This window comes from Parasteatoda tepidariorum, chromosome 10 (assembly GCF_043381705.1).
Source record: "Parasteatoda tepidariorum isolate YZ-2023 chromosome 10, CAS_Ptep_4.0, whole genome shotgun sequence".
Classification (NCBI taxonomy): Eukaryota; Metazoa; Arthropoda; class Arachnida; order Araneae; family Theridiidae; genus Parasteatoda; species Parasteatoda tepidariorum.
Window position 1 is genome coordinate 32,250,138 of NC_092213.1, and position 520,450 is coordinate 32,770,587.

A 520,450-nucleotide genomic window follows, 5' to 3' on the forward strand; every position below is an offset into this window, starting at 1 on the left:
TTTTGGATTTTTTTATTTTAGGGCATTTTTGAGATTTTTGGTGATTTTTTGTGTTTTCACAAAATAGAAGTTTTGAAGTATATTTCCGTAGATGCATCAATGTAAATGTATCGAAACAGTTTTCCTATCTTCTTCAGCCTTTTTTTCTGAATTTAGCATTAATTGCAAACTTAATTGAAAATTAAATTTCAATTTCTCTTAATTTACATTTTTATGCCATACGATACTTTACTAAAGAAATCTTTAAATTTAATACGGGATTATTTAAATGAATTTTTTGCACTAGATTGCGCAAGGAAGTAATTTTGACTGCTTTTTAATTTCAATAAGAAAAACAATGATGTATATAATTACACAATTTCTTAGAATTTTGTGATTTTTATAATTATTTTTATTGTTGGTATTTACTAGTAACTTGTTACGTAACTGAAAATGATATCAAAAATATTAAAAATTAATTTTAAGCAAATTTATTTATACATTAGTTTTTCTTTCTTAATGCAGTCATTTTGACTGCTTTTGGGCAATATAGGTATTTCAGTCTTTCTAGTGTTAATGCCCTTTATTTTACTATTTTTTAAGGACATATTTCTAGATTTTTTAAATCGTCAAAACCCAGGATCTGATATAATTATACTGCTATAATAAAGTGTCAGTTATTTGTAACCTTAATAAAATGTTATATTTGACAATATATTAGTTCAAGTTATTAATTAGTTAAGTTATTTATTTGTGTTAATCAAGATTGTGGAATTAAAAATAAGAAATATTATCTTGAGTTTGGTATTTATTTTTTTACAAATTGTAAATTAAAATTTCTGAATGTTTATGAAGATATGTCGTAACTACCCAACTTTCTTGATAATTGGAAATTGCAAAGGTTTGCTTTTTACAATAGGTATTTTGACAATAGACAAGCATATTTCATTATCATGGGTATATTTCATTTAAGTTTTCAAGTGTTTTCATCTTTCTCTTATTCTCCCACTTTTAAATTAATATTATCATTTCTAAATTATCATTTCATTATCATCTCTAAATTATCATTCTAAATTATCATTTCTAAAATAGTATTTCTAAAATATCAAAGAATTCTGATTTTTTAAAATTTTTCAAACAATTAATTTTTATTATTCTTTCTTTTTTGCCACACTTTTTCAAAGGTTTTTTTAAATATTTTTTTTGTTAGAAACTGGAGTTGGATACCAGTTTGAATTGATTACAAGTCGTAATAATGCAATATTGTAGTTTACATTTTACATTTGAAACCATGATTGCAAGCAATCATAAATTATGATTATAATTGCACACTGTAAAAAATTCCGTATCAAATTACGGTAAAAAGTACCGGCACTCTTGGGACATGTAACGGAACAAAAAAATCTGATATACCATAGTTTTTACGATAATATAATTTCCGTAAAATCATTAAATCACTCTAATTAAATAAATATTGCTGTAAAAATTACGGTATAATATTGTACAGTAAAAAGGGATTTTGCTGTAAAATGGATTTTACGGATTATGCATCCAAAATGCTGATACTATATATCGGAGATCAGGAATTGTTACAGTGTAGTTCCGGTTATAAGTTGTGATAATTACTATCTTAATGTACTATTACGAATTGTCATGATCTCCATTTATGAGTATACATGATTGTAACTAATAGAAATTATATGTGTTTGACATATATACAATTACAAAGGATTATGATCACTTGATTTGAAATAATCTGTTTAATCCACCAATCAAAAGTTAGGATGACAATATAATTGAATACCTGTTATTGCGATGTTTAAGTTGATTTATTGTTATAGTTATCTTTCCATTTTTTTCTTTATACTTCAGATTATAACATAAATACATTTTTAAGCAATAAAGTAGAATTATAACATAAATGTAGCTTTATATTAAAATAATTGTTTCTAAATAGGGCATTTTTCAAACCGTGGAAACAAAACTTAAAAGCTCAGGCAACAGTTAAGTTATTTAATTCACAGTTTGTGACAGTTGGTCAAAATTTTTGAGTAAATTTTGTAATTCTGTTTATTGTCATAAATTAGTTTAAATTGTTGTAAAAGTTTTCTACCATAAAAAATATTTTTTTTCTATTCAAAAGGCTGAATTTTGGACATCGAGTCAATGTAGCACCAAGATAATTTCATTAAATGTGTCTAGTTATTTACAAATAAAAATAAGTGTATAAAGTTTAAATAAGAAGGTTACTTGATAATATCCTTAACAAATTATAATAATCTTTAAGTTATATTACTGTGAGAACATAAATTAAAGCAATTATTTAGCGTTTTGACATATTTATGAAAAAATTATTTTCGAAAACACACTATTATTTTACAGAAAATAAATTAAATACTTTAAAATAATTTATCCATCATCAAAGTAATTTTTCAAATATTTATGTTTTTATGAAGAAATTCTGCAACGAGCTGCAATTTTTATACACGTAAAAAAACAGAATGAAAAGAATTCTGACAAAATTACCATTATCTATGGTAATGACATTTCTGGTAAAAAAACATAATTAAGGTATTGAAAAGCAAAATACATGATATTTAAACCATTATTTTGGTAATTTTTCCACTCATATGATAACAGTTTTTTTATTGTCAATATTGTCACACATTTAGTAAAAAGTACAAAACTGAAAACAAAGTTAAGCCGAATAAATGGTTTTCTATGCCATCCTCTAAGGTATCATGATAAAATTACCAACCTTTACCACATTTACCAAATTTTATCACGCATTATTGAACTATATTTTATTGCTTATTTCTCCAAAATCATATACCAAGTGCTTCAGTAAAAATTATCGAACTTTTTGGGGTTCCCATAGAGCCAGAAATACAATAAATTTTACCATATTCTGGTAGTTTTTACCATACGTTATTCCCTTTGAGAAGTGCTTATTTATAATTAAGTTCCCAAAAATTATATAAACAGTGGAATGTCTCACGCAGTGTAAAAATCAAATCATTGACTGAATAATAAAATATATGAGAAGTAATTTTATTCGTTGAAAAATTTATTATTATAATAGTTCAAATAAAAAAAACTGTTAAGATTTTTATATTTTTAAAATTCTAAACATAAATTAATTAAATTTTTTACCTGGGAGCGTCTTATCTTTCTCTCTCTCTTTTCTTACTTTCAATATCAATTCATGTGTGAGTTTTTAAAATAAAGATATCGAAATAAATAAATAAAATTTTCTTCTTCCATGGATAAATAATTGTTATTTAAAGAAATCACTAAATTTGCGAAATTGGAATAAAATTTGAAGAAAAAAATGGAATTTTGGAAAAAAGGAATTAAAAACTTATGGTAAGTTCATAAATAAAATTGGTCTTTTGAGCATACATCAATATTGGTTTAATCTTTTTTTATTACAAGTTTAACGTATAATAATTCTCGGATTGATTATCAAATGTCATTTTTTTTAATTTTCTCAGTTTTTCATATTTTTTTCGTTTTCTCAGTGTACGTATACACTATCGTAATAAAAAAAAAAATGGAATTTCGGTAAAAAGGAATTAAAACGTTGTGGTAAGTTCATAAATAAAATTGGTCTTTTGAGCATATCAAATTGATTTATTGATATATCAATATTGATTTAAATTTTTTTATTACAAGTTTAACATATAATAATTCTCGAATTGATCATCAAACGTCAATTTTTTTTATTTTCTCAGTTTTTCATATCTTTTTTGTTTTCTCAGTTAACTTATCAATACACTGTCGTAATTTCTAGCTTCCAAGTTCTATAGCTTTTTGCTTAGAAAGAAACATAACTTAAAGTTGAATCCCCACGGTTCTCATTATATTTAACACAGAAAGGCAATATCCCTGATAGTTGTTTTTTCATAAAACTGACGTATTTTGCCAGAATCGCAGTACCATTTACAAAGACCAAGTGCCTTTTTTAAAAAAAAGAGTCAGTGCTTTTAGTTATCAAGAGCTTTCAGCTATGCTACTCCTACTTAATAATGTCAATAGTGACAAAGTACAAGATAAAATCTAAGTAAATTTGTTAATATAATGTTAAGCATATTGATGGAAAATTGAATTTCAATCACAGTCTTGTGAAACGTAATGTACCATGCTAACATATCACGAAGCAGCCGTTGATAAAATAGAACTGTTTACTTTGTACTCAAGTTTCTTTCAAAGCTAAACCAGGTGTTATTTTATAGAGTTATTTTAAAGTACCTATAGTTAAATGAACTTTGTAAAACCAGCTGTTCAGCTCTTTTTATACCAATAACATTATAACATAACAACATTTAGTTTATAAAATTAAAAGTTTATAATGTTTTAAGCTTTTAAAGGTATTCTAACTTGCAGAGTTAGGCAAAAATGTCAAATGATCAAATTTTTGCTTAAATTGTAGTCGTGATTAAAACTAAAATTTTAGTTACGATTACAGGCAATCATATGATTATATGCAATATTGATTGCAAGAAATCGTGATGATACGCGATATTGATTACAAGTAATCATGGCGACAATTAATAGTGATTATTAAGTTGGCATACAACTTTTAAATGCTAATTTCGCATAGTTAAGGAAAAATGTCAAGTAATAGACGTTTGTTTACAATCTTAGTCATGATTCGAGCGAATTATATTTGTTATTAGAATTTTAGACCCGAATACAAGTATCATATTATTTTCGGCAATAATAATTGCTAGTAATAATATGATTGCATGCAATATTGATAAGTTGTGTGATTATATGTAATATTGATTTCAAATCATATGATTATATGTTATATTGATTTCAAGTTATCAAATGATTATATGCAATATTAGTTACGAATAATCATGGCTGTAATTTACCGTGATTACAAGTAATTACGCAATTATTAGTCACGATTGTAATTTTCTAATTGATTTTATTACGATGTTTAAATTAAATATTAAATAAAAACTTATTTGCGTTTCTTTTAATATTACATAAAATATATTTTTAAGTCTTAATAAAATTTACTATACTAAAGAATAAGTATTTTAAATCTCAATTAGTAATGACTGCTACTATAATAGACTTGTGAGTTGTGATTACATGTCTTGTTTTAAATTACGGTTACTTCGAATTAAAATAGTGTTCTTAAATTGCAACTATCATTTGCAATCAGTATTACAGTTAAATGGTAATTACGTACCACTATCGGTAAGTTCAGTCTAATCAAGTTCAGTCATAAGTGCACTTGAATAAAGTTCTGTCGCTTTGTAATTGTAGTTTTACAATCAACCTCCATTCCTGATAGAGGGCTATACGATCTGAATCAGTCCAAACTTAATCATAATACTACAAATTATTGCTCATAAAAATGTTCTTCAAAATGTTTTATGGTAGTTGTCAAAATATTATCTATGAATATTCAATCCTAATTTCTAGGTTCTTCAATTCTAAATTTTCAATTCTACACACATCAATTCTATTTTCAATCAAGTCTTATATGCAGGGTGTTCTTTTATACCCATCCGTAGCATAATATTTGTAGAATCCTTGGGAAAAATGAAATACAAAAAATATGCACATTTGGAGTTGTAAATTAATATTGCAGCCAGGACAAAAATAATACCATCGAAATTTGTCGAAATATAAGTGAGGAAATTGGAACTGAAAGTATCAAAATCTATTTGATTGCTAAATAAATTAGACAGGAATTGAGAATCGATTGCTAGAAATACTTCATGTTTCATCTAGCAATCAAACTGGTTTTACCGTTTTTGTTATGTCTTCCTTACTAATGAATTCGAGTTATTCCGCAGAATTTTAGTTTCCTCTTTACTTAAATATTAACTTGCCATTCCCTAAGCATACTTTTTTATTTTAATTTTGACACCTATGTATTTGATAACTTTTTAATTTTTTTTCTTCGAATTATGTATTCCAAAGACAGTTATTACAGTATACCCTGTATAGAATAATGTCCAGCTTCCACCTAAAATAGTTGAAAATTTAGTTTATTATGGTTCGCATAAGCTAAAATTCAAACAAGGAGTTTAACTAGCAAACATATTTGTTAATGGAATGATGGAATTTTATACTTGCACTTCATAAAGAAGACCTCCTACACTCACACATGTGACCTATGATGTCAGCACCAGCTAATCTTTATCAGCAAAATAGTGCATTAAAGTTGAACTCAGTTTTCTACATAAGTTAAAATGTTAATTAACGATAAGTTAATTATATATCGTACATTGAATTAGTTGAAATGTAATTCTTTCTCGTTTACTTTTTTTTACTTAACTTAGATTTATTATTTGTTTATATATTTTATTGTAACTATGATATAATTTTGTTTTGTGTCCTGGCAACTTCGATGAATAATTAGTTTATGTTCCACATGGCTTCGTGCCTGTCTTGTCTCAGTGTAAATATATAGTGAAAGAATTGAAATCTTTGAGAAAGAATTTTTGTGAAAATATTTAGAATGTGCCATTTAAAAGAATTAATACTCGACTGGAGAGGCTTACTCGGAATAGAATGGAAAGAACAGTTGCTAACGTAAACAAATGCCGCGTTTCCACAACCAATCAGGATCGAGACACCCACACTACGTCACTTGCAGGTATCCCCTTGTCAAGACATTGATTTTCAACAGCTGGAAATCTTTAAATGGTTTTTGAATGTCGTTTAAGCTATTATTATTCGATTTCGAAGTTTTCTATTCCTAAAGTTTGATAATAAAAAGAAATATTATTCTTTTTCTTTTTTATTTATAAAGTTTATTTGAATGGTACTTTTCGGTTAGCTGTCTGAAAGTGAAAAGTAGCCAAAAATATGGACCTACGCTAAATTTGTTCCTTACTATCTAAATTTTTTAATGTATGTTTTTGACACACTGAAGAAAATGAACGTTCGCAAAAAACTAAACAAGGCTCTAGTGTAGAATTGGGGGCTCCTTAGTTTTTCGATAATTTTTGTTCAGCTTTCACTGACGTCACATAAAGCCTCGGATACTAAGCCAAAGTAGCGGCATGCCGCCATCTTGGTGATTGCAACTTTCTTGTGACCACAACTTTCAATGTAAAAATACTGAGTTTCTATTCTTCTGTCTCTTCTTAAACGTGACTTTTTATTGATTAATATTTTCCCACCCTTAAAGATAACTAAAATATTAATTATTTTTTTTAAATAATTTTTTTTTCTTTCTAAAATCATACAATTTGTTTTTATTTCATTCAGAAAAAAAAATACCTTATCTATAAGTTAAAACTTTCTCATTTCGTATTTCATAATATGCTGTAACTTTTTTTTAAACCTTTTTGAATTTTTTTGCTGTCGGTTTTTATAAAGTTCAAAGGATTAAATATAGTTGGATATAATAAGAATAATATAAATTTTTATTATACCAATTTTTTTATTACATCAGTTTTTACTTTAAAATTAAGGTATGTGATAAAACAGAAAATAATTAGTAAATGGGAGCTTCGTCACATTTCATAACAAAATAGATGAGCTCTGATTTGTTCTAATTTATTTTGATTGGTTCAAATTTATTTTCAAATTTGGCGAAAGAGGCTGACGAAATAGAGCATAATAGTCAAAGGAAAAAAAAGTTAAATTTCCTTGCACCCAGCTGACTAAAAAGTACCATTTGAATTATATTGACTATAATGTTGAGATCCATTGGCAAACGAGCGAAGCGAATGAGTTTAACCCTTTTCTCATAAATTTAGCAAATTCAGCAGTTTTTCCGTCATTTAAACTTTTTTTAATTAGAAAAATAATAGCTCAAAAATTATATGAAACTCACTAGCCCAAACATTCATAACTCAAAAGTTATTCTATGAAAGAAAATAAGTTTTTTTTAAAAACTTTTAAAGAATAATGTTTCAAATCATTCCGATGTCAGAATTATGTTGATGCGATTATTAGTTTTTGAGTAATTTTATATCCAAAGTCGAAGAATTTGTTTTCTGTAGCGAATAATACAGTGCAGCAAAAACTATTAACAAGGGAATTATGATTTTTTGACAGTCACGTATTCATATGTTAGAAATAATTAAATAGTTTACATCTGATTTTTTAATATAAAGGAAATCTTATCGCTTATCGCTGCAAGCTTGTAACTGTTTGTATATATGTTTGTATAATGTTTAAATTAAATATTTAANTATATATATATATATATATATATATATATATATATATGTATATATATATATATATATATATATATATATATATATATATATATATACACTGAGTGGCCAAATTAATATGACCACCTCTCAAATATTAATTCATTAATTAAATTTTATTCATTAATTTTAGTTTTAAAGGTGAGAAAAAATTGTAATTATTTAATAAAAAGTAACTAAAATAAAATTTTTCTTTGTTAACCTTAGTAGGAATTGATTTAAATTTTTTTTATACTATTTGCTTTTAAAAATCATTTTGAAGCTTCACATTGACCATTGACTAGATTGAACTTTGATATTTGCTTTTTTATTTGCGAACAATGAGGAAATATATTATTTACAACTATCTTTTGTGAAAAGATCTTTATGATGTCAATAGTAATGTAAAACAATTTCACGCCGTAGAGACGAGTAAAATGTTTGGGTTATGCTCGCCCGACAAATTCTCTTGTTACTAGGAATTCTAAAATTTTTACAAATTGACTTTTGAAATATTTCATTGTGCTGTTAGATGTATTGGCTGTTTGAAATACGTATTAGATAATCAAGACTCTTTTTAGAAGTCAGAATTAAAATTATCCGCTTGTTTAAATAAATAAAATCATTGAATGTGTAATTTTCATTTATCTATTTTATATTTTGTAAAATTAATTTTTTTTTCAAAGTTTAGTTTTGTTATGTTAAAATGAAACAATATTTTTATTAAGTTTATGATTAAATTTTATATAAAGTTTTTAGTTCTTTTGCTTTAATTTTTATATACTAGTAATTTGCCACAAGTTATGTGTAATAATTTTAGGAAGTTAGAACTAGACTTTTATTTAAATACCATAAAAATATGTTCAATAATAATCGTTGACTGTAGTTGCTTAAATTATTTAATGTAATAAAAATTTATATACATCTAGGTGTTTGTGCCCAGGTAGGGTGCATATTATAGTTGTCCATATTGCTATTACATTGAATGCAATAGTAATAAGACTTCTCAAATGTAAACCTTTTATATAGAATGTGAGACCTCTTAAAAGAAAACTGAGATTTTGTTAAAAACTGAGATTTTGTCCAAAAAAAATCGATATTCTATTTAAGAAATAATTTAGAATTCATTTAGTTCTTTTTTTGGAGAATGAATGAATATGTAATTTCATTGTATCATTTGTTTTATAATTCATAAAATTGCATTTCGTGATTTTACAAACATAGAATAAAATCGTAACTTCCAATGTGATTTAAATTTTAGCGTTTTTGAATTTAATAACAAAAATTGTTTACACATGTGAGTCGTTTTAACTGTAATTAAAATTCATATCATAAACTCAAGATAGAAAATTTAGATTTTGTTTCAGAAATTATCAATACATTAATTAATTAGTGCATTTGTTTTGATAAATATAATGATCATAGAACTTCTTTATAAATTTTTTATTTATTTATCGTTGAATTCAATTATGTTAATAATTTAAAATTTAATGATTTGCATTGATTGTTGTTGTTGTTTGTAGTTATTCATATTAGAAATTTATTTTTATTTTTAAATGCAATAAATAATTGTGATAAAAAATTCTCAAATAAATAATAATAATGTATTATTTTAATAATTTAGAAAAATGCAGTTATGTCGTAATCAAATTCTAGTTTTTTTTATGTATTTTGTGAAATAAATTATTGTATCTAAATTTCATGTCAGAAAAAGGCATATTTTTTAATTTAAAACAGTCTCAGTTTTGCTTAAAAAGGATTAAATAGTTTTAGGCATTTGAAAAAGGTTCAGGATGTTTTTTTTTTTAAAAAAAATAATAATATTGATAGTTTTCAATATAGAATACGTATTATTTTTTTGCAACCAACTAAGTTTTATTTATTTGTAGTGTAAGATAGTTTACGCTTCAATCTTTCCTTTTGTAAATAATTTTCTTTTTAAATTTCCCTTTTAATCTCTTTATGGGATATTTAATCCTCTTATAAGTAAGAAAATAATCCACACTGAAAAAAGAAAGTATGGTCAAAACAACCATCGGGCACTATTTGAACAACAAAAAGAACGGTATTTTTTACCGGAGTGTTTTGGTAAAAATTTTTGGTAAAATTAACAATAAGATATGGTTTTATAACCGTGGAGTTTAGTTGTAAATTTGGTAAAATTTGAAAAGTTATTCATGATATCTTAGAGCAGTGATTCTCAACCTTTTTTTTGCTGCTGCACACTTTTAACGATTTCGAAATTTGATGGCACAATGAAAAAAATTAGATTAAAAGTTGTTTAATTACCTATTTTACACTGTGTTAAATAGTTTGTGATAATAATTTTGAATGTGAAATAAAATAATATGTACTACAAAAGCACATTTATTAAGGGATTAATTATTTCTTTCGACCAATTTTTTATTAGTTAGTAACAGCTATTTATTTTTTTGCTAGTTATTAATTGTTAGCTTGTTTTCTATAGTTATTAGCTGTTATTTTTTTGTGATTTCTTGTTAACTAGCTTTTTTGCTAATTATTAATTGTTAGCTTAATTTTTGTTAATTATCCTTTGTTAATTTGTTTTTAATATTTTTGTTTTTTTAGTTATCTTTTGTTAATTAATTGCATAGCTTACTTTAATGATTAGCTTTTACAAAATTTTTTAAAATTGTGTGTCATGTACAATTTAAAAACTTTTATCTTATTTTAAGATTGTCAGAGACTATACAATCACCGACAAAAATGTTCACGCGGTTAAAGCATGGAAAAGTTATAAAAAGTATATATATAATATTACATACATATAATATTATATATATATAATATTATATATTTGCACTTTTCTTTAATTTAAACTTTACTCGTAATAAAAAAAAAGCATTATAATTTTTATTGTACCATTTCTAATATTCGGCGGCACATTTTAAAAATTTGGCGGCACACAAAAGTGCCGCGNAGTTATTAATATATATATATATATATATTTACACTTTTCTTTAATTTAAACTTCACTCATAATAAGAAAAGCATTATTATTTTTATTGTATCATTTCTAATATTTGGCGGTTCATTTTAAGAATTTGGTGGCACACAAAAGTGCCGCAACACAGTGGTTGAGAATCACTGTCTTAGAGCATAATATAGAAACCTTCTTTTTATTTAAATTTACTTTTCAGTTTTGTATTTTCTACTAAATGTATGATTGATAATTTGACTTAAATGTATGAACTATGGTTTTGAAAAATCATGGTCAGTAGAATGATGGTTTTCTTTCTAACCAGAAATGTCCTTACTATACAAGTATGGAAATTTTTCCAGAATTTCTTTTTCCTTGAATAAAATTTAAAAAAAAATGACGAATTGTCTTTATTTCTGGTTTTTTGAGCTTTAAATTAATCGCTGATTACTGATTTATTGCAAAGGAATCTTTAACTAAGTTACTTAATTTGTTTTTTCAAAATATAATTTGCCGCCGAATTTTTTAATAACTTCCTTCCAGATAATTAAGCGTCATACTTGTGAAGTCTTGTACTAAAATTCGAATATTTCATTTAACTGAGTGAAAATGAAACTAGATTATCATAATATGAAAGTACACATGCGAAAAAAATGGTTCACTATTGAATATCTTTACTTTGAAACATAATGCAGTACAAAATTTTTAAAATCTTAATTAAGTGTTGAATTATGCCACGTTTCTGTGCAAGCTTAACTATAATATCGAATAAATTAATTTAGAGACTTGATTTGCACAATAATGTGTTTAAAATTTGGCATCCTGCTAGGGTTGCAACGAATTTGTACAATATTGTGGTTCAACATATTTAAAAAGTTTTGACAGTGCAGATTATAGTGTTAGAATTTTCATTCTTAAATTGCGGTAAAATAACCGTCAGCAGTCTCTCCATCCAGTTAACCGTAAAATTTACGCTAAGGAACATTTTTAACTTTTATGGTTTTGAAACCGTTTACTACTATTATGGTTAAAAAACCATGAATACAAAATTATACGTTTTTTCGTCATTTAAAACAAGCATGGTTTCAAAACCGTAAAAAAATTAACTGGGCATTGGAGCTAGGCTTTTCGTTAGGTTATGGGCATTGGAGTTGTGGTCAATTTGTGTTATATCAAATTGTGTGGAATGTGATTTATTTAGCTTACCTGGTTGTTTCTTCTATGGTAAGAGATGGGAAATGCTAGACTTTTTTGTCTTAAGCAGCCTTATGATGCTGCCATTTATGCGTGAAAGAGAGCATCGTATTCCAATAGTCCAGAGACACGAATTAAGAAGTGCAGGATGCTAAAATTTATTTAGCCTTTTTACCGAGAAATTTCTAGCAGTGTAAATTTTCTTTCTTTTTATCGAGTAATTAAGTTGAAGATGGTGTGAGTTTAAAATTTGGTATCTTATTAAGGTTGCAACTAATTTGAACGATATTGTGGTTCAACATGTTTCAAAACTTTTGACATATAATATAAAAATTTCTTTTTTTTTCATTTCATAGAAAATTTATACATATTCAGAAAATTTATACATTTGTAAAATAATTCCAACAGCAATGTATTTTTAATAGTACATGCTTAGATGTAATATTTTGCGTATAGTACAATAATATTTGGGAGAAAAAAATTTAGTAGTATATATATAAGATAGGATTATGTTTTAAGTTTTCAAATAATTTCAATTACTATGTTATTTTTGCTAGCAAAATTTATCGTTTTAAAGTTGATATTAACTTTTATATAATCAATGCTTTGACATTTTTATATTATAAATACTTTTTGTTATCGAAGTATTCTTCCTAATTTAAATTATTTGAACAGGAAACTGCTATATATATTAATAAATGTTATTTTTATAATTTTCATATCAGCAAATGTTTAACTAATCGTTAGGTCTTTTCTTTTGTATTCACATCTTCTATAAATATCCTTTGTAATATAAGTAATTTTCGTAATAAAATTTATTAATTAATTAAGCAAATAGCTTCAAAAGTTAGTTCAGCACTTCTTAAAAACATCCTAATGTATTGAATATTTATTTTATGAGGAAAAAAACTATAAGAGTTTTCAAATGAATAATATATAAAACAATGTGTTGGAATAAAAGAGAGAAACTAGAGGAGTTACAACTGTCAATCAGCATATCGCCCTCTAAGTCTGTACATGCTTTTAATCAGCATATTTAGTTTTGTTATAATAATTTAAATATAATTTTTTCTTAATTGAAATAGATTTCTGGAATGAAAAGTACAGATTAAATAAAATCAAAAAAATTCAATACGAATACATATTTTAAAACCTCTTATTATATTAACTAAATGGTTACTGTACTGAACTACAGGGCCAGTGGTTGTGGGTTCGAATCCCACCATAGGCAAAGATGTAACTTTCTCTCTCCCTCTCTCTGTTCCATGTCCTTTCTTCTGCTTGGTTATGTTTCTGAGGTTAATGCGAAATAGTCCAAAATGCCCACCATTGAAAAAAAATTATATTAACTATTTTTTTCGCAAGAAAACTGAAAATGACTAAATGAAAAATTATCAAAATTATCAAGTTTTTCAGATTTAAATTTCAATGCTTTCAATTGCAAGACTGTTATTTTGGAAAAAAAGTCTTGTGTTTATATTGTAATTAATTATTTAGTTATTTTTTTATATTTTTGACATTATCCTTTATACTGTAAAAATTTTCAATAATATAAATATTATTTGTATTTAAAGTGACTTAACAAAAAAAAATATATTAGTGAATATTATGAAACATCCTAAATTTTTAATATTTGTTTTTGCAATTAACCTCTAATTCCCTTAAAGCTATTTTAGATAACTTTAAAAACTATTAGAATCATCGAACTGATAAAACTATTACTATTCTCAATTTATTCAATTTAAGTAGAGAAAACGGATAAGCAATAAATTTGTCTATCTACGTATTTTATTCAAAGTCAATTTTAAAAAAACTGCTTTTTCTAAAATTTTCGATTTCAATATTTCTAGTAATTGTTAATTTTGATTTTTACTATTTTTATACCTTAAATATAAATAGCAATAAAGCTATCTTTTGTGGTTAAACTTACGTAAGCAAAGCGAAATTCGGTAGTTTATATTTTGAAAAATCCAGTAGTTTAAATATTTTTTTTCTTCAGAAAGTACAGACACTTTTAACGCTATCCTAAGAGACCTGAAGCAGCTGTCAGAATTCTAGAAGTGATAAACAAAACTTTCAGCACTAGTGAAACTCAGTAGCATGTTTTGAAAAAAACCTGTATTTAAAATATTTATTCTGCTAGAAAACACGAATCCTTTAAAAACAATCTTAAGCAACATGAAGCAGCTATTAGAATCCTCAAATTAATAACTGAAATCGTTTTAAACTTATCCTGATCGACCTGTTGCGGTTATTAGAATTCTTGAATTGATAAACTAAACTACTAGTATTTGTGATTCTCAGTAGTAAGTTTTGAAGATAATAAAAATTTATGTAGAATTTGTAAGACTTTAAAAATTTATTTTGCCAGAAAACACAAATCCTTTAAGAACTATCTTAAGCAACCGGAACAAGCTCTCAGAATTCTAGAATTGATAAACTTGACTAAAAGTATTAGTGTAACTCAGTAATATGTTTTGAAAAATCTTCAATTTAAACTATTTATTTTACCAGAAATCCTACATCCTTTTAGAGTTATTATAAGCCACCTGAAGCAGCTGTCAGAATCTTCGAATTGATTAACTAAACTAACAGTATTAGTGAAACTCAGTAGTATATTTTGAAAAATCCTGCGTTTTAAATGTTTATTTTGCCAGAAAATCTAAATACTTTTAAAGCTATCCCAAGCAATCTGAAGCAGCTATAAGAATCTTTGAATTCATAAACTAAATTATCAGTATTATTAAAACTCTGTAGTATATTTTGAAAAATCCTGAATTTTAAATATGTTTTTTATATAAATCGTTGAACAGCCAACCCAATTTCGGGTTTACAACTACTAATGTTCAACTCCGTAGCCCCGTAATTTTGAATCCAATCCAGAAGACAAAAAACTTCTGGATCAAGTATTGGGAAAAAAGTGACTTCGTGGAGGACATGGGGAGGTTACATGGAGAGGAAAAAAAACCTCGAACTCTTCTCACGGTTAGCCTGATGGTAAGGGGTTCTAACCTATGATTCGTCTACCACTAAGGATATTTCGCGTCAGCAGTGTGGTCTGTTTGAGCCGTGTGCGGAATTCGTATCGACTAGTCATTGTTTGAATTCGAATCCGTTTCATCCCCATTGGAAGACAAATCGTTAACCCCTGAGCTACCACCGGCTATCCCCTGAGCAACTTCTAAATAAATATTTATTTTGTCAGAAACCCTAAATACTTTTAAAGCTATCCTAATCGACCTGAAGCAGCTATCAGAATCTTTGTAGTGATAAACTAAATTACTAGTATTTGTGAGTCTCAGTAGTAAGTCTTGAAAAATCCTGTATTTTAAATATTTATTTTTCCAGAAACCCAAATCCTTTAAGAACTATCCTAAGCAACCTGAAGCAGCTTACAGAATCCTTGAATTGATAAGCACAATAATCAGTATTCGGGAAACTCAGATGTATATTTTGAAAAATCTTGTATTTTAAATATTAATTTTTTCAAAAGATCCAAATTAAAAATTAATTTTGCCAAAAGATTTAAATTAAACTATGAATATTCTTACTGAAATCAAACTCAATATATTCGAATAATTGATTTGCCTATCTGCGTATTTTTTTCTTAGCCTTTTCATGCCAGATATAAATAATTTTTCTTTTTTATTTTAATATTTTTTTTCAATTATCGGTTTGAATTTTTAATATTTTTAGAACTCTAACTTCATGAGTAACAATGAAACTATCTTTTGTAATTACAAACACTTTAGTGAATTTTTTTCATGGTTTAAAAAATCCTGTATTTCAAATATTTATTTCCTCAGAAAACCCAAATCCTCTTTAAGCTTTCCTAACCGACCTCAAACAGCTATCAAAATCACGGATGAAACAAAAAGAAAGAGGTAACTATGTTTCCAAATAGGAGAGAGAGAGAAACCAGATGAAATCAATCTGCCAACTTGCGGGTTTTCTTCAAAGCCTTCATATGTATAATGTCTTAAAATATTCCCCTAGTCGTCGTAAAATAAATCTTTGTGAGATCTCGAAAGACATTGCAGAACACCTGGACAACTTGAAAGTAACTATAGCAACAGGAATACGTTCTGATCATCATGTTTATAGTGTTGCTATGGATACGAATGTTGAGGGAGAAGGAATGATCCGAGAAGAATGGGCCGACTAAAGAGTAAATGTTTTATTGTTGAGATTATATTTAAACATTTTTAGAGATGCTCTAAGCGTTTTTAATCACATACATTGTTAAAAAAATTGAGGTAAAGTAAATTGGTAGGCTGGCGACAATAAATTCTAATTTAAAATCAATATTTATCTTAAAAATGTAGCATAAAATAAAACATGTAAAATGCATGAAGAAATATGTATTTAGCTGCTACCGGAAATCAAATAGTCTATCCTCTGTACCATCCCACTGTTATACATTGAAGTGATTTTTAAAAACCTATGAGTGATATTATTAAATCAGTTTTACTGTCATATGAAAGGTACTTTTTTGGTATAATTTACTGTAAAAGTTTAAAAGCACTGCAAATATTTTTACAGTGATATTTACTTAAATGGTTTTCTAAACGTTTTATAGTGAGCGTTTTTCAAAAACAAAATGTATTATATTATATTTGATAACGGATTTTATTTTGTTACGTTGCCTTAATAACGTAAAACTTGTTGTTTTTTACACTGCAAAATATTTTAGTGTATCTTCACACCAAAATTACATCAAAATAGTGAAGCAATACTTATAACTTTTTGCTCTTGGTATTGCAGTCCACTAAAGATCAAGGATAGTTCTTAGTGTAATGAATCTCTAAATATTTTTCTCTTGCATTACTTAGGGTTAAATAGCTGAGAAGATTTTTACATTCGGTAACAATTTATAGTAGTTACTGTGAGATAAAGTAATTACTGTATAGCATTTATTGTATGCAAATTTATACTGTAAGATATGATACACATAAGAGTCAGTTAAGTTATTTTCACAATGCAATATAATCTAAGCTGTAAGAGTTATTAATTTGGAATGCACATCTGCACTGATTTTAAAAATAAAATTAGTTTGTTAATCAAACATACACATAGCACAGACAGAACTAGGCTATGAATTCGAATTAGGCTCAGCAGATCAGGAGCGAATGGAAATTAAATATTATTAAATTATTAACTACAATTGACAGATATTTAAAAATTAAATTATAATTAACCTTAATACGCAACTTAAAACGTACATGCCTTTTGAAACGGAAAACGTTTGTTTTCGTAAATGTTTAACAGCAAAGAAGAGAGCATTTACTTTATGAAAGAACATTTATTTACTTCATGAAATAACTTACTGAATTAGCCTAAGCATAATCACCAATTTTAAATGATATCAAAATAACTTGTCCTTATCAAAAATGAAGTCAAAAATATCCCTAAATTCGAAAAGACCGAGAAGTTACTTAAATCAGAAAAATTCAAAACGAGAAACTCAAAACAGTTTGAATGCCTAAGAAACACCATAATTCGTTAAATAGCCTGAGAAAATTGACATGAGGCAAAAGATGAAAGGTAGAAATGCCTTCAAATTTCTTCCGGTTTTGATATTTTTAATCCGCCTCATTCAATAGTTGTTAGATCTAAATATAAATATGCTAATTTATTAAAGCAGACAACAGTTTAAGTTACGAAATCAAGCATAAAAACGTACTACTATTTCTGCATAAACATACTTTATTTTTGACGGATGTGAAGTTTTGACCCTCAAAACAGGTGGAGGTAGCAATGTGGTAAATACGGTACTAATAGTCGAGGTTACTTTTTTCGGTATTATTCAGTAACTTTTCAGGCGAATAAAAACTTTTGTAAAATTTGTAAAAAGAAATTTATCATGTAAGAAAAAGCATTATTTATTTCTTTTTATTACTTATTGAGCAAGCGTTGAATTGCCAGGTACACAAATTTCTACATGAGTCTAAAGTAAGTAATTTTAAATAATTAAAATAAATATGAAACTTGAGAAAACTGGTAAAATATTTCTCGCAAAACGACTTTTTAAAATTAGTCACTTAGCCGTTTAAAAATATACATTTGTTAGTGAGTATTTTATTAATTTAGATTCTTAAGTCGACAGTAATGCGGTTCTTTTAATACTATTTTTTAAAGAATGAGACCTCGAATATTTTATGTTAAAATTGTTATACAAGTGCCGATTCTGTATTGGAGAATCAAATTCAGTGCAGTTCATTTATCATTATCTTCCCAAAGTTTGATTCTTCTTAATATATGTTAATTCCATCTATGGTTATCCATTTATATAAGTATTCCATAAGTACACCATAATTTGCATGCAATTTTAATTACTGATAACTTTTTATCATTCATTTATTTATCTTCACAAATTTTGATACCAATAATAATGTTAATTCCATCTGCAGTTATGTATTTATATAAGTTGATGTTGAGAACTCTATCGTTATCTATATATTAGATAATAATATTCTGTTTTTAGATTCCAGTTTATTCATTTACCACAAATAAGAAATGATGTTTAATTTAAGATAATATTTGTTAATAATTATTTAAATATCCCACGCAGTAACATAATTACCATAATTTGCATGCAATTTTAATTACAAAAATATATTTATCTGTGTTGGATCTTTTTATTTTATCATTTACAATTATTTTCACAAAGTTTGATTCTTCTTAATATATGTTAATTCCATCTATGGTTAATCTATTTATAGAAGCTGATGCAAAGAATTCTATCATTATCTATATATTAGATAATGGTATTAGGTTTGGTTTTTATATTTTAGTTTTTTCCCATTTGCCATGAATAAGAAAGGATACTTAAATTAGGATAATATTTATTAATAGCTATTTAAATAAACTATACAGTACCATAATTTGTATACAATTTTAATTACTGAGAGCTTTTTATCATTTATTATCATCCTCAAAAAGTTTGATACTCATAATAATGTTAATTCCATCTATGGTTATGTATTTGTAAAAGTTAATGTCTAGAATTCTATATATTAGATAATAATATTTCGTTTTTACATTCTAGTTTATTTATGTGCCATAAATAAGAACTGGTGTTTAAAAGAGGATAATATTTGTTAACAGTTGTTTAAATATCCCATGCAGTATCATAATTACGAAAGCAAATATGACATTGATATGGTTAAAAAAGCTTCAATAATAAATTACACAATTTGGTTGAGTAGGTCAGTTATCAATAATTCAGGTATGGTCTCTTACAGTTAATGACATGATCTAGAAATGGCTTGCGAAAACATATTTGGCGACGCGAAATAGATTATTTTGGAAAATACGAAATTCAGCACTATAATATGTGCTTATTCAAAGAGTGTTATTTCATATACAATAATTTATTGTGTTAGATGAGATTACTTTTTTTATTATTTAAAACTAAAATTTATATTCGTTGGAGAAGACGTCATTTTGATCATGCATTACAGTTGTTTATGAAAATTCGAACAGCTTGAAATGCGTATTTGACAAAAATCGACATAGCTTATAATGTGTTATTTCGTTAATTTTTTATTTCATATCCGGCCGTTTATGATCATCAATGTTCAATTTCGTAGCTTTGTAATTTGAACCCTACACAGAAGACAAAATAACTCGTTGATCAAGCATTGGGACAAACTAGCTTTCGTAAAGGACTTTTTTTATGAAACAAGCAAGCATTTAAATTTAAACAGTTAGTCCAGAGGCAAAGAGAGATAATGCATGATTAAAAAAGTCAGTAAAAATGTGTTTAGAAGCATTTCTTGGCGAAATTGGCTCCCTGCTAAATAAAATGACGCCAAAAACAAAACATAATTAAAGCATAAAGAATTATAATAAAAAATGCATTTTACATAAAAATAAAATAAGAACGTAAAAATGGATATGCACGCTATCTGATAAATGCAGTAAAAAAGAAAATGTCGATTTACATTATTTAAAGGTTTTTGTCTGGGTTGCTATATTTGAAACAACTCCGTTCATTTTGGTGACCAATTTAGTAATAAACCAAGGGGAGCAGCGAAATATAGTCTACTCTGTCTTTCAAACTGTGAAAAATTTATTATTTTAATTAAAATCTAGAGATAAATCTAATAATTATTATTTTTTTTATTGTATTGGATTTCAAATCGTGATGATATCAATAAGAGAAAAAAGTCTGTATCGTAATTTAAATTTTCAGCTGAAGTTTTGAACACTTATTTCTTTCATTATGATCATTTTTTTTCATGTTTTTTCAACACTTAGCAATTTTTTCAACATGTCTCAGAAACCATAAAAAATATCTGAATGAAATTTAGATGAAATATACTGTGGATGTATAATTAAGTTGAATTCATGTAACTGAAAAATATATTTCAGATTTTGATGCATACATTGCTTTCATGTCTCAGAAACTATAGAAAATATCTGAATGAAATATATTGTTTATGTATAATTAAGTTGAATTCATATAACTGAAAAATATATTTTAAATTTTGATGTATACATTGCTTTCAAGAAATATCCGTAAAGAAAAATTCGCTTTTTTAATTTTGAAAATGCTTAAGACCTTTATAGCAAATAAATCTGAAAGCAAATTGAAGTATGGATATTTTTATTCCAAATAAATTAATAATAATTTCTTAAAGCATCATATTTTTAATTTATTTTAGAATTTTTAATGATGTCTCATAGAATGTTTGAAAACATTCTTTTACTTATCAAATTATACGAATGCACAAAAAAAAAAAAACTTAACGCAATGCACGAACTCTTAAAAAAGTTTTAAAAACTTCTGATTAAACTGCCATGATTTAATCTTGAAAAATTACATGGTAATAATGTAATCTTACATTTACCATGATGTAACCTGGCAATTACTGTGATGTAACATTACATTTACTATGTTATAATCTTAAATTTGATAGTTAATACTACAGAGCCAAGTTAAGATAGTGTCTAGACTCGGTCGCAGAAACAGAAAGTTTCTGTTTATTGTCGTAAAATCGACAATAATTTTTTGTTGTTTTTATTGAAGTTTATACATGATATTGTTGAAATATGGTAAGGTTGTTCAATTACACTATGATGGAATAAAAACCAGAAGTTTTAATATATAAAATGCTGCTTTTGCTAAGTACGCTCACTCTAATATAAGTTTTGATTTGCAAATTTCAAAAATTATATTGTAAATGCTGTATAGTGTTATTCGTACAATTTGATCTTTTAGATTAATTTTATGAGCTAGAATGTTTTTTAAAAATTTGTTTTCTTCTAATGAAATTTGTTTCTTTTTATATGAAATTTTTTAAATAATTGAAGAGTGAAGCTAGGCTTGCCAAGCAAGTAAAAAAAAGTTTGGAAAGATAGCGCTTCTCAATTATTCAAAGAAAACCGAAGTCAATTAAATAGGCTGATAACGTCTTTTAATTGACAACAAAAATTTCTTGTTTTTATGATAAATTTTAAATAATTGAAGCGAAAAGCTAGGCTTGCCAAGCAAGTAAAAAAAAGTTTGGAAAGATAGCGCTTCTCAATTATTCAAAGAAAACCGAAGTCAATTAAAGACGTTAATAGCGTCTAATGTAATGTTACTAATGGAGACGTTAATAACGTAGAAACAGATGCACAAAGTATTGCGTAACAAAATTTAAGCGTAAGAAACTGAATTGAATCATAATGGACATAAAAAAAAGTATGACGAAATGTGAAAAAAAAAATCATTTTAACTATACTGAAAATAAAAATTATTTTGTAAGAGAAATTTTACTGGGCTAAATTGGTATATATCTAATTTTAAAACGTTGTGTTTAAAAGCAGTAGTTAAAAACTATTATTTTTATTTCTGATATTGATATGGTGAGACGAAATAAAAAAAATATCTAAATCCGGACCCAATTTTATTTATCTTTTAGCTCCCTTTTTGAACTCTCTGAAAAATCTAGTCAGCGTTGTGCCATAAGATTAGCCCCTCAAACCATCAAGCGCTTAAACTCTGTTCAAATTGAAACGGATTGTCAAATAATTAAGTTATGACAACAATATAATTCACCTATGTAAGATATTAAGTTTGCAAAAATTTTGAATAAGATTATGGTTTGAACTTTATTGAAACTACAATATATAAGATATTAAGTTCGCAGAAATTTTGGACAAAATTATGGTTTGTACTTTATCGAAACTACAATATATAAGATATTAAGTTTGCAGAAATTTTGAACAAGATTATGGTTTGTACTTTACTGAAACTACAATATATAACATATTAATTTTGCAGAAATTTTGAACAAGATTATAGTTCAAATTTTATTGCAATATGTTTTGTATGAATTTTGGTTATAATCGATGTATTTTGTTTATAGCCTGGTGGTTTTATGGAGGATCCAATTCCATATAGAATAGTACAAGATGTATATTCGGTTTCAAGATGGGACAAAGTGGGACGATTTTATATAAGATTAGTGATTCCAGATGGATCCATTCTGTTGCAGGTGAGTCTCAATTTATTAATATAATTCTCATTTACATTTATATGCAATCGCAGCGCTCGAATACGCCATCTGGGGAGCAGACTGGTTCCATGCCTTTGACCCTTCCCTATCTCCTTTTTTTAGTTGTATAGGAATGCACTGCGATATTTTTCCCTTTCTTAATATTTTTCGTATTTAATTGATAAAAATATTTTTTTAAATTTCCATGAAGCTTTCTTTTAGAACTATGCTTAATGTAGTTTTCAGTTCCATATGGTTTCCTAACTTAAAAGTTTTTAATCTATTTGAAATTCAAGACAGAAACTAACGTACTTCCTTCTTCTGTGACTCTCAACGCGCTTATGCTGAAAGCATGCGCAGTGTTGCCATAGGTAGAAAGTTTTGCTCTACGCAGCCTGTAGCCCATTTCGATCTCCAATTGTCTTATAGTGCAGCTAAAACAGCTGAAAATTACTCCTAGATTGACAAACTGATCATTCTTGAAAGAGTAAGTGGTAAAAAGTTGCACAATGTGACACAACATGCGAAGCGTAAGGATCGATAGTTTAGATAAATTCGTAATAGTACTTATGTAAGCATCTATCATTGCTCTTTAGACGATTGAAGTATTGTTCTTTACGTAATTTCTTTCTCTGATTTGAATGAATCAATGGTATTAATAGTATTAACCCTATTAACTGGTGCCTGGGATCTTATGTGTGAAAATTAATATTTTTGATTTTTACTTATACAATTTTGACAGTGCTATCTGTCCCGCCGTGGACTGATCGTAAAGACACGGTTCCCATTAGAACACCGAAGTTAGGCGTCACTAGTTGAGGTCAATAAGCTGGTGGATGACCGCTTTGATCAGCCTTCGTAGGGACCGAGGGTGCGTGATATCATTCCTCGTTAAACTGTTCGACCGTAAAGTGCTCGACTTCACACTGGTCGTCGGGCTACCAAAGCAGGGAAGCCATCCCCTCTGCAGAGGATCAAAATGGCGATGGCATGTTTTCATCCTCAGGGATGTTTCAAAGACCGCCGCCAACAGCCCGTTGTGCAGTTCTAGTGCGACTTAAACAAAGTACCTACCTACCTACATTGCTATCTAGTAGCTGTCTATATTAAGGAAGTACTGTTTCCTGTCTATTTTATACTGAAGCCAATGAGTCCAAGTACGCTGTAACAGGACTTATACTTTCGAATTCATTGTGGTTTTATGTATAAAAAGTACAATGCTTGATTTGCACCTATTTACGAATCCGAGTTTGCTGTCTAAACAAATTAATTATTATTACTTATGTATTTGTCAAGCAATATCGACTAGAAACCAAGTTCGCGACGATGTTGCTAACTGCCTTGGTTATGTATGTCATAGGCTACTTGAAAAATCCGGCTGTTTGCAAACTACCAACGCCAGTTTGTAATGTGCCTGTAAAGCTCCCCGAAAGTTGCCTAACAAATGACATATGCAGTTTGCAAAAGGCCGGCTTTTTCAACATTATATATGAATGAGATTACACAAAATGTAAAGAAAGATTCTTATACATGTTTTCAAACTAAGAAATGTTATATTTTTGGAAACAGTTATCAGAAAATCGTAGCTCCAACAAAATTGACGAAGTCATTTTAATCAGAGTAATATGTCAGTAATTTTATTAACACTTAGAGACTTACAAATTATTTACGCTAAATATGTTAACTTATTTTATTTATTATAGGTTTCTAATTCTTATGTACGAGATCAGTGGTTACATTCCTTGATGTGGAAGGTAATTATTTTATTTCGAAAATTAAGCATTCTTTTAAATACTGATTGCAATGCTCTTTGTAGAAAAAATATTTCTCAGTTCTCAAGTATTCTGTACAAGTATTCTTCAAGTATTAAGTTCTCAAGTATTCTGTTTGTGTATTGTATAATGTTGTTTACATAAGCATTTTTTTGTTGTTGTTTTCATTAGGTTTTCATAATTACTTTGTTTTCTATTGTTATTTAAATAAGAATTTTTTTTATTTTTAACTTATGAATAATACTTATGTTTTTTAATAAAGTTTAATATGAAAAATATGCGCTGTTTAAGAGTATGTTTTACGTTGTTGTTAAATTTTTCATGATTGCTATTTGCACTGTAAAAAAGTCCAGATCAAATTACGGTAGAAAGTTCCCGGCACTGAGGGTGCCAGTTTTTTTTTACCGTTAAGTTTTACGGAACAAAAATTCTAATGTGCTGTAATTTTTACGGTAATGTATACAGTCAAATCAGTGAATCCCTGCAATTAAATAAATATATTACTGTAAAAATTTACAGTATAAAGTTTTGCGGTAAAACTGAATTTTAGGGATGCTTCTCTCTACATTTCAGTATTTCTTAGCGTAATTTGATCCGGAATTTTTGCAGTGGGTACTATGTAGTTTAAAAAGTATATACTTTAAGTTTAGTCTTTTATAATATTTTCTTTTTTTATTCAACTGTAATTTTTTTGTTTTCATTGAATTCTAATGGTCACTATTTGTATCTCAAATGTTACGTAAATGAAGTGTTTTTTTATTTTTTATTATTACAAATGCATCTAGTGTTTTAAACATTATGTAAATGTAATGTATTTTCTATTTCAATCTAATAGACAACTTTAATGGTTTGTTTTTGTACAATATAATGATGATATAGGTTCAATTAGAAACATAAGGAAAAAATTTATACAATTGTGCCAACTTATATTTCATTGCTTAGTTGATATAGAATCAAGTCAACCGTTAATAATATCAATTTTAATAACATTGTAAGACGTTTAAAATAAACTTTTTTTTTTAGCACGTGTCAAACTTTTATTTTTGATACATATTTTTATTGCTATTACGAGCATAATTAAATTTAATTTAATATTGATATTTAATATTGAAATATATGAAATTTATTATTGATTTTAAAAGCATAATTAAAGTCATAATTAAGGATTTACATTTAAGGATAATCATTTAGAATCACATTCTACAAATATGCAATCAAATATACTCCCTAACTTTTATTTTAACTTAAATATTATGAATTGAATTTTATTATTCATTTATTAAAACTATTTATTAATTTTTAAACATATTATTTATATAATATGATTAAAATTATGTGGATAATTAAAACATATTATTAATATTTATAAATACATTATAAAACCTTCACTAGAATTTTTATTATTTTAAAAGTTATTTTCAAAATTTCATATAAATAATACACTAACTTACTGTTAAGTCGAAATATGTGTTTTTATGCAACTATTGTTTTAGTTTATTTCACTATTATTATATTATTTTCTGAAATCATTAATTTACTCTGATACTTTGAAAGACTAGGAGATTAAGGACAGTAATGTTACTAAATAATTTGAAAATATAGCAAAACAATTTAAAACATCAATGATGTGAAAACTATTTCAAAAAGCTCAATATTATTACTTTTGTCTGCCTCTCCCTGGTGACAGGCAAACCAACACCTGCCTATCCCGACTGGCCAGTGGACACCTGAAAAGTCTCACATTTTCTGCAAATCAAAAGATCTTTCCTCTTTGCCCTAAATGCCAACAAAACCAGGCATCACCTGAGCACATCTTGATCTGTTTAGGGCTGGACTGGAACGATATTCATTCCTCTCCCATTCTGGTTTCGGATTTTCTCAATGTTAACGAATTCATTGATCTGGTCTGACCCCGTCAGACCAGATGGGAATTAGCAACAACAACAACAACTTTTGTCTGCAAATGTAATTGTATAGAGAAACAATGGTTGAATTTGTTTTTAATTAAATTTGTTTAATGAGTTATTAATCGTAGACATATTCGCCTTTGGGACCGGAAAATAAGATATAAATGTTTATCATACAGATTTTTCTCATCGCTGTTTGATTCATATTTTTTGATTCTGAAAACTTCGCGAAAAACATTTGACCAGCAAAAGCATTAATTTACAATCAAAATAAAATGTTTTTTTTTGAAATTATTTCAAAGAAATTATTTAGGAAAATCTTTAAAATATTATCAAAATGTTACATTTCTAAGTTTAAACCACAGTTTTTTTTAAAAAAAAATATGTTTTTGATACAATTTATATAATGCTTTACAGTACAGTTATGCAATTTATATTATGTTTTTTGAGAGACCATTCCATAGCTTTGATATATAATTTTTTTATATTGATATTTTTTATCTAATTTCGTTTAAAATTTGTCACATATTGTTACTTGTAAGTATATTTAAAATATACTTATAAATTTGTTTGTAAATATATTTAAAATTTATTTCATTTCAATACCACCTTGTCTCTGATGTGAAAATACTTTATTATATTTTCAGAGAAATGTTTTTAAAGTTGGAAGAACATTAATTTCCTGTAACAGACCAGAAATTTTAGTATCAGAATTAAGGGTAGGTAAACTTTATATTTCTATAATATTTTAATTTATATAAATAAATTTTTTAAGATATATTGTGCTTTTTCTAAATTTTAGATACATGCATATATGTAGAAATTTTCTATAAAAAATTGACTTTATTGAGTTTGAATTTCTTGGCTTTTGAAACTGATCATTAATTACTTACTGTCGTAGCAATCTGAAAAAATTAAGAATCAATTTTAATGATAATTTATTTTATGAAATAAACGATTAATAAAATATAGCCGCATTCATTTTTTTTGAAAATTCTTTTATTTAATTATGTAATCTGAGTTAAAAAAAGTATTTGAAATTTTTTTAATAATATAATTAAAACTCGTATTAAACATTAGCAGTAAAAAGAAAACTTATGAAGAGCTTCAACGAAGCTTTGAAATTTTTTCTTTATGTGAACGGGATTTGAGCAGTATACCCAATGGGAAATTTTTCCACTGGTGACATTTCTTTGGGCAGTACAGTGATACATGTTCTAATGGTTACATTTTCTCAATGGTGCCACAATGGCCAACTTGCTTCACTTTGTAAAAAAATATTTTCCAGTGGTAACGAAATTTAAATTATTTTTAATTTAGTATTTTTCATTTTATGTAATTTTCCCACCAGTGCAAATCAAAAATTCAAAGTATCATATGAAATGTAAATTTTTGCAGTTAGGTAATTGCAAAATTGGTGACACGTTTTGTGAACATGCTGGCACTTTTAGACTTTTCCCCCCATAATTATCCTTATTTAACAAGTTTCACCATTTAATTTGTAACCAATTTATTAAATCTTTAGCAGAAAGCGAAGCAGCTGATATCCCTTGTGACATTGCTTTGAGTAGTATTAATGTTCTAATGGCGAAATTTTTCATCGATTGAGGTAGTTGGTGACATCGATTGAATAGTGACATCTGTACCATTGATGTTCTTCTAATAGTGATATTGCCTTGGGCAGCATGGTGACTCCTTTTCTAATGGTGACATTGCCTTGGGCAGTATAGTGACATCCTTTTTAATGGTAAAATTTTTCCAATGGTGAAATTACTTTTAGTACATATTGACACTTGTTCAAGCGGTGGCATTTTTCTAATGGTGACATTATTTTACGCAGTATACTTTTGCAGTTATGCACTTGTTTTAATGGTAGCATTTTTCCAATAGTGATATTGTTTTGAGGAGTACAGCAACACCTGTTCCAAAGGTGACATATTTACTTCGAATTGTATTATTATTGTAATTTCTTTATATGTTGCTTTCAGATAGGTATTTTAAAATTTTTGAAAATTCATCTAGATAACAGCACAATTCATAGGAGCAATTTATTTCGTAAATGAACTGATAGTGTTTTCAAAAGTGTAGTATAATTTTTGTTCCATCATAAAAGCTCTTCTGAACAATTCGAAATGTGGCTTATCATTATAGTGAATGTAGTTCATCATTTATAATCTTTATCGCAAAAAAGTTTAAGTACTAAAATACGTTGTGGGTGATGGGTGTTTGTCTACAATAAATCATCATAGAACATTATGTTATATAGTTAGACTTGGAAAAAATAAATTGCATTGGGAATTAATATAAAATATACAAATTAATTACTTGAATCTGCCGCAATGTTGTTTCACGAAGTATGTTCATGATAAAATTAGCTCTTAATGTAATAACGAAACACAAAAAAAAAGTAAAACGTTTAAGTACTTGAATTATTCATCACAAAAACTTTTTTGGACTAAATTATTCTGATAATTCAAGATAAATTGATAAGCCTTACTCTATTATCATTAGAAGAATGGTTCCCAACCAGGGAGAATTCTCCCTTGAGGGATTTTCATAGCTTCAACTGGTGAACGACGTCAGTCAGACTGCACTTGGTTTCTAAATCAAACGCCTTCTTATTGAGGGTATGCATTCCCGAACTCTTTGATGAGAAGTTAAATTTATTTTGAAATCGATTTAGTTTATCAGTTGAGAAATTTATTGAGAATTTCAAGATGAAATTCTTGGTTTTAAAAAAAGATTTTCAAGCTAAAACAATATTTGAAGAGAAATCATTCACCGAAATTCGGTGTTTTATGTTCAAACCTTGACCTTAAAGACAGAAAAAACTATGCAATGTTTCTATTTGTATCAATTTATCTTTGTGAGTCAGGTTTCTCATTTATGTTACAAATGAAAGCGACTTAAAGTAATATATGGGGAATTGAAGGTGACTTACGCTTTGTCTTAGCAAAAGCAACTTCGTGTATCCAAAAATTTGTGAAAAATATACTAACAGGACTCTGGTACGCTTATACTAATTCTTTTACTAATATTAATTTAGTTATACGTAACTGAGATATTTATTAATTTCATTTCATTTAAATAACTATACTCTTTGTAAATAAATTATCAAGGTTACATATTTTCTCCACTCTCCACACTTTCCTCTCTTCGTTTCCATGGTTTCGGCAAATCTTTCTTTTACAATACGTGTTGTTAAGAAGTTGGAATATACTAGCGAGGGAAAAAAGAAATATTTGTCAAAATATGGTAGCAAAAAGGGAAAAAAGTATGGATAGTGGGGAAACTTTGAGACACCTATTCCATTTTCAAAGAGTATAGCCTTTTGATAGAATAAAACGCTGAAGCCATTGGTATATTATTTATGATTTTGTTGTGTTATTTATAAAACTCGTTAAAAATAATCTGAGTAAATATAGCGTAAATATGTTATGAGCTTTCAAAAGAGGGTCATGAGTTTCTAGTAACAATAAAGAAAAAAAAAAGGTACGGGTCAGACTAGATTTAAGTCCACTGCATTAGAATGTTTAATTAAATGATTCATTTTTCAAAATGGGAAAATTGAAATGATTTATCATCTAGAAAATATTATAATATTATGCATTATTATATATTATATCTAATTATTTTTTGTTAATCGCTGCATATTACATTCTGTTCTAACATTAGACTGAATTGTACATTTTAAATACGTTATATATGTACTGCCCATTTTTGTAAAACGTATTTTTCCTTTTTACAGAAATGATTTTCCTATTCCTTTAAATTTATGATATGTTTATCTAGATTTCTTTCAAATAAGTATTGTAATAAGTGTCTTATTTTGGTATTTTTTTAGTGCATCTTAAAGACTTTTTTTCATTGTTGTGCGTACCTTAATACTTTCGCTATTTGGTTTTTTTCATTTGTACCGTAATGGTCATCTGATTTGGAAATTTACTAGTATTGTAATGTGAGATTTGGAAAAGTAGAATTAAAATATTACTTATTATTAAATTTGAATTATATTGATTTATATTGATTCGAAATATGTTTTATTCTTAATAAGAAATACATTGATTATTATGAAGCTTATGTTTTACATATAAAGTTATGTTTTACATTATTATATTGTATTTTAACCTACTGCATATAGATTATACACTGTTCAGTGCCATTAGTGTGACCCCCACCTAATTTCGATGCCAATGTGAAATAACCAATAAAAGAAGGCAGATGGCAGCACATTGCAGTGGAACATATATAAAAGCGTTCGAGTTAATCGAAAAGCATTGCAATCGCAAGAGCTTAGCAGAAATGGAGCGAATTATCTGACGTCCTAAAGGGTGTGATCATTAGCTTTCTGGCCAAGAGTGGAAGCATTTGCGAAGCAGCTAATATTGTAAACTGTTCGCGAGCTGCCGTATATTGTGCATGGCAAAATCAGTGACGTCTCAAATGGGGTGCACCACGAGCCATAAATGACAGAGGTGAACGACGGCTGCGAAGAAATGTTCGGACAAATAAATGAGCAACCATTGAGGAACTGACCACACAGATGAACCAAGTGACTATCATCAGTGTCTCAGTGTCTCTTCAATGACAGTTCTAACGTTACTGCGCATGGGCCTCTATAGCAAACGTTTGTGAATGTACCTATGATGACATCCGTTCATTGGCGATCGTTCATCGGTGTTCATGTTTGCACACTAGTACTGCATTCGGATGTCCATTAAATAGCAACAAGTGGCTTTTTTTCCCCTATGAATCACGATTTATGCTCCATCGGCGTTGCGATGGCGTATACGATGTGAAACGTCTGGCATCAAACAACCTTTAACAATTGCTAGAAGGGTTTAAGCTGTAGGAGTGAACATTATGATCTGGTGAATATTTCTGTGGCATTCTCTGGGTGCACCCATCGCTGTAGAAGGCACGATGGATCCAACGCAAGTAAGCATCTGTCTTTGTAGACATTGCCCACCCTTACATGCAAACTATTTTTCTTCAGGATGATGGAAACTATCAACAGGATAATGCGCCAGCTACAAGCAGGATTTCTGTGCTCCCCTGGCCACCAAACTCCCTGGACTTAAACCCAATCTAGAATATGTGTGACCATCTCGATCGGGTTGTTTGTGTCATGAATCTTTATCCATGTAACCTAGCTTAGCTACGTAACAGCACTGGAGTCGGCAGGTCTCAACATTTCAGTAACCTAATTTACACTCTTCGTGCAAGTCTCGCAGCTGTCCGCTTTGCGAATGGCTGTTATTCTAGCTTTGGATAGGTGGTCACATTAATGTGACTGGACCGTGTAAATTTCATGATTTTAGTTGATATTGCATTTTAAAACTTCAGCGTAACAATAAATTGTTATATTTTTTACTTATAGTTTTTAGTTGACATGACTCTTTCTACCCCTTTACAAGATGAATGTTTAATTAGTTCAGCTTTAAATATCATATCTGACGTTTTATCAAAGGTAAAATATATTTTAAGTTACATTCTTTGAAGAATTTTAACTTGGTCTGAAATGCTTTAAAATAAATTGTTTTGATGTTCCTTTTTAGAAGAAAATATTTGATTGCTTTGCTTAAAAAATGTTAAGATGTTTATAAATATTTTTAACAGTTTCTAATTTTCATATTTAATTATAAGTCTAGTATGTGTAAATAATATATATATGTATTTATAGGTGATAGTATTTTTAGTGTTTGTTGTTTGTTTGTAGTTTTCCCTATTAAACTAATTACAAATTTATTTGAAATTGTTAATATTCTTATTTTTTTCCACTATTTTTCTACATTTTCACACATTTAGAATAAATAAAAAAGCTTTCGTCATTCCTAAACGACGTTTCGTCAAATGTCGTTTCGTCTCACTAAGCATTGTTCTCTACAGTAATTAGCAATAATCGAACTTTTCTAACATTTTTGACTGTTTACCATTTTTCTTAGGCAGTTTTGGACAAATAGTATATGTAGTAAAGATTAAAATCTAATAACGATAAAATATATATAACGTATATTGTAAAGGATACACTATAGCATTACTTAAAGTTTAATTGTGGGAAATGGTTGCTATTTTCACAAATTATGTTTGTCCAAAATATTGAACATTATTCATCATGACATTTCAGCAATCTCACAGAATCATACAAGGAGGAGTTTACTTACGAAAGGCAAATTAAAGTTAATAACACTAATGAATGTTAATTACACACAGATGAATATTAACTTTAAATGCTATACATTCTTTTTCGCTTAAGGTTTCGTTTTTGGTGTTATATTTTTAAAAAGTGATGTGCTCTCTCATTCTTTAATAAATACAGTAGAGTCTCGATTATCCGAGGTAATGTGAACCACGACAAACTGGGATAACTGAAAAACTCGGTTAAAGCGAGGAGTATAAAAACGGAAAGAAAAAGAGTAGGTATAAATGTAATATATTTAAGAAACACAAAATGTATACGAGTATACCACATACAATTCCTATTATTATTGGAAAGCTTACTTGAAAAAACTTAAAAAGTATACTTTGCGAGAATTAAAGAGTTTTTACTTAAAAAAAGTCCTTAATCGTCTTTTGTTTTACATAACTTTGGCGCTTTTCTGCAGCAATGTTTCGCCATTTTTTAGGGATAACAGGAAGGCTGGTGTGTTGCCTCTTTTTGTTGTTCTATATATTCAATAGCATTTTNTTTACACTTTAAATTTAAAATTTACAAATGTGTGTGTAAATATTTTCGTCCAAAATGAGTGGTTTCAAAAAGTTAAATCGGAGAATTTCTTCGAGAAAATTTCTGATACACACATGCTAAATTATATTCACAAAATACAAAAAAATGAAATAAAAAAGAGCAACATACACGATTATTTTTGTATTTGAATAAATATTTTCTTGGATGCAAAACCTGAGAAATAATTTTTTTCGCACCGTTGGTATGATAAATTTCACAGAAACGGAGAAATTAGGTTTTTATTTACGAGAAAAGTATTTTAAACCCACATAGATTTTGTACGAAAATTGTCCGCAAAAAAATAACAACTAATATATTTTAGTTTGCGGATAACAAAAAAAGGTTTCGCTGGCCGGATGCGGCCCCCGGGCCGCCAGTTGGAAACCACTGGTTTAGAAGATAAAATTCAGATTTATTTTTCGGTGGTTATATTTAAAAATTAAAAATAAACTACAACAAAAAAATCCCTGATATATTTGAAAGCTCGGTTAAAACGGAAAATCGGATAATCGGGACTCTACTGTAATTTCAATGCTAGTTAGAGTCTGCTTTTATAAAAGAATGGTCGCAATAGCTATTTAATCACTATTTCTTAATATTTTGAAAGTGTTTAATCTTTAATCTATGTTATTAGCAGCTTTAAAAAATTAAAAAAATGTTCTTGCTCACTTATTATTTTTCAAATAGAATTACATTGTTCCTAATTCAATTAAAATTTAAAGATTAAAACCAATAAAAAAATATAGTTACTTTTTTATTCTAGTTGTAGTCTAATTATGTTGTTCTGTTACTTAAAATATTATATAATGCAATATTTTGTTTCAACTATATTTCTTATTACTTTATGACAGGGTTCTTCGTGGATGACACGTAGTATAGCAGAAGAAGTGATAATTACTGTTGCTACAATTTTTGAATATTCCACACCTACATCAGAGATTTGTGATTTTTTCTGTTGGGTAAGAATAGGATAATTATATTCGTATTTTTATTGATACACTAGACATTGAACATTATATATATTTTTTTGCTTGGAATAAACTTTGAATATTATGTATTTCTTTTGTTAGAATTAATATAGAATATCATATATTTCTTTTGTTAGAATTAACATAGAATATCATATATTTCTTGTCTATTGTTTTGTTTAGTTTTGCCTGTTTCTTTTGTTAGTATTAACATTTATTTTGCTAGAATTAGCATTGAATATTATATAGTTCTTTTGTTAGAATTAACACGGAATATCATATATTTCTTTTGTTAGAATTAACATGAAATATAAATCTCTTTTGCTGGCTTTAATATAGAATATGATATACTTCTTTTGTTAGAATTATCAATAAATATGGTATATTTGATTTGTTAGAATTCACTATAAATATTATTCATTTCTATTCCTAGTATTAGCTTCGAATATCAAATATTTCTTTTGTTAAAATTAATACTCAATATTATTTATTTCTTTTATTAGAGCTTATTTTTCTGTAATTTTATTACCAAGTAATTAATATCAGATTACCTTTTCAAATATAGATTTTATACTTGCATTTTATTTTATTATTTGAAGAATTTTTAATGAAACTATCAAAGTTTTGAAGAAACTATCAAACCTCTACATCTATTCTGTCAATTTTTCTTTAATTAAGGACATTCTAATTAAATTAAAAAATTTGATAAAAATGTTTCATTTCATTCTTGCCAACTTCGAAATATTTAGTTTAATGCATTGCTGGCAGAATTAGTCTGAATATACTATGTTCCAAATCATGCTTGCTACATAATTATTTAATAAATGAAATTTTATCTTTTTGAAATAAAATTAGATCTTGAGAATTTTCTAGATGTAGCGAAAAGAATCTGATTAAATGACAAATATCTATATGATTAAAGCAAGTAGGAAATAGTATTTTTTGCAAACTTAAAAAAACAAAGCAACTTAATTATATTAATCTGGAAAATGTTTAGATCTGAAAAAATTAACCCGATTATTGCGTTACATACAAACCGGTTACTTTCCTTATAAGTTAAAGTACTTGTTTTTCAGATATAAATTCATATAATTTTGTAAAATTTGACATGTTTTTTTACCAACTCTAAGTGTTTTAGTTCTATAAAATGTGATATGTTTTTCATTAATAAACTCTTTCATTTTGTTTAAAATAACATATTTTTAAACTGAATTCAACAATTTCGTAAATCTCAAAATATTTCTCAACTATAAACTCTACAATTTTGTATTATAGAAAGGGAGCTTATAAAAATAAATTGAATAACACTTTTTAATAAATTTTCTATTTTAAACTTATATGCTGTTGATATATTCTGTTAGTTCCGTACTTATCAGTTAGATGGGCTGTAAAAAAAATATCTCCAATTTATTATTGTCCCCATTGTTGCTTAAATATTCGTGGTACTAGATACTACTGGTATTGTGATAATAAGTAATAGATGTTGCGGTAATAGTTATTTAACACATACCTACATAAGTGCAATAGTAATAGAAGGATAAATACAGAAATATAAATTTTTTTTTTTTTAGTTATGAACTACAAAATGTCAGAACTAAATAAAATTGGATCGCAATTTATGTGTTTTTTGAGCTAAAAAACATGCAGGGTATTTTATATCTAAAGTTTTTAAATTGCGTTTAAAACATAGAATACGCAATATATTTTATTTTCCAAGCTTACAGGTACGTTGAAAAAAGAAATTTAGTGGTGATTTTGAGCAATGAAAAGATGAGAAGCTTGGTATGCACAAAATCTATGCACAAAATTGAATCGTATTTTGCACACATGTTGGGCGTGGGGGTCCTCTTTTCTCGTCTCTAGTGATTTCTATATAGTTGGAATACAGTCGGAAATCATATTTGGCATAGGTTATCACACACTGGCTAAGCACAGATCATAATAGTAGCACAAGACTTAAACGGGAATTAAAGTTTTTTTTATTTTTTTTTATTTCCAATGAGCTGCACAATCGGTCTTGCCGATGAGCAGACCTAGTGCGTTCTCCAGAGGTGGTATCCACTCTTTCAGGACCACCACAATGGGTGAGATACCGTTGGTCGGTCATGTTAATTTGGATGTCTAGTTTCTGACGCACTAGGGCAGCACCGAGACTCTATTTGGATGCTAAAGTGCACTAGGAATTTATTTTTGCCAGAAATGCCAAGAGCCAATAAGGCACTCCAGGGATCTTTTACACTCCGCATAATCATACGACATGGCCGCTAGGGATTTTCTGCATCCCGAAAATCCGGTGTCTGGGCAGGGGATCGAACCCGCAGACTTGGGCTCAGAAGGCCGACGACAAACCAACTGCGCCACCCAGCCACGGAATTAAAGTTCCTATCGTTATAATAAATAGCAAAGGCCAATATATTATAATGGGGTTTGTGCTTCCTACAGATGCATTTTATAAGACTATATAGATCATTTAGTGGTAATTAATCAATTTTCATTTGCTTGTTTCAGCATTGCCGGGAAAACCCTAGATCTGTTGTTATCCTTGATATATTTACGCCCATTGTAGAAAAAATTCTGAAACATAACATGGTGAGTAATAATAGTTCTTTTGAATCTTATCGCAATATTAAAAAAATCTGAGTTTAAAGCACCATTTTACAGTATGATATTCTTCTATTTGTGTTAAAAAATATTGGTTTTACATTGAATATTTACATAATACTTAATTTCGAAACTAACGTTTTAACGTTACGAGTATCATATTTTCTTCTTTTCTTGTACGTGGAATTTTTAGTTTTAATTTATCTTAATAGCTATTACTTTATCAAACCACTTTATACAACGAAAAAAAATTGAATTGATAACATTTATGCTTTCCCGCCAATAAGAGATGAGGAATTTCGTTATGGTCTATGCTGTCGTCAAATTTGTTATGGTACTTAATTTTAGACATTCATGCTTTTCAGAAAAATTTTTTTGATTTTCAAACTTACAATTAAAAAAAGTATTAAAAAGAAATAATTTGAAAAAAAGTGCTATCAGAAAATTAAAATTTTGGAAGAAAAATTTTGAAACAAAAGAGCTAGAGAATTCTGAAATCATTGATTTTTCTACAGGTTTAAATAAATATTTGAAATTAGCTTGTGTAAAATACATTTAAAATAAAAACGGTTTGAGCACAGTATTCAAAACTTGCACAGTGTAAGGTTTAAAAAAGTATTTTGGGATAAAAAAATTACGTTTTATCTACAACTCGCATATTTGTTTATTTTAATATTCGTTTTTTTTTTGTTTTTAATAATATTCTATAAATTTCTCTTTGTGTTATTATTTTCAGGATTTTGGTAAACATTTAAAGACCCGGCTATTTGTTCAAGAATATATTCTAGCAGTTAACTGCCAAAACCGTGGAGATCGTATAATTAAAGAATTCATTGATGGGTAAGTATAACTTTCTACGTCATTGATAGTTTCATATAACATCAGTTGAATAATTGTTAAAAATATTTACTAAATAAAAAAGAAATGCACTTTAAAAATTATTTATAATAATTTTCTTGGTTTTCCTGATATTTTGTAACAATATTTCTAAAATATCAATATCGATAAAAATATTTCAAAAATAATTATTAGGCTACACTTTGAAAAGTTTTTCCGCTAGATTGCGGTCAGTTATTTGTGAAAGTATTTCAGCCACTGCCTGTAAGTTTATGCTCCTAAAACTATCATGATCTAATAAATGTCTAAATACAGGTTTGCCTGTAAATTATTTCTTGTAAATTGCAAAGGCACTAAACGTAAATTAATAGTATGCTCGCTTCAGTTTGGTCCTTGACATTATTAGTGACTCAAGCGATTTGTCAATCGCTTGATCAAATTAAAGTGACCTGTAAGAACGAGAAGTGGTGTAGTGCTGCCATCTCTCGACGAGTGAGAGAATTGGAAGTTGTTCTTTGGCGCAGGCTGGTACAGAAACTGGTACTTTTTGTTTGCAACTTGATGCTGCAAATTACCTTGGAAAAGGGTGTGACCCCTTAAATTGAGTTCGGAAGCTTTTTTTGAGTGCTCCTCACACTATTGTATTGATATATTTTGCTTTGGTTAAATTAATACAATATTAGAAAGCACTTTATTTTTACGGATATAATTGTGTGAGTTGATGAAGAGATTATATCTTTTCTTTACTTTGTTTTCTGACTTTTCAATATATTTTTAATAAATTTTTTAAAATATTTTTAAAAATATTTTATTTTAATAATTTTGTTCTTCTCTTTTCCTTAATCTTTATATTTTCCCCGTGTTTTCTCTATATTTTTAGCGTATATAAAGTAAATTTTAATCGTTAATTGATTTATAATATTTTTTTCTTCAGCATCCATGGTCCTGCTAGTATTTGTCCTCATCCTCGAGTGGTCTTTAATATTGTAGCCATTTGCGTAGCAGCAATTCAAACTATTTTTTCAAACAAAAGAGCGTAAGTTTTGTTGAAGTATTATATTTTTAAATAAAACGTGGATGTACAATCTAAATATTGGACTGGCAACTAAGTTCCTGCTTTTTAAAAAAAATATATTTAAAGTATTGGAGTATTCTATTTTTTTTGTCTGTTAGCTTCTTGTTTGACGTGAACTTTCTAGCAAAACATGGCTTAATCGTTCTTCATCGATCTGAACTGAATTATTAGAACAAGATGCCTCTTTGAGGCAAAAATTTTAATTTTTATACTTAGCATACCAAGCTCGAGTGGTTTTTCGAGCTATAGCACCACTCTATTTGCGTCAAAAATGTCACTAGTAGCCTTTACGGCCTTAAGAATTCTGACTAAAAGCAAAAGGAAGAAATGGTCAAAAATTCTCATTTTTCTCAACTTGACATTCCATTTTAATGTTCTGAAAACTATAACAAGTTAACTCAAAATATTGTCACGCATAGTGGCAGCAGCACTTAATGGCACAGAAGATTTAAAAATTTAAAAAACGGCAGGAACATAGTTGCTAATTTAATGATTTTGAATGGAAAAAAGGAGGACAAAGGTTTAGCAATTCAATTGCCTAAATGTCGCCTTTTCTTTATGAAATTAATTCTCGTATAATAAGTTTTTTTAATCAAAAAAAAAAACCCCACAAATTGTTTTGCGTACACTGTAAAAAATAGAGGTTCAAATTACGGTGAAAATTAGCAGCACTCAGTGTGCCGGTACTTTTAAATCCTTACTTTAAAATCCATTTTTACCGAAACATGTTAAGGAACAAAAAAAATCTGTACCATAATTTTTACAGTAATATTTACCATAAAACCAGTGAATCTCTCTAATTAAATATAACTGTAAAAATTTCGGTATGATATTTCATGGTAAGTATGGATTTTACCGATGATGCACCTGAAGTGCCGATGCTTTATACCGTAGTTTGATATGGTATTTTTTACTGTGTACAGAATTAAGTACAATGCAAAACACTTCCCCCTTAAAAATTATATTAAGACTAAGCGAATGATGAATAAACTATGAAACAAAAAGTTCTGAGTGACATTTTTGAAAAAAATTGCGTTCTCACAGAAATATTATTTTATTTTAGTCTTATTTAATCATTCAACAGTTATTTTGCTAAGTCATTAAATTACTCAAATATCGGTTGAGGAAAGTATTGACATTTTTTAAGTGTTTTCAGAGAAGAAGGTTTCAAGTAAATTTGGGAATGAACAAGAAAAAAATAACTATAGAGAGCCTATCTTATCTCGAAGGCAAATAAAAATGCTAATTGTAAGAACGCTACGACGCGAACAGTTCAAATTACTGTTTGATATTTCATCTATTGGAAATTGGGATTTAAAAAATATAGACAAAGTGTAATCTTTATTTCCTATTCTCAACGTATAAACGTTAAAGTTGATTTATTCCCATTTTCTGAAAAGTCAGTTCAATTGTTCACCTAATCAACTGTGCATTTATTTTGTAAGTTATTAATTCAATTTCAAATCATTTCTGATAAATGATTATAAATCATAATAAATAGCTCTATTTTGTATTTTTGTATTACGGCTTTAACTCATTATGACTAATGCTTTTATATCTTTAACTCATTGTGACTAGCACTTAAACACTTTTATATTTTTAACTTATTATAGCTAAAACTTTAACGCATATATATCTTTATCTTATTATGGCTAACACTCTTTGACACATATATATCGTTAACTCATTATGGCTAAATCTTTAACACATATATATCTTTATGTCATTATGGTTCTCAATAAGAGATATTAACAATCTCGTAATGACAGGATTGTAGTTTTCATTTTGTTTCTATACTTTTATTTATGTCACAATATTATTGCTGTAATGGACGTTAAATTAATTCTTTGTGTTCCTTTTTTTTAAAATTTAAATCGAAGTATAGATTTCATTATATTTTTTTTAAAATCACAATTAGAGTTTGCCGTTCTTAAAAATGTATAATTTAAGAATTTGAAACGTTTTGATATTTTTATTCGATTAAATGAAAATGTTTTTTTTTTAAGTTTAATAAATATGTAATGTTATTTTTTCCTTAAATATTTCAGTGAATTCTTGGAAGAAGCTAACCAGACTAAAAGTGATTTAGAATACATTAACTGGGAGACAAAATTAGATTGTTTTACTTACATTTTTTCTTTACTGTAAGTATTACATTTTATAAGTCATGCATTTGCATGTTTCTAAATTTAAATCAATCTGTTTAAAAGTGCCCAAATGAAATGATTTTTTAAAAAAAATTTATTCTGGATTTTTTTTTTCAATATAGAGTTGTTAGTTTGAAACCACTCATAGTAAAATTCCGGCCTTAGCTTTGCTTCACATTTTTTTAAACGAATTTCTGATCCATGTTTTGGCATCGCTGTTTCCGAATTTTAGGAACACAATACCTAAGCCCTTTGATGAAAGACAATATGCAGCCGATATCTAATAAAAGTTTTTATTGGATATCTGCATGTTTTTATGCAGGATGTTTCAACAAAAATCTTTTATCACACCTTATTACTAAGTGGGGAATCAATAGCTTAAATTCAAAAACAAAGGTTACTGGTGAGCTAGTTTAGTCTGCGGTAACAACGATACTCACTATGAGATATTCAGTCAATTCCACAAGCGTCTCGTACACTTAATCTTTCATGTGCCCCAGATTTAAAAATTTAGAGAGTTGAGGTCCGGTGAACGAAGAGGCCAAGTCACCGGTCCGGCAAGCGTTTTCGAATTAAGTTATTCAAACCAGTGATCTAAATCAAGCGATTCAGATCATTGTTTTTAATCAAGCAATTTGGATCAGTGAGGAATTGAGATAATCAGGAGATTCAAATCACTAATTTGAATACAGTTATTCAAATTACTATACGAAACAAGTGATTCGAATCAAAGGATTCGAATCAGTGATTCGAATCTAGCGAATTGGATCAGTCATTCGAATCAAGTGATTTAGATCACTATTCGAATCCAGTGATTCGTACAAAAGGATTTTACTAAGATATTCAAATCATAAGAAATCAATCAGATTCACATGATTTGAATGAGATATTCAAATCATGTGAATCCGATTAATGATTTAAATCGAGTGATTAGAATCAAGTGATGCTTTAAATAGAGTAACTCACATCACTGATTCGAATAACTTATCAAATCAATTACGAATCACGTGATTCAAATCAAATGCTTCAAAACACTATTCAGTCTAGATTCTAATTACAGCCTAGATTACAGTACACTTACCAAATGTCGATAGAGGAACGAATGCATTAAAACTTCAGAATTCTTTTAAGTAAATATATTTATCATATCGTTTGTATATTATTTTACATTTGTGTACGTTGCTAAATGCTATAAATACTTTTAATTGTAGTAATAAATAAGCAATTAAGGAAACGCATTACTATATTTTTCGCATTTATTTTTTGTACATGAATTAATCGAATTTTTTGGATAGAAATTCCTTAATAATTGTGTTATAACCTCTAATACTTTATGAGAAATTTTTAATTATGCATTACATGGTATTAATGTGAAACAAATCAACTAAAATTTAAAAACAATAATTCATTGCAATTTAAATAAATTCCGATAAAATTAACTGATTCGAATCCCCAAAGTGAAATAATTCTATTGATTCGAATCTGTCTAATGATTCGTTTTCCCCAACTCCATATGTAACCCTGTGTACCATGGTAGGGTTGGTCGTCTGAAATAGTTGAATAGTTTGGAATTCAGTTTATAGATATGGAGGCATCAGCAGGAAGTGTGATAAAAAAATAACTCTTTTATTCAAATACTTCTATGTTATTTGTGTTCGACTGAAACATATAAGGTCGTGTTTAAGATGAAATGAAGATATTCAATTATCGGAATAAAGGAGAGATTTTATTTATTGGAAGATATAAAATGTGATGCATGAAAATGCTGTATTTCTATTAGGGGGACCTGAAAGTAATGTCGTTTCGGTGCATTTCATATCTTTTATCAAGATTTTATTTTTAATCGATAATGTATTCACCCTCATTAGCAACAACCTTTCAATACCAGATCGATGATAAATAAAAAAAAAAGGAATCGGTTAAGACTAACGAATATTTAATGCGCCGAAACGGCATTACTTTTCAGTCCCCCTAACATATACATAAAATTAGATGAAAATGATGACTGATCTGCATTATCATTGGTCAGATAATTCATAAGGTATAGTCCATTTTTCCCATGTGAAGTTCCACACTTCTTTGAATAGCATCGACATAAAGTTTATTAAAATTGTAATTTTTTAAAAGAACAGTTGTAATTTTTATTAAAGTTGTAAGGTATTGCTTGCCTATAAAATAATTCCTTACCGCTAATTGAAAGGTATATTATATAGCAGTGAAAAAAAATCAGCGTAAAAATTTTAATCGTGTGGTGGGAAGAGCTTAGAAAGTGTTCAGGGAAAAATATATCACGTGGCCAACTTATAAAGCACTACGAATTCCTGGAACAAATAATTGGGGAAATGTTGTGGTTTTGATGTAAATTTTTAATTTTGTTAAAAAATTAATTCTAAGAATTAATTCTAACTATGCAAGACAAAATACTAATTTGTATTTAAAAGAAGTTTCGACTTGTTCATGATGGGCCAGCAAAGGGTTATGTGATTTCAAGATATCAAAATAGCATGCGTGCATACCGAAGTATTTCAATTTAAAGCATAAAAAGATTTTATTCAGCTTTGTTAAATTAAAAAAAATGATTTTTTTTTTTTAAAGTTTTCTAATTTACGTTTTTGTGAGAAAAAAAATTGGAGATTAGAGGTTGAAATGAATGCTATATTAATGCGAAATTTATAGAAATCATTTTCAAAATTACTTACAAAAGTCGACAAAAAAGTGGAGCTGCAAACATAAATGGCTGTAAAAATCACCGTTCAGAACACCCAACATGGATCTTGTTTTCCAATAAAAGCTTACAACAAAATGCTTTGGTAATTTTTACTCATTTTTGTTTATTTTTAAAGCTTGGAGCTCCATCAGTGGGCAATTTTTGTTTATTTTTAAAGCTTAGAACGCCATCAATTGAGAATTTTTGTTTATTTGCAAAGCTTAGCCCGCCATCAGAGCATATGGATGTAAGCATTCAAGCATGCTGCTGTAAACATTTGTATACGTTTGCAGTTCCATATAGCACACAGAGCTATCTCTGACCGAATTTTGTAATAAGTTAGAAAAAATATGTACACAAATCTTAGAACTTTTACTTTTTATTTTTATTTTAACACATTGGGCTCCGCGTGGCATCGATAAATGCTTCAGCTCATAAATTCAAGAAGGCCGTGTGGCTCTATGCTTTGACTATATGGCACATTACAATGTTAAACATATAGACATTAGAAATCCATAACTATTGTTACCTGATTATAATTATTAAAACTTATTTAAAACTTTTTGAATGATATGTTTTTATAGAGGCAGAAAAAAATGGACTAAAAATAGACTAAACAGAATAATACATTTATATCATTTTTCACTGTCCAAAGCAATTTCCTGTTGTTAAGTTTTAATTTCATCAGTTCTGGTTCTTATAAATTCAGCCTTGGCACTAATGTATCTGAAACATTTAAGAGGTCTTATGGCTTCTTAAGGAATATATCTTTAGAATGAGATCATTTTTTCACGCTTGTTCGACTTAATTGATTGAATTTAGTGTCTTTAAGTGCGTCATAAGAAAATCGTTTCATTTAAAAATAACCTTTTGTTTAATAAAAAATATTTGAGGTTTTCGAAGGAAAAAAGAAGTAAATTAGAAGATAGAAGCAATTAATGGGACTAGTGGGCTCTGTCCTCTGCTGACTACTATCATAAGATTACTCAATAAATGAAAGATAAGCAATGATAATGAAAATGTCTCAACAATGATAAGAAAATGGCTTTTAGTTTTGATCCTTTAATTTTGAATAATATCTGAAAAGATAAATATTATAATAGCAAAAGAATAATGCTAAGAAAAGATGATTTATGGATATTACAGAATAAAAGGTTAAAAAACATAATATGGACATAAGATAATGGCTAATATGTTAGCAAATGAGCAAAAAGGTTAGCAAATGGGCAAAATGATTCGTTTCATTTGCTAGCATTATTCCTTTCTTAAAACATGACTTCAATTATTTAACGAAAAATAAATTGCCTGTCAAAATTTATTCCTCAATTTCGCTAACAAGATAAAAAAAAAGCAGGTGTATAAAGAGTAATTCAAAAAAATAATACGTAAAAATTTAAATATAATTTCAATATTAAATTATTTCATTATATATATAGTACTTTGTAATCCTTAACTTTTATAAAAAATTTCAAAATCTATGTAAAAGTGAAGCAAAATTAATTATAGACATTAGGGGTTGCGAAATAATATTTAACAGTAAAAGGAATAAAAACTCTAAAGAATTACAATGAATAACCACTTAGGAAGCTGGGTTGAAAGCATCAAAATTTGCTTGATTGACAGGAGAAACAGAAGAGTTGAAAGATGACTGTTGGAAGTACTTCAAAATTTCATTCGGCAATCAAACTGGTTTTGACGTTTTTAAGCTCATTAGTTCCTTGGAAATTTGACCGATATCAATAATGCTTTTTTTAATATTAATTAGCGTTTTCTACTAACATGTGTATTTTACTTTTTGACAAGTATTCTAAAAATATATATTTATGGTGGTGGCTTATCTGTATTTGCATAAATATTTATTAATTAAGTAAATATTGATAACACAATTTAAATATATACTTTGCACTTATTTTGTTTAAGTAAACACTTTAATCGTTTTAAAGAGTATAATTGAATAGAATATATTTAATTTAACTTAATAAAACACTACAAAATCCAATTTTATCTAAAAACCATCGACTTCAGATATAATACGTCAGATAATATCTGATTACTTAGGTAAGAAAAATTTTTGTAGGTATTTCATAAAATTATTCACCTGTCACCATTTATGGTATATAATTATTATGGGGCATAATTAACTACTTATTATGGTATATAATTAATTTCTCTCAACCAGTCACAACATTAATATGTAGTTTATTAATTTTTGCATACAGACAAATTTTGAGTAAGATTGGCTGGATAATGATTTTTCAGATTGCAATTGCAACTTGTTATTCTACCGGTTCAAGTTACGATCATTGCTTTTGATGTATACATTACATTACTTAAAAGTAATGTATTGAACTTAGTACAGTACGCAATCATGAAAAAGAACCGCCTTCAATAACTTTTGATCTAATTGCCGGATTTTCACGTTCTAGGACTCAATCTTAATGGCTCGAGGAGTTGACTTCCAATATGCTAATTAATTAGAGAAGACGATGTCTTAAGTTGCGAAATCAAGCTCAAAACCTTACTTGTTCTGAATAAATGTACCTTTTTTTAGACGGATTTGGATTCTTGATCCAAGAAATATGGGGGGTAGCCGCATTCTGGGAAACATGGTCCTATTAGTTTGGTCAGGAGAACGGTTCAAAGCTTTGAACTTTTAATATTAGTTTTATTTTTCACGTCTTTCACCATTTCTCGAGAAATTTTTAAGTGAATTGAAAAATTTTCACACGCAGTTATTAAATTCCTTTATTCAAAGATATTTCCGTGCAAAAAAAACTTTTGGGAAAATAATTTTCATTTTTCATTATTTTATTTAATAATAATCGGAAAAATTTTGAAGTGTAAGGTAAAAATCTTTTACACCATTTTAAAGAATGTAATGTTAGATGGAAAAAAATACAAATTTCAGTGAAATTGGTTGAAGAGTTTCTTAGAAATCAAATTTAAAAAATACGACTTTTTTAAAGGATTGATAGATTTGATCCGTTGGATCCGGTCAAAAGTTATTTAAAGTGGCACGATCTTTTCAGCACTTTGTGCAACATATTACATTGTGTACTGTTGTGATTTATTTATTTATAATGTTTGTATTATTTCAGAACAACGTTCGACGATTGGCGAGTGCATATAGCTGAGTTATTACAACCTATTCCCTTTCATGATGAGTAAGTATATTTATGAAATGTTAAAAAAAGCACCTTCTGACATTTTTATAAAATATTATTCTGGCAACAATGGAAAAAATTAATATTTTATATTTCATATTAAGCATGCTGAGAGCTGTGTTGCAGCAATTATTTCTTTCGTATAACTTGTATATACCAATCTGAAGTTGGGCTGACTTTTCAAATTATTCAGTTCTTTATCTATCACCTGCATCAACTCAAACCAATTTTTAATTTTATCAAACTAATAAGAAGAACGTTTTAGAACAGGAATTTAGGAAGGGAAAACAATTAAAGATTTAAGTTCTGAGTGACATTTTATTGCATTTGAGTAAAATAGCTTTAAAGTTCATACTTTGGAAGAATAAAAAAAAGTTTATGTATTTTATTTTTTCTCCGCAAGTTTTCAATTGATGGAATCTGTAGATTTAAAACTATCATTACTTCTTAGCGTTCTTGTTTTTGGCGTTTTAATAGAGTGGTTTTGAAAAGCGTTACGATTCTTTCTAACACTAACATCAAGCTATTTAAGCTTCTCAGCTTATACGTGAAAATTTCTTCACAATTTCAGTATCGTTGAGAAGAACAAAATAAGGTTTGTTTTATGGTTAAAGTAAGACTAACTCTAAGCAAAATCTCACTATTGTGTTGGTAATATTCTATACCAACTGTTGTCATTATGGTAAATGTTGTTAACTGTTTATTCCAAAATAGGAGTCTTTAAGCCTGTATATGCGGTCTTAATTCTTGTACCAATATTGATTGAAAACTTGTTTTGTTTGGATCTCGTTTAAACGATCAACTGAATTCTTAACCCATGGATGATAGTTGAGCTTGTTCTACTTTCCATTCAAGCTTTTTCTTTCATAACCAATTAGCTTCTAAAGCTTCCTGACGTTAGCGAGTGGGCAAATAATCATTTAATTTTAATGTCAGTTTCCATACATTCTAATCTAAATAAATTGATCTATTAGAATCCATTTGTGTTGTCTTCATGTAAGTTTGATTTTTATAACTTTGAATGTGAACAATGCGCATGCGTAGTTTTATAATACAAACAACGAGTAACTTTAAGAACTTGAGTAGTGTCAACGAATCATTCAATTTTTTGGAGAGAGACATCCCTCCAAAATATTGGATTCAGGAACTGGGAACGTAGAAACAGGCCTTTTCATCCAATACAAAAGCACTCAAACACCACCTTTTAGTAATTTTATTCACATTATAATAGTACTATCTGCAAAACTTAAAAACTTTATAAAATATGATAAATCTCTGGAAAAATAAGATAATTCTCTAAGAACTTTGATTTTTTTCTTCGAATTTTTAATTTCAATTTAATTTTTAATTTCAATTAAATTTTTAATTTCAAAATTGTCTCCAAAATAATCTAAGCTTTTTAAATTTATTAATAAATGTTTTATGGGTAGTTTTTAAATATTAGTTTTAAAAACATGACAAAGGTGTCACGATTTAAAGTCTTAAGTTTAAAATATTAATAACAATTATTATTTTTATTTCAGTGCTCTGGCTTGCGTGAATTTTACATCGTAAGTACACAAATTCATTCATAGATTAATTATATCTCACCGTTGTGGTAATGTGATAAATTATTTTAAATCATTCAATCCTTTCTTTTTAGAAAAATGAAAGAAGTGATGCGATCATTCGTTCAAGATGACAGATGCCAGGTGCATCAGAATCTAGTTACTGTAAGAGATGAAAAAGTTGGTTGGCTTGATATATATTGCCTGGGAAACGTTGCCTGCGATGATGAAGGTGACCTCTGGAGTTTGATGGTAACTAAATTTGAATAATTAATTAATTTAAACAATGTTGCCATCTTTGAGAAACAGTAGCAGTTGGTCAGAAGAGTTCCGGCTCTTCAACTATTTCATTTGGTTTCATTACTTTCAGTTCTTAATAATTAAAATAAATAGATAAAGAATTATACTTTTCTCATTATTTAAGTTAATTAAGTTCTTGTTATCTTGTTCTTTAAAAAAGTTTGGAAACTGTTAAATATTTCGAGAAAAATACATCGGATCGAAAAAGAGAAGGAAGCCCCATTCAATATTTTTAAGAGACATCTAACGATACTAAACTCTATCTTTCACCCCCAACCTTGTGAAGTGGGGGGCAATTTTGGAATCTTGAATATGAATCCTATTTTTTATTGTAGGCTCGGATTCTCTAGAAAAAAGTAACCCTTTTTGAGTAACAGGTTTAGGTATTTTTTCACACATGGCGCTGTAACAGAAAAAATTAAGTTTTTCAAAATGTTAATTAAATTTTTTAAACTGTTAAAAATTAACTAGAGACCCATCGAAAATAAAAATAAATAAAACTAAAAAGGCTTCGGTATTTTTTTAAGGGTAAAAAAATCGTTACATGTTTTTTAACGTATTTATTTGTAGCTTATTAATCTAAAATAAAAATAAATATAACTAAAAACCTCTTGGTATTTTTTTCGAAATTTTTGTTGTTGTTTATAACGTGTCTATTTTTATCTTCTTTATTTGATGGGTCTCGAAATTAGTCGTTTTAAGTAGCTTGTATCTCATTTAAGTTTCCTCGGTCACAGTACTATCTGTGAAGCGAAATGCAGAAACCTATAACTCAAATAGAATTGCTTTTTCTGAAGAATCCAAATCTGCAATGGAAAATAAAGGTTCATATTTAAGATTTCACATTTGTCCTCCACCCCATACCTGGGGGGATGAGGGTTAAATATCGAGTTAGGATAGTTTTTAAAAATATTGAATGTATCTAGTTTCACTTTTCGAAGCAATGTATGTTTCTCGAGATAATTGACTGTTTCCAAACCTTTTTTTACACTTTACATATATCATATTAAAAAATACTTTATTCTTTCTGTTTTAGCAACTAATTTTACATTTTTATTGTTTCCATAGTTTAAAAATCATACGTCTTTACTGCTTTCGTTATTGAAATATTATATGCCTTTACTGTTTTAATGACTCAATTATTTTACAATTGTTTTTGATAGTTCTCTCAATAGATCTTTTGATAGTTTTCTCAATTTCTTTGATATTTCAAAATGATGTACGTCGTTTCTATTTTGGTAGTTCAAATATACGTCTTTACTGTTTCGATAATTCAAATATTATAAAGTAGGAGTAACGTATAGTAAGCAGCTTATGAAAGCAAGTTAAGCGAGCATTAAAGATGTATGTCTATACTGTCCCGAGAGTTCACCTATTACACGAAACAATTCTTTCACCTATTATACTTAATAATTCAACACTTCGACATGTCTAATATTATACGTCTTTACTACTTCAATAGCTCAAATATTGCATTTCTTTAATGCTTCTATAATTCAAATATTATTCGTTTATACTGTTTTAAATATTACATGTCTGGAATATCTGACACTTTTAGTCAATATTTAGTTGTCTAGGATACAATATTTAAAAATTGAATGATAGTATTGTATGTCTTTACTTCATCACATCAAATATTGTGCATCTTACCGGTTACAATAATTTTTATATTAATTGTTTTTGAATAAAGTTAAACAATGTAAATCAAGGACAAAAAATTAAACAAATAATGAGATTAATAAAAAAAACTGATTACCTGCGCGTTGTTCACATTTTTCAGCTTTATTCACGTGTAGCACTAAGTATGCTCTATTTTTATTTGGATTATAAGTCTCTAATTCCGATAGTTCAAACATTATACACTTCTTAACTTTTTTAATACCTCAAACATAATATATCGTTGACTGTTTTAATTATATTAAATACGTCTTACGTTTCAAATTAGCGCATTCAAAAATTTAACAGGAATTGGGGAAAATATTACTCCAATAAAATAAGAGAGAAATTGAAAATTAATCCACCATAATTGTAAAATAATTTTAAGTGATAATCTAAGTCTTAATAACTACAAGTAATAGCGTAAATTAAATAAAAGATAAGATAAGCTCTTCGTTGTTGGAAGCTATTGCTTGCAGTTATAGCCTATATCGATTTAAAATAAATTCAGTCTTTCGACATTATTCTATTTGAACAAAAATTATGTAAGCTATGATTGCTAAATAAAATAGCTTTTTTTCAAGCTATTTCATTTAGCTATCTACCTTTCTCCAGTTTAAACATTTTAATAATTTTCAAAATGTCACTATTAACTTTCTAGTGTATCGCATTCTGCATAGACTCTAAAGTATAAATCTAATAAAATACTTGAAATTAAATAGCACCAAGAGTATCGCGTACTAGAGCTTAGATACTTAAATACAATCTCAGAAAAAACTGACGCAACAATATACTTGTTGCATAATACGGTACGAATTCGCTGCAACTTAAACATGTATTTACCTTAATAAAATTCAAAACTATTTTCCCTACTTTAGATTATAGCAATGTGTTTGAGTGAAATGATATATCATATTTATGATCATGATACATCATGATGAATATGATATGATTTAAATGAGCACCACATTAAGGTTGTAGAGTATTCGAACGATCTTAAGGCTCGAAATGGTCGTTGTAGTCTATGTAAAACTTAAAGGTTAGCTTTATCTAGACAATAGAAGCGAGCGTCATAATTATTTATGTGACTACAGAAAGTAGATGGCGCATGACTTGATTAGGCCTCTTGTTAAATGTAGTAATTATAATGTTGATTTCACGATCACTGTTTTATTGTTGGTGATTTTCAGCTGGATCGATTGATCACTTGCTGCTTCAAGAGGCGGAAGTTCTTGCAATCACTAGCCAAACAGCAACTGGGTCCGTGTCTGCTGCGCGCCTTAAGGGAAGACGAAACGTGCCAAAAAACGTTGTGTGCCTTGCTGGAGATGAATGTAGTGGACAACAAAGACCTCCAGCTGCAAATCATCACCACCCTTCAGAGTACCTCCATTGGAAAGAGACACTATGCTACTCTGTGCGAGAAGCAGATGCATTTGAGACAGCTGGTAGGTTCAGTCGAATGAAAATATTGAGTACCCTCGTAGTAATGTCACTTATTTAGAATACATCTCACTAATGACTGATATTATAAAACTCATAGCGCAACACTGAATATATCATAATGCATAATCATAACTGAACTGTTCGGAAATGGGTGATCACTTTGTTTTAGAGCAATAACACACCATTTTATATAGTTTGTCTAAAGTAAAAACTCCCCTAGCCGTCTGGACCCGTGGCGGTGACTATGGTAACGAAGTATAACTATTTCAAGTAGGGGTGTGGGATAACTGTTTAGGATAGGTTTCAGGGAGAGAAAGGGAATCTTTTTCTTCTGTCTTCGGTGTTAGCCCTAAAGTGAAGAGAAGCTACCCTCCCTAAAATGCGCTATTCTTGTTTCCATAGCAGCAGCCTCAGACTTTGTGGCGCGGGGAGTTCTTACAGTAGACAAACTATAGACTGGTTGATTTTGGGTTCTGTCGCATGCATCGCTACGCAAGTCGTTCCTCAGGTGCAGGTCCATCCAACAGATGGTACTTGACTCAATAAATAGCTGATTATTGTGTATCCCCCATCTAAAGTACGGTAGTGTCTTATAACTTTTAATTAATTCTATCCATATTCTCATTAATAAAAAATCAGATCTGTAATTAAATGAGGACCAGCAGGAACAATGGGTGCAGCGCATGACCACATAAAGAGCTCCATTTTTTAAATTATAAAGAAATACTTTCAAGTTAAGGTTTCACTTTAACATAGAGCTATGAAAAGTAACTTTATAACGCAGCTTGTTTGAAGATTTGATTCGCGCTTCTTCTGTAGAATGTTATTCCTCCTTATTATAAATATATTAAAATACTATATTAAACTAACTGAATATTTCAACTTTGGTAACAGACCGAAGTAAATTGTTTATAAGGGAGATTTAGGACGTTTGAAAATCTTATTAAAAAAACTATCCTTAATTAAAAAAAAAGTAGATTAATTTCCAATATTCTTATCATTTTGCAACACGACGAGTGATTCTTACCATTAAAATTTANAATTGTTTATAAGGGAGATTTAGGACGTTTGAAAATCTTATTAAAAAAACTATCTAAAAAGTAACTAAAAAGTATACTAAAAAGTAACTATAACTAAAAAGTAGATTAATTTCCAATATTCTTATCATTTTGCAACACGACGAGTGATTCTTATAATTAAAATTTATAAAATTGCTATTTTTAGAAATACATTTTAAATGGGGAAATTATTTATTATTACGGATGTTTGATTGATATTCTTGAAGCTATTGAAAAGCTTTAAAATCATTTACTTAGAAAATCTTGCAGCTCTATCAATATAACAAGGAACGCATGCACATTAATTTGATAATTTTCTTTAATGAGAGCTACTGTTACAATGAAACGCAACATAAAAATACTTTTCTCGTTCGTATTAAAGAGTTTTTTTATTAAAAGAGTATAAAAACATTTATTTATTTTAAACTTATTGTGGTGTGATTAGTTCTACCAGAAATGTTGACACTTATTGAAAAGTAAAATTTTTTTGTGAAATTTTATATCTACATTAATGGACAAGTATTATGCGTGATTAGCTCTCATAAAAATAATTTTCACAAAGTTATAAACAGTTTCCAAAGATTTTAAAAAATACGATTAGTTTTTTACAATGCATTTTTAACTCACATAAAAGTAATTCTTTTATGCAGCATATTTCTATTTGGATTTAAAGTCAAACGAAGTGTTTTTGAAGTAAGGTAAAAAAAGATCTATTAGGCGAATATTTTTTATATAATGTTTTTCTTAAATCGATATTTTCGATTGTTTTACTTAATCGTTGGGCATTAATAGGTTACTATTGAAGAAAGCGAATTTATATGCATTTTTCTATACAGTTATACACAAAAGAGTATTTTTTTGAAACAATGTTTTGCTAATAAATGATCTATATTATAATTATAATGTTCGATAGAATTTTTTTCTTTTCTATTTTAGCAACAAAAGGGTGGTCCGAAAAAACTCGCTTTGCCTTCCAAATCTACTGTAAGATTTTTTTAAAATTTTTTTAATTTAATTTTTTTTTACATAGATTGAATTAGAAATACTTTAATTACTAATTGCTGTGATTTTAGGATGCAGACGTATCCCGCCTGTTGAGCAGTGGTTCTTTTGGAGATTTGGAATGTTTATCTCTAGCGTTCACCCAAGTGACTAGCGCATGCGCAGAAGAGCTCATTAAACTTGAATCACTTCGTTACCTCAACCTGTGGTCGACGCAGGTAAATTTTATCCTTCATAACGACAATTGAGATAGTTACGTTATTGCACAATAATAACACTTGATAGAGTTCCAATTGAACTATATTATCGTGAGATTCTACTAATAATATAAATAATATAAATTGGCACATGAATTAGCATCAATAATGTAAATTGGTATCAAATAATTAAATAGGCATCCAAATTGAATCTTGTCTTTCAAATCAATCCTTTTTGAACTATATAGTTCAGTATTTTAAGGTGCGGATAAATTAAATTTGTTTTACTCATTGACGAAATAAAATAGATTACCGAATTATTATTATAACTTATAAATTGGAATCAATAATATAAATTGGTATCAAATAATTAAATAGGCTGCTAAGTTGAATCATGTCGTGCAAATCAATCCTTTTTGAACGATATAGTTTAGTATTTTAAGGTAAGGATATATTAAATTTTTTTTATCCATATACTAAATAAAATAGATTACCGAATTATTATTATTATAATTGTTTTGAATTCTGGCTAAGATCAAACAGGTAAAAATTTGCAGGTTTTTATCTTTAAAACTTTAGATTTTGTTTTACAATTTTTATCTCAGCATTGCATCTATTAAAATGTGGAAAAGGCGAAGAAATTATAAACTAAATTCTAAGCTTGTCTTCTCTTGAAGATTGATTTAAATAAAATAATTGTGTTATTATTATCTTGATTTTAGAAATTATATCGAAGAAAAACTGAAAGGATATTTTTCTAACCATATAATAAATTCAATTTTCTAAGTCAATTTTGATACATAAAAGGATTGAAAAATTAAATCATTAATCATAGTCCCCTGATGAAGTACTGTTTTGCAAACACACATTTATATTTTGATTTTAATTATTAAGATTTAATTTGCGTCTTATTTTTATGATATTTTTCTAATAATATAATGTATTTTTATTAATTAAAATTAATTTATTTTTCAACTAAATACTTATGATATTTATAATAATGTATTTAATGGTTAGAGTAGAGTTATTAGGAATTGCCTATAATTTCAATAATTATAAAAATTTGTATTTTGTCTTCATATGATAAGGCTAAAGCAAAAAGATTGACATTGGTCTACAGATTATTGCCGAGCATAATTTTAAAAATAATTTTCAGCAGGTGGATGACTAAATGGAAAGAAAAATAAGTTAATTATAATTAACGAAATTGGTATTTCATACTTTCAACACACCAGTCTCTGACATGTTTAAATAGTTGAAACTTTTAAGCTAAGTTTCAAATATATCTTGCATTATTAAATTATTTAATTCAGCAATTTTTTTAATTTACATTTTCAGTTTTCTTTAATTTAAATTTTAAAAAAGTATTATTTCCTCAAAAAATTTTTGATTTTATTTTATTCATTTAATATTTAAAAAGATTTTTAAATTATAGTTTGTTTTTCTCATTATTTTGAGATCAAACTTTCAAGGAAATGATAATAATTTTGTTTTAGCCACCAGCTTAGTGTTCAAAATGCAAATAAATAAATGAAATTAAAAAAATAAATAAATAAAGTAAAAAAAATAAAATAAAAATAAAAAAGGCAAATAATCGAATTTTTGATAGGGCCCATCATACGACTTTAAGGTCATTAGAAAAATATATATGAATCAATCTTCTTACAATTTTAAATTCTAATTTTTTAATAATTTCATATGAATACAAATGAAAAAGAATATGAGTTTCAAATTAAGAGGGTTCCCAGTTCAATTTGCTTAAATTATTTTATTCATTTTAATTCGAGTATGTAGTATCGCGCCCACATTCAGAACATGTTTTTAATTTTTTAATGTCCTTGAATAAAAAAATAAGGAAATAATGAAATTTTAAATCACTTTTAAATTAATGCACCCTAGTTCATTTTGTTAAAATTATTTTATTTATTTTAGTTCGACGATACGGGATTGCGTCTACTTTCAGAACATCTTCCCAATTTACAAGTGCTCAACCTCTGCGAAACAAGGGTTACAGATGGAGGATTGGCTACACTTGCAGGTTACTGAAATTTTTATTCTTGTTGTTCTGCAATGCCTTTCTTGTTTCTTTTTATAGAATACAACATATTTTCAATTTTTTACTGTTTTATTCTACCTATTTTTACACTCTTTTTGATTTGGTTGCTTGCATACTCTATACATCATAACTTAAATTTTTTAAAACTTTTTCTTGCTAATCATATACTATCAATTTAGTTACTGTACTAGATGTACTATTACTTTATTTCCAGTTTTATCCTTGGTATTTATTTTATTTGTATGATTTCAGGGACTCACCATAATTAAAACGTTTTCCAATTTTGATCCTTTATAAGCTATAATTTTGATATTTTTTGATGTAATGATATTTTGCATGAGTATATATATATAATATGTATAATACTCATCTATTCTTTTTATTATATATAGTGAGCCATTTCAAAAACAGAATATTCCTAATCCAAATGTTGAATTTTAATATTGAATTAATATTTTTATTTAGCCCTAAAGTGAAAATGTAATTGCAATTATGTATGAAATAGTCAGATTTCAATAATTTATTGTGGGTCATTTCAAAAGCAGAATATTCCTATTCTAAATGCTGAATTTTAATATTGAATTTATATTAATATTTCTTTTACTATAAGGTGAAAATGTAGTTGCAATTATGTATGAAATAGTCAGATGTTAATTATTTACAGTGGGTCATTTCAAAGGCAAAATATTCCTATTCTAAATGTTGAATTTTAATATCGAATTAATATTAATATTTTTATTTAACCATAAAGAGAAAATATAGTTGCAATTATGCATGAAATAGTCAGATTTCAATAATTTATTGTGGGTCATTTCAAAAGCAAAAAAATTCCTATTACAAATGTTAAAATTTAATATTGAGTTAATATTAATATTTTTATTTAACCATAAAGTGAAAATGTAGTTGCAATTATGTATGAAATAGTCAGATGTTAATTACTCACCTCGACTTGGCTTTATAAAAGTTCTTATGATTAAATTTTCAATCGTGGTTTTGAACAATATGAGCTCGATTTCAATGGTCAATGGTATGACGTTTAATATTGTTTTTATACGTTTGTGTGGTCGGGGAAAAAAACTTAATTGAGTAATTGTTTGTATAATACGAACGATTTTAAGCACTTAAACAGGAATCCTTAAAAATAATTTTTGCATCCCTTAATATAAACATATTATGAATTAATATTGCTTATATATATCCACGACAGTTAGTTTTTTTTAAAATGATGACAATTGAAGTAAATGATTGTTATGAAAGCTTTAATTAAGAAGCATGTATATATTTACAGTATTTTTAAGCTCATGTTAGCAATATTGCAACCATGATCGGCTAGCTCGAAATTCGATGTTCAACTAACAAGAGGAGAGGGCGTTGTTGAAATTAAAGAAAATATCTAATGAAAGTTTCACTTAAGACCGAACAAATATGAAATAAACAGAATTAATTCCTGTGTTTTAAACTACAGCGTGTTCTAAATTAAACTGACTAGTTTAGTTAGACCCTTTCCAAAAATTAATAATTGAAAAAAAAATAATGTTAAGAGAACAATACTTGCTGCATATTCATGCAACAAAGTATATTTTTTTTCGTTCCAGTATTCTTGGTCTTATATGATATGTACCTTCAACGTATTTTTTATAGCGGTTTTGTTCATACAAATTTTGTGCTCTTTCTTTGATTGATGGATTTTTCTGATTTTGATGGAGGAATCAAAAATATCAATGCGACTTTCCTATTTTGAAAGATTTCAAAAAAACGTGATGCAATTTTATAAAGTGTGTCTTTGACTCAGTGGTTCACTAAAGAGCTATCTGNACCTATCCACCAGCATGTAAGGTTGTCATTCTGGGGCACTGGCCCTTACTTTAATAAAATTATATTATGATTCCTGCATTTTCCTGTATCTTTTTCAAGAAGCACCGGCCACACTACGAACTTACGATGTTTAGGCTTTCAAAGCGTATCATATATATATATATATATATATAATCTTAATTATTTTTTAAAAAAAGAATCTTTGAACTTCCAATCTATTTTTGGACACATACTGAAAGGTAAAAATCATGCATAGCAAAACGAGATAAACGATTAATTCTTATTTCTGAAATTTTTTTTTTATTGAGGAAAACTGACTCAAAGCGTTTTTATTTATTTATTTATTCTTCATTTCCATCTACTCCTCAGTGACGGAGTTTCATTTTGGAATAGCAGAATTTTCTTTCTCTTTCGACTCAGAGTACATTCAATGCCAGTCAAAAGTTTCGCCAGGGCAGAGCTCAAAATAGGCAGTCCGCATTTTTTTTTTATTTTTTATCACGGTGTTAACTTAGCATGTACGTTTAAGAAAATATACAAATAGTGTTTATGAAAATGAACAAACAGACTCGAAACCCGCGTTGAAGAAACTGGACTTAGCTAGAAATTTGAGTAAGAAAAAATAATTTAATTTAGAGAATGAAGATAGCATTTCATTCCGTTCTTTAAACTTATGTCCTTGGCATTTGAAGTAACAAGCAAATAATTTATATTCGTAATGATCAAAAACCAGACAAATTTGCATACATTGGTTTAATAAACACCTTTTCAAGAGAAAGGGTGATGAAAAATTCATTGTTTAGCATTAATAAAGCATATTTTTTTGTATGATGCCCAGATTCTACAAAAAGCATTTCAAGATATATCCATTCTTCAAACTCGCATTTCTACCTCTATGCATTTTTTAAACGTATATTTTGACCTACAGTCAACTTAGGTAATGTACACTTCGAAATTCTATCTGCACTGATTTGCCTCTTGGCTACCGCGGTTTTTTTAAAGCTTTTTTTTTCTTATTTTTATTTATTTTCAATTTTTTTGTTAGCAATTTTTAATTTTAAAAAAAAAATCAAATCTGTTTTGGCTTCTACATTCACTTCTGCTGAGTCTAGAGCAGTGTTTCCCAAACTTATGACTTTTGTGTACCCTCTCTAAATTTTTCGTAACGCTGTGTACCGCTAATAAAAAAATGAATGTACTTTTTACTATAAAAATCAGACAAGAGTTAAAAATCACAACTGGCTGTTGACACCCCTAATTATTAACTGTTAACTCTGCAAAAAATAGATATAGTAATCATAAATTTTCATGGCTAACTTTGTTTTTAAATAAAATTTTTTGAAATTTTCTTTTGTTGCAAGATATTTCGCATAAGAACGCGTACCCCCTCTAAACTGTTCCCACACTTTGGGAAACACTGGTCTAGAGAATTGGTGCCTGTTCTTAAGCGCTTGAAACATGTCAAATTTTTCCACTTATGTAATTCGTTCAGCGAAAGAAGTGTATGCATTATCGAGCATGCCAAGACCCGACTTAGCCTAATTGGGACCCGGGGGAAAAATCCCCCCCCCCACTGCTTCACTCCCAGAGGAGTAATTTAGCCCTAATATTTCCTCTAAGATTTTACTACTTCAGTAATGAAGAACCGAACTTTATGGAGGTATTTGAATTTTTCCCCTCATTATAGATACATAACAAGAAAATTGACTGGTACTAAAATAGCTATAAAGTCCCCCCTCCCCACCTCCAATCGCCAGACGAAATATCGTTCTGTTCATTTTATTGATTTTCTGACGATTCTATGTCCATTATACGAAGGCAGTGTCCGATATGCAGTTTTCTGATTGTTAACTTAGTAATCTAGCTGTAAAAAAAATTCATATCCTTGCTGACATTAGGGCAGAATTTAGCTAAATTTTCACAATTACGATAGCTCAAATAAGCCAATCACTAGCCTCTATTTTTGTAAATATATAGCATTGGCATATAACGGGTACCCCTATATGCGGGACTATAAATATATAGTCCCGCAGTGGACTGATCGTTAAGACACGGTTCTCAGCAGATCACCGAAGTCAAGCATCACTGGCTACGGTCAGTGTGCGGGTGGATGACCACTTTGATCAGTTTGCGTATGGACAGAGGGTGTGCGGTATTGGTCCTCGTTAAACTGTTCTACCGTAAAGTGCTCGACTTCGCGTGCAGGTCGTCGGGCTACCGAAGCGGGGTGCCATCCCCTCTGCAGAGGATCAAAATTGTGATGGCATGTCTTCGGATCATCCTCAGGGGTGTTTCCCAGACCGTCGCCAATAGCCCATCGTGCAGCTCTAGTGCGACGTAAATTAACTACAACAACAACAGCATTGCGATAGGTAAAAATGCAGGCTTTTGATTGGCCAAATTTGTCTGTCGTAATTGCGAACATTTAGCTCAATCCCCCCCCCCTAGAAAGTCATAAATTTACGAAATATAAATTTTTCGTGTTCATACGATAAATTAATGAAGAAGCTAACGTAAATTTGACGGATTTTTCACTATACTGATATTTTCTTAAAAAAAGTCCAAGAAAAAAGGAAACGTGAAATAAATTTTATATTCGATTTGGGGGCCTCCTCTGATGTGGAGGCAACCGCCGCGTATGCTCCTGTCTTAGTCAGGCTCTGAGCATGCCTTCCAGCATAAGCATCTTGGGACTATTCATTACATTTTTGTATTAGATTAAAATTTTTTTATTGGATTTTGTTAAAGTATTGTCTTGCATTGTACCATTTTTACAGCATTCTTTAATCAACAATTATATATTTATTTTGTTTGTTGTTACAGCTATGAAGAGCTTAAGAAAATTGAATTTAAATAGTACAGGGCTGAGTCCAGAAACATTTGAAGAGATAAAGGTAAACATTATAGAAATATTTAACTATTTGAAACGAATTTTAAATTATAAAATTATATTCTGAGTGATAGATGTATAGAGAAGATTTTAGAAGTATGCAATTATTAATAAAGTTAGGAATGATATTATTAAACTGTAGAATTTGTTAAAAATAAAATAATTGTTAAAAATTGTTATGAAAATAAAATGATTATATATTATAAAATAAATGATTATACATTATATAATTAAATGATTATAAATAATTTTTATAATTATAAAATAAAGTATTACTATTGTGTTATCGTATTATTTAATAATTTATAGAATTAGATAAGAAAATAGTTTATAATAATTTATTAACATCAATAAAAATAAATATGCTACCAACAAATAGGGAAATCTAATATTATATTTTAAACATGAATAACATAAAAAATATGATCAACTTTTAATTTACACAAATTAATTTTTATTAAAATAATCTGCATAATTTATAATATTTACTTTTTCATACATATCTAGTAAATATGTTAAATTTTTCAAAATTTATTGTAATTACAAAATTTATTGTACAGAAATTATTATCATTTGGAAACTAATTCTAGGAAATAATTACCTATGTTTATTATCATTTCAGAAAAATATTCCAGTTTTGCAGGAAGTGGATATTCGTTATACAGAAGCTTGGGGATTTTGAGGAATTTGTTCTTCCTAAACTTTATATACGAGCTTTTTTGCCAATTTAAAAAAAAAAATAAAAAATCTCGTGGGTGCTCATATGTGAAACAAGAATGTGTTCCACTATCTCATATTGTTGTGTGATACATAATATAAATATATATACACTTATGTATATATCTAAGGTAGGAAAATTCTTCCGAAACATTTATTTTAACTTCACTATACTAGATGGCGCCACAGGTTCCGAACAGTAAATGATCTTGGAATCTAGGATTCTTGCTGTAGGGATAAAGTTTTGATGGAAATCCACCACCTAAGCACAACTAATGAAGATGTGCAAGCAGTATATCATATGAGATGATTAAAAAGAACGACAAAAAAACTCTTTACGGGGGGGAGGGGATTTGCAAACTCACGCTTTTTTAATACAGGAAGCCACCTCATCTAGCATTTTTGGATCATATGTATCATTAGAAAACTTTTGCCCAGTTTTATTTAAATGTTAGAGAATTTTTTTTTCTGAAAAAAAAAATGTGCTTATCGTCTGTTATAATTTATCTGGATGATAGTTGTTGGCTTGGATGTTAATTTTATAGTTTTGTGAGTTTTAAATGTTGTTTACGTTGCTGCAAGAATGCTCTTTTTTTAATTAATAAGATTTTGTTTAAGAAAGAGAACACATTTCATTAAACAGTTATTGATACATAAAAATTCTGTAGGAAAAGATTTCGATTTTCGCTTGATTTCCTTGAAATATTTTAATTTAAATCATTAAAGTAAGGGAAGTATAAATTTTTAAGAAATAAATAAACAAATAAAATTATAAAATAAATTTTATAAATAAAAATAAATAAATTTGTGTGCATATGTAAATATTTTCACTGTTCAAAGTTAGTTTAAATATATTGAATGCCACTTAATTCTAAATCAGTCTTTTAAATATCAAATTTAAACTACACACAAGAAAAGGTAAAATAAAAAATTTACTTTTTTATTTGTTATCTCTAAATTAACATGCTATCCACAGTCTATGCTGTGTATTTATTTAAGCAATCTGCTTTTAGCATTAATTTTTTTTCATTGTCTTATAATTTTAAAAATTCAAATTCATTAACTTTTCGTCTGAATACTTCTAACATATTAGTTATGAGCTACGTTAGAAGATTTAAAGCATTTAAGATTAAAAGATTCAAAAAATTAAATAATTAAACATTTAATTATATATTCTTTAAGTTTTTGGATTTCTTTTGAAATTATTATTTTATTTAAATTTTAGATTTTTATTTAAAATGGCAGGCTTACCTAACCAAACATTTACTTATATTTTTTAAATTTTTGGATTTTTATTGGGGTAAAAGTAATCTCTCTTGAACTTTTATGGGTCACCCTTAACGAATTTTTAATTAATTATTTGAACAAAAAACTATTGAAAAAAACTTATGTTTATAATTAAGGATATAATTTATAATGCAGTAAATAAATTTGTTGATTACTTTAATTTTTCTATTCACTCTCAGTTTCCTTTTTTTTTTTGCTATTATATTTAATCTGAATGAGATTTTTAGAATTGAGCACTTCTGAATTTGTTCTAGAATAAATCAATTCAATTATATGTGAAAAGCAATGAACGAAATTGTGAATGATATATATCATTATTTATCACTTAAAAACTGTTATAAATTTTTTCAATAACTTTTAAAACGTAGGCTTATGCTTATTTTCTGATTTAAAATTTCTAACATAAATTTTAGTTTTAATATTTGAAACTTTTCATTGAAATTGAATTACAGACTTTTTTTAATCAATCTGTAATTGATGTCATTTATACGACTATTAAATTGATGTAACTAATAATAAATTATAATTTTAAAATATTTATTGTACAGTGTTCTTTTAACTTAACATCAATAGAGTCCCAGTGTTTGCTTTTGCCACAAAAAAGAAAGAAATATTAGACTTAAATATAGGAATTTGAAATAAATTAAATATAGGTATTGTATATGAAGGATTAAAATTCTTTATTTGGACATTAAATAAAATTAAATCAGTTCATCAGTTCATAAATTAAATATAGGTATTGGATATGAAGGATTAAAATTCCTTATTTGGACATTAAATAAAATTAAATCAGTTCATCAGATTATAAATTAAATATAGGTATTGGATATGAAGGATTAAAATTTCTTATTTTGACATTAAATAAAATTAAATCAGTTCATCATGATTACTGAAACATGTTATTCATTCGCAACATTTACTTCTTTACGATCGAAAAACGCAAAATAAAAGATTTGATAAACTATGGTAAAAAAGAAAAAAATGATTTATTTGGAGATTAGGTAAAATACATATGTGCTAATTATTGAAATATGGTATTGATCTCCAGAGTTGGTTTTTTTACAACGTAAATGAAAAAAAATTAAATATTTAAATGAGGGTTTATGATGTAATATTATATAATAACTATTGAAATATGTTGAGGATCCATGCTTTTCCTTTGTCACTTTGTAAAAGAAAAAAAGTAAGAAATATTTTTAAATATTATTTAACTGATAAATATGATTTATTTGGTTATGAGGCACATTAAAATGCTAATTATCATTGAGTTTTGTGATAATTATTGAAATACATTATGCATCTTCAGCGTTTGATTTGTCACCCTGTAAGAAAAAAAATACTTATTAGTTAAAATGGATGAAAATGATTTATATGGAAATTTGATAAAATTTATACTCTATTTATTAATATGTAATGATTATTGAAATAAGCTATGCATCACAAGCGTTTGCTTTGTCACCATGCAAAAAATATTGGAAAAAAATGATTTATTTGGATATTAGATGTATTTGGATATATATGTGAATTATTAAGGTATTGCGAGTTGATTATTGAAATATGTAATATGTGATGATACGTTATAAGCGAAGATCGTTGATTAAAATAGACCTTAACTACATATCACAAGTCAAGATCAGTTGTTGCTATTTATTAATAACTGAATTTATTTAAAAGTTTTCATTGATGTTTTTAGATTTATTAAGGTGGAGTTGCAAAGCAAATATTGTACAAAAAATGCTCTATTTTGTTTTAAAAAAACATACTAATTTTATAATTTCTGAGAATAATGTATTTAAGTGATAATTTATGTGCAATCTTTTCTTAAAAATTTAATTATTTTTTTTAAAAGTATAATCAAAGGTTTTTTAACCTGATCGAGACCCGAAAACAACTAGATTCCTGAGTGCTAATGATGGTCTTTAAAAATAAATATTCTTAAAAAGTATAATAATTGGGTAAAAATAAATACAATTTCAAATTTCGAAGTTAGCGAAAGTACTTAGCGATTGGTTATTTCTAGTAGTATGGGAGAAGCATGAATAAAAACATCATACTGGGAGACAATCATGACAAAATGAAAACTAGAACTTCATTAAAAAAATTATGTACTAGTAGAATTAATGTACTAGTAGAAGAAAAGTAAAACTTTAATGAAAAGGATTAAGCGCGAGTAAGACAAAATTGAATTTAAAAAAAATTCAAGCACAAGAAAAATAAAATTTAAACTTTTTTAAAAGAAAAAATTAAAGTATACGAGTAAGTAAACTTAAAATGTGAAAAAAATAAATTCAAGTAACGAAAGGGATAAATATGAAGCTTCTTTTAAAAAAAATCAAATAAAAGTAAGTTTAATTCTTTATAAACCAAATTCAAATAAGAATAGAAGAGAATATAATCTTTCGATAAAAAAATGCAAGCACGAGTAAGATAAAATTGAAACTTTTTTAACAGACGAATTAGACTACGCAAGTAAGAAAAATAAAACATTAAAGAAAATTTTTTTTCTATATGCGAGTAAGACGAGAGGAAATTTGAAAAAATAAATTCAAGTACAAGTAGAATAAAATTGAGATTTCCAAAAAAAAAGTAAATTCAAATATAAATAAGATAAAATGTAACTTTTTTAAAAAATAAACATATTCAAATAAGTATTAGAGAAAATGGAAACTTTTTAAAAAACAAATTTAAATACGAGAAAATTTTAAAAAAGCAGAAACAAATTCAAATACGAGTAAGAGAAAAATCAAACTTTCTAAAAAACTAAATTCAAATATTAGTAAAAAAAAAAAGAGAATTTTAACTCTCTTCTGAAGTAATTCTACATTACAATTATTCACTATAAAGATATGAGCGATAATTCTAAATAATAGCCTTGTTTAATTTTCAAAATTAAAGCACTTATTATAACTCATAACTTCGAACATTAAGAAAAAGAAATATTTTTTTAGCTCTTTCTTTGCGAAAATTCTAATATCTCAAATCTAGATCGTCAGGTACAGGTTCAAAACCTTGAACATAATAATATTAATTTATTGAGCGAACTTCAATATCAATTGAAGCTTATATTATTCTATCATACGCTTTCTTTGTGATTAGACCTCTTCCTACGCCATCTTGGATTTTAGTTTAAATTTTTGAATCTCGCTCGCTCGATATATTTTTTTTTTGTTAAAACTTCTGACGATATATAGGCTTCTCACTATCTTCAAAAAAAGGTGGAAAATAAAGAGGTCATTTTATTAGATTAAGAAAGAAGTAGAGCTTAATTTTCAGAAATCTCCATGAAATTTTCCTCAAAATTTTAAAGCAGTAAAAATCTGCGATTTGTGATTTCGAATCAGTAATTTAAAACCACACNAAATTGCAGAAAACCAAAGATATTTATCAAAAATTTAGAAACAGACAAATGTATACAACTTAACTACCTTTCAAAAATTACTGATTGCATAACTGTAATGGTATAATTTTGTCAGAAAAAATTAAAAGACAATCTAAATTACTGCAAGTTTTATACCTCAAGTTCTGATTTGGTATCAGCCTTGTATTTTGCAAGTATGAAAAGACACTGAAGAATCAAGTAAATGTACACCATTAATTTATTTTTGAAAATTAAATAAAGAATAATTAGAATTAAATAAAAGAGGCAATTAGAGGGCAAAAGACCTCTAAAGTTCACAGTTTCGTTAATTAATATGCAACAAAAGCACTTTATTTAATATTAATTTAACTATTATACACATTTGTATATTGTTATATGGTAAAGCGAATATTAATAAGTTTTCTGTTTTCTTCGTAATTTAGAAATTGTTTCATAAAAATTGTGTCTATACTTTTCTGATTTGATTGCATCATGTGGTTGAAACTTATTAAAAATAATCTGAAAGATTGTTGAATGTACTGAACAGTTAAGTGTTCTAGCAAAATATTTGAATGTCTCTTCGCGCACTGTTCTATTGTATCGTGGATTCATATTTTGTGTTTGACCCCTTGAAACAACATTCCTTTTTGGTGAGAAACTTAAATAATTTGCACCTTATTTGTTAATCCCTTGCTATGACTCATGAATCGTTGGTATTGTATTGTATTGTATTTGCACTATAAGCATACAGTGATCATGAAATAAAAATATGCTTAAATAATCTGTTGTAACCTGCTTATTTTTCGTCACTAATTAAAAACCTAAATTAATTTTGATTCTAAGTCTATAGGGACTCAGAATATGTTATTAAAAGAATCTATCAAAAACAAAGACAAATAAGTAGCACATCAGGCGTTGCAAATTAAAGCTGTTTTTGAAGGTTCTGCCGGGCTAACTCACTTCTGCCTAGCTAAATAGTATGAGATTGCCGCAGCTGATGCTCTCTGGTTATTTCAGTTTCCGTTTTTAAAAGCTCTATATGTTAAGCCACCTCAGCTAGATTTGGCATGTGACATTTTTACCGGCAATCATTGGTCGAAACAAAATAAAGCAAACGTTGTCACCGGCGGAAAAGAAATACAGCCGAAATCTGGGAGCCACGTAAGAGAATTATATATATAAGATTTTTGAATATGAATGAAATTTTTTTTCAAACTTCTCTTTTGGATTTTATATTTTAGTACGAATGTAATTCCTATAATCTAACAGATATTCTAAATAACTATTAAACAGGTTTTTTATAATTAAAAAGTACCAACTTATACTTTTGCTTGTAAATAGATTGTCAGAAGAAGATATTTATAAAAAAATCACCGGTGCCCATCTACGTCAAATGGTTAATAAAGTAAGGCATCTCTTTTGAAATGTTTATTAAAATATAGTAAACATAGCATGGTTCATTTCTACAGAAAAATTTTAAAAATCAAGTGAAACAAAGTAGTTTTCAGATCATGAGGAAATATCTGTACTAATTCCATATTTAATTAAATGAACACAGAGTGAATTTTCAATAGAGAAAGTGGTGATCGGGTGGCAACTGGCGGGTAACTTTTTGTCGCCACTTGTTATAATTTTCTCTCTCTGCGGCCGGTGGCGACCACTAATTTAGCTCTATGGTTAACAGTTATTCAAGACTGTCAAATTTCTTTTATCTGTAACCAGCTCCCTCTAAGCTACTTCCAAAAATCATACAAAGCGTCAATATGAAGAAAATGAGAAACTTTTTATGATTTAAGTTTTTAATATTTAAAAGTAAAAGTTATTATCTGTAGGTTCATAAAAATTTGGAAAATTGAGAACTATTCATTGATTTTTCTAATTTTCATCCAAGAGAAAAATCTCGCCAGATTGGTGATTTTGAAAAAAAAAGTTGATTTTAAAGTCTAAATTATTTGTCCGTTCTATAGCTCAGATAGTCCAGCACTGCAAGACATTTATAGTTTAAAGTTACAGCTTTGCTTCGAGTATAAGGAACTTTAACTATTTTATTTTCGTTGATGAAAGGGTCGTGAAGAACACTTTTAACATTGAAGCGAAAAAGAATAAAAAAACAATATTGAACTTTAAAAAACCACTACAGAGAATGGTGGGACCAAAACATCAAAACCTGTTTAAGTTTTAAAGGAATAAATAGAAACTAATTCCAAGTTTAATGCACAATCAAAATAGTTGTGATACTTTTCATACAGTTTTTCCCACTAGTAATTAAAGAATTTCCGTTGGCCCTGGTGGTAGTTTTTAGTACCGTTCGTATATTCCATCATATTTTTAATGATTTTCGTAAAAAAGGTTACATTTCCTCACTAGTAAATATAGAGTTTCTGATAGCCTCTGTAGTAGTTTTTGATATCGTTCGTATACTCCACCATATTTTTAATTTTTTTTAGTAAAATAGGTTACATTTCGGAGTTTAGCAAGGTTACATTGAGGAGTTAGAAGAGCTTCCGATGAATTTTGTAGTAATTTTTAATGTATGCGTATTTTGAATTGGTGCCATTTCAGTTTATACAAGAATCAAGATAAAATTGGTCCCGCTGTCGACTGATAGTTAAGACACGGTTCCCAGCAGATCACCGAAGTCAAGCATCACTGGCTGCGGTCAGTGTGCAGGTGGGTGACCTCTTGGATCAGCCTGCGTAGGGACCGAGAGTGTGCGGTATTGGTCCTCGTTAAACTGTTCTATCATAAAGTGCTCGACTTCGCGAGCAGGTCGTCGGGCTACCAAAGCGGGGCAGCCATCCCCTCTGCAGAGGATCAAAATTGTGCTGGCATGTCTTTGGATCATCCTCAAGGATGTTTCCCAGATCGTTGCCAAATAGCCCATTGTGCAGCTCTAGTGTGACATAAATGAGCAACAACAACAACAGTTTATACAAGAATCAAGATAAAATTGTAAGTTCTTATGGCACAGCATATAGAAAAAGGTCACTAAGTGAGGATCGAAAAATTGAGATGAAAATCAAACTTACTACCTTCGGAGCTACGAACCTACGGCTTTCTTTGTTGCCGCAGAGACATATTCTGTTGACTACCTCGTTATGATTTTAGTTAAGATTGAAATTATGGACCTTATTCTCTAGGCAACTACAGATTTTTATTTATTTATTTTTAAACATACATATGCTCATTACAAAGTATTCTGGCTTACAAGCTTTTATCAGATTGAAGAGCAAATAGCACAAGAAAAAGAAAGACATCACTAACATACATCCGACAGGACTCGAACCTTCCCCGTCCCCGCTGCAGAATGTTTGTCGGAACGGCAAGATGACTCGACCAGGGTGGCCCTAGCATCTTTCTTTTATCATCTTCAATTAATATTTATTTATTGTTGAGTTCAATTCAAATAACGACTCATAAACCATTGTCAAGTTGAATAACTTACTGCCCAAAATAGAGAATTAGACTCTTGGTTGCGTTCAAGGTTTATCGCGTATACCTTCACTCATCGCTTTCAAGTCTATGTGATATGGCTTTGGGTAGTTATTAAATGTTTCTTGCTTTATATCCTGACATTGCGAATAGAATGCAGAAATTTCTTGGTTTCAATGCATGGTTCTAGTTCTTAAAAAAATGAAATTAAATAATCAAAACTACTGCAATTCTCATATTTATTAAAAAGCAATGTCATTAGTTTTTTATTTATTAGACTTTCAGATGAGCAGATTTGTGAATATTGGCAAATGCAACAGTTTAAGCTGAACTTCTCTATAACAGTGGATGTATTGCCCACATTCATTTATTTATTTTTATGCATACATATACAGGCTTGTATACTCATTAACTACAAAGTAAGGTTTGCAAGCCCTTGTCAAGTTGAAAAACAGAGAGCACAAGTTATAGTAGTATTTTAATTAGATTGCACTAGAGATGCACGCTGAGTTGCTTTTATTTCATTTTATAACCGTTGTTTCCCCAATTTTTGAATTAGCGACTACCAATGTTCAACTCCGTAGCCTTGTAATTTTGAACCCAATCCAGAAGACAAGGGAACTCCTGGTTCAAGTACTGGGAGAAATTGAACTTTCTTGAAGAAAATAAGTCTCATTTGTGTTACATGGAGAGGAAAACCACGAAAATCTCCCATAGGAAGACTGATGGCAAGGGGACTCTTACCCATGATCCGTATATCACTGAGGATATTTTTCGCCAGAATTGTTGTCAGTACGACCCGGGTGTGATATTCGTATCGACCAGCCATTGCTGGGATTCGAACCCCGGGTCACCTCATTGGGAGGCGAGAGCTGCCTAAGTCAACGGCTCTCACGATTGGCTATCATTAACGGTCTGGCAAACATCCCTGACGGGTTGTTCCAGAGGCATGACATCACAATTTTGATTCTCTGCAGAGAGATGGCTTCGCTGCTGATGACTTGCGCACGAGGTTGAGCACTTTACGGTAGAACAATTTTACGAGTACCGATACCACACATGTTTTGTCCTTTCGCAGGCTGATCAAAGTGGTCACCAATCAGCTCACTGACACCTGGCAGTTATGCTTGACATCGGTGATCTACTGCGCCGCGTCTTAACGATCAATCCAATGCGGGATTACAAGTTATCGAAGAACATCATAAACGTACATTCAGTATTAAGGCGGGAGTCTAACCCGCTACCTCTATGCAATGGAGTGTTTGGTGGGACTGAATTCTGCTTCTGCCAAATGCTGGCAAACCCTATGAAATTTGGCAGTAGCAGGTTCGAATACCGCTCTAACCATGAATGCATCTTTGTGATATCCTTCATTAATGTGTAATATCTGTTCTGTAATTAGACTTTTACGCCGTATTTTGTAATGAGCACACTAGCTTGTATAATGCATGCTTAACAATAAGTAAAAAAAAGTTTTAGATTGTATTGGGAACAGAATATAAAAGTAAACTACAATATTTCTATTTTTAGAAAATAAAATGTTATGTGTATAATAGTAACTATAACAATATAAAGCGAAACAATGACGCATAAAAAGCGAAGTTTCTTAAGAAACGCTAATACAATATCAATTATTTGAAGATTTCATTTGAACTTTTACATTATTTACCCAATATACTAAAAGTTTTCTTGGAACTTATACATATTTTAGATTCTAATACCTTTTAGAAATAAACGATTCCCCAAAGAGAAGTTTTGAATTTTATCACTCAATCAGAAAATCCATAATTATGAATTTTTAAGATCTTACTCAACTTTAAAATACATCTTCACATTCCCGTGGGAGAAACACTCAATTTCCTTCAAATTATTAAATTAAACACGCTCTCATAAGTTCTTCGTAGGAAACTTAATCACCACATTTCAATAATCTCTGATTGATTTGGAGGAATATAACAGCTCCCATTTTCCCCTAAGTGCCAACCACGATGGGGGGGAAATGTCGCCAAAGATGGGTTTCAAATTCAATGCCACCAACTTATGCAACCAACTCTTCGAAGTCATTCTATTCTAAAAATTTTCTGAAGAATCTGCACTACTTCCCAGATTAAAACAACACCTCGATTTGCAAGTAAGTAATTAAATTTGACTCGACTAACTTCCAACCCAGGAAACCCAACAGGAATTTTGAAGAATACTTAAGAGGATTTGGCGAGTTTTAAATTTTACAACCTCTTTGGGGGATTTGTAGTATAGGCATGATTTTAGAGTATTAGTGGATTTTCCTCTCTGGGGATAAGCCGATGATAACTGTGTTAGGTAATTGTAAGAATGCATAAATTCATTGCGGAATATTTTGGTTGAATTTCTGCTTAAAATTAGTAAGTGACTGGTACAGTTTCAGTAGAACATATTGAATTGTATTCATTAATAAAAAATATCATAAGATTATAGTTGTAAAAAGTGTACTAAAATTAGTTTAGCCAAAAGTGTTTAAAATTAGTTTGTGATGGTATGTCTTCAACTCATCCTCAGAGATGTTTTCTAGACAGTCGCTAATAGCCCATTGTGCAACTCTAGTACGATATAAATTAAGTATCTACCTGAAAGTAGCAGTAAATAGCCTTATTAAAATTTCACTATGAGTCTTCCGTAGTAAAAACGCAAAACTACGGATGCTCCTACACACCTTGTATTTTTGCTAGTAAGTACGAGTTTAAACCTCTGTTTAGCTATCTATGATAAGAGATACAATTATTCCTTGAATGTATCTTGTATTTTGTTTATTCAAATATTTATTTTTTATTGAAAATACTTTTTGATGGTGAAAAGTGTATCTTATTTTGTGCAACGGTTTGTTTTTAGTTCAAACATGGGTAAAATCCTAGAGTAGCCCACCTCTTGGCGACTTTTTGAACTCTCGCCAAGTTGGCAATTATTACTGGGATCAACGTTGCTTTTTGATTATTAGAATAAAAAAAAATTAACTATTACATCAAAATGTTTTTTAATACAATAAAAAATAACTTACCCTTGCTCAGATGGCTCATCTTTTAAATCAAATTAAATTTCAAATTAAATTCATCAAATCCTCCTATTTAATTCATCAAATTAACTTTTGATTCATAAACCAATCAATCATTGATCTCTCACCTTTTGCATTTAATACAGTTAAAAATTTCCTCTTCCATTCGCTCGCCATTTTCAACCAGTATCGCACAAAATTAATTATAATAATAACAACGGTAATAAATGAAATAACGGTTAAAAAAATGAATTAATAACGATGAATCTAACAGCAAGCGATTAGAAGCATAAATGACGAAAAAATAAAACCTTTTACCTCTTTTCTAATGAAATCCAACTTTCGCGTAGGTATACATATCAAATAACCAATCAAGTTCAAGAATTTTGGTGGTGTGATCGTGGAGTGATCGGACGTTCAAAATTATCTCCCAGAAATATCATCCGGAAACCTAGTTTGGCGAGATTTCAAAAATTTGCTTGGCGAGGTTTAAAAAAATCGCCAAGGGGAGGACTATTTTATGTCCCCCCCCCTCCCCAAATATAGTATAGGTCGTATTAATATGTAAAATAATATAGCAAAATAGTATGAGTCATATTAAAATTAGAAACATTACTAAACTTTAACATTTTATGAATATGCTAGCACGAATATGTTAATTTTATTTTATGAATATGCTAGTATGAATACGTTTTTTATTTTATGAATATGTTAGCAAGCGTTCTGTTATGCTCACTTCGCTTACCATCATCTACGATTGCTTCGTTATCCTTTTTATTTCCATAAGCAGACTATTACATAGTTAAAAATATTTAACTAAGAGATCGCAAACTTTGATATTGTAAAAATACAAACACAGATATTTAATTCCACAGATTTAGTTTCTGATTCTATTGGGATCAGAACTATTATGTAATTGGAGCAGAGCCTCTATTTCGCTCATAATGTTCATAACGTATTTGATGAATTCAGAAATGTAATTTGATAGTTTCGGTTACCAAGCAGTATTGCTCAATTGAATACAGTTTATATAATTTTGTGCAACAGTTAATCACTAAATTATTTAATAACTATCTTTAGATCATAATGGATTTATTCTTTAATAATATAAATTTACTCTAAATACATATTTAATACGTTTTGATATGGAATTTTTAAGATAGATATAAATAAAATTAAATAACTATTTTATTTAATTTTTTTTAAATCCCCTACTTTGGTCATTATGTCGAGGTCCCATGATTCCCTTATAATTATTTTTGTTTTTCCAAATGTTAAGTTAATTATGCGCAAATAACCAAAAGCCCATCTTACACGAAAATTCCAAGTATTCTGTTTGAAAATTCAAATAATTTTTCTCGATATTATTCTCGATCTCGGTGGTTGGAAGAACTATATTATTTTTACAATTTACCACAACTACTTTTCTAGGCCGGGATAGCCTGGTCGGCAGGGCGCTGGACCCATGTCCGAGAGTTCATGGGTTCAAACCCCACCGACCGAAGACTCCTCGTGTAGTAAAGTGACTGATGCACGTTAAATCTGTCGAGTCCCAAAAGTCCTCCATGTTCCCATCACAAATCAATACCTCTGGGGGTATTGGATTGGAGATCGATCGTTTTCTGACTCAGGTCAAAATTACGATCTGTAGATGAGTGAATGGATGTATGATTGGGTCCGCCCTATAAACGGGTGCGACGTATGGTGTGGCAGAAGTGGAATTCTTGGCCATAGATGGCACCACTGAAAAACAAGAACCGCGCACTCTGCTTTAAATTTGCTCGGTTTCACCAAGCAGGCTTGCTAGTATGGCAAGTGACATTAGAAACAGCAACAACAACAATACTTTTCTACAAATCTAGTTAACTATGTAGTTTAACTAAAACTACTTTTCCTTTATAAGTAGTGACTGCAAACTACTTTCGAGATACAGTCATTACTTTACTAATTTTAGAAGTCAAACTTGGCAAGAGAGCTGAATTTACGACCATGTTCAAAATTGTTTTGAATAAAAAATTGGCTTATTGAAGCATGACGAATGATTAAGAAATATTTATTCGTGCTTACACGAGCCATTTTCTTAAATAATTTTTTTACGAATATATTCTTTTAATTTTCAATTTTTTATGCCTTTCTTGACACCGAATATTTGACACCGGGTATAATATAGCCTACGTCACAGGTTGTGTTGTTCCTACTAAATTTAACCCATGAACGGCATTTTCTGCGAGCCTAACTTCAAGCCACAAATAAACAAACGAAGTGTTCGATCGTTTAAATAGCTGCTCGCCAGATTTTATTGCATTATAAAGAAAAGTTATTGAAACTAAATACAACTAAATAAACAACAACAACTAAAACAAATAACAACAACTACTAATAACAATAACTAAATAAACAGCAACTAAATTCCATTCGTTTAGCATTGCGTCATATGTTATTCCTACTAAATCGAAGTAGTTCTGTTTTTTTCATATTATACCCAATTAAAAAATGCTAGAAAATGATTAAGTATTTCAAATTTTGTTAAGTGTTTACAGGTTTTTTAAAAAATTTTCTAAGAAATAAAGTTTAAAGAAAATATGTTTTCTTCTGTTGAAATAACAATGCTTTGTGAGTGTACATTTTCGTATTTGAAGGTGTAGCAAAAGTGTTAAATTAGCTATTGTTCGTAATGACTGGTTTAAATATTAGTAATGTTTGAAATTAAATATATAATTCTTATTAACTCTCATAGTCCCAGGGACATACTCATTGTGTCCAGTGATGCACCCGTAAAGATGAATACCAATTAAATTCGAAGCCTTAGCTGCGTTTGGACCTTTGTTTCTTTGCCAACTAACGTTAAAAGTAGTTGCCAGGAATTGCTACAAATTACTATATTTTAATTGCACCACTTACTACACTATTTCCCTTAAAAATTTGCTCATTACACTACAAATGACGAAAAAAAATAACGACTACTAACGACTACAGTAGTTACACTATTTCTGACCATTGAATAAAATTTTAAAACAACGCTGCTTTGTCTACGCAACAATTTATGGTTAACACGATTTTCAAAATATGGCGTTGTTCTTTTTCCACTTAAACATTTTCTGGTTTCTCCAAAAGACAACATGTTTTTTTCTCAAAATGTTTGTAACGAAAATTAAAAATATTAATAACAAATCGGAATAGTTAAATGAATAAAATAATAATTACGGAATTTAAAATTAATGCCCACTTATGCTGCTTTGTTGCAAAGTCAGCAAATTTGATTTTTGTTGAAAATTTCGTTTAATACGCTTTTACATTATTGTGTTTATTATTGAATGCCATCTTTACAAAAGGATAATATTTCTAATCTAAGGAAAGAATAACCAGCATTAATTTTCCCTTATAAGCAAAATTTAAAAATATCCGAAAATAATATTACTAGCACAAATTTATTAACTCAAAAGAAGATCAAGTGATTATAACTTTAGTATTAACTTTTATTTTCTGCGAATGAATGTCTAACCCAGTCAAACCCCGCTATAGTGAACACGGTTAATTGTGAACTCCCGGATATAGTGAACGAAATGTTCGGTCCCGTGCCTTGCTACACACGTATAATGTTATTTTTTGTGGATGTAGTGAACCAAAAAATTGAGGAAGTTGGATATTATGAACTTTTTCAGTCTTCGACAGATTCTTTTCTTCATTTTTTTGTAATAATTTTGAAATGTCTACTTCAAAATAAATAAAACCATCTATAGAGGGGAATGTAGCGATAAGCATCTTTTCCTGTTTTCTTCTTTTATCTCACTTTCCCATACCTAAATAAAGGTCAAACCAGATGTATGGACAAAATTTTTCCAGAATCTTCGCATCAGCTAAAGATTACTAATTTTTTTTTTGTACACAAGACGAAGAGTAATAAAAATAAAAATAAGTTAACAAATTTTTTTGTTCTCAAAAATTATTTTTCAGTCATTTTTGTATTCCATTTTATTGCTCATTGATTTAAATAATGTATAGTAAAGGGAAGGAGTTCGGAAACATTAGCTAAAATTGTTTGCGGAACGAATATAGTGAACCAAAATTTCGGTCCCTTGAAAGTTCACTATAGCGGGGGTTTGACTGTATATATAGTTGATTTGCTTAATGATAACATAGTGTGATTTGTTCGTTCAATAAGAAGGCTAGAAACGCTCATCATTTGGTCATTTTGGTCACATTTTTTATGTGTAAAAATTTGCTAAACATTTTACCTTCAATCAGTTTTTTTTACAAATACCAGATACCATTTCACCGCAATCCATAAGAGTTCCCGCAGTGAACTGATCGTTAAGACACGGTTCCCAGCAGATCACCGATGTAAAGCATCATTGGCTGCGGTCAGTGTGCGGGTGGGTGACCACTTGGATCAGCCTGCGTAGGGATCGATGGTGTGCGGTATTGGTCCTCGTTAAACTGTTCCACCGTAAAGTGCTCGACTTCGTGTGCAGGTCGTCGGGCTACCGAAGCGGTGGTGCCATCCCCTTATCTANACTCCCCATCACAAAACAAAAAATATGGTGAAATTTTTGTTGCTGACTGAACTCAATCTTTTGTTTATTTAGAAGAGCGTGGAATATTTTCCATGATTTATTTACGCTTTTCAATTTCATTTAATGATTAACACGTTACATTCACATTATACTACGAATGGACATTCTCAAATTAATTAAATAATGATAGTGGGTATTCCCAGAGAATATAATCGATTTGTATAACGCGTCAAAAAAGTAGTCGCAGATAATAATGCGATATAAACCACCTAAGTCAAACGCCACAGAATTAATGGTGGTTTCGATTATTTCAGCAATTAGATAAGCTCTTCTCGTGATATTATTTGAGTCATGACTGACAAAAATGCTCATCTTCGAAAGGGTTGGCGAAAAACCATTTTCGCTCTATGCTTATCAACAGCATCAGGATGGGTCTTGGCGTTTATTCACAATTTCATTCAATGAAAAAAAAAGAATTATTCACACAACCAACTAAGAACAATAATCAGAGAGGTGCAGTTCAAAAAGTTAATCGCTTGCCTCTGATTATACGCTCCCCTTAATCGGTTATAATTCCTTCAACAGCTGCTTCGTCACACCTTAGGTTTTCACCAAATTGTGTGTCCAAGAATTCAAAAAAAAAANAAATAAAAAAAAAAAAAAAAAAAAAAAAGGAGCCAGATAGCGACACCAATGTTTACGCAGTAGCTTTATTTAATTATATACCTCAAAAGTAGTTGGCTGTCTTTTCCTTAATAATAGGCGTATCCAGAAGTTGTGAAAAATTGCACCCTGGCTAATCTGTGATATTTTTTAATCGCTAAGTTGTTTGATATAAGTTGAAAATTATTGTCGCCATCATCATGATTATAGATATCAAACCCTGAGGATGCCATGAAAAATATGAATCCATTTTTTTCTCCATGCTGGCTTATTTACTTTAATCCACTCTACTGATAAATGAGCTTCGATAATTTCATTGGCGGTAACCCAATGTGTTCGAGTTTTTTGATGTCTGAATAAGATAAGGTCGAATTTGAATGGGTGAAAGGAAAAAAAAATAAGGTTGATTTGATCTTTAAAAAAAATCCATTCTGTAGGGATGAGTCACATTAAATTATGATGGTAGATGGTATTTTTGATATCACATACCAGAACATGGTGTGAATCTTTAAGTGGTAGCTTTATATTTAGTCTTTTAAAATTATTTTCTCAGTTATGTATTTAGACTTCATTTTGCAGATATCTAGGCCAATTGAACTTGCTTAACTTGCACGGAAAAATTAAGGTTCTTCTGTCAAAGCCATAATTTGAGAAAATATATTCAAATTAGACTTTAGCGAAATTTGGGTCGTTCATAATCATGTATATCTATCTATATGATCTGAGAAGATTAATTCATACTAGAAGAGCAAAATTTGCAAACAATTTTTTCAGTTAACTTATTAGATATTAAAGTAACTGATAAATCAGTTAGAAAGCGAAACACTCAGGATAACTTTTGATATAATGAGTGTATTTGCACATATTAAAGGGAATTTTTCGTAGTCGCTTAGTTGCTTGATGTAGGTTGAAAACTGTGGCAAATATAATCATGACTATAGGAATCAAAGGAAGCGGTTTCAATGAAAGTTATGAATCTTTTTTCCTGGATAGCTTATTTATTTTAATCCACTTTACTGAGAGTTGAGCTTCGATGCGTGATAAAATCGCGATTGAAATAAATAAGCCATCTAGGAAAAAAGTTATGAATCTTTTTTCCCAGATTGCTTATTTATTTCAATCCAATTTACTAAGAGTTGAGATTCGATACGTCATACGTGATAAAATATATTCAAATTAGACTATTGCGAAATTCAGGTCGTTCAAAAAATCATGCATATCTTAGCAGACAAATTCATGCTAGGTGAGCAAAATATGCAAACAATTTTTTCAGTTAACTTATTAGATATTAAAGTAACTGATAAATCAGTTAGAAAGCGAAACACTCAGGATAACTTTTGATTTAATGAGTGTATTTGCACATATTAAAGGGACTTTTTCGTAGTCGCTTGGTTGTTTGATGTAAGTTGAAAACTGTGGCAAATATAATCATGACTATAGGAATCAAAGGAAGCGTTTTCAATGAAAGTTATGAATCTTTTTTTCCTAGATAGCTTATTTAATTTAATCCACTTTACTGATAGTTGTCGATAAATTTATTCGATGTAACCCATTTGTTCGAGTTTTTATTTATTTATTTTTTGTCTGAGTTTGATAACGTCTCATTGGTTTTCATCTTACGAGAGCAGTTGGAGATATTCTGTCATTGTTTTTTTTGGCTAAAAATAAACAAATTTGTATTGAATTCCAACTTTTCATTTTAATACAAATATTTTCTAATGCTGCACCGACAATATTTTTTGTCACTTTTTTTGTAATCAAAATACGATATTGTTATAAAGTATATACAATTAGAAATTAAGAATTTGATTAAGATCAAACCAAATTCATTAGGAATGTTCCCTAAGTTTGAAAGTATCGTCAATTGCATTTTATTATTTTTTAAAATTTAAATTTTTTTACAGTTTAATTTTCTGAAAGAAATCTTTAAAATATTGTTAAAATAATCATTATTAAATGAAGAATTATAACGTCTTATAAAAATTATGAATTCAATCAGTCGAAAATTTAACCGTTAAATGATTGACAATCGTCAATAAATTTCTCAAAAGTTGAATAAATTTGGAATGGGCTATAAAGTTCCATGCCGTGGAACAAATCCATTGTTTTCAAAATTGTGTTTAATTCTAGTTTTTATTATTTTTTTAGCGTAATTTTGTTGGTACTATGAATTATAAGGAATGTGTTGAAATAAATCAGCCAGCAATTTGGTCGGAAAAATCGGATCATTAGATTAAAAGCTATTTCAATAATAGTAATTTTCCTGTTCCGTAATTAAAAAAAAAAGATTTCTTGTTTTGAAAACAGTAAATTCATAACAGCTTATTAATACAGCCTTTCTTAAAACACGAGTTAGATTAAAAAATCAGATAGGCTATGGAAATAAAAAATCAATTTGACAATTTAAATGTCTTGTAACTTCCTAAACTTCAACCGTGAATCTCATTTGCAGTCAATAAAAGAGCGCTAAAATGAATGGATAATTATTTATGACTAGTGAAATATTCGTTGATGCTTATCTAGTGTCAATATTGCCACGGTTTGCTTGGCATTTTAAACAGTCTGTCAATATGTCAAAAAACATGACACTTGTTTTTTTATTAAGCTAGTAGTGAACTCGAAATATTTCAGTGAAATTTAGTTTGTGTTTGGTATTTGTAATTAACAAAGAAGTATGGAATGAGAATATATTTAAATAATAATAATAAAAAAAAAATTAAGGAAAAAGCTTCGGTTTTCAAGTTCAGCAAAATGAAAATTTTAATTTTTTATTTTTGTTACACCTTAAACGAAAAACGTGTGTGGGGGGAAGTGGGAAAGAAGAGAAAGAATTTCTCTGGTGAAAGGTTTTTGAAAATGTGAGCTGCGTTTTTCATTAAGTTCGAGAAAGTCTTGTGTGAAATCCTGCAAAGCAGAAAAGTTAGCAACAATTTTGCCAAACGTTTCATATTTAAGCCAGTGCACAGTTAATTGGAATTAAAACAAATAGTTAAAAATTTAAAAAACAAAAATGGTGACCCGAAAATGGTCGAAGTGATATTACATAAGTACCAAAAATTGACACTAAAAACGATTTAGATTTGTTTGAGGGGTTATCGTTTCTGACGTTAATTAAAAAATTTAAAAAAAAATTGAGTATTTTTAAAAGCTTTTAAAGTTAAATTTTTCACGACGGTAAAATAACGTCATAAATCTTTGTAAAGAGGAACGAAATTCTAAGAAATACATAGGTCTTTAAAAGTTGGTTTGAAAACAAAAAATATTCAGTTGAAATTTTAAGGCTAAACTAAGAAAAAAAGCGGTGTAATTTATTTTTCTCCAAAACACGGCAAAAGGAAACTCAACGTATGCAGTCCACAGCTTAGCAATGTCGACTTAACGTATACAGCACTCTCATGTGGTACTAAGCTTAACTAATTAGACGATGCTTATCGCTTTCTTTAAATATTTTCAACAGAATTTAAGTGTCTAAGAATTTAAGTGTTTACTATCTGAAATAACTCTTCTCAACCTATTTTAAAATAACAATTTAGGAATGCAACAAAAAAAAAGCAATTTCTTTGTCACTTTTTTTTCATAATATGAAATAATATTTTTCTAAGTCTCTACTTCATTAAAATCTATCATTTTTCAATTTCTATATCAAATCTATCATTTCTTATTATACTTGATTCAAATCTATCATTTCTTATTATATATGATTAATCCAACATTTTGTTATAAAATGGTAAATAAGAAGCATACATTTGAATGAGGTTCATTTTTTAGGTATTAAAAACAGTTTTGATGAATCATGTTTCAAAAGGGAAAGAAAACTTTTTCTTCATAAATTATTTTCTGTTATGAAATTCAAATAATATTATTTAAGAAATAGTCTTGGAGGTCCATTTTGATTTATAATTGGGTAAAGAACATTGATTAGTTCTAATAAAAAACTGAAAATTAACCACTTAGAAATATTTAAGTGCTAATAAATTAGCTAAAGCAAAAATATTTTTCTTCAATCAAAAGAGATTCAAACTATTAATACGAGATATGAATTTAATACAAATTTAAGCTACCGTGTTCCATAGAACTTTCGTGGATGACGTCACAAATTTACTGAGAGACCTTGCCTCAGAATGGTTATGTACTAGAGTGAAAGAAAATCTTTAAAAAATGCGTTGCGATGACGTCACGGTAGAACGACTTGAAGTGTAATTCGTTCATGGCTTTAAGTTTTATAAGGAAGTTCTATCTACTTAGAACTTCCCAATCAAACTTAAATCCACAAACTTTCCTAGGCTGGAACTTCCTTGCTGACTTCGCTCCCCACGATTGCTGCGCAGTTATTTTTGGTTTTATACCGTAAACTGATTTTTCATGAAAATTTAAAATTATTCAACTGAAGTATTCTGCAAATTTGTTTTGAATTGAAACAGAATTGGGCTCACATTCATTTGGGGAAAAATTTAAACATAATTATATTGTTCGATCATCATCGACCCTTTTATTCACAAATTTGTTTTTTTAAATTAGTATTTAAATTTTAGTTACAAAAAATTCGTTTAACGTAAATTATCAAAGAGATAATATCGCAATAGCATGAAAAGTTAATCCTAAATAGCGTTTTAATATTTTGAATTTATTATTTTAGTTGAATATGTTGACTGGGCACAATTTTACAAAAAGATTTCATTAAGTTTTCATTTAGTTCTACCATAATCATTGGCAGAGTCAGACGCCATTTTCTTAGTAGCGAATAAGTAGTAAAATTTCCTTAAGGAAAAGGCAGAAGAACTTGAAAAAACTATCCAGAACATTGTCAAATCTTTTTGAAACAGAACACATTTGAAGAACTATTTCTCATTAATTTTTACCTTTCTATTATTAACAAGCTTGCAACTGATAACTTCCGATTTCGTGATCGCATACTGTTACAGATTTGTGCATTACGAAAAAATACATTTCTTTTTGTCTTCAATTCATTACAAATTAAAGTGAAGTTAGCATTGCTTAGCTTATTCTAATAAATAAGTACTAGGAGGCTCCGCCCCCTGCTCGCTAACGCTCGCCAACCCCCGAGAATTGCTACGCAATCCTATGTGGTTCACGTCGTGAACAATGGTTCACTGCACTCGCTCGCCAATGAACACAATGTTCTAGCACAAAGACATAATATATTATCATCAAAGACATAGTATTTTATCATCAAAGACATAGTATTGTACTTATGTAGAAGAATTCTACCAATGTTCTTATTGGCTTTTAAAAAAGTATATTAGCTATTTAGATTGTACATGGTGAAAAAATCAAAACATTAGCTAAATAAGAAACATATTAGCAAAATAAATTATCAAATATTGCTTCACTAATATTCTGCATTTTAAAGCGTGAAAATTCAATGCATAAATAAACGCGAAATATAAAAAAATTCAATGCATTCAATACAAACACTTAAACGTTTTTTAGACGTTTAGGTAGCTCCCAGTAGAAAAATATCAATTCAACAGCGGCCTTTTAAAGCATTCTCACTTCAATTAATTAATTAATTCCTAATTGAGTTTAAATTAAATATTGTCATGTTTTTAGTGCATGAATCTGAATTGAACAACCTGATAATGCTCACTCTGGTTATTGTTATCTGGTTGCTCACTACGTGCTCTTGCGCGCCGAATCCAATCAATTAAAAATGAAAACTGTTGCCAGCGCGAGAAAAGAAATATCATCGGTTTTATTGATACATACATACATACGTACGTATTAGCGTTTTATATAATATAGATGATTTCAGAATGCGCAGAACTGTAATAGTTATAGAGTAGTGTATATTTCTGAATCTATATAATTCGGAAAACCACAATAAAGAATCATCCGAATTACTTGAAATAATATCATTTATGTTGATTATTAATAAATTTTTATGGTTTTCTTGGTAAGTATTTTTTAATTTTGAAGAATAAATTTCAACTAGAATTGAGCTATTCTGTTTTTAAGTTACATTTTGAAATTCAAATCGAGATCTTGCAATTATAAAATTGTATTGCGTGGTATATCATCTTAAAGTAATGAAGTGATAATCTATGTATATATTATTTGAGAATAAAGTTTTCAAATGAAGAGCATATAATTTTGGAATTCTCCGTATTTATAAAGCAGGTAAGTGTTATAATTTTAATAATAAAAAATTTTACTTGGGAATAATTTTTTTTCTTATTTGATGATAATTTTCTATAGAATGGTTTTCTACGTCCGATTAATAACAAAAGAAAACATGAAAGTTTTTTATTTTAATGTGAGGAATTTTTAGAATCGTCTTTTTGTTTCGTAAGCATTCCTTATTTTACGTTTTTTAGTTTCGAAATTTTTTGATAAAAATTGTTGTAAAAAAACCTTTTTTGAAAAATTAGATAATATAAACTTATGAGCTTATGTATACTTTTTGCATATTTTAATGTTTGAAGTAATGTGATTCGTAAAATTATGGAATGTAAAATTTAAATAGACCTTTCATGCTATATCTTAAAATTTAGTAAAACTATTTCACAGGCAATAGGTTTTAACTCTTTTTTTTCTGTTTATTTACAAATATTTTTCCGGTGTGTTTCGGATGTTCCTTCCCTGAAAAAAGAGATACCATTTTGTTTTCGCTTGCATAAGAAAGAATATCAAAAAATTTTCTTTTTTAAATTTAATAAGCCACAATAAAGAAGGAACGTTACAATGCTACACTGAAGACATTTCCAGAGCAACTGAATGACTGTTCTTATGGAAATCGCAGGAATTCGTCACATACAACAACGCCCCCTATAGTTCGTTGTGATCGCGAATACCGTTTTATCTATTATTTAATTTATACTGATGATGACCTCAGAAATCCACACGATTCATTTTTTCTTTTGTGAATACACGATTTGTTCACAATTTTTATCTTATTTTTATCACTATAGAAACCTAAATAACTCATTCATTCAGCTTTAAACTCTATTTAATCTATAAAGCATTGAACTCAATTTTAAATTTGAACTCATGAAAACCAGGATATTTTCAGTTATGCTCAATATTATTTTTCACAATATTTTTCTTACGGCAAATAATCGTCTTTATTATCTACAGTGAAATGACAGTGATGGCTTATTTTTTTTTTATAAGCAAGAGCGAAAATTACTTTTTTTTACATCTTTCAACTGATATATAGCCTTTAGTGATGCATGTTTGACTCAAATATCAAACCGTAAAAATTCTATTTAATTTTTCTATTTATAAAACACCACTTTAAATTTATTATTTTTTGGTGAACTTTTATAAAGCTATCACGGCAACGTGCTATATCTTCTTAATATCAACAGTTGTCAAAAATCATAAATATTAGAATACTAAGAAAAAGAAGAATTTATTTGACAAAGAAACCTTAAATGATAGTTTCCCGAGGTCTTTTCATTTGCATAATGCAAATCAGTACGTTCGCAAATGAAATACCACACCTATCTATTTGTATATTTTACCACTATAATATATTCGTGGTTAACCATTTCAATTAATTTCAAACACCGCAAATAACTCTTCACCTCAAACTGTAAACACATTAAATCTCCACAGAAGTATATTTATTTCTTAACCGGTTAGAATATGCCGATTTAGCGTATGCTGAACAGAAAGGTGCAAGTTTGGCGACATTTACTTTCTCAGGCTGTCATTCAAGACAAGGTTCTCGCCAGAGATGCATAGCTTTCTGAAGCATTTTTTAAAATAAACGTTCATTTTAATGTTAATCAGAAGGTAAAAATTGACATGGTAAAACTATTTGAAGTCAAGAGAAATCATCAACTTCCAAAGTGAGACGATAATTGGCGGGTCCGTTGAAGTGATATGCTATGTTGAAACTATCTGTCGATGTTATCTTTAATCGCCAAAGACTGCTTATTGGTGCGTTTAGTATTCAGGACTTTATCTATTAAAGGTGGCATCATGTCTCTTCAATGATTACTTAGAGATAAGTGAGATTTGGTGATGTGTTGAAAAGAGTTTCGGAATGATAATAAAAGGGATATTACTAATCACATTTATGAGGAAAGGATATTGATGTAATTTCACCAAATATTAAACTTATAGTTTTTGATACATTGCAATCTAATAATATTCCCAGATGTAATTACTTAAAGAATGACACAATATTCATTAATCATGATAAACAAATTAGCAATCTGGAAGCTGGAATGTCAATTTGTTTTCTTTTTTAATGTAATAACGTTTTTATCTGAAGTTTTGTTGTAATAATACATTGTATGAATGCTTAATTAAGTTCGCTATCTTGAAGGAATAAGTTTATTTGGTGGTTGAAAAATCTGTATAGATTAAGGCTTGCTTTCTGTTCCTTGTACTTAAGGAGAATTAAGGACATATGAAAGAGGTTTACAGAAAAGGAAAAAGTGCTGAGTGAGAGTTTATAGAACGTTTTGATCACCATATTGTTTACGGTTCATTTGCTTATCTATCTGTATATTTTTTGCGGCACCACTAACTCTGGCATTTCTCTATCCACTGGCAACATTATTTATTATTATTATTTGTTTTCTTAGGTTGTCTTAAGTAATAATTTAAGTAGTGTTAAATAATTAGTTACATGTTAAGCATTTATTTCAATTCATTTTGTTAGGTTTTCTTGAGTAATAATTTAAGCTGTGTTGAATAGTTAGTTACTTGCTTTGCTTTTTTTATTGAAATAAAAACTTAGTTACAGAGATTTATTTTCATTCCTTTCTAAAATTAAGTTAAAAGGAGTTTTCATTTCATTTTTTTTAAACGAGCAGTTTAAGAGAGGTTGAGGATTATAAAGTTTTTATAGATAATATGCTAGTTAGATAAAAATATAAACGCTATTTTTGAATTATCTTAAACACAAAATCACATTATAACACATTTTCAGAACTACACTAGTTACAAATTGTGTGACTTAGTTATTTTACATAAATATGCATCTCATACTACGTAATATTATCTCATTATTGAAATAATTGAGTAACCTCATTATAGAAAAATTTATGAATTGTCCAAAGAACAAAAAATAAATTAAATAAAAACATTAATCTATGCAACGAATCTTAATTAGACAATACTAATCACAGTTGTTATTATTTCAATTTTATGCCTTACGGTAGGTTTTTGTAGGTTAATTCAATTTGAGCAAAAACTGATTTGTAAAAATTTTGGTGGATTGTCTTTAAAAAATCTCCAGAAATACCAACAAAATTTTTACAGCACAGTTTAGCTAAAATAGAGCATATTTTACACAGCACATTTAGAAAATAATCAAAAACTCAAAGTAACGTCACAACACATTTTCACAACTGAACTAATTAAAGATTGTGTAAGTTAGTTACTTTAATAAGGAGGTCTTGTAATCTCACCTTATTATCTCATTGTAACAAAGTTAAGAATAATAAAAACGTTATTAAAAATGCAAAATAAGAAGGAAAAAAAAATTGTCTTGAAGCTTAATGAAGAGTTTGTGTTAGAGTTTTTCTATTATCTATATATATTTTTACACCAATTACTGATTATTTAGAGCATTAGGAGTTTTGTAAGAAAACTTATTCTTGAGCATATTATATTCGCAAATATATGATGATGAGCAGTTTGGGTCTGTTGTTTCATGATTTAAGTCAAAATTTGAGATAAAATTATTGTTTGATTGAGCACAATTGAAAAATTTTTTGCTTGGAGATTCAGATTTTTCGAATGAGTGGCATTCACCACATTTTTGGCATCTTGTAAGTTTTTTGAAAGACGACGCTTGGTGGTGTCTTTGACAGTTTCTATAGTGTAGAACAAAAATCCTTCTTCTGATGATTTGTTAAAACCTGTTGTGTACTTAGCATTTCTTTAGCAAACCAATAACACATCTTAATCACTAGATGGCGTTTTCTACAATCGGTTCTGTGTTTAATAGGCTTTAAAAATTGATGGCATCGAATTTTTCTTGCAGGGATGCAGTTTTAAGAATAACTGCCACTTCTTCTACTGTATAATCAATAGGGGTGTTAAGAAGAATAACAGAAACAAGTTTCATCTGGTTTTCTTTCAACGTTATGACAGTGTTGTTCAATGAATCTTGGACCAATTTTTTGTCTCTGTCATCTCCAAGGAGATAATAACCCACGATCCGCCTACCACTGAAGATATTTTAATTCAGCACTGTGTCCGGGGCGAGCCGGATGCAGAATTTGTATCGACCGGCCATCGCTGGGATTCGAACTCGAGGTACCTCCTTTGGAGACGATCGCTCTATCCCTGAGCCTTAACGACTCTTTAAATGTATATCTCATCTGCTTTGGGTACTTTATGCCCTTTATAAAATTAGTTTTTAATCCTTCACTTTCCGATTTATATCACGTCTCACGGTTTGACGCTGAAAGTTCTATTTGAACTTAGTGTCCTAAACCATCCTACCCTTTATATGGCATAGTAACTTATATTTGCTAAAATGGTATTTTCAAAGCTTTGCTCAAACTACTATTTTCAACTATAGATGGATTAATCTTAAAATTAGTACCCACAAATTGTTAAGTAAGTTCGGCAATCTGTACAACACTAGTTACCCGTCAGATGGGGTGACTTTGTCTGTCATTCTTTTAATTTTTGCGTCGTGCTATCTTCTAGGGGTATTTTTAAAGCTCGGTATCAACTGATTTGAGTTGTCAACATAACGTACAAATGGTTTAGCAAGAACTAGCAATGTAAACATCATCGTTCTTGGAAAATTGTGAGCTCAAGTTACAAACAGTTTCAAATTTTTTAACGTCGCAAAATCGGAGGCTGGAAAGTCTGCTCGGTTGAGGAAGTTCTTGTTATCCTGGCCAGGAAGGTAGGTTATACTTTAAAAGTCTTATCAATTGAGATAACAAATCATGCATAATTTTTTTTTTTAGTTATTACAATGTTAGTTATTACAGTTTGCACAAAGTCACCCCATCTGACGGTAATAAAAAACTTATGGGCATTTTTGGGAAATATTTGACACTTGCAGATAAGTTAGTAGCCATAAAATCACTCGTAAATATACCATAAATTTGGTTTCAGTTTCCAAAATCATTTTTAGTGTTTTTTTGAAGAAAGGGGAAACAATTTAAATCTAAGAAATAATTTAATCTATATTATCATATTATATTTTTTATATTCACATTTTTATAGTATATTTTTTATATCACAATCTATGTTATATTTTCTATGCTTTATTCTTGCTATTTCTTAACCTTTTGAAGCCGCTGGGACAACGGAGTAAACCTTATTGATTATTTTCTGACGCTCTCACTACAAGAAAAATTTATTTCGGTATTGTTTAATTATAAAAAAAAACAATCTAATAGTTACTATAAATATGTGTTAGATTATCAGAATTATACTTGTACTAAAATATAAAATTCAATAAAAATCGTTTTATGAATTTTAATTTATATTCAAAAATGTATCAATGATTGAGTAACAAGGGGTTTCTTGGTGAATTGCATTGCGTAAATAAATTTAAAAATGCTTTTCGTGAAAAAATATAAAAGGATTAATTATTATGCATTTAAATGCTATTTTAATAATAAAATTAACTTTTCGTTTAATTCAAAGACAAAAAAAAGTTACGAGACATTACATAACTCGCCTAAATAGCAATGTGAGGTATGGTATTCATTATAACCTTCAAAACTAATAATCCTATCATCTCAATTGATTCATCATAGAAAACATGTTAAATAAAACCTTGTTTCAAAGCAAAAAAAAAAAAACAATCGTCAATTTCTGAACTAATGATTTATTCATGTTTTTTTAAGCTACATAGCACAAAGAATACTGTAGCCTCTATTTAAACCCATTTTCCTTACGCTAAAACTCGAGGAGCGATATCGTGCAACTTTCAACCATTTACTAATAGGAGAGTTCTTTACAATTTGACTTCGGGTAAAAAATTTTTGATGTGAGGCTAAAACACATACAGGACACATATGGGTTAAACACATATGGGCTAAAAACAAAGCAAAACATCAAGAGCCATACCTTATTTATCTCATTAGCAATCTTTAAATTTTTACCTCTATTTACACCTTTTTTCCTCAATGCCAGAACTCGACGTGCGAGATCCTGAATTTTTTACCACTTACTAATAAGAGTATACTTAAATGTTTGACACTGGGTGATTTTTTTGTTTGTTTGGATTTTAATTCGAAACCCTATTAATACTGTACTGCTAATCTTTTTTAACTATTTAAAATAAACGCTAGTGAAAACATTAAGTCATCACGAGCATACCTACTTTATCTCAAAAGCAATCTTTAAATTTCTACCTCTATTTACACCTTTTTACCTCAATGATAAAACTCGATGTGCGAGATCCTGAATTTTTTACCGTTTACTAATAAGAGGATACTTAAAAGTTTGACTCTGGGTGATTTTTTTTGTTTGGATTTTAACTCGAAACCCTATTAATACTGTACTGCTAATATTTTTTAACTATTTAAAACCAATACTAGTAAAAATATCAATCAACCTTAACAAACTTAATTGATTACTCTCAAATTCAAAGAGGAAAAAAAATAACAGAAGAAATAAAGCATTCCGAAACAAAATGACGATGAGATTACTCTCATAATTATTTACAAACATAAAAGCCGATGAAAAGTTTTCACCTCAAGGCTTTACACATTGAGATGGGTGCGACCTAAGCATAATGAGGCCGATAAGACAAAATCATTTCTCTCAATTTTCATAATTTTTTTCTCTTTTGTTTTGATCGGAATTGAGGCGATTTAAGCAAGTGATAAAGACTATGACACTCCAAGTGCTAAAATGCACTTAATTCTGTGTGTGAGGCTTGCCCCTTATCGACATAAACATTTTAATGACTCATCTTGTGAGTCCGGTCACGCTTTTAGGCTTGTACCATGCATTATTTCTTCCTAATTTTGCTGCTTTTAGCTCACATTGATTTTTTTTCTTAGATTGTAAAAAAAAAGTAAGATTTTGAAATTATGAAACGGTGCATAAATTATATATAATGTATCAGGTGCTTGTAAAAGTTTATGTTTGATCTAAATTGCAATAAAAAAGTGTTTTTAATTGTTCGGTGAGATCGCAAAGGAATGAGAGCAACAAATAGTAGATAAACATGGTGGAAGCAGGTTAGAACATTCATATTTATGAAAAAAAAGGAAAATTCTAGTAGAAAGACTTTATTTTAGTCTTGTTTAACAATGCAACATAAACTTATTTGATCAAATCCTTAAATTTCAGAAATCTTTGATCTTGAGTGTTATCTTAGCAGAAAGATTTCAAAAGCATTTGCAACAACCAGCCAACGAAATCTTTAGAAAAACCGTTTTTTTGGCAGAGTATTAAAACACCAATCGTCCAAACGCTAAGCTGCGAACAATCAAAGAAAAATATTGGGGATTTATACTTGGAATTTGTCGTGATTGCTACTAAATTAGAAATTGCTTTCAAAATTATTGTTTTTGTAAATGCATTATAAAATAATACTAACTTACCTTTTTAATTTTTTTCAGTGCATAAATAAGTTTTTTTAATATTAAAAAGCAAAGCACGCTCAGAAAAGTCAGTTAAGAAGTAAAGACTTTATAATTTCGGGACCATGCAACGGCATAATGGCAACAATTTACCAGAATTTTTAACCGACCCTCTCTACCTCTCAAACGAACTGGTACCACAGATTTAAAGCTGGGCGTGCTTCAAAATGCCATCGAGAATAAAAACTTGGTCCTTCACAAAGACTCTTGTCGTGGTGGCTTAGGGGGTTGAGCGTTCATCTCCCAATGAAGTGACCCAGAATAGAATTTCAGCGGTAACTGCTTGAAGAATTCTGCTCCCGTCTCGCACCGACCACAGAGCAGACGTAAAATAGCCTCAGAGGTAGATGGATTATAGGCTAGAATCTCCTTGCCATTGGGCTAACCGTGGAAGGATTTTGTGGTTTTCCTCTCCTTTTAAGGCGAATGTGGGTCAGTTCCATACAAAAGTCCTCCACAAGGACTAGTTTGTCTCAATGCTTGATTTAGGAGTTCCCTTGTTTTCTTTATTAGGTTGGAGGATATGGAGTTGAAGTTTGATAGTCTTAAATTCAGAATTGGTCGGCTGGACAACGATAGTTAAAAATTATACAATAAAGTAAAATGAATTCTGCATTAGAGCCGTGTTGACTCGCGGTATAGCTTCCCAATGAGGTGACCCAAATTCGAATCTCAGCGGTGGCTGGTTGTGGAATTCTGGTCATGGTTTGCACCGGCCATAGTGCTGGCGCAAAATATTCTCAGGGATAGACGGATCACGTGTTGGAATCTTCTTGTGGTCGAGCTAACTATGGGAGGCTTTTGTGGTAACTCGATATGAAATTGTGGGATAGTTTCATCAAAGAGTTCTCCACGAAGTCCCAATGCATGACCTAGAAGAGATCCCTTGTCTTCTGAATTGGGTTCAAAATTACTAGTCTATGGAGTTGAATATTGATAGCTGTAAACTCAGAATTGGGTCGGCTGTTTAACGCCGGTTATGAAATAAAATAAAATGAAAACTGAATGTTCTAAAATTTCTTATTTTCAAATTTAAAGAAATCATAGATCCAGTTTCATGAAAATCAAATAATCTCTTTTCTTGTTCAAACTTTACAATTATTTTAGTGTATTCCCATAATAGCGACATAATAATTTTAAAAACCAGTGTATTTGTTTTGTAAATTGCAGTTTTTTTAAAATTTTATACAATTTGAACCCAGCATATTTTTTTTTGCAGCGTTTTCGAATTTTTTACCCAGCAAAACTTGAAGTTGAAATTTATCGAAATTAGTGTCTATTTATCGAACTAGTCGGTCTATGACAGCTGTAATATCAAACAATTTATTGGATCAATTAGCTGTAAGCAATTATGGTGCCAAAACTATAGAGTTAAATTTGACGCAACCATACGACAAATCACATACCCCAAACCGCAATGTGACTAAAATGTAATAGTGCTATAAACTAAGTCTGGCACGAAAAGAAACAAAAAGGGGGAAAACACGATTGTAACTCGAGGTCGCTACAATTATGTATGTATACATTTAGTTTGTATGTATAGAATACACCCCTCTGTATGTAATTAGAGCAAGATAGAATGCAGATTGTACTGGCACAAAAGTTTATAGCAGCTATAGTGCGTCAAACTGTTACGAAATTAAGGCTAGCAGATCAAATAAAGTGGCCGGGATAGTCTGGTTTTTAGGGAGGTGAGCCCTTGTCCAAATGGTAGTGAGTTCGATCCCCGCCGACCGAAGAAATTCCGTGTAGTAAATGGGGACTGGTGCACGTTAAAATTATCCGGCTACAAAGTCCTCCAATTTCCCATAACAAATCAATATCTCGGAGAGTACTGAATTGGAGACTGATCGTTCTCCGGTTCACTTAAAATGTATGATCTGTGGATGAATGAATGGATGTTTGAATGGGTTTGCCCTTAAAAATGGGCTGTGATATATATCTGTGGCTGAAGGCGTTTTATTAGCCATAGGTGGCGCTAATGAAAAACAAGAAACGCACCCTCTGCCTTAAATTTGCTTGGTTGCACCAAGCAGGCTTACTGGTTAATTGGCAATTGGCATTAGAAACAACAACAACATATCAAATATAGCTGTAAATTAAGACTAACTCAAAAATAAATGTGAGAAGGAGATATTACAAGTGCACCTCGAGGTTGTTTCTACGATTATAGAAAATAACAGACCGCCTATGGGACGTTAAAGTTACAGAATAATACATAATTTTATTGTCACAGCACACAGAAGAACACTCTTTCAAGACCTTTAGAACACGTAAAACGTGACAGTCATTACAAGTAAATTGATCGAATCGTGCTTAAACTAAGTCTGACTCTAAGAAAATGTATAAAGAGCAACAAAGCATTTATTGATCGCAGTAACTGTGTTTAAAGAAGCTTTAGAGTTGTTGAGTAAGTTGATGAAAGAGAATGCTCATTAAACTTAACAAAGAGTCGGAAGTAGCTGTACTGCGCCAAATGCTAATGACAGGAAAAACTCTAGATAGGCTAATCAAACAGTCTTATAAACTAGGCCTGATGAAAAAAATAAACGCATAAAGAGGTAAGGAATGCTAGAGCATCTCGGGATCGTGGCAACAGTATTTATCTACCAAAAAAATAAATAAATAAGGTATTTAAACAAGAAAAAAACCTTCTGTTATCGAAACTATTTTAAAAAATAAAAGAGTTTTATTCATTGTTCGAACAAAATTTGACTCGATTAAAATTCATTCCATGTATTTCCTCTTAATCGATAACAATCACTGAATGAACTACAAAATATAGGAGGATTTAAGACACGAAACTACTTTCTAAAGTCAATAACTATGGTCTTTATAGTCCATATCTTAAATACCATTTTTTCACATTGTTATGTATGTCTTCTGGCTACATTAGCGACTTAATATTCCATCGGTAAAACTGCCAATAAATAGCCAAACTTCTCAATCCTTCCCAATAAACTGGTTATTTTTCGATAACCAACTGAGATTAGTCTCGGTTGTCTTGAACGATGGGTGTTGTTTCAAAAAATTAATTTCGTGCGAAATTTTTTTATTTTTTTTATCATGGAAATCGTGATTGTTGAGTTTATTTTTCTGCTCTACTCTGTTTACTTGAAAAATTATTTTCACAATCATTTTTTTTTTCCGTTCAACTTTCTCTTCTAGTACTATTTTAGAGGTTGGCGGTTGTTTGTTTAAACACTGAAAATTAGACTTTGATAGATCGCCAAGGCTCATACTTTTGTCATATAGTGATTGTGATTTTAATTGATCTGTTGTGGTCGAAGTAATTGCATGGATATTTTCGAATGTTTTTTTAAATAAGTTGAAATTTAATATTTTGAAGGATTATAGCGTGATGTAACTTTAACGTTTTACGACATAAAAAATTACTTAATTAGAATCAAGGCTTAAATAAATGTAAAGATTAAACTTGTAAAACATTTTTATAAGCATAGTAATCATAGCTATTTCTCAAATTATATATAACATGTAATTAAACTGCATAAAAAGGTTATTAATTACTATTATTAAAGGTACACAAAGGTTATTATAAAAGATACTAAAAAGATAATTAAAAAACTAGCCGCCTTTGGCAACCAACTTGGTCTCTTTCAAAGTTATTGTGTACAAAACATAAACTTCAATGGTAATCAACCAGAATGTAAAGCAAAAATGTATTTAAATGTTCTAATTCTTCCACCCCTCCTCCAATAATAACACCTTAATTAGNCGCCACTAATTTGCATATTGCAATTTTACTCAGCTACTCTTAGTGGACAACATATGCAAATTTTGCACGGTTTGGCTTACTTTTGAAAGAGTTATCGCTATTTTTGTGATTTTTCCTTAATTTATGATAACCAGTGTACATGCAGCTATAATTTTATACATAGGTTTAGCTTTTTTTGGTTGTAAATGTATGTAGTATGATAGTGCAACACACGATGAAGTTTTGCTCGATTCTTGCTTTCCATGCATATTTCTTTTATGGTTAAGATTTATATAATAAATAGTTAATACTAGTGTACAAGATAAGGGTGTATTAAATGCTATTTAAATTATGTTTAGTGCTTATGAATTTAAAACCTGTTTTGTGTTGTTTAAGTATTTCAAAAGGTGATTTTCTACTTAACGAATTTTTCATATAACGAACTTATTTTATTCTGTTTTTATTACCGTCATTGAACAGTCGACCCAATTTTATGGATTTACGACTACTAATGTTCAACTCCATATCCTTGTAATTTTGAACCCAAGTCAGAAGACAAGGGAACTCCTGGATCGAGTATTGGGTGAAATTTTGCCTTCGTGGAGGACTTTTTGATGGAGCTAACCCGCATTTGCGTTACATGGATAGGAAGACCACGAGAACGTCCCACGGTTAGCCTGACGACAAGGAGACTTTAACCCATGATACGTCTACCACTGAGGATATTTCATGTCAGCACTGTGGTCGGTGCAAGCCGGATGCGGAATTCGTATCGACTGGGATTCGAACCCGATTTGCCGCATTGGAAGGCGAACGCTCTATTCCCTGAGTCAATAACGAACTTACTATCGGGATTTAGCGATTTCGTTAAATAGAGGTCCGACTGTATTAACCAAATTTTTTTAACGTCTAGCTGTTTCCCACGGCTTTGCCAGCTCAGAAATACTTTTATTTCACTTTTAACTGTTTTCAGGATATTTCCGTGATATTGTCAAAATAATTGTCAATTATTAATTTAAAATCTGTCTGGCAGCCATTAAATCACGCAAGCCACCATATGTATTAGTTCAGGACATTTCTGCACAGTTGACAGTAGAAGCATACAAAATATTTGCATTTCTGCAGTGAGATAAGATAGAAAACTCATCTCAATGCTCCATTACGTGTTGTGCTAACTACTTCCTCAAGCACATCTCGATCCATAGCTTGAGTATCGTATATGCTATTGCTCGAAAATGGCTATCTCCGATATCAATAATTGTTATGACCATATGAGAAACCATAGCATCTCTAACTAAAATTTCTATAGCCATTTTAGAGAAGATCAAAAATATATCTAAATAATTCCTATCCAACTAATTGTAACTAAGTTTTTTTCTTTAAAAATACTAAATTATTCTAAAGAAATATTTAACACATAACTAACGATTTAACACTACTTTGATTATAACTTAAAACAACCTAAAAAAGAATTTAAATAACTGTTTAACGTATAAATAAATATATAACACTATTTAAATTATTACCTATTACAACTTACCAAAATGAATAATAACTGTAGTGTTGTCAATTGGGTAGAGAGATACCAGAGTTTACGGTTCCACATAAGAGAAAAGAGATAGATTAAAAGTTAAATAATTAAGTTTTATTATTTAAATTTTTTCTTTTTAAATTCCTACTAATTATTTCACACACTCCCTATATCTTGTTCAAATTTTCAATAGTTAATAAAATACTTTTTTATTCATCAAATCAAGTTCAAATACATGTTTTTAAACTTTTTGTGGATGACACAATATTAACTCAGTATTTAAATAGGGATGAACGAAAAACGAAATGGAATTTTCAGATTGGTTAAGCGTTAGTCATTGTTTTAAATTTTACTATGAGCGATTCAGTTTTTCACATATTTTAAACATACCATCAGTGATAATTTCTAACTATTTGAACAAAAAATTAGTCAATTGCGCACATTTAAATATTTAATAATTTTATGTTCGCTGTGTTAGATAAATTCAATAAAGAGCATTACGGGGTATCACGTGTGGTCCACGTCACTAAATTTATACTTTTATTGTCTGATACCACGCATCTTCTTCCTTTTCAATTCCTACTATTAGTTCAAACTCTCCCTATGGGATTCTAAAAAGATGGGCAAAATTTTAGGAAGTGATAGTACACTCCCAAGCAAAAATTTTTTATCAAAGAATGCAAACAAAACGAAAACAAAGCGCAAAGGTGCTGGCGCATTTGGAAAGTTGTTTGATGCAAACGTGAAAACTCCATTCCTGTTGCGAGTTACTGTGCTGCGAGTTATTATTTGCATGTTATGGGAAGAAGAAGAGCTCGTATGCAAATTTTTTGCCACGATTCATACATAAAAGCTGCTGATTCGAGTCCTATAATGTCTAAAAATATTTAAAAAGTAATTGGCTTTTTGTGGGGACAGCTGAAGGCTCTTATGTATGAGACCTTCATTGAATCTGCAGAAGAACTTGTCGCCAAGCTTTCGGCCGCTGCAGGGAAAGTTCGTGATATGCCTGGTGTGTTTCTGAATGTCCGCATATCTTTTCTTCGCTGTTGTACTGCGTGCATAGCTGCTGCCGGCCACTGTTTTGAACACTTATTGTGATCACATGCCATTAAATTTGCTTTTATAACTTAACTTCATCGTTCTTTGTGTGTTTTTGCCTCACGTAAGAACATAAACTTTGACGCCCTCTAGCGGTTTTGCGTTTTGTTTTCGACTATGCATTCTTTGATAAAAATTGTTTGCTTGGGTGTGTACTATCACTTCCTAAAATTTTGCCCATCTTTTTAGAATCACCCTGTATATATTTATATATCTTGTTCAAATTTGCAATAGTTAAGAAATACTTTTTACTCATTCACTCAAGTTCAAATACATTTTTTTCAAAATTTGAAGGGACACTTACTGTTAATGCAGTTTTTTGAAATATTAATTCATTAATTAAATTTAATTAATTAATTTTATCATATATATGGGAGAAAAAAATTTAATTATTTTATAAAAAGTAACTAAAATAAAAATTTTCTTTCTTAACCTAAGTAGGAATTGACTTGATTACTTGTTAAAAATAATTATGTGCGCTTCGTATATCGTTTTCTACGAAATTTAATTGTATGTATTATTGAAGATGCAATTTTGTTGTCTTGTACTCCATAACCACTGAAATAGAAGTTAAATGCTACAAAACGCATAATTGTTTTTATTTTGCGTTATGAAGATAATAAAGTTCTCATGCGATAATTTTGATATATTTATCAGTTATACTAAATAATTTTATGAGATTTAAGTTCTACTCGTTTCTGTTTTATTGCGCTTAATTCGAAACTGTTTTAATGCTCGCTCTGTGTCGTGTCTGTGGTTATTTTGCTCACAAAAAATGGTGGTGACCAATTTACACTAAAATAAGTATAATGGAACGTTACACTTTTTTTTTTAACTTTTTGCGTATTTCGCCATATCTTGAGGACTTTTTAAGCGAATATAAAGATTTTTGCACACAATTACAAAATTTATTTGTCCTAAGATTATTCCGTGTAAAAAATAAATTTTAGTAAATATTTATTAATTTCTATCATTTTAGTTAAAAATATTCGAAACAATTTTGAATGGTAAGGCGTGCATTTTTTACATAATTTTAAAGTATGTAATTTTACATGACAAAGTACAAAATTTGAGCAAAATCGGTCAAATAGTTCCTGAGAAATCAAATTCGAATTGTACCACTTTCTTAAAATTGGTATTCTTTCTTTTACAGAAATCCGAATTCACTGATAAAAAGGCATGTTTATTCAGAGAAAGTATGTTTTTGTGTCTGATTTCGTAACTTAAAATATCGCCTGAACTAATTAATTAGCATATTTGAAGCTACACAGTCGAAAGATTAAAATTGATTTCTAGAACGTAAAGATCCGATCATGATCAAAAGTTATTCAGGGTGGTCCGTTTTTTTCTCTTTTTGCGCACTTTACTTGTGAGCTCAATTTAATTGTTGATTGATTGATTTGATTTGAAATAAAGTCTTCCTTTACACAATTTTTTGTGTTATTTATCACCAAATTCGGATGGCTTTTAAATCTCAGATTTAAAGTGTATAATAGGGGCTGAATTTAACAAGGTTTTCATTTAAGCTGATCCATGTTATCATATTTTGAAATTCAACAATAATTAATTTGCACGGTAATATAGATCGACTGTGAACGATATTAAAGTGGCAGCAAATTTGTGTTCTGAAATATTAATAGCATTGTGCTGATCTGATTTTAATATAATTAAATCCAGTTTCAATTTAATGCTATTAACGCTGTTTTCTTTCTTAAAAAAAATAGAGGTTAAGTAACAGCGTCCCTCAAAATGCGTTTGACCAATTGGACACTTCTGAAATAGGGGATGAGCTGCTGAATTCTATTGATATTTATGTAATATGCACTAAATATTAACTACTTATACCATATGCTTTTCAATTTAAAAAAATTAACATTATAATAATTTTTTTCATCGAATTTTTAGACAATAAATTATTTTTGACAACAAATTTAATGGTAGAAGAATTTTCGCTCCGTTCGTTATATTTTTTAAGTAATCTTATATTTTGAGTGTAAAAAATGACATTTTGTTACAGAAATATTTTATAAACATGAAAAAACACTTCAATAAGCGAAAAATTATTTTAAGAATGGATAATAAAAGCTTAAAGTATTAACTTTAAGCTTTTTTTTTTGTTAGAATAATAGCGTACTTTCGTAAGTTATTTTTTTGGGCATACATCAAAGCTCTAATTTGCTATTTTCTAAAATCTTTCACATAATATTATAATTTATCTGTTGCTCATATTTGTTACGGATATTATCAAGTAACCACCCTATTTAAATTTTACTTTTTATTTTTATATGTAATCTCTAAACCAGAGGTCGCCAAAGTGGTCTATATAGACCCCCAGGGGTCTATTTAACAAAAGCGGGGGTCGATCTGAGCCAGGGGGTCGAATGGGGGTCGATCCGAATCTGAAGGGTCGACTGGGGGTTGAAGAAAAAAACTTATTCACAAATCACACATACCTAACTAAGTATGTAAAATTTGCGAATTTCTTTACAATTTACTTAATATCAGTTTCTTCATAAAACATAAATTAATAAACGTATATTTATTTGGGTGAAACAAGTATTTACGTACCAGCGCGCAGTGGCACGTACTCTGCACTTCTGGTTTATAAGTCATATGCATATGTGCGCTTGTCCAAATGTCACGTGTGACGAGCATTGACGTTACAAACGCAAATATCATACGCAGTTTCAGCTATCTCTGCAAACTGTAAACAGTGTTGAATATTTGCAGTGTCATTATTAAAACTTTTATAATTATTGTTTCTTTATTATTGTTATTAACTTTTATTATTTTACAGATATTTTTATTATTGTTACAGATATTATTGTTATTAACTTTTATAGTTATTGTTTCGATAAAACCATTCGTTTAGTTTAGATATCAATTTTAATTATCAATGCATGTAAAAAAAGAAGGTAAGCATTAATAATATGGCAGCAATATATAATTAATGTACAGCCCGCCACAAAACTATGGCACTCTTTGTATTTTTTTACGAAAATTACAAAATTGACCAATTTCAACAAAAATTAAAATTGACCAATTTTGACGAAAATTAAAATTGACCAATTTTGAAATCAATATAGCGAACCTTGCAAAAAAACACCCTGCGCACCCATCTCATTGATTAATAAGCAATAAATCTTTAGTTACTTTACTTATTATTTCTACTTATTCAAAATTACTTTTTATGTAATAAATATTAAGGTATTTAAATTTCAACATTAATATATTTCTCATAAAACTATAGTTACACAATGTACTATTATTTTAATAAATGTTTAAAATCATAAAATAAATGTACAAACACGTATCTAATCGAGTTTTATTTTAATTAACCGAAAATTACTTTTATGGGGGTCGATGAAGATTTCCAAAAATTATACAAGGGTCGATGATCAAAAAAGTTTGACGACCCCTGCTCTAAACACTATAAAAAAATTATTTTTGGTGTCACAATGGCTCAATTAACAGCATATATCGCTCATGGGCTGCAATAGCCGCACAACTCAAAAAACACAAGTTTTGATCTAACAAGGGAAACTAGGGAAGTGTGACTCGCCAATTTTGAAATAAACTAGTGGGATGTATGCCTTATGAGGAATAATTTTAGGGGGCAACATTAGTTTCGGCCCATAGAAGGTCCTGTGAGAGATAAAAAATAATTCTATGTATAGAAAAATCGGTATTTTATTACTTCAATGCAGACTATTAGTTATTGTAATTATCTCATGCTCCAACTAATTTTGTGGTACTTTCACGTACTATATAATGCATATTTATTCTCAAAATTATTTCGAAAATTTTATATATCTGTTGTTTTTCAGAAAAACCAGTTAGGTTAATTTTTAAAAAAAATTGGCATCAAATTTTTTAAATTTTTTTGCAAATTTTTTTTTTAATTAATTGGAGTTTGTAATTGCTAATAAATAAATTAAGTAATAATTAATTAACAATTAATTAATAATTAATTAATTTGCTAATTAATTTATTAGTTTGCTAACTAATTAATTAACTAATTAATTACAAATTAATTGGAGTATGAGACAATTACTATAACTAATAGTCTGCATTGAAGTAATAAAATACCGATTTTTCTATACATAGAATTATTTTTTATCTCTCACAGAACCTTCTATGGGCCGAAACTAATGTAGCCCCCTAAAATTATTCATCATAAGGCATACATACCACTAGTTTATTACAAAATTGGAGAGTCACACTTCCCTAGTTTCCCTTGTAAGAACAGGTGTAAATAGGAAAATACACATTCTTTTCAGCAGCAATACTTGCGAAACTCATAATTCAACTTGAAGGTAATCTTCGTTTAAGCAAACTGAAGCATTTCTTATGCATTTTGCTTAGCAATGCAAACTTTAAACCCACTTATCTCTAAACTTGATTTTTTGAGTTGTGCCGCTATTGCAGCCCATGAGCGATATATATGAAATTGACCCTTTTGGTTGGAAATTTTTTTGATGTATTGATAATAAAAAATTGCAATAATTGATGCCAATTCATTTCATTAAACATAATTATAATTTTACTCAAAATTTTTTATTGTTAATTAAATTTGAACTTAATTCTTGTCATACCTTAAAGTTTAGATCTGTGTTATACTACCACATTTCGAGAACTGCTCGAATTCGGATTTTTTTTAAACTTTCAATTGAAAATGTAACGCAATCCTTTGTTGCTGAAAATAAGAATAACGCGTGATGTCTGTTGGTTTTTGCATTTGTAAATAAGATTTCAAAACAATTCAAGATCAAATTTCAGCTCGCTGCAATCAACAATGATTATGTAAATCAATAATGATTATTTTCATTGTTTTTTCTCTTCAATAGCTAACAGATTATATTTTCTTTAAGCTTTAATGATACATATTTTCCTAAGACGCAAAACCTTACGATGATGGTATTATAAATTCATTTCTCATTTTCTGGCAACAATATCACACATTCAATCACGATTTTTGCAATCAAGGAAGTGTTCATAGCACTTCAATATTGATACCACAAAAAAATCGACACTTAACCACGAACTCGATTTGCATCGCCAAATTCCCATTGGCGTCCGAGGAAGGGAACATTCGACAGCAAGAAAAATGGGAGCTATCGAACCTTCTCACCAAACCATTAATGCTATTACAACAGATCAGAAATAATATTCTTTTCTTTGACTGGGGGTTCTAAATTCGTTCTCGTGATCTTATAACATAAGAACAGTGAGTTAAATAACCACGCAGTAGGCATCAATAGCCAATCATTATGGGTTTATAGTAAACACCCGTTTCGTTCTTCTTTGCTATCTTCACGAAGATCGTGCCTATTAAGTGGTAATTATGTAGAAAAGAACAAAAGTAGGGTTACGGTCATAAGAATGTTGTTGTTCTTTTTGGGTTTGGTAATACAGTAGGTGTTGCAGTTGGTAGCCCTTTGGAACTTGGATTTTAACCGGTAAGTATCTATTAAACTAACAGGTAAGTATCTGTTAAACCTTACGGTTTGCTCGATTTTAGGTTTTATATATGTAATTTGGAAGAAAAATTGTGACATAGGAATTTTTTTTATTGATAAAAAGGAATTTTTCTGAAGCAATTTATCTAAGTAAGATGGATTGCTCTTTTTAATTATATATATAAAAAATCGTTGAAAAGTTTAAGAACAAATTTAAACTTGGAGCTCTAATTATTTCAGAAAGCCCTTCAGTCAACAATGTTTGGAACGGAATAATAACTATTAATTTAAAATTGCCTCGTGGACCTGCAGTACAAGTCAGATTATTGCAATATTTTTATATTAGTTAATTGGTAATAAGATTAAAACAAAAGAATTATTTTTATTTATCATATTTTATGAACATTTCTTGATGATAGTTTATAATTTGGTGGGATCTACTGCCTGATAGATGAAAGCATTGATTCAACTCGACATCATGGATCAAAGCTTTGATTTTGACCTGGAATTAAGGCTTACATCTTCATTCACGAAGTTCTTATTTTTTTACTTATTCAGAAAATTAGAGAAATGGAAAATATTCTATCATAATTTACTTTTATTTTTTTAAAGCGGACGTGGATTAAGGCTTTGATTTTGACCTGGAATTGAGGCTTAGATCTTCATTTACGAAGTTCTTTTTTTTATTTTTTTAGAAAATTAGAGAAATGGGAAATACTCTATCATAATTTACTTTTATTTTCTAGGACATACATAGATTTGCGTTTGATTTTGACCTGGAATTAAGGCTTTGATTTTGATCAGGAATCAAGGGTTAGATCTTCATTTATACAGTTCTTAGTTTATATTTATGCAGGAAGTTAGAGAAATTGAAAATACACTATCCTAATTTTCTTTTATTTTATGGAGAAGACATGGATTAAGGCCTTGATTTTGACCTGGAATACCCTTTGATTTTGACCTTTGGCTTAGATCTACACTTACGCAGTTCTTATTTTTTTTAACTTATTCTGAAAATTAGAGAAATGGAAAATATTCTATCATAATTTACTTTTATTTTTTAAAGCAGACATGGATTGAGGTTTTGATTTTGACCTGGAATTAAGGCTTAGATCTTCATTTACGAAGTTCTATTTTTTATTTATTTAGAAAATTAGAGAAATGGGAAGTACTCTATCATAATTTACTTTCATTTTCTAGGGCATACATGGATTTGCGTTTTGATTTTGACCTGGAATTAAGGCTTTGATTTTGATCAGGAATCAAGGGTTAGATCTTCATTTATACAGTTCTTAATGTATATTTATGCAGGAAATTAGAGAAATGGAAAATACACTATCCTAATTTTCTTTTATTTTATGGGGAAGACATGGATTGAGGCTTTGATTTTGACCTGGAATTAAGGCTTAGATCTTCATTTATGCAGTTCTTATTTTATATCTTTACAGAAAACTAGAGAAACGGTAAATATTACATCATGATTTACTTTTATTTTCTAAAGCAGAATTACACTCGACAAATCGTATTCAGTATGTTACAGATATAATTGGAAATTCTGTCGACACCTTATATTTAGAAACATGTACAGCTCTCAAAATAAAAGATTTTGTAATACGAAATATAACATAATCGCAGTAAATAAATAAATTTACATAAACGAATAAATAAAGGAAAAAAAGGAATTAGTTTATTTTATCTATTTTTTAGTGTAATATTTTGTAACATTTATTTCTTGGTATTTTTGATAAATACCCTATAAATTATGTACTTCTTATCTTCAGATAAATATAAATTTTTGAGTGCCTTTTTTCTTCTTCTTTTTTCACTTTTATTTACACGCCGATCAGAGGATGGTGATCAAGAAACTGACTTCATGTTAATGAGGGAACCTCTACATGGGTTCAAATCTTGGTCAGATGCATAGACGTTCATTCCCTCTTCTCTCTGTACTATCTGTCATCCTAACTGTGGAGAAAACGTTGGCTCACCTAATATGGTCTCCCCTAAAAGAGTGGTCAACACATCTGTCCTTCTACTACCAGAATGAGTCAAGGTCGATATGTAGGAGGGCTTTAAAAAAATCCTTGGTTTACACGTTATTTATTTTTTTCCTAGTTTTTGGGTCAGACATCGTTTATAACACTGATTAATTTACTTTGTTTCGCAAAGTTTTTAAGTAGGGTTTGGAGCAGTATAACTAGTCCCCTGATACAGATTTTTTCGGTTATAAATTTTAAATCTATTCAAGCAAATTTGCTTGGCTAAGCTTAAGGTTTCAGATTTTAGGTCAAGTAATTAATTTTCTTTACCCAAACATGAGTGCACGATATTAAAATATTCTGGTGATATCATATCCTTTATATTTCATGAAGTGTTACTATTTTGAGAATCACGAAAGTGATTTTGCAGAAAAAAAAGTATGTGTGATCTGAGAAAAAATATTTTTGAGTCTTACTTCCTATCTTAAATAACAGATAGTTGATTAATTACCCTGTATTACTAATTAATTACCCTGTTTAAGGTGTGTCTTTTTAACCGTAAATATTTCATTGAGTATGCGAAAATCCGATCATTAGATTAAAAGTTATTTAGAATCGTTTTTCTCCCTTTTTTGACTTTTTGTGAACGCAGAGGAATAATAATTAGGAGTAGATAGAAATACATAATCAATAAGAAATAAAAAAAATTACGTCGCTTTTAATATTTTAAAAATAAAAAACTTTTCGTCCATTTTTTAAAACAGCTTTCTTGGAAAAAAAGAGATACATGTTAACATTTTTATTCAGAATTTTTGAATTCGTACCAAAATTTCAGATTTCAATTTTTTGTTTATCATTATTCATGATGTCTTGCTCAGCCAACAGTCTGCATTATCTGATCATTTTTTATTCTTCAAAATTTTCATAAATCTCATTAAATACATGTATTGCATTTCTTTTACTTTTAAAGAATAGATTTCATCTAAGCAAAAATAAAAAACATTATTTTATTAGCTTTTATTTAAAAAAAAGTTCATTGTCTTACAAACAAGACAAAGTAATCACCAATCATGTTCACAAAAATGGCCGCCAAGAACGAGTATGCACTTTCCTCATCGACATTGTCTTCGAATCCCATGGGGCCTCGAAACTTCCATTGCTGATACCTCCCTCAAGGCCCTGTACAATATGATAGATGGGTGGGTCCTCTTTCACATCAGGTGGCGGTGCCCCACCCTCCACCTAACAGGGCCCATACCAAACGATATTTCCTCATTTTTTATAATTTTGTCTTCCTCTAGTTCCTTCTCGTTCGATGATGGCACGCACCAAAAGTCACCCATGGGAAATGAAGACGATAATTTCATGGTGCAAGCACCAATCTCCAGAGAGTACCTTGCCACCCACGAGATTCTATTCTACCTGTATCGTTCTACATTTTATATCGATTTTAGTGTTCCCAAGGGGTGGACGAAGTTGCAGATAGAACAGAAAACGATGTTTTCCATATAAAATTCGGTCGTCCAGTAACGGCCTGAAGATCGTTCGAATCCGCACTTACCGCAGTAATTTGTCCTACTAAACTGACCTTTTCTTCTTTTTGCGTAAGGGGGGTGGCGGCTCTTATGTGCGGTCTTACAGCGCAATCGGTCAGAAAGGAAGTTTTTTGTGGAAGCTTATAGTGCTATCAAAATAACTTTTCGATAGCATAAATATTCTTTAAATGACTTTTAATTATTTTTAAAACATTTTATAATTTAAAAATGTTTTATCAGTTTTTGGTTATTATTATTTCATGTCAAAAAATGCATTAATTAATAAATATACATAAATATAAGTAAATATTTATAAAATAAATAAAAATAAATAATTATTTTTCCAATGCCCACCAAGAGAGTGACCTTTCATCATACAGGCATCTGAAGGGAGATTTGTTGGCCACTCTGTCAGGGGCACCATATTAGGTGGGCCAACGTTGCTCCCATAGTAGGGACAGATAGTACAGAGAATGAAAGAGCATCCATACCTTTGCCCGGGATTCAAACCCAGAACCTTTCTGATGCAAGGCTAGTTCCCTGATCCCTTCCCAGGCCGGTTGACTTACATAAATAAATAAATGAAATAAACTAATTATGCAAGTATAAAAGTCATTACTTTTTCTTGCAAAACTATAAATTATAATATAATGTGATGATAAAGACATAGTCTTCGATACGATATTTTACTTTCTATAGCACCTCCTGGAAGTTTAACTTTCTTAAGGCTCTATTTATTTCCAAATCTTGCAAGTAAACCGAGTTTGGATACAGCCTTTATGCTTACACTAGGTTTGAATCGAGAATATACTGTTGTTACGTTATTTTCTAAACCTGATGTTCTTAAATGCCGTCTAAAACCCTCTTCCAATTCACTCATCAAATGATAATTTGTTTTCAAAAGGTATGGAGGCTCCTCCCCTGCACGCTCTTCCCACCAACCCCCCTTGCTCCCGTGATTATTTCTCAGTTGTCATTATTTATTTTCTTACAAATCTTTTTTTTCTGAAAAAAGTTTAATTTTTTAAATAAAATATAGTTATTTTAATTTTGTGTAGGAATAATTATCTAATCATACCGAAATTAACGATTGCCTGGAATTGAAAAATTATCTATTACATTAAGATAAGAAAAATTAACACAGGAACGCAAAATGCGTGGTATAGTAAGACGAATATGTTTTGTCTGAAGTAAGAACTCCTCTAGCCATTCGTCTTGACCCGTGGCGGTGACCATAAAACGAGGTATAACTATTTTAAGTAGGGGTGTGGGGTCACTGTGTAGAACAGGTTTCGGCTAGGGTGGGCGAGAGAAAGGGAATCTTTTTCTTTGATCTATTGTGCTAGCTCTAGAGTGAAGAAAAGCTAACGCTCCCTGAAATGCGCTATTCCTGTTTCCATAGCAGCAGACGGCATCAAACTTTGTGACGGGAGGAGTTCTTGCAGTAGACAAACTATAAACGGGAAAAAATTTCAGACGTTTACGATACATAACGACAATCTTATATCATTACAACAGACCATTATCCCCTGGGCCATGGTGACTGAGGGGATAGAGCGTTTCCCTTCCAATGAGATGAACCGGGTTCGAATCCCAGTCGATATGAATTGTACCGACCACAATGCAGACGTGAAATATCCTCAGTGGCAGACGAATCATGGGTTAGAGTCCCCTTACCGTTAGGCTAACCGTGGGTGTTTTTCTCTCCATGTAGCGCAAATGCAGTTTAGTTTCATCAAAAAGTCTCCCACGATGGCAAATTTCTCCCAATACTTGATCCAGTAGTTCCCTTGTCTTCTGAAATTGGGTTCAAAATTACAAGGCTACGGAGTTGAATATAAGTAGACGTAAACCCAAGAATTGGGTCGGCTGTTCAACAACGGTTATAAAATAAAATAAAGCATAATGCCAGAGTCTTGGTGACTCAGGGGACAGAGCGTTTGCCTCCCAATGAGGTGAACCGAGTTCGGATCCTTGAGATCAATACAAATTCCGCACTCGGCTCCCAACAACCACAGTGCTGGTATTAAATATTCTCATTGGTAGCCGGATCATGCGTTAGAGTCCTCTTGCGGTCAGACTAACTTGCGAGGTTCTCGCGATTTTCCTCTCCATGTATCTCAAATGCAGGTCAGTTCCATTAAAAAGTCGTCCACGAAGGCAAATGTCTCCCAATACTTGATCCAGGAGTTCTCTTGTCTTCTGGATTGGGTTCAAAATTACAAGACTATGGAGTTGAACATTAGTAGTCGTAAACCCAAAAAATTGAATCGACTGTTCAACGAATGTTATAAAGCTAACTTATTTATTAAACAGACCAAATTGGAAACAGTTTGCAGTTCTCTTCAAGGTTTAAATATTTTAAAAAATTTAAATTTGAATGTTGAGATTTACATTTGGCAACAATCTCGCTCTTTTTATTATTTTTAACATCATCTCAAACGCTAGATTACATAAAATGAAGATCTTTTAAAAAGTAACTAAGTTTTCCGTCAGCAAGGTATTATTTAAAGCAAAGAAAGTGAGAAAAATTTGAGAAATTAGTACTTCTGCAAAACTTTTTGAATAGTTGGAATATCAAAAAATGCTTAGAAAATTCAGTAAGTTTGCTTGGAATTTCAAATCTGCAATTGCATTTCTGCAGAACGACCGCATTGTATTTTTTTATTATCGAATAATTCTTAAAATAATATAATCGAGTTTTAAATTTTTTGATTACATCGTATTTTCTGTACACTTTTCTATACACTTTTGTACTTGCAAGTTTTAAATCTTATGGTTTTTGCGTAGCAAAGCATTTCATGTAAAGCTGCGCTAAATCCCCCCCCAGATTTGTTGTAAAAAATTAACACCCTAAACAATGACGTTGGAATAGCTAACGATTTTTTAATATAAAGAGTGATACCCTTCTTATTGTTGTTAGTAACTTGGTGTCAACAGTTTGTAAATAATACAATATACAAACTATTTTCAACAGAGCAATTCTTATCTGTCATTCATTGATTACTACCATTAATTCTACTTTTAAGTAAAAAGACGATCAATTTTACTAGTATTTCCTTCCTTTTGATTTGCTGACATTTGTCTCAAAGGTCACCACACACATAGGGTCACTTTAAAGAGTGTTTGTGGATGTTTCAGTGGAATTTTGAGGTTTTTTTCCATTTATCTTAATGAAAAATTGATGGTTTGAAAGATGTTTCGATTAAGGGAAATGGTCAAACGATTCATTTCGTCTGCTTTAGTCGAATGTCAAGTTCTGTGATGTGATCGTTTCTCATTTATTTATTTTTATGCTTGCTAGTCCAAGGGTTAGTGTCTTAAAATGTTGGTCACTTAATTATATTCTGCATTTTTTTTAATCCTTCACTACAATTAATATAAATACTATAAGGGAAATGGCCCTTTTACTTAGAAATAAATATTATTGAATGGAATACTGGGTGATGGCTCTTTACTTTTAAAAACATCAATGACACGAATACGATGCATTTCTATGCCAACTAAACCTGGCAAAAAGAATTCAAGACCATGCACTCTTGCTGTTTTGTAATCTTGCGTGTGGAGTACATTTCTTAAATATTTTATAACTGCATTCACTTTTATTTATTTAATGTATCTCTCATACGTTTTGGAGGGGAAAGTTATGCTACGTAAACTCATACTACTTTTTCCAGAACATAGAAGCTATAATTAGGAAAAACATTAAGGGTTTAATCCTTAATTTTAATTTATGATAGTAAAATTTTCTAGTAAAACTTATTTGATAGCTTTTAAAATTTGGCATCATTTTACTTAACTTTATTTTTTTAAAATTAAATTATACTTAACCCTTTTTTATTAATTTTTTTCCAAGAGTGTAAAAACTGGCTAAAGCTTCCCTATTTAAGGAAAATATGACCCACTATAAAAGAGGTTTAACGCATATGAATTAAGAGAAATATTGAAACGTGTGCAGTAATAATCTTAAAAATCTTGCAGGTAATCGTGTGAAGAAATATCAAATATTTATTTACTGAGCTAGAGTTATTGCATGAATTTAATTTGTATCAGTAAACTGAATCATCTGAAAGCAAATGTAAAATTTACTTTTTTTTCAAATATTTTGTGAAATTTTGCGTGTGTGCTTCACAATTTCCTCTTTGAGCGTTTTATATGTCAAAATCTTTTATTTGGTATAATTGGTTAAACCCACATTTAACATAAACTTTTTGAAAAAATTAAAATATTAAATTAGAAAGTAAAAGTAAATAATAAATATACGGCTTTTTATATAAAACTATGTACACAAAAAAGTAACTTTTTCTATATAATATTGATGCAAATGGACACGAAAGTAATTTTTAAAAAAAGCTTTTCAAAAAACTGAAAAATGATGTATCATCATATTTTTCTTTGGCTTTATTTGCAAATGACTTGTATATAGAAACAATACTATGATGCTTGATACCATACTGAATACTGAAGCTAATCAGAAAAATGAATGTTATATAAGAAATATTGAAAAATGTGGGATTTATATCTTTGACGAAGATGGGACACCGGTGTTCCTTTTATATATAATTTCTTTCTGAAGTTCTAGTTATGAGCAAAAATAGATTCTGGTATCTTTTAATTATCAAAAACAGTCTAATAGTTACTAAAAAGATCTGTTAGATTATTGTTATTACATTTGCACTGAAATATAAAATCCAAAAAGAAGTAGTTTGGAAAAAATTTCATTCAGATTCAAGAACTTATTAAAAATTGATTTTGTAAATTGACGAAATTTTCTCTATAAATAACTGTTTCTCTTAGATCTAAATAACTGCAAATAAGTACAAATTTGATAAATTCTTGTTTGGAAATGCTCCATGTTTGAAACATTTTACTTTCAACGCCGAAAAGGACAGCCGTGTTTCATGCTGTGTTTCATAACCCTAAACTATTAAAATGCTAAATATAATGTTTTTCACTTATTTTGACTTAAATTAATACAAGATAATGAAAAAAGTATGAAAAATTCGAAGTTTGCTTAAAAGGGATTAACAAAACTTCTCATATGTTCAAGCTCCCCCTATTTCCTGTAAAAAGAAATATGCAGTCATATTTTTGAAAAATAAAAACTAGGATCAAAAATCTTTCTACAAACAAAAACATCAATTAAACCTATTTAATTATTTTGAAAAAGTAAAATTGAATAGGTTAAGTTATGTCACAGTTATTAATCATTGTTTTAGCAGCTGGTTGCAGTTATTTTACAACAAGCTGCTATGAGATTTAACAACAACCAAGATGTAAACTAATTATAAGACATATTTATGCATAGCAATTGCATCTCGTTAGTCTTCTAAATTAAGATGTTATTGTAGCTTAGGTCAATCTTGTTCATTAATTCGAAACAACACGAAAAATAAATTACGCCTACGTTTGATAGCTTTGCAAAAATCCTTTCACAGAAAACGAATGACTCAATTATTGCAAATCAATTATCTTTAATTCATTTCGGGACAAGTTGAACGATAAAAGCACAGCGAAAATAATGGTAATACAGATTTAATTATAGATCTAATCTAAGCAAACAGTTGAGACTATGTACCAGAAATTAATTCCTGCCACCACAATCCGTCATACTCAACCTATCTGGGGACATGAACTTGTTGACTCTTCGACCTATCAAAAATGATCAAGTTTCTGCATTGTGCCAACTAAATTTGCTGCTCCTTTTCGAGAATAGTTCCACCCAACAATTCAGAAATTAATTCTGCCACCCCTTTCGCCAGAAAGTTACAATTGGAACAAAATTTCATATTTTATATCCAGCCCACCAACGATGAGAAGGATCTCAACTTTGGAGATGACGGATTGCTTTTCGAGTTGTCACTGTGATGTCATCTCGCTATTGTTTCTAGGTAGACTTTTTCAATAGAAAGATAGACATATCTACTTGTGCAAATGACAGGTATATTTGTATTTATATTTTTTCAGGGCCTGCCTATTTAAATATAATATATTGTGGGTTAAAAGATAATAAACGATGATATAACTTCCTGGAGCTATTGGCTTGGTTTTTTAAATGTTAATTCATACTGCAAAGTTGTTTTCATGCCAGTGTTGTTTTCCATGGGATATTTTGTTCGATTATTCTTAAATTTTTTTTCTCATAGCGACAGTTCATTACGGGTACGATTCGACGTAATAAAACGAATTAAGGTTTCCTTTATGTTGGTGTAACAAATTACCATTGAACGAACATGATAATGCGCATACGTGAACAAGTCCCATTCATGAGTGTGTGTTCTGATTATGGTACTTACTACTAGGACTAATATGTGAATATGTCTTCCGGATTCGTCTATGCCTCTTACGTTGTTTTTATATAACTTTAAAATTCGAAAATATGACATTTCGACGTGGTCCTAATTCTCCGTTAATACAATTCCATGTATCCAAAATATTTAGTTTTTTTGCCCTGTTGTTTTGTTTTCAGGATACGAGATAGAGAAGTGGTCCTAAATAGAAACAACTCAAAAAGCACTAATGAGAACACTTGAACTTTCGCCTTACAACAAATAAAGAGTTCTTGATTGAAAGCAAATGATGGCTCTTCTTGTCACCGATGATACTAGCTTCCAGTGTTGAATTCGAATTCAATTTTTCGAACTTGTCTGTTTATGCTTTTTACGTTGTTTTTGTGTTACCTTAAAATTCGAATGATGATGAAAGAAGATTACATTTTTCCGTGGTCCAAATTACACTTGAAAATAACCACTCGCCACGCGGCGAGTCAACAAAAAAGAGGGGCGACTTGAAATTAAATAAACAACCAGCCACTAATTCCTGTCATTATTTTTTAAAAACATTTAATAATAAAAGCACTTTAATGTGGAAAGAGATTCTGGAAAACATAATTTTCACTGAGATGTTCGGTGTCTCCATTCAAAATTTTGATCCTTCAGAATCCATCAATTTGTGGTAGAAAAATTTAAGTTGTTTTTGGTTACCTTAAAATTCGAGTAGATGACCTTTCGGCGTGGTACTAGTTCTTCGCTAATGCGTATGCAAAATATGTAGGCTATCTTTCTGTTCGTTTGGTAACGAGATCAGAGATAGAGACGTGGTTCAAGATAGAAACAATTTAAAAAGCACTAATGAGAACAAGTGATCGTCCCCTTCATTCACAGATAATGGTATATATTTGAAAACAAATGGCATCTAGTCTCGATATTGATGATGGTTCTTTTTACTAGAATTGAATTCGAAGTCAGTCTTTGAAACTTGTTTATTCATGATTTTTTATTTTGTTACGTTTTGTCACGGACAGAGTTCATAGTGGATACATAGTGGATTTCGTTGCATACACTTAACTGTGTTCACTATTCATAATATGTTCAAATGCGACCGATAAATAAAAAATTAAAATTTTAGGCAACTACTATTCAAGCGTAGAAATACGCAAAATTATTATCATTAAATGATTTTTTTAAAAAAATGAAGTATATTTTAATTTAACTTAGTAATTTTGAAATTAATCTAACTCGGCGGCTGATTGAACATACAATAAAATTAAGCCATCGACTAATTGTGCATTTAAAGATATGTGTCCTTTATGTTGCGTTTTCTCAATGAATTGTGTGATCAGAGGATATTATATCACGAGAGAAACTTTTTTTCGGAAATTCTCTTTCACTTAATTTAAACTATAGAAAAATTGAGTTCGGGAAAACCTGGAATAAGCCATGAAGTTTAAAATACTGAAGAATTTTTTTTAAATATTCAAAGGAAAAGAAATTATGAGAAGATAACTTAGGATTGCGTAATCGAGAAGGTTTCTTTCAATAATTCGCTTTCCTTTTGATATTTCGGAAGAAATTTTTTTTCCAGCAATTAAAACTTTGTGGCTTACTCTAAGTTTGCTTGAACTAATTTTTTCATTGTTTCAAATTAGTAATGGGGTGATAAAGAATTTGAGATGAAAAGTTTCTCTCGTGTTATGGCTTCCTCTTAACGATGAATTGAAGTAAACGTTGCATAAATTTCTCCTAAAGGAATCAAAATTGGGATGAATGGTTTCGGTGGATAATTTGAATACATTTTTAAAAGGCTTCATAATCAAAACACATTAGTTTCGTATTAATTAGAAATTTATTTTAGATTGATTTGTTTTTTACGCAATTTTAGTTGATGTTAAAGTTAGTGTTTTTCCAATAGTTTTTGTTCAAAGAAATTGATGGACCTCATCTTACTTTGGCTGTGATAGTAATTATTGCTGATATTTTCAAATTATTTATTATTAAAGCCAGCTAAAGNCCACCCAACTATTCAGAAATTAATTCTGCCACCCCTTTCGCCAGAAAGTTACAATTGGAACAAAATTTCATATTTTATATCCAGCCCACCAACGATGAGAAGGATCTCAACTTTGGAGATGACGGATTGCTTTTCGAGTTGTCACTGTGATGTCATCTCGCTATTGTTTCTAGGTAGACTTTTTCAATAAAAAGATAGACATATCTACTTGTGCAAATGACAGGTATATTTGTATTTATATTTTTCAGGGCCTGCCTATTTAAATATAATATATTGTGGGTTAAAAGATAATAAACGATGATATAACTTCCTGGAGCTATTGGTTTGGTTTTTTAAATGTTAATTCATACTGCAAAGTTGTTTTCATACCAGTGTTGTTTTCCATGAGATATTTTGTTTGATTACTCTTAATTTTTTTTCATAGCGACAGTTCATTACGGGTACGATTCGACGTAATTAAACGAATTAAGGTTTCCTTTATGTTGGTATAACAAATTACCATTGAACGTACATGATAATGCGCATACGTGAACAAGTCCCATTCATGAGTGTGTGTTTTGATTATGGTACTTACTACTAGGACTGATATGTGAATATGTCTTCCGGATTCGTCTATGCCTCTTACGTTGTTTTTATATAACTTTAAAATTCGAAAATATGACATTTCGACGTGGTCCTAATTCTCCGTTAATACAATTCCATGTATCCAAAATATTTAGTTTTTTTGCCCTGTTGTTTTGTTTTCAGGATACGAGATAGAGAAGTGGTCCTAAATAGAAACAACGCAAAAAGCACTAATGAGAACACTTGAACTTTCGCCTTACAACAAATAAAGAGTTCTTGATTGAAAGCGAATGATGGCTCTTCTTGTCACCGATGATACTGGCATCCAGTGTTGAATTCGAATTCAATTTTTCGAACTTGTCAGTTTATGCTTTTTACGTTGTTTTCATATTACTTTAAAATTCGATAAGATGGCATTTCGGCGTCGTCCTAATTCTTCAATTCCATGAATCCGAAATATTTAGATTTTTTTTCTGTCATTTTGTTTTCAGGATACGAGATAGAGACGTGGTCCGAGATAGAAACAACCCAAAAAGCATGAATGAGAATACTTGAAAGGACGTCTTACAATAATATAGAGCTCTTGATTGATAACGAATGATGGCTTTTTTGTCACTGATGATACTAGCTTCCAGGGTTGAATTCGAATTCAATTTTTCGAACTTATCTGTTTATGCTTTTTACGTTGTTTTTGTGTTACCTTAAAATTCGAATGATGATGAAAGAAGATTACATTTTTCCGTGGTCCGAATTACACTTGAAAATAACCACTCGCCACGCGGCGAGTCAACAAAAAAGAGTGGCGACTTAAATTAAATAAACAGCCAGTCACTAATTCCTGTCATTATTTTTTAAAAACATTTAGTAATAAAAGCACTTTAATGTGGAAAGCGATTCTGGAAAACATAATTTTCACTAAGATGTCCGGTGTCTCCATTCAAAGTGTTGATCCTTCAGAACCCATCAATTTGAGGTAGAAAAATTTAAGTTGTTTCTGGTTACTTTAAAATTCGATTCGATGACCTTTCGGCGTGGTCCTAGTTCATTGCTAATACGTATGCAGAATATTTAGGCTTTTTTTCCTGTCGGTTTGGCAACGAGATACGAGATAGAGACGTGGTCCGAGATAGAAACAATTTAAAAAGCACTAATGAGACCCACAGATAATGGTATACGTTTGAAAACAAATGGCATCTAGTCTCGATATTAATGATGGTTCTTTTTTCTAGAATCGAATTCGAAGTCAGTCTTTGGAACTTGTTTATTCATGCTTTTTTATTTTGTTACGTTATTTTACAATTTATTATGGTGGCATTTTGTCACGGACAGGGTTCGTCGTAGATACATTTCGTTGCATACACTGAACTGTGTTCACTATTCATAATATATTCAAATGCAACCTGCAAATAAAAAAATTAAATTTTAGATAGCTACCATTCATTTAAAGAAAATTAGTGTAGAAATACGCAAAATTATTATCATTAAATGATTTGAAAACGTTAAAATATATTTGAATTTAACTTAGAAATAATTTTGAAATAAATCTAACTCGGCGGCGAATTGCACAGACAATAAAATTAAGCCAGCGACTAATTGCGCATTTAAACATATGTGTCCGTTATGTTGCGCTTTCTCAATGAACTGTGTGCTCAGAGGACCTCATATCACGAGAGAAATTTCCGTCGCAAATTCCCGTTCATTTAATGTAGAGTATAGAAAATTGAGTTCGGAAAGACCTAGACTAAGCCATGAAGTTTCAAATACTGGAAAGAATTTTTTTTAAATATTCAAAGGTAAAGAAATAAAGAAAAGATAACTTAGGATTATGCAATAGAGAAGGTTTCTTTCAATAATTCGCTTGCCCTTTGATATTTCGGAAAAACATTTTTTTCAAGCAATTAAAATTTTTTGGATTACTCTAGGTTTGCCTAAACTGATATTTTCATTGTTTCAAATTAGAAATGAGGATGATAAAGAATTTGGGATGAAAAGTTTCTCTCGTGTTATGGCTTCCTCTTAACGATGAATTGAAGTAAACGTTACATAAATTTCTCTTAAAGGAATCAGAATTGGGATGAATGGTTTCGGTGGATATTTTGAATACATTTTTAATAGGCTTCATAATCAAAACACATTAGTTTTGTATTAATTAGAAATTTATTTTAGATTGAGTTGTTTTTTACGCAATTTTAGTTAATGTCAAAGTTAGTGTTTTTCCAATAGTTTTTGTTCAAAGAAATTGATGGGCGTCATCTTACTTTGGCTGTGATAGTAATTTTATCAGATATTTTCAAATTATTTATTAATAAAACCAGCTAAAGCTCTTTTTGTCTTGGGCTTTTCTTTGAAGAAAAAGACGTTATAATTTTTTGAAGGAAATTACTCGGTCATCACTGTAAATTGACGACTAAGTCATTGTTTTATTTCATCTTCTTAAAATGCTAACAATATTTTTAATATCGATATTTCACGAAACAAGACTATTCATTAATCCAATGTGCATTACTATCTTAGTTGGTGTGAAGCTTGCTAGGTTCTGTAAGCATATGTCACCGTTTTAATGGTTAAATAAGCTTAGAACAGTGTCTCCAGTTAGAATACAGGTAGGTATGTACTTTATTTACGTCGCATTAGAGCTGCACAATGGGCTATTGGCGACGGTCTGGGAAACAACCTTGAGGACGATCCGAAGACATGCCATCGCAATTTTGATCCTCTGCAGAGGGGATGCCTCCCCTGCCTCGATAGTTCGACGACTTGCGCTCGAAGTCGAGCACTTTACGGTAGAACAGTTTAACGAGTACCGACACCCTCGGTCCCCACGCAGACTGATCAAAGTGGTCACCCATCCGCTTACTGACCGCAACCAGTGATGCTTGACTTCGGTGTTCTACTGGGAACTGTGTCCTTATGATCAGTCCATCGCAGGACGCTAGAATGTTGCAGGAAAGTAATTTGGAAAAAGTAAGGTGGGATATATATATAAAGAACCATGTACACCTTTAATTATACATTGTCCCCCAGTCATTAAATCACACAAACCACCTAAAGTATGAGTTCGGTACACTTTTACATAGAAGGTAGCAGAAGTATTAAAATTATTGATGTGAAGGAGAAGCCAACTGTAGAAAATTTTAAATTTCACGTGTCATGTGTTGCAACGAGGGTGATGCGTGGTAAAGGATACATTTTGTCTCGTTTGGCAAATACACTTGTAATTAAGTGGGTAAAATTCTTGATCAAATCTGATCCGGATTGTTTTGAGCGATAAAATAACAGAAAAAAAATGGATGAATGCGAACGAAAATGAGTTTCGAGCTAACGTGGATTTTAAGACAGAGAAAAAAATTGCGCGCTGCATTCGGTGTCCTTTCCTCTTAAGTTTTTGATTAATGTCAATAACGAATGGTGTTCTGAAATAATACATGAAGAATATTGAAAATATATCAAAATAATGTTCATGAAATTCATTGGCAGCTTTTCTTGCATTTACCATAAACAAATTTTTCACTCAGTTCATTTACTGTGGTATTAAACTCTTTCTTATTTTTACTAACTCATTAGCAATTTACCGACACATAAAAATTCAATCAACAATTTTAATTAGAACGCGAAATAAATATGACAGCGTTTTTTTTCCTCGTCCCATCTCCTCTTGCATCCCTTTAAGCGTCAAAGTTGCGTCCCGAAGGACGCTTTAATGAACAATACACCGGTATTTCTTCCGAAATAAATTCTTAGTATGGAAGTATCACATTCGTCTTTGGCTTGAGGAGTATTGATGGGTGCCCCTAATGTAGTTATACACTTCCTCCGTCACCAATAAAAGGAGGGGGGTGGACCCCCGACTCCAGTTGAACTTTTCTCTTTTCCAAAACGGGAAAAAGAAATTTCTCCAGAACTCTATCTCAAAACCAAACTCTACCTTTCGCTTTTCTAATTAAATCGGATCCCTTGGGTAACCCCCGGAGGACGCGCATGCGCTGTGACAAGAAATTGAATAAGAAGGGACGGGGTAAGGGGTCGTCAAAAAGGAAGATAGGAGCCGCCCCGGCACAGCTCCCGTGGGGCTTATCCTTCTGCGCCCATCCGCCCATTAAGCGCTAAAATAGCGCCGAATTTGCTATTCCACTATTTATTGTGTTCATCTATTATTGAAGAAAGAAAATTCTTGAATGTCTTCTACCCCCTTACCTACACCTTTAAACCTCAGGGAAATTTGAGTAGGGGGTAAAGGAGTGTACGAGGGCAAGTAGCCAAGAAATATGCAAAGTTGGACCCACCCGCCGCCCTAACGTCCCTATTTGCTGATACATCATTGGAATAGAGAACCAAACGGCGAAATTAAAATGCCTCCCTATACCCCCTCCACTCCAAAGACTGTCTAGGGATTACACCAGGGCCAGAATTTCTTGTTCCCTAGACAGTCCTTCTTGGATTGATCGTGTGCTTGTTTTCCAGAAAACTCTTTTCCCGGACACGACCCCCTCCTTTTAATGCTACTACAGGAGCTTTTCTACGATTGCATTAGCACTGATCCCAGCGAAAGTTCTAATTTACTTTTTAATCCCCCTTTGGTTTGCATTTTCCGAACTTTCCACAAAAAGAAAGAGAGAAAGTAAAAATTTTATCGCCCCCTTGGATTAGTAAGTTTTCTTGGAATTAAAGAACCAACACCCATTAACCAGATCGAAATATTTGTGTTTTGGGTGCAATTCATTCCGTTGTCGTCTGCGTTATTGGTCTGTTGGGTCATTAAATTAACCATGTAAGCACCCATGTTTTAAATCATGCGGGGGATTTATAGAAATGAATTTTAACCAGTGTCTGTTTAAAGCATTCTTTTTTTTTTCAAAAAGAATTTATTAATCTCTAATGCGTTGTTACTCTTAATATTGTTGTAATGGTGTTTTGCAACTATGATTTCAGACATAGATTAATTAGGAGATTTAAGGTATTGTTTCTCTGTAATCCTTTTAACAGATGCTACAGGAATCTAAAATTATCTACTACGCAAAAAAGAAAAAATCTATATATTGTATTTCTTTTAGGGAAATCTGAATTTAAACATTTAGTTTAAAAACAGCTAAAAAATTTGTATTTTTTGAAAGAACAAAACCAAGTTAAAAAGTGTTTACGTCCAACAGGTTTAAAAAAAACCCATTTCAGATGGAGTTAATTTTGCTAGAAATTGACTTTTATCTGTTAATCACAAATCAAACGGTCTAGCTCAGATTTAATATTTTTGTTTTGTCAGTTGTCATTTTTTCAATTATTTGTCAGAATGCGTGATTTATTATAAAAGAATAATTTTTGGTAGTTAATAAATAGTCTTAAAACTTGCCAAATGAAAGAAAAAATATGCATACTTTAACTACTAAACGCGTATAAGTAGAAATTTTAAGTAATTTCTTCTTCCTGTTATTTTAAGTTCAGTCATCGAAACTGGTTCTTTAGATTTTTTTCTCTAGATTTTTAACTTCTAAAGCACATTGAAGCAGCACGCAAACTACTTATAAATGAATAAAACCAGGACTGTGCCACTTATTTCATTAAAATAATTTTAGGTAGTATAGGCATAAGACTTGTTAAAAAAAATATGGATACTTTAACTACCTAATACATATAAATTGAAATTTTAAATCATTTCTCCTTCCTGTTATTTACAGTTAAATCATTGAAACTGGTTTTTCAGTTTGATCTGGAGATTTGACTTCTAAAGCACCCTGAAGTAGCGCCCCAACAACTTTCTTGATATCAGCGAATCGGACAGTTTAATTAGAGGGATATCGCAATTGGTCTTCGCAGAAAGCGCCAATTGAAGAAACAAATCATACTGAAGTCGCCAACGTGCTATTACATTTGAAATGATTGATAAGGACGGTTTCCCTTGTCTTAATTTCTTCGTTTAACCCATTTCTTGTTTTTCCACCATTTTTGTTCCTTATCAGCATCTTTGTACTAATGGCATTTACATGTTTCAATAGTTGAACTGTTGTAGCGAGTACTTGTGACATCAATTAAGAAGGGGCCTTTGATAAATTGGATGATGATTTCCTCTGAACACTGATGAATGCTGGGTAAAAGTTTAAGCAGATGTAGTTCGTGAACATTTCAACTGGAGAATAATGATCGGTTGGTTTTAACTGGAAAGAGATTAAATAGTTTTTTTTCTCTTGAACTTACGAGGAAACATCGTGAAAACATGCATTTGCCTTTTGTTATTTATGTTCCTATAAGCAAAATTTAAATCCCGAAGTCTCAGAAGTTCAATTCGTTATTCATATCTTACAAGAAAAGTATAGTTATAAAATCATTAAACTAAATAATTATGTTTCATAGAGATAGATTTGAAACAATTCCATTGCACCAGTTTAAAAATGAAATTTCATATTGTTAATGAAAGTAGCGTCCAGTGTGCATTGTAGATGCACAATGGACGCTGGAATGCAATTGAGATATTGGTAAGTCTTATAAAACTCAGCGTCTAATATCATTTTGTATAATTTTATGTCTTAAAAATTGGTACTTTAAGATCTTTTTGTTTGTATGTCTTTATAAAGATATTGTCTATGCAGAAATGTACAGTTGGTTTTACTCTTGTTGGTCGGAATCTTCGATTATAAAGGAAAAAGATTCGGTTTCTATTACAAAGAAAGGTTGACGGATTCAAGTAACTTTTTGAACAGTTTTATGGAATTCAAATATTTATTTGTTAAGTCTAGTGAATTTTATTTCGTGACTAAAATGAAAAGAGATGCACTATAAAAATATCATGCAGCATGTAATAATGCTAACAATTAAAATTTATAATTTGTATGCACTAATTAAAAAAAAACTCCAATTAAGTTTAAGTTGTTGAAATTTACTTAATTTATTAATTTTATTTCTTTCAAATTATATATTTCTAAGAAAAAATCTCATTTTCTGCCACATTTAAAGTTCGGGTTTCAGAAAATCCAGTGCCTTTTTCTAAATTGCTTTATCCCTTCACTAAGTTTTTATTTTATGAAAAATTATTATAAAATCAGAAGATTTGCATTTCTAATTACATTTTACTTCGGATATTTTTTAGTTTCACAGCGGTGCTTTTTTATGAAAATTATTAATGAACGTTGTGTACTTGAAAGACGCACTAAAAGAAAAGTATGTGTTTTATTTACGCCGCACTAGAGCAGCACAATGGACTATTGGCGACTGTCCTTGAAACATCCCTGAGAATGATTTGAAGACATGCCATCACAATTTTGATTCTCTGTAGAGGGAATTGCTCCTCTGCTTCGGTAGTTCAACGACTTGTGCGGGAAGTCGAGCTCTTTATGATAGAGCAGTTTAACGAGGACCAATACGGTGTACCCTCGATCACTACGCAGGCTGATCAAAGTGGTCTCCAACCCATCCCGTTTACTGAACGCAGCTAGTGATGCATGACTTTGGTGCTCTACTGGGAACCGTGTCTTTACGACCAGTCTACTGCGGTACTGCACGAAAAAGGAAATCAGCAGTAATCTAGGTTCCGTATAGTTATAAATTTGATTAACGCGGAGAGAAGAAGCATAATGAAAAATAATTGGGGTCGCACCATCAGCAAAATTTTAAATCCAAGTTTCATTTTCTACCTGACTCAAACTGTCTTATAAGAATATGAGGACAAACTGGAACTTACACGATTCGAAGTTTAAGACTTAGTTGCTTCTGTGAAAGATTATTTTAGGAGGAAAAGTTTGCCAGATATGATATCCAGTATGGTAGTTTTGATGGTAATTGAAGATAGTGTATGGCAACAGCTAAAGGTCTGGTTTCTTAGGACAAGCGCCTTATCTCAGAGTCAGCGGGACGTCAACGTCCCGCTGACGCCAACAAAATACTGGTCTGTTAGCTCAAGGCCTGGTTTCTTAGAACTAGCGCCTTATCTGGGCGTCAGCGGAAAGTTGACGTAGAGCTGACGCCAAAAAAATACTTNGACTCATAATGGACCATACCTCATAATTATAAATCGGACCATACCCTATAATGGGTCATTATAATCTTGACTTTTGCTTTATTGGCGAGCAATCTAACAGACTCCTAATCAGGAGTCAATAATAATCTCCACTTTTTCTTTACAGGACTTTCTTATTTCTAATTGCATATTTATGTATTATCATGTATATTTCTACTTTATTTTATTTTACTATGTTAATATTTACTAATATCTCATAATTTTACTATTAAATCATCTTTATGATTATACCTGAGCAATGGCTCATACTAATTTTCTAATTTCAATTCTAGGAACAAAGACCTCAAGGTTACACCAGAAGGATCTGCAACACAAGATGAAGAGGTAAAGGGCCCTATGGCCTCAGGCACCTCGGCCAAACTACAGGATTAGGATTAGGATTTGATTCAATCACGAGGTACCTTTTGATAGATGACGGTTGGCATGGTCTGTAACTACTCCCCCCACATTGGTGACCTTCGAACGTGATTTGCTCACGCAAGTAACGCCCACTTCACAATCTCTTAACGGTAACGCCTACTTCGATGGATAGTCCACATAGAACAGTTGACTTGCTATTTGTGAATGCATCATTCATCTCCTGCGCTGTTGCTTCTCAGTCTCGTCTCGAACATACACACAACGTCTACACTCTCAACGCCTGCATACTCTCGACTGCTAATGGCAACACAGGAACAACTTCGATTGTGATGTTTATACGCCTCTCACATTCAGCACTCAAAAAATCCGGTGACTCTCTCCCGGTCTTTCACAAGTACATCAACTAATGAGATCTGTTCATCGAATTATATCCCTGATAAAATTCTGGTGGGGGAGTACTGTGGCGTAACTACCACTACAATTATTAAACATCAATTCACTAATATATAAAGCATGCTAACTTGATTCAATCATGAGGTACCTTTTGATGGATGACAGTTGGCATGGTCGATAACTCCGCCCCCCCACACAAGCCTTTAGAAATAAGAAGAGGGCTATTGGGATCTTACGGCTAAAGAATGTAAAGAAAGTCGACTCTCACCTCTTCTCGCATCGATATAAAGCCTGCTGACCTAAAAAACTCTTAATCTAATCAACGGGTTTTGATGTACTATGATGAAATCGGAATAGTTCGAAGGTATAACTTTAAATGCGCCAGTTTATTTGTGCAAACGATATTTTAAGTTATGAGAAAAAAGTTTAAAATAAACATGACCCTAATAAGTGTAATTTTCTTTTCTTGGTACATGGAAGAAAACTATAATCAAAAGAAATATTGTATTAACAGTTTAGTTGGGAAAGCTGCCGATTTCCTGAGTATGACAAAATACTCATAATTATGTTTAAAACTATTCTTTCTCTCTCGTATGCCTGTTTCGGCAGAGGGGTAAGATTGTTCTTTTTTTCCAGAGGTGCCGTCTATGGTCAAGAATTCGACTTCTGCCACACCCATACGTCACACCAGTTTACAGGGCGGACCCATTCATACATCCACTCATTCATCCACAGAACGTAATTTTCACCTGAATCAGAGAACAATCGATCTCCAATCCAGTACCCCTAGAGGTGTTGATTTGTTATGGGAACATGGAGGATTTTGCGACTCAACAGATTTAATGTGCATCAGTCAGTCACCATATTACTAAACGGGGAGTCTTCGGACCGCGGGGTTCGAACCCACGAACTCTCGAACATTGACCGACCGCACTACCGACAAGGCTATCCTGGCACAGTCTTAAAAGCCCATTTGTTAGAAAGTAATTTCATGGAAAATAATATTTTCATGATTATTTATTGTATTTTGTTAATTAATGTATTATTTGTTAAGATTCTTATAATTCTATGGCATTAAAAATTCATTAGAAATCGAACAAACAGCTCCACTTTAATAAAATTTAAAAAAAGTCGTATTTTTGAATTTGCATTTCTCAAGAACTTTAGTTTAAAACGACGAAAGAAATTGGTGTTCTTAACTATTCATAGTTTTTTGACCAAAATCAACCAAAAAAATGAAAATAATTAATCCTTATAAATATTAATTTTTTGCGCGTAATGCAAATAATACGAGTTATGCAATTGAATGCAATATTCTTTAGATTCGCTTAAAAAGCTCCATTGATGAGGCAAAATATGCAAAAAGGGAAATTAAAATTCAGGGTCTCAAACATTCGACCACTCTCTTATTTAAACTATTGGGACCTTATTTTACCGATTGCGGTTTCTCTCGTATTTTGAGGGTCAAGAATCAGGTCAATAGATCAAAATTTAATAAGGTGTTTTACTTTTTATTTTGTGACCCGTACAGTGAATGCATAACCTTAATTTAACTTCTGTAATTCCTGATAAATAATGTAAGTTCAATAAAAATAATCAGTCTCAAGTTTAACCTTATGTTTCCAGTTCTATTAAGTTTTTCTTAAGCACAGATAATACACCGCTTAATTTAAAATCATGCCGAGCTATGTGATGAATTATTTAACTTGTAGCCATATAATCTTATATCTCTACAAAATTTTATTTTATTTTATAACCGTCGTTGAACAGCCGACCCAGTAACCTTGTGATTTTGTACCCAATCCAGAAGACAAGAGATGTCCATTTTCTTAAACAATTTCGAGCTAGGCCTAGTTTTTATATTTTATTTTACAACCGTCGTTGAACAGTTGACCCAATTTTATGGGTTTACGACATCTAATGTTCAACTCCGTAGCCTTGTAATTTTGAACCCAATCTAGAAGACAAGGAAACTCCTGGATCAAGTATAGGGAGAAATTTGCCTTCGTGGAAGACTTTTTGATACAGCTAACCTGCATTTGCGTTACATGGAGAGGAAGACCACGAGAACCTCCCATGGTTAGCCTGACGGCAAGGGGACTCTAACCCATGATCCGTCTACCACTGAGGATATTTCATGTCAGCACTGTGGTCGGTGCAAGCCGGATGCGGAATTCGAATCGACTGGGATTTGAACCCGGTTCGCCTTATTGTAAGGCGAACGCTCTATCCCCTGAGCCATCGCGCCTCTCTCTACAAGATTTGTAAAAAGTAAAATCTAGAAAGATGTATACATACATCTTCAAGCTTCTGGGGAAACGGAACTATGGCAGGCATATTTGAAAGACAGCAAAAAAAGGGGGGAAGATGCATTCAAAGTTAATGTAGGAATCCAACCTGATACTTTTATCATTTCGAGGTGTTTTGGTTTAAGAACAATATCCTACATAACCAAGGCACTCTTATAAAAATTTTATGCGTAGTTTTTTTTCTTTTCAATCAGGGTCGAAAAATTCAATTAAGATCGAAATCACGATCTTATGCTTTCAGCCGGTGGTAAAAATGTTCCAAGCTCCAGTTCCACAACAAAGTGCCTGTACCTAGCTTGCTTGCAAACACTGACGATAAACCGGAGTGGTCTGTGTAAACCGGAGCGATTACGGTATTGGGTTAAGACAGAAAAAGGTCATTGGTTCGTGTACCGAAAGAGAAAAATGGAGATATCCTCTGGTCTTTTTGTTATATAAACGATTTTTCAAAGAATTCAAATATTTTCGAAACGAATTCTTCCTTTTAATATAACAAATTTTCCAACGCGACAATATTTTTTGTCACTTTTTTTATCAAAATAAAAATTTAGATAAGATATACATTTAGAAATTGAGATTTTGATTGGTGCATTTAAAGTAGAACAATCAAATCACATCTAGTTGAAATGTTTCCTTAGTTTCAAAACTTTGTGAATCGCTATTATTCTTTGAAGTCTTAAATTCTTATTGTAGTGTATTTCTCTGAAAGAAACAGTTAAAATATTTATAAAGGAACTATTATTAAATAAAGAATAATGACGTCATGTAAAAATAGAATCAATCAGAGAACGAATTGAATCAATCAATTTAATAAACAGTCATGAAATGAACAAATGCTAATCGCCGTTTGCAGCAAAAACTTAAACCCGACATTGTTCGTAAAGATTTGCAAAAGCATAATCAAATAATAAAGAATAAATTATCAAGTTGAAAATATTTGGTCAAGTTGAAAATTTTGCATCACTAGCATAGCTTCACTCAAAACATTTAATTAATTACTTATCTCAGGTTTTGTTGTTGTTGTTGTTGCTGATTTACGTCGCACTAGAGCTGCACAATGGGCTATTGGCGACGGTCTGGGAAACATCCCTGAGGATGATCCGAAGACATGCCATCACAATTTCGGTAGCCCAACGACCTGCACGCGAAGTCAATCACTTTACGGTAGCACAGTTTAACGAGGACCAATACCGCACACCCTCGGTGCCTACGCAGACTGAACCAAGTGGACACCCACCCACACACTGACCGCAGCTGGTGATGCTTGACTTCGGTGATCTGATGGGAACCGTGTCTTAACGATCAGTCCACTGCGGGACTATCTCAGGTGTATGATTATATTGATGGATGCTTGTGTGTGAATCATCGTGGAAATTTTAAGCTGTAATTGAATTAAAAAAAGAAGAATTTTTTTTATTTATCGCCGACATCTTGAATTATGTTTTGCTATGACAGGTAAGCTTTAAATATTATTCAACTATTATCATCGAAGGAATCAAAGAGTTTAAATAATGTGATTTTTTAAGTACTTATTGTACTAACAATCATGAAATATAGAGAAAACTGATAAGCTATTGGAATGAAATTTTGTTCTAAACAATATCTATTGAAAAACAAAATGGAATTTATATTAAGTGCAAGGAATATAAAAATTCAGAATCATATTTGAAAATGTTAAAATTTAGTTATTCCTACTTTTAAGATATTAATAATGTATTCTATAACAATGTTATTTTAAAAATTTCATAAACTATAATTATCTAGTCATAACAACGAATTTTATCACATGGTAATTATAGCATTTTAAGATGAATAAAAATTGAGTGAGGTCTTATAATTACTATATTATTTTTAAATTATTTTAAGGAAGCTTATCTAAATATTTGAAACTTAAAAGAAAACTAAAGTTTTTTCATCTTAGAAACTTTAATGCTAGCTCGTAATTATTTAAAGTACATTTTAATAAAACTAAAGTAATATTTACTTAAAAAGTAAAGTACTAACTAAAGTACATTTTAACAAAACTAACATTTTGTGAAACTTATAATAAACGTTAAATGTAACGTTGATGGTGATTGCTAGAACTTTTGTTTTCGCGAAATATTTGTAAGCTTAAAAATGGTGAACTCTTCTATATTTTTTGTAACTTTGTAGCAACGCTCGTTGTAGCAAGTCGTTTCCACATTTGTTGCAACAGCAAGTTGCAACATGTAACACTTAAAAACCTAAAAAAATTACTTGCTTCAAATTTTTGATAGTTCAGGTAATCAAATGTTGTGTTATAAAAAATCTGGTATAAATTGAGATTAGATCTCAGTAAAATCTTGGGTACTTCAAAATTTTCTATCTACATACTCGTACACAAAACTTAGAGCAAATATCAACTTCACGTTCCAAGTGAAGTTGACGGTTTTCAAAAATGAAACATTTGTGTAAAAAAAAAAGTGATGCAAATTCATTGCAGTAGGCATAAAACTTTCCTCCCAGAGTTTTAGTTCAGATGTATCCCACCAAGTGACGTTTAAGCTCTTTTAACTGCTTTTTTCTTGTTTAGATGTATTCAAATTATTTTTTCCGATAACACGTGATTTTGCCTGATGGTGGACAGTTAAAATACTTTCAATTATTTTACTTTGATTTACCAGTTACCAAGACATCAGCTGATTATATTTTGAACTAAAACCAGAATCGCTAAGAAGAAAAAGTTCTGGCTTTTCACTGAATTTGTTAAAGGAATTGTTTTTGTTTTAACCCTTTCCCTTATTCAATTTTTTAAAAACCGTCAAGCTATTTTGTAACACCTGTATTTAGTTGCACTTGTATTTGGTATTTCTAGGATTAAAATATTAGATTTGATTTACGTTATCGTTCAGAAATTCCACGATTTTTTTTCCGACAAAGCGAAATGTTAATGTAAATTAAAACCCCATCCTTTCACAATTCTTTTTTATTTCTCTTTTATTTTGGAACCTGGACAAGATTATTACACCGATAGATTTCTTTAAACTGAGTTTGCTTGAATAGACACGTCCAGATTTTTATAAAGCAACAATTTTGTAATTTAACTGGAAATGTTAAGTTCTCGCAACGGAGTAAAGCTGCAACACTAACTTTATAAATCAAAATTTGCGACCTTAACACAATCAGAGATTATAATTGTGAAAATTCAGATTAATCTAACATGCGTGACAAAAGTTGCAGGCATAAGGTATTTAAAATTTATGCGTGAAAACTTTTTGTTGTTTAAATTTAAGTTAAATTTCACACAATGGTACTGAAAAATGAAATAAATCCCTCTACAGTTATGCCTGCTATCAAGTAAAAGAAGGAAAAAAAATTACCTTTCGTTCTTTTCGAAATTAAGATTTGACTTTTTATTGAAAATAAGTTATGTTTTAAGGCTACGTTTTAAATACAAGTCTCACCAATTTTGTATGTCAATGTATTTGTTTAATTTTAAAAATCGAAGAAAACTTTGAAAAATAATTTGCAAAGGTTGTATTATCTGCTGTAACATCCTGAAGGGATTCTGTTACTAGAGCTGACTCTATGGGAAATAGGAAAATTTTTGAGACAATTATCTCAAGAAATTGTGAAAACGATTTTTCATTTGATTTAATTATAAACCATTTAATTTGGGAAAAAAGAAATAAAATTTTGTAATTCATCTATTAAATATTCCAAAAATCTAGTATTTTTTGTTTAGTCCTAAATTCAATAGTGCAATAAAAAATGGTAGATATATATATTTTGAAACAACTTTCTGTGATATTTACAAGAAGTTTACATTTTGCTTATAAAATTGGCAATAGCGGTATTTTTCAAAATGAACGTAGTTAAATCCATTTAATAGATGTGATTACGTGATCACAATTTGAACTTATAACTTAGTTATAAGTAACAGTTCACTAAGTAAGCAAGAAACATGAAGTACCGATATAAGGTAATGAGCACTCGTATTAAGATTCAAACTTAAGCCAAACTCTTACTTTGAATCACTGTTTTTTGGAGATCACTCATTTTTAAAAAAACAGCCGTTCCTGAAAAATAAGTGCCACTGGTGTGTACTCTATACAGTTTAAACTCTCTGTTTGTAAACATTAAAGCACAATATATTAATTTAGAAAGGATGAAACCGAAAAAGTAGAAAGATCAGTGTTCACTATTGGCGTTTTTTATGCATTTCGGATCAGTGCAATAGCACTTCCAGTTTGATAAACTGATATGAGTAACTAAAAAAGTGAAGCAATAAATTTCATTTAGATCACCTGACAGATTAGTTCGGTCTAAATTTACTTACAATACTCATTTCAAGATTATTTCTAACGAAACCATTTTGTTAAAGCTATGGGTGCACAGTTCCATTAGAAGCATTGACCAGTAGAATTTAATAAATGAATAAAAAAAATGTCGCCTGGTTAGAATTGACCCCATAATTAGTCTATACTCTTCCTTCAGCATGTAAGCATTTAGTAACATCGTACCTGTCATCCTGTCTCGCTTCTTAAAGATTTTTTTTCTTTCCCCATCGAGCATTGATGTATCATAGGCGCATCATTTGAACTTTTTGAAATGCTTGATGAATGATTGCGATTCTTAACATCAAAGCTCTTGAATGAATTGATAAGTCAATTTGTTATAAATATTCATTAAGTCACCAGCTGTCCCATGGGTGAAAAATTCACTGCCACAGCAGACCTCTTCAACCGAAGACAGGGACTTGATACATCATGAGAAATTACAAATTGGATATAAAGATTTGACAGGGGACAAAGGTAGATTGCCTGGTATTTCTTTTGCACTTTGTTGGTTGTAAAAGGACATTCACATGTTCTTCATTAGCCATAACACAATCACAATTGAAAGATTGTAGCTTCCGGGATTAAAAAATTAGAATTTATAGAAGGTTATGTCATAGTTTTTAACATACTTTTCTAAATTTGTAGAATCTAAATATTTAATGGCTTCATCAATTGTACCTGAGATGAATAACAATAGAAACGCTATTTGAAAAGTTGTAACATGCTAAAGAGGAAAAGATATAGAATGTTTACTTTGATGCCACAGATTTAACACGGGCTGAGTTATTTGACATTTTTAATGAAATTGATTGTTTTGGTTAAATAAGCGAAAACAAGTATGAAAGATTTTTTTTATCCTGATAGATTTTTAGAAATTTTACATTGATTGGATTTGATAATCTGGAATTTATAGATAGCTCATAACTGTTTTTATGATTTATTGTTTATTGCAAAAGGAGATTTACATGATCTTCGTTAGTCATACAATATGAAGATGATTATAGCTTCCGGGAGAATTGAAAAAAATCGGAATTCCTAGAAGGTTATGTCATAGTTTTCACATTTATTTAAAAGTTTTCGAATCAAAATACGAGTTTCTCCATCAATTGTAACCAGGATGATTAAAAATCAAGATGTTTTATTTTTTGTAAAGTTATAACACGCTAAAGCGGAAAAGATATAAAATGTTTATTTTGATGTAGCAGCATTTAACACATGTTGAGTAATTTTAACATTTTAATAAATTTTATTGTTTTGATTAAACAAGTGAAAAAATATCTTAAAGATTTTTATATCTTGATGGATCTTAAGAAATTATTTAATCAATCGGATTTAATAACCTNTTTAATGGCTTCATCAATTGTACCTGAGATGAATAACAATGGGAACGCTATTTGAAAAGTTGTAACATGCTAAAGAGGAAAAGATATAGAATGTTTACTTTGATGCCACAGATTTAACACGGGCTGAGTTATTTGACATTTTTAATGAAATTGATTGTTTTGGTTAAATAAGCGAAAACAAGTATGAAAGATTTTTTTTATCCTGATAGATTTTTAGAAATTTTACATTGATTGGATTTGATAATCTGGAATTTATAGATAGCTCATAACTGTTTTTATGATTTATTGTTTATTGCAAAAGGAGATTTGCATGATCTTCGTTAGTCATACAATATGAAGATGATTGTAGCTTCCGGGAGAATTGAAAAAAAAATTGGAATTCCTAGATGTCATAGTTTTAACATGTATTTAAAAGTTGTCGAATCAAAATACGAGTTTCTCCATCAATTGTAACCAAGATGATTAACAATCAAGATGTTTTACTTTTTGTAAAGTTATAACACGCTAAAGCGGAAAAGATATGAAATGTTTATTTTGATGTAGCAGCATTTAACTCATGTTGAGTAATTTTAACATTTTAATAAATTTTATTGATTTGATTAAACAAGTGAAAAAATATCTTAAAGATTTTTATATCTTTATAGATCTTAAGAAATTATTTAATCGATCGGATTTAATAACCTGCTATTTATAGATTGTTCATAATTCTTTTATGTGTTATTGTTTGTTGAAAAAGAACAATCGCACGAGCTTCGTTAGTGAAAACTCTTATTACAACATGGAGATAATTTTTTCTTTTGGGAGAAGATTTGAGAAAAATTAGATTTTCTAGAAGGTTATGTCATAGAATTTAAAACATTTCTTAAATTTGTTGCGTCAAATACTAGTTTTTCCATCAATTCTAACCAGGATGATTAATAATCAAGTTTTTTTTTGTAAAGTTGTCACTTGCTAAAAAGGAAACGATATAAAATGTTTACTTTGATGTAACAGCCTTAACACACATTAGTAGTTCAACATTTTAATAAGAATTATTGCATTGGTTAAAAGATTGAAAAAAACATGTCTGAACAATTTTTATATTTTGATAATTCGTGAGAAATTGTATTAACTGGATTTAATAATCTGGTATTTATAGATAGTACATAAACTCTTAAGATTTATTGCTCGTTGCGAAAAGACTTTCACCTGATCTTCGTTAATCCTAATGCAATATGAAAATTATTGTTTCCTTCGGGAGAATAACTGAAAATAATTTCTAGAAATTAATTTCTTAATTTTTAACATATACTTTTTTTTTAAAATTTGAGGAACTGAAGCATGATTTTCTTCATCAATTTTAACAAAGATGAATAATAATCCAGATCTTTTGTAAAGTTGTAACACTAAAGAGAAGATTTAAAATATTTACTATGATGCAACAGATTCAACACGAGTTCTATAATTTAACATTTTAATGAAATTGGTTGTTTTGGTTAAAAGAGTGAAGAAAAATGACTAAACAATTTTCATATTTTGATAGATTGTAGACGAATAAACTGGATAGATTGTTGGATAGAAATTATAAATTGATAATCTGATCCCTCGTACTTAGTGAAAACAATTAGGATGCGTTCTTTATTATGAATGTATCAAAATATATTTCTAATGTGTAAGAATACATTAGAAGTATAAAAAAATAAATAATTGAAGATAATATTTTGCTTGAATTAAATTTTTTAAGCGATTTCTTAAATTTTCAATAAACGCGAAATTTAATTCCATTTTTAGTATTTTGCATTAAATCTTTATTTTAATTTGGAAAGAACGATAAAGAAATACAACTATGAAAAAAAAAACTTTTTTTCAAAGCGCTGTAAATAAATTTTCAGTTTCTTACCAAATGAAAAACCGTATTTGGCTGTATACCCTAAAAGGAAAAGAAAAAAAAAACCCTCTTCACTTCTCTTCAACCACAAGAGAAAGCGTTTAAGAGTCATACATATTTCATGAGATATAGCGATTTCTGAAATAGCGGTGAAAAATCTCAGTCTTGGCTCCCCAGGCGGCAAAGGAAGATAGTTCCGGTCTAAAACTGATGTAAGAGGGGAAAATTCTGCTTCATAATGCCAATATTTGGCGCAAAAAAATTTTTTTTTCTTGATTTTTCTGTTCTTTTAAAATGGGTGCCGTTTCTGATGCGTTATACATAAGTGACCGGAGGCGGTAACATCATTATGATTAGGGATTTCGAAATGGGTAACTTTTTGATCGATTTTTCTTCATTGGAGAAGATAAATTGGTGTATGGGTTAGATGAGTACATTTTCTGGGAAATGATTCGAACTCTAGAGACTTTTTGTAAGAGCATAGCCTAAAGACAATATCAGAAATGAATTTTATAATAATTTTACTAATGCAATTTGTGGAACAGTTTTCAAAAGTTAGATTACCATTAAGGAATTTCATGTCTTAAAAATGTGAGATGGGTTAAAAATGTTTAAATATGGAAAACCAAACAAGCACATTTTCTATAATAAATTTACATCCAAATTATAATAGTTAACGTTCTTTAAAGTTATAAATAGCTCAATAACGTTATAAAATTTATTAAATATGCTACTGGCAGAAAAGGAAACCCATCTTGTATGCAATATCCTAAATCCACCTGCAAAGCAAGAAATTGTTTAATTTTGCTAACTCAGACTAGGCATTGATTAACAGGCAAAGTAAGAATTATGGTTATATCACATTTCTAATTTGTATGATTATGATTTATTATTATTATTAGTTGAAAATAATTTATTTGTGCAAACAGTAAGATATTTATCTTAAGTGTATTGGGACAAACTAGCCCTCGTTAGTGACTTTTTGATGGAGCTAACCAGCATTTACGTTACACGAAGAGGAAAATCACGAAAATCTTCCACAGTTAGCCCGATGGCAAGGAGATTCTAATCTATGATCTTTCTACAACTGACGATACTTTGCGCCAGCACTGTGGTCTGTGCGAGCTGGAAGCAGAATTCGTATCAATCAGCCATTGCTGGAATTCGAATTCCCATTGGAAGATTGATTTATTGATGTGGCTCTTTAATATATACAATAAAATTATAATTCTATAATAAATTATAGCAAAAATTAGGTGTCTTAAATGAATATGGTTAAATCTTCAGTGATATGCGGGTTTTGTTATTCTGGAATTTATTTATTTTATTTTGTTCTCATAATATAAAACATTTCTTTAAAAACATATGTTCATCCAAATCTACAACAACATCCGACTTTTTAATAGCCTAAAGTGAGAAAATTTCTTATTGATACGATTTCCAAAATTCAATATTGTTTGAGTAGTATGGCGTTTTTAGATTTCGTCAAAATCCCTGAAGCTAACAAAGTTATTTTTTAAAAATTTTCAATAAGTCTTCGCCAGCCAGAGTTTCCAATGTGCCAAATCATGGCACTCAAGTTACGGGTTGGCCGTCCATGATTTGCTAAATCACTCTAAAATCTTTTAAAACATAATTATAAAATGAAAAATACTCTAATTACGCCGTCGAAGCTAATGTTTTTATGAAATAAATTAAAATTTTGATTAGTCTCTTTTAAACTGCTTGACATAGCACAAAATATTACAATTAAACAAATAAATATTTAGGCGGGTTTTTGAAAGTTAATTAAATTGTTTTTTAAGTATAATTATTTTCTACAAAAACAATGATCTGCTCAGCTGAAAAACTAATAAAAGCAGAAACAATTTAGAGCATCAAGGATCATTAGCGTGATTTCAAGATATTTTCAGGTAAACAATAGCGCAAAGCTAACATTGATGATATTTATGGCGTTGTTTTTCCAATCAACAATATAACCATTGACAGCAAACAGCCGCCATCTCACGAATCTTCTGTTGTCCATACACGTTGCGTTTGATCATAAATTCCAATTGAACATGAAAACAATCGACGGGGAAACTTCTTTTCAGAATTCAAGACGTCTGTAACAAATGGTAGCCAGCTCATTAGAACCCTGCTGATCATTGAAATAATATACGGCAACATACGTACACAAGGACAAGAGGAAGTCTACTTGTCATCATTCACGTTCTAAAAAAACCCAAAGAGTGAGGCATCGTTCTTTTAAACTAAAGTGGTGCAAGGAATATGATAAACTTTATCGGGCAACCGATGAGAATCTGATGAATGTCGAATCGTTAGGTAAATATTCCTGTACATAGCAGCAAATGCATACAAATTGTTTGGTAGATCTCCCTATTTATTATGTCTAACGGGGAAAGGCAAATTGTTTGGTAGATGTAAATATTACGCTTATTACGTCCAACGGATATAGGCAAATTGTTTGTTGAATTTGTTGCTTGTTGCAACGAATGGATATTGTTTGGAGAATTTTGTGCTTTGAGAATTTTGTGCCTTATTACTTGAAATAGATATTGCCTGGTAAATTTTGTCCGGTTATTGCATCTAATATAAAAGTGTGCTAGTTTGAAAATTCTTCTTGTTCATTACATCTAATGGATGTATGTACATTGTTCCGCACATTTCCCGTTTATTACATTAAATAGGCATAAAGAAATTGTTTGAAAAATTTGTCTCTTTATTGGATTTGAGAGATGTATATATGCTTGAAATTCATTTAATAAATTTGAGCATGAATAATAAGTGAAATCTAATGAGGAATTTGTCCATATATTATATTTAATGTTTGGAGAATTTGGCAGCTTATTACCCTTAAAGGATATTAAGAAATTGCATAGTAAACTATCCCATTTATCATTCAATGGATATGGAAAAAAAACTGCTTTTCTCAAATTTACAGACGGTCTGTAATTATCTGACAAATTTATATCAAATTTGCAGATTATTGTGAAAAATCTAGAAATTATTTTCATTTTGAATGAAATCGCATCTCTGTCAACTGACATGATCTAATCTTCGTAACTTGAAGACCTGATTCTTTTGCTTCTTTTTTACAAATCTGTATTTAGTGAACTCTTTTGGCTAAAATATTCATTTCAAATCATCTAAATGTTTTTCCCTCTCACTTATCTTACATTTTCATGCTAAAAAAGAGACTAAAAATTAGCATTAGAGTTATTAGCGTAAATGATAAGAAAATTGAAGGTTCCAGGCAATAACAATGCAAGTAATGACAATCAAATATCATAGTTTGGTGAGGAACAACTTAAGTTTATCAAATTAAAATGTTCGTATCGTTCTTCCCGTACACACACTATTTACGACGCATTTTTTTACTTATTTCCAATACCCACCTGTGTTAACTTTTCATCAATACAGCCGCCTCAAGGGCAGATTTGTTGGCCACTCTTTCAGGGGCACCATATTAGGTGGGCCAACGTTGCTCCTACAGTAAGGACAGATAATACAGAGAATGAAAGAACATCCATGCCTTCCCCGGAATTCAAACCCAGAACCTTTCTGATGCAAGGCCAGTTCCTTGACCCGTACACAGTCCGGTCGGCTGTATTTACTGATTTTACAGTCATACTCACTTCTAGCAATAATCGATTCAACTATTTTGAAGGAAAAAAATGGTAATAATATGAAAAAATAAAATGAATGTATTGCACCAAGCATCAAAATTGGATAGAGTTAATAAAAAAGTAATACGAAGTACTCAGTTATTCGAATTAATCTATCCATCTAAGACCCAGTGTTTAATACGCTGGACAATATTTGGTTGGACAATTTTATCACTAAAAATATTATGAGGTTTGTTTTTCTATTTATGTACCTAAAAGCTCGTTTTTCACAAATTATAATTTTATTTAAAAACTAGCTGAATACCCATTCGCCGTACGGAGTGAGAAAAGTCAAAACTATCAATAAATCAGTACTGAACAACAGTACGAAATCAAGTACAAAATTGAAAGACATGATGTACAGACACAATTATTGATCAACCTAGAATAATTCTAATATTTTTATTATTTTTTGTTCTTGCCTGTGACTTTACGTTATTAGATAAAGCAAAGCACGTTTTCAGTTGTCCATCCCATCGAAATAACGATTTCCTGTAATCAGTATCTTTCGGAATGATATTATTGCTTGAAGCCTACTCACTATGGTTAAAATTTACCAAAGTTAAGCGATTTTCTCAAGTATTAAGCCTTTTCGGAAACCGGTAAAACAAATCTTTCCACATTATCTATGCTATAACTGCAGAGTATTACTGCAATTTTAATTGGTAACGAATATACTAATTTTACCTAAATTAGTATGTTTGGTGTATATCATTTAGTACATATAATTACCATGAACAAAAAGCCTGCAAATTAAGCACCACTTTCTTATTGTTCTCCAAATGAGCACCATTTCTCCATTAATTTTGCTTATCAGTACATATCATAATTTTTACTTCTGTTAGTTACCTATTACTAAAACGAATTAAGCATCATTGATTTCAATAGTTCATCATTCACCATCACTGGCAATTTTTTTTGTTTTACCTAAATGAATTAGAAAAATTACTTCATCAGTTTTGCATTTTAGTAAATAACTTATTGTTATTGTTTAATTAGTAAGGATTACCATGCTTAATTAAGCATCACTGTTTTCTATAATATCATGGCTATTTTTTACTATTCTCCTTAACAAATTGGTACCATTTCTGCATTAATTTTGATATTTAGAACATAGTTTATTTTTTTATTTAAATTAGTACCTCTGCCAAAACTAGTTAGGGATTATAGGCCTCAAATATAGTATGGCGAGTGATTGTAATAAATTAGTAACATTTCTCCATTAATTTTTCTCTTTAGTACGTAGCTTTTTTTTATTTCTAGTACCTTTTATCAAAATTGATCAAGCATTATTGGCGTCAATATTAGCATGGTGATTTTGTAACTTTTCTTCTAAACGATTTAGTACTATTTCTCTATTGAATTTGCTTCTCAGTAAATAACTTAGTTTTAATTTTAAATACCATCGACTTTAAATTATTTAGTCTTATAGAAATACGTTTAAATAAATTTAAATGCATAATTAAATATGAAAAAAAATTAGCAAGTGGTTTCATATTACTTAAGAAATGTTGATTTGGTGACGTAGTCTGTGACACCACACTTACGTTGATCATTGAGTTAACGAGTAAAAAATAATGAAATATCTAAGAATGTGCAATAAACTCCTTTTTTGATAGCTGAGAGCTATAAGCAAGTAGATATCGCTGATGCTATCGTTAAAATCGTTTGCAGTTTCATTTAAATCAATGGCGTTAGCTCTAGACCAATGAAAAAATTCAATTTTCTTAATGTCACTACTGAACGATATAATTAAAATTTTTGAATTTTTTTACTAAAATTACCTTTTTTACGCACTGTCCAAATTTCAGGACTATAGATCAAAGGGTTCTGGAGTTAATAAAAGAGACACACTAAAAAAACTTTTTATTCTATTTTCATGGATTATAAGAAATGTAAAAATTTGAATCGCGTAGCAGTTTGAACAGTTAAACGGCATACAAAGAGCTTATTATTCGAGTCTAATGGATTCTGTTTCATGACCAAAATATCAAGAAATACACTGCAAAAATATCTTAAAATTATATAAAAAGTCAAAATGTTATATTTTTATTTATTTTAATTTTGTGCAATATTTTTTATGTAATAAAATAAGTTAATTAACTTTAATGTATTTTTTTTAAATTTTTTTTCTTATCATTTATGAGTTTAACTTTCTTCTGAGATACATATTTTATCTAAAAAATCGCATTTTCTGGTAATAATTAAAATTTTCAGGTGGATATGCAAAAAATGCGACATGTCATAGTTTTACGGGTGCCATAATTTTACGGATGTCATAATACAACTCAGGGAACAAATTGTATATCACATTTTCTTACAGCAAAAAAAGAGGCGATGTTTTATATTTAACAAAATGAATTTTATTCCATTAAAATCTTAACAAAGCAACGAAGTTAATAGATGCTTAATTTTACCTCTCCATTTTCCAAAATTGCACCACTTTTCCCGAAATTGGCTAACTTTATCGAGAGTATTGGCGAAGCAAACATTTTAACAAACGATTTTTCTTCTTCAACCAATGATCTCTCCTTAAGGCTACTACATTTCTCTTTTTAACTCGGCAAAATATTTCTTTTATTTTTTGGCATCATTCAGTTCGCGCGTGTTATTTCAGAAGAACGATGAACGAACAAAAGAAGTTTTCATTGTCTGTTGATTTTCTGAGAAGGTTTGTTCAAAACGACCCAAGAACCAGGGTGAAAGGTGGATTCTTTTTTTTTTCCCCTTTTCATTTTATTTCTGTCTTCAGTTTAAAAAGAATTTAAAGAAAATAAAATAATGAAGATGGGTTTTTTTCCCACCAGAGGGCTTTAGACTGATTTTGTTTTGAAAAAGAACAGAAAAATAAAATTAAAGCTCAGAGTGCAATTATTCGCTGCCAAAATCTCAGACATGAGCCATAAAGATGAAGATTTTGGGTGCTGTTTTATTTCCTGGTCGGCCTTTTGTTTGTTGACAGCAAATTAAATAAAACTCGTACGATTTGAATGTTAGGCCGCTTTAACTTCAATTTCTTTATAAATTGAACTTGCAAGAAAATACATATTTAAAGTTGATGTCTTCTTTGTTTGTGATGTTGTCAAATTCTCAGAAGTTTGGGTTTGTGCTAGGGATTTTAACCTTCTCAAATGACAGGGAAACAATAAAATATAAATAAATAATGTCAAAAATGAATTACTTATTTGCAAATCATTTCCTTTCAGCCAGAGTTTAAGGAAAATTTTTAATACTATCTAATGTCGTAATAAGGATAAATTGGGTAAGTCAATATAGCTAATATTTGAATACATACTTAGGTTACACGTGTTTTTTGTTTATCAGGGTTTTAGGTATTTTGTTTAGTGTTTGTAAAAATGAATAAATTATCTTTAATTAATTAAATAAGACACATTGCTAAAATTAGATTTTCATCACTTTCTGAGCATATTATCCCCTGGAAATCATTATTACTACTTTTTCTATGCATTGTACGTCATTGTTGGAAATTCATTGTATTTTTTACATATCAGTGCTAATTTTTGAATATTATTGTAATAGTCATTGTTGGAAAGTTATTGTTGCTTTTTGTACTTAGGGGCCGTTCAAAAAGTACGTACATCCCGAAGGGGGGGAGGGGATTTGCTATTTTATTCGGTTTTGTACGATGGGGAGGGGTGGAGATATTATACAAAGTACGTACATTGTAAGCATATACCAAATTTAAATTTGGTTTTTTCCTACACACTCCTTGAATAAATATTTAATTTTATTTAAAACATAATTATTTTAATTTTTATGAAAAAGGGGGGTAGACTTATAAAATGTACGTACTCTAAGGGGGGGGGAGTAAGAACTTATGTACGGTAATATACGAAGGGGGGGAGGGGGTTAAATTTTCTCCATTTTTGTGTACGTACTTTTTGAACGGCCCCTTATGGAGAGGGTTATTATTACTATTTTTTGCTCCGATTTTTACCGAAAAGTCATTGTTTCATCTTTATTTTTCATGAATTATTTTTCAGAAAACTCAAACTTCATCTTATTCCACTATTGTTGGAATGATAGACCATAAAAAACTTTATTGCTGGAAAAAAACATTGTTAATTTTTTATGCATTTCATTGCTGTAAAGACAGTATTACTTTCTTATGCGTATCATGGCTAAAACTTCGAAACTATTTTTTATGCCTAAATTAATAGCAAATTATTCTTACGTCTATATTTTTGACGAATGGTTTTTCCGAAAAAGTTGAACTTCGTTTTACTCCACTATTAATGGAATGAGTAAATCCTTCGCAAGAATTTCCAAACCGTCTTGAGAGTTCTCCTTCGTTCCAATGCAACCTAACTGGTGTACCTTTTTTTTGATATATAGTTTCTACGATCACGAAGAACTCTAAAAATATTTTTTCTCTTTTTCTTTGTTTATTGTTAAATTTAGGTAACAAAAATTTTTTTTATATAAAAAAATTATATGTTCCCGGAGAGTTTTGAGGACGAATATTTGATTTTGGGAACATTTTTTGCCCTCAAAGAGTATAAAAGTTTTATTGTAGAAAGTTTTTTACTGTCAAGATTTGAAGATGTCTGGTCACCTCAATTTTGCTCATAGAGTCAATAAATTTAAGTTTCCCTAAAGCAATCAGTTAGCAAAAGTTTGACTTAATTTTTTTTAAAGAAGAAAGTGTAAGTAAATGCAGAATTAAAATTAATTTTCTGTTGCGTTCATCAACCTTCCTGGTAAATTTCTCAAAGTTATGAAAAAGAAACCTGTCTGTAACCTAATATTATTTCTGTACTTTCATAAATCAGTTAGATAACAACATATTTCATGTAACATATTAATGTAACATATTACATGTAACATATAACATATTAATGAGAAAACAACATATTACATTTTTTAACCCGAAAATTAGAATGCATTTAACTTTAATTTTTTTGAATGAAAATTAGAATGTCAATTACCTTTTAGTCCTATTCCTATTATTTGTCCTATTTTTTTTTAAGTATGTAAGCTACTTTTAAAAATTAAAAATACTGGAAAACACAATATTCAATAAATATTCAAGCATCAATCAAAAGGAAATTGAACAAAACTCAAAACAGGAACTGTGTGGTAAACGAATGAGGAAATTAGTAAGGTATTACTAATTAATCATTAAATGAGGTTCTGAATTTAAAAAAAAGTTATGGCTCTTATATATGTCCTTTTGTTTGAACACTTCGAGTTTTATCTAATATTAAGTCTTCCATTCGCATCCGGGACTTATTCACCCTCAGACATGAGAAAATACCAATACAGCAAAAACAATTCAGAAATACAAACAATAAACCCACTCGACTTTAATCAAACAGAGTTGTACTTCAAATAAAACTAAATTACAAGTTATCAATTGCGTTAGTAACTCTATCTTTGCTGGACCCAATGTCTTGCCTTAGCTATGCGGAACTTTAAAGGTTAAAGAACTTGAAGTAACAATCTGGAAATATATCAATCGGTTTATCTCAATGGTCAAGATTTTTATTTTTAATTTTCACTGCAAAGTGAGGAGGGGAAAGAGAAAACCATAATAAACAAAACCCAAAATAGTCTCTATATCTTTGTCAGAAGCCAGCCACTGGAGGTACAGAGCTACAAGCAGACACTCTAATCATACGGTGTGCTGTTGCCACACCTCGTCAGTTTTGTGTGTGAAGTTCGGCATTGGAGAATTCTCTTCCCGAATTTATAGTTCCAGACAATCCCTGATTATCACGCAGTCTCATCAGTGGGTAGATAAAGACATAGAGACCTTGGGGGACGTTTAGAGTTCGTGCTTGATCTCTTAAACGGACGCTCGCCAAGACCCGAAAAGATTTAATCGCCATCTTAGGCCTCTTTTGATTTTGAAGATTAGGCAAAATAGGTTGTGGAAATGTTTATGTTTGTTGGGTTTATTTAAAGTCAAAAGTGTTATGAAAACAAACTGTGACTAAGAGTACGCAGAAGTTTGCAAACTGCATGTTTCATAATTGGGATTTTCGCAGTTTTTATCAAGGTTATTCAACCAACGAGTTCCAAGTTTTGGATATATTTATTATGGACATGATTCCTTTAAAATAATTAAGATTTTCTTTAGTTTGTAAATTTGGAATATGCTTGAAATTTTTATCCGAAATTATTTGGGCTCTGTTAAGTCTATGATTTCTATCTCCCTTTGCTAGCATGTAGGTAATGTTAGCTATTTGCTAGCAAGCAGGAAGGAGCAGAGAACTAAATGGTACTTTAAAAACAAAAGGGAATGGAAGGTCTAAATCGAAACGTAATATTGCGTCAGAAACAAGCAACACAAAACACTATATCGCGTAATATTACGACAAAAATATGCAATGCAATGGGTTAGTTATGCAATGCTAATAAAAATTAGTTTTTATGCTATGTTCTCTTTTATTTTAGAAAATTTCAGTCAGTATTTTCAGTCTATCACTAATTATCACAAAATCTTGTCCGTGCACTGTGGGCCAGAAGTCAAAAATTAAATTTTCAACTAAAATATATATGTAGGCAGTTTTTATATAGCCCAAATCAAGTATTCATAATCATTCCAAACATTATAATTTACTTTTTGGGCCGACGAGAGTACAAAGTAATGAAAAATACGTTAAAATTTTTTTTTCAAATGTAACTTTTAAATTTTTATTTCAGGAATATATATAGGAATTTCACCTTACTGTTACATTTTTATCAGAGTAATTAGTCTGAAATTATAGTACAATTTTTAAATTTGTTGGATTAGTTAGTACTCTTGGCAATCTTATCATTTGACATTTTACAATGTTTGAATGACTTTCGAAACTTATTTCCAATAAGTTCCACGAGGCAATTAGCTTAACTTTTTTTTTGTTGCGTTTGATGTTTCTTGTTTCGAAAAACCCTGCCCCATTTTGCCCGTATTGCAAAGGTGGATTAAATATACCGAAAAACAAAAATTATGTTTTTTTTAAAGTTTTCGCGTTATTTTGTAATATTACTTCGGAAATATAACTTGCTTTTCATTTTTAATATAAAATTACGAAAATTATTATATTTTCATTGCTATATTTAATTTTTTAAGCGTACTATATTATTATTTCTATTTTTGCTCGTCATATTTCAGCAGCCATTTTGTTTGTTTTTTGGTATTTTAAAATTTCAACTATGAATTCAATTTACCTGCACACAAAAAACCCCAAATTTTTAAACAAATTTTTTAGAAATACTAATTTTGGTCACGAAACATTGGATGCTGCCCACTGTGCCGTGGTATTGGTAAAGACAGTGAATCTTTTTGGTTGAGGAAATCATAAAGTTTGTTCGCAATCTTTAAAGGTAGGCTCGACAAGAGATGGAGCAATTTAATCGCTATCTTATGGTTTTTTTTTGGTAAGGTTAAATTGTTTGTAAAATGTTCATATTTCTTTCGTTTTTAAATAAATGTTTCGACGACTCAATGGTAAATAAGAGTGTTTAAACAAGTAAGCAAACAACGCGTTTTAAAGTTTCCGCCTACTTCTAGAAACTTAAAAGCGTGTACCAAAGATAGCGATACGTTTTGTGTTTCAGACATAGTTTATAATACCCTTTACTTTCCTTATATACCATTTCCTTATGTGCCGTTTATAATACCCTTTAATCGATTTTGGCTGTTATGCTATTAAACTAAATATTTAGTTCTCTGATAATTTTCTCCAATGAGTAAAAATTACATGCCTTTTAAAAACTTTATATAAAAAATATATATATAAATAGTAATACATGCATTTTTCCCAAATGAAATAATTTTTCAATTTTGAAAATAATCATACGCATATTTTTTTCCTCTCAAATATATGAGTTTAATAGTTTCATCTTTAAGCTTCAGTATTTTGTACTAAATAGTTTTAACCATATTCTCGTCATATGTAAAATAAAGTTAAATATATCTATAATTCAAATTTTCTGTTTGCTTTCTTGAAACACTGAAGTACATTGAAACTTAAATATATATATATATTATGAATAGTGTTTTCTATAAAATTTTTCCAAGAACACCCTGTAATTGTGGGATACTATGTGTAGATTTTTCTATATTTATTTAGTTATGATAACTTAAAGTGGTGCTTTGTGAATATTTGTTATATAAAGTGAGAAATAACACTGAAGTTAATCAGTAGACGGACGCAACAAAAATTTTCTATTTGACACAGCATGAAATTTCAGCAATTTAAATAAGTTCACGTAAGTGCATACGTAATGCTTGTAAACAATTTCGTTGAACCTCATTGATTCTTCAAAATTAAATAATGTTTCACACTTCAATATATTGTACATTTTAATGAATACTTAGTCACATTTTGACAAATAATTTTTAAAATGTTTTATTTTCTATTTATTTTTTAAATTAGGACTGACACTCTTCTAAAGAATTAGATATTCAAACGGGAATAAAATACCCAACTTATTCAACCTAAAATTCCAACCACTTGGAAAAGCATAATTCCGAAAGGCAAGTAAATTAGCATACAAAGGGTTAAGTTACCATTCTTTTCGACACCAGATACAGCCAGAATCGAACACCAAATGGAACGCCAGATGTCGAACGAAAAGCATTCACTAAACAGACACCTAATTCACCTTTTCCGACCCCACCCTGAACGATGGATACGTTTTCAGAACAGAACGCTAACTTCTTGCATATTTCAAGCTTCGAATTTTCTTTTTTTTGAAGTAAATCATATTCGATCAGTATAAAAGAAAATGGCTACTCGATATCCGGGTTCTTTTGCATTGGACAGATTGTTGTGTTTACGACTAAGCGAATCGTTTACCTTCAGGTAAATGTCCAAGTCCCATCATAACAAATAGGATTGGTGTCAAAGAATATAGAATATAGCTGGCTGCAATAGTACTTGTTATGCATCGAGATATTAGTATGATTATTACACTGTCATTGAATTGCTAAATGAGATTTATTGCATACTTCAAAAAACTCGGTGGTTTCAGTTGCAATGGTATGATTATATAATGGCGCAGTTGAGTTGTATTTGATTGTGGCGGAAGGGCTCGGCAAAAACAATTTGTCTTCTGGTTTAGTACCCATTTGTATTTCTCTGTCGTGTAACTTAGAGCTAATTTACTTAATTTTCCAAGGGCTGCTTGGTTCATTTATTCATAATAGATTCAATAGCGTGTCAAAATACAATGATTAATTGATTATTCATATTTTAAGGTTTCTATTGCATAGCATTAAGTGAAATATGATCAGATATGAAGACTGCATATAAAATAATAGCTTAAGTTTAAAATTGGCTCGCGAAATTACTCTTATGTTGGGGGGGGATTTATTTAGAATAGAGGATTAATGATTTTGATATTCACTGTCATGTATTGCCTGATTTCACAAATCTAAGAAAATCTAAAGTGTAAAAACCCTTTATCAATAACTTAGAGGCATTTCATTTTATTTGTTTTGTTTTCTCACAATAAGAAGAAATAAAATGAAGTGTAGGTCAGAAATTTTAAACAAGTAGAAACCACATTCGTATAAAGAAGATTCGTTATTTCATCCGAAATCTTGTAATAGCATCTCTATATCTATATATAAAAATATCTATATATTAAAAAAAATCTACATCTCACACTTGTATATACAGATGAAATTTAGAAAATTCTTGAAAGAAATTATTCGAATTTTTACTAGCGTCAATTTTGTTTTGTTAACAAATAAAAGTTCGGAAAGAACTTAGAGCTTACTACCGGAATTTATCAAGATGAGAAGATTAGCTTGCAGCTTGCGTAGAGCAACAAATGAGAAATTTCTTTGAGGTATCCGATCGGTACCGTCACAATTTTTTTTTAAAAAGGGCGTTTCAAAATCTTAATTTTGTCTTTGGTAAGCAGGGGATCTTAAATTATAAATTTAAAATAAAGTTTAGAAATTTCTAAAATATTTTTCAAAATAAAGGCAAATTTGTCTCAAAAACTACCAATTTTTATTGTCACGCTACAATTTGCTGCCAAATTGTAATGCGTATATTTCAAAATAATGCTTTTTTCTAGATCAATAACGTGATTACATGTGTTTTGAACTAAATTCGTAAAAAAGTTTCATAACGACAATGAAAAAGAACTAAAGTTATTGTTTAATATTGAATTTTTAAAGAAAATTTCTAAATATTCTTACGTAAAACTGGATAAAAATAACAAATTCACATTTAGACCTTAACTTTCAGTTCAGTTAGTAATTTTANCATGTATTGCCTCATTTTACAAATCTAAAAAAATCTAAAGTGTAAAAACCCATTATCAATAATTTAGAGGCATTTCATTTTATTTGTTTTGTTTTCTATTTTGTTTTCTCACAATAAGAAATGAAATGACTGAAGTGTAGGTCGGAAATTTTAAACAAGTAGAAACCGCATTCGTATAAAAGATCCGTTATTTCATCCGAAATCTTGTAATCGCATCTCTTTATATCTATATATAAAAAATATCGATATCTTAAAAAAAATCTACAACTCACACTTGTATATACAGATGAAATTCAGAAAATTCTTGAAAGAAATTATTCGAATTTTTACTATCGTTCATTTTATTTTGTTAACAAATGGAAAGTTCGGAAAGAACTTAGAGCTTACTACCAGAATGTATCAAGATGAGGAGATTAGTTTGCAACTTGCATAGAGGAACAAATGAGAAATTAATTTGAGGTATCTGATTGGTTCAGTAGGCAATTTTTTTTTTAAAAAAAAGGAGCAATAAAAATCTTGATTTCATTTTTGGTAAACAGGGGTTCTAAAGTTATAAATCTAAAATAAAGTTTAAAAATTTCTAAAATATTTTTCAAAATTAAGGCAAATTTGACTCAACTACAAATTTTTATTGTGAAGCAAACAGCAATTGTAATGCGTACATTTCAAAATAATGTTTTTTCTAGATCAATAATGTGATTACATGTGTTTTGAACTAAATTCTTAAAAAGGCTTCAAAACGACAATGCAATAGAACTAAATTTATTGTTTAATATTGAATTTTTAAAGAAAATTTCTAAATATTCTTACGTAAAACTGGATAAAAATAACAAATTCACATTTAGACCTTAACTTTCAGTTCAGTTAGTAATTTTATGCAAAATCTACATACATAATTTCAAAGAACTCTGTAATAAACTTGTATTGTTACGTGTGTCAGCGTAAGAAAATTTCTCAAAATTACTCTTCGTTAGGAAATGACTTTAAAGTGCATAAAAATTCTGTTTACGAAAAAATTAATAACTCGAAAATTAATTTCTGAAAATGGATTTTACTCGTCTTAAAAATATTTATTCAAATAAATAAAAAAAAGGTTTAAATACTCAAAGCAAAACAAAAAACATTTTAGTTCCGTGTACGAGAGTTTACTTCCGGTTTTGGTTTTGTCCGTCAGCATATGAAAAAAGTACTATAACTTCGTTTCTTAAAATTGGAGATCAAAAATTTAAAGAGTTTTGGAAAACTAATGAAATCAAGTTCAAATATGGATAGCAAAAGAAACTTTTTTTTGTGGAAATTGAAAAGTTTTACCCAGCTGGTAGCCTTAGAAGTTTAAGTCGAAACTAAATTAAAAACGGAAGCTAAAGTACTAAACTGAGTAATGGGTAATAAATAAAAAAAAGAACGGGTGAAAAAGTGTAATTACTGCATACAGAGTGGCCGTTTTATTGTGAACACCCTGCAGTGTTTCGTTTGATTATTTATTTTCTTTAAACGCAGTCTTGATTTACGTTAGCATGGGTTGAATACAAGATGTTGATGTGTCGTTTATGAAACATTTTTGTAGCAGTTTCTTTATAGTAAGAGACTGTTTTGTAGTGACTGATGTTACTTTTGAACTTATACCGCACATTCTCAATGTTGTTATAAGCCATTAATGCAAGGGGTGCGATTGTTCTTGTTTTCCAGTGGCGCCATCTATAGCCAAGAATTCGACTTCTGCCACACCCATACGTCTATCTATTCTTTCACTGATAGTAATTTTGGCCTGAACCAGAGAATGATCAATCTCCAATTCAGTACCCCAAAGGTATAATTTGTTATGAGACGGTCGAGCGGTTAGCGTGCCTGACTGCGAAGCCAATGGCTGTGGGTTCGAATCCCGCTCAGGGAATGGATGTTTCTCATTGTGTGTTGTTCTCTATTGTGTGATGTGTAAATGTGACCCACCTTATAAACGGTATCTGTGACGTGGGTAATGTTGCTCGCTACCGTAACTTGGGTTCACAGGTGCCCACTGGAAACGTTAAATGAGTGACCCGAGTGATTTAACGTGCACCAATCACAATTTACTACACAAGGAGTCTTCGGCCGTCTAGGTTTGAACTCCGGTGCTCACGAGCGTGAGTCCAGCTCGTTGCCAACCAGGCTATCCCAGCTCCGCACATTCTCAATAGAATTGATATGTGACTACTGTGGGAGCCAAAGTAACATAGTATATTTTCCAGTACATTTTCTATCATGTTTCTTGTACCAGTGTTTTAGGATTCTAGCATTGAGTTGAAAGAATCCTTTGCCGCTGAGATAAAACATCAGTATTACAGGATGTTTTTGGTCTACGTTATTTACGTATGAGGTCTTATTCAAAATTCGTGAGTGCCAGCACTGTACTTGCCTTCATAATTCAGTGGTCACTCAGTGTAAAGTTAGAAAAAGACACTTAAAAAATAAGATATTGTGACATTTTATCGTCACTCAAAATAAGATTTAAGATATGAGTACCAAATAAGCTTTCTTGAATATTTATAAATCCGATATTCATTATAATTACACTGGGATATTTGGTATATGGTATGTTTACGTACATCGTTCGAGAAAAATGAAATTAATTATTAAGATTGAATTCCTACAAAATCACCCCTTGTGTGAAAATAATTTGAAACTACTGGCGGTGTCTCTATTGGCCTTTCTTCAATTTTTAAACTTCTTATCAGGCAAAAAAAGGATATGAATAGTCGAAGGAAAAAGTGGAATATGACAGAAATACAATGATAACTAGTAATCTTCTATAATATTTTAAAGTATATAGATTTATTTATAACCTCTTATGTTTTTAATTTCTACATATTAAAAAATCATAAGAGCCACTGCTGTTTGGGGTGCTTAATTTAACGTTACATGCCGACCGGTCTGTGTAGAGGTCAGGGAACTAGCTTTCCATCTGAAAGGTTCCGGGTTCGAATCCCGGGCATGGCATGGATGATCTTTCATTCTCTTTACTATCCGTCTTTACTGTGAGAGCAAAGTTGGGCCACCCAATATGGTGCCCCTGGAAAAGTGGCCAACAAATCTACCCTTCAAATGCCTGTATGACGTAGGTCATTCCCCAGGCAGGCATTGGAAAAACAATTAACGTTACATATTTGATCTGTTGTGAAAAAAAAACTTTAAATGTTAGAAACTTGAACTTACTATGTAGAAAAGTGTACATCGAATGCCATGAAATAAAACAATTCAACATTCAATCTTATGTTCGAGAATTATTAACCGTTGAACTTATTGAAAAAAAATACTATACGGGATGCAACTATAGAGTTAAAATTGGCATACTGAAATAGCCACATTTGCTTATGAAAGTAATAGAGGTTTTTTTTTTTTCAAACTACAATTTGTTTGAAAGCTATTTTGCGAATTTTTCTCGTCTTTCTTTTATTTTACACTTTGCTTTGCTGCACAAAAACTATAAGATAGAAACTTGAAAAAGTAAAGGATGTACTATGGAATGAAAAGATATTGCAGATTTGACATTAGTTCGAGAATTATTCTGTTAAAAATTATTGCAGATTTGACAATTATTCGAGAATTATTATCTGTTAAACTCGTAGTTAAAAAAATATGTTGGGGACCTGCTATCCACTGAAATGCAACTTCAGACTGGTAGAGAGCTGATTTTTTATAATAATTTTAACGAGAATTTTTTTTTTCGAAATTCCTATTTGTTCAAAATTTATTGCAAATTTAAGTGGGTTTTTTGTGTATGCATTTTTTCAGCTTTTATGCCATAAAATTGACCAATTATCCATTGTTGAAGAAAAATTGTTTTTCCCTCAGGAGATCTATATTTTTTTAAGCTCACTCTGTACAGTTCGCCTAAAGATATAGATAATATTTTGCAATACATTTTTAATAATCGGATTCTAATATACAAATTAGCTATTGCTACTATTAAATTAAAGGAATTAGATACATGAACGTACTTCACGAGCCTTCTATCTCGGCGAAGGGATGAAACAAAAAATAATGCTTGACAAAATATTACTTCTGAAATATTTTTTAGTTTTCAAAAAATGTTCTTACTTACATATTTTTACATATTCTTTAATTTTAAATTAACTTCTAGCATATTTTTTAATTTTATTTTATACACAAGACTTGCATATAAAAGCAAAAGCAGTATTATAAATCTATTTATCAGAAACGCGATAGATTTAAAACTATTAAAAAGGTAAAAACTTTAATATAAGCAAAAATAAATAAATAAATAAATAAATAAAAGGGGAGAAAAGTAAAATTAAACACTTAACACTTTGCAATATAACGCAATGTACGATAACCCTTATATTGACCGGCTATGGTAATTATATAGTAAAATTCGAATTAAGAATCGAACTTTCGCAATATTTATGTCTCCCCTCGACTATTTCAATCTGTGGGTGTATAAGGTAAAAGAGGTCGATCGAAAAATAAAAACTGAAAAAACCGCTCAACGAGTGGAGTAACAGAAGCTATAAGGATTACGAGGGTGGGAAAATAGTTTTCCATTTGTTTTTTTCCTTCTTTTTTTCGAACGATATCAGCTGCCGACATTTTAGCAGCATGTTATTCGAAACTCCATCACAGGTGGCTGAAAAAATTCCTGTCGTCTGAGCAAATAAAATAAAGGGGTAGAGTCGATTTGGGTTTTGTTTGTGGTCAACGGACTCAAAGGGTTGTGGAATGTGGAGGAGTTCGCGGGAGGAAAAATATGAAGAGCACCTGCTATTATCTTTCTGAATGTCATTAAAGCGGCTACTGTTTATTGATGTACTATATTAGCTGCTCAGGTCAAGCTTAAATTTTGACCTTTCCGGTTTTCTATTTTAAAGTCAGTTGTCTGTGCAAATGGTTATCAAGTTTCGTTTTTGATTGATTACGGCACAAAATTAGTTAAGCTGTAGTAATTTAGGAGTCCGTACAATTATTCCGTAAAGAGATATTAGCATTACAATGAAAATTGAATGGCTTTAAAAAAACAATATTTTAGACACGCCCTGCAATTTTCCTTGTCATTGTAGCTAAAATGATTTGAGACTCCGGTTTTGTAAGGAAAAAAACATAATGAATAAAGTTTTTTAAATTTTGTTGGCAATGGCATTTTCAGACTTGTTGGATTCCATGTGATTGTAGCAGCGGTGTGTGTGGTTTGCGCGTCTAATCAGTTTTTTTTTCTCGTAAATTTATTAAATAATTTTTAAAACAATTAATTTATTAGTTGGATTGAATATACACCATTAAAAATCTTCTAAATTTACGAAAAAAAAATACTGTCAGCTGGTGTGCCAGTATAAAATCGCTTATTTCACCGACAAATACTGTTATTGAAAAACAGATACCTGTTTTTAACCCTTTCGCGCCGACTGTCACAAATACGTGCCAGCATAAAACCGTATCAATCAGGGTAAAAAGATAAAACTGGTAATCAAAGTATTTTTTCAGCAGTTTATTTGTGGGCGGAGTTATAATTGTTTGATTTATTTAATTCACCATTACTTTGTTTAAAGTAAAGCTATTTAGTTATACTTTGAATTAACATTGATTATATATATGATTAAACTAACAATAAATAAAGTAAAAGAAAAGTAAGTCTGTCAAATTAGCAACGACTACATTTAAGTTACCGTTTTCTATTTAATTACACCTTGATTCTGATTTTGTACGAATGCTTTTTTGAATCACCCGTCCCCAAGGGGTTAAGTAGATACTCTTATTTCAACAACAAAAAAAACTCTTGTTATTTTAACCACAAAACAAGTAATATAAAAAAAAAAAATTAAAGTCAAAAGATAAAGGGCGAGTATGAACTAATAGTAGGAACTGAAAAACTCTTTAAAAGAAACTATTTCAGCATTGTGGTCAGTGAGTTCTTCTATCAGAATTCGTGCTACCAGTCAACGCTAGGATTCGAATCTGGGACACCTCATTAGGAGACGAGTGCTCTGTCCCCTGAGCTTACCGACCGAAGCTCTATCTCTCAATATGAAAAAGAAAAATCTTAAGCTGTCTTTATCTTAAAAGTCTTATTGAAACAATATTTAAGTGTAAAAACTCTTAAAACTATAGTGACCGATCCTTTTAAAATTGTCGGGCAAATTTACTTACAAAAACATTTTATCTAAAGAAGCATAATAATCCGGTAGCTTATCATTTTGACAATAAAATCTATTCGCAGTTTTATTTATACAATTTTCAAACCCATAAAATAATTGCTGAAAAGTAAGAGCAAGTATTAAAAAATAATCATAAAATGATTTGAAAAAGGTTTAAGTTATCATATGATAAGCGAAACTGTATGGCACAAATTAGAATTTGAGCTGATATATGATTTGAGTAAAAAACAAAGAGAAACAGTTTAATCAACAAACAGTTTCTAACCGTCAAATATACAGAGAAAGTCTGTAAAACAATTATATTTCGAGGAAAACAGTAAAAAAAAGAAGACAAATTGTCTTTCTGTGAAAAATATGTTTTTCTTCTGTAGAATTTACAGCAATTTTTTTACAATGTAAAGTTTACTACTCAACTCCAAATGAAACAAACATTACGTACTCTAGGTAAGTTGACCAATATTGTAAACTAAGTTTAAGTTTGGCGTATAAATAGGAGGAATCAGTAGGTTTGACGTATAAGTAGGAAGAATAAGTAGGTTTGTTGTCTAAGTAGGAGGAAAAGTTATTGGAATATTTCAGGGTCTTGGAATTCGTGGTTAGCAAAATAAGGCAAAATCCTTAAAAGTAAATTAGATTGCTCGCGATTCTGCGTAGCAACTGCTTATGATAATAAAATGATATTGCTCAAACTGGATTTAATGTAGTAGAAGACATTACAGACACATAAGCCAGAAGAAATTTGACAGCTCCAAACTTAAAAAAAGGAACTTCTTTGGCAGCTAAATTAAAAATATTTAAGTTAAAAAGTTAAGACACTGATGTGTTACAGTGACGTACTGTGTTTTGACTATCCTCAGCGGCTGTTTTAAAATTATGTATTATATTTCTCAGATTGTAGTAATTGACACAAGCGCTTAATCCGAAATTCCTTAATTTTTTAAATAGAATTTCTATACTACTCTTGATTAATTTGCGGAAATTTAAATAAAAGTATCTTTATAGCGTTGGTGAGGAAAGTTAGTTAAAATTTTTAATTTCTGAAATTTTGCGATAATTTTTTTTTTGGTACTATTATTTTAAAACTTGATCAGATTAATTATGTTTATATAAAACGTAAATTGAATCAAGATTAAAAAAGGAAAAAAAAATAGGGAAAGAGGAAGAAGTTAAGATTAATATTCTTTTTAGCTTAGTTTTGTCTTAAATTCTTTATATATACTCAGCATTTTTGACTATGTTCCTTTTAAGAACATCTGTTTAACTGTAATTTTATTCGAAGCTCTCATTGCTGTTTACTTAATTTGTTATGCTGTAAATTAAGTAAAAATATCTATTATTTCGCTACAATTCATATTTTGTATAAATGGTGTTTTTTGCTCCCATTTTTACTTAAATACTTACTATAATTCCGAGAAAAGATTAAATATTTTTTTATCTGCTCGAAAACATGCAGCAGATTATCAATAAAATCAGCATAAAGGGAGATTTATATAAAATTCTCAAAAAATGCTATCGAAGGTGTGCGACCGTTTAAAATCAGAAATCATTAACTTTAAATATGATAGCAATAGCGCTGAAACAAAAATAAGTATCTTACTTATTCTATAGATTTGTAGTAGACAAATATATACACATAACTTAAAAGTAAATGATGATCAGTCAGTAAATGATGATCATAATTTGTAAATGATGATCAGCATCGGAATTTCATTGAATCAAAATATCATATGATATGAACCCGTATCCGATTTATTTGGTTATCATCAGCATGAAATTCGAAAGAGTTGTTTGCTAGTGAAATATTTATCGTTTTTTTCGAGGTATATTTTATTTTATTCAATTTCGATCATTGATATTTTTAATAAACTTAAAAGTAAAATGAATGGCGTTTATTTATAATTCTGAAATGCAATCTTTCATCACAGCTTTTTATGATGAAAATATTTAGTTACTGTTTTACATTTATTAAATTGTAAGTAGTTATATTTCCATTTCAATGAGTTATACTCGCTTTTAAGTAAATATTATGGGGATCGGAAAGTAATGTTTCGGCGCATTAAATAATCATTAGTCTTAACAAATATCAAATGCACAACAAATATCAAATGCACCAAACTACATTACTTTCCGGTCCCCCTAATATTATATACACTTAATAGTGTTCAGTCAATCTATGAAATTATAATAATTAACGCAAAAAACAACTTTGATTCTAAAGCAGTATTAAGAATTAACTTTTCACACCATTGTCATAAATAACCTCTTTAACAAAATCAGATTTGCTTCGATACCTGTATGTGACGTCACGCGTGTGTGTCGAATCTGATTGGCTTCTGAATTGACAAATGCCATGATTTGCCTACGATGACGTCACTTGCAGTTATTATGTTGAAGCTATAGTGCCATTTCTGTATTAATGCAATAAAACATTTTGGAATTTTAATTGTATAATAGTTAATAATTTTAATCTATCGAAGTATTTAGAGTAGCAAAAATAGTTTACCGACTGGGATTGTTGTGCAAAACGGGTATAAAAAAAACATTTGACGCAAAAATTAATCAAACTTTTTAATAAATAAAAGTTCTAAGCAGGCACACCTACAAGTTGAATTAATCTAACCTAGCAAAATGCTCTACAAAACAAAATCAGCAATAAAACTTTTCAAAATAAAAAAATATATGTATCATCAACTTCCGCTAAGATACTAATCTCATCAGATACAGAATTTAAGTAATGAAGTAGTTTAATTAATTGACTTTTTCGAATGTTGGTGGTGTAGCGGATGTTTTTGGCGAGCAAAGGTAAGAACAAAACTCATTTGTTATGGTTTATATCTTTACAAATTCCTAATGTATTGGCAGATAGTTGGCATTGAACGAAGATAAAGTGAAATTTAATAAATGGTTGTGTGTGTGTTCGTTATAAGTTGATTCCGGTTGTAATTCCGCCCTTTAAAGGTATAAGTTACTAATTCAGCATGATTTGCACGTTGCTGAATAATCTTTAATGAGGTATAACATAAGAAACCTGTCATGTGTCATGATTCAAATGTGATGTGTTCATTTCATTTATAGGTAGATAATATAAATAGATTGAAAAAAAAATATTTTTCGATGATTTTAAAATTGAGAGATTTAAAGAGCTTAGTAGAAGAATGTAATAAGTGGTATTTAAAATTTTGGGTTTAAAGACACGTTATAGTCTGTTAAATTTTGAGAAAATTTTTTTTTTGACTGGTAATAATAAGAGAAAATAAATAAGTATAATTAATTAATAATAAGAGAATTCAGAAAATATTTTTTTAAATTAATAATGAGAGAATTGAATAGTTAGAATTAATAATAAGAGAATTGAATAATTTTTTGACAGGTAATAATAAGCGAAAATAATTAAGTATAATTAATTAATAATAAGATAATTGAGAAAATAATTTTTTTAATTAATAACAGAATAAGAGAAAATAATTAATAACAAGAGAATTGAGAAAAAAAAATTTCAGAAAATATTTTTTTTTAAAAATAAGACAATGAAAAAATTGAGCGAAATCTGCCGATCAGTTTCTGAGTAAGAAACTTTCAAAAGGAGTCGTATTTTTAAATGTTTATTTCTGAAGAACTGTTCAAATATATTGAAATTTGTTTTTCGTCAGTTAAATTACGCTCTTTAAACTTGTGTAATTATTTGTGTATTTTACAGATCAAATAATTTTGTTAGTTATTAAATGAAATAATTTTAAAAAGTTATAAATAATTTAATAAATTTTTTCTCATTCAACTAATTTTATTGTTTTAAATAGCTTCAAAGGCATGGTGAAATACACCAAAATTCAAGTTAACATTAAAGACCCGAGATTTCAGACTCTCAGCTGTCTAAATTTTTGGAACAATATTTCACAGATTGCGGCTACTCCCTTATGTTTTGAGAGTCAAATAATTCAAATCCAAAAATAATTCATTCTACTTGGAATATCTTGTTTCTAAATTTGAAGAAAATAATGAGATTTAGGATAACTGGTGCCGTGATACCTCACGATAATTAATGAGAATTCGAAGTAATTGCATCGTTAAAAATTGCTCATCATTACAGAAGAATTTAATTAAATTATTTTCAAACAATGGACTATTCTAAAAAAAGGTACTTGTGCATTATTCTTGTATCCACCATTATCACCAAATCTGAAAATAAATTTGGAAGTAGTTCAAATTTAAATATTTTCTCATTTTTTGCTTGTAATAAGTCATATTTATATTTTGCCTATTTCTTTGTGATTAATTACTACGTAAAAATAAATTTGGAAGATATCAAAATCACTTAAACGCAGTGTTGGCGGAAATGGTCGACGACATAATACGTTAGTACCAAAAGGAAAGAAAAAAGAAATTTTTCTGACTGATAGTGTTACGTCGTCAATTTCAGCTGTGCATGAAGAGTATATCTCAGCGAATGCAACAACACGATATGAAAAAGTTAATAGCGTATTGCAATATTTTTAAGGTATACATATGTCAAATTAATGATTGCCTTTATCTAAACATTTGTAAACTCAGAGTCATAACGTAATCCTGACAAAATAAAACTTGAAAGTAAATTAGTTCGAGGTTTCATTTTCTGTATTTTATTTTTATCGTATGTACCGTATCGTATGCATCGAAGATGAAAATTATAATTTTGTTTACACCTTTTATGCCATTTTAATCCAGTTGTTGTATGTAAGCAAAATACCATAAAAAATCACTCTGGTTTTCTATAATGCTTTTTGAAATATTTATCAAAAATGTATATAAAAAAATTGATGTAATTTAGTTGCATTGTTTGATATTTTCAAAAATTTTGTCTTCTTTTAATAATATAAAATTTTTGTTAAGTGTTCTTAATTTATTAAATATGGTAAAAAATAATAGTTAGTAGAAAACGTGGGCTCTGGAATAATAAAAAATAATGGCTGGTAGAAAAGATGGTTTCTGGAAGAATAAAAAAAAATGCATTGTAGAAAACATGGTTTGAGGAAGAATAAAAAATAATATCCAGTAGAAAACGTGGCTCTGGAAGAATAAAAAATAATTGCTAGTAGAAAAGGTGGTTTCTGGAAGAAAGAAAAATAATATCCAGTAGAAAAGGTGGTTTCTGGAAGAATAAAAAATAATATCCAGTAGAAAACGTGGGCTCTGGAAGAATAAAAAATAATGGCCGGTAGAATACGTGAGCTCTGGATGAACAAAAATTTTTTTTTTTGTAAAATAAACTAAAAGCAGATGATTTTGGGTTCGTTGGGACATATCTCTCTCTGTTTTCCTTATTTACGCAAAATGTAAGGTCCATCGAAAATAAAAAATGAAAAATCATTGTAAATTTGGACGATGCCTTCTACAAACTCCGTTATTTATCAAATACATATTTCAACATTTTTAAAATTTTACAAAGTTTACAAAAGCATATTTCAGTAATTCTTCATCAAGCACATAATTTTCTTTTCAGCTCTAAAATATATACATAAATTTTACGTTTGTTATTTTTTCTACTCAAATCATGCATTATATTTTAATGAAATTATATTTTGTATAAATCACTGAGTCGCTGGCAATATCATAATATGAAATCTACTTTAACCATAACTTAAGCTACAATAACAAAATATAAACGAAATATGATATTAATTAATCGCGCCACCCCCAACTTTAGGTTACATGGAAATTATATGGGAGGATAGAAGATATCAACAAACGGGAAGCGTAAAAGCTATATATTAGATTTCCTTCTTGATACAATTTCTTTTCTGGTTCACTGAGTTTCTGCCATCTTTGAATATAAAAATATTAATAATATTTTTTTGCGCACTTTCTTTTATGTGGGTGGGTTCTGTCTTCTCGGGTGGTCTAGAAGCGATGCAGTATTTTAATAAATTGACCTGACGAAATATTTGAAGATAAAAAATTAATGCCCAAAGGAAATTCGATATATTGTAAATTCATTGGATGGTTTGTGCACGATACTTCTAATTAGAACTAAGCAAATCCCTTTACATATTTGCCTGCTTAAGAATATAGGTACGGATTCATTGGATGATAAAGATGATTTGAGTACAATAATCTTAATGGGAATTGAGAAAATTCTCTCGCACATTGCAATGTTTAAGATATACTAATTTATTGGATGATTAGTGTACGATAATTTTTATTGAAACCAATCCAATGTTCCTTACAATAACAGCTCAATGCATTAACCACTGAGACATTGCGGTTCAATTAACTTTCACAGTTTTAACCATTCCATTACTATTGGGACAACGTACCAGGGGCGCTCCACAGTTTTAATGCATATTTTTAGAATCTTTGTCATAAATGAAGTAAAGAAAAAATACACGCATTATTTTTTCAAAATAATATTCAAGTGAGGTAAAATACTGAAACCTGTCCATTATCTAGCGAGGATAGCGGGTTTGAAATACTTAAACTGGTTTGATTGTCTGATAACTTATAGATAATTTTAATTATCGTTTTTAAATTTCACTTTTGAACTTGAAACATAGATTCTGATTTCTTAGATATCATCCGCCTCGATACTGATTTATTAATAATTCGGTTGCGTTTTTTTCCCTAGATTAAATAATATTAATTTTCGGTCTTAATATGTTTATCCACCAGAAATATAAAGAGTTTCTAAGGGAATTGTAGGCTGAAACGTTCTTTTCTGTAAGTTCAATTATTTTTTTGAACTTGTAGTTATTGAGCCTCAGGGATAGAGCGTTCACCTCCCAATGAGGTGGCCCAAGTTCGAATCCCAACGATGGCTGGTCGATACGAATCCCCCACCCGGCTCACACAGACCAGAGTACTGACGTAAAATACCCCCAGTAGCAAACGGATTGTGGATTAGAGCTCCATAGCCATCAGGCTAACCGTGAAAGATTTTCGTGGTTTTCCTCTCCATGTAACGCAAATACGGGTAAGTTCCATCTAAAAGTTGACCTCTACGAAGGCGCAATTCTATCAATACTTCCTCCAAGAGTTACTTTGTCTTCTGGATTGGGTTCAAAATTACAAGGCTGCGGAGTTAAAGATTGGTAGCTCGTGAACTCAAATAAGCGTCAGTTGTTCAATGAAGTTTATGAAAAAAAAAACCTGTTGTTGTTAAACATTATGGTCAAATAATTAATAAAAATAGCAATAAAATTTTTTTAATTAAGAAATAAACGTGGTTTGACCATTCAAATAAATATGTAATCACCTATATTTTTCTACCAAGTAATTTAAAATAGTTCATACTTATTAGCTTTGAAAGAAGCTTAAAAAAAAAGCCTGAAGTTTTTTTTTAAGCAAAAATATTTTTTTTATTTTATTGTGCATGCATAAAAAATTTCCCTGCGTTTTAAAAAAACAGATATGATGGTCAGAATTTTTAGTGGCACCCAACTGTCACAGTTTTGCTCTGAATTAAACCTTGTTATACGCCATCGATACAGAAAGGAGGCAATGTATCAAAATATCTTAATTACCCCTATAATCCAATTTGAATGAATGAGAAGAATAAGTGGCCGAAAGCCGTAAGTGGATGTATTTATATTTTTATTCAGATTTTGAGTTGAATAAATAATTCCCTTAAGGAAGGGAGTGGGGATGTCTAATGGTCGAAAATCTTAGCAGCCTGCTTTTGGGTGTGGTAACATCACTCCTTATTGGCTCTAAATAAGATTTTTTTTCCTTTTCGGATCTTAACGTTGCTATTCTCTGTCGTCGAAAAAGCTATCTAATTAATGCCGAGCATGGAGAAAAATGTGTTAAGTAAGAATAGTTTGGACATGAAAAAGGCTGGAAATATGGATAACATTTGATGTTAGTTTTCAGCAGGGGGTATTCATTAAATTTTAGGTTTTTAATGAATATCTATAGTTTAATGCAGTGTTTCCTTAACTTATGAGTTTTGTGTACCCTTTTTAACTTTTTCGTATTGCTGTGTACCACTAATAAAAAAATGAATGTATTTTTTCAAAAATATGTTTATTTTTCTTTTTTGGTACTAAGTTGTGTTAATAAGTTTATTTGCATCAGTGAGAAGGAAGATATTGTTTTTTCTCTGATAAAAAAATTGCCCAAAAGTTAAAAATCACAACTGGCTGTTGACACCACTGATTATCAACTGTTAACTCTACAAAAAATAGCCAATAGAAAAATACGTAATCGCAGATTTTCAGGGCTAGCTATGTTTTTAAATAAAAATTTTTGAAATTTTTGTTGTTGCAAGATATTTCACATAAGAACGCGTACCCCCGCTAAACTGTTCCCGTACCCCGGGGGGTACGCGTACCACACTTTGGGAAACACTGGTTTAATGCATCGAATTCACTATTATAAAGTTAAAAGTACATGGTTTGAATGTTTCTAATATATAGTAAATATAATATCCTTAAAAAATAACAAGATAAAATATTAGGAAGATAAAGGATTGTCTTAAAAATATAAATGACTTTCAAGTTGACATGTTAAGATCATTTATCGAGTGTCTTATTAAATAATAATAATGTTTCCTAAAATACTCAGTTATGAAAGAGATCGAATAATGACTTTCTGTTAACACAAGTTAAGATCCTATGCCAAATATTTCAAAAATTATAATGACTAGTAGTAATATGCTTTAAAAGATTAATAATAATGATAATTATAATAATATTAATGACATCTAATAACGGTTAAGTTGATAATGAATTGTTAGAAAAGATCGAGCAACGACTTTTAGTTGACGCATTATTTCAGGCTCGTTTACCAAATGACCCAAAAAACTAAAAATGGCCAAACAAATACCAGCTTAAAATGGATTGTATAAAGGTCAAATAGTTGCATTGAATTGGCATAGTTAATATTACATCCGAGTGCCCCAAAATTAATAATGGCTAAAATAATTACAATATCGGTTAGAAAGATTATGAATTGCCCAAAAAGGTCGAGTAATAGCTTTTAATTTGAATATTAAGTCAAAACCATACCCCGAGTGTTCCAAAAACAGTAATGGCTATGACTACTTTTTATAAGTTTCGAAACTTATAATGGCTATTATAATAAAAATAATGATAAAAATAACGCCTTTTAACAGCTATGAAGATAATAGATTGTAACCAAAAAAAAAATTCGAATAATGGCTTTCAGTTGATATGCTAAGTCAAGACTATATCCGAAGTGTCCAAAAATAATTATGGCTAAAATAATTGTTATATTAGCTAGAAAAAAAATGGCTGTCAATACGAATTCCGTATCCGGCTTGCACCGACCACACTGCTGACGTAAAATATCCTCAGTGTTTGACGGATCATGGGTTAGAGTCCCCTTTTCGTCAGGCTAACAGTGGGAGGTTTTCCTCTCCATGTAACGCAAATGCGGGTTGATTCCATAAAAAAGTTCTCCATAAAGAAAACTTTTTCTCAATACTTGATCCAGGAGCTCCCTTGTCTTCTGGATTGGGCTCAAAATTACAAGGCTGCGGATTTGAACATTAGTAATCGTAAACCCAGAAAATTGGGTCTGCTATTCAACGACGGTTGTAAAATAAAATGAAATTGTTAACCGTTTTTACACTAGATTGTGTAAGGAAGTCATTTTGACTGCTTTTAATTTTAATTAGAAAAACAATGATGTATATAATGACACAATTTCTCAGAATATTTTACAACATATAATTTTTTTATTGTTAATATTTACTAATAACTTGTTATATAACTGTAAATAATGCAAAAAAATTAAAAATTAATTTAAAACAAATTTCTTTACACATTATTTATTTTTGTACAATCCAGTCATTTTGACTACATTTGGGCAATATAGGTGTTTACTAAGTTTGTCTTTCTAGTGTTAATAAGGGATAGAACATCCGATTTCAGTCAAAACAGAATTTTAAAACAATTTTTTGTTACTTCGTAAATAATTATTTATTTTATTAATTATGTTTACTTATATATCAATGTAAAATCAATCACGAAAATAATAAAAGATACAATGATAGTAATTAAAGAATAACGCAGAATTATTTTAATAAGTCTCCAATGATCAGTTTATACATATTNTAACGGTTAAGTTGATAATGAATTGTAAAAATACGTAATCGTAAATTGATAATGATAATTATAACAATATTAATGACATTTAATAACGGTTAAGTTGATAATGAATTGTAAAAATACGTAATCGTAAATTGATAATGATAATTATAACAATAATGACATTTAATAATGGTTAAGTTGATAATGAATTGTAAGAAAAGATCAAACAACGACTTTTAGTTGAGACATTATTTCAGGATCGTATACCAAATGACCAAAAAATTATAAATGTCTAAACAAATAGTAGCTTAAAAGATAATGGATTGTAAACAGGTCAAATAATTGCATTGAGTTGGCATAGTCAATACTATATCCGAGTGCCCCCCAAAAAAAATATTGGCTAAAATAATTACAATATCGCTTAGAAAGATAATGAATTGACAAAAAAAATCAAGTAATGGTTTTTAATTTGCATATTAATTCAAAACCATATCTCGAGTGTTCCAAAAACAATAACGGCTATGACTACCATACGTAAGTTTCGAAAATTGTAATTGTTGTAATAATAATGATAAAAAACACCTATTAACTGCTATGAAGAGAATAGATTGTTAAAAAAGTTTGAAAAATGACTTTCATTTGATATGCTAAGTCAAGACCATGTCCGAAATGCTCCAAAATTAATTGTGGCTAAAATAATTATCGGCTTGAAAAAAATAGCTGTCGAAACGAATTCCGCATCCGGATTATAACGAACACAGTGCTGACTTAAAATATTCGCAGTGTTTGACGGATCATGGGTTGGAATCCCCTTACCGTCAGGCAAACCGTGGGATGTTTTAGTGGTTTTTCTCTCCATGTAATGCAAATGCGGGTTAATTCCACGCAAAAGTTCACGATGAAAAATTTCTCCCAATACTAGATTCAGAAGTTCCCTTGTCCTCTGGATTGAGTTCAAAATTACAAGGCTATGGAGTAAAACATTAGCAGTCGTAAACCCAGAAAGTTGGGTCGGCATTCAACGACGGTTATAAAATAAAATAAATTTGTTAGCCATTTTATTAAAGGCTAGGATAGAACATCCGATTTCACTCAAAACAAAATTTTAAAATAATTACTTTTTTGTTACTTCGTTAATAATTATTTATTTTAATAGCTGTGTTTACTTATATATCAATGTAAAATCAATCACGAAAATAATAAAAGATACAATGATGTTAATAAAAGAGTAACGTAGAATTATTTTAATAAGTCTCCAAATGATCAGTTTTTACATATTGCCTCCATTTCATTCTTTATTACACGCCCTTTTTGTTTATTAGTCATGGCACCAGACGGCGCTGTTAGCCTCTAACAATTAGTGTCAAATGGAATCCATCACGTTTTCCATAAAAAGGGGTACAATAAAAGGCAATCTAATGAAGGTTGTAATGAGGTGATAAAGAGATAATGTATTTTGCAAGCTATGTTCGCGTTTACTGAATTCCTAAATGGAATGAATAAAGAAGAAATACAGCATTAGTTACCTGTGCGCCGAACAATAAATAGAATTATTTTTTATTGTTTAGTTACCGGAGTTAGGAAATAAAATGTGCTACCGTCTCGGATTAAGTAGACAAATATGTAAATAAGGATTTCTCCATAATTGTTAGTTCGAATGACTGATTACTGACCAATCAATAAAAATGATTTGCTCGATTTAAATCAGCGTTTAGAATATTTCATTAAATGTAATTATTGTTGAAAAGTAATTGGTAAACGTTATTTAAAAATGATCTGTTTTCAATACATCATTTTTAGAAATACTTTTAACCTTGGAGTTTTAATGTTTTATATTAATGTCCGGTGTTTTAGAATACATATCCAATTTATCATCCTAATTTTATTGTCAACTCGTGAAAAATTTAATTGTTAAACTCGCCTTAAAGGTTAAAGAAAATTTTTTAACATGCTTAAGGGATTTTATTTCGTTAATGTAATCTAAACTAATAATTTTTTTTAGAACTTAGAATAACTTTTTTTAAACTTAGAGTTCACTTAGAACTTAATTTAATCTTTAAAGCATTATGATGATAAGTCACATCTTCAAATTGTTAGGGACAACATTTATTATACGAAAAAAACGTATAATTTCATGTAATTAGTAATTTATTTCTGAGTATTTTGCTGTTATCAAGTCAAAAACGTGTGAAGTACCTATATGGAAACAGTGTCTAAGATATGCTTGTTGTTAAATGGTTGCCTATATGCAGAGCGTGGCGGATATAGCGAGAGTACTATATTGCTAAACTCAATAATTACAGTTTGAATTATCTTGATATTTCTGCAGGTCAAAATTTTTTTTTTTGTCAAATCTCATCAGGCACTGGTTTGATATTTCTACAGTATCAACATTTTATAATAATCATTTAAAATTGCATCTGACAAATCAATTCTTTATTCTATCTTTCATCAAATTCTAATTCGTAATTATTAGATTTTGTTTTTTATTCTTTAATTTTTTTTATAAATAAAAGTTTTGTTTCATTAAAAAAGTAATTGCATCAGCGATACAATTATAGGCATTGAACGAAAATGTTTTTATTTATATTAATTTGTTATTTAATTTTTTTAAGACTGAGATGGGGATTTTTCATGATTCATATTTTTCAGGGAAAATCATTCCTTGTTCTGCGTGGTAATTAACATTTATTTGGTATAATTATGGTGAAAGTTTTAAAAAACTATTCAGTGCATTTAATTATAGTATTGGAATTTTATAAAATTTTAAATAAAAGTTATTGGCTGTTTGAATCATTCATTATTTTTTTCAATGTAGTTTTAAAAAATATATGTTTTGTTTTTCAAGATTCCCCTACGTTATAGTGTATGAATAAGCATTCCAACTTTGTTATTAATTTCTTTTACCTGAATAGGTACTATGACATTTTTAGATGTTTATTATTTTTTTCAACTAGCGCAACCGTTGTCGACCTTTTTCATGTTTATGTTCAAAATAAAATTGTACTGAATTTTAATTTTTTTTCTTTCAGTTTTTCCTCATGGGGGTTCGTTGTAAAGTCAAATAAGATAAAAAAAAACATTGAAACTGGTAGTGAATAAAAAAGCATAATTTTTATGCAAGTTTAAACAATTGAGAATTTTTCTTCTTCCTGAAGATCGAAGTCAAAGTTATGGCTAAGATGCCAGTTGTTTTGAATTGTTGCTAACATCGATGAAGTGCATAAAAGCAAATTTTAATTGACGTAAAAATCATTCAGCAAAAGTTTAGACACTAAAAACGTATTATGATGTTAATTTATATGGCAGTATGCACAGGACTACATCGTATTCTGTATTGTTGAATTCATGGATGTTATACGTAACCACAAACTTGAAAGAAACAAATGACATTAAAAGCATTCAGTAAAAGTTAAGTTAACAAAAATGTATTTGGACAATGTTAGTTTTTAAGACAGTATGCACAAAGATACTACGTATTCTGCATTGTTGCATTCACGAACATGATACGCAACTACAAACTTTAATGAAACAGCATGAAATGCATAGAGTAAAAAATTTTAAAATAAAATTGTATTATGACGCTAATTTGATGAGGGTATTCACATTCGAGTATACAAATATATGCCATTGTAAATTGAAATGTTTGTGGAATATTAAAAAATGCAAAACATTTATAGATCGATAATTTTTCTAAGATAGTACTGATACTGGTGGTACTGTAGGATTCGAAGAGGATGCTGTACCTTGAGAGAACTTCTTACTTTTACGAAAACTTTTACTTTCATTAGTAATTTAAAATTTAAAGAATAAAAAATTATAAATCCAACTAAACCTATTTAAACCATTATTTTCTAATTGCAGGATTACTTCCTCACTGCGTAATCATGAGTAATCCTGGAATAATTTATTTATATTTTGTCCTTTTGTAAAAAAATTATCAGCATTTGAAACTTAATGGTTAATTATAGAACTTCCCCAACTTTTTCATACTGCTACCCAAACTTTTCAAACTGTCCCTACTTTTTTATATAGTTAATGTAATGTTGAATTACTAATGTTTCTGAAACAGAATTTACCATGAAGAGATTCTCCCGTGACATCGTTTCCTTTTAAACTTATTTTAAATATTTGTTAATTGTCTACCATTAACTTGATAATTTACTTCGTTTAAAAATAGAATTACAGTTAGTCTTTGTAGATTAGCAATGACCAACGTGTATTTGATTTAAGTTTTGATGTAGTATATATATATTAATATTTAAGACCATTACTGCAATTGAAGAAAACAAAACATCTGCAACAATTCAACAATTATCTCACACTTGTGACATACTTTTACCCACCTATCTAACTAAATAACTCCAATTTAAGTCCTATTATGATGAATGAGTTTACTCCGCCCACGTGACCCTATATGACCTTTGCCAGTCAGAAGGTTGTTTTAATTACATGGTATCATTATTGTTCCAACAGGTAGTAATTAAAACTATTTAGAGCCGATATTAATTCACCTACCACGTGACTGTAATCGCTTGTAATTTGGATGGAATTAAACGCTTGCTACCGAATAGGGTATGGTTATATGCATAATCAATGTGATGCAAAAGTGAAAATATGAGTATATGGATCTGAATGACTTATTCAAATTGGTGGCAAACTAAATCAAAGGATTTTATTTAAATAATTATTTCTAGTCCCTAAGAAAAAAAACATAAACGGATAAAATGTTTTTTTTTTTTTTTTTTTTTTTTTTTTNTTTTCTTTTTTTTTGAGCAGTAGAGCCGATGCATTGGTACAGAAGCCGGAATCTGCTATACTGCAACAATTAAATGGCGTTTCGTACTCTGCGCACATTAAGCAAACGTTTGGATTAATGTAGCGACACGAGAAAATAAAAGGTAATAAAGGAGGGAATATAACTGGGCTGTTTCGGGATACCGGAGCTCGTGTTTATATAGGTATAATCTATGCATATTCATATAACTCTTTTCAATTAATTGATTCATTAAAATAAACTACCAATTTAAATCAGTATAAAGTATTTTAGCGAATTTTCTTCGAATTCATGGATTAAAATAAATGAATACCAACTATCTACAAACTGGGATATGGATATTATGCAAACCAGTTAATTGATTGAAAGCAGTATATTTGAAAATCACTGTTTAAAATCTACGCTGTTCATTGTAAAAAAAACCTATTAAAACCAACAGATTAGAATGGCTGATTTGAATCATTGTCAAAACAAACCCCTAAATTGTACTCAAATCTTCATATTGAAATCAACTAAATTATTGATTAGAATAATTGATTAAAAATTAATAATTATTGTGATCAAATCATTGACTCATCAACTGATTTTAATCAGTGTCAAACTGTATAAAAAATTGCATTTAAAGAAAGTGAATTATTTAATGAATCAACATATTAGTTATTATTTCCATTTAAGTATTCATCGAATCGCTTTCTTGAAAGAGAATAAATAGAAAGTCACCATATAAGTACCTTACACTTAGGGGCAAAGTTATACTTTTAAGCAATATAAATGCCATCTCTGCCATGAAGAATTAACTGGACTTAAAAAACGATAAATGATTTAAATATTATAAGGTATTTAAAAATTAACGAGATTTTTCTTACCTAGATGAAAATAACTAAAATCTATAATTAATGTTTAATTTTTGCAAATTTTATGAGTCTAGATAATGCAGCATCAGAGTAACTTTTTAAAAATTAAAAAATTAGACCATTAACACTTTTTTTCCATTAAACTGTGGCTTTTCTTCATATAACCGTTTTACGTAATTTTGAGAATTAGCACTGTCTAAAAATAGGCTAAACTTGACCTGCAAACAGTCTTGAGTCTGAATAACAGTCTTGAATGTATTGATCCATTAGTTTTTTCTTTAATGAAAGAACAATTTTGATAGAAAAACTTGAAAAATGGAATCAAATGCTGCTCATTTTTTTAAAATACCCATTTTGAAACATGTCCATTTTCTTAAACACTCCTTTTCAGCTGTGTTAATATTCGTAAACACTCATTTTAAGCTGTGTAAATTTTCGTAAACATTAATTTTCAGCTGTGTAAATTTTCATAAACACTCATTTTAAGCAGTGTAAACTTTCGTAAACGCTCATTTTCAGCTGTGTAAATTTTTGTTAACACTCATTTTCAGTTGTATACATTTTCGTAAACACTAATTTTCAGCTGAGTAAAGTTTCATAAACACTCATTTTAATCTGTGTAAATTTTCGTAGACACTCATTTTCAGCTGAGTAAAGTTTCATAAACACTCATTTTAGGCTGTGTAAATTTTCTTAAGCACTCATTTTCAGCCGTGTAAATTTTCGTAAACACTCATTTTCAGCTGTATACATTTACGTAAACATGCTTTTTGAGCTATGCTCATTTTTTTTCAGCACGCAATTTGAGCTGTGTCCAAAATTAAAATCTCACCTATGAGACGCAGTCTCTGGACTAAATGGCAAGATTGATTAGAAATTCTATTAATCGATTGATTTATGCCGACTCCGCTAAAAACTCACTGATTCAAGTTGCTGATTTTATTATATTGTTTTCAGATACTTACTGATTTTAGGCTACTGTTTTTAGGCAATGATCATAATCAACTGATTAAAGTAAATTGATTATTGATAGTTAAAATAGATTGGGATTAATTGGTTGAATTACAAAAAAATATTACAGCCAACTGATTAGAACAAATTCTTTAAATCAGAGATAAAATAACGTCTTGACTCAACAATTCTATGTCTATAATTCCAATAAGATAAAACTATGATTTCAATTGCTTCACGTACGATCTCTCCAATTGAATCAAAATCACTTGACGTTAGTCGCACGATTTACCTGTTAGACACCGACTTAAGGAAATAATTTCCTAAGTGGCTTAGCAGTGTGGGAGTGCGTTGAAATCTCTTTGAGTGGGTGTATTTTTTGTCGGATTATATATCGGCAATTTAATCTGCATTCGCGATAACAATATAAAAAATTCGAAGATACTTGTCAGCGTATCAGGTTTCGTGTCACACCCACTTAAGATATGTCTGTTGCCATCAATCATGTTTTAAAAATCAGAATACTCATTAAAAAGCTACTTTAAACATCCCACATTTTTTTCTGTTATGTTTTAATTAAAAAATTCTCTCGTGGGCCCTTTATCGCGTGTCTTTAGTTTTATGGATGAGAAAATGGATAACATGATTTGAAGATCTATTGTATGAAAGTAATTAATTCATGAGGTGTTTAGCAATTAAACGAAAACACTTGAATGATTGACTGTAAAAAGACCTGCTATTTTGAACTAATCGACGGTATTATAAATAAAAACGTCCATTTTTTTTAATAATCTGCATGTTTTGAAATATTCTTACAAGTAATATAAAAAAAAATTAAATACAATTCCTACTTAAATCAACGAAGAAACATTTTATTTTAGTTACTTTTTATTCAACCATATATATTTCCCATATAAAACGAAAATTAGTTAATTAAATTTAATTAATGAATTAATATTTGGAAAAAAACAGCATTAACATCAAGTTTCATCAGCTACAAGTTTAAAAAAATGTATTTGAACTGGAGTGGAATTCAATTATTAGCAATTCAAAATTTGAACAAGATATGTAAATATATATGGGGAGAGTATGAAAGTATGAACTAATAGTAGGAATAGAAAAATAATTAAAGCTACGTGATACTGTGCAGAAAAAAACCCACTTTGAATAACTTTTGATGTAATGGATGGATTTTCACGTTCTAGGACACGGATGGAAATGGTTTGTGGGATTAACAATAAATATGTTACTTAACTAGTGCAGACTATATTTAGAGATTCGAAATCAGACGCAAAAACGTACTTTCTTTGAATGAAAATACGCCTTTTTGACAGATTCGGATTTCTGATCACATAAAAAGCGACTTTAACCCTTAACGATCGGTTAATTTTCAAGAAAACGGTCATAAAAGTGCCTATTTCTTTTTGCTTTTGTATTTGCAATACGTATTTGATTAGTGCTGCAACTAGTTTAAAATTAACCATCTACAATTACCTTAAAAATATTCAGGTACTGCCACCAGGTGTGTAAAATGAGAAATAAAATGTTTTCCGGGCAAAAGAAGTGAATTAGTTATATTCTTATTGGCGCGTTACTACTGAACACTCCAGCCCGTCAATATCACGGGAACGAGAAATAGTGGGCGAAAACTCACCCCGTCATTTTCACGGGCGCGAGAAGGAAGGGGTTAAGAAATCTTAAATTCTCTCTTGAGGTTTGTTTAGTGCCTATTACGAAATACGATAAGTTAAAAATAGTATTGAATTAAATATATTGATTAAAATAAATATTAAATATATTGATTAAATATATATTGAATTAAATATAAGTTAAAAATATTATAATTACGACCTGAAACTATTTTTGATAGAAAACCAAACTTTACTACAAAATATGAAATAAAACATAAAAAAATCTCTTAAAGAAAAAAGTATTAAAATATTATTTCTATATCAATGTATGGAAAGAGAATGCTTAAAGATTTTGATACATACTATTACTATGTGAAGTGAAAAGTGTAATTACGATTTGATAGATTTAGTTGCAAAAGCATTTTATGTTGCTGAAATGATACCTTCGTTAATAAAACTTAACGCCCGTACAATAATGACATAGTTGATGGACTTAATTATACATCTTATACCTTTTCCTCCTTTGAAAACCCTTTCTCTTTTTTATCTTCTGTCAGTGTCACATATTTATTTTAATTATAAAGAAAGCTGTGTTAAAATTTCTAATATACGAACGCCACAGTTTTTTTTGTTTAATGTATCAAAAATCTGTAACTGGTGATCGCTCAAAACCGTTCGTTTTTTTAAATCTTTGGCCCAAAACCCTCTGAGCAAGGTATTGTAATGTCATACCATGATTAATGAATCCTTCTTAATCTTGAAAGCTTTTAGCGCTTTGATAAGAGCTGGATTGTCGGTTTTGTGATGGACTTTTGTTATTTTTTTTTCGAGTTTTGAGAGTGACAGGGGTTTTGCCCGTAAGGATTAATGGGTTTTGTGCAAACACGCGGTTCTTTGTTTTTTGACCTGATTCTAAACTCTTATTTACTATTAAGGTCTGTAAATGAAACATTTTTTTGTTTTATTTATTGCTTGAAAAGATTAATCCGCTTAAATATATGCAATACCTATTTTATTCAGAGATACAAAAGTAGTTAAGAAGTAAATTGTTATGCTTTAAATAAAATATTAATTATTATTGATATGCTAAATTGAATGAAAATGTTATAATAATCATTGTTATTCCTTACTTTCAAAAATATAATGAGGTTAAAATTAAAGGTCTTCCAAACTTTATGCGACAGAGGGACACTTTAATAAATCCCTCTCTATTAAATTAATATACCCATGGGTCCAACATTTTATAGAAAATGTACTATAGTTGCTGAAGTTCATTAGAAAAAAGGATATAACTGTTTAGGTACTTATGTTTTAAGTTTTCCAACATGTTAGCATATTAAATAAATGATTCCTAGAAACTGTAGTAGGAGGTTATTACTTGATTAAAATACTTTATTCGTTTCAGAAATATGCATAATAAAAATAGTAGTCATAATAAAATTCGAGAGCTCAAAAATAGGATCCCATTTTCAAAACTTGTCGTACGTGAATGAGTAGAAACAAAAGTGATTTAAAATATAAAGTTGCCCTGGAATCTTATTTTATTCATATGAATGCTGAGGAATTTGTTAACAACATTAGTTCTTCACCTCTTCATAGAGCATGGAAATGCATTTTACTCAGATTTACCTCTCTCAGCCACAGTGATTTTTCTGGTTCTGTTTCTATTTTTATTCACTCTCGTTCCCTAGCTTTGTTTATCACTTTAGTTTTCCATTTTTTGCTCACAGCTTTACATTTTATATTTCAAATCACTTTTGTTTGTTTTCATTTAGGTCTGGCAAGCTCTGAAAATGGGTGCCAACTTTTTAACTCTTACAACAAGTTGACTGTTATTTCCGTTCTGTTTATTTTTAAAGCAAATGAAGTTGTTTAAGCAAGTAATGTTAGCATATTGTTAAAAATTTCAATAAAATTGGAGTCGATGTATTTGTTATTGTCTGAAGCATACAAAATATAATTATACCTAAATGATAATAATACCTACAGGAGAAAACTAAAATCTTAGTTTTGCAAATGAATGAAAAAACCATTTCAGATTCTGAACCCCGCCTTCAAATCTATACCGAATGCATTAATATCATGCTGAAGTATATTTAATTACAACTCTCCACTAAATACTTATTTATCAAATATGTTCTGGTTTTCTATTTTGTTTTTGTCCAACTTAGTCTGCCTAGTGTTTTAAAAACAGAAATAATAAAATAATAGACTGATTTGTTCGTAAATTTTTATAAAAATATCAGATGCAAGTTTTATATAACTATTTATCGTATGAAATAACTCAATTAAAAAAATCCTTAGTGAAAATTTTAAACTGAACGAGGTAATTTAGTTGAGCAGTAATACTGCTATTGGCTCATGGGACGCATATTGAAGCTTGCTCTACTTTAAGATAATACTACGTCTCTCATTGGGTTAAATTTTTAATATTATGGCTCATGGAATAAAACGATTACGTCTTAATGAGATTACTCGGCGATGTTTGGTCGATACGAATTTAGGTTTTGGCTTGCACCGGCCACGGTGCTAACGTAAAAATTCTGCTGTAGTAGATGGATTATGGGAAAGAATTCCCTTGTCGTCGGACTGATTCTGGAAGGCATTTGTGGTTTTTGATGCAGGTTTGCTTAATCTAAGAAACACACCAATAAGGTTAGTTGGCCCAATGATTATTCAGAAGCTCTTTTGTCTTTTGAATTGGGTTTAAATTCGCTAAACTTTGGAGCTGAACATTGATAGTCGTAAACCCAAAAATGGGTCGGCTGTTCGAAAATAAAAACAAAATATGTTGGTAAAAATGTATCTTTTAGTAATCCTGTAGCTCCTTTACCGTTAAAAGAAACTTAATAATAATAAATAAATGAAAATAAACAATAAGCCAATTAATTTTCTCTATTTAGATATTGCCCAAAATATGTTTTTTCTTAAGAACTTGCCACAAATTAATAGTTAGCCCTTTCGTTACGAGCCGACATCCGTGCGATGTCCTGTGTGTACAAGCGCTATATTCAGCCCACATCCATGTGATTTCGTGTGTGTACAAGAGCATTATTTAGCCCACATCCATGCGATGGCCTGTGTGCACAAGTGCCATATTTTGCCCACATCTATGCGATGTCCTGTGGGTACAAGCGCCATATTTAGTCGGCGTAAGCATATTACCATTTGATAACAGACCCAATTTACTTCTAACTGCCATTGGTTTATATTTTATTGATTTATATTGAATTAATATATTTAAAATTATATTTTGAATGCGTTTAATATGAGTCTTTAGGAGTGAAGTATTTTCTAGGTACAAAAGTAATTTAGAATTCGAATCTTAGCATGCAATGTGCACATTTCGTGGTGCGTTACGCAAGTCAGTGTTGTCACTTTAGAGGAGCGGGTTGCTGTGACAAAAGAGTTAAAAATCAAAAATTAAAGAATAACTGATCTTAAAAGAAACTTAAAAAAGAATGCCTGTTAATGTACTTTTATTAACAAACAGGGAGGTTCTGATAGATGATATAAATTTTTTGGTTTTTTTTTCCACGAGAAACAGATTATTACTTCAAAAATTATTAGTTCCGAAAATGTTTTATTGTTTTAACATGAATTTATTTTTTAAAAATTTTGATTTCGATTCTATTGGAACAAAACTTAGGCTTAATCATTCATTCAGTTTTTAATGCAACTTTCTCTACAGTTTAGTTTTTTAAACTCCAATTTAATTTTTAGATAATCAAAAAATTTGATAAATGTTTTAAGTTTTTAGTAATAGTACGGGGGAAAATATTTTTTTATGTATTTTTTATTAAAATTGTATAGATTGAATGAACACAGTTTTACATAAGGCTTATTTTAAATTAAATATAATGCCTTTTAATGATTGTAAAATAGTCAATAAGGTAGATACTGTTTGAAACATGTTTATCATAAAATTTTATGCAATTACATAGTTGACACCATAAGATAACTTTATAATAAAGCAATGCAACTTTTGATTTGAAGTTTTAAGCGTTTAATTTAGAATAATTATCAAATTCAAGAACATAAGAATGGTAGAGAAAAATGCAAGAAAAAAGTATAAATAAATATTACATTAATAATAGTATTATAAGAAATAAAGTTAATACTGTTAAATAAGAGATCACGAAATATTAAGATACATTTTAGAAAAGTAAAACAGACTTTTTAACGTTCTTTAAATGAATACCTGAAAGTGACGTCATCGTACATAAATCATGGCATTTAAAAGCCAATCAGGTTCGACACACGCGCGCAGCGACATTTACGAGTATTCAATTAAATCTGATTTAAATCACATGGTTAGGCATAATCGCTTCACTTCTTCTCGAGTTGCAAGTACTCAATTTTATACAAATTTCTGATAACAACGAATTTCACTTTTTCTTTCACTTTAGTTTCGCTAGAAATTTGGATTATGGATCGCTTATTTTATTTAAGGATTCCTGATTTTCTGGACAACGTCTTGAAATCACTAAACTTTTCATGTTATATAGAAATATGTTTTTAGTTATTTTATTTGTTATGTTTTTTGTTTATTAGAAGGCAATGTAGTCTTGCAAATTTTTGTGTTCTTGCACAATACACTTTGCAGTACCATAGAGACTAAAATTTGATTTATAATTTCCTTAAAATTACACTTTATTTTTTTTAAAAAATGTTTATCGACTTAATCTTAACACCAAAGCTAATATTCATATATGGACAAAAATAATATATAAGTATGGCGTAAGTCCATTTCAGTTTTGATAAAGATCTTTTTTCCGTTGAATATATATTAGGCATTAACCTCAACCCTTGACTGTTTAATCCTGTTGAAGCATAGGTGGATGCTGTCACTTTTGCTCATCAGGCATTTTCAAAAATGCAATAAATCTCTACACCTAGGCTTGGGTGACTTTTGATTGAGCCGTGCCAAAATGCAAAACGGAAGAAAAAAAATCATAACGTCTCAACTTTTCACACATGACAGAGGTTGAATGTGGGTTGAGAAGGTCGTGACCCCTTTAATAGTTGAAAACTGACCCTTCCGCCATTTTAGGTCCATTTTTATGTGCTGGTATTTACAAATCTAGAAAATTTTGACTAAAAGGGTGCATGCAAATAAAGATATGCAAGTACCTAGTACCTACAAATAAGTACTTATTTGGTCCCAAGTTCCCACAATCTCTTGGTGGAAAGTGCAGGGCAGCACTTAAGGTGAGTACTGAGCATAAGTTCTTGAAGGTCACAGAGCAGCAGCATGGGTTGTCAAGTACATTTATACATTACTCATAAAACATGTATTTTGAAACTGAATACATGTTTTATTGTAAAAATTATGCATTTTATTTAATAAAACAACAAAAATGTTTATTTCATAAAGTTGAACTACTAGTACAATTTAAATAGAAAGAAAGATAATGACATCCTGTAAGAAACAAACATTTGGGGAAATATATTTCTTATCACATTTTTTGTAAACAATATACAAATGTTGCAGTGACATTTACTATGTTACTTGTCAAATAAAATCTATTTTCGAAATTAATTTTCACGTGCCAATCTGAAGACAATCGACTATTTGATAGATATTCTCACAATTATTAATAGACCAAAAACAAAGGTAACAATGGCGTTGTAGTGTCATTTACTATGTTACTTGCCTAATAAAATCTATATTTGTAATAAATTTTCACATGCAAATCTGAAGACGATCGACTTTTTGATAGATATTCTCACAATAATTAATAGACCAAAAACGATGGTATCATTGGCGTTGTACTGTCATTTACTATGTTATTAGCCAAATAAGATCTGTTTTCGAAATTCCTTTTCAAGTGAAATCTGAAGACGATCGAACATCCGATAAATATTCTTATAATAATAATAAAAAAAGAACATTGGTGTGGAATGGCGTAATTTAAAATCAAAATTTGGTTCTGTGTAGTTGAAAAAGTTTCACAATTCTGTCTAGTTTTTTATTTATTTATTTATTTTAAAGAAAAACGCCAGATTTCCAGTTACCGTTAAAAGCATCGACCCGTGTGAATTTGTTGAATGCAAAAAAATTAAAAAAAAAAATTCCTTTCTTAACTATGTTGACTGATTTTAAAAATTATTTTTTCAGAAATGTGAAATTTCGAAAATGTTTTAACATCTGAAGCGAAGCAAAACCTGTGTAACATATTCTTCAAATGCGTTTTTTAGAAAACCGTGTGTTCAACCTCTCTCAGTGCAGATATCAAAAACCATTAATTTGATTTTTTTATGCATTCATAGGTAAAATTATCAGCAATTTTATGTACAATATTCTTACTCTAATCTCTTTTTGCGTTCGTTTTTATATACTCCATCCTAATATTAATTTAATAGCGCTAGTTTTGTTTTTTAATCTTAAGAAACTCAGTATTTTCAATTTTAACTTATCTCAACAATTACTACTTTAATTTTAACTTAATTGATCTAGCTTTTCGAGCAAAGTATGTTCGGCCACCTAAACTAGTGTAAAAGTACAGAAGTCTGTTTTCCCCATAAAGCCAGTCTTTAGAAAGCTAAAACTTTTAGTTGGATTTCAAAAGGTGCAACGCTGAATCGGTTACAACTTCAAAAAAAAAATAATTTATTTTTGAAATTTAGAAAAAAAGCAAAAATGGGGTTATCAAATTTTTACGATAATTTGATTCATAAAAATAAAAATTTCATAATAAAAGTATTTTTTTAAAAAACTTCTATGGTTCGGCACGAAAAAGTAATAAAATATTGCGAGTATAACAAGAGTCTTAACTAATTTTCCAGGTATTGTGTTCATTTTCATAAAGTTTGTCTTAAAATGTGTAACAATACATACTTTCTTATAAAATTTTTAAAGAAAACAGATGAAAAGCCAATGGTTTGTATGGTGTTACTGTTGTTATTCGAAAACCACTGTTTTTTCATCTGCTTTCCTTAACAATTTTACAAAAAATTCTTGAGATATTACATTTTTGTAAAAAAAATATAGAAAGGTTTTTTTTTTAAAATTATTTTACTTTGTACTTTTTCGTCACTGGATTCATTATTTCTTTAAAAACTCTACTTCGTATTTTTTATACCATAAACTCGCTTTTAAAGCATCAACTATAAACAAAATGAACACGAAATTTCAAATATCTTAAGAAATACTTATTTGGTGACGTAGCAACCGATCCTCGTGCCAATCACGTTGATAACTAAACTTGTGAAAAAGAACTAAACATTAAAGATCGTGTAATAAAATCTTTAACAGAATTATTTAAATTTTAGTTAGGCTAATGCAAGAATTTAAAACATTTTTCCCAAAAGAAATAATTAAAATATTTAAACGATTTTGCGGATTTGGGGCTCCTATTTAGTTACATCCCACCACCTTAGTGAGTGTTCTCGAATGTTTTAAGAATCACACATCTAAGTGAAAAATATGAAATAATATTGGTGATTTTATTTTTTTTTAAAAAGTTTTAACTATTTTTGAATTATTCAAATTTCTAGTTCATTATTTATCTCAAATAAATCTAAGAAGTTTAAAATAAAAGCATAGGCTCGATTTTAAGACATTCAAACCGTGACCTTTATTTCTTATAGCGAAAAATATGGAATAAATCCAATATGGCGGATGAGTAGGTCTGTCTTGTAGAAGCATTCATGAAAAAACTCACACGAGGTGGCGTAAATGACGATTATCGTTTCTTGACACCTGACCACGTGATGAATCTTAGATACTTTGTTGGAATTCCCATTTATGTGAAGAAGTCGAGGAGGACTCTTGAATTGTTAATAAAGCTGTAATTGTTGAAAGTTGTAGGAGTGAATAAAAATAAATTCAATTCACGTTTATGCATTTTCAATAAAAAAAAAGGCGAAAATCTTTCATTACACCCACATTCATTCTTCACTTTAGATTAATTCATGTAAAATATTTATTTTCTTCGTATCTTTTTAGTGATTGTTGAGTGACTGCCAGTCATTATTTTACACTTTTACATCTCTTTTTTTATGCTGGTTTTAGTGAACAATAATGATATGTCTGCATAAAATACGAAGATCTGTAAGTATAAGTTGGAGAGAAAATGCGTAGGAAATTATAAAACAATTTTAATTACACTTACTTTGAATGAAATATTAAAGACGTACTATTGGTATTTTTAAAAGAAATATATTAATGAAATATTTATCTAATAATAATAAAATATATTCTTGGATAAATTTAACTACTGTATGCACTTTTGAATAATGCCGATAACTGAAATCTTGAACTCAAATGTATAAAACTTTTAATAATGTCGATAACTGAAATCTTGAACTCGAATGTATAAAACTTTTAATAATGCCGAAAACTGAAATCTTGAACTCGAATGTATAAAACTTTTAATGATGCTGATTACTGAAATCTTGCACTCGAATGAAGAAGATTTAAAAATGAAATACGAACTAGCCACTGTGAAACTGGAAAACAAAATGTGGGTTTCCCTAATTCATTACTTATTTTAAGTATTTTCCTTTATATTCAAGAAAACGTCCAATACCTTTACTTTAATTGAATATTATTGCCTAAAAAAGTCTGACATAACCAATGAATTGAATAGGATGCAATAATTTAATACAATAAAGAAACTTTTTGAGAAAAGTTATTTTAAGTTGCAGTATCTTTGAAACAAATTGGAATTCGTTAAAACATTTAGTATTCAGGGGAAAGTTTATACTTTTTAAAACAATCGAATTTTGGTCGTTATCAGAATCTGTTTGATCTGAACAGTTCATAAAATGCATACAATTCATGATTTTAATGAAAATTTTTAAAATTTAAGCACAATAGTAAAGTAACATTGTACTCTTAAGTACATACATACGCAAAACTTTATACCTCTGCGACACTGTATAGCGGATTAAAAAAAGACCAGAATGCTGATACAAAACGAACCAATCAATGTTGATACGGCGATACCATATACCAGCTGATGCAAAACAAATTGAATGGTATGTAATGGTTCAGTCAACCGTTAACCAAGCTAATAAAAAAGAAATTAAAGACTGTAATAAAAATCTTTTTAATAATATTTTCCTTTTATGAAGTATATTACCATTTTAATTTTAAATACCAGTCAATGTTATCAAGTAATTATCATATATTAAATATACCTGCATATTGATTACAGCCTTAGTAACATTATACTGACAGGTGTGATATTCGCTGCAATTATTTTCTATTAGATTCTAAATAAAATCTTCATATCTCCTCTCGATGTATCTATGTCAAAAAGAACATAAATTAATGTTTCGTATAACGCTTACCAATAAAATGGGTGGTGCCTTGTTTAGTTGACACAGTGTGTGCAACGGACACAAGGACAAAATTAAGAGCAGTAATTAAATGATGAAACTCATAAATTTGTCAAAGAATGTAACAAATTGGAATTATTTGGCGATGAATCTTATCTGTCAAAATTTTGTCTCTGTAAGGTGAAACAGAAAATGAGGTGTTCGTTAATTTACTTGGGTGGTCTGTAATTTTTGGGGTAATATTACGCCTCCCCCCTTTACTCCACAGCTAATCGTTTTTAGACACTTTTCGGTAATCCGGGCGCAAATCCTTGACAATGTTTTTTAGTGACATTTACTACCACTCCCATATAAATATAATCTCAAAATATAGAGAAAACATGGAAAAAAATTGCAGTATTATGAAAAAAGGAGAAAATTATTTTTAAAAAAATAATTAAAAAAATATTTAAAAATTTCAATAATAATTCAGAAAAAAAAGCGATATCATCTGTTCATCAGCTCACACGATTAGATCCACAAAAAGAGTGCTTTCTATTGTATCAATATAGCAGCTTTTTGTGGATATAATCGTGCAAGCTGATGAAGAGATATCTTTTTTCCCCTGGTTCTTTAATGAAATTTTTATAATTACACTGTTTTATTTTATTTAAATAATTTTCTTCCTCCATTTTTCTTTTCATTATTCTGTAATTTTTTTCATGTATATATATATTTATAATATGGTGGGGTAATACCGGGTACGCATGTTAACTCTATGGGAAATTTAAAATTACTAGAATTTCAAATAAAAAGTAGCGAACTTTTCTATTTCGTATGACAATTTAAGAAAATTATGCGTGTAATTTACATGCAATTTACTAAAGGTTGGACTGAAGGGAAGGAATTGGAAATAACTGTCCCGGACGCCTGAGGTCCCGACCAAAATTCTTCATAACTATACAAAAACTACAGATTTGCATAAAAGGTGAAAATTTGAAGTTTTTGTTCAAAATCTGCAACAACAAAATTTTTTATAAAATATGAAAATTAGACTTTTTGTACTTGGGGGGCCTCAATAAATTTTGTCTTGGAGTTTGTAAAATTGTTCAGGCTTGTTTGCACTCCGCTGCACTGCAGCTTTCGTGGCTCCAGCATAGACACACATCAAATAGGAGGGGGAATGGGAAAAGCCGAAGCGAATAGTACCCGGTTTTAAATAGCAAGCAGAGGTTATCGAAGCAATAACGAGTAAAAACTGAAAATTCTAATTTGTTTCTTTCAATTTTTTTTAAATATGTATATTTGATAATTTTCACTTCAACTACATGCAATTTATAATTTATTAGCTATTTATTTTTAAACTATTTATTTTAAAAAAATTGTAAATTTATCTTACGTAATTTTTAAAATTTATAACTTCTATTACTTAAAGTTAATGAATTTATAATTAAGCTAACACATGATGTTTAGCTAGCATAAGCACTTAATTGTATTGTTAATGTAATCCATTTTGCAAAATATTAATTTTTTTCTTTCCAAATTTCTCTTAAACAAGCTTAACTAAAGTTTCATTTCATAAAAAGTTTCAATATTTTTGAATATCGATAAATTTTGACTAGTTTGGCATAGGTGAGGCCCCAGTAGTGCTACATATAAGCTACATGGCCCATCATTCTTTAATCCAACCCTACTTTCAGAGAAAAATAATTAAAATAAAAACAAAAAGGAAAAAAATCTAAAACACCCGCAATTTGATAGAAAAATTTGCCTTTAAGTCAATGTGTCATTTAAAAAATAGCAAATTTGCCGTGTCCATATTAGAAAAAATATCAGTTATGCATCAAAATATTATATTAATTAATTAATTTAAATTCATTTTTTTTGATAATACACACTATGAAAATAAAAATACTGTTTGGAATTATTTCTAAAGAGAAACGAAACAAAAAAAGGAAAAAATTACAAGAATTTAATGAAGCACAAAATATGTAATTAAATAAAATAGTGTAAAATTAAAGAACATTATGTGAATAAACATAAAAATAATTATTTTTGAAAAGAAAGGGAAAAATAAAAAAAAAAATTAATGAGAGTTTAATGAAATAGTAAATAAGCTATAAAATAAAATTAAGCAAAATGAGAGAAAAATAATACATAACGACTATTATTTAAAAAAATACCTTATGCCTTCATAACTTAGAAAACCATATTTCTGAGAAAAATTTTTTGTAGGAAAGGTAAAAAGGAAAATAAATTTTTTCATCTGCACAAAATAATAGTTAATGCTAATACAAATTTAAAAATTACTTATCACTCTATTGAATTTAATTCAAACTACAGTTTAACACAAAAAAAAATTAAACAAAATCTTTAAAAAACATAAACGATTTCTAATACATTAATTTTATTTTATAACTTAAAAAAAAAAAATATCCTGAAATAAAACACTCCCTTCAACCAAAATCTAACACCCTCTCTTTCCACCTCAAGCAAACAGAAACACCTGTTGTTCTATTACACTAACGCTCCGCTCCTCATCCGTAGCATCCTCATCCCAAGATGCGGAGGATCAACGATGCTCTGAGTTCTCCATCCACCCATAACCCAGCGCAGGCGCACAGCAATCCCTTACACAGCCTCCCCCACTCCACAATGGGTGCCCTGCGCCGTGGCAACGGACTGTAAGGTCCCTATGTCCCGTTGGGAGAGACAGTGACGTAGAGAAGATGATTTTAACGGAAGAGAATCCAAAACCAGTAGGCTACGTATAGATGACTATTTCGCAGGATGGTGCACACGATGTTTTTCCGCGTCGTTCTGTGTCGTTGCCGGTTTTAACGGAAAAAGAGAAACCTCGTGTGTCGTAAGAGCGATTTGTTTATTTGTGTGAACTATTTGTACTGAGGTGTGGGAGTTGGATCTTAGGATTATATAACGGAATGTCTCGTCGTAAGCAGGCTAAACCGCGATCACTTAAAAGTAAGTTTTTTCACTTTTTGGATTTTGTCTCGCTTGTTTGTAGAATAAACTATAAAAAAGCGGATTTAAAAGGTAGATTTTTTTCGCTATTGCTTATAGTTTACACGGCATATTTTTATGTATTTATGTTAGTATTAGTTAAATGATCAGTTGAGTTTTTTTTTTCTTTTAATATTATATATTGATTTGTCTATCTAATATATTTAATGGAATCATCATTGAAAAAAAACTGGAACTAAAAGGTATATGTTTAAACAGATATATTTCTTTATATTATATATTGGTTCGTGTTTCTTATTATTAGTAGAATTATATAAAACAGTGTCTAAGAGGAATGTATTGAAAGAAAAGATTTTTTTTTCTATAGATATTGTTTATTGGTTCGTTTTTCTTGTTATTAGTAGACTGATTTATAATGTATATGCTTCAAATTTGGGATCTACAATTCCAAGGAGCCTTATCATCTAAAATTTCGCAACTGGGCACCTAATATGCTAGTAAAATTTAACATTAAAGCAAAAACTACCTACCAAATATTTCTTGCTCTGTTAATTAGTTCTTTTCCCTAGAAATTTTGTCCTTTTGCTGACTCTTTTCGTCTTTTAGTCGAACCTTTTTTATTGTTAGTTGAACCACCTATACAAAATATATCTAAGAAATACATATTTGTAACGATATTTTTTATTGTATGTTGTTTCATCTCATCTCATTAGTTGAATCATCTATAAAATTGTGTAAAAGCTATACATTCAAAAAACTCTCTTTTATTGCCTACTGATTGCATCTCTCTTATTAGCAAAAAAAAAAAAAAAAAAACTTTTCTAAAAAATGTATCTAAAGGCTAGAAATTTTTAATAAATTTTTTTTCAAGTGTATTGTTAAATATTATGTTTGAATTCTATTTACCTATTTAATTATTTTGAAAAATAAAGCACATCAGCACGTTTTTGAGTTTAATACAGCTTTAACGTTTTGTGATTTAAAATTTTTTAGCAATTTTCAATTCTAACTCAAAATCAACCACTTTCTCGATTCCTGGATATGTTTTGAAACTTACGTTGCTTTGTCATGTATTTTAAATGATAAAACAAACGTTCAAAATTTCAAAATAAAGGAAAAAAGAATATAAACAAATAAATACGCAGGATTGGGTGAAATAGAAGGCACTAATGAAATAATAGGTTTAATAAAATAATACTGCTAAAAATGTTATGTTCTTTAAGCATCTTTCAGAAATTGTTTTGTCAATTTTAAGAAACAGGAAGGCAGTTTCTAAAGTCCTGACTGGAGATTGAAGAGAAAAAGAATCTCAGTCTCTGTTACTTAATCGCGAAATAAGATTTGAATTTTATTCTATGTATTTTATTCTTTGCAATTTATTTTACAGAAAAATTAACTAGACTTCAATAGACCGAAGTTTAAAGTATCTAAAAAATATTATGTTAAGCAATCTAACATATGGTGACATTTTTCTTATCTAGATGAAAATCATTGAAATCGATGAATGATTCATAGTTTCGGCAATTTTCATGAGCCTTAATGCAACGCAGTAATGGATAAACTTTTAAAATATTAAGAAATTTAGAATAAAAAAGTATTTTATATTAAAAATTATAATTTTTTGATGCTGAAATTTGACACCAATATTACAATAATAAAAATTAACAATCGTGAATAACTGTACAGAAATCACAATAATTTTTAAAATAGAGTAATATTCGCGAATCATTCTCATTTTATTTTTATTTATTTTATTTATTTATTTTGAGCTGCGGTGGCTAAGCACTCGGCTTCCAATGAGATGATCCAGGGTCGAATCCCAGCGTTGGCTGGTCGATACGAATTCTGCACCCGGCCACAGTACTGACACAAAATATCGGTCGTAGACGGATCATGGATTAGAATCTCCTTGACGTTGGGCTAACCGTGGGGAGGTTTTTTGTGGTTTTCTTCTCCATGTAACTCAAATTCGGATTACTTTCATCAAAAAGTCCTAGACGAAGGCTAGTTTGACCGGTTTTTTATCTAAAAGTTCCCTTGGTCTTCAGGGTTGTGTTCAAAAGTATAAGGCTACGAATTTGAAAATTGGAAGTCAAAATTAAACTCGAAATTAAAACGACTGCTTGGTGGTTATATTATGAAAATTCCTTTATTCCTGGAGTTCCCTTGTCTTCTGGGCTGGGTTGGGCTCAACTTACAAGGCTGCGGAGTTAAACATTGATAAACGTAAACTCCGAATTGGGTCAGTTGTTTAACGCCGATTATAAAATAAAACATATAACACTTTTATTTCATTTGAAGAAAGAGTTTGAAAATAAAAATTAAAAGAGGAGATGTTAGGAAAGGTAATAATACCTTTATAACTTGTTAAAGCCTTTGAAAAAGAACCTGTTAATCAAACGAATTATCTATATTTTTTTTTTGAATAAAGTAGGTGTTTCATAAATAGCCTAGTGTAAAAAATCACATAGGGTACTGAAATCAATCCATTACTTAAGTACAGCGTTGAAATCTTTATATGAAGGGTTTGTGTTCTTATCCTGTCCATAAATCCTAAAATACATGATTAAAATATAATTTCTAATTATTTATTATTGTTATTGCATGAAAATGGAATTATAATAATGTATTTGTTTCATACTATTCCGAAGTTGAGTGCGAGCATCATCACTGTATTAGAAAAAAAATTAGATAGTAAAATATTTGTTTAAAATAAGGATAAACTTTGATTTGGGTAAACAGCGATATGAAAAAACGAAGTAAAAATTGCCATTCAAGTTGTTTTCAAAGATTACACAAGTTTCCTAGTTTTATTAACTTATCATTTCTGTCACAAGTCCACAATTTTTTTCACACACTTTTTAACTTACAATAAATAATTTTTAAATAAAAGTTTAAAAACTTCTCCGCTATTTTAACGAATATAACTATGGTTCTGTTTTTTTTAATTTTAATAAGCAGAAAATAAAAGTAATCTGGTGCGAGAAAGTAATATCTTAAGCTTTATAAGTTGTTTTAAATCATTCAAATTCTTGTAAAATACTTTTTAGCGGTCTGTCCAATTCTGTTTTCATTTTTATCAGTAATGTGAGCTTATTATATAGTTAATGGATAGCATTTCTATGAAATCAATTGTTATGTCTTTGAGACAAAATAATGATATATTCCACATCTGACATAGGACAACAAATTTTCCTAGTTTCAAAATCATTATTAGCAGGTGCTACATGCTTCAAAGAAACTGGTTTCTGTATTATTCAAAGTATATTCAAGCATTAAAAAATTATTCTTTTAGCTTGTATCTTTTTTTTTGGTTAGAAATTTTCTTTTTTGAATGTTATGGATGAATTACTTCTAGAAATTTGTGACATATAAGGAAAACAGCTATCATTAGAAAATATTCTTATAAGCAGTGTAGCATAGAAATTTAAGTATAGTTTTATGAAGGATTTTGATGTATTATTCTGCGCTGTTTTGATTTCTTTGTTTCCTATTCTGCGTTATAATAAAAATAAATTTTGCTTTTGTTATGGACTACAATATCAGAACAACAATTTTGTTTATTATTCTAACGTGAAAAATTGTTTTAAAATTTTTTATTTTAGTTTGACATTATAGATAGCTATGCATATTTTAATTTTGATTGTATATTTGGTTAAATCAGTGGTAATGCTTATTATAATAAGCGCTTCAGCTATTTATTCTATGTTATTATTTTTTCTAAGAAAATACAATTCCCAAAACAAAAATTCATTCAGAAAAAAATGGAAACTTTGTTTCAAATGCACAATATTGAATCAAATTTACAATTAATTAACTAAACTAATTGTAAATTACAATTAATTGTAAATTTCAATTAATTATAAATTACTATTAATTGTAAATAATGATTACAATTAATTGTAAATAATGATTACAATTAATTGTAAAATAATGATTACAATTAAATGTAAATCGATATTTACCCGACGAAAATTGAAAAAGTGATACCAAAGCTTGATAAGCAATTATGAGGAGTACTAGATTAAATACATCAAAAGTTTGTAAAAATATCCCAGAAACGAAAATGATTTTGTTTTTAAATCCGTTATCTTCAAGAATGGGGATTAACATTTTACTTCGATGAGACATTTAATTTGAAATCTTTAATATGCATACTTTTTTTACCTTCTTTTATAACAAAAATTCTAATAGTATACATTAAGGTTTGATTTCGGTTGTTAACATCACACTAGAGCTAACCAAAGGGGCTCTTTATGGCAGTTTAGAAGTTATCCTTAGTGTTGATCCGAATATAGTACTGGCAGCATGCGCATACTCTCATTTTAAGTAAGAGGGCAGATGGTAAAAGAAATCACCCAGTCTCCGCATCAAGTTTCCCAACCGCCTAACCATGAGTGGGTATCTCCAGTTCAGGTTCAAGGCCGTGGTATAGTTTGTCCAAAGTAAAAACTCCTCTAGCCATTCGTCTGGACTCATGGCGGTGACTATGGTAACGTGGTATAACTATTTCAGGTAGGGGTGTGGGGTCACTGTTCAGGACAGGTTTTGGCTTAGGTCGGCGAGAGAATGGGAATCTTTTTCTTCAGTCTATTGTGATAACTCAAGGGTGAAGAGATGCTCCCCTCCCTAAAATGGGCTATTCTTGTCTCCATAACAGCAGACGGCCTCAGACTTTGTGGCGGGGGTAGTTCTTACCGTAGGCAAATTATACGTACCCACCACACCAACTACGTCGCACGTTATTGAGATACGTGATTGTAGAACACGCTGTGTTTGTTGTAACCATTTTTATGAGTTCTTGACATGTGAGAAGACGTAATCGAATGTACGTTTATCCATTTACATTTAAATTTTGATAACTCGCAATCTGTTATCAGATTTCCTTTTTTTCTTTTCAGGGGATAATTTACATTCCCTTGTTTTTGACGATGATAGCAGTCAGGATACTTTATCACTGACAGACACAAAACCTAACTCCCCATCCACTCCAACAGAGCAATATGAAATATCTAGTAATGGTAAGTTACTTATAACTGAATTCATTTTTAATTTTTTTTCTTTCCGCATAATGATGATGCAGTAATCCGATTTCGTGTTGTTATTGTTGTTGACCGTATGCCTGTTTAGGCAGAGGGGTGCGATTGTTCTTGTTTTCCAGTGGCGCCATCTATGGCCAAGAATTCGACTTCTGTCACACCATATGTCGCACCCGTTTATAGGGCGGACCCATTCATACATCCATTAATTCATCCACAGATCGTAATTTTGACCTGAATCAGAGAACGATCAATCTCCAATCCAGTACCCCCAGACGTATTGATATCCGATTTCATAAATGATAAGATTAACTTGACTGCTGTTGTATATAACCTTTTAAAACTTCTACATTTTAACAAAAAACAAACAAAAAAAACACTGAAAATGTCTTGAAAAAATCTGTAACTTTAGCAGAAAACGTAATTTTGAATTTTAAATCTCCACACAAGATTAGGCAAATCAGGCATTTGCAATAATGCAACAAAAAATTTGTTTCCCCGTGTAATTTGGCTCAAATTTTTTTTTAATGTTTAAAATCGATCAAACGTGAATTCGTAACAACTTACGTCAAGTGGTATAAATCATATTTAGTAAGATAAACAAATCATCCATTCTTTTAATAAGCCATTAATTGCAGATATTATTAATGCTAACATGTAATTACTCGCCGTTAAATGCCGTTGGATTTTATTGTCCGTTGGATCGTTTATTAAAAATTTAATGGTATTATAATTTAGTTATCAAACTTTACTACAGTCATTTGCTTACTAATGCGCAAAAAAGAATATGAATGTTTTTAAACGAGTTCAAATCAAATCATATATTTTCTTTTTTTAATAATTGAGTGGGAACACTAATTTTACTTTACCATTTCATCCGATATGTAATTACTTTCAGCACTAGTTTTAGATTCGATAGAATATTATTTTCGTTATTTTTATCTTAAATAAAATCGTACGGGTTGATGACTCTATTTTTTTCATTGCTTCCAATCACTTCCTGATTTTATTAAATATGATATGACATTTCTTTGCTAGTCAATTTATGTCAAAAAAATAAATAAAATATTCATTTACGTAAGATTTTAACGTTCAAAGATGTGCAGAATTAATATTGTTTTCATAAGACAGTCTACTAAGACGATAATTGACAACCTTAACATATCAAATCATATTCTTTTATGTATCTATTTTAGCACTTCTTTTTGCGGATATAATCGTGTGAGTTGATGAAAAGATTGAATCTTTTATTTTCCGCATTTTTATAAATTTTTTAAATTTTTTTTTTGGATTTCGGGATTTTTATTATTATTATTTCCCCCCTTTTTTTCATTGTTCTGTAATTTTTCCCATGTTTACTCTACTTAGGAACTTAAGATCGGTTCTAGGACTCTGAAAAAAACGTATTTTTGAAAATCGATTTCTCAGGTGCTATTCAACCGATTTCTTTCAAATGTTGTATTTTACCGAGTAAATTTACATTCTTTAAAATTAAGTTAGAAGTACCTTTCAATTAAAAAATTTTTCGACTATTATAAAATAAAATAATAATGTCTACTAAGAACAATTTTATTGCATAAAATTATGTTTAGAGAAATTTCTTTTTATAATTTTGACATTTTTATTCTATTTTCGGTTGAAATGTACAATTTTAAAAACATTATATATGACAGGGTATAGCATAAATATTGCAACAAACTATTCGTTGGAATTGTCGTCGAAATTTGCTTCCAGTGCAAGTAGTGTGGAGAGTAGTTACAGACCATGTCAACCGTCATCTATGAAAAGGTACCCCGACATAGAGTCGAGTTAACATGTCTTATATACTAGTGAATTGTAGTTGTAATTTTGTAGTGGTAGATACGCTACACTATCATGACTTGTTCAGAAGTACCCAAACAAACAGTTCATAATTAGGAAGTGCCTTTAGTAGCGTACGACAACATTACCAGGCATGAGGTCCTATGCAATTTCAAACCTGGTGTGTGCTAACTCCACTAGAAGTTGGTAGTAACTTACATGTGACCCCCTGTTATATATAACGCTTTAAAACTTATACATTTTGACAGAAAATAGACTAAAAATATCAATCAGAAAATTTGTAGCTTGGAAGAAAAGACTAATTGCAGATTTGAAATCAGCGATATGAAAATATCTAAGATCTATTTAAAAAATCTCATGCAATGGGGAAAAAATTGTTCTCTCGAGTTATTTATTTAAAATTAACAAGAAAGATTATTATTTTTAAACCTCTAATCTATGAGCTCAAAAGATTTATGAAATGTAAAACATCAACTTCATTCTACTTATTTTTTGTTCTTCATCACAATAACTTTCTGAGAGCCAAGGTTTAAATAATGACAGAAAATGCAATTTTTAATTAGAAATATGAAACTTAGAAAAAAAAGTTAACTCCCAAATACGAAATGAATATTTTTTTAAAAAATAAATTAATTGAAACTTAATTGTATTTATTTTCAACTATTGTTTTAAAAATTATACATTTTATTTGGAAGAATTTTTTGTACATTGTATTATATTTTTAGAGTATTTCTTCATACCTTTGCTGTGAAACTAAATAAAAATGACCCAAGTAATATAATACTTATGAAACCGAAAAAAAAGTATGATCAAAACTATCAGATTATGGTAAAATTTACCGCTCTGGTAAAAATTACTTTAAGTTAACATTTACCTCTGGCTCTGTATGAGCACAAAAAAGCTTGGTTAATATTTACCGAAGCGCTTTCTTTATGATTTTGGTAAAATTACCAATTAAGTATGGTTTTATAATAATTGATAAAATTTGATAAATGTCTTAATTTGGTAATTTTAGGATAATTCATTAGAACATGGCATTAAAGCCATTTATTCGGCTAAATTTACTTTTTAGTTTTGTATTTTTAACTAACTGTGTGGTAATACGAACTATAATTTTGAAAACCAGAATTTCCCGTAAACCAATACCATGTGAACGGAAAAATAACCAACTGAATGGTTTTATGAACCAGATATCCTTTTTTTGCCATTTTTATTACCATTTAGTGCGATAATTTTACCTGAAGTTTTTTCTCCGCGTGAGCCATAAATGTATCTCCTTGGTTATTTGTATCAAATTTCTTATCTTTCTTATAATTTTTCATTTTAATTAAAAATTCCAACTAAAAAGAGCAGAACCAATTATATTCTTACATAGATAACTGTTTTGTGATGGTATACAAACAAAAGAACAAATCCTAAAACATTATTTCTAAAGTGATAAAATGATTCTATTGGGCCGAGGATAATTAGATGATATACTTATTTTCAACTAATTGTAAATTTTTTTATTTACAAATATTTTTTAAAAGTATTTTAAGATTAAGGAAAAAAAGCGCAAATCGAGAGCAAAATCGTATACTCTTTTAATCTTAGTGATCCTTAAACTACAATTAAAAATATTAATTTTTGCAAACTTCGTTCATATTTATAAGAAAACTATTAAATTTTTAAGGGCATCCATAAAATTTCGGACCATTGTAGTGGAAAACTGCTAATTTGAGTTAAAATTTCTCCAGAAAAGTGTTCTAAAGAAATATTTAGAGCGTAGATAATTAGCGAAGGAATGTGATGCCGTATTTTTGCTGCTCTGTTTCTATTTTTTCTTTTTCAAATTCTTTTCTCAAACTAATAGTGGCAGATTGAATTAATCAAGCGTATTAATACGTAAAGGTCAGTTTTTTTTCTTTACTGTCAGATGGATAATTTTAGGGGAAGAAGTAAAATGTCAAACTTTTGATATTACAAAAAAATATATTAATTAATACATTAATAAACTTTAAGATTGCAATTATATTAATTTTGAAAGAAAAAAATGGAGCATAAAATTTTGGGAACTAAAAAAAAAATTAACGGCTGTTTCTAATCCACTTAAATGAAATTAAAAAATAAATACAGTAAATCAAGGCAGAGAACTGCAGTTAAGAATTCCGCTCACTATTGAGAAAAAGCTCTTGTAGGAGACAATTGTCACCTTATTTAGATTAGGTTCTGCTTTTCCCAAAAGCTGTTATTTTACATATCAATTGTTTTAATGCTTAAATAACATTTGCTTTGATGTAAGTAAAAAGGAATTTTTGAAATTTTAATGTTATGAAATTTTTGTCAATACATTAAAAACAAAATAAAAGTGTGCATTTAAATACAAATGTATTAAATAATCTATGCAATATACGTATTTCTAAAATGTGTCCAGAATTCTATACAACACCCTTTTTTCAAATTTAAAAAAAAATTCTCAAAAATTTAAGGGCAAAATTTTAATTTGCAAATTTAAAGGTAATTGCATGAAATGTAACGTAACTATTTCAAATTGTCTCGAACTCAATACAAGCTTTTTTTCAATCTAGTTTTAATTTTTATTCATTTACTAATCATTATTGGAATTATATTTTTTACAGACTTTTTATTTGAATTACATTTTTTATTATGTCAGACTGAATTTTGATTCCAAAAAAAATATTCTTCTGACGAAAAAAGCTCGAAGCCCAATTAAGCTAACATTACAGTTGAGAGATGCGAAGAAATTGAAAGCCAAATTAAAAATAGGTCCATTAATGGAACAATAATTTTTAAAATTATATCCATTTTTAAACACGTATTTTAATCTTATGTCCAAAATCCACAGCTCACTGGCGATGTGCTCGATTTATAAATGAAAATCAAAACGATCCAACAAGTATTGTTTTTGTAGGAGAAAAGTCATCAAGTTTCTCGTGGATTCACAGATCTATGGCAGTCTAATGCATCTAGTGCCTCGAAACTTTGTGCAGGTAGATAATGCTTTTGTTGCATAAGTCTAATAGATCGCCAAAATTTTCCTCTAAATGGCGAGGTTCTCTCTAGCCATGAAAGACCATTTGTTTGGCTTGTAAGTTGTTGCAGTGTACTTTTAAAATGCATTAAATACACCAAGCTAAAATATGGAATTTTAGGAAAACGAAACGTGATAAACAAATAAAAATAATTACATATTCGTTGTTTTCAGCTTAAATTATATAAGAAACACATATTTCCATCTAAAGAATATTTTCTAAAGTGTGCAATTGAACAAAAATTATACAAAAAACACATATTTCCATCTAAAGAACATTTTCCTTACTGTGCACTTTAAAATTGGGTATAATATTAAAAAAACACAACTACTTCCACTTAGTAGGAATAACATTTACCCTGACGCAATACTAAATTCTATGCCACTATCCACATAAATGCCACTATCCACATAAATCAATTATTAATCAAAAATCGAATATCAATTACTTTTCTTTATAATGCAATAAAATCTGGCGAGCAGCTATTTAAACGATCAAACACTTCGTTTGTTTATTTGTGGCTTGAAGTTAGGCTCGCAGAAAATGCCGTTCATGGGTTAAATTTAGTAGGAATAACACAACCTGTGACGTACGCTATAGTATACCCAATTAGCCATCAAATCGTTTCTTGGGAGCAATTTTGATAGAAAACACCATACTTGTAGCAATTATATGTTTCTATGTATTTTATTGATATTTAAAGTAAATTCTGGAAATCATTAAATACCTAATTGGAAACAATACAGGGACTAGCTATGTCGCTTTTGCGAATAGCGAATTTCATCATTTTGTCCCAAGCCAATCATGTATTTATAAACCATACTAAACATAAATTACTTTCAAAAATGGTATTATTTAAGTTTAACCTCTAACATGTTACGTATCTTGCCTTTTTTATTTTCAAAAATAAACTTTTATGAAAATAATATTTATCTATGTGTATTTTTGTTTCTTTTATCACCTTCGAAGCATTCAAATTCTAAATATAAAAACTCAAGTCACAAGAGATGGTGAAGAAATTTTCATCGTGTAAAAATGCTCATTTTGATTTCTAACTTTACTAACTAATTATTTATAATAAAACTATACTTTAAATTTGTGAAAAAAATATTGTTTTTGATAATACAAATAATTCATCAAATTATTCTCTTCAATTCATAAAAAATGGTACCGCAATTAAAACGAAATTTCCGGATTACATCCGGGGATTTAGAAAAGCCAACATATAAGATTACAAAGTATATAAAATTCTCAAAGGATACAAATTATAAAACTAAAAAGGCGGACTTTATTCTTTAGAGACATTATTTTATTCGAAAACTTCTAATCAAAATAAAGTATTCTATTCATTATGAAATCATACAGGTACAGTTACAAATCTTCTCTATGAATAGCTTTTCCTATTTTTCCTAATCAATTTTTTTAACAAGCATTTAGTATCAAAAAGATCAGGAATAAAAAAAAGGATATTTTCTATCAAATTGTAGCAAAGCTTTTAATAGCGGGACGGCATGAAAAAATTTGTTTGGCGACGTTAGAGGTATTCCCTGGCGGTTTTCTTTCCTCTCTGTCATTTCAGTCTTTATCAAAATAATGTATTCAAAAGCAAAATCTTGGCGCTCTTTTTTTGTTATGAATTCTAAAATAATTACCTCTGGGATTTCACTTTGCGAATACTCCCTTTTTTATGCCAAAAACTGGCGACATAAAGAAAAGACTGTTTTTGGTATACCCATAGGCAAAATAGTTAAAATCTTATTTTTAAATGAACATACAAACTTCAAATAATCTCAATTCCACCAGAGATGAAATAGATGAGACAGAAATAATAAATGCATTCTTTATCCAAGCGTGTTTTCGTTTTTTTTTTCGCCAAGTTTTTCTTCTGTTCTTTTAGTTGTATTAAGCTTTAATTCAGGTCTCCCTTGATTTAAAGAATATGCTTTTGTAAAGTACCGCAAATAACAAGAAAAAGGCCGCAAAACAAACCCAACAATCCTGGCTGATAAACTTTCTAAATATCTCTCAAATCCCATGAGTAGTTGGAATTTTTAGATGGTATAAATATATCTTTTTCTTGTTTCGCAGTTCTTATACATTTAGATTTTATAATTTTGTTCTTCTTAGAATACCTTTGGAATTAATGAAAAATTTACTTATTTTTTTAAATGAAAAACGTAGTTTTTTTCATGAATTTTTGCAATTAGTTTTCCTCGGCCTTTTATACAGATTTTTCTAGTGTTTCCAAATATAATAACATTTTGAGGGTGCTTTAAATTATATCAAAAAGAGAGAAATAAATTTGAATTTTAAAAAATATACTTTTTTGTTTGTTCATTGCTAAAAGGATAGGAAAACGGAATGGTTCAACTATTTGAGAAAATTGTCAAAAATAATTTGTTATTTCGCCGGTGAGTTTTGAAAAATTTGTTTTTCTTACCGAAAATAGTCGCCTAGTACAAAAATATTTTAATTGAAATTTAAAATCTAAAATAAAAGAATTGTATGCGAGAAAGGAATCAAAATGTTTTTCGAGTTTTAAAAATGCTTCAAAAACGAGAACTTTTTGTTTTACACATATTTCAAAGAGAAAAATTAAACTTCATTTCCACCATACTTTGTTTTCTTAGAGTTTCACGTTTGAAAAGCTTAAAAATATATCTTTATTTTCAAGTAAAAAATTATTAATTCATTTTATGCTGCATAAAATTCGTCTTTAAGCAAAAATAATTTTACACACTTTAATAAGCTATGGCAAAAAAAGTTGCTGTGCAAATCTCAAGCTAGTATTTTAATAATTAGCTTGAGGTTTTCATTGGAAGAAAACATGGTGCGAGTATTTCATTTGACTTATGAAAAACAATGTGCAAACAAGAAGGAAAAAAAATTTCTTAGTAACTTTCATTGTCGGATAAAAATTTGGTCAAACAAAATGCTTTTTAAAAACGTGATTGAAGACTTTTAAACCTAAAAATTTGTAAGCGACTAAGAAAAAAAAAACCAAATATAAAAAAATAACCCATTTTACTACTTGGGGAAAGTTTTGTATTGGCAGAAAATTTTATAACTATCTACCTTTCTAACTTCGTAATTTTGAGTCCTACTCGTAAAAAAGATAATCCTGTTTAATTACATTGCCTTTCAAAATAAATATAAATGAAAAAGTTTTGCCCTATCACTATTTTTGCTGATTTTTATGTAAAAAAACTAAAGCGTTCCCGCAGCAACGTGGTTCACTAGGGAATCTTGGGATTTAAGACTCCAAAACGGCGTGATGCAATGTTGGCAAAATCGCTCATCGACTGCCTTTATTTCCAATATTAGCTGATATTTATAGATCTGCAGATGTATGGGCCTCAAATCACCACTGGTCATAAAATCACCACTCATACGATTGCAATGCGTTTTCATAATCATGGTTCCATAACGGTCATTACTTAAAGAGATCATCTAAAATTGAACTTGACCCGCGTTTCTCGCCGACATTTTTTTTTTAAACCCATTGGTAAAATGGCTGTTGTTTTGGGTTTGATGGCAGGAACACCTTATTTGGACGTCATCACACTTTTCAACTGTGTTCAAGAATAATAGTAAACAGTGTGCATACATCGTCATTGCATGCGTTACTATGGCAACCGCAGTTGCTTTTTAATTTATTTTAGAATTCAACAAAAAAAATTTTTTTAATTGAATTAGACATCCCTTTAAATTATTACAGAAAAGAAAATTAGACAACAAATAATTTTGCCAATGGGCAACCAGTTTGAATTGAAAGGTTTCAAACACTATTATAAAATTCGTTTCTCATAAGATAATTCCATGCAAAAAATAAATTTTAGTAAATGGTTATTGTTTTTTATTATTTTATTTAATAAAAGTCGAAAAAATTACGATTAAAAGTTGTTCAGGGTGGTCCGTTTTTTTTTGGGCTCTGTACAATTGATAATGATGTATTTTGATGTAATTGATAATGATGTGATGCTGACGTACTTTCTGAAGAGCTAGAGAAATAATAAATTCTAAAACATGAACATGTTTGTAAGAACAAGGAAGATTGGAAGGAGGATTGCACTTAAATTGCAATAAATAATTAAAAAAATTTAACTCATAAGTTCGAAAATAAGTAAATATATTTACAAATTAACCTATTATTAACAATAAATTAATTATAATTAAAAAAAATGTATACTTATCAGTAAAAATAAGTCATAAAATTTTAATGTTTTGACTGATTTCCACAGATTTCACCTTCTAACTCCTCCTCTTCTACCGTAATTCTAAATATTTAGCCACAGTTACGGCTAGAAACGGGTCAGGAAGCTCTTCTATGGAAAATCTTAAAAACTTTACCACCAGAATTTCGGGACTTTTCTTGAAGGAGGTTAAATCTTTATCCAGTAGATATTAAAGTTAACTTCAACACTGTAAAAAATTTCGTATAAAATACCGGCACTTTGGGATCATCATCCGTAAAATCCTTTTTTCCCGTAAAATATTGTACCGTAATTTTTTCAGTAATATTAATTTAATTAGAGTGATTCGAAGATTTTACTGTAAAAATTACGGTGCATCGTACTCTTTTTGTTCCGTAACTTGTTCTGGTAAAAATGAATTTTGCAGGAAAAAAATATAGACATCCTAAATGTTGGTACTATTTACCGTAATTAAATCTGAAATTTTTTCAGTGTACATCCTACCCTTCTGAATTATTTAAACCATTTTCTATTACTTAAACCAATTTTTTTAAATTTAACCGCTTCTTTAATTAAAATACTTTTTTAATCAAGTTTAATTTTACATTTAATTTGAATTTTTCGTTTTGTTTTCGATATTAAGCAATATTATCCTAGGTTTTTGTAACCGTTACATCACTAAAATCTAGGCGCGCTTGAGGTGAGTAAAATGTACCTTTTTGCAAAGAAAAAAAAGTTTAAGTTAATATATGTATTAGGACAATATACCTTCACAATGAAAAGTGCGCCCAAAAGAAAAGGACCACCCTGAATAACTTTTGATCTAATGATCGGATCTTTACGTTCTAGGACACAATCTTAATGATTTGGGGTGGTGGCTTAGATGATGGCTTGAAATATGCTAATTAATTAGTGCAGACTATATTTTAAGTTATGAAATCAAGCATGAAAACGTACTCTATTTCAAAAAACATCACTGTTTTTTTTAAACAGATTCAGATTTTTGACCCCAGAATATCAGGGGGAAGCTGCAATAATATGGTAACAGCGATCCACAATTTAGACCATATAATGTTAATTTTACTTTTTGTGTATTTCGCTATATCTCGAGAATCAATGCAATTTTAAAAATACTGCTTCTTTAAAATTCGATTTCTCAGGTACTATTCCACCGATTTCGCTCAAATTTTGAATTTTGCTAAATATAAAATTACATTCTTTAAAATGCAAAAATTATATACTTTACAATTCAAAGTTCTTTCGACTATTATTAAATAAAATAACTAAAAGTAATAATAATATATACTAAAAGTTCTACTTTTCATTGAATTATCTTTGATTAAACGAATTTTATAAGTGTGAGCAATTTTTTTTAATTAGCTTAAAATGTTTTCCAGATATGACAAAATACACAAAAAATAAAATTGACATTAAGGAGACCACACTTTGGACAACTCTCCTACCCAAACTAAGGGGATCATATTTCCCAGATTGCAGTTTCCCCGCAAAAAATAAAATGAAGGTATGCTTATTCAGAGAAAGTACGTTTTCGTGTCTGATTTTGTAACTTAAAATATCGTCTGTACTAATTAATTAGCATATTTCAGGTCACCCCGTCGAATCATCAATATCGAGTCTTAGAACGTGAAGATCCGATCATTGGATCATAAGTAATTCTGGGTGGTCCTTTTCTATTTTACGCACTGTACATTAGCTAGAGTTTTTCTTTTCTTCTTAAACAATAAATTTTTTTTTTAATATAGTCCATGCATTTTCTACAATTACTCGTCGGTTTTGACAGTATACCCACAAAATAATTTGATTAATAAATAAAATAACAAAATTAAATATCTATAAAAAAAAGAGTAGCTCAATAACTTCCTAGAATTATATTTTATTCAGATGCTTTATAAACAGTGTTATTCATCTTCACAAACTCAAGTTGAATAGTTTGTCCCCAGTAGACGTTCAAAATTATCTACCCCTTTTTACCCTATTGTATTTATTTAGACAGCGACCCTTAACTTTATTTAATTAATAATTTCATATCTATTGTTCTTAATGAAAAACATTATATTATGTATTTTATTGTATAGGTAAACTATCCCCTAGGGTTTATAATTTAAGCATTCTAAACATTTCCTATTTTAAATTTGTATGATGAGACATACAAATACGAAACCTTCAAAAAGCCTACTCAAGAATAATTAATAATGATATATTTCCTCGAAAAATAAAAAGCGAAGAAAGGATATTTCTTTTGATTGAAATATTTGACAAAGCACGAATTTTGTCCCAACGGGATAAGAAGTTTTGAAATTATTATATTAATATTCCTCTTGACGTAAAGTATGAAGATCAGACGACAACGCCATATCAGATCCCATTTCTCTTTTGGATATATTTTGTTCTGGAATCTAATCAAAACTTTATACCTTTTTAATTCCATTAACAGCGAAAAGCAAACAGATTCAATTATCAATTGCGAACTCCAAAAGCAAACGGAATTACAAAACTGAACGCGCGGCAGTATGCATATTTAATTTTCTGCACCATCCCTTGCTCGAAAAGAATGTTCTAAAAGAGCGACAGGGAAAAATACAAAACTCCCTGGGGATTTTTTCGCCTGTCTTAACGCATGCAAAAGTCCTTTTTCGGCATTTTTGGAAGAGAGTACCAGGAAGGTCCCATTGGGGGTCCTTGTGAATAATTTATTTCTTCACCGTTTTAATTTCTTGACGAGTCTGCTATTTCCCGGTTCCTATTCCTTAGGGAATTTCATAGCGAGTCTGTTTAATTTTCCCTCTCGAATTCCCTAGGTGGTTGCTCACCTTGCAATTCGCTGTCCAAAGTAATGCCAGGTATATAAAGGAAAGCAGAAAAGAAAGTATTATCGCAACTTTTTTCCCATTTCGTTTCCCCCTTTTTTATGCAAGTGCGCCGCTTTTTGCTTGGCAATTTCACTGAAAATAAAATAATAATGACATTTAGGTTTTTGCTTACCTTTTTTTTCTTTTCTTTTGAAAGAGAAATGAGCCGCAGAGATGTGAAAGCACTTTTTTAATATTTACTTTTATGTTTTTTCCACAAAGGACAAAATCTGCCTAATTAGAACACCAATATGCTTTTTTTTATATCTTACTTTTCAATATTTTATGCCATTTTCTTGTCTCTTTGCGCGACTGTTACGGTTTAAATTTTAAATGCATTCATTTTTACGTTTAGCCAAGCACTTTACAAAGTAAAATATATAAATATTATATATTGTTTTGAATTAATATTTTATGCATTTCAAAAAGGTTACCCGCATCGAGAGTACTTTTATTGTACTGTTATAACAAAAGCTGAATTAATATTTTAAAACGGTTATTGCAAGCTGTAGAGTTTTGTTTTGTAGATAAAAGACAACGTTCGAATATTTAAAACATTTTTAACTTCTTTTTTTAAATTATAGATTAAAATTGGCAATTTTTTTGGCATAAAAAGCATAAACGGTCTTAATTAACTCAAGCAATATCAAATAACTTTAAAAAAAATATGAAGGTAATAATTTTTCTTCTGTTCGTTTATTTTTTTAAATTTTAAGAATCTATTATTTCGCAAAAACAATTGTTTTTTTTAAAATTTAAGAAAGAATTTTTTTTTTGTGAGAAACCTTATTTTTAAATTGTTTTTCCGAAGTTAATGGACATCCTATTAACCTAGCTAATTATTCATATTGGGCTGTTATTATTGATCATTATTCATACCTAGCTAATTATTCATATTAGGTTGTTATTATTCATCATTATTGATAACCTAGCTAATTATTCATATTGGGTTGTTATTATTCATCATTATTCATAGCTATTATTCATAACCTAGCTAATTATTCTATTGGGTTGTTCGGAAAGTAGTGTCGTTTTTACCCAACAGATCCCTAGGTGCAAAATAACCTGAGCCCTCATTGGGTCAATATTCATGAATCTTGGCGCAGTCAGGGTTCAAAGGGCCTTTTTTTTTCTGATATTGGCCCTATATAGAATTTTTCGAGTCACCCGATATTTTACAGCCACTTTGCAACCAATATCGGTCCTATATAAAATTGTCAGATTCGCCCGATATTTCATATCCATTATTTAGCCAATGTAGGTTCCATATTGGCCAATGTAGGCCCAATGGATGGTGTTTTCTACACTAGGGAACGCTGCAAGCTCGGTACCGCCTAAATTTCCGGGTTACTGTTTCCGTTGTNACAAAGTAAAATATATAAATATTATATATTGTTTTGAATTAATATTTTATGCCTTTCAAAAAGGTTACCCGCATCGAAAGTACTTTTATTGTACAGTTATAACAAAAGCTGAATTAATATTTTAAAACGCTTACTGTAAGCTGTAAGTTTTGTTTTGTAGATAAAAGACAACGTTCGAATATTCAAAACATTTTTAACTTCTTTTTTTTAAATCGTAGATTAAAATTGGCAATTTTTCTTGCATAAAAAACATAAAAGGTCTTAATTAAGTCAAGCAATGCCAAATAACTTAAAAAAATATGAAGGTAATAATTTTTCTTTTGTTCGTTAATTTTTTTTAATTTTCAGAATCTACTATTTTACAAAAAAAATTATTTTCTAAAATTTAAGAAATAATTTTTTTTTTTGCGATAAACCTTATTTTCAAATTGTTTCTCCGAAGTTAATGAACATCCTATTAACCTAGCTAATTATTCATATTGGGTTGATATTATTCATCACTATTCATAGCCATTATTCATAACCCAGCTAATGATTCTATTGGGTTGTTCGGAAAGTAGTGTCGTTTTTACCCAACAGATCCCTAGCTGCAAAATAACCTGAGCCATCATTAGGCCAATATTCATGAATCTTGGCGCAGTAAGGGTTCAAAGGGCCTTTATTTTTTTCCGATATTGGCCCTATATAGAATTTTCGAGTCAACCGATATTTTACAGCCACTTTGCAACCAATATCGGTCCTATATAAAATTCTCAGATTCACTCGATATTTTATATGCATTATTTAGCCGATAAAGGTTCCATATTGGCCAATGTAGGCCCAATATAGGCCATTCTAGAACCAATATTCAAAAATTTAGACATCCTAATATTGGTCCCTAGGTACATGGACCCATATGGAGCTAATATGGAGCCCATATGGACACCCATGTGGAGCTAATTTAGAACCCAACTGCGGCCGAGGTAAAATTGTTACTAGGAATTGCATTTTTAAGCAGCCAACATCGCACTTTAGTTGTATAATAATTATAAATTTTGGAAGCTGATACAGGCAAGTTTACTTGTGTTAATTAACCACAAAGTTCTATTGATTCTACTCTGTATAGTTTTTGGTTGGCGCCTTTTCAAATATAGAAAGTAAAAATCAATATTTTGGGAATATCATGCTGCTGCCAGAAAGATGGCAAAAGGTATTGGACCAAAATAGACTTTGTATAATCCAGTAAAATATTTATTCACTATAAGAAAATTGTCTTTCAATTTCCTAAATTAAAACGGAATTGCTTTTTGACCCAATATTTCGTATAATATTTAAACTGTTTTTTTTTAGGAATAATGTGTTCTTCCAATAATGAATCAGCTGCTCCTATCAATGAATCAGCGTCTATACTATCGGCTTCTAATCAAGCAACAGTAAAAGAATAACATTTTTAAAAAGCCGCTTAAAAAATGATAAAATATTTTGTTTAATATTTTAGTTTGAACTTTAAAAGGTAAGATGCAGCAATGAAATTTCTATAAATAAATTATAAAATAACTAAGAATGAAAATAAAAATTTTTAAAAAAATGCATTTTTACAAAGTTTGCCAGTATGCACGTTTAAGTATGTTATTAGTCAAATATATTTACGAAAATCCCTACAAAAGAGATTACAGCCTACTTTGTATGCAGCTTACTTTGAGTACACCCTACTTTGTACTCATCAATCACAACTATAATAACACTAAATAGAGCATAGTGTTGAAGATAATATTGCACGAGACAGAAAAATTTGGGTGATTCCTGTTAATTAAAAATTATCACTTGTAGATTTAAAACGAAAAAAAATTATCATTTGAAAATTATCTTATGAAAATATTTTGAACATATACTTATTAGATGTATGCAAAGTCTTTAATGGTCCGAAAATTATGTCAATTATTAAAATTATTGCTTATCATAATTTTAATTAATCACATAAATGTTTGTGATCGTATGATTAACCTAATTATTTAAAAAAACAAAACAAATTGTCATTGAAACTGTTGACAACCAAGATTAATAAATGATATTATAAGGTTAGCTTATAAAATACAAATTTATAAAAAATTAATTTAGCTAAATTTCCAAGTTAATTAAAAAAATCTTCAAGGGAATTTTATGCCTGAATATTCACTAAATATTCACCTGAATATTCACTTAATAATCTTTCGCCATAAGAATTAATAGATGAACAACTATGCCTGCGAGATACATTAGTGCGTAATACATCTTTTCTCATTTTGTCAATTTCAATATTTTGTAAAAAAATTTTTCTTCAACAGTTATGCTAGAATACAAAATTTTCTTTTAAATAGAAGGCTTTTTGCTTTAATCACGCTCAAAATGATAAAAATATATTTTATGAAATTATCACGTACGGATTAGAGTTATCAGGAAAAATCGGATTTGGTAGATAGAAGATTTCAACAACTGATTTCACAGTTTTGTCACTAACACGACAAATAAAATAAGCACTCCACAGCTTTAAATGAAGATATTTTCATTATAGTGTTTTAATGCTCGTGGACTTGATAATATTCTCGATTTTCATCCGATATATTTTTAAATTTATAGTTATGTAGTTCTTATGAATTTTTAAATAACGTTTTAAATGTTTTTATTTGTAATGATGAAACCTGAATTTAAAAGCTTTTCTGCTTTTAAATTTATCAATCTGGTAGTGCATTGTTAATGAAACTTCTGCAGCTTTTACAAATTTTTAAATAGCATTTGATGATTCTTTATTAATTAAATGGTAGATCGCGAATTTAAGAATATTTCTAATTTAACTCACCGTTGTTTAGTTGGATATTAAGTTTCTTAATGAAAAATCGTACATGTAACAGGATTGTTGTCCAAATATTCAGTAAAAAAATTTTAAAAATAAATTAATTGCTATTGTCAAATATTACCAGAAATGTATCTTAAGTTTTCAAACTTAAGCACTCATGTCATAAAAAAATGAATTTTCATTTAATTTTATTATTGTTCAAAACATGCGTGAAAATGCAGAAATTTTTTTAACTTTATATTTTTTTATGTCCCTGAATAGTTTACATTTATATGTTCCATTAATGAAAAATTGTTCACACCCAACAGTTAATTCGTTTCCGTTTTAAACTTTAAAAATATCCGTTTTTTCATTTTAAATAGTTTCTTTATTTATAGGTGCTGTTGTAAAAAATAAATAATACTTAATTACTATTTCAAATAAGTTGTTCTGGAATAAATGTATGTCCAGGAATAGTTTACATTTAGATGTTCTATCAATGAAAAATTATTCACACCCAACAGTTAATTCGTTTCCGTTTCAAACTTTAAAAATATCCGTTTTTTCATTTTAAATAGTTTCTTTATTTATAGGTGCTATTATTAAGGAAATAAACAATAAATTTTTCTACACTTAATTTAACGCTTGCAAAAAGGACAAAAAACACATGACGTCAATGGGCACTTATGTACCTTCTGCATCAAGATTTTTAATTGCTCACAGAAGATCCGAACGTTTGACAGTGAAACACACTTTGAAGCGAACAGCTAATGGATTGCTCAGATGACGAGGAAACTTTGACCTGACCTCTTTGTAAATGAAATCTTTACGAAAAGCAATTTCAAAATGCTACATTGTCGCTGATACTCGATAGACTCGATGAACTTCAAAAATACTTCAGTGAATTATTCTGAATTCGTTGAAATTTTAACTTCTTTAAAAAAGAAAAGCTTAAAACGAGCAATTTTGAAATGTTCCAAAGGTACTGCTATTCGATAAGGGATCGTATTTTAAGGTAAACAATCAATGGATCAGTTGATGGATCAGTCATAAATGAGCCACCAAAGCAATGCTTAATGTCTCAGCGTGACTCAAGGAGAATAATTAATAGTTTAAGGGAATTAGTTAATGGTTACAGTCGTTGAAATGCTTTTAACTTCTTTGTAAGTGAAAAACTTGCAAGCTTACAGAAATGTAAAAATAGAACATAGACTCTGCACTGTAAAAAATTCCGGATCAAATTATGGTAAAAATGGATTTTATGGTAAAGTTAATTTACGGATGATGCAACCAGGGTGCCGGTACTTTTTGCCGGAATTTGATCCGGAATTTTTTACAGTGTGATTTATAAAAGTGAACTTAATACTTTGCAAATGAAGTATTCACTACAAGAAGCGATTTTAAAAAAATATTACGAAGCTCTTATGTTTGATTTAATGTGTTATTTTATTAAATATTTTTTAAATGAACGATTAACGAATTACTCAGAAGTCGTTGAAACTTTAATCTCGTTGTAAATATATAAAAAAAACTTGCATTAAACAATTTCAGAAAAGTTACATCTAGAGCAATTTTTTCTACAACCATTGTTTATTAACAGCAGATGTTGCTTATACAGTCAATAACAAATACACAATAATTGTTCTCGATAATTTTCTTTCGCGTAATTGCAAAAAATAATCGAAATTCAGTTTATATCAACCATAAAAGCTCGCCACGAAATAAGTAAAAACAACTTCATTGTTATTTTAATAGTTTCATTAATTACTATCTCACCAATTGGAACTCTTTTTCAAATTCCTGAACGTAAGTTGGCGACGCAATCGCCAAAAGCGTTTAAAAAGGCGATTGAAATGCTATCAAAAGAAAAGATCAAGTGCTCAAATAAACACCAAGCTTAATAACTAATACTTTCAGATATAGAATCGAAAAATATTCACAAGAAAAAAAAATTTACTTGCTGTTAGCCACAACCAGAAAATCGTGAACTTTTTTTTTTACTTTCCTCATTTCGGAATCTCAATTGTTATTGTAAAAAGGTTCTAATAACGATCTGAAAATCGTGAGTTAATATCAATGAGAAGTACTTAAGCAGACTTGGGGGAAAAAAGTATTCTAATAAAATCACACTTCTGCCTTCCTGTATTTTATTTCGAAGTAAAGCGGCGTATGTATTGAATAATTATGCATTCTGTATTTTGCATCTAAATGACCGAATTAAACTTGTTTGCTTTTATCATTCCCTCAGTCATGAAGATTTAATGCATTTTTTATCATTTTATGCATCATGTTATTTTTTTCCGAGGACATTTACTTATGTTTAATAATTTTGAAATAATTTCAACCCGTATTCTCGAAAGTTGATTAGCGTTATTTTTTTTTTAATTTCGTGAGACCTTATTAACTTATCTAAATTTAAAGTCGCTGTTAATTATATTTAAAGGAAGAAGTTTTTTTATCCCTAACCAAAAAAAAAATATTTATGTATGTTATATTGTGAATGAACTGCATAAAGATGTTTAGGAATGTTCTTGTTACAGCATTATACTGGGAACTATTGTGTTTTTATTTATTCATTTACTTATTAAAAACGGAAAACCAGTTTTTGATTTATTGCATCATAATAAATTTACCGTATTAAATAAGTCTCTGAAGAATATAATCCAAAACTTGAAGCAGAAATAACTCAATATTTGTGCAGGTTTGAGAGATTCATTATTATATATTGATATGCACATACATTTTGTGTTTACGTAAACTGCCTAAATTGCATCAAAATTTATTTTTCAAATTAATGTAATTATTGCTTAACAAGTTTTACTGATTTTATTAATTTTCACTTTTATGGAAAATGTTTGTTAGAATCTGGACTGTATTTGGGGAAAAAAGTTGTAAATTTTAAGCTTTGATTTCAGTTTTAATAGAACTTTTTAAGGAAAGAAAGATGGAAAAATATCTAAAACTCAAAATATTGTAAGAGAGTTGTTGCAAATATTTAAAATTATACGTTTCGGGGTGTTTTTTATATCTGAGATTTATATTGCAATTATATTTATTATTATTATTTTGTTGTCTTTATCAGAAAAAAAATATTTAATGTGATTAAAGTTTTGTTTTTATGTGATGATTTTGTGCTCATAAATTAAATAAGCTAAAATAAATTTTTTTGAAACATCATAATAATTTTATTTGTTATTTTTTAGTTGATGAACTAGAACTAACTGCTGTAATTCTTCAAATGTTGGCATTCATTCAATAATGCAATTAAAATTGATTAAAGCTGTACAAAAAACATAATAATAACATTAAGATACCTAAATTGCTTAATTTTTATATATTTTTTTCTACTAGAATAATTGCTTTTTTTTTAATGATGTAAGCAGTTATAAACGAAGTNCATTAAAAGGTTATTTTGATGTTAAGTACTTACACTAATGAATTCTTTTTAATTCAAGATAATGATATAGGGACTGCAATTTCTTTTACGTTAATGATTGCAGAATGTTTGAAAAACACCAATTATTTCATTTAGTTTGTTCATATTCAATTTTAAATCCAATTATTGTCTGAAACTTATCTCTAATATAATAACCATTTTTAATTCAAGTATAAGGATTTTATGACTATACCACTTTATTTTTTACTCACGGATTTTATTATTTATAAATATCCATAATTTTTTAGTGTAACGTTCGGAAAATGATCACATTTTACTGATATGTCGGTAACGTAAATATTTAAAATTAAAATAAATGTAAATGAAAAAATATATTATAGATCTGTAAATAACTAACTTTTTTCTGCTCTTAAATATATAATTTATTTTAGAAAAAAATAATTTTATTGTTTAATTTATTTAAAGTTTCTTTTGACTCACAAATTTATTTTTTAAATCAATGTTTCAATTCTATATAAATAATTCTTCAACTAAAATGCTGAAAATAAACGTAAATTTAAAATAATAATTTAACTATATGTATATTTCTCTTAAGTGGCTCCATAAACTCTGGTGTCTAACTATCCTCAGCACTATAGTTATTATTGCTCGTGTTCGGTTATCTCAAGTAATAATTTAAGTTGTGTTAAAAAATAAATTATAAGTGAAGTATTTATATATATTCATTTTTATTTTGTATTCAGTTATAGTTTAAGTAGGGTTAAGTAGTTAGTTATCAGTTTAGAATTTATTTAGAATAATTTTGTATTTTTATAGAAATAAAAGCTTAGTTGTGAAGTAATTATTAATGGCTATAGAAACAGTTCTATTATGCAGCATGCTGTATACCAATTCATTGTTATGGAGTTTACCTTTTACAGTACATACACAAAGACAAAGCCACCGGAAACAGCTACTCGGTGTTAAATCTATTTAATAATATTGCTAAATATATTTTCAATATTTTTTATATACTAAAAAAATATTATTAATGTATTTTTTAAACTAATAAAAGGTGTTAGGATAGGAGGAGGAGTTTAAGAATTTGAATATTCAAATACAGTTGTGCTGCACATTCGGCAAGATTACCATTAACACGTTAAATGCCATGGGGTCACCGGTGACCGACACTGAGTTTGTTCGTAGCGCCACGGGAGACACCGGCGACCGGCGAAGCCAAGATTTTTGGAAACACATAATTCGAGTAAATTTTTAATGCTTTTAATTTTTTTAAATATTATTATCGTTACTGAAATGGTTAAAAGAAATTAATGCAATGCATATAAAGTGTATATTTTGTAGGAGATAATTTTGAAAGGTGACAAAGCTGGTCACCAAAAGCGGCTATTAATAATAACAAATTTGCTTTCAGAATCCAAACTTTCTCTCGCTTTTGAAATTGTAATTTATGTTTCAGAAAACTTAATTATATTGTATAATACATTTAAATTTGCTTTTACTTTACTTATTTATTTTATTAGTTAGTTATTCACGTTCAATCTAAATATTTCTTATAAAAAAAAATTAAAAATAAATGAAAATTTTAAATTGACGCATACATAGGAAACTTCTCTTCAAATTTAAAATTGCAATTCATGTTGCATAAGAAGCAATTTTTTCTAAATGAAAATTTAAAATTGACGCTTGCATAGGAAACTTCACTCCCCATTTAAAATTGCAATTCATGTTGCAAAAAAAGTAATTTTTTCTAAATGAAAATTTAAAATTGACGCTTATTACATAGGAAGCTTCACTCCCCATTTAAAATTGCAATTCATGTTGCATAAAAAGTAGTTTCTTCTAAATAAAAATTTAAAATTGACGCATACATAGGATATTTCTCTCCCCATTTAAAATTGCAATTCATGTTGCTTAAAAAGTAATTTTTTCTTGCTCGATTCATTAAAAGTTTCATTTAAATCCATGTTTATCCTTGTTCAATATAAAATATTCCTTAAGTCACTTTTCTTTGAAACTCAACTGTTAAAAATTACGAGGGCATTGTGCAGAGGGGTAAATAAGCGTCATTCATAACTGCAACCGTCACTGGCCAATCGAGACAGATGAATGATGGGTAATGGAAAAGCACGTTCGCAAAAATTGTGTAGAGCGAGACAATTAGAACTCGATCTTTCAAAAAAATCTTTACTCTATTGGGTGAATTGAGCGTGCTCTTCAAATTGAATTTGGGGACTGTGCACAAATATTCATTTTCACAATGTTGTATTTTCACCCCCGCAAAATTATTTTAACATAGATAGAGCATGTTTGAGTTTTGTATTTTTTAACAATTATAAATAATATTGTGTAAGGTATTACACAAGTTTTATTTTAATAAATATTTTTTTGAAAGAAAAATCCTTCCTCAAGCCATTTAAAATATTTATAAAAAAAATGAATGCAATTTTTTTAATTTTATTTTTTAAACGAAACAAGAGTTTAAGAGCAGGTAAACTTAATTTTATATTTTTCACAATATTTTATTTCACCCCCCACAATATTATTACATAGCTTACTATTACACTCAAATGTGTTTATACTAAAAACTAACAATATGGACTGTGCGCAAATATGCACTATGGATATTAAATTATTAGTCAGTAAATTAGCCAAATATCAAAAGTATTCGCCAATTTTCGAAAGTTTTCGCCAAATGCGAATCTTAAAAATTTTTTATGATTAATTTTTCCCTGTAGAAAACTATTTTACGGTAGTTGGTTTCAGGCTTACATTATTTGAACCCAATTCTAATTGGTTCGGCGGCGCATCTTCCAAAAATTACCGTAATCTAATTAAAAATACTGATTCGCTTAGAAAAATTCATTTTGACGTAATTTTGATGATCGAGTTAATATGTTTTTTTTTACCAGTGGAAAAAAAATCATTCGCCAAAACACTATTTTATTCGCCAAATTTGCGATTTTATCGCATTCGGCGAGAGGAGGCGAATAATTAGTGTTTAGTGTAAGCATGTTTAGTGTAGTAAAATAATTCCTATTCGAATTTTATTTAGAAACAAATAAAAATAATATTTTGCGCAAATATTTCGTTTTAAATAAGATCTTTAAAAAAAACTTTCATGAAATTAATTAAAAAAATTATAATTAGAAAATATAAATTAACAAAATAATGTAAAATTAAAGCTATTTCATTTAGCGTTAATTTTTATCAAATCATTGTTATAAATGTTAAAAAAAAAAATTAAAAAAAACGGAAGAACTTTTTATAGTACCATTTATTGTTTATTTTTTAATCAAGTACTTCAAACGATTTAATTATTGCCAATTTTTAAGTTTTTTTCCCATCATTAATTATTTATTATTGAATAGAATAGAGATTGAGAAATAGGGATATTCATTGCAGATTTGTTTGATTAATTATTAAAATAGTTAGGATTTTAAAGATGAATATTTTTCATGCAAAAATTTTCATTTATTTAATTGCGATATTTATTTCGACTACATACATATATTTTTGTATAACGCATAAATTCTAGAATTTTCTTTGTTGTGGTTATCATATTTTGTTAACATTTAAACAGTTTATGTTAGTATAAAATTAGTATAAGTAGGGATGTTAGTATAAAGGTACGAATAACAATTTTGAATAAAAGTACCGAGGTACGTAATATAAGTACTGAGACAAAAGATTTTCTATACCTCCGAAAAAGAATGACTATCGAAAAAAATGTATTGTGGTAAATATTTTAACTATTATGAGTTGGCCTTGAGCAATAGCACCATGCCAAATGATACTGAATCTAGTTATTCTTTATTTCAATGGGTTGGCATTCAAAAAACATGTTTTACTTGATCTAATGAAATGAGTCGCAGTGACTCAAGGAATAGAGCGCTCGTCTCCCAAAGAAAAGAGCAAAGGCCCGATCCCCAGTGGTGGCTGGTTGATACGAATTTTGCTTCCAGCTCGCGCAGACCACAGTGCTGGCGTAAAATATCCTTAGTAGTTGACTGATCATGAGTTAGAATCCCTTGACCATCTGGCTAACCCAGAGAGGTTTTCGTGTTTTTCCTCTCCATGTGTCGCAAATGTGGGTTAGCTCCATTAAAAGGTTATTTTGATCCAGGAGTTCCCTTGTTCTCTGAGTTGGGTTTAAAATTGCAAGGCTGCGGAGTTGAACATTGACAGTTGCAAATTCAGAATAGAGTCATCTGTTCTACGCCGGATATAAAATAAAAATCTAATAACGTTGAGTTACCGAGAAGGACAAAAAAAAAATATAAGCAAATTTGGAATTGCGTTGGTAAATGCCTTTCAGTTTTGTGCAGAAAATTGCATATGTAATGCCGTTTTGTAGATTATCGTGTCTAATAAAATAATAATTAATGGATATTTTTGTAAATATTTTATAGTATTTTTAATAGATATTTTTTGTAATAGCAATCATTTATTTTTATGCAACACGATCACCTAATTTTAATTTTATTTCATATACGGTCCCTCAGTGCAAACCCTTTCTTTTTCAATAGGGGGTGGTGGGATGCTCATAAATACGGAAGCTCAAGATGCGAGGCGTTCTTCTATTTAACTTCAACTGCCCTGCCATCAGTATCACGAAGTTAGTCACGCTTTAAACGTGGTGGGTCAGTTGGGTCAATCAATGCATAAGAGCGATTGCGAAAAACGAGCAACTGCTGAAAGATGGCAAAGCTTTTGTCTTTAATATTATCTATTTTTTCAAACAATTGTTTTGACGAATTTGAAGCATTTTCTGTGTTTTATTTGACTTACTATTATTTTAATTTTTATAATTTGTTGTTTGATAATTGCAATATACATTTGGAGAAAATTACTATCCCATTAACTTAAAGATAGCTAAAACTAAACAAAATAACAGCATTAAATGTATCAATTCTTCTTAACTGCTACGTTTTAATAGTTACGTTTTATTGTGAAATTCAATAGCTCAATGAAAGTATACGTTGCGCGAAGAAATATATTAAGAAGTTCACTATCACTTATTTTTTACAATATAGAATGTCATTTAATATTATTTTTTTCTAATATATATTAGATGGGAAGCAATTATAGAAGTAAATAAAGAAACACGCTACGCAAAACAATATTTTAGGAAGTTCACCTATTCTAATTAAATAAGAAGTTCTCATTATTCTAATTAAATATGTCATAATAAGTACTGTTGTATTGCACTTTTAAAACCCTAAACCTGTTAAATTTTCGCTAACCTACTGTTAGACATTGTTTGTAATATTATAGTTTAAGTAGACAACATGCAATGATTGTTAATATAATATCAACAAATACCTGATACTTTCCTATTCACGATATGACTTTCAATACATAGAGATTGGGCAAATAATATTATTTAGTCATCCATTTATAAAATAAATTATTATGGTTATAATATCGATGAACACCTAATTCACGATAAAACCTTTATGACTTTCAATTCATAGAGATTAGGCAAATAATATTATTTAGTTATCCGTTTATAAAATAAAGTCTTACGGTTATAATATCGATAAATACCTAATACTTTCCTAATCACGATAAAACATTTACAAAGGAAAAAAACTCTTCGCAACTTTTTTCTTATAAAAGTAAGATTTATGAAATAGCATACAATAATAATACACCATTGTTCCTCATTCTTTTATATATACTTTGAAAATTCCAATTGTGCTTAAAAAGTGTGTGAAATTTATTTTAATATTTCAATTTTATGCATAAATATGTCGATAATAAGGAACATATTTTATGGATTAGTGAAGTATTTTTATTTAAATTTATAATTCACTCGTTCTTTTGGTACAATATAAATTATAGTCTAAACCAGGGATGGCGAACTAATGGCACGCGTGCTATTTATGGCACGCGATGCAATATTTTGGGCACTCCACCGATCACAATTGCTGTTACACTATGAATTGTTATTACACAAATGTTATTACGCTATGAAGCATATGTAACAAATAAATTAAAATTCACAAAAACAAGCAAAATAATATACAATTATTAACAAAAAAATTACAAATTAATGCTAAAAAAACAATTAATAACCGTAAAAAACAAGCTAACAATAAATAACTAGCAAACCAAATCAACAGTCCTGCTTAAACTAACATCTTACAACCTAATATAAGTTATTGGTCATCTAATCTGCAACAACAGAAGTCACACTGATGTTACTTTAAGTTGAATTACGTGCATGACTGATGAGACATCGCAAAATGTATTTTTTTTTCAATGTAAATAAAGAGTTTTGAGTTGATAGTATTAATATTATTATTTTCCCAATAATCACGAAGTCAAAATTATTTGACGTCACGTCTATGACCTCATTAAGCAATTTTTTAGAGAAAATGGCACGTTGGTGTATAAAGGTTCGCCACCCCTGCTCTAAACTTATATAGTTTTCTGAATTTTAAATCATTCTATAATAAAAAATGCTTATGTAAGTAATAAAAAACACATTCAAAAAAATATCACGACCCTGAATCACACAAATGCAGTAAATATATGTATAAGTCTTTTTTTACTTTAAATTAAAATGATAACTAACGATAACAACTACACCTCAAATTTAATTTTTTGAAATAATAAAGCCATACAAGTTTCCCCATTTATTTCTGAATTACGATTAATAAGTCATCCTTTCCGAAGCCTGATACATAAACTGTTTTCTATCTATCAAATAAGAAGAAAATCTATTAAGTAAGAAGAAATAATTAACGCCTCTTAATCTTCTCCATATTATGAAATAACTATTACCACGATTAATGCTTATAATCTGAAAAGTGAGTCTTGCATAAAAAATAACAGAATTTTCTATTAAAATTGCATTGAATGGATATTATTATATTCATCTTTCCATCTTTTCTTAATAATTATTAATCACTACTTAGAAATTGCGTGACACATGTTAAAAACTATTAAGTCAAACTGCATTTTTCGACGCCATGTTTGGTCAAAGGTAATGTAGTGATTCCCATTAAATATTTTATGTAAAGAGTTTATGCATGTCTTTCAGTAGAAAGATTTTTTTTTTATGAAGCATAAATAATTTTAGTAAAATTTGTAATTAAATATTTAAAAGTATTAATAAAAATATTAATAAAATATTTATTATAATATTAATATAATAATAAAATTATAATATTTTTTATCATTATATTATATATATTATAATAAAATTTATTTTTTTATTATAATATTATAATATATTTTAGTATAATATTAATACAATAATAAAATTATAATATTTCTTATTATAATATTAAAATAAAATTTATTATTTTATTTATATTATTATAATATATTTTAATATAATATGAATGTAATAATAAAATTATAATATTTTTTATTATAATCTTTATTATATAAAACGCTAATTATATAAACGCGTACGTATGTATCAATAAAACCGATGATATTTCTTTTCTCGCGCTGGCAACAGTTTTCATTTTTAATTGATTGGATTCGGCGCCCAAGAGCACGTAGTGAGCATCATATGGCTGATCTATATTATATGAAACGCTAATACGTTTTAATTGATAGGCTTCGGCGCGCAAGAGCACGTAGTGAGCATCATATGTCTAATCGGGTGAATTCTCACCGAATTATCAAAAAAATTCTCACAAAATTATCTTCATCGAAGCCGATGCTTTACATCCGGCGTTCAGTACTATTTCATATTGTTTTACAACACATGGTTTTAGCCCTCTGGTGGGAAAGACTTTAAAACAAAACTTACAACAGTTACTTTTCTCAACAACTGAAATTTAGAATAGTGTGATTAAGAAAAATATGTGAACTGTTTGCAATTTCAAATTAATATTGAAATGCACAGGTTTAGAATTTTCTACAGTGAAAGGTTTTCGGAACTTCAGTGTTCAAAAAAGTATACAAAAGCTAGACGTTAAGAACGTATCCAATGAGCGAGCAAAGCGAGCATCGGATTGCGAAGCAATCCCAAATGAACTGCGAAAGCAGTTCCGGGGGTTGGTGAGCGCCAGCGAGCAGGGGGCGAAGCCTCCTAGTATTATATATATTATAATAAAATTTATTATTTCATTATAATATTAATATAATAATAAAATATTAATAAAATATTAAGAAGTAAAAGTATTTTTAATAAAATATTTAAAAAAAAAAATACAGCATTCCCGCAGAAGTCAGTTGTAGATCAGGTGGGTTATGTAGATTAAAGCTGCACAATTTCCTGACCAACAGCATAATTGTGGCGATGTGGTCAGTACTGATTAAGGGGATCTCTTACTTTCCAGGTAAGATGGTGCCAATCGATTTGAAACTGGATGGGCTTCAAGCTGCCACTGGGAATCGAACCTTAGTTCTTCACAATGACAGTTTAGTGCTTTAACCTCTGAGCCGTCTCGATTTATTATAAAATATACAATACTGAGCCGCGATGGCTCAGGGGATATAACGTTCGTCTTCCAATGAGGCGAACCGGGTTCGAATCCCAGTCGATACGAATTCCGCATCCGGCTTCACCAACCACAGTGCTGATGTGAAATATTCTCAGTGGTCGACAGATCATGGGTTAGAGTCCCCTTGCCGTCAGGCTAACCGTGGGAGGTTCTCGTGGTCTTCCTCTTCACGTAACGTAAATGCGGGTTAGCTCCATCAAAAAGTCCTCCACGAAAGCAAAGCCTCAACGACGGGGTTAAGCTTGTTATTAGTAGTCGTAAACCCATAAAATTGGGTCGTCTGTTCAATAACTGTTATTAAAAAAATACAATGCTAAAACAATTTTAAAAGGCTGTTGTATGTGTAGTTTAAAGCCTCTGTGTGGAATTAATTCAAATTAAATTATTCAATTTACTTAACATTTATTCTGATTCTTTATTCAGATTTAGGTAATGGATTTCAAACAAATCGAATGACTGTTTCTAAATAAGTAATTTGAACCAAATTCAAATCAACATGTTTGAATTATTGATTTAAATCAACAAACTAGGTTCGAACAGCTGATTTAAACCAATTTAAAAATTCCAAGAATCTTCATGAGATTATACTAGACAGCAAATTTTTATCAATTATGTTACTAGTGCAAATCAACTAATTCAAATTGGTAATTACTACTAATTAAAATCTTTAATACAATTCTGAATGCTCGAATCATTAATTTAAATGTAAATATTTGAACCACCAATTTTGATCTGAATATTCGAATCACTAATTCAAATTTAAATAATGGAATAATTGATTCCAATCTAAATAGTCGAATCACTAATTTAAATCTGAATATTTGAATCACCCATTTAAATTAGAATATTTAAATCAATGATCAAATTCTGAAAATTCGAGTAACTAATTCAAATCTGAATGTTTGAATCACTAATTCAATGAGGAATATTCGAACCAGTAATTCAAATTAGATTTAAAATGGTGATTCCAACAGAGAAATTATATTTGTGATGACTTTGTTCTTAATTCATTACTCCATTTGTATTCTTTACAAATGGATAATAATACTTAGTACCGTTTTAAATGGTTTATGTTTAAATGCAATTTTTTATATTAGATGCATATTTTTTTCCTTCAAATTAATCCTAGCATGTGGCAAAATTTTTTTAAACTCTCTATATAAAAAGACAGTATGAGTTATATTTAATTATTAATCTATTTATGCTTAGAATACTTTCAAAAGTAAGTAAAAAAGAACATCTTAAGCAGAAGCTTTCATTTCTTTTTAACACAGATTTGGATTTTAAAGTAAACAATATCCCGATTTTAAACTGCAATTTAATGTATTTTTAGTTCAAAAATGTCGTTGTAATCGCAAAAGAAAAAAGGGATGATTATTTTATTAATTATTTTTTAACATTAAATTATTAAATCAACAAATGTTTCAATTGTTCGTAATATTACCTCTAGTTATTTACGCCAGATGAAAAAAATAATAAATAAGAATAGTCGTCTCACGCAATGAGTTACTCCAGTTAAGGTGGGCATGGAATTTGGTGAAATTAATTGAGTTACCCAAAATACACTCATGGACAAACAAATTAGGGCACAAGGAAGGAGTCGTCAAATGAAACAAATTACATACGTAATGATTACTTTGATATAAGTAAATGATTAGAAAATCCAAGAAAAACGATAATCTTTGATTTTCTAATCATTTACATATATCAACGTAGTCATTATGTATGTAAATTTTCTTTCATTTTGACGACTCCTTCTTGGTGCGCTAATTTTTTTGTCCATGAGTGTATATATATATATTTTTTAATGGTGGGGCACTGGTGTCTATTTCCCCATAGGCCCCAGAAGTACCAGAATTGCTACTTACTCCCTTATTGTTACTCAGAGGGCACTTATGGCTAAGCCACGGCGATGGAGTAGCGTTGCCCACATCATACAACCACAAACCCATTTATAAAGCGGGTTATATTCACACAATCACACAGAAGAATGTACATAGAACAAAGAGAGAGAAAGTTGCATCCATGCCTACGGTGGGATTCGAACCCACAACCACTTGCCCCGTAGTCCAGTAGAGTAACTATTAGACCAGCGATCGGCTATTTCCCAAAATATTAAACACCTTTTTTTTGCGACGTGGCACTTATTTCTTATGATATCGCCATTTTAACCAATTTTAACTGTCTTTTCATTTTACGTTTACACCGTCATTTGTAAATCAAAGTGCGAAGACCTATTAGTCAAATTGGGACATTTTTCCTAGAGACCCTAAATCCGCAATAAAAAATCGAGATACTTATTTAAGATTTTGACTCAAACGAGTTAAAACTGGGCGTTGATTTTTGATATCAATAAATAGATCTTTTGAAAATATTTTGCACTTCTATTTTTATATTTTTGATCTGATTCAAGTTCCTCGAGATATCTCACAATTTCCATATTTTTTACACCGCTTTTTATGGGGTATTTTTGGTTTGAATTTTTTACACGATTTCATTTAAATCTTATTTGATCACGGGGTACAAAATGGAAGTAGTTCTGTCATTCTTTAGTGCTAAACAATTTCTTAATTGTGAGCTTCTTTTCTTTCACTAATATTATCTATACAATTTTGTTTAAAAAAAAAAAGGAGCAAAAAATTAAATTGTAAATTTAAGTTTTATATTTGGTGTCCTGTAAAAGATTTATTTACGAAAAACCTGGATTATAAGTTTTATCGTCATTCCAAGAATGCTTTGTTGATACCGTGTTCTTAGACTTGTCGAAAAGAATTAATGATTCCCCTTCTTAAAATCATCTATTTTGTTAAGCTTAGTTTGATACATTATAAGTGTTTGAGACTTTGAAGTCGAATGTAATAAGTCGTGCCTAATTATAATGTAAATAATCTGAATCTACTTGCGATAAATTAGTTTTGTTAAGCTGCTTTAACATTGTATGAAGTATGAACAATGATTTTAAATAGATTACTTTCGCTTTTTTTTTTCTCTTTTCAGTAACAAGGAGAGAAATTTAAGTGTGCTTTATACATTAAATTAGTTGTGTAAGTTTGAACTCGTATTGGAAAAATTTGGGCCACAGTAATTGGCGAAAATGAGATTTTATGATTAAGGTCTTTTTTGGAAAAATCCTTACTATCTCTCATAAGAGATTAGAGATAGTAAGGATTTACTACCGGAAATTTAAATGACTATTTCTTTGAAAAACGTCCCATTTTCTCTAATAATTTATTTGTCGCCGAGGTGCCCCCGAGGAGTGAGCTTTCACCTCAATATGAGGTTTAACCTAGGTTCGAATCCCAACGGGACCTCGTTAATATGAATTCTTCACCGGGCTCGCACCGACCATAGTGCTGACGCAAAAATATCCTCAGTGGTAAACGGATTACGGGTTAAAATCCCATTTATCTAATCGGGGGCTAATCGGGAGACGTTTTCGTAGTTTTCCTCTTCACGTTGCGTAAATCCGGGTTTTTTCAATCAAAAAGTCCTTTAAGAAGGTTGGTTTATCCCAATGCTAGATCCAGGAGTTCCCTTGTTCATTTCATTGTAAGCAAATCCAAGTCTTACAAACCACCTTTTTTTCCAATGCCCTCCTCCTGGGGAAAAGAACTTCCGTCATACGGGCATCTGAAGGGCACATTTGTTGGCCACTTTTTCTTTTCTTTTCATAGGTGACATATTAGGTGGGCCAAAGTTGCTCTTACAGTAAGAACAGATAATAAACAGAATGAAATAATATCCATGTTTTGACTGGGATTCGAACCCAGAGCCTTTCTGATGCAAAGTCAGTTCAAGGTCAGTTCACACAGGCCGAACGGCGACACATACCATCGTTAAATAAGGTATACATTTCACAATAGTGAAATTGACAAATAAAATTTTTGAAAACGGAAATCCAAACAATAAAATATAAGTAATCCTTGACCTAAATTCCCGGCTATAAACAAGGTATCAAAAAGTATATCATACTTGGCATAAAAAGAAAAACATTTTTATCGTAGAACGTTCGAAACATATTTTGGAAGCCGCTATGCCTCCTCGGAGACAAAAGCACCATATAAATTAAAAGTTAACCTTACAGTATGATTTATATCCTTACACACATAGGTAAAGACATATACTAATAGTGCAATGCACATTTTCCTGCCTTTTTTTGTAGCACAAGAAAGCCGCTTTATTCGACAAACTTGAATCTAATAGATTTTAGCATTTAGTCCAACTTGGATGTAAAGGATGTTGATATCCTAAAGGAAGAATGGAACAAAATATCAATAGATGAGTTGAGACCATAGATATAAACGCCCATAACATGTTCCCGAATTTAGGCCAAACGTTGTCATTTTGAATATTTGGGAGTGCGTTATAGGTTATGGTGTTTTCATGTTATATTTTAAATTTAGTTGTGATATGTTTATACTATGTTTTAGTTTAATAAGCACTAATAATTTTATATTCGACGTGTTTTAGTTCCTGCCACTATTATATGTTGATGTCCCCTCTATCATTCGAATCTACAGTTGAAACCTTCAACTATTCTATTATTCAAATTATTCTTTTAAACAATAAAAGTTGTTTGTAAAATAAACTATAAAACGAATACTTGTATCAATTACAGTTACATAGATCGCAACAAAAAATATATATAAGAATCTGACACAAGAATCTGTCACGTATCTTCTAGAAACTTTCCTACTCTGCTTAGTATGAAACTCCATTTTTTTTCTATCATTAAGTCAATACCGTAACCCTTGAGGTTCTCCAATCCCGTAGGATCCCGGAAAAACCTTCTTCTTTATGGAGTTTCAGATCCCTTTGTGATCGTCACTCAGAAGTCCATGACGTCGCATGGGAGATTTCGGACAGTTTGCGGGTGATGAATGGGGAGCCCAGCGCCCATGGGAATCTAGTTTTCCAGCCACCCCTGATTGGGTAAGGTCAGCTCTCGGTCAACAGTGCATAGAATTATTAAACTGGATACCTTATTGATCGTGTAATCGTATCTGCTAGATCCAGTTGAGACGTTAAATTCTCTTTGGATGGCATGATTTGTTATTGATGTATGCTGGCTAATCTGGCAGCAAGCGTGCATATTTAAGCTATTCGTTACGGTTACAGTGTAATTTATAAGCTCTAGAATTTCGGGGTGATTAACGATGGAGATGAAGTTGAGTTTGAAAATATATTTCAATGGGGTATTTTATAAATTTAGTTTAATAAAGGGAAAAATATTCTGTATTTATTGGTTTAGTTATTGGCATCACAATAGAGCTACATTAATGGGTTATTGGTGACCGCTTGGGGCATTTTGCATTTATAAAATGAATGCTACGCTTAATTATATTAAATTTATAAACATCTCGCATGGTACAGAAGAATCTACTTCATATGTTAAAATTTTTTACGGTAAATTTAACTTAATGTAAAATTCTATACTTGTTCTATACTTGCTTGCTGATTATTATTGATTGCATCGGTTATGGAAAGTATTTAAACAATTTTTCGACAAACTTTTAAAGCAGGTAAATGGTGCATTATGAGTATTACATGATAACCCATGACCGGAACCGCAATGCAGCTACCCGTATACTATTTTATAACCTTAGTTGAACAGCTGACCCAATTCTAGGTTTAGAGCTGCCAATGTTCAACTCCGTAGCCTTGTAAGTTTGAGCTTAATCTAGAAGACACGGGAACTCCTGGATCAAGTATTGGGGGAAATTTGCCTTCGTGAAGAACTTCTTAATGGAACTAACCCACGTTTGCGTTACATGAAGAAGAAAACCACGAAAATCCCCCTCGGTTAGCATGATGGAAAGGGGACTTTATCCCACGTTTCGCCAACCATTGAGGATATTTTACGTCAGCAGTGTGGCTGATGCGAGCCGGGTGAGGTATTCGCATCAATCAGCCATCGCAGGGATTCGAACCCGGTTCACTTCATTAGGAGGCGAGAGCTCTATCCCGTAAGACTCGCACGCATACTATTGTAATTATCTTTCTGTATTTATCCTACGCAATACTGTTAATTCACAGGAGCATAATAGTAGTCGGATTTAGAATACCACCTAGTGCCGTACAATAACATTCCGGTCGTAGGTTGCTATGTAATTATCAGTCTTGATGAAGTGCTTTATTTTTTTTTTAAGTAGAATGTTCGAAATATTAGTATTTTTAGAAACAGTAAAGTATCTGTATAATCAGAGAAAGTAAAAATTTTAACTCGAAGGTTTTAAAAATTGAAAAGTTGCTGGAAAATAATGAACGAATTTCAAGGATTCATTTATCACGGAATTTACATTGCTTCGTTCTATAACTCACACATAAATATCACAGCCTTTGAACCTTCTAATCATATATCTTGGAAGATGCGACTTCAAAGACAATTTTTTTAATCTTTTTTTTAAAATCAAAAATTCAAATTCTCTATCCTCTACCGAATCGAGTTTTTTTTAAATTTGATTAATTGCATTTCTGAAAAAATGAAAACATAAATAATTGTTGAATATTTTAACCAAATTAAAATTTAATCGCGCAATTAATTACCGCATTCCATCATTTCGACTTTTTATCTTCAAACTTCTAATTTTTTTGTCTAAAATATAGACAATTAAAATGATAGGCAGTCAATTATTAAAATAATCATGCTTTGAGTCTACACAATATCAGCTTTAGGGGAAATCAAAAAATCAAAGATGGTTTTAAGAATAAAAAAAAAGTATTAGTCACAAATGATAATCATAAAACATAAAGGCGTGTTGTTATATCCATTATTTACTCCAAAGCAACGAGTTGAACAAGACGAATCATCCTATTGTTTAGCGCTGATAGCCGTATAAGATGTGGTAGGGTGCTTGAACAAAACCCTCTTCCTTTTTCCCCTGGAGATGTTATCTAAACGCCTTAATGAATCTGTCACGAACCTTGGAATGAATTTCACAGGTTTTGGCGTCTTTTTAATCAGTCTTCCGATTCTCCGTTTCCAGGCAGTAATAACTCTACCATGCGCGCGCAAGCTACTGAAGCGCTTCCTTATTGGCCGTTTTTTATTATTTACGGGAAAGAATCGAACTGGTGCGATTTTTTTTCGTTTTTCTCTCTGGTGGTTCACGAGGAAGGGCACAAAATTCATTGTTTCTTCATGCGAGTTTTTGTGAAAATTGCACACGACACCGATAAGTAATTGTTTAAAACAGTGAAGCGAGCAATAATTAAAATTTTTAGTAAATAATGGTTGTAGATGCGAGTTAGTTCATTAATATTGTTCTTAAATGGAGTCGTGTGTATAGTTGAAAAACTATGGAGTAATTGTTTCTGAATAACTAAAGTGAATGACCCTACATAGTGCAGAAGTTAAGGTTTTTTGTTGTTGTTAAAAACAATAGTTTAATTAATGTTCGCTAGAATGCTGCTGCTCCAAATTTTCATTTAATATAAAAAACTGTTTTGTTACATACAATTTAAATAAAATAGTGCTAATTTAACAATATACTTAATTCAATAAACCCTTGGTAGCATATAACTAATTCTACCAAATTGGAAAAACCAAGACGAACTTACGAAAATAAATATACAAAATTACAGATTGTGTGCAAAATACGAGTAATTATTTTAGAAAAACTTCATTAAAATACAATACAAAACATAATATTGAAATACAAGACGTAATATTGTCTTATCATAATAATGGTCAACCTTAAAAATAGCGTTATATGAAGGAAAAATAAAATTATGCATGCCACTTTCAATTTTTCAGCATAGTAAAAAGTAAAAAACAAAAAGATTTTGTGTAAATATCAGTGGAGGAGATATTTAAAAATGCGATAAATAAAGCGAAAGTACAAATTAAGAATACGTATTAAGGATAATAAACTTATTAGGTCAATTGGATAATGTGTAAAATAAATTATAGCCTTTATGGCATATAGGTATATAACTAATAATATTTTAAGTTTTTCTCTTTTCGATAAAAAATACTTAGAACTACACTTCGCTAACTTTTTTTGTAAATTCTTCGTCTTTTATAAATTACACTCTGGACAAATTTTTTGTTGCATTTATGCAAATACTTGATTTCTTACGAAATTTTAATTCTGATAATGGGCCCTAACTCCACCAGAAGTTTTTCACAATATTTACCCTAGTTATATAAGTATATAACGTTTTAAAGCCTGTACATTTCGACGAAAAATAGGCTAAAAATTCGCTTGAAAAAGACCTGTAGCTTTAAGAGAGGAACTTGAATTTGAAATCAGAGATGTAGAAGTATTTAAAATTTGTAATAAAATATCAGGCAATTGAAAACAAGAAATAGGAAAAAAGAATTAAGGAGTTTAACTTCAATAGAAAAAAGAATTAAGGAGTAAGCGCTTCCCCGAATAAACTAATTCACTTCAATAAACACATATTTAAGCAAGCAGAAATTTCTCATCTTTTTAGTTAGCTTTAAATCTTAAAAAAACAATACAATAATCAAATTTTTTTTTTTTTTTGCAAATTGCAGTTTTAATTATTTATATTTTTAAAGACAAAGACCTTTTTTTATTCATTTTTTAATTTTCGACTTCGTGGTAAAAAAAAATAATAATAATAATAAATAAAAAAAAACAGTACAATGAGTTTCAGATTTAAACGTATAACTTTCCTAATCTTTGTTATGTGTTCAGTAATTAATACATAATACATTCAATTGCTGGAAATATTTAGGATGTAATATGTAATATATACATGTAATATGTACAGTGATTTAATAATTGTTATGTTCATGAGTGCATTTTATTCATTTTCATTGTTAGGCACTTTAATTAAACCCCAATTTTATGGCACTTTAATTTAAAACAAAACCTTTCTGCTAACTGATCTCACCTTGAAAAGGGGGGAGGGGAGCTGTTAAAAATTAAAGTGCCATTAAACTGAGGTTTAATAACTTAATACTTAACGCCTTAATGTCATAAAGAGCTGCATATGCCATATTCTTAATGTTATTTTTTCCTTTTTTTAGTGTCAGATGATCATCATTCTTTAGAAGATGGAGATAATACTGAAGAATCTCACATCTGTGATACATGTAAGCTTCAGTTCGAAAGTATATCGGAATTGCTGGAACATATGGATCAAGACTGTGCAACAGGTAAGTTACAATTTTAAAAAAAGCATTAAAAAAATATTTATTTCCAGAAATTATGTGCATAATACATTAAACTTCAAGCTATCGCAGGTTCAATTCCTATAGAAGTCTTTTGTAAACCGGGTGTTCCGTAGTAACTTTCTAATATGTATATTTTCAGAATTCTAGTTTAAAAACAGTTGTCACATTTGGGGTCAAAAAATAATATTCAAGCTAGGAAAAACAAAAGTTTTAATCGAAATCCAATAAATCCCTTGATTGCTGTAAGAAAAGATTTGTAATTATAATACAAGTTTCTTCAGGTAGTCGATAAGTTCTGATGTTTACGGTTCGAACTTTCTCAGTAATGGTTTAGCTAAATTTAGATTTTTTTTTTGTTCTTCTTCGCTGAAATATTAATTTGCGACCTTAATAGATATACTCTTTTGACTTCATTTTTGAGAAGGATTCTAAAAATATACATTAAGGGTGGTCACTTCGGAACAAACTGCATAAAAAATTTTATAATAAACTTAAATACGAAGAAAAATTACATTTAACATTTTTGATAAAATATTAATGGAATGATTATGATTTGAGTTAAACAAATTTGATATAATCAAAAACTGAATTCTGATAGAAGAAAAAGATAGTTTGTTTAAATTATTACGTTAGTCAACAACAGATATTTTCATAATTACGATAGCTGGAATAATATGATCATTGTTATATGATCACCATTAAAAATAAAACATCTCGTGCATATGTTATTTTATTGCTAATGTAAATTGTGTTGACGAGGTAAAATTGTCAAAATTAAATAGCGAAATGGAATAATTAAACTAAATCTTTGCAAATTATAGTTTATAATTGCTCACATTATCAACTACTTAAATTTTCTTTGTGAAAGCGATTTTAGATGTACCAATAAAATGTAAAATTACTAAGTTAAAAAAAGAACAGAAGGGAAAAAAGTCCGTTAATGATAACACAAACTTTTCCCTACTTTATTATCCCCTTTTCTAGTTTATTTTCCCGTATCTTATTTTTAGTTATTCTCAATTACTGTTAATTACAGCCTTTAAAAACAGTTACTTCTAAAATACCTGGTAGTTTCCGGCATTTTAAAGAAAATCAATAAACGATTCACTTGCAAAAGTCTAAATTAAATTGCCGTACGAATTACCAAATAAACATTGTTTCCAATACTTAAATAATTACTTTCAAGTTAGTAGTGACAATCCGAAAAATTAGTTTAGAATAACAATTCTGAAAATCGAAGTCTCCTGTGTTGGACTGTGTTGTTATTTAGACTATCGCCGTCACATTCCAGACAGATTGTAGGGAAAAAGTCCCCAAAATTTAGGGATTTTATCGTTTAGTGCCTGGGGACAGAAAAGCCATAAGAAGTAAAAAAATTTCGTCGCCAAGGCGATGGTGCCAATTGTCGAGTTTGTAATTTACATGGATGCAAAAGAGGTTCGGTCGCCATAGTAACGCATCCCTAGCCGCCACCCGTTCATTTTACCCCGAGATATGTTTATTAGGTCGACACCCGTGGGAGCTAAAAAAGGGGTACAGAATTATTCGTTCGTCCTCTTCACCCGAACACCTACCCTTTTTCCTGATAAACCTTTCTACATTTATTTTATTTGTTTGTTTTATTGAACCCTCAATTTTGGTGGGGTGGTTATAAAATTACAAAGGACTCGATTTAGAAAATGAATATATAGAATCTAAATATTAAATAGATTCATGTTTTTGAATAAAACAGTGCACAGTAATTTTAATTAGATCTTATCATAGTGCATATATGTATATTTTTTAATTATTATAGTATATAATAGTATGCTTCACCCCCTGTTATCGCCTTAACGATCGGTTAATTTTCAAGTAAACGGTCATAAAAGTGCCTATTTTTGGCTTTTGTATTTGTATTGCGTATTTGATTAGTGCTGCAACTAGTTTAAAATAAACTATCTACAATTACTAAAAAAATATCCTGGTACAGCCATCAAGTGTGTAAAATGAGAAATAAAATGTTTTCCGGGCAAAAGAAATGAATTAGTTTTATTCTTATTGGCGTGTTACTACTGAACACTTCAGCCCGTCAATATCACGGGAGCGAGAAATCGCGGGCGAAATCTCACTCCGTCATTTTCACGGTAGCGAGATGGAAGGGGTTAACTTACGCCCCACATACCCCTATGATTGTTATACAATCTTATATGTCTCGCTTTCCATGTTCCCACAACAAATCAATACCTCTGGGGGTACTGATCCAGGAGCTTCCTTGTCTTCTGGATTGGTTCAAAATTACAAGGCTACGGAGTTGAACGCAAGTAGTCGTAAACCCATGAAATTGGGTCAGCTGTTCAACGACGGTTATAAAATAAAATATATGTCTCGCTTTGATAAGCATCCTTACTTCGCTCAGTACTAAGTTAGCCCATTTTAAATGTATTCTACAGAAAAATTTTAAGAATTTAAATTCATTATTAAAAAATTTTAAAACTAATTTCTCTTTGAAAAATGAAAAGTTTTCGTCAATAAGTTATTGAAATAAATAACATACAATTGTAAAACTTTCAGAAACTAAACAATAATTATGCTTTAAAAAAAAACATGTATGAAGGCACGCCTTCTACACATTCTTTCAATGCTGTGTCTATCTCTTCTTTCTTCCGTTCTTCGAGCTTATTTATTTATTTATTATGCTTAGAAAGCGTAACAGCGCGAATAATACTAGTTTTTCAATTAAGGATAATATTTTGTATGAGCATTTAAACCTTGCATTGAAATTTTCCTGAATACTTTAAGAAAAGAAAAACCTTGCTAAAATTGGTCTGATATAAATGAACTTTGAAATTTGCAACAGTAACATCTTGTGACGTATAAAGAAACTCCGAGTCACTTAAAAATATTTTTTAAATTGAGATATGAGGTTTAGCTTGTCCTTAAAAAGATGTAAATCAATTTAATGGGAAATCTTGCCTACAGAACTATAAAGAAAAAAAAGAAAAGAAAAATTACGAAAAGAAAAGTGAGTTTTGCTTACTTTGGGAAAAGTGAGCTTGGAAATAAAATTAAAAATATATCGCGATTGTAAATTTTAAAAATATATTACTTTCGTAAAGGAACTTTTGTATTTGTATGAATATTTAAAATTTGTATAGGTAATTTTTTTGATTTTAAAATTGTTCTATCTTGTTGTATGAACCATACATAAAGTAACTGTGAGTCCTCAGAAAATATTTTAATCAAATATATGAGTTTTGGTTTTTCATTTACAAATCAATTAAAAAAACAATCCAGGTCAGTAANAATGAAAACAAAAAAAATATATATATATATATAAAAGAACTAATTACAATTGCGTTTTCTTAATAATGGACAATTTTTTTATTTTTTTATTCCTTTTTTTTAATTCTTTTTTTTATCACTTTGCAAAAAATAATTAACTCCTGCATTATCTTTTATTTCAAAATCCTTCTTGTATACAACAACTCTTTTCATTGTCCTGATAAATTCAGCAAAACTAATTGCGCTGCTCTTAAGGCTATACCCGGTAACAGGCATAAAAAGTAAGGCCGTTCAGCAAAATAATTGGTGGCTCTTAAGGCTGTAAGGCTCTACCGCAGTCACTTTATATGTGAGTCATACATAAAGTGACTGTGACTCCTCAGAAAGTATTTTAATCAAAGATAAGAATTTTGCTTGTCATTAAAAATTTACAAATCAATTTAAAAAAATTCCACGTTTGTAAATTCCATATAAATAAATCTTCTTTTAACACTTTGCAAAAAATTAACGCCTGCAAAATCTTTTACTTCAAAGTCCATTAGTATAGAACAACTTTTTTCATTGTCCAGATAAATTCAGCAAAACAAATTGCATAGCTCTTAAGATTGTACCACTAAATTGTGATGCAAAAAGAACGTAAATATCCGACTCCCTCTTGCCCCTTCTTCTTTAGAAGAAGGTTTTCTTGCACGATTCAGGAAGGCAGAGTCATTCCAAAGGTGTGGGTAGTGGGAAGGGATGTGGCCAGAAATCCCCGAGGGGGCATTTCGTTTAATAAGGGTTTTTGCTCCCCGAGGTTTGGAGGGTGTACTCTGGAGGAAGGCTCTGATGGCCAGAAGCAGGTGAAGGCCAAAACAAGTAATTACTGACGATTCCCTGGATGTTCCAGATTTTTTTTTCTTTTTCCCTTCACAAAATGACATCGATTTGTACAATGAGATGCATTAAGATGTTCTCCCTCGAGTCAGGTTCTATCAGATTCGAATGTTTTTTAGATATTTGGAATAAAAATATTCCCCAATTGATGGAATTGAAATAAATATAGATTTTTATAAGTGGGATTGAATAATCTAAATCAGCTTTCTAATTTCTTTTTGTTCTTATACATGGCGTAGCTTTGTTTATAACCTTTAATATATATTTTTAGAATCCTTGTTGTAAATGATGCTTAAAAAGTATACACATGTGGTGTTGGAAATTAGTATTTAAGTGAAGTTAAAAAAATCTTTTCAAAATCATTATTTGGGGAGGAAAGTTGAATGACGCAGGGATTAAAGTACTTAATACCTGTCACTGTATGGAACTGGGGTTCTATTTCCGGTTGCGGTTTGTAGCCCAAGCAAAATAAGATTGATGAGTACTAACTTGTCTAGGAAATTAAGGTGGTTAGTGCCCGGTGAGTTAATATGTTCACCATCATGCCGTTGGTCCTACTGGAATTCATTAATTGTTTTTAAGTGCAAAATGTTATCAAAACCAGGTAAAATGGGAGTTAAAATTTGGTGACGTTTCAAATAGCCATCTTCTTATTACCATTTTTTTTCTCTTTCATGTAACTAAACTGGTTTTGATGTGTTTAAACTTTCCTTTCTCAACAGTGTTTGATCAGATTTTAAAATCATGTTTCTTTTTTCTAGCTAAATATCAATTTGCAACTACATTTCTTAAACAAATTCTAAAAATATATCTTAATGTTGATAACGGAGCACCTTGTATAAATAGGATTTGTATTCAATGGAAATACTTTAGTATTCTTTGAAAATAAAGAATTCCTGGAACAGGTTTAAAAATAAAGCATTCCTGCAACAGTCCATTATACGCCAGGGGGTCGCGAAGGTAAAGGCTCCACTATTTCGTGACCAACAGTATGATTCTAAAACTGTGATTGGTATTGCGCAAAAGGCGGAAAATTCGGAAAAACTCATTTCCGAATTTCTAACAGTGTAATACTGTTACAGTAAATCCCGTCATGAGGCAAAGAAAAGAGTAGCTAAATTTCAGCAAAAGTTGTCATATTGCAAAGAACTACGCAGCTAAATTTCAGCAAAAAATGTCATAAAATGAAGAAATGCGCAGCTAAATTTCAGTATAATCTTTCTCATGAGAAAGGAATCTGTCTAGAACTTTGAAAAGAAAAACATATTTAAGTTTCAGGAAAAATCTTATGTTGTGAAAATAATAACCAAACTCTGTGGCAATATTGTTTTTATTCCTGAGAACTTCATTGTTAAATTTCAGCAAAATCTGCCCTATCACTAAAACAAATTACCAAAATTTTTATAAAACTTTACAGACATTCATAGTATTTACGCGTGGACCATTACTACCACAAAACGAACGCCATTTAATAATTTTTAGAATCAGCCATAATCATGAAACCGCGACTTTTAACAACAACTATAAAGTCTGAGTTCATAACATTATTCCCTTTCCAAACAGCATACTTTTGCAAAACAAAATCTTTCAAACAAATTAAACTAGACTATAACTAGGCGATCGAACCACCAAATCACACGTTTTATAAACTTTTAAAACCATTTTTATGCATATTCAGGGAAAAAAGTGCTCGTAAAATCGTATTTCTAATCTTTTTTTATATCGCTTTGTTAAAACGAGGAAAAAAAATTAAAATAAAAAAAGTATTTCCTTTATCCCGATCCCAGGCGGACCATTCCGTAATGGTCCGGGTACAAGGCATGCTGTTAACTTCTTAGTTTTCTCTAGGGCCGGATAGGAACGGATCCGGTTTTGAGATGTCCGTCTTGGGAGTCATTTTTACTGTATGCCTTAGGGGTCTATTGTTAATTGCAAAGCTAGCCCTGATTAGGTTTCACAAAAATGTAGATTCTTTAATTTTACGAAAATGAATTTCAGCACCATTTTGTTTTTAAGATATTGTTTTTAAAGGTTAGGAAAAACTGAGCTATAAATTTGTTTGGAAAACAAAAAAAAGGAAAGTTAGGGTTTTTGAAAGCGTAATATTTCTGTTGTTCAAGATTTTAGTAATATATCGAATATTTTCAAGCGTTTCCATAAGTGCATAATAATTTTTCATTTCATTAAGTTAATAAAATTAGAAGTACTAGAATTTTGTCTTTCCTCAGCGCAAAATAATATTTTCGAACTGAATAAAAAATGATAGTTTCTATTTTTTGTCCTCAAAAATATAAGATTTGTTAATGCATTATTTTATATATGAATGTAGCTCTACAATTACTATTTTAAAACCAAACATTTCTGGAAATTATTATTTCTCCTTAGTACAAAACATTTTCGCACTGAATAAAAAATGATAGTATTTATTTTTTTTCCTTCAGAAATGTAAGATTTATTTATGGATTAATTTATATACTAATGTAGTTTTGCCCTAGCGATTTCCGAATCGAACACTTCTAAAATTGTTCGGGACACTTTCATGTGTATTTACTCCTTATATTTACTCTTTATTTAATAAATAAAGTTCATAAAGTAAGAAGTGCAAAAATATTGCTTCCCTTCACACCGAAACAATATTTTTACACTGAATAAAAAATTAATCGTATTTAATTTTTTTTTCAAAATTATAAACTTACTTATCATTTATCATTAAAAAATAGAAAACTTTATTTTAAAAAGTCGTAATTTATCTTTCTACAATTTACTTTTTAATGAAATCTATTAATTCTTCCAAATTCTTATAAACTTAGTGCTTTTAAATAATTGATGCAAAGATGTTATTTAAAAACATTTTATTGCTTTAAATGCATTAAATTCAGTCTTTTAAGAGAAAAAATGATTTTTTTAAGGTATAAGATTTGTCTAGTTATTTTTTTTTCCTTTTTGCATAATTAGGAGTTAACATAACACGATGTTTTGATGTTCTTTAATAATATAAAATTATGTGTTGATCAAATCAAATTATCTGATTAAATCATCAAAATTTTTAACCATTGTTATAGTTTATAACTTTTTTTTAAATTTGGCCATCTTCTATACAATTTTAATTTATATTTTATATTGTTTATAAATATTTTTCATGTCTAAATGTTTAGACATTTTATATTCATTATTAATATAGATTATATGTCAAAAAATTTAACCTTTGTGATTAAAAGAAAAAAGTTCGTATTTCTCTTTATGTGTTAACAACGTTTGATTACATTAACTAAAGAATAATGCGCGAAATAAAAAAAAGTGAATGCATTAATTAATTTTGATGTAATGATCGAATTTTTACGTATAAGTACTTAATAGTTCGAGAACCTAAGCTTGAATACGTCTATTAATTTCCACTAACACAAACATGGTCTTTCTCAAAATAAATATGCATTTGCTTTAACGGATTTGGATTCTTTTGCAGTAAAATATTAGGGATCTCCGCAATTTGGAAAATGGTTCCAATAGCTTGTGTAGAAATGTAATCGAAAGTTTCTCGAATGTTTAGTGCAGTTTTTAGTTATTTTGCCATATCTTTGGAACTCTCAGAAATAAAACTCTCAAGTTTGACGATTCAGCTACCCTGGATTTTTATTTCGTTAATTTTAAGAATCATTTCATCACGAGATCACGTGATTTGTGATGAAACGTGAACTCTCAAATCTATCATAAAAATTTTTCTTTAACTCGGAAACTCATTGTGGAAAATTGTTAGCTAGAATGAAGACTGCATGATTGGAACTAGAATGATGAAATATTAATTTACTTTTGACGGAACTCGTTTCCTCGAAAGAGTTTCGGAACTTTGACGAAATGTCTGCTCGGAGCATATACCAGGAAACTGTTTCGTCATAAACCAAGTAAGTTTCGGGAAATTTGAGTATCTTTTTTTTTGCAGTATAATGAAGCGAATAAATTGCAAAATTCAAAATCGGAAGAAAATCAATTGAAAGTTTGTTGAATTAATCGATTGAATGCAGTTGTTTCGTTATTGTTTAAATTTGGAGCAGCAAAGCCGATTCCGCCTTTCGTGCCATAAATCTCTACACTCAAATAAAATTCTTGTACTTTTTCGATAATTGTAAATTATTATATTTTAATATCATCACGCTTAGAAGAAAAATTTGTAAATTTTTCTTCTTTTTGTTTTCTACTTACAACTGTAAGCCTCATGCTATACTTTGTGGTGCATGAGGAGTTTTAAGTCGTTTAAATAAATAAAAAAAGAAATATCATCACGCTTTGCGTTTAAATACGTTTTTATGGTAAAAATACGAATAATAGATCTAGTGAAATTAATATCTTTTCTGGCAATTTCTTCTTTTAGTAAAATTAATGGTTTAAAAGTGGGATAGGGAAAAACAACCAAAATATATAAATGAGAGATTAAAGTAAGTTGGTAATTATTAGAGTTATTTAATAAAAAAATTGCCTTTAAAATTGAAAATATTTTCAAACCAAACACCTTTCGCATGTTTGAATACAATATTGAGTATACAAAATAAAATTTTTGAACACACAAAAATAAAACTGGATTCTAATGCATTGAAATCTGAAATACGGTATTTATTTCAGCCTAGTATTTACACGAAAAAGATATTCAAGTTAATTCAATGAATGATGGCTCGTTCAATTATAAATAAATTTTACAAATTTAGGCGAAGAAATCAGGTTTAAAAACTATTTAAGACCTATTAATAATTATAAGATTTATGTATGATTGTGTGATGAATTATTAAATAGTTATGTAAGTAAGATCTGAGTTAATTGTAATTCAACACTTTATACTAAAAGCATTGCAGAACAGCAAACTTTTTCCAAAAACGTAAGAAAACCTATAATATTTATTTTCTCGACCCCTATGGACAATAAATCGAGAATATAAATCAGGATTTAAGTTCAATCCATCACCTCACTCAAGATTCGGAAAGAAATTCTCGAAAAAAAAAATTGTTAAATCTTTTCGCAGGCTCGTTTGCAGGAAAAGACAAGGGTGATGAAAGAGAAGATACCCAATAATCAACACATCGAACCAAGCCAAAAATCCAGTTTGTGAAACAATAAAAAACAAAATTACGAATTTTCTGGCCAACTCCACTCATCTCTTTGTATTCCTGGCCGTCTTTCTGCAGAAGAGAGTGCAAAAGGCACGCATTGCAGCTGAGAAACGTGCCTGCTATGGGTGCTCCTGCAGGTTTATCCCCATAGGATTGCAGAAGTTCAGGAGAATTCGAATTCCCACCTGGATTGTACGGGAGTTCTGTTCTCTGAGGAGACTGAAGGCACTTGCTCCTTTACAATCTCTGGAGACGATCCTTGCAAGCAACCTTACCCCCCTCTTATCTCTGGCATCCACGTTGTGTGCCTCTAATTCCAGAGCCTTATTCCTATTTGCCTTTCTCTGTAGAGCACCAGAAGGGAGACCACGTGATTAAACCAAGTCCTGTGGGAATACCGTTGCTATGACGATGCTTGGGCCTAAATTATGTGGGGTTTTCCCAAGTGATTAAGTTAGGGAGCCTAGAGTTGGCTATTTATCTTCCGACAGTTTGGCGGTGACAAGGGTTATGGGATCCAGCTAATTAAAGTTAGAGGGGAAAAAAATAAGCAAGTTGTGGAGATAAGTAAAGACTCGATGAGGGAGCGGCGGTTAGAATAAGATAGCTGTCATAACTGAATCAAGTACATACCATCTCCCTAGGGTTTAAACGTTTTTAAGAGAGAAACTAGGGCAACTTTTAATATCATTCCTTATGAGTATTAACTTAGAAAATAATGTACGATATTCCGTGGAATAAAAATTATATTATTCGCGTGAAGTTTTAAATTTTTAGTTCTATATATATTGCAATTTACGAAAAATTGAATGTAATTGGGTACTTGCACTTCAAGGAGAAGATCATGAATACCCACACATATGACCTATGACGTCAGTACCAGCTGATCGATTATAAACAAAATGGCGTGTAAAAATGAGCTAAGTTTTTCCACCTAAGTTAGAATACTAATTAACGTGAAGTTAATTAAATACAGCGTCGTATCGCACATCAAATTTGTTGAAATATAATTTTTTCTCGTCTACGTTTTTTATTTAACTTAGATTTATTATTTTATAGTAACAATGATAGATTTTTGTTTCGTGTACTTGGCAACTTTGAACTATATTTTGTTTATGTTCTACATGGTTTCGTGGCTGCCTTTAAGTAAAAAATATATCATGAAATAATCTAAATCTTTGTGAAAGAATATAGAATGTTTCACTTCAGCGAATTGTTACTTGACGGGCTTGGCTTACGCGAAATAGAATGGGAAGAACAGTTGCTAATGTAAACAAAAGCCACGGTTCAACAACCGATCAGGATCGAGATACCTACACTACGTCACTTACAGGTATCCCATGACTAATTTCTTAATAATAAAATTAAATTACTTTATTTTCTATAATATCATTATGAATATTTTATTTTATAACCGTCGTTGAACAGCCGACCCAATTTTTGGGTTTATGACTACTAATGTTCAACTCCGTACCCTTGTAATTTTGAACCCAATATAGAAGACAAAGGAACTTCTGGCTCAAGTATTTGGAGAAATTTGCCTTCGTGGAGGACTTTTTGATGGAACTAACCAGCATTTGCGCTACATGGAGAGGAAGAGAACGAGAACCTTCTGAGGTTAGCCTGAGAGCAAGGGAACTCTAACCCATGATCGGTCTATCACTGAAGATATTTCACGTCAGCATTGTGGTCGGTGCAAGCCGGATGCGGAATTCGTAACGACCAGCCATCGCCGGGATCGAACCCCGGTTCACCTCATTGGAAGGCGAACTCTCTATGCTCTGTGCCATCGCAGCTTATGAATATTTTCTATAACATATCATTTGTTTATTTTTTCTACAAAATTGCAACTCCGGTTGATGCATTTTCGTAGAAGCTGTGACAGTTTTCGTATGTCCATGTCATACTAGCTGCCCGAAATGTTCTTGCACTAACAATCATTCCCCCCTCCCTCGCCATCGTAACTGCATCACTTCTTAGAACAAGTGGTCGTCCCAGAGTGTCGGCGCTGTAATGAAGCTCCTTCAAAGGAGAGTGACAGTTAAATGAATGACGCAATGAAATGTTCAATGATGTATCAAAGCCATAGCAGGTAGCTTGTCACTCACAGCGCCTTCAAAAGTGTATCAATAGAAGTGGATAGTATGTCGACAATTTTAAACCTATACAGCCTTTAAAATAACAATTTTAGGAACAAAGATTTTTTTTCTATGCAAAATAATATAAACCTTTTACTTTAAGATTGCCTTATTAACTGGGAGTGACAATAACTTGCGTTTTGTTATCAAAAACAAATGTAAATAATTTATCAATTTCAGAACTTGCTTCTTTCCGAAATAATTTGCTCTTATGATTTTTTTTTTTCATTTGGGAGATTTTTTTTTTTTATATAATCAGAGAACCTGTAGCCCCTAGCAATGATCTTTATTTATTTTTGCTTCTTTCCTTTCTTTTTATGTAGAAACTGTAAAAAATAAATTATCTTTTATTATATTTCGTTACTTTAAACATGTCACGTCATTGGTATTTGGTGTAGTACAGTACAAACACTACAAATAGTAGTACACTACAAATTTTTAATTTGAAAAATAAAAGACTTCATTATAATTAAAATTGTTCATCATGAAAATATATATTATAATTTCAATAATTCGGATCTAAAAGAAGTAAAATAATTATCGTCGTAAAACTAAACTTTCAATCCGGAAAAGTTCGTTTCAAATTTTGACATTGAAAAATTTTTTCATTGTTATTCTTGGAAGAAAAACGTACCGAACAAAATCAAGAAAAACAGAAATAAGAAAAACGGCAAAAACAAGAAGAAGAAAAAAGTAACGAAAGTACTAATTACCTTATACAATCAAATATGTATAAGTTAGTATAATATAAATATGTATGTAATACAATTAAGAATATAAGTTATTGCACAACGTATATGCTTAAAGAAATTAATGCGTGTAAGTTATGCAATAAACACATAAGGGTCAGAAAGAAAGTTATGACGTATTAATACAAAATTAATTCGTTTCTTTCAATTGTCCTGAAATTCCTATTACTTCTTAGATGGGCCCATATCACGTGTTACAATTTTCGGATTTCAGTAAATGATTTAAATGAAAATGAAAAAAAGATAAAGAGGAAATCTTTGACACATTTTAAAGTTCATAAACGAAGCACTTGATGCAATAATCAATTGGTTTTAGTGAATCATTTCCCGATTAAATGATTTTTGACAAAAAGAATTAGCATTTAAATAATTAAAAATAAATTAATATTAATTCGAAGCAAAATTACAGGAATATAATAATTTTAGTGAAAAATAATTTTTATCAATATTATTGAAATTAGTTAAATTTTTTTCATTATAACGTTTCGAATGAAAACTTTTTTAATTCATCTCGGACTCATTTTTTACGATAATAATTAAGACTCGTAATGTTTTGTTTTTAATATTCGGGCATTAAAATAAACATAACAATTTAAACGATAGAGAAAATATTTCCTAATTTTCGCGTTATTAAAATAGTTTTTAATTTATTATTGCGTATTAATAAAAAAAATTCTTTTCGTAAAAATTGCTTTTTGTAATTATGCATTTTACACAAGAATAATTGCCAAAATAATTTGGCACATTTAATTCAGTAATTAAAAAATGAAAGTATTTAACGCAAAAATAAATAAGTAAAATTACTAACAGCATTCGGGAATCATTTGCTACGTGTTACTTTATTAAAATATTTTTTGCTCAAATTAACTCTCGGGTAACTTTATTTTATGTTCATTCTATTCATCATTAAAGAAATAAATTAAAAAAAAGCAATTCCCATCAACCATTATTTAATAATCAAAAACAACATTCCAAAATAAAATTGGAATTATTATTCTTTAAGTATGAAACCGTCATTCCGGTCAAAGAACTTCCGCGGCTGACTATTTAGCGGAATAATTACGCAAAACAATTCCTCCAGAACAAAACTGAAGAATCGTTATAAAAAGAAGATAATTATAAAATTCTTGCAGACGATTTTTTTTTCTTTTTTCACTTTTTACTCTTCAAGTTGTCGAAACCCGAGAAAGTGGAAACGTTTGGGGGATAAAAAAAAGTTCTATTTTCGTTTTCTTTGTGTTTCAGCATTATTTTCTCTTCAAAGAGTGACAGTATTTGTTTTGGTCTCCTCCATTGATGGACATGTTAGCTGACAAAATGTCACAAATAAAGACAAGCAAAATAAAAAAAATAAACACAGTTAGGGTTTTTGATTTAAGGTATGGTCAGCTATGAAACCAAATTTTGCACCTAAAAATATTAGAACATTTTTAAAAAAAAAATTATTTGAAGAACGTGTATCCATTTTATTTTATCCGGTTCTTTTTGAAAATGTACCCTTTTTAAATGGTGCTTAGCGTTTTTAAAAAGTGCTTAAAGGAGCTTATTTTCGATTTTCGTTTTTTCAAAGCCCTTAAAGGTGCTTTTTTCATAGGGTGTTTTTAAAAGTGCTTAATTTTCTCCTTTCGAAAATGAGATTTTTTTCTTTACCATGTCGATTTTCGCCACGTATTATGCAAAAGTATGCTTTTCACATTGTTCTATTAAACTTTTTTTTTCACAATTCATTCAATTACAGTCTATTTCGGCTTCCCGTCGGTCCATAGTGTATGAAAGCGCCAATCATTTTGCATGTTTGATGAAATACTTGGTTTCCACAGTCATTTGCTCTTCATTCATTCTTTGCTTCATTTTCCACTGTCTGATATCGAACTAATTGAAAATTCTCTTAATTTTTTTATAATGGCTAATATAATCAAGAAAAGGATTTGTCAGAAACTGGTTAGTTTATCATGATCCTGCTGGTTAGTTTATCATGATTTTGTTATTGTATACAGTGCTTAAAACTATTTTTTGAGTGCTTAAAAAGTGCTTATTTTTTGTGAAAAATTTGGCTTCACACCTTGTTACAGCAATTCATAAACTGTTTGATTTACGTTTCTTACGTTATTTTTTTAACAATTTGAATAACGTTTGTTTTAATAACTTTCAATTTAATAACGCCTTAATGTTTATTTGATTACCATTAAGTTTACATTATCACAGCGTTTTGCAACGTTTATTAATCAAGATACAATAAAAATTAAATAATAAAATAAATTTTTTCGCTTTATACACGATAAAAAGATTAGGAAGTGTGATCATTTTTCGATTTTTTTTCCCTAGTCTTGCCTTTGTTCTTTCCCCAATCAATGGACATGACGACTGGCCTACATTATATCGTGAAAATATTAAATTTTTATAACGTTTAATAACGTTTTGTCAACATTTTTGTTTTCATGACGTTTTGACAATGATTTAATATTTATAAAAATAACCTTCTTTGCGTTTGTAAAACAAGATACAAATGAATTTTTTTTTAAAAATGTGTTTTTTTTTAATTTAAAAAAAAACTAAATAAAAAAGAAGCTTTTAATATATTTTTGTTGCCAAACCAAAGTTTAAGCCCTTGACTAGTAGGACGTTTTTAATCGAATAGCTAATATTTCAGAACTAATCATTACAAGAAAATATTACTTTTAATTAACGCTATAAATTTTGCAAAGTATTAGCTGTTTATAGAAAACAATGATTTTTGAATTATGTTTTACCACGTTTATCTTAGTAACATATTTTATTTTAATTCAGTCAAAATTACGTTAATTTAAAAAAACATACATTCGTATAAAATTTTGAGAAACATTTACTAATTAAGATACATTAAATTTTAATAAAATAATCTTTCTAGCGAACGTTTTATTCCTTTTACGGTAATTTTTTGTGATCAGAAAGAAGGCAAAATTTTGGGGATTAAAAAAAAGTATTAATTTTTTTTTTTTTGTATCTTGTATCTATCTATATGTATTATGTTGATGCAAGATGCGGAATTTCGCTTTTTAAGTTAGTTCATGCAAATTATTATTTTGCTATAAAAGGCTTTTTTGTAAGTTAAATGAAAAGAAACTTAACATCAAGCTGTAAATATTTTTATTCCTTTTTTACCTTTAGACTTTATTTAAACTTTTATTATTTTGTTATTTTGATTTTTTTGTTTTTATTTTAATTATGCAAAAGTTTTTGTTTAATTGTAAAGAAAAGACAATAAATATAAAGTTGCCATTAAAAAACATCTATTGAATTAAAGAAAAATATTTAATCTTATTCTAAAATATATCACTGTCACAATTTCAGTTTCATTTCTGACAACAAAAAACTCTAAAAAGAAATTTTCAGCTAATACCAAATTCTTAAAAAGTTTGGAAAATAAAATGATAAGAAAAAAAAAGAAGGAAAAAAAACAGCCTAATTCTAAATTCTATTTTAGAACTATTTTGTCATCCCAATTATTCAGTAATTGGTCATTCCTCATCTTAAGGGCGTGCCAAACACGAGGTGACATTTGTTTTTGCTGTCACCAACTTTCACAGCACCCCTGATTTATTATCTTGTGAGGGGATTTTTCAAGACAATTATTGCTTTCAATTAATTAGCTCAGTAATAAATATATGGTTCAATAATAATTTTAAAAAATAGAAGGTCTAGTCAACTTGTTTGAACAAGTTTTAGTTAGTTCTGCTGGGATAAATATGTGAAATGAATGCTTAATGATATAGTATTAAAAAAAACCCATTCAAAAACGGTCAAGAATGACACGACATTTTGACCTTATTCTGTAATTTAATTATTTGTAATCTAGTAGTTCTATCATAATCTGTAATTAGGAGATTAAAAAAAAGTGCATTATATTTGTTGACGTCAGCAGCACGTGTGAAACATAGTGATAACGAGCACTTTTTACAAATTGGTAATTGCTTTAATTTCACGTAAGATGTAAAAAGTCCTATTGCTCAGACTAAGTTAGAATTTGATTGTTTTTTTGAGCAATAAAATTATTCTCACATAAAATTACGCAAAAAAGGATGTGGGAATGAATTAAATATGCGATTTATTCGCTGTTTTAAATTTTGAAATATTTTAAAGCGTTAAAATTTGAACTCCGCAACATGATTTTACAATTTTACACTGTTAGAAAATTTGAGCATAATATTGTTAAAATTGGAACTACGAAAGATGACTTAGTAATTTTTACACTGTTAGAAAATTTGAAGCATAATATTGTTACAATTTGAACTACGCAAGATGACTTTGCAATTTTACACTGTTAGAAAATTTGAAGCATAATATTGTTAAAATTTGAACTACGAAGGATGACTTTACAATTTCTACACTGTTAGAAAATTTGAAACATGATATTGTTAAAATTTGAACTACGTAAGATGACTTTGCAATTTTACACTGTTCGAAAATTTGAAGCATAATATTGTTAAAATTTGAACTACGCAAGATGACTTTGCAATTTTACACTGTTAGAAAATTTGAAGCATAATACTGTTAAATTTGAACTACGCAAGATGACTTTGCAATTTTACACTGTTAGAAAATTTGAAGCACAATATTGTTAAAATTTGAACTATGAAAGATTACTTTGCAATCTTACACTGTTAGAAAATTTGAAGCATAATATTGTTAAAATTTGAGCTACGAAAGATGACTTTGCAATTTTTACACTGTTAGAAAATTTGAAGCATAATATTGTTAAAATTTGAACTACGAAAGATGACTTAGTAATTTCTACCCTGTTAGAAAATTTGAAACATGATATTGTTAAAATTTGAACTACGCAAGATGATTTTACAATTTTACACTGTTAGAAAATTTGAAGCATAATATTGTTAAAATTGGAACTACGAAAGATGACTTCGCAATTTTACACTGTTAGAAAATTTCAAGCATAATATTGTTTAAATATGAACTACGAAAGATGACTTTGCAATTTTACACTGTTAGAAAATGTGAAGCATAATATTGTTGAAATTTGAACTACGAAAGATGACTTTGCAATTTTACACTGTTAGAAAATTTGAAGCAAAATATTGTTAAAATTTGAACTACGAAAGATGACTTCGCAATTTATACACTGTTAGAAAATTTGAAGCATGATATTGTTAAAATTAGAACTACGAAAGATTACTTTGCAATTTATACACTGTTAGAAAATTTGAAGCATATTGAAGCACTATATCGTTAAAATATGAATTATACAGAATAACTTTACTATTCTGCTATGTTAGAAAATTTGAATTATGCTTAACTATCAAATATTGAAATATCGTTAAAGTTGGAATAATTCAAAATAACTATGCGATTTCTGATCTGTTAGAATATTTGAATTATGTTAAAACCTGATATCGTTAGATTCGGAATTATTTAAAATAACAACTCAATTTCTGATCTGTTAGAATATTTGAATTATGTTGAAGCATGATGACGTTAAAATTTAAAATATGCAAGTGAACTAATGATTTCTACACTGTCAGAAATTTTGAAGAATGATACTTTTTAAACTGAATTTAAAATTTGAATTACACAAAATGAATATGCGATTTCTACAATGTTAGAAATTTTGAAATAAATTGAAGCATGGGATTTTTAATATTGGAATTATTCAAAATAACTATGCGATTTCCACAATTTAGAAGTTCTGTACCTGTTGCGTTCTGTAGCATGATATCGTTAAAATATTATGCAACTTTAAAATGGTGCTAAGAACAATTTCATTGTGCTTCTTAAACTTGACTGTTAAGTAATATGCTTCAATTTAAATGGGAACATTGTCTTTTAACCCCTTAACAGTTAATTTTGTTCTTTATATTATTATACAAGTTAGAAAATGGTTTTTCATTACAAAAATTAAATTTTAAATGCAATAACTACTGTGTTTATAATTTTCACATACGCATAAAAAAGTAATGGATTACACACGCATCCTATTCAATTAGAGCAAATAAAACAAAATTTTAAAGCTAAATATAATATAACTAGTATAATATAATATAAAAACTCAACAATATGATCCAACAATCCAAGTGTGTCATTGCTTATCTGTGCAGCTGACAACACTAACATTTTCCCTCCCTCGACTGAAGTCGTAATCGGAGAAAAACTATGTCCACTAATGCCATCCATTAGGAAAATAGTGAACTAAGTATCCTAAAGTAGTAACGAACTCCGCTCGGGCTTCACAAAATAGAAACGTTAATTTTTCTCCTGTCCGAAGTTCGGGCATCACAAATACTGCACGTAGTAGTTGGTCGAACTGGATTCTGGCGACCATGGCAAGGGATTAAAGCAAATAAGCCATATGTTAAGGTTCAGTGTACCGATATATTACGTTTACCACAGAACCAAATTTTTTATTTTTTTTTTATACAACTTAGCTAGTTCAGATTTCAAGTTTAGGCGCTAGTACGCGCAAATGCTTAAAAATGATAAGTACGCTTAAAACCTTTTTGAAGTAGTTAATTTTTTAGTAGACTATATAGTTTTAGCAATAAATATTTCATATATTTCTATTTAAAATTTTCAACGTTTTTTTTTTCATGTTATGATAACCTATGCTTATACGATACTTTTATTTTTCTGCTTAAATTAGTTTTCTGCTTTTATTTTTTCATTTTCTTTAACTTGTATTACTAGCTGAATACCCGTTCTTTATAGGGGTAAAAAAAAACAATAAATCAAAATCAGAATTGAACACTACTTAATCATACACAAAACTTAAAGACAAATTTTAACATGTTTAATAAATCTAAAATAATTGTGCTTTTTAATACTTATGATCATTCCTCACCCATCCCGGTGACTTTACGTTATTAGATTAGCAAAATACGTTTTTATTGATTCATCACAGTTCAGTATTATCTGGCATTATACTGTTGCTTCAGTACTAATTTAAGATATTTTGAAATTTTCCATAATCAAACAATTTTCTCCTGTACTTATGCCTTCGAGCTACCGTAATAAATTTATTTCCACAGTATCTACAATAAAAATGCGCAGTATTGGCACATTTTTGATGGGCACCAAATTTACTTATAAGATATCTTGTGTATATAGTACCAAATTACTCATATTAGTATGCATAGTACCCATTAAAACTGCACCAATTACATTAATACCTAGCTTACTTTTTTATTTCAATTAACACTTATTAACCAAATTAATTAAACATCATTAGTGATAAAAAAATATGGAGATTTTTACATTTCTCCAAAACGATGTAGTGACATTTCCAATGATATTTAATTACCTAGCTTTTTTTAATTATTACCTAATACCAAAATAAATTAGGGATCATTGCTATCAATAATAGTTGGGTAAATTCTTAAGCTTCTCTTACGAATTGGTACTATTTCTATATTTCTGAGTGAATTAGCATCATTTCTATATTTCTTTGGGTTTTTAGTTCAGTAGCTTATTTTTTTAAAATTTCTATTAGTACCCAGGATTAACGAAAAGCATCATTGGCGACAACAGTTATATGACGAATTTTTGCGTATCTCCGGAACGAATTAGTACTATTTCTCCATTAATTTTGCTTTTCAGTACATATTTAATATTTCAATTACTGCTGATCTTAAATGATTTAAGTTAATAGAAACACGTTTTAAATGTTTAACCATTAACACATTGATAGCTTTGAAATGCTAATTTGATAACGCAGTCCGCTTATACTACCACGATCATGTTGATCATTGAGTTTATCAGATATAACGAGAAAAAAATAATTAAATGTTAAGGAACATGCAATAATCTCTTGAGAGCAATAAGATATCAAACATCACTGATGTTATATTAATAATAATAATAATAAAAAAATAAATGAATAAAATAAAAAAAACAGAATCATATGCAGTTTAATTTTATTAATGACGATTTCTAATCCGATATGAAAATTCCGTTTTTTAAACGTCTCTAACAAACGATAAAATTAAAATTTTACATTCTAATATGGACAGTGACCTACCCTGTGCTTCAAAGTATTAGTATGCCAAATTTCATCAATCTCGGTTGGAATATTTAGGAGTTTATAAAGGGCAGACAAACATTCATTTTTATGTATATAGATAAGTACTTTTTTTTTCCTTCTAAATAGTACTAGACGTAATAGAGAGTACTATTTTTTTCACAAAATTCTAACTTGAGACAGGTGTTCCAAATTAGTAATTTTTTCTTTAAACTTAATGTGTGCTAACTTGGAATTAGGTTTGGTTTCAATTTAAGATTATTGTAAATCGTTATAAGCTCTCTCAAATACAAAGAAGTATCTTTCTTGATTCCAAATACAACTTCTACAATATTGCAATTTGCGCTTTCTGGGAAATTAAATGCAAAACTCGTAATTCTAACTAAAAACAAAAACTCCTGACTTAATAAAGAATGAAGTCTGTTTGCATTACAAATACAAATATATGCACAAACTAATTCCATATACAAAAAAGTATCTTTCTGGGTTATAAACATGAAAAAATAGCATCTTTATTATTTCCAGATTTGCATACAAGAAAAAAAAAATAATTTCCTTTAAGTGGACAATTTTTTTGCTGAAAAAAAAGACAGTTAACTCAATATCTTAATTAAATATTCAGCAGTTGATAATGTCAGTTGCAGCATATAAACTTTGCAGCACTTCAAACAACCCTAACTTAAGTGGTATTCAAATCGTCAAAGCACTCCCATTGATTAATACACCAACCAGCACAATTACTCTGAGACATTATTCTTCTCAGCTCTTTAACTGTCATTTAAATTCCGACACTCTCGCAAATGCAGCAAACATAGACGAGAACCACTCATCAACATTAACTTTGATTCACGATTCAGAGAGAATCCAATTTATTCGAAGTTGCAACAACTAGCCCATCCGAATGTATTAGCTTGCAAGGGTCCTTGCAGGGTCTCACGCACTCCGTGAATGGATCAAAATCTCACAAAACGATGGCCGGGATACTCTAATTCTCGTCTCAATGTCCCGTGGGACATCATTAGCATAGAGATCGAAGACCAGCAGGGGACATGGACAAGGTGTCCGGTGAGGATGTTGCTGTAGGTGTGTAGCAGAGGGTGGTATGGCTGCAGCAACGTACGAGGGAGACTGTTTACATGCTTAGTGAAATAACTAATTAGCCGATATGAGATAGAAGGCATGCGAAGAGTATTGGTCTGGATGTTTGGCAAGTTTCAAAAGCGCTGTTGAGTAACGGCATGATTAAATCCCTAGGGTTTGAAGGAATTCGGAATTGATTTAAATAGTTACCAGGAACGTGCATTTAAGTATGCATGATTCGAATTGATTGCAGCCCATATAAATGGCTTTTTTATGCATGATATTATCTAATGGATAGTTAGTCATATACTCACGAAGATCAGTTTTCTTAAAAAGCTGTTTATTGGTTGCATAGTATTTACTATTTTCAATTTTGTACGTGTTCCTAAAATGAGGAAAATACTTGCTATACAGAAAAAAAGGTTCGAAATTGAAGTATGATATCGCTTCCTTGAGCTATAATATTGGGAATATTTACTGCGACCTTAAGAAGGTGTGAAATTGAACCTTAAAGTTGAGTCCTTGTATCATGTAAGCAAGTTTAGGATGGTTAAGTTGCACGATATTATGGTTCAACTTTTCAGTTTAAAATTTATAACCGATTATAAAGAAGAAGAAAAAAGATCAATTTTAGTAGTAATTTTTTGTAATGGAAATATATATGCAATCTTGATTAAATTTTGTTTTCACTTAGTTTTCTTTATTATTTTTTACGTTTTTCAGATCCATACGTGTTCTACAACCCAGTGGACCCCAGTACTTAATTTGCTTTGCTTCCTTTCATTTAGTTTTGAGTCAGACTTTTTATTGTCATCTGACATGTCTATAAATGAAGTCAGTAATGCGTTTTTTGCTTAAAGTAGTATCTTTGATACCAGCTTTGCAACAATTAAAACTCGACATTCAAATCAGACCAATTACCTAGAATTCCTAAATTCTTACGTTTCATGGTATTCTTTCATTATTTGTTCAAGGTGTCACTGTGTTAAGCTCTATTGAGAAAAATCCGATAAAGCCGTGAGATTTTTCTGGATTGAGTAGCGGAACAATGGTGTAGTTTGATACAGTATTCACAATTTTAGCTTTTCAATAATTAGACTCAACAGTGACACCAAACCAATGACCCAGTATCTCCCTTATTCTTACGATATATTAAACTCCTTCGGTATCTTAATTTTTTAAACCTTTGACGCAGATGGAAAATTAGTGTTCCGTTTTTATATTTTTTTCTGACACTCTAATTACAAGCAAAAATATATTAAGGTATTTTTTAAAAATAAAAAATAGTCTAATAGTTACTATAAATCTATATTTAAATTATCGGAATTAAAATTTAAAATCCAAAAAAAGTAGTTTGATATAAAAAAAAGTTTTTTTTTAATTCATAATTAAAACTTTATGAATTAGTTTTGTAAATTAAAGAAATTTCAATGATGAATAACTGTTTCTTTTAGATCTAAATAACTGCAGCAAATAAATGCAAATTTAAAAAATTATTGTTTTCAAGTGTGCCGTGCTTGTAAGATTTTACCTTTAACGCAGAAATGAAAACCGAAGTTCCATGCTTTATTTCATAACCATAAATTATTAAAATGCAAAACATAACATTTTGTTTATTTATTTACACCCAATTTAATACAAAATAATGAAAAAAGCATGAAAAATATGTTTAATTAAAATTCTGCGTCAAAGGGTTAAAGGCCTCACTATGTTAAATTCTATCATTTTAGGAAATTCATTTAACCCTTCTTTTACCTTTCGCTACGCGCGCATCGTATTTACTTGGCATCCACGCTATATGTACTGTGTCTGCAAGTACCGTAGTTTGCAACTGTTACTCATAACTGTTAGGTCAAGTTTAGCCTATCTAAAGTTTATTTGTTATCTAAAGCTGATTTGTTGTCTAATATTTAAATATTTAAAAACTTACACCAATGCTACATTACTTGGGCTCATAAAAATCAGCAAAAACTGGGAATAAGGCAGTGATTTTGATAATTTTAATCTAGGTGGGAAAATGTAGTCAAATTGGCGATTTTTAAAAAAGTTTAATAACTATTGAAATCTTTAAGTTTTTTTTGTATATTCTAAAACCCAGATAATTCTTCACGCAAGATTATATACATAGTTTAAAATCATCGCATTGCTTCAAGCGTAAGGCACTTAAACTATGTTTGTTTGTTTTTCCTTGGCGACAGAGCTTCGAAAAACAGCGTTAACAGTCACTTGTACACACAAGGCAAAAGTTACGCAGAAATTAGTCTGCAATTTAAAAAAAAAATTATCGTACTGAATTAAATTACTAATTTGAAATAACCTAAAATGAAGTTTTATTTCTAGCACTTACAAAATCTTTTATGCAACACTTAAATGCGAATTTCAGCTTACCGACATGCAATGTGAATAGTATTAGATTTATGTTCAAGTATTCAATAAAAATATGACCTAGAATTTGAAACAGAATTATGATTGCATACAAAAGGCATTCTCTCTAATCTAATTTTCTTAATAGTTATAATTCAAAATGCACCATAATATAATTGTTTGATTTTCATTTTATTTTTGGTGTTAAACAAACTGAACATGAACTTACTATTTCTCTTACGGTGATTTGAAGGTAATCTATTATATCAAATCACAACTAAAGTAATTCTTCTTCTTCTTCCAAAGATAATTCCTAAGTTCAATAGCACCTTAATTGGCGCATCTTCTTTTTAAACAAACAGTAGCAATCAATCGAATGAGATGAGAATTTTCTACACATTTGATTGTGTAGAATAGTGAAAAAGATAAATATAGTAGATAAATATTACAGATGAAACATTTGTATAATTTCATCGGCTAGATTGTTAAAGCTTCTAGGCATATTTATTACGCTGTTGACTGTATGTAAAATCTCTTATAATGGCTTTTCTATATCTTCTAAGCAATATTTAAAAGATAGGGTCTTGTGGGAAAATATCCTCAGGAATATTTGATGAAACAGCAAAAAGTTTTTAAAAATGTTAAAATATTTTGCTTGCAATTTTACATTACATTACATTTAAAGAAATTTTTTTTTTTGGATACATACTTTCTTTGCAACATTTTTTAATTCATTTTTGTGATTTTTTTTATAAATAGGCTTAGTTAATTTTCTTTTAACCTACGAAAAATTATATATTAAATTAAGATTTTACTTAATATCGCTTTGTATAATGATTACGATATTGTCATAATCGATACTCCTATGTCTATTATCGGTAACCGGTGACCTGTGTAAATCGGGAACTGGCGTCGTCCTACTTGTTGGTGAACTTGGCTTCATTTTACCAATAACCGATAGGTACTAATTTACGTTGTTCTACTTGTTACTGAACTAGGCTTCATGGTACCAATAACTGATAGGTATTCTTGTTGGTGAACTTGGCTTCATGGTACCAATGACCGATAGGTACTAATTTACGTTGTTCTACTTGCTGGTGAACTTGGCTTCATGTTACCAATAACTGATAAGTATTCTTCTTGGTGAACTTAGCTTCATGGTACCAATAACTGATAAGTACTCTTGTTGGTGAACTTGACTTCTTGATACCAATAACCGAAATATACTAATTTTTTTAATAAAATTTATGATGCTTTCATTTAAAGGATTATAATATAAAGTTTGAGAACTAAAAATTCGTGATCAATAGCGGTGAACAATTAATTATTATTATTGATACAATGTTTCAGTACTAAAATTTAGTAAATTTAAAACCCTTGAAGTTAAAATTTCATTTGGGCGAATAAGAGAAACCATATTTATGTTTAACAGTTTAACATTACTTCGGTGAAATGCAATATATCTTCAATTTTTGATAAATTATATTAGCCTGCATATTTGTTTCTATCACACTTTATTTCTGCACCAAATCTATGAATTTTGCGAGCTTTAAGGATACTAAATTATTTCTAGAGGTTCCTCCTGCTTCTATTTTCTTAAAGTTATTTTGGACAAATGTAGTTTCCATGACAGCGCACGCTTTAATCTATCACAACGATTTTCCTCAAAGAAATTAATTATTTTATACCAACCATATTACGCCGGAAAGGGGTGGTTGATTACTAACCATCCCATGCAGTTTTGCAAACTGTCAAAAAATATTATTCTATTCTGTGTTTTCATTCTCTAGTTATTAGCGAACATGCATCCAGACAGACTTTCATTTTTATATGAAGAGAAATGTTTATATTTATAATGTTATTTCCGATCACCAGTATGTCCTAATGGAGTAAGACCAGATCAAGGAATCTGTTGATAATATTTATACTAATAAATGATATTGGCGGAAAAAAATGCTTATTATTTATTGAGAGTATTTAATGCAGTATTGTTAGCGAATGATTAATTGAAAATTTATATCGTTGCTTTTTATTTTAACTGAGTTTAAGTTAGATTTTTTTTTTTAGCAGCATGAATAATTTTGCAATGTTATCTAGTTTTTACAAGCCTTTTTTGTGTGTGAAATAGGGATTATTATTTTTATTTATTTATTTATTTTTTTTGATGAAAGGAATTTAAGTAGGTAATTGTCTCAAATTCAAATGAGTTTAGTGCTGAATTTTGCAACAATTGTGGTGTCATATCCCTGTACATAAAAATAGAATTCATCTCCTCGATTCTTTTCGTTTTGCAGATAAAACGTGACTACTCAATATGCTATATGTAATAAAATATTTTGTACTGTAAAATCTCTAAATGCACTGAATTTTCTGTTATTCTCAAATAAATTATTCATAAAAATAATAGTCGAAATTTAATGAATTTATTTCGTATTAAGAGTTAGAGTTAATCATTCTTATATGATAAGTAGGCTAAACTATTATTTTTTATCAATCACTGATTGGCATATCTAATACCTTGTACGTCTGTCTATCAACCAATTGAGCAATTGAGTCGTCAACCCAAAATTTTACATAGGCTCTTGCAGATTAGCAGCCCGTTGATTGATGTCCACCGATTCGTTCAAGTTGTCAATCCAATATGGCGGACTACTGAAAAACACTTCAAATAAAAAAAAAGGCGTGACCTGTTTTCACCTGAAGGGTCACATGTCAGAGTCACATGACACGCTGCAACGAATTAAAGAGTGATCATCGTTCTCTCCAGAACCGCAGGGAATCGAAATATGAAATGTGTACCACTTCGATGAGGAAGTTTTGATTAAAGTTTGTTATTATTTTTTATATTTATCCTATTATCGGGTAAGGATTAAAAAATTTTTGATCGATAACATTATGGTGGGCGTTGATTTCCTGGATATTTTTAATATAGAATTGCCTATCAAAATCGTTTTTACAATTTCTAGTATTGATAAAGGGTGCGTAGGAATTGTCAATTGGGTGATGAAATGGATAAGTTTTGATGTTATTCCGATATTTTAAACCGAGTTTTGATTGCTATTTCATTGACCTCCATTACATATCATCCAAATTGGCTGGTTTGATTGATAAGTGTTTTATTTTCCATTAATTTTTTAGATTAAAAAAATTAGATCGATAGGAACGAAATTCCATAATGCAAATGGTGTTAATAAGAAAAGCAACAAAAATAAGCAAAGTAATTACTTTTACATGAAAAATAAATTCCATAATGATGCATTAATAATAACAAGATGTATAAGTTAAAATAAAAGGTTGAGCAGAAAAAAAATAGTACTTTTCCTAAGGTGTATAAACAAATTTTATAGATAAGTATAAATTAAATAATGAAAAAGATAAATGTTTTGATTATCCAATAAAATTTTTAAACTGTTTTTATATAATATTATTATGTTGATATTACACATGTTTCAGGAAGTGTTACCCTTTCTTTAAAAGATGAAATGGGTTCTTCATTCTTCTGAAGTTACAGCATATATTTTTATGTAGCAAAAATGGCAATATGTTTATATAAAGTAACAAAAAAATTGTTCTAACTCTTGTAACACGGGGTACATTTAAAACCTTTAAAATAGCATTAAAAACTTTTATTATAAAATGAAAAATATGAAAATAGGTTTTACTTTTTAAATAGTTTAATGCATAAAAAAGTTTAAAACTTAAGACGTAATGTAATATATAAACTAGTAAGGAAAAATTTTAAAACCAGGGTTTTAACTTTGGTAAATGTTCTAAATTGACAAAATTTTGAATCTTTAAATTTGCTGATGAAAACATTACGATTTAATTTTTATACTTGAAAACAGCTCCGAAAAAAATTGTTGAAAGGAGTACACATTAAAGAGATGAATGATTTGAAAGAAAAAAAAAATAACGTTAATTTATTAAATATCATGCGTTAACATAAATACTACTTCTACAATTGAAATTTAATTCGTCCTCATGAAATTCAAGCAAAACAACATCAATGAAACGCCATTTTCATATCGCATCACTTCTCTTAGAAGCATTTAATTTGCTTCGAATAGAATTTATTTGCATATTTTTACACATGTCGTGATGACACATTGGGTTCTTAAGCGAAAAACACGTACGAAGCCTAACCCTCATCACAGTTATAGAATGTTATTTCAATGAAGAATATTATTTTACACTTAATAACAGAAAGATGGTCACGATGGTATTTCAAATCTCCTCCATTGGCCATCTATGGAAATATATTCCTTTATAAACGGCACGTGCTCTTTGAGTAAACTTGCTTCTGAAGCAAAAGCGTGTTTCCTTTATCGATAATAATAACACGTTTAAAAAAGCTATCCACCCACGTTTCATTTAAAAATGGCGACTTATTTGCTTCGCTGGAAACAGAAACAAAGCTACGGTTACGAGCGTGAGGGGGACCAGATGTTACACTGTCATTTAGTCTTTGTTGGAGGGTGAACGATTTTAGAAATGGACACCCAAGACCGTAGAACACTGTAGCATTAAAAAACGCATATGCGGTTATTAGATGGCATTTAATTTCAAGTTTAATGTTTACTTTTATCAGGTTAAGTATAACTTTAGATTAACTTTCCTCTATCGTGAGTAGTGTTTAAGATTGCAACAAAATGGAATTTCTTGGATTTGTTTAGTCTACCGACCTGTATTTTTATAAAGGGCCCCTCCTCAGCGACAATGGCATGCGGTGGGTATAATTCTAAAAATTAAAACCCGTGAAAACATGAAATGTGGTGAATGTGGACTCTCCACTGAGTATCGACCTTCACGTAATCGATTTGGTGAATGGCTGAAATATTTATAGTATGCTGGCTTTAATTATAATATTTATTTGATCTTACTGATAGCCAAGTAACACACATTGGAAACCAATTTACACACATTTAAAACAGAAGCGTAGGCTATGGCCCTTAAATATTAAGAAAAAAAAATCGCAATTTGGCCGGTATTCCCTACACTATTGAATTAACATAATGGTTTGTTGTTCAGTATACACTAAATAATGATAAATGACAAATGTTTCGTTCATTCATGAAGCAGCTACGGAAATACCGATATTCATCGGATATTACCTACATTCACTAATTCCGTAGAATAGATAGATAGTAGTGAACTAAATCATGAAGGAAATTATTAACTAGAATTGAATCGTTTAATATTTCGAATTTATTAAAATCTATGCGTCTATGTTTCACCATATGGTTTATAAATTATATTATCTATATATTGCTTTATTATATGTTAATTATCTATATACTGATTTATTAAAACCACACCTTTGACATACCTGCTGCAAAGTTAAGTATTTACCCCAAATAATATGTAAAATTCTAAGAATTCTTTTAAAGTATATACATGTTTATGGTTTAATTAAAAAAAGAATGATTTATTAAAAGTTATAGCTAAAGCACGATTTCTGAAAAAATAAACAACACGAAAGACAAGTATAACTTGCATATCATTTTAGATTTTTTCATTCCGAAATTTATAAAAGATAATATTTATACTGATATATATAATAATAAATAGCATAAAAAATATAATTGGATGCGAAATGTGTTTTATTTTATTGAAAAAATGTTTGCGAATGTACAAGCAAAAGGAAAAAAAATTTTTTTTTCTCGTGTTATTTTTTAAGGCACGCATACATCTGCTTCTGTCAATAAACTAAAACTGAAAATTATTTGTATAAAAAAAATACATAAGTTTATTTTTAACAGTTAAACCCATTTATAAACAAGATATTTATTATCAGCCCTAGTATAGAATCCCTGTTTTCATAAAATAAGTATATAAGCCACACTGTATTGAAGCCCATTAAGCCTTCAAACATTCCAAATGAAGTTAACACAAGTTCAATAAACTGTACAAAGAATACGTGAACCAAAGTACATTGAATTATTTAAGAACCTTGATTACTTTTTACGAAAACGTTTTTTTTCATTTTTAGAGTAAATTTGTAATCAGAAACAAGAAAAATCCAGCAAAAACAAGCATAATCAGCCTAAACAATTTAACTATTGATGAAAACACGCGATAGCAAGAGATTCATCTTTAAGGCCACCCTACGCGTTTCACATGGACACCCTATTTTCATACAAATCTTTTTTTTCTTATCTTTTTAAACACACACAATGATAGTGGGATCGTTGATGCTGATAAGACATTAATTGCTCTAATTGTGATCTTTGTAATTGGCGAGGCGATTTTTGCAGGAACGCCTTCCAAACTCATTTTTTGTCGCGCCAAATGGCACCCCTTCAGGGTGGAAGAACTTAGAAATCGAAAATAATTATCAAAATGTTGGGTTTTACTTCTATATGTTCGTGAACATCACAATTAAGTTGTGATTCTTTTTCAGACATTTTTTTTCTTCCTTTGAGCATTCTTGATTAAGGTATTCCATTGGAGTTGAGATGTTAATGGATTATTAAGGGAAAAAATTACCCTATAGTTAGGGAAATTTCAATTTGAATGCCTTTTCTACTGCATAAAAAATAACTTCTAGAGAATGAAGAAGGCTCTGCCTAAAAATTAGCATATTTGCATGCCTTATTATATTTAAAACATACTATGTAATTTTGGAATCTTATTAAAGGGGTGTCTTCTGAGTTATCTTTTAAACTGCTCTTTTAATGAATGGTATTTTTATATGTGCTTTTATTATATGCGCAATATTATCTCTTAAGTATTCAATTACCGAGTTTAAGCAAATTACGCGAAACAGTTTATTTAAGCATGTTTAAAGCTCTGTAGAGCTTTCTTTAATTCGCACTATATGCGATTTAGTTAATTTTTGTAAATGTTTATATTTTGCCATTCTATATTAAGTCCTAGTGATACAAATTGTGGATCATTATAATTAACATTTGGTTTATGTAACTCATTTCATCGGTAATAAATAATTGTTTTTTTTTTATAATTATTTCACATTTTTCAAATCAAATTTTATTTAACATTTTAAAAGTATAGCCATGAATTAAATAATTATGTATTTCATTTTTGTTATAATTAATTTCATGCATAACTAACTTTATGCATGAATGCGGTACAAGTGTTTCATATAAAAATTTCTTTTAGAGAAGGAAGGATGCACTGTTTAAAAAGTAGTGTGTTTGCAAACTTTATCATTCAAATGTTATGTAATAATATCTATACTTTATTTTAAGATAGTCGTCTAATTTTTATTTTGTAAAATATATGCTTGATATTTTTATCCAAACAATATTATAATTTGTATTCTATGCTTTAAGTTTCAACATAATAAATTGAGATCAATTCAGTGTCCTTATTGTTCAGAAATCTTCGGAGCATCTTACGCAGCTGCTTACTGATCGCTTCGTTAGAAAGCGATCAGTGCGTAAGATGCTTCGTGACTATGGATACTAAAACATTAACAGTCTAGTAATATTGTTCAAGCAATATGCTTAGACATAAATCACAGCTGTCTGGCATTTCAAAAATTCTCAGGCAACAAAGTTCTATTAGATGAATTATCCCAGGAAACTGTAGCGGAAATATATACTTGATTAGTATAAAAACTTTAACTGTTTCAAAAAATATAAAGGTAGAAAAAAGTTTTTCAAGCCTCAAAATTAGGTGCCTGTTCTGAAAACTCAACAAAGCAGATTTGTAATAAGAAACGCAATGTAACCAAAGAAAAAATTTTTTTTTTGAAAAACTAGAAAAACAGCGGTAGCAGACGGAGGCAAATGAGTGCTAAAATGATATTTTTTATTGGAAACTCATTCAGTAAAGGAAGAAAAACAAAATTTTTAATGATTATGAAAGCAAATAGTTATATAAATACGTAGGAATTTTTCACTCAACCAATTTTTACGAAAATTGCAATTTTTTTTTAACTCTAGAAATTTTCCTAAAAAACCATAAGAAATTTTTTTAGAACAAAACTAGAAGTCAAATGGTGAGAACTTGTTTCAATTATGACTTCGATCGACTAGAAAAATGCATCTTCGAGAACCAGGAGCCTTTTCTGGAGACGATGTAAATTGTGCAATATTTCATATTACGTTCCTGAACGAAAGCATTGTTGTACTCAGATGCTTTTAATGATTTTTTAGCATTATTTTAAGATTCATTTCAAAGAGTATTTAAAAAAAATTCTAGAGGGGTATAAACCTGAAGAAAAAAAATTAATGCATGGTCTTCAGAATTAGTTATAACTTTTTCTCAGCTACACTGTATTTAAATGATTTTAGAAACACACCCTTACATCTCAGCGCATTTCTTTCGGCATCTAAGCTATATTATCTGATCATAAATTCATTTTACTACTTTTTAAATCATATGCTTGAATTAATTCGAAAGAAAAAGGTGCAGATAAAAGACTATAGAGAATTGATAACAAATACTCAAACGTATCATTACTGAGCGCAAGTGCAAGTAGCAATAAAAAAAAGGATTGTAGTAATTGAACTTCTTCAAAAGAGTCACTGTTGCAGTTAGTATGGAATCATTGTAACTTTAAGAGAATGAAATCACAATTCAGACATTCATGTCACAATTCACATTACATCCATTCTTCCATGGCTAGAGATACCGCCTAATTAAGATTTCATGGATCTTAAATCATCGAATGCAGAAAAGGCGCCAAAATGAGACCATTTCTATGATGGGCGACGTACCATTAGACATGCAGAATGCCAATTAAGTCGCCAAAACTTACACAAACGGACCATTCAGAAGGCACTCTCGGTTGCGAATGTTCGCGCTTTAGTGGTGATGATAATTGGCACACTTCTCCAGGGGCTAACAGAAGCGGTTGGCGCACCTAGATTGGCATGTAAATGGCGACATTAAATTAGAAAACTTCAAAGATTTCATTCCTATCTTCTGTTTCTCATTACTTTGATTGAACTTCGGTTGTTTAGTTATTTAGTTTAATGTTTTTCTAACACTTTTTTAAAGCCGCACCTGTAGGTGGCGGCTTACGCAGGTGTATTTAAAATACTGTATGATAATCACGATAGTATAAATATCAATCTTTTAATATATATAAACTAAGCTCTTATGAGTAGAGCGGAGATTTATTACTGTTTTTGAAACTGCGTGCCATGTTTATTAAAATATTTATTGCGAGCAATATTGCTTAGGATTTATTTTGAAGAATAAAAATGAAGATATAACACGAACAGTAATATAACACGCTGCTGGGAAAATAAAAAACATTAAATTGATTTATTTCTTCATGAATAATAATATTATTTGAATCGAATTGGGGTAATCTTGATGGGTTTTTTTTCCTTATCTAATGTTAAGAAAAATTAATATAAAGGCAATTTAGTCTTCATTTTCACATTATCTTAAATTTAAACTTGTTGTAAAAATGCTTAGATTTTTTTAATTTTCAAATGAATTGAAGTTAAAGCGGTGAATGATGAATTAATTAGAATTAAATTTAGTTAAATGTTAAGATGAAAACGTTAAAACAACAACGAATAAAATTAAATCGGTCTCAACTTTGTCGTTATTATCTAATAATGAAACAACACTTGAAAAAACCAGAAAAAAATTGAATTTTATTAGCTTTGTGATGAAGTTATTTTAATGTAAAGACAAAATAATTAACCAATATTAGCTATTTAATTTAATTGATTTTTTAGAGACTTAAATCTATCCAAACTTTTCGTGCTTAATTTTTTTCTTACATATTTTCTAATATATATTTTCTTGCACATATTTTTTCATATATATATTTTCTTATAAAAATTTTCTTACTTATATTTTCTTATATATATTTTCGCTTATTTTATTTATATTTCATCTTATACGCATTGAAAAATATAGGAACATTTTTGTTTTCCAACTATATAAATAAAAAACTATAATTAACAAAAACTTGGGATTTAATTCATGGTAATAAAAAAAGTTTAAACCAACAATTTCTTTTTAAATAATAAAGTCAAATAAATGAAAATGCTATGACGTTTTACTTTCTCAGTGAGATTAAGATTTAAAATAATTTTTTTTTATTTGTTTAAGCGTATTATTTTATTGAAGTTAATTATGTAAGAAGGCAAAATGATTTAATTGAAATTATCTTAATGTAAAGATAAGAGTTGTCTAAAGTAACTGAGTTAAAATTAATCTTAATGTAGGTAAGAGAGGGTTAGTGTAGACATTTTTTCTAATTCGCTAAAAAAACCATATGAAATAAAATGTTCAACTCATTAAGTATTTTTTTTTAATAATAATTTGAACTTTTCCTGCATTTTGGTTTAGATCTGGAATTACAAAGTTGCTCAGTTTTTCCACAATATTTTTTTGAAAAATATCCAGAAAAAACTAAGCAATTTTTTAATTGGAATTAAATATCGTGGAAAACTAAACAACTTTGTTTTTGTCCACACTAGCCCACTACATAGGGCTTGTATAGAGAATTTTGATATCTTACTAAGTAATCATTTATTACTACTTTTAAAGATATTTCTGGAACAAAATTGAACTTAATTTCAACCTAAGATTTATTGGAGAATAAATATTATATTATTTGGAGTTGCAATTTTTAATAAAGCATTCAAAACCTCTATTCAATTTGGTTTGTTTGATAAATATTTTTTTTTATTTTATAAAGAAAATTTAGTTGTCAACTTTAAATGAGTAGTTTGATAAAGTCCTAATAATTCTATCAGCTACTGGGGATAGAAGTTTGGAAACTATTACTTCACTTCATATTAGAGAAATATTTTTATTTCCTATAATAGATTCATAATTTTTTAAAAAAAAAAGTTTTTTTTTTTTTTTTTTTTTTTTTTTTGAGATACTGTTTAATAGTNTTTATAATTTTCTTATCTATAAATACTGTTCAGCTAACAGACTGCATAACGCATTTTTTGTTAAGAAAAAATAACTTAAAGCCGTTATCTCTTATTGAATCAGTGTTGTAAACTTTTTTCAGAAATATTACGTCTTACTTTCAATTCTTATATCAGGATTTCTTCAAATTCAGTCAACACACAAGATTTTTATAGTTCTTGCTATAGTATTATTTCACCAAAAAATATGACGGCCACGAAGCTATTTACTAACAAGGACTCTACTTTTATCGTTAATTGAATGATTAAATCTAATTACACGTTTCGTTATAAAAAATAATATCTCGTTTTTCTATCAGCTAACTGCATTAGAGAAACGTAATTTGATTCTTAATAAGCTCTTCAGTCGAATATACTTTGTCATAAGTGGCATGTGCTCTCACAAATAATAAATGGTCTGGAAAAAGAAAATATAATTCCTCGGTAACACAGTGTTTCAACCAGTAGTAACAAAAGGTCAGGGAGAGCAATCGAAACCACCGAAGGTGCGGCCCAAGAAAAAGATCACCAAACCAACATCCAGATCCCCACCAAGTACATCTTCTCGGGTGTGTCCAGTTGCCGAACGTGGGAGAACCTTTCCGTCTCTGGACTTCCTTGGAAGAATCCAGTGCATGTATTTGTGCTCTTTACCTTTAATTCTATTAGAAGCCTCTGGGGGGAAGCAATTCGAAAATTATTTTTAATTATCACGTGCCGTTGTAGGAATGGGTTTTTGATTGATATGGTAATCAGTTGGGTGTACCCTGATCTCGGTACCTACACCCAACGTGTGTGGCACAATTGAACTGGCCGGTGATGAACCGCTGGAATGCCCATATGGTCACTATTTACCATTTGTTATCAAAGGGTTGGATCTGAGTGATTACAGAAGCAGCACTAACCCGCAATTCGAAGGTTAAGGTCTGCGGTGCGATTTGATAAGGGTTATACGGAAACGATAGATTATTTTTCATCTTGAAATTTTTTATTTGATGGAAGACTATAATGATTTGTTTATCACAGAAAGCTTCATAAAGCGGAGTACGAAAACATAATTGGAATTGGCGAAGTAAATACAAAATGGAAGTTAAAATATGTATTTTTAATAAGATTTTCATTTCTGTTTGGTTTCAGTAGATTTATTCGCTATCTGTACGTCGGTTAGGTAACCTATTTCGCAAGATTGGAAGCCTGTTTGATTTTTATTTTATTAATTCGCCCTTTGAAGATCTGGTGTGTTATGACCATGCAGTAAAAATGAGGTATTCAAGATGATTTAGCGGTGATCTATTTGATATTTTCCATTCCGCATTCTTGTAGTTTGGCTTTCGTAGATATGCATTATTTCCCCCACGATTAAATAATCTTATTTGCACGTTCGAAAGCAGGCTGTATTTTTATTTTATTAGTCCAATCTTTATAGATCTTAGGTGCTTTGAACCAACAGTAAAATTTCGAAATACAATATTATTTCGCTGCGAACTATTCGGCATTTCGTATTCCGTATTCCTGTAGTTAGGCATCAATAGATTTATTTATACATTATCTCTTCTGGAGTTAAAAAAGTCTAATGTGATGGATTGAAAGATGACTGAAGTTTTATTTAATTAGTTCACCCTTTATAGCCATCTTTGGGTTCTATCACCAAAGAGTTAAAATCTGAGATACAGGGTGATTTAGCAACAAATTGTTGGACATTTTGCTTTTAATATACTTGTAGTTTTGCTGTAGTAGATTTACACATTATTTTTCATAAAGCCAAATAATCTATTTCCCTCGACCAAAAATTTATTACGTTTTAATCTTATTAGTCCACCTTTTACAGATCTGGGATATAAAATAAGTAAAAATATGAGATTCACGAAGATTTAGCGACAAACTGTTGGACATTTCTCATTCAATACTCTTGTAGTTTATCTTTAGGAGTCAAAGTACCCTTGCAACATTTTTTTAAAATAAAGGCATAATCATTCATTTTGTGGATGCTTTGCATGCTCATTTAATTTATAATCAATAATTTATCTTCAAAAAGTAATTAAACTGCTTAATTTTTCTAAAATTTAAAATAAAAATTGAAAAAATTCAAAATTTTTAAATCTTTTTCATTTTAACATATTTTCAAAAAAAAAATTTAGTGCTTACAATATTTATTTTAACAATTTTGTGCATTCATTTGTTGATATATCAATTAGAACATTTGTTATAGATTATTTTGTAAAAAAGTGAAAAAAAAAGGTTAAAAATTCCTGTTAGGTATAACATGCTGTAAAAATCTTAACACCTCATAAAATACTTATTCCATGCACGGTTTAAATAAATGTATTATACTTAAGATAAAAAAAAAGCTTACTTCAAAGCTTTATCTTAAATAGAAAAAAATTTCTTAGGGAACACAAAATTATCATCTGTGAGAAAAAACACTTTGAAGTTCGTCTGCTGATCAAGTTTCTGTTTTAGGCCAATCTAAAATCATTCATAACTTTTTTAAAAATGCAGATAGGGAGATTATTTTTTTCAGTGCATTTGAAATAGTTTGAAGTTTTATTATAAGCAATAAAAAAATATCAATATTTTGGTCATTTTTTGGGTACTGTGATCCCTTTAGTAGATTTACACATTATTTTTCCTAAGGTCAAATAACCTATTTTGCTGTGTCAAAAGTTAACTACATTTTTATTTTATTTCTCCACCTTTTATATATATTGCACGTGAAAGAAGTAAAAACCCGATATACAAAATGATTTAGCCGTGAATTATCATGTGCCTTTAGTAAAGTTACACTTAATCTTTCTTGCAGATAGCTAATCTGTTTTGCATGACCGATATTTTTATTACTATATTTTCATTTTTTTCACATTCCATATCCTTTAAAAAGACGAGTAAATTTTTTATAAACCCTTCTAGTCATACAAATTTCTTAAAACGTTAAGTTAAATAGATGCATTCATTGTGCAATACATCTTTTTAAACAGACTTTCTTTTTTGGTGTTATCAAAATAATTTATGAAATCAAACCTCAAAAGAGGCCATAAAAGGAGGGAAAAAACTCTTAATTCATATCTTTAACTCTGCAGAAAAATTACTCAAAACTAGCTCTAAAGTGCTTACTCAACAACCATTGTTACAAGACTACCGTATTAACACTTGGGACAAGGTACAATATTTTTTGCATACGGACAACCACTTTTGTTAAAGTGAATTGGTTTGTGATTATACTTTGTCGACTGCTTTGTTGAAGAGCATTTCAAAGTCTTCCGGCATTAGCAAGGGGAAAAAAATACAGCATTGTTATGTCCTAACTCTTCAACTGGACTATTGAAATGTTACAAACTTCTTAGTGCGGTGGGAGGAATAAAGAGTATGAATTGGGGCCCTAACTGGTTATTATTTACTCCACTCACAAAAAATGGATGTTCTTGCAAAGGGCTCTCTTCGGCAATTTAAAATGATGTGGGTACCGCGTGGTCCGAATGTCCAGCAAAAAAAAGGATCTCATTAAAATCAGCGTGAGGTGTAATTTAGAAATATTTTGAGGTTAACCCCTAGCCGGGTCAACAAGCATCCTAAAGGGTTTATGAGAATGATAAGAGTGAAATAGTTGTGTGATTTCATAATGCATTTATCTTTTTGAGTGGTTAACGCAAGTGGGTTTTGTTCACGCAACAATTTGAGTGAATTTCGAGTTAAAGTAGAATCGAGCTAGAATGCTCTTTAACCAAAGATAATATCTGCTTTCTTTAATAGTTTCATATTGAATGGTAAAGATAAAATTTTAAAAAGCTGAATTTCAAAATTGTTCTTTTGTGTTTTGTGATAGTGCATTATCGTAAATTTCCTTATCATTGATTCGATGTATCTTTTTAATGTCATCATTTACTTAGGTTTATTCAAGCTTTTGAATTAGAAATAATAGCCTTAAAAAAGTAATTATGAATTCGGTTAATATTAATACAGTGTTCTTCATGCCAAAATGATAAATTTTTAAAAACGATAAATTTTAAAATGCTGTATTTACTGTATTTTATATAACTCTGGACAAAACATGCCTGTTACTCATACGTTCTTCATTAAATAACCCAGATTGCATCATTAGAAATTATTAGAGAATCCTTTCCTTGTGAAAAATTCTTATAAAAATTAAACATACATTGAGAAATTTCAGCTCAACACCAACATAATGAAGCAGACAATCTATGTTTTGAAATGCATATACAATTGAAAAACCAAAAGCACATAGAAAGCTGAAAAAATTTGTTTCTTTTAATTTATGCAATTTTTATAGTAATATTTACTTTAAAATGACATAATCACCGTAATTAAATAAATATTGCTCTAAAAATGACTGTATAATTTTTACGACATAAATGGATTTTGTGGATGCTGCACTTAGGGTGCTTGTGCTTTTTATCGTAATTTAATACTGATTTTTTTACAGTGCGCTACAAGCATAATAAAATATTGGTGAAAATATATTAACCGACATTTTAGTGTAATTTAGAATATCAACTTTTGAAACTGAAAGCCGTTCACAACCTAATGAAAACCACTTATATTAAAACTGAGCAGTATTAAGAACAATTATTTTTGACATTGATAAAAAGGCAAAATATATGAAATATTTGTATTTGAATTTGAAGTAAATAAATAATAATTATTTAACAAACGACAATTATTTAACGAAACTTTTTTCTTAAATAATTGTACGTATTTTACAGTAATCAGTTACTGATATTATTTTTAAAATTAATTAGAGTCGCAGTTTGATGAGTCTTGATGGGTTAGTTATTGAATAATGCATTGTGAGCATTCACACATCAATAAGTATTAACTTGTCTTGGAAGTAAAGGCGGCTTGTGCGCAATGATAATCAAATTACCTTAGTCAGGAAATTGTCACGGAATTATTAAACCTTGATCAACATGACTTGTCTGGCCAATAAAGTGTTGCTGCGAGAATGTTTTCCTTTTTTTATGGCCACTTCATGTTTGCTAGAATAAAGATAATTCTGAGGAATTATCAAGTAGAGCGCCAATTATCTGAAATCTGATTTACCGGATTGTTCAATTATCCGAATCGTTGAAGGGCAATGTGTTTTTCCCATCCACTCCAAACAATTTTTTTTTCGTGAAAATACTTCAATATTTTTTATATACCTGAAAGTGGTGGAAAAATAGCTTAATTTAAATTACCATTTTAAATTTTGGTGATCTTGAAAAAAAAAAAAAAACTCACGTTTGTTCCGACTAGTTTCAATACGGGTGTTTAGTCGATTTCAATGAAATTTAATCATCCAAAATTCAATTTCAAAAACGCCACAGGGAATGGGTGAAGGGAAGTTTTTTGATAGCCGAAGAAAACATTTTTATAACCGTTTTTTAAAGTTTTCCAATTATTCGGATTTTCCGTCATTTGTTATTGTTCGATTATCCGAATCCAATTATCCGGATTCGGTCCAATCGGAACCAAGGCCGATCCTGATAATCGACGGTCTACTACAGAAACTACTAACATAAAACTACCGTTTACTAACAATTATTTCATCAAATTCTCATTTTCGTTTTAAGCTGTTTTCTGTTCTTTTTTTTTTTTTTTTTATTNTGAAATGCATATACAATTGAAAAACCAAAAGCACATAGAAAGCTGAAAAATTTGTTTCTTTTAATTTATGCAATTCTTATAGTAATATTTACTTAAAAATGACTTAATCACTGTAATTAAATAAATATTGCTCTAAAAATTACTGTATAATTTTTACGACATAAATGGATTTCGTGAATGCTGCAAGGGTGCTTGTGCTTTTTATCATAATTTAATACTGTTTTTTTTTACAGTGCGCTACAGGCATAATAAAATATTGGTGAAAATATATTAACCGACATTTTAGTGTAATTTAGAATATCAACTTTTGAAACTGAAAGTCGTTCACAACCTAATGAAAACCACTTATATTAAAACTGAGCAGTATTAAGAACAATTATTTTTGACATTGATAAAAAGGCAAAATAAATGAAATATTTATATTGTAATTTGAAGTAAGTAAATAATTATTATTTAGCAAACGATTAAATAATTGTATGTATTTTACAGCAATCAGTTACTGATATTATTTTTAAAATTAATTAGTCGCAGTTTGATGAGTCGTGATAGTTCAGTTATTGAATAATGGATTAGGCTGGCATTGTGAAGGACTGTGGTAGTGCCGGCTTGCAGCCTATAGCCACACATCAATGAGTATTAACTTGCCTTGGAAGTAAAGGTGGCTTGTGCACAATGATAATCAAATTACCTTAGTCAGGAAATTGTCACGGAATTATGAAACCTTGATCAACATGACTTCGCTGGCCAACAAAGTGTTGCTGCGAGAATGTTTTCCTTTTTTATGGCCATTTCATGATTGCTAGAATAAAGATAATTTTATGGAATTATTAAGTAGAGCGCCAATTGTCTGAAATCTGATTTACCGGATTGTCCAATTATCCGAATCGTTGAAGGGCAATGTGTTTTTCCCATCCACTCCAAAAAATTTTTTTTCGTGGAAATACTTCAATATTTTTTATATACCTGAAAGTGGTGAAAAAATAGCTTAATTTAAATTACCAGTTTAAATTTTGGTGATCTTGAAAAAAAAACTCACGTTTGTTCCGACCAGTTTCAATACGGGTGTTTAGTCGATTTCAATGAAATTTAATCATTCAAAATTCTATTTCAAAAACGCGACAGGGAATGGGTGAAGGGAAGTTTTTTGATAGCCGAAGAAAACATTTTTATAACCGTTTTTTAAAGTTTCCAATTATTCGGATTTTCCGTTATTTGTTATTGTTCGATTATCCGGATCCAATTATCCGGATTCGGTCCAATCGGAACCAAGGCCGATCCTGATAATCGGCGGTCTACTACAGAAACTATTAACATAAAACTACCGTTTACTAACAATTATTTCATCAAATTTTCATTTTCGTTTTAAGCTGTTTTTTTTTTTTTTTTTTTTTAAATAGAAGAAGAAAATTATTGAATATTACTGACACGTGTTCTTCACTCCCATAAGTATTTTTTAAAACAATTTATTTTAAAATTAAATGTAGGAATTACATATTATAGTAAAATATTTTTAATTATATTTTTAAAACCTAAAAATATTATAAATTTTATAAATAACTAATAACATAAATTGCAATTAGATAAACGAATTAATTTATTAATGTTATAAATTTATTATTATAAATTTATTATTATAAATTTATGATTATGAATTATGTATACATAATACAATAAATTTATTAGACATTCGTATGTAATAGTTTTTATTGTTGTAAAACTTTAATGAGTAAATAGTGAAAAATCTGTATTTATAAAATAAAAATATTATGGTATTTTCCTTTTAAATTATTATTTTTTTTAAAAACAACATCTAAGTACCGAAATTTACGCCGAAAATTGCAGCTGTTGTTTAACAAACTATAAATATTTATAGTTTACTTTTGAGATTGGTGTAAACTAGATGATACCAATTTTCGCCCTTTTATAATAACTATCATTATCGTCTTCACCCCCAATGATGTCTCACCGCCCAAGATATTCCGATATATGACCACAAACCGGTCCACATGAAAAATTATACAATATTGGTATATTTAGAGTACCGAGGATGCAACGCAAACAACTACTTTCATATATCATCAACATCAAACTGTTCATCTAATTTGGCGAGGGAAAAAAATAACAGTGGCTTTTTCGACTTCCAAATAGCAGGTGTTTTGCTATTGTAATGTTTAGCTCGTTTCGATGCCAGATAGGGCCCACGTATTGTGGACTTGGCTGGTGTGGCATCACAAAAATGGGAAGAGTTTGGCATGATTAGAATATTAATTGCGAGTTAAGTTGAATTATTTTAAGATATTCTCACGGTTCTTTTCAAGAACAAAACAACCGTTTCGCTTTCTTGAAATACAGACTGGAATATAAAAATATCATTAAGTTTCTGCCATGTAATATGTTGAGTTTAAAATTATGCTTGTTAGCATTATTATTTATGTGGTAGATATTAAACAGTGTTGCAAACGTCTATTCAAATTCACTTTTATAAATGTAATAACCGCTGACCTCTGATTTAATCTGTATTAGAATCGAACCTAACTTAACCTAATTTGTGAAGTCAAAACTGGATTGGAGAAACGCAATCAAATTTTACAGATTTATGCATAATGCTCTACATCATTGGATCCCAATTTTAACCCTAAACGATCAAGCTTCTTTTGGTGGAATCCAGATCAGAATTTTGCAAGGCATTTTATTGAACTGTATTGAATATTTGTACATTAAAAAAGACAACGGAGGTTATAAATAACGAGAATATAAAAATAAATTCGATTTGCTTGTTAAATCAAGCCTAAACGATCAAGCTTCTTTTGGTGGAATCCAGATCAGAATTTTGTGAGGCATTTTATTGCATTGTATTGAATATTTGTACATTTAAAAAGACAATGGAGCTTATAAATAACGAGAATATAAAAATAAATTCGATTTGCTTGTTAAATCAAGCCGAAACGATCAAGCTTCTTTTGGTGGAATCCAGATCAGAATTTTGTAAGGCATTTTATTGTATTGTTTTGAGTATTTGTACATTAAAAAAGACAATGGAGCTTATAAATAACGAGAATATAAAAATAAAATTCGATTTGCTTGTTAAATCAAGCCGAAACTATCAAGCTTCTTTTGGTGGAATCCAGATCAGAATTTTGTAAGGCATTTTATTGTATTGTATTGAATATTTGTACATTTAAAAAGACAATGGAGCTTATAAATAACGAGAATATAAAAATCAATTCGATTTGCTTGTAACTAATTAAAAACTAATTAAAGAATTTATAATTTCTAATAGTTATTATTAAGTTCATAGTTTATAATAAATAATACGAAAGTAATAATTAAATTAATAAGTAATAATGAATAAGTTTTTAAGATAGGGTGATGTTAATTAAGAATCTTCGAACAGATAAATTTTCTCTTGCGAGTTTTCCCTTTATTACAGGGGTCAAAATGTAGTGATGGAGATGACAGAACTCCAAATTTAAAGAGTGCCATATGTTTCTCAGCTAAAAATGATTACTCAGCCTCAAAATATCAGGTTGTTTTAAGAAGCGCAGTTCTATAGGTCGACAAAATAAGCATATAATGCATGCTGTTGGATACTAAAGTGTATATAATAGTAAAAAAAAATATTGTCATCTTATGGATATGTCCAAGCTGGTGTAATTTCGCTTACATGTCACTATTAATCAATTCAATCAGTACACTGTTAATCCATCAACGATCAATCAGTTACTGATGCAACCAATAGGAATACGAATCATCTAATAGGATAGTCGAATAGTGTCAACAACTAGTTGACATTCAGAACCACAAAATTACAATTGATTGATTTATTACACTCAATGATATAGTTCAGCCTCTGGCCTCTGAATCTTTGTACGAGTGATGAAAAATAGTTGTTGTTTCCAATGTCACTTGCCGAACGGGCAAGCTTGCTTGGTGAAACCGAGAAAATTTAAGGCAGAGTCTGCGTTTCTTGTTTTCCAGTGGCGCCATCTATGGCCAAGAATTTGACTTCTGACACATCATACGCTTATAGGGCGGACCCATTCATACATACATTCATTCATCCACAGATCGTAATTTTGACCTAAATCAGAGAACGATCGATCTCCAATCCAGTACCCCCAGAGGTTTTGATTTGTTATGGGAACATGGAGGACCTTTGCGACTCGACAGATTTAGCGTGCATTAGTCACTTTACTACACGGGGAGTCTTCAACCTGCGGGGTTCGAACCCACGAACTCTCGGACATGGGCCCAGCGCCCTACCAACCAAGCTATCCCGGCCTGATAAGAAATAGTAAAAAATATTAAGAACAGTGCTGCTACTTTTCCAAAAAGAACAAAAATATCACACAATTTGAAAGAAAAGGAAGAGAAATTTATAAAAATATTTTACAGTGAAATATAATACTTCAGAAATATGCCCATTAAAAATAATTTCAATTCTTTATTATTTTCTAAGTACTCATTAAAATGAATACAAAAAAAATGAAAACATTCACGTTAGTGATACTTTAAATTGCATTTTATCATGGATATATACAGTACATAAGAAAATATTTTTATTATTTTAAAAATAAAGACCTACCTAATGTCAAGAAAGAAAAATTCGTCGTAGTAACATATTATTTTTTATCAAAATCCTTCGAAAACTGAAGCTATCAAATATGATTTATAGCTGCAGTAGAACTAAGTAGTTTTTATTTTTAAGAATGCAATTTCAAAAATGTATGGACTTAAAAGGTGCCATTACTTCTTACAAGACAGTTTTATCATATCATAAATTCAGTAGCATAATACTGGTCTTCATTATCATTGTTATACAAAGTATTAAGTTCTGAGTTAGTTTTGCACTGTAAAATGTTATTTTATTTGGTGTCAATTTTTAAACAGTTTTCCTTCTTCATTTTTGTAACGCTAACAACACAATTGTTTATAAGTAGTATGCTTTGCTTGCATTTTATAACGGCTATATTTTGTATTTGTATTAAAATCGCATGTCATTAATATTCAATTTTCAAATTTTAATATTGAATGTATTGTCACATATTATATACTAGGCATTGTATATCTTCTGTATTTGTAAGAAGATGATCTCCCAATCTCAACTTAGGCAAATTTCGAACGTTCTATAGCACACATATGAAGTGAATATAGGGTCTATAGTTTGTTTAAAGTAAGAACTCCCCCATCCATTCGTCTGGACCCGTGGCGGTGACTATGGTAACGAGGTATAACTATTTCAAGTTGGGGTGTGGGATTACTGTTTAGGACAGGTTTTGGCTTAGATCGGAGATAGAAAGGTAATCTGTTTCTCCGGTCTATTGTGTTAGCCCTAGAATGAAGAACAGCTACCCTCCTTGAAATGCCCTATTCTTGTTTCCATGGAAACAGACGGATTCAGACTTTGTGGCGAAGGGAATTCTTACCGTAGACAAACTAAGAGTGACAATTTTGAAACTATTGAGAATGGTTTATGTCTATAAAAAATAATTCTAAAAAATGAAAAAATATATAAAAAAATTTAAAAAAACACAAATTTTAAGGCAGACAAATCCGCTTTTTCAGATCACGGCCCACATTCACTGTGTAATAACTCTCGGAGAGAACAGATTTTTCGCGTTATTGATTTGCCAAAACTCAGTTATCCTAAAATTGCAACAGGTTTTTGTTATAAGTAATGAACATAAACAATTCTTCACCATTAATCTTCAATTCTTGTTTACCTCATTTAAATTGCATTGTTCATTTGTGTTTCATTTGTTTGTTAAGTGATTTGATTCCGAAGACCTAAGTGACAGTTTTTGAGCGGCAGAACGATCTGAGCGCATTTGGTAATAAACAGTCCTTGATTGAACTACTTCAGCATAATGACGAAAATTTTTCTATCGATAAAAAAGCAACTGCTCGTTGTAAGGAATATATTAGAAAAAGATAAATTGATTTTCCAATAATTTTAAATCAAACTTACGCGGAAGGTACCCCAAATTTTACTCGCCAATGAGGATAAATTTTTTATACAGAGTGTCTTATAATTTCTAAAATCATATATAAAACATTTTTGTCTATCTTGAAATATTTATCAAATTATAAGTTATGAAATTATAAATTATCAAAAACATTAAATTTTGTCTTGAACACGTCGCAATGTTTTGTTCATTCCGTTGTGTCAAATTTCTTAAATACGCATTTTGAGCTCTGTCCATTTTTTTAAAACTACACATTTTGAATTCTGTCCACTTTCTTAACTATGAATTTTGAGCTGTGTCCGTTTTTAAATACGCATTTTTAGTTACGTTCATTTTCTTAAATAGGTATATGGAGCTATATAAAAATAAAATGTTCACAAGTGACATTTCAAGCTGGGATTTGTCCCGCAGTGGACTGATTGTTAAGACACGGTTCTCAGCAGATTACCGAAATCAAGCATCACTGGCTGCAGTCAGTGTGCGGGTGGGTGACCACTTGGATTAGTATGATTAGAGACCGAGGGTGTGAGCTATTGGTCCTCGTTAAACTGTTCTACCATAAAGTGTTCGACTTCGCGTGTAGCTTGTCGGGCTACCGAAGCGGGGATGCCATCCCCTCTGCAGAGGATCAAAATTGTGATGACATGTCTTCGTATCGTCCTCAGGGATGGTTCCCAGACCGTCGCCAATAGCCCATTGTGAAGCTTTAGTGTGACGTAAATAAACTACAACTACATCATCAAACTGGGATTTATAATTTCTAACCGAAATACTCAATACGTACTTGATGAAATAAATTTTAGCTGTAATAATACAATATGAACTCAAGACGGAATATAAATTTCCAAGATGAAATAATATTTAACACGTTCTATATTGTATTTAGAATCTCTAACCAAAATGATACCTATTAAATTTATAACTGAATTTAATCTAAAGTGATAAGTCGTCTTGTTATTTAAATTTCTTAAAACCTAAATATTTTAAGTTAAATTATTAATTCTGTTAATCAAACGTGTTTTAAAATTTTCACTCCCATAAGATTATATTTGAAATTAAACATCTTAATAAAGATTGGGGAAAAAATTACTCGTTGAAATTTTTTTTTCTGGTTTTAAGAAATTCATAACTATTAAATTTATAACTGAATTTAATCTAAGGTGATAAGTCGTCTTGTAATTTAAATTTTTTAAAACTTAAATATTTCACATTAAATTATTAATTTTTTTAATCAAACATGTTTTGAAATTTTAACTCCCATAAGATTGTATTCGAAATTATTTAACACCTTAATAAAGACTGTAGAAAAAATTATTCGTTGAAATGTTCTGCAGATTTTAAGAAATTTATAACTTGTTATTTATAACTGAATTTAATCTAAGGTGATAAGTCGTCTTGTTATTCAAATTTTTTAAAACTTAAATATTTTAAATTAAATTATTAATTTTTTTAATCAAACATGTTTTAAAATTTTAACTCCCATAAGATTATTATCGAAATTATTTAACATCTTAATAAAGATTGTGGAAAAAATTACTCGTTAAAATTTTTTTTCAGGTTTTAAAATATTTATAACTATTAATTTATAACTGAATTTAATCTAAGATGATAAGTCGTCTTGTAATTTAAATTTTTTAAAACTTAAATATTTTAAATTAAGTTATTAATTTTTTTAATCAAACATGTTTTAAAATTTTAACTCCCATAAGATTATATTTGAAATTATTTAACATCTTAATAAAGATTGTGGAAAAAATTATTCATTGAAATTCTTTTTCTTCAGGTTTTAAGAAAATTGCTCAGGTATTTTTGTTCCATTTTATTCAATTATTTATGGAAGAAAGTTCTGATGATGAAGGAATTAAAATAATTGAAAGGAATTTAGAACATATTATTATATTTTTTATATCTCAGGAGCTTAAATTTAAAGTAATAATATAATGGTTTAATAAAAAAAGTTTTGTTTCGACATTTGTGTAACAGTATTTCAAAAATTTTAGTTTCTTTGAAATCCCAGTTGCATCAACTTAGAATTCCACAAGGAGTAAAGCAGTTTTTTTCCCCAATTAAGTAAAAAGATTCTGAGATCAAAAGAAACATTTAACGATATTTTGAGTCTATCTCTTTTTAATTAATATATAAAAATAAATTTAATTTCAAGTTTCATTAAAATATATTTTAATGATGATATTTCTTTAAAAATCTTTTCAAGGAAAAAAAACCTTTTGTTCTTCGCTTTAAATCATATATTAAATATTTTTATAATCTTTAAAGCTCAGTTTTTTTTTCTTGTATAAGATAAAAATCTCAAAGGATTGGTGGTTGCTGATTTGAACAGTGTAATTATTGGATGAAAGCAGTCTTGTTTTTAAAAAAATTAAAAGGAGTACATTTTTGAAACATAAGTACATTCATTAAAAAGAGTATATTTAAGGTATTCCCTTTTTTAAAGTATTTTTAAGGTTAAACTATAAAGAATTAACTGTAAAGAATTTTTTAAATTTGACTATAGGTTTTCACAAATTTGTAAGCAATTATTACAGAAAAAAGTTAACAGATGACAGTTAAACTTAAAATAAGTTTAAAAAAAATTAAAAAAAACAATGGTTGAAATGAGGTATAACTTCACGAGGGCATAAATTTTTTCCTATATTTTCCGACAGATGGCACTTCACATCGTAAGCGTGTATATCAAAGAAAAATAATTCTAAATCACATCCTAACATATCACATTATGGTACGAGATTGCGGCTAATGGTAGATGGTTCGAAATTATTGTATTGTACTTTGTATTAATGAAAACATTAAAAAAATATTGAAAGAATTTTCAATGATTTTTCTTGGTTTTACATGTTTACTCTCTGTAGCGCCATTTGTTGAAAAATATGTTAGCTGAAACTAGAATCTCTGTGAGTAAAAATTTATGCATTATCACATGCCTTTGCTATAAGAATTTTTATATTTTATATATTTTTCTTTGAGAATCATCGGAATAGTTTAGAACATTTTAAATGAAGATATTAGTGGAGAAAAATTCCAATTATCATTTTTGAAAAAAAAAGGAACATCTTACAGATGGATATTTTATTTAAGTATACAACATTAATTAATTTTACTAAGTGTTTTGATTTCACAGAGTGTAGTGAATAGTTTTATATGGGTCTTACGGATTGTACTTCAATAGGTTTCACGTGTATTTGACATTAAATACCCGATGCGTAATCTTAAAATTCCTGCATTTTGGCAGAAAATCAAATTGCTAATAGTGTGAAAACAATGAGGCGAACAGTTTATTGCGAGTGTTTTATTGATTTCGCCTATTTAAAGCGTGTGAACAAGAAACAAAATCAAGGTATAAACTTTATTTACTATAGATCACCTGTAAAGTTTGAAGCTAAATTACTCAATTTCACTAAAATGTCTCTTAAAACGTTTGTCCATTTAGCTTTTGATACATGTTTAAACCTGCTCAACTAATTATTTATTGCCGGTAATAAAATAAAATAAATTAATCTTTTATTAATTTTTTAATTACAAAAACCAAATTGCAAATGTTCATCTACAATGAGCATTTATGGATTCAATTTTGAAAATAAAATTGCATATCTCAAAGCCAAATTCTGAATCACAATAATGAAAACTAAATTTAGCTTAAATTAAATCTAATCACTCATCTGTATTTACAGTTCAGACATTTTTTAACTGGTTACTCATTCCCTGTCAAAAAATAAATGAGTCTTTACCTGTTTTTTATTAAGAAAGTAAAATTGTAAAAATAAAATAAAATTTTCAAAAAATAAAGTTTTATTCGTTTAAATGTTCATCTATAATGTATAATTATCCCTTCAGTTTTTAAAACGAAATTACACATCTTAAAGCCGAATCCTAAAATCAAAATATAACTGAATTTAATTCTATTTTAAAATAACATTAATTATCCTCCTTAAATATTTTAAAACTATCAACAAGTTTTCATTGCAGATTATGAAATAAATTAGTTTTGAACTAATTTTATATTTTAAAAATAAAGTGTCATTAACTTACTACGATGTTCTCTACAATGTACATTCAACAAGTTTTCATTGCAGATTATGAAATAAATTAGATTTGAACTAATTTTACATTTTAAAAATAAAGTGTCATTCGCTTACTACGATATTCTCTACAATGTACATTTATGCCTTTGGCTTTCTAAATTAAATTACACAACTGAAAGTCAAATTCTAAATTATAATTTAACTGAATGTAATCCTCAATCTAGTATCTATAATAACTGCACAGCAATGTATACTAAGCAAATCAGCAATCTTATTTAACTTGCATTCCAATTGATAAGTCTCGTGTTTTATCTCTACCTCCTTAAGAAGAAACATAACATCTTATTCAAATTAATGAATACCCACTCGTCTAAAATAATAGGGTCCTTTTCCCTTCAGGGCATCTTCAGTCCCAGAATGCCTCACTTCAGCTTCTAGCTTCTTTTTTTTTATTGTATTCACCAAGTTTGACAGAGACTCAAAGTGAAATATGAAGCCATATTGACGATGTGCACACATTGGTATGCATTCTACTAATTTGCCCCCTCGGGATGGGTTTAGAAAATACATTTAGTTGTTACTTAAAGGGAATGGTTACAGAAGAATAAAAAGAAGATTGCTCAGCCCCATTGTTCTGTCCGGATCTTCTTAACATAAAAAGGGTCACATTTTGACGGATAATCTGATAGCAGAACGGAAGAAATTCTTGGCGCGCTAGTTCAAGGATCTTTTTTCGGTCGAAAATAAAAGTTTTGTACAAGAAAAGTACAGTAAATAATACATACGTATTAAAAATGAACTTTCTTAATAGATTATAGGGTTAATTCGCAGTTGGATGTGTCCGTCCAAGACATGCTAAACTCAAAATAGTTTTCCCAATAAGTCTGTTGGCGGAACGATGTTATGTTTCACTAATTTTAAAGAGTTGAAAGTTCAGAAATTTAGAAAGTACTCCAGTGTTCCTAAGTTATAAAAAAAAATTTAGTTATTGACTCTTACTCTTATTAGTTATTGTTTAATCACCATGGAAACGGCATTTAATTCAATTAGATTTTTTTTCGATAGCAGCGTATAAGGCTGTTTTTTGAAGACTCTGTAATGACATGAAATAATTCTTTCTTGTAAATAGTATGCTATTGTCTTAACTGCTCTGAGTTTGAGACAGTCGCTCATAACAGTTAAGTCAAGTTCAGCCCTTCTTTAGCCACCGCTTTCTATATTTATGCAAACCGTCAATTTAAGCAAAACGCAAAAAAGACTCTGTAGTGACATGAAATTAATCTTTTTGTAAATAGTATACTATTGTCTTAACTGATCTGAGTTTGAGACAGTCACTCATAACAGTTAAGTCAAGTTCAGCCCTTCTTTAGCCACCGCTTTCTATATTTATTCTGAAAATGGCGCAAACCGTCAATTTAAGCAAAACGCAAAAAAAGACTCTGTAGTGACATGAAATAATTCTTTTTTGTAAATAGTATGCTAATATCTTAACTGCTCTGAGTTTGAGACAGTCACTCATAGCAGTTAAGTCAAGTTCAGCCTTTCTTTGGCCACCGCTTTCTATATTTGTTCTGAAAATGACGCAAACCGTCAATTTAAGCAAAACGCAAAAGAAAAGCCACAATTTTGAGAACATGGAAAGCGATTAGGGTCTAATTTTTTATTATTTAAAAAATTAATAAAATAACTAATGTGAAAAAATATTGCAAAATTCCGGATTTTTAAACAAAGTTTTAATAACTTTTAAAATATTTTAGTTATGTTCCCGTTCTAAAGCCCAGACAATTCTTCATGGCATACATAGTTTAAAATTATAGTTTTATTTTAAATGCAAAGCCTTTAAATTGTGGCTTTTTTATTTTAGCTTCGAAAAGCTTTTTAGCTTTTTTTTATTTAGCTATTAAAGAGCTTCGAAAAATCATGTTAAAAAACTCTTTGAAGTTGCAATTTAAAAAAAAGATCGAAGTGACTGTGGCACGACACGAAGTTTTTGAAATCCACTCCAAATTTCTACAACTTTTAAAAAAGTTTTTCATTTATAGCTAATGATAGCAGTTAGCGGTTATTTAATAATATTTCGAATATTTCTTTCAGAAAATTAAGCTACAATAAAAAAGAATAATAAAATACAGTTCACAATTTTTGAAAACTTAGGGGACATTCCCACTGAATGTGGTTTAATCGCTCTACTTTAAGAGCACCATTCAAATTTTCTTAAAATCACAAGGATTAGTAGTTCAATCAATTTTCGGAAATCAAAAAGATTCGAAATTTACAGAAATTAAGCCTAAAAATTTTAAATTTTATATTTATTAATACAAATTTAAAAAAAAACTTCTAACACATTTTTTTAAATTGAAATATTAAGCAAATTTTAATATTATTATTATTGATTGAAATTTTAAAAGTCTTATTTATAAAAACTTATTTATAATTATAAAAACTTATCTATTTAAAAATAAAATTCGACATCAAAACAACTTTCAAAATACACCTTGATCCAATCTCGTTTAACAGTTGATTAACAGTTATCAATGTAATAACAGTGGAAAAATAATATTTTTGGAAATTATCAGTGAATTTATCTAATACAGTGATTATTGCAAAACTGAGATTGAAATTGTTTCTGCATCGATGTTGCTGTAACAAAACATTTTTCAAACTTATTTTTTTGTATATTTATGTATTCAGTACTTTTTGAAAACTTTCAGAAAGCATTAAAAAGCACTGTTTAGTTTTTCCTTAAAATATTAATAGGCATATAGTATAACCTTAAAAAACGATCTTCAGCCCAAAATAAAAAGGTTTCATTTCCTGTTGAAATAATAAAATAAAGAAAATAATGCCTTAAAAGAAGGAAAATTACAATTTTCAAATGTTCATCGATTTAACTTTGAACCAAAACATTGCTAAGAAATCTTTAAAATAAAATATAACAGTGGAATAAAATATATTAGAGATAACTATGAAATAAAAAATATCAGTGAAAATAAATTTATGATTTTCATCAGAACAAGTTTGTGTTTTGAATATAACACCGATCTATCTAAAATAATGAAATAAATTTATTTAAAATATGAGGACAACGTTCAACAATTGATTCTTATTTTTGTTATTTTCTGTGATTTGATTTTAGATGCAATGACAATGGTTAACTTTGCTTTAGTACAAGAGTTTTTTTTTCCTTGAATAATATAAAATCCTGATATGAGGTTAGTGAATGAAATAAAGTTTTAAATAAAAACAAAAAGAATTTTTTTAATCAAAACTGCACAGATAGAAGAACTAAAAAAAACTCATACTAGTCTTTGAAAAAAAAACTGCATGGAACTAAATTTATATGATTTCCTAGAAAAAAAACTCCTTTTTTACTTCCTGTTGAAAACACCAATGTGTTTTTCTGATAGCGTTAAAATTTAACCAATGAACAAACCCTTTTTTTTGAAAAAAATTACAACTCTGTACTTAAAAAAAAGTTTTTCTTTTAGAAAATAACTCTAAACTGACTATTTTAGACAAGTAAAACGAAAAAAATGAATTCCAGAAAATTTTGATAAATATTCTTTATCTTAACCGGTCAATTGATTTCGAATTTCTGTATTTCAGTTTTCTGAATTATTCTGTGATTAGAGTTTCTTCGAATAACAGCAGTAGTTACCTTTGAAAGATTGCTTTTGTGACATCGAGTACCCTCTTGGCGATCTATCATTCTCTGTTTTCGCCAGTCTTATTATTTTGATAAGTTACTTTTGTTTGAATAAAGAAAAGTAGAAGTTAGGTTGATTTATTCCGTACCTATATGCAGATGGGTAAGATAAAAAAATAACTCTTTGACGGTTTTGTTTTACTTTTAATAACTGAAAGTTATTACAAAGGAATATTTGTACAACAAAAAAGACAATGGAGCTTTTAAATAGCGAAAAGATAAAAATGAAGCTGATTTGCTTGTTAAATCAAGTAACTCTAGAGTCAGTCAAAATCGTTAAATATATAAAATAAAATAAAATATGTTATAAAATAAATTAATCGCCATTTATTAGTTTTTTGTGAACTACGAATTAAAAAACATGCGAGTTTAGTTCGTAATTTTGTTTTATGGATTTCGTCTGTCTAAAAACTTTGGCATAAAAACTCATGGCATCATATAGATTATCATTAACACCTTAAGGCCTAAAAATGAGGATATCGCACTGATGAGCACGAATTCTTTTTATTAAATTCCTGTCCACGTTCTCTTAATAGCATTTATTTAAATGTTTGCAACAAGATTACTTATTATTATACGCTTTTTAAAATTCCTTTTTGTTTTATTATTGTTACACTTCAAAAAATTTCGCGGAAAAAATTGTTAAATAACAATTTACTGAATTGTTATTTTACGGATTAAGAATTACGAATTCATATCCTTATTATTTAACACAACAACAGATGAAAAATAATATTTTAGAGTAATAAGTGTCGGTTGAACACTTCAGATGCTGCTTAATTTCCACCAGCCTGTTATATACTTCAGCCGAGGGGGCAAATCTGTCAATCTCATTGCCGGGTGAACAGAGGATCAAACCCCAGCGTTGACACCACAATCCTTCCTCCATTACTTCAACACACGAACAGTTTACACTGTCATGCATTCCTAAATTGGTGAACCTGGACTATTGGAATATGAAATATTTATTCATGCATAGATGACAGCACCACAGAGCAGCTTAACACAAAAAAGTTTTGTATTTTCTAACTTTCACGATAGATTTAATAAAAAGGTTGAAATAAAGAATAATAATTAACTATGTTATGTGCTGAAGTAATGTTTTCTTATTCTAAGATACAACAATCCTAAAGTTTTCTTATTCAAAAAACAGTATTATAGTTTATTAAGTCCATTAGGTAACTTAAAGACGCATTCCACGGTTCACTTGACAGAACACAACTGAACTACAACCTAAGTTAAATGTCTACTTATCTAACATAACCTAACTCCAATGTCCAGTTGAACTTATTTTTAGGGATTTGAAGCAATGGTGGTTGTAAACGGTTTCAAACCCTCAAAGGTAAAGGAATGGTAATAACCATAATTTTTATAGTCAGTTGAATGGACAGACTTTTACAGGTTATTTTACCGTAATTTTTGAATAAAAATTCTAACAGTGTATAACCGTAAGTTCTGTAAATGTCATTACTTTTTAACCGTCATTAAACTTTAGAAAAACCTTTTTTTTCTTCTGCTGTAAGAATTTTGCTTTCATCTATTATCAAATTTGTACATTAATATTATGAATGGAATATAATATGGTTCAAAGTACTTACATTATGGTTCAACCGAAACGAAAACAAAGTTTAAGTTAAAATTTGTGATTACAGTTAATTTGACTTATTCGTAAACATTTGTTCATGAACACTCCTGCTAACACACGAACAAAAGATGCTACAAAAAATGTTTTTGATAGTTTGCTTATATCAACATCTTTTATTAATGATTGCGATGACCATCCACAACTTCCAACAAATCAATGGTCATGTTATTTGTTTAAAATGGCTGTGCGATTCAATGAAAAACAGGGCTGGGACCTCATGAAGCAATTTTTGCCTCTACATGCAATTTTTGTATAATTTGTAAGTTCTTGGAAATTTTAAAGCCTTTTGAGCCACATTACTCTGACATGTAAGGAGTTTTGAAGAGAACGAAACAAGTAGAAGTCTGACTCCGCAAGGTCTGGTGGATGCCATGAATTGGGCGACACATCCCATTCAAGCTCCAGTAAGTTTTGACTGTTTGCCAAAGATGTATGTGGTCTCGCGTTGTCGTGATGGAACACTATTCTCTTACGATTGACAAGCTCAGAACGATTCTGTATGACAAATTCGTTTAAATTGTCCGATTGCTTATAGTACACATCTGAATGATTGTTCCGTTCCTTGGTTGGAGCTCAAAAAATTCCACATCCTTCCTATCTCATTACACTAAGAACATTCCTCTGATGAAGTTTTGGTTTTGATGTCATTGATGGTGAATCTTCACCTCAGGACTCAAACAGTTTACACATCACATTGTTGTTAACAATCCATTTCTCGTTGCCAGTACTCATTCGTTTGAACTCACTCGTCGTATGAGCATATCGCAGATGTTTATTCGTGCCGTCAAATGAACTTCTTCGAATTCATAAGGAACTCGAATTTCGAGCTTGCTTACGTATCCCAGTTTCTTTAGATGGGTGTGAGCACTTTTTTGACTGATTTAGAATGTCTCTGCAATCTCTCGTGTCGCGTAACGTGGCTTTGGCTGAATCAATGTCTTCATTTCGTTATCATCAATCTGAATAGGCTACCTTGAAGAAAGAGCTTTCGAATCTCAATCAACAGGACTGGCTTTGACATTCTTGTAGAGCATCGTCGACGCAAAATGCACGCAATTTTTCACAAGCTTGACAGGAGTTTTTCTATTTACGGAATTAAAATAGTAAAATATGGCGAAAAATGAACACTTTGATCATCTGTGTTCAACCTGCTCCGAAACTAAACAAAATATCTCAAATTGTTCTTTACAATGAAGCCTAAACTGTCAACTATCAGTGACGTAAAAACGGGTATTTCAAATGCTTCAGATATTTCTGAAACTGCACTACTACAATCAGTTGGAGAAAAAAATAATGACTTTTTACTCTAACTAATAGATTAGACGATATTATGGCACACATAGTTCCATTTCACCATTTCACACAGTAGTGAGGTTGCAACATATTTACTGATATATAAGATATTGATATCGTGGTTATAGGTACTGATATCATGGTTCAGCAATGAACCAATTTCTCTGAGAGTGTACTAAAAGAGGTCTAAATCGTTTTCGAAGAGAATGAAATTTTCCAGAACCTCTAAATACTTTTTTGATGAGTTCAATACATAAATTTCAAAAAGTTAAAGAAAATTTCTCATTAAATCCAAATCATTCTTGTAACAGAAGAACTCTATATAAGTTATTGAACATTAAACATATTTTTGAAATTTTCCAAAATTCCCTTATTTATTTAGAAAAACCATAAAAAAATCGCATTGTTATTATTAATGCAAATGTTGCTCTGTTAATTTTCGTAATAGACATTACAGCTTTTAAGTTAGCTGCTGGTTATTTAAGTTAACTGCTGATTTATCTTAATTTATTGTATCGGCATAGATATTTCAATTTTGTGCATGGCTTCGTAGTGTTGATTAACACTGATTTATTGATTTAATTATTAAATCAACAATTTTCATTTAATTTTTTTTTTCCCGAATGCAGAATGGGTATTCAGCTAGTAAAAGCAATATTATATTCAATCAGTAAGGCTTCAACGTCAGTGTGAAGGGCCACCAATGACCCGCGGACCACAGTTTGTCGACTACTATTCTACTTTATCTCATTTTTATAATAGTTATAATTCGAAATTCATCACAATAGTTGTCTTATTTTCATTTCACTTTACTGTCGCAAAAAATTATTTTCCTCGCCATCATGGTCCATGAATCACCCTCGGTGTCCGCTGGCATAAAAGAAATCCTTAATCAATCCTTATTATTCCTATCATCCTACTAACGTTTGAATACATCTCTTTCTAGCTAGGTGTGACAATGCTGCCCTGAACATTCAAAAAGATGTTCTGAGTTCAAAACTTCTAGAATAATGTAAAAACAATCAGGTATGTCTTTATTAAAAAGCGCTCCACTAAATTCATTTAAAATACCCTGTTGCATGTAAATCATCACGGTGCATGGGCATCGCAATAACTTTTAAGAACAATTAAAACTCACGATGATCAAATGCCACCAAATACTTATCCTATAATTATCTTCGTGATAAATCGGCTCCTTTACACGCACCGAACACCCTCAGAAGACGCTAGATTATGTCGTGCTATTTGAGCAAGGATCTTCATAAGCTTGATGGATTAAGCAGTGCATGACCTCAAAGACTAGCCATTGGCGAACGGTAGCTAGGAAAACCCTTTTTTATTGTTTATACAATCCATAATTTAAATCACACTGCTGTACGTATGTTTGACAATGCTTACTAGGAAAGAGCAAATTGAAGTCAACAAAAAGTAACTAACAAGAATTGTTTATTTTATGCAGATTAAAAGCACCGCTTTTTTTAAAAAAAGGCTTCCCATTATAATCAGTTACTTTATTTTTATGTAGGGAAAGTGGCAGAATTATAACAATAAATGCAATATTGCAAGTTGTATATATTATATATGCTGTGCACGTATGACGATGAATAGTCCAGGCGTGGTTCTATAAACGGGCACTTAAGCCCAAGATAGAAGAAAATGTTTTGCCTGTCTAACGCCTGTCTTCAGATTTTAGATGGTTAAATTCCATGTTCCAAATGCTCTATTAGAATGCATTATACATGCTTTGATTATTGCCCTTATGGAAGAAGCAACAACATTACTTTTAGAATGAAACAAATTAGGAATTAATGCGTGTTTTTATTTAAAAATGGCGTTAAATTTTATTCATATGAAATGATTAAATATGACTATCTTATTTCGATACAAGTTGTAACTATTTATGTCCGGAAAATTGGTACCGGTTGTAAAGAAAAAATCCAAAGCATCGTGTTTGAATTTTGGTATGCTTTTATAAAATAAAAAATGACGCTAAATTTATTCCATTGACTGATTATTTTTTGATACAAATTGTAGCGATTTATTGTTTTATGCGGGAAATTGGCACCGAATTTGAAAATAAAAAAATAAAAATCATTCCGTTTTAATTTTGGCATATTTTTTTATATTAAATTATATAACTGAATTCTGTTCCACAAGCGTTCGACTTTTTTCTGCAGTTCAATAATTCCGTTCGTGCCGAATCTCTTAAGTTTTGTTATGTGTTGTTTTACTTCGTGAGTTGAAGATGAGAAATTGTTCAGCAAAAACTAAAATTCCGAGAATACTGAACATTTACGAATGTGATAGAATAGCACCACTGAGTTTTAGAAATATTGATCAAATTATCAGAAATGCATAAGTTGTCAAACTCCTTTCAAGTTGCTATTTTTTCTAATGTTTTAGATGAATTGCAGTCTTTAATGCGTCTAAATGAAAGCATCTATTTTGTTTCAAATGTTTCTCAAGCGGTACTATCACGCATGGGTGTTAAGGATTGCGATAGCAATGCATATAATACATGTCAATGCAGATTGTTTCAAATGTTTCTCAATCGGTAATATGCATGGATGTTACCGATTGAGATAGCAATGCAGATAATACATGTCAATGCAGATTGCTTCAAATGCTTCTCAAGCTGTACTATCATGCATGGATGTTACCGATTGAGATAGCAATGCAGATTGTTTCGAATTTTTCTCAATCAGTAATATGCATGGATGGAATTCGGTAGTATATCTTCTGAATTTGGGAATATTATATTAAATTGGCGGTAAATGTATTCAATTAAATCGATTAAAAATGATTTTCTTTTATAAGCTAAAAATTTGAAAGTACTGTATCCGTACGGATGGGGTGTATGAGATAGAATACCACAGCCGAGTTCTAGAAACATTTGTCGAGTTATCAAAAACGCATCAGTTGCCAAAGATCGTTTCAAATTGCTATTTTTTTAATGTTTTAGACGAATTGCAGTCTTTATATCGAATATCTTAAGTCTTTATCGATTAATCGAAATGATGCCTGCTTATTGTTTCGAATGTTTCTCAATTGGTATTATCATGCATAGATGTTTCTGATTGAGATAGTTACTGCAGATAATAGATATCAATGCAGATTGTTTCGAATGTTTTTTCGATCTGTAATATCATACATGGAATTCGGTAATATTATGTTTTTGGAACAAGTTGCTGTTCAAAAAATAAATTGAATTTTGTATGCACAAAAACACATCAATCCATGTATTTGTAAGATCACATTGATTTTTGTATCCATACAATGCACCTATTAATATGTCTGGAAAAATACACTTATTCATGTATCGGTAAATATACATTCATTCATGCATCCATAAAAACACACATATCCCTCTATTTATCAAAAATACATTTATTCTTGCATTTATAAATATTCATTTATCCCTGTATTCGAAAAACACATGTATCTTTGTCTTTATAAAATTACACTCACCCGTGTATTTGTAAAAAAAAAACATATTTATGTTTTTTTTCCCGCAAAAACAAATATATTCATCGATTTGTAGAAGCCCATTCATCCATTACTGTACTTTTAAATTCCTTAAATAACTATTGTAACAAACAGGGCCGGATTACACATTAGGCCGGACTAGGCCATGGCCTGGAGCCCCCTTAACAAATGGATTTTTTGAAAATAAATTTTAAAAAATTAAGAAAAACAACGTGTTTTAAAATTTTTTCAAAATTTTATGATTATTTTTTAGTTTTAATTTAATAAAATAAAGTAAAATTTAATTTATCATTATTTATTTTTATTTTAAATATGCTTTCTTAAATGAAAAGATATATAAACACTTTTACATTTGAATAAATAAAAAATATACGGGAAATTTTTTTATCTAGGGGCCCCAAAAATTTGAATGACCTAGGGCCCCGCATGCGCTTAATCCGGCCCTGGTAACAAAAGCCATTAATTGCTCCTTTGGCCATACCTTGATCTTGCAGCTCTTAAATTTTCCACTATCTCCTGTTTCTTGAAAATTATATTACAAAAAAAATAACATTAACATACATATTTTAATTCCAATCTAAAGTCTATTTTTTATGAATAAAAAATAAGTACGTTTTGTGAGTGACAGTTGAAACACTTTATTTGTTTGTGTTTCAAGTATGATATATTTTTGGTAAAAGAATTTAAACAAAAAATCTACGATAAAATGATGACAATTACACGAGAAGAAAAAAATAGTAACTAAGTTTTAATTGCGGATCATTTACGGAACATGTAATTCTAGACTATGGCGCTGGACTTGAATTTCAATTATCTTTGGGGATAATATTTCAAAATTTGTTAGGTGACAGCTATTTTTTGTAATCGATAGTGTTAGCTGTCAATTTCAACTTAGGCAGGAAACTCTTCTATCTGACCATTTTTCTGTCTTAGTTTTTAGACTAAGTATAGAAACTGCATAATTTAGTTTAGCATGACAGCTAACTTTGAAACTATTCGTAAGAATTTTGTTCTAATTTACATAGTTAAATTAAATCATAATCAATGGGTTCTGTGGCTAGAAACACTGAGACTAAGGATACAAACTGCAAGGACTAAGGATACAAACTGCATAATTTAGTTTAGCATGACAGCTAACTTTGAAACTATTCGTAAGAATTTTGTTCTAATTTACATAGTTAAATTGAAATCATAATCAATGGGTTCTGTGGCTAGAAACACTGGGATAGAAGAGTCTGCATGTGTGAGAAGCATGTTAGTATATGTGTTAACAGGATCTGATCTGGAAATCTAGGGTTGTATGTACAGAACCTTCGGGGCCCCACTGGTCGTAATTTAAAACCAAATTTACATTTTGTTTACAAACAAATGTCTATAAACAATTAAAAACATGACTGAAATATGATATATTATTAAATTTGAATTCACATTTACTTCAAATTTTTGTTAACTCTTAATTCTAATTGACGATTCTTAAGAAAAATAGCAGAAAAATTATTTGTAATATTTATGGGTTGCCCTCGTCTCACTGCGTCCTGACAAAAAAATATTTTAGTTTAAGCAATTTTTTTTAAAAATTATTAATAATAATAATTCCTACAAAAAATCTCTATTCAATAACTTCGAAGGTTTTAGTTCAATTTAAATTATTGTTTAGTATTACTATTATTAATTTAATTGAAATCGTCGTTTTTATTAAAAATTTCATTATTGTAATAATTTCATTATCATTGTTATTATTTTTATTAAATCAAACTAAAAAGAATCTAGTCTTCCACTTTTCTTTTACAAAGCAAACTGTCCAGTATACAAAGTATCTTTTTTCCTGACATTGTGATGGTACTTTGAACCTTTCCAATTATCTCAAAATATTTGACGTCGAAAAATTAGTATTATTCTTCCTACAAAAAAACATCTCTATTCAATAATTTCGAAGATGTCAGTTCAATTTAAAATGATGAACATCAGCTGTTGCTACAACTCCTCTTCCCAAACATTTTTTAAGTTTCACTGTCATTCCAAATGAACATGAAACAAAATTTTTATGAACATTTGAAGATGGAAGAGTTCATTAGGAATTCAAAACAAACCATCGCAATAGGCATCAATGGCAAATCCTTAGATTGTTTCCATGTTGACATTTTTCGTAAGCACACTTTTCGCTCATCAATCAGAATTAAGCAACCAGCTATGCAACTTTGAGAAACAATTCAGCTACGGTTAAAACGAAAAGAAAATACAAATAATAATCAAAACTCTTTGTGTCTTTGAAACAGCAAAAATGGATGGTTCAGCTACGTAAGCTTTTCGTTTCTTTTTCATTTTTTTAGAAATGCAGTTTTACTAATATTCTAAGCTAATCCCAAATTATATATTTGCAAATTGTGTTTCTCTTTGGTAACGTGATTTCGGATCACATAATAGCAAAACAAAAATAATCTCTGACTTGGCCAAATGAAATTTCAAAGTCACAAATTTAATTCCCTAAATTATAAGCAAAGCCTTAATTTTGCACTATATAGAGATGCCCAAGTCAGAAGCTGAATTCCTCTATCATTCAGTCTGTTACCGTTTGCACCATTCCTATTGGACGATTCGTATTCCTATCATAATAGAAACGCATTCCTATTGGTTGGATTTGTAACTGATTGATCATTCATGGATTTCCAGTGAACTTTTTAATTTAAGTGACGTCATCTTAGATATCTCGATATAATATAATGTTATAGAGCATCGACTGGATTAAAAAATAGGCAGATATTTTAAACATCAAAAATTATGAAACTTTATTTGGAAAATACTGTATTACTTGGTGGAATTTCTGATTACTTGGTAAATTACTGTTTTACCTTGTGGAATTACAGCTTGGTAAATGCTGCATAACGGTTAGGTGGGAGTATCATGTGAAGCATGTTCTGTTGGTGAAGTGGTGTTTTGGTAGTTCTTAAAGGTAAGCAAAAAGCTATGCAACACTTAGACACATTGGTAAATCAAATTCATCTTAGAATGTTATTACTTTACTCCAAAGATGATGGGTACTTAATTAAAAACATCTGTATAGGGTATCGAAAAAAGGGCAACCCTGTATAACTTTTGATCTAATGATCAGATCTTTGCGTTTTAGGACTCACTCTTAATGGTTCAGAAGGGTGATTTTAAATATGGTAATAATTTGTGCAAGTGATATTTTAAGTTACAAAATCAGACACAAAAACGTACTTTCTCTGAACAAACATAAATTTTTTTCAACGGATTCGGTTTCTGATCCCCTAAGTATAAGGGGTAGCCCCAATCTGGGAAATATTGTCCCCATAGTTTGGGTCAAGAGAACGAGTCAAAGTTTGAACCGCTTAATTTTACTTTTTGCGTATTTCGCCATATCTCGAGATCTTATTAAGCGAAATAAAAAAAAATTTACACACAATTGTAAAATTCATTTATCGTAAGATAGTTCAAAGCAAAAAATAATTTTAGCAAATATTTAGTATGATATATTATTTCATTCAATAATAGTCGAAAACATTTTGAATTGTAAGGTTGAGCAATATTGGTTGAATAAATCTTTAGAAATTGAATTTTAAATTGATTATTTTTTTAAAATTTGATTCTTCAGAAACTATTTGACCGATTTCACTCAAATAGTTTACTTTGCCACTTTAATTTACATACTTTAAAATTATATAAAAAATTGCATGCCTTACAATTACAAATTCTTTCGACTACTGTTAAATAAAATAATAAATACTTACTGAAATTTATTTTTGCATAGAATTATCTTCGGATAAACAAATTTTATAATTGCGTGCAAAAGTTTTTTATTTCACTTAAAAAGTTTTCGAGATATGGCCAAATAAGCAAAGAAAATAATAATAATAATAAATAAATAAATAAGAAATGAAAACACACTAGGGGGTCCAAACATTGAATCGCTCTCCTGACCAAACTATGGGGATCCCTCAGCAAACTTCCCTGCCCCCTACACTGGCCGGTCGGCAATTTATGGCTTTTTTTGGTATAGTTGACATAACCTGGTGCATTTTAAGCATATTTTCTATGCAGCTTATTTTCATTCTTCCCGAAAAACATTGTTTCAGATATTCATAAAGTAAATACTTCGTATCTTGCATTCAACTAGAATTTAATCTATCTTTTAATGCAAACCTGTTTTTAAACGGGAACTAGAAATTCATTCGTTTTAAAAATTTTAAACAATACATATTTAAAATCAAATTAAGTTATCAAGTTTAGACCAATTTAGATCATTCATCAGCTATGATTTATTATTCAATTAAAAATTTTATTTCAGCATGACATTGAAGTATATTGAGTGATTAGTTAAAATATTTATTAGCCAGTTTGCGAATATGAATTTAGCATATAATCATGGTATGCACGATTTTATAAAAAAAAGAACAGAACTTTTGTGCAAAAATAAAATTATGTTGCTTACCCTTTGATTAAAAGGAGATGGTTTTATCAAGTTTGATATCAGAGTATTTTTTTCCCACGCGATTAGCGAAAACCAAAGAAGATGGATTGCTTAATCAATACGAATTAAATCAATATTTTAATAATTTTAATTCCGCTGGAATGCTTAATATCTAAAAAAAATTTAAAGCATTATTATTTTTGGAACTTCTTTAAAGCTTTTGATTATTTTTTTGTGTTTATAATTTTTTCTACAGCGTTGTTCAAATCATTTTAATCATTTTAGTTTTTAAATCATAATTTATCTAATGACGGAACCGGATGATTAAATTATTAATCACTAATTTGAATTAAATTAGTAACTAAATGATTAATTACTAATTTGAATCAATTTATTTATGTGATTATACAATTTCCCTTGTCTAACATAAAATAACTATAATAAACATTAATTTTAACCCAGATGGTACTAATAGAGAGGTAAATTTTGTATATAGAAAATGCAATAGGTAAAAATATTCATTTTGGTAATAAACAAAGTGACTTCACCACCTGCCATGCTTCGCTCCATATAACCCCCATAATTGCTTAGTATTGATTTTTTTTTCTCTAGAAATTTAAATGTTTTCGTCAAAAATGACGAATATTTTGTTAATAAAATGTATAATTATAAAATTTTATGTTCGAACACTTTTTTAATTTGTTAATTATAAAAAATAGAAAGATTACTTGTATTTGAAAAATAAGAACTATACATAAAAAAAGGAAAACTTTAAAGTGCTTAATGTGTGACTCAAACTGATAATAAGAAATAATTTTAAGTGCCACACAATATTATTTCACTTCAAGCATAAAATAGTTTTTGCTATCATTGTGTTTCTTAAATTCAGCTTCTTATATATTTTAAGATGTCGATATGGATGTTAAGATTTATCTCTGCCAACGTTTCTCTCTCTCTCTCTCTTTGATACTATGGGCATCAATTGAAGAGTGAGTATTACAAATTGAATTTTCCAGAGATAAATAAAGTTTGTTACATCAATGGACAAACTGTCCTTATTTGATTTAAAAAGTGAGAATAACTTCGAGCAAAAATTTCTTGAAAAGTTCAAGAACAATAGGAATTTCAAAAAACGATCACCAATTAAAAACGCTTCCTACAGCTAGTCCTATTACAAATCTGTAGCCATATTTTTTCCCAAGGTGTTTTTTATACTTTAAGTTTATCAATTAAAATTTCTTGAACTAATTATCGGATGATAAAAACTTTATTCTAACGATTTATATATACCATGTCCTAAACACTTTCGCAAATTTAAGTTTGTAAGTGCTATAGTTTATAAACGAAAAACAAACGTAACATGAAGTTGAACTCCCAAACCAATGGCGCTATAAGTTATTTATTGCAATTCGTTCTAATTATATTTATTGTACGTTGCGATGTAACATTCACAGCACTTTAATCAAATTTTGTGTATAATTGCTAGGACAGAAAGGACAGTTCAATTACAGTATCTTAGTTATCGTGCAAAAAATTATATAAAATTTACAAAATATTTGTTTAAAAAAATTAGTGCAAATATATTACAAAAATTTGCTGGATTTTTAAACGAAAAGTTCTGTAATGAAGTCATAAATTGACTCTAATGCTCATGAAAATGAGTTTCCAAAAAACAAGCGTACATTAAATAAATAAATCAAACAATAACAGTAAAAAGTAAATAAAAAATGTGATCCCATTCACAGATTTTTATTTACCGCAGCAGTAAAGATGGTGACAACACACCAAAACTTTTTACGGTTAAATTATCTTTTACAGTGAAATTGTCTTTTCAAAGCAGTTGAATTTGAATTCATTTGTTAATTTGTTGTCTGTCACTATTAAAAAAATCTATAAACAAAATATGTTAAGAACTTGGGAGTATTTAAATAAATATTGTAAAAAAAGTTCAATTCTTTGAAATAATAAATAGGAAAGTATAAAATATATATATAACAGTAAAAAGTAAATAAAAAATGTGACTCCATGCACATATTTTGATTTACAAAAGCACTAAAAATGGTGACAACACACCAAAACATTTTACAGAGAAGAATCTTTTACAGTGAAATTGTCTTTTCAAAGTAGTTTAATTTGAATTCATTTGTTAATTTGTTGTCTGCCACTATTAAAAAAAATCTATAAGCAAAATATGTTAAGAACTTGGGAGTATTTAAATAAATATCGTAAAAAAAGTTCCATTCTTTGAAATGACAAACAGGAAAGTATGAAATCTATATATAAACTTCTAAGAGATTTTTAATAATGTGAAAATTGTAAAAATGCTTAATTAATTCAAGGGGAAAAAATCCCTGGATCTGTCCTACAAATAAATATTTTTTAGGAAGCAAATCCCCCGAAACAAAGACACACCCGTAAATAGACCTTTACTCTTTGAAGAGAAAATTCGAGTCTTTGGTCCAAATCAGATTATTTAGCGTTCGGCATCTCTCAGTAAAAATGCGGGTAATTTATCCTTTGTGGACTCTTCTTCCTGTACCAACCTTTTCTATCGAAATCCTTTTTCTTTCTTTTTAAAGTTAACAATTTCTACGAGAGGGAGTAGTTTACGAACGAGAAAAAAAAGTTCAAAACTAACCGCAAGAAATCAACTCGTTATTTTTATTGTTTTGAAGAAGGCTGACGAAATTTTTTTTCCTTCTTTTGTTTTTATATCTTTTATTTTTTCTAATATTTTTTTCTTCTCTTTGAGCACGCGTAACATAGATAAAAAAAATTTAAATTGAATGTATATACATTTTATTTTATTTTAGATGGATTTTTTTTTTCGTTCTCGTGATTATAAGATTATTGTGTATGAGCATTTTACAATTAGGTAGAATATTTCCGAGAAAATATGTTTTTGGTTAATTTTATTCAAATGAAACGCTCACTAAAACCACATATTGAGACAGAATGTGAAATTACTTACTTTTCGTTGTTTAAGAACATGTTTTGGTCATATTTGAATATGAAACATTAATTAATTAATCAAACTCTATAAATACAGAGGTTTTAAATGCAAAAAGATGTATTGTAAATACCTTCTTGTTGTCTAAATAATTTTTTTTGTCTAAATAATTTGTTGTCTAAATAATTCATTTGATGCCTGAACGAGGAAATTAGTTTTTAAAACCTGTTAATCACAATTAATTAACTTTGCATTTTTTATACTTAACATTTTTGTACCGAACGTCCTGAGCCAAACGTTTGTTGGAAGTAATAAAAAAGTTAATGAAAACTTTATCATGAGTCCGCATCCATGACCAAGCAAACTTTTTACAGTAAACGAGCCCGGGTCCGGACTAGGGTTTTTGGAGCTCGAACTAAGCTCGTCTTACCTCTAGTGTCTATATCTGTAAGAACAGTTAATGTACCATTTCATTTATGACCTTTTATCCCTTTTAAGATGATATTTGTGAAATTCTTTGTGACTGTTTTATATGTCTTTTTTATGTGCGTTCTACAAAAGATTAACAGATTAACTTTGAATCTTAATTTCTTGCGCGAACAATTTCAGAAGTATTCACTGTAAAGTTCTTGTTGCCTACACTATTAAAATACTAAAATTTTAGATGAAATTTAAATCTAAAGAAAACTTTTTAAACAAACTATTCTCATAAAGTTAAAGACAAAGTGTTTCACAATCATAATATTTTTTGTACATTTATAAATTCTTGCGATAATTAATAATTTTAAACTAGCAAGATCGCCAAAAAATATTTCTTTGCTATAAGTTCTTTATGCTATATAAATTCATGTGCTGTGATAATGAAACACAAATATTTCATAACCATAAGTTTTTCGCAAACTGTGTAGTGAGTATTTATTTAGCAAAATAATTTTATGAAAAATAAATGCGAGAAAACATTAAATTTCCTTAAGTTCTTTATGCAACTAAAAAGTCATACTCATTGAGATTTAATTTAAATAAAAAAAAAATAAAAAAATAATTTTATTGCATAAAATCTTTACACAATTATAAATTTGTAAATCGTGAAATTTTATTCAACAAAATAATTTTAAACAGAAATGAATACCAAAATTTTTTTTTCCATACGTTTTTTGCGCAATAATAAATTCGTAAGCTGCGAAATAATATTTTCCAAAATAGCGTTGAACAAAACTAAATATTAAAAAATATTTCATTAATATAATTTTTTTTTCAAAAATTTTATAAACATATTGTAAATAAATCAATTCTTATTAATTAATTTATCGCTTATTAAGGAATTCTTATAAAATGAATTAATTAATAAAATTTAGTTTATTTAGGAATTCTTATGTAATGAAATTTTATTTAACTAAATTGTTTTAAATAAAAACAAGGGTGACAAAGATAATTTCATTAACATGAGACAATTTTAAAATCCTGAAATTTAAATTAAACTTAAATAAAAAAATGCAATGCGATGAAATTTAAATAAAAAAATACTTTTAATTCATTTCTTTTATTAATCCTTCACAAAATTTAAAATACGTATACTATATTTAACAAAAGTATATTTTACTACAAAATTTCTTATACATTTATAAGTTCTAAAGAAATTTAGAAACATTTAGCAAATCAACATGGACTTGATAATCAAAAAGGCAAACAAAACTAACATGCATCAATATAATCAATATGAGTACATATATATATAATAATCAAAGAGAAAAAAAAAATATTAACAAGCATTAATATTCAAGATGCATACTAGAAATCAAAACACAACATCATTATACCTTTATTTATCTCTAGCGCTAACTAACAATAATCTCTCATGAAATCCGCTACCCGAGAGAACTAACTTCAAATTTCCATTTCAAACTAGAAAGAATAATAACAAGGCCGCCCACATAGGCCAAAAATGTAGATGACACCCCGCCGATATGCACGCATCAGACAAAGATCTCAAATCCAAACCCACTCAACAAGCATTGCGGCATTAGGCTTAAAAATCCTATACTCCAGCTCAAAAAAACCAAAAGATAATTTTCTGATGTTTCAAAAAAAAAGGAAAAAGTTCACGCACCCACAGGGCAGTTCCAAGATTTCATCTTTAGATTGTATTTGGCATCATATTTCCTACAAAATATAAAAATATATGTACCTTAAATAGCTGCTTCTGTGGATGTTGGGCTGCAAAGGTAGACATAACGTATCCGTTACCTTAAAAGAACAATATTGCTAAACTTGGTTGAACGCCATTTTTTTTTCTGCAAAAAATTCCGATTTTGATAAGATGTTTATTTAGAAATGAGTTAAATAAAGTATGACCTTGCATTAATTTGTTTTTATATGTGTTTAAGGATATTATACGAAATTCAAATGTAGTTTAAATTGTACTTATTATATCCTAACAAAGAGGAAGATCGTGATTTTCTTAAAATTATAATCACAAAAATTAAGTGAAAATAGTCTTTTGCGTGAAATTCAGTTCGAAAAACTCAATTATTCTCCATCATTGATTGCAATTGCAAGATATGCTTAATTAGTTGTTTTAGAGATGGATAATAAAACTTTTATTTTATTTTGTATTTTGATGCCTATCTTATTTGATCTAAACATAATAAGATGCAACAATAAACCAAAAGATAAGTTTCTGATTTTGTTTTTAAGGAAAAATAAAAAGTTTGAGCATCTACGCTGTATACCTTGTCAGTGCGTCCTTGACTATACCGGACAAAATTTAAATTAGATAAAAGTGATAGATATGTACGCCGTCAAGAATTCGATGAAACAAATATTTTTGCTCATTGCTCGAATTTTGGTAATGTCAAAATTCTATCCACCCCTATCACATCTTGATGACCTAGAATCTTGTTTGATTTATTAATATCCATTCTCCTTTTGACGACTTGAGTTCTTAACCTCATCTCCATAGCGAATAGAAATGCAATCTGCAATGATTTACCTCTCTTATCCACTGCGGTTTTTCTAATTTTGGTTGTTTACTTTTATTTATTTTTTCATTTTTCGTTGACTGCTTCATACTTTGTTTCACTCTCTGTTACTGCGTTTAAGTTTTGTTTTTCATCTTTATTAGCTTTTAATTATTTATTTTTTTGCAGGTGACTTTCAATTTTCTGTTTCAAATCTCTTTTGTTACCCCATTCATGTCTAGCGATACTTGAGAAAATGCGCCTGTTTTTGAACGTTCGAAACATGTCAACATTTACCAACTTGATATTTTTTGAAGCAAATGAAGTTTTTATATTATCAAAAACATTTACCACATAGTTCCGAGATTTCATCACTAAATTGCATTTGGCTTTGTATTTCCCACAAAACATAAAAATATATGTACCTTAAATAATTTCTTCTGAGCATGGAAAGATCCAAAGATAAGCATGGCTTATCCTTTACCTGAAAAGAATAATAATTCGTTCCACTTAGGACATTGATATCTTTCAAAGCTGATGTAAATTTAAAAAGAAGTTAAGATAAACCATATGTTACATTTTATGCATAATGCTATAAAATATACAAATGTTTGTACTATACTAGCTACTTCCGTGATTCTATTGTTCTAATATAGCATCCTCTACCTGATAAGAATAATATTGCTATATTTGCAAAAATTCCTTTTTTTCGAGAAAAAAAAAAATTTGATCTTGATAAAATTTTTCTTTAAAAGTAAGTTAAGTGAAATATGACATTGCATTAAATTGGTTTTGCAAGTAATTAAAGCTTTACTCGAAAGGCATTATCTATTTTGCACAAAACTACTTTAAATGCATCCTAATCATGAGTAAGATCAATGTTTTGTTATTTATAAATTATTATTACAAAGATTAAGCGAGAATAAGAATTTTACTCGAAAACATTTCGATAGAACGCTACTATCTTCCATCATTAATTGTAATAAAAGATATTCTTAATCGTTTGGAAGTGATAAATAATAAGAACTTTGTTCCATTTCAGAGATTAATATCTTGCAAAGATGATATAACTTTAATAACATTTGAAGAAAGTAGTATTGAAATAAATCTAGTTAGAAACTAGTATGGGAATAAATCCAGTTTGGATCTGGTATGTGATATGAAGATTATGCTACATTTTATGCATAAGGGCGAAGATTATGCTAGATTTTATGCATAAGTGTGATGATTATACTACATTTTATGCATAAGTGTGAAGATTATGCTACATTTTATGCATAAGTGTGATGATTATACTACATTTTATGCATAAGTGTGAAGATTATGCTACATTTAATGCATAAGTGTGAAGATTATGCTACATTTTATGCGTAAGTGTGAAGATTATGCTACATTTTATGCATAAATCCGAAGATTATGCTACATTTAATGCATAAGCGTGAAGATTGTGCTACATTTTATGCATAAGTGTGAAGATTATGCTACATTTTATGCAAAGGTGCAAAGATTATGCTACATTTAATGCGTAAGTGTGAAAATTATGCTACATTTAATGCATTCCCTATGTTAGAAAGATAAAAATTTCTTATCCGATCCCTTGAAAGAACAATATCTGCGATTCTCGGATGAGAACTATTTTCTTTTCACTACAAATTCCAATTGAGCTTATATAAGAATCTAGTATTATTATGTAGAAATTAGCATTGAAATAAATCTTGTATGAGAATAAATATAATTGTAATCTAGTATGGGAAGGAATATAATTAGAATCTTGTATGGGAATAAATCTATTTAAAATCTATTATGGGAATAAATCTAGTAAGAACCTAGTATGAGAATAAATCTAGCTAGAATCTGGTATAGTAACATATTTAGTAAGATCCTGGTATGAGAAAAATCTAATTAGAATCTGGTATGAGAATTAGTTAGAATCTAAGTTAGTTAGACTCTAAGTTTACTAGTTAGAATCTAAAATGGGAGCAAATCTGGTAAGAATCATGAATGGAAGATGTAAATGATTATAAGAAGGGAAAAAAACCAAAATGATTATAAACAAAACGATTAAAACAAACTAAATCATTACATGAATTGAATTGATTAGCTAAATGATTATCTCATTGGCTTATAAACTTAATAAAATGTCATTATGAGTTTAAAGAAAGTTAAACGAATTTAACGAATGATTTAAAGCAACGTGAAACGAGAAAGTAAAGTGAAGCGGAAAAGTAGGGTCAATTGAAACAAAACCTTCCAAAATCCTTCTTTTTTAAGTACACAAAAATATTTTTTACTTCTTTCATTTTATTTACCCATTATGATATGATTATATAACAAGTTAAGCTTCAAAAAGTTGCAAAATTGCTCTTTTTTATTCTGGCGGGAAAAAACTTACATTGAAAAAAAGGTTCAAATTATAACTTCGTTAGAAACTTATCTAAACAGTACAAAATGAACAATGCATATTATTAATCTAAAATGTATATATAAACATGGACTGATTTACTGATTCTATTTTTATAATTAAAAAAAAAAACTTAATGTCGTCGAAATCTAAAGTTATTTATATCCATGATAAGAAAACTGTCATACTAATTTTCAGAAGAAATATATTCTCATTAAAATAATAAAAAGATATATTAAAAAAATATATTAAAATATATAGTATTCGATCTACCTCCGCTGAAAACTGTCACATTGAATAATATTTTACCAGCCTTTACCACCATTGCCGCCTTTTGTTAATGACCAGCAGAACTTATATGTATCATCCGGTTCCTAGAGTCGTGATGAGTGTCACGTGACGCCGGAACCCCGGGGTTCGAGGTTATCTATGATAATGAGTCTTCGTGTTTCGTTAAGTACTTTTAGCAACGCTAATCGCTAATTATTGCTACTTTTCACCAAACAAAGCTAAATGAAACAGCGTTACCTTTTCTTTTTGAAAATTTTTGCCTAGTTCATTACAATTCTATGATTTATTATCTTTTCTTTTAGTTAACACTTTACATAACTTTGCATGTAAGTTAGCGTAAATAAAACCGTTTGCTACAAAACCTCCTTTCACAAATAACATATACAGAAAGATACATTTAAAATTTTTTAAAGTTACTAAGAAAATAAATATCGATTGTTTATATATATATTTTATCTTATAACTATTCTTTTAACTTCGATATATAAGACTTGTCTGAACTCAACGAAAGTTTGAGACATTGTTATGTGAAATTTAAAAATAGAAAAAATAGTCTTCCATCTCTGTGTAAATCTTAATTGTTCCCGACAAAACCCTCATCTAGTGATATATTAAGGAAAACAGATATTTTAACATTCTTTAAAAATAATATAGAAAGAAAATATTTTAGGCAACATAATTTGAGGTTCACACCATAAATTATTAAATAAATAATGTATTTTATTTTGTGTTGAATTGAATATTTTAATTATAATAAATTTTTCATTTTAAGAAATAATTTTTTTTTAAAATTAAAAATCCTTTTTGTTTCTGATTGACCAACTGGCCACTTATTTATTTATAAAATGGCTCCGTTCATATATGACTAAACTAAGGGAAAGAAAAAGAAAATGAAGACATTATAATATCACTAATTAAAATTATAGTTAACAGATAATAATTTTAATGACCAATAAATGATGAAACGGCTGATAATAATACGAACATTAAAATTATATAATTATCAAAACCAGTTTCTGGCGAATGAAATTTGGAAACAGTTTTATTAATTTATAATTGTAAAGAAAGAATTAAGATACGAAGGACAGGATAGAGCTTGACATCAATAATTTAAGAAGTGTTAAATAAATTGTAATTTTCTTAATTCAGGGCGAATAATGATTTTAATAATAATGATTCATTCAATGAAATGAATCATTATTATTATTAAAACACTGAGTCAAATAGTTATTGAATCAAAATTTGTGTGATAATTTTTTTTCCTGGAACTCAAAATGTCATTTTTAAATTTTTTAATTTAAAATTCATCACGGAACAATAATTTCCAAATTTCTTTGTGTGAAGTTTATCACGAAAATGTGATCGTCGAATGTTTTAAACGCGAAACTTGTTATGGAAATTTGATTTTCGATCTTCTTAATTTGAAATTTGTCATGAAAATGCCATTTTCAAATTGCTTAATCAGAAATTTATCATGAAAATACCATTTTCAAATTGCTTAATCAGAAATGTTTCATTAAAAATACCATTTTCAAATTGCTTAATCAGAAATTTATCATGAAAATACCATTTTCAAATTGCTTAATCAGAAATTTGTCATTAAAAAGACCATTTTCAAATTGCTTAATCAGAAATTTGTCATGAAAATGCCATTTCCGAAATTTTTGAACTTAATAAATTTTAATTTAAATGACAATATTGTCTGATTTCCATTTTTCTCGTTGATTACTTTTATTCCAGAAACTATTAATTCAAATCAAAGCAAAATATGCCTCAAAACAAAAGCTGATGAAATTTATTAAAAGTTATGAATTAATGTAAGAAAAAAAACTGTTAACACGTTTTTCCATTTCCATAAGCAATTTCATACATAAAAAAACTGAAGGTCCATAAAGTCAAACTTAACAAACTGAAAACACTTTTCAAAGATAATTAATATAACTTTAAAACGTGAGAGGATTCATTAATTATAAATTTACACCTTATAACCTTGTGTTTCATCTCTATTCACTAGAATTCAATTGGATTCCATTAAATATGTATTAATTTCCGAGTTAATAAAAATGCAATAAACAAGAATGCATGTGGCGAGCTTTATTGAGCTTCTTGAATATAAAAAAGTAAAATATTATAACTCACCTACTTTTAAATCAACTTACAACAAAAATTCTTCCAGCTTGTTAATAATTCCATTTTTTATTACTGAAAATTCTTTTTTTCTAAAAGCTATCCATTTTACTCCACCCCGAAAATCACTAATCAAAGTGACAGTTACGGATAATTAATATCAGCACACCTTCTAGCACCCAAAATAGAGTGAAGAAGGCTGAATTAAAAAAAGAAGTAAAAAAAGAAGCTGCTATGTGGGAAGTGGATTTTTTGATAATAAAAATAAACAAAATCGAAGAACAAGTAATTTTTTCTTAAAATTTTGCTTGAGTCATAACCAATTACTTCCGTATTTATTACATCTAGTATCAGACAAATCTTTCCAATTATTTTCATAAAAAGTAATCTCCTTAGAAATTAATGTTTTATGAATAATAAAGTTATGCTATCAAAGTTTTAATATAGCTTTTAAATTTTCAATTTAATTCGCTCAGAAGTACCATCACGTTTGTGGTACTAAGCCTATTGATTATTTTGTTTTAAATAGTGGCGGATTATTTGCTAAGAAGAATCTTACTCAATTGTAGTTAACTTATTAATTGTATAATTTAGAAAATTGCCGTTTACTTTAAAGGCAGCTGCCTACTTTCTCTGAAACAAATATGCGTTTATGGCACTAAACCTATTAATTATCTCACTTTAATCAGAAGTATTACCTGCTGATTATCTTGTTTTTCAATAATGTCTGATTATTCACTTTGTAGCTACCTAAAACAAATATGTGAATTAAGTAAACCTATTTTTGATCTGATTTTAAACAGCGACAGATCACATACTAAGAAGACGCTTAGTCACATACGTGCAGTTATGGTTGTAAACCAATTAATTGCATCGTTTTAAACAGTTGAAGATTACTTTTTGGGCCACAACCACCTAATTTCTCAAAAACATGTGTGCGTTCTTGGTACTAAACCTATTAATTATCTCGCCTTTAACAATCACACATTATTTATTGATTATCTTGTTTTTAAATAGTGGGCAATTATTTACTAAGAAGAAGGTTAAGTTACATATCTTATGGTAAACCTATAGGTTATATAATTTTAAACATTTACAAATTGCTTACTAGGCAGCAACTTAATTGAATGAAAGCACATATGCGTCATTAACACTGACTTTAGTAATTATATAATTTTAAACAACGGTGTTGGGTGACTTACTAAGTAGACGATGATAGTAAATCAATTAATTATTCAAATTTAAACAGTTAAAGATTATTTATTGGACAACAGCCTAACAGTTATTTAAATTCTCATGGTACTAAACCTATTAATTTTCTCCCATTAAACAGTGGTGAATCTAATCATCCTTTTTAATAATGATGGATTCCTAACTAGGCAGCAGCTTAACTACTTTTTTAATGCTAAAGCTATTTATTATCTGATTTTAAACAATAGCGGATTATTAGCTAAAATTAAACTAAATTGCATATGGACATCCATAGGAGTGAGCCTATTAATATCATTTTAAACAGATACAAATTATTGATTACTCAGCAGCTTACTTTCTCAAACATGTGTGTGCATCTATGTGCAACAGTGGCGGATAATTTAGAGAAATATTGGTAAATTTTGCTGCTTGCTTGTTGCAATATTTTTAATAGTAGTCACTTTTAAAAAATTTAAAATTTTAATCAATAAATAAAGAAGCATATAGGCGTTAATGGTATTAAACCTATTAATTTCATTTTAAACAGTGGATAATTATTTATTAGGCAGCACTCTTGGGAGGAAAAATTAAAGGCTCTCGTATAGAACAGAAATAAAGATACTATTTTGTATTGCAAAGAATACAAATTCTACGATTTATGCATAGTAACAAGCTTGTACAGTCATTCAAAAGTATTTTTCTAATTGGAGTAACATTTAAGTTTAAAGGTATAAATCTTAATTTTTAGAGTTGAATCTTAAATTGTTTTACCTCCCATGTAAAACAGTAATTTAAGTTTGAGTATATTAGATACATTAAGCTTTTTAAGTGTTGGTGAAAGCCTTTTTTACATTAAGAAATTTTTTCAGTAATATGAAAATCAGTTTTCCTCCATTTAAACAGCAATAAAAAAATTTTTTTAAATTGTAAACAGACAAATGTATTAAATTATTTATTCAAAATTACTAACCACATAATTTTATTGCGTTAATTTTTTTAGGAAAAATCTTTAAGAGCTCTGAAAATTATCTAACAGTATTTCTTGTAATGTTTACAAAGCCGTGCATTTTTTATTATTTTTGTTAAAGTTGTAGAGTAGTCAAATGCTATTTTATAATCAAAACTTTGTTAAGAGTAAAAACATTTTCATAAAAAAACCAAACACTAAAAAATCTAACCGAGAACTCAAGATGGAGAAGGGGCTAATGAGGTCACAAAACTGGGAACCTTATTATAATACACTTATGCCTATTCCCCAATCTTCATAAACTCGATTTATCTTATAAAACCAACGGTTTCGGCTCTGAAACCCTAAATTATCCATCTTCCTTCGACGCAACTCCAATTTTACAAATAAAATATATAAACGCAATAGAGAATGCATAAGCGAAAAAAGACTTTGTTTTGAAAATACTTAATAAGAGAAATGAATTTTTTTCATCGATTTATCATTAATAATCTTAAATTAAATTTTATGTCTTACAATTGAATTCGCAGTTTGGCAGCTTTATCTGTGCAGTCTAGTTATGAATTTGATTTTGGTGCATATGTTACTGTAAATGCCCGACGACTGATAAATCCTAGGTATTATGTTCTACAGTTGAGTTCACAGTTTGGAACCTGAATCTATGTAGTCTAGTATGAATTTGATTTTGGTGCATATGTTACTGTAAATGCCCGACGGCTGGTTAATCCTAGGTATTATGTTCTACAGTTGAGTTCACAGTTTGGTACCTGAATCTATGTAGTCTAGTATGAATTTGATTTTGGTGCATATGTTACTGTAAATGCCCGACGGCTGGTTAATCCTAGGTATAATGTTCTACAGTTGAGTTCGCAGTTTGGAACTGAACTAATGTAGTCTAGTTATGAATCTGTTTTTGATGTGTATACAATAAAATAACGAATTATAGTAAATACTAGGTTTTACCGGTGAAATCTAAAATATACCAAAGTGGTATGGTAACTCCAATGTTTTACAGCAAATTAAAGGACGAAATGGACTTAAAGCAAAGCATACCTTATACTTTTACAAAGTCACTTGGGTAAAAACTAGATTTCACCGGTTAAAAGCAGGACTTTCCAAACTTCGTGTTTTTATTATGACAACTGGAAAAACCCGAACACTGGTGGGAATAATGGTTGATTATTATGGTTTTCTTTGAAATAAGTAAGAAAGGAATTGCTGCAAACTTTGAAAATTGTTATTAGATAAACATATTTCCTTATCTAAGAATTAAGTTATTTTATTTTGATTTGAAAAGCAATATAGGAAATATTAATGCAGTTTTTTACAAATGCATGCCAAATTTGTTCTATAGTTACGCGAAAAATTGTACTACTTTTTCTAAAAAAAAATTTCATTTAACCTTTTTTTTTAAATTTGCATTTTTTAAGTAATTTCATAAAGGTAATCGAAATATTAAATTATAGATTATTGGTGGTACGTAAATATAACAATTGATTTCAAAAATGTAAACGAAAAAACTACTTAAATTAATCGTTCTCAATAACGGAACCTCTTTAACTCTTCCACGGAACCCTATGGTTCAGCGGAAAACCATTTAAGGAACGCTATATTAAACTACATCTTGAAGTATAAAAAAATCAGGAAGTTTTTAAAAATTTATCAGGTGCCATGAATGGTTTTTTCTTTACGGTAAAAAAACAACAACTTTAGATTGGCTGAAGCCTTTATGAACCGATTATCTAACGGGAAATTCTCACCAAGAAACAATGGCACCTATTTTAAAAAGTTCAATGGTTAGCACCTGGTATAATTTTCTACAATATTTAGCTATTGAAATGGAGCATTAGTTTCTTTAAATTCGATGGTGTCCAGTTTGATTTATAAAATAAAGCTATTTTACGTGTGAAGAAAAAGAGGTCACTTCGCCTAAAACCGACCATTAGTTTGTAAAACTATACAATTGTGGTGGAGGGTGTGCGGTTGAATAACCCTTTTTTACCTTCTGTGCGCGCAGGTGAGTAAATTTATACCTCCGGTTTCATATCTCATGAAAGCCCCCCTCCCCGCATCACCGAAATAAGTGCAACCTACGATTGTAACGAGTAATAAATAAGTGATGGCATTGAAAATAATGAGAAAACAGCGGGTACTCAGACAAATCTTAATGCTCGTCGTTTAGATGAAAAATCAGGCAAGTTTCTGTTTTCTAGTCTCACCTTTACTTTTCCGTCGAATGGCAACAACGTCGGATCGTTTGCTGGAACAAAAGGGCAAAGCGCTTATGAAAAATGTAACAGAATTTTCGTGTTGCTTGTCTGTTTAGGAATAAAATAAATCGATGTTGTCCGTGTCGTTGGACTCATTCTGTTGAGTGTTCTGGTCCACCACATTAATAATTTTGAATGAATCAATATTTTGTTTTGGTTGTAACAAATGAATGATGGCATGTACTATTAATCTTTAAGAATCGAAAAATCATTTTATACGGCAAGTGAAACGAATCGACGGTTTATACATTTAATTCGGATTAATATATATTTTCTGTTGAATGAAAGCTTGAAAAAAAATATTAAATGATCTAATTTTATGATGTAACTATAATTTTTCGAGTTTCATTAGTTGTCTTGAAAGAGTAAGACGTTTTTTCACTTGATTTATCTGAGATTCTGTAGTAGCACAATTATGCACTATTTTATTTACTCTATTATTATATTATCTTCAATTTCGTTCTTAGTTGTCAAAGATGGATAGTGGATGCTCATAATCATTATACAATAATCTTTCCTCTGTCCGTATGAAATTCTATCATATAACAGTTTAATCTCCTTACTTATATTATTGTACTTTTACCTTATATATTATACTAGAGTAATTTATTCTTTACTTATCAGTGTTGGACTTATCACTTATCAATATATTCTTTAAACAGTGGCGAACCTATTCATCCTTTTAAATAATGATGGATTGATAACTAGGCAGCAGNTATATATATGTTAGTAATGAATATAGAATATTATCATATTCTTTACTTTATCACTGTCGTTATGTTATCTTATCACTTATTAACCTACGGATACGAGTAAGATTTTCATAATCTTAATGTATGAAATATTCTATTATAGGATAATTTTTTCCAATTACTTGCATTATCATAATTTTACTATGAGCAATGTACTATTGTTCTAGAGTAGCTTATTTCATACTCTTTAATGACGGAAAAAACTTATAATTTAATCTTTGATGTATGCTGTTCTTTAATAATTTACTTATTATTTAATTTCAAAAAAATAATTGAATTTTCATAATTTTAAAGGTGATGCGCATATTATCCTAGAGTTTCAGTTTAGTTTTTTATTAATCGCTAATAGAACAGAAAGTTCCATGAGAGTTAAAATGAAATTATTTTTAACCATAGTCTTGCACTATAGTGTATTTTTATCCTACTTTAGACTAGTCTGTTCTATATTTATTACTAATATGTAAGATATTTTCATTATTTTAACCAAGGTGCTCTGCATCCTACAGTAATTCTTTTTTTACTCATTAACATGTAGGATAGGAATTATTATTATTATTCTCTATGTATAGTTATAAAAATTCCTATATTGTTCCCATAGCTTCCTATCTATATCATCCTTGATACTTTATTCTTATCCTTACTTTTCATAAAATGGAATAGGAATTTTCATAATCTTGTTCTAAGAGGTAATCAATGCTAGAATAATTCATTTCTCCCTTATCGCCGATAGAAAAAGAAACTTCATTTTTATCCCTACTTTTCATAAAATACAATAGGAATTTTCAAAATTTCCATTTAAGAGGTAATCCATCCTATAGTAATTAATTTCTCACTTATCACCAATAAGAAAAGTAATTTCATTATCTAATATGATAGTTCATTATTAGCATGATAATTCATTCTTTTGTTATAAACGTGTAAGATATTTTAACATTTGTCAATTTGTTTTCTTCATATTACAAAGCACAATTTAAAAGAAAATGCAACAAAGTCCATTTCTATTATGAATAACTAGAAGCTTTTTGCCATATAATGACAATACAATTAACGTGCCAACAAATATTGTCTACGTACCAAAATGTAAATAATTTTCGACTGTATTCAATGATTTTAAGAATTTTTAATGCAATATTCTAATGCATTTTCAATAAACAAAAAGCCAATTGGTATTTAATAAAAAAATATTTTTTTAATAAAAGTTCTCACTGATTTGAAAATTAAAATAAAAAAAATTTTGAATGTTATGTAAGATCTTAATTTTTTGCTCTATAATATTATTTCATCACATTTTCTAAGCGAACCAAAATTTCAAATTTAACTAAAATTAAAAAAAATATATTTTAAGATTCGACTGGCATTTTTAACAAAATGTACAATTTTAATATTGGAAAAATAAACTTTTTGATTTTATAATGTATTAAAAAATTTAACTTTTTTTATTTTAAAAATTTATATACCAGTTATTTTGATTATTCCATCTTGTATTAAAACAGTTTGTAAAATTTTTTATTTTATTTTATTGAAAAGATTTTTTATATTTAGCTTCGTATTTTGTATTGACTTAATAATCGTACTGGAAATGACAAATTAAGAAAAAATCTTTTAAAAAGCATCTATTGTATAAAAAAATTTAAAATTTTTTTGAATAATATAAAATGTTCCAGCAAAACTGTACTTTATAATGTAATAACAACTGGAACGCTGAATAAACAATTTTGTAATTGGCATGGTGTAAGAAAATTGTAACATATCGATAATTTCAACATTTCGGTAGCAATTATTTTAATTATTCCATTAATTTTCCTATCTTGTATTTAAATAGTTAGTAAATAAATATGTTTTTAATTTATGGAAAATATTTTTTATATTTAGCTTTGTATTTTGTATTGACTTAATGATACGTACTGGAAATGTCAAATTAATAAACAAAATCTTTAACAAGCATCTATTTTATTAACAAAATTAAACATTTCTCTTAAATATCTTAAAATATTCCAGCAAAACTGCATCCTTTTATAGTGTAAAAAAATTAGAATGCTGAATTAACAATTCTGTAATTGCCATGGTGAAAGAAAATGTCAATATTTCGATCTGTACTAAATAGACCACTTTAAAAAGCCTGCATAGGAGAAATCGTAGAAACGTACTTTTTTTTTAATAGTGAAGAACATTTAACGAATAAAAGACACCATGCCCATCATCTCACACAAACTGGTAAAAATCTAAAAGCGCATCAAATTCATAAAAAGAAATAAGACTTTAACAACGTGATGAATTTCAGAAAAAAAAATGTATGTTCTGTTTTGAATCTTTTGAAATAACACTTTTGTTCAAGTAGTGAATGCAATCTTAATTCCATCTGCAAAGAAGAACCGAGTTTTACAGCTCTTAAAAAACGTGAACTATCATAACGTGTGCAACGAGAAAAATATAAATTTTAATCTAGTGGATGTGATTTTATGAACGCTACTGGAAAATAACGAAGAACATCAGATAATAACTCTACATTACACGAATTTAGATAAAATGCTGGATAATGCATACAAGAAGGGGATGTATAAACATGTCTTTAGTTAGTGAAAAATAATCCATGCATAACCATATATATAAAATAAATTGTTTTATCAAATATTTCAAGTTTCAGTTATTTTCTCAATTTATTTTTCCTTGAATAAAATCGTTTTATTTGTGTTTTATCTTCTTTAAATGTAAGTTATGTTCTTTATTCATATAGTTATCTCTAAAATTTGCCATTTAAAAATTTTTAACATAGAAAAAGAGGGAACGTTATCGAACTCTAAGGCTTAAATATTGCTGATTAAATGGTGTTAGCATTAAATGATGATGTTGTTTACTCTTTAAAAATAAACCATTTCTCAAAACAAAGTCTCATTGAGAACTGGGAGAAGCATGGACGTTAAATCTGCATAATTCCATAATTTCGTGACCAACGGCATAATTGTGGAAATGTGGTCCTCATTGCGCACCGTCTGACTTTACTTTACTGTCAAACTGGTATCCGTCAATGTGAGCTTCAAGCCATTACAGGAGGTAGAACCCTTGGTCATCAAAATGACAGTTGATTGCTTTTACCAACAAATAGTACTCATTGAGAAGGTGAAATTAAATGCCAATCGAGGAAATCAGATTGCTGAGTCTCATTGGAATCCGTTATTTATCCCGAAACTCGTTATAAATGATTTCCTGTAGATTTATTTTCGTAGATTCCAGTAGAGTAATGTCAATTGGGTACTTGCACTTCAAGAAGAAGACCTCCCATACCCACACACATGACCTATGACGTCAGCGCTAGCAAATCTTTATCAACAAACTGGTGTATTAAAGTCAAACTAAGTTTCTCTACATAAGTTAGAATGTTAATTACGATTAGATAATTAAACATAGAGCAGTATCCCACATCTAATTCATTGTAATATAATTCTTTCCCGTCCACTTTACTTAGCTTAGATTTATTATTTGTTTATGTATTTTATTGTAATCATGATATATTTTTTGTTTTGTGTTCCTGGCAACTTCGATGTATAATTAGTTTATGTTCCATATGGCTTCGTACCTGTATTTTTGCCAGTATAAATATATAGTGAAAGAATTGAAATCTTTGAGAAAGAATTTAGAATGTGTCACTTAAGAGAATTAAAATTTGACGGGCTTAGCTTACTCGAAATAAACGGAAAGAACAGTTGTTAAGATAAACAAACGCCGCGTTTAAACAACCAATCAGGATCGAGATACCCACACTACGTCACTTGTATCCCATTGAAGAGGTTAAATTACTGAATATCGTGGGAATTTTTTTTAAAATGTATTTTTGCATAAACTTTCCGCTTGTTTTTTCTTTGTTATTTTTCTCAAAACTCCTTATAAATGATTTCCAGTAGAACATTTCCATTGTAGATTTCCAGTAGTTAAACAGTTCAATTCCGTTCACTCCCATAAATCCACAATAGTGAAATTTTTCCGAATGAATAATTTTTCTTAAAAAAATTGCATTTGTAGAAAAACAATGTAAATATCATTCATTTTGATTCGATAATTCCGGTAAACCTATATAAACCTTTCAGCATTATAAGGTCCTGAATCTTTCATTTAAGACATCTGACACTTACAAGAAACTGCAATATTTGTCCTGTAATTTCTTGTAGAACAGGATTGTAAGAAAAATATTCCTTTGGTAAAGAGATATTTTTCTTTAAACATCTTTGAGTTTTTTCCTCTCCCATAAGTTCTTAATTGGGAAACAATTCCCTAAAGAATAGTTTTTTTTAAATTGCATTTGTAGATAAACAATGAAAAAACTCATTTATTTTAAATCGATACTTCCGGAAAACCGTATATAAACCCTTCAGCAAGAAAAGGGTCAGAATCTTTCATTTTAGACTTTTGACACTTACAGGAAACTACAGGATTTGGTGCCGGTTGTCTTGTGTGAAGATTAAACCCCTACTGTTGCCACTCTCCATAATTTCACTTCATAACTAACTTAAGACTAGCGTCATACTAAAAAACGGTTTTTGCCAGCAGGGCGCACCCATTTCTCTTGCCCCCGTTGTCATTCCGCCCCGCTGGTAAAGTGATAAACTCACCACGGGGCACGGACACAATATCTTCATTTACGGCTTCTTTCTATTTTTCCAAAACACCAACAGAACTTTTCTCATAAGTATAGTGTCATTTAGGAATGAGAAGATTATATTAATCTTTTAAATTATTTTTAATAAATGCATAAAATGCTTCGCATTTTTAATAATTTAAGAAACAGTAAGAGTATATAAGAAGAAGACGCATAATTAATGTATATTTTAGCTCTAGTTCACTAAACCTCCTCTATAAACGACCGATTTTTTAAAGTTTTTCTGTAGAGAGGTCAATATCTTTACGACATTTATTTATTTCAAACTTTAACCTCTTAAGAGTTTGCTTAACGCCAAATGCAGTAATTTTTTAATCAAGATATATAAACTTGTCTATTTATCTGAAATAAAATTATTAGTATTTTATAAATAAAATTTTAAGTATATTCCAAATTATTTTCCTAAACCAATCTCAGGACTATTGAAATTAACGTAAAATCAAAATATTTGATAATTTTTTTTGACAGGACACTTTTAGTGTATAAATAGTATTAGAATCAAAAACCTTTTATAATATATATAGATATGAACATGGTGTGCAAAACACAGTCACAACTTCCAAAATCACTGAAAAGTATTTATTTTGTAGGGGTTCAAAAGTAAACTATCTACTTTTTCCTCAACAATTAAATATATTTTTTCCCGAATATAAGTTAGTAAAAAGGTATAAAATAACTTGGAAGAACAAAATAAATGTTCACTTATGTGATTAAGGTAAACACAAAAAAATAAAAAAATATTAGTCAAATAATTTATTTATTTTTAATTTTTTAAACAAAAAAATTCATTTATGCAAAATAATATGTTTTTAAACAAATTATTATCAATATGTAACTAAATTTCTTAAATTCCATTTAAATTTAAAAAAAACTATTAAAATTTAAGCACATATGTTAAATTTGCAAACTCCTGCTGCAATATAACAATGTCTTGCGCTGAAATTCAACACGTCAAATTTGAAAAAAAAATTTACATTTTCTTCAAAAACTTTTAAATTTGATTAGATTTTAGCTAATTCCTAATTCTCTGACCCTAGTTTAATTCATCTACGGCTATATTAATTTATTAATAGTTGTATTTTTCACTTCAAAACCTTTAGATCGCTTAGAAAGTAGAAAATATATCAAAATAAAGTTTGTTTCCATTTCATTCGTGTGATTAAATGTTACGTAAATCCTAAAGATTATATAGTTTATTTTAAACAAATTTTTAAATTTTTTCCAGATAATAATTTTAAAAATACACTGAGAAAAAAAGTACGGCCAAAACTATCAGAATACATTAAAAATCTACCTACCATGCTTCTGGCTTTATGGGAATACCAAAAGCTGGGTAATTTTTTCCGAAGATCTTAGGTAATGGTTTTGGTTTAATTAATAATAAAATACGGTTTTATGATATGTGATAAAATTTGGTAATTTTATAATGATATCATAAAAAATTTTTTGGTTAAATTTATGTGTGATAATAAGAATTATAATTTTGAAAACCAGAATTTACTATAAATAGATATTTTACAAACGAAAAAATTTCCAAATGAATGCTTTAAATATCATACATTTTGGTTTTTATTTCCAAAATTATGTTGTTTTTTACCAGTAATACCCTTACCATACAGTATAGTAATTTTACCTGAACTTTTTCTTCCCTTTCTTACAGCATTATAATTAACTTAAAAGTCAACTCAAGAGAAATATTTCTTTGAAAACAATATTTTTCAATCGAAATAAATTTAATTTTTATACCGTCTTCAAGAATTAAATATATTTTTTTTAAATTTGCACACGTAAATTGATTGCTTTCTTTCTAAAACAAAACAGCAGAATTTTTTTAAGAAACTAATTTATATATGAAGATGGTTTTGCATTGAAGTATCTAACATAATTAAAACATTTTTTTTTAATTGTAATGTATTGTAATAAAAATGATGTATCTCACGAGTCTTGTTAATAATTTTGTATAGAAAATTTTTCTAAAAAAAAGTTCTTATAATTTAAATACTTTGATTAAAAAAAAGTTTTTTTTTAAAAAATAGACAAATACTTAAGTTATTTTAATAATTTTCACTATATAAAGTGTCACAAAGCGTAACACTTGCTTAATTTAAAACACACGATTTACAATTCGATATATTTAAGACTTAAAGAAGTCATAAATAAGGTTATAGAAATGTCTAGCACAGTGTTTCCCAACCTTTTTTGTACCATGTCCCACCTAAGCCTTTCTAAAATTCTTATGCCTACCTATGTAACATATACGTTAAAAAAAAGAATTGTTCACTTAAGAAACTTAGGAAATTGTTAGCGAAACAAAGTAAGTAAATTTTCAGAACATATAATGAAAAACTAAAATTCAAATTCGAAATAATTTTAATAAAGATTTTTCTATAATAATTTAATATTTTAATTTAGTGAGATTCTTGCCCTTGATGCTTGCTGCACGTAGATTTTATCTTAGGTTCCAATTTGGTTAGCTTCAGTCTCAAGTCTCCCCGTTGTGTTATATCCAGACGATTTTTTTTTTTTACCAATAAAATCATTTACAGCACTAAATCCACATTCAGCTAAATATGAAGATGGAATCGGTAACAATAGTTTTCTTGCACATTTGATTGAATTTGGGTATTTGTTTTCTGTTTCCTCACGAAGCCATGCCATCACTCCTTTCATATTAAATAAGGTTTTAACTGGCTCATCATTTTGCATTTCTGCAAGTTCTTCTTGATATATTTGATATATCAGACAAATCCACTAACATGGACTGCAACATCCATGTTGGAAAATAAATTTGTTTTAAATCAGAATATCTTTCTTTTAAATCAGCCGATAGAATTTTCAGATGATAGACAATAACAAGTAAAGGGGTATCATTTACTTCACATTTTTGGAGCCAATGAAACTGTTCAAAGTTTTTGTTGTTAATATATTTCTGACATAACTCAATAAGGGTAATGAAGCCATATATCTTCGCTTTTGCATCAACAAGGTTTTATTTGTTCCTTGAAGTTTCTTATTTAATATATTCAGTTTTTCAAAGATATTGGCTAAATAACTCACAAATGCTTTACCATCGACTGTAAGCAGATACTTCATTTCAGATTTGTCGCTTAAAAAATCCCTAAGTCACATAATATTTATTGACCACAATTATTTAAGAATTTGCTTTTTTCTTTCGATTTTGTCACCGAAATCTCGCATTACATTTAAATGGCCTAGAGCAAAAGGTTTAAACTCATGTTGAGTCCATTTTTGAATTGCCCCCTTTTACAATCAAACTACCCCTCGGTGGGGCGTGGGCCCCACGTTGGGAAACACTGGTCTAGCACATACAAATGTTTTGAGTCATAAATAAAATACATCAATCATTTTTTTAAATTACAAATTTTTTTCTTTGTTTTTTTATATTTTTAAAAATCTTTAGATCTTTTCAAGCAGTCTGAAAGGTCTATATATTTTAAACAAAATACTCCGAAAACGTATTATATCAATAATTTATAAAGAATTTTTTTTCGTAAATGTGTATTGTTTTGCATTTCCTCGTCCCTAAAAACATTTGCCAATTCCCAAGCATTCATTTCCCCTTCATATTCCTTATTTTCCAACTCAAAATAGATCACAAAACATACGATTTACAATTAGATATATTTAAGACTTAAAGAAGGCATACATAAGGTTATAGAATGTGTAGTGCATACAAATGTCTTGAGACATAAATAAGATATATCAATCATTTTTTTTTAAATTACAAATTTCTTTATCTTTGTTTTTTTATATTTTTAGAAATTTTTAGATCTTTTCAAGCAGTCTGAAAGGGCTTTATATTTTAAACCAAATATTCAGGAAACGTATAACATTAATAACCTGATATAAAAAAAAAATTTTCGTAAATGTGTATTGTTTTGCATTTCCCCATCCCTAAAAAGAAGTGCCAGTTCCTAAGCATGCCTTTTTCCTCCACATTCTTTGCATTTCTAACTCAAAACAGATCCACTCAAACAATGCATCCACTAAAATTACCCATCACACGCACCAACTCCAAACAAAATCTTCTAATCTCCAAAACCCAAACAATTCACAAGTAATTCAAACCCTCAGCATCCGATCTTACCTGCCTCCTCCCCAACGAGATGACCAATCAGTAAAAGATGACTGCAGGCGAGTTGAACTCGAATTCCCCCTTCCATCCACCCCTAGAGAAGGTAGAGAATAATTTTTTTCTTTCCTATGAAGCCACCTGTATCGTCCGTCCGAGATGAGGTTTCAGTATGGGCTACTCTGTCGGTCCGGGTGCACACTCAAATATGTTCTCTTTCGAAGAGGCATGGTTCTGTTGCATCATCAGAAGCTGATCCCATCTTCGCTTCCTCTTCCGCAGTCGGTTCTCGGACTGCAGTTCTAGGAACCTTCGTGGTAGTGCTGGAAGGGTTCTTTCCCATTTGGTTCTCTTACCGACAAGTACAAACTGGTGTTAATCTAAAATTTGATTTATACTATTTGCTCAATTACTCTGCGAATTGAAAAAGAAATTATATTTTGTCATCGTTGCAAATTAATTGTGGAACTAACTTTTTATGAATGGAATAGCCATAATATGTCTTCGTCTTGAAAGTGCATTAGGTTGAACTTCTGTTACTCTTGCACTTACTTTAAGATTGAAGACAACCAACCATTGTGCAATCAAGACATCATACAATTTTCCTCAATTATTCAGCAAATTAAAAAGAAATCGTATTTTGTCATTGTTGCAAATCAATTGTGGAACTAACTTTTTTATGAATGGAGTAGTCATAATATGTCTTCGTCTTGAAAGTGCATTAGGTTGAACTTCTGTTACTCTTGCCCTTACTTTAAGATTGAAGACAACCAACCACAGTGCAATTAAGACATCATACAATTTTCCTCAATTATTAAGCAAATTAAAAAGAAATCGTAATTTGTCATTGTTGCAAATCAATTGTGGAACTAACTTTTTTATGAGTGGAGTAGTCGTAATATATCTTTGTCCTGAAAGTGCATTAGGTTATCTATTGAACTTCTGCTACTTTTGTGCTTATTTTAAGAACGAAGACAATCAGCCATTGTGCAATTAAGAGATATAGCAAATTGACTATGAATATCAAATATTGCTCAATTATGATTTATAGAAAATTGATGGTAAAACTTTCAAAATACGACAGTTAAATGATTACCTGTGAATCATCTGTTTCTCAATTAGTACATAGATTAAATCTAATACTGGATTTGTATTGAATGATTATTGCAGAAAAAGATTGCTCATTGGATGATGCCCTTTTTAATTTAGATCCATATTTTTGAAATTAAAGTAATCGATAAGTAAAGATATATTTCCTTCAGAAAAATGACTACTTGGTTTAAAACTGAATTTATTAAAGTTTAAATCGTGCAAGATTTTGGTCAATTTTCCCCAGACATCTACATAGAATTATATACAAACATAAACAGAGAATTATATCCTTAATTGATATCAAGGTTTGAAGATAGCGGACAAACTGAAGCTTGAAACTGAAAGTAGTAAAGTCTAAATCTTGTAAGATTTGGTCAATTTTCTCTAAATATCAACAAAGGAATTCAATTGATATTAAGGTTTGAAGATAGTGGACAAACGTGAAGAAGAAGAATACTCAAAACATGAAATAGAAGATTTTTGCTAAGTTAAGCAATAGAGAATTGAAGATATATTTTCCTTATGCTCCATTTCAATTCATATAATCATTTTAAATAAAAGAAGCTTTTTAGAAGAAGTAAGAAAAATATAACAGATATATACATCAAACTCTAACATTTTACCAAATTTTAAAAAAATTAACTTTTTATATGTAGTTCGTTACATTCCTAACAAAAACTCAATAAGAGACATAGTTCAACATTTTTGTCTCAAGTAACTAACATACTTCAAGAAAAGTAAAAGGTGAAAAACTGCAGACTTTATTAAAAGAGGATAACTGCATATAGGTGGGATAATTCACACAACTGATTAAAAATGAGTGGAATCCTGCTATCACAATAACACAATATGTTATTAAGTACTTTATTTCATCATTTCTTTGGCGATGAAATTCTTTGAGTCCCTAGTGAAAAGTAAGTAATCGTATAATTATTTATTTTAGTTTTACATTTTATTAAAAATTCGTATTCAAGCACATATACTATCTGTAGAGATTTTATCATCATTTCGCATTATTATTTATTTTATTCTTTCAATTTAATTGTATTTCTTATCGACTTAAATTCAGACATTTTGGATTTATCATATTTAGCCAGGATCACTATTTATTTTAACTTTATATTTACATGCGTTTATATTACGTATGATTTCATAGATGCCTTCATACAATCCAACACATAATTTTAGGATGAAGTATCGGTACAACTTTATCCATTATAGACCAAGCATAGAAATTTTATAAAATTTGGTGTTATTTCATAGACATATGCTTAAATTACTTTCATTTAGACACAAACAAAGGTTTCGTGGGTGAAAAAAATACTTTATTTATGAAATAAAATGGTGCGTATACGCACAATTAACCGAATCCATGAACAAATATTTTAGTTGAATACTAGTTTTCTTATGACATTTGCTTATATTTATTTTATTCATAAAACTTTAATTCATAAAATTTTAATTCGTCATAAAAACGTATGATTAATCTCTAGTGGAATGGTTATGCATTTTCAAAAAGTCGAATTTGTCAATAACTGTTTCAAGTTTAAAAATAAATAAACTGGCGCAGTTTCAAAATTTGTCAATGGAAAGTGTTTTCTAAAATATAAATGCCAATATTTTATAGATGTTTCCAAAACTCTGGAAAATAACAGAAAAATTAAATTAGTGTTAGNAAGAGACATGATTCAACATTTTTGTCGCAAGTAACTAACATACTTCAAGAAAAGTAAAAGGTGAAAAACTGCAGACTTTATTAAAAGAGGATAACTGCATATAGGTGGGATAATTCACACAACTGATTAAAAATGAGTGAAACCCTGCTATCACAATAACACAATATGTTATTAAGTACTTTATTTCATCATTTCTTTGGCGATGAAATTCTTTGAGTCCCTAGTGAAAAGTAAGTAATCGTATAATTATTTATTTTAAGCTTAAATTTTATTAAAAATTCGTATTTTTCTTTCGAAACAAGCACATATACTATCTGTAGAGATTTTTTCATCATTTTGCATTGTTATTTATTTTATTCTTTCAATTTAATTGTATTTTTTATCGACTTAAATTCAGACATTTTGGATATATCATATTTAGCCTGGATCATTATTTATTTTAACTTTATATTTACATGCGTTTATATTACGTAGGATTTCATAGATGATTAATACCTTCATACAATCAATAATTAGAGGATGAAGTATCGGTACAACTTTATCCATTATAGACCAAGCATAGAAATTTACAAAATTTGGTATTATTTCATAGACATATGCTTCAATTACTTTCATTTAGACACAAACAAAGGTTTCGTGGAGATGAAAAATAGTACTTTATTTATGAAATAAAATAGTATGTATACGCACAATTAACAAAATATGTGAGCAAATCTTTAAGTTGAATACTTGTTTTCGTATGACATTTGTTTATATTTATTTTATTCATAAAACTTTAATTCATAAAATTTTAATTCATCATAAAAACGTATGCTTAATCTCTAGTGGAATGATTATACATTTTCAAAAAGTTGAATTTGCCAATAACTGTTTCAACTGTTAACCTTGAAAGCTAGCAGAAAAAGGAAATTAGTGTTAGTAAAAAATACATATATTGAAATGGCGCGTTTACGCAACTTTGGCCAAAAATATCTCTTAAGTACCTTCGGCCGAAATAAGCAATAATATTCGGTCGAAATATATTAATTCGTTTGGTAAAGAAAAAAAAATAAATGCATGAAGATGTACAAAATATTTATGTAACTTACAAAAATCATTATAATTTATAATACTGTATTCTGAAATTGAAAATGTATACAAAAACAAAACTTGAATTTTTGTATAAAATATTTTTTAAAACCTGACAAGAGGTACATATAAGCATGCAAGTTAAACAATTTTGTTGGTAGCATCATTAATATTAAATTTTTACGCAATTTCCTAATTTAAATATGCAAATACCAATGTATTTTTCTATCTAAAAATATTTCTAAAATGCACAAAAAAGTTAATGATAAATCCAACCTTTCTTTTTCGTTATTAATTTCAGTATATTTTAAATAACACACTGTTCAAATATTCTGCCTATAACAATGATCGTGAATAATGCTGATATCTGAGTGTTTAAAATCTAAAAATCATATTAAAGTTTTAATACTTTTCCTTGTACTAAACTAAAAAATATATTCTGAGAAATGTTTTCTAAAATCATTCTGAAGTAAATATTGAAACTTAAAGGGAAATTTCTACTTCATGTAAATCAATTTTTAAAAAAAGTACTAAAATTTTACAAATCAGTACTATCTATTTTTTAATTTTAAATTTTGCTGATATCTAAGGTTTTAATACTTTTACTTGTGCAGTAAAAATAAATGTATGATGGAAACGCTTGAATAATTTTATAAATTATTCTGAAATAAACATAAAAATTTAAATGTACATTCGACGATTTCTTTAAGAAAAATAATTTTAATAAATTTGAAAAGTTAGGTAACTTAACAAAAAGGTATTCAACTTATAATGAAATTTGTTTGATTTTACTTTCTATTCTTACTGAATGACAGAGAAATGGGAACTTTTCTGTCTTTTAATTTCAATCTGCTGTTCACAGTTCCTGTTTGCAATTTTTTTAACAGAGCAAATGATAATAAGAAATATTAAAAACTGCATTAATTTATTTCATAAAATTGCAAAAAAGTTCATATTTTAAACGAATTTCAAGAAACTTCAGGAGAAAAAACTTAAAAATAACTTAATTCTTTTTTATATTTTTTGCTATGTATTTTTTATATTATCTAAAACTTCAAAAAAACTTAATTCTTTTTTATATTTTTTATAAAACTGTAGTTAATAAAAATTTAAAATGCTTTAGCTTCACCCAATTAAAAGGGAATATCCGTAAGTTATAAGTTTCTTGGAAATACCGATTTTTAAGTGATTTTCTGGATTTTATTTTTTGTACATACGTGTATTTATTTTTACATGTGTATTATGTACAACTTTTCTTAAACATTTTTAGGACAGTTTTAGACATAAAATATTTTTACATTTAAAGAAAAATATCGTATAAAATAAAATAAAACATAAAAGCAATAAAGCATATCGAAATATTTTATGTCACATGAAAAGGTTTCATACAATAAGTAAAAGGCTTCAATACATTAATATAATTTTTGATACAAGTTGAGAAAAGGACACCATTTTAGACAAAAATGACATAAAAAATATTTATTTAACAGCTTTTATCTACTTAATTAACGTTTCGTTAAATCATTTTAATATTTAACTGCGTTTTATAATTTAATTCAATCTTATTATTTCAAATTGAATATGAGAATTATTGAGATTGGGATTACAATTGAATATGACAAACATTAGGATAGAGAATAAGAAAAAAATATTCAAAATAAAGATAACATATTCTTAGTCCTACGTAAACAAAGTACAAATAATGGCACAAAAATTGACATATTTATAAATAAGAATCTTTTTATAGGCTAAAATTTATAAGTAAGTATATTTATCAGTGTTGAAACTTTGGTATTTGTAAATTAAGTTAATTTTGTGCTTGCAGAAACAATGCGTTTTACCGAATTAGTTTAAATATTTTTTCGAAGAGTTTATGTGGATTTCTTAATATCTTGTGAAATTAGATTTTCTTCAATACAATTCTTTTCAAGAAATTCGATTCTATTCTTTCCTTTTCTCTATTTTTTAATTTATTTATAACGATATCTTGTAAATTATCATTCAATACTATTTTCGAAAATTGCAAAAAACAATATATTTTCTCGAATTATACAAATTTTTGAAGGCTTTATGATGCTTATTATTACCTTGTGAATTTAGAATTTTTACTATTCAATTTTCAGCAAGAATTTTTTTCTTTTTTCCGGAAAATTATATTACGAAAACTATTTATGACGGAATTTTTAGATTCTTGTAACATATGATTTCTACTATTCATTTCTATTTTTGAAAATTGCAAAAAAATTTGGGGGGGGGGGAATAAAAAAATATCTTTTTTCAAATTATGTATAATTTTATACAGCATTTATGGTAATTACTTATTATTATTGTGAATTTAGATTTTTTACTATTTAGTTTTCTTCTGGCAAATTGAATTATATTCTCTCTTTTTCTGGAAATATTGCATTTCTAAAATTTATGATAGAATTTTTGGAATCTTGTAAATTATGATTTTCATTTTTCATTTCTATTTTCGGAAATTGCAAAAAAAATCGCAAAAAATACATTAATTTTACTTGAACTATATATATTTTTTCGAACGATTTATTATTTCTTATTATCTTAGGAATTTAGAATTTTTAGTATTTTTCTTTTAGAAATTCAATTCTTTTTATTCTCTCCTTTTCTTGCAACATGATAGTATCTTAAATTGCTTAAGTGCTATTCTTGCGAATTAAGATTCTATCTCATTTTAGAGAATCGCAAAAACATTAGTTTTGTACCTTCATATTATATTTTCTCGAAATAATTATAATGATATAAAGTGAATTTGAAACTTTAGATTTTATTTCTATTCAGTTCTATGCAATACAATTAAAACAATAGAAATTTTCAAAATAATACTTTTTGAAATAGTTTTATATAACGATATTTTTGATAATAATATTTTATATGTAATATTTTTTAAATAATATTTTAATAATAATAATTTTCAAAATAATATTTTTTCTAGGCAATTACAAGTTTTTTCTCAAAATACTATGCTTTCTAAAAATATTTATGACAATTCCTGATGATCTTGGTTGTCATAAAATATTTGCTATTACATTCTACTTTATACAATTGCAAAAACAATAGTTTTTTAAAGAAAATATATGCATATAATGTTATATTTAGAAATATATATAATAATATATGATCTTGCGAATTTAATTTTTTTGTAATTCTATTTTAAACAATTAGGAAAAAATTGCCTTTTTCGCAATATTATTATTATTAATTCTGATTCTTCTTAACCATTTAATTCTATTTTAAACCACTGCAAAACTAATGCATTTTCCCAAAATATTAGGTTTTCGTTAAGTTTTTTTAATGGTTGTTTGCAAATATGACTATGTTATATATTTTACTAAACGAAATTTTATGTACATATAAGGAAGAAAAATAACAAATTAGATTTGTGGTGTAGTTTTGTGACGTGGCAGTAATAAAAGTTAGATTGAATAAAATAGAAACCAATTGCAGGGCGTTTACTGTAATTAGTATACATCTTCGGAGAATATCCGTATCTTGTTGATCATATCTGCAAACCTTCTGAAGCCTCGCTTCTATTTGCAGTCATTTAATCTTCATCATAAGGCTGTCTAATAAGTGTCATTTGCGGCAGTACATCATTAATAATGCTATATTTCTTGCAGTTTTTGTTCTTTTTTTTATTTATTTTTTGACATCATTGATACTTTTTCGAGAAACTTACAGTATTTTTGAATGGAATGAAAGGAAATGAAATTGGAGTTCAATGTGCTTGGCGTGGTAAATGAAGTGAGAGAGCGGACATCAAATTTAATTTTAGAGAGAGTTTGTATTGAAGACAACAACAACAAGAATTGAAGACAACATATTTCTTTAACTTAAATTTTTAATATCTACTTTAATTTTTTAGTGGGATAAAATTATTTCATTTAACATATTTCATACATTCAGTAATTTCTTTACTTAAAATTAATTAATAAGTTTTTAGTAATTTTATTATTGTTATTTAATAAATAAATTTCTAAATCAAGTCAGTAATTTAATTAACATATTTATTTCGTAATCTTTATTATTTCAGTTTAAGGTTAGTTATTTCATTTAATTTAGATTCTAAATTTATTCAGTGATTTTCCTATCTTAATTCAATTAATTAATAAAATTATTTATTTAATAAATAATTTAAATTAGTGAATATATATATATATATATATTTTTATTGATGCCAAAAATTTTATGAATTAATAAAACTATTAATTTTTTGTTAAATAGTTCATTTAATTATTAAGATAATAACAGTTAATACATTTAATTATTAAATTATAAAATAAAAAAAAAAAAGTTATAAAACTTATTTTGCTATATCTTTAATCTAGAGGAAATTTGTTTTATTTCTTATACGACGACAAGGGACAAAATATCAAATAAGAGAGCCTTATTTAAAAGAGAGATAAAACTCCAACTAAAGCTGTCAATATATGCTAATTCATATAAGTTCTCGAGTTCTTGGATCTGGGTAAAATTAAAGTTTTTACGTTAATCTTCTTCGGTAATTTGGTAATCTTTCTTCGGTAATTTGATAATCTTATGGTGATAAATTATCGCGCAGAAAAAATCCAGCGTGTACAAAATAATGAAGTGACAAAAATTTATCGGGGAAATATCTATTAGGGTTATAGGAAATTTCAATTATTAATAATATTATTATTAATAATTTCCGATTATTGTTAATAATTTCTAATTATTAGCAATAATTTCTCTTTATTAATACTAATTTCTAATTATTATTAATAATTTCTAATTCTTGAGGGAACAAAATTTTTTCCCGCGATATTTTCTCCTGTCGATATTGGCGTGTTATGTCCCCGTATAGTTAATTTCAAACTAAATTCTCTTAGCTCAATGTCTCCAAAATTTAAGATCTTGTTCATTTGATATCGTTGTGCAATGTTCCCTCATAGTTTTATCCATACAAAATTTCCTTTGCTTGATGTCTCCAAGATATGAGATCTTGTTCACTTGATATCATTGTGTTATGTCCCAACGTAGTTTTATGCATAGAAAATTTTCTTTCCTTGATATCTCTGCAATTTTACTGAGATTTTATTTATTTGATGTTACTGCGTTATATTCCTTGCAAAATTTTCTGTCCTTGATTTTTCTTTGTAAGAATTTGTTTCTGATATCATTGTTATATGTTCCTGAATAGTTTTCTCTCTGTGATGTCTCAAAAATTTCAGCATTAGGTTTCGTTCCCTTAATATAACTTTGTTACGTCCCCTCCTGGGTTTTGCCCCTACGAAATACTCTCTCTTACGAATTCTGCACGACATTTTGTCCCCTTGCTATCACTGCGTTATGTCCCCGCATATTTTTTCCTGCATTGAATTTCCTTAATTTATGTATCTAGGTTACCTCATTCGAGATTTTGTCCCCTTGATATCACTGCAATATGACCCCCACATATTTTTTCAGGTTGTAAAAATTTCTTTTATTCATGTAGCTAGGTTGTTTGCCCGAGATTTTGTCCCCTTGATATCACTAGGTTACATTTTGCAAAATTTTACCCATACTCGTATATATCTGCAAAATTTTGTTATCTTCATATAACTAGGTAATATATTACAATTTTCTTTGCCGTTGCAAGACACGGAGTTATGCTGCCTGACATTCTCAAGTCATAAAGCCCGATCGGAAATTTATTTTTTCTCTTATTAACCCAACGGCGCTTATGCGGGATTTTTAATCATAAATAACGTATAATACCAATTAAACGACCTCTTAGCACGCATGCGTCTGGCCTTTTATGCACCGTCATTGACCAAATGCCATAAATCAACTTTTACTTCAATATAATCAACTTTTTACTTCAATATACCAATGACAAATTTTCGTCTTTCAGCTACTTATAACGCTTATGAAATGACAAATTTTTGACATGCTCACGGATGCGGGTAAAATTTTATTACAAAAATCACCAAGATTTCGGATGAGAGGGATAAATAATACCATCATCATCATCATCATCATAGTTGGCCACACAGCCCAATGTGAGCTAATGCCTTCTTCTGAAGATTTTTCCTTGACGACTTCCGATTTTTCTTTGATCTCCAACTTTTTTCATTAATTGCGTGAAAATCAGACTCCACTGAGTCAGCCTTTCTCAACCGCTTTCCCGCTTTCTTTTTCCAGTGGATCTGAAAAGCGGTATCTTTTTTATTGTGTTGTCGTCACTCATTCGAATCACGTGGGCGATCCAATTCATTCTATTTATTTTTATGTAATTAATAATATCAGGTTGTTTATAAATCTTGTACAGTTCAAAGTTAAATCTCCTTCTCCAGTTATTGTTTTCATTTACCCCACCAAATACAAGGCTAAAGAGAATAGAAGGGCTGGTTCACTCCTTTGAAGTAACTCTCGCCGCGCCAATTCTCCGATTTTCTCTAGTGACGTCACTTTGGCACAAAGCTCGCACTTTTACTTCAAGAACGGAGCGTTCGGGCATACTAGCTCTAACTAATATTGGATCATTTCTTTCTGCGAGATATTCTAAGACATTTGTTATTTTCTATAATGACTTTCCTCTGTCTTTGGAGTGAATTTACAAGAATTTAAAACTATTATCGAAATGCCAATTCGCGCGATTGCAACTTGCAAAAATTCTGATACAAAAACAAAAGGAAAAAATATAATTTTCCGCGTGTTCCCTAAAGTAAAAGAACAATTATGTAAAGAATGGACCAAAATGACACACTTAATATGAAACAGGAATACGTTTATTCTGTCGTTAAGAACTTTCATAAAAATTCATTATCTAATTAGAAACCGCCTCGTTACTTCAAAAAGAAAGGCAGGAGAAAAAAATTAAAAAATGGATAAAGTCAAAAAAAATTAAAATGCAAATAAAAAGTATAAATAAAATATATAGTATATAGTTGAAATTCTCCTAATTTCATAACATATTTTTTAATGTAGTTATTCTAAATATTTATGATTTTTTTTTTAAAATTATATTCTCTTCAATTTAAATATCTATAAATTATATCATCGTAAATTTAAATGTCTATAAACAATTGTAAAATTTCTAATGTCATTATGAACCTAAATTATTATTTTGTTTCAGTAATTAGCGTTTAAGGTTGATGTTTCCTAATGATTAAGTATGAACAAATTGCTATTAACGACATATTTTAAAATCAGGGATTCTAAATTTAACTTAACTTATCGTTATAAAAGAATATGTAGATAAAAAAAGTGTCGATATATGCCTTCATTTTTCTTAATAGTTAAAGTTAAAACTGAACTTTTTAAAATAAAGTATTTATCGTGTCATTTTCACCAACTAGCAAAACATTTTTATAAGTTTAAAATGGTATTTTTTTAATATAATAACCAAGAAAGTTTTTTTTGAACTATGTTTATGAACGGAAATAATGTGTTAATTACGTAAAGTTTGAAGGCTAATAACCAGAAAAAGTCTAACTTATTTTTACAAGAGAAAGATGCAAAGTTATCATATCTTTGCTTGCGATCTCCGAGATCTGTGGACACAGTGACGTCATGAGGAGGGAAATCGTAGCTTCAGCTCTAAGAGCAGAGTGAACTAGCCCTTCTATTCTCTTTAGCCCTGCACCAAATATACCCCGCAAAATCTTTTTCTCAAATATTGCGATGCAATTTTTCTCAGGTTTTGTCATTGTCCAAGCTTCAGAGGCGTATGTCAAGACTGGCCGGACAAGTGTTTTGTAGATTAAGAACTTTGTTTTTCTAGAAAGAAACCTAGATTTAATAAATCTTCTCAGCCCATAGACAGCCCTATTCGCCAAATAGAGTCGGTTTTTTATTTCGGGAGTAATTCTGTTGTCAATGGTAATAATTGATCCAAGATAAACAATACCAAACAGAGATAAGAAAAATCGTAAAAGATGAAAAAGGTAAATTTCATTGTTAATAACAGTCGTCTGTATTTGTGAAAGTTTTCCAAACCCTGACTGTTAGTTTTATTCTCAAGTCCTTCAAGAAATTTGCATTTGTTGAAAAAAAACCACTTACCTAATATTATTTTATGTCAATTATTATAATCTCCTCGGGTGAATGAAAGTATATTTATTAATATATAGTATTCATTATAGTAGATCTAATCTCTAGCTCTGCTTAAAAAAACTTATTGGAATTGGTTTCAGTTTCTTTATGATAGGTTATTTCTATTATGTTTTTCAAATGTTTTTAATAATAAGGTCGCGAGAATCTTCGAAAATGATAATAAAACAAAAACTTTCTTTTAGAGAAAAAAAGAAAAGAGGGGGAATTCCGGGCATTTGGATAAAACGCGATAACACTTTATTATCTTTTTAACATATTAAAACCCTATTTTCATTCAAACAATGAACAATGAAGACATGATAAACTAAATGAGCTTCCAAAGAATAATATATTTTAAAGTTTTCTCCTGAAGAAAAAAAAAACAACTCCAATATTATTAAAATTTACACATTTGAAATGAATATGGCTAAAAAACTGGTTAAACTTCATTTTATATATTACTACTAAGCTTTCATATATAATGATGAATATCTAAATTTTTATCCATTTCCTGAATCATTTATCTAAAAGATTACATATCTTTATGGAATTTTAATATTGTAGTTCATGTTTTAGTAAAAAGAAATACAGCTTATAAATTGGCATTTCATAAAAATAATAACCTATTATTATAATATCAGTGTGATATTGCGTTCAAGCCACCTTCTAATTCAATATAAAACTAAAATTAAAAAAAAAAAAATTAGCATGGAATATACATATATAATTCTATATAATTTTAAAAAACGGGATTTTAGCGTGTTTTACTTAACCCATATATTAAAGCCTGAAATTTTTTATATGCAGTGATGCAAAAAACACTTTCATTAAAAAAGTGATTTTTTTTATCTAAATGAATATTTTCTTTGATTAGCTACTACTTGATTTTTAAAAAGACTAAAAAAATATTTACTTGATGTGAAAACAGTTATTTTTCAAATTAGAAGAATTTTCAAAGAATTTTCACGATTCCCATGACGAATATGTCACGCTAGGTAAAAATGAGTTAATTTGACATTAAATATTGGACTTATTAGAGCCATGAAGCGAATTTGTTTCTTAGAATTCTATTTAATAACTAACCAATGTGCTTATAGAATTAGTATCCAAGCAATTGAACGTGTCTATATAATTCTATAGTCTTAAATTACCATTAATATTTATGTGCATATTTTACATGATTAACGATGGAATCTCGAACATGTTAGAATCATGAAACATATAATTGATTCATGACGTTTCTATTTACCATTAATTAATCGATATTTTTATGTAATCATTATATACAAGTATATCAGTTTAGTTTCGTCGAAGCTTAATGCAATATAATTATAAACCCTATTTTCTTTCTATAGTGATACTTTATTTTATCTAACTGCCCCTTAGAATTTGTTTGCAGATAGGTTCTTTCAACTCAATACCCAGAAACACCAGATATCCTGAAAAGTCGTGGGTTTTTTCTTTCTTCTAAACCCCTCTCCTTAACAATTAGAAAATGTGGTCTATTATTTCCTTTGTCCCGAGATAAAACTATAACTTCAACTTAAGTAGACAATGCCACTATTTCAGTTATGTTATTTTTATTATAGTAATTACTATAGAAAAGTAATTTCTGCATTTTAGTTGGAATTCATGACTAAGAATTTATGGTACTTATGATTAAGTGCACAGGTAGACAGACCATCTGTAATTCAAAATAATTAAATTTACAATCATTCTAAATGTATTGTTAGCCTATATATTAGCCTTTATACAAGTTATATATATTAGCCTTGTAGTAAACACAGTTGACACATTTTGTTTTGTGAGATATATTGTCCCAATCATACTTACCATTGGGATAATATGCCCCATTAGTGATAAAAAGATAAGAAAAATTTTTAGGCTTTTTTTTTGTTACTTCATAACGGCAACTTCTGGTGAGAATAAATAATTCGATGCGCATACATTATTTTTATTTTTTATTTCCATAAAATATATAGGTATTTTTACAATATTCAAGACGGTTGGTACATATTGTCCCTGGAGACTTCCGGGAAAACGGGAAAAGTGGACAACTTTAAACTCATAGTATACTCCTTTTGATATGTCAGCATTGCATAAACTGCTTTTCATACTTAAATTTTAATGCTGCTTGAGTCGGTACGAAAGGGTTAAACAAAATGTTATTCGGAGGCTCAAACAATAATTAGAAAGCATAAAAAAAGAGTAGAACATAACAAAATAAGATGCTTAACAATTATATAATGTATTTAATAATTTGTTCTATACTTTAATTATCCTGTATCCTTACAAAGGATGCTCAATTATATAGAAAACTTGATAAACCGATTAACTAAAAGTGAAACTTAATGTAAGTACACTGCGACTTGTGTCTTCTGTATGGATCTCGGCATCAAAACAACTAATTTGTCCACTAGACCTATCTGTATATAATGCTTCAGACACCAAAGGTGATGTGATTTAGGAAAAGTGCGAATTAGGCAAATATTTCTTGTATAACCACTTAAAGAATCTCCCATTCTTTATGCTTTAATGAGTCAATGAAGTTTATGCTTACAAGATTTTATTATTTATTCACACCATTTTATTCAATTTTCTTTAAATATTTTTTTTTAAATAACTGCGGAGAGTTTTATATATTCTACAACAGGGTACGACTTGTTTTGATAAAATGTTATCTAAATACAATTTTAATGGTTATGTTAATATTTATAGCAAGCTTTATTAGTTTATAAATACCGTTAAACTCGGATTTTTTAGCTTTTTTAAAGTATCAAAGTTCAGAATAAACTGTTGAATATTGATATAATTTTATTAAGTTTCGAGTGATGAAAAACTATTCGGAATAAAAAATGCGTTCTAATTCCTCATTTTTATAGGATACCTTTATATGATATTAAATGCCTGAAATAAGAACTTTTTCACTTGTTTGAAGGGAAAAGAAACAGAAGGGTTTCGCAAATAAAACTGAATTTTTTTTTATACAAAATAATTTTTAAAATAAAGTTTTTTTTTAAATGTTATGTTTTCACACGAAATAAAAAAATAAATATTATTGCAAAACATTTATTTTTAAATTCGTATTCGATGCTGAGACATAAATTGTTCAAAGTTTTGGCAGAGAAATGCCTAAAAAACAGTACAAATTTCGCCAAAAATGAAAAATATAGAGACATAAATATCAGACTTAAGATAAATAAAAAGGAATATATTTCCAAAAAATTTATTGTTAGAGTTCTAATTTAACTGAAATACCTTTATTATAAAAACATTAGTAATATGCAGAAATATGCAGGATCAACAGAAATATTTTTATGCAGAAATATGTAATATATAATATTGAATTTATCACTCAAAATAATAGATATTTTATTCTATTTTTATAATTAAATCTTTCAAAGTTAGACTTCTGAAATGCAAATTCTGAAGTTTCTGATTAAGAAGAAAAAGTCTTAAAGTAACTATTTATGAAATTCTTTTTACTTTTTGGTTCCGGGTTCCCGGAATGATATTAAAACATTCATGCAAATTAATAAAAAAATCGTATTATTTTTTCGATTGTATAACTTTTTTTAAGTCATATTATTTAATTCTTCTTAAAATTGTATTTTATTTTCGAACTCCATTTTTAACAGTTTGCTCCTCATTTTTGTTTTGTGATTACAGCACCATGTGCGTGGGCAAAATGCTACAATCTGTAAATCTAACAGTTTTTTTTTTCTGTAAACCCAAATCTGCAATAATTGTTTTATTTTCTGATTAAGATTCTGAATTTACCATCCACCCAACCACCAGAGGGAGGGGGTGGCTGTTGAGTTTAGTCATCATAAAATGCATGACGTTAAAATAGTTTAAATTTCCTTTTTTTTTATGTTAAGATTTTGATACAATGTGTCTTTCTCAAAATGTTCGACAGTTTCTATACTTCTCAGCAACTCTGTTTATTTGTTATATACAATCTAATCAAATCAGTGTTATAAGATGTTGTTGCTTGGTCCTAGAGTGCGCTACAGTTTTATTGTGACTAATACTTTTGTAACTGGCAATAATGAGTGTAAATAGTTTCGAAAAATGGCTGCCATTGACGTTAAAACTGTTAATTTTCTTTAAAGAATTGTGCTAATTAGAGGCCATTTCGAATATTTTTAGTGTCAGGTGACGGAAATTAAGTGAGTCTATGTGTCAAGATGTGAAAGAGTCTTACTACGAGGTAAAAATTTTGTGTGATGAGTGTAGTGTTTTGAAATTAATTGTGACGTGTTCCATATCATTATTTGTCTTTATATTAAAGAGCATAATTGTGGGGCTTGTTTGTGCATCTGGAGTAAATATGAATATGAATATCAAAACATTAAAAATGAATGAATTAAAATTTTTTGCGAAGTATTTAGGTCTAAATGTTCCAACGAGTGGCAATAAGTAGAATCGAAATAGGTGTTATCTACAAGAATAGCAGTCATAATAAGCTGAAGCGCCATCTAGGGGCAAGTAATAACACATAGGATGGGCCTGGCGAAAAAACCGCTGACGAAAGTAACTCCTAATACAATTATAACCTAAGCACATTGTAGAAAGAGTATATTATTGTCTATCCTTTTGATAAAAAACACTATATCAAAGGAATAAAAAAAAATTTAATAGTGTCAGTAATTTTTTATTTATTGACAAAAATATTTACCTTTGTGATTCATACTAATGCACACAAAATTTCGATAAAACTTATATTAGTTCTGTAACTATTTTACGCAAAACTTTTGAAACAAATCAGTAAAGACATCGAATTCTTGAAAGATTTAAATAAATATTGGTTAAGCTTTAAAGTTTTTTTTTTTGATAACTATAAAAGTGTAATTTAATTACAAATTATGACAAAAAATTTTAAAAAAACTGTCAAAGGAAACAATTATCAATTTCATCAATTAATTCCTCAATTTCATTATCCTCAAATTTATCAATCATGTTTATTTCATCTGTCCTCTTTTGATTTATTTAATCAATCCTCTTTTTATTTAATTTATCAAAGCTATTTTTTTATTGTATTTTATCAAACCTATATTTGTACTTGGTTCACTTTCTTGTTATTCTATTTGTTTAGCTACTTGTTTTTTTTTTAAATCTAAAAGTTCAAAGTTTTGTTGTTTCTAATAATTTTACGCAAAAGGAATTAAATAAAATATTTATTTCCAAACAGATCTATTTAATAGTAGCAAGATCTTTCTAATCGTTGATATTGTGTTGCTGTATAGAAAAATAAGTATGGCTCTACCACTAAAATTTAAATAAATAGACTTTAGTCCTTCTATCTGTTGCAACTTTTTTAGCACCCGGATATTCCAACCACTCACAAAGTTTATCTTAAAACATATAAATTCAGATTGAGATTAAACATTTCGTTATAGATTATGCATTTAGATCTCAAACATTTCAATTTAAAATTATCACGTTGAAATTTAACATTGAGACATGAATCTGACACGATGCATAAAACAATACAATATGAAGCTATTATTAGCAGTATGATATGAAGCTGTCAGAAAAAGCTGGAATGCAGAAACAATTCAGAATTTTAATGCTTCGAAAGGTCGCAAAAATTGTTTCAAAACTTTATAAACCGCCCAACTTATTTGAAAAAAACAATTAATACCAATTTAAGAGCTTTTATGTTGGTTTATTTTATTTATTTCAAATTATAGTCTCTCACTTTGTTAAGAAATCTCTTTTCCGAAAAATAAAATGTGCTTAAAGTTGAAATAAAAAGAATGTTTAAGGTTAAAACTTTCTTATGATAGTTTAAGGTTTAATTACCACATAAAAGAAGCACAAAAAATTTTTCCGCACTTCACACACTGTTTTTAATTTTATTGTTCTTCAAGCCTCTGGAAATAGAATGATTGATTTGACATTTTTAAAAAAATCACTAGACTTCAAAGATATAGAGATAAGGATAATAAGTTTATAAACAGTTTTTGACGGCATTTATAGTTTTTAAGACATTTAATTCTTAGTAATAACGAGGAATCAAACATGAATAATTTAAATTTATCACATTCGTTGCATTTTAAAACTTTTTATTCAAAACAATCTTTTCGAAAAACATTTTGTATTAACGAAAAAAACCTTACAATTGGTTTATCATATTAATTTCTATGAATAGCAGATTATCGCTTTATAAGTTATATGTTTTTTGAGAAAAGCGTAGCTAAAGTTGAAATAAGGATTTAAATCAGAATTTTTTAAACCTTTTGGTGGAAGGACCCTATAATATTTACAAAAATTTTGAGGAACCCATTGCGCAAATCCGATAAACGAGCAAGTGAAACTGACAGTTTCTTCACTTGTACTGTGATATACTTTTACAATTTCGGATAATTAACATCGTTTTGATTTTATGGCATACAGCAATGTGAAGTAGCGAACAATGTGAACAGTAAACAATATAATGAAGTAACAATATGAAGTTCGAATAAATAACAAACATGAAACTATAATGCAATAAAAAAAATTAATTGGGTAAACTCTTAATAAGTCAATTCTTTTATTATTTATGGTATTTCCAGAAACATTGTGTAACAATATTTGCTAATTGTAAATTTTTTTTATTAAGTTTAGGAAATATCAAAATTGCTAAACTGTTTGGCAACAGTTGCGGCAGGTTTCGTGATCAATTGGGGTTATGACCCACAATTTAAGAAACTCTGGTTTAAATGATGATTTATCAATTTAATAATGAGTATAAATTATAATTTGAACTTCAAAATCTTTCATAGTTTATTCACTCATTTTTTAAAAAAAGTTCATTAGATCAGAGGAATTTAATCAAACATCAAAAAAAATTATAAGAATAATTCTCGTGAAGTTTAAAAATATTACATAATAAATGACGATAAATCTAAAATGTAAGTATGTTATTAAAATTTTATGTTGCATTTTGATAGTGATCAATGAAAATATACAATATTTCACAGAATACCAATGTGTAGTTCTTTCGAATAAATCCTTTCTTTATTGAAACCTTTGTATCTCTATTTACTTCAAAGCAATTTCTTTTTTTAATACTTCCTATCATTATCTTATCGATTGAGTGTAATTCCAGATCGAATATTACATCATTAGTTCTACATTATCTTCTTATAAAGACGTAACAAAATTACAAAAAAAAAAAAAATAATATAAATCCAATAGGAAATCACCTAACTCTTTTTTCACAGATCTATCGATTCTCTGGAGGGAGCTATTTCAACTTTTTAACACCTCGATATATCAATTACCGACAAAACTAATGAACTGAGATTGAGTTAGAAACATTTCAATATAATGACGCTTTCTCGGTGAGCCGAAATATCTTGAATGCTGCTGCATTATTTAATGACAGACAATTCCCCCCAGACCCTCCCCTAATCAACCTAGGATGAATGAAATAGTTGATGGAGGAAAAAAAAAATTCGAAGAAATTCAAAATTGCATAGGTCATAACTTCACCCAAGTAATCTGATCCCGAAATTGGCGACCTTGATTAGAATGTCTCGTGAATTGGCGACTGTTGGAGCTTCGAAATTACCTGAGCCTGCGGGCTTGATCAGTAACAAAGACCGATGCGAGACAATTTTGGACATATATTAATTGAGCTACAGATATACAGCCTTGGCGTGAGAAAGTCTGTTTCAATTAGACCGGAGAGTGCGTCTATTGTTATTAAATTTATATTTAATATAGATTTTTTTCTCGTTCGATTGAAAGATAAGATGGGGTCAATAAACTAGTAATTATGGAATATCTGAATATTTAGCCTATTAATGATAAAATTAATTTATAATAAGTAATGAGATTTTTAATGTAGCATTCTTTTTTCAGTTAAAAATAGTTACCGAGTAGCTTTTTTAATATTTTTTTACTTTATTTGTTTTCGACTATCTGTATAATATCCCGATTGTTTAAAAAATTTTATTAAAGAATTGCTAATGATTGAATTATTATTGAATATTTGTTTGGAAATGGTTTTCTAATTTAGATTAATAAGTCAGACTATTAATACAGGAATAAAAAACTACATTTACATCGATTATTTTTTATAATAGTAATTAAAAACCTAATATAGACTAGGAGAAAAAGAATGAAACAAGCATGTAAAATTTTCTTACATCACAAAATAAAATACACTGAAAAATTACATAAATAAAACAAACTTCAATACCATCTGCTCAAAATCATTTCTCAACAAATTTTATCTACGTAAATGAATAGTTAATGCATTTGTAACATTACGTTTGGAAGCAGTTTTACATATTTTCTAAAGTTTTGAAAAAATTAGTCATAAATCTGTGGTCTTTTCGTTGTTTTTAAAAATTACTTTAAAAATTTTTTTTTATTAAATGGTATATTCTCTACGATTTGTAATTATAAGGATATATTCTTTTTTAATTTACCAATGTAAAATATATTTGCACTGATTTCTAATTACACTGGTCTATTTTTTTAATTGGTTTGTCATAAATCAACATGTTTGTATCGATGCAGAATTACACTTATCCGTTTTGATTTTTTTTCTCAATTTCTTGTTGATTTATTTATTTCCAATTATTCACAAATACACTGATACATTTTTACCATTTCATCATTAATTAATATATTCACATAGATTCGCAAATACACTCATCCATTTTTTAACTATTTCTCATTAACCAATATTTTTTTTTTATTTCCAATGAGCTGCACAATCGGTCTTGCCGATGAGCAGACCTAGTGCGTTCTCTAGAGGAGGTATCCACTCTTTCAGGACCACCACAATGGGTGAGATACCGTTGGTCATGTTAATTTGGACGTCTAGTTTCTGCCACACTAGATGGCAGCACCGAGACTCTATTTGGATGCTAAAGTGCACTAGGAATTTTAATTTTGCCGGAAGTGCAAAGAGCCAATAAGACACTCCAGGGATCTTTTACATGCCGCATAATCATACGGCATGGCCGCTGAGGATTTTCTGCATCCCGAAAATCCGGTGTCTGGGCCGGGGATCGAACCCGCAGACTTGGGCTCAGAAGGCCGACGACAAACCAACTGCGCCACCCAGCCACCCCATTAACCAATATATCATCATTGATTTGTTATTGTAAATACATTAAGTCACTTTTGAAAATATTGAGAATATGCTTTGATTGAAAGCCGTTGTCTTAATCAAGTTATCATTTAATTTTGTTTATCTTTATCGTAACAACTCATGAAACTTTAATCCCTTTATAGATTAAAAAAAAGCAGCGCGGAAAAAATTGAAAATGATGGCATTAAGAATTAATTAATGATAAATTAATTGCAATATAAATTATATCAGATATATTTTTAAATTATTTCTGAGTTTAAAATTGTTCAGAAGTCTAAGCCAAAGATAGTTATATACTAAGAAACAAATTAAAAATTTCTGAATTTCGTAAGAAAAGTTGGCTTCGTATCAGCTCTGGAAGTTTGGCAGAAAAATTTATCTTTTATCATAACACATAGATATGTACTAATAAATAAAAAGTTGTTCATTATACAAATCTGAGAAACTGACGGAATTATAAATAATATTTTTGTTTCAAAAAAAATTATAATCCAATATAACACAAAAAATGAGCATAAAGAAAGAATAAAGAGAAGTTTTGAAACTTAAAAGAATAGTTGGCTTCGTGCCAACGCTGGAAGTAAGTTAGAAAGTTTCTCTTTTATCTTGATTTGCACATGCTAAGAAAAGGTTGTTTATTATATAAAACTTAAGTATTATAAATTATGTAAATTAATAAATGCATATGCTTGAAAATAAATTATAATCCAACATAACCTATAAACTTTACCTTCGCATTTAAAAAAAAAAATTGTATAAAGAATTTCTGAACCTCCTAAGAAAAGGTGGCATCGCGGCAGCCCTGGAAGTTAGACGAAAAAGTTTCTCTTTTATCTTGACTGACACATGAGCTGTGCGCTAATAAAGAAAAGGTTATTGTTCATTATACAAATCAGAAAAACTGACAGAATTATAAGTAATATCTTTGTTTCAAAATAAATTATAATCCAACATAACACTTAAAAAATGAGCATAAGGAAAGAATAAAGAGAATTTCTGAAATTGGTGAGAAAAAGTTTCTCTCTCTCTTTATTCATTTATTTATTTTTTACCAGACTGGCATATTTTAATATAAAGATTGTTTATTATACTGAGCTAAAGTATTTTAAATTATGAAAATTAATAAATGCATTATTGCAACAAAATAAGTAGTGATCCAACAAAACCTTAAAAATTCACCTTTAAATAATTAAAAAAAATATTTTAATGAAAGAAGAGAACTTCGCAAGAAAAACTGGCATAGTGCCAGCGCTGGCAGTGCGGCAGAAATAATTTTTATTTTATTTTGATCGGCACATGCTGTGAGAAAGAAAAGGTTTATTATGCAAAACTGAAAAATTGGACTTATAAATGATGAATTTTAATAACTGAATAAATTTGTTTCGAAATAAATTATGATCTAAAGTAATCGCTAATCTTCAATATTTCCGGTAATCTTTTTTATTTTGGAAATATGTACAGGGTGTCTCAGAAGGTCGTGTACAAACTTAAAGGGGAGGTAGAGAATATCGTTAGGATCCACAACTACATAGGCGGAAATCAATAGGTGGCGCTGTATGCGAGCTCTCGAAGTTAGCACTTGTGGGTTCCTTATTGTAGACGCCGACTGCCTGAGCTCAACCTGAATCGTTTTATAGACGCCGATCTGGTGGATATCCTTTTTATCTACGGCCTAGCCAACAGAAACAAACGTGCTGCTGTTCGAATTGTATCGGGAGAGATATCCATCGAGGAGCCAACCGAATCATCAAATTTTCGCTCGGGTGCACCAGAACCTAACCAAACGTGAATCATTTACAATTAGAATGGATGGTGTTTTCTGCACTAGGGAGCGCTGCAAGCTCTATACCGCTTATACTTCCGGGTTACTGTATCCGGTATATTTTAAAGCCATTTGGCTCTCAACGTGATCATTGTGTTTTGAGATTCTTGCATACGTGGTATTTGATTACTTATTGCTTGTGTTTACAATGCTAAAGCTGCTAACGCTAACGTAAGATGGTGCACAGCTTGCAACAAGAACAAATAGTAATAAACAAATGGAAAAGGGTCAAGTAAGGACGGCCAAAAAAGCGAGTTATTCAAAATCTAGCAACCATGTCACCTTTTTTAACATTATGTATATATGAATAACTAAAACAAATTTTCACTTCTATCTCACCAGAATTACTTAAGAACATTAATCTCTTACGAAATACAACAGATTTGAGCTCAGAAATTATCTAATTTACTTCTTTTAGTGAAAAAAAAATTATCCGTTTGAAAATATCGCCTCGCAGAATAAGCTGTAGTAAGCAGTTGCAAACTTTCTAACCGGAACTAGAGCAGGTATAGAGCTCGAGATTGTTATTGTTTACATTTATATTAAAAACACCTTCCATTGAAGTTACTAAGCAAGGAGGGGGGGGGGGCAACTCGAACACCCATATTCTGTCTGTTGCATGCTGTGAACCGAAATCTTGATACCAGTATACGGGAACTTGCCTTTTGCACCGGAGTATCTCGTTCAAATGTCCATCGCGTACACCCCTTTAGTGTTCCGAGAATTCAGTTATTACAGCAGGATGATCACTCAGTGAGAGTCGCGTTTGCTCAGTGTTTTCTACACCAGAGTGCGGTGGATGTTCAATTTCCCAGTTCCGTTTTGTTCAGTGATGAAGCAACCTTTTCACGTGAATGGGTGTTCAATACGCACAACACACACATGTAGACCTACATGGAACCCGAACACGAGTAGAACAAGGCACACACATCACCGTTAAGGTCTGGGTGGGGTATCGTGGACGACAATTTAATCCGGCCATACATCTTACCACCTCAACTGGAAGCCCACAAGTGTCTCATCTTTCTTTACAAAGTACTTCCAGAAATGCTTAACAATGATCCCGCTCCTGTTAGATGCAGAATGTGGTTTCAATAGCACATTGTGCCATCTTATTACGGAAGGTGTGTACCAAACTATTTGGAACGGATATTTAAAAATTGGATTGGGAGTATAGGTCCAATATCTTGGCCTCCCAGATCACCTGATTTATATTTCCTCTTAATTTTTTTCTCTAACGATTACATTTTTAAAATTACGCGAGCTCACCTTCAATTACCTTTGACTGTAGCTTTTCTGTATTACTCCCATCACCGCAGAAAATGAAGTGGATAGTAAAGTTAATTTAGCTACGGAACTAGCATTATGGAAAGTTTCACTACTTTGCGTATAGGGTGTAATTGTTTTGTGTAAGTTAGAGACGTGAAAGTTTTATGACGTAATTACTGCTGTAAATGTTTTTGTATTAAGAATTCTTTAATTTTCAATGATTTTCGTTAAATTAATTCTTTTTCAAAAATTTGAAATACATAAAAAAGACTGTTTTGTTACGTTTAGAAAAATATTAATCATTCACTTCTTTTTAATTGAAAACTAAACATGGTAACGTAACTTTTTAATAATCGGACTTAACATTCACCAAAGCAGTTATAAATAAATCATTTCGTCTAAATTACTTTTTTTTAAAAACGAAACTTTTTTTAAATTAATTTTTGTACAACTTTGAAATAAAAGAAACAAGATATTGCGTGCCAAATTTGATTCATTCGAACCGGATATCTTGTTTTCTTTAATTTAAAATCATTTTGACATTTTGAGTTAAATTAATGGGAAGGGTTTCGTGTTACTCATCCATCATTTGACATTAGTTATTTCATTTCCTGTATTTAAATTACCAGTACGAGCTATATCTCATCAGTTTGACAATTTAAATATCATCCAATCAATTTTGATAATTTTATAAAGGAGTATGCCTTAAGCCTGACAAGCATTCATTGATATCTAATGAGAATGATTAGTTGATTGTTGATCATTCCAAAAAGGATTTATGTAAAGAATATTTTTTATTTGAATAATTGTAGTTATCAATAATCCCTAATAATGTACATGATAAAATGGACGTTTTAAGAACTAGGAATACTTATAAAACAGTTCAATAGAAAGTCCTATAAGTCTAAATGGCAGCTATTATCGCATAATTTGTTGACAATTAACTACTGTTTATATTTCAAAACAGTTATTTGTTATGATGTTTGAAATGGCATTTAAACATCTGTCAGTTTATTTTATGAATATTGTATGAGAAAATGGATATTTAATTTTTCTCACAAATAAATTGAGAGAAAAAAATATTTGAAGTATATCTGTCATAATATCATATCTAATCGAAACATGTTAGTAATTAAACAACATACACAGATTTGATAATTAACAACTGTTTTTCTTATAAATAGTTATATGTCTTAATATTTGAAATAACATTGAATAAATAGTTTATTTCGTGTAAAATATTCGAAAAAAGGGACATTTAGTTTTTGCCTTGAAATTAGCTGAAGAAAAAATTTATCAGGATCATCTTACAGAATATCAACTATGATCTCACAGAAAACCATACTAAGAATATTACTAAAATACTTCTTAGAATATTACGATACTTAGAAAATTACTAAAATATTTAAGAGTCTAAACATAGTTTCACAAATTATAAAGACAAAAATTTATATTTTTTAAAACTAAAAAGTAACAAGAACTAAATTATTAAAAAAAAATTACAGAATATTATGGTTTTTTATTCTTAAAAGGAGCTCATCTAAAGGTTTGGCGGAAAGTGCGGGTAAATTGGAACATTGTTTTCAACTATTTCAACAATCTTCATTGTTTTTATGTATCATTGTAGTTTGTTGTGCAATTATAACAATTTTTAATGTTTTTTATGTTTTAATTTGTATAGTTAAGTACATAGCTATAACGATACAGGGATTAATGATCCCAACGTGGTGAGCTAGGTTCGAATCTCAGCGATGGCAGGTCGATATGAATTTTGCTGCCGGCTCTCACAAACCACAGTGCTGACGTAAAATAAGGGTTAACACTGGTCTTTGGTTAGAATCCCTTGCCATACGTAGGAGGTTTTGTAGTTTTTCTTTCTGTGTAACGCAAATGCGGGTAACTCTCTCAAAAAAGCCCTTTATGAAGGCTAGTTTGTTTTAACGCATCGTCTAAGTGTTCTTTTGTCTTCTGTGTCAGGTTGAAAATTGCAAGGCTACGGAGTTGAACATTGGTAGTCCTAAACTACAAAATAAGTCACCGTTTAATGGGTTTTATAAAATAATTTTAAACTGTCAAACGACTCTTGAAATTTCGACAAAAAATGTTCCTTTAACAAACTTACTAATAAGATTTATTGCTTATATTAATCAAGAATTATGCATTAAATGTTTGTAAATTTTTGTTGTAGGGGGCTCAAATTGTGGCAGAGGAAGCAGCTCTCTCCGATCATCGGACACTCCAGACGACTTGTCACTTTCTCCTGGAGACTGTCCGACCCCCACGTCCGGAGATCCAGACACAGAATTGTCGTATACGGTCGGAGTGACCGAGAACACGCCGTATGGATGTCAGTTCTGCGACAAGGCCTTTCCTAGGCTTAGTTATCTCAAGAGACACGAACAGGTAATGTTTTAAATATGTTGGTCAAAAATTAGTTTTTAATTTAAAGAAAAGTATTGTCTCTTAACCTAGAAGAGTTTTATGAAAAACATGCGAAATGACATTTTGAAAAATCTACTTGTACATACAAACATCAGCAAATTGTTTGCAAAATATGTTATTAAACTATCAATACATAATTATAAACTGTAATTGTAAATATACAATACATTAAGTGAGATTTTGGAAAACCTGATGCATAAAACATTAGCGAATTGTTTAATAAACATAACCGTAAACAGGAGAACATAAAGAAAATTTGTAAATTGTTTACAAAACATAATTATGTACTGTAACTGTAAAAAGGACATGTTATATGACTGTACTGCTTGTGAAGTGGACTGATCGTAAAGACACGGTTCCCAGTAGAATACCGAATTTAAGCATCACCGGCTGCGGTCAGTAAGCGGGTGGGTGACCACTTTGATTTGCTTGGATTAGGATGCGCTTTGATTAGGATGCATGGTATTGGTCCTCGTTAAGCTGTTCTACCGTAAAGTGCTCGACGTCGCTCGCCTACCGAAGGGGTCGTTGGGCTACCAAAGTGGAGGAACCATCCCCTCTGCAAAGGATCAAAATTGTGATGGCATGTCTTCGGATCATCCTCGGTGATGTTTCCCAGACAGTTGCCAATAGCCCGGTATGCAGCTCTAGTGAGATGCAAATAAAAATACCTACCTACCTGCTTGTGGTTAAAAACATTAAGAAATTGATTACAAAACACAAACTGTTAAGTAAATGTTGGAAAATCTTCTTACGCATAAAATCATCAGTAAATTGTTAACAAAAAAAATGGAATTGTTAACATATTTATAAAATAATATATGTTTGAAGTTATGTTTCAAAATACGTTAGGTTTCAGAATTGAATTTAACATATTTTCCCACTAAGCTCTTAGTCTTAAAATTTATTTTTATTATCCGTTTTCCAACTGAATTTAACAGTATGGAATTTTCAAAACTTTAACTATTACACGATGTTATCATAAGATTGGAACAATACACAGGCGCATCGTCACAACATTCTTACTAAACAAATAGCTCTCCAGAATAAATACCATTCCCTCCAGTTGGAAAATGATTCTACCAAGCATGATTGCATAAACTAAAAAATTTTGAATTAATATAAAATGTTACAAAACGATGAATCTTTAACGATATGGTGTGATTTTTTACTAAAAACATGATGTTTTATAATTAAATCAACTTGCTCTAAATTTACGTAAATATGATATCTGTTGGCAACAAAAAATAAAATGTCTTGGATATACGTGATAAAATGTCACGGATATCGGTGCACTGTCACGGTTAGATGTCACATCAATAACTTATTCGATAATTGTATTCTAAAGATTTAACGATTAAAGATTTTAAAGATTAAAGTTCTTTTGCCAAAGAAAATAAAAAAAGTCACTTTTAAAGTGCCTTTCACTCGAGGAACAGAGCCATAATTCTAAGCTTTCTATACCATCTTGCCGTGAAGGCTTTTCTTTTTTGGGGGGGGATCCCCAATTTTCTTTAGTTTTACATTGATTGATGGTAAAACAGATTGGAATGATGGTAAACAGATTGGAATGATGGTAAAAAAAATTTGTACTTAAATTACACCAAAATCAAACACAAATACCTAAACCTTTTTATTTCACATTTTTTGGAAGATACTGTTAAATAGAATAAATATCTACCAGTAGTTTATTTGTGATAATTAAATAAAAAGGATAAAAAGCATATTTAAAATTTCCCCTTCCCGTCTCCCCTCCTTTAACAGTTGCGGTCGGTCGGGATATCTCGTGTCTATGATACAATGACAATAACTCTCTATTACTGACCAGAAAAATGTAAATTTTCAATGTCAAACATTCAAATGTTAATCGTTAATTAAAATAATTGATATTGATACTAATAAATATTACGATTCAATAGTTTAAGTGTACTATGCGTGTCATTCTCAAATTAATCATTATATATTCTTCGTGTATCCTCATACACGTGTGATTAGTTTTAAAATCATTAAAATGTCATTAATAATAGTTTAAAATCGTTCTATTATTTAATCCATCTTTGTTAAGCATGAACTAGCTGCGTATTCATTTCATTCAGTTTGATTTATATTTGTTTGGTGTGATAATTATTTTTAAATAGTTGATCATACCAATAGATCATACCAAATTTGCAGATATAAAAGGAAGTACGTAAACTTCCCACTGTTAACCAGACAGCAATGGGTATGTGAGTCATTATATCTAAACCATTGAGAATAATAATCAGCAGTGTATCTGTGCGCAACAGAAAAAAATACAAAACAGCCATAATCTGGATTTGATAATAGTCGTTCTTAACAAAAATAAGATCTACGCCAGCTGCGTATTTTCAAACATCATTCCCTGGAATCATTTTGGCGACTTGGCGTGATTTAATCATAAAGATGAAAAATTAAAGATGCTTTATGAACGCTGTAACCCTAATGCATAAGTTGTTTACGTTGATGAAATGAAAAGAGCCGCGATTGCTCAAGGCATAGAGCTTTTGCCGTTCAATAAGGTGAACCGGGTTCGAATCCCAGCGATGGCTAGTCGATAGGAATTTCGCATCCAGCTTGCACCTACCACAGTGCTGACATGAACCATCATCAGTGGTAGATTGATCATGGGTTAGAGTTCTCTTGCCATCAGACTAAGCGTGAGAGGTTTTTGTGGTTTTCCTCTCCATGCAACGTAAATAAAGGTTAGTTCCATCAAAAAGTCCTCCACGAAGGCAAATTTCTCCCAACACTTGATCCAAAAGTTCCCTTGTTTTCTGGATTGGGTTCAAAATTACAAGGCTACGGAGTTGAACATTAGTAGTCGTAAACCCAAAATTGGGTCGGCTGTTCAACGACGGTTAGAAAATAAAATGAAAAAAAAAATTTTTTTTAATGAAAAAAATCTAATTATCTTTATGTATAGGCATTTAAATATATTTTATTTTATTTTTGTACAAGATCATAGAATTAAGTCAACAAATTTAAGATTAAAATATATCACAGAGGCATTTTATTTTATCAGAATACGTCTTTGAAGATTAATATTTTTTCTTTGTAGCTTACAATTTTACTATATTGTTGTATATCTCAATTTCAATATATTTTATTTTTTTCATCTTAAATTAAATTTTTTTGTTAAAACATTTTCTTGTTTATAAAGCATAATTTAAATTTTTAGTCAATCTAATCAGTAACATTTGCTTCAATTTAGTCAATCTTTTTACTAAACACTGAGGTTCTAATCAGCTTTCAAAACATTTATTTTAAGCACTATTCATATTTTAATTATTATTCTTAATAATAATTTTTCAGTCCAAATAGGAAAGTAAAAAACTTTTAATGATGTATGAAAGAAAAAAATAGAATAGCCTCAATAACAACCTTGAGAATAATTATTTCTTAGTAATGCTAATTTCAGATAAAAATTATAATTTTTTCATTAATACTTGAAATTTTCAATTTTCTTTTCTTTGTTTGCTGAAATTGCACGTCTGGAACATAATATTCAAAGTTGTTATTGAACATTTTTTATATAATTATATCACATTTTACTATTGTTTCTGATTTTTGTTTGCCATAAATGCGGGTAATTTATAAACACAGTTTTTAATTTGTTATTCCTACTATTCCAATCAATTTTTTTTTGGCAAGAACGGGATGTTTAAGCTAAGTGTTTTTTCCTCTTTTTCTTTAAATACAAAACTAGTAAGAAAATAATATGAATTAAATTTATGACACCAGACAAGTTTCTATTACAGATGAAATCTTACAATTTAAAAATGAGGTGTTTCAGGTGTAAAGAAAATGTTTCTTCATTATAATAATTTTTTTTCTCAGTTCATACCGTTAAAATTTTTTAACTGAAATAGTTATGAATCTTTTATTCATACAACGTATAAGTTTAGAAATTTATAAAGTGTAACTGAGAAAACATAAAATTGAGGAAAAAATGCCTCACAAGTCGTATCATGTTTTTAAAGCCACTTTTCATTCACCATTACAAAACAGTATGCAAATATAATAAAACTAAAATAAACATTTACGTATATCAAATACAAAAAAGTAAAGAAAAAATATCACACATGTTGCAGCACCTTATAAAGTCGCTTTTTATTTACCAATTCGAAACAGTATGTAAATATTGCAAAAAGTAAACCTAAATTTACGAATACCAAAAACAGCAAAATAAGGGGGGGGGAATGTCACACAAGTCGTAGCACACCTTTTAAAGTCACAACCTACCACAGGATGGTATTTGCCCATAGGTGGTAGACACATTTACTCCATTTTTTCCCTCTAATCGTTACAGTTACAGTAGCAACAATTTGTCACATCATTTAATCTATGCATTCCATGGAGAGGTGATTAATAACACATCTAAATGAAATCAGTTCGCCCATGAGATCATAATGAATGTATGGACACTGGGAAACTCGTATCACAGCTATGGGTCAGGTCTTCTGTCTCTCATTAAGTCGTGAGAGCTTGCGACTAATTTGAAAGCAATAAATCAATAACAAGAAGAAAAATTATCATTGCCAATAAATTATGAAAGGAAAATTAACCTTTCTAGTGTAGATTGGGATCTCCAAACATTTGTTTTATCTGGCAACTTCCCCGATGTAGTAATTTTATTTAAATATTTCTTGCATGCATCAACTGTATGAAATCTTTATAAGCAATAAATTTGTCGCAGCATTTAATGACATAATTTTAAACGAATATTTCTTAAATATATCGTCTCCGTTGAGTCAAGCTACCCCAAAAAACTCTTCGCTTCCTTAATTTTGTTAAAAACAGACAAAAATAAAGCATTCAGAAACAAAGTCTAACAACTTAAGATCGTTTACATCAGGGATGAGAGTAGTTGGAAAGTAAAAAAGAGGAAATTCAAGAATGAATATATATATATATATATATATATATATATATATATATATATACATATATATATATATATATATATATATATATATATATATATATATATATATATATATATATATATATATATATATATATATATATATATATATATATATATATATATATATATATATATATATATATATATATATATATATATATATATATATATATATATATATATATATATATATATATATATATATATATATATATATATATATATATATATATATATATATATATATATATATATATATATATATATATATATATATATATATNCAAGCAACACAGTATAACTGATGACTCACTTGTCCAGCATTCCCGTGTTATGGTTATCTTGCCCTCTAGCGGCAACGCTGTGACGCAATAACTCATTTGCATAAAACTCTGAGGTGGTCATAATAATTTGGCCACTCAGTGTATATACAAAAATTTGACAAAAAAGTGCAATTTTTAAACTTGTAAACCATGTGATTATAAATCCCGATGATTAATTTTAAAATTGCATGAATATATAAATATGAACATGCATGATTTTAAATTAAGAGAATATGAATCCCGAAATGAAGCTTTTAAATCACGTGAATATGAAACTCTATATCGAATTTAAAAAATGCGAAAATACAAATCACAATGCGTAATTTTTAAATAGTGCGAATACGAATCAGACTGTTTAATTTTTAAAGCACGCATAAATAGGAAAATCGATGTTTGATATTACAACCGCAAAAACGAATCACAACATTGGATTTTAAGCTCGCGTGAATACGAATCGCTACATAGGGTTTTAAAAGCGCGTAATTACAAATCGCGATATTGGATTTTTAAATCTCGGAAATAAGAATCGCAATGTACGACATTTAAATCGCCTGTTTAAGAATCGCAACGTTCAAATTTTAAATCAGGTAAATACGATAATCAATGTTTGAGGGAGGAATCAGGACTTCAATACTTTCGCTTCGCGGAAAATTTAATTCCTCATAAAATAATTTCAGCGGAAATTAGAGGGGAAAATGGAAAAATCTGAAAAAAAGGGGATATCCGCGAATCCGCGGAAGAATCACATTCCTGTTACATGCTACATGTATCAGAAAATAAATTCTATAAATTATAAATAAGAGTATTTATCTCACATAAGCGTGCTCCACTTCCAGGCTGCTATTTGTATCTTCTGCGATTTATTACCTATTTCTTCTTTATTACCTATTTCTTACCTGCGATTTATTACCTATTTCTTCGTGATCTGATGGAAATCTAAACATTAGAAAGCCACTTTTTTAACTGTTTGCCCAATTCATCGCTGCAAAATTACCCACATCAATAATTTTAAATGTCTGAACGGGCATCAAACTCTCGCGCTGATGTTAACACCACGTAACTAGCGATCTAGTTTGCTCCACAATGGCGGACAGCTCAGTTCTCACAATAGAGGAGCTTTACCGGGAAAGACAAAGTATGATATTAAATAAAAGAAACATTTAATTATTTTAGTTTTATTAATAGTGTTGGTATATGTCGTTCAAGGTTTGTGCATTATTTCTAACTGCTGTTCAGAACTGATAAATTGGTTTCTTTTTACCGTTCCATACGAAGAACAATTGGGTACTTGCACTTCAAAAATAAGATCACGAATACCCACACATGTGGCCTATGACGTCAGCACCAGATGCTCTTTTATAAGCAAAATGGCGTGTTACGGTTGAGCTAAGTTTCCCCACACAAGTTGGAATGTTAATTAACGTGAAGTTAATTAAATACTTCGCTGTATCGCGCATCAAATTTGCTGAAATATAATTATTTCTTATCTACGTCTTTTACTTAACTTAGATTTATAATTTGTTTATGTATTTTATTGTAATCGCGATACATTTTTGTTTTGGATAGATGGTAACTTCGATGCATTATTAGTTTGTTTATGTTCCAAATGGTTTAGAGCTTGTCTTTGTGTTAAGTAAAAAATATTAGGTGAAAGGATCGAAATCTTTGTGAAAGAATATAGAATGTGTCACTTAAGAGAATACTTGGCATACTCGCTTGGTATACTCGAACTAGAATAGAAATAACAGTTGCTAGCGTAAGCAAATGCCACGCGTTTCAACAACCTATCAGGATCGAGATCCACACTTCGTCACTTACAGGTATCCCATTATTCAATTAGTAGGTAACAAATTTGTTGCATAACTTCACTGCAAATTTTTGCTGAAATCGCTCTGAAATGCAATATACTTTTTTAAGTATTTCTAAAATACATCAATTGTGAGATCTTTGATTTTTCATTTAGTGTAAATATTTCTTTATCACGATTTTGTCGCGTCATTTAATGTTATAATTTTACTCACATGTGTCTTAAATGCATTATCTCAAAAATCTTAAAAACGTATTCTTATTTAACTTTTTTTAAAATACATCAATTATGAGATCTTATATTTCATATTGCTTAAATCGTTCTTGAATGCATAAACTATGAAATCATCAAAACTTAATTATGTCAAAATATTTCTCGATGTCAAATATAATTATGTCAAAATATTTCATCTTTATTGTGCAAACACTAAATTTTTCGTATTCTCTAATGACATAATTTTGTTAAAATTTTTCATATTAATCGTCTGAAAAATTTAAAAATTATTTTTTTTTAAACTTATAAGTTTGAAAAATAATACGCTTTAAAAACTTAAAAAAACTTATCCTATATTAAATTTTTCTAGTATACATCAACTAGGAATCTTTTACTTCAAGTTATTTGCATTTCGTAAATACATCAACTAGGAAATCCTAATAGCGTGTTTTTATTAAATATTTAATGAAGTCTTCCTACTGATTTTTTAAAAATATTTCTTGACTAAATCAGTTATTAATTCCTTTTAACATAAATAAGTTTCAATATTTCTTGAATTCGTGAATTATAAATTATCACAACTTTCCTATAGCCATGATTTTCCTCAAAGTAGTTTTGCTTAAATAATTGTGGAATGCATAAACTGTTAAATCTTTAACGCAGTTATGCTTAAATATTTCTTGAATATATAAGCTAAGGGGACTCTCGTGTAATTCGTACCACTGGTAGAGTATTGAGGGTTATGAGTTTGATCCTTGCAGCCAATAAAAGAAAACTGGCTTGCAGTTTGAGGTGCATCGTAAACTTGCCTTGCTTGAAAGACCTCTCATTGGCTGTGAAGTAGAATTTTGAATAGAGTGGTTAACTTAGACTGTCTACAAAAATTACGTGGCATTTCTATAACTATAACTGGCCTTAAAAGATAGATCACTGGAAAAATTGCAAAAGGAAAATGAATCACTGGTAAACTGGGTTATTCTATGAAATCATTATAACGTAATTTTATTAAAATATTTTTCTAATAATTCCGTATTAAATCTTAAAGCTTTTTTTTCTAAATAAACCGTAAAATCACCATGAACTAAAATTTATTTGAAATAAATCATTATTACAAGACATTACGGAGGTATGTAAAATAACGATGGAATAAAAAAAAATAAGATTCAAAATTTAGTTTGAGAATTACAAACTGGTAAACTTGTAGGAAAAAATAACATGTTTTGTCGATCTGTAGCTTGCTAAAATGCAACTATAGATTTAAAACTTAACATGTTATTCATGAAATTGACGCAAATTTTTTTGCGAAATTCCAATTCGTTCGAAAATTAAAGCAAATTTAAATACTTTTTCGTGATTTTTTTAAGAAAATTTATTAAGAAAATTTTTTCTTTTACGAGATCTTTATTTCTTATTTTTATAAGCTAGCGCTCGAGTAGTAAAATCAAAAGTAACTATAAAAAAGAGATTACCTGTTTCTAGATGTAAATATTAACATTTATAGTGAAATTTTTAAAAAATAGAAAAAGCTTAAAGGGCGATGAAAACTGTTCCCTGCTTAAATCGTTACAAATCTCGTCAATAAGTAAAATTATTTCTCTACATTCCTTTCTCTAATTTCTTTTCAATACTGATGATTACTTTTCAAACCTAGGTAATCGTTTTTTTTATTAGGATGAACATATTTACAAACTATTCTTACACAAAGCTAAAATATTTATGTATTTCAAAACAAAATGCATTTTTATGCAAAATATTACGTTTACGAAAAAGAAACAATAGTGAATGAGAATCAATTACTGATTTAAGCAAGCGGAGCTGACTAGTCTGTTTAAATTTTTCTTGAATGTATCAACCGTGGAATCGTTATAACATGGAATTTTGTTAAATATTTCTTTAACATATTAATTAGGAGATCTTTGCTTTATAAATTTTTTTGCGTTATAATTGAAGGTAAGCGTAATTTTTTTAATTTTTCACTAAGACGATTTTGATTTGAGTGCTATTATTCATATTATGTTATGCATTTAATTTTAATTGCTTTAAAGTCAGGAAATGATTTGCCATTTTTTACTTTTTTTAAACATAGAAACATAATTTTTACAATTTATAAGTATAAAAACATTTTAATCAGTGAATGTAATAAATTTTTATTTGAAACGAAGTAGTACCGAAAGTCAATTTGTTTTTTTACGATATTAAATTACCGTAGGAGATTATTCCCAGTGATATTTAAAACGGTAAAATAAACTTTAGTTTACGTCAAAACTAGTTGATCTTCGATAATTTTTACAGAGCTACTAAAAATTAAAGACGAATAATTTGCTTTCAGAAGATAATTCATCATTCATATTAACAACAATTAGTATTGTTTCTCATTTTTCAAGACATAAATACAGTCATAATTGTCAAGCGCAAATGAAAAACCACTTATTTATGCAATCAAAAACGATCAATTATTTACAATGTAAAAACAATACCGCTTTTTCATTTGAATATTTACTTCTTATTCAATAGCATGACTTATTAGCATGAATAATAAATAAAAAGTATTACAATAAATAAAATGTATTAAATGTATTTAATTATAAATATTACACTGTATTTTATTTAAAGTTGCATGCTTATTGCTTACTTCCCAATACATTTTAATCATGTTTATATTTTTACAAATTTACTTAACTTTTGTAAGCCTATTTGTTTTCATAAAACTATCTGAGATTCAAATATCTTTCAAAAAAAGATTTTGCTGTCATAATTTCAACCAAGCAATCACCGACTCTATTTTTAGCCAATAAAATAAATTTTAGTTTGTTTTTATGATTGATTAAAAATGCGGGGATCTTTAATGATGGTTATTAAAACCTGATGACTAATAATTTTATTATTACTCTTAACTCATGATTCACAAAAAAAAACAATTCAAAAAATAATATTTCAAGACATGAAATGACTTGGTCATCAGTGTCAAATACAAATGAAAAATCATTTATCGAGCAATCAAAAAACTATAAATTATTTTCAATATAAAAACAATATCGATTTTTCATTTCAATATCTATCTTTTATATAAGAGCATGACCTAATTAGTATAATAAGATGTTGAATAATACATATTTTATTTAAACCTACATGCTTATTAGCAGTATACACTAATAAAATTAATAGTTTTCTAGCTGAACAAATACCATTTCAAATCCTTAAGACTAATAACTACTTAAATAGTACTTACGAATGCAAATAATCATTGGCACAGACATTGCCAGCAATAAAGGATTATGGGTAACCAATCATTCTGTCATGGTTGAAATTTAAGGTCTATTGAATCTTTTATCGGATTGCTATTTATGAAATAGTCGTAAAAGTTGGTTAATCCGATCCCTGAAATTTAGGGTAAGAGTCAATACATCTATAAAATAAATTATCCGTCTATGTCGATTAATTTTTATTTACTTTTATGCTCAATAAATGTCCAGTAAGATCATTATCAGTCTAGCTACTTTACATCTGTAGCAAGCCGTGTCTAAATTACTTAAGTCGATCGTAAAATTTAGGTTTTGATCCTTCTTTTTAATTGGGTGACTATTTAAAAGGGTGTCGTTATTAAATTGTTTCATTTAATTATAGTTTAAATGATGATAAGGCAAGTATTTTATTTCAAATGCCTTTTTAAAAATGAAAAGATCTTTTTTTTGGTATTTTTTGAATGATGCTTTGGACATTTAAATTACTTAATACGTACACCAAAAAAACTGATTACAAAAAGATTTGTTACAGGATTCAATGTTACAGTATTATTACAATATTGCAGAATATAATAATGAAAATAACAGGATATAGTATTGTAAATTACAGGATGCAATAATGTGTATTATCGGATATATTTATGTAAATTACAGGATGATAAAACAGGATATATTTAGCGGAATGTCCTTCTTAAGCTCTTAAGTAATATCTTAAAACATTTGGTGTACATTAAAGATGAAACGGGCTAAGTCCAATTTCAACACGGGCTCGGACTGTGACAGAAGTTTTCGAACCCAGATAGGCTCAGGCTTAAAATTAAGATTATATTCTATTTCTTTCTACTTTCTAACTAAACAAATAGTTAAAAAAATCCTTTTTGCTCAGTTATTATGTAAAACAAATGCAAAATTAGTGCAAATATTAAGAAATAATGTAACTCGTGATCCATAAATCAGTAACTTTAATAACACATTTCCTCTAAAAATCATATCAATCTCTGGCTCGAATTTAAGATCTTCGAGCTTAAGCCTCAAAAAGGGGAGTTTAAAACTCATATCTAGCGTACATGTTCAGCTGAGAAAGAAATTTCGGCCTTAGGCTAGGGCTTTGACAGACTCCGACATGAAAAAATTCTATCAATCTCGGACTCGAATTTATGGTCTTTGGACTTGGGGCTCAAAAAGTGAGGCCAAACTCCTTTCTAGCGTATATTCTCAATGCAGTTTAATACTGAAAGTTGTTGGTAAGTGAAAATTTAGTACTTCAAGCATAATGTGCGCAATAAATGATTGCATCAACAGACTGTTAAATAAAGTTTCAACTGACCATTTAAATAAAACTGTTAATTATTATTTACAAATGCGACCAAATATTGCCGTTTATCTGATGTTCTAGTTATTGTATATTGCAACTTGCTAACTTGCTGTTTGCGAGCCACATTATTTGTGACTCTCGATAAATGTACCCGAGTTCCCTTTTCATTTTTGTGCTGTTATATTTTAAAAAATTATCATCTTTCCGTATGGGTTTCAAAATGTCTTTTAAATTACTGACAACAAATATGAGAGACTAAGTGCCACATTGTAACAAATTTCATTTCCTTCCAAGTTAAGAATGATATGACTCATCGAAAACTGCGGGAACGAACATAAACAGTGGCGTAATCGTCCCTAATCGACCGACTCCAAACCGATTAACACGATCTACTAATAATTTATTCTTTTTTTCTTAGAAAAAGTAAAATCCACAATGACATTTCGCGACATAAACAAACAACTAATATTGACAACATATAGGCGACACTTCATTTAGAAGCATTTCAAGAATCAACATGAGGTGTCTGTATTAAAAATGCATTAGATTCCACAATGAAAACTTTTGATGTGACTCTTAGTAAACTTGTAAGCACTGCAACTGATGGAGCTCCAGCAATTCTGGGTAAAAAAATCGGTCTTTTGAGAGATGATTCTCAAATTCCACAATTCATACCGATTCACTGCATAATTCACCGAGAACATCTCGTTACAAAATATTTAAAATATCCTGATGTTATGAAACCAGTGTTACACATTGTAAATTACATTAGCGCCAATGTAAAAAATCATCGACAATTCAAAAATTTCCTTAAAGAATTAAAGGACGAAGAACTTCCAAAAGACATTAATTTCTTTCGCATTGTTAGATGGTTATCTAGCTACAACGTATAAAATCGTTTCGTATTTTGATCCGATAACTACATTTCTAAGAGAGAAGGAAATAACCAATACAGAATTAGACGATGACGAGTAGTTACAAGACTTAATGTTTTTAAATGATGTCATGGAGCATTTGCAAGGACTGAATTTACAATTGCGGGGGATCTGAGCTCTCACAGTGTATATTTAGTTTTCAAACTAAATTACAATTTTTTCAAAAGAACTTTAAAAATTAAACATTTTGTCATTTTTCTCGAATTTAAAAAATTTGTTCCAATATTAAACAAGAAAAACTCAACAAGTATATAAAAGAGCTAGAAGGAATATTGACGGAATTCCAAAATAGATTTCAAGACTTTAAATATTTTAAATCATCTCTTGATTTTTTTTTTCTGAATACATATGAAATTAACATAATTCAAGGTGAGTTTTCCATTTCCAATATAATTATGACTCAAAAAGCAACTGGAGAATCAGAATTAATAAAGATGCAAGAAGATCAAGCTCTACAATTAAAATATAAGTCGACGTTGATTACAAAATTGTGGAAATTTGTACCAGAATTGAAGTATCCTGAATTAAAAAAGGCTGCTTGTCGAATTATTTCAATATTCGGACCAACGTAATTATGTGAATCATTTTATTCCACTTTAAAATTCGTGAAATCCAAACACAGATCAGTATTAACTAACTAGCATCTCAAAGAATTACTGAGAAGTGCTGTCACCAATTATTCGCCAAATTTTAAAGAATTATCAAGAGAAGTAAAATAAATGCGTTTAATTTTTAATATTTAAATTCAATACACATATTTTGTACTTTTATTTATATGTTTTCCATGAATATAATTTCTGTAAAAAAAAATTTTAATACCTTTTAAATACGTATTTAATTGCGGCTCTTGAAAAATTTCAAATTTTGAAAAAGGCTCGACTTTCAAGGAGCTTGACCACCCCTGGTATATTATGTTTGAATCATAATCAGCAAGTTTTAAAACGTTTTTTAGGAAATTGAAGCCGCATACTTTAAGTAAGTGCGGTATTTTTTTCACCTTACTCTATTTTATGTGCATTCGGTATCTTTTTGAAAATAATAAAATTATAATTTCAAAATACATTTAACACAACATTATTTTTCTCTTTTATTGTTAGTTACATTTTATTATTAGTTAAAATATCCAAGCTTTCATTCAAAAAATTGCAAAATTGAATTTTCTCTAAAAAATATTCTGTTCATTGGAACTTCTTTTTTATGTGACAATTGATTTAACTTCAATTTTTTTGTGTTGGTTATTTTTTCCTTGTTATTTTAATTATAGAAAACAACAAAGAGAAAGAATTGAGGAAATGAAATGCATTTTGTACAATGTCTTTTGATAAATGCATGCCTTCCTTCTTTCATTAACATGAGATTGTGCCATTTACTAAACTGTTCGTATAGATAACGTTCCCTAAACTTATAAATGTTATAGCACTAAGTGTAAAAAAGAAAATAAACACTTCTATCAAAAAAGGACAGATTATATGTCACAGAGTTTCTTTTATTCTGAAAATTATTAAAGAAATGCTTCTTTCTGCATAAATTTGCAAAAGAAAACTTGTAGCCTTCAACAACTCTGATGGAGAATATTTGAAAAAAATTATTATCTAGAAGGCAAAAATCGGGAAAATACGCATTACAATTTTTTTCGTGAAATTAGAACTTTTGACGAATCATTGCCACTTATAAATACCATAGTTCTTAAATTCTACCAAATTGAGTCTTCTAACTTCATTCACGCATTCCAGAAGACCTTAATTTTTCTTCTTCATCCCATCGATACCTATGAAACTTTTCAATTCAAACTCAATTAATTAAATTTCAATTTTTTCAACTTCATTCAATAACTTCAACTCCATTCTCACTTCATCAATTCATAGCATCCCCTGGATAAAAAAAAAGGATTTTTGATTTCCCTGATTGTGATAGTTATGCTCTTTAAGACTTCACTCCGGGTGGATCAGTGGTTATTTTTTTTTAAATTACGCCAAGCAAGTTTCGAAATCTCGCCAAACTAGGATTCCTGATGATATTTTTGGGAGATTATTTTGAACGTCCGATCGCACCACCAAAATTCTTAAACCTGGTTGGTTATTTGGTATGTATGCCTACGCGAAAGTTAGAATCAAAGTCATTATCTCATTTTTTAACTGTTATTTCATTTATTCTATTAAAAAATATTTTAATAAATTTGTAATAATTAATTATTTTTTAATAATCAAAAAGCAACATTGGTCTCAGTAATAATCGCCAAATTGGCAGGATTTCAAAAAGTCGCCAAGAGGTGAGCTACTCCGGGATTTTAGCTTTCGCTCCATTTTTAATTTTTAAAAGTTTCCATCTCTTACGCTCCATTTCCTTTTTTCAAAATTGTAAAAATAAAGTGTAATACTTTATTCAAAAGCATTATACTTTGTATTAGAGATATAAACAAATAGAAGTATTAAGCGCGAAGCAGAAAGTTTTTCAAATTTAAAAGTTAGACTTGTCCATCTCATTCCGAATGCATGAAACTTGAAATAAAAAGACTCAAATTAACGAAAACAAAATAACTTGGATTCCAAAAATATCTATTCAAGTCGTGTTTTTTCAAATAGTTTTACACCATATCACGTGATTTCTAATCTATAAAAGGTTTGTAAAACTCAACTCATTTCACAACCATTTATGTACAAAATGAATTCGAAAAAATGTTACAAGTCAAAAATTAGTACCACCTTATCTGATAGGTGTCACACAGAAAGCGACAAACGCCGATATAAAAACACCTGCTATTAATTTAATCATTGGGTGAGGTACATTTTACGTGGACATCTGCCCACATTCAAGATAAACGTCATTTTTGACAATCGGGGACATACATTATTCCCACTATATGACAGGCCATTCTTGGTGAAGACCTTGCAAGGAGTCTTGATACAATCAAGCCAGATTAAAAGTAATGATTTTCTTTCTTCGGTTGGCATCACGTAATTAGGAATATTAATATCCGTGTTTGTTTAAGGTGCGTTTAGATCCTTAAATGATGAGTGTTATTCGCTATTTTGTTTTTGCAAATAGGAGAAAGATGTTGTGGAATCTAAATTAGATAGATAACAATTCATTCTACAAACTATTTAATATGTAACATTAGATGGATGCAGTTTTTTAGATTTTCAGAGCATAACACAGGTCTAACCTTTTGACAACAATTAAGTTATTTAATTCGCAGCAAAAAATTTATAATCCTGTCTTGTAACAGGAATTTATATAAATTATAATTTAATATGCATGTTTTTTACAATAAAAAAATATTTTTCTTGCGAAAAGAGCCTATTTTGGTTATTTATAATGTTAACTGAGGCAATGAAATATCATTTAAAAATATATCATCTATATCAGCTGTTTTGAAATTTTTGTGACTATGGAACCCTAAATGAATGACCTTTAATTGTCAAAACTCCTAAATTTCATTAATATATTAATTAGCATATCAGTTAACGAAATTCAATTCATAATTTTGAAAATATGTACTGATCTAAATTTCATTAATTATTTTGTAAATATTAAATGAATGAATGAAGAATGAAATTTTTACATCTTATGGTTTTATCAATTAATAGTCTAAAAATTAGGTTTTATTGCAAACAGTTGAATTCACAGGCCTGGAGCCGCATCTAGTTCTTAATTTGAATTTACTGAATGCATAAATATAAAATTGGAAGCTGAAATATGGCTTCAGTTGAAATAAAAACAAAAACGGACAAAAATAATCGCTGAGAATGATTATGAGAAAAACATATATTTACTTCTTGGTTGGAAATTGGTTATTTTTATTCAATGCGAAATACTAATGAAATTTTTCGCATCTTTCTGAAAATTCATTCCTTATATTGCTATTAGAAAAAAACATTGTTTTGAATTTTTCTTATTCACAAGCATTTTAATTAAATAATTTCATAAAAATAACGAAAATATTAAATAAATAAAATATTGCATAAATAATGAATAATTTATTGAATTTAAGTTTAATACCAAGTTTTGAAAACTATAACAGATTTTAAAAGTACTAACTCTTTAAATCTCTTCCCTAAGATCCCGCGGAACACCATTTTGAAAACGCTGAAAATATTATACTTGTGGAAAAAATTTTTCTGATTTATAGATTTCATTTATAGATTTATCCGTATATTCCATCACTGAATCATTGATTTATAAATTTATTTAGTCACTGATTAACTTCCATTCAATTCCTCACTCATATATTCGTAATATTAAAAATCATGACTGATTTATTTTCCTAACAAACGGTCATAATATTAACAGAAAACATAAAAGGACATCATTTATTACACGATAACTGAATTCTAAATGACGTAGGTTAAATCAGACTTACCAACATTGGATTATAAATTATTGTGAAAGTGAATCTAAAAAATGAAAATATAGCTGTCAAAAAAATATATTAGTTTTTCTTTGTTATAATTTTTTTTTTACTAGATGTCGTTAATTACAATGAAATAAAATAAAATTAATGGAAAATTCTATTTCTATTAGGAACGCTTTGAAAATTTGTCTTTGAACAACTTTATATTTAAAAAAAGTGTTCATTTCGCGTTTTACATTTGTCAAATTTCAATTAATTTCATCTATTAATGTTTTCTGCAGCTTTCAATTGAAATGTTACTAATTAACAAAATATTAAATAAAAAATTTAAATTATATTCATAGAAAAATCTGGAACTAAGAATAACTGGTACGTCTTAAAATGGAACTTTGGTTTTTTACCTTCACCAAGTTCTGGAAGGACTTAGATTCTAAGACAGAAAAATATCCAGATTTGTAGATCAGCTAACAGCTCGCATAGAAGAACTGATGCAAATTACCTCAATATTCAAATTGAAACTACAAATAAAACTAAAGATAAAAATGGAAGTAAAAGTATCGCATAAATAATGTAAAAAAGTAGCGTGAGAAAATTTGTGAACCGCATCACACTATCGCTTTCTCACATAATTTTTATCATAATTTTAAAATGCAACAATGTTCTAAAAATTTGAATTTGGAATCTCTCTCAGCACATAAGAGAAGACTTTATTTCGATTTTTTTAAACAAAAATAATGTATTATAAAACAGCACCACATTAAAGCAAAGTTTATTTGCGATTATAAAACAAAATGAAAACTGGAATTATAGATAAAATCTGAAATTCTTGATGGTGTAGAGAGATGAATTTAAAATGCATCGCACGTCAAAGAAGCTGTCACAACAATCATTGATAAAACGAAAGTTATGATTTATAGCATTTCTCAAGTAACGTCACGCTGACATTTAGCTAAAGTAAGGGAAATCTTTTTAATATAACTTTGATTCTAATTGCGAATTCTACACTTTTAAGATATTTAATTAAATTGTCATAGTTGAAATATATTAATTTTATATCTAAATGTTACATTACCGATAATCGGTATTTTTATTTATATTTAAAATCCAAATGATGCTGGATAATTTTTGATTTAGTTTTAGAAAGTAATTAAATTATTTGCAGTTACTGTAAAATAACTCAATGAGCTGAGCTTTGTAATGGGTAAACACCATTATCAATTTCTAAAAAAGGAATTCATTTATCATATGATAAATAATAACATACATTATTCTTTATTAATTAATATACATTATTGTTACATTTAACATACATTTTTACATTACTCTTTATATTTTATTAAGTGGAAGTTTTTTATATTTCTTTATGTAGTGAATTTAAGTTAGCTAATAAAATTAATCTTGTGCAAAGGTTTAACATTAAAAGCTGTATTATTTTTATACTATTAAAAACAATAAAAATAATAAAAATCGTAAATGTAGTAGAATGAAATGATTAATATTTGAGACATTGCCTAGGCATAGTATATGATAAATAATATCAAAGTAAAAACAATGATTATTGTCTGCATTTAATTTGCATAATTATGATTTGTAAGTTTCAGTTGAAACTGATTTCTTAGTGCAACAAATAGGTTTGCAGTTTATTTTGCTTTATTAGTGAAAAAAGGAAGAATTCAATAACTATTATGGATTATTAATAACTTGGTTAACGGTTTAAAAATTAAATTATATGTTAAATTATAATAAATTGTATATATTAATGCTTAAATGTGTTAAAAAAGTGGAGAAAAAAAATAATGCACTAATAATTCTTTCTTCGTGATTTATATTTGCCAAACTATACTATCATTTTTAGTCTGAGCATTATTCGTAGTTGTATATTATGTCTAGGCTAAGTATTACCTAAAAAGGACAGGCATTATATGCACTTCTGCAATTTCATACATTGCTGGTAACGTATATCAGCTGTTAAATGTTTAAGCAATTCCGATGTAATTATATAAAGTGACATCGAATCTGTGATTGTAAAAATGTAGCGTTGAGATAATACTATGTTAAGTTTGCGAAATACTATCATATTTACGTTTACTATCACATCACGTTTACTATCATCCTTAACCAAAGCTTTATTCATAGTTTTATATAACGTCTAGGTTAAGTATTACCTAAAAAGGACAGGCATTATATGCACTTCTGCAATTTCATACATTGCTGGTAATGTATATCAGCTTTTAAATGTTTAAGTAATTCCGATGTAATTATCCGATGCTATGTTTAGTTCGCGAAATATTTGTTCGCTGAGTTTGGACTAACTTAACATAGCATTTGTTAAGTTTAAATAAGTATGAAGGATCATGCTGATAATCGTTTAAATAAATTGTATCCACTTTCTCAAACAATCACAATTTGATGCTTACTTATATTTTTTCAATGTAGCGTAGAAAATTTTTCATATTAACTACAATTATAGTTTAATGACTTTGACCGTAATTAATTATTTATTATTAAAGAAAGGTAAACATTTAGTAAAAAATAATATTTCGCAAAAATATGTCTTAAAATATAGCTCTGAAATAAAAAAATAAATATAATAAATATTTTAAAATTTTATAAAAATATTTTTTCTAACTTAATTTATTGATATAAATTTTGGATAAAATGCGATGTGTATTATGCAATAATATTTGTACACTATGCAATGAATAATGGTCCATACTTAACAATGCATACTTTGTTCATTGATTATGAAATCATTTGATTTTCTTTTTAACAAGAATAGTCGAAACAATAATTAGAAATTCGGACAAACGATTCCGTTTTTATATTATATGGAAATTTCAGAGATCCCAATTGCAAATTAATATTTATTTATGTTTTTTAATTAAGAATTATTATTTTAATAGTTTTTATGGCATACCCTCTATAACCAAAACTTTTATGCATATTCTAATTTTTTTATAATTTTTTGGAGAAGTAATGCTTTTTCTGTTATATTTGAAATAATTTTGCTGTTATATTAATTTTATAAAAGAAACAAAAACTATAAAAAGTTATTAAACAAACTTTCATGACTCTGCTCTTCTAAATTACTTTACAATAGGATATATATANGTCGCGCTCTCTGGATAGAAAAGGTTTTGCTTTTATGACTTCAGGAGCTGGTACCCCCTGATGACGTCAGCTTCAGTTGTCCTATTTATTCATTTTTTCATACTTCATTTTTTTTTTGTTTACAATAGGATCATATCTTTTAGATAAATGCTACGCTGGTGATAAAATTGGTTATTTTGAAAATTATATTAAAACTTTAAAATTTTATTGATAAATTTGAAACCACGTACATTTCCTTTAAAAAAAAAAGAAATAAATCTTTGGACACACAACCTTAAGGAATCAAAATTCATTCTTGTGAATTCATTCTTGTGAAAATACAATCCTTTCTCAAGACAGTTAAACATTACCCTGCAGCTGAAAATGTACGACTTTTTTGACATTATTTATGTAATTCTGTTCCACAACTACTACTGTATTTTCAGTTTCTTTAATAATATGTAATGAAATTGATAATTTGGAAAATTGTATTGAAGAATTAAAAACCACGAACACTTTTCTTTGGAATTTTTCCAGCTGAAAACCGCAATAAATCTTTAAATTCAAACTTAATCCTTAATACTATTTTGCATCTTAAGTTACATTGCTATTAAGATTGCTTTTCAGAAAAACCCTTGTTCAAATTGATAAGTTTAAAAATTTTATCGAGGAACTTGAAACCACGTACATTTTCTTTTAATTCTCTCAAGAGAAAATAGAAATAAATCAGTGGAACCGCAGCCTTAAGGAATCAAACTTAATTCATTCTTGTGAATCGAAAATACAATCCTTTCTCAAGACAGTTAAACATTACCCTGCAGCTGAAAATTTACGACTTCTTTGACATTGTTTACGTCATCCTTTTCCACAACTACCACTGCCTTTTCAGTTTCTTTCATTATTTTATCTCAAAACTTTCCGCATTTTATACGGTGTGGTCTCTGTGACTGTCATCAACGATTTGTTCGCAACATTTCATCCAACAGCGACACCTAAAAGCAGAAAAAATTCCTTCCATATAGCATCTTTTAAGAACGTGACCGGACTCAACGAATAGTTCCAGAACCATACCCTTATTCAAGCCTCTCGCGCTGTTTTCTTTTTTTATAATGCCAATCTTCTGTTCTTTTTTGTCTTTTTTTTCGCCAACGAAAATAAAAAAAGGATTTGAAATAGTTATCCATTGTAAGATTTGTGTTGAAGTTCTTAATGTCCGGATTTTTCACGTGAAATTTGTCCATGTATCATATCTTAACAGTCACACAACATGAGTTGTGTGCTAATAAGTCTCTATTAGCTCCGCCATATAAAGAGAGGACTTCAAATTGTTCCATAGATTGACCCCTGAGGTTAAGACTTTGTACGATTGCTCAATTGTTTCAAGCGTTGGCATCATAATAACCTGCGGGGTCACTAAAAATGCTTTAAATGAAAACGTTTTATGCATGCAAGTGCCCTAAATTTAGGTTTCAATAAACAACTTATCGAGCGCGATAATTTGATGTCGTTTGATTCAGATTGTACCTAAGATTAAGGTTAAGGTGTGAAAATGTATGTAATTTAAGATCACAATAATAATCCAGAGTTTTTGCTTTAATTATATAATTACTCGTACTTACATCATAACTAATTCATCACATTACTGCTTGATAAATGTTGATTTGTCTACACTTTAATGGCAATCATTAGTAAATAGCGAAGGTTTTAGTCTTAACAACAACTCAATTCTTTTCTGAAAAATGTTGTTTATCTTATTAGAACATTATGTTTTGAAATGTAAAAGTAGTGTTGTATAATTCATATGTTAAAAGAAAAATTGTATTGTATGTTATACACGAGGTATGATTTCGTCGACTAGCAAGTAGCAAATTGCTAGTTAAATTGCAATTGCTAATTACAGAAAAACGGAGTTGCAGAAATTGAAAGTAACTTTTCACATTCTGGATATTTGATCTTTTTCTCTTCTTTATTCACGTGATTTTTTAAATTCCAGTATTTTTAATATGATGTTATTACCACTCACGAATTTTGAATTAGAGAAATAACTTCTTGACACTCTTGATTAATGACGATTCCATTATAAATCTTCATCGTTTTCCAATAATTTTTTCGACATTTATTAATCATTTTTTAGCCATCTCCACATGATTTTTCAAACTTCAATATATTTAATACAATGATATTACAACACGTGGTTCGAATTTGAGTAAGCACTTTTTGATACGCTTGCCAAACGGCTATTTTGTGGTTAATCCGCGTCGTTTTCTCGGCAATCATTTTAGCTTTTTTTTAGATATTTTATAGCATATTTCAAATTGTGTTTTTTTAATACTGTTTAATTTCGACACCTGAATTTTTAACTCGAGTAATCACTTTTTGACGTGCTTTATTCGCGACTATCGCATTGTTAACCCACATCATTTTCCGACCATTTTAACAGTAGTTATTTTTATTTTTGCGGTCTTTTCCTCCTGGCTTTTCAAATAATGGTATTTTTAATATGATGTTATAATTACGCATGGATATCAAATTTGACTAATCGCTTTTTGAAGCGCCCAATTCGCTACTATGCCGTTGTAAATCAGCGTCATTTTCTAACAGTTTTCTCGGCAGTTGTTGTACCATATTGTAGTTGACTTACTACCAGCCCAGCAATTTCTACATAGTTTTTAAAATCTCTTTATTTTAAATAAAAAAATATATAAATTATTACTGTCGACGTCATCAGAATCAGTCATTTTAGAACTTAAACTTTCACACAAGTATAAATATTTAATATTTACCATTCAGTGATCGTTTCTTTCATGTGAGTCACGCAGCAATGATCACTTGGGTATTTGCACTTCAAGAAGAAGATCATGGCTACCCACACATGTGACACATGGCGTCAGTGCCAACTGATTGTTTATAAACAAAATGAAGTGTTAAAGTTGAGCTAATTTTCTCCACATAAATTAGAATGTTAATTAACGTGAAGTTAATTAATTACAGTGTATTATCACACTTTGAATTCCTTGAAATATAATTTTAGCCTACATCTTTTTCTTAACTTAGATTTATTATTTGTTTATATATTTTACTGCAACCGTGCTATGTTTTTGCTTCGTGTACCTGCAACTTCGATGCATAATTAGTTTGTTTATGTTCCGCATAGCTCCACGCCTGCCTTTGTTTTCAGTAAGGAATATATATTGAAAGAGTTGAAATCTTTGTGAAAGAATATAGAATGTGTCACTTAAGTAAATTGACACCTGGTGGGCTCTGGCTATTTCGAAATGGAAAAGAAGGAACAGTTGCTAACGTAAACAAATCTCACGTTTCAACAATCACTCAGGATTGAGATAAACACACTACGTCACTTGCAGTTATCTCATTCTCTGTATCACATAATGTATTTGCGATGTAGCTTTTATATAAAAGCTTGTATGAACCCTGATTTTGCAAGTAAAATTTTTTAACACTAGAGGACTTAGCTACTGATTTTGAAAATTGAAATCATGCCCTGGTTACATACATACATACAAAGATATGCAAACCATTAAATATATTAAGATTGTAGTGCAGACTTAAATTTTCAAGTGTTTTCAAACACTTTTTTTTATCTCGTAAGCTTCCCCACGGTAGAGTAGGGTTTGTTTTCCCTAAATAAACCCTCGATTCCAGTACTTTTTTATCGTACTTTTTGCTTTACTTATAATATAGAACCACTTGATTAACTTACAGCAATTACGTACTTCGATTATTTATTTGCAATATGAAAAATCTAAAGCTGGAAGCTAACATCAGAAATTGAATCTCGTTAATTGAAGTTATTGTTTTCCTTCTGATATTATCTTAATTTATAATTAACAAGATATGAATAGTCCTTCTCAAAATTTAAAAAAGGATTTCATTATTGTTATAAAGTTTAACGAAGTATATTGAAGTTTTTCGATGCTCATGAATACCTTATTTGAAATATTTATTTGTAAATATTATGCTTTGTAATATACGAATAAAATACTTTGCTTTTTTTTTATTTTTTTACTTATTTCAGGTTTTAAGTACATAAAGAAACAATGTAAAAATAACAAATGTTTGTTATCAAATAAAATTTTGATAATTTCTAATATTAAATCTTTACTTACAGTTCTTGAACAATTCAATAAATATTTTTAAAGCAGGAATATAGCAAGTACGGAAAATATAATATTTTTAGGAATAATTTTATGGGAAAATACTACTACCCATGCTTTAAAAAAAATTTAATTTAATTTTGACATATACAACATTTTCTTAAAATTATATGAAATATATTTTGATTTTAACTTATTTGAGTTTGGGTTAGGGAATCAACGCAAGCTTTAAATGGTATTTTCTCAAAACTTATTTTTTGCTATTCGCAAACACAATTATATGTAAAGTTAGTATAAGTTTAATAGAACGCATTTTATTTATTTATTTTCCGTAACACGTAGGATTTTTCTCATTATTTCTATAGTTTTTTTAATTTTTTTTTTATAAATTAAATAATAGATTTAAAGTTTGGAGAAAATATATTAGACGAAAGTGAAGATAATGGAACGACTCCAAATAAAATTCATTGATATGTTACTAAAAAAAATATATTTTTTATTGAAAATATAACAATTTACGTTTTAGAGGTTGAATATTTTTTGCTTAACTACTTGAAGCTTTTTAACATTCTTTTTATGATAAAATTTAATAAAACATGAAAATATTTAATTTCTTTGATAATTAGTTTGTAAATAACTATGTTATACTCGATATGCTTGCTTTAATGCAATCATGAATGTAAAAAGTAATATTTATTTATATTTTGCTTTCTCTGAGATAATAGTCACACACAGAAATTATATGTTCCTTGGGAAAAAGTATGGCGCACATCGTTAGTTCTCAATTCCTCGAGCAATTTAAATTTCTATTTTAGGGTTTCCATTCAAACAATATTAAATATTTGAACTTGAAGTTTATGATTCAAACGCTTATTAATATCACATTTGCTGGTGTTGATCACTAAGCGACATATCAAGGTCTTTGATTTTCGCACTCAGTTAAGGTAACGTCATTGGTTTTAATACACAGTTAGTGTATTTTTTTAAATAAAAAGCAATTCTTGTACTCATTAAAGCAGAACTTTGATGAATATTGTAAACAGGTAGAAATCACTTTAATTGGTAACGAAAAACAACGCCGCGAACTCGGCAGCCACGACAATTAAAATGATTTGTAGAACAATCAAAGACGTGCGGGATCATCCTATGACCCCAGTAACTGATAAAACTGCTATTGAGGGTGGAAAAAATGTAGGAAATTTCATCAAATTATTCATAATAGAGTATATAAATATGAAAACTCAGCTGTTAATGAAAAAGGGATAAGCAGGTGTCTAGTTTTTTTTCTTTTTTTTTTTAATCAGAACTTATAGAATGCATGGGGTCATAAAATGATCCACACGCGTCCTCCAGGGTTAAAGGTTTGTATTCATGTAATAACAATTGGAGAAGAAGAAAGAAATATTATGATAGGTGAAAACTACATAATAATAATATTTTAAAATTTTCAATCAAATCAAATGAATAATGCCTTTTTAAATCAGCAAAATCTTATTTTATTAATAAATGGTTTAACTCTTATTCAAATAAATAAATACTTTCGGGGCAATATTTTAAACCTGCATATCAGCAAATTACTGCAGAATAAGAAATTTATTTATTTATTTATTATTATTATTATTTTTTTGTTTTTTTTTGAAAAATTTCATTGCTGACATTTACTGATTACTCTGGTCAGTGCTGATTAACAATTTCTCCCGTGTTGAGACATATTTTCTTATGAGAAAAAAAAAATAAAAAATTCTAACTGATTTTCGGTTAAATTTTTCCGAACCTAGTAATACCTATAGAACTAAATAGTTTTTCAACAAAATGGTATAGGTTCAGTAAATTTAAAAATGAACAAATTTTATATGTTTTAAGCCAGAACTATTACTGTTGCATTAGTTTTAACGATGCATATAACCTGTCCTGTTATTAAAAAAAAATCTCTTTTTTTTAAACAAAAAATTTATTGCGTAATGAAATCGAGCAATAGCAAATATAAAAATAAAAATTTAATTTAGTAAAATTCGAAAAGTTCTGAACACTAGCTTTTAAATTGAAATAATATTTTAAGAAAACAAGAAAAAAACTATTTCAAAGCACCAAATGGCTCACTAATAAATAAGCAATTAAAGTTTTCTTTCAATAATTTGGTTTAACTTTCAATAATATAAAAAACAGTTTTAAAGTGATATAATTTTTTAGGGACACACAAAAAAAAACTTTTAATCCCCTAAAATAGAGCTACAGACATAAAAAGAATATGCTTGAGTAGCGCACAAATAAATAAACAATAAAAAATATCTTTCGAAAATTTTGTAATCGCTTTTTTTATTCTATTTAAAAAAATTAAAAATTCTATAGACTCATACAAAATGCATTTGAACTGCTCACGAATAAATAAACAACGAAAATTTTCTTTCGACAATTTGATTAAACTTCCAATAATGTAAGAGACAGTTTTACAATGATATAATTTTTTAAGAAAATATGAAAAGAAAGAAAAAAATTTTTAAATCCCCAAAATAAAGGTATAGACCTACTATACATACTTTGCTTTAAACCTATAAAGAATATGCTTTTGCTTTAATTTTAGCGATATGACCTGTCCGCAATAAAAAAAAATCTTTTTTTGAAAACTAAAAGTTTAGTTCGTATTAAAATCGACCAATAGTAAGTATAGAAATAAAAATTTTATTTAGCAAAATTTTAAAAGTTATGAGTATTAATTTTTAAATTACATAATATTTTGCGAAAGCAAGAAAAAAAAACTATTCCAAAACACCAAAATATGTTTCAATAACTCATAAATAAATAAACAATTAAAAATATTTTTCAAAAACTGGATACACTTCCAATCATGTGATCACATTTTTTTTCCATTTAAGAAAACCTAAAATGCCTTGAAACTTTGATATATAGTTAAATAATTTCATTTAAACTAATTTATAATTTTACTTTAATGTCTCATATCAGAAGTATGAAAAATCCTAATTATTTGATAAAATCTTCGAATCGCAGTCTGATAGTTGTCTTGACCTACGTAATTAATATGAAAATTGCTACGATTACATCCACCTTAATTTTGAATGACACGTCAATGTAACGAACTTAGCTATAAACTATAACAATCACATGCAAAATTAGCATAACTATTATCAATGACTATGGCTGTTATTATACCACGCATATCTCACTTTCATTTGATACGGCAACGTCTATGGGTGCGGTTCCTTATACACTTCGGGCGAATATTTTTCTACCTCTTATTTTGTTTGGCATTACCATTAAAATTGCAAAAAAGAAATAGAACCATATCTGATCTGGAAGGCAAATTGTTGCTTCTAGATCAGAAGCAAAGCCGGCAGTTGTTGGCGAATATTTTGGCATTGTGCTTGGGCGTAACGTTGAAGATGAGATGAATCCATTGCTAGCCACCATTTTTCAAACTGCAAGAGGGCCCAAAATGCTTCTTTTTGGTACGAGGTGTGAATCTTAACACTCTCGCCACTTGATAGATGACAAGTTCTTGGGGCACACACATTTCCGAAATTAATTGTCGAATATTACGTGATCGCCAAACGATATAGTTACCAAGCACCTGTGGTCGAATATTTTAGTGGAATGCTCTTCTGCACAGAATATTGTTGGTGCCTTGTGGGTATGGTTTTACACTCATGCAACTTCTTGGAGAGTCCAAAAGAGATTATGATATCCGTGTGTTTGTTAATTAGTTTTTTATTCATTCGCTCCATCAATGGACACACTTTCGGGAAGGTGAAAAACATCAGCTTAGTGGGTGTGCTGAATTAATTCAGATCAATGAAAATCGGCGAGGAAAAAACATTTAATTATGATGAATGATCAATATTTACGCTGCTGGAATCATTAATATGAATTTATTACTTTTGCAACGGATTAAATATAAAATTAAACAGCCAAATCAATAAAAAATCAAAATAATCTCTTCTATGATAATTATCGAAATTCATATCATTTTATCATCATTGACATTCTGATTACTTTATGTCAAAACAGAATCTGAATTTTTAAAACGCATGCATTCATAACATTCATATCACTTTATACAGAAATTGAACCACTAAAAGTGTACTATATTAAGATTCAGAACACTTAAGAACCAATGTTATCAGCGCCATTATAGTGGAATAAAATAAAATTAAAATAGCCAATGTTAATTTTATTAATATTGAATAAATAATTAATATTTAATCACTGATTCAAACAGAACAAGTCGGCTTTTAAATAAAAGTAATATATCCATAAAGGGCAGGGTATACTTTATGCTATGTAGAGTAAAACAAAATCTGTTGAGCCCTGGAATTCCAGTCAAATCCCCTCAACTACGCTTTTTTATTTTCTTAATTAAACTTGTTCCTCTCTTCACATTGATTAAACCACTTAGCACGTGTTGATATTATTACTTCTCTGCTCTGCCATCATTTAATCTTTAAACACTGAGGAAGGTTCTAAACATAGAAATTTACATGACTTTATGAACTGAATTTCAGTAAAGATTCAAATAATAGAATAGTCAACTAAACAAAAAACTGAAATATATTCTCACAAAATTAAAATAAGCAACAAAAAGTCTATTACTATAATGAATAGGCTCTTTTTTAACGTCATCTTCCTTACAAAACTTATTCATTTTGCATGAGAGGAGATTCATCTTGTAAGGTACATTATAAGATAAAGAAATACAGTTTAACTAATATGAGATAAAAATTGTAATGTTAATAGCATTTTAATCATCTTTACAATCTTTACAAACTATTTTATTCAAATGAGTCACCTTAACAACTCCAATCTTTAGCAGCATTGAAAATAATGTATTGCTTCACTAAATTGAAAAATTTATTATCACTATTAAATCGCAACAAAAGCTTTTGGATTTAAAACTAATGAATGTCATTAAATAATACGTCATTTTATATGAAATAAAAGAAAATGGTATAAACTATGAATATTGGTTGAATCAACAATTATTTAAAAGAGTTTAAGTATAATAAAAGAATCAAGGGAGCACTTGGTAAATATGATTAATTATTAAAATTTTAAAGTTAACATACATATTTGTTTTACGTACAAACAGTAATTACAACTTTTATTAAATATGCTTTTATGTTTAATAAAAAAAACAAACAATACATTAACATTTGAATTTCTTCATGATTTCACTTTACTTTTTGTTCATTCCCATCTTCAGTAATTAAGCAGGTTTATTTTCATGGACAAATACATAACCTACGAAAAATATATTACTGCCCTGTTATTACATTCCAGTATTTATGCGACAAACGACTGCTACTGTGATACTTTTATTAAGCGATCTATCGTCTATACGGTATTTTATTTGCAAATCATTTTTTTTTTGTTGATATTTTGCCCTCGCATCTTCTGTATCTCGGTTTCGTCTGATTTGCTCATTTTTTTTTTCGTGGAAAGTTTTGCCAAGTGATGTATTCTTCTCCTAATGCTGTCCTAGCAACAATTTTGAACTCTTTAAATAGTTTAAGCGATGCTTTTGATTTCTATTTCAACTTGGTGATATTTCATCTACGTGTAATTTAACAACTAGATAAACATAAGAGTATTTGTAAAGAGCTACTCAAACTGACATTTTTATTAAATTACTTATACTTGTATTATATAATTTGACCATTAATAAGTTTGTCTGTTAGTTTTTTATCAATGAAAGAGTTATACATCATTTTGTTAACTGATGTAATCATCTCCTGATGTAGTCTTAGCAAACAATTTTAAACTTTTTAGCTTGTCTATGTTTTTTTTTTTTTTTCTTCTTTTTTTTTTTGACTGGATATTTGAACTTGTAGTAATTTAGCTACTAGATAAACATACGAATGTTAGCGTCCTGACTTTTGTGTTTCTCTTTATTTTTAAATTACTTATATTAGCCTTTCGTTCTAATTATTCACATGATTTTTTGTTTCGGTCAATTTTTAGTCTTAGAGTGAGTTCATTTGGCAGATTCTTATGTTCAAGTCGATATTTTTTTTATCTTCGCACATTGTCCAAGGTATTTCTCACTGTTCATTTTGCAAAAGCCATATTTAATATAGTGAGAATTCATCAGTCACATATCTGACAAAAACTGTTGAATACCTTCTACTTTTCTCTTCACCGAACTCATATTTTATATTGTGAGAATTTAACTGTGATATATAACGTAAATACTTTTGTTTTTCTTTCACTTTTCATCTTGAAGAATTATTTTATCTAGAGAGAATTTATCAGTGATTTATCTCACTGATATTCTTAGATTGCACTCTTCATTTCGTTGAAATCATGTTTTGTCTACGAAAACTTGAGCAAACATATATATTAGAAATACTCTTTGATACCTTCCATTCTTCATTTTGTCGACGCCATTGTTTACCTAGAGAGAATGCATTAGTGATACATTCACGAATATTCTCCAGTTCCTTCCGCTTTTCATTTTGACGAAGCCATGTTTTGTGTTATAAAATTTATCTATGGTACATAACTGCTACTGTTACCAAATCAATATACTCTGAACTCTTTTTTTTTAATTATTTAAATTCCAATTTCGAAAGCACTTGCCTTAACGCAACATGCTTATAACAAATTCTTCAAAAATATTAATTAAAACTACTAAAGGACAAAAAAAATTTAATCATTAGTAATAAATAATCTATTTCAAAAGTAGTTTGTTATTTATCCAGATTATTATGTATATAAATGTATTATATTTAGTTAATCTACATTATAAATGCTTTACGCAAATTATACGTTACTATTTTCATCTTGACTTTATTTAAAATAACTCGTATTCTTTTGTAATTTATTCATACTTATCTGCTTCTTCATAAATATTTATCAAATAATTAGAATAAAGAATGTATGGAAAAGTAGGGTAGAACCAGGTAGCTATGATTCGAAGGCCTTTTGCAGCTGAATTGTTCGAAATAGTTCATTGTTGAGTAATGTACAATATATCGATCATGAAAAGTCATAGATGTATTATTTTTTTATTATTATTTTTTAGAAAAATTAAATCTACCGTTCATACCCCCCTAGTTGGGTAAGACATGTTACTCTACGGTAAATTTAAAAATACTAGAACTTCAGTAAAAAAGTAGCAGACATTTCTAGATTATATGACAATTTAAGAAAACTATGCAAGTAAACTATATGTGATGTAGTCAAGGTCATACTCAAAGGGAAGAGAAACTATTATCCCCCTACTGCTGATTGCCAGTCTAAATTTTCTAGCCTACAAAAATTGCAGACTTTTTTAATTAGATTTTTATTAGAAAATTGCGAGGAATTTCTTATTATCTATAAAGAATACAATTTTGCATATAGAAAAAAAAAAAAGTTCTACATCAAAAGTTCTACAAAATATAAAAATAAGGCTTTTTGTGTCTTGATGAAAAAGCTTGCCATAAACTTTGTCCTGGGGTCCCATAAAACTGTTGTAGTCATCTTCTTCCTCCTCTGCACTGCAGCTTTCGTGGGTTTAGCATCGACACACATCAAGGGAAGGGCGGCAAGACCGGGTAATGCCAGTTCTTACCCCGAGAGAAGAAGATATAGAAACGAAACAAATCAGTGCTACTATTAACTGCAACTGTATCCTTATTGTTTTTTAGGGTATGAATCTTTAGTTAACGTGTAATGAGCTGGACTAAAACCTAATTTAACCCTGAGAGTAGAGGTTATTGAAACGAAACAAAACAGTGTTAACTTCACCCTTATTGTTTTTTAAGGTATGAATCTTTAGTTAACGTATAATAAGCTGGACTAAAACCCAATTTAACCCCCAAGAGCAGAGGTTATCGAAACGAAACAAAACAATGCTACTATTGAACTGTAACTGCATCCTTATTGTTTTTTAGGGTATGAATCTTTACTTAACGTATAATGAGCTGGGCTGAAACCCAATTTAACCCCGAGAGTAGAGGTTATTGAAACGAAACAAAATAGTGCTAACTTCACCCTTATTGTTTTTTAACGTATGAATCTATAGTTTACGTATAATAAGAAGCTGGACTGAAACCCAATTTAACCCCGAGAGTAAAGAGGTTATCGAAACAAAACAATGCTAACTGCACCCTTATTGTTTGTTAAGGTATGAATTTTTAGTTAACGTACAATAAGCTGGACTAAAAATAATTTTTGTAACTGTAATAATAAATAAGTCTCATTTAAACACAAAAGAGTGCTAGATAGTTGACATAAGAAAACAAATACTGTGTTATTATTGATTAATTCACAAGCACCGTGAATCGATCAACAACACGCGAATATTGTGAATATGGTAACTTTTTCCGACTCAATGGATATACTCGGTTCCCCCCCCCCTCTATCCGGTCTCACCCCCACTCTCCCTTATATTTACACTATTGAAATATCTAATTACATTATCAATTCACTATTATGTCCATGATATTAAGTTATCAAAACTATAATTAAGCCATTTATTCTGTCAAAATCCCTTTTGAATGAATGCCGGAAACAAGTATATTAAGAGTTTAAAAACTTTTTTTTCTTCATAAAAATAAAATAAAAAAGCCAGGACAGTTTTCTTTAAAGGCTTCCCAACTGTTTTATATTCCTTTCTTAAAGTCTTAAAGTTCTTTCAATAGAAATAAAGAACCGGGGATTACTTTAAAGGTCAAGATCTTCTTTTCAATGGAAAAAGATGCCTTACAAGTCTGTAAAGAATCCAGAGAATAAAATTGAGAAAAAAGATTAAAGAAGTTGCTTCTTATTTATTCGGCCATCTCCTTTTTCATTTCATCATTAAAATCGGGAAGTGAATCTGATAACATATTTTAAAAAGCTTTAATATACCTGTTCGTGTTTGTAGAAAAGTATTATTAGATAAAAATATTATACGATATTGTTATCGTTTTTATGATTATAAAATTGCACCAGAAATTCATTCTGTATTAAATTTGTAAGAAAATATTACTTTTTTTAATTTAAAAATTTAAATTTGTACAAAAAAAAGCTTTAATATTCCTGTTCGTGTTTGTGGAAAAGTATTATTAGATAAAAAGTTTATACGATTTTGTTATCGTTTTTATGATTATAAAATTGCACCAGAAATTCTTTCTGTATTAAATTTGTAAGAAAATATTTTTTTTAATTTAAAAATTTAAATTTATGCACAATACGTTAAGTTCAAACACAATACGTTAATTACATTATAATGATCATAAAATAAAGCTGAAAATTTTTCAATTCTTTATTTTAAAAAATTTTAATTACGCTTTATATTTGCCAGCGGCATATGCTATAATCACTGATATTAAGACAATAGCAGCAAAATTTCATAGAGAATATCATTTTTATAATATTATTAATTAAAGAAGTATTATTAAAGAAGAAATACACATTTTACAATATTTGTATAATTACTATTCGTATTTCTGGAACAGTGCATCAGATTAAATGGTTGTACATTATTGTTAACTGTTATTATCAAAATTAAAAAAATATCAAAAACTTATTCCATATTAAATTCGTTTTAATTTTTTCAATTTTTTTATGTTTATCGTTTTTGTAATTTAACTTAAATTTAATTACAATATGTTTATTTTAAATATTATAATGATATTATAATTATAATTCAATATTGCATTGATACTAAAGCTCGAAATCAAATGTTATCAACTATTTTTTTAAGGAAGATCAAACCAAATTATACATTATATTTATTCATGAACTATAATCCTAAAGAGAATTATAATAGACTATCTAAGAGATTAATATTATTACAATAACCATTAATAAAGAAATCAAATGCAAATTATGTGTTATATATGTTCATGGGTGGTTGTAATCATTGTTAAGGCAGTTGCGACAAAGTATCTTAGAGATTATCATTATTACAATAATCATTAATAAAAAATAAGCCAATTATGCGTTATATTTGTTTACATGATATGCCATAATCACTTGGAGTGAATATATTATTATTATTATTATTTCAATAATAATTAATATTGTAATAATCAATACTATAATAATAATTATTATCAGTATAATATTTAGTATTTTTATAATAATTACTTAAAAAGTAGAAATAAAACAGTAATATTAAAAAAGAATTGCATATTTTACACTAACTGTATCATTGCTATTCCTATTTTTGGAAAAGTGTATTACAATAAATGCTGTATGTTATTGTATATGTTATCAAAATAAGGAACAATAAGAAACTTATTATCTGTTAAACTTAAGTTATTATTTTTCGACATTTTAATTTGTTTATGTTTTTTTGTAATTTAAGTGAAATTTAAATACATTATGTTTATTTTAAAAACTACAATGATATTATAATTTTAACTCAATATTATAATAAAACTGAGCTTCAAAAGCTACAAAAACATTTTTTTATGGGCTATAATTATTGATACTAAGACAATGGCGACCAAAGTATATAAGAGATTATCATTATTACAATAATTGTTGCGATTAAGAAATTATATTAAAGCGTGTATCTGATAACATATTAGAAAATCATGGTACTTTTTCTGTTTCTGTTAATAGAATTTATAGGAAAGCTCATTATGTACAATAATTATATGGTATTAGTTACTGTAGTTAATACATCACAAAACATCAGGAACTCATTCTACAATTAAGTTTCTTTTTAAATACATGTGGATGTTTAAATTTTTTTATCTTTTTGTCTTGTTTGATTTAAATTCAAATATAATAAATTTTTGTACAATATTTTCTTATTCATAAGCTAATTTAAAGCTAAAAATTGTTCACTTATTTATTAAAAAAGATTCCAATGTAAATTATGTGTTACATTTGGCCACGAACACTAGAACTAATCACTGATACTAGAAAGAAACTGTATATTCGAATATCATTATTTTAATAATTATAATTTCTGAGAAAGATTTCAGCTAATATTAACATTAGAAATTGCAAAATTTGCTTTTGTTTTTTAATTCTATGTTTAATTTTTTTTTAATCCAATGTCTTAAGTAGCATCTTTTTGACTTCTTTACATTCCTTTTATTCATTCTTTTTTATTTTTCTTATTCCTTTTTCATTCTTAGTCAGAAACAACTGTCAATTATTATATTTTTTTATCTTTGTGTTTCAGTCATAGACATGTGTATAGCATTTCCCAGACTACTTCACACTTTAATAAAATGTAGTTAAATTGTCCGTCTTAAGAAATATTCAACAACATAATTAAAAAACATATACAACAACATATACAAGAGGAAACATAAACGATTAAAAACATACACTTATACAACAAACACATACAACATATAAACAAACGTGTACAACATATGAAAAACATATACAACATATATTCAACAGTTTTTTTCATGAACCCTGAGTTAAGTGTAAGAAACATATACAATATATTTAAAAAAATATGCACAACAAAAATTTTTTTATTATTAACGCAAAGATTTAAGTAAAAAGACACTTTTGCTTCTTAACAAATACTTTGAATTTTTGTGGCAACCAGAATATACATACATGTTTTTTGGTACTAATGTTGTGTTTATGAAATGATAAACCCCAGGGTATGTATAATATATGAGGGGCATTCAAATGAAACCCCGTCACTTGTATAAAGTAACGGTAACGACTTTATTAACTCACAAATGTAATTACACAGTACACATACTCAAAAATTGTCGCCAAAACTGTTGGCACATTTATCCCACTGTGGCACTAGCCGGTCGATTCCATCTTTGAAGAAGCTAGTAGGCTGCTGTCGGATCCAGGCCTGAACCCAGTCACAAACGCCGTCGTCCTTTGTTAATTGATGTCCGAAAATAGCTTGTTTTAGAGATCCAAAAGCATGAAAGTCAGACGGTGAAAGGTACGACCAGCTATTCCCACCGAAACTGTTGCAATGTCGTCTTCACCGCATTGGCTTGTGTGGGTGGGCATGTTCCGTAAAGGACGATATCTTGTGTAACCACCATTTCTTCGACGTGCAACCACACTGCCGCTACGCAACGTCAAACGTTGCGCACGCATCAATCTCTCTACCAATAGATAGTGCCGCCATACACGCAGTTATATGGCTCCCCATTACGTCTAATGCAAAGTTAGACGCACTGACCAGGCTTCATTTGAATGACCCTCATGCTATCTTTTCTGTCATACCTTCATATATTCATAATATTCATTTCTGTACAAAGCAATATAGGAAGTTGTAATTGAGCAAACTATATTTCTTTTAATGAGGCTATTATGAAGACATTAAAAGCATAAGCCAAAAAAAAATATTTTTTAGGTATCTTCGATGTCTTTTCTCCTTAGATTCACTTCAGGGTACATGAAAATAATTGGAGCTATTTTAAGAATTTATTTTTTTTTTTAACATTCAAGTTATCTTTTCTAAAATAATATTACTTTTATCATGCTTAAAAAAAGTTAAAATGAAACATCTTGTAAATTCCGGTTTAATTACTAACATATTTTATTACTTTTTCCTATGTACACTCACTAATCTGTAAAGAATGTCAGATTAAAATACGGTAAAAAGTATCGGCACGCAAGATGCCGGTATTCTACCGTAAAATTCCGGAAAATTTTATGAAGCAAAAAAATTTATATACTATAATTTAACAATAATATTTACTATAAAACTACTGAATCACTGTAATTAAGTCAGTAATAATATAAAATTTACAGTATGACATTCTACTGATTAAATTTCTGCGGTGAAAATTAATTTTACGGTAAAGCGATTTTACTGATGATGCACTTGATGTGCTAATACTTTTTACCGTAATTTTTTACAGTGTAAAAAAACCTCACTATATGGACACAAACTGTAGAAAAACAATGTGGTTGATACGTATCCTTATAAAGCAATATTTTAGAGATATTCTAATTGACAATTCAACAACGATAATTCTTCAAACAACAAAATATGCCACATCAGTTTGATACAAAATAACTTATGGTCATATATGCAGTTACAAATATATTTGTATTTTTTCCACTTAACATTAGATATAGAAAAAAAATTTGAAATATTTTGCATCCTCATGAAAAAATTACCAACCGTACTTTCAATCTATTTTAAAATATAATCTAAAACAATGATAAGATTTCTAACAATAGCTTTTTCATTTTAACATTATCTTTTCAGAAATCATTTGCTCCACTTATCTAAAGTAAAGAACTCAATACAAAATATCATGTGGAATTTAAATTCAATCATAAATACATTTAGTACTTTTTCCATGTACTTAACATTATCTGTAGGAGAAAGGATTAAAGATAGGCATCCTCATTAAAAAAATATTGATCGTATTTTTAATCTATTGTAAAATATAATGAACTACAACAATAACCGATATTGCCTACAATCCTTTGTCATACTTATCTAAATACAATTTGATACAAAATATCGTGCAAATTTACATTAAGTTAAAAATGCTTTGTACTTTACCATTATCGGTCAGAAAAAAAATTAACGATACACATCCTCAAAAAATTAAATACCAACCGTATTTTCAATCTATTGTAAAATATAATCAACAACAATGCGACTTCAAACAATATTTTTTCTTCACATTTGCGTAATGAATTTAGAAATCATTTGTCATACTTATCTAAAGCCATGAAAATGATACAAAGTGTTTTGTGGTTTTACCTTCAATTAGAAGATTATTTTAGAACCATTAATTTAAATTCAATTGTCATTCATAACCAGACTTCATTCATAACCAAACTATCAGGTTTTCAAAATACAATTGAAAGGGAAAGATTTACTATCGCTATGATTGCAATTTTATTTTTATTGTGTAATTTAACGAACCTGTTGTGATGCATTAGCTTAATTTTCTTGGAAGATAACTCTAATGCTGTTCAAATCCTTAATTTTAAAAGATTACTTTAATTTACGATAAACTTTGATGGATTTTTTATAAACTGTTGCCAGCTTTCCTTGCTTTAAAACTTTAATACTTAAACTTTGTCAATTTTCTGTTTACTTTACTTAACTTTGTTAACAAGTTAACAGCTATTTTCTTTATTGGGATTGCTTGTTTTTATAATTTTGTTAGCTTTTAAATTTAGCAAAATGTTTGTCCTCAAATTCTTTACATTCGCTTCAGATCCAGTTCTTAAACTCTCATTTCTCATATTTTTGGTTTCATAAAAAAACTACAAATCAGATATTAATTAAATAATTTAAAAAATTTAAACTGAATCTGTTAATATTTTATTGAACCAAAAAATCTTAACGCAACATGATTTCAACACAAACATTCACAAAGCTGTAAGTCCTTAAGTTGTAAATAAGTAAGTGATATAATTTATCTGTTTCTTAATTTTGTTTATTTATTTTTTGGATTAGAAATTTTTTGATCTGCCACAATAAAATTTCATTTTACTGAAAAACAGATTATAAATTGGCATACAATAATTAAAAAAATATTAACTCCATAAAAGAAAATCTATGAAATATTCAGGAGACCATATAAAAATTTTTGGTTCAAACGTAGTATACTTTAGATTGTTCTTCGATTTTTTTTCGCAAAAAAATAATAATAATAAAGCTACAATTTAAATATCTGAAACTGTAAGACAAACTTCAATTCTAAACTACATAAGTTATCTCGAAAAGAAAAAGAGCATATTTTTCACTATAAAGCGTTATTTCATGCAGCGACTGAATCTTCGGAGAAAAAAAATCTTAAGATAAAGTGAGATTTCTATGCACTAATCTCAATTCCATCTAATGTCACAAACTTTTTTTTTACTACCAGTGTAACTATGAGTTATTTACGGGGGAAAAACTGAAGTTGATACGTCTTAAACCAGTTAGCAAACACCCCCTCAACGGCACCCACAATCTTGACCACAATCCATCACTTGAAGATATATTTGCACGCACAGAAGGACTCTACCCTCAACAGGAACTGCTTTTGGTGAAGAGGGCCTCTTGCTACCTGGCTTCTTTATGCACGTGGTAGCCTCTCTATCTTCGCCAATCTCAAGTTCTCAACAATTGCCTATTTGTCTTTTCTCGAAAGGTTGGGTGACTTGGCGATGCCCTGGTGAGATTTGTTTGGACAAAGGTCTCTTTTTTTTCCCTAGCTAAGTTTGTTCTTTTTCTTCTAAAGATGGATAAAAAAAATGTGCCAGTTAATTCCATTCTCGATTCAAGAGTGGATCATTGTAGAGTACTTTTGGTTGTTTGCTGATTGTACAATAAGAGCAGATATTCGCAGTAAAATAACATACTTGGTTCTTTGAGTTCATTTTGAATTGGTTCGTTAAAGCTATGAGGGTTGATAAAGGGAGCAGCTTTATTTGATTTGTTATTGGAAAGGAAAATGAATTCAGGTGCGGAATGTTATTTGAAGGGCCATTAAAAGGTGTCGGAGTTGTGTAATGTGGGTTTTTCTGAGAATTTAGTTGATATCTTATTTCTTATTCAAAATTGTTAATTAATATTATGAAATATGTTAGCTTTTAAACTGTTAATGATATAATTAGAATAATCTAAAAAAAGTCTATTGTTAGTCCTGATTTCGACAGCACTATGTTACTGAAAGTTATTTTTAAAATAATTGTAATTCAGTTGCTTAATTCGTATTCACAGCGTAAAATTAGAATAATATTATTCACTTCTGATAAAATGTTCAGATAAAATTATCAATATTATTTATTACCTGAACGGAATTATGACATACAGAATTATGACCAGTTCGTTTCCCTGTTTCTTTACGATTAACAGACTTACATCAAAATTTTTATTTATTAGATAAACAAAATTATGACCTACTCTCTTCCCTGCTTGTTTACGAGGTAAAAACCTACATCAAAATTAAAATTTATTATCTAAACAGAATAATAGCATACAGAATTATTAACTACTCGCTTTCCGGTTTCTTAATGATGTACAGAGCTACATCAAAATTATTATTTATTATATGAACAGAATTATGACCTGCTCACTTCCCTGCTTCTTTACGATGTACAGAACTACACCAAAATTTTAATTTGTTCATATTTATTGAATTTACAAAGATTTGATTCGGGAGATTTAGTTTCCTTCTTGAGTTAAAGTCTAAACCTAATTTCCTGTGTTACCATTGTACCTCCGCCTGCAAACTTTTTTAAAAATTTTATTTAATTTTCAGTTACACGAAGCACTTGCTCAACAATTTTCGCTGAAGAGATTTTTTTAGTCCTAGATCGAAAAAGTTAATTATTAATATTTATTTAAATTGTTTGTAATTTTTTTTATTCATTATTTCAATTGCATACATGTAGTAAAAACAATTTTACACAAAGTTCATCAAAAATTACTATAACTTATTAAACATTTAATAATTTTGAAACGGTAACTAAATATCTTTATCATGCAGAACAAGGCAGTTGTCCTGTGATTGCTTTATGATGTAATAAAGGAACAACGCTTTTATTTATTTTTAAGTTTACAATTTTGAATACTAATCAAAATGAAATCATAATAACAGAGGATAACACTAAGAAAGTATGATAAAAAAATATATCATCATAAATACTGCTGAATAGTTTTTTAGTAAATGAAATACTGTTATAATTTTTCTTAATTTCATACTGATAATAGCCAATGATCTCTGGATCTTCTTTTTATTAATGATGGCATGGGATTTTTCTGTTCTATACGCTAGCGCTTAAAACGCTAAGGCTGCAGTTTATTTTTCATGTTAAACTGAAAAATAGAATTATGTTATTGGAAGCATGCTTTTGAAGTAACTAAGTTATATTTATTGGATTATTCTTCCAATTTTATTTATATATATGTAATTTGTTTTTCACTACATGAGCAAAACTTTTGTAATTCATGGCATAAGTAAAATAAATATATGCATATATCTGTCTTATGTGGTTAAAAAAAAACCTGGGATCTATCTCAGATAGCATCACTTGGGTTTGATGTATTAGACTGCCTTTTAAATGTTTGTAAATGCACCACACACACAACAAAGAAATTAGCAATTTTAATCGAAATGTATAGGTTTTTAATTAGAAAGTAAGTTTTCTGTAGCTTTTTCCTAAAAAAATGACTTAAAACAAAAAAAAATTATTAATAAGTTATTATAAGATATTTTTCAAATTGAACTGGTCAATTAAACATTAACACCACAAGGACTTTCGATGTGCAGTTATAAATTTATATAGATTTTTGAAACATAAAATTTGTATTGGAGGAAAATCTAAGAGATTAGTATAAGCAGTAACTATCATTTTGCTCTCTAACTCTCATTTTAATTAACTTTTCATATAAAAAAAATTTTGTTCCATAAAAAATATTCATTCGAACCAGAATTTATAAGAATGCCAGATATTCTATAAGAATTATTGTAAATATAAAATACGTGTGCTTAAAAGGGGCGTGTGGGCTAATGAGTGCCTCAACGCTCAATATTAAAAAATAAACATATGAACCTAACAGAGTAGAATAACAAGTTTTTAATATTGCTGATAATAATTCAAAATTCATATTACCTAAATGACAATAACCAATTGCCCGACAGAACCACACAGTGGCAAACTTAAGATTTTGAACACTCTTCCTCCAGGTGGCTATAAATTTAATTCTTTTTTGAATTTCATTCTAGAAATTTCTTCTTCCCTTTTATAATTTATACTTATGCCAATTTATAAATTTTTGCTTTGTCTCTATACATTATAAAATATGTATAATAATTAATTAAATGCCCTATTTGAATCGATGAATTTGATACAATGCCTACGCATTATTCAGTTTCTAGATAATATGTTTTCCAATAACCTGTCATTTTGAAAATAACTTTATTCAGAGAGAATGAACAAAACTTTGAACAAGTTTTTATAGACATTTAGCTATCCTTACTTTGCAATTACCAGAAACAAGTTTTTTTTAACATTTCAAACTTAACTACGTCGTTTATTGCCCAGACTTATAACAGCAGTATATACCAGCTATTTAAGTATTATTAATAGCAAATGTGCAAAACATATTATTACTACGTTTTTACGCGTACACAGCTTCAAATTAACTTCAAACGCCAATGAAAATTACCAAAATTATATACTTTATTTAAAATTACTGTCATGCAAAATGAAATAATTGCAAATAAATTATTATTTTTTTAATTTTCTATGCTAAGAATAACATACCTAGCTGATATTCCATTTTATTAATATTACCACCATCTATAAAATGTATATATATATATATATATGGGCACCTATTTTTGAGTGCACGAAATATGTCGAATTTTTTTTTAATCTTCATATTTTTGAAGCAAATGAAGTTTTCATGTTAAGTATAACTTTCAGCTTCAGTCCCTAGNATTCTAAGCTTCTATCAAATTTCATGCTCTTTTTCAACAAAATGTTTTTTGCGATATCGACACATATAAAGAATAATTTTTATCTTAGGATAAATATTCTTTATTCAGAAGAAATATCGCATTAATTTATACCAATAGATGTGTCTTGATGACGACTATTGGTTTTCCCATTTTTAGTTTCTCTTTATATTAATTTCTATTTTATTATTTGTGTTTATTCCTGAATTAAAAAAAAATGCAAGTCTTTTGCTCTTATATAAGTGCTTAGAACTTTTATATTAGCATGAAAGTCCTTTTGAAACTAATTTTTTCTGGTTTAAATAAGCAAGACTTATGATTAAGCAAATTTATGTACAGTATATTTAGATAATCCTATTTTATGGTTACCATAGAACCAGTTGTTTTGACACTTTAAACTGAACTTTGTCGAAACTTTTAAAAACAGCACGAGCCCGCTGTTCGGACACTCTTACGAAAGCAGCAAATGTCCAAAACCTATTATTACTCCGCCTTTACTTAGAATACAACTTCAAACCGCCCACTGTTCCCTTTTACATGTCTTGTTTAAATAATTTTTTTTTCTTCTTCTTTCTTTCATGAAAAATTGCCAATGGCAATCAAGGTAGTGCAAAGAACAAGAAGTGAAAGAGCTTTCTAAGAGCTTTCAGCAATTAGAACAACAAACTAGTCGCACCATAAATCTTTACCTTTTTCGATAAACTCTTCAATGGAGGTAGGCATAAGGACACAACTCAGCGGGAGAAGTAGATTACTAAATTGCGAACCGCCTTCTCTACGAAGTCGTTATTATTATCTTCGTTTTTTTTTTATTTATTTCGTCAAAATGCACTGATAAAAAAAATGCATGGAAACGCCTGATGGAAAGAAATGTTGACATCGATGAAATCCAGGCTTTTTGGTGTGATTTAATTAATTAGGATTGTTTTACCTTTGTTTCTGTGTTCGATATGTTTGGTCAGCAAGGTCTTGATGATAAATCAGTCACAGAGTAGGTTGCGATTGGCAACAGCCTTTTAAAAAATGACTAATTATTGATTTATTACGAAATTTCACTTAACGAATGTATGTCTTTCACATATGTAAAAGACCGAAATTCAGAAAGTGTTGGTAATATTTATACTTTTCACACTCTATAGACTAAAGCAATTTTTTTTATTTATATATCGGTGTGACTACAGTTTCGCGCAGGGTTGATACTTAAAACCTTTAAAATCATTGTAGGAAGTGGCAGTCCAAATTAAATCACATGATATTATTTATAGCTAAATACCCTAGCAAAATGAAAGCCCTTATTGGACCAATATTTATGTATCTTGGCTCAATAAGGGTTCAAATGCCTACTTTTCCGAAATAGACCCTATATGGAATTGCGCGATTTACCCATATATTTTACAGTTTACAACTAATATTGGCCCCATGTAGAATTTTCAGATTCATCCGATATTTTAAATTCGTTATTCAGCCAATATGGGCCAATATTGGCCATATACAGGACCAATATCGAAAAATCTAGACATCTCAATATTGGTCCTTCTGTGCATGTTCATATAGAACCAATATTGAGCCAGTTTTCAGCCCAACTGGGGCCTATGAAAATTTGTTGCATATACAATTTATTTTACAATGTCGCAGGGTATGTTAACTTTCCGATAAGGAAGTTTGAAATTTTAAAAAAAATTATCCGATAATATTTTAAAATAACAAAATATTTTATTTTAATCGAGATTCTTTTCTCCCTATCAATTTCATAATACAATGACCGAATACTTGCAGACAAATAATTTTGAATGCATTCAAAAATTACAACTTGACATGACACGTATTAATATCGTAAAAGCCTTCCTGTTTAAATCCTCAACGCACCGTGACCTGCCTAAAGCAATGATGACATGGATGAAATCCAGGGCTTTTGGTGCGGTTTAATTAATTAGGATTTTTTTAACTTTTTTTCTGTGTTCGATATGTTCGATCAGCAAGGACTTGAAGATAAAGCAGTCACAGTCAATTAACAACGGCCTTTAAGAAAGGACTAATTATTGATTGGTTACGAAATTCCACGATGCTGATACACACTGAGTGGCCAAATTATTATGACCACCTCTTCAGTACGCTGTTGGGCTACCTTTTGCGCGTATTACTGCCTTAATTCGTCTGGGCATGGATTCTATGAGATGTTGGTAGGTGGTAGAAGGTATGCCAGACCATGCTCGCTGAACTGCACTTGCCAATTCCTGCAAATTTGATGGTACTGGATCCATCTGTCTGAGCGCCTGTTGAATTTCATCCCACAAATTCTCAATTGGATTGAGATCTGGGGATTGTGCCGGCCGTCATGCTCTTCGAACCATCTGAGGACAATGCCAGCTTTATGACAAGGAGCGTTGACCTGCTGGAAGTATCCATCCCCGCCAGAGTACACCATTGACATAAACGAATGTACTTGATCTGCGATGATGGCATTAAGGCGTTGTGGTACAGGAATTAAAGGACCCATACAATACCAAGAGAACATTCCCCATACCATAACGTTGCCACCACCAGCTTGTAGTGTCGTGGCAATGCAGTTTGGGTCAATGCTTTCGTGCTGTTTTCTCCATATTCTCATCCTGCTATCTGCGCGATGCATTTGAAATCGTGATTCATCGGACCACATGACCCTCTTCCAGTCATCTACTGTCTAATGTTTGTGCTCCTTTGCAAATTGGAGACTTCTGCGCTTATTTAAAGCAGACAGTAGAGGCTTACGAACAGGTCGTCTGCTTTCATTCCCTATACGGCGCAATATGCGTCGAACAGTCCGTTCAGAGACGTTCACAGTTGCTCGTTGATTAAGATCACTTGCAATTTGTCGCACTGCTGCTCTCCTGTTGCGCTGCACAGCCCTGGCCAGCCTTCTCTCTGATCGAGCATTCAGTACCCTGCGACGACCACAAGTCTGACGTTGAGACCCGGTTTTTTGCTTGATTGTCCATTCTTTGTACACATTAACAACTGCTGCTCTAGAACACTTCACAAGTGCAGCCGTTTTGCTGATACTCGTTCCGACACATCTCGCACCCACAATCATTCCACGTTGATATTCAGTTAAATCACTTTTCTTTCCCATATCTGAGCAAGCAACACAGTATAACTGATGACTCACTTGTCCAGCATTCCCGTGATATAGTTATCTTGCCTTCTAGCGATAGCACTGTGACGCAATAACTCATTTGCATAAAACTCTGAGGTGGTCATAATAATTTGGCCACTCAGTATATATCTTACACACATGTAATATTCCAAAACTCGGCAACATTCCGAGCTTCGGCGACATTTGTAATTTTCCCTCATAATTAATCATCGTTTATCTATCGGTTTTACCACAATGGTTGAAAATCAAAACATTTAAAATCATTTTAGGACTTAGGTAGACCAAATGCAAAGGATATTATAAACAATTAATTAGAATATGTTTTGTTAGCGTTCTGGTGGTACATCAGTTTAAGTTCTACGTCATTTTAAAATAACTAAAGTAATTTAATTTCAATCGATTTTCTCTCTACCACCACTTTTAAAATAACTATGTCGGCGAAGTGACAGATAATTAATTTCAGTTTCTTTCATTAGTTCTTGTCCTGCCACTCACTAAAATCATTTTGAAGCTTTTTTTCTCTTAAATCTTCAAAGCACCCTGACCCTATTTGAATAAAAATGTTAACATCAATGAAATATAGACTTTTTAGTGTTTAATTAATTCGGAATGTTTTACGTTTCTCTTTGTGTTCGACGCGTTTAATCAGCAAGGACTTCATGATAAATGATAAATCAATCACAGAGTTGAATATGATTGACAATAGCCTTTCAGAAAAGACTAATGATTGATTGGATTACATTTTCAAAAGTAAACTCACATTTTTTGCACAATAGTTCCAGATTCAGCTTTAGGAGGAGTTTGTAACTTTCGTACATAATCTATAAGTTAGAGAAAATGAATTGTTAATTTATCAGTTTGGACACAGTTGGCTGAAGCTTGAAACGCAAAAGCTTTGAAATCATTTTTGGAGGAATGAGGTAAATTCAAATAAGATGGTAATTATAATTAATTAAAAATGTGGTGGGATAGTCTTTCAAAGAATTAGTTAAAATCTTGCAAAATTTCGAAACAAAATAATTTTAATTTCAATCGGGATTCTTCCCTATCAATTTTGTAATAATATGTCCGAAAATTGACAGATAATTAATTTTAAATAAGTTCCTGTAATTAGTACTTCGAAGGACACTTATTAATATCATTTTAAAACTGAAAATACCTCAGCGTACCATGACCTGCTTGAATTAAGTGTTGACATAGATGAAACTCTGGCTTTTTGGTGTGATTTAATTAATTAAGAGTGTCTTTATCTTTGTTTTTATGTTCCACACGTTTAATCAGCAAGGACTTGATGATAAATCAATCACGGAGAAAGTTGCGATTGACAACGACCTTTCAAATATGACTAATAATTGATTGATTGCGGATTTTTAAAAGACATTCGCATGTCGGGCAATGTTTGTGTAATAGTCCGAGATATCGGTAATTTTTTCAACGAGTTACTTTTGTGTTATAATCAAGAATACTTCGAAACGTTGACAATATTTATAATTTCCACACACAATCATTAAGCTAAGGTAAGCTGGTTGATGTTTATTTATCGATTTGACTACAATACCCTGAGGATTATAAATTAAAAATCTTCAGCATTTAAAGGGGTAGGGGACCAAATTCAAATGAAGTATAATTATAGTCACAATCAATTAATAACTGAATATATTGATTAATAATCAAACTGGTGCTACCTCGAAAGACTTGTTAGCCTTTCGAGGTGGCATTTTAAGTTTACACTATATTAAAATAACAGATAATTTAATAAACCAATCAGAAAATAAGTTACGATTGGCGACCTCCTTTCAAAAAAGAAATTACTGGATTGTTCTGTATTTCCTGCTTTGTGAATTTATATCTTCTAATTTTTTATAATTATGTAATTAGCAGTGTCATAAAAGGATGGCAATTTTAAAAAAGTTTTAAAATGTTATAGTTACCCAATAGACTGAAGCTAGTTAAAGTATTTTAATCCGCTGGTACTAATGTAAACACAGTACGTTGAGGTTTAGAACACAAAAGCTTTGAAATATTTCGAAAAAAGAGATAAAACGAGGGAAATTATGGGGAATAATTTTTTAAAAAAACATTAACTCATCTAAATATGACATTCTAAATGTAAGGTATTTTAAAATTACTAAAAAGTTTATTTTTTAATTAAATTTTCCCTTACCCCGATTTGAAACGGACTGTCAGATTAAATATAATTTCAATCCTATGATTCGTACTTAGTTTGCTAAGTATTAAACTTTAGTTTAATAGCTCGTTTAACCCTCTGCGCACCATTGTTTATAGTGTTTCCTCCTTAATGTTATTAATTCATTTTCGTATTTTGTCCTATCTCTTGAACTAACTGTCTACATAATTTTTAAAATTTGACAATCCAAATACAGTTTGATAAAAAAGTAACCTTTGCTACGTAATTGAAATTCTCTTTTCCATTTAATCGAGTAATATCTAATTAGAAATTTTTACATCGTTATTAAATGTCGCAATTTTAATTACTAAATTCCCAAAACGGCTGCCCAGTCGATGTTGATAATTAACTATCACAGCATGGGCCGATTTTCTTTGAAAATATCTAGGTGTCTGACTCTGTTCGGAATCCACTCTTATATAATGTCGCCGATGGTCCCTCGAAAAAAAAACTTTAGGTATAGTTTCGAAACGTGGGAAGTAGGGCGATAACTACCACCATCTGATTTGTGATATAAAATATAGTACTGAAGTGTATGCGTGCACCTGGATTATCTTTCAGATCTATAATTATAAATGATTATCAAACTATCACCACTACCCCATTAGTGTACTATCCAGCTATCACGAGAACTTCTCCAGACACCAAATTCACGGCTACTTTGGTTACAACGTTAACTCACTTTCAATAGGAGTATAAGGTTAATCATTTAGCATAGGTTTAGGCTAAGAGGAATGTGCCATTTAATCAATTCTACGTCATTAGAAATGGTTTGATTCTTGTTTCCATAACAACAAACTACCTCAGACTTTTAGTCGGAAAGAGTTCTCGTCGCAGCTGAACAATAGCTCTAGTGTGACGTTAAAAAACACAACTCAAATTAAACTTAGCGACACATTTTTACTATGACTGTGCATTTGTATGCAGTAATTTATTGCAATAAATGTATACTAAATGGATACTATTTATTACTATTTTTCAGATTCATAGCGACCAAATGCCGTTCCGTTGTGATTATTGCCAGAGACTGTTCAAGCACAAGCGCAGCAGAGATCGGCACGTTAAACTGCATACAGGCGATAGAAAATATCGCTGCACACAATGTGAATCGGCCTTCTCTCGCAGCGACCACCTCAAGATTCACATGAAAACCCATGACAATGGAAAACCCTATCAGTGCACAGTTTGCAATAGAGGATACAATACGGCTGCTGCTCTCTCATCGCACATGCAAAATCACAAGAAGACGGAAACTATTTTGGATGTTAATTCTTACACTAGAGGTGGTAATGGCACACCTACAAGCATCGCAAATGAAACTGTGGTAAGTTTTTACCATTTGTTATTGTTACTAAACATTACATTTTGCCATTATAACCATTAAAAAGTGGTTATTTTAAATTTTGTTACTAAACAATACCTTTTCTACCGTCTGCTACTAAATAATATATGTATATATATGTATATATATATGTATTCTGCCTATTTTCTAAATAATATACATTTTACCTTTTACTGAATAATAACCAGTTGCAAAAAAAAGAATATTTTTCAAAATTTGTAACAAGAAATGGCATATTTTATCTGACATAAACTTTAACATTTTTTATTATAAAATATAGATTTTATTTCTTGTAATTATAAAACGTTCATTCAAGTATATGTAAATAAAAATTTTAATACTCGGAAATTGAAATAAAAAAATTTATGTTCGCAAAATAAAATAAAAATAGCACTTTTACATGTTCATTCCTCGATTCCTATTCGTCGATTTAATTAAAATATTTGATTTCGACTCTTAAAAGTGCATTGTTTAAATAATGTCCAAATTTATGTGCCTCACAATTTCAAATAATTTTCTATCACTATAAGTTGAATGATAAAAAATAGTAAATGTTTTAAAATATTTTATTATTATCATTGAATGAACGAGATTTAGAGTTGTGTGCAAATTATAGAGCTGTGTTTAATAATAGAGTTGTGTTTTGATTTGTTTAATAAGTTCCAAGGATATGACATAATTCACGTTTATAGCTCCTACCTCTATACTTTGAGAATCAAAAATCCGAGCCCAGCAAAAAAAAGTATGTTTATTCAGAAAAAATACATTTTAACATACATATTATTAAATGCACATTTTACCATTTATAGTTTGAAAAAATCGCAGTCCAAAATGTCGTAGTTTTGAATTTCCGTTTCGTCTTAAGAGCTATTTGGCAGATTATGTTCAGATGTAGGATTTTTGCACAAAAAATTACAAAATTTAAAATGCTATTTTATTTATCCATTTAAAATTATATAAAGTTTTATCTCTTAACCTTACCTTAATATGGCTACAGTAAATTTTTGATGATATTGAGGGCCCTATGAAGTAGTTTATGAAATTAAGTTATAGCTATTCATTTGCATTAAGTATAGTATTTCATTTACACTTATAATTTACATCTATTTACATCTTTTATTCATTTTAAATCAAGATGCTGAAAGTTGATTCAAAACATTGAGACGTTAAACAGCAATCTCCAACATTTTTGACATTAAGTTCCATATGAATTGATCCTTAATAGTTATTTACATCAAATAGTTCATTTACATTTAAATATAAAGTGATTTATTATACGAAATTACAGTTATCCATTTACATTGAGTGCTCAAATGCAAGATCTGGTATCAGAACATTGAAACGTAAGCAGCAGACTTTAATATCTTTGGCATAAAGTTCCATATGAAATTATCTTTTATGTGAAGTTGTAGTTATTCACTTACATTGAGTATAATGGTTCATTTGCATACCTATATAAAGTGATTTAAATTATGAAATTACAATTATTCATTTACAATAAGTGCTTAAATGCTATATGGGGATTCATAACATTGGAACGTAAGCAACAGGCTCCAATATTTTTGACATTAAGTTCCGGACGAAGTGGTATATTATGTGAAATTACAGTTATTGAGTGTATGAGTCGATATATGAATTACATTGAATGCTTAAACTTTAGATGTGAATTCATAACATTGGAACGTAAGCAACAGGCTCCAACATTTTTGACATTAAGTTCCAGACGAAGTGATATATTATGCGAAATTACAGTTATTGAGTGTGTGAGTCGATATACGAGTTACATTGAGTGCTTAAACTTTAGATGTGGATTCATAACATTGGGATCTAGGCTCCAATATTTCCTGAATTTTAATATATGAAATGATCGTATAGTATGATTTTATATTATTATTATTTTATTAAAATGAGTATCCAAGTGCAAAGGTACCCTCGCTCAAGGAAAATTCATAGCATTTTAATGTAAGGCTTGTTAACAATAAAAAAGTAGCAAAAATCAACCTAGTTCATACAATCTTCATTTATAATGAGAAAAACCTTGTTACGAAAATAAATAAAAAAAATGACATCAATTTATTCGTTTATAGAAACTTGCAATTTATGATCAACGAGATATTTCATCTTAACGCACTGCCTTTTATTTATTACTGAATCAATTAATTAAAAATACTTAAAGTTACCCTTCACTAGGCATTAATAAGTGTAGAACATCACTCATGCCTTGTTAGAAAGAAATGGGTTGCGACAATTTACAACGGTCGAACATCAGGAATGAAAATTACGCCCGTGGCTACATTAATGTTCTTTCCCAAACGTTCTAACCTCATCAAGGTGTAGAGGGAACAATGATACCTTCAATGAGCTCTTATTTATGAGTAACCATTAGTATCCGTAAGAGTCGGTAGGCGTCGCTCAAGAGGCACTTCACAAAACCCAGAAATGGAAGATGAATTTAGGTTGGGGACGTGCGCAAACACAAGGCCACAAGAGATATGCTTTATTTACTTGCGTCACAAGTACGGGGCTACCCCCAGGGGACGAAACTTCACGGTGGGCCCTCGACAATAAAGAGCACGTTTTGGATATTTTCTTGATTGGTGACTTCTAGCTCAGTTTTGCCTTGTTTCTTTTTATTTAATGTACTGAGGAAAGCGAAGAGATACGGGGCTTCTGTTTATTTAAAGCATTTTGTAGAATGTATGAGTGCACTAGTGAGTATTTTGAGACCAAAAAGTTAATGAGATTTCAAAAGTTAGGGAAGTGAATGGTTGAACTGAAAAAATTATGAGTGGAGTTTTAAGTTAGATGAAAGGAAGAAAGATTTTTGAGAAAGATACGGGTTGTGATGTACGTCGTTTTGTCACTATATATTTAAGTGAATGATATGAAGAAGAAAAAAACATTGGTGATTCTTAATGAATTTAGTGACTGTTAATGAATAATTCATACAGTAGCAAAATGTGACGGAATTGCGAATTGAAAATTTTACGCTTACTTAGTATATAAAATATCTAAATACCTCTCATATATATATATTTTTTTTTTTAACTGATGATGTTTAATTTTTAAAAAAAATTTGTTTGATCTTTTTTGTTTGAAGAAAAGTAAATTATGTACCTCTTAAAACCTTTTTTTTTCTTTTTTGATAACTACTGAAAAATTAGAATTACAAAGATACTGAGTTAAGCGTTATTACATAACATCCCCAACTTAAATCGACTGTTTATCAATTGTTTTATTTTTTCTAATGTCCTCCTCAATTTTTGCGAAACTTTCTTTGTTTTCGACGAAACCGTTTCCTGCTATATGGTCCGAGCAAAAAATTCGTCAAACTGACGAAATGAGTATCGTCACTTCTTCAAGGAAACAAATTTCGGCAAAATTGAAAAAAAAATATTTCGTCATTCTATTTTTTTTTCCCAATTCCCACCTAGAGAATGACCTTTTCGTTATTACATGCATCTGAAGGGCAGATTTATTGGCCACTCTTTCAGGGGCACCATATTAGGTGGGCCAACGTTGCCCCACAGACAGATAGTACAGAGAAGGAAAGAACACCCATGCCTTGCTCGGGATTCGAACCCAGAACCTTTCTGATGTTTATCAAATATGCTAACGCAAAATTAAAGACCACTTTAAAGATAGGGAAAAAGGAGCTAGTGTGGACATTTTTTTTCGAATTTGTCATAAAACCATTTTTAATGTAGTATTCTTGACTTATGAATTATTTTTTTAACGATAGTTTGAATGATTACCAGTATTCTTATTTACAACTGAAATTAAAAAGTCGTTCAGTTCTTCCATAATAATATTTTAAGTAAGGCTGCTTATGTCCACTGCACAAGCAGCGCGTGGACAAGCAATGGGACTTGCGTCGACAAACTTGGTAACTTATTAAATAGCCACCAAGTTTGTTATTTATTTTCAACTTGTTTGTTTGTTATTTCATATTGTTAGTTATAGTTATCTAGTGATATTTTATTTTCAATTCAGAAAATTATATCAAAATCCAAAATGATATCAATCAACAATTTTAATTACCTTAATTGAATCAATTTTAATTACCTTAGTTGTAACATATAATGACATGGTTCGAGTGGTTTAACGATATTTCCGTCACTGGAGCAATGAAAACAACATGCAAAAAAGAATACGATAAAAATGCAACCTTTTTTTAAATTACGATTTATCAGGGACTCTTCCCCCAATTTCTCTCATTTTCTTAAATATGAACGGCATAATTATGTCCTTAAAAATGATGTAAATAATTGTGTTACTTACAATTCAAACTTTTTCGGGTATTATTAAACACAACAGTAAAAAATAATGAATATTTACTAAAAATCATTTTTTGCACGGATTTATCTTTAGATGAACAAATTTTATAATTATGTGCAAAAAATTTTTCGATTCGCTTGAAAAGTTCTTGAAATACGGCGAAATACTCCAAAGGTAAAATTAACATTATGGGGATAGACATGAACTTTCATTCACAAAGTAATTTTTTTTTTCTTTTTTTTTCTCGAATGGCAGGCACTGAACTTTATTCGTTTCGCCTTCGAAGATGCCAGAGTTGTTACTCATTTCGCGTTACCCAGTGGGCCCCTGTGAGCCAAAGTCATGGAGGCGAGTAACATTGCCCACGCCACACTGCCACAAACCCGTTCATAGGGTGGGCCACATTCACTCATCACACACAACAGAGGACCACGAAAGAGAGAGTAACATCCATGCCCAGAGCGTGTTTCGAACCCGCGGCCATTGACTTCGCAGTCAGGCGAGCTAACCGCTCGGCCACCTGGCCGGCACAAAGTAAAACTTGAAAAATATTTAAAATATATACACAAACAAAGCCAAAAGAACAAAAAAGAAGAAAAAAAAGAAACCTTTAGTTGCCGAATAACATATCATAATTTATAAATTTTAAGGCGTATTAACAGAAAAATCAACTAAGAGTTTTCATTTTAATGCTAGAGCTTGTAAAAAAAATTCATTTAAGAAAAATACATTCATAAAGAAAAAGTACATTTTGTAAAGTACAATGCCATTAATTTAAATAATTTGATGTCTAAACATTTTTTTCGCTCATAAATTTATTTCAAAGTTGAATAAAATACATATTTATATAGGAGACATTTATAGTTGATCTTTTTAAATTAAAGGAATTATATATACTGAAAAGCGTTATAGCTTATAATTACTGCATACATGTTTTTCTATAAACGATAAATTATTCATGTTGATTTTGCCTTTTTCTGTTAGTATTTAGCATGAAACAGAATGAAAAAAAAACACAAGTAAAAAAAATATGACGAAAAGAATTTTTGCAAAAATTTATAACTCAAACCAAAAATAAAACATTAGAAACATTACATTACATAAAACATCAGAAAATTTCGTGTTTTTACACTAATGGCACAATATGTAAATAATATTTTTAAACACTAAATTATGGACCATGGAATGGCAACTATTCAAATCCAAATCTTCTGCATTAAATAATCGTTTCCTTTCAATGATACGAGAGGGTACTGTGGCCCGTTGGGTAAAAACAAACTTTAAGAAAAGCGTTATGATGACGTCACAACGGATTATTTTTAAGTATTATCGTGCATGTTTTTTTATATTTATTGACGTTTTATTAAATTATAAGCTAATTAATCCAATCACTAATTATACTGATTTATTATTCAAATCGGTTTGTGGTTGATGGAGTCGTTGTTTTATTGTTTAGCTTCTTTTTTTCCCTTATTCACTTTTTATGCCAACAATCATTCAGAGTATCAGTCAAACGTAGTATTAGAATAAGATTCTTTCTAATATCATAGTCTCTAAATATAATATTATTTAATTAGAAAACGCATGAAATATTTGTTAAATGATTTCTACATAAAGAAAAATTAATCAATAAAAATTACGTTCGTTAAAGTTAATGAAAATTTTGATTGTAGATTAATATCAAAATTCCCTCTAAAGACAAATACAGTTTCATAACGTATAAAAATATTAATTCCTAATAGTTAACATGAATTCTAAATTATTTGTGAAGTGAATGGATAAATTCGGTTAATTAAAAAAATAATAAAATTATACATATTCTTTTTAATATATTAAAACAGTTTGTATCATTCCATTTTAAAAGATGTTAGGAAATTTACAATCAAACTTATATTTTAGATTGATAAAGATGGACAAGGAAACGAGTCTCCAGACCCTCCTAAGCCTATTATCTGTAGCTTCTGTCCCCAAATTTGCTCCTCTCCTGCAACTCTGGGTGACCATATGCTACAAAGCCATCGGACATTTTCGACCTCCTCCCCTTTGTCAGATTCACCACGTCCACCATCTTCCAGATCCTGTTTCAAATGCTTAGATGAACTTTCGTCGCCAAATGCTGCTTGTACTCACAAAAAGGTTAGCCAAAGAATATATATATCTTGAAACAAAATTAATCCCTTATTATTTCCCACGAATGTCAAATTTTGAAAATTTTATAGTTCACAATTTTTTTGAATTCAAAAAGTTTAGCTTTGATGTATTCAATAACTTATATTTTCCTGCACGGAAAAAAAAATTTTGGTAAAATTACCGTACTGTGTAGGTAAAATTACCGTACATTTCTGGTAAAAAATATATATAATAATTCTACTATTAAACCCAAAATATTTAAACCATTCATTTGGTATTGCTTTACCGCAAATTCTAATATTCATAATCATAGTTATTATTTCCACAAATTTAATAAGAATTTGAAAAAAATAAACTTGCAAAAAATTAAATAAATATAAAGTTAGCATTATTAAATAAAAGATAGTGTTACCATAAAACATAATTATGCCCTTAGTGATAATAAACCAACAGTATTCTATATCGCTTATTAATAATTGTAGTTGACTAAAGTCAATATTCCCTCTTCCAAATAAACATAACCTGTAATAAATATAAATATTATGAGTATATATGTTGAGATAAGAAGACCTTTTACAGGTAAGACCTGTTATAAGTAACCAAAAAAGTATAGGCTTTACTTTACGCTATTAAGAATAAAGCAAAGTACGTGAATAATTCGCAGCTAAAGGTACAAAAAGGGATATACTATAGTAATGGTTATTTAAACAACAATCTTCTCCAGTGTATAAGGACCAAATGACAGTAGAAAACTAACGAGACAAACGCGTACAAGATGGTATAATCTGTAGGGAAATAAGAAACAGGCGTGAAGGTGTTTAACGTGAACTCTGTAGTAATCGACGTCGAAATTAAATTAGAATACATTTCATTGGGATTACATTGGGATAGGATAGAAAATTAGAAAGATTATAAGCAAATTATTGGAATTTTTCAAAATACTGAATGATTCCCCATTCAACAACAATCGATTAAATAAATCGATTGTTGTTGAATGAATAGACCAGAGTTAAATGATTCTAGCTCCATAAAACAATTCATAAATAACATAAGTTTGAGTTTTAACAGAAAAAAATTAGGTTTATAAGCTTCATAGTTTTGTGTTTTCTGGAAAGTTCTTGTTTATAGAAACAAAATTATAGTATATAAATTTCTGCACTTTTATATGTGTGGCAAGATTTCCATAACGTGATCTATGGCAGAAAAGTCGCCAAGTCGTGGCAACTTCCTTGCAGCGGCTCGCGAGAAACTAAAATAACATCACACAGAGGGGCCAACTCGAAAGGTATAACTCGTAGTAACCCCCGGGCAAACATCTACATGATTTTTTTAAAAAAATTGCAAGATTATCATCTATTTGGCACCTTGGCGGCTGTAGTTGGCAGATCACGTCGCGGAAATATTCCCATATGTGCAACATTCATGCTGATTTGCTTCCTTTTATTATTGCTAAGCATATTTTTCTAATGCAACTTTTCTTTAATAGAACACATCTGATACCGATACTGATCGAAGTAGCAATCCAGAAGCAAATAGCGCAAAACCCCATGAAAGAGCATCACCAAGTATGAAACTGACGTGCGGATTTTGTTCCAAGTCTGACTTTCCGACTTTTGAATCATTACAACTGCATGTTCAAGTTCTGCACATTCCAACTGGTGCTGGTGGGGAATGTGGAAATAATTTTGCAGCTTCACTTCGATCTTTGCAATCTTTGATGCATAAAAGAAGCCAATATCCGCCAAATGCATCAGGTAAGGCTTTTCAGTCTGAAAACTTGATACTTATGCCATTGAAGTAGTGATTTGTGGGCATAAATGAAATAATAAAAACTAAACGCTAGTGTAAAAATTATTTCCATGGTTTTAAAATTGGTTAATTTTCTCGAGCCTTCTCTAAAGATAGATAATTTCAATAGGATATATAACTTTAATTAAAAGAATGACCATGTTTATTTGCATGAAAAAAGAAGTGGCCCTTGATGGCGCTGATTGTAGCAAATTCAGAGAAGTCCGATTTATCTGCTAAATACCGATAACTTTTTTTAAATATTTATAAAACTTACTATTCGATGTCAATTTATTTTCAAAGAAAAATATTAACTATCCCTTGCTGTTTCTGCTCAATATCTTCTTTAATCTATAAGAGTAAGCTACAAAAAATTAAATCTGAAAGATGTTCTGCTACAAGTAACCTCATAGAAATAAAATCTCACCGAATCACCATCTGTTGAAGGGTTTTTAAAGCTTAAAAACGATGGTAATAAATTCTCAGCAGACGCGATTTTTTTAAAACTTTTTTTCAAACTCAAATGTAATTTTTTTTGCCTCTTACAATCTTTTAACATGATTTTTTATATGAAAAATGGAAATAATATGTTTACCAATATTCTTCATCGCAATTTTTTAGAACCTTTCGGGTATCAAATGATGGACTGTGATAATAGTTATTCGGCCCTACACATGCTTCAGAAGTATCCGTCTCTTAGTGATGGCTTCATGATGAAAAGGCCCAATGACATCTATTGTTCTCAGTGTAACATAAGTTTTGCATCATCGGCAGCTCTCTTAGATCACGTGCAACTAGTCCATGAAGCACCAAGTGGAAATGTACCCCGGTCCCCATCATCCCCTGTCAGCAATCAATCAAGCAAAAGGTAAATTTTTAATGATATAACTCATGATGTATGTCAGTGTCAATGTGTTTCGTAATCACCACCCTTAATGTATATTTTTAGAATCGTCGTAAACAATGAAACTATGCATATTAGGGTTCAGAAATTAATTTTGAATTGAAGGAGAACAAAAATGTTTCTTAATTCTGGCCAATCACTGACCATGTGAAAGAGATCAGAGCAGAAATTAAAATTCCCGAATACTCATTTGTTTGGAGATGAAAAATATAAGCAGTTTATAGAGAAAGGAACTTAAGTTTTTCGTCATTTAATAATTTTCTCTCTGGTCATTTTCTGATATTATGAGCATGGCATTTTCAAAAATTTTTCCAAAGGTTCTAAAACCATCTATTATATATGTTTCCGAACAGCTTATATATATTATGCTAAAATAGCCTTATGATATGCTTTGATGCTCAAATACTTTTGATACTAGTAATAATGATACTTTTTGATACTGAGAATAATTTTTTCAATTTTGATGTTGAACTTGGTAGAAAAAACATTTCGAACTTGAACGTTAAGAACGTAAAAAATAAAATGAAAGATTTCAAGAAACTAAAATTATGAACTATTGAAGTAGAAAAAAATCGACTTATTTCGAACGTTAGAACATAGCACTCATTCTCAAGATAAGCAACGTCTGAATAATGAAACTATAACACGTTAGAAATAAGAAAAAGCACGATTGTCAATAAAGAAAAGGAAAATATTGCAGACAACAGAATAAGAAAAAAACCGCGGTGACTGAAGGGACGATGGTAACTGAAGGAGGCAAATCAGGGCAAAATAAATTTTTACGTAGAACGTAAGGTACGAGTGGAACTGACTTCATTAACTAGAGAATCGGCAATCATTGTGACTAAATAAACACTTAAGAGCAATTGAAGTTAAATTTACACCCAAGATCAGAACAGTTCATTTTTGCACATGATTATTGTCCCCATAATTCACTAACATTTTTTTTCTCATTTTAATTCTTAAACGAAAATAGAGTTCTTATACACGAGAAAAATATAGAAGATAATCTTTTTTTATAAGTAACACTAATGAAAAAAAAAGGTTTTTTTTTTTTTTTACTTAGAAATTTTTAGTGAACCTTTAGGTTTAATTGTTACAATTCATATTTTTCATGGTAAAAATCAAATTATGACTACGATGAAATGACGTTTTTATGTTCAAAAGAGCTAACACAGAATGCATAAATCAAGATGATTAACCTTATCATTTAAACTTATTATAACTTGAAAATACAATATATAAACGTTAAATATCGAATTATTTTAAATTATGTCTAAAACTTTTTCTAATAGGTTGTTGGCGAGTTCTAGGCTTAGGCCGAATGGCGCCAAGCATTCAAAATCTTCCAACTTGTCTGGTATTCATCCAACAATGTTTAATGGAAGTACAAGCTGTCATTACAGGAGGCAAGATCCAGGCGGAGGCCATTCTCTAACCTCAGGTAAAGATGCAAATTTTTTCGAATGCAATTTGGAATTATGCAATTTCTACCATTTCTGTTCGAACCTACGGTTTTTTAATTTCCTTCAACACCGATGGAGTAAAACGTATATGCCTGCTCGAAATCAATGCAAAACTCCATAATTATTATTTTATATCCGTCGTTGAACAGCTGCCCAATTTCGGGTTTACGACTACTAAGTCCAACTCCATAGCCTTGTAGTTTTGAACCCAATATAGAAGACAAGGGAACTCCTGGATCAAGTATTTGGAGGTATTTGGGTTTGTGGAGGAATTTTTGATTGAACTAACCTGCATTTGAGTTACATGGAGAGGAAAACCACGAAAACTTTCACTGTTAGCCTGACGGCAAGGGGCTTTTAACCCGTGATCTATCTACCACTGCGTATATTTTACGTCAGCACTGAAGTCGATATCAAATAGCAGTTCCAATTGGAATCAGTTTGCTTAGTAATAAAATATGGTAAAACATTATCTGTTTGAATTTAATGTGATAAAAAAATATTTTCATGTCTTTTTAATGGTTGAAAAAGGTTTTTTCTCATTGTTATTTACCTGAAGAAAATAAAAACAAAAACCACATAATTATTTTCAGGCCAAACAACTGAAAATGGACCAAATACTCTTCTCTGCAGTCAGTGTAACGCCGGATTCTCAGATTTCGAATCCTTCCGGACGCACTTGAAAAGTCACCTGGATGCTGCAGCAGCCGCATCAACATCTGGTCCAGTTTCTTCGGCAGCAGTAATGCAACAGCATTCCTGCCCAGAATGCAATGCTGAATTTGCTAACGAAACTTTGTTGGACAGTCATGTGATTGGACATTTTTTGTCAGCCACTACGGAGTATGGCTGCCAGTCTTGCATGAAGCTGTTTCAGAAACCAGATGAGCTGCAAAAGCATTTAATGGATATGCACGCATATCATTTGTATAGATGCGCCCTCTGTAAGCAGATCTTTGATTCAAAGGTGAGTCACTGTCATTTATTCTTTTTTTTCTAAACGAAACGAAATTATTCTTCAAAAAAATGACTAGGCTTTAAATTTAATTGACTCTGGACAAGATCTGAAAATGATTAATAACTGTAATTTACGCATGGAATTGTAAAGCCTGCAATTCCATAAGCGAATGTGCTTAAATAAGAGAACAATATTTTAAGCCATATGCGCACCAGCAAGTGCGCCTTGGGTTAAGGCGGTAAAGATGCCTTGTAACTCCGCAAGTGAGGAGCTGGCTGTCATGAGTTCGATCGTTTCACACTGCTAAATTACCTGTGTGTATATGCAGTAAGGTTCCCATTAAATTGAACTCTGGTGAAATTCATCTCGTTGATTTTGGTGTGAAAATTTGGAAAGAGAGATACTTGCTCAGATGCTGCCTACGTTGTCTGACCGGGGTCAAAGTTAATTCGCTTTCCTACCATGACCGTTAAAAGATAGAGGCCTTGAAAAGCGGATGGTTCAATGATGCACATCTTCTGCCGATTAATTAATGTCTATTTTTAAAGTCCGAATTTTCGTTTGATTTTAAAACAAAATTTCAAACTAAAAAATGTATTTTTTTATTTGAAGTTTAAATAAGATGAAATCATTAGTGTTATAGAAGGTTTAAATAATATTGTCATGTAAAGGAAGCAGATAAATTTTCTCTAATCAACATAATTTTCGTGTCGTCAACTTTTCATACTCTCAAATAAAATAGAATTTTGTTTCTAAGTCCTTCACTAGCTTAAAAAGAAGAATGTCGAAACACTCGATTCTGTAGAATCAGACTTTAGCTCTATTTATTAAAAAAAAAGTTTATTTCACGTATTTTAATATTTGTTTATTTTTTATTCGCTACGTCAGATAAATTTAATGAACAATATTAACGTTGTATCATTCGTAGATTACGTCACCAAATGAATATTTCTAAATTTATCTGATGCCCCACGTGTTTAGTTTGTTTGTAGTAATTCTTTTAAAATGTGTTTCTATAAAAGTAAACAATTTAAAATAAACGGTAATTGAAATTTTAAAAAAAATAGTTATGTTTTCAAAGACAAAATTAATGCAAAATTGATACTAATTTGCTCAGGAGAAACGTAAAAAATTGTTAAAGGATAATATTTTCAGTAAAACCACGAATTAAAAACATAACTTTTTAAAAGTTTTTTAGTAAAAAAGAATTTTTTGTAATGTTTCGAAATACCAATAAAATTTCTATATGCTTATTGTTACTTTAATTTAAAGCTTAAACTTTAAAACTATTTTTAGGACATAGTAATTACAATAACATAATAATAATAAAAAATCACAAAAACTGCTTTTTAGAGAGAAAATGTGGTTCTATAAAAATTTTGTTTTTACCATGCTTTTCTCCAAAATTTAAAAAAGGATAAAATATTAAATCAAAATGCCTTTTTATGACAATTTATGCTAAAATAATTCAACAAAATAGGGCTTCAATTTTTAGGTGTTTTTTTTAAATAAATAAATATAAAAAGAAAAGCTTTGAAGTAATAGAGATATTTACAACACACAAAAAATGCAATGAATACAATAAACTCCCTTTATTTTATTTTTTTAAATTTCGCAAATTGCTTTCATAAATGTTTGCCAAAATTTAAATGACCTGCAATTGGATACCAGCAAGTGACGTCATCGTAGGTAAATCATTTGTCAATTCAGAGGCCAACCAGGTTCGACACCCACACACCCACACATGACGTCACTTGGTATGTGTTTTTACCCTATTAAATCTTATAAGTTACCCAATTAAACCCCATACCCATGAGTTACCCAATTAAATCTTATTTGAATCACATGGTTAAGCATAATCACTTCACGTCTGAAGTTTCCAGCACCCGATTAATGTTTCGTTGATATTGACAAGAACTTCCTTGCGTTTTTAATAACAATAAGAAGAATAACAAGAAATTATTTAATGTTTCTTAATCGTCAACATGAATATATCACTGTTGAATAGTGTAAAATAAAATCAAATGATAATCTCAATGCCGGACATAGTTCATTCCTCAAAACACTTAGCATGATAAAATTTACACTTTATCACCCTTCTTCCATTTAATTATACCTTATTTTAATGTTACAAGATCTAGAGCATTTAAGTGCTCATCCTGAATCTGAAATCTATCATTTAGCTTATCGAGCAACTCTCTAACTAATTAAAAATACACCTCTTAATCATATTCATCTCTGCCAACGCACACAATGATATTTAAAGTGTCGGCTTCATCAAAAGACAACCGCTTTCTTAACTACTTTACACAAATGAACTTCATACCTACGACCTTCAAGACTTATCTTCTTGCATATTCAAACTTCTATGGGAAAATGTCACGCTGCCAATTTACATTTTCTTCTTTTTTTTACATCTTCGGATGATAGAGAAGCCACGCAGTCTTGTTTTACTTCATATGGAGATCGCCACGGGCGCTGTTTTTGGCGATAATGAATTTTGGGTTTCTCATGAATGGGACGCGATTTTATTGATTAATGAATTTAAGGAAGTAGTAGAGCTTGTAGTACTGCCAATTGAACTCGTGTCTTATTTTGTTAATGAGTGCTGAACCGAGGGAAGTTTATGTATCAAATGAGGACTTAGTGTTTTGCTGAAAGGAGTAATCATATTACATCAAAAACTTAAACTATATTGTTTCGGTTTCATAATTTATGTGAATAAGATTTTTAATTCTCTCAAAGTATAGAGTTTATGCGTTAGGAAAGTTTTAAAAAAATTGTTTTACTTCTTGCGATTTTATAGTTACATACAATATTTTTAACGGAAAATATTTCTATCGCTTCCTCATTGTAAGCAATTAGAAGACGAAATAGTTTACTTTTATAGCTTATTCAATGTTTGAACTAATACAGAAGAAAGTATGTATACACCGAAGAGCCATTACATTATGGCCACCCTGCAAATAACATGTAGGACCACCTTTAACCCTCAAAACTGCTAGCACCTGCCGTGGCATAGATTCCACAAAGTGCTGATAGGTAGTCTGAGGTATCTGGTACCAAACGCTCACCAACTGGTCCTGTAATTCCTTCACATTGCGAGGAGGTAGCGTGGCAGCACGAGTTTGGTTTTCCAAGTAGGACCACAAATGCTCTATTGGATTAAGGCCAGGTGAATTTGGGTGCCAAGACATGACTTGAAAGTCACTGGAATGTTCCTCGAACTAATCCATGACGATTCGACCCTTATGACATGGTGCATTATCCTGTTGGTAAACACCATCCCCCGTAGGAAAAACTGTTGCCATGAATGGGTGAACCTGGTCTGCAACTATGTTCAAGTAGCTTACAGACATCAGGGATTGTTCTATGAGGATTATGGGTCCTAATGTGCCCCATGAAAACATTGTTCCTGGGCGAGAAACCATGAAAACCTGGGCGAGCCCATTGTTATAGATGGAGGGTGGTCATAATGTAATGGCTCTTCGGTATATGTGCTTATGAATGAAAAAAAAGTAAAAAAAGTTGGTAAGGTCAAATATTTCGAGAAATATACATCGGATCAAAAAACTGAAAACTGAAACGTGAAATAGTTATCCATTAATATCAAATTCGACCCCATGGGACCATTATTAAAAATCTTAAACTTGATCCCTTATTTTTTATTGCAGATTAGGATTCTCCAGAAAAAAAGTAACGTGATTCGATCTATTTGTTTATGCATTTCACTGAGTCACTGTAACCCACAAAAATTAAAATGGGGTACAAGATGCTTAAAATCTCGGTATCTCGAAACCAATCTTATTGAGAAAAAAAATGCTTTTTAAAAAAAAAAAAAAAAAATTTAAAAAACCCTTACAAGAATGTGAAACATGTGATGGGTTTCGGGATTTGCCATTTTAAACAGATTGTACTCGGTTTCACTTTTTCTCGATTTCAACTCAATCTTTAGAGCAACATACATAAATCAGTGGGCCATGCATAGTTACTTTTTTCTAAAGAATCCAAATCTGCAACTAAAAAAGGGGATTTATGATTTATATTTAAGATTTCAAAGTTAACCCCTGGTGAGGTTTAAGATTGAGTTGTTTGAAACCATTGGAAAGCTTTTAAAAAAAATTATGAAATGAGTTTCTTTAGATTCAAAGTATATTTCTTGAATTAATTGATAGCTTCCAAACATTTTCTACATCCTGCGCTATTATATATATTGCTCAATACCTGGGGCAGAAGCCATTTCAATTGTAACAAAACAACGTGTTGCACAATCGACTCATGAGCAAATTAATGTTTTACATAAATACTCTTGTTAAAGTAGAAAATATTTTATTTGTCGCAAAACAGCGTTCTAAAATGGTTTTGTTCCAATTACAAATTAATGTTCGAAAGATTGGTTCGTTGATTTAGAAAATATTTCCAATTCTTGCAAAACTCAATTCCAAAATCGGGCTGTTCATAAACTAATGTTCTGCAGATTGCGAGAAAAATAATTTAAAAATTATTGTTTATCGCTGATTTAAAGAGCGGTAATTTCTATTAATTGTTTTGTCTCATTACGTTAACCAAAAAAGGGCGTTTAAAATGAATCCCATGAAACCCGAAAAAAACCTAACTAAACTAAAAAGAAACTTGAGTCAGACAATGATTATTGTGAGCTGATTGCGTTCTAAAAAATATTGCTTTTCAATGCTTATTATTTCCGTCTCGTTTTATTAATAAATAACCTTTCAAGGATAACACGCAAAACTATTGCTCAATTCCTCCCTTAAACTGTTAGTTTAACTTTAACAAATGAGCAAAAAATCGAAAATTAACTTTCCTCTATTAAACTCTTATTTTCTAAAAACCTTTATCGTATTTTATCGTATCTCATTAGAATTGTTTAAAAAATATATTTACAGAGTTATCAACAGAAATTCTTTTTCTCTTTCCTTTTTTTCTATTTTAGAAAAAATAAATATCTAAATTTTAAAACTTTATAATTTTAAGTGCTAAATTATGCTGTATAAAAAGTCCTTTCTAAATTATGACTTTAATATAAATGCAATTTTCATAATTTTGAATTCATATTTGTATGATGCTTTCTATTTGTTTCATGTTAGTTTTCAAGATGTTAAATTATATATTTGTGACATTTTTTTTATATTTTATACATTTATAGTAAAAATAATAGTTTAACATTATCATACAAATCTGCTTTTTTTTCTGTTTATAAAAATTTTATATACGTTTTAATTTATATAGTTTTACAGACAATTGTTTAAAAATGTATTTGAAAACTACTAAAAAATTGTAAATTTTACATCAACAATTTAATTTGTTTTCAAATCCTTTATTAAGGCATTAGAAGGCAGTTTTAAACAAAAAACAAATACTTTAAAATTCTGACAAATTGTTATATACTTTAGAAATACTAATTTGGTGTTAACGTTCACGTTAATAATTGATTTTATCTAAAATGCGAATAAAAAAAGTATATATTAACGAAAGTGCAATTAACTTTTTTTTAAGCAGTGGCTATGAGCCAGCAAGCACCGATGGAATCCTTGAAAAATTAAAATCATCAACAGTTTCATTTTTATAAATTACTAGTTCAAAACAATTGGAAATTTTCCTTCTTCAAACGTCTCTCCTGAACAATCAAATCAAAAATTTGGAATGAATATTAAAATCGGATGTTAAAATTGCTATTTTCACGTACTACCCAAATTTCAGGACGCTACCTCAAACGGTTAATAAAAGTTAAACGGTTAATAATGAAAAAGTATTAAAATATGTTTAATAAAAATTGTGCATCAAAGGATTAAAGAGAATAAATTAACCATAGATGTAGCTTAGTGGTTGAAAAGCTAAAGTTACATGCATGCATGCAAATTATGAGAAACTAACATTTGCCAGCATGAATTCATAAAAAATTAATATGACGGAATAAAAAAATTAAGGGTCAAGAAACAGTAAAATAAAACAGAAAAAACTGGACTCAGCTTAATCAATGAAAGAAATATTCTTGCACGCAAGTATGTAATTAATAAAAACAAAAATTTTAAACCTGGTCACAAAATACAAGCACGAAATATTTTTTTTCAGAAATGAACAAATTATAAAAAAATTAGTTTTTTCATGTTTTGAAATTTTTAACCACTGTAAAGTATTTTATAAATGATAGATGTTTTTTATCAAGGAAAAGTTTAAAATTCTGTAGATTTCAAGAGAAGATTTTGAAAGCATGTTATTAATGACTCTGAATACAAAACATTTTCATCGGCTGAGACTTTAAATTAGGGTGGGTGGAAGGGAAAAATATGTTTTGTAAGCATCTTCCTTGCGTTACTATATATTTCAATAAAAATTTTCGAAAATCTATTAAAATTCCATTTGATAGGTTCTGACGCTAAGCTCTTCAGAAAATTCTAAGTTCATTAAAATTACATTTAACATACTCTGACGTTTCTTCAGTTCATTAAAATGCTATTTTACATGTTCTGACACTAAGCTCTTCAGTTATCAGCTAAGCTCTTCAGTAAATTCTCAGTTCATTAAAATACCATTTGACATACTCTGACGCTTCTTCAGTTAATTAAAAGGCTATTTTAGATGTTCTGACACTAAGCTCTTCATTAAATTCTCAGTTCATTAAAATGCCATTTAATATACTCTGACGCTTCTTCAGTTAATTAAAATGCTATTCAAGATGTTCTGACACTAGGCTCTTCAGTTATCAGCTAAGCTCTTCATTAAATTCTCAGTTCATTAAAATGCCATTTAACATACTCTGACGCTTCTTCGGTTAATTAAAATGCTTTTTTAGATGTTCTGACGCTAAGTTCTTCAGTTATCAACTAAGCTCTTCAGTAAATTCTCAGTTCATTAAAATGTTATTTAAAATGGACTCTTCTTCAGTTCATTAAAATACTATTTAACAACTATTTAACATTTAACTGACACTAAACTCTTCAGTTATTAACTCTTCGATGAATTTGGAATTTTTTTTAAAATCCTATTTTGAAAATAAGTTTTTTTTAACAATTTGTTTCAAGGAATATAACCCCTCTAAGTTAAAAAGATACTTGTAGCAAAACATAAAATTACGAAAAATACCATCTAGTATCACGTTTTCTGCCACTTTCGTTTAAAGCTTACTTGTTAATCTCAAAAAAAATATTAAAATTCATGAGGCTAATGATTAACGTAAGTTTCTACTTAAGAAGCTATTTCAAGACGGAAGCTATAATTTCAAAAAGTAAAAATTTCCCTTTTGTCTGGAAATCTGGTCTTTATCCGTTACCACACTGTTGTTTAGCCAAGAATTTTTATTTATGAAAATGCATTTTTTGCGATAAAAATGCAAAACAAATCAGTAATGGTTGAAAATAATCGTAGCCTCACACCGTTTCCATTAATTGATCGATAATAAGTGATTTTATAGAAAGTTTTTAAAATATGCTGCTTTGATGGTTGTCAGACCTCTGTTTGTTAATAATTCAAACAACCAGTGTGTGATTGACCTTTCAACTTGGACTTCAATTAAAAAGGTGGGGTTGAAACGTGATTCGGTACTTTACTTCTTTAAAAACTGTTATTTTAAATACGTAAAATATTCCTCAGTTTGTCGTACTCGCTCATTATTATTTTAAATATGCTGATAGCCTTTGTGCATATTTACAAAATATATTTTAATTTTGATTAAATATATAATTTTGATATTTTTAAAAATTCTTTGAATGTTTTAAGTCTCTTTCCTCACCATCTTGGATATTTTTTAAAATTTTTGATATTAATATTTTTTTTTCTGTTCTTTAAAGATTTTATAATAGAGTATCATTAAACAGGCGTACTGTTCCATTTTGGGGGGGCCGACCAAATGGAAAAATTGCCAAACTATTATTCGGGTATATTGTGTTAGTTTATATGAAGACAGAAAATTAATAATTCAAGATTAGAATTTAGAATAACCCTCGAAACGGAGTTATTCCGGCATTTATGTACCTTTAAAAAATGTGAAAAATAAAAGCATCTCCTTATTAGGCTTGTAAATTTTGCTCTTGGTAGTTTTTAGAACTTTAGTAGAATGCTTTCAATTATTTAAGGCAATAAAATTATGCAATCATTAATTTTGAATTAGCAATTAAATGCTAAGCATTTTCTTGTTTTATGTTTCTTTGAATTTATTTTTATTGCAATTTAGAGGAAAACGATTTGAAAATTAATTAAAAATTCTCTACACTTAAATTACGCAAAAAGGTATCTTTTAAAAATCTAATAACAAACAAATTTAGAAAAATTTATTAAAGAAACGGTTTTGTTTATTCCAGACAAGCAAAACTTTGGAAAGTAAAACATTTTGTCCATGAAATTAATTTGGTTTTGTTTCATATTGTTTTTTTTTTTTTTTTTTAAATTCAATTCAGTTTAACTTTTCTCTCAGTGTGTTTGCTTTCTTTGGGTAAAACCAAACGATGTTTGAGGAGCTTTAATAAATTATTGTTCGATATATAGATTTTCAAATACCCGCCTTTAAGAACATGACTGGCTCTTAAATCTGAATGTTAGAGTGCTTTCGTAATATCATTTAAAGCATTCTTCCAATACGCTCTTTATACAGAGTAATCCATAATAACCATCATTAAAACAAAATTTTTGATCTTTTGCCAAAAATGAAGTCAAAGCAGAACAAACCGGTTTGAATGCCAAAGGAAACAGGAGACAATTATTAGATACATCTTCAAGTTTCAGCTAACAATCAAGCTTTTTTTGATATTTTCAATCTCGCCTTCTTTGGCAATGATTCATTATATTGCGATACCATATTTGCTTTTTCCTTGCTTAAATATAACAGTAGTCTGCTGTATGCATGTAAAGTGACAAAAGCTAAACGAAAAATCCAGTTTATTTCCAATATTTTCTAATTTGGCGGACTAGTTGGAAAAGTCTTCAGTTTGTAAAATCAGCCTAATACTTTTTAGACTTTTTACTTGTGTACTTATTACTTAGAGGAAGTAAGCATTGAATTATTCAATCTCACAGACTTTTCTTAAGCTTATTACCATTAGTCTTTACTGAGACTATACTACGATTATTGCCATGCTCCTGAAATAAATAAATAAATCAGGCTAATTGTGCAATTAATTATACATTTTATAATTAGCCTAAGGATATATAGGCAGACTAATAAAGTAAGCTTAAAAAGTATAAGCTTATTAGAAAATACTTAAGGTTCTTCCGATTAGCTTACATATCTCTAAATGATAATTAACCTACAATGCATACATCCAGATAATTAGCCAGCAACGCATACATGTGTATATTTTCTTGATAAAAGTTCTAAAAATATATACCAAGGAAGTTTGCTTAAAAAAACTAATCTGTGCCTTATGAACATTTTTCAGGTGAGCATTCAAGTTCATTTTGCAGTAAAACACAGCAACGAATGCCGATCTTTGAAGTGTACGTCCTGCAGCTCCTATTTCCGAACGGAAATGGAGTTTCAAGTCCACGTCAAACTCACACATCTCTCTAAAAATTTTCACGTCAACAGCAACAGCACAAACTACCGCTGTCTGCTGTGCGATCAGTGCTTTCCCAATGAAATCCAGCTACGCTTTCATGCTTCGACACACAAGAAACAATTCACCTGCAGTGTTTGTGGAGACGCTTTTCACGTTGAATTTCTCCTTGACAGACACATACAGACCGTCCACCAAGGAGTTGCGACACCGTCACCCTCAATTCACCCTTTTATCGGGCAGCAACGAAACAGCAGTCCACAACCGCAAACAGCCAACGTGTCGCCAAAAACAGGAACACACCAAAATGAAGAAGCTCAGAATCTTTGCACAAAGAGATCTCCCAGCGAAACAAATCGTGGTGAGTGAGCATTTACTTTCAACAAAAAATAAATTATTACAAAGGGTATTAGTCGAGTAAAGTATTTACTGTCTAGCAATCAGGAGAACTTCCCTTCCAAAATTAGTCTGAGATTCTTTGCTGCTATGGAAAGAGTAAAACCATGTTAAATGGATGAACTAAACTAAACTAAACTCAGTGGCGTGACAGCCCATAGAGTGCCAAGGCCTACTGTGCCCATGTCAGTTTTCTTGATATTAAAATAAATTATTACAAGGGGTATTAGTTGAGTAAAGTATTTACTATCTAGCAATCAGGAGAACTTCCCTCCCAAAATTAGTCCGAGATTGTCTGCTGCTATGGAATGAGTAAAACCATGTTAAATGGATGAACTAAACAAAACTAAACTCAGTGGCGTGACAGCCCATAAAGGGCCAAGACCTACTGCGCCCATCTCAATTTTCTTGACCTCGGACTTTGGGGTGCAGGAGCAGATGATCAGCCGAAGGTTAGGTGATCAGCCGAACGTGGAACCCCTAGTGTTTAGTTCCCAAGCATGATTGGTACTCATTTATCGACCCACTGAAAGGCTGAGTCAACCTTGTCCTGCCCGAGGATCGAACCTAATGTGGACACTTTAAATGGATGAATAAATAAAAAAATGTAGCGCTAAGGATTAAAATTCGTCGAAAGAGTTGCGGGTTACGATTTATTTTCACGCCTAAGATAAAAATAAAAACGCTCCATCGAATATTATTATATCTGTAGTGTACGCAATTTAACTCATTCCTTCAATTTAACTTTCAACGAAACTAACAACAAGCGTAGTAACTCCGCAAACATGCGATAATGCTACCAAAAAAAAAAGGAAAAAAAAAAAAAAAAACAGTGATATTTTAAACAAATATAGCCAAATAAGAGATATCACTCTAAGCATAGCAAGCTTAGTGATGTATGTTGTGATATTTAATTTCTCAAATTTATTTCGCCTTATAAAATACAGAAAACGCTTTCGAATTGTGAAATTATCCTTAAATTTAAAAATGTATCTCAACTATAAAACATCCTAGAAAATCAAACCTGTTCATGCATCGCCTCGCGAAGCGTGGGTCTGGAGGAGTTCTCGTAGTAGCACTAAAGTATGTTGCTCTTCTAATGTAAATTAAACTTAGACTAAGCTGCTTGATAGTAAACCAGAATAGTTTTCTCATGAATTCTATTAGGTATTTATATTCTCAGATAAATATGGGGGAAATTAATATTTCATGAAAATTAATATTTGAATTTTAGAAAACACTTTTTTACTTCTTTTTTTTAACATCGAATTTGCCTTTGACTCTTAACAATTTCTGAAACGAATTTTTCTGTGAAATTCAATGACGCAGTACCAAGTCCTTTTACATTATTTTTCTCTAGAACTACTGTTAAAAAATATTACGCGTGTTCGAAAACGGGTTTAGATTAAAATTGAAGCAGAGTATTAATTCGCAGACTTCGAAGCTTTTGCAATATTTCAAATTGTGAATAAAACTTGTTTACGTTAAAATATCGTGGGCTGTGATATTTTTATACCAGACGAGGAAAATCTTGCTATAAATTACTATTCTATCTATAAAAAAAATTTAGTTGACACAAGTTTTTACTTAATATTAATTTACACTATCGATGTAATGTTAACAGTCTACTAAATTGCCTTTCGTACACTTAAGAGAGGTTCGTTATGAATCCGCAAAAGAAAATAAAAGTTTAGGCCCCCCCAAAAAAAATTTTTTTTTTTTATTGAATTTCGTAAAATGTATTTCTAACCGTATTTTTTTAAGAAATATTTTTAAATTATAAAATAGAATAGAAAATAACAAAATAAAAATTATTTATCAAGAATTGCTAATCAGAATCCATTATATTCCCAGCGTAAGGACAAAACTTTAAATTTTGAATTATTTTTTGGGTTGTGGTGATTTTTCTCAGAAAAAAAATACAATTGTTAACATATACTATATAAGGAAGGACAACTATTACAAAAAATTTAAAACAGGAAATTGGAGATGGGTTCATAATCAGTCCCATTTCCTCTTGTGAAGGTTGAAAAATTTAAAGAATCGAACTTTTTAACCTTTTAATTCCCTTAAATGCTGAAAAAGAACGAAGAACTAAAGAAACTAGCATACTATTTACCAACATTCTACACTCTACTGATTCTCTTTTAAATATTGGAAAGATATACCTTAATATTCTTCTATTATTGTACAACTTATTTTACATAAAAGTACACGTGATTATTTTATACAGGTGATCCGACTCATCCAGAACAAAATCAACTAAACATTCCATCCTCTACATCTACTATATCTCCACCAGCATCAACACCAGCACCATCGAAATCCCCCGTATTGGGAAGATCTGACTATCGCTGTGATATTTGTGACATCGTCTGTTCTACAGAATCAGGTCTTGCTGCACACAGAAAACAGGCTCACCACATAAGGCTGCACAAAGACCACAAATGCAACAGTGGACCAGCATCTTCTGTCAGTGTCAGCCTGTTCTGTGCTTACTGCAATGAGTCCTGCAAGTCGAGAAGTGACCTAGAGAATCATATGAAAGCTCACACTGCAACGTCTAGCAAGCACAAATGCAATATCTGTGATGAGATCTGTCCATCTGCAACGACTCTTGCTGAGCACAAACTTACGCATTGCAAGGTAATTACGTAATATTTTGTAAAGGCTTACAAGCATAAGCAAAACGTATTTAATACACTTGATATCAAAGTCTGCATTTTCGATGCAAGAAACTCACAAAGATTGAAATTTGGCTTTTTGATAGGTACGGAATAAGCTTTGCAGATTATTTAGAGCTTTAAAGATCGCGAAAATAGTTAGTGAATATTATAGCAATTTTTTACTTTTCAATAAATAAATTCAATGAATAAAATGAATGCATTTTATGCATTGAAATTCTTGCATTCCATGTACAATATGGTTAAATTAAACAGGACTACAAAAAATTTTAATTATTTTAAACTTACTTAAACGTTTTACAACCAATTTGAAGTAATATAGATTTCATGTATTCATATCCCGATAACGGTAAAACTGATGAGCCGAACTCGACTGAATTTGCAATTGATACAATTTGGACCATAAGGATTTGGTTTTTAAAACAAAAGAAATAGTTTGATTTTTCACCAATAAGAGACTAAATAAGAGACTAAAATTACACTTCAAGTCATTTTTGAGTAAAATTGCCATGTCAAATAAAAAAATTTAAAATTTTACTTGAATTGCATTTCGATATTGAGATCGCATTTATATTCACAATTACATGTTAACATACATTTTATAATACACTTTAGCATTCATTCCACCTCATGACAGTAGCAGGCTACATGAAGATTAATATTTACGTAGAAGTAAGGTTATTTGAAATTTAATCGACCTGTTCTTGCTATGCCGATTCTTTTCATAAAGTGGACTTACAGCGATTCTGATCAATGAACCATTCTGTTCAATGAAAGTAAAAAAAAATCCAACTATTTTCTTTCTTTTAAAAGCCAGATTCCTCATGATATAGCATTTACTACAACTTTGGTTGGCTATTTTATTTGCTATCTGGTTTTAAACATTTCTACTTAAATCAAAATCAAGGCTTAATGGTGTAAATTTAACACTAAATATCAATTTTCCGTCATTTTTGGAAACCTTTTTTTTTACCTTTGCATTTACATAAATAAAAATTGCATTGCTTTTTTTATTTCGCACTCTCTATTATAATTAAACAAATTAAATGTATTAAGATTTAATGATGAAGGTAAAAATATGTTGTCAAAGCTAACTAAAATTCAATCCTCTTTTGTTCAATAAATGTTCCTTTATTTCCATTTTTCACAGAGAATAACTTGCATATTTTATTTGATAAATATCGTTACGCATGCAAAACTCGCTAAAAACTTGATGTTGATTGTAATTGCATATTGATTGCTATTGATATTGATTGATGTAATTGATATTGATTGATGTAACTGCAATAAATGCATTATAATCATTTTTGGACAATATTCTAATGTAATTAATAACATGTAATTTTTGCAGGTTATTTCTGGAAGTACGTGCATAGTGTGCAGGGTGCAACTTGCCAACGAAGAACAGTTTCTTAGTCATATCCAACAACATAACACATCTTCCAACACAAATGGCAACGGTCTTCCTGTTCCTTGCGTTGTTTGTCGACAAACCCTCGTCGTGGACGTCGAAGTGCGAATGCATGCCAAGTTCCATTTAAAGAACGCTACTCTAGAACCAACCCTCGGTGCTCCAGCCCCTTGTTGTGTATGTTCCAGAATGTTTGATCCAGGAAATCTCATCATTCGGGCATCGGGAAAAGTCTCCGATAACATGCCACCCCATACCTACATGTGTAAAGACTGTTTTCATTCCAAAGGTGAAGTGGAACCAGGTGTTCCAAGGTGTGGTGAATGTGGTGTTAAATTCGAAACATTCGGTGAGTTGGATAGTCACCGAAGAACTGCCCATCATCAAAGGAATGACAAAAAGACTTATCAGTGTATCAAATGCCAAATGTCTTTCGAATCCGAAGCAGATATACAAGCTCACGTGACGTGTCATGTGCTTCATGAAGGAACTCAGCATGAATGCAGGCTATGTCATGAGGTACGTTGTAGTTCCTATGTTTTTTTCTCTAATTTTCCACTGCAGTATCAACAGGAATAAAAACTTTATTTCGCACTAAGAAGAAAACAGCTCAAATCCATTATCCATGTCTTGAACACTGCAAATTTACCTCAACAGCAGCGCTCTCTAACATTAGAAACTGTAGGAAATTATATTTTTCTGTGGTAGTGAACGAAAGTAGAAATTTACAAAACTTCCATTCGAACTTGAAAATTCGACTATTAGTCTATCTGACCTTTTATACATACATCTGTTTGTATTGTTTATATGTAATAATGGACAAAATTCTTTTAAATCTGATTTATTAATATATTAGGCCATTATCTTTGCTGTCGCTAGCAAAAATATTTTCTGAAACTACAGAAATTCCTTGGCTGTCAGAAGGTAATTAAGTATTAGGGAAACTGGAAAGTAATGTCGTTTTGGTGCATTAATATTTGTTAGTCTTAAAAACCTTGTTCATTTTTTCTATTCATTTCTGATCCGGGATTGAAAGGTTGTCACTATCGAGGGTGAATACATTGATCAAAACTAAAATTTTGATCAAATATCAAACTCACCGAAACGGCATTACTTTCCAGTCTCCCTAATAATTAATTGATAACCATTACAGAGGAACTGGAACCAGAATATTATAAGGCTTAGTAATATTTTCAGGGTCAGAAATTTGAACCAGTTGTAAATCAGCATGCTTCAAAATTGTTAACACTGAGGTCTGATATTCTTGATTAAAACTTCTTTAATTACAGATTTCGTGATCTCGAAGCGAAATGGAGCCGTGTAATTAAATTTTGGGGTCGTGAAAAACCCTTTTTTTACAATAAAGTATGCATGACAAACTATTTACTCAACTTTCATCATCATCATCATCATAGTTGGCTAAACAGCCCAATGTGAGCCAATGCCTTCCTCTGAAGATTTCTCCATGACAACTTCCGATTCACTCAACTTTAGCAACCAAAATTTTCACTTTTTTTTTCTAAACGTTAAAACGTCCAGTTTTAAATGAGGAATTTTTTTTGCGAAGTTCTTTTTTTTCACCGAATTAACTACTATTTAAATTTACACTTGGAAAAAAAATTTGCGTTTATACGAGTGTTTGATTTTACTTAATTCAAGTGGGTAAATTTCAAATCTGAAAATAGTTTTGTTTCGCAAGCTACAGATTTTTTTTTCATTCAAAATAGTAATAAATCAGTGCTGCGAAAATATCTAATATCTTTTCGAAAATCCTATGCGAATCATTTTTCGCATTTATCTTTTTTTGGATAAATCAATTTTCAAATCCTTTTTTTTTCCAAAAATGACATCTTTTCATCAGACTTAATTTTCTTAAAAGAAACTGGCAAATCGATGGAATTTTTCCTGTATATACACACAATAGGCCAAAATATCTGAATGTCTACTTAAAAATCGTGGTGTTGTAAATCAAAAACGCACTTAAAATACCTTCTTGTAGAAAACTTAGCCAATTAAAGCCTTCTAGCCAATCAAAACTTCCCAAAACTCTTTAATTGTATTTTAACTGATACTTAGTATTTGCTTTCAGTATTAAACGAAATACTTTTTTTTAGATCATGGATTCGCCTTCCAAACTTCAGTGCCACTTAATTGAACATAATTTTGAAGGAAGTTCTCATTTTACTTGTTACATATGTGCAGCTGTCTTCACAAATTCATCCCTCCTCCAACGCCATATGGTAGATCATGGTCTTGATTCTCGCCCTTATGACTGCTCAGAATGTCGCCAAAAATTCTTCTTCCGGGCCGAATTAGAGAATCATTCTTACATTCATCTGTGGGAAAACGTGAATCGCCTTCAATCAGCAAACTCATCATTAAAAGGCAAGTATCAAACTTTTAACCATCATCCATCAAATCAACGAAAAGTCAAACATACTACGTCAAATTTATTACCTAATTTTTGCTGAACTGTTTAAGATTTTATTTTTAAGTTAATTTATTTTTCTGGAAATGTATATTTGCCCAATATCAATTATTTTCACAAAAGATTTTCAAAACAAAATATTTTCGCTGCAAAATATCCTAGCTCAAGATCAATTATTTTTACAACAAATTTTTGGAATATAATCGTTTTCGCAGCTCATCTCAACACAAAATAATCTCAACAATCAAACAATATCTTCATCTCAACACAAAAAGAATTTTTGCTTCAATATATTTTAATTTAATAAATATTTTTGCGGCAAATGTTTTAAGTGAAATATTTCCGCAGAAATAAGATTTTTCAAATTGCTTTTGGATACAGATAAGTTATAAATAAAAAATGTATAAAGCATCCCCACAACAGCGCATTGTGGGCAGGGGTCATGGAGCCGCAAGTTTGTGAACAACGGCATGATTGTGGCCATGTGGTCAGCACTGCACCACAGGCCACCTTCACTTCCCAGACAAGGTGGTACTTCCTGATCTGAAGTTAGATGGGCTTCAAGCCGTCACTGAGAATTAAACCCCAGTTTTTACAATGACAGCTCAACCCCTTCACCACTGAGCCAGCCATCACGGCTCGCATAGATGTTAAACATTGTTTAAATTGATACACATCATTATTAGATGTTAAAACTGTTAGTTAATAAGCTCGATTCTTTTTATAATATGTGTTTTAAATTGTTTGCTAATACTTTTAAGGCGGTATATTTTATACCAGGAGTGGTATACGTTGACCAACTTGGTCTCCGCTGTTTAGCAACAGCGGAGACCAAGTGGGACTCAACTATTTTTTGAGGCCCACAAAAATAGAGGAATCTACCTTGAATTAAAAATATATATCGATCCTACGTCTCAAAACTTAGTACTTCTTTCCGTGGAATCGGTGTCTCCTTGGTTAAGCATCGGGCTATTCCTATAACCTTCTTATATTTATAAGCACCCCATAATTTTTAAGTCCAAAAAAATAAACATAATTTCCCCTACCTGAAGAAACGCAGTCAGCAAAATTATTTTATTTTTTAATATTTTGCTTAACATCATTATCTAGAATGTGAATGAAATAATTTTATGTTTAATTCTAAACGAGCTTTCTATTTATTAGATCGTCTATAATGAAACCATAAACTTTATTCAATTGTAGGTAATGGAGAGAGTTCTCGACGCTTGTTTGAATGCCAACTATGCCCTAGTGTTTTCGGAAGTTCTTTAGATCTTGCAAAACATCAGCGAATCCACGAAAAGAGCTATAAGCATACGATAAGTAGTCGTTTAACTGTTTCCTGCCCTACTTGTGGAATGGAATTTTCATCAATAGAAGAATTAAGAAATCACGTATTGCTGCTGCACCCTACAACGTCTGACGAGGGCATCTTCAATCTTAAGCCAGACAAAGGTGAGTGCGATAGTCAAGTAAAAAAAATTTTTCGAAACTAAATAAATAATAAGAGGCTAGTAAATTTATTTTTTCTACACAGAAGAAACAAATGTGTCTATGTTTAGATTTTTTAAATTATTCATTCATGCTGAACCAAATTATCGTGATCATTTGTTTCAATCAGAACATGTCACGTTGCACCTCATATTAGAAGACTCGGAAATAATTGTGTACTTTCAAAAATGTAAACAAATTTTTCAGTAGGGTATTCGTTCGAACACTGTTATAAATAATTACGCATAATGTCTAATACATTTGCTAAAACCTCTGTACAGACTCAGAGGTTGTAGTACAGGGTGGTCGAAATTTAACTGACGGCTCTATAGAACAGATTCAAATAAAACTTAAAATATATATTATGTAGATCATGAGGTTGGAGTTCACGTCGAAAAAAGTATCTTGAACTTTCACCATTAGGTGTCACTTTTGCGTAGTTACTAGGAATATTACAACTCAAATTTGAAAATATAACAGAATATTTACTCACCTGCATGCTTTGTGTGCATAACTTGTCGTTCAACAATCAGCATATGGTTACACGTGTGCATTATTTACGTGCGGTTTAAGCAGTACAACGAAATCTATTTGCAATATTTCAAACTATTTTTTCCGATAGAAACCTCAGCTCCATTATCTGAATAAAACATATTTGAAGTTTCATTTGAATCCTTTCAGAAGAGCTAGAGACTCTGAGTACCGTCAGTTTAACCTTAATTATCTAATAATTTATCTACTATTAAATGTTTAACTATCTAACAGCCTTAACTAATATGGTTACACATGTGATTTAGCACAGCAATTACAAACTTAGAGAATAGGTTGGACGCATCATAAACATTGAAAATCGCATAGCAATCCACAGCAGGAAATCTCATCGTATACTACTAGAAGCGCTTCCCTATTATGGGCTGGCTTTTATCTTTCTTAATCATCTTTATATTTCCTTATAGTTATCATCGAAAATTTTCCAAATTTAATTGTTTTATCATAATTTCTTGATTTGATGACCAACTTGCAGCACTCGCTAATTCGATTGGCAAATTAGATTACCAGTACTTTACGATACAACATCTGCTTCCAGGCTTATTTGAATGCAGTTTTGGACAATAGTAACAAAAAGAGCTGTGATGGCTCATGGGACAAGGTATTCCAATGAGGTGAACTGGGTTCGAATCACAGCGGTGGCTGGTCGATACGAATTCCGCATCCGGCTTGCATTGACCACAGTGCTGACGTAAAATAATCTCAGTGGTAGACGGATTATGAATTAGTCTCCTTGCCATCAGGGCAGACGTGGGAGGTTTTCGTAGTTTCCCTCTCCATGTAATTCAAATGTGGGCTAGTTCCATGAAAAAGTCCTCCACGGAGCTAAATTTCTCCCAATACATGATCCTTGTCTTCTGGATTGGTTTCAAAACTACAAGGGTTCGTAATTGAACGTAAGGAGTCGCAAGTCCAGAAATTGGTCGGCTGTTCAGCTACGGTTATAAAATAAAGTATCAGAAATCATAAAATTAACATGTAATAAATTTAATTTAGACAAGTGAAAGTTCTGATTTAGATGTGCACGAACAGCTTGCAAACCATAAGAAAGCCTCCTTGCTGCCTACCATAACATTTTCGGCCTTGCGTTGCTATGCAATTTTCAATCCTTTATATGTGCCCTACCACCTCTACAAATTTGAGACTGCTTTTCTGAGTCACAATTGAGGCTTAATACGCTCACTTTTACTCCTGACAATCGTTGCAGCAAATGCTTTCTTTATATTGGTTCAATGTTCAATTGGTTATATTGGTTCAAATATTTTTAACGGTGAATGTACAAAAGAATCCATTATACAATTATGTTTCCTATATTTAATGGTCAATATTATTATTCAATTATTATCATTTATTGGTCATAAACAAAAAGAGCCACTACTTTTTGATTATCATTAGAAAGAAAATAATAGCAAAATAAATTTGTATTTTTAGTGAATCGCATACATTGAATTATAATCGAATTCTCTATTATGTTTCAAGCAGAAATAGTACAGAGTAAGGTTTGTTGTAGGTTATTAAATCTCAAAATGAACAACTATCATAAAAATTGAATTTTCGAATAAGCGTTCAATATTCAATTTATATAATTTTTATGATACCTGTTATCTTTAGAAGCTCTTGTGAAAGGGCTCTGTTGGAAATCTCCAATAATTTAAATCCGCGCCCAAGCTGTGCTTTCGTAAATTTAATTAGTTAACCGTAATTAAATGAACTCAAAAGCTGGAGGTCATTACAAATCTATTTCAGAAACACCTACCTTATTTTTAGTCTAGATCAAGATATACTTGATAAGAAAAATAGCTGTAGTGAAACTTAAATAGATATTTAGTGTCCCTTACAAAAAAGTAAGGCGTTTTTGAGGTTGACAGATGTAAAAAATGCTTCTGAGGTAGAAAATGAGGTTATGTTTTGCACCAAAAATAACCTCATTAATAAACCTCAATTGCAACCTCATTTACGCTTCATAAAATCATCCTCATATTAAACTCAGCAATACTTTTGAGATTGGGGGAAATTTTTCACACCTCAAAAATACTTATTCGCTTGAAGTGTAGAAAAGCAAGCTTGTACACCTCAAAAAAACCTCTCTAAGCTGGTTACTCTAGAAGAAATTTTCAAACAAACTTAAAACAACCTCAAATGAGAATAAAACAATTTCATAGACCTTGATTATACATCTAGAGAAGTTGCTCTTTTAAGGTTGTTTTTGAAATAAACTTCGAATAAACCTGGAATGAACCTTAACACCTCAATTAAACCTCAAAAAACACCTTACATTTTTGAAGGGGGCAGATCAAAGTAATCTATCACGCTACAATTAGTTGGCTCGCAATAGTTTGTGTAGTACTTTGTATAGTTTGTATAGTAGATATGTATAAGTCAGTTCTTTTATAATTTCTTTTTATTTTTCATTTTAGTCGAGCAAGATCTATACAAGTTTGATGAAGACAGTCTATCAAATGATAAACTTCCTTTAAAAACTATCATCAAAATAGGAAAAGAAAAGAAATCATTCGAATGCCCTGTATGTAAGAAAAAGTTTACAAGGAAAGAAAACCGAAAATTGCATTTAAAATCTCACCATCAAAATGTTGCTCCAAAGACATATTCTTGTCCGGACTGTGGAAAGATTTTCTTGAAACGTCTGCAAATGAAGGTAAGTTTAATGAGTTATTTTCAATCCTAACACATTACAATTCTACCATGGATTAAGGGGAAAGAAGGGGGATATTCTTTAAATATGTAAATAAACAAGTTAATACAAGTAAGCACAAAATCATCAAATGATCCATTTTTCGATTCGTTTATTTCTCTTCGACAAATAATATTATGTTCGATAATTTTAGATCCACCTTCTTTCAGATTAATCTCTGTATTAATTCGTCATAACTTTGATAAAATGTTTTGGTATCCTTCTACAAGAGTTAGATGCTTATGAGCTTGCTGGATTTGTTGCTGAAAAGAAAATATGGGGATACTAAATTAAAAACAACATAGGGTAACAGTGCTTTCTCTTAAGAAGTGATTTACCAGATCTGTTGTTCTATACGCAAGAAATATACTAAAACTTCATCATTAAATTAAAAAATTGTATTTTTTCAATGTTGACTCCAATTGTCATAATATGGAATACATGTCCTAAACTGCATTCATCTTTAATGTAAAATACTGGGTCTGCAATGTTATTATAAAAATCACCCTATATTAAGAATTAATATTCCTATTTTATTTTCGTACCTAACCTCAGCTGAATTTCTTTCAGGAGCACATGAGGACGCACATAACATCCACGACGCACCGCTGTGAAATTTGTGATGATTTCCTACCATCTTCAGTGACGCTGAAGCAACATCTGAAAGACATCCACGATCGTAAATTTGACTATTCTTGTATTGTCTGCGAAGATTTGTTTGACGACGAAAAGCAACTTGAGGATCACCAAGTGACGGAGCATCGACCAAACATTCTGGAACAGCAAGAATCCTCCTTAACGATTCCCAAAACTGAAATTCAATCACTACCGCCTTCTCCAGAGCCTTCCTTATCCGACGAAACTCTTCCAAAATCAGAATCGGAAACATTCCAGAACACTTGCAAAGTTAAAAATGAACCGCCACCAGAAGATATGGAATATGAGTGTCCCGAAGAAAGCTCAACCTTAACTGCTGAAGTAGCAGCTTAAAATAGATTGCTTTTTGTACTGTGGCAAAATTATTGTACTATATTTTGTACTCGTTTCGAACAATACAAATACGCAACCCCTGCAGGGTAAATATTTGAACGGATACCGATTATAAGGTTTTGGGGTCTGGTGGTGAAAAGGATCTGATTAGCTGCCAATCTCGAAATAAATTTGGGGGAGGGGCTGATTGTTTTTCAGTACGGACCTGCTGTTCTTTTAGGGGTAAACTGTGCATTGAGGGAAAAGTTTTGGACAAGTTTGCCTCCAAGAAACGTGACAGTTTAAAGGTTAGTATAAATGCGGTGCTTATAAATCCATGACACTAATTTTCAAGCCGTCCTATCGATTCTTGAAATCTAAATTATGTCAGTGCCAAACTCCCGTACCAATCTCCATACTTTGTTTTTTTTTTAGTTTAAACTGAAATTTACTTGAATAAAATCACAGTACTTATAACTTATTTGCAATTATATTTTATTTAACAGCCTTATAATTTAACAAAGACGAACATCAAAAAAAAAAGAAATCTATATGGTACTACTTCAACACGAACTCTTAAGTATCATAATTGTCCCGAAGCAACTGCTTTTAACAACTGCATGATTCGATAATTACTTTATCGAATTATCTCAGTGTAATTCGGCTGCATTTATGCAATCATAGCAGACTTGGTAAGACAGAGCTCTCAGTGGTTTCTATTTCACTTTTATCAAGAGTAATTTAGTAGTGCTAAATATTGGTGCTATTTATTTAAAAAATCAAAACTTCAAAGTAATACATTTAAGATGAATTTGTTTTGTACTATTTCATACTACCTTAATAAATTAATATACACCTATACTAAGAATAAACCCCATATAGTTCATTGACTGAAACTTCTTTCTTCAAAAAAATTAAATAAACATTTTGTTCAGTTAAGTCTTTTTTAGCAACATTTTTTAAGCCAATAATTGACTAATGATTCGATTTTTTCACTTGTAATTACTATTAAATGTAAAAATTTCTATTTTGAACTTATGTTAAGTGTAATAAAAACTAATTATCATTTTTAAAAAAAATGCTTAGTAGAAATATTGTCATAGATTTGACATTCGTTAAGAATAAATTTTTTTATTCACCAACTTTTTCAAAAAAATTTAATAAAAATAAAGCAGGAATGAAATAAAAATGTATACAATAACATTTCAAAATAACTAAGAGGCATTAAACAATTAATTACAAAACAAATGCTAAAAAATTGTAAAAAATAACGTTTTATTCATATTTTTCCTCATTAAACATATTCGCAACTTTTTTTTAATCGTGCTTAAAATACTTTTATATGGGTTGTCCAAATGAAAAATGGACAAGTGTGATAGCGTCAGAAATATTAAAGCAATGGCAGCATCACTAGTTAAATTATAAAATAAAGCAAGAAAAGTGTGTTGCGCATGTATCGGATTTACTTGCTTACATAAGAAAAATTAAAGTGGATATAATTTTATCCTAATCATGCAATAACAACGCAAATTTATATTATTTTAGTTGCAGAAAGTGAGTCTTAAGAAAACATTTATGGTCAAATAAGACTGTTTATAGCTAGTAGTCTCAGACTAACGACTGTGAACAAATGGTATGAGAGAGCAAGTTGAACAAAACAAATAATTTATTCCGAGAAACATGATAAATACAGTAGTAGGTGGATGGACATGTATCTGATACATATAGCGAGAGCAAATCTAACTATTTTTCTGCTAAAACAATCAACTTAAAACGCCTTCTTGAGGAGGAGGGGAACATTAAACTTCTAAGGATCCTCTACTATTCCTACCAAACTAACCAACTAGATGCATGACCAGCATAACTAAACTAAGTTGCAATTTCTCTGACTAAATGGTCACAAATCGGAAATGATACTTTCAATCGCCACTAAGGACCAAAAGTTGAGAAAATTGGACTAAGAAATTTTTAAATACAAAAAACTATTTAAAAAAAATCGTTGATTTTGTAGATTGGCCAGCAGTAGCTTAATATCTTCTGAAATTGTAATGACCCTGGCGATTGGATTGATCCGACAGACTATATATATTTGAGAGATTCAATTTTGCCACCTTTAATGACCAATCAAAACATCAGAGCAGTTGAGGCATCGTAAGATAGTAAGTTTTCATTTTTAGAGTAAGTTCCAATTTATTTATTTAGAAATGATGCAAGCCTAATAACAAACTTTTTTTTAAATTTTTGAGCATTTTAGTCAAAATTTCACAATATTTCAACCCATTGTGGTAACGAAAGATATTAATTCAGAGCTATAAGATATTGCATATTTCTTGATGGATTAATATTGGTAGTTGACAATATTTTCCCACTCTCACGAAAAGACACTTCTGCTTTTTGACCCAACCTGATATACAGATCCTCAAACCAAGCTTTATAACCCCGAATGGTGATATCGTCATTGTATTTCTAACCCTATCACACACGTTCTTTCTTGATTCGGGCTTCTCTTATAGATTTTGGGGTATGGTCTGGCGGGATAATATGGAGTGCTGAATTATATGAAAGAGTTCAAAAGATATAGTCTGGCCATTACGAGATAACCCACTAAAAACAACTTGATTAGAAGTCCATCTCGTGATTGCCAGACAGTACACAGACTGCTGTGCAATGTGGTTCAAATATTTTTCTTGTCAAGGACAAAACAAAGTATGTCTCTGTTATTATTATATAATTAGGTTTTCAGAAAGTAAAAAGAAAAGTACTGGTGCTATGTACTAAAATGAAATCCATATACTCAAGTGCACTTCCTTAGAGCTTTGAGCCGAAAGAGTGAAAATTAAACATTCTTCATATCAAAGATGATGTGTAAATATCCTGTAAATTATTATGTGTTCTGGGTGGTATTAAATACTCATTCATTTATAAACTAATATATCGAGCGATTTTTATTTATTATATATTTGTTGAAGATTGGATTCATATTTTATTTATTGAATTTTTACTGTTTAAAAAAAATGTGACTTTAAGCCACCTATTAGTTGCTGTTTTGGATTACGAGCTTTCAAATATTTTATTCTTTTTTTTTATTGTTAGTAGTATTCATTCATTCACGAGTTCATTTGAGTATCGTTCATATCAGCTGTATTCATTAATTTATTTTCTATTAAATTGTTATTCATGCTTTTTAGTGGAGTTTTGATAAACATTTGTATTATTCATTAGTTCGAGAAATTTGTAAATATTAACACTGTTGAAATAGCTTCAAAAATACCAATATAAAGCTAGTTAAAGTATTTCATAAATGCCAAAACTTTTTCTAAACAAAGAAAATTAGAATTATTCGTGAAATCTTAGCTAAAGCTAAATTATTTAATATTAAATTGCTAATGTTTTCCACAAAAACTCACGAATACCATTTTTTGTAATTACTCAAATTCCACAAGGGTAATTAGATTAACTCTTAAATGCCAAACATTTTGCTGAAACTATACGTAACTTAGAACCCCAATAATTAAACAGCAGAAAAATTACAACTCTGTTTAATATTATATTCAAAAAAATAAATAAAATGTAAGAATTAGACCTCATAAATCAAAAGCTCATGAAATATAAAAAAATTATCATTTTACTTATTTTAATTAAAAAATGGAACTAATAAATTTTCTCTGATAGTTTCATATTTACAATTAAGACACATTCCAATTATACAAGATAATTTCGAATGTTTTTAGATTTTCACGTTTTTTGTTTTGTATCATTCGCATCATTCATGAAATCGCATTCGCATCATTCATTACGTTTCGTATGATTCATGAAATACCCTAAAAATGTTTCGGATATTTCATTTTTAAGCATTTCAGTACTTAAAATAACAGGAAGCGCTTGTGGCACTATAATGGTAAGAAACATTTTAAAATTTTTCAGAAGAACGTTTCTCAAAAGTGTTTTACAAGCTCTTCGTGAAGAGAATTAGATGCTTCTATGTATTGTACTTTTTTTTAGTGGCAGTTCTGGAAAATTGCTAACAAAGAAAGTGCCTGAAGTGTTACTCATAAAAAATCACATTAAATCAATTATTAAGTTATAAATTATTTTTAAAAAACTACATTTTTACTATAAATGTGTCGATAAGTTTAATTCATTACGCACAAGCAGAATAAAACAATTGCTTTAAAACGTTCGTCCTGTATCGGAAACTTTCATATTTGCGTTTGTATAGTCTAAATTCAAAATATTAAATTATAAAATTAAAATAAAAATGCTTTATTTCAAGCAATAAATTCAAGTTCCTGCATCATTCTACATTTAACAAGAATTTTACAATAAAAAATTTATTATCTGAATTAGAACTCTTAACAAGAAATCGAGTGAAATTTTTTTTCATTTATCTTAAATAATACAAATAGAAAAGTCACGTTTATACGCAAAATTTCTTTAATTCTTTACAATTTTTTTTCCCAAACTTACAGTTTCAATAATTTATGTTTCATGAACCAACATATATATTCGAGTAATACTTCGAGTAATTTCCTTGTAAGTACTTATCTGTACAATACTAAGAAGCAATCTGATTTAAAAAAATTTTTAAGAATTTGACTTATCACTATACCACAAGCCTTTATCTTAATTTTCATGTAATACTGTACTTTTATTTTTAAAATAAATCCATTTTTGTTAGTAGTATGAATGATGATGACGTAATTATTTCTCTCTTATGTTTTTTATCAACTGACTAAATGCTTTCAAAAGGTGATGTTTATATGGACATCGTGTTATGCCGGTGATGCTGTTATTAGTTGTTTCTATTATTTTGAGTCTTTGTTATACATATATAAAAAAACGAATATGTATTTTGTGGTCGTTTGAGTCTCACCTCTCTAAAAGTGGTTGGGTCCAAAGTATGAAATTATTTATGTTTCAACATATTTATGAAGCTGAATAAAATAATTTATAAATAATAACATAATTGCGTGTCTTGCATTATTTAAATCAAAACACATTGTCTTAACAGTATTTATCGAAGCTTTTTCACCAGGAGAAATGAAAAGCTATTGTTTAAGAACTTTATACTTCAAGCAAAGCTATATTTTAAAACTCTAAAGTAGCATAGTACATCATGCAGTACAGAATTCTCAGGGCTTTAGAATAAACAAATGACTAAAATAGTTTATTTTTCAAAAACCATGCTTCATGTTTCGATAGAAATTCTTAATTAGTTCGTAATAGTAATTGTATATTATCAAATCAAAAATTTATTCTATCGTTCGAACATTAATAATAGATTCGAAAGCCTATTTAAAAAAAACACACGATTGACATATGTATAACATATGTATAATTCTCAGTTTTAGTAAAAAATTTTAAATTTGTGTTTGAAAGGTAATTCTACTAACGAATTTTCTAGTTAAATAAATGAATTAAAAGCTAAATACTATTTTGAATTTCAATTACTTAGCTTAAATACGTCGAAAAGATTACATAAATAAATAATATTTAGATACTCTGAACTGCAAGTCTCATTTTCATATATATACAAAATCACAAATTACATTTACTTCTTAATGTTTACGAAAGAAAATTGCTCTTTTCTAAACATATTTTTCCAAACTTTATACTTAATACATACATATATTATGAAATTCTCTTTTGTTTTTTGGAAAAAAAACTGTTTATAGTAACAACAATAAGAAATTAAAAAACGAAAATTTAAAAAAAAATATTGAAAATTTTAAAACTAAAAACGAAACAAAACATTTGATAAAACAAATTTTCAACATATTGAAAAGCTATGATATATTACACTTATAATAAATTTCATGGAAAAAAAATATTTTAAAATGAAGAATTAAAAAATTCTAAATTTTCGGAGAGTTAAATTCAATTGAAATTGCATCAGAGCATTCATACATAAAATGTGAGTACGTAATTCATTTAAAAGTTATTAAGCATTGAATTGAGTTGAAATTTAAATATTAATCTTATAATTGTGTAGGCTTTTAGAAATATAATATACTTAAGTAACAATTTTAATTTAATTTGAAACTACTATTTTGATTTTAAAAGATTTAAAGCGAGAAATCCTTTATTGTTCGATAATCAACTACATCTACTATCATAACTTAAAATAACATCTACATGTTACTAGTCATTATTACGCATTTTTTTTAAAAAATTATTTCACATTTCAAACAAGTCACTCAGTTTAGTACTATAAAATGTTTAGCACAAAATGTGACTGTTAATTATTGAATCTGGAAAGAACTGATCTAATAACTCTTAAAATTATTTTGTGAATTACAATTTCCATTTAATAGACTTATCTCCACCTGCCGTAATGAAATTGCAAACGTCAAAAGTTATCCCTAAAAAAGAAATTATCTGCTTCAATATAATATATTATTTAGCAAATTTATAAATTTCAACAAGACAAAATAATAATAGTTTCAAAAATTTCTAAAAAGAAACATATTTTTTTAGTAAACACTTAAATATTTTCAGAAAAAAATATAACGATTTCTTTCAACATTTTCATTACAAATACCTGCACTTAAGGTTACGAAATTGGATATATTGACATTCATACTTTATATCCTTAGATCATATTATATATTATGATTTCACTTTTGGGGGAACACTAAATGTACCGATTTCATCTACAAGGTGATAATACAATTTATCCAGGACCAATCTAGTAACTTCTTAAAATAATAGGTTCATAGGTTCTTTTTAAAATATTAGGTTAGGTTACCACCTGACAAAATATAGTTTTGAATTCAGATATAAAAAATTTCATTACTAACTCCTGAAGTACTTTCTTTGGAATGCTGTTTTATTTAATTATTCTTTTTTTAAAGAAATTTGACATTTTTAAACCTAATTTACTGCTAACCGGACTGTGTGGGGATCAGGAAACTAGCCCTGCAACAGAAAGTTTCTGGATTCGAATCCCGGACAAGACATGGATGTTCTTTCATTCTCTTTACTATCTGTTCTTAATGTAGAAGCAACGTTGGGTCCACGTAATATGGTGTCTCTGAAAGAGTGGCCAACAAATCTGCTCTATGCCTTAATTGATGAATATAGCAGGTGGGCATTGCAAAAAAAACCCTAATTCTCTTAACAATATTTTTGGTTTTGAGAATATGAGTAAATTACTCTTCGGACAAACCTCATACAGACATTTTGTTTTTGAAACTGCAAAAATTGTTATAGAAAAAAAACTTGAAAATATCGAAGACATTATAAGCTTCAAAATTGAATAGCATTGCAAAAGAATACTTTGAAAGTTGCTTCTGAAGTATTCGTAGCCGAGTACAGAATTGATTTACATCATGTGGAGGTTATATTGAAACATAATGAATAACAAATAAATCATTTGCCATACTAACTGACAAATCTCTTACTCTTACAGACATAATGTTTTTTGAAACTGTAAATTTTACTAAACAAAGTTTAAAAATGTCGAAGAGACAGAATTTAATGATATTTTAAAAGAGGACTTTACAAGTTGTTCCCGAATTATTTACAGCCGAGTACAGAAGTTTCTTTACATCAGGTCAAGATCACTTCCAAACGTAATAAATAGATATGTAAGTCATATTATGTTTTCAGGATTATTTTTTATAAGTCATGTACACACAATGTACAAGGCTCATTTTTATTGTCATCTTTTATCCTTAAGTTTAAACTACATTGGATTTATTGGCAATGGGTCTTGCCAGTGAATGGCACTTTCATTTTTGTTTTGCATACTTTATTATCATGGAATAAGCTATATCCATACCAAATTTCATTATTTATATTCAGTATTTTTTGAGATATTTGGGAAAATGTCTTCCATCACTTAATTTTGTCCACCGTTGTATAACAGCAATCAAGTTCTGAAAAAGTTAGTAAAGAAGTTAATTACCATCGGGTGGGGTTACGTCGATCCATAATAAATGATGAATCATTTGCCATACTCTCGGACAAATCTCTCACACTTACTGTTAAGTTTTGTTTTGGACACTGTTAATTTTGTCAAACAATCAAAGTTTACAAAAGTCCATGAGACAGAATTAAATGGCTTTCCATACTCTCGGACAAATCTCTCACTCTTACTGTTAAGTTTTGTTTTGGAAGCTGTTAAGTTTGTCAAGGAAACAAAGTTTAAAAATGTCCGTGAAACAGAACTAAATGGCTTTCATACTCTCGGACAAATCTCTCACTCTTACTGTTAAGTTTTGCTTTGGAAGCTGTTAATTTTGTCAAAGAAACAAATTTTAAAAATGTTCATGACACAGAATTAAATGGCTTTCCATACTCTCGGACAAATCTCTCACTCTTACTGTTAAGTTTTGTTTTGGAAGCTGTTAATTTTGTCAAAGAAACAAAGTTTAAAAATGTCCATGAGACAGAATTAAATGGCTTTCTGAAAGAGGATTTTAAAAGTTGTTCCTAAAGTATTTGCAGCAAAGTACAGAATTTGCTTTATATCGAACCGAGATTACTCCAAAACATGATAGATGAATATGCAAGTCATATTATATTTTCAGGATAGTTTTCGATCAGTCTTGTAAATTAATGATTGCAATCTGTAACAACATCTCTTACTTCTCTATATCAACTCTTATCTTAACGATTATCTGTATCTGTATCAACTCTTATCTCTTACTTCTTGTATTGTTTTTGAAACTGTTAACTTTGCTAAACAAAATTTTAAAATATCGAAGAGACATAATTGAGTGCCATTTAAAAAGAAGACTTTAAAAGTCGTTCCCTGAAGTATTTACAGTCGAGTACAGAAGTTGCTTTAAATCCAGCCGAGATTACTTTTAACCGTAATAAGAAGGTATAGTTTGTCTAACGTAAAAACTCCCCTTAACATTTGCCTGGAATCATGGCTGTGACTATGGTAACGAGATGCAACTATTTCAAGTTGGTGTGTGAGGTCATTGCTAAGGACAGGTTGTTACTGGGGTCGGCTTGAGAAAGGGAATCTTTTTCTTCAGTCTACTGTGTTAGCCCTAGAGTGAAGAGAAGCTATCCTCCCTGAAATGCACCATTCTTGTTTTCTTAGCAGCAGGCGGCCTCCTACTTTGTGGCGGGGGGGGGAGTTCTTACAGTATACAAACTGTATATAAAAATCATATTGTACTTTCAAGATTGTTCTCAATCAGTCTTGTAAGTTAATGGGTGCAACCTGTATCAACGAAATAAGCTTGACCCATCTTAAAAAAACATTGTCCACAAACCAAACTCCTGATAATTTTGTTTATATAGCAACAAACAAAAAATAAAACATAATTTACTTTATTAGAAACAAGTTTAAAACAAAAACAATCTTAATTATCTATAAAGCATATAATTTCCTTATATTACACTGGTTATCATAAATTAAGGAAAAATCACAAAAATAGCGATAACTCTTTCAAAAGTAAGCCAAACCGTGCAAAATTTGCATATGTTGTCCACTAAGAGTAGCTGAGTAAAATTGCAATATGCAAATTAGTGGCGCTGCACTCGGCTTACGTCATCTGCCTGGAGCATAAAAGTCCAAGTTTGAGAGAAAGCACACAAATTTTACTGTGATTGCGACATTGAAAATCTGAGATAGCCAATTCGTAATAATGACCTCTAGGCATCATTTGCCTGAAGAACTACGATGGAGAGCCATCGGGAGACTAGAGGCAGGGCAGAGTCAATCAGAAGTGGCCAGATGGCTAAATGTGAGTCCATCTGTGGTTCATAGACTTTGGAGGCAATTTCAAACCACAGATTCGGCATCTAGGAGGTTCAGTCAAGGACGGCCAACTGTTACGACCAGTGCCGATGACCGATATTTGACATTAAGTGCACGCAGGAATAGAACCGCTACTCCGACACATCTTAGATCCTCTCTTGCTGCAGCCACCGGAAGGTTGGTGTCAACGTCAACTGTGCGCAGAAGGCTCCACGAAGGTGGTCTGTATGCGAGACGACCAGCCATTTGCGTGCCGCTCACATCACGCCATAGGAGAGACCGTTTGCAGTGGGCCCGACAACATGTCCACTGGACGTCAGATCAATGGAGGCCTGTTCTCTTTACGGATGAGTCCAGGTTTAGTCTAGAAAGTGACAGTAGACGTTATTTGATATGGAGAGAACCTGGGACCCGTTATCATCCATCAAACATCCGTGAAAGAGATGCATACGGAAGAGGCAGTGTCTGTGTTTGGGGAGGCATATCCTTAGGAGGGCGCACATACCTCCATGTCTTTCCAAGGGGAACCGTGAATGCTCAGGTTTATCGAGACAACATCCTTGATGCTTATGTGCGCCCATATGCCGGGGCAATTGGTGATTGCTTCCTGTTACAGGACGATAATGCAAGACCACACAGAGCTCGCATTGTTGATGATTATCTTCAACAGGAAACAATTACTCGCATGGAGTGGCCAGCTCGATCCCCGGACTTGAATCCTATCGAGCACGTTTGGGATGCTCTAGGGAGGCGTGTATCTGCCATCAATCCGCCCCCTCAGACCCTTGCCACGCTTGCAACTGCTTTACAAGAGCAATGGCTCTCACTTCCTATTGAACTGATAGACCGCATAATTGAAAGCATCACACATCGCTGTTTGTGCTGTATTGCTTCTAGAGGCAATCATATTCCATATTAAAGGTACTTTTTCTATTGCAAACCGATACTTCCAATTTGTTTATTTTATACATGTGCTAATTTCTATACTACTATTAATGTCTGATAATTTCTTTTTATGTTGTTTAATACCTTACTATGTGTTGTATATTGTGGGTAAGTTTCATAAAATTCCATGTGTAATTTCTTGAGTTATCGCGATTTTTGTGAATTTTCCTTAATTTATGATAACCAGTGTATTTCGCTTTTACAACTATAATGGAAATTTTAATTACATTCAAAGAAATGCATTCATTTAAAATAATAAACGGGCATTATTTTAAATCATTGATGAAATTTTTAAAATATTGCTTTGCTGTTAATTAAAAAGAAACTTCTCTTTCTTTTTAATAGCTTCAAAGGGAATTCTTTTCTGATAATATTTATTGTAATAAAAATTAGTACAAAATAGTGTCAATTCGAAGATTTTTTTTTCCTTTAACAAGAGTTTAGTTACAGATTACCTTTTGAAAATATAAATTCTTCTTTAGTATAAACTTACTTATATTAGAATTTACTACATTAAAAAATTTATAAAGCGAAACCGATATTTTTAGCATAAAAACTTCTGCGTTTTTTAAATCAACATTTTTTTCAAATACTTTCATATGTTTAATAATTAAATAAAAGTTAGTTTTTAAACATCGGAACATCTGCCAGTTAAAAAAATTTCTTCTCTTTATTTATAAAAGAATTCTTTTTTAAATAATTCTTTTCCGTTCCATTTTATTTAATTAAAAAGAAATTCAAAGTAGTTCTAATTCAATTATTTTTTTCTGAAACAAAATTGCTTTTACATTTTACCTTTTTAAAAAATATTATTTATTCTTTAATATAAAATTCACATTGTTGATTTTAACGTTTTGAAAATTAATAGAAGAAAAATACTCTGAGAAAGAAATTGAAAGAAAAAAAAACTGCCTTCTTAAATCAATTACTATTTTTCCAACTACTCCCACAATTTCAAATATGAATCCAACAGATGCATATTATATTTTATAATATCTAAAGGATTTTTTACCAAAAAGTAAATATTCTTATATTTAAAGATTTTAAAATTAATCTTAGAAAACTCAAAGCTATACTTTTCAGAATAAAATCGGAAAAATTCTATTCTTTCCCACTTTTAAATCAATACCTCTCTCGTAAGCAACTCTTACGTGTTAAATTAGTCACCATAGCAAATCAATATTTTAAAAATTTCCAAAAAATTTTTAATCGAAAGATTATATTGTTTTATTTAAAAATTTGAACTTTAATGGAAAAAAAAGATCAAAATAATTCATTATAATAATAATTAATTATTAATAATAATTAATAATTAATAATTGATTAATGATTAATAATTAATAATTAATTAATAAATAAATAACAATAAATAATTAATAAAAATCTTAGAACTAAATCGGAAACGCCTTACGTTCGTTTTAAATCCACATCTTTTACCATTTACTTACAATGTTTAATACGTTATTGTGATGTTTAATCATTTACCCAATAGATTTTTTAAAAATACGTATCTAAAATCACTTTCAAACTAATGTTTAATTTGCTATATCTAAAGATTAACACGTTGAAGGCCATGGGGGTCACCGGTGACCGGCACTGAGTTTCTTCGTAGAGCCACTGCGGTTATCGGTGAAGCTAAGATTATTAGAAACACATAATTCGAGTAAATTTTTAATATTTTTATATTATTATCGTTACTATAAAAGGGTTCGAAGAAATTAATGCAATATTGAACACACAAAAATAGTTTTATTTACATACACAGAGATGTCAACATGCTCTGGGCAGTGAATAAATATTTTCAAGTGGTAGTTTATTAATTGTGATTCTTGGTTTAATAAATTCAATTTAGTAGATTTTAATCCACCACTATTTCTAAACAATTCGTAGGCTTATATAATTTACCACAGATTTTACATATGTCATGCTAAACCTTTTAAAAAACTAGCAAAATCTGTCAAATTTGCAAATTTAGTTTGTAGTTATTTACCGTTTGACCAGACGGGCAAGCCATGTAAAATTAGTGTGGCATTCAACGTGTTAATTAAAAAAAAGATCGAAAAACTATATTTTCCGGGAACAAAATCGGAAAAAGATTTTATGTTTTTTATTATTAAAAAAATTACTTTCATTTACTCACAATGTTTATTATTATGTGATAATTAATCACTTACCCAATAGCATTTCCTTTAAAAAATCTGAACTTGTCTTTTATATAAAATTCATATTTTATATTTAAAATTAATAAAAAAAATGAAAGGATATTTTCCAGAACAAAATTAAAAGAAGCATGCGTGCTTTTCAATTAAGCAATTTTTATTCCCATTTACTCACAATATTTGTCATTATGGGATGTTTAGTCACTTACCCAATAGATTTTTTTTAAATCTAAACTCACCTTTAAAATAAAGTTTCAATTGTTGTGTTTAAAATAATTTAAACGAAGATCAAACTATATTTTCCGGAACAAAATCGAAAAGACTTCCGCGCTTTTTAAATCAACAACTCTTTTTTTTTGTTCCAACTACTCACAAATGTTTAATTACTTACCCAACAGATAGCAATTAAAAATAATTTAGTGATGCCCTTTAACATCGCATCAAATTTATTGCCGCCACTTTGAGTGCCAAACGAAACTACCTTTTTTATCTGTTCGAAAAGAACTAGCTCTCAAGGGTCATCGAGACTATTTTGTTCTTATCGAACAAACAAAAGAACGTGACAAAAGGATTTAAAATTCGTCTGCAAAAGACTATAAGAACACTCGACATCCACGCAAGAATGTGTGTGATAATTTATGATTCTTTAACATCAAAAGTTAAGCATAAAGAAACCAGAAGTTTTGGCGAGTAAAATGGCATTGCCGTAATTAATTACTTGCTTAAGTTTTCAGCCTGGGTACTTTGAAAATAGAAAGCTTTAGCCATTTTCTTTCTGGCTAATCTGGTTCGTAAAGTCAATTATATTAAACTAGTTTCTAAACACTAGAATTAATGTAAACATTTAGAAAAAGGTTTTACGTGCACGTTGTTTAAGAACAAAAGTAGATAAAAATGTTTAGGGTAAATTTAAACTTAAAATTTTGAATAGAAAATGCTTTAACTGTACCACAAAAAGACGATACAATTAACCTTTATTTACGTATCAAAACTTTTTATAACTCTTAAATATTGAAATTATGCTTTTAAGTATGGCAGAACTTAGGCCCTATCTCAATCGGGTTTTAAAACATTTTTTAAGAAGCCAGAGAAAAAAAAGACTCGATCAGAAACTTTTAAAAAAAACACTTTAGTTTTTATATAAATTTAAAAAAAATTATTTTGAACAAAAATGATATTGATTTGTTTATTGCGATAAAATCGGTAAAAGATGCCTTTCTTAATAATGTACATATTTACAGACGAAATTAATAGAAAAATTCTTTATAATTTTAAATTTTAAAATTATTTTTCAATCAAAGCGGATAACAGAATTTAGGAAAAAGTTAAAACCTTTTAAAAGAATTGGAAATATTATTTTTCAGTCAGAATCGTTCAAACTAAGTTTAAAAAAATTGGTATAGCGAATAAAGAATAATAAGCACATTAAAAACTAAGTACACTAAGTTCACTAATTTAGAAAAAAAGCCCTTAAATGAAAAAAAATTCTATATTTTATAAATACAATTTGAATTTAAATTAATTATATTAATGAGAATTAAAACTAGTTTTAATTTTTTAATTATATCCGAAAAAATATTATTATATCGATATTATTTCAGATAATAATTATTCGAAGCATATTAGTTTATTATTTTTCCAAGTTTTATACTTTTAAATTTAATTTGTAATCACTTATTTATTTGTCAAAATTAAATATTGTACTGAGCTATGTAGCAAAAAACTCTTTTCCCTTTCAAGATNGGTACCAGATGCCTCAGACGACCTATCAGCACCTTGTGGAATCAATGCCACAGCGGGTGCTAGCAGTTTTGAGGGCTAAAGGTGGTCCTACATGTTATTAGCAGGGTAGTCATAATGTAATGGTTCTTCGGTGTATAACAGCAATCAAGTTCTGAACAAATGAGTAAGGAAACTTATTACATGAGGTGGAGTTGCTTCGATCTATAATAAATGATGAATCATTTGCCCTACTCTCGGACAAATCTCTCACTCTTGAAGAAGTTTTGTTTTTGAAACTGTTAATTTTGTCAAAGAAACAAAGTTTAAAAATGTCCACGAGGCAGAATTAAATGGCTTTCTGAAATAAGATTTTAAAAGTTGTTCCTAAAGTATTTGCAGCCAAGTATAGAATTTACTTTATATCAAACCGAGATTACTTCGAAACATAACAGATGAATATGCAAGTCATATTACATTTTCTGCATAGTTTTCGATCAGTCCTGTAAATTAATGATTGCAATCTGAATCAACGTTTCACCCGTCTTGAGAAAAACCATCAACAAACCAAGCTATGCATAATTTTGTATATATAACAGCAAACAAGTTCTAAACGAGTGCAGAAGTGGATAACATCAGGCAGAAATACCATCGAAACACAATAAATGATGAATTATTAGCCATTATTCTGGGACAAATCTCTTACTCTTACTTCTTCTATTGTTTTTGAAGCTGTTAATTTCGCTAAACAAAGTTTAAAAATATCGAAGAGACATAATTGAATGCCATTTAGAAAGAAGACTTTAAAAGTCGTTCCCTGAAGTATTTACAGTCGAGTACAGAAGTTGCTTTAAATCCAGCCGAGATTACTTTTAACCGTAATAAGAAGGCATAGTTTGTCTAACGTAAAAACTGCCCTAGACATTTGCCTGGAATCATGGCGGTGACTATGGTAACGAGGTGCAACTATTGCCAGTAGGTATGATTGTAGCTGGAGTCGGCTTGAGAAAGGGAATCTTTTTTTCGGTCTACTGTGTTAGCCCTAGAGGGAACAGAAGCTACCTCTCCTGAAATGCACCATTCTTGTTTCCTTAGAAGCAGGCGGCCTCAGACTTTGTGGCGGGGGGAGTTTTTACCGTAGACAAACTGTATGTAAAAGTTATATTGTATTATCAAGATGGTCTTCAATCAGTCTTGTAAGTTATTTAGTGCAGCCTTTATCAACGAAATAAGTTTGACCCATCTTGAGAAAATATTATCCACAAACCAAACTCCTGGTATTTCTGTGTACATAACAGCAAACAAAAAATAAAGTTTTTCCGACTTCATTTAAAGAATATAATTTATTTTATTAAAAACAAGTTTAAAACAAAAACAATCCTAATAATCTATAAAGTACATAATTTCCTTATGTTGCTTCGTTTTTACAACTTTCATAATAGAAATTTTAATTGCATTCAAAAAAATGCATTCATTTAAAATAATAAGCGAACATTATTTTAAATCGTTGGTGAATTATTTAAATAATCGCTCTGCTGTTAATTAAAAAGAAACTTTTTAAAAAAAAACTTCAAAAAGGAAATTATTTTCTGATAATATTTATTTTAATAAAAATTAGTTGAAAAGAGTGGCAATTCAAAGATTTTTTTTCTTTTAACAGGAGTTTAGTTACAGATTACCTTTTAAAAATATAAATTCTTCTTTAGTATAAACTTACTATTTTAGAATTTACTATGTTAAAAAATACAAAACGAAACCGATATTTTTGGCATAAAAACTTCTGCGTTTTTTAAATCAAATTTTTTTCAAATACTTTCATATGTTTAATAATTAAATAAAAGTTAATTTTTAAACATCTGATCTCTTGCCAGTTAAAAAAAAATTTGCCGTCATTTATAAAAGAATTCTTTTTTAAATCATTCTTTTCCGTTCCATTTTATTTAATTAAAAAGAAATTCAAAGTAGTTTTAATTCAATTATTTTTTTCTGAAACAAAATTGCTTTTGCATTTTACCTTTTTAAAAAATCTTATTTATTCTTTAATATAAAATTCGCAATGTTATTTTTAACGTTTTGAAAATTAATAAAAGAAAAATACTTTCAGAACGAAATTGAAAAAAAAAACTGCCTACTTCGTAAATCAATTACTATTTTTCCAACTACTCCCACAATTTCAAATATGAATCCAACAGATGCATATTATATTTTAAAATATCTAAAAGATTTTTTTAACAAAAAGTAAATATTCTTATATTTAAAGATTTTGAAATAAATCTTAGAAAACTCAAAGCGATACTTTCCAGAATAAAATCGGAAAATTCTATTCTTTCCCACTTTTAAATCAATACCTCTCTCGCAAGTAACTCTTACGTGTTAAATTATTCACCATAGCAAATCAATATTTTAAAAATTTCCAAACATTTCTTAATATAAAGATTATATTGCTTTATTTAAAAATGTGAACTTTAATAGAAAAAAAAAATGATATTTCTTAGAACTAAATCGGAAACGCCTTTCGTTCGTTTTAAATCCACATGTTTTTCCATTTACTTACAATGTTTAATACGTTATTGTGATGCTTAATCATTTACCCAATAGATTTTTTAAAAGTATCTAAAATCACCTTCAAACTAAAGTTTAATTTGCTATATCTAAAGATTAACACGTTGAATGCCGTGGGGATAACCGGTGACCGGCACTGAGTTTGTTCGTAGCGCCACTGGGGTTAATGGTGACCGGCGAAGCCAAGATTATTAGAAACAGATAATTCGAGTAAATTTTTAATATTTTTATATTATTATCGTTACTATAAAAGGGTTCGAAGAAATTAATGCAATATAGAACACACAAAAATAGTTTTATTTACATACATAGAGATGTCAACTTGCTCTGGGCAGTGAATAAATATTTTCAAGTGGTAAATTATTAATTGTGATTCTTGGTTTAATAAATTCAATTTAGTAGATTTTAATCCACCACTATTTCTAATCAATTCGTAGGCTTATATATTTTACCCCAGGTTTTAGATATGTCATGCTAAACCTTTTAAAAAACTAGCAAAATCTGTCAAATTTGCAAATTTCGTTTGTAGTTATTTACCGTTTGACCAGACGGGCAAGCCATGTAAAATTAGAGTGGTATTCAACGTGTTAATTAAAAAAAAGATCGAAAAACTATATTTTCCGGGAACAAAATCGGAAAAAGATTTTATGTTTTTTATTATTAAAAAAATTACTTTCATTTACTCACAATGTTTATTATTATGTGATAATTAATCACTTACCCAATAGCATTTCCTTTAAAAAATCTGAACTTACCTTTTATATAAAATTCATATTTTATATTTAAAATTAATGAAAAAAATGAAAGGATATTTTCCAGAACAAAATTAAAAAAAGCATGCGTGCTTTTCAATTAAGCAATTTTTATTCCCATTTACTCACAATATTTGTCATTATGGGATGTTTAGTCACTTACCCAATAGATTTTTTTTAAATCTAAACTCACCTTTAAAATAAAGTTTCAATTGTTGTGTTTAAAATAATTTAAACGAAGATCAAACTATATTTTCCGGAACAAAATCGAAAAGACTTCCGCGCTTTTTAAATCAACAACTCTTTTTTTTTGTTCCAACTACTCACAAATGTTTAATTACTTACCCAACAGATAGCAATTAAAAATAATTTAGTGATGCCCTTTAACATCGCATCAAATTTATTGCCGCCACTTTGAGTGCCAAACGAAACTACCTTTTTTATCTGTTCGAAAAGAACTAGCTCTCAAGGGTCATCGAGACTATTTTGTTCTTATCGAACAAACAAAAGAACGTGACAAAAGGATTTAAAATTCGTCTGCAAAAGACTATAAGAACACTCGACATCCACGCAAGAATGTGTGTGATAATTTATGATTCTTTAACATCAAAAGTTAAGCATAAAGAAACCAGAAGTTTTGGCGAGTAAAATGGCATTGCCGTAATTAATTACTTGCTTAAGTTTTCAGCCTGGGTACTTTGAAAATAGAAAGCTTTAGCCATTTTCTTTCTGGCTAATCTGGTTCGTAAAGTCAATTATATTAAACTAGTTTCTAAACACTAGAATTAATGTAAACATTTAGAAAAAGGTTTTACGTGCACGTTGTTTAAGAACAAAAGTAGATAAAAATGTTTAGGGTAAATTTAAACTTAAAATTTTGAATAGAAAATGCTTTAACTGTACCACAAAAAGACGATACAATTAAGCTTTATTTACACATGAAAACCTTTTATAACTCTACTAAATCTTAAAAGTTGAAATTATGCTTTTAAGTATGGCAGAACTTAGGTTCTTTTTTCAAACACAATCTCAATTGGGTTTTAATAATTTTTATAAAAAGCCAGAGAAAAAAAAAAGACTCGTCCAGAAACTTAAAAAAAAAAACACTTTAGCTCTTATATAAATTTCAAAAAAAAAAATTCAATTAAAATTATATTGATTTGTTTATTGTGATAAAATCAGTAAAAGATGCCTTTCTTAATATTGTTTTAAAGCCNGTGATAATTTATGATTCTTTAACATCAAAAGTTAAGCATGGAAGAAACCAGAAGTTTTGGCGAGTAAAATGGCATTGCCGTAATTAATTACTTGCTTAAGTTTTCAGCCTGGGTACTTTGAAAATAGAAAGCTTTAGCCATTTTCTTTCTGGCTAATCTGGTTCGTAAAGTCAATTATATTAAACTAGTTTCTAAACACTAGAATTAATGTAAACATTTAGAAAAAGGTTTTACGTGCACGTTGTTTAAGAACAAAAGTAGATAAAAATGTTTAGGGTAAATTTAAACTTAAAATTTTGAATAGAAAATGCTTTAACTGTACCACAAAAAGACGATACAATTAACCTTTATTTACGTATCAAAACTTTTTATAACTCTTAAATATTGAAATTATGCTTTTAAGTATGGCAGAACTTAGGCCCTATCTCAATCGGGTTTTAAAACATTTTTTAAGAAGCCAGAGAAAAAAAAGACTCGATCAGAAACTTTTAAAAAAAACACTTTAGTTTTTATATAAATTTAAAAAAAATTATTTTGAACAAAAATGATATTGATTTGTTTATTGCGATAAAATCGGTAAAAGATGCCTTTCTTAATAATGTACATATTTACAGACGAAATTAATAGAAAAATTCTTTATAATTTTAAATTTTAAAATTATTTTTCAATCAAAGCGGATAACAGAATTTAGGAAAAAGTTAAAACCTTTTAAAAGAATTGGAAATATTATTTTTCAGTCAGAATCGTTCAAACTAAGTTTAAAAAAATTGGTATAGCGAATAAAGAATAATAAGCACATTAAAAACTAAGTACACTAAGTTCACTAATTTAGAAAAAAAGCCCTTAAATGAAAAAAAATTCTATATTTTATAAATACAATTTGAATTTAAATTAATTATATTAATGAGAATTAAAACTAGTTTTAATTTTTTAATTATATCCGAAAAAATATTATTATATCGATATTATTTCAGATAATAATTATTCGAAGCATATTAGTTTATTATTTTTCCAAGTTTTATACTTTTAAATTTAATTTGTAATCACTTATTTATTTGTCAAAATTAAATATTGTACTGAGCTATGTAGCAAAAAACTCTTTTCCCTTTCAAGATATTTCTTATTTATTTACATACTTAAATGTTTTATATATTCTTTAAACTGTTATTTAATTTACATTATTTTTAAAAATGCCATTCCTTTTAATATGATGTTTAGTGAATTGAAACGGAAAATAAATTGTTTAGAAGCAGGGAAAATTCACGATATTGCAACGAAGAAACATATAAAACTTTTAATTTAAATTACTTTTCAAAATCAAAGAAGAAATTGACATGAAAATAAATCATTTAAGTTTTAAAACACTTTAATTGGTTAATGCATTTCACCATAACAAAATATATATTTAAATAAATTTAATTAAATTGTTATAAAATGAATATTTAAAATTAACTATGGTTATGATTTTAAAAAATTTCAATTAAAATAATTTTCTTTTTTTAAATTTATGAATAAATTATTTTAATTCATCATACTAACAGATTATGAATGAACTATAAATTAAATATCAAAATGAATTACATTGAAAAAATATTAATAAATAAATAAGATAACATGAAGAGTGAAATTAACAATCCTTACTCATTTAAATAAAAAATTTAAAATTATTTTTATGCAATACAAATTATTTTCATCTAAATGCAACTCAAATACTGAGAACGATCTATAAAGTGATATTTTCTAATTAAACCTCACGGAAATCAAATTCGATTACGAACTTGAGCATTAAAAAACTAAAATAACCCTAACTCGAGGGGATGCGTCATAAATCTCATGTCATTTTCACATCTTTACGTTTAGTTAGTAAATCAATCCACATCAACCTCTAAGTTACACCTGATTTTAATTTATGTCCCCCAATTTGACACACATGGCTTAACAGCAAGCGATAATTAACCAACGGGGTCAAATTAAAAGTAAAATATTTCTCAGCTACTGGTGCAACCTCAAAATAAATTGTCCAATCGCAATAGATGAGATGGCGCGAACCCATTGCATGTTGTGAAAAAAAAAGAACTAGATGATATCTTGGATATCTGTCCTTTCGTTTCTTTAATTTGATTTCCTATAATTACAGCAAAATAACTCACAAATAACAGCCCACCATTGGCGTTCAAGGTGTTACGGTGGCGATATTTAATGTCGTACATTTATCACACCATTGTAAATTCTTGGACCACCACTGGTAGAACAAGCGATTGATAAAAATAATAAAACGATATTCTTCTGGACTTTTAGTTATTGATTGTGGCAACACAATTCTACTATCTGATGGCCATGTCATAAGAGTTCTAAATGAATTATGTTTTATTTGTGCAAGGGAAAGTTGCAATTATTTTTGATCAGGAGTTGTTCGAACTGCGAGTAATGACGAATGGGGCAACTATTATTTACTGCTCATCTTTTGAGCCGGGGGATAGCACATTTGTTTATGAATGGAGTTATGATTACTCGTAGTTCTTTCATTGAAATACTTCCTTAACTAGTTATTATAAAATAAATCAAAAAGATAATAATTAGAAAGAGTTTGAACATATTTAATAATAAATGTCATAAATTTAAATGCAAATTGAAAACTTGATATTTTTTTGGATTTCACCCCAAAGCTTAAAATTTTTGTTCTCCAATATTAAAATATAATAAATGTCAGATTTCAAGTTCTACTGGGGTGTTTGTATTAGTCGTTTTTCTAGTTATAAAAGCGATAATCTGTTTGTATGGGTGTCATCTAATTGAATCGATTTGGATCGTGTTTTTTCTCTGCAGTTTGCAAATTTTCATGGGGGGGTTTGCAAACACTCACCACTTTTGGTCGACATAAAGTTCGTGCGAAATATCGAAAATACGAAATTTAATTTTGCTGTTAAACTCACTGTTAGAAATTAAAATTTCGTTGTTATCTTTTGAATGGCTTCACTGACTGGCACGATGGTTTTTGTCACAGATTGCGAATATTTTTTAGATCATTTTGCGATTTCCTCTCTAAGTTGAGTTGTTCTCATTCAATACTTAAAAAACGAGCTTTTTTCATTGTTTTATTTAAAAAAGCATGGATACAGGCAACGATACTGTCATGGAAACAGTATTGTTGCAAAATGTTTCAAAAGAAATAGTAGTAGACATTATCTCGAAAAAAGAAATATCTACTTAAAGCTCACCAAGTCATAGTTTAAGTGCTGAAGTAAAAATGCATGTTAGAAACAAATACTCAGGCCAACATAAGTTATCAGAAATGAAAGAAATACTGTATTTAACAGTTCATAAGTATTTAACAGTAAATTAAAGCATAAATATACTTTGCTAAAATCATTTGAATTTCAAGACGTTTACATTTATTAAACTATAATACTAAAACTCTTTGTTACCAAATAATAAAAATAATTTGTTAACATATTTTTTAAGGACAAGTTTTAAACTTTTAAACTTTATATTGTTATCTTTCAAATGAACATAAGTTTTAAAAAAATTGGTATTTATTGGTTATATTAAGACCATATATCTAAGTTTGCCAACAGGTAGGAGCAACGCCAGTTTCCCATTTACGCAGGTCACCGACTATGGTCTTTGCAAATAGAATAGGATTTCAAGGTAACGCGATTTCCCCTCTCTGTTACCATGGTATCCACAAATCTCGCTTTTTCTCAACGCCAGTACATTATTATACTATAATAATACTATAATGCTACACGATTTAAAGATGCTCCTTAACTGCTGCGTGGATAAAAATAGTGTTGCTATCTGTTACATTGTAACCAAGGCGACGAAAGTAGAAAATGTGACCTCAGACGCCAATTTTAATTAAGGAATATGATGATACACATAAGATGATTGAAATATGACAATATCGTGAATATGATACAGAGCGATAATTATTCAGTATATTATTGTGAGTGTTGCTAAATTTTATTTGAGTAACGAGAATATTAACCAACGTTAAAGTAATATTAATAAGCTGAATAGGAAAAATATCATGATACATTGTAACTTGCCAGTAAATATGCAAAATCCCGTGAACCAGGAAAGTTATCCCAAATAACGCCGAATTGGCATCAAATCATTTCATATTGTAGCCAGTGCATATTTAATGAGAATTAAACAAAAAGTTGATTTTTATTTTAAAAAAATGATTTTTTTTCCAATGCCCACCTGTGTTAACATCCGTCAATTCAGGCATTTACAGGGCAGATTTGTTGGCCTCTCTTTCAGGGGCACCATATTAGGTAAGGACACCCACAGTAAGGACAGGTAGTACAGAGAATGTAAGGACATCCATGCCTTGCCCGGGACTCGAAACCGGAGCCTTTCTGATGCAAGGACAGTTCCCTAACCCCTACACAGGCCAGTCAGCTTTTAAACGAATGTTGAATTTAATGTTTTAGAGCATACCATTTGAAGGATTTGCGACACAATTTAATTGCACAAATTTTTATTTGCAAGGAGGGCTGAGTTTTTGTTTTTGGCGAAAATGGTCGAACGTATTTTAAACAAGAACTTAAATGCCGATATTTTTTTGGCAAAACAACAAGCTTGTATTTATCTGACATTAGACCAATGTTCGTGACACACGTGAAAAAGCAATCGTCAACACATGGTTCTATAGCCGGAAAAGTAGCAAAAAATTCTTATCTTTAAAGACAAAAGCGCATAGATGACTAAGTCGCTACTCTTGGTTCTCAATATTAAGTAAGATTTTATAGGCAAAAAACTTTAGTCTAATCTTAAAAAAAAAGTTGAATGAAACTGGTTGGCAATCAAATGCTTATCTTAATTATTAATTAAACGTGTCAGATAAATATTAAGACTGGTTTTAACTTTCTAACATACTAATTTATTTGGTTATGCTGCCTTTAGGTTCCCTAAAAGAGCACTTTAACTACTAAATTATTCTTATTTTTCAATTCCTACTACTAGTTCACACTTCAAATTTTCAATTGCTAATAAAATAATTTTTATTCATCACTACTTTTTATTCCCTATTTTTTTAAACTTGTAGTGGATGACACTTTATGTTAATATAGTTTCTTTCAAATATTTATTTGTTAATTAAATAGGGATCAGCGAGAAACGAAATAGAATTTTTTGATTGGTTAAGCGTCAGTCATTGTTTTAAATTTTACTATAAGCGATTCAGTTTTTCACATATTTTAAAGATAACATCAGTGATAATTTCTGAATTATAGCTCTCTTTGAATAAAAAAAAAGAATAGTTTACTGTGCACATTTAAATATTTCATTATTTTATATTCTCACTGTCAGATAAATTCAATAAAGAACATTACGTGGTTGCACGTGTGGTGCACGTCACCAAATTTATACTTTTATAGTAGTCTGATGTCACGCTTCTTTTCTTTTTATTGAATTCCTACTATTAGTTCAAACTTTCCCTATATATAATTATGGAACTAAGTTCTGGAGATGATATATATAAGAGGATATGGTAATTCATAATTCCCTCCGGGGTTTCGAAGCGTTATAGTAAAAAAGAGAATATGGCGAAAAGAACATATGATTTTATTCCGAAAGTATTCAAGTTTTAATTTAAGCAGTTGCCGGTAGATGGCAGTAGCATGTACCACTGAAACCAGTTGCAGTAAAGAAAAAGGGCGTTTACAGGCGAAGGGAATTATAAATAACCCTGTATTTATATATCTTGTTCAAATTTTCAATCGTTGATAAAATACTTTTTATTCATCCACTCATGTTCTAATACATTTCTTTAAACTTGTAATGGATTACACTTGATGTAAATACCATTTTTTCAAATATTAATTCTCTAATTAAATGTAATTAATAAAAGTTAATTAATTAATTTTAGCTTTATATGTGAGAAAAAAATTAATAATTTAATGAAGAGTAACTAAAATAAAATTTTACTTCGAAGACCAAAGTAGAAATAAAAAAAAATTTAAAAAAAAAAACTTAAAAAAAAAAAAAAAACTTTAAAAAAAAATTATTATTTGTTTGCTTTAAAATTAATTATTTAGTATTATTTTAGACTTGTGTATTCATTTAAGTAAAAAAAAATCTACATATAGCACTTTGTTTCGTTTTTGAGGGAAAAAACTTCAAAAATGCTAATAGATTACCAAAGAAGTTTTAATTACTAACAAAACGATAATCAATAATAGGAGATAAGTACACAGTTTTTATTTTATTTTATTTTATAACCGTCGTTGAACACCCGACCCAATTTTACGTCTACCAATGTTCAACTCCGTAGCCTTGTAATTTTGAACCCAATACAGAAGACAAGGGAACTCCTGAATCAAGTATTGGCAGAAATTTGCCTTCGTGAAGGACTTTCTGATGGATCTAACCCGCATTTACGTTACATGAAGAGGAAGACTATGAGAACCTCCCACGGTCAGCCTGACGGCAAGGGGCCTCTAAGCCATGATCCGTCTACCACTGAGGACATTTCACGTCAGCACTGTGGTCGGTGCAAGTCGGATGCGGAACTCGTATCGACCAGCCATTGCCGGAATCGAATCCGGTTCAAATCATTAAGTACACAGTTTGATTTATACGAAGTTGCTTATTTGCTTTGGTATAATCATAAGCGCCATTGAACCACTAAACATTTTTTTTTTCGTTTAAAATGCTCGCATACGTTTCATTGAATAATAAATATTTTTAGTAAGACAGATATAGATAGATTTTAATACGAATAATTAAGATACATCACAATAATTAAGATAATATCTAAAATAATAATTAAAATACATCATAAACTCATTTTTATCAAATTTGAACGATGTCCCATTAGCCTGAAAGTACAAGCGTATAAGAGATTTAAAAAAATAAATCCTGTGTCACTCACGCAATTTCAGTATTCAGCAATTCATATTTACGTACTGTCTTGATTGCCGGCCAGGTTGCCGAGCGGTCAGCGTGCCTGACAGAGAAGCTAATGATTGCTGGCTCGAATCCCGCACAGGGCATATATGTTTCTCTCTGTGCTGTCCTCAGTTCTGTGAATGTGGCCCATCCTATGAATGGGTATCTGTGGCATGGACAATGTTGCTCGCCTCCGTGACTAAGGTTAACAGGTACCCACCGGGTGACGTTAAAGAGCAACACTTCGGGCATCTTCCAAGGCAAATGAACTATAGCTCAGTGCCTGTCGTTAAAAAAAAATTTCTTGATTTATGACAGTACGATTTTAAAATTCGAGGTAATTAAAATCATAATTATTTAAAAAGGCACACCAAACTGCTGCCTTTCGGCTAATAATACGTATTCACAGAATCCTACTCTAAAATGAAGTAAAAAGGTATTTACATTACTAGCCGGAAATAAATATTTTTTTCTCTCTTCCAAGTGCTTTTTTTTACTAGAAATAAAAGCATGTCGATTTTTTTGAGTGAGAGGGGATTAACAAACTATTAAATATAAATGAAGCATATGTTTTCCAACACTGTAACAATCTGTAGGACAACACCCCTACATTCGTCTTCGACAAATTACTGTTATTTTTTACATAATTGCCGTACGCTGGATGACACTTCGGAAATTAATCAGATGTTCGCATTTTGTAGAAAGCATACCATCGGACTGGGAACAACGTACCACACATTAAAGTAATATATTGCGCGCCTTTAACTTTATTCTAAATAACTGAGAATCTCTTAATAAGAAAAAAAGTAAGTCGAATTCATTATAAAGATAGTTTCAACTCAAAATTTAGAAAATGAATTTTCTTTTTTCCTCATTAGTGTTATTTCCGAATGAAATAATGCAAAAAAAACCTTTCTTAAGTATCATTAAAACATTTGTTTCTCTTTTATGATAATCGTTGGTAAGTTGCTCAAAAATTGAAAGCTCGCATTTTTTTGTACAATAAATATGAATATAGATTACATGTTATGATAATGCATACTTTAGTCTGTAATTAATATGACCTTTTTATTGAAAAAGTTACATTACAATTTAAATATTTTTGAATGAGTGAGAATATCGCTTACCAACCTGTAAGATTTTCAAAAGTTAATTCTAATTACTCAACAAAAATTTTAGAAGCGAATAAATTTTTAACGCCATCAAAAGTTAAAAAATTAAAGTTTAGAAAAAGTTTCGGAATGAACGATTTTTAAAAATAGATTCATGAAGGAAATAAGACTTATAAAGCATTATTTGGACTAAGGTTTCGTAACAATAGTTTGAAAGTTGCACTGTATTTGAAACATATTTTTAACATTCTTTTTTTTGCACAATATATACATGCAGACTTCGCCTATATTCTAACGTTAGGAGACAACTTTTTTAACTTCCACATCTGCAATTATCTGACACTTTTTCCGCATTTGGCGTATTCTAGCGTCGTATTGGCAGTAAGTAAGGTGCTTGCGTTATGGCTCTTTATACTTCAGTCTGTGAGATACATGCTCTCCTTTATTTAGAAAAAAAACAATAAACTTTACACCAGCCGTGGTCACTCAATGGATAGAGCATTCGCCCTGCAATGAGGTGAACCTTGTTCGAACCCCACAGTGCTGACATTAAATATCCTCAGTGGTAGACAAATCATGGGTTAGATAGAGTCTCTTTACCGTCTTGTTAGTTCCGTCAAAAAGCTCTCCACGAAGGCAAATTTCTGCTAATACTTGATCCAGAAGTTCCCTTGTTCTCTGGATTAGGTTCAAAATTACAAAGCTACTGTGTTGAACATTAGTAGTCGTAAACCCAAAATTGGGTCGGCCGCTCAACGATGGTAATAAAATAAAATACAATTTACACAATTTTAAATAAATAAGAATCTCGTAAGATTATATCAAAAGTTATGCCAGTTTCAACAACAAACACTTTATGAATTAATGAACGAAAAATTAAAATTTAGAAAAAGATTCAGAATAAACTGTTTTTAAAAATTATTTTCTGAAAGAAATATCTTTCATTGCTTTAAAGATTTATTGCTAAATGAAATAACACACATAAAACATTCTTTGGATTAGACTATTTATGGTAATAGTTTAAAAGTAAGGAATATTGGAAAGCTGTTTTTAATTTTTTTTTTTGAACGGAAAATACGAATGCAGAATTTTCTCTACTTTTAAGTTAGGAGACAACATTCTTAAATTCCATTTCTACAGCTAAGAAAATCTAAAAATTTTTAATATTTCTAAAAATTTTCTAAATTTTAAAAATTAAAATTCAGAAAATGATTCAGAGTAAATTTAAAAATCATTTTCTAAAAGAAATTTCTTTCATTGCTTTAAAGACTTATTGCTGAATGAAATAACACACATAAAACACTCCTTGGATTGGACTATTTATAGTAATAGTTTAAAAGTAGTAAATATTGGAGCTTTAATTTTTTTTTTACAAAAAATACAAATGCAGAGTTTCCTATACTTTAACGTTAGGAGACAACATTCTTAAATTCCACTTCTGCAACTATCTGTCACTTTTTCTCGTAATTGCCGTATTCCGATGACGTATTGGCAATAAATCAGTGGTTGGCATTTTTGGAAAAGTATACCTTCAGCCGGTGATTAACTTGCTCTCATTACTTATGTAGTATATTACACGCCTTTAACATTATTCTAAATACCTGAGCATCTTGTAAGAATATGTTGAAGGTTAAATCTACTTTCCAGTGTTCGATTAAAGACATTCTTAACTCTAGATGATGTATAAAAATAAAAACTGTGTAATTGCCTAATTGCCGTAATTGAGAACACAGTAAATCAACAAAACTGATAGCGGCATTTATCTACTGCTGTTAAATGGTTTTACTCACAAGGACTTTTAGTCATTTGTTCTCTCGTCAATATTAGTGCGTCATTTTTTTTTCAATCAGTATTGAAAATTTATAACAATTGTAAATATGCATATTTTAATTTGATAATAGAATTCTTCCAATAACGGAATTATTTCAAGTAGCTACAATTATAAAGATAAATAGTCAAATTTAATTTTTTTTAAACATTTTGTGAGATAATTACTAAAGATATTCTCTATACTAAATGCTAATCATTTCACCGAAGGACGGACTGCATCAGGAAATAGACTCATAATACTAGAATTTATCGATTATATTCATTAAAATTACAATTAGAACAATGATAAGTATGCAAATTTTTAAATAATATTAAAAGAAATGGTTAAATAACTAACTTATAAGATAATTATTCAAATTTTGTTTCTTAAGAATTTAGATGATTACTTAAGATTAATGAGAGTACTTCCCCTTTGAACTAAAATAAATGTTATTCGCTTTTATTTAAGATGAACAGGCTTATAATTATATTCGTAGATATCAATTATATTCATGAAATTATCATCTAAATAATTACTCATACATAATTAGAACTGAAACAAGTATGCAGTTTTTTTATTTGATAATGGAATTCTCAAAATTGCATGAAAAATAAATGTTTATTTACGCCAATTGAAAAAATAATTATTTGAATTGATTGAAAATAATTTGTTTGATGCTTCTTAAAATAATTTCTCTCCTAATTGCATGGAAAATTTATTTACATCTTCTTTGGAATAGACTTGGAAAAAATAATGTCCCTTATTTTAGTTAAGTTTTACCGCTTTGAAAACAAAACTCATGCTGACATTTAAAAAAAATGTAAGAGATTTTAATACTAAAAATCAACAAAAAAAACCAGAATTGTTCCAAATTTAATTTTTTATTAAATGATGGCTTAATTAGTTTGGATGGTGATCAAAAAAACTCATTAGCATCTCATAATTTAGGTTCAAAATGTATGTTTTCAAAATTATAAATTTTCTTCGTCAAAACGTTATAAATTGTTTTATTTTATTTTCTCGCATCAAACTGTAACTGTCTACAATTTAAGACATATCATGTATGAACGAAAAGCAGACAAAGATAGCTAAATCTTTCCCCTCAAAAAAAAATTTTTTTTCCACTTAGTTTTTTGTTATTGTTGTTATTGTCGTCGGCCATTACGGCAGAGGAGTAGCGATTGTTCTTGCTTTCCAGTGGTGCCATCTATGGCCAAGAATTTTACTTCTGCCACACCCATATGTCACTCCAGTTTTTTTGGGTGAACCCATTTACACATCCATTCATTCATCCACAGATCGTAATTTGGACCTGAACCAGAGAAGGACCAATCTCCAATTCAGTACCCCCAGAGGCATTAATTGTTATGGGAACATGGGGGCGCCGACAAATTTAACGTGTCACTTGGAGTCTTCGGCTGGGATTCGAACTCCCATTCGCGCGAACGTGAGTCCAGCGCAGGTTATCCCGGCCACTTAGCTTTCTAAGTGCGTGATATTTAATTGTGCAGACTATTTTTTTCTTACCATTCTCGAAAAGTACAGATATCGCATAGAAAATGTTCTGATGACGTACATATTCCACCTCGAAAATAATTCAGTCATGTCCTTTGTTATACATAACTTGAGCAGAAAATATTCCTCATATAAAAATATTTCCCGCACAAAATTTCCTGCGTAATCGATTTTTGCACTGTAAATATCTCGCGACGAAAATGTCCTGCATGATAAATACCTTTCGCTGTAAATATTTTTCATAGAAAATATTTCCCGTATAAAATTTGATACGTAATCGATATTTTGCACTGTAAATATCTCGCGACGAAAATGTCCTGATTGATAAATACCTTTTGCTGTAAATATTTTGCATTGAAAATATTTCCGGTATAAAATTCGATACGTAATCGATATTTTGAGCTGTAAATATCTCTCATCGAAAACTTCCTGCATGGTAAATACTTTGCTAAAAAATTTCCCGTATAATAAAAATCTCATGCAGCAAATATTGAGCATGGAATTGATCTACCAAAATGATCTAAGTTTCAATATCTCACGTATTGAATCTTCTGATTAAAAAATATCTTGCGTTGAAAATGTTTTACATATTATAAATATTCTGCAGTGAAAATATCCGTCATAGAAAATATCTGTGAACTGAATGCAGTGTGCTGGAATTATAAAAACGAATCAAAAAAGGATTACTTGATTAAAAGTTCCATTCATTTCAAAAATATAAAAATTTGGAAAATAACAGTGGGCATGTCGCAAGCGCTCAAAAACAGGCGTCCATTTTCAAGACTTGCCAGACGCAAACGAGACGAAACAAAAGTGATCTAAAGCTCCTGAATTAAAGAGGTAAGTATGAAAAAGAAATATATCTCAGAAACTAACGAAAGATTTAGAGCAAATTAGTGTTGTGTCGATTAATTCAGAGTTGAAAGTAGATATCAAACTATAACCTAAATATACAATATAATAAGTTTGTAAAATTTGATGTCGAACAATACTCTAAGAATTCTGTCTCAACGAAATTTCAAACATTCGTTGTAAAACAATTTTTAAAAATAATTACTTCGATTGATAAGTAAAAATATTTATGCAATAATACAATTTCTTACTCAGGGTTTTTTTTTTTATATGACAAGATTCTCCCGGGTCCCATAAATTTAGTAATAGCGGTAGTAAATTTAATATAGTTATAAGAATTTAGATATTTAAAATCTACTTTCTCATTTATAATTTTGAATCCATAGAGATTGCCTGAAAAGTTGCATCTGTAATATACCCATCTACTCAGACCCCCCAAAGTCCGAAACGTTATCCCATAATGATTATGCTTAGTACTTAAAAGAAAAGAAAAAGAGAAAAGAAATTAGAAAAAAAGAAAGTTCGAAATTCCTCATTTGATTGTTAAACTTGGGTAAAACATTGAAATGGTGTGTTTTTCTTGCTGCGTCCATTTTTTTAAATTCGAATATTAACCCATGAACAACTCCTTAAATACGTCTTTTGAGCTGTTAATTTTGTGTTCATTTGTTGTTGTTTGTTCATTTGTTATGGTGTTCATTTTCTTAATTATGCATTTAGAGCTATGCGCATTTCCTTAAATTTGCAATTTGGGCATTTTAAGCTATGCCAATTTTTAAATACGTTTTTTGAGCTGTGCTTTTTTTTTAAATACGTATTTAGAGCCGAGTCCGTTACCTTAAATAAGCACTTTGAGCAATCTTCATTTTCTTAAAAATGCATTTTGAACAAGTCCAAAATAAAAACTTCACTGACCATGTCTTTACGATTTTTCTCCATGTAATTTAAACTTCTATTCCAATTTTAAGAATCTTTTTTTGGTAGCTTTAATATGTTTATCCTAGGTAATTTGGTAAAAATCTTACTGTAATATTGGAAAAAATTTTAAGCAAAACTAGATAGAAAATGAACCTTTTTTTTTTTCAAAATTTTTCTTTCTAAGTGTGTTTAGTTGTTTACTAGGAAATTCTCGACCTATTTACATAACTTAAAAAAAGTGCCGCATCCTTGCTGCGAAATTTATAAGGCCTTATTTATAATGAATTATAGATTGCTAGCCAACTGTTATTCGAACAAAAAAAAATATTTTTTTTAGAAAAAGACACCTTTCTGCTATTTAAAAATAAAAAATTATTACCCAAAATGAGAGATATTTTAATTAATATCTCTTATCAACATAGGAGATTGAAATCTACGAATTTCACCTTGTTTCCTTCTTACAATTTTTAACCCTTTATGTTAAAGCAAACTTGTAAGGGTCACTACCAGCCACGTTTTTCCCCCATACAAAATTAAAAGAATCTTTTGGCCCTGCAGCACTCTTCAAATCCTGCAATTATAAATCATACAGCACTCTTCAAAAAATTTACATTTCCATGACCACATATCAACCATGAACCTTGATTCCTATTAAAATCAACATCTAGTTCTATTAATGACATCAAAAACCATTGCCCATTATTACACTAGATACTTTTTGTAGTTATTTTAACATGCATGCTGACTAAACAAGACATATTTTCAATAACGACAATCCCATCTTCTATTGTGAACTGTCGTCATAACTGACTTTAACTTTGTTTCCTTCATATAAAGTTTATCGAACTACCAGCTATTGTCAGTATCTTAAACTTCAACAAGCTAAAAGCGAACCAGTTTAAGGTCCAGTTTCCACAACAAATAACAATCCTTCGATTTCTGCGATCAGGATTCAACTGCTGATAACAAAGGAGTTTTAAAATCTAGCCTGTAATTACCTCCAACCCACCCCTAAGGGTGCATCGAGTTTGGCTCGAATTTTCATAAAAGATATCGAAGAAAACGATCGCATTAGGAAGGAGGTACATATAACTCAAGACGTCATAGTAACTGTGGTAATAAGGGTTTAGTTGGCAATTTTTTGATCTTTAGATATGGATATTAAAATATCTTCTCTTTAATTTGTTTAGAAAAAAAGAATTTTTTCTTTCCTATGTTCTATTTCCGTGCAGAGGATTAAGATAGACGCGTTGATTTGCAACAAATGTTCTAATATTCAAAACTAAGCCCCATTAATAGGTTTTGATAGTCAATAAAATTGATTAATTTGAATAAAGTTTGATATTGCCGTGCATTTTAAGATTGATTTCCCGATAAGCAGGCATAAATATGATTGATTTATGACTTTTTATTAATGAAGTGACTTAATATCTGTATTAAAGCAAAAATATTAAGATTATGAATAGCTGAACTGATATTATCAAATTTTTCATTACATGCTATCAAATCTTTATAAGGTTGATCAAATTTTGTTTTATATTCGTAAGTTTATTGTTCATATACGATTTTCCTTATGTTGGTGCTTAATTTTTATTCCTTTTTATTGTTTCTAATTTCCACAGCCTCTTTAATGTAAGTATGCTCGTTCCGCATTTTATATATTAAGTTTGCTATGATCTTTTATAAGAAAATTAATTTTTCAAACTTTTTAGATTTGGAGAAATAGATAAAATTAGATTCGAAGATAAAATCGAAGTAATATTTTTGATAAATAGCAAAATTCTCTTTGTTTTTACTTGGGGATTTTTCCTCAAATCAATAACTGAACAATAAAAAAATTTGACCCATGCAAGAGCAATAAAAAGATTCCATATTATTGGCTAAATATTGTACGAGTATTCATTGTTTCTAAAAAATTCCGACGTTATAAACTGAAAATAAGCGTTTATAAAAATCTAAAAGCATAATAAACTGAGAAAAAGCATTTTGAATCATATTAATTTGAAAAACAATCTTTTTCTTTCATTTTTAGAATTTCGAATTGCTTTTTACAACTGTCGCAACATCTATTCATGATTTTTAGACAAAAATTTGTCCTGATAAAATAAAGGGAAGAAAATCAAGAAAACTAGTTGTGAAAATAAAGTTCTTGTGATCGCTTTTATTTCTGAATATTTGAAAAATTGTTCCAATCCTGCATTGTCTAAGCTCATTAACATTCGCAAAAAAGGAAAATAATTCAGTGATTCTAATGATGTATATATACAGATAGGTAAAGAAAAGCTTGCCAAATTGGCAATTTCTTTAAACTTTAATTGTAATTATTTTTATAATTTTCCTTGTTTTTTTTAATGTCTTAGCTATTTGTTTGCCCATGCTCATAATCAGACATTTTTACAGCAAGATTTTATAGGTAGGCTCCTGAATATAGAACCGAAACTATAGTATGTTCGTCTGTTTTAATGACCAGACAATTCCTTTCAGCAAGATAGTACAGGACGGTCTTTGATTACAGCGAACTATAAAACTTTTTCCCCGTTTTAATGACAGATGATACTTTTCAGTAAGATAGTAAAGGAAGATTTCTGATTATAGAATGGAAACTATAGTCTGTACGTTTTAAAAACCAGGCAGTGCTTTTTATCAGGATATTATGGGAAGATTCATGATTATAAAGTAAAACAATAGTATGTTTGCCCATTTTAAAGACCAAGCAGATCTTTTCAGTATAGAAAGACTTTTGATTATGCACAATAGAAGCTATAGTACGTTTATTCGTTATAGTGACAGATAATACTTTTCAGCAAGAAAATAAGAATGGTTCTTGGCTACAGTATGGAAACTATAGCATGTTTATCCGTTTTAATGGCCAAACAATTCTTTTCAGCAAGTTCGTATAGGTAGGTACCTGATTATCTAAGGGAAACTATAGTTTGTTCGTTTCGTCTGTTTGTTCGAAATATTGTAGGGAAAGTTTTGATTATAGAATTGAAACAACACTATGCTTGTTTGTTTTAAAGTTCATACAAATTTTTTCAGCAAAATACTATAGGAAGGTTATTAATAATAAAACGTCCAATCAAAAAATGAATCTAATTCACAAATACAGAAAAAGACAAAATAAGTTAAATTAATAATTAAAATAATAAACAAAAATGGTCAGGGCACTCTCAGTTTTGGTTTTTCCACTGACAACAGAAAGGCTCCTGTGTGTTGGCAGTCAGTGTGTCCCCTGAAGAAGTGCTGTCTTGCCCACACACATATCTTTTAATTTATTGCTTTTTCCTGCTCTAATTGTTTGTTTGAATATCTAAATTAGAACGTCTGTTGTATATTCAACGTCTGTTGTTTATTATAGAATGTCTGCTATCTGAATGGTCTGTTCACAAGGCGTTGTTGGTTCCTTAATCACATTTTTTTGCTTTATCAAGAGAATATATATCGTTAAAATTAAGGTCTTTCTGTTAGTTGAAGGTTCTCAAACTATGGCTTTTTTTTAAAAGAGCTTCAAAAAATTCATATTATTAGTCAAAAACAACTAAATTATTATAAAGTTCGATGTTGTTATCAGTCCAATTTAAAAATAATTTCACTAAGAATGCTTAATGGAATTACTTTGAAATTGGACTGAAAACAACATCGAACTCCATTATGATTTAACTGTTTTAAAAGAAAAATATAACCCCAGACCAACACCTGTTTCATTCCAACTTGGACTAACTCCAACTTGGAAGGGGAAAGAAAAAAAACACAAAAATACAAACATGAAACAGAAACAAAGCTGAAACCGGCGTGCTTGGCGTGTCAGGATTCCCGATCTTTTTCTATCGCAAAAAGGTGTATTCGAACAATAAAGAATAGAAATTTGAGTGAAATCACCAATGATTGATGATGGATTTTGACTTTAGACAGCCTAAAGAATCTTCTTTTTTTTGGCGAATTATAATCTCGTCCCCCTTCATTAAACGGGTGCTCTAGCAGGACTTTTAAAAACCTCGTAAATAGAGATATCAAGACGTTGGCAGGCATCGTGGCTAAAAACGGTAGCAATTATAGAGTTTTGATTTTTGATGGTATTTAGGTGGATTTGAAAGGATGGAACGCTTTATTGTGCCGCAATCTTCGGCTTTTGGCTTATGACGGGTAACTCTTTTCATTATAGATATTTGGTGACCAAAAAAATTCTTTGAGAACCTATTCATTTGGTAGATCAATCAAGTGTAAACTTTTTTTTTCTATTTGAACCTATAAGGGTCTTAAGTTCTGGAATAAAGGAAAGGTTTCTTTTATTGCCTTTTATAGAATAATTTGAATATGTTTCCGGTGTTTGAATTAAAAATCAATGGAACAATTTTTTTTTCTAATTTAGAAAGATACGAGCATCAGCTTATTATGCTGTTTGAATTAGAGAATAAAGAATTATTTTTTTATTAAATTATATTTTAAATAAACATTTTTAATAAGTAGGCCCACCTGAGTAGATGTCAATTTTAGTTTTTATGAAATGCGTAATTGCGCAGCGTAAGCTTTCAAAATCAAATTATGTTATTGAATAAAACTCTAATTCAGAACTTGTTGAAGTGGTTTTCATCATAAAAACACCCAAAATATGTCTATTGGTACGTTAAAATAAATGCTTAATGCTTGAAGAATGCCCAATGGCAGCTAAACCATGCCGTGGATTTTGCTCATAGTTCAGTAGCCTTCTATTTGTGCTTTCAAATTTAAAGATTATTATTCTTCTGAAAGATTATTATTCTTTCATTAAAATGTCTTCTTTTTGAACAGAATTTGAAACTCAAAAATGGCTTAAGTGTTTTGATTAATAACATAATTGAATAGGTAATATGCAAAATAGTGGAGGAATGCGGCTTGTATTGGCTTTTCAGTTTGGAAAAATATTGTTTATTACTTTCTAAAAGGTTTTAAACCTAAAAATTATAAGATAAAACTGCTATTTAAGATCTTAAATAAATAGAAGACTCTGCGACCTGCTCGTTCCACCCGCTAGCACCATTGATGGTAACTTATTCATCTCTTTTTTTTTCTTTTAAAGTCGGTATTTTCCACAAATACAATAATTTATTAACCATAATATTCAATAAAAACATTATTATATAATGTAGTTATAATAATTTTATAGTAAATATGTTAATCGAAATTAAAGGAACTATTACCCGGATTTGAAAATAATTACTAACACTTGAAAATAAAATTAAACTTTTCAGACTGTGCAACACAATAAGAAGAAATGAATGAAGAGAAATTGCGAGAAAAAAAAAGATTACAAAGATTTCTTTCTGATTTCGTTATTAGGCTTAGTGTAAACATCTGTTGTATTCTTTTTTTGTCTTTTGGGAAAAGTTAAAAGTACGTTTGCATAAAACTAAAATTTAAACAACCTAAAGCTTTTGTGCATAACTTAATTATAATTAATGTTTGCAAATTGTGCTAAATATATGTAAGATTAAGCTTAATTGTTACAATAATTGTCTCTTTCCTGATTGTCGTAGACAAATGTGAATTTTTTAATATAATGCTGCAAATGGACTAAATTCTGTCACCAAGCCTATAGTTTTACATTAAGCTACTTTTCGTTAAAAACAATCATTTAATTATCTTGATAAGATAGAATCTAACTTTATTCAACTTAAATACTCTAAATTGTAAAATATTATCAAAAGAAAAACATTTTTATTTGCATACCAGGACTTACTATATCACTATAATAATCAAAACGTGTGGGCATAACTATCAGTTTAAAATACAATTAGAGCATTAAAGAATTTTTGTTTAAACAATTCAAATGACTAATCGGTATGCTTTCACACTACTACGAACAACAAAAATAAAGTTCTCAACGCAACTGTATGTATAAACAATAAAAAAAAGTCTAATAACATGGAATCAAAGGTTTAAAGTCTTACAAATAGAACCATTAACCTTTTCACGCACCTTTCAGATAGTTGCAAAAAATATATAGAACCAGAACACGCTATTGGTAGAAAATGAGCATTTCCGAGGAAAGCGGAACAAATAGATGAGTATAAAAATAAACTAATTATTGCATAGTTGTGATGAATAATAAACTCACAATCTTTCTGTTTATTTATTTTGTTTTTGTTTTATTGATAGAATAAAAACTTAATTCTTGTCGATTAACTGTGGCACTACACAACTTACAATGGTACGTTTTTGTGACCGATTTCGTAATTTTCTTCACATGTGAATCGCTACATGAATAAATATCCTGATAAGTACTACTTTTATATATATATATATATATATATATATAGAATAATTAAATATAAAAGAATTAANTATATATATTCAGATTTTTCGATGAGTGCATAAAAAAAAAAGTTTATTATCCAGTAAAAAGCATGATGTTCTCAGTCTTGATTCACAAAATTTAGGCTTAAGGAAACAAAAGCCTTTTTTTGCATTCAATTTGAAAAGTTTTCAGTTTTTAACTTTATTTTAATTTATTTTATAACAAATAATCTTGTCGTGAATGTTTTTGGATGGTGTAATACGACTATCTTCTTTCTTAGGCATATTTTACTTCGGAAAAGGTAAAGATATTCACACATAAATCTTTTAATTTTCATCGCAGCATCACCTACAGCAAAATAACGCCTATAATTTTAGTGCTGGAAAGTAAATTATAATCTAGTGCGGAGGGTTGATATTATTCAGAAATATAAGGAAACAATTTATACAAATCTTTTACCCTTCTTTAGGACATGTTTTTTCTGGAGTTGACTCTAGGTCAAGTTTAAAGAACACACAATTCAAACAATAAATTGATTGACTATCCCTAGCTATAAATTCTGGCTGGTTTCTAGTTGTATATAAAATGCTTTAAAAAACACGCTCCAAAACGGAAAATACTACCGAAAAAACAATATTTTCCTGCAAAACTTTCTACTTGTGTCTTTTTACATTACTTTTCATTTTCACTAAACTCTAGATCTTCTCCATATTGCGAAATTTTCAGAGCAAGCATAGAGAGCTTTGCCTAAAGATAGACCAAACTTGACCTGACAGTCTTGTGTAACTGTTGCAAACTCACAGCAGTTATGAAAATAGTTTATTAATAACAAAAAAAAACATTATTTCATTTTGAGTGCATGTTGTAGTGTGATATTAATAATTTTATTAGCATAGACTAGAACGTTATTTTCAAAAAAATAAAGTAAAATGTAAAGTAAAAAATAAAGCAATGTATATAGTAAGAAATAAAGCGTAAAATAAACGCCAAGTAAAAAGTAAAGTAAAAAGTCAATTGCTAAGTAAAGAATAAAGTATAGTATAAAGCGTAAAGTATAAAGCGAAGCATGGAGTATAAAGGAAAAGAGTATTATAAAACAAAAAATATGAATTAAAATGTAAAGTATAATTTAAAGTAAAGCGTAAAGTATAAAGTACAGAAAAAGTAGAGCTTAAATTAAAGCGTAAAATATGAAATAAAATCAGAATAAAAATAATGTAAAAAGTAAAATATGAAGTATAAAATAACGTATAACTTATAAAATAAATCAAAATGTAAATTAAATAAATAAATATTAATACAATCCAAAGATAGAAAGAAATATTTGTTAAATCTAAAGAGGGAATGATATTTGTTTAATCCAAAGAGAGAAAGATATATTTGCTTAATCTAATCCAACAGCTTAACTTTTTTTCATCACAGTAGGAGAGGATTTGCATATCTTTAATTCACCTCGATACTTGATGAGACGATAAAAGAAAAATAGCCAAGTTTCTGATAATGAATGAAAATGAACCATAATTTCTGTTAACAGAGTAAATATTTGAAAATTTCATTAAGGAAATTAGCATAAAACCAGCTATTACTTTTAATTAAAACAATTCGGCTATTTTAAAATAATATTTTTAGAGTGCTATATCACGCCCATAAACGTGATGTTAAACGTAAAAGCTAAGTCTAACCTCGGGATGTTAGCGAATTCAGCAGGTTTCTCTTAGAACGATTTTATTATACACCGTAACAGCAATCCAGTAATAGAGATCAGTGATTTGTATGGCAGCGTGGTGTATCTGTTATTAAAAATTCATTACAACAAATTATAACATTTAAAATTTAAAAAAATTTGGAAAAAAAAGTATGCTATTTATCTTAATAGAGCTATTGATTGATAATAAAACATTATCGACTTTATTAAAATCAATTTGTAAAGGCATTAGTGCCAAAACGAAACAAACGTTAACTGTTATAATAGTTAAAAGAATACACATATCTGAAACTGTAACAACACATTTCAAAGTAAGAATTAAATTCGGAAAAACATTGCTCAAGAAAGACAGCAAAACCAAATGAATGAGTATTTACGTTAAAAAATTTAAATCAGTTTTTACATTCCTATGGTACGTTAAATTGAAAGTTAAGATGGACTTCAATTGCTAATCAGTTTTATTTATATTTTCAAGCCATATATTTCTTACTGTTAAGATATTTTCTTTTCTTAATATTTAGAGTTAGGATTTAAAACTTAATTGGTCTAGGCCGTAAATGTGAGTACCCAAAAAAAACTTTAATGTTTAGCACTTACTAGCTGTTGGTGCACAGCCTCTTGCCATTAAATTTTTGGAATATTTCGAAACGTTTTATGATATTTCCATTTAAAAGATGGTAATATGCAGTTAGAAAATTAAAATTTTTGCTTAAAAAAATGTCGAAAACAATCATTGTTCAATCATTAACAGCTCAAAGTTTTGATATTATAGTTTAATGATTTTAAATGCTTTTAAATTGATGAAAGGAAGAATAAGAAAAATCAAATTTTAGTTCAATATTTTTCTTTACCATTTTTAACGATGCTGCTTCCATGATAGCGCAGCACTGAAACAATTAAAAAACACAATTTGTCAATATTGCGTGCGAGCAACGCAACGCAAAGAGAGGGAAAATATCACAAAATGATTAAAAAATATAAGCAATCTATAACAAAAATAGCCATGCCAACAGGTAATGCCATTCAAAAGATATTAGGAAGAGTTTAATCTGTAGCAATTGTTTTTAACGACAGAATTTCGTATTCTTGAAAATGTCTCCGAACTAAATGAAGCCAGAAAGTGGTGATAGTTTAGAAACCACCCCATAAAATTTTTCAAACTGTAGAAAAAACCATGATTCAAATCGGCGTTCCGGTTCTCAAGTTATTATTATTATTATTTTTTACAACTATCGTTGAGCAACCGACCCAATTTTGGGTTTACGACTACCAATGTTCAACTCCGTAGACTTGTAATTTTGAACCTAATCCAGAAGACAAGAAAACTCCTGGATCAGTACCCCCAGAAGGTATGATTTGTTATGAGAACATGAATGCCTTTGTGACCCGACAGATTTAACGTGCATCAGTCACCATTTACTACACGGGGAGTCTTCGGCCGGCGAGGATCGAACCCACGACCTCTTGGATATGGGCCCAGTGCCCTACCAACCAGGTTATCCCGGTCAATTTTTAAGTTATTACCGAACATTCATCCAGACAGACTTTCACTTTTATATATAGAGAGAGAGGATCGTTGTTAATTTTAAAAAACTGCTGGTATATACAGCTGTTGTATAGATACTATTGTAATCAGAAGGGATTTCAACATACATATGACCATTTGTTTTTTAAAAAAAAAACAATGTTAATTTCCGCTTGGAGAGCCACTTTGTAAAAGTGCTGGTTGAAACCATAGGCAATAGACTTCTAAAATATTTTCTTTCCTTGGTTTGGTGAACCTTATCAAACCTATTTATCTGCAAAAATTGTAGATAAAGAAGCAATTAGCTTTCGCCACTTTACAATTCATAACAACTGGGATGAGAATTTGCACTTTTTTACCAAATTTTATGAAGCTTTCAAATTCGAGAGATTATTTACCTTCATCAAATTTAAAAGAAAATATTTTTATTACCTTTTTATAAATGTATAAACATGTATGAAAATAAACAGGTACAAAACTTTAATTTCAGAAAAAAATCACTAGCTATAATTTCCGAAATGTTGATAATTGCTTCTGGTTTTTCTTCAAGCTTTAAAGCACTAAAGGTTAGCTGTCTCATTTATTCTATGCGTTATTTTGACGACAAAATTGAAAAGCATTCTTAACACGTGTATTTCTCAAAACTAAGCAGTGTTATTTTTAAATGTCTAAAACATTTGTTAAATTCTTGGGCGTAGGAAATTTCTACTCAAAGACTTTACAAATAACAATTCTTTTCTTGTTTGTTTCATTTAATTTGCAGTAGGAAAAAAAACAAATTATAATCTTGCCTTTAATCAGTGTTTCTCTACATAACCATTATTTAACTCTTTTTAGTCAAACCGAGGAAGCGGCGTCATTCGCAAAAGAAAACGCAAAAAAGATTATTATATGTCCATTTTCGAGAAAACAATTTACACGTAAAGCTCTTAAATTTCGTCTTTAGACTTTTTTGAGAAACAAATTTCCAAGTAATACACGCTATTTGCATGAAATTAGTATAATAAAGCACTCATTTTATTTTTTAAAAAAATACTAGGCTGTAGTTTTATTCAAAGTTATTAAAATGCGTGTCAACAAAAATTAGCTCGTTAGATAAATAATGGCATGGTGGAAGCTCTTTTTCTAAAGAAATAATAATGACTTTAACAATTGAATTTTAACTGTCGCTGTAGAGAAAAAACAGTCGTTCTTTCTCAAAAAGGAATTTTAACGAAAGTCTTTATCATCGAAACGTAAAGATTTCTGGGAAATTTTTATTTCTAAAAACAAGTCATTTCTAATTTAGCATTTATTTAAATTTTGTTTGATTAAATCGTCTGCAATTTTGCATTTCAGCTTGAAGCTCCATTGTTCTAAGTATCATCTTGAGTTATACTAAACAACGAACGACTCTTCTCCATAATTATTTCTTCTTTTTATTAGAATTCTTTACTAACCACTAGTTCATAAACTCTAGCTTTTTTAAAAGTGCCGACAAAACATCTTCCTAAAGTAATATGTATGATCCGTAAACGTTTATATCCAAAAGCATGCGTTTCTAAAGGAAGCGAACATAATCGTTTGCTCCAATCAACTGAAGGGCGTGAATAATTCCAACCACTATAACTTGTTAAAAGTAGTGAAATTAAGATTTTTATTTCTGTGAATAAAAAAAAATTCTAATGGGCGCTTTGTTAACTTTTTAATTTTTTGATACTTGTAAAAAAAAACGGCAGACTTTGTTTTTAATATATGATCAGACGAGAAATTACACAAAAATTTATTTTTTCGTTATCTCAGCTTTCATAAACAAAATCTAAAATTGAGAATTTTCTACTAACCAGTAATTTTAAATATTCTGAGAGCAGTTTTAAATTATAAGAGAGTTGATTCACTTTGTAAATTATAAATCATGAAGCAATTATACTTTATTATTATTTATATTTAGCATGTCTATATTTTTCACAATAAAAATAATCCCAAAGTTTAAGTATTATATTTTTAATTTTTAGGAATCAAACAGACTATATTTTTGTTATGTCTATATATTTATATATTGTTATTATTTATATTGCATGTGTTTTATTATATTTTGTTATACTTCTATTCATGATAAAATTTAATTTTTAGCTTTGTTTGCATGTTGTAGAATGTTTTTATAGTGTACTTCTTCAAATTTTGGTCATAAAACAAAATTCATTTGTCTTAAATAATATTGCAGATAAAGAATATTGATTTTTAAACATGCAAAAGAGCCCTATAATATCGCGAATCATTCAATATTCTCCATTATTATAATAGCAAATCGTTTTTTCTGCTAAAAAATTTCTTATACCATTTTAAAACATTCTTCTTGTCTTTTTAATTATTATTTTTATACTAACTAGTTTTAATTTCGAAAGTATAGTTCTATAGGCGCTCTTTTCTTTAGTAATTTACTGCTATGAATAATTCTTAATATAGGGAATACAGAATATGGATAAAAGGGGAAACGATAGAAAAGACGAGAATAGGGGAAATGAATTCAATTCACTCAATTGAGAAATCAACGTAACAGTGAATCAGTGAAAAGGCGAATCAAATCAGCATGCGTTTTAGTGAATAAACGAATCAATTAACATAATGTACATAGTATTGAATGACGGACTTGATGTATTTGTGAATCAGTAATCGGCTTGTGGGTAAATGGGTTTTTCATTTTGAAAAATAAATACGGTTTAAAAGGCATAATTTGTTCCACGGGAGTTGGTACCATAATACTACGCTACCCTGCAATAACTGAAGGGTATTTCAGTTTTTGATATCCTTTTAAATTTTTCGAGAAATAATTAGAGATTATTTTATAATTTTAAAGGTGTTTAGGTCATACGATTTCTTTTACTTATCAATAAAGTTTAAAGCTTTCAGGGGTTTCAGGGACCGGTAAACGAAAAAAAAGGTATTTTTGAACATTTAATGTCAGAAAATATATCAATACTCTTACTACTTGTAACGATTACTGAGGTTATTATATGCAATAATTGCATGCAATTCCGTAAATCACTTAAAAATTGCACAAAATATGAGCATTTAAAGTAGTTTTGTCATACTGCGCATGCGCGTAAAACATCTAAAATAAAATTTCACAATTTTGTTGTGAATCGTATTAGATAGCTAATGGAAAGCATCCAATTTGAATGTCTTTAAAATTTAAAAAGTTTAAATTAATTTTCTAAATAGTTTTTGTTAGTTTTTAAAGAAAGCTGTGAATGGTATGGGTTTTTTTATACACAAATTTTATTTTATATCATAAGACAAACACCTTACAAAAATCGACCGTAACCCAAAATGTGATGGGATAAGGAAAGCCCATGTAAAATAAAACATTCTTATATGGGAGATAATCCCCTGAAATGCTGGTGTCATTTTAATAAATCTTGTTTAATTGTATATTTATTTTTAGTTAGTAGCACTCGTAAGCAAATCACCACAATTATATATCATGGTCCTATAATGGAGAGGTGAATCAATGATTGCATTCTTCAACAAATGTGAAAATCTATAAAATTACGAATCAGTAAATCAGAGAATGAAGATCGGGAGTATTGTTTTAGTAATAAACAAAACGGGTAATATACGGCATGACATTCAACGCTACAATATTTATTGATTTTCGGTCAGATGCAATCTTGTAAGTCTCTGAATGAACAACTCAACGGAAATATCAAGGCCCTATATTGAGCAGGCGTAATAATGACATGGATTGATCAACAGAGAGGAAAATCAGTGTATGGGTGATGGAGAGAATTATTTTAAAGGCTTAAATGAACAGGTGTGTTAATGGCTGTATTATTCAACAAAAGAAAAAGATATTATAGAGCGAACGAATCAGAGAATCAGCGTATAAATAAATGAGGTTTCATTCAAACAAATCCCTGGAAATATGTATCAAGGTTCTAAAATAAACAAGTGTGTTAATGGCCGTATTATTCAACGAAAGATAAAGTCAGAAAATATATATTAATGAGTGAACGAATCTGAGAATCATCGTATAAATGAATGAAAATTCATCTGCACAAATCAATGAAAATATATATCAGTGTTTTAAGATGAACAAGTGTGTTAATGGCTGTATTATTCAACGAAAGATAAAGTCAGAAATATGATATATTAATAAGTGAACGAATCAGAGAATCAGCGTATAATTAAATGAAATTTCATCCAAACAAATCACTGGAAATATATATCAGGGTTCTAAAATGAACAAGTGTATTAATGACTGCGTTATTCAACAAAAGATAATGTCAGAAAATTGGTATATTATTGAGTGAACGGATCAGTAAATCAGCTTATAAATGAATGAAAAATCATTTTAAAAATAAAGTCTAAAAATGTATAATATTGGAACGGAAGTCGATACTGCTATTTTTATATAGTTTCGGTAAATGGTACCAATAAGTGAAGGAATAAACAACTCGGCGGAAATGTACACCAGGGTCCAATAATGATCAGGCGTATTAATGACTGGATTGATTAACCGAAGTAAAAATCGGTGAACAGTCGTATTGGTCACGGAACGAATCAGTAAATCAGCGTATAGGTGAATGAGAGAATAATTTTAAAAGTAAATAAAATTTAAAAATGTATAATATGAGGCATGGCAGTCAACACCAAGACGGATTATATGATTATATTGTTCAACAAAAGTCAATGAATTGATGTATTAATAGGTAAACGAATCAGTGAATCAGCGTATGAGTGAATTATAAAAAATAAAGAAAACATTTTAAAAATAAAATTTAAAAATGCGTAATATATAGCACTACAGCCGATGCTGCAATATTTATTTCGCTAAAGAAGACTCGTATAAGGGAACGAATAAACAAGTCACTGTAAATATGAATCAGAGCCCTATAAACAGACGCATTAATGTTGAGCAACTGAGGGAAAAATCAGTAAACTAACGTATTGATGAGTGAACAAATGAGTGAATTCATAAATGGATTAATCATTTTAAAAAATAATAAAGTCCATAAATGCATTGATTGCTGCACAGTAGTCAACGGCCAAGCACTTTAATTTTTTATTTATTTACTCTCAAACGCTTTTTACATAACGCTGTTTTAAAGTTTGTCTTCACATGAAAATAACGCTTTTTAAAGAATAATATACAATTTTTATTACTGCTGTGGGCTTGCAGCAGTTATCCATGACTATTATATCCAGATTAGCCTATTCTTAACCTAGGCTCTCCACGCTAATTCTGATAATGGCTCAAAATGACAAAATGAATAAAAGCCACAGTTTTGTGAAAATGAAGAGCGTTTGTGATTTAATATTTTTAAGATTTAAAAATTTACTTCAACGCTGCATTATCTGGGGTCACAAAAATAAACAAAAATTGTGAATAATTCATTGATTTTTGATAATTTATAAACAGGTGGGAAAATATCGCCAAATTGGCGATTTTTTAAAAAAAAATGTAATAATTTTTGAAGTTATTTTTCTCCTAAAGCCTAAAGGTGTCTTTTTCTGCGTTAAATTGTAAATTCTTCCAAACAATAATTTTTTTCAATTTAAACATATTTGCCGTAATTTATATCTAAGAGAAGCAGTTATTCATCATTGAAATTTCTTAAATTTACAAAATCAACTATTGATAAATATTTTGAATATGAATGTTTAAAAAAATTTTAGCTAATTTTTTTTGGATTTCATATTTTGGTACAAATAAAATTTATGGATTTTTCCCAGAAACTATTAGACTATATTTTATAATTAAAAAATACCAAAATATATTTTTGTTAGTAATCAGAGCTTCAGAAAAGAAATATATAAAAGTGACACCGGTGTCCCATCTGCGTCAAAGGGTTAAGCAAAACGTTGGATATGAGTTCACATAAAATGTAGAATGTTCATTATGTGACTCATAAATTCATCAACAAAAAAAACCTATCTTTTAGACAATCGCTTCAAGATGAAGTCATGCCAATTGCATTAGAAACAAGAATTTTTTTTTTTCCTAAATCAACAAACATAATAATTATTTAACCAATCTAACTGTAAGAAAACAAACCACTATCAAATCTTTTTAGCAACATACCCCCTCAAAGATAAACAAACAAATCAATTTAAAGTTTTCTTTTTGTGTCGGACTAACAAAGAAAAGACCGCAAAACAATGCCACCGACACTATGCAGTTTTAATTAAATGACGTAAGAAATATTTAGAAATTGCTGCCACTAATTCGTCGCGACTTTAGAAGAGGCGATACTTAGCGTTATCAAAGTTTGCGTGATTTGTCGTACTCAATCACTCCAGCTCATCAAAGACCAGGAAATTTGCCGCTCTTGGTCTTTTAATGAACTTTACGCATGATGCATGACATTGTAATGATGTCAATTAATATCTTCTTTCGGCTTGGAAAACGTCACAACTTGAACTATCAGGACTCGGATCATCGTGGCACTACACTAAAGCGAACTCGTACTCGTTTTATTAATTATTACATTCCTCTCAGACGAAAGGTATTTATTCTATGCTAATATGCACATCATACATATGAAAAAATATTTTTTTTTACATATTATACAAATAAAAAACATATTGCATGATTTTATTTAGTTCTATTGTAAATAACACACTAATAAAAACATAAAGTACATGTTTTTCTAAAACTCCAATATGCATATTATGCAAATGAAAAACCGAATTATATAATTTTTTTCAATTCCAATGTAAACGCTACACAAAAAAAACATACACTGCAAATGAAATTTGTGTATCTTAACACTAAAAATGAGTATAACTATACTTTACAGTGTAAAGTATAGCTACCCGTAGTTTTACAACGGTTAACAGTCTTAAAGTTACTTTTAGAGCAAATGTGCTGCTCTGAATCACCAGTTCCTTTACACTATTTTGTATAGAGTAGCTGCCATCATTTTTAATGTTAAGATATAAAAAAATGTTGCAGTGTATGTCTTTTTTGTGTGGTGTTTATAATGAAATTTAAGTCATGCAATTTGTGCTTTAATTTGCATAATATGCATATTGGAGTTGAAGAAAAACATGCAATATATGTTTTTATTTGTGTGGTATTCACAATAAGACTGATCACGCAATATGTATTTTTATTTGCAACATATGTAAAAAACATAGATATACTATATCTTAGTATTCAATTTATAATTACAGCATGATAAAATACACACAAATGTCAGTAAAGTTATTTTTACAAGACTATTTAAAATAAGAATCATTAATTTAGGATACATACATAAAATAATTTTTGAAGTAGTATTAGTTTATAAATCAAGCATATGCGTAGTACAAAGAAAATATTAAGACTAATTCGAACTAGGCTTAACAGCGCAGAACAGGATAGAAATTTTACATTATAAAATTTAATACAGTTTACAAAGATTTAAAAATAAAAGTATAAATACCTTATTAAACAATTAATTAACAGAAATACATTTAGTAAGGGTGAACTTTAGTTTCTGTAGATGAAAAGCAGCATTTAAAACATTAACCAGGAACTCGCCAACTCCTTATCGATTATAAGCAATTATAAACAATAACCAAAACGCGTCAACATTAGAGCTTTCCGAAGCGAAAATATTTAACGCATGGTGTAAATATGAGTGAGTTCGGTGTAAACGTTTGACATTTTAGGTGTTTAGAGCTTTCATACACCCTAGAAAATGTATATGAAAGCTCGATTTCGTGTTGACTTAAAAAAATATTCCTTCACCACAGGTTTTATAGCATAGAGGTTCTTTTTCTTCAACTCTAATAGGCATATTATGCTAATAAAAACATAAATTATATGATTTTAATTGTGTTATAAATACCACACAAATAAAAACAGTGCCTGTTTTTCCAACACTAATGTGTATATTATACAAAAAATACACGGTTTTCATGATTTTTTTTCAGTTCTATTATAAATTTCATACAAAAAAAACATGTAATGTATGTGTTTTTTCAACACTTAATGTGTAAAACATGCAAATAAAATCACAAATTGCATAATTTTCTTCAATTCTATTACAAATATCGTACAAGAAAAAAAATTATTTATTTCTGTTACAAATATCACACAAATAAAAACATATAGTACAAGTTTTTTTAAAGACTAATACAAATATTATTCATGCAATCACTTTGTATGTTTTTTTTAAAAATTCTATCAAGAATGTAACACTAGAAAAATATACAGTGCATGTTTTTCTTCAATTCTGTTATAAATATCACTCAAAAAAAACATTTAGTGAATTTTTTTCTTCAGTAATCTGCATATTATACAAATAATAAAGCAAATCATGTCATTAGATAAAAAGTCATTGATGTGTTCCATTTTTTTTTCTTTTTCACAATGCGCATTGTGCATTGTCACTTGGATCTTTTCTTTATTTTTTAAAGGGTTTAACTGTTCAGTATTAGTACTATTAATGGAAATGAATGTTATTTCATATTTTGGCATTTGTTTATCATAATAAATTAATTCTTTCATTATTTTTCATTCCTTATTTTTACTGTACTAATTTAATATACGTTTGAAGCATAATAAATTTTCCTCACCGGAACACTATTATTGGATAGATGCAGCAAATGGTCAATGACCGACCTTTAATGAAAAATACTTAATTAACTGGCTTAGCCCTGAATCAAAATAAATATAAATATTCGCCAACCGGACCTCTCTTTTTAATATTTGGTCATCTTACAAGTGAAGCCAATCTAAATTCAGCAGACACCATAAGCGATATATTTTAAAAGATTCGCGCCAAATAGGTGATCTTATCTAACTTTTCTGTTCTTAATTGATATATTGGATTACATCTTACTATTGGCATTGTTCGGAACCTCTTGACGAAATGGTCTTCTTCATTATGACGCCAAGGCGTGATTTTAATTAGAGATAACTGACACCAAGAATTGAAAAATGTGACGTAACAAATTGTGGGTGATTACTCTTCCGATGTTTAAAGGCCGCGGTGGTGGTGGTCTTTTGTTCAAATCGCGTGATTTTATGTCTTAAATCATGCTGAAGAAAACAAGTTTTTCAATGAGTTGCTGTACATACCTATTTACAATAGCAATTGGCATTAATTTAATGAAAAAATATTAGCGCTTTTGTTTTAAGAACATTTCTTGAAGAAGGGAGAAGAATAGATTGTTTGTTAAGTTAACATTGAAGTACGTATATTCGCCAAACATAATGTCAATTAACGTCGTAAATCTGCCATCATTAATTCATTACCCTATTCTTATCAGATTGAAATGACACTATAGGAATTATGATTTGAAGAACAAATATGTTATTTAAAATAAATACTTTACAAAAACCTCAAACGTTACTTTAATAAATTAAGGCTAGTAAAACTATTGTTTTTATAAAAATATTTTCACAGAAAAGCATCATAGACTTTTTTTAAAAAAATCGGATTGGTAAATTAAAGAAATTGGGTTAAATTAAAATCACGACATTTTTTTAAAAAAATAAATCGATATTTAATTATTATGCAATAAGTATTCATATAGTTCAGTCAATAAGTATTCAAATAACTCAATTGGTATTCACTTTATTTTTAAAAAAAATGAGTACCACTTTTCATGCAAAGCTAGATTGAAATATTTTAGTATCCAGTGAGCAAGTTCTTATTACGAACTGATTCGAAAGGAACTAGTTTCAGAAATTGGGTGGAGCACCTAGTTGTTCCGTAATTAATACAGCAGTATTTTTTATTGATAAGTTTTGAACTAATAGCTTCACGTATAAAAAATTCATAAAAAAATTGAAGTTGGCATGTTATTAAGGGTAAAAAATAAAGTGTGTAATAATTTATTTTTAGTTACTGAAAAATTTTCATCATCTTCATGTCTTCCGTTTTATTTATTTTATTTATTTTTTTTAAATAGCCAAATTAATTATGAAAATGCTTACTCCCAATTACCAATCAATCTTAAAGTCGACATGATTTTGAATTTCGCTAAATTTTCTTCATTTTATTATGACCTGAATGTCATTAAATGCATTAAAAAGCACGGATCACAAAACGAGAGAGTAAAAAAGAAACAAAAAAGAATTTTTTTTAAAAAGAATTTTTTTTTACCCATATCACTACTTTTTACCAGTTTCTACAGCGTACTCTGTCATCTAAGTTGACCCGTCTAACTCATTTGTCAATTGAATTTCTCTGATCATTTAGATTAAAGTCAAGGACTTTAATTTAGATAAGAGGATATGGTTACTATATAAGAGGATATGGTTATTCATAATTCCCTTCGGGGTTTCGAAGCGTTATAGTAAAAAAACAAAGACGAATATGGCAAAAAAGAACATATGAAATTATTCCGAAAGTATTCAAGTTTTAATTTAAGCAGTTGCCGGTAGATGGCAGTAACATGCACCACTGATGCCAGTTGTAGTAAAGAAAAATGGTTTACAGGCGGAGGGAATTATGAATAACCCTGCATATTAGATGACCATTACCATACCATCAGTAATGACGATTATCACAAATAAGTACTATTTTCATCAACTAAAGTTTGGCGATTTTTTTAATGGAATATTTAGTACCCAATATTCCATTGAATTGCATGCATCTCAAATAAGCTTTTAACAACATTTAAAAGAGTTTTCTAAATAAAAAATATATATTGCTGTGATTCTTCTATTAAATTATATCAAATCTACATTTGTAATTGAATACATTTACACATATCCTTTCGCATGATGAAAATTCGTCAATTTACAGTAACAATTTGACAAAAGTTCTCCGTTTGTACATTACGGTAAGAAATTGACAAAATGACTCATTTGGTGAATGATGTGGAAGTGTGCTGACAGATATGTGGTTAGATCTTTAGATCAATTTAAACTTTTCTGTACATATGCATTCAGTTCAATTAAAAAAATGAGAAAAAAAATATATCTGGTATTTGAATGAAAAAACATTGTTTTTCCAACTGCGCAAGCTTTGGCAACACCTAAAATTATTCTTTAACACTAGATTGCCTAAGGAGGTCATTTTGACTGCTTTTAATTTCAATTAGAAAAACAATGATGACACAATTTCTTAGAATTTTGTACAACATATATTTTTTTATTGTCAATATTTACTAATAGCTTGTTATATAACTGTAAATTATATAAAAAATATTAAAAATTTATTTTAAACAAATTTCTTTACACTTTATTTAATTTTTTAAAATCCAGTCATTTTGACTGCTTTTGGGCAAAATATAGGTATATACTAAGTTTCAGTCTTTTAGTGTTAAAAAAAATTATTCCGCTCTGAGAAAGAATAAGTCAAAAAAATTTTATAAGACGTATTACAAGCAATAAATGTTTTAAAATTAAAAAAAAAAAAAAATTAGTAGTCATGCTCAATTTTTTTTTAACTAATTTACGATTTTGAGAATTTAATCCACTCTATTTAGTTTTCACATTTTCCAAAAAAAAAATATTTGTTATAGCTCTTTAAATGATCTTCTCCTCAAAAAATTCTTCAACATAAGAGTAGGCTGTGCTAATTTCTAATTTACTCGAGTTTTCAACTTTCAGAGAGAAATGTTCTCCAAGTACATCATAAACTAACAAAAATACAATAACGGCGTCTTTTGGCGAAATAAAAACAAACTTTTAAAATCTCTTTCTAGTATTATAGCTGTCAGGTTGAGTTGAAAGAACCGAAGAATCATTTCTCCTGACAGATGTAATTGGGAAATTATTTCGCAGCTTGTTTAAAGCATGACCCATTACAGCTTTTTTTCCCCTTCTGTTCCCAAAAGACGCCGCCAAGTATTTCGCCAGCACCCCCTGTCAAGAAGGGCAGCTGACAAGTTAAAAAGAGAGAAAGCCAAATAGTGATTTTAAAAAGCTTCCGGGACATGCCTTTTGTTCGAATAACGTTAATGTTTCCAGAGAATCATAACTATTGTGGTTCATGCATATTTATATTGGATCGTAGGGGTCACCAGAAATTCATAGTTTTGAAAATGGAAAAAAGTATTGCCGGGTTCTTGACTTTTAAACCGGAGCCTTTTGCCTTGTTTGTCAACCTGTGGCGGTTTGAGAGAAATAAACAACCGGATAATTGTTTTTAAGTTTATTTATCTGTTTAACAAGGGTGCAGCTTTTGAAAAATCTTGTTAAAGGAAAAACTATTATCTAACGCCCATGACTTTTGATATCTCTTTTAATTAAAAATATAGCATAAAGCGAGCAATCGATTAGAAGAGCAAGAATATAAGTAAAATTTTAAAGAAATAGATTCCCGGGTTTTACAGTCAGAAAAAAAACAGCTTCAAATTACTCTTCTAAATTAACAAATCTTATCTCATTTTTAACCTGAATGCAATCCGATGCATTATATATGACCACGATATATACCACAAATCGAAATGGCTTAAAATATGACTAGAATTAAAAGAATTAGCATATCATTTCTTTATTTTATAAAATCTAAAGAATTAAGTCAAAACAATCAACAAATTAGTCAATAGAATAAATGGAACAAAATTTTGAACCTTAACGTTACAGAAGCCGTTACCTTGGTAAAATGCGGTGGGATTAGCTAGGAATACTTTGACGGAGTGCATCAGTTAGTTGATCTGCAGATTAGCTAAGAATGAGCACTTTAACGGTTTTAGAGAGAACATTACCTTGGTAAAATGCGGTGGGATTAGCTAGGAATACTTTGAGTATGCTAGGAATATACTAGCTTTTGCGGTAGCAGATACATTTAATTTTATTATATGACCGTAATGTGTATGAATCTTTATTAGTTTTAATTTTACTTTACTGTAATTTTGTAGTGTTTGGTTCGCACGCGGCAACAGATCAAACCCTTATCCAAAAACTCACCCGGGGGTAGGTTAGTCACTATTAATCTTATTACATGACCGTCGTTGAACAACTGACCCAATTCTGGGTCTACGATGAGGAAAACTACGAAAACTTCCCATGATTAGTCTGACGTCAGAAGACTCTAACCCATGATCCGTCAATCACTGAGGATATTCAACGTTAGCAATGTAGTTCGTGGGAGCCGGGTGCGAAAATCGCATCAACCAGCCATCACTAGGACTCAAACCAGCCAAACTAGGACTCAAACGAGTGCTCTATCCCCCGGTTCATTTAATATAACCAGCAAAAGGGTTAATAATGGTCACCCCATGTATTTAAAATTTCGCAACTGTTTAAAACTCAGTACAGGCATTCCTAAATCAATAAATATCACAAATTCACTTCTTCATAGCCAGACATCGTAAGCGAGAGAAAGACCCTATAAGATTTGATGCAAATATTTTATCAACTCCTTATGTAAACTTAAATTTAAATTGAAAAGAATGCTCCTATTCTTCTCGATATAAAGATTAAAGGGAGACATGATTTTTTTTTCTTTTTACCCACGCTAAAAGAAACTCTCTTCAATAAATTTAAATTACCAGAATCTTCTTTCTTTTATCCAATCTCGCATCGCTAGATGAAGACCTTTTTTTTTCTACAGTTGGGTCCTCAACCTATGTAGAACCACGAAAGTCGTTTACAATGTCGAAGTTGGTATGTGCAGCATATCTCCAGGGGCCCCAAAACCACTCTCGGACGGAATCGGGACCCCAAGTCTGCAAAACCCCCTCAAGGAAAAGAAAAGAGAAAATGCAAAATGAGCTTCCAAAGTCCCATGGGGATGTAGGGTGGGATTAAAGGGGTAAGGGTAGATGGTTAAAGAAATAAGATAGCGTGGGTGGTGGTGTCGGAGGGTTGGCGAAAAGAAGCCATGGTTGGTAGTGCCGTGCAAATGAAAGCACTCCCTTGTGGCACGTGCAGCATGAAAAATATATGCAGAAAAGCTAGTTGGATGGGATCGATCTTCGTATGAAGTTTTCTTTGGATGCATTAAAAGGGATCCTTTTCTTACATGTTTTCTTCCTTTAAGAATTTTTGGATTTCGAAATGAGATTCCGCTATGAGGATTTCTACCTGGATTCTGCTACCCAACTTATTCGCCAAGCTGGGAGGATTTAATGAATGAAAGCTGGCTTGATATTTGGCGAAATAAATTTTCATGAGATTTATTTAAATAGAGTTGGAGCTTAGTTTTGAGGATTTTTTTGGGTCTTAGCTGTTTGAAAATGACGTTAAATTGCTGATAAGCATGCCTTATAGCTCGCTCATGGAAGTGTATTACGACTTTTTTTTTAAATTTTCGAATTATATATATTAGAAATTAACACCGAGTGTTAAAAACATATCACCAATACGTATGTTTTACAAACAGCTTATACCAGACCTACTTAATTCTTTTTTACTCAGAACCAATTTTTTTTATACACAAAATGAACATTTTACGTAGTAAAACTTGCATGGACATACTTAGAAATAAAAAAACTAATTTTTTGTTCACAATTGAAGAAAATAAGGTTAAATAAGAAAGGTTGACAAGTTTCAATCATTACGTATCTGGTCAGGACAACACTACGTAAAAGATGAAAACAGAAACAATAAAACTCGTAGTTGACAAGAAATAAATTATAAAGTAAATTAATGAGGGAGAAAAAGAGAAATCTTGGTAGCCTTGAGAACGGTGGTTTTAGAAGAAAGCAAATCAGAGCAGAATACATTTCCATGCCCAATACGGCTTCAGAACAGATTCATTTAAATCAAAATCAGAACAGGCAAATTAAAATCTGTTTTAAAAATGGATCGTATTATGGATTCTTTTTTAAAACAGGTTTTAATTTGCCGAAAAAGTAGAAATTAGTGGCATCATATCAAACCTGAACTAAAAGAAGAAATCTACAATCAAGAAATAATTTCTGGAAACTCATAGTTAAAAGCACTATCAGTATTGTTCAGCTATCACAAGAACACCTCTAGTTGACTCACACGTTGCTGGTTACTGTGGTTACGAAGATAAATCACTTAAAATAAGGATGATTATTTAACAGTTTCTCATTAGTTTGGATTCGGAAAGTCATTTTATTCGTTAAATATCACTCCCATTAAAAATGGTTTTACTCTTGTTTCCAAAGCAGCAGATAACCTTAGACTTTCAGGTAGGTGAATATCTCGTAATAATTTGATTTTTAGCTGCAAATATAATATTTGCAGTAAGGAATAAAAGAAAATTACAGTATTAGAATACAAATCAGTAAATGCTCTGGGAGACTTGATAAGAATATGGTGTGTTATCCGCTGTACAGTCCTGTCAAACAATTTTTTTTCTTTGTCATATGTCTGTTTAGGCAGTGGGGGTGCGATTGTTCCTTTTTTTCAGTGGCACCATCTATGGCCATGAATTTGACTTCTGCCACGCCATTTCACGCAACCACAACCCGTTTATAGGGTTGTGGTTGCACAAAGGAGAGAGGACATCCATGCCTTGCCCGGGATTCGAACGCAGGACCTTTCTGATGCAAAGACTGTCAAACAATGTAAACTATTTTAAAATCAGATAAAATATGAGACATAAATGACAGTGACGTCTTAATAAATAAAAAGCTACAGTGGTCCTCTATGAACACTTAGGATGTTAAGTACTCAACGCAAGAAAATGTTATAAACTGTATCTGATGGGAAAATAAAAAGCGTGTTTGGCGCTAAAACAAAAGGAAAAGAATGGGGAGAAATACACAAATTGAGCAATAAGGTCGACTCAAGGTCCTCGAACCAATATTTATTTGAAAAAAGATAATCCGTAAAAGAGTAAAGCATGAACATTACTTAAATTAGCATTAAACATTACCTCTTTCTAATAGTAGCGAATATAAAAAAGACGAATTTTGACTTCATTCTTAGTATACGAGATTTTCTACGATATTAAAAAAGAAAATGGTGTAAAGAAGAAAAAAAAATTTCTCCCAAACTTGCCATGAAACAGTAAAAGAGTTGGATGCAGCTTTACTCCACAAAACAAATTCAGGAATATTTTTTTTTTTAAAAAAAACGCCAAGCAAGAGAGCGGGTCGTTAAACGCAGCTGGATTGGAAAATCGCACCCCGGATCTAGTTTTGATACCGCGCTCGAACTTATAAGTTGAATTTTTCATTCTTTGATACATTCCATAATTCTCACAGTGAGGAATATTCACACCATTCATATTATGAGCATTTTATTTCCGTTTTCAAGCCATGCAGATTTATATCAAACTTGCCGAAGGCAATTTCCTGTCAAATGCATGCATTAATCGTTAAAATTCACATTGAATAAATAAACTCCGATATTTTAGTAATTTAATAAATCACTTTAGGCACTTTCAAAAAAAATTATTTATCTTGATTCGCTTTTAATTTCAATACATTCATTAAGCTCATTAAATTCTAGATACATATCGAGCATTTTATATGTTTCTTTTAATCAATTTCCTTAATCTCTTTTTATATCTTGACAAGAGTAAATGTGCACTTAAATTAAGAGATTTGAATTAGTTTTAAATTAACGCGAGAGAAATAATTTCATCTTTACTTGACGGCCTCTTAATTAATGTTTTAGATTAGAGACATTAAATCATGTTTCAAGCAGATGTATAAACTAATGAGGGGTTTTTTTATAAATGAAATTATTATTTTTTTAAATTGGTTTAAATTTTTTGAGACGAAAAAAGGACTTAATAAGGAATGGAGTTCAATAAAATATTTCGAGTATCTTATGAAATATTGTTTTAATCGAAGAAAAAAAGACGTAGCAAAACTAATATTTTTAAATTGCTTTACATTCCGTTTTAATATGATGGTGGTTTAGCATAAAATAACTCGAATTTTACGTTCAGAATTGCTAAAATATTTGAATTAAAACAGCTTCAATTTTCCAGTTTTTCTAATTTTATTTACTTAACATGATTTTTCACTTTCTACAAAATATTGAAAAATTTAAGTGGTGATATTTTATGATGTTTTTAAAGAAAATGTTTGTAACTTTTATATTCCTCGTGAAGGATACATCTCAGTTAGGTTGCGTGTTTTTCTTTTCCTTAAATATTAATTTGCAACCCCAAAAGTTTAGTTTTCTTATTTAACTTTCAAAATAGAGTATAAACATGTATTAAGGGTGGTGAATGCGTACACCATGCATATTTATATTCTTCAATTCAAACAATTTTTACAATAGTTACAAATTTCAACTTAATATTTTATTAGGAAAAAAATCGTTATCAGTATCTGACGAATCATTATCTAAGACAATGGAACAATCTTCAATTAAAAAGATCAATTAACCGAATTTAAGTAAAAAGTGATATTTTGAACGAAAAAATACACCATTCATTTTTATTCGGCAAATAAGCAGATTTTTGATCAGTAAAAGGCTATAAATGATTAGTAAAAATCGATATAGTAAAGTTTGTCTTGCAAAATGGGAGGTGAGTGGAAAAAGGTTGGGAACGTATGACCAAGGAGTTTGACGAGAGACGAAAACTGGAATAAATACGAAACTATTAAACATTTTACACATTGTTTAGATATTTTATGAAATTCTTAAGCAATGAACGACAAATGACAAACAGCAAAGCAAATATGCGCAGTATTTTTTAAAATACGTAGCTATTTCTTAAAATGCCATCGCTTTATACTTTGATAGTAATATTCATTATAAGCCTCCTTAAAGACAATGTCATTTTTTGAAAATAGCATTTGTATTTTTAAGAAATAAACGTCTTGATCGCCTAATATCGACCTTTTTTTATTTATACTTTGCCCCTAAGGTGCCTTTATAGTTTTGTGGAATGATGGGTATTATTATTTATTTATCAAAGAAACACACACTACGAATAAAAGATTCAATGACAGTGTCCAATAAAAAATATTACATAATTATATTCACAAAATAAATCCCCAAATAATTTTTAATTCCGTAAGTAGTGACCCTAACTCAAGTCTGAATCATTTTTGAAATATCGGAACTATAAATCGAACTATTCCGAATTTTACAGAAAAATAAGTCATAATTACGAGGTTCGAATGATAGCATATCAAAACTCGGGTACGATTAATTTATTTAGATAAAAAATAGCAAACAAGTCATACATTTACATAGTTAGAATGATGGAACACCTAAAATAGAGTGTATAATATCCGATAAAAGATGGGAATGTGATGAAGAAAATGCAAAAAATTACTTTGAACTTTTCCTATACAATGAATGTTATTATTAATATAGAGGTTCTTGATAATGCTAAGAAATTCCAAGATTGGACGGGGGGAGGGAATAATTTGTTTGCTAATTTGTAAAATCTTTGGTTTCATTTATGAGGCATATATGTAAGATTGACATTAGAAAATGTTTCAATATTATTATCTAAATGTTTAATATTACTCTAATTTTTTTGAAACATCTAAGTTTTAATGCAAACTAATAGCAACCTAAATTGTATTTATGAGCCTCGAAAATTTCAAATTATTTGCAAAAAAATCAAAACTCAAAATTTTTAGAAACAAAACAGAGATGACTTATAATAAAATGAAAAAAATATGACAAAGATTCGAGTGCGGAGGCCCTTAACTTACCATAAACTTACGAAAAATAGCAATTTTAAAGTATGCATATAAAGATCTATGACTTAACAGAAACAACGTTTCAGTCAGTTTCGCATGAAAACCTAGATAAACCAATTTATTTAACAATATACAAAAATCAACCGAGTCAAAAGCTTTGGCTGTGGAAACCAATTTTCTTTTCTTACAAAAGCAGATAAGATTGTGCCAATTAAAGTTGGTTAACCATGTATCATTTAAACATATAGCTTATGAGATATAATTAAATAATTTCAAAAATTTTATAATTAATTCTTTCAAATATTTAGATAAAAGGGTTCAGAATATTCGTAAAGATCTAGTTCTTACAATAAATTAAATTCAATATTTTTAGGGACAAAAATTATTTTAGTTCGCTTTTAACCAAGCGTCAAGAAAACAATTTGTTTAGATTATTCAAAATAAGAAGAGATTATTCAAAAAGATTATTCAAAAAGAGATTATTCAAAATAAGAAGAGGATATGAACAAACATGATAATGTGAAGCTATTAATTTTCGTTAAATCGCTGAAGCAATAATTAAAGAATCAGGCAACTTAGGAAACGCTGATATTTTGTAGGAATTTTTTATATAGAGTATAAAATAAAAGTATTATATACAATGCCTTGGTAAGGTACATAATAATTATAATATTTTATACTTTGACTGAAAAGAAAATGCCTAGGTATTGTATAGAATATCGGTATTGCATATGCCACAATATTATCAAAAAAACGTAATTTCAAAAATTTAGAACTATAAATACTATCGTCTTTACATTTAGTTTTTATAATCATACCTCATACCTCAAAAATCAAATAAGTGAAATCGTATTTTAAAATTAATTTTTTTTTCATTAATGTCAAATAACAAATAATAGCTTTAAATATATTTCATGCAGACTTGGAACTATTGATTATTAATATTGGATATTAGTTTGCATTACAGGAGTTGCAATCACAGATGTCATAAAATAAAATATATTAAAGAGACAAAAAATTCTTACTTAATTCCGAATTTAGAACAGTTTGAACATGATTCTGAAGGATACTATGAATTCAGTAGTGGTACAAACAAAAGTTTATTTACTAGTTTATTTAGGCATAAGATTCCGACTGATTGTTTCCGAATAGCTCAAAACTAGCTTATCGAAGCAATAAATTTAATTAAATTGTAGAAAGTGCTTCGAGCTCTCAGCTTTATGTTGTTGTTCATGTTGTTTTTGTTGTTCACTTACGTCGCACTAGAGCTGCACAATGGGCTATTGGCGACGGTCTGGGAAACATCCCTGAGGATGATCCGAAGACATGCCATCACAATTTTGATCCTCTGCAGAGGGGATGGCACCCCCGCTTCGCTCAGCTTTATAAATTCCACAGTGGACTAATCGTAAAAGACAAGGCACTCGCAGAACGCTGAAGTCAAGCATTACTGTCTGCGGGTGACTAACCACTTTGATCAGCCTGGGTAGGGACCGAGGGTGCTTGGTATTGGTCCCCGTTAAACTGTTCAACCGTAAAGTGCTAGACTTCGCTCACAGGACGTCTGGCTACCAATGCAGAGGAGTCTGCATTGGTACCCTCTGAACCCTCTGAAGAGGATCAAAATTGCGATGGCATGTCTTCGGATCATCCTCAGGGATGCTCCTAGATCGTCGCCAATAGCCCATTGTGCAGCTCTAGTAATACGCAAATAGAATAAATACCCGCTTACTGTACTCAATTACATGAATACGGCTTATAAGCCCTTTTATGTAGAGATACAAGTAGTACAATTCCGAGAAGGACAGCACAGGGAAATTAGCGGGATTCGAATCTGTTACCTCCACGCTAATGTGCGTTTGGTGGGTGATACCACTCGGCCAACGAAATCATGTGCAATTTATTTCAATTGCATTCTAATGACGTGATTATCAGCTGAGGAGCTTAAAACTTACTAAACATCTTCGATGAGCCGTGGTGGATAGAGCTCTCACTTATCAATTAGGTGACGCGGGTTAATCCCAGCAATGGTTGGCCGATACGAATTCCGCACCCAGCTCGCACCTGACTACAATACTAACTTAAAATATACTCAGTGGTAGACGGATCATGGGTTAGAGTCCCCTTGCCCTCAGGTTAATCGTGAAAGGTTTTCATTGCTTTCGTCTTCATGTAACGCAAATACATAGGACAGGTAGTTTCATTAAAAAGTCTTCCACGAAGGTAAATTTCTCCCAATACTTAATCCAGGAGTTCCCTAGGCTTCTGGAATGGGTTCACAATTGCAAGGCTATGCAGTTAAACATTTTGTAGTCGTAAACTCTAAATTGGGTTAACTGTTAAATGATGGTTATAAAATAAAAGTAAAAATCTTATCAATGAAATAACATTTAGCTTTGACAAAAGGGCCTCCGTCGCCAAATGGTTTTGCCTTTTAATTGGTTTATTGGAATTGCATACATTTGCAGGCTTGTGTGTTCAATTTAGGCATAGAAACCTTTGTCAATGGAAGGAAAGATAGCACAATACAGAGAAGGATAGCTTGAAGATACACCCAGTGCAACAGCGGGATTCGAACTCACTACCCCCGCGCTTTGCACAGCATTTAGCGGGCGATACCGCTCGGTCCGAAAGGCCCCTTGTCTTTTAACCAAACGCTGTGATGCGTGGAGACAGCAGGTTCGAATTGCGACGCAACACAGGATGTATTTTTGAACTACCCTTCTCTAATTAGGATACCTGTTCAATAATTTGACGTCTGATAGTGGACTGATTGTAAACGCACGGCTTTCAGTAGATGTTGTTGTTGTTAATATACGTCGCACTAGAGCTGCACAATGGGCTATTGGCGACGGTCTGGGAAACATCCCGGAGGATGATCCGAAGACATGCCATCACAATTTTGATCCTCTGCGGAGGGGATGGCACCCCCGCTTCGGTAGCCCGACGACCTGCACGCGAAGTCGAGCACTTTACGGTAGCACAGTTTAACGAGGACCAATACCGCACACCCTCGGTCCCTGCGCAGACTGATCCAAGTGGTCACCCACCCGCACACTGACCATAGCCAGTGATACTTGACTTCGGTGATCTGCTGAGAACCGTGTCTTAACGATCAGTCCACTGCGGGACGGCTTTCAGTAGAAAACCGAAGTCAAGCATCACTGGCTGAGGTCAATAAGCAGGTGGGTGACCATTTTGATCAAATTGCGTAGGGATCGAGATTGTGCAATATAGGTTAGCGTTAAACTGTTCTACCGTAAAGTGCTCGACTTCACTCGCAGGTCGACGGCTGCCAAAACGGGGGAGCCCTCCTCTCTGCTGAGGATCAAAATTGTGATGGCACGTCTTCGAATCATCCTCAGGGATGTTTCCTAGATCGTCTTCAATAGCTATTTGCGCAGTTCTAGCGAGACGTAAATAAAGTACCTACCTGCATTCAGCTGAACACTCTGTAGCGTAGAGAAAACGAGCTCGATTGACAATTTGATTGTATAAAAAAGGAACTTATGTCATCCCAATTTTAAAAATAAGGTGGTGGGTTCATTACCACAACATCTGAGTTTGACTTTAGATCTAATTTTTTTGAAGAAATTTACTTGTACTCTCTTTATATTCTTTAATTACTTCAGAACACGAACCTGTAACCTTTTCAGTCCTATTTATTATTATTTCTATGATTATTATTTATTTTTACACATACATATGCAGGCATATGTGCTCAAAGTAAAAGTAAACCTCATCGATGAGCATCTCTCACTTATCAATTCGGTGACGTGGGTTAATTCCAGCTATGGTTGGCCGATACGAATTCCGCACCCAGCTCGCACCTGACTACAATACTAACGTAAAATATACTCAGTGGTAGACGGATNTAACAAAATAAAATTAATTATAACTGTAGTGTTGCCAATGGATAGAAAAATAATCGATTTTTGACGCCACCTAAGAGAAATATATTATTTAGAAAATCATTATTTGCACCATATTATCGCACTTCATAAACTTGATTACTGCTATAATATGGTGTTCAACTTGAACGAAAACTTGGTTCAATTCAACAACTTATTTAAATAGCAGCAAATTTGCACCATTTAAAATACAAAGATTAGGATTTACCATTCAAACATTTTTTCTGAAAGTGAAATTAAAGACTATACATATACATAAAATATTGGTGTAATTTGCACAAACAAATCTTGTTATTTGAGGAAGAAACGTTTCGTAAACATTTTAGTTTTTCGATATAACTTTAAAGCTAGCTTTCTGGTAATTCACAAAAAATTGTAACTAATATGTTCCTTCCCTGCACTCTAAGAAAAATCGTTTCAGTTTTGAACCATTACCTTGAACCACAATCCGTTCAAAATTTACAGAATTTTAATGAAGTATTAAACTGAACCATAATATTGGGAAATCAAGTTTTAGATTTAGGGCAATATTCATTTAATTTAGCACCATATTAAAGACGCAGTATGGTTGGTATATTCTTAACAATATTATATTTTAATGTTCTTCAAAATAGCTAAGAATGTAAGATTTCTTATTTTATATCTAAAAGACTTAAAACAAAAGAGAGCACTTTAGAAACGCTCCCCAATGTTTTGCTTTACAATCCACTGCTTCGTATTGGCTAAAAGAGACAAACTCATTGCCTGGGACTAATTTATGCAAACTAATGCCCCTTTGGGGGGTCCCCTGGCCCAGAGCTCATTAAAGTATAGCTTTGGTGGCCATATTTTTCGCCTTATTTTCCACTGGTTGGGGGTAGGGAGACTGCTCCTGGATTGAAAAAGGCAAAACAAACCGAATAAAAACCTCTCGGCGAATCCGTTCTTTCTTTCAGCATAAAACATGAAGAAAAAAATAGTAATACTTTTTTTTAAAAAAAAAAAACAAATTGTAAGGAAAACAAATTTAAAACTATAGTAATTGCTTGCATAAAAATCGCTACTTTATTTTTGTTGATTAGACTTTTATTTCATGTAAAATAGATGGTTTAAGAATAATTTCATAAAACGAATTACATATTTGATTTTGTTAGTATCTCAGAAAAATCAGTTCAATGATTAACCATAATATCGGTATTTAGAACCACCGTATCATCGAGAATAGGGTCCAACATTGATTGCGTGCCAGACATTGAGTAAGAAAAAAACCATAATATCATGAATATTTACTGAAATCTTAAAAACCTATTAAAATGAATTATGTTTCCAATTTAATTTAAACCATAAAATCGTTTTTTATTTTATCTTATTCTATTTTATTTTATAGCCGTCGTGAAAAAATCCGAACCAATTTTAAGTTTACGACCATCAGGGTTTAACTCTGTAGCCTCGTTATTTTAACCCAATCCAGAAGACAAGAGAGTAACGTTTGGATCAAGCATTTTAGAAAATTAGCCTGCGTGGAGGACTTTTTGATGGAAGTAACCCGCATTTGCTTTACATGGAGAGGAAAACCTCTCATTGCAAGTTTAACGACAAAGGAACTCTAACCCATGATCCATCAACCCTTGAGAATATTTTATATTAGCACTGTCGTCGGAAGTAGAATTCGTATCGACCAGCCCTCACTGGGATTCGAACCTGGGTTATCTCGTTGAGATGCGAGCGCTCTATCTTCTGATCCACAGGGAGTTAATTTTTTCTGGAAAATCTAAGTATGCAATTAACGAACCGGATTTTTATATAAAATTTTGAAGGTGGCTCCCATCCGCCTGTGACGTTAGGGTTAATTTTAGCATCATTGATTGAATTTTTTGTAAATATTTCACGCGCTCATTTTAGATTTTGATTCAATGCGTTGTTCTTAAGTATTTGATCGCTTCTACAGTATTCGGAACCCTAAAACAAATCAAGTTCACTGAGATTGAAAGCTACCAGGTCGTTCCTTTAACTCAGTTCATTGTTAAATAGCTAGAAGTCAGCATTTCGGACATTTGAAATGCCTCTGCATCTGCTTTTCATGGGAGGGAAATTAAAAATACCTCACTCTTTAATGCCGACTTTAAACTGCGATCCTTTTACTACTGATGCATGTTACGACGGTCCTATGGTCATGGTATAATATGCAAACTAAGATTTTCATAACCAGAATTCGAACTGCACTCAGAATCGAGAACTGTATCCCCATGAATTATCCAACACCATTAGTTGGTTTTTGTAAAGTTTCAGTGATATTATAGTTTAACGTTTTTTATCAAAGCTCTATCGCCAAAGAAAATAAAAAGCATAGTTTAAGTGCCTTACACTTGAAGCGATGACTTTAAACTACATATATAATCTTGCCGTGAAAAATTGTCTGGGCTTTAGAGCAGACAAATAACTTCAAATATTTTAAAAGTTATTTAACTTTTTAAAAAATCGCCAATTTGGTGATATTTTTCATCTAGATGAAAATTATCAAAATCACAGCCTTATTCGCAGTTTTTGCAAATTTTTATGAGCCCAAGTAATGTAGCAATGGTGTAAGTTTTGAAATATTATTAAATTAGTCGACAAACGCCTTTGTGGCTTTTCTTCTATTGACGTTTTGCGCCATTTTCAAAATAAGCATAAGCAGCTCTGGCTTTAGATGAGCTAAACTTGACCTAAAATAGTCATTACAAACTCACAGCAGTTATAAAAATAGCATATTATTCGCAAAGAATCATAATTTATTATTACGACGGAGCCTTCGGAAAACAACCTTAATATTCATAATTATTTTACAAAATGCATGACAAATTCGACACATGACAGTAAGGTGACATACCATTAAAATGATTAATATAATTATGATATTTTAAATTTATTTTATTCAAGAATAATTTATTGAAAAATAATTTATTTAAAAATTACTTATTTAAAAATAATTAAATTCAGAATAATTTCTACAAAGCGCATTCTCAAAACACAGCTTTCAAATTATTCTCTACTTTCAATTATTTTTCCTTAACTGGTTTTTTGACTTTTCGTACAGAAATTTTTGAATAAATCCAGTCACATCATTTTTCTGCCGAAATGTATGAATAAAAATGTAATATATAAATGTTTAGATCGTATAGCGTATTTTTTAACACGAGATGCTTTTTGACACTTAAAAGCATTTCATATCAATGTTGAATTTTTTGAGGGATTTTATACATAAATATTAATACCAATTTTGCTGCCTAATATTGATTGTAATCAAATTAAAGAATCACGATTTCAGTTGCAATGGAAAATAAAAGATTTGCTGTGTTGCTTGAGTATTTGCTTGGTTTTCATTTTGTAGCTTTTTGGGTCAGACTATTGCAATTCTAAAAAAATAACTCAACGACCGTACAATAATACGCAATGTGTTAACATACTCAATAATAATATGTATACGAATTATAATATACATAAGCAATAATAATAAGTATCAATATTCGTATTAAAATAATAATCTGTAAAAATATACGCAACAATAATCTATATCGAAAACAATAATAATGAGTATCAATATTCGTATTAAAATAATAATCTGTAGTAATATACACAATAATAATCTTTATCGAAAACAATAATAATAAGTATCAATGTTAGCAATAATAACCAGAATTAATGTACGCAATATTAATGAGTGTCAATAAGCGCTACCATAATCTATTTTAATGTACGCAATAATATTCAGTATTAATGTGCACAATAATAAGTATCAATACACGCAATAATAATCTGTATCGATAATGAACATCAATATTCGCAGTGATATCCAGAATCATTGTACGCAATATTAATGAGTATCAATATAAACGCTATAATAATCTCTACAAATAAAAGCAATATTAAACAGTATCAATGTAAGCAATACTAATAAGTATCAATTTACACGATAATAATCCATATCAATGTACGCGATAATAATAATTATCAATAAATATACTGCTCAAATTATCTATATTTATCTGAAATCCTGACAGTTAGGGCAATTAGCTCCTGTATTGTTATTATTTTGATTACCCAGTACTATTCTAAAGAACAATCAATAATGATTCAAAGAACAATCAACAATACTATTCCAGGCAACAATAAATTCCAGACAACAATCAAACAACAATCCCAGTACTATTCTAAAGAACAATCAATAATGATTCAAAGAACATAACAATGATTCAAAGAAAAAAATGAACGATCAATAATGATAAAAACAATCAATAACAATCAGAATTGATTACCCAGTACCATTCTAAAGAACAATTAATAAATGTCATAAAAATATCAAATAAATTATCAAATAATTAAATTAAAAATTATCCTAAATATCTAGTAAAATATCTTTAATTGCAGTAGTTATCCAATCCAATTAGAAACCATTTCCAATATTTACTGTTAAAAATATGATTAACCCTTTGTATCACCGCGTTACACATCTGCAACATACATGAAAATTCAATCATATAATGAGCTGGATTTACCTATAAAATCGAACCAAATTCAGGTAAAGAAAATATTGCAAACTCGGGGGAATCAAGTCTTGGTGCAGCTACCAATATTATAGCGCGTTCAGCAAGAATTGTTTCACGACATAATTGCAGGATATACAATTTTTTTACAACAATCCCCTTGATTGTATATTTGGCTAAGGAGGGATTGAAAAATGTGAAAACCATAAAAACAACAATTTCAAAATTTTTCATATGAAGTTTTAAATATATTGGAATTTTTGTGCTATTTTTCACGATAGTGGAGATGTTCAACAAATGCTTTTTATCAATAAATTTTAAATTTTAAGGTCTTAATTTTTTCATTATTTTTTACATGCTTAATATGCTGTATTTTAACATCCGCGTAAATATTTCTTAAATCAGAGTTGTTGAGTTACAAAGGGTTAAAAAGAAAAAAACTTTATGAACCACTTTAGTTCAACTGCTGAGTTTATTCTTTGGAAATAGAAGAAGCTGCAAAATTTTGAGTTGTGATTGCTTGACAAATTTCATTTGAATTCGAAAATTTCATACTTGGTATGGATTTTATTTTTAAGAATTATGTATTTTTCCTCCCATTTTAAGACGAAAAACATACGGGATTCTTTAAAATTCAAGATAATCGCAATCTATATCTATAATGCAGCAGTAATCACTGTTTCAGCAGAAACAATTTACTGCATGCGCTGATTGTTTTGAGAATCAGATGTTTCTCTCCCAATTTAAAAAAAGAAAATAATTGATTATTTAACAAAATTACATGCGACATTTTTTTTCTATATATATATATATAACTGCCTCTATCAGTGTTTCATAAATGTTTTGCCTCACGTACTTTTTATTCTCATTAAACAAACTCCATTGGTTAAAAAAATTATTTACATTTTTTAATTTTTAGATAATTGCTAAAAAAAACATTTTAATAATGTTACTGAGAAGATCTGTTAGATTATGAAAATTATATTTATATTAAAATATAAAATCCTAAAAAAAAGTAGCTTGAAAAATGTCATATTCAAAAACATATCCAATTCAACGTCATTCCAATAATTGATTTTGTGAATTTCAAAAAGTAGCGGTAGTTTTCTAAAAGAAATTTCAATGATGAATAACTATTTCTCTCAAATCTAAATAACTGAAAATTTGAAAAACTATTGTTTGGAAGTGAGCCTTGTTTGCAAGATTTTCCCTTTAACGCAGAAAAAAGCACAGGTGTTTAAATGCTGTATTTCATAACCATAAATTATTAAAATGCTAATAATATTCATTACTTATTTTGGCCTAAATTAATGAAAAAAGTATGAAAAATGTGTGTAACAAAAATTTTGCGACAAAGGGTTATGAAATGAGTACCAGGTCATTTAATTTCTAATCAGTTTTAGAGTAATTAAATTATGAATTTTAAGTTTTTTTTATGGTTTCTTTGTTTTTTAATTTTTTTATTTTGGCATATATAGAATTAAGAAGTTGTCAAGCAGCGAGTAGTTACATAATTATTTTATACAAATTTACACAAACATGATAATATTTCCAGGATTATTTCCGATATTATTTATTTATATTCCACACATTTCCAACTCCAAGGAATGAAGAATTGTAATGCATAAACTAATAATTGTTTGAATTATTCATTAAACACATAAAAAAAATAGGATGGTTTCTATTGCTATCGTACATTTGTACATACAACGATTACCGTTCGTGTTATTTAAATGGTTTGAATTTTTGATGCCAAATTTGATTCCAAACATATTAGATTCAGAAATCCTAACCCTTTGGGTGTTTGATCTCTAATTATCGATGAAAAAAATAACATATTTATCTGCGTCAAAATACCCGGCAACGTTCCAAAAAAGCAATCGTTCAAGCGAAATGGAAATGGATATTAAAACCATCATTACCTTTCCGCACTCTGCAATTTATGCCACCTTATATTATGCCATTGCAATTTAGAGAATCGTTCATCACATTACACCTCTGGTGCCTTTTTGTAATGATTCTCTAATTCCTCTCTTTATGGCTGTAAGTACTTTGTAGGTGCTATTCGCCAATCTGTAATTTGACGCTCCTACCATGGGATATTCTCTATCATTCCTGGCGGGAGATAAATTCGGTTTTGTTTTGTTTATTTGGTTCGAGAAAGACAGTTGCAACTTTTATAAAGGTATGGGATGCATTGGACATGGAGAAAATAAGGGTGCGCATAAAAATGTAATGAATGGTTGCAGTTAAAAACCGCGTGGCATAGACAACCTGTCTGCATGCTGGAGTGTTTTGATGATGTTGCGGCGACAGTTTTGGTGTCAGTCAATTGCAGGTTTTACTGAAGTTGGAAGCTAATTACGAGTCAAACGCGCCAATCATCTGTAAATCATTAATATTTTTTGCGATAGAGGTGTTGACAACCGGTGTGAGTTGCGCTTATGTGTTCTGGTGATGATGTTTTCACTGAATTCTTGAGATTCTGGCGAAGTGTGGGAAAAAGTGGAATTTTTCAAGGCCAGCTGTTGAAAGTGAAAATGGGATTTTGAATCAAAGAGGCATAACGGCAGAAATGTTAGGACTCGTGAATCTGAAGCTTTGACAACAAATGAAAAAGGTAATTTTAACCGTAATCCTAAAAATAATTTTTAAAAAAACTATTTAATATTCCCATTTGGGATGAAAGAATGAAAATGGAATTCTTTTTTATGGGATTACCATTATATCGTAACGAAGGAAAGGAAATAAATCGGGAAAAAAAAATCAATAAGTGGATGAATCAGTGAATGGAAAAATCGATGAATCAGCGAATCAGTTTCTAAGTAAATAGAGAAGTTTTAGAAGAAAAAAAAATAACTTCTTTAAAAAAAACAGTAATTTGTTTTTTTAAACTTTAATGACCAATTTTTCAAATTATTTTTTTTTGTTCGATTACGGTATTGAATTTATAATAGTGTAAAGTGGAAAAATATTTCGTCATAATATTTTATCAAAGTGCATAATTTTTTTAAAAAAATAGCGTGCCGCATTAATAAGGATAAAAAAGGACAAAATAAGGTTCAAGATTTTTAGAAAGAGTTTAAAATCTTTTTCTTTTTATTATTATTATCATTTATTTAAATTTCATATAGGTTCCGTGTCATTTCTAGGCACATTGATTTATTACTCGCACGACAGCTCGTCGTTATCCACGCGAGAAAAGAATTCAAATACTTGTAAACCAGTACGCTTAAATATTTATGCTTATGATTGCTCACTCGCAGCTTTATATTTCAGATCTTCGTTGCCGACGCGGAAAAGGAATTAGGCTGTCTAAGCTCATCATCGTTGTCTAAAAGAAATATAGATATTGTACCTTTCAAAAAAAATGCTCATCTTTGTTTTTAAATGGAATTACTGCTCGTATTTTAGAAAACAACGTATCTGCTTTTTAACTCGCGAAAAGAATCAAAATTAAATTTAATCTTCACTATTGTAGTTCAGGTGAAATTCAAATGTTACAAATTTTGAATAAGTAAAGAGTAAATCGATTTAGTAGAACTTTGAGAAACTGTGATCACTAGTTTGAAGATAATACTGCAAGAACGCTAAAAAATATGCTGTACTGGCTTATAGACCATAAGCATAAAAAAATAAGAACCTTATTTCGAAAGTTCAGCAGTGCATTCTTTAGATATCAATGTATTTTATAACATATATTTGTTATCCGTTTCAAACAGGAGGTACGTAAGTACTTTATTTACGTCGCACTAGAGCTGCACAATGGGCTATTGGCGACGGTCTGCGAAACATCCCTGATGATGATGATCCGAAGAAATTACAGCGTAATTTTAATCCTCTGCAGAGAGGATGGCTCCCCTGCGTTAGTAGCCCGAAGACCTCCGCGCGAAGTCGAGCACTTAACGGTAGAACAGTTCAACGAGGAACGATATCGCACACCCTCGGTCTCTACGCAGGCTTATCAAAGTGGTCACCCACCCGCTTACTGACCGCAGCCAGTGATGCTTGACTTCAGTGTTCTACTGAGAACCGTGTGTTTCAAAAAGGAAGATACATAAAAACACAGGAAGATTTTAATTGATCCATAGGAGATACACAGATACATGCATAGAAAAGGATAGGAAGAAAAAAAATTCAAAAATAAAAGCCTAAATCATATAGTGCGAAGAATTTCAATTAAATTCTAAGATTTTTTTTTTACCGTAAGATTTTTTTTATTTATTTAAGAATGCGCATTTAAAATAAGTTTTTATGCTTCTAAAAACTGGAAAATAATTTCTCGAAAGTTCGGAATTTTATAACACTTATTTATTTTGTTTCATACATACTTTATCGGGTAAAAATAAAATTACATATAATATTAATATTGTCTTCATAATTAAATAGTAACATAATTTTAACGAACATATCAAAATTATAATTATGCTACTTTTATATAAAATTAAAAATAAATATTATAACGTGACAATTATAATCGACTTAGATCCATCCAAATCAATAAAGCTACAATTTGATGCCAAAACCATTTTAGACAAAAACTTGATTGAATGAGGGAACAGAGACAGAAATTTAACCATTTCGAATATTCCCGATCACCAACACCGATTGAAATTTAATATCCAACTCATCTTAAAAGTCGCGTCCTACATCTATTAGAGCAACACTCTCAGAGGAATAGTATTAGCCTATAAAACTTCACCGCTTCGATTTCAGTGCCCAGAAATATTGCGACAGGGGCGGCACGGGCAGCAGCCCCGGCGCGTTATTACCCATCATCGAGTGAACATCCAGCGGATTGTCTTCGTCTTAGCACCGAAGAAACCATTTCTGGAGAAATCCTCCCACTTACCCAGACTCACCAGAAATCCCATGGGTATCGTATAGGTAGAGGTGGCGTCTCCAGAATTATCCCCATAGGCCTGTCCCTTGTGCTCTTAAGCAATGGGGCCCCAGGGCCCCCTCAACTCTTTCTCTCCTATCAATGCCTGGCCTTCCCTATGGAGTCGTTCCTTTAATTTACATACGGACTAGGAGAAATAGAGTTCTGGGCCATCATGGCTGTTCTGTAGGGTATTCCACGAGGAAAGGGTTCTAAATTCGTAGAGTGTTCAAAGGGGAGTTGCCCGTAAATAATTGCATCTTCCCAAACGTTGCGTGCGCATACTAGGGAATAGGACTAGGGCACGAAACAAGAGAAAACCTAAGAGTTTTCTTTTTTTTTTGCTGACTAGAAGATTTAAGTAAAGCAGTTTACAAAAGATGGATTTTGTTCAGTGTGCTTGATAATACCACTACGCAAAGTCTAAAAAAAATTGGTAAACGTAATATTTAAACAACAGTAAAAGCTCGATATAAAGAGAACGGTATATTACGTTCAAAAATTTTACGTTCACAACGAGCTAAAAATCCCTAGTCCTTTGCTATGACGGCAAAACTTTTTTTAGTTTTATCAGTTGTTTAAGTGAGCAACATTATGCGAAAAAGGTAAGATTGGATAACATTTTTATTTATTTCCAGTATCACTATAGAAAAGAAATAAAAAGCATCGTTTCGTTCTTGCAATTTTAACCCCTTATTTTTATAAAATACTAGCTGACCCGGCAAACGTTGTTTTTCCATATGAATTATTTCTAGAGTATGGAAATATATCTTATTTATTGTGTGCGTATGTGGTATATGAGTGGAAAAGGCATGGAGCGCTGTGAACGATGACGGAATGTGAAGATAACAACACACCAAATACCAATTTTTTTAATTTATTGTAACTTTCTTTTATGAATTATATATACAACGAATTCTGAAAATATTAGTCAACAATATTAATCTCTTAGTGCAATGTAGTGTACAAAATTTTTTGTCATTCCATCTTTAGCTAACACAAATAAACTGGATCGTTTGCCCACTCGAGAGCATGCCACGTATAATTGTCCATGTGAAAAACATGGTGTGCTCAAATCAAAGCCACAAACAGACATTGTTTGGCCTTGAAATTTATTAATAGTCATTGCAAATGCAAATCTAATGGGGAACTGAATGCGTTTAAATTGAATTGGCACATCTGTGGGTATAATAGGGATTCGTGGAAGTAATATACATTCACCCATTTAAAATAGTGACTTCGATAACGTTGTTCATTAATTTTTTAACGACTAATCGTGTGCCGTTGCACACCGTTGCCGCCGTGGGGGGATCAAATTACGAAGCAAAATAACAGGGGATCCAACTTTCCCCTGGCGGGGATAGTTGATCAAGTGTTAATTGATCAGCTATCGACCAGGGTTAAAAAATATAAAATGCTATTAAAAAGTAGGGGTTGGTGGTAGGAGGGTGAAAATTAAGGACTGAATGGATTTTTTAATGCCACACCATAAAAAAATAACAAAAAAAAATTTGTCCAAAAAATGAAGAAGAAAAAATAGTTATAAACCTATTCTCAGACCTACTGAATAATATATATATAAAATTTCATCAAAATCAGTCAAGCCGTTTCGGAGGAGTATAAACACTAAAACTGTGACATGAGATTTTTATATACAGGATAGAGTATGCGACAACAGGGTAAATTATCTTCCTTCTGATAATTAAAAAAAAAATAAAAAAAATTCTTCCGCTATTTTTAAAAATATTGCTATTCATTTATAAAGAATGCTTATATCTATCAGGAACCCTTATTTTCCTACACGACAACTTACTATTAAAATCAGCAATCATTATTATCAACGAAAGGTATTACACTTCATTTCATTTAAAACTTTTAACGATTTAGAAATTTGTTTACCGTAATTTAGTCTACAATCAGTACGAAAAAGCAGTCTACTGTCGATATTACTTTAAATCAAAGTAATTGTTTAAGAAGAAAGCTTAAAATATGTATATTTCCTTTTTCTTTTCTTTTTTTTTTTTTTCAGTACTGTTAGAGCTCTTTTAACGTTAAACATGTGTGTTTGCTTTTAAGGATAAAGTCTTTATAACGAAAATTTCATTTGCCATTACGAATTGTCGTTATAACGGACTTTAATAGCATAAATATTCCTTAATAACACTTATACGCTATGTAATGCATTTCGGCATCAAAAGTAGAATGTTTGTCGGCTTCGCTAAAATTTATTGTAGGATATACAAATCCTAGTTTGAACATTGGGAGTCGAATATTAGCATCGTAGTAAAGAAAAGAAAAGAAAAAAAAAGAAGAAAAAAACATCATCTACTTTAACGAATCGCGAATGAAAAAAGCGGAACCGGGAACATCGAAACCTGTTTGAATATCCTAGGTAACAGAGAGTCGTAAGGTGATTATTAGAAGTGCTTCTATGCTTCATAAGGCAATCAAACTAGTTTTGGTGTTTTTAATATCGCTTTCCTCACTAATAATTCGAAAGATTTGGATAGCTTTTTCGTTTTTCCAATGCCTAAATAGTAATTTGCAATCCCTAATGTGAATGTTTTTTTTTTCATCTTTAATAAGGGTTTAAAAAACAAATTATTTTGATACCTTGTATGTCCCTCTTTATAACATTTTTTCTTTTTTTTATTTTTGCTGATTATACAGTGCATGAAATTAAAAAAAATTATTCCTAATGGCTTTGAATACAATGATTATTTCCGAAATATGGTTAAACGCTATCAATAAACTGACAAATAGTAGTTGATAGACTGCTAAAATTTAAAACCACATTTCGATCTATTGCTCTTAAATTATCGATTACATTAGATTTTTGATAAATAAATAGCATAAAATATGGAAAATATTAAGATCAATTTTTGATATTTAGCTAAGATAAATTTTAGAGTAATACATATCAAAAAAACTAAATCTCACAAATAAAAAGTACGTTTTTTCTATAAGTTAATGTTCTTGTCTAATTTTCAGATTGTTCTCCTTTTGATATAGGGATGCAAGGCCTTCCATAAAAATAAAAAAAATAGTCTGGTAGGTCTATATGATTTTTAAAATTTAGATTTTTGCTCTAAAGTTGAAATGTATAGATTCATAAATTTTAAAAACTTGTTTTTATATTTTTCTCATTCATAAATTTATATTTTCAAAATTTCTAATCAAAAATGAACATATCTTATGTTTTATTAACTATTCCTGCAATTCTGGGGTTACGGCGGTCGCCATACAATTCTCCTCTTTGCCTTTTCCTTCTTGTCTTAAGCTCTGCTTCTTGCTAATACGTTTAATTGACTGAAAAATTTGATTATTTTATTGACTGATTTGAAAATTCAGTGTACTCAAAACCATATATTTGAAGTTCTTATAAAAATTTTATCTTAATCCTTTAAATATTGGAATAAAATTCTCGATAAAATACGCCTACGACATTTATCATATCAATTTCACAACCCAAACAAATCTTCCCAATTTATTATCAAAGTAACCATCCTAGCATGACCCATCCCAAGTACAATTTTTACCGTTGCCATTTACAAATCATCATTATTGAATTTAAAGACACACGCCAAACGATATCTCTTTCCCGTTCCAGGAAGGAAAAGAATCCTTCCATTTAAATCAAAAAGAAATAATCGAAGTTGACGACTAGTCAACGTCTAATCCTCAATCTTTGTCGCACACAAATCTTAAATTGCGTGCAATCGCCCTGTTGCCATTCCCTTTCACAAAATCTTTTAATAAGCGGGATTAAATAAAGCAGAGGGTGCGGAAAACACACACGACAGGAAACGTAGAGGTCGGGTCATCGTATCAATCAATTTCCTATCTGTTTTAATCCAGACTGTTTCGTTACAAAAGATATGATATTAGATGAGTTTATTTTGAAACAAGGACGATGACATTGAAATAGGANTTTTTTTTTTTTTTTTTTTTTTTTTTTTTTGTTTAAAAATAATAATAATAAAGTAAAAGCATTTTAAAGAAAAACACCAAGGTGAAATTTTTTTTAAAAAAATAATAAAAAAAATCTTGAAATGACTATTTCTGAAAGCAACGCTTTTACTTATTTTCATACTCAATTCGACATTTATAATAAAAATTAGGCGGTAAAATTTTTTCTTTCAAAATATTAATTAAAAAAAATTGTCTCTCAAAAGTCTTTGCTATGTTGAAATAAATATCATGTCATATACTTATATAATATTGTATGCATTCGTTGTATAAATATTGTTACGTTTTTACTCATGTATGATGTTTAAAATTTCCCCAACTCTTCGCAGTACGCTAACCCCTTTCTTGAGTAGAAGGATAAGAGATTTTTTAAAATAAAATCTAACAAAGAGAAAATTTGTATTATAAAATTTTAAACCATTAGTTCTTAAAACCTTCGTTACCATTACACACTTACTGGATGGCAAGACATATATTTAATTTATAAAAAATTTCTAGGAAGCATTTAAAAAGTCAAGTGTTTGAAAATAAGAAAAGCGTAGAGTTCTTTATTTATTTACCGAATTTTTCCATACAAAGGAGAAGAGCAAACTTGTATTTTTCACAGTTCTTAATTTTTGTACAAATTTCCGCTTTTATCGAATCATAATTTTTTTTCCTTTCTATTTTTGCCTTGAGTAAAGATTAAACTGTTAGTTTTTTTTTCAGATTTAAAAAAATTTTATATTTCAAAAAAGAAAAGAACTTATTCGGAACTATTTCATTTTTATGATACGTAAGATTTTATAATAAACAGTAACAAACTATCGGTTTGCTTGGAAGTTGAAAATTAATTGTATACTGCACCAAATATGAATGACGCAATTGAATTTGTAATTCATACGCAGCGAGAAGGGAATAAGTCTCTTTCTGTTTTTAATTCATCGTGAAATTCAGATGCTGCCATCTATAAGAAATGTACGAAAACAAAAAAGTACCTTCGAATAATTATTTTTTTTTTCTCCAAGAAACATAAGCATTTTTGAAATACTTAGTGCAGGAAAATAACTTGAAAGCTAACAAAAATCGTGCCTTTGCAATAGTTATAAACTATTTATTTTATTAAAAAATAGCTGAATACTCGTTCTTCGTAAGGGGTGAATAAAAAAAATCAATTAATCAGTATTTAACAACACTACGAAATCACCCACAAAACTGAAAGGCATATTCTGACACAATTGAAGTGGCTTAGTGAAAGAACCAGGTAAGTGACATTTTTAGGAGAATTTATGAATCAGTAAAAATAACAAAGTGGTGTATCAATAAGGGCATGCTTAATGTAACAGAAGTGCTTTCCCTTTAATCTTAACATAACTTTTCCACATTAGTTTTCAGTATGCTTGCATGATTTTTATTTTCAAATTAGGAAGTGGTAAATAAATTAGGGCAAAGAATTATTAGTACATCTGGGTACCGATTGAAGATTTGATATCAATGAAACAAAAATATCTAAAATCTGTTTAAAAAATCTCGTGCAACAATGAAAAATTTTTTCCCCCAGTGTTATGCTTTTTTTTCTTCTTCAAATTAGTCACGTGTTTTTTATAAATGTAAAATAACAATAAACATGAAATGTTTAAGAGTGAATTATAAATTTATTAATCAGTGAAAAGAAATATGACCTACAAAAGAGACAGACTTTTATAGATCGCTTTTTTTTCTCAGGAAAAAAATCTTTATTGAAAGATTTAGGTTAGAAAAATCTGTAGATAAAAAAAGCTTTGTAAAATTAAAAGTTATTCTCAAAAAATCAAAACTTTAATATGTTATTATGTATTTATGTTTTATATAAAGATGGACTGATAATTAATTAAATGTTAAGTTTAGTAAATAATGTAAGAAAGTGCTCCTTATAGGTTGCTTTTTTATTTTTAGAGCAAATCAAACAACTAATATACAATATCACATATGTAAGCACATCATTTGCTTAATACATAAACAGATTAAACATTGCACATAAAAAATACTTTGTGCGAATAACTTATCAAATGATAACAAAGGTGCCTCGATCACATAGAACCATATAAAGATTAGATACTAACAAGCTTGGCGCATAACATTTCAAATGAGTAAGCAATATTGAGATCATGTTGAAAAAGTGAGGTAAATATTTCACACTTTATTTGATCGTTGTATTGTGAGATGAAGTAACTACTACAAATTTATTGCTTGATATTCTTAAAAAATAGTGATATTTATAAAATATTTGCAAGAAAGTAAAACTTCAATGTACGAGTAATATGAAAGTTAAGTGCTTTTGATTTTTGACATAAAAAAATTTTCTAAAAAATCATCAAAAAATATTTTAAAAAAATTAATTAAACTAGGAAAGGAAATAGTAAACATGGGAAATTTTCTCGAAAAATCCATTTTTTAGGGAAAGAAATTATCCCCTATGATTAATACAGATTACTGATTATGCAACAGATTACTTTGATAAATCTCTTTGATTCTTGTCTATCAATACCACCTTTTTCCAAAGACTCTGCAGTCGTATGGGAGAATTCTCACTGTTTCTAGGTTTTTTTCTCACTGTTCTCTTGCTAAACAATGGACTTGTCTTAAGAAAAATTTTCCCTTAACACTGAAGTGTGTTCCTTTGTGAGTGTTGTGGATTTTAAGAAAAGGGATAAATGGAATATTTAAAAAGGAACGAAAAATGTCAATTTAATGCAATGTCTGAAAAAATAACCCTTAATTTTACACTAAAGTTTTGTATTTTAAGTTAAAAGGTTTGTTTTAAAATTTTGTCAGAAACAACGTTAGTTAAATTGTAAACTAATTAAATAACAAAGATAAAAACTTTAATTTAGTAAGAAGGTTAATGAGAAATTAAAAACATAAAATTGCATTTAAATTTAGTGTCAGAAAAAATAAGCCTTAATTTTCATATGAAAACTAAATATGAATTTTAATACCAAAAAATTATTTTAAACTTCAAAAAGAAATTTAATCATAAGAAATTATTATTTAAATTAGATTAATTTAACAACAAAACTACAAACTTTAGCTTATTAGAAAATTTAGTCTTATAGATTTTAGGAGAAATAAGATACTTAAAATTGTATTTAAATTTAATGTCTGAAATAATAAACCTTAATTTTACATGAAAACTGAGAATGCATTCTAATATGAGATATTTATTTTAAGATTTTAAAATAAATTTTGTTTCAAGATTTTATAAAAGAAGTAATTACTTAAAAATTCAGAATAATTTTAAAACAAAATAAAAACTATAGTTTATTAGAAAGCTGAGTGTTATAGATTTTAAGCTAAATTTAATTGAAAATCCAGAGGAAAAAAAAAATAGAATACTGAACATTAAGGCTGTGTGTCATATCTCAATATAACATAAAGAAATAGAATGATCTGACAGTTTTCCCACATTAATTTTCATATATTATTGGTTGTAAACAGGATGAAATATATAAAAGTCATTAAGGTATCGTTTTCCTAAAAATATTTTTGTACTCCTAATTCAAAGGTTACATGTATTTTTTTTTTCTTATTCTACTCTGTTATTATTACATTTTTGATTTTAATTGTTTTCTAAATTAAGAGTTTAAGACTAAAAGAGTTGTTTCTTTATTATAATATAATTCTTAATATTACCTTAATATGCTGCATTTTAAGAAAAACTTACTTAAATCAGTGCTTAAATTTATTAACCGTTTTACAACTATATTATAGTATAATAAATATTACAGTAAAAAAGATTTGTTAAATGATTTGGAACTTAACGATCAGCTTCAGTCTGTTCAGTAAACGAAAATATTAAATTATGCTTGTGCACTCAACATATTTGTAATGATACACCTTTGAATTTAACTGTTATTTTAAAAAATTATTACTAAGCAAAATTATTTATATTCACTAATAAATCTTAATAGAATCACCACCAGGGAAACTTTTGGACGTGGGTTCACAAACATAAGTAAACAGAATTATTTTTAGAACATATACTTTAAGTGAATAATTTCACCTTTTGTAGAAAATAACAATTTTATGCTAAATAACAATAATTACTGTGAAGCAATCACTGGGGTTGTTGAGCAGTAGTATTCTACAACTATACATAATTTTCTTTAAGTGTGAGCATTTGATGAAATAAAAGAATTTTAGTGAAATTAATAAAAGTGCATAAAAAGTTTAGAAAATTTAGGTGACAAAGAAAGAGGCATTGATTTGTACTTTTAAGTTTCAATAATTACTAACTATCATGATTGAGCAATAATTTTAATCTGATCAATATTAAACTTTTAATCGAGAGCTAATCTAAGTCCTACGAGAAATACATTAAAAATTTTCATAACATTTTTTTCATTGTAAAGCAGGAAAAAAATTTAAAAGCATTACATTATATTGCTTCCTAATCAAGATTGCCATACTGTGTAACTTAATTTGCAAGAATATAGTTTTTTTTAATTAATATTGTTACTTATTCTAAAGTATGACATTCTATAAGAACTAAATAAACTAAAATTATTTAAGATATTCATATTTCGTTTATGACTTCATTTATCATAGAAGAGTTGATTAATATGATTACATAATCTGTAGTATGACATTTTGCAAAAACTAAATAAACAGCAAAAAATTATTTCAAGGGCACAGCATAGTTACTACCACAAAATAGGCAATTTCTTTTTAAAATATCGAAACTAAAAAAATAAATTAATGTTTTTCAAAAATCTCAAAATTTTTTAAGATACAGGGTTTTCTCTAATCACCATCTTAATACTATATGCGTTAGAATCCTTGTCGAAAATAAAGTTAAAAAAAAGGATACACATTCGAAGTTACAAGTCAATATTTAAGTAAGAAAACAAATGATATTACAATCTTATGACAATATATTGAGGAAAGCGGGATTAAAAATATCAATGCCTGCTTTAATGCAAGTGAGGAAACAGAGGGAATATGAAAGATGTTTATCAAAAAGGCCTTCAAAAGTTTAAAACAGCAAACATTAGTTAATAAATTGATACTAAATAATTCTAAATGTACCCTGTGAAGCATTAGCTACTACCAATGTGAACACTTCTAAGACTTCATTTTTGACAAGGGTTCTAAAAATATATATTAATGGCAATTATCACAGAACACCATGCATAAATATCAACTTATTACTTTTAACTCTCTCCTCTGTCCTCAGTTTATACCAAGCATGTATCATATTACTAATATACGTATATTATATAGAAGGATACTCGTATTTCCTTAAGGTTTCCACTTAATTAAAAAATAAATATTTGACATTCTCAGGGTCTTCAAACGAATGTCAACAAAATTCTCATCCATATTGTTAAAAACAGTAATTTTATATCAAAAACATTATTTTAAACAGTAGGAAACAATTTAAAGCAATAAAATAATTTCTCTTATTTATTATTATTAAGAAATATTTTCCTTTAATTAACCTAAAATAATTTTAACAAAAGTGAAATGAAATTTTTACAAGAAATGATTGTGTCTGAGACAAGTCAGGCTTGTTAAAGAATTTTTATGGTTTGGTGCAAAAAAGAAAATGTAATATTTTCTGACGAATCTAGGTTATCCCAGTTCAATAGGAACTTTTCCTTTCTAAATACATCTGATACCAAGGCAACAAGTATACATTCAATTCAATTAAGATTGAATTACATTTAAGAATCTAACTAAAACTCTATACCATATTGTAAAACATGACAATTTTTCATCAAAAACACTGTTATTCAATTAAATCATAGAAACAATTTAAAACAAGAAAAAATTAATCTTTTTACTGTCAACAAATATTCAGATATTAATAAAAAGAAAATAATTCACCCAAAGTGGTTTGTTGAATGATTTATAATGGTTTTATGCAAAAAAGAAATAAAAGTAATATTTCTTGACAAATCTAAATAATTTTAGATTAACAGGAAAACTGTTTTCTTTTCTCGATACATTTAAAATCAATAGTTCAAAGTTTTTGTTCTTTCTCTTAATAAAAAGATGCTACTACAAAAATAGCTGCAAGTAGAACAGTTAAAAAAAACTTACAAGAAAGGCGAAAAGCACATAAACAGCGAAATCTATCTCAAAATTCAACAGTTATAAACATTGAGCAGTCGTACAACAGGAATAATTCGAAGCACACTTATTTAAGTTACTACAGTATATCTATTTAAATATACAATATATCTATCCTATAGGAATTACTTTGCATCAGGCACAGAGGTGGAGGAAAGGGATAAAAAGGGAAATCACAGAAAGATTTTTGGGAGATTGTCAAAGAAGATAGCATTAATTCCTAATATTAAGTTCTCATTGTACTTTTAGTTTTAAAAGTCTATATCAAATGTAATAAGAGAAATAGAATTGTTTATTGGTTCCTTCATTTAGAATTGGGAGGAAACTTTCTAAATTCTATATCTAGAATAGAAAAATGTTAAATTTTATTAAAACTTTAATGTTTGTGTCTGTGTTTGAATTTTATAGAAAAAAGAAATACTCTACCACTCATTAATTTCCATAAATCCTGCTTTCTTTTTTTAATTTTTTATTTGCAGCATAGCAATATTCAATCCATGTTCAGTCCAATACTCACTTATACACAGTTCACCAAAAAGTGATATTATAACCGTTGATGAACAGCCAACTCAATATTTTGGGTTTACGACTACTAATGTTCAACTTCGTAGCCTTATAATTTTGAACCAAATCCAAAAGAAAAGGGAGCTCATGGATCAAGTATTAGGAGAAATTTTGCCTTCATGAAGGACTTTTTGATGGAACTAACCCGCATTTGCATTACATGGAACGGAAAACCATGAAAACGTCCCACAGTTAGCCTGCCATCAAGCAGAATCTAACCCATGATCCATCTACCACTGCGGATATTTTACGTCAGCACTGAAGTTAGTGCAGGCTGGAAGCGGAATTTATGTCGACCAGCCATCGCTGAGGATCGAACCCGGTTCACCTCACTGAAATCGAACGCTCTATCCCCTGAGCTATCACAGCAAACCAAGAAGTGACAGTGAAAGTAAACAAAGCAACAAATACTTGGGAATAAATTTGGCTCACTGGCGCCAAGAGTATGAAAACTAGCACTTGTTTGGTTAGCAATCACTAGAAAAAGTATTGTCGATTCAGTGAGTGGTAGAAGTTGGCAATGTCAACGAGAAACAGCAAACCTTTATGCTCACTTTTTGCTGAACAGAGTGCAGTTGCTACTTCAATGAAGCTTGTAAAACTGCATTGATTTATTTTTAAAATAAATATCGGTCCTGAAAAGCGAGAATAATATATTTTTAGCATGTTGTTAAGAAACCAAAATTTTCAATAAGTTTGATGACTAAATTATATTTGATAAATCATTTGAACAAGTGCATCATAGACATGTATATAACAAGTATAAATCATCTCTGGGGTGATTCCAGCAATTGATATAACATTAAACACAAAATTTTAGATAAACTAACCAATCAAATGCCTCAAGTAGTTAGAACGGTGATCTCTTCTAAAGAGGGTTAGTTTGATTAACATTTAATGCATAAATCAGTCTATTCAATAAAGAAATATGTTTGCTCTCTTAAAAAAATTATATTGTTATGGAAGTAATTGCTATGTGCAATTTTTAGAAAATTTGAACAACACATGATTTACTGAAATTAATGAGTGGTAGACTAAGTTCAAAGATACAAATAATGAGTACAATCAAGGAGTGCAAATGAGTTCAATGAGTACAAATAATTAGTACATTATACTCCAAACAAATTACCTGCAACTACATTTTAAAATAAAAGGTGCTTGATAATTATCTTTACAGTTTTAACTTTCATATTTTTAGTGAATGTACATATTCCTAGTTTTTTTTCTGTGAATAGGGTGTTAGAGAAAAGGATGTTTATTGCTATATATATATAGAACCCTCAGAAGGTAATGCAAAAAAAAATGTAATCTCTTTATGTGTAATAGAAACACATGAAATAATTTAAAATTGACCTTACCTTAATCTAAAATTGTTTATTTTTTATGAACTTTTCGGTAGACAAAATAACAATACTCAAACTTTGTGAAATTTAAAAGGAATTATTGTTTGCTCAGGCAGAAAAAAAACTGTAGGTTGATTTCCAATGCTTAAGTTACATACCTAAGGTATTTCATTTCTTTTATGTTTCAATTAATATCTAAGCTGTAAAGAGATACTAATAAGTGTTATATTTTTTAACTGCTTAAAACCTTTGTGGTCAAAAATACAAGACTTAAAAGTTGACACTGGTAACTGACATTAATATTCTTCAAGATTAAAAAGTCAGTTTTTTTTGTTTGTCTCATTTTTCATCAGTGAAGAGGAAATTCTTCACATACGTAATCTTTTCTCCACTGTTTAAAATCTGAGGAAAATATAATTTGTATGAATGACATTAACTGCTAAAATACTTTAAATATCAAAGGCAATGTATAAAGTTTTATAGTTGGTAGCTAAGGTTTTGGTATTTTGCCTACAATTATGATGTTGGCGCCTAAAAAACATTTTTTGGGTCTAAAAAAATTTTGTTTTAATTCCATTAAAAAGAAATTTAAAATTATCCTATAAAAACTACAAGTAAGATAAATTATCAAAATATAAATAATAGAGAGATTGCACACTTTCTCATAGCCTGCTCAGATACATAAGTTCTGCACAGTGCAATTGCAACAAAACAAACTCAGTTTTCTACAGAGCTTCAGTTTTGTGCAGAACTTCAGTGTATAAAAGTGAAAAATCTCTCTAATGTTGTATCAATTATAATGTTTCATTAACTTATTATAATCTTTACAGTGTATGTATGTTTCAAAATGCATTGTAAGGTTAACTTTCCTCTATTTTTAAATATGCATATAATTTCCAAGAGGAACACATTATCAGAAACAAAACTTAAAAAAGAACCTATAAATTAAAACAAGTTTTTAAGAGAAATACAAAGCTAAAAAATTAGCATAATTTACAGTAATGTGTAACTAACTTTAATAAGCACAAAAAGAATTTTTTCCATTATATGAAATGTATTGCACATTTCAACAAATGCAAAACAGTATAAAATAATAATAAATTTAAAATAGATATATTAATTTGTTTTGATAATATTAAAGTCTTACTGATTGTTTCAAAACCATGCAATTAATCAAGTACAAGTTATGAAAAAAATTGTTTAAAAAAAGGCTTATCTGTTTTGGTAGATGTTAAATAGTGTCATACTTAGGAGATGCTTAATGAATTGTGATAATAGGTACTACTGATATTGCGGTTACAGGTACCTAATATACTATAACAGGTAACAAGTATAGGTACCTAAAACAAGTTCTGAAGTTATAGATTTTTCACAGCCTCTCAAACAGGATTAGTACCCAAAAAAATAATTAATTTTGCAATGTTTGAAACCAATAAAACTTAGTTATAATCAAAACTATAATAGCAGTCCTTTTGTAAGGTTTAAATTCATTATAAATGATTAAGTACCATTAAGAATAAATAAAATTTATAAATTTTGCTTCAATCAAAGTATTCAATGCTAATAATATTGAACTGTCACTCTACATAATTTATTTACTAAATTTGTTTTTTTTATAAAAACATATTAACTTCAAAAACAACTTATAAAATAAATACAGTTAAATGAAAGATATATTTCTAGTTAATTGCACAAAATTCTTAATATGATTAACAAAAATAAGATTATAAGTACAGCGAAGGAATAAATGAGGAATTGATAATAAATAAACTCTTTCTTCTCTAAAATAAGGGGGGGGGATCATTAATAAAAAAATTATTAATTTATAGTTTTAAACACTATTTCTATTATTAAAACAACATTTCAAAATGCAGTCAAGCTAAAATGCTATGCTGTTAAAAAAGATAAATAAAAATTAGGTTAGAATTGTACTTACAAATAGTACATTAAGCTATTATAGGCATGTGATCCAATTAGAGCAACAAAAAAATAATAATAATAATAAAATAGCATAATTACGTAAATTTGTCAGTAAGTATACAATAAGATGTAGATCAATTTTTATTAAAGTTATAAGACTTATTTTTTTTTATTCATTTATTCTAATCAATGTTAAAGCCTTACTTTTTCCTACTAATAAGACGCAGTGCCTTACGATGTGATGTGTTAAAGATCATTAAGACCTACGAAAAATTTACAATTAAGTAAATAAATAAAATATTTTGTTTAATAATCATATTATTTAAATAATTATTTCTTAAATATCACAATTACTTCATATTAAAAGTAAATTCAAAATAAATAAATAGAATTTTATAACACATAACAGATTAAACAGAATAATATTAATATATAGTTAATAAGATAAATATAGTTGATCAGAAACAAAAATAAGCAGCGATAAAACAAAATTATGTAGAATATTTCATTTTAATTTAGAAAATAAATGCACTAGTACTAATTTTACGTAAATTTTGTAAATATCACAGCTAATATGCTAAAAACAAGAACAAATTTTCAAATATACATATATAAAGTACAATTTAATAAAATAGCAACTTAAAAATAAAATGCAATAATATGTATATGTTGAAAACAATATTTTATAATCAAATGACTTGACATAGTTAAAATGAAATTGTAGAACTCATATAAAATCAATGTAAATATTTCAAACTAAAAATACCCTATTTGAAACAAAATTTAAATATAGAGAAACATGTTTCGTTTCACTATATCATTAATATAACTTAGATACAATTTCATTGTAATATTAAAATGACTAAAAATTTACTCATAATTGTAAAGAACAAACTACATTTTATTTACATTACTTTAATAAGCAATTAGAGTAAAATATTAAAATAAAAACAAGCAAATTTAGAAAAGTTTTCTTAAGGAAAAATAAATTCCCCAAAAGAGATTCATATTCTTTTAACTTAAAACCTAAAGCACAAATGAAAATATAAACATATTTTTTTCTCTTTATTTTTAATTTTAACTGCAATATAGAATTTATAAACTAAGCTAAATGCTTAGCAAAAATGAAATATGTAAAATTTCAGTGACTGTTTCTAAAACAAAAGTGAAATCAATTAAATTAAAGCGTCGTTAAAGTTAATTTTGTTAAGCGCAAAACATTTCATATCAAAATTCTTCTCAAAATTCGAAATGTTTCGAAACAAATTTTTTTTAAAAATTTCAGCTGCAATATAAAATTTATAAATTAATGTTTCATCCTATTAATGCACAAAACATTTTTGATGTTAACTCAATAATTCAATTATGAAATAAAAAAAGGTTTTGTAAATGAACCTCATTTAAAAATACCTATAAACGATTGGCGTACGTGTTTCGTATAAGCTCTTCAAAACAGTATTTAATAAATATTTATTTGTCAACGAAATTAGTGAATTAAAAGTTTTTTGAGCGTTTAACATGCATTTAAACCTTACAATGTCATTGCTTAATTATCAATAAAAGCTTGAAAAAAAGAATATGATATAAACTATACTTTGACAAAATCATTTTTAAAAAAAATCTAAAGTACAGAACTCAAAATAATAAGAAATATTAAAATGTATTTAATTATTTCCCAATGAGGGAAGAATGATGTAGCTGCACAGGATGGTTTGAGCATGAAGTCATCTGGGATGCTTTTCCAAATAACAAAAATGCAGGAGAAGGGATGTTAAGAACATGTGCGTATCTTGCTATTACCTTCTGCGGAACATTTTATTTTTGTTCTTTCTGTGGATATATTCATTATACTGTTGAGCATAGATTCTTGATTGGGCAGCACCATTATAAAGTAACTCGTTGTTAATAAAACTTCCAGGGCTGAAAATATAATAAGTAACAATTAACAAATAAAACAATAAACAAGCGTAGAAAATGACTAAAGTACGATAATTTATCAGTTTTAAAAATTTATAACCTATTTGTTATAAGATAAAATTGTTTTAAGTTATTTAATTTTTAGGTAATTTGAGTCAACTAAAGACTCTTTCATTAATATGACTGTTCCATATAATGCAAAACACAACATCATTGCTATTGAAAGATTTTAAAGAAGCAAAATCTAGTTCCTAACAAGTAAATAGAAAATATTTGGGCAATAAAACTTTCAAAGTTGGAACAATGAGTAGCTACATTGGTTTACCTCGTTTTCCACCCCATCCCCCACCCCGCATTGTTATTATAGTGCTATATTTATACACACTCTTTTCTATGTCATTCTGCCCGCTCTTAAAATATACAAGAAAAAAAATCAAATAAACGTGAACAAAATCAGAAAACTGACGTATAACCTATTCTGAGAGTCCTATAAGCGATATATTTAAACGAATAAGAATGAATCGGGACCACACTAAAACATTGTATAAATGTAAACGTCATATAAATGATGCTCCATTGCAATATGATATCATCCTTTGATATGATACAGACTTACAGAATAATCGATTTTTAATATCGGGATTTTAAAAAATCATGTGAAACTCAACCGAAATAACTGGCAAAAAAAAAACTGTTTGAAACAACGCTTGAATTTAACACAAAACAAGCTTGTCAAAAAATAATTTCAAATTTCTCATTTTTAAAAAATATTGTATGAAAATATCAGGAAATAAATTGAAGTAAAAAGAAAACAAGCAAATAAATTGAATTAGGTAACGCAAAAGAAAAAATAGAAGATCAAAACACTTATTAATGATGGTATCAAGCGTGCTGAAAAGTGATTACTGAAATGCATAATTCAAAATTACCATCGCATAATATCACATTAAAATTTAATTTGCTCTATTTAAAGCCAATTAAAAAACGGGGCAAATATACCATAATGATTAAATAATTCTTCTGTTACAAATCCTAATTTGCGACTAAGCTGTTACTCATTAAAATAAATGATTTAAAAATGAGAAAAAACATCACTTTTTTCTAATAATCGATCGTTAAAATTTTTCCCATTCCGCATTTACTTTTTAGATTATCAATTTTATGCTTTAGTATCAGCCTCAGCAGTTCATAATTCTAGCTGAGGTTATGATGGAATTTTTCATATTAGTCTCATATTCTCAAAGTTCATCCAAAGTTGAATATCTCTCTAACAAATCTGCATTAAAAAAAGTCATGGCACATGAATGAGAACTTAGAAAGAAAAGAAAAAATGATAAAGCAGGTAAGAGCGGAAATGTCTTGCTAGCAAGATTTTTCGTAACTAATAATATTTAAATTTCAGATTAGTGGAACCCCAAGAAAAATTTGTAAGAATACAAATCATTGATTCGCAGAAGTAGAATTTGCATTCGTACAAATTTTAAATAAATTTGAAAGACAGAAATCTATAGGATATATGAAATCTGTAGGATATTCCTACAAATTTTATATAAAATTGCTGACAAATTTAATTTTTAGATTAGCGGAACTCAAAGAAAAATTTGTAGGAAAATACAAATTACTGATTCGCGAAAGTCTGTTAATCAACGGTCTTGAGATTCACGGAATTCTGCAAATTAGTGGAAGAATCACATGCATTTTGAATGTTCCCTAAATATTTATATATAAATACAAAGAAATGAATTGTAGTATAGTTATCAAAGAATGCCACATTTATAAAAGGTACCAGTAGAAATTTAAGAAAAAAGTGAATGAAATTGCTTTAAATTTTATAAGGTTTGATAACTATCCTCAAATAATACGCTTATAATTTATATTTTGAGAAATTAAAAAGAATAATTTAATAAAATTCAGGAATATATGTTTAATTATAGTAATGTTAATTATATTCAATTATAATAATGTTAATTATGTTTAATTATAGTACAACTGTAGCAAAAAAATATCTATAAGAAAAAAATTTTATAATAAAATTAAAACATTTTATAACGAACTGACCTACATCGCACTGGAGCTGAACATATTTACTTTTAATTAATAAACATTTATCTTTTTGCACAGAATTATTTTTAAATAAAAGAATCTTGTAATTATGCGCAAAAATTCTTCAATTTGAGGAAAAGCTCTGGAGATATGGCGAGATATAAAAAGAAGTATATTTAACCTTAAAAGATCCAAACTTTGAAATACTCTACAGGCCAAACTATTAAAACCTTATTTCACCGATTGCAGCTACCCCCATTAATTTCAGGGTCAAAAATCTGAATCTATTGAAATAAGATATGTTTGTTCAGAGAAAATACATTTTTGCGTCTGATTTTATAACTCAAAATGTGGTCTGCACTAATTACTCTACATATCTGAAATAACCCTTTTGAACCATTAAGATTGAGTACTAGAACCTAAAGATCCGATCATTATATCAAAAATTATTCAGAGTGGTCGGCTACAATATAAGTAGAAACTTTAGATTAAATATTCAGTAATTGCTAATAACTTTTTCCCCTATCTTTGAAATTTCTGTAATAAGTTTTGAATAATGTAAGATTTGTAAATAAAATTAACATAATGTTACAATAATGCTAAAATAATATTTAAAAAAAAATGTAACTATACTATAACAGATTGATCAATTAAGCTGAGAAGATTACTTTGTCAAGAGCTGAGGCTAAATGAATGATCCTGAGTGCAATTAAAATTGACATTATCAAATATGTTTGTGTTTTTAGTTTAATATCAAAAAAAATTTCAGTAGAGACCTTCAACATTTTCATTTTCATTTACAAAAAAAAGTAAATAAAATATTGATAAAACTCTGAATAATTTTAGCTAAATTCTAAATTAATTTTAGTTATGACAGGTCATTGCCACTCCACCAAATTAAAAAGATAAGAAAAGTAAAACACATATGAGTAAAGAAAGAAGCACACATAAAAATTTAAAAATGGATAGCATACTAAAACTACATGTTAATCAAGCTGTAAAATATAAATATTTAAAGTTTAATAGCAAATAATTAATATTTTATTTTTCTAAAAATGTCTTACTATTTCCAATTATCAAGTTAAATTAATTTCACTTACTAAGAAGACATGCTGTATACGACATAATAGCACAAAGTAAAGCCACCAATTAAGACAGATAACACAATTACAATAATAAGCGCAGGAACAGGTTTAACCTAAAAATTAGGAATAAGACAGAACTAGAATTAGCTTAAAACATATAAAGCATTAAAAAATAAATAAAAATATTATATTTGTAACCTCTTAGAAAGAAATGAAAGAGTCAAGTTTTTTATTAAAAGTAGATCATCTATAAATACTTAATGAAATTTTATACAGAAATTTTTAAATATTCTCAGCAGGGATTTTAAACACTACATTATTATGTTTAAATACAGTAATTTTATATCATGTAATTAAATATTAAAACTTATCTAAAGTATATTGTTAGAGTCGCGCCTTGTAATGAGTTGAGCCAGGTTTGAATCCCAGCAGCGGCTGGTTGATACAAATTCTGTTTGCGGCTCGCACTGCCCACAGTGCCGACCTAAAATATCCTCAGAGGTAGATGTATGGTTAGAATTATTTTGCTGTTAGACTAACCATGTAAGATTTGTGCGGTTTACCTCTCCATGTAAAGACAATGCGTGTTAGTTCAAGAAAGCTAGTTTGTTCCAATGCTTGATCTATGAGCTTCCTTGTCTTTGGGGTTGGGTTCAAAATTACAAGGCTAAGAGTTCAACATTGATAGTCACAAACTCAGAATTGGGTCAGTTGTTTAACACTGATTATAAAATAAAATAATGTATACTAACAATGTTTGAATTAAAGAAACAATAAATTAAACAATTAAAAATTTTATTTTCAGAGTTTTATTTCCTTCATTATTTAAAATGCTTCAAAATTTTACATATTATGAATTACATTTTATTGAGAAAAAAGTTTATTACAGCATATATATGACTACCGTACATTTTATAATTAAAATTATGTTTTTTAGGTATAGTTTAAAATAGCTGCAAGCGTATCTACTCTGAAAGAATCATTGCTGACAAACATGCTTTATACTTAGACCATCCTTAAGGGATGGTCTAAGTGTTTAAATCAAAATGTTTTCTAAATTTTCTTTTGGATAGAAAAAAAGTAGGAATAATAGCCAAAGTTTATTCAAAATTTTAATTATAAATGATAAAAGTAAGCTAACAAACATTAAAAAAAGTAATTTTTTTTCAGAAGTATTTGCGCTAAATAGTGAGCTTGGTAATTATCTTTAGGCAAATATTTGGTTAGACTTTCAGAAAAAAGCAAAACATTCGGCTTTGTTTAAGTATTCAAGCCTCTCTAAATACAAATAGTAACAGTGTTTTCACTACAGCGCGAGAATCTAACATATTTTTTTCTTTTCTTGGAATAAAAAATGATTAACGCGAGAAGTTCGCGCACTCTACTAATCAATTTCAAAATGCACGAATTTTGGAGAAAATTTAGTCTTTTGTCATTTTGAATAAAATCCGTTTCACTTTTCTTCCTTGATCTTTCATTATTTTGAACATCGGTCCTTGTTATCCAGCTTCCCTATTTACCTGTATTGTTCAGAACCGGTGCGAACAGCAGAACACCCCCCCCTCCCCGAACCACGGAACCCCTTTCAGAACACATTTCTCTGCAACGACGTGTTCACCATAGGTAAGGTTTCTTCATGTAAAACTTTTAAATTTTTTGTGCATGAATGTAAGATGGACAAATACCTTGTTAAGGCGACATCTTCTACCCCATAACAGACAAATGAAAATGAAACAAATGTCGGTAGAAACGGTCAAAAAGAAACAAATACGTATATTTTTCAGCCAAATAAATATAATAGCTGATGAAAAAGTAGATATAGAACATTTTCCATATGATGATGCAGCAAAAATATTCAATTAGAAGATGTTAAAATGTATTATAATTAAAGAAATAGTCTATTCAAATCATGTTTTTTTAACTTTTTGAAATCTCACCCTGCTTTTGAGAAAGGGTGAGAAATTCTCTCCCATTTTTTTTCTTTAATGAAAACACTGTAGTAAGGTTTCAAACTTTCGGCAAACTTAAAAAAATCTTAACTTAATAAAATTTTTAAAAAAAACTATAATTTAAATTACTATTAGGAAGGATATCCCTGTAAAAGGAATTTATAACCATGATTACAGGTTCAGAGTGAACTTTATTTTACACCATATGGTTAATGTAAAACAAATGTTGCTTTAATCGTTAAAATTTTTGCAAATATTAGTAAATAAAATAGCAAATTTGATCTTAAATATACTTTAGTTTTGAAATTAAAATAACAAAATTAAAATGCAAATTAAGAAACATATTGAATAAGTTGTAATATTTTTATAAAATACTTTTATTTTCTTTAAAAAATTTTTGCTAAAATTTAATTTTTTTAGGTAATTTTTCAACTTTTTTTGTAAAAACAGGGAGATTTGTACCTTTTATAAGAGTTTAGAAACTCGTATTAAAATTAAGGAGTCTCCCTTGGAAAATCGAGAGAATCGGTATCTGAGACATACCATCACAAATCACATCAAATTGTTAAATAATGGCACTAGGCATTCATGAAGTACTAAATGAGTTTGAAAAATTAAATTAAAGTGTCAAACTCAATTATACAAGGAGTTATAAAGGAGTAAAGACATGTTGGTCATACAAAAATAAATAAAAATCAACCCTTTAGATAAAAACAATAATTTGGGACAATTAAACTATCTTGAATTAAATATGAGTAGTAGACAT

General features: G+C 29.3%; 2 protein-coding genes and 2 long non-coding RNA genes across 6 annotated transcripts in view; 2 read left to right on the forward strand and 2 right to left on the reverse strand.

Annotated features, from left to right (window-relative positions):
• LOC107444686 (C-Maf-inducing protein) overlaps positions 1-62,139 on the forward strand; it is a 66,243-nt gene extending 4,104 nt beyond the window's left edge. Inside the window, exons 2-19 of the mRNA XM_043038702.2 lie at positions 22,653-22,781; positions 24,485-24,535; positions 27,108-27,179; positions 31,841-31,930; positions 34,039-34,146; positions 36,664-36,744; positions 37,493-37,596; positions 38,528-38,629; positions 40,717-40,812; positions 46,621-46,686; positions 48,210-48,236; positions 48,329-48,485; positions 51,380-51,637; positions 53,630-53,677; positions 53,767-53,913; positions 55,825-55,930; positions 60,587-60,657; positions 61,276-62,139. Of these exons, the coding sequence (XP_042894636.1) occupies positions 22,653-22,781; positions 24,485-24,535; positions 27,108-27,179; positions 31,841-31,930; positions 34,039-34,146; positions 36,664-36,744; positions 37,493-37,596; positions 38,528-38,629; positions 40,717-40,812; positions 46,621-46,686; positions 48,210-48,236; positions 48,329-48,485; positions 51,380-51,637; positions 53,630-53,677; positions 53,767-53,913; positions 55,825-55,930; positions 60,587-60,657; positions 61,276-61,335 (1,773 nt within the window). The 3' untranslated portion in view covers positions 61,336-62,139. The remainder of the gene's footprint in view (positions 1-22,652; positions 22,782-24,484; positions 24,536-27,107; positions 27,180-31,840; positions 31,931-34,038; positions 34,147-36,663; positions 36,745-37,492; positions 37,597-38,527; positions 38,630-40,716; positions 40,813-46,620; positions 46,687-48,209; positions 48,237-48,328; positions 48,486-51,379; positions 51,638-53,629; positions 53,678-53,766; positions 53,914-55,824; positions 55,931-60,586; positions 60,658-61,275) is intronic.
• Positions 62,140-127,737: 65,598 nt separating this feature from the next.
• Positions 127,738-428,927, forward strand: LOC107445839 (zinc finger protein 423). Of its 2 annotated transcripts, none has more exons than XM_043038701.2 (17): positions 127,738-127,888; positions 189,379-189,498; positions 226,454-226,582; positions 342,103-342,317; positions 391,349-391,690; positions 397,886-398,122; positions 399,603-399,870; positions 400,526-400,772; positions 402,104-402,252; positions 402,868-403,241; positions 412,622-413,099; positions 415,368-415,780; positions 417,170-417,748; positions 419,344-419,614; positions 420,861-421,112; positions 424,115-424,353; positions 424,960-428,927. In XM_043038701.2, exons 1-17 carry the CDS (start codon positions 127,882-127,884, stop codon positions 425,377-425,379), a joined length of 4,740 nt encoding a protein of 1,579 aa, XP_042894635.1. In that variant the 5' UTR covers positions 127,738-127,881; the 3' UTR covers positions 425,380-428,927. The 2 variants fall into 2 exon arrangements, with proteins under 2 accessions (XP_042894635.1, XP_042894634.1); XM_043038700.2 differs by lacking the exon at positions 127,738-127,888 and adding an exon at positions 184,191-184,477.
• LOC122268715 (uncharacterized) lies at positions 403,135-486,653 on the reverse strand. 2 transcript variants are annotated; one of them, XR_011637902.1, is made up of 3 exons: positions 486,532-486,653; positions 424,279-424,341; positions 403,135-403,270 (listed from the first exon to the last, which is right to left on the reverse strand). It is a non-coding gene; the product is annotated as an uncharacterized lncRNA (long non-coding RNA). The 2 variants fall into 2 exon arrangements; XR_006224653.2 differs by lacking the exon at positions 403,135-403,270 and adding an exon at positions 419,429-419,565.
• Positions 486,654-513,619: 26,966 nt separating this feature from the next.
• LOC139426937 (uncharacterized) lies at positions 513,620-517,860 on the reverse strand. The gene is made up of 2 exons (XR_011638061.1): positions 517,751-517,860; positions 513,620-514,610 (listed from the first exon to the last, which is right to left on the reverse strand). It is a non-coding gene; the product is annotated as an uncharacterized lncRNA (long non-coding RNA).
• Between the last annotated feature and the right edge of the window lie 2,590 nt (positions 517,861-520,450).

Bases quoted from the DNA above. Each gene is read 5' to 3' on its own strand.
- LOC107445839 (XM_043038700.2), top strand. From the start codon at position 184,438: ATGTCTCGTCGTAAGCAGGCTAAACCGCGATCACTTAAAA. The intron at 184,478-189,378 runs GTAAGTTTTTTC...TTTTCTTTTCAG, and splicing joins TAAACCGCGATCACTTAAAA to GGGATAATTTACATTCCCTT. The intron at 424,354-424,959 runs GTAAGTTTAATG...AATTTCTTTCAG, and splicing joins TGAAACGTCTGCAAATGAAG to GAGCACATGAGGACGCACAT.